This window comes from Dasypus novemcinctus, chromosome 3, assembly GCF_030445035.2.
Source record: "Dasypus novemcinctus isolate mDasNov1 chromosome 3, mDasNov1.1.hap2, whole genome shotgun sequence".
In the NCBI taxonomy this organism is placed as follows: Eukaryota; Metazoa; Chordata; class Mammalia; order Cingulata; family Dasypodidae; genus Dasypus; species Dasypus novemcinctus.
In genome coordinates this window covers 12,688,177-13,264,892 of record NC_080675.1, presented here as the reverse complement: position 1 = coordinate 13,264,892, position 576,716 = coordinate 12,688,177, and the positions used below count along the sequence as shown (strand labels likewise).

Genomic DNA, 576,716 nt, shown 5'->3' with positions numbered 1-576,716 from the left:
TCCTGCTTAGTTTAATTTGGGCTTTAAGAATATTTACAAATATAACTGCATATTTAATTTTTAACAATTTGAATAGAGCTCTTTTAAGAATTTTCATTTGTTAATTTGATATTATCCTGATGTATGAAGACATACACTGAGCAAATGGGCAGACACAAAGAGTTAGACACAGAAACAAAACTCATTGATATTATTTATAATTTGCATTATTTTATATATTGTTTAGCTTAATTTGGGGTCCTGAAATATATATTACTTATAACTGCATATTTAACCTCAACAATTTGAGCAAATAGGCAGACATGAATAGTTTGACACAACATAACTTTAGTTACTTTAAACTTCTAATTCTTACAAAACAAGTGTGACTGCAAAACATTTCAAAGACTCCTGAAACTCTTCTTAATTTGCACTATGACTGTGCAGTTTTATACTATGATTATGCAGTTTTACACAAGAATTTTCCTTCTTACTTAATGGATTGTAATAACCAAAATGTTCTCAATGCTTTAGCACCGTTTTGTTTTAGAACTTTATATTTTACTTTGAAATTAGCAGAATTTTGGATAAACAACAAGATCAATCTTATATATATTTACTGAGGCTATTTGAAGCCTCAGGGAGACAGACTGGTTTCTCTCATGAATTGCCACTCTTAGGAACACTGACCATTAAGGCAGGAGACTTCTCCCCCTCCACCCCCCTTTTTGATTTTGGAGATAATAAAACTCCAGTGGTCATTTAACCTTATTCCATCAGGCAGCAATTTATTTAGTTTACACTTGAATTCATGAGAGAAAGGGTTACTAATACCAGGACAGGAGACAGTGATGTCCTTGCTCTTGTCTGGCCTGTAGGGGCAGAAGCTATTATGAAATAACCATAGGCAAAGGAAAGGGGTGAGGTTAGGCTTGAAGTAACCATAAACAAAGGAAAGATTAGTTTAGAATTTACACTTAAATAATAGTTTCAGGCTAAATTCACTCAGTTATAATTTCAGTTATTATCTTTCCGCTCTTTCATAATATAAATGCATTTATAAATGATTTTAACTCTTAGTTACAGTTTTTATTAGTTTTTTAAAAACCTGTTAATTTTATAACACTTTTAAACACCTTTCATTCGACTTATAACATATTAAATGAACTTAACCATTACTTTAATTTCTCTTTAAAGGTAAAATAAATCTCTTGCAGTTAGTTTGAAATAAAAGCTACTTTTCAGGATTTGATGAGATAAGACCCTTCTTCAAACACTGAGGAAATGATGAGGTTAAGGCACAAGCTATTTTGATAAACCAGATTTTCTTTGTATACTGATCTTACGCAATTTTAATCATAAAAGTTTCCTTTCACAAACCTTCTACACTTTCAGTATTTATTCAGATTTTGTCCCACACTCTACTCTTTCCAATAATCAATCATTTTATCTTAGGACAAAATCATCTTCTGCTTCCTTAACAATAAAACACACTCCATATATCCCATATACTAAGTTACCAGGCAAACTTCTTACAACATATAATTGCCATTAATACTAAACAAGCTTGTTAAAATAATGAACTTTTCTTCGCTTTTAATACTTAGTAGCATGTAATACCAGAAACAGTTTTTTTGGAAGCAAGTTGGCAGGGGAGGCTGGCTGCCGAATAAGTTTGTTATAAAATTACTTTTTATTATTATTATTATCAATTCAGTTTTTGTTTAATAATGACTTTCTGCAATTAGCCATTTAAATACCTTAATTTAAACAATGCTTTGTAAAACCTTTATAATTATTTATACCTTTAAGACAAATTTTACCTTCACAGAACACATTCTCTTACTTAAAGTTACTACAATACCTTCTAAGAACCTGGGCAGAAAGCAAATATAGTTTGGCTTTGACACCCTAGGGAGGGAACTTTACTGCATTTATTCTGATTCAGCTTTTCACCCCCTTCACTTCCCCCCTTCCAGGCAGTCAGGTGCACAACAATCAAACAGGAATGCAGCTTATGAATAGAAGGTGTGGACTCACTGGAAAGGGGCAAGCCGCTCCCCCCTTTCCAGCTTTCAGCCAAAATGAGCAGACAAAAACTCTCCCAGGGACCCAGCCACCCTGACTGGGGCAGCCCCAACAAACTTGGGTTTGGCGCAGACACAGATGGCCTCCAAGCCCCGGCAAAGGGCCAGACCAGAGACAAGACAGCAGAGCATGCACAAACATCTAGACTCCGCAAACATCCAGACTCCTCAGCTTTTGCCCCAGAATCATTTCACCCCCTTGCCAATGGCAAGGGAGGGCTCCAGGTCAGCTGTAATTCTACTTTACATAAGGACACAACTCCAACACTAGCATTGAGCTGACACAGACAGAAGCACAAAGGTCACTAATCTGACCCACAAGTTTATATATATTTTCACCATGGCTGCCCCCACAGCCATCACAAACCTCAGAACACTTAACATTTGGTATAAAGCGAATTCATTCACAATTTAGCACCATAACAAAAGATTTCAGCTAGACTTTTTCCACTGTTTAAACTTTACACCCAGACCAAGCTCCACCAGAAAAGCGGATCCATTTTCCTGTAACCAAGTTGTTTTTTTTTTAATCTAGACCAATTTCCAGGACATTAGGACTTGAGCCTATAAATAGCCCTTTTTACTAAAATCAAGACTCCACTCCTTTAGTGGATATAACACTAGTACCAGATTCTAACATGCAGTTAGACAAACCCAAAACACCAGGGCTTTTTCCCCATTTTTCTCCAGGACATTAGGACTCGAACCTATAAACAGCCCTTCCTATTAAAATCAAGACTCCACTCCTTTAGTGGATATAAGACTAGTACCAGATTCTAACATGCAGTTAGACAAACCCAAAACACCAGGGCTTTTCCCCGGTTTTTCTCCTTTTCCCAAGCCTAGAGAGAACGGCTTCCCCCCAGCTTTCTGGGGCTACTAGTGTCCTCTCGGGAGGTGATCAGCCTCCCCTTCCTAGCAATTAAAGCTAGGGCCTTCCAGACTGTGCTCACCCGGGGAGTCTTACCTTCTTCCATGTTCGGAGTTCTTTTTCGTTCCCAGAATCTTTCTCTTCAGACCTTCCATTGCCCTTGATTTTTGTCGGGAAGATTCTGGTGGAGCCCACATCTTTTCTGGATTAAATTTAATCCAGGGGCGCCCAGATTCGGGGTTCACCCGAGTCCTCCCGGCTGCCTCGGGGATTTGGAAGGGGCAGCAAAATGCTACCGTCTCTGGCCTTCGTTTGTTATCCCTCCATGGTTGCCAAAAATAATGTAGAATTTGAGAGAAGTTCAATTACTTGAGTATAGAGAGGCCAGGACTCAGGAATGATTTTGAGAAGGAAAAATGGTTTATTGACAGCCAGCTGGACTCGGGAACTTTCTGTTTGAATCCCGAGCCCCAGACAAGATTTTTTTAGTCCCTTTTATACAGAGAGGAAAGGCCAAATGGTCCTTTTGTTTCAGTTCTCAATAGGCTTGAATTAGCATATATTTCCACATCTTAGTAAGCTTTTAGCATGGACCTCAGGCATTCGATAAGCTTTTAGCATATTTGCTTTGCATTTCCCCTGAATACTTAAAGTTTATAGACCTTGCATTGTTAAACTGTCTCCTGCTCACCAAGGGCAGGACTGCAACCTTTCATCATCTCACACCCACAAGTCACAGTTTAGGTTATCTCTGAAGAGACAAAGAGCCTGCCACCCATAGCCCACATCACTGCCTCTCCCTCTACATGCTATGGTAGGGAACCTTACGGAAGAGGAGCCTCCATGGGAGCTGGTGGCTGGAGGAGGTGTGGTCTCCACGGAGGGGATTTCTCCTTTCCCAGATGGGAGGTTGGAACATGGTTGGATGCTGTGGGAATGGTCCAGCAGAGAGGAGGCTTGAGGATGTGGGAGTGAGGGGGCACTGCGGGGGCCTGGCCTTGACCAGGAGGGAGAGCATGGCTCTGGGCCCAGGTGTGTGTGTGGGGCGGGGTATAGGGAAGCCCTTCTGGTTGCCTCTGTCTTCTCAGGTAAACAGGAAGCTGAGCGTGAGGTGAGAGGGAGGAGGTGCAGCAGGTTGGAAGATCAGGGAGAGGTGGTAAAAATGGCACCCTCTCAGGAGGACACAGGAGAACTTGGTAGGGTCAGGAAAGAGAGAGGAAGAGGAGGCGGAGAGAGGAGAGCATGCAGGGGGCATTGTAATGACTGACCTGGAATCTCTCCTGGGAGAGGAGGGCAGGGAGGATGCAGATGGATGGGGGACAGCGGCGGGAAATCCCAGTGTGGCTGAAGAGCTGGGTCGTCTGTCACTCGCCCAGTCGTGATGGCCAGAAGTTGTTGAGATGGGGAATGTGTCCTTGCAGTGGCCACTGGGATGAGCAGCAGCGTAGGATATCAATTCCTGAATTCCTGGAATACATTCCCCAGCAGGAAACATGAGTACAGGGCAGCCAAAGGGGACACCCGCAGGGTGGCAGTCACCTCTTGTCCCCATACCCTTGTGAATGCCCACGACCTCCCAAGGCTGTCTGTTGCCCCCTCCCCTCTGCATCTCCTGAAATGATAGTGACCTGGGTGCCGGAATCCAAAAGTGCCATAAAGGTTTGTTCACTACCCCCAAATTGTATTCATACTGGGGCATATGGCCTTTAGTCTTAGGGTGTGGGAGAGCACTTCTCCACACCCTGTCCCCCACCCCTCCCCCTCAGCCATTGTCAACTTAGTCAAGTCTGGGTAAAAGGGTCCTTCCTGGGGCCAGACTCCTCAGTTAGGGCCAAAGGGAGAGGCGGGAGCTCTGCAGTCAGATCTTCTTGTTCCCCAGGGCAAGCCCTGCAGGAGAGTCCACCTGCTCAGGGCACAAGATCACGTCTTGACAGTGGCGTGGCTTCCCATGACCTGGCCTCCTCCTACCCCCAACCTCAGCCCCTTCTGCTCTCCCTCACGTACCTGCTCCCGCCAGACTGGCCTCCTTGTTGTCCCAACCCCCACCTGGGCTCGCTGCCACTGATGTCCCATCTACGTGGGAGGGCTTTCCCCATAATTCTGCCTGGCTCACTCCTTTGCTCTTCACTGTCTAATAGCCACTATTTTAAATTATCTTGTTTATGTTTCCCCTATCATCTTGTAAAGTACATGATGGTAGATGCTTGGCTCTATTCTTTTCCCTGCTTTATCCACTCAATCACTGCATCAAGCTCTATCCCAGGCTGTGGCATGGTGGGTTTTCAGTATATGCTTTTTGAATAACTGACCATCTGACAACTGCAAGGATTAATATTCTAAAAAAATTACTCTTGAGTCTTCTTTAGAGATTAACATTTATCCTAATATATCTTTGATGATGTTTTTAATGCCCTTTACTAGGTATAGAGCATGTCCTCATCCCCGAATTAAATGACAAAGCATCTTAAATTGATATGGGCTGTAGGGTGTGTGTGTGTGTGTGTAAACTTGCTAAAACTTAAGATTCCAGCATAAGCCATGTGTGCATGCAAACAATAAGAACTACAGCCCCTTCTCTCGTAACCATGCCAACCTTCCAGTCTGCCTAGTTCCCAGAAAGCCGATTAATTAAGATAGGCCCTTTAGGCTTTGGATATTCAGGGAAGATGCAGACTAAGTGTGTTAATTCAAGCTTACCCGGAATGTGGGGGATATGTGTTAATTCAAGTTTATCTGGTACTCAAACACCTAAAACTCTAAGAAACGAACAAAGTCCTTTTGCATAAAAGCACCATTTGTCTCCCCATTCCTACATCCTCTGTATAAAAGGAACCCAAAAATCCTATTCGGAGCTCGGGTTTCGGACAGGAGTCCCCGAGCCCAGCCGGTCATAATCTTTTTCTTTCTCAAAAATATTCCTGAGTCCTGGCCTTCATTACACAATCAATGAATCTTTCTGCTTCCACAACAAAATTAATCAATAATACTTCATACTGTGGCCATATCCCATCTCTTTGGCAACAGATCTGATTTGATCCAGAAAGGGTGGAGTCAAACGCACACAGTTTCCATTTCCCGGAAAACGAAACTTCTCTCATTGGCTGCCTGTGTCCCTTCCGGCTGCTCATAAGTTGAGTCTGGGCTGCCTGGAACATCCCCGGAGCCAGAGTCGACCGGACCTCTCCAAGCTCCCACATCCTCTACTCTTACTGGTAAGGCAGGGAGGGGTGGTGAGCCGCTACGCCCCTCTGTAGCCCCCACCTCAGGGGGTAGTGAGCTGCAAGGGCAGAGGCGAGCCCAGGGTAGGTCTACCCACTGGCCATTCTTTTTCTTTCCAATTGGGTTGCTGCAGCTGTAATTATAGAACTAGGGTCTTGGTTGGGAAGGGCCTTCAGCCCTACCTCCTCCTGGACCTGGGAACATTCAGCTTCATCCATGTCCTGATTTCCCTCAAGCCTCTAGAGGAAGGGAGTAGGAGAGGAGCTAAGTGTTAGGATAAGCCAAAGCAGGGCTGTTACAAAGTCTGAGCTTTGGAAGGGGCTGGACATGGTCCTGGTCACTCTTTGCCACGCAAAGCCTGTGACCTTGGAGGAATCACCTAACCTCTCTGAGCCCATGTTTCCTCATCTTTAAAATGGGGTAGTGATCCCACCTTTCTCTAGTTATGAGGAGATTGCATAGGAGCAGGCACCTATCCCGCCTTGACCATCATGTATGCCTGAAAATGTAAATGACTCCAATTCCTGAATCTGGTGCCTTTTATTTTATTTTATTTTTAAGATTTATTTTTATTTATTTCTCTCCCCTTCTCCCCACCACGCCCCGCCCCAGTTGTCTGTTCTCTGTATCTATTCCCTGCGTGTTCTTCTTTGTCCGCGTCTGTTTTTGTCAGCAGCACGGGAATCTGTGTCTCTTTTTGTTGAGTCATCTTGCTGCGTCAATTCTCCGTGTGTGCGGCGCCATTTCTGGGCAGGCTGCACTTTCTTTCGCGCTGGGTGGCTCTCCTTATGGGGTGCACTCCTTGCGCGTGGGGCTCCCCTACGCAGGGGACACCCTGCGTGGCACAGCACTCCTTGCGTGCATCAGCACTGCGCATGGGCCAGCTGCACACGGGTCAAGGAGGCCCGGGGTTTGAACTGGGGATGGACGCCCTAAACACTGGGCCAAGTCCGCTTCCCTCTGGTGCCTTTTAAAATGCTCCCTGGAGGTTTAAGGGAGTCCCAGAGTCTAAGAAGTTGGTGCTGGGTTCTCAGGAGGAAGGAAGCTCAGCATCTGGGAAAGTCCGATCCCCCTGGCCCTTCCCCGAACACAGATCCTTCTGTGACCCCAAGACTCCCATCCCTTCTTCCTTCATTAGGGCCCTTTCCATGTCCACTGCCCCCACAAGCTTGGAGCAGGCTCCCGAGACCCCTTGCACCCCCCAGTCTTTCAGGATGGTGGGCAGGAAGCCAGGTTTGTGGTCCCATCCCCCATCAAAGCTCTAAACCTCCCACTGTTTCAGCCCCAGTCGAGCGCCATGGTTTTAGCCGCAGTAGGCATCTTGACCTCCTCCCTGGCCAGCATGGGAGGGGTGTTTTCCGGCGTTGGCCTGGCAGCACTTCCATCGGCTGCCAGCATGGGAGGGGTGTTTTCCGGCGTTGGCCTGGCAGCACTTCCATCGGCTGCACTGCCATCAGCTGCCGTAGCAGGTGAGTGTTCCTGGGAGGGGCTGGCGGTAAGTTCAGGCCCATTGTCCTCACTAGTTCCTGCAAGCCTCCCCTCTGGTTTAATTTACTCATTTCTGTTGTTTCTCCCCTTTCATCCCCAATTTCCCTCCCTCAAGTCAAACACTCTTAATATGTCGCCTGCACGTGCAGTTTTCATTGGTGGTTTTTGTGAGTCAGGGCCCAAGTGACAGCCATCTGTGCACCTGCCCCTCCTGTCTGCCAATAAATTTAAGCAGCAAATACTTTCTGACCGGCCTCTTGACTCCTGAATCCCTGGATCCAGACCACATGCAGGTCCCTAAAGCCTTCCCACAGCTCTCTCCCCGGGGAGCTGGCCGAGCTCATTCCTGCTCTCTCTGGAACTCCTGGCCTTAGTTGGCCCCAGAGAAGGCAGCTCTGACCACTGGCTACACTGCCTGCCCCCCAACGAATCATAGTATTGGGGCGCCAGTCCCATGCGTCCTAAACGTGGTCCAGGGCTGGAAGCAATTGCATCCACAGGGGAACATGGAGGTCTTTGGGAAGATCCAGGGGGGCTTCCTGGAGGAGGGAACAATTATTCTGGAACATTCAGCGCTGCTAGGGAGTGCAGAGGAAGCCCACGTCTCCACCACGAGGTGAAGTGCTGGCTGAAGAGCCCCTTCTGGACTTCAGGAGAGATTCCTCTACTTCCCCACTAATAACCCCTGACCCTGCGCAGGGGAACTAACCCCTGGGCTCAGGGAACATGCCCACACTGCCCCGTGCCCCTCTGCCCACGCCCACCACCGTGCCCTCATGGCACTGCCAGTGTCCCACCTTCATGGAATGGCTGCCACAGCCGCCGCTGCCCTCCTTCCCTCAGCTGTCGGGTGTGTGTTTGATTGCAGCGCAGTAGGCTTAGGAAACAGGAGAGAGAAGGATGGATTAATTCTGACCTTCCCCCAATCAACCCCAGTCAACCTACCTAATGACTGAGTTTCCTGGAGTAATGCCAGTCCAGCCCAGTGGCTCCCTCCACTCTAGACTGGGGCTTGTGAATTCATTTGGGGCAGGTCTCTTTTTGCCTCTAGAGTCAGACTGTGCTGCCACAATCAGAAAAACTCAGAACTGGGGGGTGGGGGGGGGGAGGGAGGGTCAGCATCTCAGGAACTCCTGCTTCTCTGGGTGAAGCAGGGAAAGGGCAGGCAGGTATCTTTGCTTCCCATGACTCCCATCCTGGACCAGCCCCTCCCCACCGTGGGTGGTGGGCTCAGGGAGGGAGGGGAGGCCCGTGTGGACGTGCTCACAGAATGTTCTTTTGTTCTCCAGCCAAAGCAGCTGCAGCAGTGACAGGAGGAGGTGAGTGGCTGCAGGGAAGGGGCTCTCGTCCCCACCTGTCCCAGGACCCTGGGTTTTAGGGAGCATCCAGCCTTGTCCGTGTGCGAGTTTCCAACACACCTCAAGAGGATGGGCAGGGCGAGGAGGGGACGATGGAGAGGAGCAGAGACTTGGGGACGAGGAGTGAGCAGTGTCCTGGGGCAGCAGCAGCTGCACTTTAGAGGGCCGCCTTGGCGTGTGCTTGAACTTCTGGCCCGGCTTCCTCCATTGCACAGCGGGGTGATAGTGCCACTCAGGGTGACCGCGAGGACTCCACGGGATGAGATGCAGAGCATGACCACAGCAGGTTCGAAAGGCCATTGCCCAGGTCCCCTGGACCCAGGGGCTTCCAAATTGTGTGGCCCTGGAGGTGCCGCAGGCACTGAGAGGTCACAGGCTTGTTGCTGCCGCAGGCACCGGGCAAGATGTAGCCATTGCTCACCTTGTCCCACTGGTGGGATTTCCTCAGGGAAGACACCCCTGTTCTAGGTGGAAACTGTGACCCCGAGGACAAGTGACTTTCCCCAAGGAAGTTCCTGCCGCCCATTGAACTCATGCTAGAGCCCTGGCTCAGTCACCTCTCGGCCCACCTAACCCGCTCCCTGCACGCGGGGCTTCTGGCCATGCCATGGGCTCTCCCAGGCTCAGAGCGCACCTCCTTCTCCAGACCTCCTGGGGCTGCCCGAGCTTGACAGAGTGCGTGGGGGGTCCATTCCCCTGAGTCCAACCCCAACGTCGGCTCCTCTCCCGCAGCTGTGGCCGTGGGGGCTGCGCCCGTGGTCCTCAGCGCCTTGGGCTTCACCGGGGCAGGAATCGCCGCGTCCTCCATAGCTGCCAAGATGATGTCCGCAGCGGCCATCGCCAACGGGGGCGGCATTGCCGCGGGCAGCCTGGTGGCCACACTGCAGTCAGTCGGTGAGTGCTGGGAGGGCTGGCTGGGGGGAGGTGGGGCTGCCTGGGGGTGGGGACAGGGCTGGCTGGGGGGGAGAACAAGGCTGCTGCGGGAGGCCAGAGCTGACTGGGGAAGGGGCAAGGCTAGCTGGGGGAGGACAGGGCTGGCTGGGGTGGGGACAGGACTGGCTGGGGGGACAGGGCTGGCTGGGGGTGGGGACAGGGCTGGCTGGGGGTGGGGACAGGGCTGGCTGGGAGGGGGCAGGGCTGGCTGGGGGAGGACAGGACTGGCTGGGGGGCAGGGCTGGCTGGGGGGGGCAGGGCTGGCTGGGGATGGGCAGGGCTGGCTGGCTGGGGGGGCAGGGCTGGCTGGGGGTGGGGGCAGGGCTGGCTGGGGTGGGGACAGGGCTGGGTGGGGGTGAGGACAGGGCTGGCTGGGGGGCAGGGCTGGCTGGGGGTGGGGACAGGGCTGGCTGGGGGGGCAGGGCTGGCTGGGGGTGGGCAGGGCTGGCTGGCTGGGGGGGCAGGGCTGGCTGGGGGGGCAGGGCTGGCTGGGGGTGGGGGCAGGGCTGGCTGGGGTGGGGCAGGGCTGGCTAGGGGTGGGCAGGGCTGTCTGGGGGGAGAACAAGGCTGCTGCGGGAGGCCAGAGCTGACTGGGGAAGGGGCAAGGCAGGCTGGGGGGCGGGCAGTGCTGGTGGGGGGAGGGACAGGGCTGGCTGGGGCAGGACCAGAGGCTGGAGGATCCAGCTCAGAGGCTGTGGTCCGGAGGGCAGGGGTTCCTTCTCCATCTTAGCCCCTGTGATCTGCAGTCTGTCCCTCTTCACTGTCTCTCTGGGTTTCCCTGAAGGAAAGGCCCAGAAAGGAAGGAGCCTGGCCTGGGGTGTCGTGACTTGGTTCAGGTCTGCTCTGCCCCAGATAGAATTGCTGGGTCACTTGGGGCCTCCCCTCCCCACAGGGGTCCAACCTTCTTCCACTGAGCGCGGGCAGTCGCCAGCTCTCGGATCCCCCTCCAGCGTTCATGCTATCACGTCGCTGCCTGCCTCTCCCCATAGCAGAAGTCTGGGGGGTTCTGGAGATATAGGGGGAGACGACTGTGGGGGAGGAATCTCTGGGCTTCGGCCTTCCCTAGGGGCCCTGGGGTCTCTGACCTCAAAGTCTGCGGCTCCGGCCAGCCTGTTCCTCTCTGCTCACCCCCTCTCTCTCCCCCAGGAGCAGCTGGACTCTCCCTGTCATCCAACATCATCCTGGGCTCGGTTGGATCTGCTCTCGGGGCCTTGGTGCTGATTTAGTCATAGACCGTGCCCCTCCTCCTCCAGAGAAGAGCACAGCAAGCCTGGCCCAGGAAGGGCTCCTGTGCTGCCCACAACCAGTCCCTGTTGGCAATGTGTCAAATGTGGCACTCCAGCACCCCCACAGCAAAATAAGGAATAAAGGCGAATAGCTGGCACAATTCCCATTGTCCTCCTTCTTGCTCATGGTGGGGCAGGTCCAGCAGTGACCACTGTGATAAGAGGGATTCAGGCTCAGTTCCCTTCTTGACCATGTCACCATTGGGCAGCATGGGGTTGGGGTGAGCTGCAAGGAGTGACAATTTGGAGTCAGGAAGCTGTCCCCTGACCTGCCACTGCCTGCGTGTGTAAACCTGGGTGGCTTTCCTCATTGCAGTCATGACCTGAGAGGTCCCAGCCAGGATGGGTGCTTGGCTCAGTTCCTGTGAGGAGCTGGGAATGGGGGAGCCACATGCCTCTGAGCTGGAGCCCCATCTTCTGCATTCTCACTGTATTAGTCAGGATTCTCTAGGGAACTGTTTCCCTGGAGTATCAACAAGAGTTATCTGTCAATAGCACGCAGTTTTCTAAGAGTCTCTCACGCAGCCGTGGGGATGCCCAAGTCCCAGTTCTGCAGGCAGGCTGCAACCAGGGGCTCCAATGAAAGTCCAGTGAAAGTTCTTGATGAGTTCTAAGAGACGCTGGCTGTCCAAAGATGAACTGGGAAATTCTCACTCAGTACTGGAATCGCTTCCCCATTTAAGGCATTCAACTGATTGGATAAAGCGTCACTCATTGCTGATGGCAATCTCCCTGACTGATGTAATTGCAATCAGCTATCTATGATTTACCACTGCAGTAGAGTCAATGGTGACTAAAGTCCATAATGCCCTTGTATTACAGTTAGCCCAGTGCTTGCTTGGCCAAACAACTGGGTACAGTTACCTGGCCGAGTTGACACAGTGGCCTAACCATCACAGTCCACCCCTTGTGAACTTGGCAGCCATACACATTACTTAAACCATGCTTAGTCTCTAAGTAAAAACAATAACAGACATGCATATATATATATATATATATATATTTCCACCTAACAATGTTCAACTCTCCTGCGTACAACCGGAAACACATTAATTCCATACAGAATAGGGTGCAAGTTCTTGGGTAATACTCTCAAACTTGATATCCTCAAATACTTAGACATGAAACTGATACAACTTGTTAATGTGATAAGGGAAAAGTTTGGGGAAGAAGACAAAAATTTGTTTTGTGTGCATATACAGTCATCATCATAATGAAACAAGGAAGAAAGATTCATGACCATTATAGACCTCGTTTCTGTAACTGGTCACATGGTTGAAGTTCATAGTTATCACTACCTTCTTCCACTACCTATTCCTTGTTTCCATTACCCTGAGCAAGTACTTCAGCTGGCTGTGATTCTTTGCCTGGTGGGGTGGCCCAAATTTTCATTCCTGTAGATTCTGGGCCACTGTTAGACCTGCTTGGATTGGGTTGTTGCAATTTTCCATTGACTTTAATCACAGGACATGGCAGTACTAGGAGATGCCCTAGAGGATCTCCTGTATTCCAAGCAAACTCTTCTTCACCCCCATTATGTAGATGCAGTTCTAGTTCCCCTTGATAGTCAGGATCAATCACCCCAGCCAGTACAGTAATTCCCTTCTTTGTTGATTCAGAGGTAAGAGGAGCCCAAAGTGGCCAGGTGGCAGTTTTAACTTCCAGTTCAATGGAATCATTGTTGTGTTCCCTGGTGACAGCACTCCTCCTTTTGGGGCTAAAACCTGTAGACCAGGAGAGTTTGAGGTTGCAGGGACAGGAAGCAAAAATTTTCCTAGCAGGTCTCTAGGGTTAATAGTGAGTGGTGCCTCTCCCATTTCCACCCCTTGATTCCTGGACCCATGGATCCTGGTTATGGGAGAAACAGCACCATAGAGTGGATGCTGATTTAGAGCATGCACAGCCTCCTGGAGAACATTGCCCCAGCCCTGCAAGGTATTGCCACCTAGTTGGTAACATAATTGAGTCATCAAAGGGCCATTCTACCATTCTATCAATCCAGCTACTTCAGGGTGATGGGGAACATGGTAAGACCAGTGAATTCCATGGGCATATGGCCATTCCCACACATCATTTGCTGTGAAATGAGTTCCCTGATCAGAAGTAATGCTGTGTGGAATGCCATGGCGGTAGATAAGACATTTGGTAAGTCCACGGATAGTAGTTTTGGAAGAAGCATTGCGTGCAGGAAAACATACCCATATCCGGAGTGTGTGTCTATTCCAGTTAAAACAAATTGTTGCCCCTTCCATGATAGAAGTGGACCAGTGTAGTCAACCTGTCACCAGGTAGCAGGCTTGTCACCTCGAGGAATGGTGCCATATCAAGGACTGAGTGTGGGTCTCTGCTGCTGGCAGATTGGGCACTCAGCAGAGGCTGTAGCAAAGCCAGCCTTGGTAAGGGGAAGTCCATGTTGCTGACCCATGCATAACCTCCATCCCTCCCTCCATGGCCATTTTGTTCATGAGCCCATTGGGCAATGACAGGAGTGGCTGCGGAAAGGAGGCTGAGTATTAGCCACAGAGCAGGTCATCTTATCCACTTGATTAAAATCTTCCTCTGCTGAAGTCACCCTCTGGTGAGCTTCACGTGGGACACAAATATTTTCATGTTTTTTTGCCCACTCAAAAAGGTCTATCCACATACCTCTTCTCCAGACCTCTTTGTCACCAATTTTCAAATCATGTTCCTTCCAATTCTCAGACCATTCAGGCAAACCATTGGCAACAGCCCATGAATCAGTGCTTGCTTGACCAAACAACTGGGCACAATTACCTGGTTGAGTTGACGCAATAGGCTAACCATGACACTCAACCTACCCCCACCCCTCTACTTGTCCAGGATATTTCACCAACGTCCTAGCTCAAGCTGAGAAAGCACAAAGCACAGGGCCCAATGTGCCCGACCTGTCCCAAAGTCAAAGCCCATTACCCTGACCCTGACCTTTTCTCCCTCCATAACCAACAGGAAAATTTAATTTGTCAGGGGGCTCTGATCTTTCTCATTGAGGAGCCTGGTCTGAAAATGTCCTTCTTCCAAAATAAAGGCTTGTAAAAATTGTCTCTAGGGTCAAACACACTTTCCCAAAATGATGCCTGCAGTTTCAGGGCCCTTGGGTCCAATCTGGGTGTGGAAGGCCACACTTTCCCAGAGGGCTTGCTTCCGTTCTGCCTAGAGTCGCTGCTCCTACTCTAGGCTCCCTGGCTCTCACCTCAGGTGCTCGGGTGTGGCCTGCGTGGTGGTCCTAGGTGACCCGTCCCTTTGTGTGCAGGTGGACCCTGTGCTATGATGGCATAGCACTCCTGTGACTATCTCACAGTATTGGCAAATGGGAGGTCACCCAGGTGGGCTTAATCCAATCACATGAGCCCTTTGTAAGGAGAGTTTTCTTGTTGGTAGCAGGAGAGGAAGTCAGTGATTTGAAGTACAAGGGAATGGGTAGGGGAGTTCAACATGCCGTTGCTGGCTTTGAAGACAGAGGGGCCCAGGTGCCAGGGAGTGCGGGTGGCCACTAGCAGCTGAGAATGGCCCCAGCCGACAGCAAGAAAATGGGTAGTGGCAATACTCCAAAATGTGTTTATCAATTGCAATGAATGTACCACACTGATGAAAGATGTTGCTAATGTGGGAAAATGTAGGAGGTATGGGGTGCAGGGCATAGGGGAATCCCCTATATATTCTCTGTAACATTTATGTAATCAAAGTATCTTTAAAAAAATTTAAGAAGTGGGAAAAAAAGACATGCCACTAGTTTTACGCCGCATTATATTTAGAAATAAGGGTGACCTCTCCAAATTATACTAATTTGCATTCAAATGCAAAACGAGCCTTTGTTTAAAGAGTTTTTATGCTCTTTTTACAGAAAATCTTTAGAGCTTTTTAAAATAAATTTTAAAAAACTTTTAGAAGCCCCTCTAACAGTACCAAAAGATTTTAACAAATAAAAACATCCTAAAGCCTTTCCCAAACTATCAATGAAGTTCCCAAATTTTATGAAACCAGTCTTAACCCTTCTTTTGTTAACCTTATCCCCAAGTATTGCACTCTTTTTGAGGCTGTTGTCAATGGAATTTCTTGATTTCATTTTCAGATTGTTCATTGCTAGTACATAGAAACACAGTTGAATTTTATTAAATTTTTAATCTTGGGGGATAAAAGGTGGCTTTGCCCTACAGGGTCCCAAAGGCTTGGCCCCCAGAGTGGTACGTACCTCCAGGTGTGGGCGTGAAGGACTGGAAGTCTGTTTAAGAAACAGGCCCACTCTTAGAACCCTCCAACAGAGAACTGGAGGGTTATTCTTAGGAGAGGTTGGATCTCTGGACTTGACACGAGGCACAGCTGAGAACAGGAGCTTCACACTGAAGACAAATGTTTTCATTCTGAGTGTTGAGAGTTCTAGTCTTCATCAATAGGAACCCAAAACTCTTGCCCCATCGTTAGATATCCAGGATAGCCTATTTAGGGCCCCCCCCCCCCCGCCCCGAAAAGAGATGCTCACCATCTGACTTCTGGGGAAGCCCAGCCAGATCATGCTGCAGCCGCGAGTTGACTACCCCTGCGCCTGCCATTGGGCACCTACGAAAGTGTAGACATGAGCTTGCAGTTGTAAGCCCCTTGTATCCCTGCTCCTCTCCCTTCTTGCCCCAAGCACCAGATCCTCCCACGAACATTCCCCCACTGATGGAGGCCCAGCCTCCTCACTGGCTTCCACACTGGACTCTCCTGAGTACCTTTGGTTACAGGTATTCACTGGAGGAAAATCTAATTGAGAAGGAGCATTCTGTAAACTATAGTTATGCTGGGTCATTGTCTGACAAATTGCAAAGACTTAAGGACCTCCCAGTGCTTTGGGTGAGGCTAATCCTTAGTAGGAAAAGGGGATCTGAGAGAGTGCTCAACTTTGGGGGCTTCTGAGTGGGAACTGAGGAAAAGGTAGGAAGCTGTCTTAGGCTGGACTCTCCCAAGAACAGACACTAAGGCAAGGATTTGAGTGCAACTGGTTTATTTGGTAGATGCCCCAGGAAGTGCCAAAAGGGAAATGGAGGATATGCAACAGGGAAAGGAAAGCAGCCAGGAAATGATCTATTAATGCTTGTTTTTTGTGTGTGTATCTGTGTATTTCCTGCTATCACTCAAATTCCTGAGACACTCTTCAATTTTTCCATTCTTTTCTCTATCTGTTCCCTCTGTAAGATTTCAAATGTCCTGTATTCTAGTTTGCTGACCTTTCTTCTCCTGCTCATATCTGCTGTTGTATGACTTTAGTGTGTTTTTCCTTTTTTCTATTCGGATTTTCATTCCCATATATTTCTTTTCTTTTTTTTAAGATTTTTTAAAAAAATTTCTCTCCCCCTCCCCCCCCACCGTTGTCTGCTCTCTGTTTCTATTTGCTGTGCATTCTTCTGTGTACACTTCTATTATTTTCAGTGGCATGGGAATCTGTCTCTTTTTGTTGCATCATCTTGCTGTATCAGCTCTCCATGTGTGCAGTGCCACTCCTGGGCAGGCTGGATTTTTCTTTTGCACTGGGCAGCTCTCCTTATGGGGTGCACTCCTTGTGCATGGGGCTCCCCTATGCGGGGGACACCCCTGTGTGGCACGGCATTCCTTGTGTGCATTAGTACTTTACAGGCCAGTTCCACACGGGTCAAGGAAGCCCGGGGTTTGAGCCACGGACCTCCCATGTGGTAGGCGGATGCTCAATCCATTGAGCCAAGTCCGCTTCCCATGTTTCTTTTCATACTTACTCAGTGCCATCTTAGAATTCTTCATCTCTTTAGTCATATGTTCCTTCATCTCCTTGAATTGATTTAGGAGATTTGTTTGAACATCTTTGATTAGTTGTTCCAATTCTGTGTCTCCTATGACATCTTTATTTTATCCTTTGACTGGGTCATATCTTCCTGTTTCTTAGTACGGCTTATAGTTTTTGCTATGTATAGACATCTGGTTACCTTGAAGAATTTACTTTGATGGTCAGTTTCTCTCTTTTGCCTAGAGTTTTATTGTTGATTGACTTTGTGTTAAGGTTCTTCTTTGACACTTGGTCCAACTTTTTCTAGGGCTTTAGAATTGCCTGTGTTTTGGTCAGATTCATTCAGCTCTTCTCAATCTGATTCTTGCGCTGGTTCTGTGGTGCAATTTTTAAGATTGGTCTGTGCAATTATTTCACTCTCAGCTTCCTTTCTCTTGTTCTTTCTCTGAGAATCTTGACCAGTTTTATTTGTTTTTGTTTCCCCCTATAGTTGTTTTTTACTCTCCTTCCATACCTCTAGCTGCTTTTGCCTGGAGGGCTAATTCAGGGAGAAGTTTCATCCCAGAGAGAACTTTTGCAAGGTAGTATTTCCTAGTCAAAACAGGGCCAGGGATACATGAGGGTGGCACAGACTTGTTCTAAAGGGCCCTCAGGAGAGAGTCAGGAGAGATGACTAAAGTCTTTATGTCAGCTCCTTAAAGCTGTTTTTCCTGTCCTGCCCAGCAGATGGCGCTCTTCAGCCCTGAGGAGGCAGTGTGTGTCTTTAAATCTCTACCAGCTCTATCTCTGTTGGGGTGGGGTTGAAATGGTGGCCACAGTTGTCCCCGTCTGTGGTGGGCATAGAGATTCAGAGCCAGTACTCAGCAATCTAAATTTGCCAATCAAAAGTCTTGATCAATACTTGGCTGCGATGCTCTCCCCCACTCTTGTAGGAGGAGGACCTTCATTTCTCTCTCCATCTGCAGCTGCCATCCAGGGTCTAGTCCTTAGAGACTTGCCTCAAGAGTGGGGGATGGACCCCTGCAGCCACCTTGCAGCTAGTTACTCCCAGTTTTTTTACTGCTGTTTCTCAGTCCCTTTGTTCCGCTGCTCCCTGGAGGCTATACAGAGCTCCCCTGGCCACTGGAGCCCCAGAAGAGTTATTTCAAACAGGGTCTGCTGTCCACTAGCTGTTCTTCGAGGAGGAGTGGTTCCTGACTCCCGGAGTTCCCGACTCCACCATCTTCCCCAGGGGTCCCATAGCAGTACGTTTGAAGTATTCCTTGGAGAGGCACACCCTCAACTCTTGGTTCAGTGCCAGGTCAGGTCATGGAACGGGGTGGCAAGGATACACAGAGAGGGGGGCCCTGTCGCCCACTCCCAGCTGGGGGGAGGCATAAGCAGGAACGTTTGGTGAAGCTCCTTCATTTAAGGCCTGACCCACCTTACTCAGGATGGGCCTTAATCCTATTATTGGAGTTCTTTGTAATAGAAAGAACTCTTCTCTAGAATAGAAAGAACTATTATAACAGAAAGAACTTTGCTAACGTGCAGAGAAGCTGAAACCAACAGAACCTGGAAGAGAAGGGAATGACCAGCAGGCACTGCCATGTGCTTTGCCATATGGCAGACCATGCTGGCAGCTGGTCTTCAGGAAGAAATCATCGCCTGTATGATGCCTTGATTGGGACACTTTCATGGACTCTAATCATAAATGAATACATTCCCACTGTTTCAGATGAACCATTTCATGGTATTTGCTTAGAGCAGCCTAGGAAATGAAATTACCCTCTATTCTCCTATGGATATAAATAACTCTAAAGGGACATGGAAAAGTACATATCAAATTGGTAGCCGTGCTTGTGGGAGTGGGAGTGAGGGGATGGCGATGGAAGGGGGAGGACGTTACCAGAGTCAAAGGACCGGAGCCTTATCTGTAATCATTTAGATTTTAAAGAACAGAATGTATTTGAGGATTTCTTGGGTAATTTAAATGCAAGAAAATATTGTTATTCATTAAAATATACTCTAATCAAAAATCACATTTTGTAAAATTATATAGAAAAAAGACCTGATCACTTGCCTTCATATCCAATGTGCTCTTTTCTAATGGCTGAAGAAGTAAGAGGATAAAAAAATCAGAGAAAAGAGCAGCTCCCTGATAGGAGGACTGTTTCGGTTTCCCACTCAAGGGCCCCAGAAGCCCAGGTTTCCCTCAGAGGACACCCTCATGCTATCTGTAGAAAGCAGCCACTGTCTTCAGCCAACCAGTTTCCTTTTCCTTTTCTGCTTTGAAACAGAAACCTACTTCTCTTTAGGTATTGGAACCCTGCCCTGGCTTATGGGAAAGCAGACCCCCTCCAGCCTCAAGGGTGGGCCCAGACTGACTTAGGTCAATCATTGCACCCATCCAGGAGCCAATGTAATTGGTTTAAGGATGAGCACATGGCTTCACTGAAATAATAACATAAACAGAGGCATTTCCAGAGGCATTTGGGAAAGAAATTTTCCTGCTCTTCGGCAGAAGGTACTTGGAACACATGAAATAACTTGGGACAGATGGTAGTTTGGGGACACATGAATAGACACATTACCTCCAGAGTCTGCTGACATCCAGCTTGTAACAAGGCAAGTTGGCAGCCACAGGATGAAGTTCAAATATCAGACAGCAGGACAGATGGACAGAAAGCCAGATCTTTGTCATCAGTGTCAAGCTGCTGAATCAAACTGCTCTTGAGCCTCTGAGCCCTAAAGCCTACTCACCCAAGAACTTTTTGGTTCTGTGAGTCAATACCAGTCCCTTCAACTTTGAGCCAGTTGTCATATCCATTACTGATAATAAATCTTAAATGAAACAACACCTTCTCCAGGAAGCTTTCCCAGATAGCTACAAGTAGAATTAATCTCTGCTTTTTCTGCTGCAAAGGTTGATCCATTCAACATGGTGTGCATGTTGTGTCATGGTATCAGGTAACTTTTTCCAAGGAGCAAACCACTGCAAAGTGTAACGGCTTAAGAAAGAAAAACCACTGTGGTCTCCCCATACACCTGCAGTTGGTTGCAGGTGGACTTTGTAGATCTCAGCTGGGCCTTGTGTTTGGCCTTGTCTGGAATAGCTGGGCTGACTCCATTCTCCCCACGTGCTTGTCATCCTTCAGCAGGTCAGCCTGGCTGGTTCTTATGGTGGAGACAGACGCCCAGGAGGCACAGCAGAAGCTCACAGACTTCTTGAGGTCTGGGCTCAGTATTGCGCCCCATCATTTCCAGCATGTTCTACTGGCCCAAGCAACTCACAAGGTCAGGCTGGAATCAGGGGGGAGAAGGGGGAGGAAATATACTCCAGCACTTGATGGGAGGAGCTGAGAAGAGACACTGAAGGGGCAGGGTGCCAGGTGGGGTGGAAAACTGTGGCCATGTCTGTAACTTTCAAGTCCCTTAAAACCATAGTTGTACTTGCTTGGCTCCAACATTGTGCATCCTGGGTGAGAGGGACCTCTCTGATCCACTGCAGCACAGGGGCTGGGACTAGGGCCCTTGAGACCAGCTGGGTCAGGTTTGAGCTCAGCCAGCCTCTAAGGGAGAGGACCTGGTAGGGGTGGGGCAGTCAAGGAAGAATATCTATGAAAGCCACAGCAGTCGGAGTGGGGACCAAGGGTGAGTCCTGGAATCAATAGGTGGGGTTTAGAGACTCAATACTGAAGTAGACACCAACCTATCTTTGTGGGCAGGCAGGTGGGCAGATGCTAGGTCAGTGTATACAAGACACCTGGCACCTGTCCAGGGCCAGGCACACTGGAGCCCCCAGAAAGGAGTGTTTTGTGTTGACCTGTCTTTCAGGGCTGACCTGAAAGTGTGTGGAGCCCCATCATGGGATGAGGGTCTGGACATCCTTGCATCCTTGCATCTCATCAGTACCATCACTTGGGGCCTGGTGACCCTGGACTCTGGACTAGCAGGGCCAGAGCTCTCTGGAGAAAGGAAACTTCTTTACATACATGGAGACCCTCCCAGGCTGACAGTCCAGGCAGATGCATTGTTGCTGAACTTCTAGAGTAATGATGCAGCCAGACCCTGCATCTTGGGTAGGGAAGGAGGGTTAAAAACTGGTGAGGATGAAGGATGGGGGAGGGGGGAAAGGAAAGTTTCCTGGATTTTCTTATCAAGTAATCTAATCAATGTCCCCGCAACTGAATTTAATACAATCAAAGGGTATAGTACTCAGAGGAATAGATTAGTTTACAAATATAATCTTTCTCTTTTTGAGATCCATAAAATAATCTCAAACTGCCACATTTCTATGAGCTTACTGATACAACAACATGGACCAGCAAATTCTAGAGTGTTCCCCAAAAACCTTTCTCTGGCTGTTAGCATAACACATGATTGTATCAGCTCCAGGAATGTTTGTTTGACCTTATAGAAGGTATAAATCTGCATAACCTCTCTTCAGAAAATTGGAAGACTGTCCTATTATAAGCCTGGTACATCTGAGAGGTCATGATGGACAACTTGTTAGTTTGCTGGATGTATTCTTTGGCAATTGTTTTGTGTGTCTTTCTGTAAATATTTATAGTAATCTGTTTATATCCTTTTTGTAAACTTGATACTGAATTGGGGAGAAAAATAAATTGACAATTTAAATAAAAATGGGTGAGGATAAGGGCTTAATAATTGGGGGTGATGGCTCAGTGACCCATCCAGCAAGGAAGAGCCAAACCATCCTAGAAGGTTGACTCTAGCAGAGACCTGCCCCATCACTTGGTCAGACTTTCCTATTGGAAGAGAGGCATATGCAAAGAGGAGACCCGATCTGCCCAGGGTCACAGTGAGTGGCAGGACAGGGAACAGGTCCTGCCTTCTTGTCACGGATGTCCAGTGCCCCTTTCTCCCAGCCCCTCCTGTCCCAGCTGCCCTGAAGGGGCACCCAGGCCTGTGCCTGACCTCCACGCACAGTGCCAGCATCTCATCTTGATTTTGTGTGCTTCTTTGAACAATCTTGGGAGGGGGGACTTGCCATTTGGGGGACTGTCATCTGGGGGCCCTGGAGGGTTACCTCCATCCTGGGAGCCCCTCCCTGCCTCAGTGCTGGGCCCAGCAGGGGGAGAGGGATGGGGTGCCTTTTCTGAACCCCATAGCCAGGCCTCAAGAGCTGACCCAGCAGAGCGGAGGATGTGTTGGATGATGTGGAGAGTCCCACTGCCCCTGAGGGTGAGGAGAGGGCGAGTGGACAAGGGGACAGGCAGCCCAGGGCAGCTCCTGACAGGGCTTGGGAAGCCAGAAACCCCAGGGCCCCTCAGGAGGCCTGAGGCCTAGACATCCTCGGCCCATTCTCTCTCCTAGTTATTAGTCAAAGAGGTGCAAAGAACCTGAAATCTTTTGGCTTTTATAAAAGGTATTTATTTGGGGTAAAAGCTTACAGTTACAAGGCCCTAAAGAATCCAACTCAAGGTTACTTCTCTCATCCAAAGTCAACTGCCACATGTTGAAGCAAAATGGCGGGTGATATCTGTGAGGGCTCAGCCTTGCTTGCTCTCTTAAGGCTCCGTGGGCCCATCTTCTCCTGACCTCAGCTGGAGGCTGGAGGGCTCATTTCTTTCCTAGCCTTCTTAGCTGCTCAGGGCTCTGGTCTCTTCAGCTGCAAACCATCAGGCGAAGGGCTCAGCTCTCGCCAGGGCCCCTGGATCAAGTTCTCTCCTCTGTCATGTATGAAGCGCTCTCTATTCCTGACTATCTTCTTCTGTGTCCTCCTTGAGTGAGTCCACCAAGGGGGCAGGGACTTAACCCTGCATGCCCTAATGACATGGTCATTTCAAAGCCCTACTCTTAACATAGTCAAGTAAATGTAAAACCTTTGAATTTAATACAATCAAATGGTATTTTGACCAGAGGAACCAAACCAGTTTGCAAACATCATATCTCTTTTCGTAATTCTTAAATAATATTGATGCTGCCATCCCTAGTTTCTGAAACCCCCAGGATCTCTGCTTTGGGGAGGGGTTCTGCAGGCTGCACCAAGAGGAGACATGAACTCTCTTGGTGAATCCACCAGTGATGGGACGGACCCTTTGAGAAATGGCATTCCGCAGGTTGGGGCTGAGGCCCTGGTTGGGGAGGGGACCTGCCCACATGTTGTAGGGTTGACCCGAATGCAGACCTCTTGGGCTATATCCCGCCAGCCTCACCCCCAAGCCTGGAGGGGTCACTGAGGGAAAGACTAAGGCCCAGGAATGCTAAGGATCCTGGAGCTCGGGCATCCCTCAGGCTCAGTATCTGGGCTGGATCCTCTCCCATCTTGGGTCCCCTCTGTTCCTTCTCCTGCTGGGACGCTCACCCACTGACTGCAGCAGGGCCACCAGGCTGCCCATGGCAGTTGCACACCTGTTGGCGATGGCCACTGCAGACATCATCTTGGCAGCCAAGGAAGAGGTTGGATTTTTACAATGAGGATTTATTAACTTGCAAACTTACAGTTCTGAGGCCTTGAAAGTGTCCAAATCAAAGCCTTACCAGGCAATGATTTCGACCTGAAGGCACAGCCCCCATGGCCACAACTGGGGAGAGAGGAGTCCTGGGGTTGGCCCTGTGGGATGCTTCCTAGGCCTACCTGGTTCTCTGGGGAGATGAGCAGGAGAGGGGAGTCTGCTGGGTGTTGTGGCCGTGGTCCTGAGGGTAAGGTATGGACACAGAAGAACCTGGGTTCCAGGCCTGTGCCAGCCTCTACTTGCTGTGACACTTGTTATAGGGGCTCCTTCCCCCTTCCCCCTCCTGGGCCTCAGTTCCCCTGGTACAAAATAAATAAGTTATACGAACCAGGGTTCTTAAACTTCCTCTTTTGATAGAAAAGATAGTCTCTCTCTCCCCAAAGCACGGAGTTGACAGAAGATGACAATGGAGCTGCTCTAGATGGAGGTGGGGTGGGGGCAGGAGCTCCTGACCTCTATCCCTGCAACTTCCTGGGGGGACCTCCGAGGGCTCCCTTAAGTCTAGAGCAGTGCAGTCCTAGAATTTTTTCTATATCTGTACTCTCCCATGTGAGAGCTCCACATGGCTATGAAGACTTAAAATTCGTGGCTGTGATGGAGACCTTTGGCATTTTCTTGAACTTGGGCCACCATGGTTGAAGGCACTGCTCTAGAGCTCAGCTCAAGGGGCTCTGGGCTCAGCGAATGAGCCCCCAAGGTCTGTATGGCCAGTAAGGAACAAGATCTATAAGGAAAAAGATACATCTCAGCTTCCACAGTCCCTACAATCATCCTAAAGGACCTCATTGGCTCTGTTTCATAGGCGAGGAACATGGACTCAGAGAAAATGACTCACCCAGGGGCACATGGTTTCCACCTAGCGAAAGCTGAGGTTGGAGCCCAGTCCACTTAGGGTCCTGCACCCCAAGGTCACATCACCTCTCCTATTCCATCTCTGACACCCGGCCCGCTGTACCCCACACACCCTGGGTTGAGGGAATCCTGGACTTGGCCAAGGTCACTTGTTCCCAGACACCCAAGGGCAGGTGGGGCTTGAGCTCCTCCCCTGTGGAGATGCACTTCCTCCAATCACAGCTGCAGTGGCCCTGGCTGGAGACTCACTCTGTGAGTAGAGGTGCCAAGGCCTCCCTCTCCATTCCTGGCTGCTGCCCTTGGTGGGAAGGGCTCTTGGAGGTTGGGATCAGAGTGGAATAATGCAGAGATGCCTGAATTACCCAGGATGCAGAGCTGGACAGAGAATAGTCCAGGGCTCTCTGAGACTCCCTTCCCTTCCCTGTCCCTGGTGGGAAAGGGCACTGTCCTTGAAAAAACTCCATGCTGCTCTTTTATTTTTTAAAGATTCTTATTTATTTCTCCTCTCTCTTTCCATTGTCTGCTCTGTGTCTATTCACTGTTCTTCTGTGTATATTGTATTCTGGGACCTTCCAGAGTGGGAGAGAGGTGCTCATTCTCTTGTGCCACCTCACCATCCTGGTCTGCTGCATCTCTTATTATCTCTCCTCTGTGTCTTTTTGTTGCATCATCTTGCTGCGCCAGCTCCCTGCATGCCAGCACTCCTGCGCAGGGCAGCACTCCTTCACGGGGCCACACTCCTGCGCAGGACAGCACTCTGTGTGGGGTGGCACTCTGCATGGGCCGGCACTCTGCATGGGCCAGCACTCTGCATGGGCCAGCTTACCTTCACCAGGAGGCTGCAGGTATTGAACCCTGGACCTCCTGTATGGTAGATGGGAGCCCAATTGCTTGAGCCACATCTGCTTTCCCATGCTGTTCCTCAAAGTCAATAAACTTGGTATAATTTTCTCAAAAACCAAAATACAAACATGAAAAGCATGCTATTTATTTCCAATTGAGTGAATCAAACTTTTCCATTTTCTCCTTCTTCCTGAATCCCTAAAACCATCTCAGGCCATGGGTCAGAGTGAAAGTTCCCCTCCTTCTGCCCAGACCTTCTGCATTTGTTACCTTCTGCAGGAAGCATCCCTGATGTCCCATCAGAAGTCATCCTGCCCGCTCTGTGCTCCCTGCCTTGAGGCTGAAGCCCCAGGGACTAGGCAGAGCGTACCTGGACCACCCCAACCTGCTTGAGTCCCAGGGCTGGCCACGCCAGCTGACCATGGCTGCCATGGGACCAGGACTGGGATGCTTGGGCCAATGGGGCCAGAGGATTTCAGGACTTGCAGGAGTGAGCTCAGCCAGCACCCCAGGACCTGTCATTTCTTGAAGATTTTGGCTACCCACCCCCCTTCTCTCTAGCTCTACTTGTGGGCCTGTCAGGTGATTTCAATGTCCACTTAGATGCCATTTCGGATGAACTGGTCTTCGGGTTCATTCTTACTTTGAAAGGCCTTGTGCTTTATATCACATACTCCTGCAGTCACACCCGAGGCCCAGACTGCCCTTGAAGGCAACCGCTAGCCACGTGTGGCTGTTTACATTTTCGTTAGCTAAAGTGAAGTAATATTACCAACCAATTTCTCAGCTGCAATGGCCACATCTCAGGGGCTCAACAGCCACATGTAACTCATGCCTACTGTCCTGGAACATGGAGAGCATTTGTGCATCATCCAGAAAGCTCTATTGGACAGCACTGCCTTCACCTTGTTAACAATAACTGCACCGTCCTAATATCCGGCACCCCAGCCCTCCACCCCTCCTTTTCCAGATATCAGAATCTAATGCTAGCCTTGAAAATAGCTCTTCTGTCACACTTGGTTTTCCCACCACTGTCCCCCACCATCTGCATCCCCCCTGCCCTTCTCTGGGAAAGATTCTAGAATCAGTCATCATAATGCCCCCTGCATGCCCTTCACTTCGCGCTCCTCCTCTTCCTCTCATTCCCAATCCTACCAAGTTCTCCGGTCCCCTTCTCTCTCCCATTCTTTGAGAGGGTGCTGATTGCACACCTTCCCCCCTAGATCTTCTCATCTACTGCAGCTCCTCCCTCTTGCCTTGCTCTCCGCTTCCTGTTTCCCTGAAAAGATGAAGGCAACCAAAAGAGAGCCTCTGCCTAGCCCCCTCCCACGATGCCTGTTACCTGCTCCCACCAGCCTGGGCCTCCCCCTCCAGGCCAGACCCCTGCACTGCCCCCTCACTCTGCATCCTCAAGCCTCCTCTCTCTAGGGCCATTCCCACGGCATCCAACCATGCTCCAACATCTCCCAGGGGAAAGAGAGAAATCCTGTCCCCTGAGACCACACCTCCCCCAGCCACCAGCTCCCCCGGAGGCTCCTCTTCCAGAAAGTTCCCTGCCATGGCCATGCTTAGGGAGAGACCTTAGGCACCCGGCCCCAGGCTGGAACAGTCCCCCACTGGCCTTGTCCGCTATAAAACCAAAATGACAGCAGCGCCCCTCTCCATCCCCAGGACTCCACCTGGCCTCAGTCTGGGCTAGGATGGGCGGAAGGCAGGGTTAAGAGGCCCAGCTGCCCCCCACCTCTTCCTGAAACTCCTGGGGGACCAGGAAGAATGGAAGTGGAGCAGCCTCCCTGCTTCCAGCCCCGTGTCTCCGCGAGTCCTGATGGGTAATGAGCTCGTGGGGAAGGCTTCTTTAAAAAGGGATGTTTGCTGCCAAAAACTCCTTTTTGAAACAATGGTTTATTTCATTTCCCACACTTATGCCAAAAAAACAGCAGCCCAAGGAGAGAAGGGACCTCCCCACGGTCACTCAGGAAATTAGAGACAAAACCAGGTCCAGATGCCAGGCTTTCCGTGGCCTGCCTCCACACCCCTACCCCGATTCTTTACCCTGAGCCCACCCTCCCCTCTCCGAGTCACTGTCTCCCATATGCACAGAATTGCTCACCCCACCTCAGCCCCGCCCCTCTCTGGCCTCTCCCTGGAAGCTGAAAAGGAAATGTTTTAGTCTGCTAGGCTGCAGAAATGTAATATACTAGAAATGGGTTGACTTGCACAATGGGGATTTATTAAGTTGCAAGATTACACTTCTGAGGCTGTGAAAGGGTCCAAACAAAGCGTTACCTGGGATACCAGGCGATGCTTTCTACCCTAAGGCCGGCTGCCAGTGACACTGGGCTCCCGTCACATGGCAAGGCACGCGGCGGCATTTGCTGGTCTCTCCCTCTCCTGAGGTTTCCTTGCTTCGGCTTCTGTCTCCTACCTTTCTCGCTCTTCCTGGGAATTCATACAGTTTCTAAAGGATGCCAGAGAGAGGACTAAGACCCACCCTGAGAGAGGCGAGTCCTGTCATAACTGAAGAACCTGGTCATCGGAAGACCCTGCTCACAATGGGCCCACAGCCGCAGGAATGGGGGGACCTTCAGACAGTACCTTGCTGGGGCGTGAACAGCTTCACACCACACAGGGTGGAAGGAGAGAAGAGCAGCCGCGGAGGCAGCAGAGGAGTGGGGGTCTCCCTGCTCTAGAGGACCCCTAGCCGTCCTGCCCCTGATCCAATTCACTTCCCCGTTCAGGGGTATGTTGTTTCTGAGTCTCCAGAAAGTTGCCTTACTTTGTAGGGCAGAGACCTGGCCTTTGAGCTCTGCCACTGCGGCAGAGGCCACCCCCCCCCCCCCGCCCCCCCTTCCTTCTGGCCTGGGGAACAAAACCTTAAGCTGCTGGGGAAGGCAGCACACCCCACAGCCCCCAGGGCACAGGCTCAAGTGATTGCAAAGGAAACGGATAACACCCCTTCTCCTAAGGAAGGGGCAGGAAACCCTCCTGGGCCCTCCTACCCTGGGGGAGGTCAAGGTCACTGAGAAAACCCCACCCCAGAGGCCCAGGCACCCAGGGCCTGCCTAAGGCTGAGGCTGGCCCAGCTCCGCTGTGAACTCTCCTGGCCTCACCGGCAGGCTAGCAGGCACCATGGAGCAGGCAGCAATCTACACTCAGAGGAGACACCAAGCAGAAGGCAGGAGCCAGGGCGGAGCAGACGCCCACAAGCCCCAGCAGCAGCCTCCCCCCAGCAGGAGTGTGCTGTGGAGCTGGGGTGCACCGTCCGTGATCAGAGCAACAGAACATCCCACCAGCCCACCTAGTATTAGGAGGACTCAGCAGCCCCTGTGGACAGGGGACCCTCTTCCCTGCATGACTGCACTTGGCCTCTGCCGAGCTCGCTGCTGGCGCTGGCACACTTGCCCGTGGACTTCCCTCAGCGGCACCTGCTGCTCTCCTCCTTTCAGCACCTTTACTCTCAGTCCAGGCCCTGCCCAGGGGCCCACAAGGCAGGCTGGTGAGGATTCACATCCGTGCCCCAGCAGGGCCCTCAGCCTAGGGGTGGGAGCCGATGTGAACTCTCCTCGGGCACAGCTCTGGGCCTGTTCCACGTGTCCCCAGGTCCCCAGCAGGATTGGCCCAGTGGCCCACTTGGAAACTTACGTTAACAGACCCTTTCTTGGCTTCCTTTCTTTTCCTGTCTCCCTTCCCCCACTCCGTTGACGCTTCCACCTACCAAAGAAATCATTGCCTCAGTGTCTGCTTCTGCGGGAATACAGCCAGAGACCACTTCCCACCTCCCCTCCGTTCCCACTCAGGAGCCCAGCACTGCGCCTGGGAGAGCTCAGCACCCTCTCAGGTCCCCCCACAGAGGCCTTCCTCCTGGATTAAGGTTTAGCCTCACCCACCCTCTTCCTCAGCAAGACAGACGGCTCCTCTAGCCCCTCCCATGGAGATCTACCTGCTCAGCGTCCCGGACAAGCCCAGACCTGTCAGAGCCCCATCAGAGAGCACAGCTCAGCTTTGGGGTGGCCCCAGCCAGGCTCACTCAGTCAATGCCACGTGCAGGCAAGGGGGTGTCCATCCGTCACCCAAATCCATGGATGATCCTTGAATCTTGGCAATTTGTCCAAGAAACACTTGGCATAACTTCACTGTACGGAAAGTTCCTTCTCAGCTACCTTTTCCTCCAGCGAGGCCCTGTCAGCAAAGAGGTGTGAAGAGGCGGGGTGGGGGGTCCTAAAGGGCTGTTACCCACCCCCCCTCTAGCAAACACTTGTCAATTGGAAATTGTTGGATTTGTTGTGAAAATAATGTCCCTCTCTGAACACAGGCCAGTTGCTCATGGGGGCAGCTGGGAGGGGGCACACAGGTGGACCAACCTGTGGCTCCCCATCTGCTGGAAGTGACCCGCCCCGTCGGCAGTCCTGAGCCTGTGGAGGGAGGTTTCTCTTTGAGAGAAACAGGGATACGATACATTGGATCTTTCCTTACAAGTTCTTTTCAACAGAATTTCTCCCACGGGCACAGTCCCAGGAGGGCTCAGAAGTTGCCTGGACGCAGTAGTGGAGACAATGAGGCCCTTTCCTGCCTTCCCCGCTGCAGGTGGTTGGAAGCACGCCACCTCCACCCCTCCCCACCTCCACCCCTCCCCGCCTGCCCAATCCCCTCCCCTGGAGACCCTGCCCACGCAGTTTTCCATGCTCGGAGGGCCCACCTGTTTCCCCTTTGGTCCCTGGGTCCTTGGTGGGTGAGGAAGCCAGTTGGAGGCTGGGCCTCCGTCATCTGGGGAGTCCACCTGGGAGGAACAGGGGTGGGGCGAGCAGGGACAGGATCAAGGACACGCGGGTTTGTACGTGGACGCTGGGGTGGGCTTCCGTAATTCCAAAGGCAGCCTCTGGCCGGGGGTTGTCAACTCAGACTGGAGCATGATCTGGCTGGGCCTTTTGAGGAGAGAGCCCTCCTCAGCGGTCACTGAGCATTTTTTGTAGGGTTACTAAGGCCCCCAGAGAAGAAAGTCCTGTCCGAGCTGGAAGTCTAACCAGGGGGCAGAGGCTCCTATCGAAGAAGACTGGAGCTCTCGGCATCAAGATGAAAACGCTCGTCTGCAGCGTGGAGCTCCTGTTCTCAGCTGTGCCTGGAGCACCCCAGTCCACAGTTCCCCCCCTCCAAAGAACCCTCCAGCCCTCTGCTGGTGGGGCTGGTGAGGAGGTGCCAGCCTGCTTCTTAAACAGTCTCACCAGCCCCCCTGCTGTCCACTCACCTTCACGCCAGCACCCAGAGGCACAGGCTGCTCTGGGCACTGACCTTTGGGGCCTGCAGGCAAAGCTTCCTGTTTCATTCTCCCCTTACGGCTCAGCTCTCTTGGGACTGCAAAGTGGCTCCTCTTACCATATCATTTCAGATTCCCCCAGTGAAGTCCCTGTCATCCTCTCTCCTTGTTCAGGGGCTTCGGGCCTGCCCTTCACCCTTAGAGTCGTTTAGTGGCATTTTGAGGGAACAGAGGTAAAGGCAGCCCTCTTGACTGGGTTCCCTTCTGCCCAATTGAAAGGTTCCCTGCTGTGTTCATAAGAACGGATCTTTCTTGCAGTAAAGGGGAGCCTCTTGGGTACGCAAGGGAAGTTTCCTGTTACTGTGTGGTTGAGTCTCTCGGATGGAGGCGCTGCTCTGGGAGCCCCCTCCCCCTCTGCTGTGCTCTTGTGGCAAGGCCCCCCTGAAGATGCCGCTCTCAGTTCTGGGGTGGACGGAGGCCCCCGTCCCAGCTGCAGGGGTAAGGCAGCCCACTAGCCCTTTAACTGCCCACCTAGAGAGCTGCACCTCATTTCTGTGCACCTTTTAGCTCCCAGAACTCAGTGCTGTGAGCACACTGAGCTGAAAGTGAGATGGTCTTCAGGCTCTATTTAGAGGGCAGTGCCCAGGAGAAAAACCCCTGCTTCTTAGTCTGAGGCAGGAGGAGGAGACATTGGGTGGCACTAGCCATCTCAGAATGCTGCCAGGACCACCACACAGGCCACACCCGAGGGCCTCCAGGGGAACCAAGCCAGAGCCCGGGAGCCCCGGGGTGGGATCAGCGACTCAGTGGCAGAAAGGAAGCAAGGACCTGAGGCCAAACCTCCAAGCATGACGGGGGTGTGGGCGCTGGAGGCTGGTCAGGGCACAGGACCCTCAGCAAGCCCAGAAAATGGGTGCTCTGGGGCAGCCTGCCCTGTAGGGCTGCCTGCTGGCCCGAGCAGGGAAGGGACCCCTTCCAGAGCTGGGACCCTGACTGGGACCTCTCAGGTCATGACTGCAGTGAGAAGACCCACCCAGTGTTATACAGGCAGCCAACAGCAGGTCAGGGGACAGCGTCCTGTCTCCAAATCGTCACTCCTTGCAGCTCACCCCAACCCCGTGCTGCCAGGGTGACATGGTCAAGCAAGGAGCTGAGCCTGAATCCCTCTTTTCACAGTGGTCAGCGCTGGGCCTGCCCCACCATGAGCAAGAAGGAAGGACGGTGGGAACGGTTGCAGCCGTTTGCCTTTATTCCTTATTTTGACAGACTGCCATCAGGGGCTGGTCGTGGGCAGCAGGGGACCCCTTCCTGGGCCAGGCTGGCTGCGCTGGGCCGGCTCCATCCTCAGCTCTGGAGTGGGAGAGGCAGGAAGGTCCACTAAGTCAGGTTCAAGGCTCCAAGGACCGCCCCAATGGATCCCAGGACGACGTTGGATGTGAAAGACAGTCCAGCTGCTCCTGGGGGAGAGGCAGGGGGTGAGCAAAGAGGGACAGGCCGGCCGAGCTGCAGGACCTCAGGGTCACTCCAGGAGGGCCTGAAGGCCAGAGGCTCCTCCCGCCACCCCAGCTCCCCTGCGTTTCCAGACACCCCAGGAGCTCTGCGATGGGGGGGCAGGCAGCTGCAAGGGGCACAAGCTCTCGTGGGGGGTCCGAGCGCTGGGGTCTCCCAGGTGGAAGGAGAGGCCCCCAGTGACCTACAAATGCAGTCCCGGCAGAGTGGAGTCGGGATGCCCCAGAGCGGGCTCTGTCCTTCTCTGACCCCCAGGGGCAGTGTTGAGGGGGGCACAGCCCTCCCCGGCCAGTCCTCAGGGCGAGGGCCTCCCCCCTCCACGCCCAGCCCTCCCGCACTCACCCACTGACTGCAGCGTGGCCACCACGCCGCCCGCGGCAACGCCGCCCCCGTTGGCGATGGCCGCTGCGGACATCATCTTGGCAGCTATGGAGGACGCGGCGATTCCTGCCCCCGTGAAGCCCATGGCGCCGAGGACCACGGGCGCAGCCCCCACGGCCACAGCTGCGGGAGAGGAGCTGACGTTGGGCTGGATTCGGGGGAATGGGCCCCCCGCACCGTCACCCCTCAAGCTCGGGCAACCTCAGGGGGGCTGGAGGAGGCCTGCTCTGGGCCTGGGAGAGCCCTGGCATGGCCGGAAGCCACGTGGCGAGGTGGGGCCAGGCTGGGAGAGCAGAGGGGAGCCTGGGAAGTCCCTGAAAACAGGGCCCCAGGGCCATGGAGCTTGTGGCAGGAGCTTCCTGGGGAAAGTCCCCGCCTTAGTCAAGTCCTGATGCAGGGGAGCCCAATCCCTGAGGAAACCTAAGCACAACAAGGGCTGCACCCGGGCCCTGCCTGAGGCCCTGCCGGACCCCTCCTCGCAGTGCGTCCGCGATGAGGCCACAGAGCACTGTGGAAGCCCCTGGATGCAGGGGGCGAGTGCGGCCTCTGGAAAGAGCCTGCTGTGGCCACCCTCCGCGCCTCACCCCATGGAGACCTCGCGGGCACCCTGAGCCACGGCATCGTCCCGCTCTCAGGGCAGGACCCAGAGGGGTCACACCCTCGGCCAGCGCCCGGCTCCCGAATGTTCTGCCGAGGCCGCCCGCGCCCTGCTCGCTCCTGTCCCGAGTCTCTGCTGCTCTCCATCGCCCCTCCCAGCCCCGCTGGGCCTCCTGAGGTCTGGGGAGCCCACACCCGCCAGAGGCCAGGGCTTCCCCTACCCAGGCTCCCGGGACAGGCCACAGGTGGGGACGAGAGCCCCTTCCCTGCAGCCACTCACCTCCTCCGATCACAGCTGCAGCTGCTTTGGCTGGAGAAGAAAAGAGCCTTCTGTGAGCAGAATGCCTCCCCTCCGGCCCGTGAGCCCACCACCCACCACGGCGAGGGGCTGGTCCAGGGTGGGGGTCACAGGCTGCAACGACCTTCCCTGCTTCACCCAGAGAAGCAGGAGCTCCTGAAGGAGACGCCCTGTCCCGAGTGGGCTGCTGGTTGTGGAGTCTTGAACCAGTGGACAAAGAGACCCGCGCTGAGTGAATTCACATGCCCACTGCAGAGGTATCCGGCCCCAGTGGGTTTGAAGATCATTTCCGGAAAACTCACCCTATTAGTTATGCCTGGTTGGAGGCTGACTTGGGGGAAGGTCAGAATTAATCCATCCTTCTCTCTCCTGTTTCCTAAGCCTACTGCGCTGCAATCAAACACACACCCGACAGCTGAGGAAGGAGGGCAGCGGCGGCTGTGGCAGCCATTCCATGAAGGTGGGACACTGGCAGTGCCATGAGGGCACGGTGGTGGGCGTGGGCAGAGGGGCACGGGGCAGTGTGGGCATGTTCCCTGAGCCCGGGGGTTAGTTCCCCTGCACAGGGTCAGGGGTTATTAGTGGGGGAGTAGAGGAATCTCTCCTGAAGTCCAGAAGGGGCTCTTCAGCCAGCACTTCACCTCGTGGTGGAGATGTGGGCTTCCTCTGCACTCCCTAGCAGCGCTGAGTGTTCCTGTTTCTTCAAGGCCTAAACAGTTGCTCCCTCGTCCAGGAAGCCCCCCTGGATCCTCCCAAACAAACATCCCTGTTCCCCTGTTGGTAGAGCTGTTTCCAGCCCTGGACAACGTTTAGGGGTGCATGGGACTGGCTGTCCAGTCCAGTGGTCCACTGGGAGGCAGGCAGTGCAGCCAGGCTAGGGCTGCCATCTTTGGGACCACCGTGGGGCAGGATTTCCAGAGACAGCAGGAGTGAGCTCAGCCAGCTGCCTGGAGAGAGAGCTTTGAGGACGCACTAGGTACCGAAAAGGGATAGTGGCTTGAAGGAACCCTGAATGTGGAACCAGGGACTCCAGAATGAAGAGTCTGGTGAGAACGTATTTGTTACCCAACCTTATTGCCAAGCAGGTGGGGGTGCCTGGATGACTGGCATCTGGTCTGTCTGGGCACTGGGTAACAAAACTACCAATAACAATCAGGTGAACAGTCACCATACTAGAATATTTGACTTTGAGAGAGTGGGAGTGAGAGGGGAGGAAAAGTAGAAATGGATAAATAAAACTGGAGAGGAGGCTCAAAAGAACTGGTAAGGAAAATGGGTCTGTACTGAAGAATTCTCTTAAAAACCAGCCTTCTGGATCTGAGCTCCAACAAGACAACTAGGAAGGTTGGCTGATTACAGGATAAAAGGCAAAAACCCAAGCGAGGGGAATTTTGCAGATGAATCCAGGGAAATGAAATACCCAGAGAAAGAAAGGGGGGTGGCAAAGAGAGAGAGACAGAGAGAGCAGAAACCCCATGTGCAGGTGGGAGTAGCATAACCACATCACCCATCTGTGATGGAAACAATCCATAAAACATCAACAAAAGCTGCATTTCACCCGGTGCCCGCCTGTCCTAGGCACCCTGCCCAGCACTTGACATTTATCACGTCATTCAATTCTCTTAACAATGTCAAAGATGATGAGATTGTCCAGTGTTTGCAAATGAGGGCTCCACGGCCCAGCTCCCCTGGACAGGCAGGTGGACCCGGGTTCCCTGCTCCAGAGGCTGGGGCGGGCAGGCGGGTGTAAGTGCTGGGAGCCCACCACAGCAGGGGCCCTGGGCCTGGAGGCAGGTCCTCAGAGACACGGCACCAGGCTCAGATAGGGTGGCAGACCCCTCCATCTCCGCAGGAGGCCAGCCCAGAGAAGGGACGGGAGCTGCTGGGACCCTAGAGACGAAACCCAAAGCAGCCCAGACCTCCTGGGACCCAGCGGGGTCGACCTCTGTCAGAGGGAGCCAGGAGGACCCCCAGGGCGAGGTGCGCAGAGCGGGGTGCAGGGGCTGCCGGCGAAGCCACCCGGTGCCCTCACACCGGTGGGGTTGTTTTCTGGTCCTGGTCCCTGGGCAGCGTCCTGGAGCCCCGCCCCCTCCCTAGCTCCAGCCCCCAGAAGTCTCACCTGCTGTCCCTGTTGATGAACTCTCAGCCTGGCTGTCCTCCTTGCTGGCCAGGACCAGGCCGGACAGCATCTGGGAGGCCAGCAGCGCGGCCAGGAGTCCCGCCTCGGCTAATCGCATGGCGCTCCACGGGGCCTGAAACAGCTGAAGGGGTGACGCGTCAGTGGGGATGGGCCCAGCACTGCTTTCTGCCCACCTCCCCGAAAGTCTCGGAGGGTCCAGGACTAGGGAGCCTGCTCTGAGCTGGGGGGCAATGGGCATGCAAAGGGCTCTGGGGCAAAGGAAGAAGGGAGGTGCGTCTTGGGGTCAGAGGAGCGCCTGTGTTTGGGAGGATTGGACTTTCCCAGATGCCGAGCTTCCCTCCTCCTGAGGACACAGCACCGACTTCTTAGGCTCTGGACTCCCTTAAATCTCCACGGAGCTTTTTAAAAGGCACCAGGATCAGGAATAAGAGTCAATTCTGTTTTTAGGCGTACATCATGGCCAAGGTGCTCGCTAAGTACAGAAAGATGGGGTCACTACCCCACTTTAAAGATGAGTAAACCCGGGTTCAGAGAGGGCAGGTGAGTGCTCCAAGGTCACGAGGCTTTGGGTGGCAAGGTGACCAGGCCCAAGCCCAGCCCCTTAAAGCTCAGGCTTGTAGCAGCCCGGCCTTGGTTCGTCCTAACACTTCGCTCCTCCCTCCCCGTCTCCCCTTGAGGCTTGAGGGAACCCAGGGCAGGGACGAGCCCGATTGTTCCCAGAGTCCCAGGGTCCAGCAGCACGTGGGGTTGGAGCCCCTTCCCAAGCAAGACCCATTTTCTCTAATCACAGCTGGACCATTGTTTTTGGAAACTAAAGTGGCTACAATGAACCTACACTGGCCTCCCTCCTGAAGCAGGCTCGTAAGACAGGGAATTGATAGACGGATCTGGAACCTGGCAGAGAGTGCACTTGGACATCAGTATCTCCCAAGAGGCTGCTGGGGGAACCCCACCCCCAGGATTCTGCTCTCCAGAACAGAGACTCCTTCCTGGGATGTTCCCTAGGGAGTTTATACTAGGGTATTGATGGGTGGGGTAATCAATCCAAACATCAGGCAGCTCAGACCCCTCCCCTGCCATTAGCAAATTAATAGCCTATAAAGCAAACCGCCACGCCTGAGTGGCTCTCGCCCTGCTCTCTCCTCTGCCCCGTAGCCACGCAAGTAAACCTGGGGATTTATAATCTACAGTGGGGGACTGTAGCTTGTAAATCAGCCCTCTTTACCCCTTTTCACCCCCTTCCTCTCTACCTGGGGCCCCTGCTCTGTTATTTCCTCCCATTTCTCTTCCCTCCCTACCTGAATAAATTACTGACCACTCCATCCCTGAGCCCACCATCCCCCTGAGGTTCAAGCCAGAAAAAGGGGTGCTCCTCATTACCCCTCTTGCCTTACCCAAGTCGCAGAAGATGCGGGAGCTTGGAGATGTGCTGTGGAGTCTGACTCCTGTGATACCTAAAGCAGCACCAGCGGCAAGCGCTGCCCACGAGGATGCAAGCAGCCAATGGGAGAGGTTTCATTTGCTAGGAAACTGAAACTAACGTTTGACTCCTCCCCCTCCTGCGCAAGGGAGAAGTCTGCTTCAAAGAGACAGGCTCCAAGCACAGCATCACACTTTGTTAGTTAATATAAGATGCTTTGTCATTTAATTCGGGGATGAAGCCATGCTCCATATCTTTTAAAAAGGTCATAAAAAAGATCATCAGTGATATATAATAAAAGGGTAAATGTTAACCTCAAAGAAGACTAGAAGGTAATTTTGAGAATATTAATCCATGCACCTGTCAGATGATGAGTTATCCAAAAAGCCTGCACTGAAGACCCACCATGGCAGAGCCGGATTTACTGGGATAGAGCTCGATGGAGTTATCGAGTGGCTAAAGCAGGGGACAGGATAGAGCAAAGCCTCTACTGTCATATTCTTTATCAGCTAACATTGTAACATAATGAGGTAACTGAATATATGGTATATTAGTCAATGTAGTGCTGCAGCAAAAGATGCCAAAGGAGTGAGCCAAGCAGAATTATGGGGGAAAGCCTTCCACATGGAGGGGACGTCAGAGGCAGAGAGTCCAGGTGGGGGTTGGGACAAAAAGGAGGCTAGTCTGGAGGCAGCAGGTGCACGAGGGAGAGCAGAAGGAGCTGAGGTTGGGGGGTTAGAGGAGGTCAGACCGTCCCACGCCACTGCCAAGGCGTGATCTTGTGCCCTGAGCGAGGTGGACTCTCCCTGGAGAACATGATCTGACTGCAGAGCTCCCACCTCTCCCTGCAGCCCCGACAGGAGTTGGCCCCAGGAAGAACCCTTTTACCCAGACTTGACTAAGTTGACAATGGCCATATGCCCCAGTCTGAGGATGTGTGGGGGCAGTGAACAAACTTTATGGCTCTTTTGGATACAGGCACCCAGGTCACTATCATTCCAGGAGACGCAGAGGGGAAGGGACAAATCACAGGCCCGGGAGGTCTTGGACATTCAGAATGAGTTGCATGCTGACCACTATTCTGTGGGTGGCCCCTTCGTTTCTTTGGCCACCCCTGGGTTCATGTTTCCTGCTGGGGAATTCATTCCAGGAATTGATATCCTGCACTGCTCCACGTTCCAGTGTCCACTACAAGGACCTACTTCCAATCCCATCAATCCCAGGCCATCATGAGTTGGGGGAGTGATAGACCTCACACCCCAGGGCTCCCAACTCATCGCTGCAGGGTCCAACTATGGCAATGCCGCCTCCCCGATGGTGAAACGGACATTATGGAACTTATGCAGGTCCTTCTTTGCCTGGGTGCCCTCTGTTCCACTATCTGCCTATCATAGCCCTGAGTGGCCAGTGACAAGTGCGAGTGGGGCATGGGAATCTAACCTCAGACCATCGGCACTTGAATGCAGAAGTGCCCCTTTCGTGACCACGGTCCCAGACATTGTCACTTCATGGAAGGCCTTCTGGTGTCCACCAGCATTGGTAGGTGGTCATTGACCTGGCAAACACAGTATTTGCTATGCCCTGCTGGGATGAAGACTAGGATCTATTTGTTTCCAGGTTCAAGTCCTCAGTGCACCATCACTGGAGTACCTCAGAGGTAATGAAACTCCCCTACTAGGTGCCACCAATGAGAGGACAGGATTTGAGTCAGTGCCCCTGCCTGAAGGACTCCACATGCTCCTTGATACTGGTGGCCTCATCTTGGTGGGTCAGAGCGGGGAGCAGACCACCCAGCCTTACACACAGTGCTAACTGGGCTTCCACATTCTATCTTGGACATTATTCTCAACAAGATACAAGTCCCAGCCCAGTATCTCATCTTCTTAGGGAGACCTGGGGTGTTATAAATGACTGTCCTTAAAGTCACCCACCTCCAAAAAGGAGGCCCAGCAAGTGATTGGGAAATTTGTTTATTGGTACCAGTGTATTCCTCTTCTCTACCTCCTCCTGGCACCCCTATATCAGGTGGGCACAAATGGTAGGATCTTTCCATTGGGGAGTAAAGGAGGAGCGGCCCAGGGAAAGGTAAAAGCAGCTGTTTCTGCTAGCCTCCCTCTAGGAGAGTTAGAGCCAAACTGGACCCTCTGGCAGAGGGAGGGAGCAACAGGAATTCAAAGAGCCCAGGGTTTTTGGACCAAATATTCCTAGTGGCAGCCCTACACTACGCCCCTTCGAGAGGCAACTCCTGGGATGCTGTTGGCACTGGTGGAATCAGTAATAATCAGGGAGAGATCCTAGGTCTTCCTAAGCCCAGAAATGCCCCTCATGTTCCAGTTCCTGGGTTCAGAACATTCACCAGTATCAGGGCACCAGCACATGGAAATGGTACATTCTAGGGTCTGCTCACTCAGGCCACCATGGATAGACACTTGCATGAGCAGATCATGGGGGCTTCTCCAATAAAAATCCCTGTGCAATGCCAGAGCAGCCCTCCTCTCCTGCAATGGCATCTTGGGACCCTCCAGATGCTCCGTGCTGGTTCACTGATGGAGCAGCCAAGCTGAAGCCATCCCATGATCCCATTGGGCAGCAGCTGCTATTTCCTTTGCCTTGGGCAGACTATTTGTCACTTCTGACACTGGGCAAAGTGCTCCATGGTATAAACCATGAGTCAGCCTCCCAGTCCTGGAACTCTCGGCCCAAGCACCTCCATGTACCTATTTACTACTTCAAGAACTCTCATCAATAGTTTTAAGAGTTTGGTTAGGTTCATGGAGGGAATGTGACCAGAGAATTAAAGGTTCCCCCATGCAGGGAAGGGACCTTTGGGACAATTGGCATCTGGAAAGGCACCATCCAATTTAGCCATATGAATCCACGTGGCCAGGGTCTGAATCACATTGAGCATCAGTTGAATGACCTCTCCAATTAAGGAGGCACTGAGCAGCTTTCACCCCTGATGTGGCCAGAGATCCACCTAGGAGAGAGGCCAAGGATTAGGATGATGAACCCAACCTTGGTGACATTGGTGAAGTATCAGAATTTTCCATGTCTGCTTCCACTGTGGGGTGGATCCAATCCTAACTGGACATGAAAACTCTGACACCATGAAACTATGGGCTCAGTAACACAGAGTACCTCTCTCATTAAAAGCGGTCCAATCTGCCATTTTCTAGTGGGAGAAATGCTACCATTCAGAACATGAAAAGGGCATTCTAGGGCTATTCTCAGAGGTGCTGCACTGGGCTGCTCATGGAAGTAGAAGACATTGGCTCAATCCCACCATTCCAAGGTCTGTCCTACACCTCGGTTGTGGTGGACATGTATTCAGTCTATGGTCTTATTCTTTTCAGTTCATCTTGTATACATGGTACATACATGGGATGTCTTAGAAAAGTGGCACTGACACCCCTTGGGTACCCAAATGAAATCCCCTCTGACCAAGGAGCCCTCTTTACTGCACAGTCCATTCAACAATGGGTCGTGACTCACAGAATTAGATGGAACTTCCACATCACCCACTGCCAACAGGAGGCTGGCATTGTGGAGAACTTTAAGGACCTTATAAAGGAGCTTCAGCATTTACACCCTGATTATTCTCTTAATGGATGAACTGTCCATTTACTCAGGACCTCTAGAAGCTGAACTCAGAAGTTCCCTGGAAGAAAAACACAGCCTTATCCTGCTGCTTTGCACAGGGAGAGGTCAAGGTTGGGCTTCACGGCATGTATGTCCTTAGACCCATGAAGATGAGGATTGGCCCAAAAGAGGCACCACAAACACAAAAACTTAGGGCTCTCCTGTGCAACCATTTTGTGCCAGTCATCCCACTTTTTACCCCATTATACCTTCCACTTGTGTCCCAGCAATGTGGGTAGCTTAGGACCACCAGGGGTAGGGGTTGAATTGTTGTAGCAGAGAGAAGTCAGGTGTATGTGGTCTTGAAGGCCAGGGGGTGAGAATTCTGAGAAGGAAGATTTATTATAACCACCTGGACTCAATAGACTCCTCTCCTAATAAAAACTGAGTCCTGAATAGGATTTTTGGGTCCCTTTTATACAGAGGATGTAGGAGTATGGAGTCAAACGGTACTTATATGCAAAAAGACTTTTTGTTAGTTTCTTCAAGTGTTTTATCCGAGTATCAGATAGGTTATATCCTCCAGGTAAGCTTGAATTAACACATACCCCTATATTCCAGGTAAGCTTTTAACATGAACCCCCCTCCCCACATTCTAGGTAAGCTTTAATTAACACATTTAGTTTGCATCCTCCCTGAATATAGCCGATAGAGTTTATACCTCTCAATTGGCTTTCCAGAACTAGGCATACTTGGATATAGAATATGTTTGACTTTATGCACAGGCTGTATTAGGATGACAGAAGCATAACTAGATGTGCTTACCCACATGGGCGGAAATCCAGTGGGCTGGGTGTGAAGGAGCTCAACACATGCTAAGGTTAGTAGGTTACGCTGACCCCGGCTTGGGCCACTGTTCTCTTGGGAACGGTCATGAAAAACTGACAAGGAGTCCTGACACCTCCCATCTATCAAGAAGGGCCAGGGGTGGGCCAGAATGTATGTGTAAGTTTAGAGCACAAGGCAAGGGACAAGCAGACTAGGTGGCTTTAGGGAGAAAAGATCACAACTGCAGATAGGCACAGAATAGTGTCTCTGTAGGGGGAGCTAGAGCCCAATAGTTTAATGGCTTAAGTGTCTGGATACTTCTTGGTTATTTCTGGGAAACAATGACACAGCACAACTGCACTCAGCTTTCAGGGGTGGGGGGTGGGTTTGGTCCTGACTGACATATGCACCAGCTAATCAGTATCTGTAACATGATAGGGATGCCACTGTAGGAAGCAACCATATATGCTGATAGTAGTAACAAAAGCAGCTCCCATGTAAACAGCAGAGCAGGAGAGCTTCCTGGAAGCTTAAAGGAACATGGAATAAACTCAATATGCATAAGCTCCCCACCTCTCCACTTGCTCTTTTCTTTGCTAATGGCCCTGACTCCCCAACTCTGACTGAGGAGCTCGCACCTGACAGTCTCCCCTGGGAAGTGCTTGTATGGCCACCCTGTCAGGACTGGTTGCTGCAGTTCGGGCCTGGAGGCAGCCCTTTTCTGGAATGAAAACACCTCTGTCCAGCTTTCCCAGTCATCCCGGCAGCAGGGAACCTGACTGACTGCTGGCTACCATCCCACCCTTCCGTTGCCCTTCTCTTCTTTTCTGAATCTAGAGAGCCCCTCAAGGAGCTCACTTCCCTTGTGTCACATCTGACCTAAAATCAGTAGTCCTTCATTTATGTCTCATGATAGAGATGACAACGTAGTCATCTTGCTGTCCCACAACACCAAACAACCTGTAAGGATGCAATGAAAATGGCCAATGTCTCAGTCATTTTTCCCTAAGATAATCAGTGACTCTCTAAAGGCAGGCAGAGTTTATCTTCTTTATGTAGAAAAAAAAAAACAAAACCCTATTGTGTCAGGTCACTTCCTGCAGAGATCCTTGGACTGATGGGATAATGCAATCTCAGATTTCTGATTATCCCCCTGAAATAAAACAACTGGTTGCAAAAAGTACAAACAGATCCTGTCTGGGATCTCTTCAGCTACTCCTGGAAATGGATGCAGTCATTACTCTAGGGAGATTGATCAGCCTGCATAGAATAATGTTATGCATAGGAGTCATCAAAGTTCTCCTACCGTGCTGCTGCAGCCACTGGTGTTTCCAAACTTTTATTGTCAACTTTGTTGAGCGCTTCAAGCCTTTATATTCAAAACATCTTCACTTTCATGTCTGAAATGGGAGTTGGGCTTCTGTTGTGAAAGCAAATGTGAGGAGTTTAGGCTTGGCTGAGGGCTTTACTGTTGGGGAAGTCAAGGATACCCTCAGTCATTTCCTAGCCCTTGCCTAGCCTCTCCTTTTCCCCGCTTGCTTGTTTGTGTACAGGTGTTTGTTATGTTTCCATTTGTGCTTCTTTGTGCGCAGGTGTTCAGTGTGTTTCTATTTTGGAAGAGATCTCAGGCAGTTGGGGGAAGATTTTAACCTAAGGAGCCCCAGCTGCTTGCTAGGTTTCAAGGTTCCTCACTGACAGAGCCCCGGTCCCTGGAGTATGTGAAAGCTCAGCACTCAGTGTAGGTGTCTCCATGTTTAACATGAAGAGAGACCTGCAGAGGCCGAGTGGTCAGCTCTCCTGAGGGACCAGCCACAATTTGCTCCTTATCTCCCACACAAAGATAGGCATGTGCAGCTGTCCTCCACTGACCCTGGCCTGAGGAGTCAGCTTCCCAGGAGAACCGGCCAAGGTGGGATCTTTTCCACTGCTCTTTTAGCCCCTTTGTCGTGTGCAAGCAATAATCTGGTCATTTGCTGGGAGCCTCTGTTGTGCTTGAGCCTGGGTTCACACCACATGCCATAGAGCAACTTGCTCCACGTTTCTGTCATTTAAATTTAAACATTCTCCATGGTTTGTGGGATAAACATAAAATTTTATTTAGTTTAGGCTATACCCTGATGGCACCCCAGTCCAGCTCAGGAATCCACAATCCCAAGTGGCTATTTACTCAGCACTGGAGGATTTGCTCACAAGCATAATGAACGTCAGAAATGGGAGTTATCAATGACTTATAATCAGCATTTTGAGTATTAGTAGTGACTTTTACTAGTAAGATAATAGGTACCCAACCATGCCTGTTGAATAAAATATTTTTAGAGAAATGCTCCACCTTTTCATCAACAGAGCATAAAATCTAAAGGACAACTTCCTCAACTTGATAGGAGAACATTTATAAAACCAGCAGTATATATCATGCTTAAGGATTGGAGACTGCTTTCAACCCAATACTGGGAATAAAGATGACCTCTCTCAGCCTACCTGTTCAACATTGTAATGGAATTTCTAGCCAGTGCAGTAAGACAACGAAAAAAACACTGTACAGATTGAAAAAGAACAATGAAAACTGTCCTTAGTCACAGGTGACATGACTGTCTACATAGAAATTCCTAAAAAATCTACAATAAAAACTCTGGGAACTAGTAAGTGAGTATAGTAACCTCACAGAGTACAAGGTCAAATGCAAATGGCAATTGCTTTTCTATATTCCAGCAGTGAATAATTGGACTTTGATATATGAAAAATACCACTTACAGTAGCACCAAATTTATGTGCAGCAGAGACATCCCTGGGGAATGTCACTGCAAGACACTGAACACTGGAGTGATGGATGCTCTAATAGTCAGGCTCCTCTGTGGGCTGATTGACTGCTGATAGCTTTGAAGTATCACCACTCTTTTCCCCCTTCTCCCCTAAATGCAGGCAAACCAATATGGAAGACCAGTGCTCTTATCTTTGGTGTTGTCCAAATCCCATATGGAAACCCTCACCCCAGCCCCACTCTGTAAATACCATAATAGACCCCAAGTCGTTGCCCTCTCCTGACTCTCTCAAGCCATTTTCAGATCTGGCTGGGAACCACTTTGATCTCCCCTAAAAAGCCTCATTCTATGAGTAAAAAAATGTTTTCCTGCCATCTTGGGGTATGTGTGGTGTCATCAAGACATCAGATCTCAATATTGGGTCGATGTCCATCCTCCTGTTTTGACGTGGCCAGAACTGGCGTGAGGCCCCAGTCATTCCTGCTGGGTAGATGGGTTCAGGGCCAACGTGTGGGCATATTTATGAAGCAAATCTAAAAAATTTCAATAGTAAGTGCAACTCCTCTCCCGTCATGATTCCAACACCCCAAACTTAACACTTTCATGATCTCATCTTATTTATCCAGGAGTGAAAAGCACTCAGAAATTTATTGTCTTCCCACCGTCAAATCCACTAAACACCAGCACTTACACATTCACTCTGCCTTCCCTCTCTCTCTATGGACAACTAGCAGAGTTCCAATAATTGCATCCCCTATTGCCTACATATAGACATTTATTTTGCAATGATCCATTCCCTCTCTTGAATCATCATTTTTTCCAATAACATCCTTTTGCCAACACCTCACCATTTGCCTTTCGATTGTGTGGCTGCCATTTTATTACATTATTGAAAGAGATATATTCGCCTGCCCTCCTCTATCTCACCTTACAGGCTCTCTTAAAAACATGCATTGTCTTTAATTTGAAATCTTTCTGGCATGAATGAGCTGTAGATAGTAATGTAACAAACATTCATGTGCCCTCTTCTCAACTCAAGAATCTCAGCATTATAGATACAATTGAAACAACCTGAGAATCGCTCTCCAAACTCCTTTCTCTGCTTTTCACTCCATAGGTAACTATTCCCCAGAATTTAGGGTCGATTATTCCCATGCATGTGCTGTAGTTTTAACATACGTGAATGTTAGATGCAATACTTCCTATTCATTGGCATTTAAGCTGAAGTTCAAAGGCTGTAAACAGTTTAATAATGTGCCAAGAACTTCAACAACTGACTATCAGAAGTAAAGGAATTAAATAGGGAAATCATGTTTGAGAGGAAGGAGAGAGAAGGAAAGAGAGAGGGGATTGGTGTGCTGTGCTTGTCCCCAGCCACATGGTTGAGAGGAGGAGAAGAAAACTTATGTTGAATAGAAGCTGTCAACCTACTTAGCAAGCATGTCATGAATCCTTTGCACTTTGAGGGAAGCAGAGGCAAATGTCTGGGTTGTCCCTACAGAGTAAAAGGCAGGAGCCTGTGGCTGGTGGGCAGCCTTGGAATAAGAGGGCAAGGGGGCCCCAATGAGGATGAGCTGCCTCTTTAAATATGGCACCAGCCAGTGGAGCTCAACTAGCTGAGGACTTGCCTGCGAGCACCGCCTGCAAGGTTGAGGAGAACCCAAGGGAAGTATCTTGTTGGAGAGCAGTGTCCATGGACAGAATTGGTGGTGTAGGCTTCCCTTGGCCAAGGACACTGCTAATGAGCATTCCATGGTGGGAAGAGTTTCTTTAAAACTGACAAAGGGGGAAGTGGACATGGCTCAACTGATAGAGCATCCGTCTACCATATGGAGGGTCCAGGGTTTGATCCCCAGGTCCTCCTGGCCTATGTGGAGGTGGCCCATGCGTAGAGCTGCAGCTAGCAAGGAGTGCTGTGCCACGCAGGGGCACCCCTGCATAGGGGTGCCCCATGTGCAAGGAGTGTGCCCTGCAAGGAGAGCTGCCCTGTGTGAAAAAAGCACAGCCCGCCCAGGAGTGGCGCAGCACACACAGAGAACTGATGCAGCAAGATGACGCAACAAAAAGAGACACAGTTTCCTGGTGCCACCGAAGATGAAGTGAACACAAAAGAACACACAGCAAGTGGACACACAGAGCAGACAACGGGGGGAAGGGGAGAGAAATAAATATAAAAACTAAATAAATAAGTAAATAAACTGACAAAGGACTTTGCATTTTGATTGCAAATAGATTGCAGCAGCAGAAGTGGCTTTGTTCATGATGACTGACACTCTGTGCCAGGCACTCACTAAGCACTTTGCATATATTATTATCCCCAATTTGTACGTGAGAGAATGAGTCAGAGCCAGGGTTCTTCACAGACTCTCCACGGGGCCTTGCACTGCACCAATGCCGTCACCGCCTGAGTTCTCTGGACACTCTCTGCCTCATTCTACCCACCCCTTCCTTACTGCATCTTCCTGCTGGAATGTCCACACCTAGGCAGGCAGCCCTCTTGGTGGGTCCTTTCAAGGCAGCTCGAGCCCCATTCCCATTCAAGCCTCCTTTGCAAGCCTCAGGAACTCAGGCTTCCTCGTGCTGCCTCCCAGCACAACACTAAACACCTCCACCATCCACCTCCACCTGAGAACAGGAAGCCAGAGAGTGGCAGATGCAGGTCTTGAAGCTCTTTCATGCTTCCAAGCCCCCTGGGGCTCCAGAGTGCAACTGAGGAAAGCCAACACGCCTTCCAGCCACTACAAAATCTCCAACAGAACATTCCTGTCAAAGAACAGGCTCTCAGCATCTCTTGAACGAGTTCCTTTCAAACATCTTTTCCCTGAATCCCAAGCCCTGCTGTAAACAAGCAGCATGTGGCTGCTAGGGGCTTGGAGTCACTGGATGCATTCTGCTTTCTTGTGGTCAGCACTGAGGGGCATGCCCAGCAGTTCTCTTTGGAAGTGGGGATCCTTGTCCCCCACTGTTCTCAGCTTTGAGTCTGAAGCTGATTTTCTTCCAAACAGAAAATTTCCTTTAATATCCTGCTATAGTTCTGGAATAGAGGAAAAGCCAAATAAAAGGTGTTGTATTCTAACCATAGAATTCTAGGCAGCAATTAAAAGTAATGAGAAAGACCTATAGAATAGAAAAAGGCTAGCAGGAGATAAACATGTATTTGTTTTTCTTTTAAAGTACCCAAAATGCAGATAACAGCACTACATAATATATTTCCTAAGGAGTTATTGTTTTTCATTTAAATTTTAAAATTTCATTGAAGAAATCTATTGAAGTGTATCAGTTACACATGACCATATATAAACAATACATGTGTAGTAAAAGTTGTGAACTTACAAAACACATATGCATAAACGCCAAACGGGTCTCCCACACCTCACCCTGCACCAATACCTTGCATTGTGAAACGTTTTAAGACATTATAAAAGACCATCTTTAAAGTATTACCACTAATTATACTCCATATCTTAACATTTTGTGTATTTCCCCCCACCCGTCCTATTATTTTTTGTTCATAAACCATACAATTTAAAGTATACAACAAATGTCACATGGTGTATTAGTCAGGGTTCTCTAGGGAAACAAAATCAACAAGAGATATCAGTCAATAGTATGTGATTTTATGAGTCTCTCACGTGACTGTGGGGATGCACAAGTCCAGGTTCCACAGGCAGGCTGCAGCCAGGGGCTCTAGTGAAAGTCCCATGAAGGTTCTGGATGAGTTCTGGGAGAGGCTGGCTGTCCAAAGATGAGCTGGGAAATTCTTTCTCAATGCTGAAATCACTTCACCTTTTAAGACATTCAACTGATTAAATAAAGCATCACCCATTGCTGATGGCAATCTTCCTGACTGATGTAATTATAATCAGTTATCTATGACTTACCACTGCAGTAAAGTCAATGGTGATTAAAGTCCATAAATGCCCTTGTATTACAGTTAGCCCAGTGCTTGCTTGACTGAACACCTGGGTACAGTTACTTGGCCGAGTTGACACAGTAGCCTAACCATCACAGTCCACCACTTGTCAGCTAGGCAACCATACACATTACCTTAAACCATACTTAGTCTCTAAGTAAAAACAATAACAGACATGCATATATATATGTATTTCTGCCTAACAATGTTCAACTCTCCTATGTACAACTGGAAATACATTAATTCCATACAGAATAGGGTGCAAGTTCTTGGGTAATATTCACTCTCAAACTTGATGTCCTCAAACATTATGATATGAAACTGATAGAACTTGTTATGTGATAAGGGAAAAGTTTGGGAAAGAAGACAAAGAAATTCATTTTGTGTACATATACAATCATCATAATGAAACAAGGAAGAAAGATTCATGACCATTATAGGCCTTGTTTCTGTAACTAGTCATGTGGTTGAGGTTCATAGTTATCACTACTTTCGCGCTCTACCCATTCCATGTTTCCTTTACCCTCAGCAAGCACTTCACCTGGCTGTGGTTCTATGCCTGGTGGGGTGACCCTAACTTTCATTCCTGAAGATTCTGGGCCATTGTTAGTCCTGCTTGGATTGGGTTGTTGCCATTTTCCATTCACTTTAAACGCAGGACATGGCAGTACTAGGAGGTGCCCTAGAGGATCACCTATATTCCAGGTAAACTCTTCTTTACCCCCATTACGTACATGCAGTCCTATTTCCCATTGATAGTCAGGATCAATCACCCCAGCTAGTACAGTAATTCCTTTCTTTAACTGCTGATTCAGAAGTAAGAGGAACCCAAAGTGTCCAGGTGGCAGTTTTAACTTCCAGTTCAATGGAGTCATCATTGTGTTCTCTGGTGACAGCAGTCTTCCTTTTGGGAAGGTTAGCATATTTTGAGGTTTCAGTGACAGCAAAAATTTTCTAGTGGGTCACTAGGAGTAATAGTGAGTAGTGCCACTCCCATTTCCACCCCTTGATTCCTTGTCCCATAGATCCTGATTATGGGAGAAACAGCACCATAGAGTGGATGCTGATTTAGAGCATACACAGCCTCCTGGAGAACATTGCCCCAGCCCTGCAAGGTATTGCCACCTAGTTGGCAATATAATGGAGTCATCAGAGGGCCATTCCATCATTCTATCAACCCAGCTGCTTCAGGGTGAAGGGGAACATGATAAAACCAGTGAATTCCATGGGCATGTGCCCATTCCCACACATCATTTGCTGTGAAATGAGTTCCTTGATCAGAAGTAATGCTGTGTGGAATGCCATGGCGGTAGATAAGACATTTGGTAAGTCCATGGATAGTAGTTTTGGACGAAGCATTGTGTGCAGGAAAGCACACCCATATCCAGAGTATGTGTCTATTCCAGTTAAAACAAATTGCTGCCCCTTCTATGGTAGAAGTGGACCAGTGTAGTCAACCTGTCACCAGGTAGCAGGCTTGTCACCTCGAGGAATGGTGCCATATCAAGGACTGAGTGTGGGTCTCTGCTGCTGGCAGATTGGGCACTCAGCAGAGGCTGTAGCCAAGTCAGCCTTGGTTAGGGGCAGTCCGTGTTGCTGAGCCCATGCATAACCTCCATCCGTACCTCCATGGCCACTTTGTTCATGAGGCCACTGGGCAATGACAGGAGTGGCTGGGGAAAGAAACTGAGCATTAGTCACAGAGCAGGTCATCTTACCACTTGATTATTAAAATCTTCCTCTGCTGAAGTCACCCATTGGTGAGCATTTACATGGGACTTGTGCATCCCCATGGTCAAGTGAGAGACTCTTATAAAATCACATACTATTTACAGATATCTCTCGTTGATTCTGTTTCCATAGAGAACCCTAACTACTGTAGCTTGGTACTGGGAGTGACTCTTGAGGAACAGAGTCTTAAGCATGGGGTGTATGAGGTGGCTCTGGGTGTTTTACAATTGGTTCTCTCCTCTAACTGTTCTCAAGAGTATTGACAACTCCCTTTCCAATAACGAAGAGGTTGCTAACAGTCTATGGTGTGAGTTGGCAATCAAAATAAGCAAAATATCATCACTGGATTCCCCTACTTCAACACTTATAAGAAGAAAGGATCTGGGTGAGATTGTTTTCAACACCTTAACAGAGTTTTGTGGAGTCAAATGGTATAATGATGTTGGCTGACTCCTCCTAGATACTCTGGATACTGTTACAAAAGAAAGAGATGAGTTAAAGTCTTCAAATTTGAAACTTAAACATAGCATGAATAATGGGAAAGTTCCTATGTGTGATCTGAAAGAAAATCTTGTCTCCTGTAGCCATAGGCTCGAAATATCTGAGAACCAAACTCAGACTTTCATTGTACAGGTAGCGGAGTTACAAAGGATACTAAAATCTTAGCCTCACAGGATTTCTGCAGTTAAAGTGAAGGCACTGATTGAAAATGAGTGGAATCCAGAGAATTGGGATGGAGACATATGGGATGATGATAATATTGGTGGAGACATTGGAACCCTGAATCCTGCTGAGACTTTACCAGATAATCCTGTGATGCCCTGCCCTGTCCAGATCACACCTTGTCAGCCTTGTATCATCCAGCCTCCAGTCTGCTCCAGGGAGTCTGGATCTCCTCTCAGCCCTGAGGCACTGTACCAGCCAAACTCCAGCATGCTCTGCCAAGCCTCCAGTCTGCCCTGAGAAAACTGCCTTCCAACCCTTTCCTGAAGGAATTAGTCCTGTCTCACCAGAAGAAAATGCAAGGGAATGCCCTGAGGTCAGTAGCTTGCAAGGCATTTCTTTTTTTTTTTTTTCTCTTTTTTTTTTTTTATTGACTTTGTAATAATATTACATCAAAAATATATATGTGAGGTCCCATTCAACCCCGCTCCCCCACCCCCCCTCTCCCCCCCCAACAACACTCGTTCCCATCATCATGACACATCCATTCTCCTTATCCACCCTCACCACTTCTCTTGTCCTTGAGACCTATTACTCGACTACAATCACATCAAGACCTTAAAGGTGAAATACAAAGTATGACCTATGAAGAAGTAAGGTATACTCAGAAAGAACTACATGAGTTTTCAAACTTTTATAGACAGAAATCAGGGGAATATGTGTGGGAATGGATAGATACTAAGGGTGTGGAATAATGGTGGAAAGAATATAAAGTTGGATCAGGCTGAATTTATTGATATGGACCCACTAAGCAGCAATTCTGGATTCAACACTGTAGCTCAAGGGGTTAGAAAGGGCTCTAACAGAGTGTTCAGGTGGCTGACTGAAACATGGACCAAAAGACGGTCTATCACATCTGAGGTTGAAATGCCGGATTTGCCCTAGTACACAGTAGAAGAGGGATTCAAAGGCTTAGGGAGATTGGAATGCTAGACTGGATTTACCTTTTGAGAGCTGCCCACCGACCCCAGGAATGTCCAGAGGACACACCTTTAAAAAAGACTGAAGAATAAATTTGTAAGCCTAACTACATCTTTCCTGAAGAGTTCTGTGGTTGCTCTTTTCTGTACTCCAGTTACTACTTTAGGGAGGGTTGTGATGGAATTAGAATCCTTAAACATTATGTGAATGATTGGATGTTGGTCTGGTAAAAGTAAAGCATCAGCAGTTAATTGCCAAAGTCAAGGTTGGCATGGCTACCACAGTGAAAGGCAGATTCAAAAAAGTCCTCAAGATAGTCTGAGTCGTGTAGAGTTATGGTGTTGGCTAATACATCATAGGGTGCCTAGCAGTGAAATAGAAATAGTCTACTAAATTTCTTCTGAATCTATATAAACAAAAGAGTTTTGGGTAGAGTGAACAAAACCCTAATTCAAATTACAGACACAGAATCACAGCTCCTTCATCAATTCCTAGACTTCAGACAGTTTACAGATCCAGAGCCCCTTGAATGAGGAGGAGGCCAGGTCTCCTTGGGGAAGGATCCTGTTAAACTACCCAAAATTTATACTCTTAATCTTCCTCCCACCTTTCCCCAAGGAGATCTATGACCTTTTACCAGAGTAACTGTGCATTGGGGAAAAGGAAATGATCATATGTTTCAGGCATTATTAGACACTGACTCAGAAGTGACATTAATTCTAGGAGACCCAAAACATCACTTTGGCCCACCAGTCGGAGTAGGGCTTATGGAGTTAGTGATTAATGGAATTTTAGTCCAGGATCTGTCTCACAGTTGGTCCAGTGGGTCCGCAGATCCATTCTGTGGTTATTTCCCCAGTTCCAGAATGCATAATTGGAATGGACATGCTCAGTAACTGGCAGAATCCCCACAATGAATCCCTGACTTGTGGAGTGATGGCTATTATGGTTGGAAAGGCCAAGTGGAAGCTGCTAGAACTGCCTCTATGTAGCAAAATACTGGATTCCTAGAGGGTTTGCAGAAATTAGTGTCATTATCAAGGATTTGAAGGATACAGGGATGGTGATTCCCACCACATCCCCATTCAACTCTCCTATTTGGCCTGTATAGAAAACAGATGGATCTCGGAGGATGACAGAATATTTTTGTAAACTTTACCAGGTGGTGATTCCAATTGCAGCTGCTGTCCCAGATGTGGTATCATTGCTTGGGCAAATCAATATGTCCCCTGGTACCTGGTATGCAGCTGTTGATTTGGCAAATGCTTTTTTCTCAATTGCTATTAGTAAGGACAGTGGTGAGCACAAATCCTCCCAGTGGCTAGAACTTCATGGAGTGCACCTGGTTCATTTTACCTTGAAGAAGGAATGGCCAGGGGTGCATTTGTACACTGATTCATGGGCTGTTGCCAATGGTTTGTATGGATGGTCAGGGAATTAGAAGGAACATGATGGAAAACAAAGAGGTCTGGGGAAGAGGTATGTGGATTGCCCTTTTTGAGTGGCCAAATAATGAAAATTTTTGTGTCCCATGTGAATGCTCACCAGAGGGTGACTTCAGAAGAGGAAGATTTTAATAATCAAGTGGATAAGATAACCTGCTTTGTGGCTAATGCTCAACCTCTTTCCCTAGTCACTCCTGTCATTGCCCAGTGGGCTCATGAACAAAGTGGCCATGGAGGTAGGGACGGAGGCTATGCATGGGCTCAGCAACATGGACTTCTCCTTACCAAGGCTAACTTGGCTACAGGCACTGCTGAGTGCCCAATCTGCCAGCAGCAGAGACCCACACTGAGCCTTGATATGGCACCATTCCTTGAGGTGACCAGCCTGCTACCTGGTGGCAGGTTGACTACATTGGACCACTTCCACCATGGAATGGGCAGTGATTTGTTATACCTGGAATAGATGTATACTCTGGATATTGGTTTGCATTTCCTGCATGCAATGCTTCTTCTAATACTACCATCCATGGACTTACTGAATGTCTCATCTACTGCCATGGCATTCCACACAGCATTGCTTCTGATCAAGGAACCCATTTCACAGCAAATGATGTGTGAGAATGGGTACATGCCCATGGAATTCACTGGTCTTACCGTGTTTCCCATCACCCTGAAGCAGCTCGATTGATAGAATGGTGGAATGGCTTTTTGAAGACTCAATTACAGTGCCAACTAGGTAGCAATACCTTGCAGGGCTGGGACAGTATTCTCCAGGAGGTTGTGTATGCTCTAAATCAGCATCCACTCTATAGTGCTGTTTCTCCCATAACCAGGATCCATGGGTCCAGGAATCAAGGGGTGGAAATGGGAGTGGCACCACTCACTATTACCCTTAGTGACCCACTAGGAAAATTTTTGCTTCCTATCCCTGCAATCTCAAATTCTGCTGGCCTACAGGTTTTAGTCTCAAAAGAAGGAGTGCTGTCACCAGGGAACACAGCAATGATTCCATTTGAACTGGAAGTTAAAACTGCCACCTGACTACTTTGGGCTCCTCTTACCTCTGAATCAACAGTCAAAGAAGGGAATTACTGTACTGGCTGGGGTGATTGATCCTGACTATCAAGGGAAAATAGGACTGCATCTACATAACAGGGGTAAAGAAAAGTTTGCCTGGAATACAGAGATCCCCTAGGGCATATTCTAGCACTCCCATGTCCTATAACTAAAGTCAATGGAAAATTGCAACCCAATCCAAGCAGGCATAACAGCCCAGAATCTTCAGGAATGAAAATTTGGGTCACCCTACCAGGCAAAGAACCATGGCCAACTGCAGTGCTTGCTGAGGGTAGTGGAAACATGAAAAAGGTAGTGGAAGAAGGTAGTGATAAATATGAACTTCAACCATGTGACCAGTTACAGAAACGAGGTCTATAATGGTCATGAATCTTTCTTCCTTCTTTCATTATGATGATGACTGTATATGTACAATTAACGAATTTCTTGGTCTTCTTCCCCAAACTTTCCCCTTATCATATAACAAGTTGTATCTGTTTCATGTCATAATATTTGAGGATGTCAAGTTTGAGAGTGAATATTACCCAAGAACTTGCATACTATTATGTATGAAATTAATGCATTTCTGGTTGTACACAGGAAAGTTGAACATTGTTAGGTGGAAATATATATATATATATATAAAACATGTCTGTTACTGTTTTACTTAGAGACTAAGTATGGTTTACAGTAATGTGTATGGCAAGGGGTGGACTGTGATGGTTAGGCTATTGTTTCAACTCAGCCTGGTAATTGTGCCCAGTTGTTTGTGCAAGCAAACACTGGGCTAACTGTAATACAAGGGTATTTATGGACTTTCCTCATCATTGACTTTACTGCAGTGGTAAATCATAGATAGCTGGCAAAACAAAACTATAATGAGATATCATTTTACACCTATTAGACTGGCCACTATATGTTATTTTTTATCTCTGTGTCTATCATCCATCCATCCATCCAGTCATTCATCCACTCATCTATCCATCTGCGGTGGTTTGAAGCTGTACGTACCCTAGAAGAACATGTTCTTATGCATAATCTGTGGATGTAAACCCATTGTAAGTGGGAGCTTTTTAAAAAAGCAGTTTTATTGATTTATTTATTTATTTATAGTCTCATACCATACAATCCATACAAAGTGTTCAATCAATGGCTTGCAGTATAATGACAGAGTTGTGCATTCATTACCACAATCATTTTTAGAACAATTTCATTACTCCAAAAATAAAGACCCAATAACATTTAGCAGTCACTTCTTCATCTGATATCCTTCCCCAGTCTTACATAAATTAATCTAATACTGGACCTAAAGATTTATTTTTACTAACATTTTATATGCATGGAATCATACTATAAGTAGTACTTTGTTATGCTTTCTTTCACTTAAGATAATTTTTTTAATTATAAAAATTTTAAAATTTAGAGAACATGTAGGTTTTTATAAAAGTCATTTAAAAATAAAACATTCCCATGTACCCCACTATTGTGGATAGTTTCCATTGATGACGTACCATTGTTTCAATTGATGAACGAATATTAAAGTATTACTGTTAACTATTGTTGATAGATTTCATTAGATGTATTTCCCCCCATATACCACCCTGTGATTGCCACCTTGTAATAGTGATATACATTTGTTATAGTTGTTGAACTCTTTTGTAAGACTTATTTATATATTTTCCCCCCTTCCCCTTCTCCCACCCTGCTGTTTTTGCTGTTTGTGTTGTCTTCTCCTCTCATTGTCTCTCCCCTAGGATTCACTAGCATTTGATCCTGGAGACTCATGATGTGAAGAGAGGTTCCCTGTCAATTGTGCCACCTCAGTTCCTGGTTTCTGCTGTGCTTCACCTTGACTCTTCCCTTGTCTCTCTTTTGCTGTGTCATCATCTTGCTGTGTGACTCACTTGTGTGGGCACTGGCTCACCATGCGGACACTTGTGCTCACCACATGGGCACTTGACAGGCACTGGCTCACTGCATGGGCACACTTTCTCTTTTTCTTTTTCACCAGGAGGCCCCAGGGATTGAATCCAGGTCCTCCCATATGGTAGATGGAAGCTCTATCACTTGAGCCACATCTGCTTCCTGAAAGAACATTCTTATATTTGTACTATTAATCATAATCATTGTCCACAGCAGGGTTCACAATGTTATGCGCTCTGTGTTTTATCCCCCAGCTTTCCATCTAGTAACATACAAACACAAACCCTTTTAACCACATTCACACATATAATTCAGTGCACTAATTACACTCACAATAATCATCTCCAGGTACCTATATTTTAGATTCTTTTTTTTTCTTGATTTTATTATCTTTTTGAAAAAGCTACATAGATCACACAAAATGTTACATTAAAAAATACAAGAGGTTCCCATATACCCAACTCCCCACACCCCCACTCCTTACTCAAATGTGGCCACTCTCACAGCCAAACTCAGCGTGTAGATGCGATGCATTCCCCCCAGCGTGGGACATGACACCCGGGGATGAGCCTCCCTGGCACCGAGGGATCACTACCACATACCAGCTGAAGAAGCAACTAGAAAATGACCTTGAATTAAAGATTCAATGCGGAACAGCAGAATATACCTGTCTACATATAATGACATGACTTCGGGAAGCTGTTTGACCTAATGTAAGGGGGAAATGGAAAGGAGAAATGAGATTATAAGGCTGTGAGTCTCTAAAAAAGAGTCTGGAGGTTGTCAGAAGGAATACCCCTATGTACAACTGAACAGAGTCTAAGAGACAGATAAGGTAGATACAACCCCAGGTATTGGTTCTTTTGAGGGATAAAGAGACCCACGGGTTCTATGGTCATGGCAGAAGGGGTTCACTGCCATGACAGATAGTCCTTCTTTGGAGCTGGTGTTTCTGCGTGATGGAATTGGACTCAGAGGGGATCTCTTTTCACAAGACTTGCATGCTACTCTATTGGAATTGTAGTCGGTGCTGGGTTTAAGATATATGTAGGGGATTTGAATCTCTGGACTGATAATATGACACCCAGGCCCAGAGCCTCAACAGACTTCAGCTCCTACACTTTGATTTATTGGACTTACTCCACTCAGCTAACATGGAGTTGAAGAAGGTCAACCACCACAACATGGAGCCTAGAGTGTCTACAACTGGAAGCGGGAGGAGTGCATCCAGTACCCATATGGAATCTAAGCCCTCACTTGACATAGATGTGCAATGGACACAACCAATCCAATGTCCACAGAGAAAATGTGGAATGGGTGTGGGAACGGTAGCCATGGTGGCTGCTGGGTGTGGGGAACGGGAGGAAGAGATGAGATGTGGAGGCGTTTTCGGGATAGTGGAGTTGTCCTGGATAGTGCTTCACGGACAATTACGGGACATTATAGATCCCCCCAGGGCCCACTGGATGGAATGTGAGAGAGTCTGGGCTATGATGTGGACCATTGACTATGGGGTGCAGTGATGCTCAGAGATGAACTTACCAGGTGCAATGGATGTGTCATGATGATGGGAGAGAGTGTTGCTGTGGGGGGAGTGGGGGGCGGGGGCGGTGGGGTTGAATGGGACCTCATATTTTTCATAATGTAATTAAAAAATAAATAAATAAATAAAAGATTTAAAAAAAAAAATACAAGAGGTTCCCATATACCCAACTCCCCACACCCCCACTCCTCCCACATCGACAACTTCTTTCATTAGTGTGGTACATTCATTGCATTTGATGAGTACATTTTGGAGCATTGCTTAATCTATGACTTTGTTGTATTGTTTTTTTTAGGTACCAGGGCTGGGGATTGAACCCTGGATCTTGTATGTGGAAAGCTGGCACTCGACCACTGAGGTGCATCATTTCTCTGAGTTGACTTTTTCATTTGTTTGCTTGTCATTTCCTTTTTTGTTCTTAGGAGGCACCATGGACTAAACTCTGGAACATACCTCCCATGTGGGAAGCAGGTGCTCAACTGCTTGAGCCACACCTGCTCCCCTGAAATTGCTTTTTATTTATTTATTTTTTTTTAATTGACTTTGTAATAATATTACATTAAAAATATATATGTGAGGTCCCATTCAACCCCACCCCCCACCCCCCCTCTCCCCCCCCAACAACACTCGTTCCCATCATCATGACACATCCATTGGATTTGGTAAGTACATCTTTGGGCACCTCTGCACCTCATAGACAATGGTCCACATCATGGCCCATACTCTCCTCCATTCCATCCAGTGGGCCCTGTGAGGATCCACGATGTCCGGTGATCACCCCCGAGGCGCCATCCAGGGCAGCTCCACGTCCCAAATACGCCCCCACCTCTCATCTCTTCCTGCCCTTCCCCATACCCATCGTCCACCATGTCCACTTTTCCCAATCCAATGCCACCTCTTCTATGTGGACATTGGATTGGTTGTGTCCATTGCACCTCTATGTCAAGAGGAGGCTCAGATTCCACATGGATGCTGGCTGCCATCCTCCCATTTTCAGTTGTAATCGCTCTAGGCTCCATGGTGTGGTGATTGTCCTTCTTCAACTCCATCTTAGCTGAGTGTGGTAAGTCCAATAAATCAGATTGTAGGTGCTGGAGTCTGTTGAGGCTCAGGACCTGGCTATCACATTATCAGTCCAGAGATTCAAATCCCCATAACTATATCTTAAACCCCAACGTTAACTGCACCTCCAGCAGATTAGTATGAAAGTCTTATGAAGGGAGATCCCATCTGAGTCCAGATTCATCACACATAAACACCATGAAATTGCTTTTTATAATTAGTTCATATTCATGTGATCATATGTCCTTTTGTTTCTGGCTTATATCACTCAGCAGAATGTCTTCAAGGATCATTCATGTTGTTGCATGCATCAGAACTTCATACCTTTTACAGCCGAATAATATTCCATTGTAGGTATATACCACATATTTTTTATCCATTCATCAGCTGATGGACATTGAGTAGCTTCCGTCTTCTGGGAATTGTGAATAGTGCCGCTATGAATATTGGTGTAAATGGCTGTTGGCATCCCTGCTATCAGTTCTTCTGGGTATATACCTAATAGCAGGATTACCAGATCATGTGGCAATTCTCTATTTAGTTTCTGGAGGAACAGACAAACTGCCTTCCACAGCAGCCACACCATTTTACATTCCCACTAGCAGTGAATGAGTGATCCTCTTTCTCCACATTCTCTCCAACACTTGAAGTATTCTGTTTATTTTTTTAACAGTGGCCATACTAGCAGGTGTGAAATATCTCATTGTGAGATTGACTTGCATTTCCCTAGTAGCTAGTGATATTGAGGATATTTTCATGTGCTTTTAAGCCATTTGTATTTTTCCTTCGGAAAGAAGTCTATTCAAGTCTTTTGCCCATTTTTAAAAATCTAATGATACATAGTAATAAAACATAAAATTCATTCAAGATGTGCAATCAGTGGTATTTGCTATAATCACATACTTGTGCATTCATCACTTCAATCATTATTAGAGCATCTTCATTATTTCAATAATAATAAAAAAACAGACAAACGAAAAGAAAATTCCTCACTTTTCAATGTCTCTATGCTTCCCCCACTGTACATAGCTGTTGTTTCTGGCTATTCTATCCAAAATGTATAATCAATGGCTTTTAGTATAATTACAATGTTGTCCATTCATCATGTTAAAAATTTTAGAACAATTTCATTACTCTGGAAAGAAAGATGCTAAACCTTAGCATTCCTTCCTCAGACCTACATAACAGCTAATCTTCTTTCACCTTTATGAATTGATTTATATTTACATTTTATGTAAATGGAATCATACAATATGTTGTACTCTATCTGGTCTCCTTCACTTAGTATAGTGTGTTTTTTTTTGTCTGATATTAACATTGTGTAGTATTAACTTACATTTGTTCTGCTTAAAGGAAAAATAGTCTTATATATGCAATTCTATGCATATTCATATTTCACATAATATATTTAGTTCATAATAGAACAATCACAGAATATTTTTCCTTTTGGGTCTGGCTTGATTCACTCAACATGTCATCCATGTTGTCATATGTTTCACAACTTCATTTCTTCTTAGTGCTGCATAATCCATCATGCGTCTATTCAACAATTTGTTTGTCCATTCATCAGCTGATGGACACCTGGGTTGTTTCCAACTTTTGGCAATCATGAATAACGCTGCTATGAACAATGGTGTAGAGATATCTATTTATGTTATCGCTCTCAGTTCTTCTGGGTATATACCTAGCAATGGTATTGCTGAGTCCCATGGCAAGTCTATATTCGACTTCATTAGGAAATGCCAAACAGTCTTCCAAAGTGGCTGTACCATTCTATATTCCCACCAACAGTGAATAAGTGTTGCTGTTTTGATTTGCATTTCTCCAATCGCTAGTTGTTTTAGTCAGCCAAAGGGGTGCTGATGCAAAATACCAGAAATTGGTTTGTTTTTATAAAGGGTATTTATTTGGGGTAGGCGCTTACAGATACCAGGTCATAAAGCATAAGTTACTTCCCTCACCAAAGTCCATTTTCACGTGTTGGAGCAAGATGGCTGCCAACATCTGCGAGGGTTCAGGCTTCCTGTGTTCCTATATTCCTGGGGCTTGCTATACTCTGGCTTCAAAGTTCCTTCCTTCCTGGGGCTGGCTTCTCTTCCCTCTGTGTGCTGTGTTCCCAGGTCTTCAGCATCAAACTCTAACATCAGAAATCCCCACATCAAAGCTCCAACTCTGTCCTTTGTCATGCCTTTTATCTGTGAGTCCCCACTCACCGAGGAGTGGGGACTGGGTGGGGACTCCATGCCCTAATCATAACTCAATCATGCCCAGGTACAGATCAGATTACAAACATAATCCAATATTTCCTTTCGGAATTCATCAATTATATCAAACTGCTACTCTAGTGATGTTGAACATTTTTTTCATGTGTTTTTTCACCATTTGTATTTCTTCTTTGGACAGTTGTCTTTTCAAATCTTTTGCCCATTTTTAAATTGAATACTTTGTCTTTTATTGTTGAGTTGTATGGTCTCCTTATATACCATGGATATTATATACCATGGATATGTGATTGCCAAATATTTTCTCCTATTGGGTTGGCGGCCTTTTCACCCTTTTGACAAAGTCCTTTGAGGTGCAAAAGTGTTGAATTTTGAGGAGGTTCCATTATCTATTGTTTTCTTTTGTTGCTTGTGCTTTGGGCATAAGGTTTAAGAAACTACCACCTACCACAAGAACTTGAAGATGTTTTCCTACATTTTCTTCTAGGAGTTTTATGGTGGTTGCTTTTATATTGAAGTCCTTGATCCATTTTGAGTTAAGATAGAGATGTGGATATCTAGTTCTCCCAGCACCATTTGTTGAATAGACTCTTCTGGCCCAACTGGGTGGGCATAGCAGCCTTGACAAAAATTGCTTGACTGTAGATGTAAGGGTCAATTTCTGAGTCCTTGATTCAGTTCCACTGGTCAGTCTGTCTGTCCTTATGCCAATACCATGCTATTTTTTTTTTTTTACCGCTGTAGCTAGGTATGTACTTTAAATTGGGGCGTTAGTGTCCTCCAACTTTGTTCTTCTTTTCCAAGACATTTTTTGCTATTTGTGGTCCCTTACCCTTCCAAATAAATTTGATTATTGGCTTTTCTGTTTCTGCAAAAAAGACTATTGGGATTTTTATTGGGATTGCATTGAATCTGTAAATCAGTTTTGTTAGAATTGACATCTGTCTTAGTTAGTCAAAGGGGTGCTGATGCAAAATACCAGAAATTGGTTTGTTTGTTTTTTAAAAGATTTATTTATTTATTTCTCCCCCCCTCCCCCCCATCCCGGCTGTCTGTTTTCTGTGTCTGTTTGCTGTGTCTTGTTTCTTTGTCCACTTCTGTTGTTGTCAGTGGCATGGAAATCTGTGTTTATTTTGTTGCATCATCTTGTTGTGTCAGCTCTCCGTGTGGGCGCTGCCATTCTTAGGCAGGCTCTACTTTCTTTTGTGCTGGGTGGCTCTCCTTATGGGGCGCATACCTTGTGCGTGGGGTTCCCTACGCGGGGACACCCCTTGCGCGCATCAGCGTGGCGGGGCACTCCTTGCGGGCATCAGCACTGCGCATGGGCCAGCTCCACACTGGTCAAGGAGGCCCGGGGTTTGAACTGCGGACTTCCCATGTGGTAGATGGATGCCCTAACCACTGGGCCAAGTCCATTTCCCAGAAATTGGTTTTTATAAAGGGCATTTATTTGGGGTAGGAGTTTACAGATACCAGGCCATAAAGCATAAGTTACTTCCCTCACCAAAGTCTATTTTCACGTGTTGGAGCAAGATGGCTGACAATGTCTATGAGGGTTCAGCCTTCCTGGGTTCCTTCCTTCCCAGGGCTTGCTTCTTTTTCCTCTGTGTGCTTACTTCCCAGGGTTCCAGCTTAAGGCTTCAGCATCAAACTCCGGCATCAAAACTCCAACATCAAAAACCTTCAACTCTGTCCCTTGCCATGCCTTTTATCTGTAAGTCCCCACCCACCAAGGGGCGAGGGCTCAATGCCCTAATGACATCCCAATCAAAGCCCTAATCATAACTTAATCACACCCAGGTACAGGTCAGATTACAAACATAATCCAATGTCTACTTTTGGAATTCATAACCATATCAAACTGCTACAACATCTTAACAATATTTAGTCTTCTAATCCATGAACATGGAATGTCCTTCCATTTATTTAAGTCTTCTTGAGTTTCTTTTAGGAATGTATTGTAGTTTTCTGAATACAGGTCCTTTAAGTCCTTGGTTAAGTTTATTTCTAAATATTTGATTATTATAATCTCTATTTTTTTTGACTTCCTCCTCAGATTACACATCAGTAGTGTTTAGAAATGCTATTGATTTTTGCATATGAATCTTGTATCCTGCCATTTTGCTGAACTCATCTATCAATTCTTGTAGCTTTGTTTTTGGATTTTTCAGGATTTTCTAGATATAGGATCATGTCATCAGCAAATTGTGAAAGTTTTACTTCTTCCTTTCTTACTTGGGTGCCTTTTATTTCTATGTCTAGCCTAATTGCTCTAGCTAGAACTCCTAGCACAATATTGAATAACAATGGTAACAGTGGGCATCCTTGTCTTGTTCCTGATCTTAATGGGAAAGCTTTCAGTCTTTTATCATTGAGTACAATGCTAGCTGTAGGTTTTTTGTATATGTCATATTGAGAAAGCTTCCTTCTCTTCCAATCTTTTGGAGTGTATTTGTAAAGAAAGTGTGCTGCATTTTGTCAAATGTCTTTTTTGTATCAATTGAGAGGATCATGTGATTTTTCTTCATTTTATCAGTGAGGTTTATTACGCTAACTGATTTTCTTGTGTTGAACCACCCTTGCATACCTGTAATAAAACCCACTTGATCGTGGTGTATAATTCTTTTAATGTGCTTTTGGATTCTGTTTGCAAGTATTTTGTTGAGGATTTTTGCATCTATATTCATTAAAGATATTGGTCTGTATGAATTACAGTGGACTTACTGATATTCTATTCATGAACTATTGTGGTTAGTAATCGAAGAAAATGTGGCATTGGTGTGGAGAAAGTGGCCATGGTGGCTGCTGGGGGTAGGGAGTGGGAGGAAGAGATGTGATGTGGGGGCATTTTTGGGGGTTGTCCTGGGTGGTACTGCAGGGACAGTTACCAGACATTTTATGTCCTCCCATGGCACACTGGGTGGACTGTGGGAGATTGTGGGCTATGGTGTGGACCATTGACCATGAGGTGCAGTGGTGCTCAGAGATGTATTCACCAAATGCAGTGAATGTCTCATGATGATGGAGGAGGTTGTTGTTATGGGAGGAGGAGTGGGGTGAGGGGGGTGGAGGATATATGGGGACCTCATTTTTTTAAATGTAACATTAAAAAAATAAAGACAAAAAATATATTGGTCTGTAATTTTCTTTTTTCATAGTCTTTATCTGGTTTTGGTATTAGAGTGACAATGGCTTCATAGGATGAGATTGGTAGCATTCTTTCCTCTTCAGTTTTTTGGAAGAACTTGAGCAAGATCAATATTAGTTCATCTTAGAATGATTGGTAGTATTCACCTATGAAGCCATTTGGTTCTGGGCTTTTCATCTTTGGGAGGGTTTTGATGACTGTTTCAATCTCTTTACTTGTGATTGGCTTGTTGAGTTTTTCCATTTCTTCTAAATTTAGTGTAGGTGGTTTATATGTTTCCAGGAATTTTTCCATCTCGTCTACATTTTCTCATTTTTTTCGTATATAGTTGTTCATAGTATCCTCTTATGATCTCTCTTATTGCTACAGGGTCAGTGGTAATCTCTCCCCTCTCATTTCTGATTTTATTTGTGTCTTCTCTCTTTCTTCCGTGTCAGTTTAGGTAAGGGGTTGTTGATTTTCTTGATCTTCTCAAAGAACTAACTTTTGACTTTGTTGATTTTCTCTATTGTTTATTTTTCTTGACTTCATTGATTTCTGCTCTGATCTTTACTATTTCTTTCCTAGAGCTTAGTTTGAGATTAGTTTGCTCTACTTTTTCTAGTTCTTCCAGGTGTGCAGTTAAATCATCAATTTTAGCTCTTTCTTCTTTCTTAATGTAAGCATTGATGGTTATAAATTTCCCTCTCACCACTTCCTTTGCAGTGTCCCATAGGTTTTGATATATTGTGTTCTCATTTTCATTCATCTCAAGATATTTGCTGAGTTCTCTTAAAATTTCTTCTTTGACCTACTGGTTGTTTAATATCCATATATTTATGAATTTTCCCATTTTCTGTACATTATTGATTTCCAGCTTCATTCTGCTTTTATCAGAGAAAATGTTTTGTATAATTTCAATCTTTTAAAGTTCATTGAGACTTATTTTGTGAACCAATATATAGTCTATCTTGTAGAAGGATCCATGAGCACTTGAAAAGAATGTACATACTGTTGTTTTGTGGTACAAAGCTCTATAGGTGTCTATTAGATCTAGTTTATTTATCATACTATTCAAATTCTTTATTTCTTTATTTATCTTCTGTCCAGATGCTCTATCCAAAACTGAGAGTGGTATATTGAGGTCTCTAACTTTGCCAGTGTGTGCCTCACATATCTTGGGGCACTGAGGTTAGGTGCATAAATATTTAGTATAGTTATTTCTTTTTGTTGAATTGTCCCTTTTATTAATATATAATGACCTTCTTCATCCCTTATAACAGTTTTGCATTTAAAATATATTTAGGGAAATGGACTTGGCCCAGTGGATAGGGCATCCATCTACCACATGGGAGGTCTGCGCTTGAAACCCCAGGCCTCCTTGATCTGTGTGGAGCTGGCCCACGTGCAGTGCTGATGCACGCAAGGAGTGCCGTGCCACGCAGGGGTGTCCCCCGTGTAGGGGAGCCCCACACACAAGGAGTGTGCCCCATAAGGAGAGCCACCCAGTGCAAAAGAAAGTGTAGCCTGCCCAGGAATGGCGCCGCACACACAGAGAGTTGACACAGCAAGATGATGCAACAAAAACCAAAAAAAGACACAGGTTCCCGTGCTGCTGACAACAACAGAAGCAGACAAAAAGGCGAACATGCAGCAAATGGACACAGAGAACAGACAACTGGGGCTGGGCAGGGAGGGGAGAGAAACAAATTAAAAAATAAATAAATGAAATATGTTTAGTCTGATGTTAGTATTGCTACTCCAGTTCTTTTTTAGTTACCATTTGCATGGAATAACTTTTCCAACCTTTCACTTTTAACCTGGTTGTGCCCTTACATCTCAGATGAGTCTCTTTTTTTTTCCTCTCCCTTCTCCCTCCCCCCAGTTGTCTGCTCTCTGTGTCCATTTGCTGTGTGTTCTTCTGTGACTGCTTCTATCCTTATCAGTGGCACTGGGAATCTGTGTTTCTTTCTGTTGCGTCATCTTGTTGTGTCAGCTCTCCGTGTATGCAGCACCATTCTTGGGCAGGCTGCACTTTCTTTTGCACTGGGTGGCTCTCTTTACAGGGCACACTCCTTGTGCATGGGTCATACTTTTTAATCATTTTATCAGTCTGTGTCTTTTGATTGGGGATTTTAAACCACTAACATTCCATGTTATAACTGTAAAGGCATGACTTATTTCATCCAATTTGACCTTTGGCTTTCAGTTGTCACATACTATGGTCTATTATTTTACTTATTCTAATATTCTTCATTTCTACACTCTTCTCCAAGTCTCTTGTCCTTGTTTTTTTCCTTTCAGGCTGCAACACTCCTTTTAGTATCTCTTGTAATTCTGGTCTTTTGGTAACATTTGATCAGTTTTTGTTTGTCTGAGAAAACTTTGAACTCCCCTTCATTTTTGAAGGACAGCTTTGCCAATAGAGAATTCTTGGTTGGCATTTTTCTCTTTCAACAGCTTCAATACATCATACCACTTTCCTCTCTCTTCCATGGTTTCTGATGAGAGGTCAGAAATCTTATCAAGTTTCCCTTGTATGCAATGCTTTCAAAATCTTCTCTTTATCTCTGATATCTGTCATTCTGAGTAGTCGGTGCCTTTTGGAAGGTATATTTGTGTTTATTCTGTTTGGGGTGAGTTGTCCTTGTTGGACATTGATATTTATGTCTTTCATAAGGCTAGGGAAGTTTTCAGTAATTATTTCCTTAAATATTATTTCTGCCCCTTTTCCTTTTCCCCTTTTTCATTTTCTTCTCCTTCTGGAAAGCCAATAATGTGAATGTTTTTGTGTTTTGCATTGTCACTCAATTTCCTGAGACCCTATTCTATTTTTTCCGTTCTCTTCTCTTTCTGTTCTCTTGTCTTTTCCAGTTCAGATGTTGTCTTCAGAATCACTAATTCTGTCTTTAAGCAGTTCAGATCTGCTCTTATGTGACTCTAAAGTCTGCTCTCTTTGTCCATTCACTGTGTGTTCTTCTATGTCTTCTCTTTAAGCAGCACCAGGAACCAATCCTGAAACCTTCCAGAGTGGGAGAGAGGTGCTCAATCTCTTGTACCACCTCAGCTCCCTAGTCTGCTGCATCTCTTATTGTCTCTCTTCTGTGTCTCTTTTTGTTGCATCATCTTGCTCTGCCAGCTCTCTGCTTGAGTCAGCTCTCCACTTGGGCCAGCACTCTTTTTTCTCTTTAATAATTTTTTTAAAATTTTTAAAAAGATACTTAGATTACATAAATGTTACACCGAAAATATAGGGATCCCCATATGCCCCACTCCCCACAGCTCCCAAACCCTCCCACATACACAACATCCTTCATTAGTGTGGCACATTCACTGCAATTGATAAATGCATCCTGGGCATTGCCACAGAGCATGGACCATAGTTCACATTATAGTTTACACTTTCTCCCACACAATTCTGCATGTTATAGGAAGATATAAAATGGTCTATATCTGTTGCTAAATGCCATTCAGGACGACTCCCAAGTCACAAAAAAGTTCCTGTATTACACCTGTTTTTCCCTCTCCCTGCCCCCAGAGCCTCCAGTGGCCATTGCCTCCACATCATTGTCATAATTTCTTCGATTGTAGAAACACAATAAGTCTATAGTAGAATACTAGTAAGTTCACTCTAATTCATATTTTATTCCTCCATCCTGAGGGCCCTGGGATGGCAATGCCCACTCCACCTCTCAGTTGAGAGGGGACTTCAGTCCCACATGGCTGGTACCCACAGTTGTAGATTCGCTCAGTTCCTTGATGTGGTGGTTGTCCATCCTCATCTCCCTGTCAGCTGACCTGGGTAAGTCCAACAAACTGGAGAGTAGGTGCTGCAGTACCACTGAGACTCAGGGTACAGCTGGCACATGGACAGTCCAGAGATTCAAGTCTTCTAGGAATATACCAACCCCAGCACCAGTCACAGTTTCAATAAAAGGGACAGAAGAGGCATGTGTAGAGATGTCACATCTGAGTCCAACTCCATTACACTCAGGAGCACAAATTCCAAAGCAGGGCCCACTGGCAAGGCACCAAACTGCCATGCCATAGGATCTGGGTGTCTCCATAGCCCTCAGGAGCACCACTACCTGGAGTTGTATCTACTTTGGCTATCTCTGAGATGCTGCTGAGACATGCATAAGCGCGACCCCTCTGATGACCTCCCAACTCATTTTGAAGCCTCTTAGCCATATAAATTCATTTGTCTTTACCATTTCCCCCTATTATTCAAAGTCTTTTTCTAATTGCATCATCAGTGGGTGCTTGGTAGTAATCCCTTGGCACCAGGGAGGCTCATCCCTGGGAGTCATGTCCCATGCTGTGGGGAAGGTAATGCATTTACATGCTGAGTTTGGCTTAGAGAGTGGCCTCGTTTGAGCAACATGGAGGCTCTCAGGAGGTAATTTTTAGGCACCCTGCAACACTAGGCCAAGTTGAAATTTCAAGCACTACAGGCTCATAAGCATAGCCATCAGTATCAAGGGCCCATCATTGGACCATCCTTCTTCACTGGTCTTTGCCCTTGGACTTGGGGGATTGTTGCTGTTCCATTGGGAAATGTGGCAGAGCTCCCCAGGATGGTAACCCAGTACTCCCTCAGTTGTCATGTGAATCTCTACCCACTGTATCAATACCCAACAAACATCTGATCATATCTATATACCCTATATGCATGCCCAGGTGAACTCCCTCCATACATCCCCCATCAATGACATGCTCCACCAATGCTTCTCCCCTGTCATAGTTGAACCTCTCTGTGATGACTAAGTCTCTTTACTTGTAGTTGGTCTGTTGAGGTCTATTTGCTTGTTTTTAGAAATTTGTACATTTTATCTAAGTTTTTAAAATTTGTTGGCATAAAGTTGTTCATCATATCCTCTCAGGTCCTTTTTATTTCTGTGAGCTCAGAAATAATATCCCCCTCTCATTTCTGATTTTATTTATTTGCATCTTCTCTCTTTTCTTCTTTGCACTCTAAGCACAGGGTTTGTCAATTTACTGATCTTCTCAAAGAACAAACTTTTGGTTTCGTTTATTCACTCTATTTTTTTTTTTAATATTTATTTTATTTCTTATTCTTCCCCTTCCCCTTGTTGTTTGCACTCGTTGTCTGCCATCAGCTCTCCATGGCAGCATGGGTCATTGGCTCTCTGGGGCAGCATGGGCCTTCAGCTCTCCATGGTGGCACAGGCCAGCCTTCCTTCACCAGGAGGCCCCAGGAATTGAACCTGGGCCTCCCATATAGTAGACGGGAGCCCAATCACCTGAGCCACATTTTAATTCTCTGTTTCATTTATTTCTTCCCTAAATTTTATTTCTTTACTTCTGCTTTCTTTTTGGAAAGGGGGATTAGTTTTCTGTTCATTTCCATACCTCCAGGTGTACAGTTAGTTAGATTTTTGTTTTTTAGCACTTTCTTCATTTTTAATATATGTGTTTAGGGCTTTAAAGTTCCCTCTCAGCCCTGTCTTTGCTGCATCCCATAAGTTTTTAAGTTCTCATTTTTATTTGTCTCAATATATTTAATGGTTTTCCTTGTAATTTCTTCTTTGACCCACTGATTGTTTGAAAGTGTGTTGTTAAACCTCTATATATTTTCAAATTTTGCAGTTTTCTACCTGTTTTTTCCTATCTTCATTCAATTATGGTCAGAGAAATTTCTCTGCATAATCTCAATTTTTAAAAATTTATTCACACATCTTTTTTTTTCACCCAATATATGGTCTATCCTGGAGAATGATCCATGAGTTCTTGAGAAGAATGTCCAAATGTACCTCTTTTTGGAGGGGTAGTAGGGTCCCCAGAGAAGAATCTTCCACTTTCCATCTTGGATGTCATGTACCTGCCTGCCAGAGATCTGGGTTCCTATGGATGAAGACGAGTTCTCAGCACTTAGGACGGGGGAGACACCACAAGTACCACCTGCCTAAATCTATGGCCAATATGAGCTAAATGAATGGTATTCTTTCCTAAGCCATTACATTTTGCAGTGGTTTGTTCCTTGGGGAAAGCTACCTGGTACCATACCACAATGTACAAACTATGTTGAGGGGATCAACCTATGCAGCATGGAGGACAGAGAAGTTTACTTGTAGTTACTGGGAAAGCTTCTTGGAGAAGGTGTTGTTTTATTTAAGAGTCATACAGTTATAAGTAATAGAAACTTGATAACAATAGGCTCAAAGTTGAAGGGACTTGTATAGACTTACTGAACAAAAAATTTCAAGGATAAGAAGGCTTCAGGTCTTAGCAGCTCAACAGCGGTTTGAATCAGCAGCTTGACACTGATGCCAAGGACCTGGCTTTCTAGCCATCTATCCTGCTTTCTGCTATATCAGCTTCATCCTGTGGCTGCCAACTTGCCTTGTTACAAACTGGATGCTGGCAGACTCTGGAGGTACCTGTGTCTTTATTCGTGTGTCCCCGAAGAGAAAAATTTCCCAGGTATTTTCTGCTGAAAACCAGGAAAATTTCTTTCCCAAATACCTGTGGAAGATGGCTCTGTTTATGTTATCTTCAGTGAAGCCATGTGCTCATCCCTAACCAATTATATTGGCTCTGGACAGATGTAATGATTGACCTAAGTCAGTCTGGGCCCATCCTTGGAGGCTGGAGGAGGGCCTGCTCTCCCACAGGCTAGGGTAGGGCTCCAGTACCTGAAAGAGATAGAGGTTTCTGTGTCAAAGCAGAAAGGGGAGTTTATATTTTTGGAGTAATGACAGTGTTCTAAAATTATTTGTTGTAATGATGCACAACAGTGTGATTATACTAAAAGCCACTGATTATATATTTCGGATAGATTGTATGGTATGTGAATATATCTCAAAAAACTGCTTTAAAAATCTTCCTCAAATAAAGAAACAAAAGAAATCCTCAAATACATTCTGCTTTAAAGCTATAATCTAGCTGATGACAAGATAATGTTCAAGTCCCTTTGGGTCTGATAACTGTCGCCTCTCTACCATCACTGTCCCCTCACCCCCACTCCCAGAAGTAAGTTCTGTTATCAACTTGATATGTACTTTTTCATGTCCCTTTAAAGTTATTTCTATTCACACATGGATAGATGTCTTTTTGTTTCCTAGGCTGCTGTAAGCAAATACCATAAATGATTTGGCTAAACAATGGGAATTTATTTGCTTCTGGTTAGAGGCCAGGAAAATGTCCAATCCAAGGCATCATCAAAGCAAAGCTTTCTTCCTGAAGAGTAGCTGCCTGTGATCCTTGTTTCCTCTGCCACATGTCAAGGGTCATGGAAGTGTCTGCTGGTATCTCCCTTCTCTTCAGGGTTTATTGACTTCACCTTCTTGCTTCTGTGGCATGCTTTCTCTCTCTTTCTGTATATATGCCATTTTTAAAGGACTCCAGTAATAGGATGAAGACTCATCCTGAATGATGTGAGTCATACTTTAATTGACCTACTTACAATGAGCTTACCCCCACAAGAATGGATTAAATTTAAGAGCATATTTTTCTGGACAACAGGCACCTTCAAACTACCACAGATGGATGGATGGATGGATGGATGGATGGATGGATGGATGGATGGATGGATGGACAGACGGATGGATGGATGGAAGGATGATAGATACAGAGATAGAAATAATACCTTAGATGGTTTCAAAACAAGTTGGATATAGATCTGCCACATGACCCAGCAATACCGCTACTAGGTATATACCCAGAAGAACTGAGAGTAGTGACATGAACAGACATTTGCACACTGATGTTCAAATCTATATTTATTTCCAGTTGCCAAAAGATGGAAAAAACCCAAACCTCCATCAACTGATGAGTGGATAAACAAACTGTGGTATATCTATCTATCTATATATCTATCTATATATGGAATATTATTCAGTTATAAGAAGAAATGATGTGGTGAAGCACAGGACAACATGGATGAAACTGGAGGATATTATGTTGAGTAAAGCAAGACAGACACAAAAGGACAATAATTGTATGATTTCACTATTATGATGTGAATATAATGAACAAACTCAAGGAGTTTTTAATAGCTAGAATATAAGTCATCAGAGAATAGAATGTGGGTAGAGAATGGAAAGCTGAGGTTTAATACTGTGCAGAATTAGAAAAAAGATTGTTTGGAAATGAATACTGTAGCAATTTGATATTATTTATGAATTCAAAAAATATGGATTATGTTTGTAAACTGGTCTGAGACTTCATTGTTACTTGATTAAATTATGGTTAGAGCTTTGATTGGGCCATGTCAGTAGGGTGTTGATTCACTGCCCCTTGGTGGGTGGAGACTCAGAGGAAAGTCATGGCAAAGGACAGAGTTGGGAGTTTTTGAGCTGGAGTCTGGGAAGTAAACACATGGAAGAGAGAAGAGCAGCTGAGCTTGGAGAGAATAAAGCCCTGGGAGAAATGAGACTTATCCCAGCCTACAGCTGATATTAGAGGAAGCTGGGACCAGGGAACCTTAAGAGGAAGAGGAAGGCTGAATGTCAGCAGCCATCTTGCTCCAACTCATGGCAACAGACTTTGGTGAGGGAAGTAATTTACTTTTTATGGCCTGGTAACTGTAAGCTTCTACCCCAGATAAATACCCCTTTATAAAAGTCAACAGATTTCTGGTATTTTACATCAGCACACCTTTGGCTGACTAATACAAATATAAATGGTGAAAGCCCATCATAGGATTTGTAATTAGTAGCACTAATCTATAGATATGGTAGTTTTGTTTTTCATTGTTTTTTTTTTCTTTTTTTCTTTTTTGGTATATAATTTTTATTTTTAAAGAAGCTTTAGAATACATAAATATTACATTAAAAATATAAGGGATTCCCATAAGCCCCCCCCACACACACTCTCTCACATTAATAACATCTTTGATTAGCGTAGTACATTTGTTACAACTGATGAACACTTACTGAAGCATTGCTACTGATCATGGACTATAGCTTGCACTCTGTTCTGAACAATTTTATAAGTTATGACAAAGTGTATAAGGCCTATATCCATCACTGCAATGTCACGCAGGACAATTCCAATGTCCCCAAAATGCCCCCATGTTAACACCTATTCTTTCCTCTTCCTCCCCTTAGAACCTCTGGCAGCCACTGGCTTTATATCAATGATAAAAGTTCTTCCCTTGTGAGAATAATAAGTATAATTTAGCCCATTGTTCATTCCCCAGTCGTGAGGATTTGGGGATGGTGATGCCCACTCTGTTTCTATGAGAGAGGGCTGAGATCCCAAGGGCGGAACACAACCAGCAATTGAACAGACCAAAGATTTAAGTCTCTGGCTCTTGAACAGAAAAAAAAGTAAGAAGAGGAGTAGGAACAGTAATGGTAACTGTGAAAGCCTTTGTGGAACTTGAGTAAGCTCTGTAGGATGATGAGAGGTCAGCTAGTTGAAGGGATTGGGTCATTTATGGAGGAGGAGGAGGAATCAAGAGCTACACAACTCTGTGATTATACCATCTGACATTGGTTGTATACTTTAGAGAAATTTTATCATTTATAGACAAAAAAATAATAGGGTGGGTGGGGGGAAATACACAAAATGTTAAAATATGGACTATAGTTCAAGTATTACCACTAAGATGTTCTTTTTTTTTCACCCCACCTTGCAGCTTTTTTTTTTTTTTTGCTTGCTGTCTGCTCTCTGTGTCCATTTGCTATGCACTCTTTTGTGTTTTTGCTTGTCTTCCTTTTTTGTGTGTGTGTGTCACCTTGCTGAGTCAGCTCTCCGCAGCACTTGTGGGCCAGGTGGCACTCCACAGTGCTTGTGGGTGAGCCTGCCTTCACCAGGAGGCCCCAAGACATGAACCCAGGGCCTCCCATATGGTAGACGGGAGCCCAACTGACTGAGCCACAGCTGCTTCCCTAAGATCTTCTTTTATAATTTATTACAAACATTTCAACAATGCAAGGTATTGTTGGTGGGGTGAGGTATGGGAGTCCTGTTTGATGTTATGCATATTAGCTTTAGTTCATGACTTTTACTATACACATGTTGTTTATGTATGTTCATGTATGAGTGATATACTTCAATAAACTTTTTAAAATAAAAAAAAGAAAGTACTCCTTAGAAAACACTTTATGTCATGCTGCTACATGCATTTTTGGTACCTAAAAAAAACTAATACATATTGATCTGCTGCTAGCCTTTTTCTATTCTATAGGACATTTTCTTTACTTTTTTTTTTAATGTTACATTAAAAAAATATAAGAGGTTCCCATATACCCCCCACACCCCCTCACCCCACTCGTCCCACATTAACAACACCCCCAGAACCGTGGCACACTCATTACTCTTAAATGCTGCTTAGAATTCTGTGGTTATAAAATACCACATTTTGTTTCGTTTTTCCCCTATTTCACTAAACTTTATAGCAGGATATTAAAGGAATTCTTTTCTATTTTGAAGAAAATCCACTTTAGACTCAAAGCTGAGAACAGTGGGGCCAAGGACCCCCACTTCCAAAGCTGGACTTGCTCCTCAGTGTTGGCCACAAGAAAGCAGAACGCATCCAGTGACTCCAAGCCCCTAGCAGCCACATGCTGCTTGTTTACAGCAGGGCTTGGGATTCATGGGAAAAGATGCTTGAAAGGAACTCATTCAAGAGATGTTGAGAGCCCATTCTTTGACAGGAATGGTCTCTTGGAGATTTTGTAGTGGCTGGAAGGTGTGTTGGCTTTCCTCAGTTGCTTCTGGAGCCCCAGCAGGCTAGGAATTGTGGAAGAGCTTCAAGACCTGCGTCTGGGAAGCGGACTTGGCCCAGTGGTTAGGGCGTCCGTCTACCACATGGGAGGTCCATGGTTCAAACCCCGGGCCTCCTTGACCCGTGTGGAGCTGGCCCATGTGCAGTGCTGATGCGTGCAAGGAGTGCCCTGCCACGCAGGGGTGTCCTCTGTGTAGGGGAACCCGACGCGCAAGGAGTGTGCCCCGTAAGGAGAGCCGCCCAGCACGAAAGAAAGTGCAGTCTGCCCAGGAATGGTGCCGCACGCATGGAGAGCTGACACAACAAGATGACGTGACAAAAAGAAACAGATTCCTGTGCCACTGACAACAACAGAAGTGGACAAAGAAGAACATGCAGCAAATAGACACAGAGAACAGACAACCGGGGTGGGGGGGAAGGGGAGAGAAATAAATAAATAAAAATTTAAAAATCTTAAAAAAAAAAAAAAAAGACCTGCATCTGCCCCTCTCCTGCTGGAGCCTGTTCAGGGCTTCCTGTTCTCAGGTGGAGGTGGATGGTGGAGGTGTTTAGTGTCGTGCTGGGAGGCAGCACGAGGAAGCCTGAGCTCCTGAGGCTTGCAACGGAGGCTTGAAGGGGAATGGGGCTCGAGCTGCCTTGAAAGGACCCACCAAGAGGGCTGCCTGCCTAGGTGTGGACATTCCAGCAGGAAGATGCTTTGGGGAAGGGGTGGCATAGAATGAGGCAGAGAGGGTCCCGAGAACTCAGGTGGTGAGGGCATTGGTGCAGTGGGAAGACCTGTGGAGAGTCTGCAAAGAACCCTGGCTGTGACTCACACTTTCATCTGCAAATTGGGGATAACAATATACGTAAAGTGCTTAGTGAGTGCCTGGCACAGTGTCAGTCATCATCATCAAGCCACTGTTGCTGTTGCAAACTCTTTGGTGCCCTCTGGTGGGGTAGATTCTAAATGCAAAGTCCCTTGTCAGTTCTGAGAGAAACCTCTCACCATGGACTGCTCCTTGGCCACGGGAAGCCTTCCCTAGATGCACACCTCCAGTTCTGTCCTTGGACACTGCTCTTCAACAAGCTACTTCTCTTGGGCTCTCCTTGACCTTGCAGGCAGTGCTCACAGCCAAGCCCTTAACTAGTTCAGCTCCATTTGGCTGGTGCCACACTGGCCCTGAGAAACACAGTACCATGCTCTAAAGGGTCAGCTCACACCCACTGTGGCCCCCTTGCCCTCTTTTCCCAAGGCTGCACACCAGCCACAGTCTCCTGCATTTTACTTTACAGTCCCAACCCAAACACTTGCTCCTGCTCCCCTCAAATAGCAAAGGATTCATGGCAAGCTTTCCAAGTAGGTTGCCCTTGGCTTCTGTTGAGTGTAAGTACTTCTCCTCCTCTCACATATGGGGCTAGGAGAAAAGCACAGCATACCAATTCCCTCTCTCTTCTTCCTCTCAAATTTCAATTCCCTAATTAATCCTCTATCTCTGATATTCAGTGGTTGAAGTTTTTGGCACATTATTGAACTGCTCATAGCCTTTGAACCTCAGCTGGTGTACCATGAACAGGAAGTTTGCATCTAATATTAAAATATGTTAAAACTACAACACATGCGTGAGAATCATCGACCCTAAATTCTGGGGAATGGTTACATATGGGGTGAGACACATAGAAAGGAGGTTGGTGGAGGAATTATCAGGTAGTTTTAAAAAATTATTATTTTTTAAAAGATTTATTTTTTATTTGTTTCTCTCCCCTTCTTCTCCCCTCCCCCTTCCCTGAAGTTGTCTGTTCTCTGTGTCCATTTGCTGTGTGTTCTTCTGTGTCCACTTGTATTCTTTGTCAGCGGCACCGGGAATCTGTGTTTCTTTTTGTTGCGTCATCTTGCTGCGTCAGCTCTCCGTGTGTGCGGTGCCATTCCTGGGCAGGCTGCACTTTTTTCACATGGGGCAGCTCTCCTTATGGGTGCACTCCTTGCGCGTGGGGCTCCCCTACACGGGGGACACCCCTGCATGGCACGGCACTCCTTGTGCGCATCAGCACTGCACTGGGCCAGCTTTACCACATGGGTCAGGAGGTCGTGGGTTGAACCCTGAACCTCCCATGTGGTAAGTGGACACCCTATCAGTGGAGCCAAATTCACTTCCCGGGGTAGTTTTTAATTGTCTCTGCAATGTTGAGATTCTTGAGTGAGGGTTGGACATTATTATCTATCACTCATTGATGCCAGTAAATATTTCATATTAAAGTCAATGTGTATTTTTAAAGAGGCTTTAAGGTGAAAAAGGGGAGTGCAGGCATATACAACTCTTTCAACAGTTTACTGTAATAGCAGCCACAAAATGGAATGGTAATTTGTGAGGTGCTGGAATCAAGGAAGTTATTAGGGAAAAAATGATGATACAGGAGAGGGAGTGGATAGTTGCAAAATCAAAGTCTATGAGTAGGGACGAGGGAATGAAATACTAGGAGCTGGGATAGTTCATCCATCAAAATGGAGGGAAGGACGGCTGTATACTTAATGATGATGGTGTTTGGTGGATTTGACACTGGGATGATAATTCTTTTCTGGCTGTTTTTCATTCCTTGATGAATAGAAAGTGATCACTGGAAAGTAAGCTTGGGGAAAAGGGTATTAGAAGATTGAGGGGAAAGAAGTTGTACTTACTATTGAAATTTTGTAGAATTGCTGGATAAAAACCATGACCACAAGTTGGCCATGTGCCCGTCTACCCAACAGGAATGATTGAAGCCTCAGAACCTGATGCCACAATAGGATGATTTGTTACTCCTATAACAGGGCTTTTAGGGGGAGATCAAGGTGGTTCCCAAGCAGATATGGGAATGGCTTGATAGAGTCAGGAAAGGACAATGGCTTGGGGTTTTTAATCATGTGGACAGGGTGGGGCTGGGTTAAGGGTTTCCACATGGGGTTTGGCCAGCACCAAAGAAGGGAGCACTGGGCTTCCTTATTGGGCAGAAGGGGAAGAGTGAGTGGTGACATTTAAAAGTTGTCAGTGGTCGCACAGCCCACAGTGGAGTCTGACTCTACTAGAGCATCCATTACTCAGTCTAGTTCATAGAGTCTTGCTAGTGTCATTTCTTAGTCATCTATCTGCTGAAAATAAATATATTTTTCTTTGGTGTTATTTTAAGTGGTATTGTTTTTCACATTTGAAATACCAGTTATTAACTGCTGATAGAAAAGCTAATGTGTTTTGTGTATTGACTTGTATCCTGTGAGGTTACTATACTCACCTTTTATATTCAGATGTTTTGTATAGATTCTTTGGGAATTTCTATAGACAAACATGTCACCTGTGAATAAAGGCAGTTTTCATTTCTCTTTTCCAATCTGCACAGTATATTTCTTTTTCCTGTTTTACTGCACTTGCTAAAAATTCCATTGCAATGTTGAATAGGAAGGGTGAGAGAGGACATTCTTATTCCCAATCTTATGGGGAAAGCAGTCTCCAATAATTAAGCATGGTGTTTGTGGCAGGGGTTTGTAGATGTCCTTTAGCAAGTTAAGGGAGCTGACCTCTGGATTTTATACTCTGTTGATGGAAATTAGAGCATTACTCTAAAAATAATGCATTCAAATTGCATGGTCTAAATTCTACTTACCTTGCTAATGAAAACCACCTCTGACACTCGTCATGCTGATTACAAGCCCCTAGTAACTCCCATTTCTGGCGTTCATTATGCTTAAGAACAAATAATCCAGTGTTGGTTAAGTAACCACCTGGTATTGTGGATTTCGGAATTGGGCTACGAGATGCCATTAGGGTGTAGCCTAAAAACTAAAATGGCATGTTTATGCCACACAACCCACAGTGAATGTTTAAATTACAGAAATGTGGAGCAAGTGGATATATGGCATGTGGTGAGAACCCAGGATCAGGCACAACAGCAGCTCCCAGGAAATGACCAGTTTATAGTTTGCACACGACAAAGGGCCCAAAAGAACAGTGAAAAAGATTGCAAGTTGGCCGGTCCTCCGGGGAAGGCGACTCCTCAGGTCAGGGTCAATGGATGGCAGCGCCGTCTGCCCCTTTGTATGGGAGATGAGGGACAGATTGTGGCTGGTCCCTCAGGGAGGCTGACAGCTCAGCAGGCCTGCAGGCCTGTCTTCGTGTTAGACATGGAGACACGCGCACTGAGAGCTGAATTTACCGGGAGGGGGCTCTGCCAGGGAGCAACCTTTGAGCCCTAGCAGCAGCTTGTGCTGCTTAAGATTTAACATTTCCCCCCACTTACTGTGATCTCTTGCAAAATAGAAACATACCAAACACCTGCACACGGATAGGCACATGCTGGGAGATGACTGAAGAGTGTGCCCTATACTTCCCAACAGTTCAGCCCTTGCCCTCTCGACCAGGCCTAGCCTACACTCCTCCACATTCACTTTCACAACATAAGCCCGACTCACAACTCAGGGATGAAGGCAGAGATGGTTCAGACCTATCGCCTGAAGCTCTCAATGTTGAAAGTAAAACTTAGGAACTCCCGCAGCTGCAGCACCTTAGGAGAATTTTGATAATTCATATGCATACCGTTATTCCAGGCAGGGTGATCAGACCGGCATTCATGCCCCCAAGCCCTCAAGAGTAAGATGAAGAGGTCCCCCATATAATCTGTTTGTACATTTTGCAACCAGTGGGCTTGTTTCAAGGGGGATAGTCAGAGATCTGATACTGCATTGTCCCATCAGGCCAACGGCCTATGCATGAAGTGACTTAACCAATGGGAGTTCTGTTTCCTCCACAAAATAAGTAAACTCTGGAGGGGTGCAGCCCACCTATAGTGAGTCACTGGCTATCTTGGGAAAGATGACTGAGTCATTTGCAAGTATCACTGCTTCCCGATAGGTTGTTCAGGGGTGAGGGGGAAAAGGATAGCTATTTTGTTATCTTTACCAAGAGGTGTAAATGAAGACCTTCCTGGTGTTAGTTTAAGCATGGATAGGGGACGTCAACTCCTTGAGTCCAGTCCAGATTCAGCAAAGATGGGAGAGGGAGTGAGGGATGGGAGATCCAGCAGTCAGGTTCCTTGCTGCCATGATGGCAGGGACAGCTGGACAAAGATGTTTTCTTTGCAAGAAAATCTTACAGAAACAAGAGTGGGGAGCAGCAACTAGTCCTGACTGGGTCATGCAACCACTTCCCATGATAGACACTATTCTCGGCCTATCTGCAGTAATTGATCTTTTCCCTCTAAGACCACCCAGTTGGTCTGTTTCTTGCCTTGAGCTCTCCTTACCTCTTTCCCATTGATCTGAGTGTCTTACCTGTTTCTTCTGTCCCACTTCTACCTCTTCCTGATAGATGGGAGTTGTCAGGACTCCTTGAAAGTTTACCATTCCTGTTCCCAAGGGAACCAGTGGCCCAATCAGGGGTCAGTTTTGCCTACTAACCTCCAGCATGTATGTGTGAGCTCCTGCACATTTAGTCCACTGGATTTCTACCCATGTGAGTAAGCACTTCTAGGCCCACTTTGGTCATCCCAGCCCTTCACTTGGCAGCCTTACCTTCCTGAATCCACTGACAGTTGATGGAAAGTCAAGTCCTAAGTGGTGTGTTCTTAGTCCCTCTCTTGGGCCAGTCCTCATCTTGATGGGTCTAAGGGCATACATGCAGTGAACTGAGTTCTTCTCCCATACTTGAACTCTCCCTGTGGAAAAAACATGATAAGGCTGTGTTTTTCTTCCAAGAAAACTGCTGAGTTCAGGTTATAGATGGCTTGAATAAAATGGACAGCCCATCCAGTATGAGAATTGTCAGGGTATAGATGCTGAAACTCCTTTATAAGGAGGCCATTAAAGTTCTCCACAATGCTGGACACCTGTTGGTGGTGGGTGTCTTGGAAGATTCATCTAATTCTGTGAGCCTCGACCCACTTTTGAGTGTGGATTGTGCAGTAAAGAGGAGTCCTTGGTCAGAGGGGGTGGTATTTGGGTACTCAAGGGGTGGCAGGACCATTTTTTCAAGGCACTACACATGCACGATGGACTGGAGAAATAAGGCCTTAGCCTGAAGGGGTGTCCACCGCAACCAAGATATAGGACAGACTTTGGAATGGTGAGAGATTCCCAAGATAGTCCACTTGCCACAAGCACCCCGGTGCAGCAACTCAGGAAATAGCCCCTAAGTGTCCTTTTCAAGTTCTGGTTTGTACTTTTTTCTCCCAATGGTAAATGGCATATTGGGCCGCTTTCAATGAGAAAGGTACTCCATGTTCCTCAGTCCATAATTTCACAGTGTCGTAATTTCCATGTTCGCTCAATGTTGGATCCACCTAGCCGTGGAAGCAGCCATGGGAAATTCAGCTATTTCATGGATGTAACCAAGGGTAAATCCATCGTCCTCATCCTCGGGGAAGGACTTATCCTTGGTGTCTATCCTAGGAGGATATCAGGTCTTATCAGGGTGAAAGGCAGCAACATGCATTCTTAATCAGTGACGTCATTCCAGTAATGCTCATCATGATTTGGATTGGCCATGCAGATCAATGTGCTAATTGTTTTCAAAGGTCCCTTCCCTGCATTAGAGAACCTTCTCCTCTCTAGTCACATTTCCTCCATAAACCTGACAAAACTCTGTTGGAAACTGAGGCATAGCGGTCTCACAAAGAGAGACGTGCTGTTTCCATGGCTATGCTTTTAACACAGGAATGCAGCAATTAAGACTTCCGGGTCAACAGGACAAAGCTGTCTGGGGCAGGAAAAATGTGAGCAAACATACTTTGCAATTTGAAAGGAATACTAAATCTTTGTATTCTGAGATAAGTTCTTTAATTTACGAGTATTGTTAATGTGTAGCTACACTGCTTGTGCTCACGATAGCTTGAGTATATATAATGACACTTGGAGATAATGAAGTTGTCTGAGGAGTCTCTACTCGCAGACCCCCAATCCCAGCTCTCTCTCTTTCTTTCTCTCTTCGTTTCACGCTCTCTTTTTCTCTTTCTTTCATTCCCGATACCCTTCGGGTCCAAATCTCCAACAAACTCTTAAGTCATTGGTGACAGGTCTTAAGTCAGTAAACAGGTACATGGAGGTACTTGGGGGACAATTGTTCCAGGGTTAAGAGCCTGACTCAAAGTCCATCCCATGGGGCAATTTTTCCAGCACCAGCACCAGAAGTAGTGAGTAGTCTGGCCAAGGCAAATGAAACAGTGGCTAATGCCCAATGGACACCAGATGGCTTCAGGTTGGCTGCTCCATCAGTGAACCAGCATTGAGCATCTGGAGGGGCATCCTTGAGTCGAGGTCCCAAGATGCCATTGCAGGAGAAGAGGGTTGCTCTGGTGTTGCAACTGGTTCATTATTGAGAGGGGCCTCGGGCCACCACTCTTGCAAGGGTGTCTATCCATGGCGGCCTGAGCGAGCACACTCTAGAATGTACCATTGCCGTGCGCTGGTGCTCCAACGCTGGACACTGCCTGGTGAGTGTTCAGGTGACCCAGGACCAGGTCACGAGGGGCATTTTTGGGTTCAGGAAGACCTAAGAGTTCTCCGTGATCCTTACCGATTCCACCAGTGCCAACGCCATGCCAGGAGTTGCCTCTCGAAGGGGGAGTAGTGCTGGACCGATCTAGGACTTCTTGGTCCCAAAACCCTAGGGTGTGCAAATTCCTGCCAAAGTGTCCAGTTTGGCACCAAAGTTCCTAGAGGCAGGACAACTCAAACAGCCACTTTTATGTTTTCCTAGACTTGCTCCTTCTTCATTCCCCAGTGGAAAGTTACTGCTTTCTGTGACACCTGATATGGGGGTATAGGAGGAAGCAGAGTCATGGACCATGCTGGTACCAATATATAAATTTCCCAATCACTTGCTGGGCCTCCTTTTTGGAGGTGGGTGACTTCAAGGACAGTCAGTTTTCCCACCCCAGCTCTCCTAAGAAGATGAACTACTGGGTTGGGCCTTGTATCTTGTTGGGAATAATGCCCCAGACAGAGTGTGGAAGCCCAGCTGGCACCATGTGCAAGGCCTGGGTGGTCTGCTCCTTGCTCTGGCCCACCAACAGCAGGCCACCAATATCAGGGAGCACATGGAGTCCTTTGGGCAGAGGCAACTGAGTCAAATCCTGTCCTCCCATTGGTAGGAGCTAGTGGGAGAATTTCAATACCCTGGCTGCCCTCCACTGACAGTGCACTGAGGCCTTGCCCCTGGAAGCAAGTTGATCCTGGTCCTACTCCCAGCATGGGATAGCAAAAATGGTGTTTACCTGGTCAATGACCACCTACCAATGCTGAGAGAGGCCATAATGCCTTCCATGAGGTCACAGTGTCTGTGACCGTGGTCACGAAAGGGGCACTTCTGCATTCAAGTGCCGATGGTCTGTGGTTAGATGCCCATGCCCCAGGCACACTCATCACTGGCCACTCAAGGCTATGATAGGCAGATAGTGGGACAGAGGACACCCAGGCATAGAAGGGCCTGCATGAGTTCTTTTTTGCCATCAGGGAGGTGGTATTGCCACTGTTGGACCCTGCAGCAAGGAGATGGGAACCATGGGGGTGTGAGGACTATCCCTGGCTCAGTCGTGATGGCCAGGGATGGATGGGATGGGAAGTGTGTCCTTGCAGTGGCCATTGGGATGTGCAACAGCACAGGATATCAATTCCTACAGTGCATTCCCCAGCGGGAAACATGAGCCCGGGGGCAGCCAAAGGGTTGAAGGGACCAGCCACAGGATAGTGGTCAGCACGCAACCCATTCCCTTTTGGAAATGATCATGAACTCCCAAAGCTAACTGTTCCCCCTCGCCTTATCATCTCCTGGAATGGTAGTGACCTGGGTGCCTGTATTCAAAAGTGCCATAAAGGTTTCTTCACTGCCCCACATGTACATGGACTGGGACACACGGCCATTGAAACTTAATCAAGTCTGGGTAAAAGGGTCCTTCCTGGGCCAGACTCCTGTCGGGGCTGAAGGGAAAGTGGGAGCTCTGCAGTCAGATCATTTGTTCCCCAGGTCAAGCCCTGCAGGAGAGTCCACCTTGCTCAGGGCACAAGATCACGTCTTGACAGTGGCGTGGCTTCCCACAGCCTAGCCTCCTCTGACCCCCGACCTCAGCTCCTTCTGCTCTCCCTTGCGCACCTGCTCCTGCCAGACTGGCCTCCTTGTTGCCCCAACCCCCATCTGGGCTTGCTGCCTCTGATGTCCCCTCCATGTGATGGCTTTCCCCCATAATTCTGCCTGGCTCACTCCTTTGGCATCTTTTGCTGTAGCACTTCATTGACTAATAATACTATATATTCAATTATGTTGTTTATGTTAACAACATCGGCTTATAAAGAATATGACAGTGGTGGCTTTGCTCTATCCTGTCCCCTGTTTACCCACTTGATCCCTCCATCAAGCTCTAGCTCAGAGATCACGCTGCTAGATCAGGCTCTTGCATGTTGGGCCTTCAGTGCTGGCCTTTTGAATAACTATCTGACAACTGCAAGGATTAATTCTCTCAAAACCATCTTCTAGTCTTCTTTTGAGGTTAACATTTATCCTTTTATTACATATCACTGATGATCTTTTTTATGACCTTTTTAAAAGATATGGAGCAAGGCTTCATGCCCGAATTAAATGACAAAGCATCTTATATTAACTAACAAAGTGTGATGCTGTGCTTGGAGCCTGTCTCTTTGAAGCAGACTTCTCCCTTGCGCAGGAGGGGGAGGAGTCAAACGTTAGTTTCAGTTTCCTAGCAAATGAAACCTCTCCCATTGGCTGCTTGCATCCTCGTGGGCAGCGCTTGCCGCTGGTGCAGCTTTAGGTATCACAGGAGTCAGACTCCACAGCACATCTCCAAGCTCCCGCATCTTCTGCGAGTTGGGTAAGGCAAGAGGGGTAATGAGGAGCACCCCTTTTTCTGGCTTGAACCTCAGGGGGATGGTGGGCTCAGGGATGGAGTGGTCAGTAATTTATTCAGGGAGGGAGGGAAGAGAAATGGGAGGAAATAACAGAGCAGGGGCCCCAGGTAGAGAGGAAGGGGGTGAAAAGGGGTAAAGAGGGCTGATTTACAAGCTACAGTCCCCCACTGTAGATTATAAATCCCCAGGTTTACTTGCGTGGCTACGGGGCAGAGGAGAGAGCAGGGCGAGAGCCACTCAGGCATGGCGGTTTGCTTTATAGGCTATTAATTTGCTAATGGCAGGGGAGGGGTCTGAGCTGCCTGATGTTTGGATTGATTACCCCACCCATCAATACCCTAGTATAAACTCCCTCGGGAACATCCCAGGAAGGAGTCTCTGTTCTGGAGAGCAGAATCCTGGGGGTGGGGTTCCCCCAGCAGCCATCTTGGGACATACTGATGTCCAAGTGGACTCTGCCAGGTTCCAGATCCGTCTATCAATTCCCTGTCTTACGAGCCTGCTTCAGGAGGGAGGCCAGTGTAGGTCCATTGTAGCCACTTTTGTTTCCAAAAACAATGGTCCAGCTGTGATTAGAGAAAATGGGTCTTGCTTGGGAAGGGGCTCCAACCCCACGTGCTGCTGGACCCTGGGACTCTGGGAACAATCGGGCTCGTCCCTGCCCTGGGTTCCCTCAAGCCTCAAGGGGAGACGGGGAGGGAGGAGCGAAGTGTTAGGACGAACCAAGGCCGGGCTGCTACAAGCCTGAGCTTTAAGGGGCTGGGCTTGGGCCTGGTCACCTTGCCACCCAAAGCCTCGTGACCTTGGAGCACTCACCTGCCCTCTCTGAACCCGGGTTTACTCATCTTTAAAATGGGGTAGTGACCCCATCTTTCTGTACTTAGCGAGCACCTTGGCCATGATGTACGCCTAAAAACGGAATTGACTCTTATTCCTGATCCTGGTGCCTTTTAAAAAGCTCCGTGGAGATTTAAGGGAGTCCAGAGCCTAAGAAGTCGGTGCTGTGTCCTCAGGAGGAGGGAAGCTCGGCATCTGGGAAAGCCAGATCCTCCCAAACACAGGCGCTCCTCTGACCCCAAGACGCACCTCCCTTCTTCCTTTGCCCCAGAGCCCTTTGCATGCCCGCTGCCCCCCCAGCTCAGAGCAGGCTCCCTAGTCCTGGATCCTTCGAGACTTTCGGGGAGGTGGGCAGAAAGCAGTGCTGGGCCCATCCCCACTGACGCGTCACCCCTTCAGCTGTTTCAGGCCCCGTGGAGCGCCATGCGATTAGCCGAGGCGGGACTCCTGGCCGCGCTGCTGGCCTCCCAGATGCTGTCCAGCCTGGTCCTAGCCAGCAAGGAGGACAGCCAGGCTGAGAGTTCATCAACAGGGACAGCAGGTGAGACTTCTGGGGGCTGGAGCTAGGGAGGGGGCGGGGCTCCAGGACACTGCCCAGGGACCAGGACCAGAAAACAACCCCACCGGTGTGAGGGCACCAGATGGCTTTGCCGGCAGCCCCTGCACCCCGCTCTGCGCACCTCGCCCTGGGGGTCCTCCTGGCTCCCTCTGACAGAGGTCGACCCCGCTGGGTCCAGGAGGTCTGGGCTGCTTTGGGTTTCGTCTCTAGGGTCCCAGCAAGCTCCGGTCCCCTCTCTGGGCTGGCCTCCTGCGGAGATGGAGGGGTCTGCCGCCCTATCTTAGCCTGGTGCCGAGTCTCTGAGGACCTGCCGCCAGGCCTCCTCCAGGCCCAGGGCCCCTGCTGTGGTGGGCTCCCAGCACTTAACACCTGCCTTCCCGCCCCAGCCTCTGGAGCAGGGAACCCGGGTCCACCTGCCTGTCCAGGGGAGCTGGGCCGCGGAGCCCTCATTTGCAAACACTGGACAATCTCATCATCTTTGACATTGTTAAGAGAATTGAATGACATGATAAATGTCAAGTGCTGGGCAGGGTGCCTAGGACAGGCGGGCACTGGGTGAAATGCAGCTTTTGTTGATGTTTTATGAATTGCTTCCATCACAGACGGGTGATGTGGTTATGCTACTCTCACCTGCACATGGGGTTTCTGCTCTCTCTGTCTCTCTCTTTGCCACCCCCCTTTCTTTCTCTGGGTATTTCATTTCCCTGAAGATCCAGAAGGCTGGTTTTTAAGAGAATTCTTCAGTGTAGGCCCATTTTCTTCACCAGATCTTGCAAGCCTCCTCCAGTTTTATTTATCCATTTCCACTTTTTCTCCCCTCTCACTCCCACATCTCCCTCAAGGTCAAACATTCTTGTAAGTTGACTATGCACATGATTTTTATTGGTGTTTTTTGTGAGTCCATGCCCAGGTAGATCAGATGCCAATCTTGCAGGCACCCATGCCCCACCTGCCTGGCAATAAAGTTGAGCAGCAAATACTTTGGGACCAGGCTCTTCACTGTTGAGTCCCTGGTTCCAGACACATGCTGGGTCCCTTCAAGCCATTATCCCTTCTCTGTCCATAAAACCTTCCCAAATCTCTCTCCCCAGGGAGCTGGTTGAGCTCACTCTACTCTCTGGAAATCCTGGCCCATATTGGGCCCAAAGATAGCAACCCCGACCCCTGGCTACACTGCCTGCCTCCCAAATGTTCCCAGTAGTGGGGTGCCAGGCCAATGCACCCCTGAATGAGGTCCAGGGCTGGAAGCAGCTCTACCAACAGGGGAACAGAGAGACTGGGAGGATCCAGGGTGGCTTCCTGGAGGAGGGAGCAATTATTTTGGAACATTCAGCTCTGCTAGGGAGTGCAGAGGATGCCCACGTCTCCACCACGAGGTGAAGTGCTGGCTGAAGAGCCCCTTCTGGACTTCAGGAGAGATTCCTCTACTCCCCCACTAATAACCCCTGACCCTGTGCAGGCTAACTAACCCCTGGGCTCAGGGAACATGCCCACACTGCCCTGTGCCCCTCTGCCCACGCCCACCACCGTGCCCTCATGGCACTGCCAGTGTCCCACCTTCATGGGAATGGCTGCCACAGCCGCCGCTGCCCTCCTTCCCTCAGCTGTCGGGTGTGTGTTTGATTGCAGCGCAGTAGGCTTAGGAAACAGGAGAGAGAAGGATGGATTAATTCTGACCTTCCCCCAAGTCAGCCTCCAACCAGGCATAACTAATAGGGTGAGTTTTCCGGAAATGATCTTCAAACCCACTGGGGCCGGATACCTCTGCAGTGGGCATGTGAATTCACTCAGCGCGGGTCTCTTTGTCCACTGGTTCAAGACTCCACAACCAGCAGCCCACTCGGGACAGGGCGTCTCCTTCAGGAGCTCCTGCTTCTCTGGGTGAAGCAGGGAAGGTCGTTGCAGCCCGTGACCCCCACCCTGGACCAGCCCCTCGCCGTGGTGGGTGGTGGGCTCACGGGCCGGAGGGGAGGCATTCTGCTCACAGAAGGCTCTTTTCTTCTCCAGCAAAAGCCGCTGCAGCTGTGATCGGAGGAGGTGAGTGGCTGCAGGGAAGGGGCTCTCGTCCCCACCTGTGGCCTGTCCCGGGAGCCTGGGTAGGGGAAGCCCCGGCCTCTGGCGGGTGTGGGCTCCCCAGACCTCAGGAGGCCCAGCGGGGCTGGGAGGGGCGATGGAGAGCAGCAGAGACTCAGGACAGGAGCAAGCAGGGCGCGGGCGGCCTCGGCAGAACATTCGGGAGCCGGGCGCTGGCCGAGGGTGTGACCCCTCTGGGTCCTGCCCTGAGAGCGGAACGATGCCATGGCTCAGGGTGCCCGCGAGGTCTCCATGGGGTGAGGCGCGGAGGGTGGCCACAGCAGGCTCTTTCCAGAGGCCGCACTCGCCGCCTGCATCCAGGGGCTTCCACAGTGCTCTGTGGCCTCATCGCGGACGCACTGCGAGGAGGGGTCCGGCAGGGCCTCAGGCAGGGCCCGGGTGCAGCCCTTGTTGTGCTTAGGTTTCCTCAGGGATTGGGCTCCCCTGCTCCAGGACTTGACTAAGGCGGGGAACTTCCCCAGGAAGCTCCTGCCACAAGCTCCATGGCCCTGGGGCCCTGTTTTCAGCACTTCCCAGCCTCCCCTCTGCTCTCCCAGCCTGGCCCCCACCTCGCCGCGTAGCTTCCGGCCATGCCAGGGCTCTCCCAGGCCCAGAGCAGGCCTCCTCCAGCCCCTCTGGGGCTGCCCGAGCTTGAGGGGTGACGGTGCGGGGGGCCCATTCCCCCGAATCCAGCCCAACGTCAGCTCCTCTCCCGCAGCTGTGGCCGTGGGGGCTGCGCCCGTGGTCCTCGGCGCCATGGGCTTCACGGGGGCAGGAATCGCCGCGTCCTCCATAGCTGCCAAGATGATGTCCGCAGCAGCCATCGCCAACGGGGGCGGCGTTGCCGCGGGCGGCGTGGTGGCCACGCTGCAGTCAGTGGGTGAGTGCGGGAGGGCTGGGCGTGGAGGGGGGGAGGCCCTCGCCCTGAGGCCTGGCCGGGGAGGGCTGTGCCCCCCTCAACACTGCCCCTGGGGGTCAGAGAAGGACAGAGCCCGCTCTGGGGCATCCCGACTCCACTCTGCCGGGACTGCATTTGTAGGTCACTGGGGGCCTCTCCTTCCACCTGGGAGACCCCAGCGCTCGGACCCCCCACGAGAGCTTGTGCCCCTTGCAGCTGCCTGCCCTCCCCATCACAGAGCTCCTGGGGTGTCTGGAAACGCAGGGGAGCTGGGGTGGTGGGAGGAGCCTCTGGCCTTCAGGCCCTCCTGGAGTGACCCTGAGGTCCTGCAGCTCGGCCGGCCTGTCCCTCTCTGCTCACCCCCTGCCTCTCCCCCAGGAGCAGCTGGACTGTCTTTCACATCCAACGTCGTCCTGGGATCCATTGGGGCGGTCCTTGGAGCCTTGAACCTGAATTAGTGGACCTTCCTGCCTCTCCCACTCCAGAGCTGAGGATGGAGTGGGCCCGGCGCAGCCAGCCTGGCCCAGGAAGGGGTCCCCTGCTGCCCACGACCAGCCCCTGATGGCAGTCTGTCAAAATAAGGAATAAAGGCAAACGGCTGCAACCGTTCCCACCGTCCTTCCTTCTTGCTCATGGTGGGGCAGGCCCAGCGCTGACCACTGTGAAAAGAGGGATTCAGGCTCAGCTCCCTGCTTGACCAACATGTCACCCTGGCAGCACGGGGTTGGGGTGAGCTGCAAGGAGTGACGATTTGGAGACAGGACGCTGTCCCCTGACCTGCTGTTGGCTGCCTGTATAACACTGGGTGGGTCTTCTCACTGCAGTCATGACCTGAGAGGTCCCAGTCAGGGTCCCAGCTCTGGAAGGGGTCCCTTCCCTGCTCGGGCCAGCAGGCAGCCCTACAGGGCAGGCTGCCCCAGAGCACCCATTTTCTGGGCTTGCTGAGGGTCCTGTGCCCTGACCAGCCTCCAGCGCCCACACCCCCGTCATGCTTGGAGGTTTGGCCTCAGGTCCTTGCTTCCTTTCTGCCACTGAGTCGCTGATCCCACCCCGGGGCTCCCGGGCTCTGGCTTGGTTCCCCTGGAGGCCCTCGGGTGTGGCCTGCATGGTGGTCCTGGCAGCATTCTGAGATGGCTAGTGCCACCCAATGTCTCCTCCTTCTGCCTCAGACTAAGAGGCAGGAGTTTTTCTCCTGGGCACTGCCCTCTAAATAGAGCCTGAAGACCATCTCACTTTCAGCTCAGTGTGCTCACAGCACTGAGTTCTGGGAGCTAAAAGGTGCACAGAAATGAGGTGTGCAGCTCTCTAGGTGGGCAGTTAAAGGGCTAGTGGGCTGCCTTACCCCTGCAGCTGGGACGGGGGCCTCCGTCCACCCCAGAACTGAGAGCGGCATCTTCAGGGGGGCCTTGCCACAAGAGCACAGCAGAGGGGGAGGGGGCTCCCAGAGCAGCGCCTCCATCCGGAGAGACTCAACCACTCAGTAACAGGAAACTTCCCTTGCGTACCCAAGAGGCTCCCCTTTACTGCAAGAAAGATCCGTTCTTATGAACACAGCAGGGAACCTTTCAATTGGGCAGAAGGGAACCCAGTCAAGAGGATTGCCTTTACCTCTGTTCCCTCAAAATGCCACTAAACGACTCTAACGGTGAAGGCAGTCCCGAAGCCCCTGAACAAAGAGAGAGGATGACAGGGACTTCACTGGGGGAGCCTGAAATGACATGGTAAGAGGAGCCACTTTGCAGTCCCAAGAGAGCTGAGCTGTAAGGGGAGAATGAAACAGGAAGCTTTGCCTGCAGGCCCCAAAGGTCAGTGCCCAGAGCAGCCTGTGCCTCTGGGTGCTGGCGTGAAGGTGAGTGGACAGCAGGGGGGCTGGTGAGACTGTTTAAGAAGCAGGCTGGCACCTCCTCACCAGCCCCACCAGCAGAGGGCTGGAGGGTTCTTCTTTGGAGGGGGGGGCCTCAGGACTGGGGTGCTCCAGGCACAGCTGAGAACAGGAGCTCCACGCTGCAGACGAGCGTTTTCATCTTGATGCCGAGAGCTCCCGTCTTCATTGATAGAACCACTGCCCCCTAGAACCACTGCCCCCTGGTTAGACTTCCAGCACGGACAGGAGCACTTTCTTCTCTGGGGGCCTTAGTAACCCCACAAAAAAATATGCTCAGTGACCACTGAGGAGGGCTCTCTCCTCAAAAGGCCCAGCCAGATCGTGCTCCAGTCTGAGTTGACAACCGCCGGCCAGAGGCTGCCTTTGGAATTACGGAAGCCCACCCCAGCGTCCACGTACAAACCCGCGTGTCCTTGATCCTGTCCCTGCTCGCCCCACCCCTGTTCCTCCCAGGTGGACTCCCCAGATGACGGAGGCCCAGCCTCCAGCCGGCTTCCTCACCCACCAAGGACCCATGGACCAAAGGGGAAACAGGTGGGCACTCTAAGGGGTGGAAAACTGTGTGGGTAGGGTCTCCAGGTGAGGGGGTGGAGTGGGCCAAGGGATATGGACAGAGGTTGCGTACTTCCAAAAACCTGGAATGGAGGAAGAAGGCAAAGGGCCTTGGGCTGTGACCCAGTGAGCCTGGCCGGAGCCACCCCAAAGCTCAGCTGTGCTCTATTTTGGGATTCTGACAGGTTTGGGCTTGTCCGAGACCCTAAGCAGGTGGGTCTCGTGCAGGGGCTGAAGGAGCCTCCTGTCTGAGGCTCATGCTGAGGAAGGGGGTGGGTGAGGCTAAACCTTAATCCAGGAGGAAGGCCTCTGTGGGGGGACCTGAGAGGGTGCTGAGCTCTCCCAGGCACAGTCCTGGGCTCCTGAGTGGGAACGGAGGGGAGGTGGGAAGTGGTCTCAGGCTGTATTCCCGCAGAAGCAGACACTGAGGCAATGATTTCTTTGGTAGGTGGAAGCGTCAACAGGGAGTGGGGGAAGGGAGACAGGAAAAGAAAGAAAGCCAAGAAAGGGTCTGTTAATGTGAGTTTCCAAGTGGGCCACTAGGCCAATCCTGCTGGGGACCTGGGGACACATGGAACAGGCCCAGAGCTGTGCCCGAGGAGAGTTCACATCGGCTCCCACCCCTAGGCTGAGGGCCCTGCTGGGGCGCGGATGTGCGTTGTAGAATTTGAGAGAGGTTCAATTATTTGCCGTATAGAGAGGCCAGGACTCAGGAATGATTTTGAGAAGGAAAAATGGTTTATTGACGGCCGGCCAGACTCGGGAGCTTTCTGTTTCAATCCCAAGGCTGGAGCAAGATTTTTGAATCCCTTTTATATAGAGAGGAAAGGCCAAATGGTCCCTTTGTTTCAGTTCTCAATAGGATCAATTAGCATATATATCTTCCACATCTTAGGTAAGATTTTAGCAAGGACTTCAGACATTCCAGGTAAGCTTTTAGCATATTTAGTTTGCCTTTCCCCTAAATACTTAAAAGTTTATAGACCTTGCATTGTTAAACTGTTTCCTGGGACTGGAGTCCTTGCTATTGTTACCAAGGGCAGGACTGCAGCCTCTTACTGTCACACCCACAAGTCAGAGAGCTTAGGTTATCTCTGAAGAGACAAAGAGCCTCCCACCCATAGCCCACATCATGTGCACCCTCACCAGCCTGCCTTGTGGGCCCCTGGGCGGCGCCTGGACTGAGAGTAAAGGTGCTGAAATGAGGAGGGCAGGCAGGTGCCGCTGAGCGAAGTCCACGGGCAAGTGTGCCAGCGCCAGCAGCGAGCTCGGCAGTGGGTAAGGGCAGTCATGCAGGGAAGAGGGTCCCCTGTTCACAGGGGCTGCTGAGTCCTCCTAATACTAGGTGGGCTGGTGGGATGTTCTTGTTGCTCTGATCACTGACTGTGCACCCTAGCTCCACAGCACACTCCTGCTGGGGCAGAGGTCAAAGTCCAGGTCTCTGCCCTACAAAGTAAGGCAACTCTCTGGAGCATCAGAAATTCCTATGCCCTGGCACAAGGAACCGAAATGAAGGGGCCAGGACAGCAAGGGCTTCATCAATGCCAGACCTGCCTCTTCCTAAACCTCCACTCCTTTGTTGGTCTCTCTGGTGACCTGGATGTCCCCAGCCTCTGGGAGCTTCTACCCACAATGCACAGCTGTTGCACATCTCCCTCCACCCTTGTCCTGAGCAGCTGAGACCCACATTCCCTACCATGGCTTCCCTTTGCCTCCATCCTCCCCTGCCAGAATTCCATCCATCTTTCAGTCCTCAGCCCATTCGCCTCTTCTTCCAGGAAGACTCTAACATCCCCCATCAGAGCAGATCCGTCTCCTCTGTGCTCCTTGCCTTATGCCTGGGGCGTGTTACTGCAGGGATCTCCTCTGTGCTCCTTGCCTTATGCCTGGGGCGTGTTACTGCAGGGAACATGAGTCACCGGTGTCACACTTGTTGACTAGTGCCTGGCTCTCACTGACATCAAAACCCCTGGGGTCAGCAGGGACCTGTCCCGTCCATTGCAGCATCTGTAACAGGGGCAAGGACTCGAGCCTTTGGTCAGGGCAAGGCCAGGGCTCCGGAGCTTCAGGAATGAACTCTGCCTCCTTCTCAGTTTTCTGGACACAGTGGAGTGACCATTCCTGATCCAGTCCTCTCCCCCTGAAGTGTCCAAGAGCCCTATTGTGACACTCACATGCCCTGCCCTGGTGGTGTGCTCACCTCTTCCTGACAGGGCTCTGATGTCAGGCAGGGAAAGGATGGTGCCTTATGACCTCTGGGTGTTCACTGCCATTAGTAAGGAAGCACAAAGTGTTTTCAAGTAAGTGGCTCAACATGTGTCCTGGCCACCCTTCAGCCCAGGCTCCCATGTCAACTGCATCAATGAATAAGGGGTGAACTGAGGCCCACAGAGGAACCATGGATGGTCCCAGGTCTTATGCACCATCTGTGGAAAGGCTAGAACCACCCTAAGTCTCCTGCCCAGTGAGTCAGTGCTCGATGTGCCCCTGATGTGGGCTATGGGTGGCAGGCTCGTTGTCTCTTCAGAGATAATCTAAACTATCTGTGACTTGTGGGTGTGGGATGATGAAAGGCTGCAGTCCTGCCCTTGGGGAGCAGGAAACAGTTTAACAATGCAAGGTCTATAAACTTTAAGTATTCAGGGGAAATGCAAACCAAATATGCTAAAGGCTTATCTAGAATGTCTAGAGTCCACTGCTAAAAACTTACCTAAGATGTGGAAGATATATATGCTAATTGAAGCCTATTGAGAACTGAAACAAAGCGACCATTTAGCCTTTCCTAGCTGTATAAAAGACATTTGAAAATCTTGTTCAGGGCTCGGGATTCAAACAGAAAACTCCCGAGTCCGGCCGACCGTCAATAAACCATTTTTCCTTCTCAAAATCATTCCTGAGTCCTGGCCTCTCTATACTCAAATAATTGAACTTCTCTCAAATTCTACAACACCCCCACCTCGCTCTGCCCCTCTAGGACCAGGCCAGGTGGGAGGATGGGGGGATCATGCAGCCTCCAGCTCACGACTCTCCAACCACAGCTGTAAGAAGCCAGGACAGCAGGAGGAACGGCAGACACCAGCTTTATTCCTCAGGCTTCCCTGACTTGAGCGGGGTCTCTGCAGGTTCATCTTGGGGTACATTTTCTCCTGGAGACTCATCCTCTTCAGCCCCAGGTTTGGCTGGGGGAGAAGGGGGTGCCTTTTTCGACTTCCCCAGCCAGGCTCCCAAAGCTGACCCAACGGAGCCCAGCAGGATGTTGGACGACGTCGAGAGTCCAGCTGCCCCTGGGGAGGAGAGAGAGGGAGAGCACAGGGGACCGTGCCAGTGACCGGAGCCCCAGGGTCCCTGAGGCCTCCCCACTCCCTCCTCCATAGCCTAAAACTCCCTGGGGTCTCTGCTTTGCAGAGAGGGTGCTGGAGACAGCTGGAAGAGATAAGAAATGGGATACATTTATGCAACATCAGAGAAAGAGGGAGAATCAGCCCCAGACAGGGCACAAAGAGCAGAGACGCTGAAGACTGGAGCTCCAGGGAGAGGAGAAGACCTCCCTCGGGCTCAGCCTCTGGGCTGGATCCTCTCCTGCCCCCCCTCTTCCTTCTCCTACCCGCACTCACCTACTGACTGCAGCGTGGCCACCAGGCTGCCCGCGGCAACGCCGCCCCCGTTGGCGATGGCCGCTGCGGACATCATCTTGGCAGCTATGGAGGACGCCGCGATTCCTGCTCCCGTGAAGCCCATGGCGCCGAGGACCACGGGCGCAGCCCCCACGGCCACAACTGGAGGGGGGGGCTTTGTTAGGGGGCGTAACCCCTTAGGACCTCCTTGACATTTGGGGGAGGGGCAGTTCTCAGCATATGAGTGCTTGTTCAAGGGGGACCCAAGTAAGGAAACGGTCCCGGGTTGGAAAGAGGTCACAGAAGGCACAGCACCTGGGTCTGGTTTTGTTTCTAAGTTCCTCGGAGAGTTTGTGGAAATGATTTCCCTCACTGGGTCTCAGTTTCTGACGTGTAAATGCAGAAAGTGAAACAAACCATTGTTCTAAAAGTAGCTTTTAGCACCCAACGTCACTTTCCTAAAGAAATCTCCCCTCCATGCTCATAACATACAAGGACTGGAGGAGAAGCTGGGGCTGGAAGCAGGGAGGCCTGCTCCACTACTGTCCTCTCTGCTCCCCACCCAGCAGTTCCCGGAAGGGGTGGGGGGAGCCGGGCCTCTGAACCCCTGTATGCCGCCCAGCCTAGCCCCTCCCTGGCCAGGCGAAGGCCTGGGGGCGGCAGAGGTCCAGGCTCACCTCCGCCAACGGCAGCAAGAGCAGCTTGTCCTAGAACGCAAGTGAGGGAGGGAGAGAGTGAGTGCTAATTAGCTAATATCACCATCCCTCAGTGGAGGGCGTGAGGGAACGGAGCAGCCCCTCAGGCCCTCCGCGCAGCCCGTGGGGACGGGGACTCACTCAGCATGACCTCAGGGGGCCCTGGTCGCGAAGCAGCCTAGCAGCGGACGGAAGACCAGGACAGCGCCCGGGAGCGGGGCGAGGGGACGTCATTCTACCGCCGACCAATGGGGGCGCGGCCCGCCCATTGAGGCGCGTCAATGAACGCGGAACGCAGGCACGCAGGCGCATGGGCACGCAGGCGCGTGGGCACGCCGGCACGCGCCGCTGCGCCCCGCCCCGGTCCTCCGGTCCAGACCGGGCGTCTGCGCCCCTCTGCTCCTCCCCGCAGGTCCTTCGTCGACCCCTTGCTCGGCAGCCTGCTCGCCCGCTCCTCGCGGGCGGTTTCGTTGGTGTGGGTGTCTCTCTTGCTTGATCTCTCCGCCAAAGAGCAGAGGACCTTCCAGCACCTGAAGCTGGTAGCCAGTGGGCTATGGTTCTAAGTTGTATGGTTTTTTTTTTTTTCCTGATGGCAGAATTAAGCTGCACGCTGGTAAAGGGGGGAAGGAGCAAGAAGAGAAAGAAGGGAGAAAAGAAGGGATAAAGAGGAAAAATATGTGTTTCACCCCTAGAAGGAGACATTTTAATACATTTTGACTTCTTTCCTGTCCGTCTGGTCACGGGCTCCCGGATCTGATCCTCTTTTGCCCGATTCCAAGCATACAGTGCACACTGCTTTTAAGTCGCTCAGTTGACTAGGTCATTTAAATTTCTCCAGGCTGTTTAATAGTTTTCAACAGAATTTTTCAATCGTCAAGATTTTTGAGACAATTTACACACAGTAAAGTTCAGCCTTTCAGCGTACACTTTAATGAGTTTTTTGAATTTCTACAGTTCTGTGAATACCAACTCAGATATAGAACATTTTCATCACCCCCGCAGATTCTTTGTGGTCAACCCTACCGGGGCCTCAGTTCCTGGTAAGGGCCGATCTGTTTTTTGTCTCTAGGCATTTGCCAGAATGTCTACCTAAGTTTTAATTGCCATCAAATATTCTGTCCTCAAATGGGCTGTAATTCCATATATCAGCTCCCTTTTTGAGATTTCAAATTCTTTCTAATTTTTGCTCTTATAAATGTTATCCTAATATGAATAGTACTTGCATCATACTCCCAAGTAACGTATTTTCTGACAATAAATTCCTAGAGATGTGGAATTGCTGGATCAGAAACTAAGTTTTTTTAAAATTTTTTATCCCCCCCCCTTGTGTCTGTTCGCTGTGTGTTCTGTGTCTGCTTGCATTCTCGTAGGCACTGTTAATCTGTGTCTCTTTTTTGTTGTGCCATCTTGCTGCATCAGTTCTCTGTGTGCCAGTTCTGTGTGTGTGCAGCGCCACTCCTGGGCAGGCTGCACTTGTTTTGCACCAGGCAGCTCTCCTTACAGGGCTCACTCCTTGCTCGTGGGGCTCCCCTGTGCGGGGCACGCCCCTGCATGACATGGCACTCCTTGTGTGCAACAGCACTGCGAGAAACAGCTTTTTTTATGGCACTTGATGCTTATTGTTAGTACCCTTCAAAAATATTGTATTGGTTTACATGCCCCTTAGATGCATAGGGGAGGATCTGTTTCTTTTCCACTCATCACTAGTATTTAGTGCTGCCATTCAGAAAGCCTTTGATGAGCTAACAGGTGAAAGGTGGTGACATTTTAATTTACATTTCTTTTTTACCAATAGTGAGGCTAACATTTATGCTAATTTAGGTAAATGTAATCCTCATTTTATGAATTGTCTTCTGTTTGACCTTTTACTATTGAAGTTTTTCACCCTTATTCATACATAGGAATTATATATTTATGAATTACCTTAATCCATTTTCATAGATGTTGCAAAGTTTTCTTTCCAGTTCATCATTGTCCTTAATATTTTCGGTAGTTGATTTTACACAGGAAAATTTTGCATTTTTATTTTTGTCTTTGTGTGCCTAAAAAAGCATGTCCTATACACTATTAGATATAGTATTCCCTATATTTTCTTTAGGTTCCCCTCTGGTTTCACAGTTAATTTTTTAAAAATTAACTTCTTAATCTATCTGGAATTCAGTTTGGTACATATGGGTTGATTTTGTTTTCATACATGTCTTAAACTTTGTTGCAACACCATTTATTAAATCATCTTTTATTTCTTCTTTGATTTGAAATTTCACCTTTATAAAATTCAAAATTCATATACCAGGTATATACCAGGGCCTGTTTTGCCAGTTTCTATCCTGTTCTAGTGAGCTATCTCCTCTGTCCAGAATATTCCACTGCTTTAATGTTTAATAATTTATTATTTGATATAAAATCTGATTGCTCATCTTGATTTAGGCTTTAAAATTTTTCTGGTTCTTCCACCTATTAATTATTTAGTTGAACTTTAAAGATTTTGTCAATTAATAAAAAAAGCTCTGTGATTTTGGTTGAAATTTGACTAAATTTTTAAAATGAGTATTCAGAGAGAAGTTTTTATCTTACAATAGTTATTACATCCAGGAATGTGATAAATCTTTCTACTTATTCATATTTTCTTTTATGTCCCAAGGTAAGGACTACATATCTGTTAAAATAATCTTTATTTTTTAGAATGGTTTTAGTTTAGTACCCAGTTCCCCCTCCTGTTAACATCTTTTATTAGTAAGAATTATTTGTTAGAATTAATGAACCAATATTGATGCATTTTTATTAAGAAAAGCCCATATTTAATTTAGATTTCCTTAGCTTTTTTTTTTTTTTTAAAAGATTTATTTTATTTATTTAATTTCCCCCCCTCCCTGGTTGTCTGTTCTTGGTGTCTATTTTGCTGCTTCTTGTTTCTTTGTCCGCTTCTGTTGTCGTCAGCGGCTCGGGAAGTGTGGGCGGCGCCATTCCTGGGCAGGCTGCTCTTTCTTTTCACGCTGGGCGGCTTTCCTCACAGGCGCACTCCTTGCGCGTGGGGCTCCCCCACGCAGGGGACACCCTTGCGTGGCACGGCACTCCTTGCGCGCATCAGCACTGCGCATGGCCAGCTCCACACGGGTCAAGGAGGCCCAGGGTTTGAACCGCGGACCTCCCATGTGGTAGACGGACGCCCTAACCACTGGGCCAAAGTCCGTTTCCCGAGACTTCCTTAGCTTTTAACCTAATGTCCTTTTTCTGTTCCAGAATCTAATCCAGGATAGCATATTATCCTGATTATCATGTCTTTTTTAGGCTCCTCTTGGCAGTGACAGTTTCTCAGACTTTCCTTGTTTCTGATGATCATTCTTTGTTTTTTTATAACCTTGACAGTTTTGATGAGGACTGATCAGGTATTTTATAGAGTGCCCTCAATTGGGATTTATCAGATGTTTCTCTCATGATTTGACTGGGGTTATGGGTTTTGGGGAGGAAGACCACAGAGGTAAAGTGCATTCCCATTACATCATATCTATCGAGGGTTCATACTGTCACCGTGGCTCATCACTGCTGATGTGAACCTTCATCACCCGGCAGGCGTAGTGTTGGTGGGGTTTCTCTCCTGTAAACTTACTCTCTTTCCCTCTCTCCATATGGTACTGTTTGGAAAGAGGTCAACTATGAACAGCCCACACTTAAGGAGTGGGGGTTATGTTTCACCTCCTGGAGGGTGGGGTATCTGTGTAAATTAAATTATTTGGAATTCCTCTGCACCAGAAATTTGACTCTTCTCCCCCATTTAGTTATTCAGTCAATCATTTATTTATGTCAGCATGGACTCATGGATATCTATTTTATACTTTGGATTATAATCCAATACTACTTTAGTTTTTTTTGTTGCTCAAATTGTTCCAGCTTTGGCCATTGGGAGCACTTTCAGTTGGCTTCTGTGTCCCTTTGACATATCCCCATCACTGTGGGTTTGGGGTTGGTTGTTAGGCACTTCCTTACTTTCTGGCACTACAAAATGTTCCAGGCTCCTCTTGCTTATATCCTGCCCTGTCCAAGAATCAACCATTTCTCCAAGGAGCCCTGGTTTATTTTACTGGAGAAGGGTTTTAGAAAAAAGATTGGGCACAAGGTCTGCTCATTGCTACTGGGGTGATGTTGCTCCTAGGTGATCTTAGCTTACAGAATAAGGAAATATGTGTGTTTGTATTAATCCATGTATATACACATGTCTATAAATATATCTATATGTAGCCACTTGTATCCATATTTAGCAAACCAATGTCTTCAACTTCAATCCATTGCCACATGAATCATCCTTGCCTCCTCCCTTGCTTATCTGTAAACTCTCAGGCCAGCAGTGAGAAATCCATAGTCTTGTTAAATTCCAGTTATATATGCAGAGCAGTGTCAAAATTATTAATCTATCACTACATATTTTCATGAGGTTTAAAAATATTAATTTTGTAACGCCCTCTACTATCATGAGATGAATTTCATAGATAATATCTAGTTACACACAGTATACTGCCTAAAATGTAACAAAAGGAGAAATAAAAGGAAATAAGTAAAATAAATTTTTTAAAATCTTAAAAAAAAAGAGATTACATCAAAGTACAATTTTCTTTCAATTTGCAATACAGGTTCATTCTTGAAAATTCATTCTATATTAAAATTTTGTAAAAAATACTTAGCACATTTGTAAAGCATTAAGCGCTAGCCTCAGATAATTATGAGTTGTTTGCTTACATGGAGATGCATTTGGAATTTGTGCAGGGCCATTCTGTATATTGCAGGATTCCTAGCATCCCTGGCCTCTCACTATATAGTGGTAGCACCCCTCCATCACTACGAAAAGCACTTCTTCAATTTCCAAAATGCACCCTAGGGGGCAGTACAATCCCTGTTCAAAACTGTCATTGAGTCTTAAAAACCTGCGAATGTTTATAATTTTTTATAGAAAAAATAAGATAAATAAAATTGATGGTATTACTATTTTTAAGAATAATTTGTGCATACAGAACATTAAATTTGCTCACAAGAACTTAGTACATGTGGCAGATTAGGGTTATGATTCCAATTTTAATGTGCTTAAGTAAAAGATTTAGTCTTGTGATTTTAAAGTTGAAAAATATCCTATTTTTAAACAATTTTCTAAACAAATACTGTATAAGAAAACTTAAAATTTACAATTGCAAAAAAATTTGTATTAGATTTGTAAGGTTCACCCATGTTCATGGGAAGGTTTTACTTGTTAGTGACAAATACTGTGTTTAAACAAAAATAGATTATGTTAATATATATATATGTGTGTGTGTGTGTATATATATATGTGCAACCTAAAATAGTTAAAAGACTGATTAAGGTGTAAAAATCCTCTTAGTATTATAAATTATTATAATTTTAATTGAACAAAAACTTTAAAGAATACTGTATTTTAAAATTGTTATTTAAATAAATTAAACATGAAATATTAATGATAAAAACCCAGATGCCGTCTTAAGCTCTCCTAAGTAGTGCCAACTGGCCCTTTTCTGATTTACTGGAATTTTCAAATAAAACTCTTAAGTTTAAATATAACCCAGACACATCACTTAACAATAAAGGAAAACTATTATAAATTTGAGTACATTAAAATTAAGAACTTCTGTTCATCAAAAGTCACCATTAGAAGACTGAAAATTCAATTCACACAGTGGGAGAAAATATTTGCAATACATATATAACCAACAAAATACTCATGTCCAGAATATATAAATTACGCCTATAAACCAACAAAAGCAAACAACCTTATTAGAAAAAATGTGCAAGAGATTTGAAAACAAACTCCAACGAAGAACCTGTTCAAATAACCAATAAATATTTAACAAGCTGCACATTTCGTTACCCATCAGGAAAATATAAATTAAAACCGTAATTTGAGGAATTCTTCCTCTGTTTGTCAGGGTGGGAGTGGGGAGTGGGGGGCACTTGGTGCTTTGCAGGCATTCGAAAGGACTTTGGCTTTTTCTCTGAGAGGAAAAGCTGGAGGGTTTTGAACATAAGGGTGTTATGATCTTAACTCCATTTCGTAAGGTTAATAGACATTGACATTTATTTTGGGAGCCTGAAGAGACCCATTTGAGACACTTAAGACTGCAAACACGCCTACCAGTGTCCAGGCTTCTGGGAGAAAAGGCTTCCTGTAGCAGCATTCTTTGTCCTGCCTTCCCTTTGAGGCCCACTGGACCAGGCCTGACCGGCCTCCCCTCTCCTCTACCCTGGAGGGGATTAGCTTATGTTAAAACCCCCTTGGTCTGTTCCTCCCCACACTGAGAACTGGGCTAAGCATCCACCTGCCCTGGGACAACCTCTCCAGGCCCCAAAGCAGGGTTAATAGAACAGGAACAAGAGCCTTTCCTGGAGACTGTGGAATACCATATATGCTGGATATAAGGTGACTCTGAATATTCAGGGATGCTCCATTTTCCCACTTTTGAAATTTATAATAGATGCCATCACTGAAAATTTATTCCCTAGTCACAAGTCCTCATTTGCACAATGTTAGAACAGTTTTTCAAGTTTTTGGCATCTCACATTACCTCCTACTATGATGTTTTAAAAGTAGTCTTTAAAAGTCTTGTCACCTGCTGTTCAACACCTGCACAGGTGAGGCCACACCCCCAGGAATAATGATCAAACTCCCTTTGACCAGCTTAGTCAGGTGATCCTTCTATACATCTCAAACTAGCATTGATCAGGGAATCCTAAAGGCCTCTGCTGGGTAAACTAAAGGAGAGACAGCTCCTCAGTGGAGAGAATTTGAATACAAGGGTTCAACCATGAAGAAGTCCTTTCCTGGGTTTTTTGTTGCTGTCATTTGTTTGTTTTTTGAGGGAAACCTTTCCCTCAGTAGCTGATTCTATGCACCAAGGTCCCTGAGTGTGCTCTAGCCACCTGTTGGATTCCTTCCTGATCTCTCAAGAACCCCAGGACCTGCTTTGTCACTGCTGAACCCCCTCCTAGGGACTGGGCCCCATGCTGCCTCTCTGTGGCCCTTGCCTGCTGTGGCCTGCTGTGGCCCGAGGCTAACAGTGACCAGCAGTCATGCCTTCCGAGGCTAACAGTGACCAGCAGTCATGCCTTCCAAAGCTATACCATGGTTTCGGTAGAATAGGACTTGAGATCCCTGGTCTACTCTCACCTTCAAAACAGACCTACTCCTTGCTTGTTGACCTTTCCCTAGGTGTCTCATCTCCTCAGTTGCTTTCCTGCATCCCTGCAGACTCCCCCTCCTTCTGGGCTGGGTCTTACCTTGGTTCTCAGGATTAAGTGCACTGGTGTGAGTGGGCTATGTGACGCCCAGGTGTGGCATCACTCTGTGCACCTGTAGTTGAGAATATGCAACAGGCCATGTCAGTCTTTAGCCACAATGAGTGAACAGTATGAGGAAGCTCACCTTCTCTTTCTTTTCAGCTCCCCTTTTTTCCCTCCCCATTTCTTTTCCTCCCATTTTATTTTTTCAAATCTGTCACATTGTATCAGTTAGCCACTGCCACAATAATGCTGCATAACAAACCATCCCCAAAGTCAGTGCTTAAAACAACAGTTTTTCTTCTTCTCATGGATCTGCAGGCAGGCTGGAGGCAGTTCAGCTGATCTAGGATGGGCTTGCCTGAGTTGTTCTGCTTCAAGCTGTGGCAGCTGTAACAGCTTTGATTTTCACTGCAGGTCTGTGGGTCAGTTGAAGCAGCTCTGCCTCCCATGTATTCATTTTGAGGTCCAGCCTGATGGGGCATCAGCTACCCAAAGGAAGTTCTTATAGTGATGGCAGAAACATATGAGACCTCTTAAGGAGTCGGCTTTGAACTGCCACACTGACCCATCCTATTCCCAGTGGCCAAAGCAAGTTGCATGGTCAAACCCAAAGTCAGAGTAAGGAATACACTGTCCAAAATAAGACCATGGCAAGGCATGGATGCAGGCAGAATTGGGGCCAGTAATTCAATCTACCATATCTAGTCAGCATTCAATACGTGATCATTCAGTTCAGTTCATCCCACAGGTTGACTTGTATATTCTCTAGATTTTGAACATTTGGCCACGGCATTTAAAACTGCTGTCTGAGAGGACTTCTTTGGCTTTATTTCTTCAAGGGATCAGTTTCAGCTATGAAAGCACAGAGGGCCAAGCTATTTGTGGTACTTGAAAAAAAACTGAAAAGCTTTTTCTGAAAAGTACTCCGTCAGCCACGAGTCAGGGCTTTTAGGAACAGGGTCTGGGTCTCCATCACCATGGACTTGAAACATTGATAAGCAGAGCCATTAGCGTGCAACTTTCAGGGCCAAGGCCAAGGGAGGCCTTTGAGCCAGAACAAAGCTTTCAATCCATCTGGAAGGCTGGGGAAAAAGACTAGTGATGAGCCCTTGCCAAGAGCAGTTCACACATTATCTCATTTAATGTTCACCACAACCATATAAAATTGGTATTTTTAAACCCATGAAATGGAGCACTTACATCTGTGTGATTATAATTCTTCTCTCCAGATAATTACTTAAATGGAATTTTGTCCAGTGTGATGTAGTCCATTTCCCAGCATTGCTGGAAATTTTTTGAAACACATGTCAAATACCCTCACCCTCAAGTTATACTAAAAAGCTTGCTTAATTGGGAATCCAGTGTAATGAGGATATGACTCATTATATGTGCAGATGGCGCAGATCCCTGAGATTACCTCCACAACAGCCTGTGAGCCCCCGTGAGCTGCCACCTTTGCAACCTGGAGGATGGGCTGTTTTGTGGTTCCCCCACTGATTTGCTGACCTCGGTCCTGAGTCTCCACCCCTCCAGGTGCTGTAAGGTGGGCTGCTCTGTGGCCTGGGGGCAAGAGTGCTCTCCAGAGCTCTTGGTGGAACTGGGGACTCTCAGACCTAAGCCCCAGGCCTACTCTTTCTGTCTGCGTTGGTTGCCAGCTTTGGGTATCATAGAGCCAACGGGGAGATGCCCACTCCTCAGCTGCTGTGGTCAGTGGCTAACTGGAGCTCCGTGTCAGGAAGCCTTTGTGACTGGGGGAGAGATGGGGTGGGGGTAGATAGGGCAGGCAGAAGGAAGCACTAATCTCTTTCCTGGCCATCGTCTTAATCTTCTTCTCCATTTCCTACCTGCCCACAGAGTCATTTCCTGACCCTCGCTTTCCCTTTACTTCACTGGAAAAGTGCCCCTGGCACTCAGCCCCCTGCCCTCTGTCCTCTCCTGTCCTACAGCAGCATCCCAGTTATCCATTTGAGGAAACGGAGGCCCAAGCAGCTTTCCCACAGCCATGAAAGCAGTCAGTGGGAGACTTGAACTTGAACAAAGCGCTCCAGGCTCCAAACCCTACGTTCTTCCCTCTGGAAGATACTTAGGTTTGTACTGCAGCGCTTCTCCCATTTGAACATGCACACCAATCACTTGGAGGTCTTGGTGGAAAGGGTTCTGATTCAGTAGCTCTGGGGAGGGGCCTGAGTTCCTGCAGTTCTAACAAGCTCCCAGGTGAGATCACTGCTGCTGGTTCATGGACTGCCCCCTTGGAATAAGCCAGTGTAGAGAGTTTTACAAGGAACTTCTCCCTTTATTATTCCTCTTGATCCTTGCCATAGCCCTGTGAGGCTGGCAGGGCATGAGTTAAATGCATTTGTATTTTACAGATGAGGAAGCTGAAGTCCAGAGAGTTGGCATCACATATTTGAGGGCCCCTGGGTAGCAGGCAGACCGGGAAGCTGTGGCTCCAGCTAGCTAGGGGCTGCTCCCCACCTCCTGCAAATCATCCTTTGGTGTTCAATGTCACCCACGCTCCTGCCTCTGAGAGCAGCCCTGAAATTGTGGTGACTGTCCTCTTATTCTGTGGCCCCATTGTTCCTGGCCTAGTGAGGTGCCCCAGTAAAGAGAAAGACTTTGAAGTTTTTAGCCAAAGGAGGAGAACACACGCATCCCAGAGGGCAGAGCATGCTTTTTTCTTGTGCAGGATCAAATGTGCTTTATGGGCTGCCCTTGGCAGTGAAAATGGGCCATATCAATTATACATGGAAACAGCAGAGGCTGCTGCAATCTGCCCAAAGGTCTACAATGGAAGAAATTGTGGACTTCTTTGCTAGGGGACTGTGGGCTGTACAGAGGGCTCCAAGAACACTCAAGAAGAGAGGGGAAATTGAGGCCGGTGTCTTACTTCTGGATTTCCTATCAGTGGGGACACCTGCGTTTCTCTGTGATCAAAGCTTTCTGGCCTTTGGCAAAGGACTAATCTGTTCAGTATTTCAGATCTTGGGCAGGACAAAAAGAGTCAATGAGTGACAGTCAATGAGTGATGGTCTCAGCTCCAAAGGTCTGAGAATGTTGGTATTGGACGTGAGAGAATCTGAGGGCCCAGTCCATCTGCGGGAGAGCTGGGGAAACTGAGGCCCATCCGACAGGAGCTTTTGCCCAAAGCCACCCAGCTTTTTGTGGTCAGTGTTGGGCTCAGGGTGTGGGGCTCCTCACTTGTACCAGGTGGTCACCCTGCTTCCCCTTTGCACCTTCTGATGGGCAAGAACTTGTGTGACTTTTCCTAAGCAAGACAAAGGATCTCTAGATTTAAAACAGGTGGCAGCTGGGCAGCAAACTTGAGCGTGTTGGAGAAAATGACTCGTTCAGGGGGTGTGCATGGAAAAGACAGAATCTCTGGCATCAGGGAAAGACGCAAGTTCTGACAGGTTTTGGTTCTTGCACAGGGCTCTTTTTTGGGGCGATAATCTGGCTGGCATTTCAGTCTGACTTGCATTACAGCACAATGTTTATTTGTCTGCCCCTCAGTAAGCACTTGTCAATCAAATGAGTGAACAAGCTGTGTGTTCACATCATTCCCTTTCACATCCTCAGTTTCTTCTTCCACAGACCTGATTTGTGCCATTCAGAGATCAGCCCTCAGTAACCATAGTTACGATGCTCTTATGGAAATACTATTAATATTCTTACAGCTACACTTTCCAGAGCAGTGCTCAAAATGCCCATCAGTGATGACAAAAGGAGTTTGCAGGAAAATGTAAATCAATACTCTAGTAGCTTCACTGAGACAGTCTTACTATAAAGAAGAAAAGTCAGCTGCAGCCTAAAGAGTGTGCTTAGCAGAGTAGCTGACTTACCTTACACACCATGGACCACCACCATAATTGTGGGCTGTTGGTCTGTGGGCTGCACTTTCTGCGCTGTTCTAGAGCATTTTCTGTGTATCAGGTACATTACTCAGCCATATATATATATATATATATATATATATATATATATATATATATATGATATAGTGATTTAAATTAGCATGCACTAAAATGGACTTTTTTACAAGTCTACGAACTTAGCAGGTGTAGATTCATGTAATCACCCAGCAGTCAGGATATAAAACACCAAAAAAACTCGCCCTCCTGCTATCCCTTTGTAGTCACTCTGCCCTCCACCCCTAACCTTGACAACCACTGATCTGTTCATCATTCCTTTAGTGTTGTCTTTTTGAGAATGTCATATAAATAGAATCAAACCGTATGTAGCCATTTGAGATGGGCTTCTTTCCCTCAGCACAGTGCTTTCAAGATACATCCACATTCTCATGTGTTCATCGCATGAGTGTATCATAATTTGTTTATGCATTCACCCCTGGAAGGACATTTGGGTGGTTTCCAGTTTTTAGCAGTTATGTATAGAATTGCTGTAAATATGCCTGTAATGGTTTTTACGTGAACATCAGTTTGCTTTTCTCCAGCGTAGATATACAGGATTGTGATTGATGGATCATATGGTGAGCATATGCTTAACTTTATCAAAAGCTGCCAAACTGTTTTTCCAGAGTGGCTTGCCATTTTGTGTTCCCACCGGCTGTGTATGGAAAGCTCTAGTTGCCTTGAATCCTTGCCTTCTCACGGCACTTGATATTGTCAGTTTTTGCATTTTTTAATCTTAGTCATTGTACTAGGCATCTATTGATATCTCATTATGGTTTAGATTTACATTCCCCTAATGGTTAATGAAGCAGAACATCTTTTCTTGTGCTTATTTGCTATCCTTATATCCTCTTTGGTGAAGTGTCTGTTCACGTCCAGTTTATCGGTTTTTTGTTTCATGGATTGTTCTTCTGCTGCCCTGTCTTAGAATTCATCACTAAACCCCAAGTCAAGTAGACATTTTCTTCTATAAGTTTTATAATTTTATGTGATACTTATGATCTATGGTGATCATAGATATTCTAGATCTATGATTGATTTTGATGTTTAGATAGAGGTCATTTTTTTACATATGGATGTTCAATTGTACTTACACAGTTTATTGAAAAGACTGTACTTTCTCCATGTAATTGCTTTTGCATCTTTGTCAAAAATTAATTGACTGTATCTGTGTGGGCTTACTTCTAGACTCTCAATTTTGTTCTGTGTGTCTATTCCTTCCCCACGACCACACTGTCCTTATAGTAAGTTTTAAAATCAAGCAGTGTGATTTCTTCCAACTTTATTCCTCTTTTACTAAATTGTTGTAGCTATTCTTGTTCCTTTGACTTTCCATATAAATCTTAGAAATAGTTTGGGTTCACCAAAAATCTTGCTGGGATTTTGACTGGTACTTCATCTTTTAAATGTTGAGTCTTACAATCCATGAACATGGTATTTCTCTCCACTTATTTAGGTCTTTGATTTCTTTCACTAGCGTTTTGCAGTTTCCAGCGTAAATAGGCACTGTACATTTTTTGCTAGTATTATACCTTAGCATTACACTTTTGGGGCACTCTTCTGAATAGCATTGTTTTAATTTTTTCCAATTACACATTGTTAGTATATAGAAACAAGAGGTTTTTGTGGCTGACCTTGTATTTTGTGCCTTTGTTAAACTTTTCAGTTTGGAGACGTTATATATTTTTTGAGATTGTCTATGTAGACAATATCACTTTATATTTTTCATATATAAGATTTGTCTCATAGCTATCTCTATCAAGGACCCAAAATAACAATAACTTAAACAACATAGTAATTTATTCTCACTCCTCTGCACTCTGTGCCACCTCAGGGGCCCACGCTCCTTTCATCTTGATAAGCCATCTTCGCTGGGATATTACCTGCATCTGCAGGGTCTTAGTTGGCTCCCCACTTACGCCTGCATTCCAGTGGGGATGAGGAGGGGAGAGCGTGCCCCTTTCCTTTAAGGGCATGACCTGGAATGTCTGCTCACATGGAACTGCAAAGGATGCTGGGAAATAGGATCTTTATTCTGGATTGCCGTTCCAAAAATCCAGGTTTCTGTAACTCTAAAATAGGAAGGGCGACCGCCACCAATCTCTGCCACAACAAAGAGGTTCAAGAAATGTATCCTTCCTTTGTTTTTCTAAATCAAATCAAAGCTTGCTTGCAACTGCCACTGCTTAGTTTTGAGACGAGCTGATTATCAGCTGTGCGGTGGAGTTCCCTCTGGACGGCCCTGCTATCCGGAGCAGTGTGGGAAAGAGAGCCCCTGGTCTTGTGGCTTGCTCCCTCTGCTGCCCAGTGTGCTGACAGGGTGGCTCCTGCATTCTCTGAGTGGTACTGCAGGGGACAGAAGCCCCACCCTGAGGGCTTAGCCCCCAGGATGCAGGACCCTGATATGAAGGCCAAGGTCGCCCCGACATCTGCTCAGCCACCCCTCACCCTTGTCCGGTCGCCTTAAGGCACCACAGGGCCATCAGACCAGGCTTTCTCCTTTCAAGGAATCATCCAAATCCCAGGAGTCCCTGGCACAGTCTCAGGGAACTGCAAAGTTAAACTTTTTAAATCGTGTGAATTCTAAAATTCACACGAATAGTCATCTTAAAAAATACACACTTACTGTACACCCAGAAGAGCCCCAGGGAATCTGACTTAGGACATTTGACCAAACAATACATTCTAACTTACAATATCTAGAAAGTAGGTATGTCGGTCAGCATCCTGTCAAGAAACAGGGGACACAGCCGATTTGGGTAATTTCAGAGAATTTAATAAAGGGACCATTTACAAAGGGGAGGGGGCGGGAGGCCACAAGGGATAGGGCAGTACTTTGGAGCTGCCTTTCTAAGCCCCGGGCTGCAGAGGGGGAGGGGAGGGAGCTGTTAGCAGAACACAGAGAGGCGGGAGCCCTGTGGGGGGAGCCTCTCGGCGGCCCACAGGGGAGGCGCTGGCAGGAACTACCCGGACAACCCGCCCTCCCCCTAGCCCTGGCCTACGTTCCTCATCAGCCAAACCCAGGGGCAGGCTGGAGAGCGAGGGGCCTCCCAATGCCGTCCCTGCGCGTCAGCCCACGTGGGCAGAGGCGGGCGCAGAGCGGGGGGCGCCCGTGGAGGGCGTGGGCAGGGGTCAGGGGAGCTCTTTCACAGGAATTGCAGTCAGGGCTTTCTCGAGGTCAACTCGGTGATCTTCACAGAGCCAGGGGCAAAGGACAAAATCAAGAGAGGATTCAGAGGCAATCCAGCCAACTACTTTTTTTCTCGTTTGAAAAACCTTTTTACTTTGAAATGGAGATTTCCATAATAGAATTGCAAAGGTAGTACAGAGATTGTCCATATAACCTTCATTCAGTTTCCTTTAAGGATAATGATTTGGCTAACCATGGTACATGTTTCAAAACTAAAAACTTAACATAAGTATATTATTAACTCCACTACAGACTTTATATGAATTTCACCATTTCCCACTAATGGCTGGAATCCAGTCTAGGCTACCTCCCTGCCCCTAGTTGTCATGCCTCCTTAGTCTCCTGTGACAGTTTTCTGGTCTTTCCTTGTCTTTCATGACTGTGATACTTTTTTTTTTTGTCCTTATTTATTTTTTTAATATTACATTCAAAAAACATGAGGTCCCATATACCCCCCACCCCTCTCACCCCACTCCTCCCCCCATAACAACAATCTCTTCCATCATCATGAGACATTCATTGCATTTGGTGAATACATCTCAGAGCACCGCTGCACCTCATGGCCAATGGTCCATGTCATAGTCCACACTCTACCACCTTCCACCCAGTGGGCCATGGGAGGACAAACAACATCCAGTAACTGTCCCTACAGCATCACCCAGGACAACTCCAAGTCCCAAAAACGCCTCCACATCTCATGTCTTCCTCCCACTCCCTACCCCCAGAAGCCACCATGGCCACTTTCTCCACACCAATGCCACATTTTCTTCGATTACTAATCGACTGTGATACTTTTGAAGCATGCTGGGCAGATATTTTGTGGAATGCACCTCAATTTAATTTTGACTGATGCTTTTTATGAAAATCTATAACTGAGGTAATAGATTTACAGGAAGAACACACAGAGATGATGTGCCTTTCTCATTGCATCATATAAGGAGGTACCTGATTTCAACATGACTTATTAGGTATTATGTTAACCCTGATTACTTAGCCATCACTTGGTGCTGCCTGCCAGGTTTCTTTTTGATAAAGGTATTTTTCCCATTTCGTACTCTATTCATTAGAAATGAGTCACTAAGTTCAGCCCACACTCAAAGAAAGGTGAATTAAGTTTTACTTCCTGGAAGGAGGAATATCAAAGAGTTTATGGACATATATTAAGCTACCAGTAATTCATAAAAATATGTTGGGGGAGATACTTGCGACTATGCAAATATACCATTTCCCCTTAAAGTTTTGCCCACTAATTTTAGCATTCATTTGTGGTATTCTATCATGATTTTCTATTTCCCTGATTCTTGCTACATTTATTAATTGGAATTGCTTTGTAAGGAAGAGTTGTTCCTTCTCCCCCATTTATTTATGTATGCAAATTTGGGGCAGCTTTTGATTGGAGGGGTGGGGGAAGGCTTCCAGGGGGCAGTGGCTTTGAGCCTGTCCCTAAATGATGCAGTGGCTTAAAGAAGGCATGGGGAACACCCAGATGGAGCTTCAAAGGAGGCACAAACAACATTCCTGGATCAAAAGCAGAGATTTATCTCTCCAGACAACAAAGCAATTGCATTTTTGCAAGTGCTGGGAGGGAGGGAGGGAGGAGGGGTTTGCATGTTGAGACAGGATTGGGATCAGGAGGAAGTTACTGCCTTCCTGCTTCTTTGAGTAAGTCCTTTAAGAAGGTCAGGCCAGAAGGAGCAAGCCCTAGAGGGCATTCACACCAGTGGTGTCCCTATTGTTGAACCCCCTGTAGGCCAGGTACATCTAACAATCTAATAATCACCACAGTCCTGCAAGGTAGGCAGTAGTGTCTTCTCTTTTATACAGAGGAAATGGAGACCCAGAGAGGTTAAGGAACTTGTCCAAGGTCACACAGCTAACAGGTGACAAGCCAAGACTCACTTTCAAATTCAGTGAGTTTCCCTATTATACCGTGTTGCCTTCCATGTGGGAAACAAATATTACCACAAAATACAGGCACGCATGGAAGACTGGACAGACCACGGGCAAAATGCTGAGTGGACCGAGAGAGAGGAGAGGAGGGATAAGATCACCCAAGAGGGCTACAGGAGGAAAGCAGGCATAAATTGAGCTTTGAAGGGCACGGTGACTCACTACCGGTAGAGAGAAGGGACAGAGGATTCATGGTGGGGACAACAGTATTCTGAGCAAATATGTGGAGGCAGGGACGAGCCTGGCTTAGAGCACACTGCAGAGGAGACCACCCTAACTAGCACAGGGGGTCCAAGCCGAGGAGCGATTTTGCAATAAAAAACACAGAGGCTGCCTTCGGACTTGCTTCCATAGGGTAGAGGTATCAGCTCAAGTTCTTAAACAGGAAAGTGACATGAAAGCAGAGATTAAGGAAGATTAAAATCCAAGGTGCACAGTTTACCCGCACGGACAGGGCTTTGCAGAACGCTTGTGAAGCAGCTCTCTGAATTAGGTATTCATAACAAGTGGCTCTCAAACACAGATACCTTGTCTAAATGTTTCCTTCAGCATCAGGCATATAAAAACAAAAGGTTGTTATTCAAAGTGTAGCTAACATATAAAGTAGGTGGTTTGTTCTCTTTCCGACTTAATGAGCTTAAGAGACAATTGTATTACTCTTCTGGAAAACTACTGCCCACAAATAAAATCTACGAGCACACAGCTTGCGAGAGGAACCCTGCAGTTTTGACCGTGGAGACAGTGGGCACCTTTAGCTATAGCCCTGCCATCTGCCCCTCGATTGGCCCGAAATCCTCAGCAGGTGCTAAGAAGGACACCTTGGTGGGAGGAGGCTCAGGGTGTGGATGCCTAGGATGGGCCCCTGTGCCCTGTGCCCGGCCCTTTCGACCCCCGGGGCGAGCACTCCTCTGCCAAGACATGGCGAGAGCCTGGAAATTGGTTTTGAGTTGGTTTTCATTAAACTCAAGCAAACGTAAACGAGCTTACCCTAAGGCTGGCTCGGTGAACGAGCAGGGTGAGAAAGGTGAAACCTCTGGCTGAGATGATGAAGGGCCACCTGAGACGTGTGAATAGCTGACAGTCCAATCAATGGTTATTGCTCATCCACCATGTAGGAGGTTCTGTGCTGGGTGTAGGGAAGATGCAAAGAAGAATGAGAACAAGTATCTTTTCAAGTGGGGAGGCCACCCCTGCAGGCACCCCTGCAAGGATCCCTTCTCTGACACACTTGTCCCATTCAAGAAAAGGTCCCACAGCTCTGTGTGGTGCTCCTCTCAGGACATGGGGCTCCCCACACTGAGTCATCGCTGTCTGTTAACTTATCGGTCTCCCCATGGTCTTTCTATTGCTATTGCATCGATGCTTGGATCAATGTTTTAAAAAAAATTGTCCAGTGAAGCGGGGTAAGTGGATTTAAATCCAGTTGAGAGAATAAATTAATAGTTTTGAGTTATCTTGGGATAAAATCATTTGTTTTCCTAAGAGACGTGATCTACAAAACATCCCCCAGAAGCTCGGAAAGAAACCACCTCCTGTGTTTCTGGGCTCCAGGGTGATTGTGGAATTCTGGGAAACTGCAGCCACTGACAGGCTAATGGATGCCCAGCCATCTGGAGCAGGCGGAACTGCCAATCCCCTTTGACCCTCTCACTCCTGGGGAGAGAATGCCACCACATTCAGCCTTTGTGCTCCTAGGGCTGGGATGGGCAGTGGTTTAGAAATACTGTCCCTTACTCACCTGGCCTACCTAAATCGTGGCATCAGGCCCTAGGTACCCAGGCCTGGTCAGAATGACAGCAATGCATTTGAAAGGGAGAAAGGACAGGAGATGAACTGCTGCCACCTGCATCAGGTGCAGTAACTGGTTGAGCTGCTGGATTCTCATGTGAGGAGTCATATTTCTCTCCCCATTCATTCATGATGGCAATTCTTCCTTGACCTCTCTATTCTTTCACCTTGTTCTGGAAAATATGCTTTAGGCCTCCAGATAATAATAGACTAACTGTAGAGGTGATGAAAAATGAAATCACACATTGCAATCTCCAATGTTAAGTTCACTGTAATTATGTTGGCATAATGAGTTGACACAAGAACAGAGTGGTCACACACTCATAGCAGGCAGTAGTGGTTTCTTAGCAACAGGCTAGAAACTGTGCTAAGTAGGTCTTGTTTGTGTCCAGGTTCATGTGTATCAAGTGCTATACTTTAGTCACTATTGAATATAGATGGACATTTTGTGCGTCATTGATTTCTTCTCTAGACTCAATTGCAGTGTAGTCACCCCACAGAGAGTTTTTAAAGGCTGTAGTATTTTTTAAATTGTTTGATGGATCTGGAGCTAATTTTAAGAGGATCTAATCTTATTGGCTTCTACATACCACTTAATACCACTGTACTTTGATAAAACAATTTGCCAGGAGTAGCATAGGAAGTCCATTCTTCAGATGGGCCTTAGTTTCTGAATCTACCAGTCCTTCCTATTTCCTATTGCCCATGTGATCTTTAAGCACATACTTTATTCCCATTTTACCTCCTGCAATAAGAGGATCAGAAGAGGAGAAGACTCGTGTCCAAGGTCACACAGCTAGTAAAGGTCAGGACTAGGATTCAGACCAAGATCTGTCTACTGTGTCATGTCTGTGGGCTGTGTAGGAGGTTTCTTGTTTGAGATTTGAGCCCTAAAGTATGGCCCCTCAATGATGGTATTCAGAGCATTCTGTATATCTCTGCTGTATGCTACCACTCTCCCAAAGCCCAATATCAAATGGCCATTGTCCAGCAAGCCCTTCCTCTGGATCAAGACATGGAAGGGAATAAAGCCAGGCTCCAGGCTCCACTGGCAGTGCTGCCTGCCACGTCACTGGTGCTCTTTTAGTAAGTGAAGGGAGGAATGAGTGAGTGATTCTGATTCCATTCATGGCCAAGACTTAGCGCTTACCATGTGATTTGAAGCAGAGCATAATGGTTTCCATTACCCAACACTTGGGATATTATTTTCCTGTAAACTACACTACTTTTGCATGTTACTAGAGAATTATAAGTTCTCCATGTTCAAATTATTGTTCTCAATAATTATTGTGGTGACACAGGGAGAAGAAACAGAGCTGCCCCCTCTTATGAGACAGCAAGCCAGCATGAGTCAGGAACGAGCATTAGCAGGTGTTGTGGCAAAACAGGTGGCAACAGGCTGCCTATGGTTCTGCTTTGCTAGGACATCATTATTCGAGAGAGCAGTGTTAAAGATCCTTGCAGAGTCTTGCTGAGAAATTGTGTGGAAGCATGTGGACACCAGCTCAGTCCAATTCATCCTGAACGTGAGCTGTTCTGACACAGCCTTAGAGCTGAGGTGCTTTCAATCTTTTGGGTCATAACCTATATTTATAAGCTGAGTCTCCAAATATAAATTCTGCTCCACCCCCGGAAGTACCTGTTGTATGCATCTTAGATTTCCAAGTCTTACCTGTGTTCATGAACCATCATCTACTTTCTCCTTTGTGTTTAGTCATTGAAAATTCTATTTTTTTCTCTCTCATAGCAAATATTCATCAATTCCTTGCCAACTTCCAGACACACTGGGAGATGTCAAGATGAATAACCCATTCTTTGTGGGGAACGAGCCCTACTCATGAGACCCAGAGCCTGTAGGGTGCTGTGGGACAGATTTTACTAATATTTTTGGGAACGGGGGGGCCTTCACAGCTCAGCAATGCAAACAACTTAATATTCAACATTAACGTCTCTGCTTCTAGAAGTCTTTCCACCACTTTGCCATGTGTCTCAGACAACTCTTTTCTCCCCTTTCCCTCAGAAGGGGGAGACTTTCCTCCTTGTCTCTCAGATTACTTAGGGAATAGCCTGGATGGCCAAGGATTCATTAATGTGGTCTTGTCAAACAAGAAGCACCCACTTCAGGTCTTTCTTCTTTCTCTACAGGCTTTCCAAGCGCAAGGACTGAGTAGTAGAAAGAATTTACTTTAACCATGGATAGAGATTATATCACACACTCTCATTGCCCCTTAGAAGTCATTTTTGAGTAACTACAGTCAGCTTTGGTTTCATAACCCTTTCATGGTCATTATATGAAGCTGTACTTGTTAACAGTTCGTATAGGTTGCTTTTCTTTGATTATAAGCTCATATAGGTAGGGGCCGTATCGCATTCACACCCCTTTTGTTCTCTCTTCACTCCAGGGATGGTGCTTGGAGAGTAGAGTGATGCTTTATAAATATTGTAGGTCGATCAAAAAAGTTTTTCATATTGGATTTGAATAAAGGTATCGCTTCCGTTATGCAACAGAGCTGAGCATACAGGGCAGACACTGAAAACAATCCTAATCTCTTATTGAAGGGACTAATGAGTAAATCCAGGGTAACAACTCAGACAAGTGACAACACGGCCAGGTGTAATCCAACTGGATGACACGGCTTCACTTAATAGCTTTGAAATTCAAGTCACAAAATAAGACAAAATAGTATGCTAGCCTGACAAACACAGGACCCCACTGTGAGAAACAAATGAAGGAAGGAAGCTTGGCCTTGCTTGGAAGGAATAATAATAATAATGATATTATTATTATTCTAAGCAAACCCTTAGAATCACATGTTCTCTGTAGCAGGCAAGTCCTTAGCCCTTTCTATGTACTAACCCTTTTAATCCTTGGCAGTCCTATTATTATCAACCTTATGTTAGAGCTGAGGAAACTGAGGCACAGGGAGGTTGAGTTACTTGCTCTGGAACCGTACCTGAAACCACTAAGCCACCCCTGCTCACTCCCCTTAAAACTGTTAGTTTTCTTGCTCTGTAGGAGCTGGTAATTTTTCCTAAAGAATGAAATAAAGAACAAATGAGCTACTTGAAGGAAGGGACTATTTTCCTATCTCATGACCCCAGGGCCACACACAGCGCTGGGGCAAAATTTTAAAAATGTGAGTTTACTTGTTCACAAAGGAAAAAAGTGCCGTCAGAGGTACCAAAATAAGAAACCTTTTCTTCTGTGGTCTCTCTGTCAACTTATGGTGTTTTCCATTTCTCTTTAATGCCACTCTAAGCAAAAAAAATTAAAATTTTAAATTATTAGCATAAATTTTACCATTCATCTTTATACTGTGCAATGTCAGTTTTCAGCATAATTATGAGGCTATTTAGTGTGCATGTAAAATTGGCACAATTACACAATTTTTTTGTAGGTCCTTCATGCACATGTATTTTTTCTTACTGGGACAGAGGAAACACTGCACAAAACTCATCTATCTTTATTTCATTTCTGGATATGTGCACATTTTACCAACACTCTTTACCTCCAGCTTATAGATGAGTAAGGAAGAAAGGAAAGGTAAGGAGCTACAGGTTACCCTGATTTTTGCTTTCCTCTATGTCATTATCTTCAGCTTAAGTCGTTGCTATTTCAGTGAACTAAGGCAAGGAAGATAGGATTTCACAGGGTTCCTTGCTCATTGGAGTTTCTTAGAACGCATCGGTCTTCTTTCTGCACAGCCTCTTGGGCTGTCAGTGGCCACTCTCCTTCCCCATTTGCTGTGCCAAAGACATAACACACTTACCTTGTCCTCACTCTGAAATTCGAACTCCCACCCATCGCGGGTCTGCCAGAGCTCTGTGCTAATGGGACACTGAGAGTGTTGTATGTATGCAAATAGAGGGGCTAAGGATAGTGAACACACACAATGCATACCTCTCCTCTGCCCCTGTGCACATCTCCCTGAACTTCACATGCCAGTGGATGTCATTTACCACACACAAATTCAAGAATAGAATCATTAAGAATTTCAAGACAATGATAGCAGCGCACCGAACCAAACAAGGGGCCCTTCTGAGCACCAGGCCCATACGACTGCCCAGGTGACCTGCCTGTGAAACTTGTCCTGCCTGGTACATAGTTAGTACTCCAAAGATAACGTGGCTCAAGTGATAGAGCTTCTGCCTACCATATGGGAGGACCTAGGTTCGATCCCTGGGGCCTCCTGAAAAAGAAGTGAAAGTGTGCCTACGTGGCAAGCCAGTGCCTGTGCGAGTGCCCACATGGTGAGCCAGTGCCCGCACGAGTGCCCGTGTGGTGAGCCAGTGACCCATGCAAATGAGTCATGCAGCAAGATGATGACACATCAGAAGCGAGACAAGGGGAGAGTCAAGGTGAAGTGCTGCAGAAACCAGGAACTGAGGTGGCACAATTGACAGGGAACCTCTCTCCCCATCGGAGGTCTCCAGGATCGAATCTCGATGAATCCTAGAAAATGAGAGACAACACAGACAGCAAAAACAGCAGGGTGGGAGGAGGGGAAGGGGGTGGAAATAAATCAATCTTTGTAGGAATGTTGACCCGAAGGGTATTGGGAATGAAAGACAGAGATTGGGATCAGGGGTTCTGAGAGCATTGAATCCTCAAGCTCATCAGACAACTTTATTATTTCCAAGTAGTATTATCTATACTCAAGCTACTGTAAGCACAAGTGATAGCATACAGCTGCACACTGAAAATTTTCACAAGCTGCAGGACTAAAATCTTATCTCAGAGTACAAGGTCTTAGTGCTCTCTCAGACTACAAAGTGTGTTTTCTCATATTTCTCCCAGCCCCGGACAGCTTCTGTCCTGTTTACTTTCTGCATTCCTGTGTTAACAGCATAACCATGGAAACAGCACCACCGTGCCTTTGTTTCCCACAAATCTTTTAAAAAAAGATAGTTGGTTAGTAAGTGAAAAAACACTTCTTGAACACAGGCCTCCATAACCAAAGTTCAATTTTTCTAGGAATGGCAGCCAGAGGAGATACGTTAATGCCTTAGATAAGTTTTGAAAAGCATTTGTGCCCAGAGTTTTCACCTCTTTTTCGTGTATGAGATCCATTGCTCAGCTGCAATATTGAGCAGATCTGAGTTTCATCAACCCCATCTTTGGCTAGGGAGAGGTGGTCCTCAAGAGAGAGGAGGATGGGAATTGATGGGGCAAGAAAAAAGCATGTTTGGGGGAAGCAAGTCCCTGCAAAGGAAAGATGAACTCTTTTGTGGCATGCACAGTTTGACGTGTTAATAACCATCCTGTTCAGAAAGCTCGCATGAACACATTTGCTAAGGCAGCACTGCTTCAGAACTTCAGGAGGAGGGGATTGCCAATGGGTCGTATCTGCATGCATTGGACTTTCCTAGGGGGGCGTGTAATAATGTGCCAAAATAAACTAACATATAAAGAGGCTGAACTACAGTTTTTCCAAATGGGATGGGTGGGGAAGAAATCAAATGACAGATGCCTGGAATCCTAATTCCATTTTAACTCTCTCTTAAATGGAGTTCTATTGTTAATGAAGAGATTTAAGAGAATCATATTTGTACCAAATTTGTTCACTCAGCAAGCCTTTACTGAGTGCCTACTGTGGGCCCAGCACTGTTAGGTGCTGGAACTTTGAAGAGAATTGCAGCAGAGTTCTTGACCTCAAGGAGGTCTCAGTTTATCCTGAAATGAAAATGTGGCAGTTGGGTTGGGGGTGGGGGTGGAGCCCTCCCCATCTCCTGAAGCCTTGGTAAAATGAATGTTCACACCCGGAGCCCCTGGATGCTGGAAGAAGTCATTTTACCCTGCAGAGGTTGGTGTAGCTGTGGGTTGTCATGGCAACTGATTAAACAGAGCTGGAACTCCAGCGTGAGTGCCCCAGCTGTGAGCACTGCCTCCCCCTCCTCCCCTGCCTCAGGTCTAGCCTGACTGACTGTTCCTCACTTCCTGCAGAAACCACTTTCTTGGATGTGGGATTTGGCTGATGGGAGGGAGCTTCTGGGAGGGGGAGAGGGTAGTGGAGACAGAGGCGTGTGGAATTCACACAGAGCAAGCTGAGCATGGATTGGACCCTCACGGCGTGCCGGGCACTGTGCTGTGTTTGTCACCTCATCGCATCAATTCCTCAGCATAACTCTGCCCTTGGCGGTGCTTTCTCCCATTATAGAGACAAGGCCCCTGGGACCTTAGGCCCAAGGAGGTAACAGAGCTGTGAAGGGGATGTGGGTTGTGTCTCGTTCCAAAGCCTGTGCACTCAACACCAAGTGGCAGTTCACCTAAACGCAGAGACAGTTCCTCTGGGGAGATGGCTAAAATGCAGATTCCTAGGCCCGGCTCCAGACCTCCTGAATCAGAGTGTCTGGGGGTGGGGCCTGGGCATCTGAACAGGAAGGGAACTTGGAGGTTACTTTGTCCTGTCATAGCCTAGAGGGGAGAGTGGCTTGTTCAAGTCAAGGTCCCAGGACTAGTTAGATTGGGATCAGATCTTCTATACCAGGTTAGTGGGTGTTGATGGGGAAGAGTGGGACTTCCACAGGGAACCAGAACAGTATATGGGGGTGCACATCCCTGACAATTGTCCTTCATTTCTGGTAACAAGGCTCCATCAAACTGGTGTCCCAACCAGGAGAAAGAAAAGAGAGAGAAAAGCCCTAAAGGGTGCTTATTATATTTTCTTTCTAGCGTGTCTGCCTGCAAGGCCCACCCACTTCTCAGCCCAGTCACCAGGGCAACCGTCACCCCCACCTTGACAGTCAAGTGCAGACACTGCTTCTTGCACCCACATCCAGGGCCGCGGGACCCAGCCCTATAATCAGCCTCCCGCTGCCTCTGCAGACAGCCCGGCAGTGACAGGCAGCTCCCTGCTCTGCCGGCCCATCACGGTTCTGCAGACACCCCCCTCCCCAAACTCGCACACGCTGCCTTCTGCTTCCCCCTCCCACTGCCTCCCTGGAGACAAATGTGCAATCTGCTCCCGCTGTGTGTCAGCACCTCTGGAGGGAGGATTCTGCCCTGCAGTCGAGGCACAACCCAACACATGGGGCCCACACAGGAGAACCACCCCCTCCTGGAGAAGGGGAGCGGGGGCGACCACCCTCTCCCACTCCAGGGTCAGCTGAGGGGGCAGCTGGAGTTTGGGAAGTTTGCAAAGTGCCGATCAGAAGAGGGGCTGAGGCTGCTAATAAGGAGGACCGGGAGGAAGGGGGAGCCCACAGCGGTTTCTAATGAAGTGGCTCCCCAGCTTTCCAGCCCGTGGGCTCCCTTCCCAGGAGATCAATGCCTCCTCCCTCCCACAGACACCTGGAGACAGGCCCAGCAGGTAAGGAGGCTGGGAGCCCCCTTCCAGAACGATGTCTTGAGGCCAGTCTGCTGGAGAGTCTTAAGGGACAAGGAGTCCTAAGGGCTTTTAAAGGACCAATTCCATCCAGCCCCTTGGGCCCATGGCCCACCCAAGTCCCCTGCCTGCTGGACCAGCGGGTCTGAGCTCCACTGCTGGCGCCGATCAATACTTCTGACCCCTGTTCTAGAAACTTCAATGGCTTCCCTCTTCATTGATTTGAGTCTTCCTTCATCCCATCTGTATCAGACGCATCTTACGCCATCTCAGATCCTCCAGGTGTCCCCCCGCTCCCGGTCTCTGGGCCCCTTGCTCCGCCTGGGATCTGGCATCCATCGCTGTCCTCAGTGCTTCCTTCCTCAGTTCCCGGAAGCCTGAGGCCCACTGAGTCCGGGTCAGCTGCCCCTCCCCACTTCCTGTCTAGGACGACTCCTGCTCCAGAGGGCTTGGGATCTGGCTTCCCCAGAGAAGAGCTGGAAAGGCCAGAGCAGACCATCAAAGAGCAAGGCAGCTCAGTCCTTGCAAGCCTCTCCAGACCTCCTCTCTAGGCTCGGGGTCTCCGTTGAGCCTGCCTGGAGATGACCCGTGAAGCTGAGTAGCTGGCTGTGCCTCATCACGAAGTGATGGCCAGCGTGGCCACAGTGCCCAGCGCCTGCCCCGCCTCCGTCCACCTGGCTGCCCTGGGATTGCACCTCCCAATGAAGCAGTAGCCCATGAGCTTGACCTCAGAGTCTGTTTTCTAGGGAATCTGGGCTCAGTCCTCACTCAGATTCAAGCAGAATTCTGTTCCGTTCTCTGCCATCTAGCCTAATTCCCTCATTTGTCAGAAGGAACTGAGGCCCAGAACGTTAAGTAATCTTCCCAAGCTCACAGCAGTTGGTGGAGAAGCGATGCCTGTTCATCAATTGAACAATTAACGAGCACCTATTATGTGCCAGGCATTATTTTAGGCACTGGGAATGCAGTGGTGAATAAATTGGACAAGAATCCCCGCCTTTATGGAGCACAGCATTCTGGTGGAGGGCTGGAGGAGAAAAAGACCATCAACACGATGAGTAAATAAAATATACAGAATGTCAGACTAAGGGTTGGGGGCGGTGATGGTGGGATTGAAATTTTATACTACAAGGCAGCCAGAGATGACTTCACTGAGAAGGTGACACTTGAGTAAAACCCTGAAGGAGATGATGGAGTGAGCTATCTGAATCCATGTCTTAGTTTCCTAGCACGGCTGTAACAAAGTACTACAAACTGGGGGGCTTAAAATGACAGAAATAAATGATCTCCCAGTTCTGGTGACTGACACCATCAAGGTGTCGGCAGGGCCGCCTTCCTCTTAAGCCTGTAGGGGAGAATCCTTCCTCGCCTCTTTGGGCCTCTGGTGGCTTGTGGGCAATCCATGGTGTTCTCTGCCTTGGGCATCACATGGCCTTCTCCCATCATCTGTCTGTCAGTGTCTACTTTTTCCTTTATAAGGACACCAGTCATATTGGGATAGGACCCACTCGACTCCAGTTTGGCTTCATCTTAACTAATAACATCTTTTTTTTTTTTTTTAAAGATTTATTTACTTATTTTCTTTCTCTCCCCTTCCCCCCCACCCCAGTTGTCTGTTATTCGTGTCTATTTGCTGCGTGTTCTTTTTGTCCACTTCTGTTGTTGTCAGTGGCACAGGAATCTGTGTTTCTTTTTGTTGCATCATCTTGTGTCAGCTCTCTGTGTGTGTGGCACCATTCCTGGGCAGGCTGAATTTTGTTTCGTGCTGGGTGGGTCTCCTTATGGGGCACACTCCTTGTGCATGGGGCTCCCCTACACAGGGACACCCCTGAGTGGCGGGGCACTCCTTGCACGCATCAGCACTGTGCATGGGCCAGCTGCACACGGGTCAAGGAGGCCTGGGGTTTGAACTTTGGACCTCCCATGTGGTAGACGGACGCCCTACCCACTGGGCCAAGTCTGCTTCCCAACTAATAACATCTTGAAAGATCCTGTTTCCAAATAAGGTCCCTTTCATAGGACTGGAGATTAGGACTGTAACATGTCTTTTGGGGGGATGTGATTTACCCCATAACACCAAGCGAATAGCCTTCCAGGGGCATCCCTGGGGGGCCAGCATGAATGCAGGAAGCAGAGTGGAGGGCATGAGAGTGGGGGCCACAGGGCAATGTTTGAAGATGCTTTTGATTGTCACAACTGGAGGGGGAGGTGGCAGAGGGAACATGGTGCTGGCAGGCAGTGGGTAGAGGTCAGGGATGCAGCGCCACAGCCTTCAATGCACGGGACAGCAATCTTTCCACCTCTCCCACCCTCCAACCCCAAACGAATTATCCAGATCAAAATGTCAATAGCGCTGAGGCTGAGGAGGCCAGGTTGAAATGGTTTAAAGGACAAGGGACTATTTAAAGCATAAGGGACTAAATCTGACTTTTCTGTTAACAGGAACCCTCTGGCTGTGCTGAGAAGGATGTTACAAGTGGAAGGGCAGAAGCAGAGGCTCTGTTAATCCAGAAGAAAAATAATCATGGATTGGATGAGGGGGGATGCAGGTCTCCTGATACACTAATTTGGTGGTTCCTGCTCTAGTCTCCCTGTCTCTTTCCTTTTTCTCTTTTTACTTTCTCAGTAAACACTAGCGGAGCCCCTACTATGTGCTCGACTATTGTGTCAGGTGCTGGGCAGATGGCAACTTGCATGGCCTGCTAGGAACCTGGTCAAGTTCGCCCAGACCCAGGCTGAAGAGCAGGAAACTCGAGGGCGTGGCTGCTGGTTTGGGAGGTGGGCTATGAAGTCTGTTGAGGGCTGCAGATGGAGCCTCGTGGGGGTCTTGAGTCAGACATTACAGAAAGCAGGGAATGAGCACTGGTGGATGATGTTTCCAGCCATGCAGATGCACAAGCCAGAAGCTCCTTGACCTCCACCCTCTCCACCTCTGAGCCACCACTTACCTCCCAAATGGCTCTTGAATCTGTTTACTTCTCTCCATCTCTATCACAATGAATATAAGCAACTGCCATTTCCCTCCTGATCGCTCCATCTTCACTCTTGGGTCCCTACAGTCTTTGATTAGTCAGGATGGATATGCTATGCTACAGTAACAAATAAATACAAAATCTCAGTGGCTCAGCACAATGAAGATTTATTTCTCACTTATGTAAAAGTAGGTGGAGTGGCTTTCTACCATCAATCTCAACTCCCTGTATTTTTCCATAGCAGCTATCATAGTTGGCAATGATACATTTAACTGTGTGATTATTAGATTAATTCCCATTGTTCTCATTAGGATGAGTGCTCCTTGATGGTAGGGCTCATTCTTGTTTAGCTTACTATTATATCCCTAGAACTGGAATAATGCCTATAATATAGCAAGAATTCTGGAAATGTTTTTTAAATGAATGAATCTATGCGTGAAGTTAAGCTATGCCTGGAAACTACATCATCACCCCATCCAAAAATTCTAAAATTTTATTTCATGCATAAAAGGATTATATGATTACATATATATTTTAAGCAGAACAATAAAGCAAACACTCATAGATCTTATCTAGTTAAAAAACAAAACACTGTACTGAAGACATCTCTGTGCCCTCCCTGATCACATCCGTCCTAGAAATAACCAATATATTTCAATTTGTGTTGATCATTCCCTTTCTTGATCATTTAAACTACATATGAATATATACATAATTTAAAACTAAATATGAGTATATATAAAAATAATAATTATGTAAATAGTGTAATAGTGTAGGTAATCCTTGGTATTATTATTAGTTTCCTATTGTGACTGTAACAAATTATCACCAACCCAGTGGCTTAAAACAACACACATTTATTACTTCACAATTTCAGAGTTTAGTTGTCTGAAATGGCTTTCCCTTGGCTAAAATCAAGGTATTGGCAGAGCTGCATTCCTTTCTGGAGGCTGTAGGGAAGAATCTGTGTTTTTGCCTTTTCCAGTTCTTTTGGCTCATCCATATCTCTTGGCTCGTGGCCCCCTTCCGTCTTTGAAACCAGCAGTGGCCTGCTGGTGGAGACTTTCTCATGCTGCATCTCTCTAACACTCTCCTGCCTTCCTCGTTCATGTATTAGGACCCTTATGATTGCATTTGGTCCACTCAGATAATCCAGGGTAAACTTCCAGTTTCAAAATCCTTAACTTAATCACACCTGCAAAGTTTTTTTTTTTTGCCACATAAGGTAACATATTCACACCTTGCAGGCATTAGGATGTGGGCATCTTTGGAGTCATTATTCTGCCTGACACAATAATCAATTGATTTGGCACACTTTATTGAATCTTTTCTGAACCTGAGTCCAGAGGGACATTGGCCTGATGGCAATAACAATAATACAATAATCATAGTAATAATCATAATGATAATATTATTGATACCAAACACTGAGTGCTTACTATGTGCCAGGAACTTTTCTAAGCATTTCATGCCTGTCTCATTTAATTCTCACAACAACCCTTCTGCTAAGTACTGTTATAATTCATATCTCAGAGACGAGTAAAGTAAGGGACAGAGAGGGTAAGTACTAGGCAATGGTAGAGAAAGGATTCCATTCAAGTCATTTGGGCTCCAAAGTCTCTGTGCTTAACTACCATGCTATTGTTGAATGAATAAATAAGTGGACAAACCCAGTGAGCCTCAATTTATGCGTAAAATCAGAATAGTAATACATGTCTTGTGTACCTCACAAGGGGGCTGTCAGGGCAGCTCGGAGGGGGAAAACAGGTTTCCAAGTGTCATCCCGAATCACACTGTCACTGGTAGAGCTGGGAACAGGATTTGGGTTTTCTGGCAGCCAGTCTGGGGAGGCTCTTTCCTCTGCAAGGTGATAACTATACCAGTTACAGATTCTACTCAGCAAATTAAACATTTTCCCTTCATCAACCTCCTGCCCTGTAACAGCCAACATTGAAGCTATGTCTATGTATTTGATCAACTGTTCATTAAGAATGTCATGAAGTCTCAGATGATACTATTAAAAAAAATCCAAATATGAAATAATGCTTATTAATCAGAAGAGGGTAAATTTTACAAGTAATATTTAGTCTCACTTAAAAATCAAGAGAAGAAAAAGAGGAATTTCAGGAATTGATAGAAAAGGGAGGCTGCAGGGTATTTGCTAAGGAAATCCACCTCCCATGTCTTTGCTTCTTCTGTTCTGACCCCATCATTTCCTACCCCTTCCATTTCCCTTCAGTCCTTAGTGGACCAAGTAAGGATCAGGAAATCTGAATTTCGGCTGGGGGTCACCAGTGGCCATTTTTTGCTTTGAACTGCAAAGTCAATATTGAAAAAAAATGAAAAGAGTGGCAGGTTCAGTCTAGCAGATATTAGGATATACACCATTAGGATATTGGCACAGGAACAGATCTAGATCAATAGAAGAGCCATGAGAATCCAGAAATAGAAGCATGTGTCTATGGGTATTTGGCATATGAAAGCAACATCATCACAGAGGTGGAGGAAAAATGGATTGTCTGGTGGGTGCTGCTGGCTGGAGAAAATAAAATTGAATCCCAATAGGCACTATGTACAAGGTGAACTCCAGATGCATTGAGACCTGACTGTAAAAGGTGAAAGTATAAAGCCTAATAGAAGAGAATATAAGAGGACATTCTGGTGGCCTAAGCTGGGGAAAGATTTCTTAAACAAGACCCCAAAATCACACCCCATGAAGCCAAAATTTGGCTACATCAAAATAAAGGATTTTCTCTTCATTGCAGGACACCAAAGACCAAGCTGATAGGATGTGTGACTGATTGGGAGAAGATATTTGCAATGTTCAAAACTGCCAAGGGGTTAATATTTAGAATATATGAGACACTTCTTCAATTTAATCAGAAGAAAACAGGCAAAGGCTGTAAGTAAGTAATTCAAGAAGGAAAAATCTAATTCTTAAGTATATGGAAAAATGGTTAATATTGATCATTAAGGAAATGCGAATGAAAATTACAATGTGATACTTTACCAATATCAGATCGCTGTAAATTAGGACATCAGACAATAGCAAATGTTAAATGTTAGTATATAAGTGGGGGAAGCGGGGATTTTCCTGCCTTCTTGTGCCATTGATGGGAATGTAAACTGGCAAAAGTATTTGGGAGAACAAGGTGGCAGAGTGAAACCAGGCATGTCCCAGCAATTCCATTTCTTTTTCATAGGTCCATAGGGAGTGCGTAGGATGCTTATTCCAGCTTTGTCTATGCTAGCCAGGAACTGCTAGCAACCCAATTTTCCGTTATTTGAGGAATTGATAAGTAAAATGTGCTAGACACCCAAATTGAATACTGTTGGTGGTCAGAATTAAGGAACTCTTGCTGTATATAGCCACGTGGATAGATCACTAAAACATTGTGTTGAGGGAAAACCGAGAACCAGAATTTCTTTAGCACAAGACAATTCGTGTATATTAAAAATAGATACATAAACCTAAAACTTTGGTATCTTTGGAGGATATATACATGTGCTGGGACATATGTTAAACATATGAGAGAGGGTGCAATGGGGGATAAAGTAATGAGAGTGTGGAGAGGGAATGGGGGGGAGGGACATCAAAATAAAATAGAGAGGACTTGCTGTCTCTGACGAATTTTTACCCCCCTCTCCCCACAACCTGGTCCAACAAACCTCCCAAACCAGCTTCCACCGCTTCCTAGCCACAGAACCAAGCACAAGGGACTCAACGTGGCTGTCGAGATCAGAACCTGTCTCCATCCACTACCGTGCCAAGCACCCACTCCCCCACACTCCAAGCTGTCCTCCGAGGGCACTTTGCACAACCCAAACACACCCAGGCTCTAATTCTCCTTGCCTTTCCCCTTGCAGGTTCCGCTGCCTGAAACGGGCTTTGTTCTTTATTTCTCTTGGTAAAGCTTTATTCGTTTTTAAAGATTCAGTTTAAGCGTCTCTCCTCCAGGATGCCTTTTCGAATGTTGCCCTACCCCGAAGGCTAGCCCCCTCCAGAAGTGCATTCCCACATACCCCTTTTCCTATCCTCCAGGAACACACCGCGTTATAACTGCTTATTTGGGGTGCACTCCTCCCCCGGGGCAAAAACTGCTGTTGAGTGGTCTCTGTGAACCCAGCGACTGACTGGGGAGGGCGGTCATAAGACTAACTGGAAGTTTATTGCAGCAGGTTAAACGAGACCCTAGCCCACCACCCCCTCCTCGCAGTCCCTCTCTTAGGACCAGCCTCCCCGCTCGCGGGCCGCACCCCGAGCCCGCCTTCCCCGGCTGCGAGAGGTGGACGGCTCTGCGCACGCGCCGCGTGTAGGGTGCGCTCCGTAGGGGGCGGGGCGTGAGGGCAGGGGACCCGCGCAGAGGGGCGATGGGGTCTCCGCGACGTAACGCGGCAGTTGCGTCCGGCCCGCGTGCGCGCGACGACAGGGAGCGGGCGGGGCTGAGGCGGGCACTGTTGCACCGCCCCTTCTCCAGGCCCGCCTCCTTTCCTCTTGACCCACCCCTCTCCCCGCCCCCTCCCCCAAGCCCGCCTCGCCCCGCCCCCTCCCCTAGCCCGCTCCGCCCCCCGGCGGCCCCGCTGCTTCTCCCGCCTCCCGCTCGCCTCACACTTGGCTCCCGCGGAGGAGAGCGGGAGAAAGTACTGCGGGTGGGCGGCCGCGGGGCTGCGCGCGTCCGGCATCCCGGGGCCGCTGCGGCCCGGGCGGCGAGGGGGCCCAGCGGTCCATGCATCCGCCGCCCGCCGCCGCCGCCGCGATGGATTTCAGTCAGAACAGCCTGTTCGGCTACATGGAGGACCTGCAGGAGCTCACCATCATCGAGAGGCCGGTCCGCCGGAGCCTCAAGGTGCGCCCCGGGGAGGACAAACTGCCCTCAGGGCGCCCGGCCAGCTTGCCCGGACCGCCACCCAGCTGCCCCCGTCACCCCCGAGCCCACCGGGGCACCGTCCCTCTCAGAGTCGGCGGTCGGCCCCTCAGTCCTCCTCCTGCCCCGTCGCCGTGTCACCCTGAACCGGCCCCTGCCGGGGCCCTTCCTCGACGCTACCCGGCTTCTCTCGGTCCGGACCTCCATTCCCGAGGGTCGGGCCCCTGGCCCTGTCCTCCGACGAGGGGTCAGCCCCGTGCTCCCTGGCCCTCCTGAGGCGTCCTGGGCCCCTCGGACCTCTGAGAGGTCACTCGGGAGCCCCGGCCCAGCCCACCCCCAGGAACAGCCCATAGTCTCCCCCGCGTCGCCCCCTAGGTGGCTCAGTGGCGACCCCCACGCCCCCTGCAGAGCTGCCCCCCGCGGCTGGAGCCTGCTGCTCCTGGGGCCTGTCCTCTCCCGGGGCCCCTGCTCCTTGGCCCCCGGTGTCGCCCGGGTTCTGGCCCCTGGCCCACTCCTCAGTCAACACTGCCCCTCCCCCTTCTCCACCCCTCCCGAGACCCCCCACCTTGGTCCTCTTCTCGCATCACCGTCTGAGCAAGCTCGGGCCCCCTTGCCCCCAGGTCATCCCGGGCCTCCCCTCCTAACAAGCACCCATGCTCAGAATCGTCCTGGTCCAGGTCTTGAAAGCCCCTTCCTGAACCACAGCACCTCACCTTTCCTCCCAGCCCCTCCAGGACGCGGGTCCTAGCGCCAGCTGGGACCCTGCTCCCCACCCCCTTGAGGGAGTCAGCCTGCAGCTTGCTCCCCACTCGCTCCCCCATCCAGCAGTGTCATCTTCCTCCCAGCTTCCCAGAGGCTCCAACCCTCACTGCTGGTAAACCTGGTTTACAAACATCCCCCCCGCCCCATCCCACCCCATCCTCTTAATGGCTCCCTTAGCGCTTCTCGCTCCCACCTGCCGCAATATCTCAATTTTTTAATTTCCTTCCAGCCCCAGAGTTTATTCCATTCCCTCCCCCAACTCCATATTTCGTCCTTTTCATTCCCTCTCCGATGCAGCCTTTGTCCGTCCCACTTTTAGCATTTCCTGGGGTGGAAAACGCTGGGGGAAACAGTAAATAAAAAGTGTGTATATATTTTATATATGAATATAAAAATTAATTTCAGCAAGGTTTTGAAGTCACAATGCGATTCTTAAGCTGCAGTCTAGACTCTAGAAGAAAAGTGGAAAAACAAAAACAAAGTAACAAGCAAAACCTCAACTCCCTAAACCCAACAATTAGAAAAATGATTCTCTCTGAGTCTCCAAGAGTCCTTGCACCCTTGATAGGTTTTCATTGCTATTTGAAATCTATCTATAAATGCTGAACCCTGAAACTTTTTAATTAGTAGATGCCCATAGAGGGTCACTGAGAGTTACTGGAGGGCATGGCAGATGGGCTGTTGGTGCAAAATTTGTATTTTATACTTGACAGACACCAGAAGAAATAGAGAGACTGACAGTTGATGAAGACCTCACTGATATTGAAAGGGCTGTTTATCTGCTCAGGTATTTCCTAAAGTCTTTCTGTGTAAATGCTGCTCTTTCCTTCTGGTAGCACTGATGAATGCTTTCTGATATGTCATGTTCTGGTTTTGTTCAGATTCAATTAACCATTTGCACAGAGTACTTTTGCATTCATAACACTTAAATATCTTAAAATTAGATTTAGATATGGACTTAGGAATTTTAAGAACTGAAATCAAGTAGGATATCTATCTTATAGCTTGGAGGAGGGGGAGCCAGAACATTTTGAAGTAACTAATGGCTTGAGTTGAACCTCATCCCCTTTTTTTTTTCCAGCTTTGGTTGTTCTCACATAAGATTCAGTAACTTTAGATGGGACTTAAGAGTATCCAATGATTAATTTTAAGTTCATTGTAGAATATGAACATTATATACCATCTACTATGTGGGAAAAAAATGCCCTAAAAAATGATAATATTTGAATTTGCTGCTGAATATCTTGTTTATATTTCTTTTGCAAGATTAGCTTTATAATTTTGCCTTAGAGACTTTTAAAAATTGTCTTCTCATTTATGTTTCAAACTATCAGACACGTTCTACAGAATTGTTGAAGGCAAATGGTTGTCCAAATGTTTACAATATTTCTCTGAACTATATAAAAACTTTGGTGTTGTGGGTTTAGTTTCTTAAAAGCTAATGAACATACCTATGAGAATATTTAGGAACCAAATTTTTCCAAGGGATTTGTGTATATTTGATTTAAAATTTTTAACTTGTACAAATTCCCACTCCCATCCCCTGCTTTCGACAAATTAGGCTTCACTTTTGTTTTTGTTTTTTTTTTTTTGGAATGAAATTTTGAAAATTGGTGTTATTCACTTCCTCTTAGGATATTTGTCATCCTTCTTTCCTTAGCTTAGTCCTACTTTGCCAGCTTCGGATGCTGGCAAGTTTTTTGTTCTTCTTTCTTGTTTATAGATCATGTTTCCAGTCCCACGTTATTCATTGAATAATTCTGTTTTAAAAATCCGTCTCTATGAGTTTCTGTTCTTACTTTATTCAGAATATTAGTATCCTTAGACCTTAGACCATTTCCTTCAATACTATCATTTTTAAAAGATTCTGGATTTTAGACCTTATGTAGATGTTGTTTTCCTCCTTCTTTTGGTGATCTATATTAGCATGCGGTCATCATTTCTACCTACTTAATTAAAAGAAAACTGTTTTATTTATGTATGTGTTAACGGTATGTGTTTTGGTATTTACCTGGAGAACAATCCAACTTTTAAACAATTTTGATATTTCACTGTTATATCTGACTTCTTTATTCCTCAAAAATTAACATGTTAAATATAGCAAACTATAGTCAACATTTGTCTTTTTCCATAGTATTTTTACTCTGAATAGGTTGACAATTGAAAGTTTGGATAAATTTCTTTTAACATACAACAGCTAATGATTTTAAATACGTTTAAATACTGGATTCTTGTATAAATGCTGGCTTACAGTTGGGAAATGGAGACTCTTGTTCCACTTACTTGTGATAGCAGACACCTTATTCTAGGTATCAATGACAAGGCTAGTTTATTAGTTTTCTATTTTGAATAGTTTATTTGTATTATATTTTGTATTTATTGAGTGTTAGTGAACCAGGTTGTCTAAGTTGTATTTTATTTCTCATACAGAACACAAGTTTCTCCTGGTTCTGGAACTTACAAAGCCCTAATAGAGACAGGTGGGCCCTCTCTTTCTTAGAGAAGAGTTTTAAAAGAGAAAAGAGATCCATTGTCTTCTTTAGTTTCTTGTGGCTCATCTACCTTGAAGGAGGTTTGCAAGGTGACTCAGAAAGCAAACAGTAGTTTGGTTGTGTATGGATCCTCTAGCTGATTTCTTCTTTGTATTCTTACCATTTCAGCTCCTCCTGGGGGAAAGTGGGATTTCTCCATTAGGGCAACTTCTGAAGGAATAATGCCAAGTCTGCCAAAAAAGCTCTTTCTTCCCTGGGATTCAGGGGCGGGAGGTAGGGAATGGGTTTGTGGCATAGACAGTGTTCCAAATTTTGCCTCTGTTAAAGGCCTCCTCATCTCATATACTGCACTTTCTATTTTTAATTTATTCTTTTTTCCATTTTTATTTCCCAATGCTATAGAACCAAATGCTGAATTCTATTTTTTTTTTCTTTTTCCATGATTTTTGGAAAGGCTTATTTTTGAGTGTTTAATCTTTTCTTCTGTATTGGATATTTAATATTGAGAATTATTTGCTCTCTGTTTTTGTGTCATAGTTTTTCTTTAGTTTTTCTCTTATTTTGCATATTAAACATTGCTTTGGAATAGTATGTTAAATTAGAATTCAGAGTCAAATATGTAAGCATCAGTAGGAAATGCTTTATATGAGTAAAGGTTCTGATAGCATTTAAATGAAATCTCATATCTAAAAAAGCATTATATATACAAAGAGTACTGTCATCCAGTGAAAACCAAATTAAACTACTCACTATCTTACCCTAAAATATGAGAGGTCAATTATTAATGCTATTTTCATAATTAAGTTTAGAACATTACATTATTTAAAGATTTGACACAGATGCATTTGTGGTTTTGTGTAAATATGATGCTGATATACCCATCTGTGGCATTTAGCACTGAAGCAAAACAACTTTCCTAATAGTCACAGCTTGTGGCTTAGTCAAAATCATATCACAACATCTTTTCCCTGTTCCTTTGCTCTGTGATTTTGGCATATATTTTAGGAATATGCTTAAAACTTGTGAATAATTTTATTAGAGAAGAATCCTAAGTGTATATTCCATGCTTTCATGAAGTAAAGTTTTATTCATTAATTGTCTCTGCTTACCAGATAAATCCAAGACCATTAAGCCTGGGTTTTAGAATATCACCTAAGTGACTCCATCAAGCCGGGCAATGTGGTCTTCTACCAGTCCCTCACCTTTAAAACAACTCTAAGATACAATTTCTATACCATGTAGTTCACCCGTTTAAGGTGTTCAGTTCAGTGGTTTTAGTGTATTCAGAGTTTGGTGACTACTACCATAATAAATTTTAGAACATTTTTATTACCCCCAAAAGACAACTCATGGTCATTAGCAATCACTCCTCATTTCCTTCCAAACCCCTAGCCTCTGGCAATGACTCACCTACTTTGTTTTTATACACTTGTCTTTTATGGACATTTCAAATTAAATCAAATCATATAGTATGTGGCCTTTTGTGATTGGCTACCTTTGTTTAACATAACATTTTCAATGTTCATTCATGTTGTAGTATGTATCAGTACTTCATTAATTTTTATGGGTGACTGGTATTTCATCATATGGAATACTGTGTTTTATTTATCCGTTCATCTGTTGAAGCAATCATTTTGGCCTCTACTGCTCCTCAGATAAATTGTGTTCATACTTAACTCTGCCTTTCCCCATTCTTTTATTAGCCATTCCTAGGATACCCATTCCTAGAATCCAGCTGTAATCTTGCATCTTTCATTAGAACTTCCCCAGTTGCTGAAACCATGGGGATTTCAGGCTTCTCTGAGCTCTCATATTCCTTAGTGGCTGCATCCCACATCTGACAAGTAATCACTGTTTTGCTTTCCTTAACTTATTTTTATATTTTCTCAAATAGGTTTGGAAGCTCTTGGAGGGTAAGGTATATCTTACATTGTTGTTGTTTTGTCCTTTATTGCTCTTTGCTGTGATATAAGTTATACCTTTTAATGGAATAAAATTTATTTATTTTAAGGTGACCAAAATGCCGGATGAATTAGCAACTTCTGATTTTTTGTATGGTTCACAATAGAGACACATAGATTTGGATTATATCTTATTCTATCATTTATTATCCGTGTGACATTCCTGTTTTCCAGGGTTGTTCTATTAAGTATAGAGCACCTGGCACGTAGTGCCAAATTAATGTTAATTTTTTCCCCTTCTCTTTCCCCTTTCCAAACTTTCTTGTTACTGAGATATTTAATTCAATTTAATTTACGCCTTATTATTATTATTTTTAACTTTTTATTATAGTAACAAATATACAATTCAAAATTTCCCGCTTAACCACATTCTGATGCTGATACATCAGTGTACAATTCAGTGTACAATTCAGTACTATTAATTACATTCAAAATACTGTGCTATTGCTATCCATTAAGTCATTAATTTTCCCTCCTAATAATATAATAAAGCTATAGGCAAGTAAATTATATCAACTGAAGGTTATGATAGCCAGTCATTAACTTTCTTTTGAAGAAACAAGAATCTTCAAAAATTATAATTAAGCAGTTTTAACAGTGATAATAAGGTTAGCCTTCTTATTGACCTTTTCCACAGATTTTTCTAATAAATGATCTTATCTTAAATATTTGCTATTTATATTAAGCATTAAATATACTATTTGGTTAATATACTTACCTTTTATGTTGCTTACTTTTAAAGTCACTTATAACTTTTAAGCCATTTTGTACTTTACCTTCCTGGGACAGTCAGATAAAGTGCATCTTTAATTAGTAACTTTATTCTTTTGGTTTTTGTTCCCAGTTTTTAAAATTAGGAGTAAGTGCTCCCCCTAGTGATATCACAGCATTAGATATCTGCAGCCAAAACAGTGGAAACAAAACTGCTGTAAACTGTGGCTATTGCTTATCACATCTGAGAACTCTGGTATCATTTTTCTTGCATTCAAGACTAGAATCAGGTAGAAAATGAGACTAGTGAGGAAGAACTCCAGTGGTTAACTTTGCTACCTGACTGTCTTTTGTTTTAATTGTTTTATCTTTTAAAAATACCTATCCAATTTGCTATCTGAAAGTGAAAAATTCCTTCAAATGCCCTTATTGTTAAGATTGGTCACGCCACACGTTTTACTTTCACTATTGTCTTGACTTAAAAAAAATGATGCTTTCAGCCTTTCAGTACTATTTCAGTGACTTGAGAGTGACTGTAGGAGTGCGTGTGAGTGTGAGCATGAAATGTTAGAGTAAATGAGTGAATGAGAGAGAAAGGAAGAGAGAGTGTATATATGTGTGTGTATGTGTATTTATGTGTTAATGAAAGAGTATACGTGACCTTGAATGGCCAGATTTGCTTGTTCAATTTTCTTGAGTGATGTATAGGAGAAGCGTTTTCAAATGCTCACAGTTGGGGATGTTTAATTAAAAAGAAAAAAAAAGGTTAATGTGGCGAATCATCAAAGTGATACCTACCTTCAACATTCATTTTGAATATGTACGTACACACGTATTCATTTGCCAGTCTTTGATGGATGACCACCACCTTTTGAGAATTTAAAGATGTCCTTCACTTATATCCAAAAACATAATCCTAATCTTTATGATTTTCTCCTTGTCTTTTACAGGTTGTCGTGTTCTTCCCTAATGTAATAGAAATTTTCTTTAGCGAATTGTTTTTGTCAATTCTAAAACTTTCAACTTCCTTCTCATAGAAACAACTCTTTTTTTTGCAATTAATTTAATTATATAATTGCAATATCGATCTATCAATTGGGATAAACTGTTTTTGAAACAAACACAGCTGAACCTTGGTTAGGTTACAACTCAACTAGGTGTGGGCATTTTAGAGAGCAGCCTATTAGCCAAGAGCTTTCAGCTTGCCATTGGCAAGGGAGTGGGCTGTTGCTTAACTCAGTGAGTTTCTTAACACCTCAAACAGCTTGTTGAGAGTGATACTATCCCTTTTAAAAGCATGCTCTGTGATGACCTTGTTTCAATTTTGGGTGCTTATGATATTTCTCTCGTCTCTGTACATTGAATTGGTTCCATGCTCTGTTCTTTCCTGCTTTGTTCTGTTCTCTCCCTTCAGCACTATTTAAGAGAGAAATGAATGAATTAGGAATCTCAGTTAAAGAAATACTGTCATAAACCTATTTTCTGGGTTTTTAGAGTAAACTTTTTGAAGTTTAACATAAGCAGTGATGTTCACAAGTCATAAATCTACAACCTGTTGAATCGTGACAAATTAACACACTCTTAAAACCAACACCCTGATTAGAAAATAAAACGTTATCTAGTCTCTTAGCTTACTAGCCTCCTTTGTATTTCCCTCCTATTTCTATTTCCCATCCCACCTCCACCCCCACCCAAGGTTAATAGCAAGATTATAACTTCCAATACTGTAGATTAGTTTGAATGATTTTGTATTTTATATAGTAGGAACCACACTATGTGCTCTTCTGTGTAGCTTCTTTTGCTCTTTTTTTTCTTCTTCAAGTACAGAGTCATTGCATGGAACAATGGATTGTTCCTTTTCTTTTCTGCATAGTATTCCGTTTATGTGACTATATCAAACTTTATTCATTCTACTGTTGTACATTTGCCTTCAGGTTTTGGCTATTTCATTTCAGTTTTGGCTAATTATGAAATAATGCTGCTGTGAACACTCTTAAACATGTCTTTTGGTGAATGCATGTATTTTTTCTTTTCAATATCTTCATATAAGTAGAATTATTGGATCATAACATATGCATATGTCCAGCTTAAAAGATATTGCCAAACAGCTTTCCAAAGTGCTTTCACCAATTTACACTCCTATCAGCAGCAGATGAGTGTCCCTAGTTTACATTTATCTTTTAAAAATTTTTTATTATCTTTTTTAGAAAAAGATATGTAGATCATACAAAATGTTACATTAAAAAATATAAGAGGTTCCCATATACCCCATTTCCCACCCACCCCCCATCCTCCCATATCAACAACTTCTTTCATTAGTGTGGTACATTCATTGCATTTGATGAATACATTTTGGAGCACTGCTACACAGCATGGATTATAGTTTATGTTGTAGTTTACACTCTCTCCCAGTCCATTCAGTGGGTTATGCAGGATATATAATGTCCTGTATCTGTCCCTGCAATATTATTCAGGACAACACCAAATCCCCAAAATGCCGCCATATCACACCTCTTTTTCTCTCTCTTTGCCTTCAGCAACTCCCGTGGCCACTGTCTTCACATCAATGATATACTTTCTTCCATTGCTGAAGTCATAATAATTCTATAATAGAATACCAGTAAGTCCACTCTAATCCATATTTTATTCCTCCATCCTGAGGATTCTGGATGGCGATGCCCACTCTACCTCTAAATTGAGAGGGGGCTTAGATCCCACATGGCTGATGGATGGGATTCTCCTGCTTGCAGTTGTAGACTCTTACTTCCTTGGTGTGGTGGTTGACCATCCTCACCTCCTTGTTAGCTGACCTGGGTAAACCCAACAAACAGGTGTTGCAACTCTGCTGATGCTCAGGGCCCAGCTGGCACATAGACAATCCAGAGATTCAAGTATCTGGCCTTTAAAAAAAAAAGATATATATATATATCTCTTTTTAAAAAATATACTTTTATTGGAGAAATTATGAACTTACAAAACAATCATGCACGTGTGTAGAATTCCCATACAACACCCCATCCATTACCATACTACATTGTTGTGGAACATTTGTTACAGATTATAAAATAATACCATCAGACTATTACTGCTAACTATGGTCTGTAGTGTACATTTGGTATATTTTTTCCAACCCTCCTATTATTAACACAGTACATCTTTGACATTGATACAGGAATATTACAGTATTACTGTTAACTATAGTACATAGGTTATATTAATTGTATTTTTTCCATGTTTCTCCACATTCTTACCACCTTGCAATAGTGATACACATTTGTTCTAGTTCATAGAAGGACATTCTTGTATTTGTACTGTTAATGGTTCTCATCCACCTCTGGGTTCATTGTTATTCAGTCCCTAGATTATTCTCCAGTTTTCTTTTCAATTGACATTCACATCTCTAGACTTCCCTTTTTAGCCACAATCCTATTTATAAATCAGTTGTGTTAGTTTTACTCACTATAACAAGTTACCATCAACTCTATCCATTTCTACACTTTTACAGTCAAGTTAATTAAAACTTTTACATACAATAAGCATCAGTACCCCTTCTTAGCACTCCTCTTATCCTCTAATAACCTATACTCTAGGTTTTAACTCCATGATTTATTCTTTGCTATTAGTTCATATTAGTGAGATCACGCAATATTTGTCCTTTTGTGTCTGGCTTATTTCACTTAACATAACATCTTCAAGATTCATCCATGTTATCATATGTGTCCCAATTTCATTTCTTCTTACAGTAGTGTAGTATTCCATCATATGTATATACCACATTTTGTTTATCCATTTATCACTTGATTGACACTTGGGTTGTTTCCATATTTTGGCAATTGTGAATAATACCACTAAGAACATCGGTGTGCTAATGTCTGCATCACTGTTTTCAGTTCTTCTGGATATATTCCTAGTAGAGGAATTGCCGGATCATATGACAGCTCTGTGTATTTAGCTTCCTGAGGAACCGCTAAACTTCCTTCTACAAAGGCTGCATGCACCATTTTACATTCCTACCAACAGTGAAAGAGTATTCCTATTTCTCCACATCCTCTCTAGCACTTATTCTGTTTTCTTTCTTTCTTTTTTTCCAATAATGGCCATTCTGTGTGGTATGAGATGATATTTCATTGTAGTTTTGATTTGCATTTCCTTACTAGCTAGTGATATTGAATATTTTTTCATATGCTTTTTGGCCATTTTTATTTCCTGTTTAGAGAAATGTCTATTTGTCTTTTGCCCATTTTTAAATTGGATTGCTTGTTCTTTTATTGTTGAGTTGTATGGTTTCTTTATAGAGAATAGAAAGCAAATCCTTATTGGATATTCCAAATATTTCTTCCATTGAATGGGTTGTCTTTTTACGTTCTTGACAAAGTAATTTGAATTACAAAAGTGTTTAAGTTTGAGGAGGTTCCATTTATTCATATTTTCTTTTGTTGCTTGGGCTTTCTGTATAAGGTTTAGGAATCCACCACCTACCACCAGATTTTGAAGATGTTTCCCTACATTTTCTTCTACGAGCTTTTTAGTTTTTATACTTAGGTCTTTGATCCATTTTGACCTAATTTTTGTATAAGGTGTGCGATAGAGGTCCTCTTTCTTTCTTTTGGATATGGATATCCAGTGCTTCTAGCACCTTTTCTTGAATAGACTATTCTGCCCCAGCTGCGTGGATTTGACAGCCTTGTCAAAAATCACTTGACCTTAGATGTGAGGGTCTGTTTCTGAACCATCAGTTTGGTTCCATTGGTCTGTGTGTCTATCTTCATGTTAGTACCTTGCTGTTTTTCCCACTGTAGCTAGGTACTATGATCTAAAGTCTTTGGAAGCGAGAGTCCTCCAACTTTGCTCTTCCTTTTTTTTTTTTTTAATTTTTAACAAATAATATGTATTATTGATACATATTAACACAGCATAAACCCATCCAAAGTGTATAATCAATGGTATTTAGTATAATTACATAGTTGTGCATTCATCATTTCAATCATTATTAGAACATTTTTATTATTCTAATAATAATAATAATTAAAAAACAGATAAATGAACAAAAACTTACCACCTTTCAATCTCTTTATTCTTCCCTTTACACAGTTGCTATTGTTTCTGTCTCTCTAGTTTATTTGTATTTGTATTTTGTAAAAATAGTCTTATATATGCAATATTACCCATATTCATATTTCATATGAGGTTTCTGTATGGTATACAGTCCCATGTTACATTTTGTAGATTTCCTTCTAGTAATATACATGGTCTCAGACTTTCCCTTTCAGTCACTCTCATACCCATATAATAGCTCTGTTAGTTATAAACACTATGATGTGCTCTCACCATTTCTATTCATTTCCAAAGATTTACAAACAACCTTTTTACCAATTCTGTATAGATTAACCTTCAGCTTTCCATTCTTTTTCCTTATTTTATTTTCTGGTGACCTCTATTCTAATTATTAATATTTAAAAAAAAATTTTGGAAACTATGTAAAATACCTGTTTTATTAAGTGTTTTGTACTTATATTGATTTATAGTCAATGTTAAAACAAAACTCCCTTAGTGAACTGTGAAAACACTGTTGATTACTTATTTATTCATTTATTTAAATATGCTTTTAATTTTTTAAAAGATACTTAGATTACACAAAATGTTATACACAAAAAAGGGATTCCCATATGCCCCACTTGCCATACCTCCCACCCTTCTACACATTAACAACTTCTTTTGTTAGTGTGGTACATTCACTGCTATTGATGAACACATTTGGAGCATTGCCACTAAGCATGGATTATAATTTACATTGTAGTTTACGCTGTCTCCCACTCAATTCTGAAGGTTGTTACGGGATATATAATGGCCTCTGTCTTTGCAATGTCATTCAGGACAATTCCAAGTCCCGAAAATGTCCCCATATTATATTTCTTTTTCCCTCTGCCTGCCTTCAGCACATTCAGTTGCCACTGTCTCCACATCAATGATTTAATTTCTTCCATTTCTAGAATCTCAATAATTCTATAGTAGAATTCCAGTAAGTCCACTCTTGTCCATATTTTATTCCCCAATCCTAAAGATTCTGTGATGGTGATGCCCACTCCACCTCTAATCCAGAGGGGGTCTTGATCCCATATGGCTGATTGATGGGACTCTTTTTTATTGTAGCTGTAGACTCTCTCAGTTCCTTGGTATGGTGATTATTCATCTTCATCTTATTGTTAGTTGTCCTGGGTGAGTTCAGTGAACTGGAGAGTAGGTGTTGTAACTCCACTGAGGCTCAGGGCCCAGCTGGCACATGGACAACCTTGAGATTTAAGTCTCTTTGATGTATACCTACCAACTCTAACACCAACTATAGATTCAAATAGAAGAGACAGAAGAGGCATGTGTAGAGATTCACAACTGAGTCTAACTCTGTCACACTCGGGAGCACAAACTCCAAAGTAGGGCCCACTGGTGAAGCAATAAACTCCAGAGCTATCTGCCATGACCATAGGACCTGAGTGTCTCCAGAGCCCTCAGGAGCCCCAGTATTTGGGGTAGTATCTACTTTGGTAGTCTATGAAATATTGCTGAGATGTGCATAAGTATTACCTCTGGGATGACCTTCTGAGTCACTTTTTAAAAAAAGATTTATTTTTTTAAAAATTTCTCTTCCCTTCCCCCCCCCCCCCCCCCTTCCTGGCCAAGTTTTATGCTTTCTATGTCCATTTGCTGGGTGATCTTCTGTGTCCACTTATATTCTTGTCAGTGGCACCCGGAATCTCTGTCTTGTTTTGTTGCGTCATCTTGCTGCATCAGCTCTCCATGTGTGCGGTGCCATTCCTGGGCAGGCTGCACTTTTATCGTGCTGGGCGGCTCTTCTTATGGGGTGCACTCCTGGTGTGTGGGACTCCCCTATGCAGGGGACACCCCTGCGTGGCACAGCACTCCTTGTGCACATCAGCACTGCGTGTGGGCCTGCTCATCAAAAGGGTCAGGAGGCCCTGGGTTAGAACCTTGGACCTCCCATGTGATAAGTGGATGTCCTATCTGTTGGGCCAAATCTGCTTCCCATTCTGACTCATTTTGAAGTCTCTTAGGCATATAAACTCATTTGTCTTTACCTTTCCCCCTTTCTATTCAAGGTCTTTTTCCAGTTACATTGCTTGTTGGTGTTTGGTAGTAATCCCTCGATGCCAGGGAGGCTTATCCCTGGGAGTCATGTCCCATGCTGAGGGGAAGGTGATGCATTTATGTCCTGAGTTTGGCTTAGAGAGAGACCTCATTTGAGCAGCATAGAATCTCTCAGGAGGTAACTCTTAGGTACCCTACAGCACTAGGCTAAGTTGTAATTTCAAGAGGAAAGGCTCATAAGCATGATTGTCAATATCAAGGGCCCATCAATGGACCATCCTTCTTCACTAGTTATTGCCCTACCTTTGGGGGATTGTTGCTGTTCCATTAGAGTATGTGGAAGAACTCCCCAGAATGGGAATTCAATATTCTTTCAGTTATCGTATGAATCTCCACCCACTGTGACAATGCCCCATGAATGTTTGAACACATTTATGTACCTTATATGTATGCCCAAGTGAACTTCCTCCCATGTATCCCCCATCACTGACACCCCACACCAATGATTTTCCCCTGCCACAGTTGTAACCCTTCTGTGGTCCAAAACTTCTTCAAAAATGAAGCCAAGAATATAGCCAAATAAAATTAATAGGAAAATGAAATAATAATGATAGGCTTAAATATAAGAAATTACATAATAATTTAGAAAAACTAAAATTAAGCTAAAATGAAAAAACTGGAATATTAAAAAAATAATGAAAAATATTAAAATTTTTTTGACATTTTGCCTTTCATCACTATAATATCTCATATCCTATGTACAGTGACATTTTCTTCCATTTTTTCCCCAGTGTTTTATCTTTTTTCATTTGTCTTCAAAGAAGTTTTAGATCACAGTGAAGTCACATACAGAACACAGGGGACTCCCATACACCCAACATCTTCCCCTTTTTCCCCCTTCCCATATCAAGAATCTTTTTATATGTGAATGATACATTTGTTTACAAATATTGAAACATAACCACTAACCGTGGCCAATGGTTTATATTATTGTCTACACTCTAGACCACACATTTTATAACTTTTTGATGAAATTCAACGTGGCCTATATCCATCATTGCAAGATTATGCAGAACACTTCCATTGCCCCCTAATTACCCCCTCTTCCATCTACTCTTTTCCTCCTTCCCCCTCCCCTCAGGGCCCATGGTAACCACCAGGCTTCACTCCTTGAAGGACAAGATTCATAGTTACTTGCAACAACACTGAGGGCTTGACATACTGGTCTGTCCTCCCCTATTAGGAGCTGCCTATGCTTTCAAGAAACTCCCACCTCTCTGAGAACATATCAAGCCTCCCCAGGATGGGAACCCAACTCTTACCTGCTCATTATGTGGGAAAGTAATCATATAACTGATAACAACACACTATGACAAAATGATCACTTTCACATTCTAAAAGACTGCCCCAGGTGTGTACTGTCCTGAATGTCCCCCCCTCCCCCGCCCCCCAACACCTTAAACCAGTAACCCTTCTTGGCCATATTACCAAAAGAGCTTTCCCAACATTCTAGTTTCAACCATATACCTGCCAATCCCCAGTGTTCACATGCCTCAACCCTACCCCAGTTCCATGGACTATCCGACCCACCCTCCTCACCCTACCCCCCTGTCAAACTTGCACCACCGAAATCAATAGTATCACTATACCCCTGTCATTTTCCCTTCACTGCACAACTACTCACTTTCACCTTATCATAGATTTCACCAGTATGGGCATTGATTTACAACCTTCTTTTCCCTTTCTATTTCCTGTTAACCTATCTTCCAGACTCTAGCTCTCTGAGTCTGCTCATCTGCTTAATTCATATCAATGAGGTCATGTAATTTTTGGCCTTTGATGCCTGTCTTGCTTCGCTCAACATAAGGTCCTCAAGATTCATTCATGTTATCCCATGTGTTAGCACTGTATTCCTTCTTACAGCTGAGTAATATTCCATTGTATGTATATACCATATTGTTTATCCATTCATATGTTGGTGGGCATTTGGGTTGATTCCAACTTCTGGCAATAGTGAATAATGCCACAGTGAACACTGGTGTACATACATCTGTTCATGTTCTTGCTTTCAGTTCTTCTGAGTATATACCCAGCAGTGGAATTGCTGGATTATATGCAGATCTATAGTTAGGTTTTTGAGGAACTGCCAAACTGTCCTCCACAATGGCTGGGCCATTCTACATTCCCCCCAGCAGTGGATGAAGGTTCCTATTCCTCTATATCCTCTTCAACACTTGTAGTTCCCTGTTTTTTTGTTTTGTTTTTATCCCCCCTCCCCTGCAGCTTTTTTTGTGTGCTATCTGCTCTCTGTGTCCATTTGCTGTGCATTCTTCTGTGTCTGTATTTATTTTTTTATTTATTTCCCCTCCCACCATTGCAGCTTGCTTGCTGTCTGCTCTCTGTCTGTCCGTTCACTGTGCTCTTCTGCGTTTTTGCTCCTCTCCCTTTTTGTTGCATCACCTTGCTGAGTTGGCTCTCCGTGGTGCTTGTGGGCCAGGCAGCACTCCGCAGTGCTTGCGGGCCAGGTGGCATTCTGGTGGCTCTCCACAGCGTGTGGGCAAACCTGCCTTCACAAGGAGGCCCTGGGACATGAACCCAGGGCCTTCCATATGGTAGACAGGAGCCCAACTGATTGAGCCATAGCCGTGTCCCAGTCCTCTGTTTTTTTAATGGCCACCATCTAATGGGTGTAAGATGATATCTTACTGTAGTTTTGATTTGCATTTCTGTAATAGCTAGTGTGTTGAGCATCTTTTCATTTACTCTTTAGCCATTTGTATTTCTTCTCTGGAGTAGTGTCTGTTCAAATCACTTGACCATTTTTTAAATGGGTTGTTAGTCATTTTATTTTTGAGATATGGGATTTCTTTATATATGTTGGATATTAGGCTCCTATCAGATATATGGTTACCAAATATTTTCTCCCATTGGGTAGGCTGTCTTTTCATTTTCTTGATAAACTCCTTTGAGGTGCAAAAGGTTTTAATTTTGAGGAGGTCCTATTTATCTAATTTTTCTTTCACTGCTCATGCTTTATCTGTGAAGTTCATGAAACCATTTCTGTTACAAGGTCCTGTAGATGCTTGTTTACATTATCATCCAAGATCTTTATGGTCTTGGCTCTTATATTTAGATCTTTGATCCATATTGAGTTGATTTCTGTATAAGGTATGAGATGGTGTTCCTGTCTCATTCTTTTGGATATGGATATCCAGTGTCCAAGCACCATTTGTTGAAAAGACCATTCTCTCCCAGATGAGTGGGCTTGATGGCCTTGTTGAATATCAGATGATGTATATGTGAGAATCTATTTCAGAACTCTCAATTCAGTTCCATTGGTTGTTACGTCTATCCTTGTGCCAATATCATGCAGTTTTGATCACTGTAGCTTTGTTGTATGTTTTAAAATCAGGTAGTATGATTCCTCCAATTTTATTTTTCTTTTTCATTATGTCTTTGGCTGTTTGGGGCCTCTTGCCCTTCCAAATAAATATCATAGTTAGTTTTTTGAATTTGGTAACAAATGCTGTGTTGATTTTTATTGGGATTGCATTAAATATGCAGATCAGTTTGGATAGGATAGGCATCTTAGTGATGTTTAGTCTTCCTATCTATGAACAAGGAATAGTCTTCCATTTATTTAAGTCTTCTTTAATTTTCTTTAACAGTGTTGTGTAGTTTTCTGTGTATGTCATTTACATCTTTAAATTTATTCCTACGCATTTCATTCTTTTATTTTATTTTACTTTTTAATTTATTTTTTATTTATTTCTCTACTCGCCCTGCCCCCCCATTGTCTGCTCTCTGTGTCCATTCGCTCTGTGTTCTTCTGTGTCCGCTTACATTCTTGTCAGCAGCACCAGGAATCTGTGTCTCTTTTTGTTGTGTCATCTTGCTGCATCAGCTCTCTGTGTATGTGGCGCCATTCCTGGGCAGGCTGTGCTTTTTTTGCATGGGGTGGCTCTCTTCACAGGGCGCACTTCCACGCCTGGGGCTCCCCTACGTGGGGGACACCCCTGCATGGCACGGAACTCCTTGCATGCATCAGCACTGCGCAAGGGGCAGCTCACCACATGGGTTAGGAGGCCTTGGGTTTGAACCCTGGACTTCCCATATGGTACATGGACACTCTATCAATTGAGCCAAATCTGCTTCCCATCTTTTAGTTGCTATTGTAAATGGGATTTTTTTCTTTATTTCTTCCTCAGATTGTTCATTTTTGGTGTACAGAAATGCTACTGATTTTTATGCATTGATCGTATAACCTATGACTTTACTGAACTCATTTATAAGCTCTAGGGGCTTTGTTGTAGTTTTCTCAGGGCTTTCTATGAATAGGATCATGTCGTCTGCAAATAGTGAATTTTTTACTTCTTCCTTTCCAATTTGGATGCCTTTTGTATCTTCTTCTTGCCTCAATGCTTGAGCAAGTACTTCTATCACAATGTTAAATAGGAGTGTGATAGTGGGCATCCTTGTCTTGTTCTTGATCTTAGAGGGAAAGATTTTAGGATTTCACCGTTGTGTATGATGTTAGCTGTGGGTTTTTCATATATGTGCTTTATCATGTTGAGGAAGTTTCCTTCTCTTCTTGTCCTTTGCAGTGTTTTTATCAGGAAAGGGTGCTGTATTTTGTCAAATGCTTTTTCTGCATCTAGAGAGATGACCATGTGATTTTTTTTCTTTTGATCTGTTTATGTGGTGAATTACATTGTTTGATTTTCTTATTTTGAACCATCCTTGCATACCAGAGATGAAACCCACTTGGTCATGGTGTATAATTCATTTGATGTGTTGCTGAATATGATTAGCAAGTATTTTGTTGGGATTTTAGCATTTAGGTTGATTGGAGTGATTGGTCTGTAATTTTCTTTTTGTGGTGTCTTTGGTTTTGGTATTAGGGTAATGTTGGCATCATAAAATGAGTTAGGCAATGTTCCTTCTAGTTCTGTTTTCTAGAGGAATTTAAGCAGGATTGTTGTTAGTTCTTTCAGGACTATTTGGTAGAATTCACCTGTGAAGCTGTCTGGTCCTGGGCTCTTCTTAGTTAGGAGGTTTTTGATGACTAATTCAATCTTGTTAGTTGTGATTGGTCTTTTGAGCTCATCAATTTCTTTTTTTGTCAATATAGGCTGCTTGTGTGTTCCTAGGAATTTTCTCATTTCCTCTAAATTATCCTTCTTGTTGGCATATAATTTTTCAAAGTAATATCCTCTTATGATACTCTTTATTTCTATTGGGTCAGTGGTTATATCCCCTTCCTCGTTTCTTATTTTGTGTTTTTGGGTCTTCTCTTTTTTTTTCTTTGTTAGTCTAGCTAAGGGTTTGCCAGTTGTATTAGTCAGAGTTCTCTAGGGAAACGGAATGAACAAGAGATATCTGTCAATAGTATGAGATTTTATAAGAGTCTCTCATGTGACCATGGGGATGCACAAGTCCGGTTCCGCAGGCAGGCTGCAACCACGGGCTCCAATGAAAGTCCATTGAAGGTTCTTGACAAGTTCTGGGAGATGTTGGCTGTCCAAAGATGAGCTAGGAAATTCTCTCTCAATGCTGGAATCACTTCCCCTTTTATTACATTCAAGTGATTGGATAAAGCGTCACCCATTCTTGATGGCCATTTCCCTCATTGATATAATTGTAATCAGCTCTCTATGATTTACAACTGCGGTAAAGTCAATGGTGACTAAAGTCCATAAATGCCCTTGTATTACAGTTAGCCCAGGGCTTGCTTGATCAAACAACTGGGCACAATTACCTAACTGAGTTGGTACATTAACCTAACCATCACATCCATTTTATTGATTTTCTTGAAGAACCAGCTTTTGTTTTTATTTTTTCTAGTTCTTTCTTATTTTCTATTTCATCAACTCTAATCTTTGTTATTTCCTTCTTTCTACTTCTTTTGGGGTTAGTTCTACTTCTTTTTATAATTCCTCTAGGTGTGCAGCTAGGTGTACAGCTTTTGCTGCATCCCATAGGTTTTGATGTGTTGTGTTCTCATTTTCATTCATTTCAAGGTAGTTACTGATTTCTTTTATTTCTTCCTTGACCCCTGTTTATCTAAGAGTGTGTTGTTTAATTTCTTATCTTTGTGACTAATCTGATTCTCTGGCCCTTACTGATTTCCAGATTCATTCCACTGTGGTCAGAGAAATTACTGTGTATAATTTCACTCTTTCTGAATTCATTGAGAGTTGTTCTGTGGCCTAGCATGTGGTCTATCTTGGAGAATGATCCATGTGCACTCAAGAAGAAAGTATATCCTGCTGTATTTGGTTGTAGTGTTCTGTATATGTCTCTTAGGTCTAGATCCTCTAATGTATTATTCAAAGTAATTGTTTCTTTATTGAATCTCCGTTGAGATGTTCTGTCTAATGGTGATAATGGTGTATTAAAGTCCCCCAATATAATTGTAGAGGCATCTATTTCTCCACTTAGTTTTTCCAGTGTTTGCCTCATGTATTTTGAGGCACCCTGGTTAGGTGCATAAATGTTTGATTTTCTTTCTTCTTGAAAGATTAGCCCTTTTACTAATATATTGTGTCTGTCTTTGTGTCTTAAAATACTTTTGCATTTAAAGGCTATTTTGTCCAATATTAGTATAGCTCCTCCCAACCTTTTTTGGTTGTTGTTTGCTTGTAAAATTGTTTTCCCACCTTTTACTTTCAGCCTCCTTGAATCCCTGACTCTAAGACGGGTTTCTTGTAGATAGGATGTAGATGGGTCATATTTCTTTATCCATTCTGCCAATCTGTGTCTTTTGACTTGTGAGTTTAATCTATTATCATTCAGTGTTATTACTGTCAAGGAATTACTTATATTAGCCATATTTTCTTTGGGTATATGTATGCCATATGTTGTTTCTTTTTCTCTTTTTTAATTTTTAAAAATTTTTTCTTACACTCTCCTTCAACTCTCTCTCTCTCCTGTTTTTTCCTTTCAACCTGTAGCATTTCCTTTAGTACTTCTTGAAGCGCAGGTTTCTTATTGGCATACTCTCTTAATTTCTGTTTATCTGTGAATATTTTGAATTCTCCATCATTTTTGAATGCCAGCTTTGCTGGATAGAGAATTCTTGGCTGGAAGTTCTTTTCTTTTAGTAGTTGAACTATGTTGTACCACTGCCTTCTTGCCTCCATGGTTTCAGATGAGAGATCAGCACTTAATCTTATTGAGCTTGCCTTGTATGTGATGGTTCCCTTTTCTCTTGCTGCTTTCAGTATTCTCTCTTTGTCTTGAGCATTGGATAATTTGACAAGTATATGTCTTGGAGTAGGCCTTTTGGGATTTTTACTGTTTGAGGTGGGCTGTGCTTCTTGAACAGGTACATCCATCTTCCTCAATAGGGTTGGGAAGTTTTCAGCTGTTATTTCCTCCAATACTCTTTCATTCCCATTCCCCTTCTCTCCTCCCCTGGGATGCCCATAATGCATATGTTTGAGCATTTTGTGTTGTCTTTCAGATCCCTAAGTCTGTGCTGGATTTTTTTTTTCTATCTTATTATCTGTCTGTCCTACTGTTTGTTTGATTTATCAAATAGTACTGTCTTCTACATCACTAATTCTTTCCTCTGCCTGTTCAAATCTGTTGTTATGTGTTCCCAGTGTATTTTTGATTTCTTGCATTGTGCCTTTTATCACCATCATATCTGTTATCTTTTTATGTATGTTTACAATTTCTGCACTATATTCTCTCTCTTTTTTTTTTTAAAGATTTATTTATTTATTTCTCTCTCCTGTCCCCCTCCCCCCCGCCCCAGGTGTCTGTTCTCTGTGTCTATATGCTGTGTGTTCTTCTTTGTCTGCTTCTGTTGTTGTTAGCGGCATGGGAATCTGTGTTTCTTTTTGTTGCATCATCTTACTGTGTCAGCTCACTGTGTGTGCGGCACCATTCTTGGGCAGGCTGAACTTTCTTTCACGCTGGGTGGCTCTCCTTATGGGGCGCACTCCTTGTGCGTGGGGCTCCCCTATGCGGGGACACCCCTGTGTGGCATGGCACTCCTTGTGTGCATCAGCATTGTGCATGGGCCAGCTCCACACGGGTCAAGGAGGCCCAGGGTTTGAACTGCAGACCTTGCATGTGGTAGACAGATGCCCTAACCACTGGGCCAAGTCCGCTTCCCCCAGTGTCTTCTTAATATCCTTAATCTCTTTCTTCACTTCATTAAGATATTTGTTTGGACAGCTCTGATTTGTTCCATGTTCTTCATCTCCTCCTAGTTTTAGTTTGTTCATTGGACCATGCCATGTCTTCCTGTTCTTAGTATGGTTTATAATTTTTTATTGGTGTTTAGACATCTCTTTGTCTTGATGGGTTATTCAGTTGGTTAGTTTCTCTCTCTACTCTAGGGTTTTATTTAATTGCTGTTTTTGTGTGTTTGGTAAGTTTACTCTTTGACACTTTGTTCCTCTTAATCTATTTCCTTGCTGTTGAGAAGGGGAAAGACGTAGGAAGAGAAAAAGGATAATAATAATAATAGTAAATGGTAGAAGAGGGACCATATAAAACCTAGGAAAATGAATATTTAACTCATGTAAGAAGTGCAGAGGAATAAGAATAAAAAAGTGGGGTACAAATAATGAAATGAAAATCCGAATAGAGAGAAATATATAGAATGAATTAAAAGGCTGGAATGATAAGAAGAGAGAGAAAGAGAAAAGAAAAGACAATAAGAAAAAAAGTTAAAAAAAGAAAGAAAACAGACTAGAGAAGATAGAAATAAAATCAAGAAAATCTGAAGACTAAACAAAGAGGTGCAATGTAAGAACAAAAACAAATCAGAAGATAAAAAGATGAAGGAAGGCAAAGCAATAGCGCAGGTAGTCAAAATTGGCCTACAAAACAAAGGGGAAACAAAGGGGGAAACACTGCAAACAAGAAACAAGAGAGCAGCACCTAATTTTAAAAAAATGGAGAGGGGGAGGAAGAGGGAAAAAAGAGAATAAAAAACAAACAAGCAAGCAATCAAACAAAAACTTAGGAAAAATAGCCTTCCCTCTTAGGTTTCTGAGTTGCTTCTCAGGCTGCTGGTGTTCATTAATCAATTACCCTGCAGCCTGCCCTCTGTAGGTTTTGAATTAGGTCTATTTAGCGAGTAAACTAAGTTAAATTAAAAAAAAAAAAGAACCTTTTTAAAGAAAAATAAGAGCCCCAAGAGACATACTGTCTGTGTGTTCCTTGTCCTAAAGTGTCGGCTGGGTGTTTGATAACTCAGCAGATCACTACTCTAAGGAGAGCTGGGAATCGAGTCAGGGACCTCATATATTGAAAGTGGAGACTCCTCCACTGAGCTAAATTTTCTCATTGTGTCTGTTAACTAGAGAGCTATTCAGTCACTTTTCCTAGGACAGGTTTGACTCCTTGTAGTTGGGTAGATTCCTGCTGATTAGGAGCCTGTCTGTCCCTGTCCCCTTTCTATTCTTATTGCTTTCTCTCCCAGGGCAGCAAGACATGATAGCCTGTGTGACTGGATCCCCCACTGCCTCTCTTGGTCAACTTGAGTTCCCTTCTGAAATTCAAATGGGACCCTGGTATCTGAACTCACTGCAGAGAAATGATTCTCAACCTTCTTCCAGACCTCCCATTCCTCCCACGGGACCCTAAATAGGCCCTTGGATGGTTATTAAGTGTTTCGTACTGCCTATCTCCCTTAGGGGAGGAATTTTGATAGTTTTCAGCACCGGACCAATCAATTGCCTGACTCCACCTTCTCCCAGCCCAAGTTCTTCTCTCCCAGGTTGGGTAAGTAAATCAGGCCTCTTGAGCAGATTCGCCTCTCCCCTCTTCCAGGCCACCTCTTGCCAGCTGGTATGTTTCCTAAAGTTCAAAGGGGGTCCAGGTGACCAAACTCACAGAAAGGTAACCTCTCTCCATCCTTCACCAGAACCCTCTCATTCCTGAAGAATACTCCTTCCCACTTGGTGGCTGGTGGGAGGCAGGGGATTTGCAGAAGATTTTTGCCAATGTTCTTCCATTTATTTAGGTACAAGTGATTTATGTCCTTGGTTAAGTTTATTCCTAAATATTTGATTCTTTAGTTGCTATTGTAAATGGAGTGTTTTTCCTGACTTCCTCTTCAGATTGTGCAGTAGTAGTATATAGAAACACTACTGACTTTTGTGTATTAATCTTGTATTCTGCCACTCTAGTGAAATCATTAGCTCCAGCAGCTTTGTTGTAGCTTTTTCAAGAATTTCTAGGTATAGGATCATATTATCTGCGAATAGTGAAAGTTTTACTTCTTCCTTTCCTAATGGATGCCTTTTATTTCTTTTTCTTGCCTGATTACACTAGCTAGAACTTCTAACACTATATTGAACAACAGTGGTGACAGTGGGCATCCTTGTCTTGTTCCCGATTGCAAAAGGAAAGCTTTCATTCTTTCACCATTGAGTACAATGTTAGCTGTGGGTTTTCATATATGCCCTTAATCATGTTGAGAAAGTTTCATTCAATTCCTATCTTTTGTAGTATTTTTATTAAGAAAGAATACTGTAGTTTGTCAAATGCCTTTTCTGTGTCAATTTTTAGGATCATGTGATTTTTCTTCTTTGATTTATTAATGTGGTGTGTTACCCTGATTTATTTTCTTGTGTTGAACCACCCTTGAATGCCTGCTTTAAAACCCAGTTAATGATAGTGAATAATTTTTTTAATGTGTTGCTGGGTTTGATTAGCAAATATTTTGTTGAGGATTTTTGTATTTGTATTCATTAGGGAAATGGGTCTGTAATTTTCTCTTTTCATAATATCTTTATCTGACTTGGGTATTAGGGTGATAATGGCTTCAAAGAATGAGTTTGGTAGTGTTCCTTCTTGTTCAGTTTTTTTAGAAGAGTTTGAATAAGATTGGTATTAAATCTTCCTTGAATCCTTGGTAGAACTCACCTGTGAAATCATCTGGTCCTGGGCTTTTCATTTGGGGAGTTGTTTGATGACTTTTTCATTCTCTTTACTTGTGATTTGCTTGTTGAGGTCTTCTGTTTCTTCTAGGGTTACTGTAGGTTGTTCATACATTCCTAGGGCTTTTTCCATTTCATTTACATTGTCTAGATTTTTGGTATACAGTTGTTCATATAATGTCCCCATTTCCATTTTTTATTTTATTTATTTGCATCTTTTCTCTTTTTTTCTTTGTCATTCTAGCTAGGTTTATTGATTTGTTTAATCTTCTCCAAGAATCATCTTTTGCTTTTGTCAATTCTCTCTGTTGTTTTTTTTTCCCCTCAATTTCATTATTTCTGATCTGATTTTTGTTATTTTATTCCTTTTGCTTGCTTTGGAAATAGTTTTTTGTTTTTTTTTCTAGTTCCTTCAGTTGTTTAGTTAGGTCAGTGATTTTAAATCTTTCTTCTCCCCATGCCCCCGAGATTGCTTCCTTGCCTGTCTGCTTGCTGCCTCTCATTGTGTCTGCTTGTTGTCTCCTCGTTGTGTCTGCTAGTTGTGTCTGCTTTTTGCATCAGCTCATTGAGCCTGCTCATCTTCTTTAGGAGGCACCAGGACCTGAACTCAGGACCTCCCATGTGCGAGGCAGGTGCCCAAGTTCTTGAGCCACATCTGCTCCATCGTTTTTCTTTTTAGTGTAAGTATTGAGGGCTCTAAATTTCCCTCTCATCATTGCCTTTGCTGCATCCCATATGTTGTGTTCTCATTTTCAAAGATCTCAAGATATTCATTGATTTCTCTCTCAACTTTTTCTTTGACCCAGTTATTATTTAAGAGTGTGTTGTTTAATTTCCATGTATTTGTGAATTTCCCCTTTTCCACCTGTTGCTCATTTCTTTTTTTTTTTTAATGATCAATAATGTTTAATTTTCATAAAGGTAATTAAAAAATCATCTGGAATTTTGAGTATGTACAATAAAGAACACTTATTTAAGTAGTAGTCAATTAATCAGTGTTATTTTTGGTAATTTAATAAAATCTTTCTTTAACAGTTATTCTTTTTCTCACATATTTGAGGATGACAGAAGAAATATTCATAATTGGAAGGATTACAATAGAAAAACAGTCTGCCATAAACATTGCAAAAGTGCTACTAATTGTATAAATTTAATCAGTGAGAGTAAAACACTATTATTTATATTATCATATGCATAAAATGCTTATGTAATTTTGTAATTACAAATTTATTATATATAAAAAGTATTAATAAAATACTGTTTCTAACATTTTTATATATGTTATGCCCCTAATTTATGTTTTCCACATATAAAATTAAATAGTTATGAAATGAGACCTTTCAAAGTAATTCATTTAGATTTGAAAGTGTAATTATGAGTGAAATAGGATTTCTTTTTTTTTTTCAAATTCTACTCAATTTATTCATTTTTAAAAAACTATTACATTAAAAAAATATGAGGTTGTTGTTCATTTCTAACTTTATTCCATTATGATCAGAGTAAGTGCTTTGTATAATTCTGATATTTTAAAATTTATTGAGGATTTTTTATGACCCAACATACGGTCTATCCTGGAGAAAGATCTGAGAGCACTTCAGAAGAATGTATATCCTGCTATTTTGTGGTGCAGTGTTCTGTGTATGTCTAGTAGGTTTAGTCCATGTGGCAGTTTGGTATTGTTTATGAGTTCAAAAAATAGATACTGGATTGTGTTTGTAAACTGGTCTGTTCCTCTGGGTGCATTAGATTGTGTTAGACTCAGAGGTTTCACTTTTACTTTGTTAAATCAATATTCGAGCTTTTATTTGACCACATCATTAGGGTGGCTCAATTTGAGTCCTCACCTACAGCTATCCTACAGCTGTGGGCAATATAAATGGATGACCAATCAAAGACAGAAGTAAATACACAGAGAAGGAGGATACAGAGAGTTTAGTTTTGGATGCTGGAGCCCCGGGGAGAGAGCTGAGCCATTAGCCTGATAGTTTGCAGCTAAAGAGACGAGAGCCCTAAACAGCTGAGAAAGCCCAGAAAGAAACAAGCCGTGGAGAGAGAGATGAGTCTTATGCCATCCTACAGCCAAGATCAGAAGAAGCTGGGACTACAGAGTCTTAAGAGAAAGAAGGAAGACTCAGCCCTTGCAGACATCACCTGCCATCTTGCTTCAACAAGTGGCAAAGGACTTTGCATAAGGAAGTGCCTCTTGTGATATCTTGAGTTGGACTCTTTAGGGCCTTGTGACTTTAAGCTTCAATCCCACATAAATACTCTTTATAAAAAACAACAGATTCCTGGTACTTTGCATCAGCACCCCTTTGGCTGACTAATACAGTCCATTTATCTTATTATTCAAGCTCTCTGTTACTTTATTTATCCTCTGCCCAGATATTTTATCCAATGCTGAGAGTGGTGTATTGAAGTCTCCAACTATCATTGTAGAGGCATTTCTTTCTCCCTTCAGTTTTGTCCATGTTTGCCTCATGTAATTTTGGGCATCCTGGTTAGATGCATATACTTTTATGATTGTTATTTCTTCCTGGTGAATTGCCCCTTTTATTAATATATAATGTCCTTTCTTGTCTTTAATAACAGTTTTGCTTTTAAAATCAATTTCATCTAATTTAAGTATAGCTATTCCAGTTTTTTTTTTTTGGTTACTGCATGTGTGGAATATCTTTTTCCAGCCTTTCATTTTCAATCTATCGGAATCCTTGTGTCTAAGCTGAGTCTCTTGTGGATAAGATGGCTCATATTTTTAAATCCATTCCACCAGTCTGTGTCCTTTGATTAGGGAGTTTATTAATACTTTAACATTCAAAGTTGTTACTGGAAAGGCAGTTCTTCACCCAATTTGATCTTTAAGTTTTATCTGTCATATTTTATTTTCACCACTCCTTTTACAGTTTTGTTACTTTTACTGATATAATCATCATTTCTAAACTTTCTTCCAAGTGTCTTGCTCCTGTGTCTTTTCAGGTTGTAGCACTCCCTTTAGTATTTCTTGCAAAGCCAGTCTCTTGGTTACAAACTTGCTCAGATTCTGTTTATCTGTGAATAGTCTAATCTTGTCCTCATTTTTGAAAGACAGTCTTGCTAGATATAAGCTTCTTGGCTGGCAATTTCTCTCCTGTAGTATCTTAAATATATCATACCACTGCCTTCTTGCCTCCATGGTTTCTGATGAGAAATCAACACTTGATTTTATTGTATATCCCTTCTATGTGATGCACCACTTTTCTGTTGCTGTTCTCAGAATTCTCCCTTTGTCCTTGGCATTTGACATTCTGATTAGTATGTATCTCAGAGTAAGTCTATTTGGATATATTCAGATGGAGCACATTGTACTTCTTGGACATGGATATCTATGTTCTTCAATAGGGTTGGGAAATTTTCTACATTATTTCTTCAAATACTCCTTATGCCCTTTTTTCCCTTCTTTTCTCCATCTGGGACACCTATGACAAGTATGTTTCCACATCTCTTGCTGTCTTTAGTTCCTTGAGACCCTGTTCAATTTTTTCCATTCTTTTTATTATTTGTTCTTTTGCATGTTTGCTTTCAGAGGCCATTTCTTCAAGCTCCCTGATCCTTTCTTCTGCCTTCTCAAATATGCTTTATATGTCCCTGGTATATTTTTAGTTTCATTTATTGTACCTTTCATTCTCATAAGATCTGCTATTTTTCTATGTATGCTTTTAAATGATTTTTTTGTGGTCATCCAGTGTCATCTTCTTTTACTTTATTTTTTTAAACAAACCAATTTTATTGATACATGTAAATAAAGCATACAGTTCTTCCAAAGGGTACAAACAGTGTTTTTAAAAATAATAATAGAGTTCTGCATTCATCACTTCAATCATTATTAGAGTATTTTCATTATTTCAATAATAATAATAAAAACAAAAACAGTCAAACAAGAAAATTCCTCACCTCTCAGTCTCTCTATGTTTCTCTTGCTGTATATAGCTGCTATTTCTGGATATTCTTGCACAATTATGTATTTATATATTAAGCAGTTTTATTGGGATTGAATCATGTACCATATTGTCTATCCAAAGTGTATAATCAATGGCTTTTAGTACAAGCACAGTGTTGTGCATTCATCACCACAAAAAATTTTATAACAATTTCATTATTCAAAAAAACCCAAAAACTTCCACACTCCTAGCAGTCCTCCCCCAGCTCTATATAACCACTAATCTAATTTCAACTTTATAGATTGATTTATATTTATATTTTATATAAATGGAATCATACAATACGTAGTACTTTGTGTCTGGCTTCTTACAATTAGCAAATGTTTTTCTTGTCTCATATTTACATCCTGTAGTATTAACATACATTTGTTCAGCTTCAAAGAAAAACAATCTTATATATGCAACTTTACTCACATTCATATCTCACATGTAATTTTCCTATACAGTTCCATGTTACATTTTTTAGCTTTCCTGTTAGTAATATACATGACCTTAGACTTTCCCTTTAAACCACTTTAAACCACATAATGGTACTGCTAGTTACAAACATTATGTTGGGTTTTCAGTTTTTCTCTTCATTTCCAAAGATTAACCCACATCCTTTTTGCTAAATTCTCCACAAGTTAACCATGAGCTTCCTGTTCTCTAGCCTCATTCTATTTTCTGGTTGCCCATATTCAAGTTTTTAATTCTGTGATACTACACAATATATTTAGTTCATAATAACCCTGTCATACAGTATTTACCCTTTTGTGTCTGGCCTGCTTCACTCAACATAATGTCCTCTAGATTCACCCATGTTGTCATATGCTTCACAACTTCATTTCTTCTTACAGCATCATAATATTCCATCATATGACTACACCACAATTTTCTATCCATTCATCAGTTGATGGACACCTGGGTTGTTTCCAACTTTTGGCAATCATAAATAATGCCATGATGAACATGGTGTGCAGATATGTTCACATCACTGCTCTCGGATCTTCTGGGTAAGTACCTGGTAGTGATATTGCTAGGTCACGTGGCATATCTATATTAAACTTCTTTTGGTACTGCCCAACAGTCCTCCACAGTGGCTGTATCATTCTGCATTCCCACGGATAGTGAATAAGGGTTCCTATATCACCACATCCTCTCCAACACTTGTAGTCCTCTGTCATTTTAATAGTGGCCATTCTGATAGTTGTGAATTGATATCTCATTGTAGTTTTGATTTGCATTTCCTTAATGGCTAGTGATGTTGAACATTTTTTCATGTCTTCTATTGCCATTTGTGTTTCTTCTTTGGACAAGTGTTCAAATCTTTTGTCCATTTTTAAATCAGGTTGTTTGTCTTTTTACTGTTGTGTTGTAGCCTCACTTTATATATCATGGATATTAAGCCCTTATTGGACATGTGATTTGCAAATATTTTCTCCCATTGAGTCAGCTGTCTTCCCTGCCCCCCACTTTTTTTTGAACTGCCAGGGGCTGGGGATTGAACCGAGGACCTTGTGTGTTGTGTAGTAGGAGCCAAGAATATAGTTGACACTGTAATCTGTGGAGACTGAAGCTGCCTGCATTGATCCAGGAACATTGAAGCTTCACCTTTCTCCCCTGCCAGGGGTAGGTTTGGAGCCACAACTGTGTGTAGTAATCTAAGCTCTGCAGTCCAAGACCATCTGTAGTTGCCTGGAGAGACTGATGAAGCTTCAAGCCCCTTCTTCCCCTGCCTGGGTGGGCATGGAGCTTCAGGTGTGGGAAGCCAGCTAAGCCATGCGGGTCGTGACTGGCTGCAATTGCCCAGGTATCATGATGTAGGACCAGCCTTCCTCCTTCTGCACCAAAATCTAATCTGTGTTGGCAAAAAGCTCCTGCAGTTGCCATGAAAGGCTGAGGGAGTACTGTCCCTTTTGCCATTTGAGGGGTGAGGATGGAACCACAGGTGCCCAACAAACCAATCCCTGTGGTCTGAAAGCACCTGCAGTTGCCAAGAGAGGCTGAGGAAACACAAACCCCCTCCTGTCCTATGGGGGTTGGGGGTGGGGGTGGAGCCACAGACACCCAACAGTCCAGTCTGTGCAGGCTGAACGTCCCTGCTGTTGCTCAGAGTGGCTGAGGAAACACAGCTCCCCTCCTATCCTCTTGGGGGGGAGGGACAGAGCCCCAGGTGTCCAACTATCTGGTCTGTGCTGGCTGAAAGCACCTTCAGTTGCCTGGATAGGCTTGTGCCTGTTCCCCCAGCTTCCTCCATGCTGATGTGGGGGCTGGAACCTAGGCTAGGGCTGCAATCCTATCTGGGTGGAAAGAAGCTGGTCTCTACATCACTGTAATTTACAATCAGCCCCTCTTCTCCTCATGCTGGGGGTGGAGTTACCAGCCTCTTTCCCACTTGGGCAGGTTCAAACTTTAGTTGGTTTTAGGATTATACTTTAGCCAGCTGAATTTACTCATGAGTAGCTAAAGTTGGTGCCTGACCATCTCTTCTTCCCCTGTTTTTGGGAAATGGGGCTTCCAACTCCAGCCATGGAATAGCTCCTGAGGTGGCTTGTGCTGCTAGTAGATGATGGGCACCAGCCTCTGTGGCATGGAGTGCTCTACTCAAGAATCTTCAATGCAGATGGGCAGTATTCTCCTTCCTTTCTTTCAAGGATGTTGCAGGATGTGCTTCTTGGTATCCTGAGCCTCCCAGACAGGTGCTTTAGATAGCTCTGGGTGATTGTTATTATTAATTGTCCTATAGGATGAGCTGACTCTTGGACCTTCTTGCTCTACTGCCGTCTTCCTCCCCCTTCCTCCCCCTTCCCCCTACCCTTGCCTATATATTTTTTAAGAAACAGAAGTGACAAACTTTCTAGTACATAATTTCTAGTATATCATTTATGAATTGCCTACTCAAAGATTAGCCTCCAGAAGTTTCTGTTTTTCTATGCACAATTTACTTATGTCATCTGACTCTACCTTTTTCTTCAAGAGAGGGAGTTTCTATAAGTTTTTATAATTAGTCTTTACACTGCCAGAACTTTTGGATCCAGCCATTGGTTAGAAGAAGCTCTTTTTTTAGGAGATGAGAAAGATGTATTAGGTTTTATTTGAGAGATAGAAACAAAGTAGATGTTGGAGTACTTTGCTTGTTTCTGGGAGTACCACTCCCCTTTGCTGTACTTTTAATAACTTCAAGAGATCCTGACTTTAAAAAATTCCCCAGTCTACCCTCTGTGAAGACCATATACAAATGACTTGCCTAGAATCCCGCTGTATATATTCACTGAGGCCAAACTACTTAAGTCCTTGGCAAATCCTGGACTCCCTGTTTTGGAAAATGTAAGGGGTGCAAAGATTATTTCCCATCTCCTTTTCCTTGTCTTTTGTTACAAGAATAACCATGGGAGGCATCTGTTACTTTTTTTCCTACTTACTGAAACTTTAGAAAGTTATCTCAGTAATGTCACTGGAAAGCAGAATGCTCTCATGGGATCTGTAGGAAAAGTTGAAATAAAAAGTAAACTATTTTCATCCGTGTTAAAGAGTGACCCATATAATATCGCTGAAAAGATCTAGATTTTAACAATATGATGCAGTTATTATAAGAGAGTTGAGCAAACTTTTCATCTGGTAAATATAGCTGTTTGATTACCTTTTAAAAAAATCTATAAAAGTTCTATAATAAAATAGTATAAAATAATAAAATATAACTAACATGTATGTGTGTTATAAACATATATATGTATATATATGTGTGTGTGTGTATATTTTCATGAATAATTAATTCATAATGATACTCCTGGGAAGTAGCTAAGTGAAATACAAGAAGATTAAGCTTTGTCCTAAATCATAGCTAATTAGTTTCTCATAAAAATTGGAATTGTATTGCTTGGCCTCCAGTCTTATTAAGTTAAATTATGCAGTGATTTCTTACTATTCACATCAAGAATTAAAATGTTGACTGCCTAGTGGTAAAAATAATAACTTTCTTACAATTTGGGTCACATGAAGGAAATCAAACCATTAAATAAGGTACAGTGATCTTTAAATCTGTAGATCTTTCAACTTGAATATTTTGGTTATTACAATATCTTTTGCTGGTCACTGAATATGGACGGTATGGAGAAAATGTTAAGATAGTTCTTCACAGTCCTCGCCTTTGGCTTTATGCTTACATGATACTGGAATGTGGTAATCAAGTCGGAAATAATTACAAAATCCATTATACTCTAGTTTGTGGATTTATCTCAGTATAATTTTTTCTTCAAATCAGAGATAGTGATAATAGAAAAGATTTATTATGCAACTAATAGTTGCTTTAGAATAAATCTACAAATTTAGGTTAAAATGGAATGTATTTGTTGAGTACTCATTTTCCTAGGGGAATGAACACCATTCATTGTACAAATAGATGCTTGTGTCTGAGGAAGTACTTGTCTAAGGAAACAAATGCATTTTTCTTAAATTTCAGTAGAATAGAGGGCATCCCCAATTGACAAGTATGTTGTATTGGAAATACCTTATATTAAGACAGACAGATTTATTCTTGGTTGTAGCTTGCTCGTTTACTTACTGAGAGACCTTGGCAATTTGCTTATATTCTCTGAACCTAATTGCTTTAATTTAAAATGGGAATAATACCTACATTGTAGGATTGTGGAAAAGACTAGAGAAAAATGTATATAGAGTGCACAAGACTGCAACTTTTGAAATTAATTTTACTGAGGTATAATTTAAATAAAATAATGTAAATTTGATGAATTTTGACATATATGTGTACCTGTTTAGCCACCATCTCTATTAAGATACAGAACATTTCCATTGCCCTCAAAAACCACTCATGCCTCTATAGTTAACCCCTCACCCAGAACCTAGGCAACCACTGATCTGCTTTTTGCCTCTTCTAGAATTTTGTATAAATGGAATCTTGCATTCCATTAATGAGAATCTTTTGTGTCTGGCATCTTTATCTCACTGTAATGTTTTTGAGATCATCCATTTTGAGTCTATCAGTTGTTCATTACATTTTATTGCTGAGTGGTATTCAATTGTGTGGGTATACCACTATTTGTCCATTTATCTGTCTGATGGACATTTGGATTGTTTCCAGTTTTTGCCTTTTGAATAAAGCTGCTAGGAACATTTGTGTACTACTCTTAGCATAGGCATGTATTTTCATATCTCTTGGGTAAATACCTAGGAGTGGAATTGCAGGATTATCTGATAAGCAGTTTTTCCCCCCATTTATTACAGCTTATTGCGGTATAATTGGCTTACAATAAACTATTTATTTAAAGTAAAATTTGATCAATTTTGCCATATGTATATACCCTTAAAAGCATCATTACAATTAAGGTACTGATAAGATTCATAACTCCCAAAAGTTACTTTGTGCCCTTTTGTAATACCTCTCTCTCCCCCCCATCTCCACTACCCCTCCCATCCCCACCTCCCTTCCAATTCTACCAGGCAACCACTGATCTGCTTTTTGTCACTATAGATTAGTTTTGCCTGTTCTAGAATTTTGTATAAATGGAATCATAGAGTATGTCCTCTTTTGTGTCTGGCTTCTTTTTCTCACCATGTTTTTGAGATCATATTATTGTGTGTATCAGTAGTTTTTCATTTGTATTATTGATGATTGTTCCATTGTTTGGATATACTACATTTTCTTTATCCATTTGTTTATTGACAGGCATTTGCATAATTTCCAGTTTTTGGTTATTATAAACTTTTGGCCATTATAAACATTTTGTGTACAAATCTTTGCATGGACATGAACTTTCTTTTCTCTCTGGTAAACACTGCATAGTGAATGGCTGGGACATACAGTAGGTATAGGTTTCAATTTTTAAGAAACTGATTTCCAAAGTGGATGCACCATTTTACATTTCCACAAGCAGTCTATGAGACTTTGTGTTGCTCCACATCTTTTCTAATGTTTGATCATTCTTTTTAATTTTAAGCCATTCTAGTGGGTGTGTGGTGGCATCTCATCATGGTTACAGTTTGGATTTCTGTAATGAATAATGTATGTTGAATACCTTTACGTGTATTTATAAGCTAGGCATATATCTTGTTTGATGAAATGGCCATTCAAATCTTTTGCCCATTTGTTGGATATATGTTTTGCAATGTGTTCTCCTAGTCTGTGGTTTGCCTTTTCATTTTCCTAAGTTTGCTTTTTGAAGGGCAAAGATTTTTAATTTTAATAGGGCCTAATTTATTGGGTTTTTAAAAATAATGCTTTTATAATGTATTTAAGAAATCTTTGCCAAACTCTAGGTCACTGAATTTTTTTGTTTTCTTTTAGAAGTTTTAAGGTTTTAGTTCTGACATTTTTGGTCTATTATCTATTTCCAGTTAAATTTTGTATACGGAGTGAGGTAAGGATTGAGGTTTGTATCTTTTTTGCACATGACTGTTGTGTACAGTAGGAAGGGACAGTTTGCTGTTGTAAATTGGGTGGAGGGAGAAAGGGAGGGGAGGAGACCTGGCTTCTATCTCTGTGATCACATTAAAGTCACTTAAGTTTTTCAGGCATAGTCCCCCCCACCCCCATCCCTGGTATATAAAATGGATTAGGCCTTGTAGAATTTAAGGTTCCATCTTGTTTCAGCAGGATATCCTAAATACTAAGAAAGATAAGGAGACGAGTTTGAGCCCAGTTTCTCAATTCATCCAGTAGGCAGTGGTAATGGAAATGCCTGTAGGGCAGAACCTTCTTAACTGGTGAACAGTTTCAGAGCTGTTTTTATTTTGAAAGCATTATTTGTAAGATAGATATTCATTACTCAGGAAGTGACTGTGTTTCAGTTAAGGGTTGGTTGCAATAATGTTATAATTAAACCAGAAATACTGTTTATTTTGCTGAACTGAAAATAAAATGGAGTTTATCAGTATCGTATTTCTTTTCTCTAGGTTAAAGAGTTTTGCACTTTGTAGATGATATATTTGGCTTGAGTATACTTTGGGAAGAATGAGAGCTCCGTGGCTAGCATAAAAATGCTTATGTATTCAGGTATGAAAAATGAGACAGAGAAGTCTAGACTTAGAATTTTCATAAAAATTGTTTTGATAATAAGTTTATCAATTCTCATGGGAAGTTTATAAGCAGTATTTGCTTTTAAATTCTCTTGGTAATAAGTTTATAAACTATATTTGATTGAAAAATGGTCAGTCTTGAAAAGGGCAAGAATTCACACAAAAGTACAGCTCCTGGACATTTTGAGGGAGAGGATACCTCTCTTTATAGCTCTGATAATTGTGGTGATTTACATAGTATGTGTGTGTATATCTCACATAATTTTCTAATTATTTGGGGATTTTTCTAGTTATATTTATGTTATTGATGTCTAGTTTAATTCTGTAATGATCAGAGAATTAGGTTTGATTGCAGTTATTTGTTTTTGGCTGAGGTTTGTTTTATGGCCTAGAATATAATTGACCTTGGTGAATATTCCGTTCACTTAAAGAGAATGTATGTTCTGCTGTTGGAGGAAAAGTTCTACAACTGTCAGTTAGGGCAAATTGGTTGATGGTGTTGTTCAGATATATCTGTAAGGAAATTTTCTACTTCTTCTATTATATAGAGAGGAGTGTTGAAGTCTCTTTGATTATTTTTGTGACTTCTTTGCTTATTTTTCTATAATTGTGACTTCTTTGCTTATTTTTCCTTTCATTTGTATCATTTTTACTATTCATGCATTTTGAAACTGTAATTAAGTTCATACACATTTAGGATTATTTTCTCAGTAAATTGACTCCTTTATCATTACATAATGTTCCTCTTTCTTAGAACAGCTTTATTGACATTTAATTCACATACCCTACATTTAAACTGTACATTTCCATGGCTTTTAGTATATTTACAGATATATGCAACCACGACTATAGTCAATTTAGAACATTTCTTCACCTCAAAAAGAAACCTGTACCCTTTAGCTATCAACTCCCTGTCCCCCTCCTCCTGCAACCCCAAGCAACTACTAATACAAGATTCTTTATTTCTTGAAGATTGCTGTTTTGAAGTCTTACTTTATCTGATATTAATATAGTTACTCCAGCTTTCTTCTAGTTAGTGTTTGCACAGTTTATCTTTTTATATATTTTTAAAAATAGTAAACTTTTATTTTGGGATAATTTTAGATTTGCAGAAAAGTTGCAAAGATAATATAGAGTTCCTGTATACCCTTTACCCAGTGTATTGTAATGATAACATGTTACATATCATAAAAGTTAAGAAATTTACATTGATAGGTCATTATCAGCCGAACCGGATTTCACCAGTTTTCTCACTAATAATATCCCTTTTCTGTTTCAGAATACAATCCAGGATACCACATTGCATTTAGTTGTTAATGTCCTATAGTCTGTGACAGTTTCTTAGTCTTTCTTTGTTTCTCAGAACCTCCATAGTTTTGAAAAGTACGAGCAAGGTATTTTATAGAATGTCCTTCAATTTTGGTTTGTCTGATGTTTTTTTCATTATTGGATTGGGGTTATGTTTTTTTTGGAAAATACCATAATGATAATGTCCCCTTTCATCCCATCATATTAGGGTGCACATGCTATCAACATGTCTGGTAATATTAACCTTTGACCACTTTATTAAGATATGTTTGCTGATTTTTCCACTGTAAAATTACTGTTGTTTCTTTTAGTGGTTTGTCAGTAAGTGCAGCCCAAATGCAAGGGACTGGGGGATTAAACCTCCTGGAGGGGAGAGTAACCACATAAATTATTTGGAATTTTTCTGTAAGAGAAATTTGTTCCTTCTTCCCATTTATTTATTCAATCATTTATATCAGTATAGACTCATATATTTTTATTTTATATTTATTTATTTTTATTTTATAATTTGGGTTATAAGCCAATACTATGTTATTTATTTTGTTGCTCAAATTATTCCAGTCTTGGCCACCAGGAGGTCTTTCGTATTGGCTTCTCTGTCCCTTTCACATGCCCTATCCTTTTGTGTTTTGAGCATTTCCTTACTAACACTAACAAGATGCTCCAGGCTCATCTTGTATTTTTTATTTCCTATCCCCAGAATCAGCCATTTTTATTGGAGAGTGGTATTTAGAAAACATACTTGAGTGTGTTCATTGCTCCTGGGATGTCACTGATTTTAGTCCCTTTCCATGAACAAAGATGGGAAATACTTCAATGTATACTAACCCAAGAGACAATTACATCTGTAATTATTTTATATCTATCTTTATATAAACTAAACATGAGGTCACACTCCTGTCTCTTATTGGAACCCAGTACCATAGGGTTCATTCTTGCCTTTCCCCATTGATTATTTGTAACTTCTTTCTCTTACTTTGAGAAACCTGGCTCCCATTTCCTACCACTTATTCACTTATTTGTTCCACCTGGTATAGTAAAAATGCAGTTTCAGAATTTTAACCTGTGCCCTTGTGAGAAATAAATTTACCAACTAAATTACAGTGTTTATGTATAACTTTTTTTGTCCCTAGCCTTATAGTTTCTGATATATACTCCCTTTTCCAGAGTTACTTAGGTTAGTTCCTCTTTCCCCCTAACCTCATTCAGTGAGGCTATATCTTACATTAAGACAGAGTTAGATTCATTTGTCACAGTCTGCATTCCATCCTGGGATTCCTGGACATCTTGGTTGATTTCTTAGTTTTGTAGGCATTAGTGTTCACTCTTTGTTTTTTGTCTTTATTTTTTAGTGTTACATTAAAAAAATATGAGGTCCCCATAAACCCACATCCCCCTTACCCCACTCCTCACCCCATAACAATAACCTCCTCCATCATCATGAGACCTTCATTGCACTTGGTGAATACATCTCTGAGCACCGCTGCACCTCATGGTCAGTGGTCCACACTGTAGCTCACACTCTCCCACAGTCCACCCAGTGGGCCATGGGAGGACATACAATGTCCGGTAACTGTCCCTGCAGCACGTTCACTCTTTGTGATATACAATTTTGACAAATACATGGAATCAGTTATCCACCATTCTAGCACCATATAGAACTGTTCCATTACCATAAAAATCCCCTCTGCGTTCCCTTTGCAATCACCCATTACCACCTCCCCCAAACCCTGGCAACCACTGTCCTGTTTTATCTCCCTATAGTTTTGTCTTTTCAAAATTGTCATTTGAATACATATGGGTCTGGCTTCTTTCACTTAGCAGAATTCATTCTATGTGAATAAACATATCATTCCTTTTTTATCAGTTAATAGTATTCCAGTGTATGGATGTACTACAGTTTGTTAATGCATTCACCCATTGAAGGAACTCTTGAGCACTTCCAATTTTTGGTGATTATGGATAAGGCTGCTGTAAACCTTAAATGCAGGTTTTTATATAAACATAAGTTTTCAACTCACTTGAGTAAATACTTAGGAGTAGGATTGCTGGAATAGTATGAAATCTTTATTTAACTTTGTAAGATACTGTCAAACTGTTTTTCAAAGTGGCTGTAACAATTTGTATTCCCACCAGCAGTGAATGAAAGTTCCTTTGCTTTACATTTTCACCAGCTTTTGGTTTTATCAGTTGTTTGGATTTTAGTCATTCTAATAGGTTTATAATGGTATCTTGTGAAAATAATTTTAATTTCCCTAGTGATAAATGATATTAAGCATCTTTTTTCATATACTTATTTGCCATATGTATATTTTCTTTGGTGATCTATCTGGTCAGATATTTGCCTATTTTAAATTGCATTGTTTGTTTGTATTATTGTTGTTTTAAACGTTCTTTATATATTCTGGATATGAGTCCTATGTCAGATAAATGATTTGCAAATATTTTCTCCCAGTCTGTGGTTTGTCTTTTCATTCTTTTTAACAGTATCTTTTTTTTAAAATTCATTTTTAAAAAATATTACATTCAAAAAATATGAGGTCCCCATTCACCCCCACTGCCCCCACCCCACCACTCCCCCCACAGCAACACTCTCCCCCATCATCATGACACATCCATTGCATTTGGTGAGTACATCTCTCGGCATCGCTGCACCTCATGGTCAATGGTCCACATCATAGCCCATACTCTCCCACGTTCCATCCAGTGGGCCCTAGGAGGATCTACAATGTCCGGTAATTGTCCCTGCAGCACCACCCAGGACAACTCCAAGTCCCGAAAATGCCTCCACATCTCATTTCTTCCTCCCATTCCCCGTACCCAGCAGCCACCATGACCACTTTTTCCACACCAATGCCACATTTTCTCGATTACTAACCACAATAGTTCATGAATAGAATATCAGTAAGTCCACTTTAATCCTTACTGTATTCCTCCTTCCTGTGGACCTTGGATTGGTTGTGTTCATTCCACACCTATGTCAAGAGGGAGCTTAGATTCCACTTGGATACTGGATGCAATCCTCCTGTTTTCAGTTGTAGGCACTCTTGGCTCCATGGTGTGGTGGTTGACATTCTTCAACTCCATGTTAGCTGAGTGGGTAAGTTCAATAAACCAGAGTGTAGGAGCTGAAGTCTGTTGAGGCTCAGGGCCTGGCTATCATATGGTCAGTCCAGAGATTCAGATCCCCTAGATATATCTTAAACCCCAGCACTAACTACAATTCCAGTAAAGTAACAGGAAAGGCTTGTGAAAAGAGATCACATCTGAGTCCAGCTCCATCACGCAGAAACACCAACTCCAAAGAAGGGCCAACTGACATGGCAGTGAACTCCATCTGCCATGACCATAAAACTTGTGGGTCTCTATAGCCCTCAGAAGAACCAATATCTGGGGTTGTATCTACTTTATCTGTCTCTGAGACTCTGCTCAGGTGTGCATAAGGGCAATCCTTCTGACAACCTCCAGACTCTTTTTTAGAGACTCATAGCCACATAAACTCATTTGTCCTTTCCATTTCCCCCTTAATTTAGGTCAAAAAGCATTTTTAACTCCTGTTATTATATGTAGACAGGGATATTCTGCTGGTCCGCGTTGAACCTTTTATTCAAGGTCATTTTCTAGTTATGTCATCAGCTGGTACTTGGTAGTGATCCCTCGGCACCAGGGAAGCTCATCCCCAGGTGTCATGTCCCATGCTGGGGGGAAGGCAGTGCATTTACATGCTGAGTTTGGCTTCGAGACTGGCCACATTTGAGTAACACAGAGGCTGTCAGGAGGGAACTCTTAGGCACAGTGCTGCTCTAGGCCTTGTTCTTATTTCAGGTGTATAGGCTCACAAGCATATTCATTAGTATCAGGGGCTCACTGTAGGACCCTCATTCCTTCCTGGTCCTTGCTGTTGCACCCGGGGGACTGCCGCTGCTCCCCTAGGGACCATGACAGAGCCCCCCCGGCCAGGAACCCAGCACCCCCCCAGCTGTTGTTTTTAATTGTTTCCACTATGAGTATCTTTTATAGAACAAAAGTTTTAAAATTTTGATAAAATACAATTTATTAATGTTTTTCTTTTAGGGATTGTGCTTTTAATTTTGTGTCTAAATCATTTTTTGTATCTAAACCATTGTCAATCTCAAAGTAATAAAGATTTTTAAAGCAGTTTTATTGAGATATAGTTACATACCGTACAATCCACCAAAGTGTACATTCGGTGGTTTTTAGTATGTCACAGAGTTGTGCATTCATGACCACAATCAATTTTAGAACATTTTCATTACTCTAAAAACACCCTATACCTCTTAGCAGTCATCTCTTAATCCCTCTATCCTTCCCCAGCCATACATAACCACTAATCCTTTATCTATAGATTATTTTTATTTACATTGTATACAAATGGAATCATACCATATATAGTACTTTGTGTCTGGTTTCTTTCATTTAGCATAAGGTTTTTAAAAAATTATTGTAATTTTTTTTATTAGAGAATTTTAGGTTTATGAAAAAGTCAAGTAAAAAATACAACTTTCATATATACCCCCATTATTGACACTTTGTATTGGTATGGTAACTTTGTTTTAATTGATAAAAGAATATTAAAATATTATTGTTGCAAAGGTGGTACTATATTAATGCTAAAGGTAAAAAAAGAATATGGGATATGAATATGATTAAGCATTTTTCTCTTCAATTTTTACATAAATAAGAAGACCTTGATTATGTTATTTAACTAATCTGTGTTCATCTGTGTATATTTCTGAATACTAGAGGAACAATTGAGTTAATAATTGATATTAAATGAGATAAAAGTACTTGGACAGAACTTTTTAGGAGTAATGCTTCCATAACTTATTGACCTGCCTGTTTCTGTTACTTTATTTTTTTGAATTTGAAATAAAGTTATTAAAATTACTGTTAACTATAGTCCATACTTTGCATTTGGTGTATTTTGTCCTGTGTACCATTGTATTATTAACACCTTGGTATAATGATGTACATTTATTATAGTTAATGAAAGAGTATTCTTATATCTGCACTATTAACTACAGTCATCATCCACAGCATTCACTGTGTTGTATAGTCTGATGTTTTATCCTCTAGCTTTCCTTCTAGTAACAGACATGACCCAAAACTTCCCCTTTAAACCACGTTTACACACATAATTCAGCACTGTTACTTACACTCACAATAATGTACTACCATCACCTCTGTCCGTTTCCAAACATTTACAATCAACCTACATAAAAATTCTGCACAAGTTAAGCATCAGTTCACCATTCTCTACCCCCAATCTACCTCCCGGTAACTTATATTCTAGATTCTAACTCTATGAGTTTGTTTATTATAATTAGTTTATATTATTGAGATCATACAATATTTGTCCTTTCCTGTCTGGCTTACATCACTGAACATAATGTTCTCACAGTTCTCTTATGTTGCTGCTGGCATCAGGACTTCATTCCTTCTTGCATCTGAATAATGTTCCATTGTATGTATATATCACAAGTTATTTAGCCTTTCATCTGCTGATGGTTGCTTGGGTTTCTTCCATTGTTTGACATTTATGTATAACGCCATTATGAACATCTGAGTGCAAATGACTGAGTCCCTGCTTTCAGTTCTTCTGGGTATATACCTAGTATTGGAATTGCTGGATCATATGGCAATTCTTGTTTTTTAGAAGGTACCAGGGACCGTCTATGTGGGAAGAACACATAGAACCTCCTGTGTTAGAAGCAGGCACTCAACCGCTTGAGCTACATCTGCTCCTGGATGATATGGCAATTCTATACTTAGTTTCCTGAGGATCTGCCAAACTGTCTTCCACAGAGGCTGCACCATTTTACAATCCAACCAGCAGTGAATGAGTGTTCCTATTTCTGTATATCCTCTCCAACACTTGTAGTTTTCTGATTTTTTAATAGTGGCCATTCTAGTAGGTATGAAATGATGTCTCATTGTAGTTTTGATTTGCATTTTCCTCATAGCTAGTGATGTTGAGTATCTTTTCATGCATTTTTTAGCCATTTATATTTCTTCTCTGGAAAAATGACTATACAAATCTTTTGTCCATTTTTAAAAAATTGAGTTTTTAAAAATTCTTGATGTATAGGATTTCTTTATATATTTTTGATATTAAACCCTTATCAGATACAGGGTTTCCAAATATTTTCTCCCATTGAGAATGCTGCTTTTTCTCTTTCTTGATGAAGTCCTTTGAAGCACTAACATTTTTAAATATGAGGAGACCCCATTCATTTATTTTTTCTTTAATTGCTAATGCTTTGGTTATAAAGTCTTAAGAAACCATTACCTACCACAAGATCTTGAAGATGTTTCTCTACATTTTCTTCTAGGAGTTTTAATGTCCTGGCTTTTATATTTAGATTTTTGATCCATTTTGAGTTAATATTTGTGTAAGTGTTAGGTAGGGGTCCTCTTTAATTCTTTTGAATATGGATATCCAGTTCAACCAACACCATTTGTTAAAGAGATTTTTCTGTCTCAGTTGTGTGGACTTGGCAGCCTTGTGAAATATTAATTAGCCATGGACGTGAGGGTCTATTTCTGAACTTTCAATTTGATTCTTTTAGTCAATAGATCTATCTTTTTGCCAGTACTATGCTGCTTTAACCACGGTAGTTTTGTAATATGCTTTAAAGTTGGAACGTGTTAGTTTTCTGCCTTTGTTCTTCTTTTTCAAGATATTTTTGGTTATTCAGGGTTCCTTACTCTTCCAAATAAATTTGGTAATGGGCTTTTCCACTTCTGCAAAGTAGGCTTTGGGAATTTTTTATTGGGATTGTGTGAATCTGTAAATCAATTTGAGTAGAATTGACATTTTGATGATATTCAGTGTTCCGATTCTTGGACACGGGATGTCCTTTGATTTACTTAGGTCTTCCTTGATTTCTTTTAGCAATGCTTTGTAGTTTTCGCTATAGAGGTCCTGTACATCCTTGGTTAAATTTATTCCTAGATATTTGGTTATCTTAGTTGCTATTGTAAATTAAATTTTTTGAGCTCCTCTTCAGATTCCTCATTGCTTTATAGAAACACTACTGATTTTTGCATGTTGATCTTGTATCACACCATTTTGCTGAACTTGTTTATTAGCTCGAGTAGATTTGTTGTTACAGTTTTTCAGGATTTCCTATATATAAGACCATATCATCTGCAAAGAGGGTAAGTTTTACTTCTTTCTTTCCAAATTGGATGCCTTTTATTTCTTTTCTTGGGTAACTGCTCTAGCTTGAACTTTTAGCATAACATGGGTCTCCTTGTCTTGTTCCATATCTTAGAGGGAAAGCCATTCAGTCTTTCACCATTGAGTAAGATGTTAGCTGTGGGTGTTTCACATATGCCCTTTATCATATTGAGGAAGTTTCCTTCTATTCCTGTCTTTCAAAGTGTTTTTAATTGAGAAAGGATGCTGGATTTTGTCAAATGACTTTTGTGCATCAATCAAAATAATCTTGGTTTTGCCCCTTCAATTTGTTAATGTGGTGTATTACATTGATTGATTTTCTTGTGTTGAACCACCATTGCATACCTGGGCTAAAAGCCATCTGATCATGGTGTATAATTCTTTCATGTGCTGTTGGATTTGATTTGCATGATTTTGTTGAGGGTTTTTGCAGTTATATTCGTTAGAGAAATTAGTCTGTAATTTCTTACAGTATTTTTATCTGGCTTTGGTATTAGGGTGATTTTGGCTTCATAGAATAAGTTCTGTAGTGTTACTCTCCTCTTCAACTTTGTGGAAGAATTAGAGCAGAATTGATTTTAATTCTTCCTGGAATGATTGGTGGAATTTTCATGTGAAGCCATCAGGTCTTAGGCATTTCTTGTTTGGGAGGTTTTTGATGACTGATTCAATCTCTTTACTTAAAATTGGTCGGTTGAAGTCTTCTGTTTCTTCTATAGTCTGTGTAGGATTTTTGCGTGTTTCTAGAAATTTCCCCTTTTCATCTAAGTTGTCTAAAATTTTATTGGCATATCTTACAAATGAATAGTTCATAGAATCCTCTTATGATCTTTTTTTAATTTCTGTGCAGTCAGTAGTAATGTCCCCCAGCTCATTTCTAATTTTTAAAAATTTATACCTTCCCTCTTTTTTTGTCTAGCTAAGGGTTTTCCAATTTTATTGATCTCAAAAAACTGACTTTTGGTTTTATTAGTTCTATTTCTTTATTCTCAGTTTTATTTATTTCTGTCTAATATTTGTTGTTTCTTTCCTTCTGCTTTCTTTGGGATTAGTTTGCTGTTCATCTCTTCATTTTAGTTCCTCCAGATCTGCAGTTAGGTTTTTTGTTTTATTTATTTATTTATTTATTTATTTATTTATTTATTTATTTATTTATTTTTAGGTCTTTCTTCCTTTTTAAGGAACCCAGGACCTTGTACATGGGAAGCAGTCACTCAACCACTGAGCTACATCTGCTCCCCAATGAGAGTTGGGTTTTTCATGTATTGATTTTTTTTTAGGAGGTACCAGGACCTCATACATGGGAAATAGGCACTCAACCACTTGAGCTACATCCACTCCTGTAATTTTTAAGATTGTTTGTGCAGTCGTTTCACCCCCAGGTGAGAGCCTCCTTTCCTCTGTTCCTTCTCCCAGAATCATCTGTTCTGCCTCTTTTTGTCTCCCCACTTCTGAGTATGTGTGTGCTTTGTGTGTATATAAATCTCCTGTTATTGCCTCTAGTTGCATTTTTCTGGAGAGCAGATTCTGAGAGGAGCATCACCCCAGAAAGAACTTTCCCAACTTAGTATATCCCATCCATAACAGGGCTAGGGACCCACAAAGGTGGCACAGATGAGTTCCAAAATGCCCTGGGGAGAGAGAGTCAGGGAAGATGCCGAAACCTTTTTGTCACCTCACAGCTGCACTTTCCTGGCCTGCCCAACAGTTGGTGCTCTTTGGCAAACTGTTCCTGACAGCTCTAAGGAGGCAGTGTTTTTTTTCAAACTTCTGCTGGTCTGCCCTTGTTGGTAGCAATGTTGAAACAATAATCTCTGTATCTTTGGGGCTGGCTAAAACAGCAGTGCCAAGCCAGGACCCAGCAATCTAAATTTGCTGATCAAAAGCTGTGATCACTTCTCCACTGTATGACCACCTCCCCTCCATTTTAGGAAGGAGGGCTGCCATATCCCTCTCTGTTTGCAGCAGCCAGCTATATACTGGACCTGAGATGGTTCACCTTGAGAGTGGGGTATGGTCACTGTTGCTTCTAGGGAAAAAGTTAATTAATGTTTTTTACAGCAATTTTTTACTCTCTTTGTCCCACTCTTCCCTGGCTGCTGTACAGAGCTCCCCTGGCTTCTGGAGCACCAGAAGAGTTATTTCCAATAGGTTTTTCTGCCACCTAGCTGTTCTTCAAGGAGAAGGTGGTCCTGGATCCACCGACTTCCCCAGAACTCTCCATGGAGATTTTTCTCCTATGTTTTCTTTATAAGTTTTTTTTGCATTTAGTTCCAGGATCAATTTTGAATTAATTTCTTTGAGCTGTGAGGTATGTGTTAAAGTTCATTTTGTTTAACATATGATTGTCCAGTTGTTCCAGCATCATTTGTTGAAAAGACTTTACTTTCTCCATTGGTTTGTCATTGTAACTTTGTAAAATATCAGTTAACTATATTTGCATGGGTCATATCTGAGTTCTCTCTTTTGTTCCATCGATCAATTTGCCTATTCTTTCACCAATATCACACTGTATTGATTAATGTAGCTTTATAGCAAGTCTTGAAATTTGGTAATGGGAGTTGTCTGATTTTAGTCTTCTTTTTCAGAGTTTTTTTGTTATACTTCCTTTGCCTTTCTATTTAAATTATAGAATAGCTTGTTAATATCTTGTGATCTTGACTGAGACAGTGTTGTGTCTGTTGATCAAATGAAGGAGAATGACATCTTAATGTTGGGTCTTTCAATACTGAACATACCATATCTCTCCATTTATATGGATCTTCTTTGATTTCTGTTATCAGTGTCTTACACCTTTTATTATACAGAACCTGTCCATAAGTAGTTTCTTTGCTGCTATTATAAGTAGAATGGTTTTGTTTTGAATTTCAAATTTCAGTTATCAAATGCTGGTATTCAGGATTACAATTGACTTTTGTTTATTAACTTTGTTTCCTATGACCTTGCAAAACGAACATATTAGTTTGAATTTTTTTTTTTTTTTTGTTGTTGAGTTTTTTGGATTTCCTACATATGCTATCTATGAATAGTCAGTTTTGTTTCTTCTTTTAAAGTCTGTACGCTTTTCCTTTCTTTTTCTTACCATACCGCACTGGCTTGGACTTTCAGTATATTGTTGAATAGTGAGTGGTGAGGAGGACATCCTAGCTTTGTTCCTGATCTTAGGGACAAAGTATTCAATCTCTCAGTATTAAGTGTGGTATTAGCTGTCAGTTTTTAAAATCTGTCTTTTCTACTATCTGTCTGATTTCAGATGTACTGTTTTCCACATCACTGATTCTTTCCTCTGCCATTCAAATCTGCTGTTATGTGCTTCCAGTGAATTTTTGATTTCTTGAATTGTGCCATTCATCACCATCATAACCGTTATCTTTTTATGTGTGTTTACAATTTCTTCAGTATGTTCTCCCAGTGTCTTCTTAATATCCTTAATCTGTTCCCTCACTTTATTAAGTTGATTCGTGATATTTCTTTGGACAGCTCTGATTAGTTCTTCCATGTTTTGTATCTCCACCTGGACTGGGCCATGTCTTCCTGTTTCTTAGTATGGCTTGTAATTTTTTGTTGGTGTCTAGGCATCTGCTGGTATGTTTATTCAGTTGATTAGCTTCTCTTTCTAGTCTGTGGTTTTATTTTGTTGTTGTTTTTGTGTGTGTGGTAAGGATTCAATTTTACACTTAATTCCTCTTATTCTATTTCCTTGTTGTTCCCTTGGAAAAAAATTAGGACCAGAGAAAAGGAAAGAGATAGGAAGAGAATAATAGTAATGATAATAGTAAAAGGTAGGAGAGAAACCATGTAAGACCTAGGAAATTGAAAAATTAACATGAGTAGTAAGAAGTACAGAGGAATAAAATTAGAAAAGTGAAAAGAAACACTGAAGCAAGAAACAGAATGTGGAAAATATATAGAATGAATTACAAGGCTGGAATGATGAGAAGAGGGGAAAAGAAAAAAGAAAAGAGGGAAAGAAAAAACTAAAAAAAGAAAAGAAAAAAACAGAAAAAAGGAGAGAGAGAAATAAAAACAAGAAAAATTGAAGACCAAACAAAAAGAGGTGGAATGAAAGAACAACAGAAAACAGAAGAAATAAAGAGGAGAGAAAAGAAGTAGCATAAATAGAGAAAATGGTAAATGAAAGAAAAAAAGAAAAAACAAACAGAAACGAAGGGAAACATGACAAACAGGAAACAAGACAGCAATGACTCCTTTAAAAAAAGGAGAAAGAAGAAAGAAAAAGAAGAAAATAAAAATAAACACAGAAAAACAGCCTTCTTTTTAGACCCTAAGGATCTTCTCAGGCTGCTGGTGTTCATCAATAAATCACCCTGTAGGCTGCCCTCTGCAGGTGTTGTGCCAGGTTTCAGTGGGTAAAGTAAGGAAAATAAAAAAGGACACCTTTTTTTTTTTTAATGGAGATCCAAGAAAAGCTAATACAAAGACAATGTCTATACTTTCCCTGTCATGAAGTTCCAGCTGGATGCCTGATAACCTTTTCTAAGAAGAGCAGGGAATTGAACCAGGGACTTCATATATGCTTGGCAGGAATTGCTGCATTGAGATAATCTGCCTCCTTAGGTTAATTAGCCTTTGAGAAGGCTATCTGCCCCTTTTCCTTTGGGCAGGTCAGATTCCCCAAGGTTGCTGGAGTCCTGCTAATCAGCCACGTGTTTGCCTCCTCTGTGATGTAATTCCTTTCTTTACCCAGGCAGCTGGGCGTGACAGCCTCCCTGAGGAGAACCCCTCCCCTCCCTGTCCAGTTGGGGTCCCTTTCGATATTCTAGGGAGCCCCAGCAGTCTAAACTCATGACAAATAAACCACTGTCCACCCTCCCAGACCCCTCTTCCTCCCAAGGAGTCTGCCCTCACACTCCATTCAGAGAAGGGATCCAGCAGCTCCACACAGGCTCTCGCCCTGAGGGCGGAGTAAAGGTGTGGCTTCCAGTCACAGGGGCACGTGACTCACGATTTCCCCCTGGCTTCCCTATCTGTCCAGTACCCTAGATGACTCAGAGCACCTTCCGGTTCAATGTATATCCAAAGGAACTGGCAGGAAGGAAGGCGTCCATTCTCTTCTCAGTTAGATACAACTCGCCAGGTGTTTTACCCTCATTTAATATCTTTGGGGTGGGGGAGGGAGCCCGTCCCACAGCTGGGAGGTCTAATAAACTCACAGTGTGTTGTTTTGGCTTCTTGGTCTCTCCTTCCCTCACTCCCCTGGGGACTGTGAAACAATGTCCGGGTCTGCTCTACCCCAAAGCAGGTCCCCAAGGCAGCCTCGGGTTCCCTCTCTGTTGTTTTAGCGAGAGCTGAGCCCTATCTGTATAACTCCTCGGCCATGTTTCCGCAATCCTTAGCTATAGGCTTTTTTTTTTTTTTGTCTTTTTTTTTAATTATTATTTTTTAATGTTACATTAAAAAATATGAGGTCCCCATATGCCCCCCACCCCACTTACCCCAATCCTCCCCCCATAACAACAACCTCCTCCATCATCATGAGACATTCATTGCATTTGGTGAATACATCTCTGAGCACCGCTGCACCTCATGGTCAATGGTCCACACCATAGCCCACACTCTCCCACGTTCCACCCAGTGGGCCATGGGAGGACATACAATGTCCGGTAACTGTCCCTGCAGCACCACCCAGGACAACTCCAAGTCCCGAAGACGCCCCCACATACATCTCTTCCTCCCACTCCCTACCCCCAGCAGCCACCATGGCCACTTTCTCCACACCAATGCCACATTTTCTTTGATTACTAATCACAATAGTTCATGAACAGAATATCAGTAAGTCCACTCTAATCCATGTTCTATTCCTCCATCCTGTGGTCCTTGGAATGTTTGTGTCCACTCCACATCTATATCAAGAGGGGCCTTAGATTCTTCATGGATGCTGGAAGCAGTTCTCCTGCTTTCAGTTGTAGGCACTCTTGGCTCCCTGATGTGGTGGCTGACCTTCTTCATCTCCATGTTAGCTGAGTGGGTAAGTCCAATAAACCAGAGTGTTGGAGTTGCAAGTTTGTTGAAGCTCAGGGCCTGGCTATCACATGGTCAGTCCAGAGATTCAGGTCCCCTGGGTATACACTAAATGCCAGCGCCAACTACAGATTTGGTAAAAGTAACAGCTATAGGTTTTTGATAGATACTTTCCTTAAATTAATTTCCTTATATTGCTGAGAGTTCCTATCATCAGTGTTTTAATATGGTGAATTACACTGATGAATTTTTGAATGATAAATCAGCATTACATTCTTGGGATGAGCCCTACTTAGTCATGACTTTTTATATATCCTAGACTCCATTTGCTAATTAATATGTTGTTGTTATTTGCATCTGTGTTCTTAAGAGATAATGGTTTACAGTTTTGTTTTCTTGTAGTTTCATTGTCTAGTTTTGGTGTCATTGTAATGGTTGACCTTATCATAAAATGACTTGGGAAATGTATTTCCCTTTTCTGTTTTCTGAAAGAGGCTATGTAAATGTTTGGTAGAATTCCCCAATTAAACCACTTGGACCTGAATTTTTTTTTTTTTTGAGAGTTTTTAAACTGAAAATTCAATTTCTCTAATATATGTGGGCTGTTCAGTTTCTCTATTTCTTCCTGAGTTTTGGTAGTTGGTGTTTTTCAAGTGTTTACCTTTTTTTCATCGATTAATACATTATTGACTTTATGGGTATCAACTAATTCTAATATTTCCTTATTATATCTTTTTATTATTTCTTTTCTTCTGAGTATTTTAATATTGAAACCTAAATTGTTACTTTGAGAAAGGGAGAAACAAACATGAAGAGACAAATATTTCATTTCATTTAACTTATGATATCATGAGCACTTTTGTAGGCAGTGCTTTTTTTTTGGTAGAAAAGAAGAAATAAAAAAACAAATAGCACTGTTAAAGAATGCATGATCCCTGAATTCTACACGAAACACTTTCTAAAATATTTTAAAATGCTTGTTGCACTCAGTCACATTTAGTCAGGTGGCAAGCGTAACTGTAAAATTGTAGCAGTCTGACTGAATCAACTCTTACCCCTTCTGAGGAGTTTACACCCCTTCTCCGAGTTTTCCTCTGGGAATAATACATTCCTTGGTGGAGGACTGAAGGAGGGTTTTACTTTTCTATATGCTTGATATAAAATGTCTAAGTATGTTCAGGACCTTCTCCCCCAGTCTGTTTGTCATGTGTGTTATATATTTGAGTTGAATTCATTTTGTAATTACACTGTAAGTGTAATGCTGCCTTTTAAAAAGGCATTAAATGTCCAATGTCAAACAGTTGTAAACATTCAGGATACTCATTGGAAAAAAATACATGCAAGCACATTTAAAAACAAACTGTACTGAAAATATAAATCAGATTGTTTCCACAAAGCAGAGGAGAAAAATACATCAGTATAAGAAAATTAGGATGACCAAGTAAAAAACTTTCTCTGAAACATTCACAAACAGTACAAATTCAACAAAGTTTTTCTACTGTCTAAATTATTCTGAATCTATCAAATACAGTAAAAAGGAAAATAGTATGTGCTATGAAAAAGCAGCTCCTTTAAATTAAATTAAATTAAATTAAAATACTTGTTGTTCACTTTACAGTGATATAGCATGGGGCCTGAAGATGAAGATGACAGGATTTTTATATTCAGTGGCATTTTGGCTGTGTAGGCCCCTGACAATCTGATGAGTTCTTTTTCTAGGACTTTCCACATTGCTCTCTGGAAATACAGATGGACATTGCCTCTATGCTCTGCTTCTTTAGTGGGGCATTTCCCATTAGGCAGCTAACACAGTGCTGAACCTTGACACCAAACAGGATGCAACCCTAAGCTTGGCTTCTAGTTTCCATAAACTGGGACTTCTTCACAGCAAGGAGGAACGGGGAAACCAGAGGCCATAGTAATTCCTTTTTTGAAATTGAGCAAGTGAGGGTTTGTAAAGGAAATAGGGCTGCAGCATCAAGGAGCCTTACTCTTATTTTATTTTATTTTTTTTAAATTTATTTTTTTAATGTTACATTAAAAAAATATGAGGTCCCCATATACCCCCCACCCCCCTCACCCTACTCCTCACCCCATAACAATAACCTCCTCCATCATCATGAGACATTCATTGCATTTGGTAAATACATCTCTGAGCACCACTGCACCTCATGGTCAATGGTCCACACCATAGCCCACACTCTTCCACAGTCCACCCAGTGGGCCATGGGAGGGCATACAGTGTCCGGTAACTGTCCCTGCAGCACCACCCAGGACAACTCCAAGTCCTGAAAATGCCCCCACATCTCATCTCTTCCTCCCACTCCCTACCCCCAGCAGCCACCATGGCCACTTTCTCCACACCAGTGCCACATTTTCTTTGATTACTAATCACAATAGTTCATGAACAGAATATCAGTAAGTCCACTCTAATCCATACTCTATTCCTCCATCCTGTGGACCTTAGAATAAGGAGCCTTACTCTTGACTGCATTATAAAGCACTAAGTACACTAGAATTTTGTTTTTGTATTTTTATTTTTAACTTAGTGTGAATATCCAATGTCCAGAAATCAGCATACCCTCAATAGCTTATCCTGGAAATATACCATTATAAAGTCTTTAGAGCAAAAAGGCTCAACTTCATAGTTTTAAGTTGTTTACTTCAAATTAGACCTTAGCACGTAAATATTATATGTAATTATCATATAACTAAATATACATATATAATAATACATACTATATATAAATTTTAACACCAAAATTTCTCCTATTCTTACCTTTGGGGAAGGAAAAATGTTTTCATTTTTAAAATGAATTTCATCAGAAATGCTCTTATTAACATGCACATTAACTAAATGGCTTTATATACCTCATATAAAAGGGGGATTGGGGAATAGCAGTTTTTTTCCTTTTCCTGCTTCAAAAGTGCTTCTTTGGGAAATGCATCTTTATGTGACTCAAAAAAAAGAAAAAGGACACTACATCTATGTGCAAGTTCTCTTCCTGCTAGGAGCATAATAGTGTCCAATAATCAGGTAATACACACATTAAATTTTGCATATTACCCACAGTGACCATGTATAAATCACATACTCCATTTGCACATATTAATAGGCAGATACCTGTGGAAATCAGGAAACTAAGAACCTGTTAGGTTAATTAAAATGTATTGGCTTTTTTGTTTGATTTTGTTAGAGAAATTGTGGCTTAACAGAGAAAGCATGCATAAAATACAGCATTTTGATATACTGCCATATTATTAACACTTTGCATTTTACTTACATTTGTTACAATTAATGGAAGCACATTTTTATCATTGTACTATTAGACCTAGTCTATGGTTTAACTTTAACAAATTGACTTTGTGTTGGTTGGTGCTCTCTTTCAGAGTTCAGCCTTTCTATCAGAAATGCCAGCCCAAGGTACACAAAATGATAATGTCTTTTTTTGGGCCTATATCTTGTCCTGAGCTAGTGTTTGCTAGTGGCAAGCAATGTGTTGTTTAATTTTCACATATTTTGGGATTTTTAATTTATTTTTAAAAGATACATAGATCACACAAAATGTTACATTGAAAAATATAGGGGATTCCCATATGCCCCACTTCCCACACCTCCCCACTTTTCCCGCATCAACAACTTCGTACAGCCATGAAAGGCAAAACATCAAGAAATTAAAAAAAATTTTTTTTTTATTTTTAATACCCCACTATTTTTTTACTTTTAGTTTTTCTAAATTATTATGTATTTTATTTCTTATGCTTAACCTATCATTACTATCTCATTTTCCTATTAATTGAATTTGGCAATGTATTTGGCTTCATTTTTGAAGACGTTTTGGATCATAGAGAGGTTCACCTATGGCAGGGAAAGAGCACCGGTGTGGGGTGTTATTAATTTCTAATTTAATTCTATTATAGTCTAAGAATGTACTTGTATGTTTTCTGTCACCACCTCCTGCTTTCCCATTACAGCTCTGATTTAATTTCCTACTGTTTGTTCATTTACTTGGTGTATACTTCAGCCATCATACTGTATCTTAAACATTTCAGGCACACACATACCTCAGGGCCTTCATACTCGCCATTCACTTTGCTTTTAATGTTTTTTCCTCAGATATCTGCATTGTTAACTCCATCATTTCATTCCGATCTTTACTCAAATGTGGGTTGTCTACTTATCTAGGATAATGACACTGCCATTTACTCAGTGTCACAGGCATTCTATGATGATATTGGGAGTATCCTCAATTCTTCCTATTCCTCTTTCCTAATATTTTAAGCAGATCAAATATTTCCCCTACAAAATGGGAATCATTACAACATTTCAGTAGTTTTCTGATATACACATTCTAAAAAAACATTTGTTTAGCCAGGATGGTTTTTCAAGACTTGATTAGTAGAAACTTGCAGGGAAGAGGGGTCAAAATTCCAGTGGTTTTTATTTGGCAGAACACTTACTTCTTCTTTTGGCATACTAGTGGGTAATTAGATATGGCCTCCTTTTCTTTTCTAAAGGAAAAATATTACTTAATGTTCCAAAATAGCATATATTTTGTTAGATCAGCCCTAGGTTTTTTAAAAAAATTATATTAGGTATATATAATCAGTCTCTAGACTGATTAATGTTTTTTTTTATTAAGAGCTGTATAACTTGCTTATTCTCTTTTAATCTTTATTGCTGAGGCATGCGTAAAGTAGTCATTAACCAGCTGGGTAACCTTGGGGACATTATTTAACTTCTCTGGATCCTGTCTGTAAAATGAGAGAGATGTACCTTCTAGTACAGTTAAGAGCAATTAAGATTCTTTCTGGTACTATGACTTTGTAAAGTAAACTTAGTGCTCACTCCAGTTATCAACTTATCTCAAGTCACTAGTACATCCATTTCTCTACTGCTTTAAAAATATTTACTTATAGTTCTAAATTTTTCATGTTTTAACATGTGTGCTGCTCTAAATCCTTTTGTGTAGGTAATCAGTGTATAAATAAGCATAGAATGACTTATTCATTAAATCAATGTTTTGTAGTAAAAATCAATACCTATTATAATTTTAAAAATCCTGTTATAGTGCTTAATTTCTTCATGATTCCCACATAAATACCATGTGACTTTAGTCTTGTGGTCTGCATATTAAAATCTCAACAGTTAGAGATATATATATAACTTGTCTAAATTATATATATTGTAATTGGCAATTGTATTTCCTTAAAGGAAACCTTTTTTAAAACTCTTTTAGAATAACTTGAGGACTAGTTAAATTAATTGTTATTTTGAAACCCACGAGAGGTCTTATTGGACCAATAGTTTTCTTGTTTTTTTTAAACCAGTTTCTTGCTTTGTGTAGATACTGTCCTGATTATGACAATAACAAACTGTTTGATCTTGAACAGGTTCCATAACTTCTACAGATGTTGATTTCTTCATTGTCACAATGTGAAAGAGGTCAATTAAATTTCTAAAGCCCTCTTTAATTCTAGTACTCCATTATATACTATCTTATTGTATTAGCATTAGAGAATAGGAATCATTATTTCACATAGTTTTTACACATTGATTTTTGTTTGACTGATGTGCTTTAAAAATTTATAAGTGGCTTGTCTTTGTATTGCAGTTATTTTGATTCAGTGTCTCATTTACAGTAATATCAGCAAAATGAGCCAACATGATCCACTATGTATTATTTGAGACTTTCTTTCTAGGTCATATTATCCATTCCCAGATTTCAGTCATCATCTCCATGACATGATTTCCAATTCTATGGCATAGTCCTAAGCTTTTCTCCCAAACTTTGGACCACAGTTGCTGCTTGAATGTCTCCACCAGAATGTCTTGCTGGCTTCTTAAACTCAGTGTGGCCAAACTGAATTCATCACTTGTTATCACAATATGCCTCCATTTTTTATTGAAGCTGAATCATCTTTTAAAATCACAATGGAAGAACCTGGGAACAAGTTTATACTCATCCTTTTCCTCTCTATATTAGCTTTCTATCAAGTCCTGTTGATTTTATTCCCACAATGACTCCATTCCTTCTTATCCACTGTAATTCAGATAACAGAATTAGAGTACTTTGTTTGTTTTTTATAATTAATTTATTGAAGTATAGCACTCATACATAAACAATACGTGTAAACTTAAAAAACAAACATATATAACATCATACAGGACTCTCATAACTCAAACTACCATCAATAACTTGCATTGTTGTTAAACCTTTTTAACTAATGATTAAAGAGGATTGTCAAAATATTACTAACCAAAGTATTTTCCCCCCAACCAACCCTATTATTTTTTATATCATTTATATATGAACATACATACATAAACAATTAAGTGTATAGTAAAAGTTGTGAACTCACAAGGCAAACATGCATAACATCATACAGGGGTCCCATACATCAAACCCTCCACCAACACCTTGCGTTGTTGTGAGATGTTTGTTACAAATTATGAAAGAGTATTGTCAAAATATTACTACTAATCATAGTCCTTATCTTACATTTGGTGTGTTTTTTCCCAACCCACTCTTCTTCTTCTTCTTCTTCTTATTATTATTTTGTCTTTACTTTTTAAATATTACATTAAAAAAATATGAGGTCCCCATATACCCCCCAACCCCTCACCCCACTCTTCCCCCCATAACAACAATCTCCTCCATCATCATGAGACATTCATTGCATTTGGTGAATACATCTCTGAGTACCGCTGCACCTCATGGTCAAAGGTCCACACCATAGCCCACACTCTCCCACAGTCCACCCAGTGGGCCGTGGGAGGACATACAATGTCCAGTAATTGTCCCTGCAGCACCACCCAGGACAACTCCAAGTCCTGAAAATACCCCCACATCTCATCTCTTCCTCCCACTCCCTACCCCCAGCAGCCACCATGGCCACTTTCTCCACACCAATGCCACGTTTTCTTTGATTACTAATCACAATAGTTCATGAATAGAATATCAATAATTTTAAAATATATTTTTTATGAAAGAAGTTGTAAACTTATAAAACAATCATGCACATGTGCAGAATTCCCAAACAACACCCATCCATCAACACACCACACTGTGATGGAACATTTGCTACAGATAAGATAATAATCATCTGATTGTTACCATGTCCATAGTGTACATTTGGCTCACATTTTCCGTATTGCCTCATTATCACATAGTGCATTTTTCACAAAGATGCCAGAATATTATATTATTACTGCAGTAGTGATATATATTTGCTGTAGCTCACAAAGGATACTCTTGCATCTGTAGCGTCAACCACAGTTCTCACCCACCTCTTGGTTTATTGTGCCATTCAGTTTCTAGATTATTCTCTAGCATTCTGTCATTTGGCATTTACATCCCTAGGCTACCATTTTCAGTCACATCCCCATTTATAAACCAGCTGTTACTCACTGTGTGTTACCATTCATTCTATACATTTCCACACTTTTACAGTAAAACTAATTAAAACTTCTACATACATTAAACATCAGTAACTCAGTCCTTAATCCTCCTCTTATCTCCTTTAAGAATCTACCACCTACCACCAGGTCTTGCAGATATTTTCCTATTTTTTCTAGAAGTTTTATGGTTCTTGCTTTCATTTTTAGATTTTCAATTCATTTCGAGTTAATTTTTGGATAAGGTGTGAGATAGGAATCCTCTTTCCTTCTTTCAGTTATGGATATCCAATTCTTTCAGCATCATTTGTTGAATGGATTGTTCTGCACAAGCTGTGTGAATTTGACAGGCTAGTCAAAAATCACTTTACCATATATGTGTCTGTTTCTGAACCATAAATTTGGTTCTCTTGGTCTATTGTGTCTGTCTTTGGGCCAAGTCCATGCTGTTTTTACCACTATAGCTAGGTAATATGATTTAAAGTATGGAGATGAAGGTTTGCTTTTCCTTTTTATGAAGTTTCTAGCTATTCAGGACCCTTTACCCTTCCAAATAAATTTGATGATCACATTTTCAATTTTTTCTTTAATGCTGGTGGAATTTTTATTGGGATTGCATTAAATCTGTACATCAGTTTGATTCGATTTGACATCTTAATGATATTTAGTTTTCCAGTCCATGAGCATGGAATGTTCTTCCAGTTATTTAGGCCTTTTTTGATTTCTTTTAACATTGAGTTGTATTTTCTGAATACAGGTGCTTTACATCATTGGTTATGTTTATCCCTATTTGAGTTTTATCTGTCATATTTGATTTGCAGTACTCTTTTGACTCTTTTAGTTACTTTTATTGATATAATCTTCATTTCTAGATTCTCTTCCAGGTCCCTCTCTCCTGTCTTTTCTTTTCAGGTTTTAGCATACCCTTTAGTATTTCCTGAAAATCTGGTCTCTTGCTTAGAAATTCTCTCAGTTTCTGTTTATCTGTGAATATTCTAATCTCACTCTCATTTTTGAAAGACAGTCTTGCTGGATATAAGATCGTTGGCTGGAAGTTTTTCTCTTGTAGTATCTTAAAGATATCAGACCACTGTCGTCTTGTCTCCATGGTTTCTGATGAGAAATGAGCACTTAATCTTATTGGATATCCCTTTTTTTTTTTTTTAAGATTTATTATTTATTTCTCTGCCCTTCACCCTCCCTCCCCTGCAGTTGTCTGCTCTCTGTGTCCATTCGCCATGTGTTCTTCTGTGTCTGCTTGTATTCTTGTCAGCAGCACCTGGAATCTGTATCTCATTTTTGTTGTGTCATCTTGCTGCGTCAGCTCTCCATGTGTGCGGCACCATTCCTGGGCAGGCTGCACTTTTATCTCACTGGATGCTCTCCTTATGGGGTGCAGTCCTTGCGCGTGGGGCTCCCCTACGCGGGGAACACCCCTGCATGGCACAGCACTCCTTGTGCACATCAGCACGGCGCTTGGGCCAGCTCATCACATGGATCAGGACGCTCTGGGTTTGAACCTTGTGTTGGAGATTTGGACCTGAAGGGTATCGGGAATGAAAGAAAGAGAAAAGGGAGAGTGAAAGAAAGAGAAAGAATGAAAGAAAAAGAAAGAACGAGAGAGCTGGGATCAGGGGGTCTGCGAGTAATAACTCCTCAGACAACTTTATTGTTTACAAGGGTCTCTCTATATACCCTAGTCTACGTGACAACAAGCAGAAACATGTAGCCTATGTGACAACAAGCAGAAACATGTAGCCTATGTGACATCAAGCAGCATTACTCATAGTCTAAGGAATTTAAAAAAATCTTACCTCAAGGTACAAAGTTTAAGTGTTCTATTCACTACAAAAGGTATGTGCTCATCTTTTCTTTCAGCCTTTAACAGCTTCATCCCATTTGCTGGGAACTCTTAATTACCGCATTCCTTAGGTGGCAAGCGTAGCCATGAAGACAGCACGTCTCTCCTTGTGAGGCCATTGTGCCTCAGTTTCCAACACCTTGGACCTCCCATGTGTTGGACACCCTATCCATTGGACCAAATCTGCATCTCTATTGGGTATCCCTTATGTTATGCTTTGCTTTTTTCTTGCTGCTCTCAGAGTTCTCTCTTTGTCTTTGGCATTTAACATTCTGATGAGTATATGTCTTGGAGTTGGTCTATTTGGATTTTTTTGGATGGGAGTACATCGTGCTTCTTGGACATGGATATCTATGTCCTTCAATAGGGTTGGGAAATTTTCTGCCATTATCTCTTCAAATATTCCTTCTGCCCTTTTCCCTTCTCTTCTCCTTCTGGGACGCCCTGATACGTATGTTTGCACACCTTTTGCTGTCATTTAGTTCCCTGAGACCTTGTTCAATTTTTTCCATTCTTTTCTTCACCTGTTCTTTTGTATGTTCACTTTCAGAGGCCATTTTTTCAAGCTCACCAATCCTTTCTTCTGCTTCCTCGATTCTGCTATTATATGATTCCAATGTTTTTTAAATTTCATTTATTGCATCTTTCATTCCCATAATGTCTGCTGTTTTTCTGTGTATGCTTTCAAATTCTTCTTTGTGCTCATCCAGTGTCTTCTTAATATCCTTAATCTCTTTAGCCATCTCATTGAATTTATTAAGGAGATTTATTTGAACATCTATGATTAGTTTTCTCAACTCCTTTAGGCTCATTTGTAGGCTTATTCCTTTAACTGAGCCATAGCTTCCTGTTTCTTGGTGTGGATTGTAATTTTTTGTTGGTGTCTTCTCCTCTGGCTTACTGGAGTATTTATTCTGGGTGCAGCTTTTTCTCTTTAGTTTAGGGCTTCCTGCCCTTTCTCCCTTGCTGGTTGTGCAGTAGGAGCCAAGCATGTAGTTGGAGCTGTAAACTGTTGAAGCTCAAGCTACCCTCATTGTGCCAGGGACCAATGAAACTTCTTCCAACTTTCTCCTTTGCCAGGAATAGGGACAGAGTCACACCTGTGTGAAATAATCTAAGTGCAGGCCTAGACTGTAGTTGCCCAGAGAGCATGATGAAGCTTCACACCCATTTCTCCCCTGCCTGCTGCGGGGGTGTTGCTGCAGGTGTTGGCAGCAGTCTATGCAGATTGAGTCCAAGATGACCACAGTTGCCCCAGTAGACTTCTGATTTTCAGTCTGTGCCTGTCAAAGTTACCTGCAGTTATCTCGATAGACTGGTGCAGGGTCTGCCAGCCTCTTCCCTGCCAGAAGCAGTACTGATGCCTATGCTAGGGCTGCAGCCCGATCTGGGTGAGAGAAACTGGTTCCTCCCATCGCTGAGAGTTTTGATCAGCCCAGCTTCCCCTCAGGCTGGGGGTGGAGTCAAAATGGTGACCACCAGCCTCTTTCCAACTTGGGCTGATTCACATTCCAGCTGTTCCCAGTGTTATATCTTTAAAAAAAAAAATAAATTGAGAATTATACATTTATTTTTTATTTATTTTTATTTATTTCTCTGCCCTTCCCCCCCATTGTCTGTGCTCTATGTCCATTTGCTGGATGTTCTGTGTCTGCTTGTATTCTTGTCATGTGGCACTGGGGAACTGTGTTGTTTTTTTTTGTTGTTGTGTCATCTTGCTGCATCAGCTCTCTCTGTGGTGCCACTCCTGGGTGGGCTATGCTTTTTTCCCATGGGGCAGCTCTCCTTGCATGGTGCACTCCTTGCGCATGGGGCACCCCTATGTGGGGACACCCTTGCATGGCACGGCGCTCCTTGCTAATGGCAGCACTGCATGTGGGCCAGCTCACCACATGGGTCAGGAGGCCCTGGGGATCGAACCCTGGACCCTTCATATGGTAGATGGATGCTTTATCAGTTGAGCCACGTCTGCTTCCCTCCAGGGTTATATCTTAACCAGCCCAGTCTACCAATCAGTTGCCAAAATCAGCAGCCAATAATCTTCTCCTCCCCTGTTTTTGGGAAATGGAACTTCCAATTCTAGCCACAGAATAGCTCCTGTGGTGGCTCATGCCGCCAGAGTAGTATAATCACTGGCCTCCACAGCTTGGGGGGTAATTTCCCGGAGAGACTGGCGCAGGTCCTCACAGCTTCCTCCCTGCCAGAGGTGGCACTGGGGCCTAGCATACAGCTGCAATCTGACCAGGATGGAAGGAAGCCGGTCCCCACCAGTACTGTGTCCATCCCTCTTCCCCTCCTGCCAGGTGCGGAGTTAAGATGGTGGCTACCAACCTCTTTCTGGCTTGGACAAGCTCAAACTTTAGCTGTTCTCAGGATTGTACTTTAGCCCACTGAATTTACGCATCAGTAGCTGAAATTGGTGCCCAACTGTCTCTTCCTCTCCCATTTTTGGGAAGTGGTGCTTTCAGTTCCAGCCATGGAACAGCTCCCGAGGTGGCTTGTGCCTACTATGGAGGATCGGCACTGGCCTCTGGGGCGTGGAGCGCTCTACTTATGAGTCTTCTCTGCAGATGGGGAATCTCCTCCTTCCATTCCTTCAAGGATGTGGCAGGATGCTCTTCTGGCTTCCTGGAGCCCCCAGACAGGTGCTTCAGCTAGCTCCAGAGAGCTCTGGGTGTTTACTAACTGCCCTTAGCAGGCTGACTCTAGGAGTTCCTTACTCCACAGCCATCTTGCTGGTTCTCCCAGAGTACTTTGTTTTTATTATTTTCTTTCTACTTCCTCTCAGAGTCTAGCACAGTGACTGACAAATTATAAATCTGTCTTCAATGATTGAGTAAATCCATCTCTTTTTTTCACCTACTCCTTGTACTCTTTTTTTTTTTTTTTTTCCTTTTTCACCTACTCCTACTTATTTTTCAGGGAAACCCTTCCTTGATGTCTGACTCAGTAATGTTCTCAATAATGCTCTATTATTCCTTAATAAGTCTGTGCACACTTACAATGGTTTAATTTGTTGATGTTGCTTTTCTTTAAAGCCTGTATTCTCTGACAGACCATGAGGCTCCAGTAGGGCATGAATGGTATTTTACTTATGAACCATTATATCCCCCCATATTAATTCAGGGCCCAATATATAATAAGTACTCAATGAATATTTGTTGTCAGGGCAAATGTTTTGCTAGGAATTAAATATTATTAGATTGTGTTGGGGAATTCTGAGTCAGTGCCTGACACCTAGCAGGCCCAGAATAAATGCTTCCAAATGAACAAATCAATCCATCTCTCTTCCACAGGTTAATTAATTGTTTCTTTCCCTTCTTATTATAGCTCTTTTTCATCCCTTCCTTCCTTTAGGTGCCAGGGTTTTGACCTGCTTTTATCTTTTTAAAAAAAATATATATATTTTAATAGCCATCAGTCACTATTGTATTTTTACTCTGGCTTCCTCTCTGACTGGGTTGGCAACCCAGTCTTCTTAGCAACCCCATTTCCCCTATATAACCTAAAATATCTGCATAGTATTTTAAAAAGATTTTTACTGCTATGTGCTAGTGGAAAAATAGAAAGGCTTATTTAAAACAGTAACAGTAGGAGATTTCCAAATTTCTATAGTTATTCCGGAACTCATATTTTACATGTCTTCTGATTCTCTTGGTGTTAGCTCATATATTTAAGAGCAGTACTTAGTAATATTCCCTCTTGTTCTTTGCAAAAATACTGTAGAGCAATGATTTCTCAACCTGTTTTTACTATGATTCACAGTAAGAAATTTATTTTAGATTCTGATTTATCATGCATGCATATGTTTGTGTTTATATGTATAATGTATATAACCAAAACTCAATTTTAACAATAAAAATGTATATATATCATAGTAAATAGCAAATATAATCTTGTTAATATTTAAATAGAGCATAGAAAAAATTCAAAATTAACAATACAAAAACAAAAGTAAGAAAAGATATACTCATTGTGGCAGGTGTGTTTGCCCCTTATTGTTTGTTTCACTCTAGAACAAGCAAGAATAATGCTCATTTTGTATACTGTGCTTTTAATCATTTTGAATATCTTATTCTCACAAATAAGTCATTATGAAAACAGTAAAAACATTGCATTCTTTCTATTTAGGAAAGAAAATTATTCTCTAATCTTAATCCAAAATAATGATGAATTTAGTATTATGTAATCATTCTTAAGTTGACTAAAGAATTAAGATGATATAAATAAATATATTCTTTGAACACCAAGTTTAATTTAGTTAATTGATTAAGTGTTTTGAAAGGCAAATAGATCTTTTACCTAAATGTTTTAAAAAATGTTTTGTATTTCTCTTTTGCAAAGAGAAATGCATTGTAACATGTCTTTCATTTTATTTTATGAAAATTATCTTAACAGATTTTTGTTCAATCTTAGAAAATAGTGGAAACATATAGTATTTTAAAGGACAGTTACCTTTAAAACTTAATTGCCTTAACTTTATTATTTTTAAAAAACCTTGTACATGTGCAATGTGTTAATTTATCCGTGATGTTCCCCTATGCTTTAAAAAATAGTTCATCAAGAATGCCAAAAATACAATTAAATATGCTAATTTTGTTTTGTTCACTGTTCTGGGGCCTAACTAGTAGGCATTAATAAAGGTTTATTGAACGAAGAAATAAATTATATTTTTTGGTACATTGTTGGTATTCAATATCTTCTGCTTTAGATTCTTGGGTCCTTTTGTCAGTCACCTTTGTCTTAAAGAAGTTTTGTCTTTCTTGGAAATTCTCTAAATTAATCATTTAATTAATTTTTCCTATTCATTAAAATAAGCTGTTTAATAATTTAATTTAAAGAAATATATCAGCTGTGTGAAGTCTCATTGTGAACTCAAAGCAAAGCCTTTGTGCCATCTGTTTCATTGTTGTAAATTCAAGCACAGTATCAGAAGTTCATATGTTATATTTTGGATTTTGAAATGAAGGCTGCTAGGATTAGGATCCTTGGCTCTATAACAATACATATCATTTAATAACATACAAATGATTGAACAGTAGCAACACTGGGGTTCTCAGGCTGTAATTTCTACAGTAGTGATTAACATGTCAAGTCATCATTTTTGGATAGTATCTGCTCTTCTCCTCTCCCTTTTCTTATTTGTTTAGGACTGAATGAACTAAAAGAGTTGTCCAAGCTACAAAAAGAGATCTCAGGACTTTTCTATATAGTCAAAATCTTAATGTGTGAATATGCCTTTTTCATCAGATTTTTATTTATTTATTTCTACCCCCACCCCCCGTTGTTTGCACTTGCTGTCTGCACTCTGTGCATTGTGTCTGTTCATTGTGTACTCATCTTCTTTTTACTGGGACAGAACTTGGGACCACCTCCCATGTGGGAGGGAGGTGCCCAATGGCTTGAGCCCCCTCCATTCTCTGCCTGTTGTGCCTCTCATTGTGTCTCTTTGTTGTGTCATCTTGTTGTGTCACTTTGCCGAGCCAGACCCTCACATCAGTTTACTGTCTGGCTTTTCTTCTTTATGAGACACTGGAAACAAACCCTGGACCTCCCAAGTGGTAGGCACACGTCCAACTGCTTGAGCCACATCCTTTCCCTTTTTTATTAAATTTTGAGCTCTTGGGAGGTAGGAACCAGGTCTTAGTCATCTCCATATCCTTGAGTCTTTAAATATTATTGAAAGTAGTTATATGTTTATTGTATCAAATTAAATCAGCCTCAGGTTCTAACAAGAGTGGGAAATTATGTTCTAAAAAGAATAGAAAAAGACAATATTGTTAGTTTCTAGAACTATTGTAATATGACTTATTCTTCTTTGTGGAAAACGACATGGGCTTGTGGACTAGCATAGGCAGCCTCAATTTTGGAGACTGAAGCTAAATGTTTCTGAAAGTGCCTTAGGTTGTATGATATACAGAGTTTCTGGTCCTTCCCTGATTACCTGCAAATTGGTTTTCATTTTGTGTTACCTTTCAATATTGGGATAGCCGTTTTTGAAACTGTGTGTTTTCAAAAGCATGAAGCAGCATAGTTGTACAGTTTTCTCTAGTAGTACTACATATCATAATCTAGTATAAGTGGTAGGATGGAAAAAGTAGATGGGTGTGTATGCTATTGGCTGGGGGCACAGGTTGGAAGGGAGGCAGTATAGTGTAGTGATAAATAGCCTGGGTTTTGGAGTTGTACAGACTGGGTAACTCTGTAAAATGGAGCTAACAATAGTATCTACTACCTCATTAAGGTTATTTTTAGGTTAAATAAGATGAGTGAAGGAAAATGCTTCACTTCATTGAAGCGAAGTTATTGGTGAGAGTAAAATTGAATTAATAGGGGGGATTTAGGCTGTAAAGAAAGAAAGTAAACTAGTAGGAATGTTAGAAACTGGAGAACAAGAAGAAATTGAGTAAATAGAGATGTGATAAGGGTGAAAAATGGGTTTAATAATAGAAAAATGCAAGGATAAGAGTTTATGGCCAACAAGTGAGATCTCCATGTTTGAGATTGTAGAGATGAAGCACTTACAGGCAATGATAAGATCCAGCCTTTGACATTGGAAGTGGGTTGCTGGTGTAGAGACAGATTCAATTTATATTAAAAAAATATTTATGGAGCTCTTATTTCTGTGTTAGGTACTGTGGTAAGCGTTGGGGAATGTAAAATTTGTACAAAACATCCTTGGATTATACAGGGTTAAGAGCTAGCAACTGGCCATTTACCTGAATGATGAAGTTACCCATGATAATGGCAGGAGCTGGGATAACAAGGAGGACTGTAGAACTTTTTATACAGCAAAAAGTGTTTGAGTGGATTAACTTGTTTTTTCATTGGTTTAAGATATTACTATAAATGGCTCTTTAAAATAGGTGCATTTCCCAATGGGATTAAAATAATTAGCAACATTAATTTAGACTTTAAGAGATAGCTGTCCTAAATTCATTTATTCAACGAGTTTTATTTTTTCTCCTGTTTCCTTTTTATCTACTAGTGAACAGATAAGATAATTAACCCAATTCTTTTTTAGATTTAGGGGGATGGTTTGCTGAGTGGGCTTGTGTCCCTTTTGTTTATGAGTAAGTGTCTTAGAAAAGGAGCATGTCCCAAAATGGCCCAAAGAGTGGTAAAATTGGGGCAAAAAGGAACAATGAAATTGTTCCTTGTTCTGGGCTTTTCAACTGAAAAAAAAAAATGGTAGTTTTTGAAGTCCTGGGAGCTTACTTTGTAAAAAAGGAAAATTGTTCCTTGATTAAACATTTAAGAATTAAATAAACCAATATTGAATAGCAATAAAATAAATTTTATACTTGACCTATTTGTGCTGATTTATTTTTGTTCCTTCTATTCAGTGAAGGTAGTATACATCCACACATATTTGGTTTATTTATACTGACTGTTAAGCAGGAGATAACAACAGGTCCACAGCACCCAAGAAATTCCTAGATATATAAACTCAATACCCTAATTTAATGTATAATCAAGTCTGCACTTTTCAGTGCATCTTGTTTAGTCTGATGCACAAGTGTTTCCTAACTCCTCTTCATATCTTCTTTTAATGTGTATTTGAGTTATTCCACGTCTGTTAACTATTCATTGCCATATTACTTTAACATCATTATTGTGAAGAGGATCATAATTGCCAGGAATAATAGAAGATGTGGGCACATGCAATTCAGTCTCAGATGGACCATCTGCTCCACAGGGCAAACTCCTACTGTGCACTTGCTCATTTCACTCATATAGTTTAAAGAATGTGAACATTTTCTTGTCCCTCACCCTTCTTTTTTGGCTCTTCTTTCCTCTACCACAGCAGCTTTCAAAGTATGACCCTTGGACCAGCAGCATCAGCATCACCTGGGGACCTTTTTTTTTTAATTTTTAAAAAAGATTTATTTATTTATTTCTCTTCCTCCCCCCCCCCCAGTTGTCTGTTCCCTGTGTCTATTTACTGCGTCTTCTTCTTTGTCCGCTTCTGTTGTTGTCAGCGGCACGGGAATCTGTGTTTCTTTTTATTGTGTCATCTTGTGTCAGCTCTCTGTGTGTGCGACACCATTCCTGGGCAGGCTCTGCTTTCTTTCGCGCTGGGCTGTTCTCCATACGGGGCACACTCCTTGCGCGTGGGGCTCCCCTATGCTAGGGACACCCTTGCGTGGCGCAGTACTCCTTGCACGCATCAGCACTGCGCATCATCTGGGGACCTTTTAGAAATCAAGTTCTCAGGCCTCACCAGGACTGACTAAACCAGAAATCTGGGAATAGGGCCTAGAAATCCATATTTTAACAAGTGTCTTGGTGATTTGGATGTTTGCTAGCTTTTGAGAACCACTGCTCTATCATATTGTGATTACCAAACTGTATGCATTTTTCTGAAGTCACTAATGTGTTTCTGCTAAGTACAATGTATAGATTGAAAATATAAAATTGCCATTTTTGTATGTCAATTATAATATAATGTTGGTTGAAATATGAAATTGCCATTTTTGTATATCAATAATGGTGTAATGTTGGCAGTTTCCTATGGTTCAACTAAGAATTGTTTTGTCTAAATGAGATTCTTAACCTTGGCACTGCAGACATTTTTGTTGTTGTTGTGACATTGACATTCTTTGTTGTGGACAGCTGTTCTGTGCATTATAGGTTGTTTAGCAGCATTCATGGCTGCTACCCTCCAATGTTAAAAATGTATCCAGATATTGTCATATGTCCCCTAGGAGACAAAAATCACTCCCATTTGAGAACTACAAGCTAACCTAGTTGAGTTATCTTCTAATCAACACCAAACACACTAACAATAATATAGCAATTTTTTTTTCTCCTTGGATAGGAGAATGGCCAGATATAAATTGATTTCATAAATTAAATTAAATTTTTATGTTTCATAGAGATTATGATGATTACAATTTAACTTCACTTTCTTAAAAAAATTTTTTTTTAATGTCCTGGTTAAAATAAGCATTATTGACCTATAGTCTACTTTATTTGTGAGGAGTCTGACTCCTGACCAAAAACCTACATGTAATCTTTCAGGCCTGACCATAGGCAATTACAAAGACTTTACCTGGCAGGCCTTACGGGGGAAACTGCCCTTCCCATATCAGACTTGTTGCATTGTCAAGGCATTGCAGTCTCAGAAGGGAGCTGCAGTTAAGAACTTAGGCCCCATTTCCAGTTATGTTCTTAGGCATATCTGCATTGCTATCCTAGGAACCACCACTGAAGTCCTCCTCAAGTGCCTCTGTTGAGACCGCTTGATCATGGGGCATGAGGGAGAGACCTTGAAGACTCTTGTTTATACTCTTGACTCAGTACTTAGTACTTTTCCACATTTAGCCCTTCCTCCTCCCTACCACAACCCTTGGGTCCATAAAATAGCAGGAGTCTTTTGAGTGGTACTCCCTCGCAGTTTTCCCCATTTGCACTGATCCATCTGACCTTTGCCTGGTGGCACCATTCCTTGGGGAAAAATGAAACAGAAGAGTTGGTGCTTTCTCTGGTTTAGCCTCTTGCTTACTCTATGCAGTAAGTGATTAGAGGTTTGACAGGGACTTTCATTTTGGCTTATTGTCTTAAATGGCGACTTAAATGGCTATTTTTCTCAGTGCAGCTCACTTAGCTCTTGCCAATTTGCTTTTCGAATACCTAATTGCTGTCAGAGTCTAATGAAATTTGATTTTCTTTCTCTTACTATAAATAACTTGTTTATTTGGCCTGTAGCCCAGAGATTTGTCTTGTTTATTAATGTCTAAACGTTTACCTCCGGGAAGCAGATGTAGCTCAAGTGATTGGGCTCCCATCTACCATAGGGGAGATCTGGGGTTCAGTTCCTGGGGCCGCTTGGTGAAGGCGAGCTGGCCTGCACAGGAAGCTGGCCTGAGTGGAGACCTGGCCCAGGCAGAGCACTGGCCTGCTTGGCAAGCTGGCCCTTGCAGAGTGCTGGCCCACGCAGGAGTGCTGGCTTACACAGGAGTGCTGGCTCGCACAGGAGTGCTGGCTTGCACAGGAGTGCTAGCCCATGTGGCAAGCTAGCCCCAGCAGAGAGCTGGTGCTGCAAGATGATGCAACAAAAAGAGACACAGAGGAGAGACAATAAGAGACACAGCAGATCAGGGAGCTGAGGTGGCGCAAGAGATTGAGTACCTCTCTCCCATGCCTGAAGGTTCCAGGATTGGTTCCCAGTGCTGCCTAAAGAGAAGACAAGCAGATGCAAAAAAACACACAATGAATGGACACAGAGAGCAGATAGGGGGTGGGGAGGAAATAAATAAATAAATCTTTTTAAAAAAAGGTATTTCTCAGAGTTGATTACTCGACTGATTTTTTCAGATATAAGGTGAGTCCTTTAACTATTTCAGGAAAGTTTTCTTTAATAAGTTAAAAAACCTCTTCCCTTGCTTTGGATTTCTTCTTTAAAGACTCCTATTAAAAGTATCTTGACTCTCTCTGTCTTCTGTATTTATTACTTTCTTTCAAACCCTATTAATCTTTTTCACTTGTTTTTGATTTTTAAGTTTTCCTTCTTTTCACCTTTTATTTCACTTAAGGTATTATCTAATGTATTAATTCACTTTTGTATTTTTCTGGTTCGGTATTCATTTCTGAAATATTTTCTTCTAATTTTCTGATTTCTAGAATGTCATTTCTGAGTTTTCATAATTATGATTCATGTGGGTTTTTAAAAATATTTTTATAATTTTCTTAGTTTATTTTTGCTTATGGAGAAACAAAGTTATAGGTATCTGTTTTATGGACATGTTTGTCTTTCCTTGTCTTTAGGAATTTTAGTCCATTCTTAAATCTCTTTGTTCTTTTAATAACTTTTAATAACTATTTATGGAATTTGACTATGATCTTTGATGATTGCTATGTGAAATAAGTTTTCTTAAACATTTAGAAGGTTGTAGTGTTCAAAGGAGTTTTTCTAATTCTAGGGTTCTATAACTCTCTTTTTGTTGTTTTTGGTGTGTTCAAAATAGTGTTCCTGAGGTTTCTTGGTTCAGTTTTCCACCTGCAGTGTTTTTAAATTTTTAATTTATATATATGTTCTTTTTTGTTGTTGTTGCTCAAACTCATTTTTATTTTATTTTTAATTTTTAATTTTTTTGTCTTTATTTTAATATTACATTAAAAAAATATGAGGTCCCCATATACCCCCCACCCCCTCACCCACTTCTTTTTATTAGAGAAATTTGTAGTTTACAAAATAAACATACAGAAAATAGCAAGTTCCCATATACCACCCCTATTATTAACACTTTGAGTGATATCTTTGTTACGATTGATCAAAGAATATTATTATGATTATAATGTCCATAGTTTACATTGGGTTCACTTTTTGTGCTATACAGGCCTATGGATTTTAAATTTTCTAAAATTTTAGTAACACATATACAACCTAAAATTTCCACATTTAACAGCCTTCAAATATATAATTCAGTCGTGTTAATTACATTCAGTATGTTGTGCTACCAATACCACCATCCATTACCAGAATTTTCCCAACCACCCCAAACAGAAATTCTGTACTAATTAAGCATTAACTCTCTATTCCCCACCCCTACCCCAGGCCCTGGTATATCTGTATTCTAATATCTAACTTTATGAATTTGCTTTTTCTCATTTCATATTATTAAGGTCACATAATATTTGTCCCATGGTGTCTGACTTATTTTACTCAACATGATATCCTCAGGATTCATCCATGTTGTAGCATGTATCAGAACTTTATTCCATTTAAGGACTGAATAGTATTCTGTTGTGTGTTTATACCACAGTTTGTTTATCCATTCATTGGTTAATGGACGCTTGGGTTGCTTCCATCTCTTGGCAATTGTGAATAATGGCTATGAACATCAGTGTACAAATAAATATCTGTTCAAGTCCTTGCTTTTAATTCTTTTAGTTATTATGTTGAAGTAGGATTGCTGGGTCATATGGTAATTCTATACTTAACTTTCTGAGGAACTGCCAACTGTCTTCCACAGTGGCTCTTCCATTTTACATTCTCACCAGCAATTCCAAGTGTTCCTATTTCACAACATCCTCCTCAAAACTTGTAATAATCTGTTGTGTGTGTGTGTGTTTTAAATTATAGCCAATCTAGTGGGCAGTCCTCCAATTTTGTTTTTCTTTTTAAATTCATTTTTGTCTATGCGGGCCTCTTTTAATTACATGATTCTCTTGATTGATGCAAAAAAGGCATTTGACAAAATACAGCATCCTTTCTTGATAAAAATACTCCAAAAGATAGGAATAGAAGGAAGCTTTCTCAGTATAGTAAAATGCATATATGAAAAACCTGCACCAATCATTTTACCCAACAGAGAAAGACTGAAAGCTTCCCCACTGAAGACAAAGATGTCCACAATCACTGCTGTTATTTAATATTGTGCTGAAAGATCTAGCTAGAGCAATTAGGCTAGATAAAGAAATAAAAGGCACCCAAATAGGGAAGGAAGAAGTAAAACTCACTATTTGCTGATGATATGATCTTGTATCTAGAAAGTCCTGAAAAATCCACAACAAAGCTGCTAGAACTAATAGACAAGTTCAGCAAAGTGGCAGGATACAAGATTAATACACAAAAACTAATAGCGTTTCTATACACTACTGATGAGCAATCTGAGGAAGAAATTAGAAAAGAATTCCATTTATAATAGCAACTAAAAGAATCAAATATTTAGGAATAAACTTAACTGAGGATATAAAGAAACTGCATTCAGAAAACTACAAAGCATTGTTAGAAGAAAAAGAAGACAACTTAAATAAATGGAAGGATATTCCATGCTTATGGACTGGAAGACTAAATATTGTTAAGATGTCAGTTCTTCCAAAACTGATTTACAGATTCAATGCAATCCCAATAAAAATGGCAAGTCTTTTTTTTTTTTTTTTTTTTTTTTGCAGAAATGGAAAAGCCTATTATCAAATTTATTGTTGTTGTATAATAAATCTTGAAATCAGGAAATACTAGCTCTCACACTTTGTTCTATTTTTTTTTTCCCCAAAGTTGTTTTGGTTGTTTTAGAACCTTTGCATTTCCATGTATGTTTTAGTAAAAGCATGCTAATTTTTATAAAAAGTCTGCTAGAATTTAGATTGTGATCACATTGAACCTGAACTTCAGTTTAGGACAAGTGACATCTTAACAGTATTGAGTCTTTTGATCCATGAATGCTAAATATCTTGCTGTATATTTAAGTCATCTTAATTTTTCTCAGCATATTCTGTAGGTTTTGGTCTACAGATCTTGCACATCTTTTGTCAAATGTATTTAATATTTTTATATTAATGTAAATTATGTTGCTTTTAAATTACAATTTTTGATTATTTTTTCAAGCATATAAAAATATATTTAATTTTGTATAGTGATTTTCTGTCTTGCCACATTGCTAGACTTACTTTAACAGAAGTAGATATTTTGTAGATTACTTAGGATTTTCTCTGTAAACAATAATATTGTTTGCAGTTAAGACAGCTTAACTTCTTCTTTTCTAAACTGTCTTTTATTTCTTTTTCTTGCCTTATTGCACATGCTTAAGCTTCTAAAACAATATTGAATTGAGATGGTGAGGATAAATATCTTGGCCTTGTTCCTGATTAGGAGAAAAGCATTCAGTCTTTCATAGTTGAGTATGATGTTAGCTGTAAGTTTTCAATAATTGCCCTTTATATGGTTGAAGAAGTTCCTTTCTAGTTCTAATTTGCTGATAGTTTTAAATCATGAATGGAGTTGGAATTTGTCAGGTGTTTTTCTACATATATTGAGATTGAGATACTCATATGTGTTTTTTAAAATTGTTACATTGATTTTTTGAATTAAACCTTTTATTTTGAGATAATTGTAGAGTCACATGTAGTTGTAAGAAATAATAATACCATGTACCCTTTATTTAGTTTTCCTTCATGGTACCATCTTGAAAAATTATAGTGCAATATCACAACCAGTATATTGATAGTGATACAGTCACAATTAGAAGATTTCCATTACAACAAGGAATGTTACCCCCATCCCCCACTCCATAGCCACACTCACTTCTTTCCTAGTGTTACCGTCTCCCTAACCCTTGGTAATCACTAATCTGTTCTCTATTTGTATAATTTTGTCAATTCAAGAATGTTATATAAATGTAATCATATGGTATATGTCATCCTGGGATTGGCTTTTTTCACTCAGAATAATTTTCTTGAAATTTTTCTGGGTTGTTACCTGTATCAATAGCTCATTCTTTTCTTTTTTTTAAAATTTATTTTATTTTATTTACTTTGTAATAATATTACATTAAAATATATATATATATGAGGTCCCATTGAACCCTACCTCCCCCACCCCACCTCTCCCCCCCCTCAGCAACACTCCCTCCCATCATCATGACACAGCCATTGCATTTGGCAAGTATATCTCTGGGCACCCCCGCACCCCATGGTCAACGGTTCACACCATGGCCCACACTCTCCCCCATTCCATCCAGTGGGCCCTGTGAGGATTTACAATGTCCGGTGATTGCCCCTGAAGCACCATCCAGGGCAGCTCCATGTCCCAAAGACGCCTCCACCTCTCATCTCTTCCTGCCTTTCCCCATACCCATCAGCCACCATGTCCACTTTTCCCACTCCAATGCCACCTTTTCTCTGTGGACCTTGGATTGGTTGTGTCCGTTGCACCTCTATGTCAAGAGGAGGCTCAGATTCCACCTGGATGCTGGATACAATCCTCCCACTTTCAGTTGTAATCACTCTAGGCTCCATGGTGTGGTGATTGTCCTTCTTCAACTCCATCTTAGCTGAGTGTGGTGAGCCCAGTAAGTCAGATTGTAGGTGCTGGGGTCTGTTGAGGCTCAGGACCTGGCTATCACATTGTCAGTCCAGAGATTCAAATCCCCTAAATATATCTTAAACCCCGACACTAACTGCACCTCCAGCACATTAGCATGAAAGTCTTATGAAGAGAGATCCCATCTGAGTCCAGATTCGTCACACATAAACACCAGTTCCAAAGAGGGGCCATCTGACCTGGTAGTTAACCCCATCGGCCATGACCATAACTCCCATGGGTCTCTTTAGCCCTCGAAGGAACCGATATCTGGGGGTTGTATCTGCTTTATCTGTCTCTCTGACTCTGCTCAGTTGTGCATAAGGGCAATCCTTCTGACAGCCTCCAGACTCTTTTTTAGAGACTCGTAGCCATATAAACTCATTTCTCCTTTCCATTTCCCCCTTACATTAGGTCAAACAGCATTTTAAAGTCATGTTATTTTATGTAGACAGGGATATTCCGCTGATCCGCGTTGAACCTTCCGTATGAGGTCATTTTCCAGTTGCATCATCAGTTGGTAGTTGATAGTGGTCCCTCGGTGCCAGGGAGACTCATCCCCGGGTGTCATGTCCCACGCTGGGGGGAAGGCATTGCATTTACATGCTGAGTTTGGCTTCGAGACTGGCCACATTTGAGTAACATGAAGGCTGACAGGAGGAAATTCCCAGGCACAATGCTGCTCTAGGCCTTGTTCTTATTTTAGGCTTATCAGCTCCCAAGCATAGTCATTAGCGTTATGGGCTCACTGTTGAACCCTCACTCCCTCCCGGTCCCCGCCGCTGCACCAGGGAGACTGTCGCTGCTCCCCTAGGGACCACGACAGAGCACCACTGGCCAGGAACCCAGTACCCCCCCTGCTGTGGTTTTTAATTGTTGCCACTATGAGTATATCCAAACATTGCCATGCACCCTGGACATATGTTCTGTACAGCTCCCTGTCAGCCATATATCCCCTGTCAATAGTATCCCATACCAGTATTCCTCCATTGCCTTTGTTGAACCACTCTGTGGTCCAGAACTCCCTGAAATTTGAAGCCCAATATAATGTCAGGGTCCCTTACTAGGAAATGGCATATAGCTATGGGTTTAAAGGTTATATAAAGAATACGTGTTGACTTGGAAAAAATTCTACATCCTATCTTTCTCCCCCCCCTAATTATTGAGCTTCTCTTCACAGGAGCCCTAGACCACATCAATGCATATATATAGTATACAGCACTCCCATACATCCACCACAAAACCTTTCCCTTCCACAGCGATACTCTTACACCCTATTCACATCATATTTACTTAACGTAATGTACAGAGTCTGAGACAATAGCTTTCAAACAAGGTGACATTTGTGCTTACATTGTGGTGCATACTTTAGGATACACAGTTTTTTACATTCTTAGTTATCCTATGTTTTACATTATGGTTTACATTATCAGTCTGTCATCTCCTATATATTATGCTGTAATATTACATGTTTTATATCCATCCTTGTGTACTCTCACGAAACTCCTCTCTTACCCCCCATTTACCTTGGTTACACACATTTAACGTCCATTTTCCCTTCCACCTTGGTGCCCACGGTGACAGCCAGCCTCCGTTTCCCGAGGAGCCACTTCCAGATATAGATGGAATAGTGTTCAGGGTCTAACTTGCTCAACTGCCCCAATGCCCTGGGAGCCACCCTTTCTCTCGAGGGATACAGTTCCCTCTATTTGATGGCATTAGTCCTCCCCAGGATGTGGGTCCACCCCCACTCTCACTACTTGGGTTTCTACCCCATGGTGTCACCCACTCTGGCAGAATGAGCATTTAGACATTCCCCAGGAGCCCGTCCTGCATCAGACCCTCCCCTCCGAGCATTCTAAACAGGTAACCCTCTTTATTATATTTTGATATGATTTTCTCGGCATTTTACTCTCTACCAACACCTGACCCTCTCCTGTGTTCGTATGCTACCCCTCCCTCCCCCCACTTTTGGGCAATGTTACCCATCCGCCCATCCCCAGCCTCCCTCAAACCCGCAAAGCCTCAACCAAAGGCAACCCCTGCCCCCCTTTTATCTCTTCTTTGTGTTCATACTTACCACCATCTCGTCTTAAGTTCCACCCCTGTAGACATCGGCTCACATCCTTCCTCCACCCTCCGATTTCCTGTAAGCCTATCGTTCAGTCTCTTGTATAGCTCATTCTTTTTTAATTGCTGAGATGTCTTCTACAGTATGGATGTACCACAGTTTGTTTAACCATTCATACTTTTATGGAAATCTGGGTTGTTTCCATTTTTTGGCTCTTATAAATAAAACTGCTATAAATATTTATGTATAGTTTTTGTGTGAACCTACATTTTTATTTCTTTGGGATAAATGTGTAGGAGTACATTTGGTGGGTCATATGGTAGTTGCATGTTTAATTTTGTAGGAAACTGGCAAACTTTTCCAGAGTGGCTATACAATTTTGCATTCTCACCAGCACTGCATGAATGATCCAGTTTCTGCACATCATTGCTTGCAGTTGGTAAGGCCCCTTTGATAAGTATGTGGTGATATCTCATTGTAATTTTAATTTACATTTATCTAATGCCTTTGCAATCTGTCTCTCATCTTTGGTGGAATGGCTCTTCATGTCTTTTGTCCATTTTCTGATTGGATGGTGTGTGTGTGTGTGCATCTGTGTGTGTATATGTTTAGTGTTGAATTTTTTCCACCACAGTTTTACTTTTTGACAATTTATGTTTTAGAAAAGTCAATTCATGAAGAAAATTTGGCATTGGTGTGGAGGAAGTGGCCATGGTGGCTGCTGGGGGTAGGGAGTGGGAGGAAGAGATGTGATGTGGGGGCATTTTCAGGGGTCGGAGTTGTCCTGGGTGGTAGTGCAGGGACAGTTACCAGACATTGTATGTTCCCCGTTGGCCCACTGAGTGGAATGTGGGAGAGTGTGGGCTATGATGTGGACCATTGACCATGAGGTGCAGCAGTGTTCAGAGATGTATTCACCAAATGCAATGAATGTCTCATGATGATGGAGGAGATTGTTGTTATGGGGGGAGGAGTGGGATGAGGGGGGTGGGGGGTATATGGGGACCTCATATTTTTTGAATGTAATATTAAAAAAATAAAGACAAAAAAAGAAAATAAATACAAAAAATAAAAGAAACACATTAAAAAAAGGTTGATTCACAGAAAAATCAAAAGATAGTTCAGAGTATTCCCATATGACTCATACCCAGTTACCCCATTATTAACATCTTGCATTAGTATAGTACATTTGTAACAAGTAATGAGTATATTTGTAGCAATATTGATAGATTAGCTAAAGACAGTATTCAGATTTCATTAGGTTTTACCTAATATCCTTTAAAAATTTTATTGTATTAAAATGTATATAGCTTGAAATTTATCATTTTAACTATTTTTAAGTGTATTATTTAGTGGCATTATGTACATTCACAGTGATATGTTACCATCACTATTTTCAGAAATTTCACATCATCCCAAACAAACTATGTACCCGTTAAACAATACCTTCCCATTACTCACCCCTTCCTGCCTCTGGTAACCTTTATTTTATAGTCTGTATCTTTGAATTTGCCTATTTTGATACCTCATATAAGTGGAATCATATATTATTTGTTCTTTTGTGTCTAGCTTATTCACTTAGCATAATGTTTTCACTGTTTACCCATGTAGTAGAATGTATCAGAAAATCATTTCTTCTTCTTATTTTTTTCCCCTGTAATACTTTTTATTTGGGTCACTTAAATTACATGTTAAATACATATCAAATTAAAAATACATATTAAAGCATCCTATACAAATATAAGGCATTTTTGGTCTTTTAGTATAGTATTGTTTCCCTCTTTTCCATGTTCCTCCTCATTTTTTCTATATTTCTAATATTATAGAGGTTAATTTTTTTTCTCTTTATTTTTTTAATGCTACATTAAAAAAATATGCGGTCCCATATTCAGTAGTTCATGAATAGAATATCAGTAAGTTCACTCTAATCCATTCTGTATTCCTCCATTCTGTGGACCCTAGAATGGCCGTGTCTACTCACATCTATATCAAGAGGGGGCTTAGATTCCACATGGATGCTGGATGCAATTCTCCTGCTTTCAGTTGTAGGCACTCTTGGCTCCCTGGTGTGGTGGTTGACCTTCTTCACCTCCATATTAGCTGAGTGGGGTAAGTCCAATAAACCAGAGAGTAGGAACTACAAGTCTGTTGAGGCTCAGGGCCTGGCTATCACATGGTCAGTCCAGAGATTCAGGTCCCCTGGGTATACATTAAACCCTAGTACCAACTACAGTTCCGGAAAAAGTAACAGGAGAGGCTTGCGGACAAAGATCACATCTGAGTCCAGCTCCATCACACAGAAACACAAACTCCAAAGTAGGACATCATTTCTTATTATGGCTGAATAATATTTCATTGTATGTATATACTGCATTTTATTTATTGATTCATCTGTTGGTGGACACTTGGGTTGTTTCTATCTTTTGGCTAATGTACCTAATGCTGCTGTGAAAATGGATGCATCAATATCTGTTTGAGTCCCTGTTTTCAGTTCTCTTTGGTTTATGTTTAGGAGTGGAATTGATGGGTAATTTAACAACTCTGTTTAAATTTTGAGGAACTGCTTAACTGTTTTCCACAGTAGCTGCCATTTTACCTTCCCACCAGCAATGTATGAATGTTTAAATTTCTCCTTATCCTTGCCAACACTTTTTAGTCACATCTTTTTTATTATAGCCTTTGTAATGGTTATAAGGTGATATCTCATTATGGTTTGATTTGCATTTTGCTAATGACTAATGGTGTTGAACATATTCTCTTGTACTTATTGGCCATTTGTATATCTTATTTGAAGAAATATCTATTCAAATCCTCTGCCCATTTTTAAACTGGGAAAGTTTTTTGTTGTGGAGTTGTGTAATAGTTTTCTACTGTTGTTCGAAAAAATTGTCACAACTTGGTGTCTTTTTTTTTTTATTAAAGATACACAGATCACACAAAAAGTTACATTAAAAAATATGAGGTTCCCATATACCCCCACTACCCTGCCCAACTGCTCCCACATCAACAACCTCTTTCATAAGTGTGGCACATTCATTGCATTTGATGAATACATTTTGGAACACTGCTACACAGCATCTTAAAGCAACATAAATGTGGGGAGAGGATGTGCTTAAGCAGTTGAGCCCCTGCTTAACCACATGGGAGGTCCCAGTTTCGATCCCTGGTGCCTTCTAAAAACAAACAAAAATAACAACAACAAACAAACAAACAGCGAAAAAACCAACTCAGGGAAGCCGATGTGGCTCAGTGGTTGAGTGCTGGCTTCTCAATATATAAGGTCTGGGGTTCAATCCCCGGTCCCTGTACCTCAACAAACAAAAAAGCAAAAAAACCACACAGATGTATTATATTTTAGTTCTATAGGTTAGAACTTCACTGGACTAAAATCACAGTGTTGGCAGGACTGCCTTCCTTCTGGAACTTCTAGGGGAAAAACTGTTACCTTGATTTCTCTAGCTTCTAGAGGTTAACCACATTCCTTAGCTAAAGGCCTCCTTCCTCTATCTTCAAAGCCAGCAAAGGGTTGAGTGCTTCTTATATTACATTGCTCTGACCTCTTCCACATTTTTTGTGTTTCTTTTTTCACTGTGGGAAATTTACATAACAAAATTAACCATTTTCAAGTGTGTAATTCAGTGACATTTGGTACATTTATAATGTGCAACCACTGTGTCAAGTTCCAAAACATTTTCATCACCCCCCCCCCAAAAAAATCCTGTATCCATAAGCAGTCATTCTCCCTTTTCCCCTCCCCCTAACCACTGACAACCATCAGTCTGCTTTGTCTCTATGGATCTATCTATTCTAATTATTTCATATAAATGAGATCATACCATAATCTGGCCTTCTTTTATTCCCATATTTTCAAAGATCATCCATGTTGTGGCATATATCAGTACTTCATTATTTTTTATGGCTAAAGAATATTCTATTGTGTGTATATATATCACATTTTGTTTATGTAGTCAATCACTGATAGACACTTGGGTTGTTTTCAGCCTTTGACTCTTATGAATACTGCTGCTTTGAACATTCATGTGCAAGTATCTGAGTACCATTTTGAATTCATTTGGATATGTACCAGGAGTGTAACTGTTTTGTTATAGTAATTCTGTGTTTAACTTTTTGAAGAACTTTGCAACTATTTCCATGGTAGTTGCCCCATTTTACATTCCCACCAGCAATAAACTATAGTTCTAATTTCACCACACCTTGTCAATACTTATTATTTCCCATTTTTCATTATAGTCATTGTAGTGGTATTATATGTATCTCAGTGTCATTTTGATTTGCAGTACCTTATTGGCTAATGATAAGCATCTTTTCATATTCTTATTGATAATTTGTATATCTTATTCAGAAAAAGTCCTTTGCACATATTTTAACTGAGTTGTTTGTGTTTTTGTTGTTGAATTGCCAGAGTACTTTATTTATTTTGGATATTAGATCCTTACCAGCTATATGACTTGCAAATATTTTCTTCCATTTGTTAGGTTGTCTTTTCACCTTTGTGAAACTTTCCTTTGATGCATAAAATGTTTTGATTTTGATGAAGTCCAATTTATCTATATTTATTCTCTTGTTGCTCATGCTTTTGGTGTCTTATTTAAGAATCCATTGCCAATGTTATGTTAACGATTTACTCCCGTGTTTTCTTCTAAGAGTTTTATAGTTTTAGGGGTTATATTTATGTCTTCGATCAATTTGGAGGTAATGCTTGTATATGTCATAAGGTAGGGGCCCTGCTACATTCTTTTGCAGGTGGATATCCAGATGTTCCACACACTTTTTGAAATGTCTGTTCCTTCCCCATTTATTGGTATTGGTATTCTTGATGAAAATCAGTTTGCTATAGAAGAATGGGCTTGTTTCTATACTCTCAATTTTATTCTGTTGATTTATATGTCCATCTTTATGCCAATACCAAACTGTTTTGATCATGGTAGCTTTGTAGTAAATGAAATTGGGAAGCGTGAGTCCTCTAACTTGGTTCCTATTTCTCAATTTCTAAAAAAAATTTTTTTTTGCATCTGGGGGCTCTTGCTATTCTGTGTGGGTTTGAGGATTAACTTTTCCATTATGGCAAAAAGGCCATTGGTATTTTAATTATGATCACATCATGTCTATTTTTAGCTTTGGGTAGTATTGCCATCTTAACAATATTAAGTCTTCCAATCCATGAACATGTGATGCCTTTCCAGTTTTTTAGATCTTCTTTTATTTCTATCAGCAATGTTTTTTTGTAGTTTTCAATGTATAACTCTTTCATCTCACTGGCTAAGTTTGCTCCTAGGTATATTATTCTTTTGGTTGCTATGTAAATGGAATTGTATTTCTCATTTCCATTTTGGATTACTCATTACTAGTGTATAGGAATACAGCTGATATTTGAGTGTTGATCTTGTAGCCTACAACTTTTATGAATTTGTTTACTAGCTCTAATAATGTTTTTTGGATCTTTTAGGATTTTCTCTATATAAGATCATGTCATCTGTAAAAAGAGATGGTTTTACTGTTTCCCTTGTAGCTTCTGTGTCTTTTATATTTTCCTCTTACCTATTTGCTCTGGGTAAAACCTCCTGCACAATGTTAAATAGAAGTGGTAAAAGGGGGCATATATGCCTTGCTCCTAATGTTAGGGGGATGTCTTTCAGTATTTTCACAATACAGTCTTTCACCATTGAGTACTATGTTAGGTGTGGGCTTTTCATAAATGCACTTTATCAGTTAGAGGAATTCCTTTCCATTCCTAATTTGTTAAGTGTTTTTATCATGTAAGGGTGTTGGATTTTTGTAAATGTTTTTTCTGTGTCACTTGAGATTATTTTGTAGTTTCCCACTTTGTTCCATTAATATCGTTTGTTTTGTTGATTGATTTTTAAAATTAGTGAAATTGTGAGCTTACAAATCATGCATAATATGTAGAATTCCCATACATGTCCTCCCCTCTAACACCTTACATTGTTGTAGAACATTTGTTACAGATCATAAAAGAACATGATGATCAGACTATTACTACTAACTATGGTCATAGTGTACACTTGTTATATTTTTCCATATGCCCTTTATTAAACACTATGTATTACTACTGTACATTTGTTATAGTTCATGAGCAAACACTCTCACATTTGTTCTCTTAACTGCAGTCCATCTTATACCATGTGGTTCACTGTGTTCTACAGTTCCATACCTTGTATGTTCTATCCAAAGTACATTCAGTGGCTCTCACTTTAATCACAGTGTTGTGCAGTCATCACCCTAATAAACTTTTGAATGTTTTCCCTAGTCAAAAAGAAAAAAATCCCGTGATCCTTATAACTGACCTTTATCATTGATATAGTACTTTCTTTGACAGTGCTGCAAGAGTATTACAATATTGTTGTTAACTACAGTCCATAAGTTCCATTAATTGTATTTTCCCCATGCATCACTGTATTCTTTTTTTATTACATTTTTTTTCTCTCTTTTTTTAAATGTTACATTCAAAAAATATAAGAGGTACCCATATACCCCCATTCCCCCACACCCCACTCCTCTCACATCAACAACCTCTTTCATCATCGTGGCACATGTATTGCATTTGGTGAATACATTTTGGAGCACTGCTACACCACATGGATAATGGTTTACATTGTAGTTTACACTCTCCCCCAGCCCACCCAGAGGACCATGGCAGGATATCTGTCCCTGCAGTACCACTCAGGACAACTCCAAGTCCTGAAAATGCCCCCACATCATATCTCTTCTTCCCTCTCCCTACCCTCAGCATCTACTGTGGCCACTTTCTCCACATCAATGCTACAATTTCTTCCATTACTAATCACAATAGTTCCATAGTAGAATATTAGTAAGTTCACTCTAATCCTTACTCTATTCCTCCATCCTGTGGACCCTGTGATGGTTATGTCCATACCACCTCTATATCGAGAGGGGGCTTAGATTCCACATGGATGATGGATGCAATTCTCCTGCTTGCAGTTGTAGGCACTCTCGGCTCCCTGGTGTGGTGGTTGATCTTCTTCACCTTCCTGTTTGCTGGCCGGGGTAAGTCCAATGAACCAGAGGGTAGGAGTTGCAAGTCTGCTGAGGCTCAGGGCCTGGCTGTCACATGGACAGTCCAGAGATTCAGGTCTCCTGAGTATACACCAAGCCTAGCGCCAACCACAGGTTCAGTGAAAGTGACAGAAGAGGCATGTGTAGAAAGGTCACATCTGAATCCAACTCCATCACACTCAGGAACACAAACTCCGAAGTAGAGCCAACTGACATGGCACCGAACTCCAGAGCCATCTGCCATGACCATTGAACTGTGGGTCTCTGTAGCCCTCAGGAGAACCAGTACCTGGGTTGTTGTCTGTCTCTAGGACCCTGCTGAGGTGTGCATAAGTGCGACCCTTCTGATGACCTTCCGACTCTTTTTTGGAGACTCATAGCCATATAAACTCATTTGTCCTTTCCATTTCCCCCTTTTATTCAAGGTCAAAAAGCAGTTTTTAATGCCTGATATTACATGTAGGCTGTGACATTATGCTGGTATGAGTTGACTCTTTTATTCAAGGTCTTTTTCTAGTTACATCATCAGCTGGTACTTGGTAGTAATCCCTTGGTGCCAGGGAGGCTCATCCCTGGGAGTCATGTCCCATGCTGGGGGGAAGGTAATGTATTTAGATGCTGAGTTTGGCTTAGAGAGTGGCCACATTTGAGCAATATGGAGGCTCTCAGGAGGTAACTCTTAGGCACTCTGCAGCTCTAGGCCTAGTTCATATTTCAGGTGTACAGGCTCAGAAGCATAGTCATCAATATAAAGGGCTCATTGTTGAACCATTCTTCTTTATTGTTCTTTGCCATTGTATTGCACTTGGGGTGTTGTTGCTATTCAATTGGGAAATGTGATAGAGCTCCCCTGGCTAGGAACTCAGCACTCCCTCAGTTGCCGTTTTTAACTGTAACTCCTATGAAAAATATCCAAACATTTTTATGTACCCTGTATGTATGCCCTGGAGAACTCCCTCCCAACCATGTGCCCCCCATCAATAACACCCCACACCAGTATTCCTCCCCTGCCATAGTTGAACCTCTCTGTGGTCCAAAACTTCTTCAAAAATGAAGCCTAATATATTGCCAAGTTCCATTAATAGTAAAATGGAATATAGTGATGGGTTTAAAGGTTATAGAATACATACAAATTTAACATCACTGTATTCTTACCACTTTGTAATAGTGTAATAATTTGTTCTAGTTCATAGAAGAACATTCTTGTATTTGTATTATTAACCACAGTTCTCAGCCACCTCTGGGTTCAGTAAGTTATTCAGTCCCTCGATTATCTTTTCGATTGACATTTACATCTCTAGATTACACCTTTCAGCTACAATCCCATGTATAAACCAGTCATGTTAGTTATACTCACTATAATGTATTACCATCAACTCTAAATCCATTTCCACACTTTAACTGTCGAGATAATTGAAAATTCTACGTACATTAAGCCTCAGCACCTCTTTTCAACCCTCATCCTATCTCCAAGTGACCTATAGTCCAGGGTTTAACTCCATGTGTTTATTCTTTGTATTTAGTTCATATCAGTGAGACCTACAATATTTGTTCTTTTGCATCTGTCTTATTTCACTTAGTCCTTAAGTTTCATTCATGTTATCATATGTATCCCAATTTAATTTCTTCTTACAGCAGTATAGTATTCCAGCATATGTATATGTCACATTTTGTTTATTCATCCATTAATTAATTGACACTTGGGTTGTTTCCATCTTTTGCAATTGTGAAAAATGCCGCTGTGAACATTGGTATGGAAATGTCTGTTTGTGTTACTGTTTTCGTTTTTCTGGTTATATTCCTAGTAGAGGGATTGCTGGATTATATGGTAGTTCTATATTTAGCTTCCTGAGGAACTGCCAAACTGACTTCCATAGAGGCTGTACCTTTCTACATTCCCACCAATAGTGAAGGAGTGCTTCTATTTCTCAACTCCTATCCAGCACTTGTTTTCTGTTTTTTTTTTTTTTAATAATAGCCATTCTGTGAGATGTGAGATGATATCTCATTGTTGATTTGATCTGCCCTTCACTAACAGTGAAATTGAACATTTTTTCATGTGCTTTTTCATCTTTTGTATTTCCTCTTGGGAGAAATGTCTATTTAAATTTTTTGCCCATTTTAAAATTGGATTGATTGCTCTTTTATTGAGTTGGATGATCTCTTTATATAGAATGGAAATCAAACCTTTATTGGATATGTGCTTTCCAAATATTTTTCCCATTGAGTATGTTGCCTTTTTTACCTTCTTGACAAAGTCCTTTGAAGTACAAATCCCATACTGGATTTTATCAAATGCCTTTTCTGTGACAATAGAGATGATGATATGATTTTTCTTCTTTGATTTATTAATGTGATGTATTACATGGATCAATTTTCTTGTGCTGAACCACTCTTGTATGCTTGCGGTAAAACCCACTTGTTCATCATGAATAATTTTTTTAATGTGTTGTTGGATTTGATTAGTAGGTATTTTGTTGAGGATGTTTGCATTCATATTCATTAGGGAAATGGGTCCTTAATTTTCTTTTTTTCATAATATCTTTTTCTGGCTTTGGTATTAGGGTGATATTGGCTTATAGAATAAGTTTGGTAGCATTCTTTCCTGTTCAGTTTTTTGGAAGAGTTTGAGTAAGATTGGTATTAAATATTGTTTGATTGCTTGGTAGAATTCACCTGTGAAACCATGTGGTCCTGGGCTTTTCATTTTGGGTAGTTGTTTGATGACTGTTTCAATCTCTTTACTTGTGGTTGGTTTGTTGAGGTCTTCTATTTCTTTGAAGGTCAGTTGCTGCGGCTTGCTCGGTCGGTAGAGGTGGGGTCTGGCTGCGGACGAGGGGTCGGTCCAGCTCTGGACGAGGGGTTGGTCCCACTTGGGACGAGGGGTCGGTCCCACAGCAGACGAGGGATCGGTCTCACAAGGGGTTGCGCGGTTCGGCTGACGGGGTCACCCGGAGAAGCCGGCGACGAAGGGGTCGCCCGGAGAAGCAGGCGACGAACTGGGGACAAGGGAGGCCAGGCCCTTGTCGGGGGCTCTCAGGACTGGAGGGCGCATGGCAGAAGAACTACCACGGAGACAAGGTAAACATGCAAGTCCACTTTACTGAGGGAGAGGCAACAGTTTTATAGGGGCTGGGGAAGGCTGATTGGTCGAAGCCACGCCCTGTTCTGATTGGTTGCCGGCGAAAGGTCAGTGGGCGGTACTGGACGGGGGAGGGGTGGTGGTTAGGGATTGGCTGTCGCTGTTGCTGGGGGAAGGGGCAGGGTTTAGGGATTGGTGGCTGCTGTTGCTGGGGTGGAGGGCAGACTTGAGTTTCCCGCCCACGCCTGGCTGTTGCTGCTGTCGGGGGAAGGGAAAAGGGCGGGCTGGATTTTTCCTCCCACACCTGGCTGTTGCTGCTGTCGGGGGAGGGGAAAAGGGCGGGCTGGATTTCTCCGCCCACGCCTGGCTGTTGCTGCTGTCGGGGGAGGGGAAAAGGGCAGACTGGAATTTTCTGCCCTGCGCCTGCGCAGGGAGAAGGAAGAAGAAGGGTGCCGCCCCACAAGGCATCGTGTGGCGCCATCTGGGAGGAGGGGCGGCCGCGGAAGCATGGCTGCCGAGAAGGGGAGACCCGAGGGCACTCTGCGCCCATGCCGAGCTTCCTTCAGGGGTGGCGGTGGGCCCGACCAACCACCCTATTATGGGGGCAGCGGAATTAGGCCTACCGCGGCCGCTCCCCTGCCAGGCCAGCAAACCACACTTCAGCCCGAGGGGTGACCGCAGTCAGTGTAGGTTTTTCATATATTCCTATCAATTTTCCATTTCATTTACATTAGTTTTTTGGTGTATAGTTGTTCATGGTATCCTCTTTTGATTTCATTTATTTCTGTGGGGTCAGTAGTAATGTCCCTATTTTCATTTCTGATTTTATTTATTTGCATCTTCTCTCTTTTTTTTTCAATCTAAATAAGGGTTTGCCAATTTGTTCATTTTGAAGAACCAAATTTTGGTTTTGTTAATTCTCTGTTGTTTTTTTGTTCTTAGTTTCATTTATTTCTGATCTTGTCTTTGTTATTTCATTCCTTCTTCTTCCTTTGGGCATTGTTTGCTGTTTTCTTTTTCTAGTTCCTCCAGCTGTGCAGTTAGGTCATTGATTTTAGCTCTTTTTTGTAATATAAGCATTTAGGACTATAGTTTTCCCTGCATCCTATAGGTTCCGATATGTGTTCTCATTTTCTTCATCTTGAGATATTTATTGATTTCTCTTGCAATTTCTTTTTTGAGCCACTGATTATTTGAGAGTATGTTGTTTAATCTCCATATATTTGTGAATTTTCCCTTTTTTGCCTGTTGTTGATTTCCAGCTTTATTCCATTATAAGAAAAGGTGCTTTGTATAATTTTGATCTTTTTGAATATATTGAGATCTGCTTTGTGGTTCAACATACAGTCTATCCTGGAGAAAGCTCCATGAGTACTTGAAGAAAAAAAATCTTTTTCCAGATTTTCAATTTCAATCTATTTGTATTCTTGGGTCTTAGGTGAATCTCTTGTAGACAGCATATAGATGGCTTATGCTTTCTTATCCACTCTGTCAGTCTGTATATTTTGATTGGGGAGTTTAATTCATTAACATTTATAGTTATTGCTGTAAAAGCAGGTCTTCACCCATTTTGAGCTTTGGGTTTTGTCTGTCAATTCTTGTTTTCACCACTCTTTTTACACTTTTAGTTACTTTTACTGATATGGTCTTTATTTATACACTCTCTTCCAAGCCTCTCTCTCCTGCCTTTACTTTTTAGGCTGTAGCACTCCCTTTAGTATTTCCTATAAAGCTGGTCTCTTTGTTACAAACTCTCTCAGTTTCTCTTTATCTATGAATATTCTAATCTTGTCCTCATTTTTGAAAGACAGTCTTGCTGGATATGAAGTTCTTGGCTAGCAGTTTTTCTTTTTCAGTATCTTAAATATATCATAGTACTGCCTTCTTGCCTCCATGGCTTAATCTTATTGGGCATTCCATGTATGGCAGTTTGATATTATTTATGAATTCCAAAAGAGATATAGATTATATTTTTAAATTGGTCTTTTCCTCTGGGCCTGATAACCCTTTGATAGTATTAGAGTCAATTGAGACACCTGATTAAATTATGTTAAGATTAGGGCTTTGATTCAATCATGTCATTAGAGTGTGACTAAGTGTTGAGTCCCAACCCCCTTTGGCTGATTAAACAGAGCCTCATATGGAAGTAGATGCACACAAAGCAGATACACAGAAGAAATAAGACAGCTCATTCGGCATGGCAGAAACCCTGAGAAGAGAGATGAGTCTGATAGACTACAGCTGACCTTGTGAAGAATAGAGCAGCTGAGCCCAGAAAGAAACAAAGAGACTAGCCCTATGCCAGGCTACAGCTGAGATCAGAAGAATCTGGGACCACAGAGCCTTAAAAGGAAGAAGGAAGAATTAACTCTCGTAGACGTTGCCTGCCATCTTGCTCAACATGTGGCAACAGACTTTGGGTGAGAAAGTACCTTGAGTTGGACTCTTTAGGGTCTTGTGACTCTAAGCTTTTACCCCCAATAAATACCCTTTATAAAAGCCAACAGAGTTCTGGTACTTTGTATCAGCACCCCTTTGGCTGACTGATATACCATGTATGTGATTAATTGCTTTTTTCTTGCTGCTCTCAGGATTCTCTCTTTATTTTTGTCATTTGACATTATGATTAGTATGTATCATGGAGTAGGTCTGTTTGGATTTTTTTGGATGGAAGTACGTTGTGCTTCTTGGACATGAATATATATGTCCTTCAATAGGGTTGGGAAATTTTCTGCCATTATTTCTTCAAATATTCCTTCTGCCCTTTTTCCCTTCTTTTCTCCATCTGGGACACCCATGACACATATGTTTGCACATCTCTTGCTGTCTTAGTTCCCTGAGAAGTAAAAAGTTCAATTTTTTCCATTTCTTTTCTTTATCTGTTTTTTTGTATGTTTGTTTTCAGAGGCCCTGTCTTTAAGTTCACTGATCCTTTCTTTTGCCTGCAGTGTATTTTTTATTCCTTTATTGTGCCTTTTATTCCCATAATATCTGCTATTTTTCTATGTATGCTTTCACTTTCTTTGTGCTCACCCACTGTTTTCTTTAGCCATCTAATTGAATTTATTAAGATTTCTTTCAACATCTTTGATTAGTTGTCTCAACTCCTTTATGTCATTTGGAGGCTTAGTTTGTTACTTTGAGTGGGCCATATCTTTCTGTTTCTTGATATGCATTGTAATTTTTTGTTGGTGTTTCTGCATCTGATGTATTAGATGAATTTATTCTTGGCTCCTTTTCTATCTTTAGTCTAGGGTTTTCTGTTTCATTTGCTTTGTGTTTCAGCCCTTCTTTGATACTTGATTCAACTTAATTTGGATCTTTATAGTGACTTGTTTTCAGCCAATCTGAAATTTTCAGCTCTTTTTCATCTGTTTCTTGCCCCTTCCTCTTTACTGGTTGTGGAAAAGGAACTGAGGATGTGGAAAAACTCTGAAGGCTGAAGCTGTAGTTGCCTGGAGAGACTGATGAAGCTTCACATCCCTTCCTCCACAGCCTGGGGCTGGAATGGAGCTGCAGGTGGGGGCATATGTAATAAACCGTGTGATTCAAAACTGATCGCAGTTGCAAAGTTATACTGATGAAGCACTGGCCCCTGTCCTCCCCTGCCAGGGGTAGCCATGGAGCCTCCAGTGTGCCCAGAAATCTTGTCCAGGCAGGCAGAAAGCACCTGCAGTTGCCTGGAAAGTTTGAGGAAACACCACCCCTCTCCTACCTTATTGGGCTGAGATATATCCATAGGTTTGCCCACCAATCTAGTCCATGTGGGCCCAAAGTGACTGCAATTCCTCAGTGGGGCATGGGGAACACTATCCCTCCTCCTGTTCTGTCAGGGGTGGGGATGGAGCTAGAGATTTGCCCAACAGTCTGGTCTGTGTAGGCTGAAAGTGCCTGCAGCTGCCCAGAGAGGCTGTTCACTTCCCTCCAGCTTCTTCCCTGACCAAAGTGGGGTGCAGCCTAGGTTAGGTCTGCAATCTGACTTGGGTAGAAAGAAGCCAGTCCCTACCTTCACTGTGATTTTCAGTCAACCTTGATTCCGCTCATTCCGGGAGTGAAGTTAAAATGGAGGGTACTGGTCTCTTTCTGACTTGAACAGGTTCAAACTTTAGCTGTTCTTAGGATTGGGTGGCCAAATTTACTAATCAATAGCTGAAGTCAATGCCCAACTATTTCTTCCTTTCCTGTTTTTTGGAAATGGAGCTTGCTTCTAACTCCAACCATGGAATAGCTTCCAAGTAGCTTGATCTGCTGGTGGGGGATGGGCTTTGGCCTCCATGGCATGGAGTGCTCTACTCATGAATCTTTACTGCAGATGGGCGATCTCCCCCTTCCATTCTTCCAAGGATGTTGCAAGATGCTCTCTGGTCTCATGGGCCCCCCAATGATTTAGATAGCTGGTGATTTAGATAGCTCTGGGTGATTACTGACTGTCCTTCTGGGCAATGTGATTGATTTTTTAAAAATATGTTTTTTATTTATTTTTAAAAGATACATAGATTGTGATTGATTTTTATATGTTCAACCACTGTTGTATTCCTGGGATAAATTCCACTTGGTCATTGTATATAATCCTTTTAATATGCTAATGGATTTGGTTTGACAATATTTTGTTGAGGACTTTTTTGTATCTATTATTGTAAAGGATATTGGTCTGTAGTTTTCTTGTGATATATTTATGTGTCATTGATATCAGGCTAATGCTCACCTCACAGAATGAGTTAAGATGTGTTATCTCCTTTTTTCTGGAAGAGTTTTAGAAAGATTGGTGTTAATTCTTCTTTAATGATTAGTAGAATTGATCAGTAGGGCTGTTTGGTCCAGGGGTTTTTCCTTATTGGGAAGTTTGCTATTATTTATTCAATCTCTTTATTTGTAAAAGGTCTTTTGTAATCTTCTCTTTCATCTTTCATCAGTTTTGGTAAGTCATGTGTTTCTAGGGATTTATTCATTTCATCTAGATTATCTAATTTGTTGGCATACAGTTGTTCATATTTTCTCTTACAATTCTTTATGTCTATAAGGTCAGTAGTAATATTCTCTCTTTCATTTCTGATTTGAGTAATTTGAGTTTTCTTCTTTTTTTATTAGTCAATCTAGCTAAAGGTTTGTCAATGTTGATAGTTTAAAATAATCTACTTTGATTTTGTTCATTTTTTCTTTGTTTTTATTTTCTCTTTTGTATTTATTTCTACCCTAATCTTCATTATTGCCTTCCTTCTGCTAACTTTGGGCTATATTTGCTCTTCTTTTTCTAGTTCCTTAGTTGTAAGGTTAGGTTATAGATTTGAGATCTTTCTTCCTTGATAATTTAGGTTTACAGCTCTAAGTTTCCTTCTAAGCACTGTGTATGCTGAATCTCATAATTTTACTGTATTGTATTTTCATTTGTCTCAAGTATTTTCTTACATTCCTTGTGATACCTTTTTTGGATCTTTGAGATTGTGTTGTTTAATTTCCACTTACTTGTGAATTTTCAAGTTTATCTTCTGCTATTGATTTCTGGTTTGTGATTGGAGAATATGCTTTGAATGATTTGAGTATTGTTAAATTTAAATTTAAATGCCTACAATAAAAAGAAGAAATAGGTGAAATTAAAGAATCAAGAACACACACCGAATAACTGGAAAAAAACAGCAGACTAATCCCAAAGCAAGCAGAAGGAAAGAAATGTTTAGAGCAGAAATCAATGAAATTGAGAACTGAAAAATAGAATTAACAAGACCCAAAGCAGATTTTTTGAGAAGTATAGTAAAGCTGACAGATTCTTCACTAGACTAACAAAGAAATATGAGATGATACAAAGAAATAAAATCAGAAAAGAGAGAGGGGACATCCCACTGATCCCCACAGTCTGCTAACATATTACACAACTTAGATGAAATGGACTAATTCCTAGAAACACACAAACAACCTACACTGAGTAAAGAAGAAATAGATCTCAATAGTCCAGTCACAACTAATGAGACAATATCAATCATCAAAAACCTCCCAGCAGAGAACCAGCAAGATGGCGGTGGAGTAAGGAGCTCCCAAAGTCAGCTCCTGCTACAGGGCAGTTAGCAAACTCCCACAGCTCTCTGGAGCTAACTGAAGCACCTGTCTGGGGGCTCGACGAAACCAGAAGAGCATCCTGCAACATACTTGAAGGAATGGTAGGAGGAGACTGCCCATCTGCAGAGAAGACTCATAAATAGAGCACTACATGCCTGGAGGCCGGTGCCCATCCTCCACTGAAGGCACAAGCTGCCTCGGGAACTGTTCCATGGCTGGAATTGAAAGCTCCACTTCCTGAAATGGGGGAGGAAGAGACAGTTGGGCAGCAATTTCAGCTACTGATGAGTAAATTCAGCAGGCTACTGTATAATCCTGAGAACAGCTAAAGTTTGAGCCTGTCCAAGTCAGAAAGAGGCTGGGAGCCACCATCTTAATGCTGCACCTGGCACGAGGGGAAGTGGGGTGGACTGAAAATCCCAGTGCTGGTAGGCACTGCCTTCTTTCCATCCTGGTCAGATTGCAGCTCTAGCCTAGGCCCCAGTGCCACCTCTAGCAGGGATGAAGCTGTGGGGACCTGTGCCAGCCTTTCTGGGAAATGACCGGCCAAGTTGCTGAGGCTGGTGATTGTCCTACTCTGGTGGCATAAGACACCCCAGGAGCTATTCTGTGGCTGGAATTGGATGCTCCATTTCCCAGAAACAGGGGGGGAAGAGACCGTTGGCTGCTGATTTCAGCTACTGATTGGAAGACTTGGCTGGCTAAGAGATAACTCTGGAAACAGCTGGGGTGTGAACCAGCCCAAGTCAGAAAGAGGCCAGTAGCCACCATTCTGACTCTGCCCCCAGCCTGAGGGGAAGCCAGGCTAACTGAAACTCTCAGTGTCTGCAGGAACCAGTTTCTTTTTTTTTAAAGATTTTATTTATTTCTCTCCCCTTCCCCGCCCCAGTTGTCTGTTCTCTGTGTCCATTTGCTGCATGTTCTTCTTTTTGTCCGCTTCTCTTCTTGTCAGCAGCATAGGAATCTGTGTTTCTTTTGTTGTTTTGTTGTTGCATCATCTTGCTGCATCAACTCTGTGTGTGTGCAGCGCCATTCCTGAGCAGGCTGCACTTTCTTTTGCGCTGGGCGGCTCTCCTTACAGGGTGCACTCCTTGCACACGGGGCTCCCCTACGCGGGGGTCACCCTGCGTGGCAGGGCACTATTTGCATGCATCAGCACTGCGCATGGGCCAGTTCCACATGGGTCAAGGGGGCCCAGGATTTGAACTGTGGACCTCCCATGTGGTAGGTGGATGCCCTATCCATTGGGCCAAGTCCGCTTCCCTGGACCATGAATTTTAAATCATTATAACGAGGCTCATACACATCTTTATTAATCAAAATAGGAACTATTATGATCAACACATTTTTGCCAACGAGAAATATGTTTATGTATTCCTGTAGCATAAAAATCCATGCTTCAGGATTCAACAAACTCTTGGAGAGCATTTTCTGCATCCTGCTGGTTGTAGAAACATTTTCCCTGCAAAAATTTGTTGAGATGTTTGAAGAAGTGGTAGTTGGTTGGTGAGAGATCAGGTGAATATGGTGGATAAGGCAAAACTTCATAGCCCAATTCGTTCAACTTTTGAAGTGTTCGTTGGTGCAATGTGAGGTTGGGTGTTGACATGGAGAAGAACTGGGCCCTTTCTGTTGACCAATGCCAGCTGCAGGTGTTGCAGTTTTCAAAGTATCTCATCAATTTGCTGAGCATACTTCTTAGATGTAGTGGTTTTACTGGGATTCTGAAAGCTATAGTGGCAGCAGACCACCAAACAGTGACTGTGACCTTTTATTGGTGCAAGTTTGGGCTGGGTAGTTCTTTGGAGCTTCTTTTCAGACCCACCACTGAGTTGGATATTGCTGGTTGTCTTATAAAATCCACATTCATTATACGTCTCAACCTGACCAAGAAATGGTTTGTTGTTGTTGTGTAGAATAAGAGAAGATGACACTTCAAAACAATTTTTTTGGATTTTTGGACAGCTCATGAGGCACTCACTTATCGAGCTTTTTCATCTTTCCAATTTGCTTCAAATGCCAAATGACTGTAGAATGGTCGACGTTCAGTTCTTTGGCACCTTCTTGTATAATTTAAGAGGATCATCTTTGATGATTGCTCTCAATTGTTTCTTGTGAACTTCCACGGGCTGGCCACTGTGCTCCTCATCTTCAAGGCTCTCATCTCCTTTGCAAAACTTCTTGAACCACCTATGCACTATATGTTCATTAGCAGTTCCTGGGCCAAATAAGTTGATGATGTTGCGAGTTGTCTCTGCTGCTTTACAACCCATTTTGAACTCAAATAAGAAAATAGCTGAAGTTTGCTTTTTATCTAACATTATCATAGTCTAAAATAAATATAAAATTAACAGCAAGTAATAACTCATTACCATAAAACATAAAGTGAGAAATGCACATTAAAATGATGTATAACATAACCACATTTATTTAAGAATGTATACCATTACCAAATGGCAAATTTCAACAATGCAAAACCACAATTACTTTTGCACCAACCTAGTATGTTTTAAGAAGTTTCTGGTAATTCATGATGTAAGTCTAGTACAACATGGAATTTCATTGTACCAGAAAAAAGTTGTTGCATGATTCTGCTGTAGATGATTTTATTGCTCTCTGTTATTTGTCTGATTATTAATATCTTACCATGATGAAATTGTACTCTTACATTTTTTATAAGTATAGCAAACTGACAGGTCACCAGAAAAAAATGAAGTAGACCTTTTAAGTAAGTATTAATAATAGTCTCAAGACTTTTAAGACTTAAAAATGCATATAAATAGACGATTTTGTTTTTTCATAAATGTTGGAGAAAATATGGCACTTACTGGGACATGGAGACTGAAATGACTATGGACAAAGAAAGATTTATTGAGAAGCTCTCCCAATGGAGGGGGTCTGTAAGAACAGACTTCAGCCCCCCCTTGGAAGGGGGTAACTTGAATTTATACAAAACTTTCCTAGGCGGGGAAATGATAGTTGATGGAGGGGGTTGAGGATCCGAGTGAAGTGCAGGGGTTAATAGGAAGCCCTAGAGGTGGAAATTTTTCCTGATAGTGACTAGAAGATAGTGGGTTAGGGAGTTATGGTTTCTTGGAATGCTGCAGGAGCAGATGTTTCTTTATTCTGTAGGAATTTATCTTCCTCTGATATGTAGGTAGGCAATGTTTCCATTTCCCTTTACTCCTGTCTCTATGTGGTTTCTTTATTTAACCTGTGGGGAAGTGCTGTGCCCTTAGGCACTTAGGCTTATGGGGGATGAAGTTAGCCTTTCCCCAATGCATGTCAGGGGAAACTGAGCTACAGCTTGTTAATTATTGTAAACCTCTAACAATAAGCATAATTAATGTCTTCAAGCGTTTGTCATAAGATTTATTTAATGACATTCAGTTTTTGTTTATTTTTATATTGGCATGATGTGCTTAAAGTTTAAAACTGTCAGACTTTTTCAAATTAATCCCTGCTTTTTATTAATTCTATTAATTTATTAATTCATTTTTATTATATTTATTATTAATGAACTAGGAATTCAACTTATTATTCCAAAATTTAAATTTGTGTTTCCTTTGTCAGTGCTGGTCAAGATATCCAAGGTACAAGTGTGATTGCAAATCTTCCAATTTTGATGCGACAGAATCCTGCTGAGACACTTCGGAGAGTTTTGCCAAAAGTCAGAGTAAGTTGGTATGCAATACAGTTTGAATTTTCCATTTTCCACCAGTTGCATTTTGTCATTGTGGGAAGAAAATTTCAGAGCTTTTGATGGCTGATCTTTTGTACCTAATAGTTGAATGGAGGAAGTACTAAGATGTACATTTTGAATTTTGATAAAAATATTTGTAGAAAGTGGCTGATATGATCTTAAGTCATCAAGATTTCTTTAGTCATTTTCCCAGTGGAGATAGTCTGATAAAATTAGCCTTTTAGTAACTAAAAAAATTCTTAATTATTTTTACAAAATCATAGCCCTTTTGTTTGGCAGCTGTCGACTTAAATCTGTATTAATTTTTCTACAACATCAATAATATAATTTAAATGCTATTCCTAATGATGACCCTGTGGTGACTGCTGAAAAATCATCAAATATAGATTAAACTGTGGCCATGATCATTTGTTTTAAATTTATTTTATTGCTTCCTAAATTCCTTTAGAATTGGATCTCCTACTATGAACGGAAATATTTGATCTGCTAGAACACTTTTTCCTCTATTTAGCAAATATTTATTGAGTGTCCCCTATGTGCGAAGTGCTGTTCTTCATATGAACTTGAATGAAGAAAACCAATAACAGTCTCTTTCTTCTGGGAGCTTACCTACTAATGGGGTTACTTCAGGGTTTGCATAATAATCGGGATTATATTTGTTAATAGTGAGTTTTTTATATTTTGCTTCGGCTTTCTGTTTGGTTAGAACACTTTTCATAATTTTAAAATTAATTTATACTTGTTTAAAATATTTTAAGTATTAGTGTGTCTTTGGGTTGTTCTATTTTTAGGTGTATATAGCATAGTTCCAGTTGCTATAATTTAGCTCAGGGATAAACTATTTTATTCTCAGAAGTTACCCACATTTCAGGTAACCAATACGAATTTTTTACTAGTTAATTTTGGTGAGCTGAGAAGAGGTTTGTTTTGGCATTAAATGTGTTTCAAAATTGAGTCAAGGGGATACTGAAGTTTTTGATATCTGTTTTTCCAAGAATCATGCCATAGTTTCAATGTAATTATGCCCTCGTGATATTAACTGATTGAAGTTTTTTTAGCATGGCACTTGGAAGTGCCAGTTAAACAATAATAGAAGGGAACAAGTGGCTAGGTCCAGTTGGCTAATAAGTTAATGTAAATATGTGAATTAGAGTTAAAGCTAAAATTATCAAGCATACACTCTGTGGTCAGCAGGCTAAAATGGCAGCATATGGATATCCAGAGTTTCATAAAGCAAGAATAAAAGATGAAGGAGTGAGTAGTGACCTTTAGAGATCTCAGAATTATTTTGCAGTTAAATAATAGACAGTTAAATAACAACTCCTAAAGAAATTAGTTTCATGGGAGTGTATGAATTTCCCTATAGCATATTTGTACAAAGAATCAAATATATCTTCTGAAAAGTTAAGGTGTGTCTGAGTTATAGAAGGTATGATTTTACTTAGCTTTTAAAGCAATTAAAATTAATTCATAATGTAGAAGATTAATGGATATAAAGAAAATTTATGCTAATTAATATGTACTAACAAATCCTTCATTGCTAATTGTTTTCATTCCTTTAGTTCATCAACAAGCAACTATTGACTCAGGACCCTCATTTATCTTGCCTTGTACTAAACACTGAAAGAGATACAAAAAAAAGTAAAAGACAGTCTTAGATTAATTCTATATCAGGAAAATCTAAAGACTATGGAAAACAATGAGAGAAAAAGAATAGGACAGCATTTAATTGTGTGATTCTGACTTTATGTAAAAATGCTGAAGAATTAAGTAAATGGGAAGGATTTAATGAGGGCATCTCAAATAACAATGACTTTATAGAGAGTTTAATATACAATGTAAGGGGCCAAACATTTAAGCAACCTTATTTCAAATTATAAAGCCTATGTTTATGTTCAAATAATTTTTAAGTCATTGTATTCAAATATTAAGATTTATTGCAGTCATGGTTAACAACCTTCTTTAATTCTGCCTTACCTTTTTGAGTGGTTATTTTCAGGTAATAAAACCGATGAGCAGATTTCAAATAGCTACTTTATTTTTGTGGTGGCTGTAGTTTCTTAGTTCACTATATAGAAAGGCAGTCTTTTGCCCCAATGCAAACATTTAGTAATAATGACATTTTCTTACATTCATTTATAAATATTTATTGTTCATCTCCCATGTGCCAGGATTTTATACTAAGCACTGGAAAAACACAGATGAACGAAACAAATTAAACGAACCGCCCTTAAAGAGGTTACAGTCTAGTATGGGAAATAGACATTAAACGAGACATCTGGGTGGAAAGAACAGGCGCTAAATTAACAGGGGTGTGGGTGTGCATGTGTAGGATGGGGGGACCTACTGTGCATTGAGAGATCAAGGAAAGTGTCCTTGAGGAGGTGTTTTTTAAGCTAAAGTTTCAGTGGGATAGGAGGAAGCAGCCATTTGAAGAATTAGGAAATGAGAGATCCAGGCACAGAGAGCAACAGAGAGCCCTAAGATTAAAAGAATTTGGTAGAAAGTAAAGAGGCAGGTGTGGTTGGAATCTAGTGAATTGGGGTGGGCATGGCTTGGAAAGAGGTTAGTAAGGTAGACAGGGGTCAAGATCATACGTACAGAAGTTTGGACTTCATCTTCAAGTAATTTTTCAAAGATCATTTTGATGATTGCATGGTGAGTGGATGGGAGTGGGGCAATCAGGAAGCTACAATACTAGTTTGGTGATATTCGATGGCAGCTTGAATTAGGACAGCTAATTAGGACATTAGAGAATAGAGGACATATCCAAAATACATTTTTTTTTGAGGTAGAATTAGCAGAACTTCATGTTGGTCTAGATGTGGCGAGTGAGGGATGGGTGCCTTAGTAATGACTTCCAGATTTCTAGCTTGAGCATCCAATGGTTTTGCTGGTTTTCAGCATCTTAGCTCAAAGTCCGTTAAATCCATGGGGTAGTAACTAATAGTAGTCGTCTGTGAATAATTTACTTTTAGAGAATTTAAGGACTTGAACAGTAAATATTTTACACCACATGTTAATTATTCCCAAGATTCTAACTACATTCATAACAGTAGTATAAGCAGATTGTAGAACTCATCTTTTAACTTGTTTTTACCTTAAAGAATATCAGATTAAAGTGATGTTGGAGATATTGCTAACCTTATCTATTATAAAATTTTACCAAGGATATTTTTGTACATTTCATTCTTATGGTAACCTGACAAATGACTTTTTAAATAGGTTACTTTTACTATTTTTAGTGATGAAGGAATTTAAGGTTAAAAATAAAATGGCAGATATAAGATTAGAACTGAATTCATTATTACTATTTCTACAGTTTACTTTCTAAATTGTATCCAGAGTAGACAATGGGTGATAATTCAATTAGGTCATTATCTCAGGGTTGAATTTAACTAAGGATCTAGAAAGGAAATATTTTGATGTCTAATTTAATTCCTTAAGTATGAAGACACTTTAAAATATCGTTGTTATAATATATTCATGTTATACCACTTAATCTTAGGGTATCTTTTGAATAAGAAATAAATTTTTTCTGTAGTCTTTGTTGATTCACTTTTATTTTTCCACAATAATTAAATTGAAATCTTAGATGATAGATTTGAGTATTTTATTTGAACTTGTACTTATCTAGAAGTGAAAGAATTACTAAGGTAAATTTCTAAAATAGTGCAGTCTTTTTAAAAATTTAAAATAGTATTGATGTAATTATACCATGTAGCTTTGGTGGCTCCTTTATAATAAAGTATGAAAAAGTATCTACTTGCTGAATTATTGAATCCATTTATTTGCTTTTTTCACTTTTATTTTGGAAACCAAACTATATGGAGTAAAAATTATATTCCAGAAAATGTACAATATCAGGCACAGATAAAAATAGCTATAGCTAACATTTGGGGGCTTATGTGTTGGACACTATGCTCTGTCAAGCATTTTACATGTTTTTATCTCTTTGAGTCCTCATAACAGTTATATAAACTCCTCCCTCTTAACTACTATACAGTCTCCTCATAAACTGATCATGGTTGCAACAGATATATACTGTAATGTATAATTTTACTTCTCCAGCTGCAGTCATCTCTCAGCTAGTTACCACAACAGCCTCCTCACAGGACCTATTGTTTCTTCTTTTGCCCCCATAGCCCACCTAGATGAATCTTTTAAAAGCATCATAGCATATTACCATTTTGCATGAAAATTACTAAAATGGTTTGGTAGGCAGAATAATGGCCTCCAAAGATATCAGGTCCTAATCCCTGGAACCTGTAAATTTTACCTTATTTTGAAAAAGCATCCTTGCAGATGTGATTAAATTAGGGATTTTGAGATGGGGAGATTATCCTGGATTATGTAGATGGGATTTAAATGCAGTCACATGTATCCTTATAAGCAGGATACAGAGGGGGATTTGACAAACACACGTAGAGGAGAAGGTGATGTGAAGGTGAAGGCAGAGATCTGAATGATGTGGTTAAAAGCCAAGGAATGCCAGCAGTCACCAGAAGCTGGAAGAGTCAAAGAATGGATTCTCTTCTAGAGCCTTTGGAGGGAGTACAGCCCTGCTGACCACTTGATTACAGCCCAGTTATTCTGATTTCAGGCTTCTGGCCCCCAGAATTGCTAGAAAATAAAGAAATAAACTTTGTTTAAAGCCACCAGTTAGTGATAAATTGTTATAGTAATATATGTACTTTCCCATTCCAGATAAAATAAAATTCCTTACCATGCCCTTAAATGACCTTGTCTATTTTTCTGACCTTATTGCTTACCATTCTCTTCCCTTTATTCCATAAGGGCAGAATCTTTGGTTTATCATGGCATCCTCAGAACCTAGAACAGTGCCTAGAATGAGCATTGATTGAATTTAATATTCTCACATGTGTTTACCTGAAAGACTAGTGACACGTTGGCCTAATCCACTAATGGCATTCCTGGATGAGAAGTGAAAATAAGATATCAATGGAGTGGTATAATGCATTTGTGTTCCTAAAAATTTGTGAAATTTGATTGAGATTAGGGTATGTGGTCTAGCAGTCTTCTGATTCTGACAGACTCATTAGTTCTACTTTTAATAATTTTGCATGACTTGATTTTTATCTATGGAAATAATTTTTAAAAATCATGAATTTCTCCCAATGTGGTTATTTATTCGACCATTATATATCTATTAAATGTATGGGCAATATTTGAAAGATGGTCTTATTTAAATTTTTAATAGGATAGTCTTTGTTTTGTGAATAAAGTTATTTGTGAATAAAAAGCTTAAATTCACTTACTTTAAAAGTCCTATTTCAAGTAACCTAGCTACATGGACAGAAAGTATTAAGGTGTGGAATATTTACTTGGGCCAGGCACTATACTTAATGCTCTAGACTCATCCTTTTAAAAATCTTCATAACAACCCCAAAAGATGCATTTGTTCTCATTTTACAGGTGAGAAAATATGGATTTAGAGAAGTTAAATTATTTACCAAATTCAGTATTTGACTGAATATTTTCTAGGGGGCTTCTAGGAAGCATGAAATTATACAATTTATTCTTACAGTTCACAAAGAGAAAAAGAGAGTTGTCTTAAAAAAGAGATCAGTTCCACTTTCACTTAGGATGTAGAAAGCTTCAAGGAAACATCACTCCCACTCTAACCACATTGGATTATCCACAAAATCTATAAAATCATAACTCTTTTTGACCCCACCAGAGAGCTGAGGTCACAAGGCAACCCAAGGGAGTTGAATTCAAAAGAGTTAAAAGCCCCTTTGAAGACAGTTGTGACACAGGGTTACCTTGACTTTTGGCAGAGTATAGAAGGAAGAGGGGGCCATCACATTAAGTGGTTAAGAAAAACCAGCTATAATTTTAACAAGATTTAAAATATTGACTGTAGGCTAGGTTATCGGTGGGAGCTCTGGACACTTGGGAACTTTGCCCTGATTTGCAAGCTCTTTTCCATGGCCTCTGCTGCATGCTCATGAAAAAGAATGGGGGTCAAGGCAGGAGGCTGGAGAGAGCCAGCCTTGGTGGTGCAGGTATTGTGGTGATTGGCTGCTGCTAAAGGATAGGGACACAACATTTCCCACTTCTTCATTACTTCTCCCTTAGGAAGCAAAAGTCTAAACTCCTGGGGAGGAGCAGAAAACAGTCTTTCTTTTAGACCCAGGTGGAGGTCTTTTGCTTCTGGGGGAGTGGTAGAAGCCAAAGCCATTTGCTTCTGGAAGAGAGATAGGAAACCCTTCTTCCCCCGTGACCAGGAAAAAAATCTGCTTCTGGTAGCAGAAGCCCTCTGACCTTGAGGGAAAGGCAGTAGACTAGACCCAGGACCCTGCATCAATATAAAACAGAGATCTGCTACCTATGGGGAAGGGACCCTGCCAACGATTCCCCTCAAAGATACAAGGTTATGGAAAGTAGGATAGGAACACTGAAAAAGGTCCAATCCAAGGACCAGGTTCAAAGCCCTGACTAATACTGATCCTGGACCAAGGGCACTGAGAATCCTCTGCACTCACCATGAGCCTAGTATGTAGTAATAAGCAACAATAGTCTGCCTCTGGGGAAAGGGCAAGAATACAGACAGAATCCTCTTTTGAAAGCTCAGAGTAGAGCAGGATTTATGGGTACCTGTGATATCTCAGGCTCCCCTTCTCCTCACATTAAACACAAGGTAACTGGCCCACTGCTGGAGGAATTTAAAGCCTGTGTAACAATGAAAGTACACTAGCAGCAACAAAACTCAAACCCAGCTCAACTACTGACTAGACAGACTCAATGCCCTCTACTAACAGCCTAGCTACTTATTTAATTTCATTTCTGGGCACAAATTCTGTTACCTCAGTCTTTACTGAACACTAACATTCAGTAAAAACTCACTAAGCACAGAAAATAAAGAAAAAAATGAACATTTACCTTTACCCATAAATAAAGCAATCAATAGGTCTAGTATCTGTAATGACCTATATGTTGGAAATATCAGACTGAATTTAAAATAACTATGAGTAATGTATTGGAAAATCTAGTGGAAAATGGAGGCAGCATGCATGGGCATGTAGGGAATTTCAGCAGAGAGTCTCAGCAGAGAGAAACTCTGCTAATAATTCATATTTTTAAATTGCTTTTTAATTCTTTTAAACATGCTTAAGTAGTCCTAATTTCAATATATGAAATCTTTCCAGCTCTGTTTCTGTTAGATTTCTCATATGGTACTATATTTCCTTGTTTCAAGATTTTTGACTTGAGTTTATATTTCTTGGAAGTTTATCTCTGGGAATTTTTTTTTTATTGACTTTGTAATAATATTACATTAAAAAATATATATATGAGGTCCCATTCAACCCCACCACCCCCACCCCACCTCCCCCCCCCCCCCCAGCAACACTCATTCCCATCATCATGACACATCCATTGCATTTGGTAAGTACATCTTTGGGCACCTCTGCACCTCATGGTCAATGGTCCACATCATGGCCCATACTCTCCCCCATTCCATCCAGTGGGCCCTGTGAGGATTTACAATGTCCGGTGATTGCCCCTGAAGCACCATCCAGGGCAGCTCCATGTCCCAAAGACGCCTCCACCTCTCATCTCTTCCTGCCTTTCCATCTCTGGGAATTTTTTGAGGATTACTTAAAAAGAAAAATGTAAGCAAAATAAAGTTCTCTTAAAACTTTTTCACAATAAAATTCCAACTCTGTTTAATCACATTTCAAATCTTTGTCATCAACTATCATCGGTGTTTTCCCACGTGTACTTCCATCATGAGTCTTGATCCTGCAGCATTTCTTTAAAAATTGACCATTGTCCTTGAAATTTTCTTCCAAGCGACTAACATGTATTCTGTATGTTTTGATACTGGTTCTTTCTCCATGCTGCTGGAGGGAATCAATAAAAGATTTGTAGACAAAAGCTAGAACCATATTTCTATTTCAAATGGTCTTCAATGGTTTGTTGACTGCCACTTCAAGCAAGGGATAGTAGTTGTACAATATTTCAACATTTTAAATGCTTATTTAATATTCTAGATAAGTCTTACATCTATAATCCTTTAGGTTAAATTCTACTGTGTTTTGTTTCTTTAAACTCTTCCATGATGGTTTATTTCCTTATGTGTTTGGTTTATTGGCTCCTGTTTCATTGATTTTAACATGAGAGACTTCTGAGTGACCTAGATTAAATGAGATATTTATGTAGAGCATAACTGATTGCTTTTGCTGGGCATTCCCAGTCTGGGACCATATTAAATTAATTTCTCAGTTTATGGTTTCTTGCACTTTACAGATAGAGAGTGTAGGGAGAGAAGTGGTCCAATATTTAGAGCCTGGGAACATAAGGACAGGCCTCTCAGGAAAAAGAGAAGAAGTAGCTAATGAAGAAGGAGGGAAATCAGGAGATTGCAGTATCCTGAAGGCAAAAGTAAAGAAAGTATTTTAATTTAGTTAGCATGGTCAATATAAAATACAGAATGTGTGTCATGAGAATTGTGCATAAGGAATTATATTTTCTTGCTTTCTACCTGAATGCTTGGGCATAGGTATTTAGCTCTCCATTATAATTACCATACTCATTCTAAATAATTTTAGAGAGTAGGTGTTCTGCTAGGGATTTATAGGTACTAAATTCTCCAGTTAAAATGTTGCAAGTATTTAGGATTTTTAACCTCTTTTAAATTATGAAAGCACACACACAGAAAAGTAAAGTACAGCTTTTTGAATTATGACAGTCAATATCCATGTTAATTATCACCCATGTCAAGAAAGAGAATATTGTCTACAGCCTAAAAACTCTCCTATGCTTTTTCAATCACTATCCCCTCTTTCTTTCCCATAGTTAACTAACCACTATCCTGACTTTTCTTCTAATTACTTCCTTTGCTTTTAATTATATTTACCACCTATTCATCTATCCCTACAAAGTCTAGTTTTGTCTGTTTTTGAACATTATATATATAATATTTATATATATATACATACATACACACACATACACATATATACATTACACACAGCATATATTCTTTTGTGACTGGCTTTTTCACTCACCATTGTGAGATTCACATTTATTGTTGCATATGGCTATAATGTATTCATTTTCATTGTTTTATAGTGTGTCATTATAGGAATGTATCATGATTTACTTAATTATTGTACTGTTGATGGACATTTTGGTTGTTTCTAGTTTTTTTTCCACCACAAATAATATTGCTATGAATATTTTAAATAATTTCTCTTGTGAAATTGCTGAGATAGAAGTTTTGAGTATGTTTGTAGAAAATGAAAAACTATTTCCAAATTGGCTTGTGCCAATAAACATTTCTACCAACAAGGTGTGAGATTTCCTATTGCTCTATGTCTTTACCAACACCTAGTATCATTTTAATATATCTTTTAGCATTTCTAATGGGTGCACATTTCCATGACTGCTCATGACGTTGACCATATATTCCTATGTTTATTGGAGATTTTCTTTGAGAAGTGCCTGTTCAACTTTATTGTTCATTTTCCTTTTGAGTTGTCATCTCTTTCTAATTGATTTATAGCAGGGGTTCTTAACTTTTTAAGTTCCATGGACCCCTTTGCCAGTCAGGTGAAATGAATACTACAGTAATTTATTTATTGCATACATTCATAAGTGAAGGAAATGCTCAAATTCAGTTAGAGGTCAGAGAAAATAAAAATAATAAGTTGATTTTTTTTCATATTCAAGCTCATGTACCCCCTGAAATCGTTCCATGAACCCGATGGGGGTCTGTGGACCCCTGGTTATGAATCCCTGATTTATTGAATTTCTTTATTCTAGATTCAAGCCCTTTGTTGGTTACATTTTGAATTATTTTCTCCCACTCTATGGCTTATGCTAATGTCTTTTATTTTTTTGTCTATAAACAACATGATTGTGTTTTATTGGATTTTAATCCAATCTGACATGCTTTATATTTTAAGTGGAACATTTGGTTCATTTACAATTAATGTAATTGCATGTGTCCGATTATTATTTGCTTTTTCTTTTATCACCATTTCTGTGTTCCTTTTTCTTTAATTTCTTTCTTGCTCTTGAATTGATTAAATTTTATTACTATGCCTCCTCCCCCTCTTATTAGCTTGGAAATTATATATTCTTCTACTTTTCTTTTGTACTTTTCTGTCTGTATGACCGTAGAGACTACAACAAAGACACTTGCCTAATCAAAGTTTAATACTCATTGGTACTGTTACCCAGTTCCTGGATAATGCAAGAGCCTCACAACACTTTACCTTTATTTAATCCTTTTCTGATTTACTTGTTATGGATGTCAGATATTTTAGTGGTTTATGTATTTTAAGCCTCACAAGGTATTGTTGTTTTTTATAATTAATATTTAATTAGATTTAGGAACATATTTAACATTTTGTTGTCTGTCATATTACTGGCTTTCCATTCAGAATCATTTTCCTTCTGCCTGAAAAACACCTGTTAGTATTTCCTTTAGTGCAAGTTGCTAGTGACCAATTCTGTTTTTGTTAGCCTGAAAATGTATTTCTCATTCATTTTATTACACAACCTACATCTATAACCTATTAATTTGGAAAGATACCAACTTAGTCTCAATACTATACATGTTCCCTGCTCTCATATTCCTCTCTTTTCCCTCTTTAGGTTGTTTTTGTTCCACATTACCTCTTTATATTTTGCATGTCTATTATCAGGATACATGCCTTTTTCTTGTTCAATTGTATTCAAACTCTCATAGGAATTAAAGAATAGAGTTGTGTGTTGTGGATACCACACTATTAGGCTTTTCATTTTCCCTTTTAGTTACCCTTACTGAAGATCTTTATTTCTTCACACTACTCAGAGTCATTCTTTCCTGCTTTTGCATTTAGCCTACAGAATACCCTTTAGTAGTTCTTGTAGGGCAGGTCTTTTGTTGATTAACTTTCCCTGTTTCTGTTTACCTTTGAATATTTTAAACTCTCCCTTGGAAGGAAATTTTTGCCAGATTAAGAATTTTTGGTTGGTAGTTTTTCTTTTTCAATACATTAAATACATCATACCACTGCATTTTTGCCTCCATGGTTTCTGATGGGAAGTCAGCACTTGTCATCTTGTTGAGGATCCCCTGTATGTGACAAAATGCTTTTCTCTTGCCGCTTTCAGAATTCTCAATTTATCTTTGGCATTTGACATTCTGATTATGTGTCTCAGAATAGTTCTTTTAGGATTTATTCTGTTTAGAGTACATCATACTTCTTGGATGTGTATGTTTATGTCTTTGATAAGTGCTAGGAAATTTTTGGCCATTATTTCCTCAAATATTCTCTCTGCCCCTTCCCCCTTCTCTTCTCTCTGAGACATCCACAATGCATATGTTTGCATTCTTCATGCTGTCACTTAAATCCCTGAGACACTGAAAATTTATTCTATTGTTTTCTGTATGTGTTCTTCTGACTTTTCGATTGTCCTGTCATCTACTTCACTGATTCTTTCTTCTGCCTGTGAAAATCTGCTGTTTTATACCTCTTGTGTATTTTAAATCTCCATTATTGTGCCTTTCATCCCCGTAATTTCTGTTATATTTCTTTTTTTTTTCCTTTATTTTTAAAGAAGCTTTAGGTTACATAAATGTTACACCAAAAATACAGGGAAACATTTTTATATATCCTATATAAATGCCCTGAGAACTCCCTCCCAACCATGTGTCCCCCATCAATAACACCCCACACCAGTGTTCCTTCCCTGCCATAGTTGAACCTCTGTGGTCCAAAGTAGGTGCTGAGGGAAGGGAGAGGGAAGAAAATATGTGATGTGGGGACATTTTTGGGACTGTTGTTGTCCTAAATGATATTGCAGGGACAGATGCTGGACATTATATATCCTGCCATAATCCTCTGAATGGAGTGGGGGAGAGTGTAAACTACAATGTAAACTATAATCCATGTGGTGCAGCAGTGCTCCAAAATATATTCACCAAATGTAATGAATTTGCCACAATGATGAAAGAAGTTGTTGGTGTGGGAGGAGTGGGGGTGGGGTGGGGTGTGGGTATATGGGAACCTCTTATATTTTTTAATGTAACATTTTTTGTGATCTACGTATCTTAGACAATTTAAAAAAAAAGAAAAAATATAGGGGATTCTCATATACCCCACTCTATTCCCCTCCCATACTTTCCTCCATTAACAACATCTTTCATTAGTGTGATACTTTGTTACAATTGATGAACACTGTTATGTTTCTTTTTAAACTTGAACATTCTTCTTTATGCTCACACATTTTTTTTCTTAAGATCCTTTAGCTCTCTCTATTTTCCTTCATCTCCTTGAATTGATTTAGATTTGTTTGTACTTCTTTGATTAGTTGTTCAAAATTCTGTGTCTCCTCTGAAGTTTTAATTTTTTCCCTTGCCTGAGCCATATGTTCCTCTTTCTTAGTATGGCTTATAAATTTTTTGCTGATGTATTGGTATCTGATTAACCTGATGAGTTAACTCTGAATGTCAGTTTCTCCCTCTTGTCTAGGGTTTTATTGTTGATTGGCTTTGAATTGAGGCTCTTCTTTGACACTTGTCCCAACTTATTCTGGAACTTTAGAGTAGCCTGTGTTTGACTGTTCAGATTTTCTCAGCTCTTCTTCATCTAATTCTTGCCTTGGATTTCAGCTACAATTTTTCAGATTGCACTTCTTGTGCCATTGCTTCACTCCCAGGAGAAAGCTTCCTTTCCTATGTTCCTTCTCCAGGAATCTTGATCTGTTCTGTTTGTTTTTGTGCATATTTTTCTCCCCAGATCCCATGTTTAAATCTCTCCCTTACTCAATGTGCCATTATCCTTACATTTTCAGTCCTGGGACCTGTCTTGTCTTATAGAATTTTGGGCAGCCCACCCCTTTTTTTCCTGTGAGGGTTTTCTGCCTCTGGTTTCTTCCCTATTATGGTATCTTGCCTTGGGGACCCAGATGGGGTCAATCCAGAAAGGTGGGTCAATCCAGAAAAGTCCTTTTGTGTTTAGGTGGCATATGGGACTGAGTGAAGGGGAATTGTCCAGACTGGCATGTCTGGGAAGAATACCTTCTACTTGATATTGGAGATTTCTTTTCTTTTCTTTTTTTTATTCAGCATTTGTAGAGTCCTTCTCTAGTCTCTTATCATCCTCCAGAGTTCTGAGCAAGTGGAATTTGTTCTTTTATTAGCTGATTCTAGGCGGAGACTTTTCCAGGGAAGACTTTCAGTGGATGTCTTATGTCACCATGTTGATGAAGTCACTCCGTCACATTCATTTTAAGTAGATAGTTTTTTTTTAACTGGCATAGGATTTTACACTGCTTTTGTATATGCTTTATTTTCCTAGGTGACTCAAGCAAAACCATGAAATGGGTTGGCTTAAACAATGGAACTTTATTAGCTTACAGTTTTGAGGCCAAAAGAAAGTCCAAATCAAGCCATCATCAAGTAGAAGCTTTCTTCTTGAAGTCTGACATTCTTGGGCTGGCTGCTGGTAATTCCTGGCTCTTCTTTCACATGGCAAGGCACTTGGAAATGTCCTAGCATTTCCCTTCTCTGTCCAGTCCAATTGATGTCCAGCTGCTTTCTTTCTGTGACTTTCTTTTCTCTATCTGTCTGAATTTTACTTCACTTATGAAGGATTCCAGTAATAGCATTAAGACCCATCCTGATCAAGGTGGACCACACATACTTAACTGAAGTTATCTCTTCAAAAGGTTCTACTTAAAATGGGTTCAAACCCACAGGAATGTGTTAAATTTAAGAACATTTTTCTGGGCTACATACAGCTTCAAACCACCAGAATATAGATTTTTCTTCCCCCCTCCCTCTCTCTCTGCCTCCCTCCTTGCCTCCCTCCCTTTTTCTCTCCCTCTCTCTCTTTCCTTCTTTTTTCTTCCTTTCTTCCTTTCTTAATTCTTTTGGCATATAGACGTTCTGTTTAATCTGTGGTTTGTTTTCTTTTGTCAGCTTTGGAAACTTCTCAAACATTATCTTTTCAAATAGGATTTTGTCATATCTTCTCTCTCCTTTCCTTTTAGGACCTCAATTTCACATATATTAGTCCTTTGTTTTAGAATCTTGCATATCTTTTACTTTTTTTTTCTCTATTTTCCATCCTTTTTTCTCTTTGTACTTCAATCTGGGTGTTTTATCCTTACCCATCTTCCACTTCACTAATTCATTTTTTTTTAAAGATTTATTTTATTTATTTCTCTCCCCTTCTCCCCACCCCCCATTGTCTGCTCTCTTTTCCAATTCACTATGTGTTCTTCTTTGTCTGTTTGTATTATCAGGTGGCACTGGGAAACTGCGTCTCTTTTTTGTTGCATCATCTTGCTGCATCAGCTCTCCTTGTGTGCTGCACTACTCCTGGTCAGGCTGTGCTTTTTTTTCATGTGGGGCAGCTCTCCTTGTGGGGCACACTCCTTGCATGTGGGGCTCCCTACGCAGGGGCACCCCTACATGGCATGGCACTCCTTGCACATGACAGCACTGCTCATGGGCCAGCTCACCACACGGGTCAGGAGGCCCTCAGTATAGAACCCTGGACCTTCCATATGATAGGCCGACACTCTATCAGTTGAGCCATTTCTGCTTCCCTAATTCATTTCTATTTAATCTTATTTTGATTGTTGTATTTAGTTCTTTTAAAAATCTGCCACATCCTATTTTTCATAACTTTGAATTTTCTGTTGAATCCCTAGTTTGAGTCTTTTATCCTTTTGAACTGGGTTTGTATCAGGTAACACCAACACCTGGCATTCCTTTTAGCATGTTTCTATTTCATGATTCTTACTCATATTTTCTTATCTCTTCATGTGACCAGGTATTTTTGATTGTGTGTTTGATCTTGTATTTGAAAAATTATTTGTAGACATAATTTGAGACCTGGGATGTTATCTTTCTCTAGAAAGGATTGTGTTTACCTCTGGCAGACACTTACATACACTAGAAATAAAAGCTCATCTTAATCCAATTTCAGGTGTTGAATGATTTGAACTTGGGCTGCTTTCCCTGCAAGAGCCAGTCTACTTCAAGTTTACCCTTACCCCTAGTGCAGGGGTACTTAGCAGTGCATGCAAAGTTATCAAAAGAATCATTCTGGCCCTCAACCTCTCAGGAGCTTCTTCTAGAATCAACAAGTGTCCCCAGGGGAAAAGTAGGCCCAAACTGCATGCTTACCTTTCTGGATTTTCATTGTCTTTAGATCCTGGATGGGTACTACTTCACTACCTTGTTAGTTTTCAATGTTTTTATATTTTGTCCAGCTTTAAAAATTATCCTCATCAGGAGGCTTGGTTAGATTTACTTAATCTTCCATTAATGAAAGAGAAACTTGTTTCCTTTTATTTTTCCTCCTTGATTTAGTCTCAGATCAATATTAATCCAAAATGTTTCTGTTTATATATCTGGATATGTTCTATCTACACATAACCCTCTATCATACCATGTCAGCACACCTAGCCATGTACAGATCAATTGATTGCTCTCTTATGCTATATTAAGAATAATATAAAACCTAGGATTAAATATTCTTCCAAAACACTTGTGATGGATTTCCTTATTTACACTTTGAGTTCTTAAACACCCTTATTTTTTGCTGGAAGTGAAAATATGTTTACAGTAGCAGATCTCCACTTTTTGTTGTATATTCTCTGTAGGTATTCTTACCCATACCCATACATTTAAATATCATCTATATAAATTCTCTTATTTATAAGCAGAGGTTTTTTTTTAAATGATTAGATCCCTATTTCCAAATCCCTCTTTTTAATCTCTACTTTGATGTCTTCAAGGCATCTCAAGGTTAACAAGTCCAAATTAAACTCATGATATTTATCCTCATATTTCGTCTTCCTCCAGTGTTCTCTATCCTAGTATACATCCCACCATTATTCACCAGGTTTGGGGAGTCATCCTTGATATCATCTATTCTTTTACTATTCCATTATACGATACTGTCTATTTTATTTCATAAATATTTTTAATTATGTACCTCTCTCTAACCATATTATCCCACACTGTCCAAGCTACCATGAGGGTTTATTTAGATAAGTGTAATAGCTTCTCATGTGATCCTCACCTACTGCCTCCCTCCCATTCCATCCTGATTTATTTCCCACTTTATGAGGTTCCATTTAAAACTGTATAAATCTGAACATTCTTTTGCTTAATGCTTTGAAGGCCCTGTATAATTTGGGCTCTATTTCACTTATCTCATTTCCCTGTCACTTGTACTTGAGACACACTGACCTTTGCCACTGTTTTGACTATCATGTTCCTTCTTGCTTCTCAATGCTGGGAATGCTTTATCTTCCACTGCACTTGCTTTGCTAACTCCCTTTATCTGACCAGTTGTCTAGTTATTGTTAGAAAGAAAGCTGTACCTGTAAGAAAACAAAAGCTCACCTGATTGCAGAGAAAAAATTTATTAACGATCTTGGAAGAACGGGTGCGACCTGCATAAAATGGCCGGCATTCCAAACAACAAGAAACACTGACATTTATACCCTAAACCTAACATGCAGGTCCCTCCCCTGTTCCCCATTGATTGGGTACTTCAGGAGTTACAGCCAATGCGAGAGATCTAACTACCTTACCCGGTTCCCACTCTGAGTTGCCGCTCCTGGTTCCCTACATTCTGGTGGTCTGGGCAGTCTCAGCACTGCTTTCACTCCTGCTGCTGCTTTTCAAATTTGGCGCTGCTTTCACTATTGGCCCCACCCTTCCTTCTCACCATTGGCCACCCTTGCTTTGGCCCCACCCTTGCTTCTCACCATTGGCTGCCATCGCTTTGCTGCCACTTTTCAAATCCTTGGCACCAAAGTTGCTAGAACCCGTTCCCTCCCTCCTCCGAGTGTAGAACTGGCCCTGGCTTCTCCTTTATGTAAAAATTAAACTTAAGCCTTTCCTTACAAATCCCCCCTCTTTCTTTTAGACTCTTTTTAGTTTTCAATTTTCACTATTTAGTTTCTCAAATCTGCTCAGAGCCTCCTCTTCTTCATCATAGAGATCTTCCTCTTTAAGGGAGTACAAGTTGTTTTACTTATACTGCACAGGCATCTGTTTGGTTAGGGCCATTTCAGTGAGTTTTTGAGCTAACTATCGGGTACATGGGATGATACAATATCCAACTGCTCTGAGTACCCCAGCCACGATGATAAGGGAAGTCAGGACAGACAGTGCCACTCCTTTCCATTTTCCAAACCAGCTTTTGAACCATCCTGTGAGTGGGTTGTCAATGATAGAATTTTCTGCTAACTCTTCAGATAAGGCTGTTAAGCCTTTCAAGGCTTTGGTGATAGTCCCATCTGGGGCCATATTATTGGGGATGAAGGTACAGCAACTATCTCCAATCATAATACAGATGCCTCCTTTTTCTGCTAGCATCATGTCTGGGGCTATCTTGTTTTCCCATGCCATTCAGCTAGTAGCATCCAACTGTTCTGCTATTCTTGTAATTGCATCTCTAGTGTAATTGATAAATCTTTGTTGATTAAAATATATATATGGGTAATCCAATCCACAATTTTGTTAACAGTGACCCACCAGAACAAGAATGACTCAAATTCTGCAGCTACGTGATTTCTAGCTTTAAATTTATTTGGGATTCCCTGGGGAACTCCTATACTATCTAGATAAATTGAGTCATCAAAGGAACCAGGTAAACTTCTTTTCTTTCTCTTTCCCTGGTTTTGTGTTTCTTCCTCTTTTTCAAATACCAGGGTAAATGGGATGGCCAATTGAGCCAGAGCACAGGTTCCTCCCACTTCTCAGGTAACATCCATCAGAGGATGCTTTATCCACAGTGCACCAAAGGTCTGCTTAGGGTATGACCAAACTGGAGAAATTGCTAGTACTATCCTCACTCACGTTCCATACTTGTGTACACAAGGCCATGGTCCCAAGGTTCTGGACCCCTTTTCCCCATCTAGAGAGACAGACTTCCTGGACCAAGGTGGGAAGCCCCTATGGCTTTGATGTTTCCCTTTTTGACAGGCGGGAAGAGAAAGGACAACGTACTACAATTTGGAACAACTACTAGCATTCTGGAAGAGGAGCACCATGTGCTTAAACTCCGTTTCATGCTCTTCCGTACTTAATGGAAAGGGTATGATAGGAGCAGTGGCCGGCCTGTTGCACAAGCATAACAGTTACTTTTGTTCAGACTCGGGACTGTATATTTGATCCATTCTTCCCAGGCATTTGTGTCTCCATATCCTGTCTCTATTTCTATGGTCTGCTTTAAATCTTCTGCCTTAAGTATCCTGGTCACTTTACGATCATTCTTCTTCAGGGAACTGGCCTTTGGTGGGGTTTCCCTTGGTATTTCTGAAGGGTTAGCTGGAGGGGATGATGTTGACATCAGATCTGCAGGGGGAGGGAGGACTCAATTATGGAACCTCCCCAGAGGATCTTTACCTGTAATGTCCACTCTTATCCCATAGACTCTGTTAGGGGAAGAATAACTGTTGTTATTGCTGAATTTGTCTGCCTTTCTAATGGTTATCACCACTGGGTTACACTGGAGATTTTTGCAGTCTGGTGGGGTATTACCTTTATAAAGAGCTATTTTATCCTCCAATGGTTTCCAGTGAGTATGGCTTCCACCATTCCTGGTGGTCCACCCCTTGTACTCAGGAGTCCACCACACAAAGTTCCAATCAAGACTGGGGGGAGGTTGAGATAACCCCTCAGTGACTCCAGGCATAGATATTTATTTAGGCCATTCACCCACCACTGATGTCCTAAATCCCCATATTTTATCATTCAGCAGGTGTTAAACTGCACAGTCTGAGACTCTAGGTCTTCAGTTATATTTACTATCAATTTAACAGGGCTTGTTATGACCTGAATCTGAAACATCATAGTCAGTATAATTATTCTCTTTTCAGAAACTTTAAGTCCTTCATCTGCTAGTCTCTTAAGGCACTAGACAAGGCTATAGATAATAGCCTTCCCTCTAAGTGGAGGGATATCTCCCTGCAAAGATATAGAGTCCAACCAGTCCCTCCCCCTTTCTAATATGCCTTCCCAACTATTGCCTTCTCAGAGTGATCCTTAAAGAATCTGAAGTTGGAGTTATTTCCCAGGACTTGGACTGTATTGTTGGATACTTATCGTCCATTTTGGGTACTTGTCCTTTTACTTGAGAGTAGTAGGTCCAGGCTTTTTCTGCTGTCTGGACTGCAATTTCAGTTGTCAGCAAAACTTGAGAGGGTCCTTCCCAGGTTGGCTGAAGTTTGGACTCCTTCCATGACTTGATTAGGACCCAACTGCTGGGCTGATATTGACGGACAGTGAATTTGAGATGAGGGTCTGGGCCAGCAAACCATGATGCCTGAGGGCTGACAAAGAAGAAGACAAAGCCAGTATATAATTCTTAAGGAAGAGATCCTTTGACTATAAGGAAGGAAAGTCTCCAGTCCTAGGAAAAGGCAAGCCAAAAAGCATTTCGTAAGGAGAGATTCCCAGTTCTTTTCTAGGGGCAGTTCTAATCCTCAGTAGGGCTATGGGTAAGCACTTAATCCAGGGTAACTTTGTTTCTAAGCTCAATTTAGAAAGATGCTTTTTTAAAGTCTGATTTATTCTCTTCACTCTTCCTAAAGACAGCTGGTGCCAAGGTGTATGGAAGTTCCATGTAGCAGCCAAGCTTTGCATAATATTCTGGAGTACATGGGAGGTAAAGTGGCTACCATTGTCCGAGTCTATATTTTCCAGTAACCCATAATGAGGAATGATTTTTTCAAGGATAATTTTGAAAGTTCCTGATGCTGTGGCTGAGGCTGGAGGACATGCCTCCACCCATCCTGTCAGATGATCTATAATAACCAGAACATACTTTAGTGGACCCACTGGGTACGTTTCAGTGTAATCAACCTGAATACTCTGGAATGGCCTGAGGTCCGGCTCCTTTTCCCCTTGTTTTTGCTTCCTTAAGACTTTCTTATTGACCTTTTTGCAAATTATTCATTGTTCACTGATTATTTAGCTACAGTATAAAGGCCCATGCATCCAAAATACTTAAGAACCAGATCATACATGTTCTGTACCCCCCGATGACTCACTTGGTGTAAGACTGCTAATACCTCTCTCATCACTTGTTTATTCAACATTTGCCTGCCATCCAGAAGAATCTATCTCCCTTGATCATCTAGGGTCACTCCTAACTGCTCCAGCTCTTTCACTGCCTTTTCAGAGAATGTGGGGACCTTGAACTCTTTGGGAATAGAGGGTATCAGGATCATCAACTTCAAAGGGGAATTAAGGGAGGCTTCCCCAGCCTCTTCATCTGCTAACCTATTGCCCTTTGTTTCAGACATATGACCTTTCTGGTTTCTGTTTACATGCACCACTGATATTTCCCTGGGTAAGAGTAGATTGGCCAATATTAGTTTATTAATTCCCTGTGGACTAGCCCTTTTCCTTTGCTATTAATCAATACCCTCTCTTCCCAAATTTTTCCAAAGGTGTGGACTATCCCAGAGACATACTTAAAGTTGGTGTAGACTGTACTATCCTTTTCTTCTAATAATTTGAGGGTTTGATTTAATGTATACAATTCACAAGTTTGAGTGACCAGTCATTGGGCAACTGGCCAGCTTCTTTTACCTCATAAGTTAGTCCATCTACAATTGCATAGCCATTGTGCCTCCTTCCTTCTAGGACCCTGGAGGACCCGTCTATGAACAGTTTTTCCCCTGAGTGCAGGGGAGATCCTCTGGCTTGGACTGGACTCGGGTCTGATACACAATCAGGTCTAGACAGTCATGGTCAGGAGCCTTCATTTGGTCAGATCCCTTCTAAAGGAAGGAGGCTGGGTTTAGGCTATGGTCTGTTGTCAATACCAAGTCATTTTTTTCCCCATTAGGATAGTCTCATACTTCAGAATTCAGTAATCAGTCAGCCACCTTCCTGCTTTCTGAGACAAAATAGTTCTGACCTGATGAGGTGTGCTAACGCGTAAGACTCCTCTGAAAGCCAGCTTCCACTCTCTTCTACCGGGAGAGCAGTTGTTGCCACAGCTTGAATGCATCCAGGCCATTCCCTAGACACAGGATCCAGGATTTTGGAAAGGAAGGCTACAGGTCTCCTTTGACCTCCCCAGACTTGGATCAGAACCCCCAATGCTGTCCCTTTATCTACTGTAACAAACAGGTAGAAAGGTTTCTCAAGGGAAGGGAAGGCTAGAAGAGGGGCCTGCACCAGTGCCTGTTTGAGCCCCTGTAAAGCCTCTATCTCCACCTGAGAGCTTACGCCTTCATTCTTAAAGGGGTGCTGAGGTGCGATGGTCATTCTTTTGTAACTGCTTCCTGCTGGTTAGGGGCAGTAGACCTTACCTGACAAGAGTGTAAAACCCTGCTATTCTGTCATGGTTGGAGGAAGATGACTGTGGCACCCTGGGTGAAACTGGCTGAAATCCCTACATGTCTAATAGGATGGAAGAAATAAACTAAATTAGAATTTTGAGGATATAGGGTTTCACAGAAAGGGTACTGGGCCACAAAACTAGAAAAGTCCAGGTGCCTAAAGTCTACATCTTCTCAAAGTTGATGGGCTTTATTGCAGGTTTTCATAAGAAATTGGTTTCCAAATCCTAGGTTAGGAAAGGTTACCCATAGACTATCTTGAAGGGGTTAAGCTAAAATAGATCCCAGCCACCTTGTTTGCTGTTTCCTTCCTGGTGGGAAAATGCTTAGCCCTGGCAGGATGACATGTGGGTTTGCCAGTCCTCCCCAGGTATGAGTGGGAAAGGTTTTAGAATAAGGGCTAGGAAGGAGACTTGGACTAAGTATGTTCATTAACTACTTAGAAAATGAAATTTACCAGGACCTTTTAACATGTTCAATATCCCTCTGCATATGATCTAGAAAAGATATTACCATAATAATGAAGCATATATCTAGAATAGATATATGCTTGTTAGTTGTCCTGGGTGAGATCAATGAATTGGAGAGTAGGTGTTGCAACTCCATTGAGATTCAGGGCCCAGCTGGCACATGGAGACAGCCCAAAGATTTAAGTCTCTTGGACATACACCTACCAACTGTATTACTAATTATAGTTCCAAATAGAAGGACAGAAGAGCTATGTGTAGGGAAACCATAACTGAGTCCAACTTTGTCACATTGGGGAGCATAAATTCCAAAGTAAGGCCCACTGGCAAGGCACCTAATTCCTGAGCATTCTACCCTGTATATAGTGTCTGGATGTCTTCAGAGCCCTCAAGAATCCCACTATTTGGAGTAGTATCTACTTTGGCAGTTAATGTGATCCTACTGAGATGTGCATGAGCGTAACCTCTGGAATGACTCCCAACTCACTTTGAAGTTTCTTAGGCCTATAAACTCATTTGTCTTTACCTTTCCCCCTCTTGGTCAAGGTCTTTTCCCAGTTGCATTGCTAGTTAGTGGTTGGTAGTAATCCCTTGGTGCCAGGGCGGCTCATCCTTGGGAGTCATGTTTCACACTGGGGGGAAGATAATGCATTTATATGTTGAATTCTGTTTAGAGAGAGGCCACGTTTGAGCAACAAGAAGGCTCCCAGCAGGGAACTCTTAGGCACCCTATAATGGTAGGCTAAGTTTCAATTTCAAGAGTAAAGGTATATATGCACAGTCATCAATATCAAGGGCCCATTAATGGACTATCCTCCTTTACTAGTCATTGACCCTGCATTCTGGGATTCTTGCTGATCCATTTCAATGTATTTTCACGTGTACCTATCTTGCTAATCACTGAAATACAGAATTAAAGAAGGGTAAAACATATCCCTTTGTTTATTGTCTCCATTTTATTTTTCTTCTCAGATTTTAATTTTCCTTGTATTCAATTAATTTACCCCCCTCCTTTATTTTAATTGGAATGTGGCAATTAGGGATAGGGAAAATAAATTGTTGAAGTTATCTTAGAATTGGTATATTCCAATTATTCATGTTTAGCTCAGTTTTAAGTCTTTTATATATATTATAATTTTTAAATGAAAAAAGCTGTACACTGTTATTGCTAGTTACTGAGGATTTCCACATATATGGCTCTCAAAATCACAGATTTTTATATGTCCTAAGTCTTCATATTTTAATATTTAAACCCCTATTATTTAATTTCAAACAATTGGTCATATTATGTCTAAAAATATAACTTTCTCAAAGTTAATTTGTAAATTTTAGATCCTTTTACCTGTTACTAGTACCATTTATAAAATTTGTTTACCAATTTTATTTTTAGTTTCAAAATATGTAAATAAAAAATATTTGCTTTTTAGAATAAACCAATGATGTATTTAATGCTTTTCTATTTTGTGTTATTTCTTCTTGATGGATGTAATGTGGGTTTATTAGAGACAGAGCTATTTTTTTCTCTGCATGGAATATATTACACTGTCTTACAAATGCTTTTTTGCACCATTCAAGCTAACTAAAGATTGAATTTAGACAGATATGTCTAGCTCATTTTCCTTTGTTGAATGGGAATTATTTTTTAATGAAAATATACCATTAACTCTTATAAAATGTCTCATTTTATTTTTGAGGAATTCAAGTTGGGATACCAGCTACACAGTAATATGTAAGAGGAACAGTAACTGGCAATAAGACATACACTTAAGCAATAGAGGAATTTACTTTTCAGTGTCTTCCAAGGTCCATGAGGATGCACACTTCTTTACCCAGACAGTATGGATCTCACAAATGTTTGCCCAGAGGGTGTGGCTGTGTGGAGGAGAATACTTGTTGGTAAGTATCAAACTGATATATTGTAATTCTTAAGTATATATTTAGAAATCACTTTACTTTTAGCAGTGATAAAATCTCTTAGTCTGTGCTGGTTTCTTAACAGTGGACAGTCCCAGATGTTGAAGTCAGCACAAGAGACAAACCCAAATCCTGATAAGACTTGAGGATTATTCGAAAATTAAATGCAAAATAGTTGGGGCAAATGTTGCTGCGGGAGTCAAGACTAAGTAATACAGTAAGAAGATATGAAGTTGGAGAGCTTCTCATGTTCTTCTTTTGCATAAAGTTTGCATGTATACAAAAAACAGGACTTTACTGACTTTAAAAGGGGACAGATTACATCTTTTGGAACTTAAAACAGCAAACTCATGTGAAATGGAATGTACATTATGACCCTCACAATTTATTTTAATATTTGCAAAGTCCTTTTTGTTTCTAAATAAAAGCTGTGCCTTGTAAAATCTGTAAATGATGTATACTGGCCACATCAAATCTTTTAAAAAGTGTTTTCCAAATCCAAAATTGTTAGCATGGAGCAAATGTTTATTTTAAAAACAGTTAAAAAGGGGTGGTTGGGGAGGTGGGGGTTGATTTCAGCGACTAGTTGTTGCTTCTGCTTTACATCTTACCATTCCTTCTCTTTTTCTTTCAGCCAAGAACTCTTAAGATATTATATTGACGATTGGTTGATAAAACTTGTAAAATAGTGTTTGTGCAGAGTGATTCAAGGATTTAAAACACAACAAAACCAGCCACCCTAATGTGATAGTTTCCTGGGAATTAACTGTATCACTTCAGCATGTTGCCACAGCAGACACTACTGCCAGACCTCCCACATGACCACATGAAGGTTTAGGATTGGTTTAAGCTCATGTCTTAATAAATGATAGATAAAGAATCTGTGAGGAAGAAACAGTGCATCAGACGTTTTGACATCAGGCAGACAAAGGTTAAGTCTTAGAGTTGCTGTTTATTAGCTAGATGGCCTTCAGCAAAATACTTGACTCCCTATGAGTCAGTTTCTTTGGCTGTAAAATGACCTGTGAGATAACATGTGATATCTCATATGGTACCACTGTGCTGAGTCAGTGAGTCTGAGCACATGGTCTAAATCATGGTTACATAGAGGTGAAAGTAGAAAATGGAAGAAACATCTTCTTATTGACATGATAGAAGAATGAGAATGTATTCTATGTGGTCTATTTTTGTTTTGTCTTATGCCTAATTCTACTATCCCTAATACTTAAGGCTCACCTCACAATCTCTTGAATCTAATTTTTAGGAGGTGTGGGAAATTGTGTGAAGGGAGAAAGCATCAAGAGCAGAAAATTTAGGTGAAAGGGTAAGAGAGCTTTGGTCACCCGGCACTTATTGAATGTTTTCTGTGTACTAGGAGCTGGGGGTACAGTAATGAACAAAGCAGATAAAAATTCTTGCATTTATAAAACTGCTGTTCAGGTTGTGGGATATAGACAGTAAACAAGTGAATATGTAGTAGGTTGAATGATGACAAGTGTTATGGAAGTAAACACGTAACGGGGATGTCAAGTGCTAGGGCAAACCAGTGGTTTTTAGGTTAAGCTAGGGTGATCAGGGAAGGCCTCATTGCAAAGGTGATATCTGAGACATAGGAATATCTTGGAAGAGGAGGGATTAACTGGTCATTGAAAGTATTTTGACTTTTCCTTTGAGTAGGATGGGATGCCATGGATGGTTTTTTTTTTTTTTTTTTTTTTAAAGATTTATTTATTTATTTAATTTCCCCCCCTCCCCTGGTTGTCTGTTCTTGGTGTCTATTTGTTGCATCTTGTTTCTTTGTCTGCTTTTGTTTCTTTGTCCGCTTCTGTTGTCGTCAGCGGCACGGGAAGTGTGGGTGGCGCCATTCCTGGGCAGGCTGCACTTTCTTTTCACGCTGGGCGGCTTTCCTCACGGGCGCACTCCTTGCGCGTGGGGGCTCCCCCACGCGGGGGACACCCTTGCGTGGCACGGCACTCCTTGCGCGCATCAGCACTGCGCATGGCCAGCTCCACACGGGTCGAGGAGGCCCGGGGTTTGAACCGCGGACCTCCCATATGGTAGACGGACGCCCTAACCACTGGGCCAAAGTCCGTTTCCCAACCCATGGATGGTTTTGATCAAAGAAGTGAGGTGATCTGACTTAGTTTTTCAAGGATATCTCCATCTGCTATATAGAGAATAGTCAAGGGGTAATGATGGAATTTAGGGACTAGTAAAAGTTAGTATTATAATCCAGGTTCGAGATGATGATGGCTTGGACCAACAGTGAAGGTGATAAGTGGTCAGAATCTGATATATATTTTGAAGGTAGAGCTTCAGGGTTTATTGATAATTTGATTATGGTGAACAGGAAATGAGGGGAATTAGGCATGACTGCAAAGATTTAGGGCTGAGCAACTAAAAAGGCAAGCTTTCCATAAACTGTTATTGAGATGAGGAAGACTGCAAGAAAAGCAGGTTTGGGGTTAATTCAGATTTGGATAAGATAAGTTTGAGATTCCTATTAGGTTTTCAAATGCAGTGTAGAGAGGAGATAGTTGGATGATCAGTTCATTCTTAAAATGCTCATTTTTCACAGTAAGTTAATAAGTAATAAAAGTTCTGTTTAAATGATTTATTTAGATCCCTTCTAATACTTGCATTGTATTTTCATATATAGTATCTTTAAAAATGTTTATAAAATATCCATGAAGATAAAGTTATAATTCACATTTTATATTAGGTAACTATTCAGAAAGACTAATTTTCCTAAAATCACAGATATGAAACTTTTTTCATGACTACAACTCATATAATAACTAATTACATTATAACTAATATTACTTTATTAGTTATAAAACAGACATACTAGGGAAATTCCCATAATTTTTATAATTGATTAAACTTTTAGCTAACTCATTCTTCTCTATACACACACACACACACATATACACACAGACTTCTGAAGAAGTACTGGTAATATCTTTGATAAAGCTTATTTATAAAGACAAGTTTTTTAAAAAAAACCTATTTGGCATGTAGGAAACTAATATTCTAATGTAGGTATGAATCTTGAGTATGCCTTTTAAAATTCTTTAAATGGTGAATGGATTTGGCTATGAATTAATTTTTTTTTTTTTTTTTTTTTTTTTAAGATTTATTTATTTTATTTAATTTCCCCCCCTCCCCTGGTTGTCTGTTCTTGGTGTCTGTTTGCTGCGTCTTGTTTCTTTGTCCGCTTCTGTTGTCGTCAGCGGCACCCGCTTCTGTTGTCGTCAGCGGCACGGGAAGTGTGGACGGCGCCATTCCTGGGCAGGCTGCTCTTTCTTTTCACGCTGGGCGGCTTTCCTCACGGGCGCACTCCTTGCGCGTGGGGCTCCCCCACGCGGGGGACACCCTTGCGTGGCACGGCACTCCTTGCGCGCATCAGCACTGCGCATGGCCAGCTCCACACGGGTCAAGGAGGCCCGGGGTTTGAACCGCGGACCTCCCATATGGTAGACGGACGCCCTAACCACTGGGCCAAAGTCCGTTTCCCTGAATTAATTTTTAAAAAATGTATCTTTATATTTAAAACATTTTTTCTTTAAAAAACAGTTTGTGGTAATTTATGTTCTTGTCAGTTGTTTAAAGGGGAAAATTTGCAGAATCTTACGTGCATTTCTTTTTTTTTATAATAGAACGCATAATATTTATTTTTGAAACAGAAACTCAGATAATGAAAACACATATGATTGTTGGAACTTTGATATTGTTAAACTAGGTAGAACAACAAACTGTACAATACAGATAGCAAAATTGAAATTAAAATTTATCATAAAACACCTGCTCTATTGTTTAGGCCTTTATGTACTGTTTATAATTTTCATTCAATAAAGCACACAGAATGCTATTTTTAAATTCCCAAGACACTTACGTTTTGTGTGGTCTTATGAATAAAATGAACAGGAGTAGATTAATATAGTTTTCTTAAAATAATAAGGGGAATTATGTTTCTTAAAGGTCATATGTAATTATTTTGTGGAATATCACTGTAGTTTCTATTATCTTGGATATTTAAAGAATTATAATCTGTGTAAATAGCAAACTCTTTCTGATTTTACAGGAAGTCCTGCATGTTGGAGGAGTGGAAATGCAGTTAACGGCTGCAGGGTCGTTTTTGACCATTCTACAGGAAGAATCAGTATCAATTCAAGCATATGCCCACTCCTTTCTACAAATCATTCTACTGCATCTGGAGCACAGGGATGCAGGTCAGTGTACTGGCATGTTTAGTTGTGTATTTAATTATTGTTTCTTATGTGTGGGTCATGATGCTGTTTGAATCATGTTAACCTGATGAAGATAACTGAATGAGGCCATGTTGCCTAATAGTTGGCACTTAAAATAGCCATGTCTGTCTCCTTACAAAAATTGCAAAATTAGTATCCTTGAAAGCTGAAGACCCATTAATTCACCTTATGATTTATTTTCTTATATTTTCTCTTCAGTTTTTTCTTTGCTTTACAACATTTATGTTTATATTATCATATAGCAAAAATATAGTCTGTGTTAAAGTTACTCCCACATATTATTTTTCAAAAATATAAAACAGTAAGTTTCCCAGATGTTGGCTAAGACAAAAGAGAAACTTCTTAGAATAATAATAAAAATAATTATTCCCATTTTATCATGAAATATTATCATAACTATTAATAGCTGATTTGAAACTGAATTTGTAAGTGAGACATTTAATTTAGCATGTTATGTCTGTGTCAATCAGGTGTCAGCAATGCATGGCTGGAAACTCTTCTATCAGTAATAGAAGCATTGCCAAAAGAAACTGTAAGGCATGAGGTAATGCTTTTTTTTTATAAATACTAATAAGTCACTAAGGTTTTTCTTTCCAAAATGATAATTAAAAAAACATTAAAGTTATTTCCCATTCTGAAAGTAACACATTCATTATTAAAAATTTGTGTAATACAGAAAATAGAAGGGAAAAATAATCTGTACTTAGTTGACCACTTTTAACATTCTGGTTTATTTCTTTCTTTTTTTTTTTTTTAAATTAATTTATTTATTTTTTATTGACTTTGTAATAATATTACATTAAAAATATATATGTGAGGTCCCATTCAACCCCACCCCCCCACCCCCCCTCTCCCCCTCCAACAACACTCGTTCCCATCATCATGACACATCTGGTTTATTTCTTTTCAGACTTTTTTTCTCTCTGTGGTTGCTATTTGTCATATTAGTAATCATACTGAACTTATATCTCGTTGCTTTTCACTTAATATTTTAAACTCATTTTGTAATGGCTGCAAACTATTTTGCTTATATTTAAATATTTAAATTCTTAAATATTTAAATCTTTTTTCCATATTTTCCCATCAAAATAACTTAATGAACATTTCTGTAGAGCTTTTTCTATTTTTCAGATAATTTCCTGAGCTTCCAGATAATTTCCTTAGCTTCCAAAAAAATAGAATTATTGGGTTAGAAGATATTTATCTATTTAAGGTTCTTGACCAAGAATGTGTAAGAAGGCTTGTTTCCCTGGATTTTTTATCAGCAATGAGGATTCTGATTTAATGATTAGCCAAAATGGAATTATATTTTAATTGGAATTTTTAAATTATTATTTGGTAGAATATTTTGCTGTATATTATATTTATGTCAGTTCTATTTCTTTTTTTTTTTTTTTGAATTGTTTAATCTTATCCTTTGACCACTAATTATATGTGCTATTTATCTATTAAGGTTACCAATCCATCCATTGTTGTATTTGTTAAAATATTTTTCCCAGTTTGTTTGCCTTTTAATTTTCAACATTGTTAGGTATACCCTTCTCTAAGCGATTAGTAAATTAAAATGAGAGAAAAAATTGAGTTTTCTTCTAATAAAATGTTTTTGTATCATTTGACCATTAGCTGTATACTTTTTTCTTTTCAAATATGTCATGGTTGAAAGAAATAGCTATTAGTCAATCAGTGAAATGTCCTCTAAGTATTTTATTAAGTGTTTTTCTCCTTTCTTTACCCTCATAGAGATTATAGTGCTATCATAATGCCAAAATAATTACTTGAAAATCAACTTTATACTTGATGCCAAACATCTTGATGATTACATGTATTTAAGTGCTGGATGTACTGTAGAAACATTATTTATATGTATTTACGAGCAATAAGCAGTAAAACGCAGTGTTTACTCTAGAGTGCTATCTGATCATTTAACATGTGATTTGATTGTTTTAAATATGCTTTTCATTTCAAATCTTTCACCCTTAGATTATGTTCACCATTATGCATTCAGTAATTCTGGCTACTTTTGTTGAGAGGAAATTAACCAGTTGACTCTTTTATTAGCATCACAGAGTTTTAGAACTTGAAAGGATCATGATAATATATATCAATACCACATATAATGTCTGTTTTACATGGATGAGAAACTTGGGGATGAGAAATATCACGATTACTTGAACAAATTAAAGAGCTGGGACCAAAGTCATGGTCTCATCTTCATAGTTCTTTATAGTACATCATGCTGTTGAATTTTTTAGTGTAAAAATACTGTACGAGACTTGGACTGTTATATTCAATTGACAAAATTACTTAGTAGAATTCATTTGAAACAATAATCTTTTCCCTTCCTTTAGGATAAGTATTAAAAATTAATCTATATGGAATAAAAATAAATTGCAGGTATCTGGTATTTAATTTGCCTATTTCTTTTTTTTTTTTTAAGATTTATTTATTTATTTCTCTCCCCTCCCCCCATTGTCTGTTCTCTGTGTCTATTCGCTGCGTGTTCTTCTTTGTCTGCTTCTGTTGTCAGTGGCACAGGAATTTGTGTTTCTTTTTGTTGCATTATCTTGTGTCAGCTCTCTGTGTGCGCAGCGCCATTCCTGGGCAGGCTGCACTTTCTTTCGCGCTGGGCAGCTCTCCTTACGGGGCGCACTCCTTGTGCATGGGGCTCCCCTACATGGGGACACCCCTGCGTGGCACAGCACTCCTTGCGCGCATCAGCACTGTGCGTGGGCCAGCTGCACACGGGTCAAGGAGGCCCGGGGTTTGAACTGCGGACCTTCCATGTGGTAGACGAATGCCCTAACCACTGGGCCAAGTTTGCTTCCCTGCCTATTTCTTTTGAAAATGAATATTTCAGAATTATATTAATACTTGGTATGCATACAGATAATTGCAGAATTTCCCATGGGCTTTTTAATTCAATTTTTTTGTTTCTGTTTTTTTTAAGTGTATCCAGCTGATTTTTATTTTAATTTTATAGTATTTCACACACAGAAAAGATTATATAAAACCTATTTCACAATATTTGCTAAAACAGAAATCCTCCAATTAGGTTTTTCTTTTTTTTTAAATTGAAATATATCACTTATATATAAACATACATAAACAGTAAGTACATAGTAATATAGTTGTGAACTTACAAAACAAACATACGTAACGTCATACAGCGTTCTCATACCTCACCCTACCACCAATATCTTTCATTGTTGTGGAACATTTTTAACTAATGATTAAAGAGCATCCTCAAAATATTACTACTAACCAAAATATCTTACATTTGGTGTATTTTCCTCCCAACCCACCCCATCATACAGGGGTCCCATACATCAACCCTCTACCAACACCTTGCATTGTTGTGAGACATTTGCTACAAATTATGAAAGAATATCATCAAAATCTTACTACTAACTGTAGTTAATATCTTACATTTGGTGTATTTTTCTCTCGACCCACCATATTATTTTTTAAAATATACATATATTTAAAAGAAGTTGTGAACTTACAAAACAATCATGCACACATGCAGAATTCCCATACAACACCTCTATACCAACACTCCACACTGTGGTGGAACATTTGTTACAGATTATAAAATAATATCATCAGACTATTGGTACCAACTATGGTCCTTAGAGTACATTTGGAATACTTTTTTGATACTCTCCCATTATCAACACAGTACATCTTTGGCATAGATGCATAAATATTACAGTATTGGTGTTAGCTACAATCCATAGTTCACTCCAGTTGTATTTTTCCCATGCTTTTCCACATTCCCACCACCCTGCAATAATGATATATATCTGCTGTATCTCACAAAGGACATTCTTGCATCTGTACCATCAGCCACAGTTCTCGTCCACCTCTGGGTTTACTGTACTATTCAGTCCTTAGATTATGCTCTAGTTTTCTTTCAGTTGACATTTACATCCCTAGACTACCCTTTCCAGCCACATTCCCATTTTTTAAATCAGATGTTACTCACTATAATGTGTTACTATCAACTCTATACATTTCCATGCTTTTACAGTAAAGTTCATTAAAATTTCTACCTACAAACATTAAGCATCAGTAGTCCATCTCAGTCCTCCTCTAATCTCCTTTAAGAATCTACCTCCTACCACCAGGTCTTGACAATGTTTTCCTATACTTTCTTCTAGAAGCTTTATGGTTCTTGCTTTTATATTTAGGTTTTTGGTCCATTTTGAGTTAATTTTTGTACAAGGCATGAGATAGGGGTCCTCTTTCTTTTGACAATGGATATCCAGTTCTCTCAGCAACATTTGTTGAATGAACTGTTCTGCCCAACCTGGGTGGGTTTGACAGGCTTGTCAAAATTCGCTTGACCCTACATGTGAAGGTCTGTTTCTGAACCATCTATTGGGTTCCATTGGTCTATGTATCTGTCTTTATGCCAGTATCATGCTGTTTTTCCAACTGTAGCTATGTAATATGATTTAAAGTCCAACTTCACTTTTCCTTTTCAAGATGTTTCTGGCTATTTGGGACCCCTTACCCTTCCAAATAAATTTGATAATCGTGTATTCCATTTATTTTTAAAATACTGGTGGAATTTTTACTGAGATAACATTGAATCTGTGTATCAATTTGGATAGAATTGACATCTTAATGATATTTAGTCTTCCAATCCATGAGCATGGAATGTTCTTCCAATTATTTAGGTTTTTTAAAAATTTATTTTGATAGTACAATGTAGTTTCTGAATAAAAGTGCTTTACATTGTTGGTTAGGTTTATTCCTAAGTATTTGATTATTTTAGTCACCATTGTAAGTAGAATTTTTAAAAGTCTGTTTCATCTGATATAAGTATAGCTGCAAAGGCTTTTTTTTTCCTTTTTTTTTTTTTGCTACTGCATGCATGGAATATCTTTTTCCAGCCTTTCACTTTCAATCTATTGATATTCTTGGGTCTAAGGGTCTAAGGTGAGGCTCTTGCAGACAGCATATAGGTGGCTCATATTATCCATTCCACCAATCTGTGTCTTTTGATTAGGGAGTTTAATCCATTCAATGCTATTACTGTAAAGGCAGTTCTTATTTCACCCATTTTGATCTTTGGGATCTGTCTGTCATGTTTTATCTTCACCACTCTTTTGAGACTTTTAGTTACTTTTACTGATCAATCTTCATTTCTATACTCTCTTCTAAGCCTTTCTCTCCTGTCTTTTCTTTTCAGAGTGTAGCTCACCCTTTAGTATTTCCTGCAAAGCTGATCTCAGTTTCTGTTTATCTGTGAATATTCTAAACTCACCCTCATTTTTGAAAGTTAATCTTGCTGGGTATAAGATTCTTGGCTGGAAGTTTTTCTCTTGTAGTATCTTAAAGATATCATACCTCTGTCTTCTTGCCTCCATGGTTTCTGATGAGAACTTGGCACTTACTCTTCTTGAGTATCCTGTATATGTTATGCATTGCTTTTCTCTTGCTGCTCTCAGAATTCTCTCTTTGCCTTTGCATTTGACATTCTGATTAGTATGTGTTTCAGAGTTGGTCTATTTGGATTTATTCAGTGGGATACGTTGTGCTTCTTGGACATGGATATCAATGTCTTTCAGTAGGATTGGGAATTTTTCTACCATTGTTTCTTCAAATACTCCTGCTCCTTTTCCTTTCTCTTCTCCTTCTGAGATACCCATGGCCAGTATATTTGCATGTCTCTTGCTGTTGTTTAGTTCCCTGAGACTTTGTTCAATTTTTATCATTCTTTTCTTCATCTGTTCTTTTTTGTGTTTGCTTTCGGAGGCCATTTCTTCAATCCTTTCTTCTACCTCCTCAAATCTGTTATATGATTCTAGTGTATTTTTTATTTCATGTATTGTGCCTTTCATTCCTATAAGATAGCTAATTTTCTATGTATGCTTTCAAATTCTTATTTGTGCTCATTCAATCTCTTCTCAATATATATCTCTTTAGCCTTCTCATTGAATTTATTAGGAGATTTGTTTGAACATATATAATTCACTGTCTTAACTTCTTTATGTCATCTGGAGGGTTATCTTGTTCCTTTAACTCGGCCATATCTTCCTGTTTCTTGGTGTGGATTGTAATTTTTTGTTGGTGTCTTGTCATCTGGCTTACTGGATGTATTTATTCTGAGTGCAGTTTCTTTCTTTAGTTTAGGGCTTTCTTGTCCTTTCTCCCTTGCTGGTTATGTTGTAGGAGCCGAGTATGTAGTTGGTGCTGTAAGCTGTGGAGCCTTAAGCTGCCTGCATTGCCCCAAGGATCAATAAATCTTCTCCCACCTTTCTCCTTTGCCAGGGGTAGGACTAGAGCCATAGCTGTGTGTCCAAGTCATGCAGGCCTAGATTGTAGTTGCCCAGAGAGACTGAGGAAGCTTCATGCCCCTTCCTCCTCTGCCTGGAGTGGGGATGGCACTGCAGGTGTGGGCAGCAATCTATGCTATGCTGGTCCAAAATGAGCACAGTTGCCACGATAGCCTTCCAATTATTCAGTCTGTGCCAGCTAAATGTACCTGCAGTTACCTGGAGAGGCTGGTGCAGGTCCAGCCAGCTTCCTCCCTGCCAGAGGTAGGGCAGAAACCTAGGCTAGGACTGCAGTCTGATTTGGGTAGAAAGAAGCTGGTTCCTACCATCACTGTGATTTTCAACCAGCCTGGCTTTTCCTCATGCTGGGGACAGTCAAAATGGGAGCTCCCGGTCTCTTTCTGACTTGGACAGGTTCAAACTTCAGCTATTCTTAGAGTTCTACTTTAGCTAGCCAAATTTACTAATCCAATAGTCTCTTCCTCCCCTGTTTTTGGGCAAGTGGAGCTTCCAGTTCTAGTCACAGAATAGCTCCCAAGGTGGCTTCTGCTACCAGTGGAGGATGGGCACTGGCCTCCGTGGTGTGGAGTGCTCTACTCAGGAATCTTTTCTACAGATGGGCAGTCTCCTCCTTCCATTCTTTTAAGGATGTTGCAGGATGCTTTTCTGGTCTCCTGTAGCCCCCAGACAGGTGCTTTAGACAGCTCTGGGTAATTACTAACTGCCCTGTAGCAAGAGCTGACTCTAGGAGCTCCCTACTCTGCTAACATCTTGCTGGTCTTTGATTGTTTTTGATAACATAATTTATCATTATTTTTATCTTAATAACTCAACAAGCATCCAGGTTATAAATAACCATGTACCTCAAATTTTAATTCAGCTTTTTAAAAAACATTTAGGACATTTCAAGAAAATAGCTGACTTAAGTGGCAAGAATGTATGAAGTGTTATAAATTTGTTCTCTGAAATTTTTCTTTTTAGATTTTGAATCCACTTGTTTCCAAGGCACAACTTTCCCAAACAGTCCAGTCTCGTTTAGTTAGTTGTAGAATTTTAGGAAAATTGACCAACAAATTTGATGCCCATACGTGAGTATTTGTATATAATTTTTTGTCTCATTTATTAAATGAAATTTATTTAAAATGACTCTATGATTAACAATTTCAGTAGATTTGAGTTATTCCATACTGTATAACAGTTTAGGTGTTTTAACTTCATAGAAATCTCAGTCTACTTATTCAGGTGCATTTTTTCTTGATCTCATAGCTCTTGAAAATTAACAAGTTTAATGTTTTTTCCCTCTAATTTACATCTAAGGTCCCTGCCCTATATCTAGTGTACCTTTGAGAATAAAATGGCATTATCGTAGACTTCAAAAATTGACAAACATCTCATAAAGATAAAATTTCTGCTTTCTTACATTATTCTTATGAATTCATTATTTTGAATAATTTATCTTATTTTGAGGTTTTATGGAGAATGTTTATAATTTATGTTATTCTCTGTCCAGATGATAAATTCTAACTGGAATGAATATAATGTTGTATGATTGTTACACAGGGATAAAGTATAAAATTGATGGATATTTTGATTGATGGTTGCTAGAATCAGATATTCTACTTCCTACAGTCTTTCATTTTAGCTGCAATTCAACTGCAATTACTAAATTAACCATTATATTAAAACACAGTCATAATTTACCAATAACTAATAGCATCCAAATGTAATAACATGTGTACAAATACATTATAAAGTATAAAACTGTATATTAAAGTATATTTGTTATTATTAAAGTAAACTGATTTTTATGATAATTTTTCAGAAGTATTAATTACTCTAAAATATTCATCCATTTTCAATTTTCTTTCCTTTTGTCCTTTAGCATTAAAAGAGAAATACTTCCCCTTGTAAAATCACTCTGCCAAGATGTAGAATATGAAGTTCGATCTTGTATGTGTCGGCAACTAGAAAATATAGCTCAGGGCATTGGGTAAGTATACTTTCAAAATCCTTAATGACACATTCTTATTTCTGGATTGTCAGACAAGCATACTGTGTTTCTGTATCTGTGAATATATTCTTTAAAAATGATAATGTCAACTGCTTCCTGATGTGTCTGTGAATTAAAAATGAAAAGGAAGATGCATAGCATGGTAGTAGGTACTCAGTTATTTTTTTCCTTCTCATCTTAGTTACTTCATTATAATTCTAATTACTCAGACTTAGGAGAGGAAAATATTCTAATACAAACCATGTTTGGAATATAGTTGTAGTATTTATTCTTGGAAGCAGCTGTATATTGGGTAGTTTCAGATGAGATTATGCTTATGGAAGCCTTCCTATGCCTCTTGTACAACTCCAAGCTTACACGGCTTTTTTGCAATCATTACCTTTTGGGTGTGTGAAGATGAGGAAGGAGAGACATAGGGTAACCAATTTCTTCTTTTTACCTATAAAAACTGATCTTATAACAAGCTATACATATGATGTAAAAAGAAGTTTTATCTAAAAACCATCTTGGGAAATAGTTCTGTTTTTTTTAAGGACCTTAAATCAGTACAAAAAACATTAGAATCCCTCATTTTTAGGAGAGATTGCACCAATTTTCACCTAGTTCTTTGTTTCACATGCAAGCACAATCAAGTTGTGACTATTTGTGTTTAATTTTGTTCGTAGACTTGGTCAATGTTTAAGGCTTTCTGAAGGCCTTAGAATGTTACAGATTCAGAATACATTAGTGTACTTTGTCTTGTGTCCACACTTACTAAATAAGATTCATAGTACTCTTTAGAATGTATGTTTAGAATACAGGTTATGTTGGAAGCTTAATACTTCAGTTCTCTTACTTTGATCTCACACCAGCTTCTTTCTCATCGGTCTTGTAAGGTTAGGCTGACTCTCTTGGGATCATTATGGACCATACTTAATGCAATGTTGCCTAGACTTGTGCTTCTCAACCAGGATCAGATCCTATCAGGACAATATACTTTTGTCTTTTTGTATTCTATATGGATGGATCAAGTGTTCTCAAATTAGTCTTCTGAAGACTGATATAGAAGAATTATTGCTTAAGGATTCATTTTAAAAAGTAAAACTAAAAGGAATCTACCTATCTTAAGTTATAATCCACTTGAGAAACTAATTTGCCTCATTATATATGCATTTATTAAATTTTGAGTTCTTAGGTCCTATTAAGGGCATAATAATAGGACTTGTATGTTATGATGACTGAAAACTACTAATACTGGAATCATTTTCCTAATCCTCCCTTTAAAAACTGTATAAGACTAAAGAGAGATACACAGTTTCTTTTCAGTTAGGAATATTGTTAAAGATGTGATAGTTACCAGGAGAGATTTTCTACAACCAAGGCTAGATAAAACCCTAAGGTAGGCAAAGGAATTTGGAAGAGATAACTTTAGAGATTGTTTTTGGTTTTATGGAGAGAAGCCCCTCAATATGTGCACTGAGAGTTGTGTTCTGAGGCATTTGGGTATGAGGAATCCTGGGAAGAAGTCCAAGAGCAGAACAGGCTGGGGTTTGTAATTGCGTGTTTACTGTTGCTGGCAAGGGAAGAACTACTGACTGGAAAGGAATACCATTATTTACTACTAAGATGTTTAGGAAGCAAAATTAAGAAGTTAGCATATTTACATTAAATAAAAAGTTGAAAAACACTAGAAAACTATATGGATTGTGTACCAGCTTAAGATCAAAGGGACAATTCTTGGAATAATTAGATTAATAGTGAATAATGTTGAGAGGGCATACACATTAATTACAGGAAAACCGCTGTACTAAATACGTATCCCCTTGTTCGGGAATGACTAAAGAAAAGAAAGAAACAAATGGGATCTACAAAAAAGACCCTTCAATTTTAGAGGGGGGCACATTGCAAAGGAAGAACATACTTTTGAAAATGTTTATCAAACTCTTGGTTCTGGTGATATGGCAAAGCAGATAAACTGAAAATCCTCCCACTACAGATATATAACAAAATTCAACATCTATTCATGATAAAAACAAAGCAAAACAAAAGAAATCTCTCAGGAAAATAAGGATGAAGGGAACTTCCTAAATCTGATAAAGGGATGTATGAAAAACCTACAGCTAATATCCTTCTAAGTGGTAAAATAATGAATGCTTTCCCCCTAAGATCAGAACTAGGCAGGGATATCTAGTCTCATCCCTTCTGTTCAGTATTGTACTAGAGATTTTAGCTTTTGAAATATGGCTAGGAAAAAAAAACCCTCGAAGTTCTAAATATCTGAAAGGAAAACAGATTACAAATATTTCTATTTGTAGATGACATCTCTGTTTATGTACAAAATTCTTTGTAAACTACTATAAGTAATAAATGAATTTAGCAAGTATCTTAATTTGCCAAAGGGCTGCCAATACAAAGTATGAGAATTAGGTTGGTTTTTATAATGGGGATTTTATTTAGGGTAAAAGCTTATAGTTCCTAGGCTGTGAAATATCCAACTCAAGGCATAATCAGAGATGCTATTTCATCAAAGTCAGCTACTGTTGATCTAGAGTCTGCCTGCCTCTCTCTACTTTCTTCTTGAACTTAGCTATGGTTAATCAGTCATCTCTCCTTGGGCCTCAGCAACTTGAGCTCAGTTGTGGGTGACCCTAGTGTCCTTTCCGTTACATGGCCAGATCAAATATGGCAGTTTCCTTTCTCTGTGTGTGTGTCTTTCTCTCTGATCTCTTTTTATATCAGACCCAGAAAGGGACTGGAGAGTCAGCCTGGGTCATGCCTCACTTATATAGTCCAATCAAAAGGGTCTAACACCCACAGGAATGGATTAGATGATAAACAAAATCTTTTCCTTTTTGAGATTCATAAAAGAACTTCAAACTGTCACAGTAAGTTTTCAGGATTCAATGTGTTAATACATAAAAATCAGTTGTATTTTTATATCCTAGCAATAAATACTTGGAAAATGAAATTTTAAAATTCTATTTATAATAAATTTGTAAGATGTACAAACCTTCTTTACTAAAAAACTGCTGAACAGTGCTGAGAGAAATTTTAAAAACCTGAATAGAGAAATATACCATACTCATGGACTGGAAGACTCAATATTGTTAAAAATGTCAATTTTCTCTAAATTGATGTAAGTATTCAATGTAAAACCATTCAAAATTCTAGCAAGCTGTTTCATAGAAATTGAAAAATTGTTTCTAAAATTTATGTGGAAAAGCAAATTATCTAGAATACCCAAAGTGATTTTAAAAATGACAAAAGACTTATACAGCAAAGATATAGTAAGCAAAAGAGTGTATTTTTGGTGAAAGGATAGATACATGGATGAATGAAAAAGAGTAGAGTCTAGAAATGGATCCACACATATTTGGCCAATTCAACAGAGGTGCCAAAGCAATTCAATGAGAAAAAGAAAAGGTTTCAAATATGGTACTAGAATAACTGCATATTCATAAGGAAAAAAATGAACATTGACCTCATACCATACACAAAGACTAACTCAAAATCTATCATAGACCTAAATATAAAAGCTAAAACTATAAAGATCCTTAGAAAACACAGGAGAAAATCTTTGCTACTTTGGGGTAGGCAAGGATTGTTGATATAAAGCATAAAAAGCATGAACCATAAAGGAACTTACAACTCAATCATACAGAATTTTTACAAATAACCAATTAAGAAATGGGAGACATATTTGAACATATGCTTCACAAAAGAAGATATGCAGATGACCAAAAAACACATGAAAAGATGCTCATCATCATTAATCATAACAAGATATGCAAATTAAAACCATAATGACATACTACTACATACTCACTAGAATGGCTAAAACTATAAAACCTATCAACACCAAGTGTTGATGAGGACTGCTGGTAGGAGTGTAAAATAGTGGAACCACTTTGGAAAACTGATGGACATTTACTTAAATTTAAACATACACCTGCCATATGACCTAGCCATTCTATTCCTAGGTATTTAACCAAGAGAACTGAAAATATACGTCCACAGCAGGAATTGTACATTAATGTTTATAGTGCTTTATTTGTGATAGCTAAAGACTGGAATATCCAAGTGCCTGTCAACAGGGGAATGAATTAAAAAATGTGACCTGTTCATACAATGGAATACTATTCAGCAATAAAAAGGAATGAAATCCTGATATCTAGTATTAGATTATGAATCAATCTCAAAATCAGTGTAAGGTAAGCCAGACATGAAATACTAAATTGTATTATAAATGCAAACTAATGAATAGTGACAAAAAGCAGATCATGGTTGCCCTTGTCAGAGAGCAGAGGGAAGAATGAACTGCAAAGGGACGTGTGGATTCTTCTGGGGATGTTCTGTATCTTAATTGTGGCACTAGTTTCTTAGGTGGTTTGATAGGTGTTTCATACAACTGTCAAAACTCATCTAAGTGTGCACTTTAACTGGACGCATTTTCTTTTACCTAAATTCTTTTAAAATATTGTTAATAATGACCAGCAAAACAGAACAAAAACAAAAGGATTTACTCCTATAAAGAGGAAATCGATAATAATGTACTTAACTTTAACAAAATTCTAGAAAATATCCCTACTGTAAATAAAATTGAGATTGAAAATTTAATGTTGAAACATACTTAGATGAAAAAGTTGCTGAGGAAGAAGAAAATTGAAAGCATAGTTAAAACTAAGAAAAATTTTACAGGAAATTAAAAGCGGAATAAAAAAATTCAAATAATCGTAGTAAGCTTATTGAACTAGCCCCTTCAGAATGTAGGAGAAAAAATAAATGTATGAAATTGTTAAAAAATAATATTTTAGATGTGTGCTAAAGAGAAAGATCATCTAACATAGGAACACCTCATTTTCATGATGAAGTGATCACCTTATGTGATGGAGATACAATTTCTTTGACACAGAGTAGAAGAAAACTTCAAGTCCTGAGTTTGAAAATCAAAGAAATCTATCAAATGCCAGGTAAATTTAATCAAAAGAAGCCAAGATCTATATATTTTATTTTGATATTTCAAACTTTTAGTGAGAGAATTCGCTACAACCTCACAATATTTTAAATTTAGATATAACAGGATTATTTGTTCCTGTTCTCTTCCCAACCATTCTCAAATGGTAATGGGCTAATGTTTTTATCTTTTTTCATGTTGGAAGGCTGTTGGAGGAAGGGGGAACATGTAGAGAGGGCTGAGCAAGAATGTTAGAAATAACTTGATCTTATGAAAAGAGACACTGAGATAATTGCCCTAATATTCTTCAGACCCACTTTCTTTGGAGCACACCAATGGAAAAAGAGCGAAAAAGTGATAATGTTCCTTGAATTGCTTTTGCTATCTTGTTGCTCTGGCCAATCACAGGACTCAGAATTCGTCAGTATTTAAGCTAGAGCAGACAGCTACCATGAGATGGTATCAAATCATAGCCAGGACCTGGACAGTTTTTGGGTCACACAGCCAGATCAAAGAATTCCTATTTGGCTAGCTGGGTAGGCTTGCCATTTGTTAATCTTGTTATACTTGACCTTGAATTTTATCCCCTTATGGCATTATGGAAAGATTAGATTGTAACTACTGGCATCAAGGCTGAGAAAACTGGACTTTTACAAAGATAATAGAATCAGGCTCACCTCAGATTTATATTCTATAACCTTAAATGCCCGAACAGTTTATAGTAGAAAGTATCACGCCCTAGAATTTTGCTTTGGCCAGGGTAGAATGTACATGTGATGAAAAATATTCTCTTAAGTATACTAGTTTAGGTAGTATACAGTTCACACCTATTTCCTGAAAAAAATTACTAAAAGCTATAATCCACCTTGCTAAGAGGAAGTGAAGAAAGAGGGAAAATATTTATATAATGTATGAGTAGGTCTTCCGTGAGGCCTTATTTTCTCCTTAACTCTTATAATATGACAAATGGGTGAAGTAAATGAACATATTAAAAAAGAAGAAATCCAAGTATCTAATAAACATTTAAACTAAATTGTCAGAGAAATATATTCATTTTTTGAATACATACGAGCATGTACTATAATTGAGCATGGGTTACATATGGGTGATATAGTGAAAGCCTTCTACTCCTGGAAAGGAGCTTACAGTTTGGAAGGAGATGTAGTCAAATAAACAGACAGTTATTGAATACTGTGAGGTGTTTGAAAAAACAATAATGAATCACTTTTGACCAGTGAAATAGGAAAAAAATGATAAATCTGTACTTTGGGCAAAGGTACAGAAAACATTTTCATGTACTGCTGGGAGAAATACAAACCTACAATCTTTTGGAGTTCTGCAATATGCATGAAAAATTTTCTTAATTCTTTTACTTATATTATTCCATTTTTAAAAATTATCCTAAGAAATTATTAAATGTTTTTGTCGAAATTTATGAAATACAGGCATACCTCAGAGATATTACAGGTTTGGTTCCAGACCACTGCAATGAAGTAAATATTGCAATAGAGTGACACACTGAATTTTTTGGCTTACCAAAAATTGCATGTAAAAGTTATATTTACAATACTTCTGTTATTGTACATACCTGAATTTAAAAACTGTTTATTGCTAAAAAGTGCTATCATCTGAGCCTTCAGTAAGTCATAATCCTTTTGCTGGTGGAAGATCTTGCCTGGATGTTGCTGGCTGCTGGCTGACCAGGGTGTTGGTTGCTGAAGGTTGGCATGGCTGTGGAAATTTCTTAAAATAAGACAACACGGAATTTTGTTGCAGAGTTGACTCTTCTTCTACAAAAGATTTCTCTGTAGCATTTGATTCTATTTGGTAGCATTTTGTCCACAGTAGAACTTCTTTCAAAATTGTACTCAATTCTCTCAAACCCCGCTGCTGCTTTATCAACTATATGTGTGTAATATTCAAAATTATTTGTTTTCATTTCAATGATGTTCACAGCATCTTCACCAAGAGCAGATTCCATCTCAAGAAAACACTTTCTTTCTCATACATAAGAAGCATCTTCTCATCCATGAAACTTTTATATCAAGATCCAGAAATTCAGTCAACATCTTCAGGTTTCACTTCTATTTCTTGTTCTTTTACTATTTCTTTCACATCTGCAGTTATTTCCTACACTGAAGTTTTGAACCCTTCAAAGTCATCCATGAGGGTTGGAATCAACTTCTTCCAAACTCCTGTTAATATTGAAATTTGACTTCTTCCCATGAATCATGAGTGCTCTTAATGGCATCTAGAATCGTGAATCCTTTCCAGAAGGTTTTTCAGTGGACCTTGTTCAGATCCATCAGAGGAATCACTGTCTATGGCAGCTATAGCCTTATGAAATGCATTTAAGAAATGCATAATAAGATTTAAAAGTCAGAATGACTCCTTGATCCATTGAGTGTAGAATGGATGTTGTTTTAGTGGGCATGAAAACAACATTCATTTTGTATATCTCCTTCAGAGCTCTTAGGTGATCAGGTACATTGTCAATTAGGAGTAATATTTTTTTTCATTCTTTTTTATTTTTATTTTTTTGAGGTACCAGGACTGGGGATTGAACCCAGAACCTCATTTGTGGGAGGCTGGCACTTAACCAGTGAGCCACATTGACTCCCCATGGAGTAATATTTTGAAAGGAACTTTTTTTTTCTTTCTGAGCAGTGGGTCTCAACAGTGGGCTTAAAATATTCAGTAAACCATGTTGTAAACACATGTGTTGTCATCCAGGCTGTGCTGTTCCATTTATAGAGCATAGGCAGAATAGATTTAGCATAATTTTTAAGGCCCCTAGGATTTTCAGAATGGTAAATGAACATTGGCTTCAACTTCAAGTCACCAGAGTGCATTAGTCCTTAACAAGAGAGCCAACCTGTCCTTTGAAGCTTTGAAGCAAGGCATTGATATGTCCTCTCAAGCTGTGAAAGTCCTAGATGCATCTTCCTCCAACATAAGGCTGCTTTGTCTACATTGAAAATCTGTTGTTGAGTTATCTTAGCTAACTAATCAGTTATCTTAGCTAGATCTTCTGGATAATTTGCTGCTGCTTCTACATCAGCACTTGCTGCTTCACTTTGCACTTTGTTATGGAGATGGTTTCTTTCCTTAAACCTAATGAACTAACCTCTGCTACCTTCAAACATTTCTTCTGCAGCTTTCTATTTCAGTCTTCACATAATTGAAGTGTTAGGGCCTTGCTATCTTTAGGCATTGGCTGAAGGGCATGTTGTGACTGATTTGGCTTCTATCCAGACTATGAAAACTTTCTCCATATCCGCAATAAGGCTGTTTTGCTTTCTTGTCATTTGTGTGTTTTCTGGAGTAGCACTTTTAATTTCCTTCAAGAACTTTTCATTTGCATTCATGACTTGACTAACTTTTTGGCGCAAGAGGCCTAGCTTTTGGCCTATCTTGGCTTTTGACATGTCATCCTCACTAAGCTTAATCATTTCTAGCTTTTGATTGAAAGTGAGAGACACGCAATCCTCCCTTTCACTTGAACTCTTAGTGTAGTGGAAGCAGAGAGGATTCAGTGGTCACATAGGACTCAGGAATCTCTGAGAAGGAAGATTTATTACGACCAGCCGGGCCTGGTGGACTCCTTTCCAAAAAGCCAAGCACCTAGTAGGGGTTTCAAGTTATTTTTATACAAGAGACACACGTGGTGGGTCCAGGAGAGGTTTAGGGGTCAAAAAGACGTTCTTTGTTAGTTTTTTTAGGGTTTAGCCACTTTGTTTGATTACCACCAAAGCTTAAATTAGTATATCACCCACATTCTAGGTAAGCTTGAATTAACATATCGCCCATATTCCAGGTAAGCTTGAATTAACATAGCCCACTTTCCAGATAAACTTGAATTAACATATAGCTTACATTCTGTGTGGATATAACTTTGAATGCACATTCCATCTACATCCTTTCTGAATATTCAAAATCTATAGGGCCTATAAGCACTTAATTGGCTTTCTAGAAACTAGGCACACTTGGATATAGAATTAGATAAGTTTGAATTCATGCACAGGCTATATTATTAGAGGCCACTATAGGGTTACTAATTAGCCTAATTTCAATATTGTTGTGTCTTAAGGATTAGGGAGGCTGGAGGAGAGGGAGAAAGATGGTAGATGGCCGGTTGGTAGAGCAATCAGAACACAAACAACATTTATCGATTAAATTCGCAGTCTTTTTTGGGTTGGTTCTTGGCTTCCCAAAACAATTACAATAATAACATCAAAGATCACTAATCACAGATTACCATAACAGATATAATAATAATGAAAATAATGCGAATAGGATAAAAATCTGGGAAGCTATATATTACAAAAAAGTTCTAAAATTTCTCTGAGTAGAAGGTTGTAGGTGATTTTAACTTACTTTTATCTTTGTTTTGTCTTCTAAATTTTGATAATGAACATGCTATTTTAAAACAAGATGCAGTCATTTTTAGTGGCTTTCACCTAGTACTGGAAGTAAGAAAAGCCCCATCTCGGTGAGTGGGTTGAAATTAACATGTCTTTAGAAACCTCTATTGAAATACTGTTTTAGTTTCCCTGTTGATAAAGCAGATAGGATACAGTGGGTTGGCTTAAACAATGGGATTTATTGGATCACAGCTAGAAGTCCAAATCAAGTCATCCTCAAGGCAATGCTTTTTTCCTGAAGACTGACATTCTGGGCTGGCTACCAGTGATCCTTGGTCCTTGGCTCCTCTGTCACATAGCAATGCAAATGATGGCCTCGCCTGGCCTGTCCCTTCTCTTCTGGGTTCTGTTCATCTTCAGCTTCTTGCTTCACGTGGTTTCCCTCTATATGTCTGAAAAAGGACTTATAAAGGACTCCCATAATAGGAATAAGACCCATCCTGATTGAGTTGGGCCACACTTTAAAAGGTCTGATTTATAATGGATTCACACCCTCAGGAATGGATTATGTTTAAGACCATGTTTTTCTGGGGTACATAGCTCCAAATGACCAAATATAGATTGATTTATTCACTCTCCATATCTTCAGCATTTGGGAAACATTCTACAACTGTTAAAAAGAGTTACTACTTATGATAATTATTTTTAATATTCAGAGATAATGAGGTTGAATTTACATCATAATATTTTTAGGAAAAAGAAATGTTTAAAGAGTGAATGGAAATAATGTTTGTCTATAAGTAGAGTTGAAAATCTTTATCTTAAACATTTTTCTTTTATTGTAAATAAATTCAAGGATTCAGTGGGTATACAAATATATTCTGAGAAGAATTTATATGAAATAAATTTTTATGACCTTGGGCCGGAATATATTCCCTCTTTTATATTCCTTTTATCTCCCCTGTCCATTTTCCATATTTGATGAATATTTCTGAGCTACTGTAATACCAAAATCTGTATCTGTATGATCTAGGTTCATCTCTTTTTTTTTTTTTTTTTTAATTTTTTTATTTTTTATTGACTTTGTAATAATATTACATTAAAAATATATATGTGAGGTCCCATTCAACCCCACCCCCCCACCCCCCCTCTCCCCCCCCCCCCAACAACACTCGTTCCCATCATCATGACACATCCATTGGATTTGGTAAGTACATCTTTGGGCACCTCTGCACCTCATATACATTGGTTCACATCATGGCCTATACTCTCCTCTATTCCATCATGTAGGCCCTGTGAGGATTTACAATGTCCGGTGATTACCTCTGAAGCACCATCCAGGGCAGCTCCATGTCCCGAAGACGCCTCCACCTCTCATCTCTTCCTGCCTTTCCCCATACCCTTTGTCCATTATGTCCACTTTTCCCAATCCAATGCCACCTCTTCTATGTGGACACTGGATTGGTTGTGTCCATTGCACCTTTATGTCAAGAGGAGGCTCAGATTCCACCTGGATGCTGGATGCAATCCTCCCATTTTCAGTTGTAATCACTCTAGGCTCCATGGTGTGGTGGTTGTCCTTCTTCACCTCCATCTTAGCTGAGTGTGGTAAGTCCAATAAATCAGATTGTAGGTGCTGGAGTCTGTTGAGGCTCAGGATCTGGCTATCACATTGTCAGTCCAGAGATTCAAATCCCCTAAATATATCTTAAACCCCAACATTAACTGCACCTCCAGCACATTAGCATGAAAGTCTTATGAAGGGAGATCCCATCTGAGTCCAGATTCATCACACATAAACACCATTTCCAAAGAGGGGCCATCTGCCCTGGTAGTTAACCCCATCGGCCATGACCATAACTCCCATGGGTCTCTTTAGCCCTCAAAGGAACCAATATCTGGGGGTTGTATCTGCTTTATCTGTCTCTCTGACTCTGCTCAGTTGTGCATGAGGGCAAACCTTCTGCCAGCCTCCAGACTCTTTTTTAGAAACTCGTAGCCATATAAACTCATTTCTCCTTTCCATTTCCCCCTTACTTTAGGTCAAACAGCATTTTAAAGTCATGGTATTTTATGTAGACATGGATATTCTGCTGATCCGCATTGAACCTTCCGTATAAGGTCATTTTCCAGTTGCATCATCAGTTGGTAGTTGATAGTGGTCTCTCGTTGCCAGGGAGGCTCATCCCCGGGTGTCATGTCCCACGCTGGGGGGAAGGCATTGCATTTACATGCTGAGTTTGGCTTCGAGACTGGCCACATTTGAGTAACATGAAGGCTGACAGAAGGAAATTCCCAGGCACAAAGTTGCTCTAGGCCTTGTTATTATTTTGGGTTTATCAGCTCACAAGCATAGTCATTAGTATCAGGGGCTCACTGTTGAACCCTCACTCCCTCCCGGTCCCCACCACTGTACCTGGGAGACTGTCGCTGCTCCCCTAGGGACCACGACAGAGCACCACTGGCCAGGAACCCAGTACCCCCCCTACTGTGGTTTTTAATTGTTGCCACTATGAGTATATCCAAACATTACCATGCACCCTGGACATATGTTCTGTACAGCTCCCTGTCAGTCATATATCATCTGTCATTGGTATCCCATACCAGTATCCCTCCATTGCCATTGTTGAAACACTCTGTGATCCAGAACTCCCCGAAATTTGAAGCCCAATATAATGTCATGGTCCCTTACTAGGGAATGGCATATAGCGATGAGTTTAAAGGATAGATAAAGAACTTGGATAAAGTTAGATAAAGAACTTAGATAAAGAATGTTGACTTGAAAAAATTCCACATCCTATTTTTTTTTTTTTTTTTCCCCCCCCCCCCTAATTATTCAGCTTTTCTTCACAGGAGTCCTAGACCACAGCAATGTATATATATAATATACAGCACTCCCACACATCCACCAGAAAACCTTTTCCCTTCCACAGTGATACTCTTACGCCCTATTCATATCATATTTACTTAAAGTGATGTACAGAGTCTGAGACATTAGCTTTCTAACAAGGTGACATCTGTGTTTACATTATGGTGCATACTTTAGGATACACAGTTCTTTACATTTTTAGTTATCCTATGTTTTACATTATGGTTTACATTATCAGTCTGTCATCTCCTATATGTTATGGTGTAATATTACATGTTTTATATCCATCCTTGTGTACTCTCAAGAAACTCCTCTCTTACCCCCCATTTACTTTGGTTCCACACATTTAACGTCCATTTTTCCTTCCACCTTGGTGCCCACAGTGATAGCCAACCTCCGTTTCCTGAGGAGCCACTTCCAGAGATAGATGGAATAGTGTTCAGGGCCTAACTTGCTCAACTGCCCCAATGCCCTGGGAGCCACCCTTTCTCTCGAGGGATACAGTTCCCTCTATTGGATGGCATTAGTCCTCCCCAGGATGTGGGTCCACCCCCACTCTCACTACTTGGGTTTCTACCCCATGGTGTCACCCACTCTGGCAGAATGAGCATTTAGACATTCCCCAGGAGCCCGTCCTGCATCAGACCCTCCCCTCCGAGCATTCTAAACAGGTAACCCTCTTTAGGTTCATCTCTTAGAAAACATCTTTTGGCCTTTTATTAGCTGCAGTTTGAAGTCCTTGTCTTAAATCTTTGCTGTCCAATAACGTACTGTGGTAGTTTGAGTCTTTGTGGACCTTAGGAAATTATGTTATTAAATTGGTCCAGTCCATTCCTGTGGTTGTGAACCATTGTGAAGCTTTGATTAGATTAGATTCAGTTAAGGGCCATTTGATTATTAGATTACTCCAGTAAGGCATAACCGGGTGGGTCTTCATCATTCTTACTGGAGTCCAGGTGGGCCTTAATCCTCTTACTGGAGTCCTCTTACTGAGGAACTGCAGAAACAGAGAAAAACTCCTAGAAGGTGAGAGAAGAGGCCCTATGAGACCCAGAAGCTGAAATCAGTGGAACACTGAAGCCAGAAGCTGAAAGCAACAAGGCCTGGAGGAGAGGGGAAAGATGGATGCTGTCGTGTGCCTGATGTCCACAGATGTAGCTCAGGGAGAAAGCATCTCCTGATGGTGCCTTGTTTTAGACACTTTCATGGCCTCAGAACTATAAGTTTATAAGTTAATAAATCCCCATTGTAAAAGCCAACCTATTTCTGGTATATTGCCTTGGCAGCCTTTAGCAAACTAAAATTAGAAGCCACTAGTTTCATGTGGCTATTTAAATTTAAATTAAGTAAACAAAATTAAAATACAATTCCTTGGTCATACTAGCCTCATTTCAAATGCTCAGTAGTCACATGTGATTATTGTATTGGACAGCATAGATTATAGAACATTCCCATCATTGCAGAAAGTTCTACTTGAGAGAGCTTTGAGTCTTTGTTTTCTACTCTGGATTTTTTAGGTTTTCTGGAATTCTTACTCATTTTTTTGGATATAAAATTATGATATGTATGATATACAATTGTAATTCATGCCATCTTCCATTTTGTACCCAAAAAAGCGGACCACATCATAAGCCTTTCCTTTATCAGAGTGTGTGTCATTGTATTGGCATCTTCATAATGAATAAGTAGAAACAAATTGAAGTGTTGAGTAAGAACCATTTGTGCTTGTATAAATATTATATTTTACCTAAAAATATTAATATTTTGACTCATTCTTTTGAGGGGATCTTATGTCATATATTATTCTACTATATAGAAATTAGTTTATTATAATGTCATGTTTCTGGTGAATGAAAAAATAATTTATCCCCTGAAATCTAGATCAAATTTTGTTTGGCTTTTGACAATTACTGCTGATAAGTTTTTCTAATCAGGCCAGATCATTTGTTAAATTTGCTTAAAATGGAAAAGAAGTATTTTATAATTTATAAAGTCATTAAGATCTCTGAAGTTAACTATTATCCTGCAGAAAGTGAAACTAATTTAAATAATGAAATTACTAGGAATGTTTCTTGTATTTATGTCATGTTTTCCCAAGCAGATTGCAAGCTTCTAAAGAGCAGGACCATCAATTTCTTTATGATTTTTCATATTTTTGCACCACCTGACTCAATGACTTCTTTGTAGTAGGTTCTCGCTATAACTTTATTGATTGGATTTTTCTTCTGTTGCTTATTGTGCAGGACAGAACTTACAAAAAGTGTGGTGCTCCCTGAATTAATAGAACTCTCTAGGGATGAAGGCAGCAGTGTACGACTTGCAGCTTTTGAAACTTTGGTTAATCTGCTTGACATATTTGATACAGGTAAATCTTAATTTAGATACATCTTTACTTCTGAAAGCAGTGTTTTTCTCTGTTATGTACCATAGATGCAAGGTGGAATTTCTTGTTATTTTTCATGATAAATGTTAAGCATCCCTTCTCTCTATGGTCCTTCTTTCTCTTTTAGTGCCTTCTGTGCTGCCACTTTTACCCGTATGGTACCCTGTTCGTTCAACATTCCATACCTCTCTCTTTTCTCTCATCAGAATTTAACTCATTTGTAATAGGACTGAGAATTTGGCTTGGTAATTAGCCTTTAAATTTCTTAACCATTTGATCCTAAGACAGAGCCTGACTAAAACACTGACTAAATTAGGTTCCTTAAAATTTTAAAAATCAAAGTGGCACTTTATTACATGTTATTTTACACAATATAAATATCAGTATATTTTAATAGTAAAAAATTTTATAGCAATGATGGACTAATTTTAAGATTTCCAAATCAGAGTCAGATGTACTTTAAGACAGAATTGTCTTTGCATAAAGCCCAAAAGGAAACAGCATAAAAATGAGTATTTCTGTAGCCCCTTTATTTTTTTAAATCAATTTTATTGAAACATATTAATAAACCATACAATTCATCTTAAAGTGTACAATCAATGGCATTTGGTATAATCACAGAGATGTGCATTCATCAATTAGTATTAGAGCATTTTCATAACTCAAAAAAAAAACCAACAAAAAACAAAAACAAACTAAAAAAACCCCTTAGTAGTCACATCTCAAGCTTTCTATCCTCCCCCTCTCATAATAATTGCCAATTTATTCCCATCTCTGTAATTTATTTGTATTTACATTTTGTGTAGATGAAGGCAAATGATATGCAGTACTTTTTGTCTAGTTTCTTTCATTTAGCATGCTTCCTTTTTTTTACCATTGATGGAAGAGTGTTAATGTACTATACACTAACTGTCCAGTTTTTTTTATTGTTTTAGTTTGCCCAAATAACACCCTGTTATTAACCTCTTGTAAACTAAGGTAACAGTACATTTGTTCTGTTTCAGAGAAAAGCATTCTTATATATGCACCCATATTCATTTTTCACAAGAAGTTTTGCTATGCTATACAGTCCTATGTTTCATTTTTAAGCTTTCCTTCTAGTGATACACATATGCTTCGATCTTCCCTTTCAACCACTATCATACCCATATGTTAGCCCTACTAATTACAAAGCTTTGATGTGCTTTCACCATTTCTATTCATTTCCAAACATTTATACTAATTATGCACAGATTAAATCTCAGCTTTCCATTCTCTAACCACATTCTATTCTCTGGTTACTTCTATTCTAGCTATTAACTCCATGAGTTTGTTATATTTAGTTCGTAATAGCTAAATCATACAATATTTGTCTTTTTGTGTCTGGCTTGCTTCACTCAACATAATGCCCTTCATGTTCATCCATATTGTCATATGCTTTATGACTTCATTTCTTCTTAGAGTTGAATGGTATTCCATCCACAGTTTATCCATTCATTAGTTCTTGGATACCTAGGTTGTTTCTATCTTTTGGCAATTGTGAATAATGCTGCTATGAATATTGGTGTGCAGATATCTGTTCATGTCATTGCTCTCAGTTCTTCTGGGTATATACCTAGTAGTGGTATTGCTGTATTACTATAGCAATCTATTTCTAAACTAGATATAGATCTATATCTAACTTCCATAGGAACTGCCAAACAGACTTCCACAGCGGCTGTACCTTTCTACATTCCCAACAACAGTGAATAAGCTTTCCTATCTCTCCACATGCTCCCCAACACTTGTAGTTTTCTACTTTTTCTTAATAGTTGTCATTCTAGTAGATGTGAAATGATATCTTATTGTAGTTCTGATTTGCGTTTCCCTAATAGCCAGTGATGTTGAGCATTTTTCATGTTTTATTTTTTTGTCATTTGTATTTCTTCTTTAGAAAAATGTCTTTTCAAGTCTTTTGCCCATTTTTAAAATCAGGTCATTTGCCTTTTTATTGTTGTGTTGTAGGATCTCTTTCTATATCATGGATATTAGGCCCTCATCGGATGTGTGATTTCCAAATATTTTCTCCCATTGAATAGGCTGCCTTTTACCCTCTTCACAAGGTCCTTTGAGGTGCAGATATGTTTAGTTTTGAGGAGGTCCCATTTGTCTATTTTTTTCTTTTGTTGCTTGTGCTTTGGTTGTTAGGTTTAAGAGACCCCTGCCTTTTACAAGATCTTGAAGATGTTTCCTTACATTATTTTCTAAGTGTTTTATGGTCCTGGTTTTTATGTTTAGGCCTATAATCCATTTTGAGTACAGAGAATGAGATAGAGATCCTCTTTCATTTTTTTGTTATGGATATCCAGTTCTCCCAGCACCAATTATTGAAGAGACTCTTCTATTCCAATAAAGTGGACTTGGTAGGCTTACTAAAAATCAGTTGACGGAAAGCGGCTGTGGCTCAAGCAGATGAGCTCCCGTCTACCATATGGGAGGCCCTTGGTTTGCGTCCCGGGGCCTCCTTGTGAAGGCAGGCTCCCCTGCGCACTGTGGAGCACTCCCTGGCCCGCAGATGCCATGGAGAGCTGACTCAGCAAGGTGTAGTAATAAAAAGAAGGGAGATGGCTCACTGGGTGCACTGGGGGAGAGTGTAAACTACGATGTAAACCATTATGCATGTGGTGCAGCAGTGCTCCAAAATGTATTCACCAAATGCAGTTAATGTCCCATGATGATGAAAGAGGTTGTTGATGTGGGAGGAGTGAGGTGAGGGAGGTGGGGGGTATATGGGGACCTCTTATATTTTTTGAATGTAACATTTTAAAAAAGAGAGAGAGAAAAAAATGCTATCATTTTTCTTTGTGGTGTAATGAAATTGTTCTAAAATTATGTGAAGTTATGAATGCGAATCACTGTGATTAAACTAAAAACCATTGATTGTACACTTTGGGTAGATTGTTTGGTATGTGAATATATCTCAATAAAGTTGCTTTAAAAATTCAAAAAAAAAAAGAAGGGAGACAAGCGAGAATTCAGAAAAGCCTACAGCAAATGGACACAGAGAGCAGACAGCAAGCAAGCTGCAAGGAGGAGAGGGGAAATAAAATAAATAAATCAGACACAGAAGAATGCACAGCAAATGGACACAGAGAGCAGACAGCACACAAAAAGCTGCAAGGTAGGGGAGAAAAATCAGTTTACCATGGTGATGAGGTTCTATTTCTGAACTCTCAGTTCGATTCCGTTGATCAATATGTCCATCTTTATGCCAATACCGTGCTATTTTGACCACTGCAGCTTTATAATACACTTCAAGGTCAGGAAGTGTGTCCTCTGACTTTGTTCTTTTTTGTAGGATGTTTTTGGCTATTTTGGACCCTTTTCCTTTCCAAAAAATTTGGTAATTGATGTTTCTAGTTCTGTAAAGTAGGATGTTAGAATTTTAATTGGGTTTGCTTTGACTCTTTAAATCAGTTTGGGGGAAATTGACATCTTCACAATGCTTATTCTACCAATGCATGAACATGGAATATCCTTCTATTTGTTTAGGTCTTCTTTGATTACTTTTAGCAGTGTTTTTTAGTTTTCTGAATACAGATTCTTTACATTCCTTGTTAAATTAATTTTTACATGTCTTTTTGTTGCTATTTTAAATGGAATTTTTTTTCTTGATTTCCTCCTCAGCTTGCTCATTGCTAGTGTATAGAAACATTATTGATTTTTGCACATTGGTGTTGTATCCTGCCATTTTGCTGAATTCATTTATTAGTTCTACAGCTTCGTCATAAATATTTTGGGATTTTCTAAATATAGGATCATGTCATCTGCAAATAGAGTTTTACTTCCTCTTTTGCAATTTGATTGCTTTTTATTATTTTTTCTTGTCTGATTGCTCTAGCCAGAATGTCTAGCACAATACTGAATAACAGTGGTGACAGTGAGCATCCCCATCTTGTTCTTGATCTTAAAAGGAAAGCTTTCAACCTCTATCCATCAAAAACGATGTTGATTGTGAGATTTTCATATATGCCCCTTACTGTGTTGAGGAACTTTCCTTCTATTCCTATGTTTTGAAGTGTTTTTATAAATAAAAGATGCTGGATTTTGTCTAATGCCTTTTCTGTATCAATTGAGATGATCATGTGTTTTTTTTTCCCTTCAATTTGTTAATGTGGTGTATTACGTTGGTTTTCTTATGTTGAACTACCCTTGTATACCAGGAATGAAGCAAACTTGATTGTAGTGTATAAATCTTTTAATATGCTGTGGATTTGATTTGTAAATATTTTGTTTAGAATTTTTGCATCTATGTTCATTAGAGAGATTGCTCTGTAATTTTCTTGTATATCTTTATCTGGCTTTGGTATTAGGGTGATGATGGTTTTATAAAATGTGCTGGGTATTGGTACATGGAGCTGCCCTGGATGGTGCTTCAGAGGCAATCACCAGACATTGTAAATCCTCACAGGGCCTACTGGATGGAATGGAGGAGAGTATGGGCCATGATGTGGACCATTGACTATGAGGTGCAGAGGTGCCCAAAGATGTACTTACCAAATGCAATGGATGTGTCATGATGATGGGAACGAGTGTTACTGGGGGGGGGGGAGAGGTGGGGTGGGGGGGTGGGGTTGAATGGGACCTCACATATATATTTTTAATGTAATATTATTACAAAGTCAATAAAAAAATAAAAAAAATAAAAAAAATAAAAAAAATAAAATGTGCTGGGTAATTTTCCTTTCTTTTCAATTTTTTTTGGAGAGTTTAAACAGGATTTGTATTAATTTTTCTGGAAATACTTGGTAGAATTCCCATGTGAAGCCCTCTGATCTTGTACTTTCCTTTTTTGGGAGATTTTTGATGATTGATTCAATCTCTTTACTTGTGATTGGTTCGCTGAGTTCTTGTATTTCTTTTAGAGTCATTGTAGGTTGTTTGTGTTTCTAGGAATTTGTCCATTTCATCTAGGTTGTCTAATTTGTTGGCATACAGTTTCTCATAATATCCTCTTATGATACTTTGTATTTATGTAGGGTCAGTTGTAATGTCCCCCTTCCATTCCTGATATTATTTATTTGCATCTTCTCTTTTTTTCTTTGTTATTTTAGCTAAGGTGTTATTGATTTTATTGATCTTCTCAAAGACCCAGCTTTTGGTTTTTTTGGTTTACTTTATTTGTTGTTATTCTCAGTTTCATTTATTTCTGCTCTAATCTTTATGTCTTTCTTTCCGTTTGCTTTGGGATTGCTTTGCTGTTCTTTTTCTAGTTCCTCAAGGTGTTCGGTTTGGTCTTTGATTTTAGTTCTTCCTTCTTTTTAAATATAGGCATTTAGGGATATAAATTTTGTTCTCAGCACTGCCCTTACTGTATCCCATAAGTTTTTTTTTTGCAAATTAATGGTTTTTATTTTTTAATTTAATTTTAATTTTTTTAGATTTAGGTGGATTAATATAGACTTTTTTGTTTTCTTATTTTTAAAAGATACTTAGATTACATAAATGATACATAAAAAATGTAGGGGATTCCCATAGGCCCCACTCCCTACCCCTTCCACACTTTTCCACATTAACAACATCCTTCATTAGTGTAGTCCATTGCTATAATTGATGAACATGTATTGGAGCATTGCCACTAAGTGTGGGTTATAATTTACATTATAGTTTAAACTCTTGCCCACACACTTTCGTAAGTCATGACAAGATACATAATGGTCTTTATCTGTCATTGCAGCATCAGTCAGGGCAATTCCAATGTCCCAAAAATGCCCCCATATTACACCTGTTTTTCCCCTCTTCCTCCCCTCAGTTTTTCCATTGCTAGAATAACTATAAGTCTATCTCTAGTAGAATAACAGTAAGTCTCCTCTAGTCCATTATTCATTCCCCAATCCTGAGGATTCTGGGATGGTAATGGCCACTCTGCCTCTAATTGAGAGGGTGCTTAGATTGCATGGGGAAGATGGATAGGACTATATTGCTTGCAGTTGCAGACTCTCTGTTCCTTGGGATGGTCATTGTCTATCATCATTTCCTTGTTAGTTGTCCTGGGTGAGTCCAATGAACTGGAGAGTAGATGTTGCAACTGTTGAGACTCAAGGCCTGACTAGAATATAGAAAGCCCCAAAATTTAAGTCTCTTGGACTTAAACCTATCAACTCTAGTGCTCAATATAGGTTCAAATATAAGGGGCAGAAGATCCATGTGTAGGGAAACCACAACTGAGTCCAACTCTGTCGTACTGGGGAGCATAAGTACCAAAATAGGACCCACTGACAGGGCACCAAACTCCTGAGCTGTGAGCCCTGCCTATAGTGTCTGGATGTCTCCAGAGACCTCAGGATCCTTGCTATTTAAGGCAATATTTACTGTGTCAATGAGATCCTGCTGAGATGTGCATAAGCATAACCTCTGGAATGACTTCCTGACTCACTTTGAAGTCTCTTAGCCATATAAACTCGTTTGTCTTTACCCTTTCCCCATTTTGGTCAAGGTCCTTTTCCAGTTGCATTGCTAGTTGGTGCTTGGTAGTAATCCCTCAGTGGCAAGGAGGCTAATTCCCTGGAGTCATGTCCCACATTGAGGGGACATGTCCCACATTTATCTGCTGAGTTTGGCTTCGAGAGAGGCCACATTTGAGCAACAAGAAGGCTCTCAGGAGGTAACTCCTAGGCAACCTACAATACTAGGCTAAGTTTCAATTTCAGAAGAAAACATTCCTAAGTACAGCACTCATCAATATGAAGGGACCATTAATGGTCCAGACGTTTTGATAAGGTGTGTTCTCTTTTTCATTTGTCTTGAGATATCTACTAATTTCTTTTGCAGTTTCTTCTTTAACCCACTGTTTGTTTAGGAGTGTGTTGTTTAACCTCCATGTATTTGCAAATTTCCCCCTTTACTGCCTACTGTTGATTTCCGGCATTTTAATCAGAAAAGGTGCTTTATATAATTTCAATGTTCTTAAATTTATTGAGAGCTGTTTTGTGACCCAACACATGGTCTATCTTGGAGAAAGATCCATGAGCACTTGAGAAAAGGATATAGCCTGCTGATTTATGATCTGTATATGTCTGTCAGGTCCAGCTCATTTATCATATTAATCATGTTCTCTGTTTCCTTATTGATCTTCTTTCTTATTCTGTCTATTCATGTGAGTGTCATGTTGAAATTTCCAGTTATTATTGTAGAGATGTCTATTTCTCCTTTCAGTTTTGCCAGAGTTTGCCTCGTGTATTTCAGGCATCCTAGTTAGGTATATAGATATTTATGACTGTTACTCCTCCTTGTAGATTGGTCTTTTTATTAATATATAATGGCATTCTGCATCTCATCACTTTTTAGCATTTAAAATCTGCTTTGTCTGACACCAGTATAACTGCCCCTGCTCTTTTTTTGGTTGCTCTTTGCATGAAATATCTTTTTCCAACCTTTTACTTTCAGTGTATTTGCATTCTTGGGTCAAAGGTAAGTCTCCTGCAGACAGTATATGGATGGCTTATGTTTTTTTAAAAATTTTTTTATCCATTTTGTCAGCCTATGTATTTTATTTGGGAAATTTAATCTTTTAACATTTAATGTTACTACTGTAAAGGCATTACTTACTTCAACCATTTTATCCCTTGGCTTTCATATGTCATATCTTATTTTTCTCTGTTTTTATTTTACCCTTTTGGTTACATTATCTGATAGTCTTACCTTCTGCACTCTCCTCCAAGCCTCTCTCTCCTGTCTTTTCTTTTCTGGCTGTAAAACTCCCCTTAGTGTTTCTTGCAGAGCCAGATTCTTGTTTATGAACTCTTTTAGTTTCTGTTTATCTTTATTTTAAACTCACTGTCATAGTTGGAGGATTTTTTTTGTCAGAATAATAATTCTTGGCTGGCAGTTTCTTTCAGTACCTTAATCATATCATACCACTGCCTTCTCACCTCCATAGTTTCTGAAGAGAAATCTGTACTAAGTCTTACTGGGTGTCCTTTGTATATGATGGTTTGCTTCTCCCTTGCTATTTTCAGAATTTTCTCTTCTTTGGCATTTGACTTTCTGAATATTATGTGTCTTGGAGTAGTTATATTTGAATTTATTCTGATTAGAGTATGCTGTGCTTCCTGGACATATATATTTGTATCTGTTGTGAGAGTTGTGAAATTTTTGGCCATTATTTCCTCAAATACTCTTTCTGCCCCTCTTCCATTCTATTCTCCTTCTGTAACTCCCATAACTTGTATATCGGTGCATGTCATTTATCTTTCAACTCCCTGAGCCCCTGCTCAATTTTTTCCATTCTTTTCTCTCTCTATTCTTCTTTCTTTTGAATTTCAGCCATTCTGTCCTCTACACCACTGCTTCTTCTTTGATTTCAATTCTGCTGTTGTATGTCTCTATTGTATTTTTATATCTCACTTATTGTTTCTTTCATTCCCATAATCTCTGTTATTTTTCTATTCAAGTTTTCAAATTTTTCTTTCTGCTCATCTAGTTTCTTATTAATGTCTTTTATTTCTTAGCCATGTTGTCCTCCAACTTCATGATTTGATGTAAGAGATTTGTATGAACATCATTGATTAGTTTTTTTCAGTTCCTGTGTCTTTTCTGGAGATTTGAAATGGAAGAGATGGCCTGAGCCATATATTCCGTTTTCTTAGTATGGCTTCCAATTTTTTGCTGATGTGTAGACATCTGATTATGATGTCAAGTTTGCTCTGATGTTCAATTTCTCTCTCTTGCCTAGGGATTTACTGTTATATAGCTGTGTGCCACAACTCTTCTTTTACTCTTTGTTCAACTTGTTCTAAATCTTTAGGATTTCCACTAACTGCTCCAACCAAGGCTATGGACCCAGTCTCTTTTGTTTATTATTATTTTTCCTTTCTTTTCATGCACTTTCCTGGTCTGCTAACAGAAGGCACTCTTCAGAAGCCCTCTCAACTCAGACTCCAGATGCTATAGGGAATGTATTCATTGTAACCCTATCCAGGGTAGGAAGTACAGGAGCAATGTCCCTTAGGGTGGGTTAAACCTTGAAAACAAACTTTCTCAGAAGCTGTTCTCCTCCCTTGGCTGTCTGCACCTTTCCTGCCTCTGTGTCCTCAGCAACCAGTATATGGAGAGTGTTTGAGAAGGCAGACTATCTTTAGCTCTCTGATTGCTCTCAGGGCAAACAATACCATGGCCCCACTCAACCTGGCCCTAGGATGAGGCCAACCAAGTTCACTGGTTGAATTTTCTGTAGGTTGTGTCCCTCTGTCTCCCTTTTCTTAGGAAAGAGGATCTTTGCAACCCCCTCAGTCCATGCTGCCAGCTAGGGGCTAGAGGACCCACTCCTAGGGTGGGGGAATGGGTGCCAGCAGCTGCTGCTGCAGCTTTGCTCATGGGATTTTTCGAGCTGAGACTCCTTTCCTTTGTCCCTTTCTTTTCTGGGTGGTGTCTAGCCTTCCCCTGGTGTTCTAAGTCCTAGAAGAGTTTTCTGAGCAGTTTGCCTGTCATCTAGCTATTTTTCTGGGAAAAAAGTGAGCCCTCTGCCTCTCCAATCCTCCATCTTCCTGGAAGTCTCCTTAATATTTTAATGCTAGAAATCTCATGGCCATGGTAAGAAGAAATTTGGAATGTACTATCTGAGTGGGGAAGGGTAAGGAAGTATGTCTTAATGTCGTGCACATCAAAGCACAGAGACAATTAGCTGCTTTAATAGGTGTATGACTAGACTTTTGATTAATCCTGGACCTTAGTTTATCCGTGAACATTAACTATTCTGAGAAGGTAAAATGTGAAGAGATAAATGTCAAATACTTAGGTAGAAATTTTAATTGTGTAATTCTAGGATTACATTTATTTGGATTAACAACATTTTGACTGAACTAGGAGAGAGAGCTTCTTGAAGATTATTGCAATGTGGACAATAACTTATTGCTTACAATTAATCACAGAATACTCATTTAGGCAATATGATGAACCAGAGGACTAAAACCAGCAACACATGATGTCAGTGAATGAATCTCCTTGTCCCTAATAATGGGACACTCCAGGCATCCAAACTAAAAACCTTGGCATCATCTTTGATTTATTTCCCCTTATTATCATACATGCAGTTATTGCAGATACCTAAACTGTATTCTTGGGTTTATTTCCTGTCATTCTTTCTCATTTCTCTTGTATATTATGCTCCAACCACACCATTATTTCAGCATTCCACATTCTCTAGGCTTTCCACAAATTCTTTACTCTTCCTATTCATTTCCTCCTTTTCTCCCCTAGCCAACTCCTTCTCTTCCTTAATAGCCTACTTCAAATACAGTTTCCTCTATGACATATTTCCAAATACCTTAAACAAGGAGTTGGCAGGCTGTGATCAATAGGCCAAATATGGCCAGTCATCTGTTTATGTAAATAGTGTTTTATTATAACATAGCCATGTCCATTTATTTGTATATTGTCTGTGTTGTTTTTCTGTTAAAATGACAGAGTTGAGGAATTGTGAGAGATACTGTATAGCCTTCAAATACTAAAATATTTCCCATCTGGCCCTATACAGAAATAGTTTGCAGATTATTGCCTTGTACATATAACTATTAGAACAGTGATCACATTGTCTTAAGATATTTTTTGCATTTGGCTTCCTTGCTAGCTTGAGTTTCTCAAGTTCAGAGACCATTCTTCATTCATTTTTCTACTTCTATTATTTAGTAAAATGCTTGTTCCATGAGAAAATCAATAAATATTTGTTGAATGAATGTTATCATTTAGCAATAACAGTTGATATGGTACTGAAATGTGATGATAATAATAGTAATAACAATAAAACTAACATGCACATTATAGTATTTTACTTAGAATTCTCAGACCCTTAATAAAATACTGATTCATATCTTAAAGTTTATGAGAAATGTGAGCAACTTGGAGAATGTTTAGAATAGACTTAAATATCACTAATATATCAGAAACTTATGACCTAAGCAAAAATACTCAAACGATTGACTAACTTTATCAAGAAAAGGCATCTGAGAAGCAAAAGTGGAGTTAAATGCACAGAACATGTAATAAGTTAACCTAATTTCAATCTTAAATGAAATGATAAAATGGGCTTAAGCTGTAGATATATGTAAAAGAGAATAAGAAAAATTTCCTGTGCCTGTTACTTGTTTATTTATATTAGTGGTATCAGAATTCTTTTGGTTATTCAGACTAAAAAAACTCAATTATCTTAATGTTTTAATGTGTAATAACATTTTGTATTCCATTTCCTGCAACCTACAGTAAAAGTTCAAATCCCTCAGTCTGACATTAAAACTTTTGATAATTTCACCACCTTCTTCGCCTCTCATTTCCATCATCATTGTTTTCAAATATTTTCTATTATTATGAGTATAATATAAATTTTTCAGTTTTGAATTTGTGTATGTGTATTAATTTCCATATGTGCAATATGGGCAACTGGATCTAAAGCATTTTTTTTTGTTTTGTTTTCCAGATGACAGAAGTCAAACTGTACTTCCTTTAGTGAAATCATTTTGTGAAAAGTCTTTCAAAGCAGATGAATCAATTCTTATTTCCTTATCTTTCCATTTAGGAAAGCTATGTCATGGACTATATGGTATGATAGCTTTTGTGAATTTCAACATTAGAGATAATTTTTCCCTTTTTCTTTAACCGTAGCAACTTAACTTCAGCTTTTCATCCTAAAACCTAACCTTTACATGTGTAAAATCTTAAGAGATCTTAAAATTTTGGTAATATAATTTAGAGAATATTTCGGAATGACTTTTTTATGAATATAAGGTAGTTGAAGGAATAATGACGATTAAAGTAGGCATAGGCCTTTAAGTTTCTGAATATCTTATATTTTTGGGTTAGTATGCTGTAATAGAAGCTCAGGTGTATTAACTGTTGGTGCTTAGTAAGTATACCTTTATGAACCATTTGTTGAATTATTAATATAAGAGAAGTTAAGCTTAGAATGTTGAATAATACTTAAACTCTTGGCAATTTGAACATTTTCATTTCTTAGTTTATTGTAATATATAATAATGTGAACATTAAATTACTTTCTTTATGTGAATTGTAAACATTTAGCAGACTGTTTAAAAAACATGTTGTAGTATATAATGAGTTTCTAGCTCTTTAAAGAGAGTTAATGAATGTGGAGCCAGTCTATTTATCAAAACATTTTTGAGTTTACTTTGCTGTCTTTCAGATTCAAGTTTTAAGTTCTTCTCTATAGACACATAGATGTGTCTTTTCTATAGGCAATTTTAGAATATTTACCATAAATAAATAGCAATATGCATAATAGCCACAATATTATTATGATAGAAATTTATTAGTTGTCTACACTTTGATACATGCTGCATAAATTAATGCAAGCATAATCTCTACATTAATAGTTAATAGTTCATACTGAATGACTTAGTGATATAAAATATTGTTAAAATTAACATAAGGTAAAACAATGTGACCTATTAGAATTCCTTATGCTAGTCTTTCTTTCTGGTTGTTTTTATTTATAATAAATGCTTTGCAATCATTTACTTAAATATTTGGTTTCAATATTATTTAATATTTAAATATTTGCTCCTAAATGTGTGTGTGTGTGTGTTTTTTTCCTGAGGAGGTATTGGGGAATAAAGCCAAGACATCATACAAGGGAAGCAGCCACTGAGCTACATCTGTTCCCCAAAGAGAGTTAATTTTTTTTGTTTGTTTGTTTTTAGGAGGTACCAGGGATCGAACCTGGAACCTCATACATGGGAAGCAGGCACTCAGCCACTTGAGCAACATCCACCCCCTCTAAATGTTTTTTAATTCTACTTTGTTTTTCTTTTTTTAAAATTTTTGTTTTCAAATAAAATGTTGAGCATAGATTTTACATTCGTTTTAGGTATTTTCACTCCAGATCAACACTTGAGGTTTTTGGAGTTTTACAAGAAACTCTGTACTTTGGGTTTGCAACAGGAAAATGGACACAATGAAAACCAGATTCCACCTCAAATCCTAGAGCAGGAGAAGAAATATATATCAGTACGGAAGAATTGTGCTTACAACTTTCCGGTAATAAATGATTTATTTCTATTGACTAAGCATTTTGATTATAACTTTAAAAATATGTGAATAAATGGCCTTAAAAATTGCCATGTTTGGCGGCAGACTTGGCCCAGTGGTTAGGGCATCTGTCAAACCCTGGGCCTCCTTGACCTGTGTGCAGCTGGCCCATGCGCAGTACTGATGTGCGCAAGGAATGCCGTGCCACACAGCGGTGTCCCCTGCATAGGGGAGCCCCAGGCTCAAGGAGTGTGCTCCATAAGGAGAGCTGCCCAGCACGAAAGAAAGTGCATCCTGCCCGGAAATGGTGCTGCACACATGGAGAGCTGACACAACAAGATGATGCAACAAAAAGAAACACAGATTCCTGTGCCACTGACAACAACAGAAGCAGACAAAGAAGAAGATGCAGCAAATAGACACAGAGAACAGACAACCGGGTTGGGGGGGGAGGGGAGAGAAATAAATAAATATTTTTTAAAAATTGCCATATTTGACACTTACATCTAGCATTATGTCTGATATATAATAGGTAGTAAATATTTGTGGAACTTATATTTTCCTCTGTGTAAAATCAGAATTACATGCATGCATTTGACTCTTTCAAATGTGATTTCTAATTAAATTTTGATTCTAAGGACATGGTTTCAATTTAAATGAAATGATTATAATATTAGGTTATTGATGCATGTTTTCTCTCTTTCCCATTCATCTCCTCCCTCCCACCTCCACTAGGCCATGATTGTTTTTGTTGATCCTAAAAACTTCCACATGGAGCTCTATTCTACATTCTTCTGCCTTTGTCATGACCCTGAAGTACCAGTCAGACACACTATTGCTATTTGCTTTTATGAAGTAAGTCTTTAGAAATGATAACCATTTTACATTTGTGTACTAGATGAACTTTTGATATTTTGTCCACTTCTGTTTATAGATTTTATAAGATATAGGCTCCATGCCACTTTCAGATTCTGTTCTTAACTCTTATTTTCAACTTCCCATAATTCAGTATGTTTGCAGAATTCATTTATATAAATACATTTTATTCATTTATTAATCCATTCATTCAGATATCTTTAATATGCGCTTTATAATACTTATTTTTAACTTTGAAGTTAAAATTAAGAACTTGAGAACAAATGGAAAATTGACAAATAATTAAATTTATTATTTTTACAGCAAATGGATTGTGTTTCATGAACAAAGTTGTTATATTCAGCTATTATGACACTATTAATAAGAGCAAAAGTGAACTTAAAATTTTATTATGAATGTAATTAACTTTTAAACCTTTGAGGTTGAATTTTGGGGCATATGTCTTAGATGATAACAGTAAGCACTTATATGCTATACTTGCAAGATACAAGTATAAGCTGTAACTTTTCAACTTCAAAAGTACCACATAAAAATCTCTTTATAAGTGACATAATAAAATATTTTCTTCCTTTAAAAGTAGTATAATAAATATTTCCTTATTCTCAAAAAGAATTTTTCATCCTATTCCTTTCACTGTGTTCCTAAGTCGTAGTATTCTTAGGTTAGCTGAAAGTACAAGATATCAACAGAATCATTATAAATGTTATTTAAGATTCATTTGGCTGTTCGGTCACAGTCTTGATTCTTTAAAATGACACTCTTTTCTGGTCATGAATGAAATCTATGATCGTTGTTTAAAATGTAGGAAATATTCCCTTTCAATAGCATAATTAATAAAAATAATTCCATGTTGTAAGATTAAATTCTCTTTATAAATATACCTATAGAAATCCTGCTTTTGGAGGAGGGATCATGGGAAGGTGGCACTGGCCAGTTAAGTGAAATATTCTGCCCCAAGCTGCACTAAGCAGGCAGTTAGGCTTGGTTACCCTGTTAACACAGTTATTTGTCTAAATCAGTGGTCTCCAGAGAGGGTTGAATTAGATACAGAATCTGGGAACACAATGTTAGAGTTTCTATTTCTATTTATTTTTGTCATACCTTTAATATTTCATTATTATATTTTATAATATATATAATATGTTAGCTCCATATCAATGAACATATTGGAATGTGTTCAAAATATTTCATTGTAGGAGTGAGTTGGGAGACGGTTGATCTAGCCATTTGCTAGGTGTCTAGTTTCCATATTTTCACAATCACGTCATGCAAGTAGGCTAAGGATGATGCTTCACTCCATAAAATGAAAGATTAGTCTAAGTTTGTCCTTTAAAATAATGAAAATCCTTTGGTAGCTTTAAATTTTCCTAATAATGTGATTGATGAGTCTGATAGTTACTGTGTTCTAACTTCTTTCTTGTTTTTCAGAAAAATAACATTCTGAAAATAATTTCAGCAAGTAAAAAACAACCCTGTAGAGCAGAGGTTTTAAAACCTCTTTATTTATCCAGGATCCTTTTTTTTTTTTCCAAATAAAATTTTACTCAAAAGCCCCAAAATGTAAAAATAAATAAAGGTGAAGTAGAAACTGGTGAATTCTTTATTGTTGGTTCTGGAGGAAAATTCTTTTCATAGAATTTTCCAGATTAGACTGGACTTTCACATCTCTCTCATGCTGATTAAAGTCTTTAATGGGGAAAATGAAAATCATTTTGCTTGCTTTGGAATTATCACTACTCCAAGATTATTATAGACCATCAGGAGAACTTGCCCTCTCTGGGAAGCTCCTTTAAGATCCTGCTGGCTGTTCTGAGTCCTTAAAATGTGAAGTAGAGGCATCCATGGGATTATTATTGCTTATGTTGTGAAAGTTACGACTTTGCTAAATCCCATCCTTCTTCAATTCCTCGTCCCCACCTGTCCACACACATCGGCACCTTGTGAGGTAGACTAAAAAGCTGGTCATGTATGCAACTTATTTTCCTAGAATTCTATTTTATATTTATATTGTAATCTAGTTTTATTTTAAAAGTATCTAATAGGAGTATTTTAAAAATTATTATTATACGCCATATATATTTAGTAGTCTCAAATCTGAGAGACCTTATTGCTACGTTTCAGGTGTCTAAACTTCTGAATTCTGGAGTATATTTAATACATAAAGAACTAATGACACTATTACAAGATGAATCACTGGAGGTAATATCTTTTTACTCTTTGGTTTTTACTTCTTTTATTTTAAGTCTGAGTGAATATGTCAATCCTTTTTTCTTCTTCTTTTGCTTCTTGGGAATTGCATGAAATCTTTCTACTAACTAACCCTAGAAACTTCACATCAATATACCATTATACCATAGACTGGAAATTGGGAAGATCTTTTTAAAAATTAAATTTTAAAATATATACATATATTTGTTTATTAAGGAAGAATTGGGAAATGAAGAGAAGTAGGCAGGCAAAAAAGCACCTTTAGTTCCAATCACTGTTACTATTTGGCATAGTTTTTCATCTATTTTTTCTATATAAAATTTTAAATTTATTTCATACAAATATAATCATATGTTATCATATTTATATCTTTTCTTCTTTTGGGATTGTTTGAGGAGCATTTTACCACCCAGTATATACTTTTAAGGACCTGTAAATACTTTATTTTGATGTTGTATTTAATATATCTCATTCTCCTAAATGATTACTAGCTTGCCAAATCTCAACTCATCAACATTTAGACATTACTGAGGATACTGATTTAAGCAGTCTTTCAAAAGTTGGGAGACAGTTTTTGAGCATGTTGGTTGGGTAGAAGTAGTTATCTCAGACTTTGACTATTTCATGAGGTAGATATCCCTTTTGAAAGGTGGGTTGAACAAGGCAATTGGTTGTATTTCTAAAAGCTTTCCAGCAAGAAGATAACAGAGTAAGAAAACAGAATCCCCCAAATGTTTGGTAAATAAAACTATTTCATTATAAAATTATCATGTGGAAAGACATAGATTGATTAATTTATTAGAAAAACATAGTAATCATTTCAATATCTCTATTAAAAGGTACTAGATGCCCTTATAGATCATCTTCCAGAAATTTTGGAACTTATGTCTACTTGTGGAGAAAGCAGTGTTCAAGAAAATAAGGTAAATACCATCTATCAAAAAAATTCTGAACTCTTTAAGTAGTATACAACTTCACAGGGTGGTTGTGAGAAGTCAACGAAAGAATATGTGGAAAACACTTAAAATACTCCTTGCCACATAGTAGTTATCCAATATGTCTGTTGGAGTTTTAACAGCTTGTTTTTTGGCTACAGTTCTTATACTAGCATGTTTATTGTCCTTGGGATTTATTTTCATGTTTCTCATTTTCATTAACATTAAAGATTATTTTAAGAATAACAAGTAGTGAGGACAGAAAATAAGAATTTAAAAGATCAAAGCTTGCTCACAGTGATATATAATAATGTTTAACTTATTTAGAAGGTTTACTATTGTAATCAATCTGACGGGAAGAATAATGAATCTCAGTCTCTATTTTGAAATTTGGTTTCCAGTAACTATAAATTTTATTTGTGGACATCTGATTTTACCAGATAATTATCTACCTCCAACAACTGAAGTGTTTACCTTTCCCCAATGTATTGATGTATTGTAAGACTGAATAATTTGTCTAAATACTGCATTTGGTTTATTTAATTATCATCAATTCATCAATTCTTTTGTTGTGTTTGCTTTTTCAGTTACCAGCTCTGCCCGACTTGATTCCAGCACTCACAGCTGCTGAACAGCGGGCTGCAGCCTCTTTAAAATGGAGGACTCATGAGAAGCTACTACAGAAATTTTCCTGTCTGCCACATATCATATCAAGTGATCAGATTTATTATCGTTTCCTACAAAGAATGTTCACAATCATGATGACAAATGTGAGCCTTTTTCTTATTCTTTTGAGCTCCTGGTTAATTTTGGAATTGGCAAATTCTTCATATTCTCAAAATAGTGCAACAAACTCAGTTCATTCCTTTCTGCCTAGAAGGATGTTATCTTTCCAGTCCCCTGAGAGGGAACTCAAGTTTCCCTTTCCTTCTCCAACTGTTTGATCTTCTGCCTAGCTGGAGAGAGGAGTGAAGAGATGGTACCTCCACTCACTTACTTTTTGTTTGTATACTGCCTGAAAAAGTGAAAATAAATGAAGCTATATAGTTCTTCTCAAAAGGAAGGTTGAGAGGATTCGTTTTTTTCCCCTGCAAAGTACCTTCTGCTCTGATGTGCCATGTCTCAACACACTTATGCCAGTTTGTCAAGGCATACCTTCATATCAGTTTGGAAACATTTTCTCTAAGGTACCTAAAGGTTGGCTATGTAACCGATAAAGTTATACCCAAAACATCGATGTCCTACTTTGGATAACCTTGTAATTAGAGTTATTAAGAATTATTAGTCAGCTAAAGGGGTATTGATGCAAAATACCAGAAATCTGTTGGCTTTTATAAAGGGTATTTATTTGGCGTAGAAGCTTACATTTACCAGGCCATAAAGCATAAGTTACTTCCCTCACCAAAGTTTGTTGCCATGTGTTGGAGCAAGATGGCTGCAAGGGTTCAGGCTTCCTGGGTTTCTTACTTCCATGGGCTTGTTTTTCTCCTGGCTCAGGTGCTCTGCTCTCTCCACAGAGGCCAGCTCTAGACTACCAGGAGAATAGCCTGGGGCCTTAGCCGTGTCTAATGGAGCCTTCTCTCCTACCTCTATCTGCTTCTCTGTGTGTTTACATCCTGGGCTCCAGGATCAAAACTCCAGCTTCCCTTCTATGCCATGCGGTTTCTCAATGTCCTACTGATGTGGCCCAATCAAAGCCTTAATCATTATTTAATCAAGTAAAAGTGACACCTCTAAATCCAGTCCATTCTAATATGCCCAGAGGGACAGACCAGTTGACAAACATACTCCAATATTTGTTTTTGGAATTCATAAACAATATCAAACTGCTAGACAGAGTCAAAAGTTAAAAAAAAAGACTCAAACAGGCTTTTGGTTATCTCTCAAAGCAGAGTTGCACTTAAACCTCACCATAGAGTTAGTTCTCTATCTTTCCCTGAAAATTTTCAGAGAGGATTATTTAACCCACAGTTCAATGTACGCTTAATATGGCATTCTGCTACCTTTTGTTGATGTATAAAAATGGTCTGCCTTATCTTTACATTTTATAAGCTGTTCAAAAGTATTTTAATTTCTCACTGTTTTCAACTAAAGGGAAATAAAGAATTCTAGCAGTCATCTCAAAAAAACCAAAAGCTGTTTTAGCTTCAAAGATTAAAAAAGAGGGAAAAAATAAAATTATTGTTATCATTTGCAACTTAAGTAAAAAAATGAAAATGAGTCACACATATTATGTATTAATACCTCTCTAGAAGTTTATATCATATATCAGAGTAAAGCCTAGAGGTTTAAGATTAAATTGTAGATGTAACAATTTTTAAAAGTGATTTTGATAACAACATCCTTATCAGTTTTATATTCACTAGCATGAATGTACCACATAGGAAATTTCACAAAAACTTGAGCAGAATTTATTAAGTAATTTTATTACTTAAAACAATCAGACACTATTCTAAGAGCTGGGGATATAAGAGTGAACAATACTGATGGAATCCTGCTCTTACGGAGCTTACATTCTAAAAGTGGTAATGTTGGGGGATAATCAATTTAATACAAATAGTAAAAAAAAAATAACAAGCATGATGACTGCTATGAATTTGCAGTTAATTGTCTCAACCTAATTACTTAGTAAATATGTTTGTATTTAGGAAGCTAAGAACATGTAATTATCCTGAATTATTAGTTTATCTTTTGAGAAGGAGAAATAATTTATGACATAGCATAAAAAAATTTTTTATGCCTGTTAGAACCTAAGGAACTAATTCTGCACCTAAAAGGGCACATTGATTATTATAGCACATTTTTCATTATCAGTGAAGACTCATATTTGGTTCAGTATTTTCTGGAAGAAAGAGAGAGATCTACATTTTTAATTCCATACCTAATAGTCTTGTATTCATTAATTCATTCAACAAAATTTATTGAGTGCTTATTATGTGTCAAGTACCCTTCTAGGTGCTAGGAATACAATATTGAACAAAAGAGATAAAGTACCTATTCTCATAGAGTTTATATTCTATGAAGATTCAGCAATAAACAAACACATAAATATAGAATATATTGGGGTAAAAAGTGCACTGAAGAGCTATAAAGCAGGTAGAAGTGAAGATGGAGGGTTGTAGGCTATTGTTGTGGATGTAGTTATCAGGGAAAAAGCTACTCCAACCAAATGTGCTTTTTGCAGAGGCTTGAACAAAGTGAGAGAGTGAGCAGTGTAGATGTCTGAAAGACGAGCAGTGTAAGCAAATAGCATAGTGAGAGTAAAGGCCCTAATACACGAGTATGCTTGGCTGTGTGTGGAGCGGCAGGGAGGCTGGCGTGGGCTAGTAGTAGAGAAAGATGAACCTAGAGAGTAGTTGATTCTACTGCACACAGGTCTTAAAGACAATGATGTGGATAATCAATTCATTTTATTCTCCAAGACAAGGGAAAAGGGAAGTCTGTGGAAGGTTTTGCCTAGGGGAGTGACAGAAGCTGATTTTTTTCCCCCTACTTTTGTTATGAAAATCTTTAAAGATACAGAAAATTAGAGAAAATATAATGAGCCTCCAAATACCTATCACTTTGATTTCACAGTTTTAACATGTTGCCACATTTGCTATTTTTCTTTATGCTTTAGTATTTTAAATTATAGATATCATTATAGCTTATCTTTTATCTTTAAGCATTCCAATGTTCATCTCTAAGAAATAAGGGCATTTCCTATATAACCTCAATACAATTATTACATTAAAAAATTAACAAGTATTCTTTAATATTATTTAATATCTAGTTTATATTAAAATTGTACAAGTTATCCCCAGATGTCTTTTATAGTTGTTTTATTCCATAAGGATCCAAGATCTAGTTATCTTTTTTTATATCTCTCAATTATTATTATTATTATTTTAGGGAGGTACTGGGGATGGAACCCGGGACCTTGTACATGGGAAGCAGGCACTCAACCACTTGAACTACATACACTCCCTCTTAATTCTTTTTTTTTTCCATTTTTTGTTATCTTTTTCTTTTAAAGATGCATAGATGACACCAAATGATACATTAAAAAATACAAGCAGTTCCCATATACCTCATCCCCCATACCCCCGACTCCTCCCACATTGACTTCTTTCATTAGTGTTGTACATTCTTTGCATTTGATGAGTACATTTGGAAGCACTGCTACACAGCATGGATTATAGTTTATGTTATAGTTTATACTCTCTCCCAGTCCATTCAGTCGGTTATGGCAGGATATATAATGTCCTGCATCTGTCCCTGTAGTATTATTGAGAACAATTCTAAGTCCTGAAAATGCCCTCATATCACCTCTTTTTCCCTCTCCCTGTGTTCAGCAACTCCTGTGACCATTGTCTCCACATAAGTGATATACTTTCTTCCATTGCTAGAGTTACAATTACATACACTCCCTCTTAATTCTTTTTTTTTTGTAGATTTATTTTTTTACTTATTTCTCTCCCCTTCCCCCTGCCCTGTTGTCTGCTCTCTTTGTCCATCTGCTGTGTGTTCTTCTGTGTCCACTTATATTCTTGTCAGCAGCACCAGGAATCTGTGTCTCTTTTCGTTGTATCATCTTGCTGTGTCAGCTCTCCATGTGTGTGGCGCCACTCCTGGGCCAGCTGTGCTCTTTTCGTGCGGGATGGCTCTCCTTGAGGGGTGCACTCCTTGCGCATGGGGCTTCCCTATGTTGGGGAAACCCCTGCATGGCATGGCACTCCTTGTGTGCATCAGCACCATGCATGGGCCAGCTCCCCACACAGGTCAGGAGGCCCTGGGTTTGAACCCTGGACTTCCCATATGGTAGGTGGACGCTCTATCAGTTGAGCCAAATCCGCTTCCCTCTTAATTCTTTTTTAATCCAGGAAGTTCCCATGCCCACTCCTACTGCCATTTTTTATGACATTAATTTGTCAAAGAGACTCAGTCAGTTTTCCTATAGAATGTTCTGTTTTCAATATTTGTCAGATTGCTTCTTCATGATGTTAACTTGTTCATCTATCTCCTTTATTTCTTGTAAACTGAAAGAGCTAAAGGCTTGCTTAGATTTACTTTATACTTTTTATCAAGAATATTTAATAAGTGCTACTGTGTATTTCATACTGCCTCATATCAGGACAGTTGTCCCCTTATGAGTGAGCTTGGAGTAGTTGTGCAGTGGTGACAGCCCTATTCTTCCATTGCAAAATTATGTTTTCTTTCTATGTGATCAGCATTGTAATCTGCAGGTGATGAGACTTCAGTACTCTGAAAATCCAGTTTCTCATCAACCTTTTGCCCGTTAATTTCAGCTTCCATTGATGCTACTTGCCTGAATAAATAATTTCTTTAGAGGTTGCAAAAAGTTGTGTTTTAAAAAATTCTGTCATTTCTTCTACATTTTGAGGACATTCTTCTATGAAAAAGTGCTTTCCTTCATCCACTTGAATTGTTTGATTACTTTGAAATACTCTTCCTAATGGAAAGGCAGGATAAAGCCTTAATTTTTCCCCTCTTGCACTACCAAGAGCTGATGGAAGAAGCACTTCCAGTGGTAACAAATGAGTTTTGCTTTTGGTTTCCTCTCTTTCTTTTAGAATCATTATGGACTCATTTATGTCCCATTTTTCTTTGCTATCATTCTTGATTTCAGGTTCCTAAAATGACCTAACTTATACCATAAGATATAATATAATATATATGTTTTTCTATATAACTAGTCTATTGCATTTGACATTTCAATTAGTATACAGAAAATTAAAGAAAAGAGTAACATGCTTTTATTTGGTTAACCATTTATCAAAAATTCATTTTATTTAGCCCAGTGGTTTTTCTTTTTATGAACATTTTTATATATTTTCTAAATCTAGTGAATATCCTATTTTACATTCAACAGATTTAAAACAACACAAAGAACAGTACTCAACAGCAGAATGAAAATAGCTTGTATAAAATATGAGATGAGATAGAAGGCAGTACTGTCTCAGCAATATAAATTTTCATTCTATGTGAATTTCCAGGATCCCCGCTATAAGAGTCCACATCATCAGTAATCGAATGTTATATTATAAGTAAGTCAAGATGGTGGACGTGAATTTACATTGGATCTGATGTAACTGGTTGAGAGAATTTAATACATGGTTTAAAGCCAAACACAGTAATGTTTGATAGTTGGATTCATTTAGAATTGTGATTTTGCCTAATGCAGTTGTGTGACTGAAGGTCAAAGGACAGAGGATTTAGAATGCTGGTAAAAGTGATTGATATGGTACCCTATGAATTTTAAACTATCTGTATCATGGACCAAGATCTCAATGGATGATATTGATTCTGATGAATAATTAAGCCAGAAGGAGCAAAAAGTATGCCTGATCATGTGATCTCTGCACTTATATTTTAGAAGTGGCACAAGTTTTGGTAATATATCTGACATGTGGTATGTTCTAACAAATGCTTGTTGAATGAATGAGCAACAAGGTCCAGAAAATAACTAAGAGTAGGGGTAGTTGAGGTATATTTGAGGTGGATGCTGCTCAAGATGAGGTGGCATGGAACTGAGAGTCACATATAAATTAAATCTGGATGATTTGGAAATGAATGTGGTAAATTTAAATTTTTAATGTGATATATTAGTTGATTTTCCTGAGTGATGTCAACATTAAATTATAAAAATACTTCCAGAAGGCTATCAGTGCAATGATTTGAAAGGCAGTGGATTCTGCTCTGAATTCTAGCCAATAACTTAAAATTGGGGCCAAATTATGCATACTATATACTTTTAGGCTAAATTAATTGTCTTTCTTATTTCTTTAAGAATGTCTTACCTGTCCAAAAGGCAGCATCACGCACCCTATGCATTTTTCTACGTTATAATCGTAAACAAGAACAGAGACATGAAGTCATTCAAAAATTAATCGAACGTAAGTAATCATTGTCTCTTGTTTTGAAAAAAGAAAACAAACTAATGGGCATTAAATGTTACTTACATTGTGTATCATTTTGTCATGAGTAATTAGGCTGATATTGATAAATATCTAATGTGTGTTTTGAGTTTTTAGGCCAACTGATTTCGTTTATTTTACATATCATAACAGAGTCAGATCTGTGATAAACAAAAGTATTAATTACTCTGGGCCTTCTGTTGTGAATTTGTATACTTGAGAAATTACAATATGTAAACTTATGTTGAAAGTCCAGCTTCTACCCTGATGAAATAGCATTTGGAACTAAACTGTATATAGCCTGTCCATGAATCTAATCATTGTTTCTGTTTTAAATGTTTACAGAATTATAAGAATTAGGGTTAGCTTTTTCCTTGAATATAGATGTTAGTACACAAGAATGGGAATCTGGTGAACAAGGGAAGTTTATAATGTCTTAAGAAAGTAAGTCAGTTAACAAATACAAATTATTTTTAATCCAATAAGGGCTAAAATCTAGGCAAAAAAAACCAGTTAAATTATTCTAGATATAAGTTTACTGGCACACATCTATATATATTTAGTGAATTTGTTAATTATTGCATACTTGCTTTGCCTATAATATCTTAATGTTTTTAATAAATGCTGTTATTCAACAATGGAGGTGAGGGAATTTTCTGGTCATTGGAGTTTACCATTCTAAGTATGGATCTCTCTTTTTCAAAAAGTAGAGTTCATAAAATTCCATTTAAGAAAAAATATGTTTAGTGTATTTTAATCCTTCTTTTTGTAGTCTTTTTCAGTTCAGTTTTCATTTTTCAATGGTAGTGCCTCACATTTAGAATGGTTTCATTTTGAAAGAAGATTCTATTTGGTTTTAAATATTAAGAATTTTACTTTTGAACATTTATCTAAATAAGGAAAATTATCTTTTAAATATTGACCTGAATTAATATCAGTTTCACTGTATTTACATTTACTTTATATGCTTCAAAGAACTTTTAAAGGAAACTAGAGTAAGAAAACAGTTAAAAGCCTTTGAAGTTATACAAACCTTAGTTTGAATTCTAGCTCTGCCACTCAGCAGCTATGTGAATTTAACCCCTCTCAATCTCATTATCCTTATCTGTAAAGAAGGCAAATGTATGCTTTTCCCAATGGATTGTTTTTAGTATTGAATTAGATATGTATTAAAGTACCTAGCATATAGAGGTGAGCAAAAAAAGTAAATAATGGTTATTCAATAGTTAATAAATGCTTATAAATTAAATGCAATGCTTAATGAGAAATTGAAATGACTTGCTAAAAAATACGTTTGCAGGTTTTACAGGTATCAGTAACTTGGGGGTCTACAAATCTGGGATATATGACAAGAGTTTTTTTTTTCTCTCTTATAGCTTAGTATTTGCCAAAAAAATTGTGGGTATAAAGAAACCTTTCATGGATTTTGTATTTCTGATTTTGTCATTTCTAATTTCATGTAGGAGAAATTAAATTCATAACCATTTTTGTTGTTTTTAGAACTGGGCCAAGGAAAAAGTTACTGGAATAGACTTCGATTTTTGGATACCTGTGAATTTATTATAGAGATGTTTTCCAAATCGTTTTTCTGTAAATATTTCTTTCTACCTACTATTGAACTGACACATGATCCAGTAGCAAATGTGAGGTAAGTTAATAATACAAAAGAAATACTTAAAACATTATACTTCTTATGTATCTGTGATAGTGAATACGCTCAAAAGTCAAGTAAAATAAATTATACTTGCTTTGAAATTCTTAGCTGTCTTAATTGATAGGTGTCAATAGGACTTGGAGGCACAATGTTTCAACACCATCTCAAGTCTTTTGTTATATTGGATTGAGAAGACAATAAGTCTAAGCCAGTCTGGCAAGTTTCTTTGGCCATTTGGAGAGACACACACACAGGTATCAGGAGAAAGTTGAGTAGATATCAATAGTTTGCATTATCATCTAAAACTAAAGAAAAAAGTTAACAGCCTTTTCACTTCAAAGTTGATTGGGATAGCATCTGCCCTGTTTTAAAGGCTCGTTTATTGATAGAAGTAGGACCACTTTGAAGTCTTTGTTTTGCCTTTTCCTTTGTTCAGCTGCTTTTTATTTTTGAAATCGTGTAAATATTAATTAAATTTGATCGACTACCTGCTAATCTATATGGAACAGGCCTGAAAATGGTTTGCTTGGAAATTAAAAAAAGGAATAAATATATGGCTTTTTTCCCCTCCCAAAAGAAGCATATTGTTTCTTAAGAGTTACTTATATATTGTAAAATGAACTGAAGAGAATTTTAAACCCTTAGGCACTAGATTACTGTGTTCTAAGCTCTATTATCTCTGTTCTGAACTAGGGCACCTCAGATCTGTAAAAAAGAGAGGCACTAAGTCAGTTGTAAAAGGGTTCCCTAAACAAAACTGCAGAGCTCCTTGCTAAGTTTTCACATGCTAGCTGCACTTTGTTTTATGATGTGAAATATGTGCATCTTTTATAAACAACTGGCATGAATTTCAGGCAACATGTAAAGTATTGTAATACTTTTTAACATGAAAAGGTCATAGGTTAGCATAGACTGGTAAGTCTTATTGAGAGAAAATATACCAAAAATTGTGAAACGACACTGAAAAGTTCAATCTAAGAATTTCATCAGCATTATTTAAGGGGAATAAATTTAGAGATGGGTTTTATTTTGTATTTTTAGTGTGAGAAAATATAAGAATTGCAAGTGCATTGGCTCCATGGTTTTGTTTGTATTTCAGAAAAATCCTAACTGCTTCTTATCTGTGCCATATAAACAAGAGGTGGGATTTCCTTGACTTGAGATTTAAAGTAAATTTAAAAGTACCTATCGATAATTCTAAAAATTTAGTTCTTGCTAACCAACCAGTGATTCCCACCATATTGTTAACATTTTACAAATCAAAATTGTGATTCTAGAAAAACAACTTCCAATGTGGTGAATTATCAGGTATCAAGTAATTAATGAAGATTTTTAAAAGGAAATGAAATCATCTCTACTCAGATAAATGTGACAAATAGCATAGCACTGATTCTAAGAGAAAGCAATCTGCCAAGTTAATAACCAAACGAGTAATCAAATATCACTCCATGAATTTTGGTAATTTTTTTGGTAAGAGATCATTGTGTAGCATTTTGTCTTAGCTGCCACTCTTCTTCCTTTACCAGCGAAAGAAATGGGTCCAGCAACACATATACTAACTGAACTTTGAATACAAAAACCCTGGCCCAGTGTGATAGGGATGAGCAGATAGAATGAAAGTCAATGGACAGTGTCTGGAGCGACATTACCTGAGCTGAAATTCCCGCTATATATTAGCGGTGTTTCTTTGGACTAGTTACAAAACCTCTCTGTGCCTTGATTTCCTTAGTACCTAATTCATAGGGTGTTCTGAGAAATAAATGCCAGAGATAATGACATTAAGAATTTAGCTTAACTAGAAGAGGTTTATAATCTCTTGGGCCCAGAATTCTTATTGAGATTAATCACTGCTATGACTTATGTAACTCCAGCTGAATATGTGTTTTCTAAATCTGCCCTGGGCTGGAAATTTGGAGTATACATAGATTGTTACGTGATTTGTTTTTCCTTAAGTGAATGTTTAGAATTTAAATTCACTGAGCCTAGATAATATCAAGGAAGGAAAAAGACTATTATATTCATAGGAACCTTTATCTCAGCTGACAGATTTTTAAAATTTGACTCTGGGGGAATTTGAAACCCTTAATTAGAGAAAGCATCACCAGGCTTAGCAATATCCATGGTGAGCTCTGAATGAGATTGTATTAGTCAGCCAAAAGGGTGCTGATGCAAAATACCAGAAATCTGTTGGTTTTTATAAAGGGTATTTATTTGGAGTAGAAGCTTACAGTCACAAGGCCATAAAGAGTAAGTTACTTCCCTCACCAAAGTCTGTTGCCACATGTTGGAGCAAGATGGCTGCAGGTCTCCGTGAGGGTTCAGGCTTCCTCAGGTTCTTCTCATCTCAGCTGTAGGGTACCATAAGTTCATCTCTCTCCCTGGGGCTCATTTCTTTCTGGACTTTCTCAGCTGTTCAGGGCTGTAGTCTCTTTAGCTGCAAACTATCAGGTGAATGGCTTGGCTCTCTCGCTGGGACTCCAGCGTCCAAAACTAAATTCTTTGTGTTTTCCTTCTCCATGTATTTACTTCCCTGTCTTTTATTAAGCATCCATTTATATAGCCCACAAAAAGGGGGAGGAGAGGGCAGCAGGGACTCAAACCTAGTTGCCCTAATGATGTGGTCAAATAAAAGCCCTAATCTTAATTTATTAAAGTAAAAGTGAAATCTCTGAATCTAATACAATCTAATATGCTCAGAGGAATAAACACAATCCAATATCTATTTTTGGAATTCATAAACAATATTAAACTGCCACAGAGATTGAGATCATTGCTATTTACTGTGCTGAAATTCTAGAAGAAGAGTTTCTTGGCCCTTTTTGGTTTAATAAATACCAAATTTTGGTGTATTTATAAAAACAGAACATATTAGAAACTCCAGGAATAGCACTTAGCTGTCTCAAAGTTTAGCAGAAATGAAAAATAATAATCTAGAGAGCACTCAGATGAATGTATACATATAGCAGGCATCAGATAACCAGCTTTAGCAAAGAAGGAGAGGTTTGGTTTATCAGAATAGAACATTTCCTCTAAACTCCCTCCTCCTAGAAACATTTTCTTAATTCTCCTGGGTTTCCTCTTACCTCAGTGATGTTCTGTCTCCTTTCTTCCTTATCACCCTGATGTAGATGGTGGTGTGATGCCTTAGATTCTATCCTTTCCTATTTTTTCTTTTCTAATTACATTTACTACCTTAACATTCTTTTCACGCATGGTTTAAATGTCCTCTATATGCTTGAGACTTCTGAATAAATATCTCCAACATGTACATCTACCCTTGATAACAAACTCATTGAGCCAGCTTCTCACTTGTTATTTCCACTGAATATCTAACTGGGCACCCAACCTTAACATGTTTAAAATTAAATCCTGATCTTCCTTATCCACACTTGTTCCTTCTGCAGTCTTCTTCATCTTATTAAATAACCATTTCATCCTTCTACTTGCTTAGACCCAACCCTTAACTCCTTTCTTCTTATCATCCCACCTCCAATCCCTTAGCATATCCTCTTGTTTGCAAAATATATCCAGAATCCATTCATTCTCACCACCTCCACTACCACCACTCTGGGTCAGACCACAATCATCTCTTGCCTGAATTATTGAAGGAGCCACCCCTATTGTTTCCCTTCTTACACTCTTGACTACCTACAATCTGATCTTTTTTTTTTTTTATTATTCATTTTTAAAAAATATTACATTAAAAAAATGTGAGGTCCCATTCAACCCCACCGCCCCCACCTCACCACTCCCCCCACAGCAACACTCTCTCCCATCATCATGACACATCCATTGCATTTGATAAGTACATCCCTGGGCATCGCTGCACCTCATGGTCAGTGGTCCACATCATAGCCCATACTCTCCCACGTTCCATCCAGTGGGCCTTGGGAGGATCTACAATGTCCGGTAATTGTCCCTGAAGCACCACCCAGGACAACTCCAAGTCCCGAAAATGCCTCCATATCTCATCTCTTCCTCCCATTCCCCGTACCCAGCAGCCACCATGGCCACTTTTCCCACACCAATGCCACATTTTCTCTGTGGACCTTGGATTGGTTGTGTCCATTGCACATCTATGTCAAGAGGAGGCTTAGATTCCACATGGATACTGGATGCAATCCTCCTGCTTTCAGTTGTAGGCACTCTAGGCTCCATGGTGTGGTGGTTGACATTCTTCAACTCCATGTTAGCTGAGTGGGGTAAGTCCAATAAATTAGCGTGTAGGAGTTGAAGTCTGTTGAGGCTCAGGACCTGGCTATCATATTGTCAGTCCAGAGATTCAAATCCCCTAGATATATCTTTTTTTTTTTTTTTTTTTTTCTGGTTTCTCTTCAGATCGTATAAATCTTTCCCCTAGATATATCTTAAACCCCATCACCAACTACAATTCCAGTAAAGTAGCATGAAAGCCTTGTGAAAAGAGATCCCATCTGAGTCCAGTTCCATCACGCAAAAAAACCAGCTCCAAAGAAGGGCCAACTGACATGGCAGTGAACCCCATCTGCCATGACCATAGAACCCGTGGGTCTCTTTAGCCCTCTAAAGAACCAATACCTGGGGTTGTATCTACTTTATCTGTCTCTGAGACTCTGCTCAGGTGTGCATAAGGGCAATCCCTCTGACAACCTCCAGACTCTTTTTTAGAGACTCATAGCCATATCAACTCATTTCTCCTTTCCATTTCCCCCTTACATTAGGTCAAACAGCATACAATCTAATCTTAACACAGTATCTAGTTGATACTTTTAAAATGAAGTCAGTTCAGTTCACCTCAAAACCATCCTATAGCTTCTCATTGCATTCAGGATAAAAGATAGTGTCCTTACAGTGGCCTGCAAGGCCCTGCAAAAGCTGGCCTCCTATTACCCCTCCAATGTCTTTTTTTTTTTTCTTCCAGTGTCGTTTAGGAATTTTTTCTTCATTCCATTCTTTTTTTTTTTTTATCTGTATTTATTTTTTCAATGTTACATTCAAAAAACATGAGGTCCCCATATACCCCCACCTCCCCACCTCACCCCTCCCATAACAACCTCCTCCATCATCATGGGACATCCACTGCACCTGGTGAACACATCTCTGAGCACTGCTGCACCACATGGTTAATGGTCCACACCATAGTTTACACTCTCCCCCAGTCTACCCAGTGGGCCATGGGAGGACACACAGTGTCTAGTAACCGTCCCTGCAGTACCACCCAGGACAACTCCAAGTCCTGAAAATGCCCCCACACCACATCTCTTCTTCCCACTCCCTACCCTCAGCAGCTACCATGGCCACTTTCTCCACATCAATGCCACATTTTCTTCGATTACTAATCACAATAATTCATGAATAGAATATCAGTAAGTCCACTCTAATCCATACTCTATTCCTCCATCCTGTGGACTCTGGAATGGTTGTGTCCACTCCACATCTACATCAAGAGGGGGCTTAGATTCCACATGGATGATGGATGCAATTCTCCTGCTTTCAGTTGTAGGCACTCTTGGCTCCCTGGTGTGGTGGTTGACCTTCTTCACCTCCATGTTAGCTGAGTGGGGTAAGTCCAATAAATCAGAGTGTAGGAGTTGCAAGTCTGTTGAGGCTCAGGGCCTGGCTATCACATGGACAGTCCAGAGATTCAGGTTCCCTGGGTATACATTAAACCCCAGTGCAAACCACAGGTCTGGTAAAAGTAACAGGAGAGGTTTGTGAATGAAGATCACATCTGAGTCCAGCTCCATCACCCAGAAATATGAACTCCAAATAGGGCCAACTGACATGGCACTGAACTCCATCTGTCATGACCATAGAACCTGTGGGTCTCTGTAGCCCTCAGAAGAATCAATACCTGGGATTGTATATACTTTATCTGTCTCTGGGACTCTGCTGAGGTGTGCATAAGGGCAACCCCTCTGATAACCTCCTGGCTCTTTTTGGAGACTCGTAGCCATATAAATTCATTTGTCCTTTCCATTTCCCCCTTTTATTCAGGTCAAAAAGCATTTTTAACTCCTGATATTATATGTAGACTGAGATATTCTGCTAGTCTGAGTTGACCCTTTTATTCAGGGTCATTTTCTAGTCACATCATCAGCTGGTACTTGGTAGTAATCCCTTGGCACCAGGGAGGCTCATCCCCAGGAGTCATGTCCCACTCTGGGGGCAAAGGGAAGGCAATGCATTTACATGCTGAGTTTGGCTTCAAGACTGGCCACATTTGAGCAACACGGAGGCTCTCAGGAGGTAACTCTTAGGCACCCTGCAGCTCTAGGCCTTTTTCCTATTTCAGGTGCACAGGCTCACAAGCATAGTCATTAGTATCAAGGGGCTCATTGTTGGACCATCCTGCTTTTTTGGCCTTTGCCATTGCACTTGGGGGATTGTTGCTGTCCCATTAGGGAATGTGATAGAGCTTCCCTAGCTAGGAACTTATCACTCCCTCAGTTGTCGTTTTTAACTGTAACCTCTATGAAAATATCCAAACATTTTTATGTACCCTAGATATATGCCCTGGAGAACTCCCTGCCAACCATGTGTCCCCTGTCAATAACATCCCACACCAGTATTCCTCCCCTGCCATTGTTGAACCTCTTTGATCCAAAACTTTTTAGAAAATGAAGCCCAATATATTGCCAGGTGCCATTAATAGGAAAGTGGAATATAGCGATGAGTTTAAAGGTTAGATATAAAATACATATTAATTTAGAAAAATTAAGGTAAAAATAAATTGGGGTATCAAAAAATTAAAAAATGCAAAAGCTTTGTTTTTGATGTTTTGGCTTCCATCACTGCAATAAGTGTTGCCCTGTATGCAAATTGGCAAGGCAACTTCTGTCTTTTCCTCAGTGTCATTCCATTCTTAACACTATGGCCAACTTTCTAACTTGGGGCAACACATGTGGCAAGCTCCCTCTGCAGGATTTTTGCACTAACTGCTGCCTTTTCCTGTAACCTATTCCCTAGATACTCACATGGCTCATTCCCTAATTTTCTTTAAGTCTTTCCTTTAACATCGTCTTCTTGGTGAAACTCTCCCTGACCACCTGATTTAAAACTGAAATCCCTATCTTATGGTTCTCCCTTGTCTTCTTTCCTTGGTTTATTTTTCTGCATCTCACTTATCACTATCTGACAGACTGTACATTTTACTGATTTGTTTCTTCTCTCTCTCCTAATTCCATACTAAAATATAAGCTCCATGAGAGCAGAGAATTTTGTTGGTTTTAGTCACTGTTGTATCCCATCACTCAAAATAATGCTTAGCACATAATAGGTGCTCCCTAAATATTTGTCGGACTAATAAAATAACTCCCAGGCTAGCTAAAGCTTCAATTACATTTCAATTTCATGCTATTATGTTTTCTCAAAATTAAGTGCTATTTAATTTATTATAGAATGAAACTCTGCTACTTGTTACCCAAAGTGAAGTCTACTCTGACGATCCCTGCAGATAAGCATCTACTTCAGCAGTTAGAAATGTGTGTGAGAAAACTCCTTTGTCAAGAAAAAGATAAAGATGTTTTGGCTATTATAAAAAGAGTAAGTATTACTCTTGCATCAGAATTTGCATTTTTTGCATTAAAATAGTATTAACCAGAGCTTCACTATTTTGGCTGGGTAGGGTAACAGTGTTAAAATAGGGTAGTGAGAGAACATGATTTGGTTGATGTATGCTATAACTGAATATGCAAAGTATTTCTAAAGGACATTTAGATATTAAATTTTGAAATCTAGTAATCTAGCTCCATGAGGGAGGGCTTGACCCATGTTAGGTACTCAGTAAATACTGTTGAACTAATAATGAATACTTCATTTATCAGACCTTTACGAGTGATTACAATTCAATAAAACTTTGCTGGTAAAATTGGGAAAGTCACATTTTGTAGAAGCTTAGCCCTGGAAGGGCCCACATGATATGTTTGACTTTAAAGAAGTTCTAGACCCAGAAATGTTAAGTGGTGTCCTCCAGATCCAGGCAAGATAAAATACTCTTAGGCTTAAGTGCATTATGTAATATGATGTCTTTTTTTTGTTTGTTGTGTCTTGTTACAGCATGTCATCTTTTTATATGGATTGTTTAGTAGTGTTAGGAAACTAAAAACAGTAAAAATTTCAGTCAGTGAGATCAACCTTTAAAATAATTGACAGTTTCAAAAACTTTATGCTGAATAATAACCATTATTTTTATAAAATTAAGTCAAACTAAAGTGATTAATTTTATGAACCTGAATGTCACTTTCAGAACACAGTTTTTGACCATTTATTTATAGAAAGAGAAATTAATGAATAAATTAGCATAGATGCTATTTTTATACTTAACAAGAGAATCCTTTGAATTTTTTTTTGAAGATCATTGCCAGATATCACATGAGAAGCTTTTTAATAAAAAATATTTTGATAACTTAGTATTAATTAGTATAATTTTATTTTACTGAAATAAGATTTTGTCAGCTGAAATAACCAGAAACCCATGATGTGTGGTCAAGTGTTTAAATCTAAAAACATATGTATATATATATATATAAGAATCCCTAAGTAAGCTACACAAAGCTTTGGGAGAAAAGTGTTATAGATTACCATATTCAGTTTTTTTTAAAGCAGGATGTAATTTTATTTAAAAAAGGGATATTTTATGGCATAAATTATAAAACATTAATAAACTTTAGGATAAAAATAAAGTTTCAAAGAAATTCTGTTTGCAATAGATAGCTTTGGGCATATGAATATATAAATGTATATATTTTGTCCACTAGACTTAGTCCTGTAGAATAAGTTTGAGAAGTACTGTCCACTCTCAGAGACAGAGCCATGAGCTAGAGAGACCATTTTTTGATCAAAATAATTTGTTTCAGACTGATATATTCTGAAAGACAAATACTATATTCAGAGAATACTTTCAGAGAAAAGTCTTTCTATTGGATAGAGAGTCCCAAAGACCAAAATTTCCACGGAAGTTGTCTTAATTTGCCACAGGGGTGCTTGCGCAAAGTGCCAGAAATGGATTAACTTTTATAATGGGAAATTTATTTAGGGTGAAATCTTACAGTTCTAAGGCCATGAAATTTCCATATTAAAGCACCATCAGAGATGCTTTCTCACTAAAGTCAGTTACTGGTAATCATGGGTCCTGCCACATGACGAAGCAAGATGGCATCTGATCTCTGCTGAGGTTGCTGCCTTCCCCTCTTGGTTTACTTCTTGCAGAGCCCAGCTGTGCACAATTAGGCATATGGTTTGTCTCCTTCCAGGCCTCCTCTCTCAGCCTCTCAGGGCTTCTCTGTCCTTCTGTACCTGTGGGCAACCTGGAGTCTTCTCTCTCATATGGCAGGATAAAAAATGGTGGCTTCCTTTCTCTGTGTCTCTGTCTGGGTGTCACTATTTATTTCAGACCCAGCAAGAGGGCAGAGACCCAAACTAAGTCATGCCTCACTTAGTCCAATCAGATAGGCCCCACACCCACAGGAATGCATTGGTTCAAGAGCATACTCATTTTATTTGGGGGGGGTTCATAAAATAACTTCAAACTGTCATAGAAAGGAACTAAGGATTTTAAGACAAACAATAGGCTCTAACTGGCTTTATAGAAACATTAACTCAGAATAGTATTTTAAATTTTAAAAACTGTATTGTATTTCAGGAAATATTTGCATTGGGAGTTATTAGAAATTGATTACATCCCATGTATTTAGTATTGAAAACATGCCTCTATACTTAATTTTCTTATGGTTAAAACTTTAAAATTTTTTAATGGATCCTGACATTGATACATAGGGTTTGATTATAACTCAATGTAGAATTGGGAAGAACTTTACAGGTTTTCTAATTTAGTTTTCCACATCATGGAGAATTATCTTTTTGAAACTCCCTCTGGAAAAAGAGTCTCTTTAAGAAATGGTTTGTTGATTTAATTACTTTTAAATAATTTTTAAAACTTTCTTTATAGACTGTGTTAGAATTGGACAGAATGGAAATGTCTATGGATGCTGTAAGTATACTCTTTACCTTTATATTAAAGAGATCTTTTTTAATTGGCAGAAACATCATTTATGTCTCACAATTTTGCTTTAAACTTTAAACAGTTTCAGAAAAAGTTTTATGAAAAAGACTTGATGGATCAAGAGAAGGAAAGAGAGGAACTACTTCTTTTGGAAATGGTATGTTGTTTTCATACACACACACACACAATTTTGTTACCAAGGTAAATGTGAATTTGTCATTAAGCTTAATAATTTCTTTCACTTTGGTACTACTTTTTTCCTTTCCTAAATGACTGAAGAAGAGGACTGTTATTTTGAAATCTGACCTTTTATGAACTGGAAAGAAAATTAAATTTGATAGTCTTTTTAAAAAAATTATTTTATTGAAGTAAAATTGACATAAAATTAGCCATATATAAAGTGGATATTGTGATGAGTTTTGATTTTCCCATGAAACCATCATCACACTCAAGATTTGAAACATTTCCATTTTCCTCTTGCTTCTTCCATATCTTCTTCCACTATCTGGTTTCTTATCATATATATAGTTAATGGATGCATTTTTCTCCTGACTTGTCTTTTCATTTACTTAATGGTATCTTTTGAAGAACATAAGTTTTTAAGTTTCATGAAGTCTACTTTATAATTTTTGTCTTTTATGGTTTGTACTTTCTTGTTCCAGGAATCCTTTGTCTAGCCTAAGATCACAAAGACATTTTCCTGTATTTTCTTCTAGAATTTTTACATTTTAGGTTATACATTTAAGTTTATGATTCATTTCAAGTTAATTTTTGTATGTATATTTTTCCATATGAATATCCAGGTATTTCAGCACTATTTGTTGAAAAAAACTCCTTTCTCCATTGAATTGCTTTGCCACCTTTTAAAAATATTTTTTGTTCATATATTTGTGTGTCTGTTTCTGGACCATTGATTTATCTGTTTATCTTTTGGCCATACCAAGCTGTTGTTTTTTTTTTTAAGATTTATTTTTTATTTATTTCTCTCCTCTTCCCCTCCCCCACCCCTAGTTGTCTGCTCTCTGTGTCCATCTGCTGTGTGTTTTTCTGTGTCTGCTTGTATTCTTGTCAGTGGCACTGGGAATCTGTATCTCTTTTTGTTGTGTCATCTTGCCGTGTCAGCTCTCCGTATGTGTGGTGCCACTCCTGGGCAGGCTGCACTTTTTCTTGCGCAGGGTGGCTTTCCTTATGGGGTATACTCCTTGTGTGTGGGACTCCCCTGCGCAGGGGACATCCCTGCATGGCACGGCACTCCTTGCATGCATCAACACTGTGTGGGCCAGCTCATCACACGGGTCAGGACGCCCTGTGTTTGAACCCTGGACCTCCCATGTGGTAGGATGCCAAGCTGTTTTAGTCACTGAAACTTTGTTTTAATTTTTGTGGAGTTTTCCAACTTTGTTCTTTCAATATTGCTTTGTTCTAGTCTGCATTTTTTATAGATTTTTTTTTTACATTTGATTTTTATTAGAGAATTTGGAGATTTACTGAAAAATCATGCCGAAAAAAAATAGAGTTCCTATATAACTCCCCTCATCCACAGTTTTCCTTATTATTAACACTTTGCACTGGTGTGGTACTTTTGTTACAATTGATGAAAAATATTATTTTAATTATACCACTAATTTTCATGCATGGTTTCTATTCGTGTTCACTCTTTCTGTTGAACAGTCCTATGGCTATAAAAATATTTTATTCTAGTAACATATATAACACCTAAAATTTCCCCCTTTTTTTCTTTTACTTTTACTTTTTTTTCATTAGAGAAGTTGTAGGTTTATAGAAAAATTATGCAGAAAACACAGAGTTCCCATATATCCCTCCTATTATTAATGTCTTGCATGAGTGTGGTACATTTGTTACAATTGGTGAAAGAATATTATTCTTATTGTACTACAAACTACAGTCCAATATTTACATTAGGATTCCCTATTTGTGCTGTGGCTTAAATTTTTTTTTTTATTCTGTTAACATGTATACAACCTAAAACTTGAAGACCTAGCCACGTTGCCATGTACATCCGTACCTGCTACAAAGAATTCAGTAGTATGCACCCACCACACTTGACCTCTGCTTTTCCAGAATGGCTAACCTCAGGGCCTCCAACTTACTAGCACCAAAAATGCAAGGCTGCCATGGACAGCCTTGTGCATGTCCACTAGGGACATGTGTGAGAATCTCTGTAGACATCCTTTCCCCTGTATGGTGTCTTTATGCCCCTTAGGAAAGGCTCTTCCTCCTGAGGAGGATGCAGTCACACAGTAAAGCAGGAAGCTTGGCGGGGGACTTCAGGCTGGGTTTCAGTCCCCACTCATCTTCTTGATTAGAGCCTAGAACCAATATGCCTGCCTGAGGCCATGGCAAAGGGCCGAGATCTTGTGCTTGCTCACTTGATTTTGGAGACAGCCAGAGAAACTTCTTTTCCTGTAATGCTGCTGTCCTTTTCATGTGCAGGACATAGGCAAAATGGCTGGTCTCACATCTACAGGCCTTTGCCATGAGTGGTAGAGGCCTCGCCCTGAAACATCCTGCCTTTACTCTTTGGTGAGCATCCTGTGATAGACACAAATGAGAACTGATGGTCCTCACTCAAGGTCACTAGGACAGGCTTGGATTCAGCCATACATAATAGCTCATTTCAACTGGTCAAGTTGAAAATCCATCAGCAATTCTTAGTGACCATTCGGATATGTCTAAACTTTCTTAAAATAACAATATGGAGGTAACCAAAACCCCTAAGGTATACAGAACGCTGTTATTTATTTTCATGCTGATTTTTTCTCATCTGTAAAATGAAGATAATCACTATGAGAACTTATTTAAGGAGATGGAAGACTCAATTCATGATTTTTGGGGAAAGAAGCAATGACTTTTTCAGAAGATTTATGGTGGAAAGGTGATCCAAGAAATAAAAATATCACTATATTTCTGGATCGTGCTTGTAAAAAGACTTTTTTATAAGACTCTGTACTTATAAAAAGACTGAGTACCAAGATTGTGAGCCATTCTGAGTAGATAGTCATTACCATTATCCTTTGCATCTGTAAAAATTCAAGGAGGTGGGCTTTGAAAAACAATGCAGAGGAAGAGAAATACAAATCAGTTGAGTACATTAACAAACATCAGGGTCCAGAAAATGTTTGCCTCTGAGTGGGTCTGCAACTTAAAAATCATAATGTAAGCCTGGGCTTTCAGAAGGAGGAACACAAGGAAAACCTAGATAATGCTAGCTGGTACAGTTACTGTTTGGGGTGATGGGAAAGTTCTGGCAATGGGTGCTGGTAATGGCAGCACAATCCCTGAATATATTCAATGCCACTGAACTGCATACCCAAAACTGGTCAAAATGGGAAATGTTATGTTGCACTCGTTACCACATCAAAACTTAAAAAAAAAAAAAAAAAAAAAGGAAAAGAAAAACTTGAGCTAGCCACCGCATGACAAGAAAGGTCCAGAAATTCACAGATGGCCTGGCTGGTTCACCCAAGACAAGAACATTTGTCAACCACTGAGGCCTGACATCCTTCCCAAAGGTCTCTGGCATGGCTCTTCCCCTTCCATGCCTCTCACCAAAATGCATCCCCCTTTAGGGCTGGGGAACTCATCTGTTTCCACTGTGTACCTTGGTCAGATCTCTATCCTTATATCCTAGGAGTCACTAATGCAATCTTCAACTTGTTTGTTGCTAACCCTTCCAAGCGGGAGGCTCTGACTCCGTGTGAAACCAGGGTCATCATCTCTCTGCTGTGTCAGCTCAGGCCTCCTACTCTTTCATCATTAATAATAATGGAGACCAGAATTGGCTCCTGTAATTCATTGCACGGTCTTGTATTTGATTTGGATTCTCAAACCACCCTTCCTACCATCCCCACCTTTGTTTGATTCCAAGTCTAAGGTATGCTGTGTACATTTATAAATAAATATTTGTAAATAAATACATAAACAAATATACATGGCATACCTTAAAATTTCTCCTTTTAACCACTTTCAAATATATAATTCAGTGGTGGTAATTGCATTCACGATGTTGTGCTATCCTCACCACCATCTATCACCAAAACTTATCCATCACCCCAAACAGAAGCACTCTTCCAATTAGGCATCAAACTTAGATTCCTTACGCCTGCCTGGTCCCTGGTAACCTATATTCTAGTTTCTGAGTCTATGAATTTGTTTATTCTAATAATTTAATAACAGTTGAGCATACAATATTTGTTCTTTAGTGTTAGATTTATTTTATTCAACATGTTATATTCAAGGTTCATTCATGTATTAGAACGTCATTCCATTTTATGGTTGAATAATATTCCATTGTATGACTATACCACATTTTGTTTATCCATTCATATGTTAACAGACAGATGGGTTGTTTCCATCTTTTAGCAATTATGAAATAATGCCACAAATTATTGTGTGCGAATACCTGAGTCTTTGCTTTTACCTAGAATTGAAATTGCTATGTAACATGGTAATTCTATACTTAACTTTCTGAGGAAGTGTCAAACTATTTTCCACAGGCCAGCACCATTTTACATTCCCACAGTGTAAGAGAGTGCCTATTCTCCATATTTTCCAACACTTGTTATTTTCCTTTCTTTAATAGTGACCATTATAATGGGTGTGAAATGATATCTCACTGAGGATTTTTTCTTTATTAGAGAGATTGTGGGTTTAAAGATCATGCCTAAAGTACAAGATTCCCATATACCACCTGTGTTAGTGAGGGTTCTCTAGGGAACAGAATCAGCAGGAGTTATCTGTAAATACTATGAGATTTTATGATTCTCTCACGTGCCTGGGGGATACACAAGTCCAGGTTCTGTGGGCAGGTTGCAAACCAGGGGCTCTGATGAAAATCCAGTGAAGGTTCTTGATGAGTTTCTGGGAGTCACTGGTTATCCAATGATGACCTAGGAAATTCTCTCTGAATGCTGAAATCACTTTCTCTTTTAAGGCATTCAATTGATTGGATAAAACGTCACTCATTGCTGATGTCAATCTCTGTGGTTGATTGTATATGTAATCAGCCATCTATGCCGTAAACTCACAGATGACTAAAGCCCATAAATGTCCTTCTATTACAGTTAGCCCAGTGCTTTCTTGACCAAATAACTGGGCACAATTACCTGGCTGAGTTGACACATTAGCCTAATCATCCCAGCCCATGCCTTGTCAACTTGGCAACCATACACGTTACCTTAAACCATACTTAGTCTCTAGGTAAAAACAATAACAGACATGTGTATATATATATATATATATATGTATGTATTTCCATCTAACAGTGTTCAACTCTCCTGTGTACAACTGGAAAACCATTAATTCCCTACAGAATAGGGTGCAAATCCTTGGGTAATAGTCACTCTTAAACTTGACATCCTTAAATATTATGACATGAGACTAATACAACTTGTCATATGATAAGGGAAAAGGTTGGGGAAGAAAACAAAAAAAATCCATTTTATTTACATATACAATCATACTCAACAAAACAAGGAAGGAAGATTCATGACTATTACAGTCTTTGTTTCTATAACTAGTCACATGGTCAAAGTTTATCTTTATTACTACCTTCTTCCACTACCCATTCCATGTTCCCATTACTCTTACTTATGAGCACTTAAACTGGTTGTGGTGGGGTGGGGTGACCCAAACTTTCATTCCTAAATTTCTGGGCCATTATTAGTCCTGCTTGGATTGAGTTGTTGCAATTTTCCATTAACTTTGTATTCTAGGGCATGGCAGTACTACAAAAGGTCCTAGGGGATCTCCTGTAATCCAGGCAAACTCTTCTTTACCCTCCTTTTGTAGATGCAGTCCTATTTCCCCTTGATAGTCAGGATCAATCACCCCAGCCAGTACGGTAGTTCCCTTCTTTGCCTGTTGATTCAGAGGTAAGAGAAGCCCAAAGTAGTTAGGTGGTGGTCTTAACTTCTAGTTTAAATGGAATCATTATTGTGTTCCCTGGTGGCAGCACTCCTTCTTTTGGAACTAAGACCTGTAGACCAGCAGAGCTTAAGGTTGCAGGGACAGGAAGCAAAAATTTTCCTACTGGGTCTCTAGGGGTAATAGTGAGTGGTGCCACTCCCATTTCTACCCCTTGATTCTTGGACCCATGAATTCTGGCTATGGGAGAAACAGAACCATAGAGTGGATGCTGATTTAGAGCATACACAGCTTCCTGAAGAACATTGCCCCAGCCTTGCAAGGTATTGACACCTAGTTTGTGTGGTAACTGAGTCTTCAAAAGACCATTCCACTGTTCTGTCAATCCAGCTGCTTCAGGATAATGGGGAACGTGGTAAGACCAGTGATTTCCATGGGGATGTGCCCATTCACATACATCATTTGCTGTGAAATGGGTCCCTTGATCAGAAGCATTGCTTCTGGTGGTGGATAAGACATTTGGTAAGTCCACAGGTGGTAGTTTTGGAAGAAGCATTGCATGCAGGAAATGCAAACCAATATCTGGAGTATGTATGTATTCCAGTTAAAACAAATTGCTGTCCCTTCCATGATGCAAGTGGTCTAATGTAATCAATCAGCCACCAGGTAGCAGGCTGATCACCTCGGGGAATGTTGCCCTATCAGGGGCTGAGTGTGGATCTCTGCTGCTGCAGATTGGGCACTCCACAGGGCTGTAGACAAGTCAGCTTTGGTGAGGGGAAGTCCATGTTACTGATCCCATGCATAACCTCCATCCTTATCTTCATGGCCACTTTGTTCTGAGCCCATTGTGCAATAACACGAGTGGCTGGGGAAAGAGGCTGAACATTAGCCACAGAGCTGGTCATCTTACCACTTAATTATTAAAATCTTCCTCTGCTGAAGTCACCCTCTGGTGAGCATTTATGTGGGACACAAATATTTTCATGTTTTTTGCCCACTCAGAAAGGTCTATCCACATACCTCCTCCCTAGACCTCTTTGTCACCAATTTTCCGATCATGTTTCTGCCATGTCCCTGACCATCCTGCCAAACCATTGGCAACAGCCCATGAATCAGTGTTCAAATGCACCTCTGGCCATTTCTTCTTCCAAGCAAAATGAACAACCAGGTGCACTGCTTGAAGTTCTGTCCACTGGGAGGATTTCCTCTCATCACTGTCCTTCAGGGATGTCCCAGAAAGGGGCTACAGTGCTGTAGCTGTCCACTTTCAGGTGGTATCTGCATATCATGCAGAACCATCTGTAAACTGGCTTGAGTTTTCTCTTCCTCAGTCAACTGATTGTAGGGACTTCCCAAGAGGTGAAAGCTGTGGGCTGGGAAAGAGAAGGTAACATGGGCATTTGGGCTACTTCCTCATATAACTTACTTGTGCCTTTGGGACCTGCTTGAGCCCTATCTTGAATATACCACTTCCACTTTACTATGGAGTACTGCTGTGCATGCCCAACTTTATGGTTTGGTGGGTCATACAATGCTCAGCTCATGATAGGCAACTCAGGTCTTATGGTAACTTGATGGCCCATGGTTAAGCATTCACTCTCTACTAAGGCCCAGTTGCAGGCCAAAAGCTGTTTCTCAAAAGATATATTTAGGGGATTTGAATCTCTGGACTGACAATATGATAGCCAGGCCCTGAGCCTCAACAGACTTCAGCTCCTACACTCTGATTTATTGGACTTACCCCACTCAGCTAACATGGAGTTGAAGAAAGTCAGCCACCACAACATGGAGCCTAGAGTGCCTACAACTGAAAGCAGGAGGATGCATCCAGTATCCATGTGGAATCTAAGCCCCCTCTTGACGTAGATGTGCAATGGACACAACCAATCCAAGGTCCACAGAGAAAATGTGGCATTGGTGTGGGAAGGGTGGCCATGGTGGCTGCTGGGTGCGGGGAATGGGAGGAAGAGATGAGATGGGGAGGCGTTTTCGGGACTTGGAGTTGTCCTGGGTGGTGCTTCACGGACAACTATGGGACATTGTAGATCCCCCCAGGGCCCACTGGATGGAACGTGGGAGAGTGTGGGCTATGATGTGGACCATTGACTATGGGGTGCAGCGATGCCCAGAGATGTACTTACTAGGTACAATGGATGTGTCATGATGATGGGAGAGAGTGTTGCTGTGGGGGGAGTGGGGGGTGGGGGCGGTGGGGTTGAATGGGACCTCATATTTTTTGAATGTAATATTTTTTAAAAAAATGAATTAATAAAAAAAAAAAAAAAAGAAGAGTAGTTATCTGCAGAAGATGGTACGGCTTTGCTCCAAAATCCTAAGGGTCTGCGTTGTGATTCTCCTATAGAGGCCTGCCACAGCTCCAGACAGCATCTGGAGTCCAATGAAGGTTCTTGATGAGTTTCCAGGAGATGCTGGCTGTCCAGAGACGATCTGGGAAATTTTTTCTGAATGCCGAAATCACTTCCCCTTTTAAGGCAATCAGCTGATTGGATAAAACATCACATTGCTGATAGCAATCTCCCTGGTTGATCATAGCTGTAGTTAGCCACCTATGCAGTAAACTCACGGATGATTAAAACCCATAAATGTCCTTGTAATACAATGAGCCCAGTGCTTGCTTGACCAAATAACTGGGCACCATTACTTGGCTGAGGTGACACATTAGCCTAACCATCACACCACCCTATTATAAATACCTTGCACTGGTGTGGAACATTTGTTACAATTGATGATAACACATTTTTATAATTGTGGTATTAATTATAACCCATGGTTTAACTTAGGGTTCACTGTTTGTGTAGCTTAGTTCCATGGATTTTTAAAACATTTTATTTGTTACCATATATACAACCTAACATTTCCCCTTTTGTAGCAGTTTGGTATAGTTATGAATTCCAGAAATAGATACTGGATTATATTTGTAAACTGGTCTGTACCTGGTCATGATTAAGTTCTGATTAGGGCATATGGACATCCAGTTTTCTCAGCACCATTTGTTGAAGAAATTATTCTTTACCCATTGAGTGATTTCACACCCTTTTCAAAAATCATTTGGGCATAGATGTGAGGGTTTATTTCTGAAATCTCACATCAGTCCCATTGGTCTATATGCCCATCCTTGTGTTTGAACCATGCTGTTTGATTACACTATCTTTGGACAAGTTTTGAAATCATGAAGTGTGAGTCTCTCAACTTTATTTTTCTTTTTCAAGATGGTCTTGGCTATATGGGACCCCTTTCCCTTCCATATGCTTTGATGATTGACCTTTCCATTTCAGCAATGAAGGCTGTTGGGATTTTGATTGGGATTGCATTAAATCTGAAATCATTTTGAGTATAATTGACATCTTAACAATATTTAGTATTCCAATTCATGAACATTAAATGTCCTACCATTTAATTAGGCCACCTTTGATTTTTCTTAGCAATGTTTTATAGTTTTCCATGTATAAGTTCTTTACATCTTTTATTTCATTTGATTTTTTAGTTGCTATTGCAATAGGAATTTTCAGTTTGTTCACTACCAGTATACAAAAACACTGCTGATTTTTACACATTGATCTTGTACCCCGCCACTTTCTTGAATTTGCTTATTAGTTCTATAGCTCTGTTGTGGGTTTTCCAGGCATTTATATATATTAGGATCATGTCATCTGTAAATAGGGAAAGTTTTACTTTTTCTTTTGGATACCTTTTATTTCTTTTTTCTTTGCCTAATTGCTCTGGTAAAACTTGTAGAACAATGCTGTATAACGGTGACAGTGGGTATCCTTGTCTTCTTTCTGATCTTAAGAGGGAAAGTTTTCAGTCTTTCACCTTTGAGTATGATATTAACTTTAAGTTTACCATTTATGCCCTTTATCATGTTGAGGTTTTTGTCAAGAAAGGATGCTGTATTTTGTCAAATGCTTTTTCTGCATCCATTGAGGTAATTGTGTGGATTTTTTTCTTTCATTCTGTTAAACTGGTGTATTATATTAATTGATTTTCTTATGTTGTACTACCTTGCATACCTGGGATAAATGCCATATATCATAATGTATGATTATTTTAATGTGCTGTTGGATTCAGTGCTCTAGTATTTGCTTGAGGATATTACATCTATATTCAAAAGGGATATTTTTTAAAAATTTTAATTAATTAAAAAAATAAGTTTTAGACTACACAAATGTTACATAAAAAATGTAGGGGATTCCCCTATGCCCCACTCCCTCCCCCTTTCACACCTTCCCACATTAACAACATCCTTCATTTGTGTGGTACATTTGTTACAATTGATGAATACCTATTGAAGTTCTGTAATTTATTTTCTTGTGATATCTTTATCTGACTTCCTAGGATAATGTTGGCCTCATAGAATGAGTTAAAACATGTCCCCTCTTCCTTAATTTTTTGAAACGTTTGGTAAAATTCATCAGTGAAACCATCTTTTTTGGGAGGTTTTGATTACTTAATCTCTATGTTATTAGTCTTTTGATAACTTCTCTTTCTTCTAGAATCAGTGTAGGTTGTTTGTGTGTTTGTAAGAACATGTCTGTTTCATCCAGGTTACCTTATTTGTTGGTGTACAGTTGATCATATTATCCTGTTAAAATACTTTTTATTTCTGTGGTGTCAGTAGCAGTGTCGCCCCTTTCATTTTTAATTTTAGTTATTTATGTCCTCTCTTTTTATCTTTGTCAGTCTAGCTAAAGGTTTGTCAATTTTATTGATCTTTTCAAAGAAATAAGTTTTGCTTCTATTGATTCTTTCTGTTGTTTTCATATTCTCTGTTTCATTTATCTCCTGTCAAATCTTTATTTCTGGTCTTCTTCTCCTTTGGTTTTAGTTTGCTCTTCTTTTTCTGGATCCTCTGGTTGTGACGTTAGATTTCTACTTTGAGATCTTAATGCTTTTTTTTTTTTTAAAGATTTATTTTATTTATTTATTTCCCCTCCCTCCCCCCCAGTTGTCTGTTCTCTGTGTCTATTTGCTGCGTCGTCTTCTTTGTCCGCTTCTGTTGTTGTCAGTGGCATGGAAATCTGTGTTTCTTTTTGTTGCGTCATCTTTTTGTGTCAGCTCTCCGTGTGTGCGGTGCCTTTCTTGGGTAGGCTACACTTTCTTTCGTGCTGGACGGCTCTCCTTACGGGGTGCACTCCTTGCACGTGGGGCTTCCCTGTGTGGGGACACCCCTGAATGGCAGGGCACTCCTTGCGCATATCAGCACTGTGCATGGGCCAGCTCCACATGGGTCAAGGAGGCCCGGGGTTTGAACCGCAGACCTCCATGTGGTAGACGGACACCCTAACCACTGGGCCAAGTCCGCTTCCCTGTTGTGATTCTTGAATGTATTTGTTATGTCTTTCATTAAATTTGGGAAGTTTTCTGTCATGATTTCTTTAAATATTCCTTCTGCCTCTTTCTCTCTTTCTTCACCTGGGACTCCCATCATGTATATATTGGTACATTCAATGATGTCCTATAGGTCTTTTATTCTCTTTTCTCGTTCTTTTTTTCTTTCTGCTCCTCAGCCTGAATAATTTCAATTGTCTTATCTTCAAGTTCACTAATTATTTCTTCTTCTAGTGCCAATTTGCTGTTGAAGTCATCTAGAAAAATTTTCATTTCAGTTATTGTGGTCCTCAACTCCAATATTTCTGTTTGGTTCCTTTTTTCAAATTGCTATCACTTTATTCACAATTTCATATTGTTCATTCATCATTTTCTTGCTATCCTTTAGTTCTTTCTCTGTGTTCTCCTTTATCTCTTTAAGCATATTGAAGATCACTTTTTAAAAATGTCTTTGTCAGGTATGGCCAAAGTCTAGTCTTCTTAGTTGATATTTATCTTAATATTTATCTTGTTCCTTTGAATGAGCCATCATTTCCAGCTTCCTTTTTTTTGGTCTTATAATATTTTGTTGCACATTGTATATTTTAGTTTTTTTTTTTTTTTTTAAGATTTATTTATTTATTTAATTTCCCCCGCCTCCCCTGGTTGTCTGTTCTTGGTGTCTATTTGCTGCGTCTTGTTTCTTTGTCCGCTTCTGTTGTCGTCAGCGGCACGGGAAGTGTGGGCGGCGCCACTCCTGGGCAGGCTGCACTTTCTTTTCACGCTGGGCGGCTTTCCTCACAGGCGCACTCCTTGCACGTGGGGCTCCCCTACGCGGGGGACACCCTTGCGTGGCACGGCACTCCTTGCGCGCATCAACACTGCGCATGGCCAGCTCCACACGGGTCAAGGAGGCCCGGGGTTTGAACCGCGGACCTCCCATATGGTAGACGGACGCCCTAACCACTGGGCCAAGTCCGTTTCCCTATTTTAGTATTTTAATGTGTTAACTCTGAGATTTTGTCTCTTAGCTACCTGTACCTTAAGTTTGTATCCAGGTAGTGACATGACAGAGATTTTTTGAGTGCCAGGAGCTAACAAAACAAATCAATGCAAAAAATATTTTTCTCAGTCTTTCAAATTTACTCTGTTTTGGTTATTGCTCTTCTTCAAAGATTAGCCTTCTTATTTGAAAAATCAGCCCAAAGCAAAAGTGAAGTGCAGTCTTCTCTATCTTTTTGAGTCTGAGTCTTGCTCTCAGCTTGTGCTCCCTTGTAGCCTTAGACATTTTCCCATTTACAGGAATCCTCATGCATCTACTCCCAATGAAATAGACTGTTCCCCCTCCCAGATGCTCTGTTATACATCTTAAACATGGTAATCCTTTATTCCATGCTGTTTTGGCTTAATTGTTTCTTACCTTATTTAGCTGTCTACAAGCTACTTCTGCTTGCAGGACAAGTTCCGGGCAATCCAGAGATGAATTTTCTTGTTCTGTCTTTCAGGCTACCACCTGATAGACTGGCACCAACATAAAGGAACCCCACTATCTGCACCCTCTAGAACAAGGCCAGGGACCCACAGTGGGAATGCAGACTGGCTCCATACTGTACTGGAAATAGGATGGGAGAAGAGCCAGCAAGGGCAACACAAATTTCTCTTACTGTTTTAATAGCTGTGTTTTCTTGATTTGGCACTCACCCAGTTACTGCAACATTTTTACTTTTTTTCTGGAATTTTGAGGAAGATGGCTTTTTCAGTTTATGCTTGTTGTTCAAAGATTCCATGTGAGAATGGCATCCTGGAGCATCTTAGACCATCATATTGGTCCACTTGATTACTAGATTACACATTGATATAAATTTTAAAATCAGTTTGTTAATTTTTATAAAAGCTTGCTGGAATTTCACTTAGGATTGTGTTACTTAGTATTGGTTTATAGGTCAGTTTGGAGAATTGCCATCTTAACGATGTTGAATATTCCAATCCATGAGTGTGCATATTGCTCCATTTATTTAATCTTCTTCACATCTTTTTTTCACAATAATTTTGGTAGTTTCCAGTGTAAAGTTGATGGCAACTGATGGTTTTGTTAGATATATTCCCAGGTATTTTATGTTTTGGCATTCTTGTAAATGTAATTATTTATTTTTATTTCACTTTCCAGTATTAGAATTCTGTTAATTAGATATTAACTATGTATATTGTGAACTTGCCAAATTTGATTATTTTTTTCTAGAAGTTGTTTTATAGATTTCCTATATATGTAACCATTATACAATTTTTAAAAGATAAGGCCAAATCAATTTTTCCTTTTCAGTGGTCCTGTCTTTTATTTATTTATTTTGCCTATTATAAGGCCCAGGGCTTCCAGTACAATGTTGGATAAAAGTGGTCAAAGTGGGGAATCCTTGCTTTTTTCCTGCTCTTAGGAGGAAACAGTTCAGTTTTTCACTATTTGATATATTGGCTATAGGTCTTTTATCGATATCCTTAATCATATTGAGGAAGCTCCATGCTATTCTGAGTTTGCTGGGTATTTTTATGAATGCTGGTTTAATTTTGTAGAATGCTATTTTTGCATATCTCGAAATGATATTTGGTTATTCTCTTTTATTTTGTTAATACTCAGAATTACATTGATTTTTCAAATGGTACACCAGTTTTGTGTTTTTGGGATAAACTCCACTTGATGATGAGATATTATCCCTGTATTAGTCAGCCAAAGGGGTGCTGATGCAAAATATCAGAAATTGGTTCGTTTGTATAAAGAGTATTTATTTGGGGTAAAAGGTTACAGTTACCAGGCCATAAAGCTTAAGTTACTTCCCTCACCAAAGTCTCTTGCCACATGTTGGAACAAGATGGCTGCCAACATCGGCAGGGATTCAGGCTTCCTAGGTTCCTTTCTTCCTGGGGCTTGCCTCTCTCTGGGTTCAGCTGCTCTGCTATCTCCACGAGACCAGCCATAGATTATCAGATAAATGACTCTTCTCTCTTCCTGGGGCCTCTGCCATGTCTAATTGAGCCTTCTCTCTGCTCTTCTGTGTGCCTACTTCCTGGGCTCCAACATTAAAACTCCAAACTCCCTTCTCTGTGGTAAGATGTGGTTTTTTTGTGAGTTCCCACCCACCAAAGGGGCAGGGACTCAATGTCCTACTAGCATGGCCCAATCAAAGCCTTAATCATTGCTTAAAAAGTAAAGGTGAAACCTCTGAATACAATATAATCTAATATGCCCAGAGGAATAGACCAGTTCACAAACATAATCCAATATCTATTTTTGGAATCCATAAATAATGCTACACTGCTACATTCTACCCTCTGAATTCCAAAAAGACATTACAATATTAAAAAAAAATCAGTAACAATGCAAGTATAAAACCATATCACAATCAACTGAAAAAAATATAGTTTGCCTTGGGGCAAAGACTTGTCTGGCTATAAACCTCTGAAACTTACAAAACAATTTATCTGCTTCCAATACACAAATAGACAAAGGATAAACATTTTCATTATCATAAGGAGAAATTGGGAGGGAAACTTTAGTCATGGGTCCTCTACAGTTCAGTAAACCTGTAGGACATACTTCATTAGATGTCAAAGTCTGAGGGTCATTCTTAAGATGATGGTGTCCCTGGGGCCTCATGAGGATCCACCCTTTCCACAGGCTTGCCCAATGGCCATTTTTTTGGTTCCACCCTCATCAAGAATCTAGGTATTAACCATGCTCTAGATCTCACCTTCCAAGAGCATTGGGGTGATTGCCACATTTTACCTAAACTTTGGGTTAGAGTCTTAACCCCCTAGTACAGTGAAGTGAAGACAACATTCCCCCTAACCTTTGGCAAACAGACTCAACACACTCAGAGCAACGAGTTGACCACCTGACTTTCCCTAACCTTTGGCATGCAGGCTCAACCCTCTCAGAGCAATGAATTGACTACCTGGCCTTCCCTAATCCATGGGGGACAGGTTCACCCCTCTCAGATCTACTAGGTGCTGAACTTAACCACCATAATCCTTGGGGAATGTGCTCCACCCTCTCTGCACCCTGGGATGGTATAACTCTCCCTGAACATTGGGTATGAACATCTAACGTCTTCAACTGCTGAGGCAAACCATCCTCTCTTGGCCCAGGGCGGTGTCTTAATTCCAGATCTCAGCTTCCATGGTTTTCCTCTTAAAGTCATTTCCCCTTCAATCTCTGCCTTCCATGTACCTTTTATTCCAGGCTGACAGTGATTTTGTTCATATAGCAATCTTAAAAAGTTTGTTGGTTTAGCATGTAGGAAGCAGGGCTCTAAGCCATCAGGCAGTAAAAGACTTTCCACAAGTCTTTTCTGGATAACTCCATTTTAAATCCTGATTTACAAGTTCCAAGTTTAGTTTAGTCAAGTCCCCAATGGGGCACTATTGTCAGGGGTCTTCATTTCCAGAGACTTGGAAATTCTGGAATCAGTTTCTGTTTTCTTTTTGCCTAACAATTCAGTTCTCAGATTATTTCTATTGCCTATCATTTTACTATAAGCTGCAAGAAGAAGCCAGGCTGAATTCTCCAAGTTTACTTTGGAAAGTTCTTCAGCTAAATGCCCAGGCTCACCATTTTCAAATTCTGCCTTCCATAAAACACCAGGAATTAATCTTGTTGTTTTCTCTGCATCTTTAAAACACGAATTGCCTTTTCTCCTGTTTCCAATGATAGTTTCATTATTTATTTCTAAGGCATCCTAAAAAGTCTCTTTAGCATCCATATTACTATCAACAGTCTCTTCAAAGCACTGTAGGTCTTTTCTACCAAGCATCTTACAATTCCTCCAAAAAATACCCCTTGCCCTTTTATAAAATGCTTCCATCATTTTGGTAATTGCAAAAGCACCTTCCCACTTTCTGGTACCAAATTCTGTATTAATCAGCCAAAGCAGTGCTGATGCAAAATACTAGAAATTGGTTGGTTTGTATAAAGAATATTTATTTGGGGTAGAAGATTACAGTTCAGATCATAAAGTGTAAGTTACCTCCCTCACCAAAGTCTCTTGCCACTTGTTGGAGCAAGATGGCAGGCAATGTCTATGTGGATTCGGCCTTCCTCTTTCCTCTTTTTAAAAATGTTTTTATTAAAGTTAATAGATCTCAAAGAATGTTATATTAAAAAATATAAGAGGTTCCCATATAACCCACCCCCCCATCCTTTTTATAAATTGTATTTTTTGAAGATACATACATCACAAAAAAGATTACATTAAAAAACATAAGAGGGTCCTGTATACCCACACCCCACTCCTCCCACACCAACAACCTCCCCCATCATTGTGGCACACTCATTGCACTCATTCACAAATGTGTGAACACATTTTGGAGCACTGCTGCACCACGTGGATAATAGTTTACCCTGTAGTTCACACTCTCCCCCAGTTCATTCAGTGTGTTATGGCAGGATATATAAAGTCCAGCATCTGACCCTGCAAAATCATTTAGGAAAACTCAAAGTCCCCAAAATACCCCCACATCACATCTCTTCTTCCATCTCCCTGCCCTCAGCAACTACTGTGGGCACTTTCTCCACATCAGTGCTACAATTTCTTCTGTTACTAGTCACAATAGTTTTATAGTAGAATGTCAGTAAGTCCATTCTAATCCATATTTTATTCCTCCATCCTGTGGACCCTGGGATGGCGATGTCCACTCTACCTCTAGATTAAGTGGGGGCTTAGATTCCACATGGATGATGGATGCAAATCTTCTGCTTGCAGTTATAGGCACTCTTGAATCCCTGGTGTGATGGTTGACCATCTTCACCTCCTTGTTAGCTGCCTTGGGTAAGTCCAACAAACAAGAGAGTAGGAGTTGCACTCTGCTGAGGCTCAGGGCCCAGCTGGCACATGTGTAGTCCAGAGATTCAAGTCCCCTGAGTGTGCACCATCCTTAGTGCCAACCACAGGTTCAGTAAAAGTGACAAGAGGCATGTATAGGAAGATCACATGAGTCCAGCTCCATCACACTCAGGAGCACAAATTCCAAAGTAGGGCCTTTTGACATGGCACAGAACTCCAAATCCATCTGCCATGACCATATACCCTGTGGGTCTCCATAGTCTTCTGGAGAACCAGTACCTAGGGTTGTATCTACTTTGGCTTTTTCTGGGTTCCTGCTGAGGTGTGCATAAGCATGACCCCTCTGATGACCTCCTGACTCTTTTTTGAAGACTCTTAGCCATATAAACTCATTTGTCTTTGCCATTTCCCCCTTTTATTCAAGATCAAAAAGCAGTTTTAACACATGATCCTACTTGTAGGCTGAGATATTCTGCTGGTCTGAGTTGACCCTTTTATTGGAGGTCTCTTTCTAGTTGCATCACCAGTTAGTGATTGGTAGTAATCCCTTGGCACCAGGGAGGCTCATCCCTGGGAGTCATGTCCCACACTGGGGGGAATGTAATGCATTTACATGCTGAGTTTAGCTTAGAGAGTGACCACATTTGAGCAACATGGAGGCTCTCAGGAAGTAACTCTTAGGCACCCTACAGCTCTAGGCCTAGTTCATTTTTCAGGCACACAGGCTCATAAGCATAGCCATCAGTATCAAGGGCTCATCACTGGACCATCCTTCCTTGTTGGTCTTTGCCATTGCACTTGTGAGAGTGTTTCTGTACCATTGGGGAATGTGACAGAGCTCCCCTGGGTAGGAAGTCAGCACTCCCTCAGTTGACGTTTGTAACTGTAACTACTATGAAAATACCCAACATATATCAGAACATTTTTATGTCCCCTATATACATGCCCTGGAGAACTACCTCCCAACCATGTGCCCCCCCCATCAATAACACCCCACACCAGTGTTCCACCTCTGCCATAGTTGAACCTGTCTGTGGTCCAAAACTTTTTCAACAATGAAACCTAATATATTGCCAAGTTCAATTAAAAGGAAATTGAAATATAGTGATGGGTTTAAAGTTTAGAAATAGAATACATACTAATTTAGAAATACTAAAAGTAAAAATAAATTGGTGTATTAATAAAGTGAAAAATATTATAAAGCTTTGTTTTTAATGTTTTGCCTTTCATCACTAATAGGTGTTGCCCTGTATGTACAGTGGCAAGGCACTTTCTTTCCTTTCTTCCTTAGTGTCTACATCCTTTCTTCTTCTTTTTTTTTTAATTTTAAATTTTGTCTTTGAAAATGTTTTAGATCACAGTAATTCAATATGCAATATAGGGGACTCCCATATATTCAACGTCAAACCCTTTTCCCAGCAATGATCTTTTTACATGTTCATGTTATATTTGCTGCAGCTGATATACAGAGTTTGAAACATAGCTATCAAACATGGTTCCATTTTGGTTTACATTATGGTTTATATTTTAGATTGTACACATTTTAAAATTTTTAGTTTCCTTATGTTTTACATTATGGTTTACATTTAACTTATAGACTTTTATACATTTTTGGGATAAGTTAACATGTCCTATATCCATCATTACATGATCTTATGGAGTACTTCCATTGCCCCCCAGTTGCCCTGCTTCCATCTATTCTATACCTCTCTCTCCTTCCTCTCAGGGCCCACAGTGACAATCAATCTTCACTATTTGAGGGACCAGATTTATAGACACTTGCAACAATGTTCGGTGCTTGACATACTAGACTGCTCTAACCATTGGGAGCCACTGATTCTATCGAGAGACACATTTCTCTATGTTTGAGAACATCAGGTCTCCCCAGGATGTGGGTACACCTTCACACTCATTGTATGGGTCTCAACCCAATGATATAACACACTATGACAAAAGGAACACTCGTACAATCCCTAGAAGTCTGCCCCTGTGCCACATGCCCCCCCCTTAAGCACCTTAAACACGTAATCCTTCCTCATTGTATTTTCTTTTTTTTTTTTTTTTTTTTTAAATATGGAACGCTTCACGAATTTGCGTATCATCCTTGCGCAGGGGCCATGCTAATCTTCTCTGTATCGTTCCAATTTTAGTATATGTGCTGCCGAAGCGAGCACCTCATTGTATTTTCTAAAGAATTTTCTTAACATTATAGTTTCAGCCATATACCTGACAGTCTCCCATATTCAACTGTTCCCCCAGCACTCCCCCCAATTCCTTGGACCATCTGACTCATCCAACCCTAGCCTCCCTCAAGCCCACAAAGCCCCACCCAAGGGTATCCCTATGCCCCATCTTATCCCTTCCCTGTACAAATACTTACCTCCAGTTTATCATAGACTTCACCCATGTAGGCGTCAGCTCGCAACCTTCCTCTCTCCCCCAAATTCCTTTAAGTCTATCTTCCAGTCTCTAGCTCTCTGAGACAGCTTGGTTTGCTTGTTTCATATCAGAGAGGTCATGTAGTATTTGTCCTTCAATGCGTGGCTTGCTTCACTCAACATAATGTCCTCAAGATTCATCCACGTTATCAAATGTGTTTGTACTGTATTACTTCTTATAGCTGAGTAGTATTCCATTGTATGTATATACCACATTTTATTTATCCATTCATCTGCTGATGGGCATTTGAGTTGATTCCAACCTTCGGCAATAGTGAATAATGCCACTGTGTATGTATATCAGTTTTTGTCCTTATTTTCAGTTCTTCTGGGTATATACCCAGCAGTCGAATTGCTGGGTCATATGTCAAATCTATAGCTAACTTTTTGAGAAACTGCCAAACTGTCCTCCAGAATGGCTGGATCCTTCTGCATTCCCACCAGCAGTGGATGAGTCTTCCCATTCCTCCACATCCTCTCCAGCAGTTTTAGTCTTCTGTTTTTTTTGGTAGCTGCCAGTCTAATGGGAGTAAGATGGTATCTCATTGTAGTTTTGATTTGCATTTCCCTAATAGCTAGAGATTTTGAGCATTTTTTCATGTGCTTTTTAGCCATTTGTATTTCTTCTTTGGAGAAGCATCTATTCAAATCTTTCCCCCATTTTTTAAATGGGTTATTTGTCTTTTTATTTTTGAGATATAGGAATTTATATATGCAGAATGTAAGTCTTCTATCAGATATATGGTTACCAAATATTTTCTCCCATTCGGTAGGCTCTCTTTTCACTTTCTTGACAAACTCCTTTGAGGTGCAAAAGGCTTAATTTTGAGGAAGTCCTATTTTATATATTTGTTCTTTTGCTGCTTGTGCTTTGGGTGTGAAGTTCGTGAAGCCATTTCTTATTACAAGGTCCTGCAGATGCTTCCCTATATTATTTTTCAAGGTCTTTATGGTCTTGGCTCTTACATTTAGGTCTTCGATCCATCTTGAATTGATTTTTGTATAAGGTATGAGATGGTAATCCTCTTTCCTCCTTTTGCATATGTATATCCAATTCTATAGGCACTATTTGTTGAAGAAGCCATTCACTCCCAATTGAGTGGACTTGGAGACCTTGTCGAATATCAGATGAGTGTATATATGAGGATCCATATCAGAACTGTCAATTCGGTTCCATTGGTCAGTGTGTCTATCCTTGTGCCAATACCATACCATTTTCACTACTGTAGCTTTGTAGTATGTTTTGAAGACTGGTAGTATGATTCCTCCAATTTCATTTTTCTTTTTCAGTATGTCCTTGGCTATTTGGGGCCTCTTTCCTTACCAAATAAATTTCATAGTTAGTTTTTCTAGTTCATTCAAGAATGCTGTGTTGATTTTTATTGGGATTGCTTTGAATCTGTAGATCAGTTTTGATAGGCTAGACATCTAGTCTTTGGTAGGCTAGACATTTAGTCTTCCTGTCCATGAACAGGGAATATTCTTTCATTTATTTAGTTCTTCTTTGATTTCCTTGCACAGTGTTGTGTAGTTTTCTGTGTATAAGTCTTTTACATCATTAGCTAAATTTATTCCTAGGTATTTGATTTTTTAATTTACTATTGTAAATGGTATTTGTTTCTTAATTTCCTCCTCAGACTGCTCATCATTATTGTACAGAAATGCTACAGATTTTTGTGCATTGATCTTATAACCTGTGGCTTAACTGAACTCATTTAGAAGTTCTAGAAGCTTTGTTGTAACTTTTCAGGGCTTCTATATATAGGATCTTGTTATCAGCAAATAGTGAAATTTTGACTTCTTCCTTTCCTATTTGGATCCCTTTTATATCTGGTTCTTGTCTTAGTGCTTGAACAACTACTTCTAACACAATGTTAAATAGAAGAGGTGAGTGTGGGTATCTTTGTCTTGTTCCTGATCTTAGAGGGAAAGATTTTAGAATTTCACCGTTGTAAATGATGTTAGCTGTGGGTTTATCAAATATACCCTTTATCATGTTCAGAAAATTTCCTTCTATTCCTATCTTTTGTGGTGTTTTTATCAAGAAAGGGTGCTGTATTTTGTCAAATGCTTTTTCTGCATCTATAGATATGATGATGTGACTTTTTTCCTTCAATCTGTTTATGTGTGTATTACATTAATTGAATTTTTTTATGTTGAACCATCCTTGCATACCAGGAATGAAAACCACTTGGTAGTGGTGTATAATTTGTTTAATGTGTTGTTGAATACAATTAGCAAGTATTTTGTTGAGGATTTTTGCGTCTAGGTTCATTAGAGAGATTGGTCTGTAATTGTCCTTTGTTGTGGTGTCTTTATTTGGCTTTGGTATTAGGGTAATGTTGTCTTTGTAAAATGAGTTAGGCAATGTTCCTTCTATTTCTATTTTTTGGAAGAGTATAAGCAAGATTGGTGTTAGTTCTTTCCAGAATGCTTGGTAGAATTCACCTGTAAATCCATCTGGCTCAGGGTTCTTCTTAGTTGGGAGGTTTTTAATGACTGATTCTATCTCTTTACTTGTGATTGGTTTGTTGAGATCATCGATTTCTTCTTTCATCAATTTATGCTGCTTATGTGTTTCTAGGAATTTGTCCATTTCCTCTGGATTGTCTTCTTTGTTGGAATATAGTTTTTCAACTCTTATGATAGTCTTTATTTCAGTGGGGTGAGTGGTGATATCCCCTTTCTCATTTCTCATTTTGTGTATTTGTATCTTCTCTCTTTTTTTCTTTGTTAGTCTAGCCAAGAGTTTGTCAATTTTATTGATCTTCTCAAAGAACCAGCTCCTTCTTTATTTTTTTGAGCACTTTCTTATTTTCTATCTCATTTAGTTCTGCTCTGATCTTTGTTATTTCTTTCTTTGGGGTTAGTTTGTTGGGTTTTTTTTTTTAAGATCTATTTATTTCTCTCCTCCTCCTCCTCCCCTAGTTGTCTGTTCTCTGTGTCCATTTGCTGTGCGTTCTTCTGTGTCTGCTTTTATTCTTGTGAGTGGCACCTGAATCTGTGTCTCTTTTTGCACATCATCTTGCTGCATCAGCTCCCCATGGGTGTGGTATCACTCCTGGGCGGGCTGCACTTTTTTGTGCAGGGCAGCTCTCCTTACGGGGTGCACTCCTTGAGCATGGGGCTCCCCTATGTGGGGGACACCCCTGCATGGCATGGCACTCCTTGTGTGTATCAGTACTGTGCATGGGCCAGCTCACCACATGGGTCAGGAGGCCCTGGGTTTGAACCCTGGACCTCCCATGTGGTAGGTGTATGCTCTTATCAGTTGAGTCAAATCCACTTCCCAGTTTGTTGTTTTTTTTATTAATTCTTCTAATTGTGCAGTAAGGTCTTCAATTTTAGCTCTTCTTTTTGATGTATGAATGTATGGCTACAAATTTCCCTCTCAATACTGCTTTTGTTGCATCCCATAAGTTTTGATATGTTGTGTTATCATTTTCATTAGTTTCAAGGTTGTTATTGATTCTTGTTGAGATTTACCCTTGACCTACTGTTTTTCTAACAGCGTGTTGTTTAACTTCCATATCTTGGTGTCAAGTCTGGGTTTCTGGCCCCTGCAGATTTCCAGCTTCATTCCAATGTGGTCAGAGAAATTAATTTGTATGATTTCAATCTTTCTGAATTCATTGAGACTTTCTTTGTGGCCTTGCTTGTGGTCTATCTTGGAGAATGATCCATGTGCACTTGAGAAGAATGTATATCCTGCTGTATTTGGGTGTAATGTTCTGTATGTGTCTATTAGGTCCAGACCCTCTAATATGTTGTTCAAAGTCTTTGTTTCTTTATTGATTCTCTTTTGAGATGTTCTGTCCAATGGTGATAGTGGAGTGTTAAAGTCCCCCACTATAATTGTAGAGGCATCTATTCCTTACTTAGTTTCCCCAGTGTTTGCCTCATGTATTTGGAGGCACCCTTGTTAGGGGCATCAATGTTTATGATTGTTCTTTCTTCTTGAAAGATTATTCTTTCACTAGTATGTAGTGTCCATCTTTGTCTCTCACAATTGTTTTGCATTTAAAGTCTATTTTGTCTGGTATTAATATAGCTATTCCTGCCCTTTTTTGGTTATTGTTTGCCTGTAAGATTGTTTTCCAGCCATTCACTTTCAGTCTCCTTGAATCCCTGGGTCTAAGATGTGTTTCTTGTAGACAGCATATAGATGAGTCATATTTCCTTATTCAATCTTCCAATCTGTGTCTCTTAACAGGTGAGTTTAATCCACTGACATTCAGTGTTATTATTTTCAAGGAATTACTTATATCAGTCATATTTTCTTTGGATGTGTGTTTTCATATATTGTTTCATTTTTTAATCTCTTTTGTCATTTTAGTTGTTCTTATACTCTCCTCCAACTCTGTCTCTCCTGTTTTTTTCTTTCCTCCTGCAGAACTCCCTTTAATATTTCTTGAAAGGCAGATTTCTTGTTTCTCTTAGTTTCTGTTTATCTGTGAATATTTTGAATTCTCCATCATTTTTGAATGCCAGCTTTGCTGGATAGAGTATACTTGGTTGGAAATTTTTTTCTTTTAGTACCTTGACTACGTCACACCACTGCCTTCTTGCCTCCATGGTTTCAGATGAGAAATCAGCACTTAATATTATGGAGCCTCCCTTGTATGTGATGGTTCTCTTTTCTCTTGCTGCTTTTAGTATTTTCTCTTTGTTTTGCACATTGGATAATTTGACAAGTATATGTCTTGGGGTAGGCCTGTTGGAATTTATGCTGTTTCAGGTATGTTGTGCTTCCTGGATATATACATGAATGTCCCTCAATAAGTTTGGGAAGTTTTTAGCCATTATTTCCTCCAACACCTGTTCTGCCCCTTTCTCTCCTCTTTTCCTTCTGTGATGCCTATAAGGCATATGTTCATGCATTTTGCATTGTCATTCAGGTCCCTAAGTCCCTGCTGGATTTTTTCTCTCTTTTCATCGATCATTTCTACTGTCTGTTTGATTTCACATGTACTGTCTTCCACATCACTAATTCTTTCCTCTGCCTTTTCAAATCTGCTGTTATTTGCTGAGAGTGTATTTTTGATTTCTTGGATTGTGCTGTTGATCCCGGTCATATCCATTATCTTTTTGTGTATGATTACAATTTCTTCTGTATGCTTTCCAAGTGTTTTCTTAATATGTTTTATCTCTTCCTTCAGTTCATTAAATTGGTCCATGATACATGTTTTCAGAGCTTTAATTAGTTGTTTGATGTTCCACTCCTCTTCCTGGTTTTTAGTTTGTTTTTTGGATTGTGCCATGTTTTCCTGATTATTGGTATGGTCTGTAGTGTTTTTTTTTGTTTTTTTTTTTTTTGCTGTCTGGTCATCATTTTATCTTGGTGGGTTTATTCAGTTGATTAGCTTCTTTTTCTAGTCTTGGGGTTTGATTAGTTGTTGTTTTGTGTGCATGTTAAGTCTTCTCTTTGTCACTTTGTTCTTCTTATTCTATTTCCTAGTCATTGGTTAAGTTCCCTTGAAAGAAAATATTAGGGCCAGAGAAAGCAAAACGGATAAGAAAAGAAAAATATAATAGTAGTATTGATAGTGAATGTTAGCAGAAAAACCATGTAAGATCTAGGAGAATGGATATTGAACTCACGTAAGCTGTGTAGAGTTAAAATAATAAAAAAATGACGTACCTATAATGAGGTAGTAAACTGAATATGAGTAGGAATATAGTATGGATTAAAAGGCCAGTGTGGTCAGGAGTGAGGGAAAGAGAAAAGAAAGGACAATAATATGAAGAATGGATAAAAGAAAACAGAATAGAGGTATTAGAGATAAAAAGTTAAAAATATTGGGGGCTAAACAAAGAGAGGTGGAATGTAAGAGAAACAATAAATGATGGAGGATAGAAAGATGTAAAGGAAAGGGGATAGCATTGGTAGCCAAAATCAGTACACATAGAAAAGAGGAAATTGAGGATGAGGAAGCACAGCAAATAAGAAATGTTGCCTGCAGCACATAATATAAAAGAAGAAAAAAGAAGAAAAAAAAAAGCAAGCAAGAAAAAGAGAAAGGAAAAAGAAAAAAGAAAAAAAAGGGGGGCCATGGGGGATAATGAGGAAGGAAAAATAAGAAAACACACCAACAAAACAGACCAGACAAGGCCTCAGGCAAGGAATCTTTGCAATTCAATAAACTGCTTAGGAGTCTGACATTCCACCTTCCCTCTCTCCCAGGGCAGTAGGAAGGCTGTGTGAGGGATCACATAAGGGATTCAAATGGGTCCCTGGTGAACCAACTCATCTCAGAAAATAATGACTCTTAATTTCCGGAGAGAGAGCATTCACCCCTTGCCAGGAACCCTAAATATGCTATTGGAAGCCTGCAAAGCACGTCCTATTGTCCCTCTCCCTTATGTGTGCTACAGGGGGGCTAGTTAATTTCCTGACTCCACCTTCTCCCAGACCAAGTTTCCTATCCCAGGGCATTTAGGTAAATTGGGCTCTCTCAGCAGATTCACCTCTCCTCTCTTCCTAGGTTCTCCCCAAGTCAGCTGATATGCTCCTCCAAACTCAATAGAAGGTGGAGGGGGGGACCAAAAAATTGAACGTGCACTCCTTGGGCCCCTCTTCCCTTCCCACCTAAATCCTCCCACTCCCAGAGTTAATCAGAGACCAGAGGACTAGGGCAATGCTGGATTTCTGAGTGTGCTGGGCTTAGGAAACAGAGGCCAGGAGAATGTGGACTCAGGGTACATAGGTCTGTGAAATGTGGGTTGCAGAGGTTCAGGGAACACAGGCTTGGGGTTCACACATTTGGGGAACACGGGGCTTGGGAATGCTGTCATGTGACTGGCAGTTCTCAGGGAGCACTCTGGCCCTTAGCCCTACCAGGAAGGGATTTACCTTCCCACTGCTTCTGAGTTCAGTGTTAGAAACCCACGGTTTTACCTTGAGGAAGCATTAATTTTGTTGCAGTCTCTCCAGATCGATGTCCAGACACCTCCTGCCTTGTAGGTTCCCAAAATAGCCCACTCTGGCAGGATTCGGTCATCATTCAGCCCATCCTTTGCAGGAGAGATGACGATGGTGTATTACTTGGATGCCATCTTGCCCCTTCCTCTTTCCTCTTGAGGCTTTGTGGGCCCAGCTTCTTTCTATCTCACCTGTAGGCTGGAGGTCTTGTTTCTTTAAGGGCTCAGCTGCTTTTCTTCTCTTCACAAGGTCAGCTGTAAACTATCAGGCAAATGGCTCATCTCTTCCTGGGTCTTCAGGATCAAAGTTCATTCCTCTTCCATGTCTGCGGAGCTCTCTTCCTCTGTGTATTTCTTCCCTTCCTTCTTCATTGAGATTTATATATCCCACCAAGGGACTCAATGCTACATGCCCTAATGACCTGGTTGAATCAAAGCCCTAATATTTATTTAATCAAGTAAATATGAAGCCTTTGGATTTAAGTCAACAAAAGTTATCATGCCCAGAAGAGCAGACCAGTTTACAAGCATAATATTTCTTTTTGGAATTCATACATATAATAATATCAAACTGCCACATGTCCCCATTCTCTCTTTACTTCTAGGTCTTTTAATTACACATATGTTAGGCCTTTTAATGTTTCCCATGGGTCCATGAGGATTTGTTCTTTTTAATTTTATTTTACTTTCTTTTATTTTATTATTTTGTTATTTTATTTTTAATTTAATTTTAATTTAATTTATTTTATTTTTTTGAGGTACTGGGGGCCAGGGATTGAACTGGGATCTCATATGTGGGAAGCTGGTGCTCAACCGCTGTGCCACACCAGCTTCCTTGATTTGTTTTTTTCATTTGTTTTCCTTGTTGTTTGTCTTTGTTTTTTCAGGAGGTACCAAGAACCAAACCTAGAACCTCCCATGTGGGAGTGGGCGCCCAACTTGCCTGAGCCACATCTGCTCCCTGTTCTTTATTATTTTAATATCTTCCTCCTCAAATTGAATTATTTCTGATGATGTATTTTCAATGTCACCAACTCTTTCCACTGTCATTTCCATTCTGCTCTTGAGCCTATCCAGTGAATTTCCCCCCAAATAATTGTATTTTTCACTTTAAAATTTCTGTTTGATTCTTTTAAAAATATGTTTCTTATTTTTCACCTGAGAATTATGGCCCTGTGATATTAAAACAGTAGGTGGTAATCCTTTGCAAACCATGGTACATCATTTTGTCAGTCTTGTAAGACAAAAATTGGAGTTCAGGATTACCAAGTGGTAGAAGCTGTAGAGAGTACAGCAAGCTCTCAAAAACATTTAGGACTGAATGGCCTAAAACCAAAATAAAAAGTAAATAGAAATACATCCTCAGATGATCCTAGTATTAGCAGACAAGGGCTTCATGATAACTGATTAATATGATCAAGATAATGACAGAAATGATGGAGAAAATAGATTATTCTGCTGTTAAGCCAGTAATTTATGTGTTTTATTTTCAGCTTTAGAATTTCTTTTTGGTTCTTCTTTATGAAGTTCAAATCTCTGAGGAAATTCTTAATGTCATCTGTTTTCTCCATCTTTTTTCTTTATTTTCCAGGTATGCTTGAAAAGAACTGCACTCCAGTTGTTATGTGCATTCTTATATACATATCATTTAGGTCACCTTTGTTCAGACCTTGATATCGTCTCTCTTTTTTTTTTTTGTCTACTTGTTCTATTGGCATATATGACTTCTGGGTTTTGGTAATGTTTTTTTTTCCTTGATCTGGAGCTGGTTATGCAGATATATTCGTTTTGTGAAAAATCATTAAACTGTACATGTATAATTTTGCACTTTTCTGTATGTATATTATCCTTCAATTAAGTATTTACAAAAAATATCCAATAAACCATTTTCTAGTCTCTCAATCTTCTTAAAGAAAAATATCATTTTGCCACTTAACAGTCATATTGAAATGACCAATAGTAACAAATGTTTTGCTGACAATCTTTAAATACTTTCAAGAAAATAAAGGCTCACTATAGCATTGGTACCAAATTCATTGTTTTAACTCCACAAAACTTTAATGCTAAGATAATGTTTTAATAACAGGAACAATTAGAGAAAGAGAAGCAACAGAATGATGGAAGACCTCTGAGTGATAAAATCTTTGAAAAGAAACGTAAGTAGTTTTCCTATGCCTTCACCTCAGTTACACAATTGATGCTGCTTCCTGGCATTTTAAAAAGACCATGCCAAGTTTTAACTTTATATATTCAATTGCTTTGCTTTCTTTCATTTTGTTAAAAGTTGTTTTGGGAAATTGTCTGTTTAATGTGTGCAGATGTTAGGAATTCATAAATAAATGATGGAAATCAGTGGGAAGGTTCAGATCCTACAAAAGGAAATCTTGAAATTGTTTTGTGACAGTAATAAGGTTGTTAAATTTATCACTGAGTAACAAAGACTGAAATATGCAAGTAAGAATATTTGAAAAAATAATGAATGCTACTTAACCAAAGATAACGATCCATATTCTCTATATTTACTTGTATATTTATGGAAATTAACAAGGATTCAGAAGAAATTATATAACTTAAAACACACTTTATTTTAGGTAAAGAAACTAAGACACCAACACCTCTGCCCAAGAGCATCCCTGTTTCTGTTTCTGGATCCTCTTCTGCCACCCCATCAACAAGTAAGAGATAACTTCTTTTTATGACTCATTCTTTCCATTTATAAAGATTAATTTCAGACAATCACTCTATTAGATGAGATGTATTGTTCTAAAGCACCTTTTGATTTTTATTGTTAGTGTTTTGGTAGTTCTTAGTGGATAGTATAGCTAAGATACACCAATCAGCTCAAACTAAGAAAAGAAAGCTAGACCCATCTGTTTTGCTGAAAATGTTGGTAGTTTGGAATGGGATGGAAATTGGAGCAGGCAAGATGAATTAAAAATTGTGTTTTCCTTATTTCTACTTATTACTCTAGGCAAAGAAATCAAGAAATCCAAACTGATTCGAAGCCAGTCTTTTAATAATCAAGCTTTTCACGCAAAATATGGCAACTTAGACAAGGGCACTAGGTATGTTCTTTTAGCTATTTACTTTTCAATTTTTAAAAATTTTATGGTTACACATCTTTATTTAAGGGAAATATATATGTTATTATGGAAAAATTAATTTTATGTTTTTATTAGGTCAATTTTTCAGTGTTTTTCAGAAAAGAATGTTACATTAAAAAACAGAAGTCTAAATATTTGTATAAGAATAGGTATACTGGCATTCTAGGAAGAATACTTCCATGACACTATTTAGTAGTATCACAGCATCCATGTTTGAGATTTTGAAGAAGGTGATACTATGTCACCTATGATACTCAACTTCTAAATGGGTGTAGACATACCTAAGCCATTTAATAAATAAATACATTTGCTCTTAATATTGTTTCTGTCTATAAAGAAGCCATTAGCATGTTCTTATGGCAACAGAACTCCCTTGACAAGAGATGAATGTCTGGTTTCCCTTCAATCTGGAAGATAAAATTGCAAACAATTAAGATTTGCTAAGAATAAGCATAAATTAAATGACTGTAATTTTATATACATTGTACGCATGCAATATATAATAGCTGAATATCAATTAAAAATGAAAGTAATTTTAAGAAAACAAATTATTTTAAAAGTATTCGTCTATCAAGATAAATAACATTTGAAGGAAAACAACACATTTTTTCTTTTAATAAAGGTAATCTATTCCAGGTTTTTAGCTATTTGGGGACATTTTCAGTATCTTTATCTAGAATTCCTAGCCAATAGAGTTATCTAAAGATTAACAATTGGTGAGAAATAAAGTTAAGTTGTTTCCGAGAATACTTACCCATAGCACTTGTCTTAACTGAGTATTAGAAGATGCAAAGGTGTCAGAAAATGTTTTTAGTTTATAGACAAAGTAAGTGTTGTGAGCCATGGCATGTAAAAAATAAACGAAAAATAAAAGCAAACATGTTTCATTAGAAATAGAGTTAAGCATTTTTTTAAAAAGATGAAAACAGATCAAAGTACTAAATAACTGTGAATGAAAGAAGCATGCTCTTGGATTTTAAACTAAATCATGTTCTTTTCTAGTAAAAGTTCTACACCAGGATATACACCTTCTGTCTCAGGGTTAGCAAAGACTTCTATGATTTCCCTAACTGGTAAGTGGCAATATCAGCTCTTTATAAACAAAGACACAAAGTCTTTAACAAAATTTTAGTGGTATGAATCTAGCAATATGTAAAAATGATAATACATCTATGGTGAAGTGGGATTTATTCCAGGAATGCAAAGGTGGTTTAACATTGAAAAAGCAGTCTAAGTAATTCACATATTAACAGAATAAAAGCAGTAAAGCATACAATCATCTCATACAAAAAGGAAAGGTGTTTGATAGAATTTACCACTATTTTATGTCATAAACTTACTAAACCAGAAATAAAAGGGAACTCCTTCAATCATATAGAGGGAATCTACAAAGAAATATAAAACTAATGTTATGCTTAATGAAGAAAGATGGAATGCTTCTCCATAAGATCTTCCTTTGCTATTTTAATTCGTATTTGTACTAGCACTCCTAGCCAGTGCAATAAAGCAAGAAAAAGAAATAAAAGGCAAGCAGATAAGAATGAAAGAAGAAGTAAAATTGTCTTCATTTTCAGGGAACATAATCATGTACATAGAAATTCCTAGGGAATATACCAAAAGAAAAACAAAAAACAGGCTAGAACTAATAAGTGAATTTAGCAAAATCACAGGATCCAAGATGAATGCTGAATAATCCTTTTTGCATAAATTAACAATGAACAATTGACAATGAAATAGAAAAAAAACAGGAAGACTTCTGGGGAAGATGTCAGAGTAGAAAGCACCAGGACTAAGTCCTTTAACCAAAACAACTATTAAACAGGCAGATATTGTCTGAAACCACTGTTTTGTAACTGTGGAAACCAGAAGAACACTGTATAGCATCCAAGGAAGGAGGAGAGGAAGAGGCTGATAAATACAGTAAAGAATAGTAAATAGCTCTCTCTGTGCAGCAGCTACCAGCAACCCTTCCCCATACTAATGACAGGCCATCGTGGGATCCAGTCCCTGCCTAATTCACTGGTGACAGGAAGTAAAAATCCTCTTCCCCAAGAACAGGGGTGGGCATGACTGATCACTATTAACGGCTTTTGATTAGTGAATTTGGATCACTGGGGATCCAGCTCTGAGGACAGCTATAGTTTTAACCTGCCCTTGACAAAGGTGGTGGTCACTGTTGTTTCAACCCACCCTGGACAGAGATGGAGGCAGTATAGATTTAAAGATGCAGTGATTAATTAATACTACAATTATAAAAATGTGCTATCATCATTTGTAATAAATGTTCCACACCAATGCAAGGTGTTGGTGGTGGAGTGGTATATGGAAAACCTGTATTTTATGTGTGATTTTTCTGTAAACCCACAGCTTCTCTAATAAAGGGGAAAAAATGCAGCACTTCCTCAGGGCTGCAGGGGATAGTTAACTGAAGGGCTGCATTTGCTGGGCAGGCCAGTAAAGCTTGGCTTTGGAGCCATAGGTGAAGCTCTTGGTGCCTTTGCTGATCCCCTTTGCAGGACACTTTGGTCTGCCCCCATTCATGAGTCCCTGGCCCTGTTTTGGCTCAGAAAGAATGATTTGGAAAAATTTTCTCTGGTGTGCTCCTTCTCCCAGAATTTGTCCTCCAAGCAAAAGCAGCTTGAGACAATGAAAAGAGTATTAAAAACTATAGCAGTGGATAGCCTGGGACAAAGTCCTGTTGGCTTCAAATACCAGGAGAGGTTGTTCTGACTCTTGTGGAACAGTGGGGACAACAAAACTCCTGTAAACAGGGGAACTCCAAAACAACTAACATACAAAAATGCAGGACAAGACAGAGGCATAGAAAAACAGGGGAAACTTTCTCCTTGTGCAGACCTTCCTGTTAAGACGGTTGAAACTCAAAAAAATCTCTGACTTATCCCCAGCTGGTCACAAACCAAGAAACAGACAACTCAGGGAGTAAATCACAGGATTAACATTTTAAAATATTAAAATTTCCAGTGTGTGACAAAGGAATATAAGACAACTCAAAAAAAAAAAAAAACACAATAGGAAATGAAATTATGTCTCATCCAACATAAAAGGATAAAAGTACAGAAAACACCAATGAAGAAGATGAGAACGTGGACATACCAAACAAAACCTTTAAAAAATTACCTTAAAAATGCTCAGGGAGATGAAGGAAAATACAGAGAAAGAACTGAAGAATATCAGGGAAACAATTAATAAGCAATGGAAAAGTCTAAGTAAAGAGATAGAAATTTTATAAAAAGGAACCAAACAGAACTACTGGAGTTTTGAAGACCATAGTAACTGAAATGAATACTGACCAGGAGGGTTTCAAGAGAAGATTGGAGCTAGCACAAGAAAGAATCAAGAGAAGACACTTGTAATAAGTCAGTCTGAGGAGCAAAGAGGAAAAAGAAATATTAAAAGTGAAAATAGTCTAAGATACCTCTGTGCCACCATCAAGTGCACCAATATACACACTATAGGAATCCCAGAAGAAGAAAGAGAGAAAGGGGCAGAAGGAATAGTCAAAGAAATAATCACAGAGAACTTCCCAAACTGAGCAAAAGATGTGAATATGCACATCCAAGAAGCTCAGAGAACACCAAACAGGATAAACATGAAGAAAAATTTTGTATTTTTCTTGATCACACTGTCATATACAAAGGACAAGGAGAGAGTTCTGAAAGCTGCAAGAGAAAAAGCAATATGTTATGTACAAGGGATTCTCAAAGAGATTGAGTGCCAGCTTCTCATCAGAAACTATGGAAGCAAGAAGGCAGTGGTTTGAAATGCTTAAAATATTGAGAGAGTTTTTCTTTCAAAATGAGGGGAAGATTAAGACATTCTCAGCTAAACAAGAGTCATCACCTCTTTCAGGCAATTCTGAAGGGTTTTCATCAGACTAAAAGGAAAGGACCCTAGATAGTGGTTCAAACAGCATAAAGAAATAAAGACCTGCAGTAAAGGTAACCATTTGGGTAATTATAAATACCAGTATTATTGTATTATAATGTTTGGTATGTAACTCCACTTTTTCCTATGGTGCTAAAATGCAAATGCATAAAAAATAATGATAAACCTATGTTTTTGGACATACAATGTGCAAAGATATAAATGGTAACAAGTACCAAAAAGGTGGAGACAGAGGGATATAGGAAAAGTATATGTGCATGCCATTACAGTTAAGTTGGTATCAAGTCAAATATAATAGTTATATATTTAGGATGTTAAATTTTAATCCCCTAGTAACCACAAGGAAAATAGATGAAAATTATATCCAGATAGAAATGACAACTAAAACACACACAAAAAGCAAATGAATATAGAAGCTGACATTAACAGAAGTGAGGGACAAAGAAAGGTATAAGACTTACCAAGGCTAAATAGCAAAAATGGTAGAAGGAAGTTCTGTATTATTACTAGTGATTTTAACTGTAAATGAATTAAACTTCCAGGCAAAAGGTAGAGATTGGCAGAATGGATTAAAAAGCATGACCTAACTATATGCTGTCTGTAAGAGTTTTACCTTAAATTCAAAGATACAGTAGGTTGAGTGTGAAAGGATGGGAAAAAAAACAAACCATGTCAGTAGTAACCAAAAGAATGCTGGGACAGCTAAACTAATATGAGATAAAACAGACTTTAAGCCAAAAACAGTTGTAAGGGACAAAGGTGGTCATTATATATTGATAAAGGGGTTAATTGAACAGAAGAGATAATAATTATAATATATATATATATATATATATATATATATATATATATATATATATATATAATGGCAGATCCCCAAAATATATGAAGTAAATATTGATAAATTTGAAAAGAGAGACAGTTGTACATAAACAGTAGAAGACTACAATATAGCACTTTCAATAACAGGTAAAACATCTACATAAGATCATAAGGAAGTAGAACACCTGAACAATACTAAAACCCAAATAGTATAATTGACATATATATTACACTTCAACCAACAGAAGCAGAATATATTCTTCTCTATCCCACATGGGTCATTCTCATATGTTAGGAAGCAAAACAAGTCTCAATAAATTTTAAAAAACTGAAGTCATACTGTGAATCTTCTCTGACCACAATGGAATGAAGCTATAATTCAGTAACAGAGGGAGAAATGGAAAATTCACAAACACGTGGAAATTAAACACATACTCTTAAACATCATTTAAAGAGGAAATCAGAAATGAAATTAGAAAATATCTTTAGGTGAATGAAAATGAAAATATTACATACCAAAACTTATGGGATGCCATGAAGGCAGTGCTGAGAGGGAAATTTGTAGTTTTAATTGCTTACCTTAAAAAATAAGAAAGACTTCAAACCAGAGACCTAACTTCAACACTGGAAGTTCCCAGTGCCTCTGAAAAAAACAAAAAACACAAGCAAAAAAAACAAAAAACAAGTCAGGTTAAGCTGATGTGGCTCATTGGTTGAATGCTGGCTTCCCACATTTGAGCTCCCAGGTTCAATTCCAAAAAGCCAAACCAAAACAAACAAATAAAAACAAAACCAGAAGAATGAGTAAAAGAGGAACAAACTAAAACTTAAGCAAGCAGAAGGAAGGAAATAACAAAGATCAGAGTAGAGATAAATGAAATAGAAAACATACAAACAAAAAAAAAACAATAGAATCAATAAAACTAAAAGTTGTTACTTTGATAAGATCAATAAAATTGACAAACCTTTAGGTAGACTGATGAAGAAAAAAAGAGAGAAGATAAAATATAGAAAATCAGAGATGAAAAGGGGGACATCAATGTGATCCCACTGAAATAAAAATGGTCTATTATGAAAACTCTGAACAACTGTATGCCAATATATTAGGTAGCCTAGAGGAAATGTACAAATTTTTAGGAACATATGAACTACCTACATTGACTCAAGAAGATATAAAAGATCTCAACAAACCAATTACTAGTAAAGAGATTGAATCCACTAATCAAAAACCTCCTAACAAAGAAAAGCATAGGACCAGATATCTTCACAGGTGAATTCTACCAAACATTCCAAGAAAACTTAATTCCAGTTATGCTCAAACTCCTCCAAAAAATTGGAAAGGAGAGAATACTCTGTGAGGCCAGCATGACTCTCATACCAAAGCCAGATAAAGATACCAAAAGAAAAGAAAACTAGAGACAAATATCTCCAATAAATGCAGATGCAAAAACCCTCAGCAAAATACTAGCAAACTGAATCCAGCAGTATATTAAAGAAGTTATACATCACGATCAAGTGGGATTTATTCCTGGTATTCAAGGTTGGTGTAACATAAGAAAATCAATTATGTATATACACTGCATTAACAGAATGAAGGAAAAAACCCACAAGATCATCTTAATTAGTGCAGAAAAGGCATTTGGACAAAATATAGCACACATTCTTGATAAAAACACTTAGAACACTAGGAATAGAAGGAAACTTCCTCAATATGATAAATGGCATATATGAAAAGCCCACAGGTATCAGCCTACTTAATGGTGGAAGATTGAAAGCTTTCCCTCTAAGATCAGGAGAACATGACAAGGATGCCCATTGTCACCACTGTTATTCAACACTGTACTGGAAGTTCTTGCAAAGCAATTAGGCAAGAAAAAGAAATAAAAGGCATCCAAGTTGGAAAGGATATTTTCAAATGATATGATTTTATGTATAGAAAATCCTGAAAAATTCACAAAAAAGCTAATAAACAAATTTATGAAAATGGTGGGTTACAAGGTCAGTACCCAAAAATCAGTAGTGTTTCTATACACAAGCAATGAACAATTCGAAGAAGAAATCAAGAAAAAATTTCATTCACAATAGCAAATGAAAGTATCAAATATCTAGGAATAAATCTAACCAAAGATGTAAAGGACTTGTACACAGAAAACTAAAAAACATTGCTAAAACAAAGTAAGGAATACCTATATAAATGGAAGGACATTCTGTGTTCATGGATTAGAAGACCAAATATCCTTAAGATGCCAATACTACCCAAAGCAATCTGTAGATTCAGTGCAATCCCAATAAAAATTCCAACAACCTTCTTTGCATAAATGGAAAGTCAATCCTCACATTTATATGGAAGGGTAAGCGGCCCCAAATAGCTAAAGCCATCCTGAAAAAGAAGAATGAAGTTGAAGGACTCACACTTCTTGATCTTAAAGCTTATTACAAAACCACAGTAATCAATACAGCATGGTGCTGGCACAAAGTCAGGCATATAGACCAATAGAATTAAATTGAGAGCTCAGAAATGAATTCTCACATTTATGGCCAAGTGAATTTTGACAAGGTAGCAAAGACCACTCAATTGGGAAAGAATAGTCTCTTCAACAAGTGATGCTGGGAAAACTAGATATCCATATGCAAAAGAATTTATAAGGATCCCTGTCTCACACCATATACAAAAGTCAACTCAAAATGGTCAAAGACCTCAATATAAGAGCAAACACTGTAAAGCTCCTAGGAGAAAACATAGGGGAGCATATGTGAGGCGATGGTTTCTTAGATTTTACACCCAAAGCAAAAGCAGCAAAAGAAAAAAATAGATAAATGGGACATTATCAAAATCAAATATTTTCTGTCACAAAGGACTTTCTCATGAAAGTAAAATGACAACCAATATAATAGGAGAAAATATTTGGAAACTGCATATCTGATAAAGGTTTAATACCTAGAATGTATAAAGAAATCTTTCAACTTAACAACAGAAAGACAACCCAATTAAAAATTGGGCAAAAGACTTCTTGCTCAGACATCTTTCCAAAGAAGATACATAAATGCCCAAAAAGCACATGAAAATATGCTCAACATAAATAGCCATCAGGAAATGCAGTTAAAAACCATAATATAGCATTTTGCAACCATTAGAATGTCTGCTATATTAAAAACAAAAATGAGAAATAGTATTTGTTGGGGAGGATGTGGAGAAATAGGAACATCCATTCATTGTTGGTGGCAATGTAAAACGGTGTAGTCACTGTGGAAAAATTTGGCAGTTCCTCAGAAAGCTAAGATTAGAACTACCATATGACCCAGCAATCCCACTGCTAGGTATATATCCAAAAGAATTGGAAGTAGGTACTCAAACAGATATTTGCACACCAGTGTATATAGTGGTATTATTCACAATTGCCAAAAGATGGGAGCAACCCAAGTGTCCACGAACTGATGAATGGGTAAATAAAAGTGGTATATACATATATGGAGTATTATTCCAACATTTAAAGGAATGAAGTCCTGATATATGCAATGAAATGCATGAACACAGAAGGCATCATGTTGAGTGAAATAAGCCTAACAAAAGAACAAATATTGTATAATTTTACCATTTTGAAGCAATTGGAATAAGCAAGCTCATAGAGTCAGAATCTAGAATCTAGGTCACTAGGGGATAGGGTTGGGATAGGAAATGGGCAGTTAAGACTCAACATGTGCACTGTCCCTATTTGGAATGATGGAATGTTTTGAGAATGGATGGTAGTGATTGTAGCACAACATTGTGAGTGCAATTAACAATGCTGGAATATATATCTGAATATGACTAAAAGGAGAAATGAGAGTGTATATATGGTAACAGAAAAAAAGAAAATTTAAAGTCCATGGAACTACACTATACCAACAGTGAACCCTAAATTAAACCATTGAGTTTAATTCATAGTACAAATATTAAAATGTTCTTTCATCATGTGTAACAAATGTTCCACACCAGTGCAAGGTATTGGTGGTACAGTGGTATATGGGAATCCTGTATTTTGTGTGTGATTTGTTCTGTAAATCCACAACTTCTCTAATAATGAATATATATAAAAGAACAACACCCCAGTAGCAACAAGCCCTAGTACCCAGATGTCAGATTTGAAATCCAAGGAACCAAGGTTCATTGGAAAAATGGCTGATTTTAGAACTGGGGCAGGAAATATACAAGATATACCTGGTACATCTTGTAATGCCAGAAAGAAAGGAAGCGCTTAAAGAATAAACAAACATAGCATGGGTGTATAAAAAAGGGACACAAAAACCAACTGACAAACACCCAATGGCCAAAGCTAGAACAATTTGAGCAACAAAAAATAAGGTAGCATTGGATTATAACCTAAAGTACAAAATAAATATGCATGAATCCATACCTACGTAAATAAATGGTTGAATAAATAAATAGAGAAGAGACTAATTTGCCTTGCAGAAGAATTCCAAATACTTTATGTAGCTCCTCTGTCCTCTAGGAAAAGAAGCTTAAATCCCAACTCCTTAAGTGACTTCCTTTCAGAGAGTACCATATGGGGAAGAATTTTAAAAATTCTACAGCAGTGAAACCTGACAAACACCACTTCTGCTAGGTAATAAAGGTCAATATCAATAGTAATAAATTATGTTGATAGAATGTATGCTTGATCTCATGTGATGAGAATGTCACTTTACCTCTGTGGTCTTCCTCCCCAAAACCCATATCCCCAGTCTAATCATGAGAAAACATCAGATTAATGCCATTAGAATGGAATCCTACAAAATACCTGACCAATACTCCTCAAAACCCCAAAGGTCATCAACAAGAAAAGTCTTTGAGAAACTGCTACCACCATCAGGAGCCTAAGGAGACAGGATGACTAAATGTTATATGGTATCCTGGATGGGATCCTGAAACAGAAAAAGATATTCGTAAAAACTAAGAAGATCTGAATAAAGTATAGGTTTTAATTAATACTAATGTATCATTTTTAAACAAATCAATTTTATTGATACATATTAATAAAGCATACAATTCATCCAAAGTGTACAATCCTAATGTATCTTTATTGATTCACTAATTGTAAAATATATAGCATACTAGTGTAAGATTTAATAAAGGAAACTGGGTAAGGGGGTATATAAGGAACTTCTGCTCTTTGGAAGATAGCATTAAGAAAGTAAAAAGGCGGAACACAGATTGGAAGAAAATAATCATAATACCTGTATCTGACAAAGGACTTGTAACCAGAATATATAAAGAAGTTTTTAAGGGCTAGTAATAAGAAGATAACTTCTTTTTTAAAAGAAGATAACTTTTTTTAATATGTTCAAAAGGTTTAATATGTTCAAAAGGTTTGAACATATACTTTACAAAAGAAAATATACAAATAATATATGAAAAGGTGTTTAACATCACTTATAGTTAGGGTAATGCAAAATTAAAATAAAGAGAAAAATAAACACAAGGAGATACCATACATTCTCACTAGAATGTCTAAAATTAAAAAGTCAATACCAAATATTGGTGTTTTAGTTTCTTAGGCTGCTCAATGCAAATTCCATAAAATGGTTTGGTTTAAACAATGGGAATTTACTTGCTAACAGTTAGAGTCCAGGAAAATGTCCAATTCAAGGTTTCATCAAAGTGATGCTTTCTTTCTGAAGACCAGCTGCCAGTGATCCTTGGTTTTTCTGCCACTTGACAAGACACATGGCAACAACTCCTGGTCTCTTCCTTCTCTTCTGGGTTCTGCTTTAGCTTCTTGCTTCCTATGGCTCTCTCTGCCTCTGTATTCATTCTGTTACTAAAGAACTCCGGTAATAAGATTAAGACACATCCTGAATGAGGTGGGTCACACCTTTACTGAAGTAACCTCATCAAAAGGTCCTGCTTACAATGTTCCATACACAGAGGAATGGATTAAATTTAACATGTTTTTCTGGAGTACATACAGCTTCTAACTACCAGACTATACCCTCTGGCCCCCAAACAGATATTTTCTTTCTATAGGCAAAATACATTCATTCTGTCACAATATTCCAAAAGCCTTAAGTCATTAAGTCATAAAACAATGCTAAGTACAAAGTCTTATCAAAATCGGTTTTGGTTATTGTCTCTCCTGGGACACAGTTGTCCTCCCTTTGTGGACTTGTGAAACCTAGAGAACAAATTATCTGCTTCTGATTTACAATGAAGGGGCAAGCATAGGATAAACATTTCCATTCCCACAAGGAAAAAATAAAAGTAAAACAGAGGTCATGGGCCCCAAACAATACCAAAACCCAGTATGGCATACTCCATTAGATTTCAAAGTCTAAGAGTCATCTATGGAACAATGTTTTGTCTTCTAGGTCTGATGGAGCAGCAGCCCCATCCCTTCCCAGTGCTTGCAGAGTGAACTTGTGCTCCCCAAACATGGGTGAAGTCTCCACCCTCTTTTAGATTTGGGGTGGCAGCCAGACTCTCTGCAATCCAAGGCACAGCTTGAACCATCTCAGAATACTGGGGTGGTGGCCGCACTCTCCGCAATCTCCTGGGCATATGCTCCAGACTCCCTGCAGACTGGGGTGTCAGCACTCTTCCTGAACAACAGGGTCAAAGGCTTAAGCTCTCCAAGTTCTGGAAAGGCAGACTTCCCCTTTCCACAGACAAGTGGGCCCGCTCGCGCTCTTGGCCTGAGAAGGTGACCTCAGTCCAGACCTCGGCTTCTATGATCCTGCCCTTGAAATGATTTTTTCTTCAATCTGTTTCTTTTCTGTCCCTTTTAATCCAGGCTAACAGTGGTTCCATTAACACAGATCTTAAAAAAAACAAACAAAACCTTTCCAGTGTTCACAGGGATCCAAATCATCAGACAAAAGAATTTTCCACAAATTTTCCCTGAATGACTGTATTTCTGATCCTGACTTCCAAGTAAATTGCTGACTGGTTCTATCTTCAGTTAAACCCTCTCATGGAGGGTTTATCCTCTGGGGACTTGCTTTCCAGAAGTTAAGAATTTTCAAAAGCCTCAATTATTGAATCCTTTTGGCCCAGGAGTTCTCAGCTTATCCCTTTCTTCTCTCATTTTAATATAAACTGCAAGGAGAAACCAGGCTGCACTTTGCACATTTAGTTTGGAAATATCCTCAGCTAAATATCCAAGTTCATCACTCTCAAAGTCTGCCATCCATCTGACATCAGAACTCAATTTCACAGCTTTCTTGCCACTTTAAAACAAGGGTCACCTTTCCTCCAGTTTCCAATCACACATTCATCATTTTCTTTAAGTTCTCATCGGAAGTAACTTTAGCATCCGTATTTCTACCAATAGTCTCTTCAGAGCAATCGAGGCCTTTTCTATCAAGTGACTCACAATTTTTCCAGCCTCTACTCATCACCCAATTCCAAAGCCTTTTTCACATTTTTCGTATTTGCAGTAGTGACACCCTACTCTCCTGGTAGGAAAATCTGTTTTAGTTTCCTAAGTTGTATAAAGCTAATACCATAAAATGGTTCAACTTAAAAAAATGGGAACTTATTCGCTAATGGTTAGGGTCCTGAAAAATGTCCAAATCATGGCATCATCAAGGCAATGCTTTCTTCCTAAAGGCTCCTTTGGCACATGATAAGGCACATGGTTGTAACACCTGGTCCCTTCCTTTTCTTCTGAGTTCTATTTCAGCTACTTGCTTCCTGTGGTGTAGTTTCTCTCTCTCTCCCTTTCTCTCTTTCTCTGTTTTTGTATTCATTCTGTTTCTCCAGTAAGTGGATTAAGACCTATCCTGAATGAGGTAGGTCACACCTTAACTGATATAACCTCATCAAAAAATCTTCTTTACAAGGGTCCACACCAACAGGAATGGATTAAATGTAAGAACATGTTTTTCTGGATACGTATAGCTTCAAACTGTCACAGTTGGACAGGATGTGAAACAAACACCTGAAACTCTCATACGTTGCTGGTGGAAATGCAGACTTGTATAACCACTTTGGAGAACCATTTGGCATTTACTTCTAAAGTTATATGTACAGTAACCATATGGCCCAGCACTTTCATTCGTAGCATTTATCAAAGAGAAATGAAAACATATGTCTTAAAACAGACTTGTACACAAATGTTCATAGAAACTTTATTTGTAATAGTCAAATACTGGAAATAGTCCAAATGTCTGTCAATAGGAGAATGGATAAACAAATTTTGGTATATCCATATAATGGAATTCTATGCAACAGTATAAAGGAATGAAGTATTGGTATATAGAACAATATGGATGAATCTCAATCATGCTGAATGACAGAAGACATGAAAATACAAGAGTACATACTGTAGCATATATACTCTTTTATGTAATTATATTAAATGATAGAAAATGCAATGTCATCTATAGTTATAGGAAGCAAATGTAAACTCATCTACAATTACAGGAAGCTTGGAAACAGGGAGGAGGAGGAGGAGGGATTACAGTGGGGCATGAGGAAAGTTTTGGTCATAAAGGATGTGTTCATTGTCTTGATTGTGGTGATGGCTGCATGGGCATACACATACATGAAAAATTACCATACCATACACTTTAAATTTGTGCTGTTTATTATATATAAATTATACCTTGATCAATTAAAAGTCAACTATCATTGACCTTTTCTTTTATTAGGTTAACACCTTTCTTAATGCATTCAATATGTCTGTCTATACATGTATTACTTTCAGACGAATCATTCAGGACTCGTAATGCCAGTAGTGTTCCGACTTCCTATTCTAATACTCCCTTACCAAGCACCTCCCGTGGTATAAGTAACTCAGTTGATCCAAAGAACAGTGGAAGCAAAGATTCACAACCACGGAAAGCTACCTTGTAAGTAATCAAGTGACATACTACTATTCTAATTGTTCTATTCTTTTTCGCACTGTAGACTTCTTCCTACTTGAATACTTTCCAAAGAATAGAATGGGTCTGTAATGAGGAAATATTGTAAGTTAAGAGAGATTATTATCATGGAATTCAGTGAGGCTAGATATTTTATATCAAATCATTTATACATGTCCCAGGCATTGTAACCTTAATAAATCTCTTTCTTTCTCTCTCTCTCTGTCTCTCACAGACACACACACATTTAAATGTCTCCCAATAATATCTGAAATCTATTTTTCTGTGAAATGTTTGGATTCAGGGAATGTATCTCTTATAAACGTTGGGTATAATTTTGCACCCCTTTGAACAACTATCTTAAGGATATGGTATTTAATCACTCAGCACTCAGAAAAAGGGGTACAATTGATGTCATTTAAGAAATATTACTCAAGGATAAAATCCAGAGTTGCAGGTCCAATAAATGGGAGAATTCTATAGATTATACTTGTGCTTTGCAGTCAAGGATATAAGGACCTTTATGTTCTTTTTCCCCCACAATTCCTTTTAGTGTGCTATTTGTATCTTGTTTGAATTGTTGAGACCCCTTTTTCTTTTAGCCTAAATATTTAGGAAAGTAGTACCATAAAAATCACCATGATGAGAGACCACAGCAATGTAGAAATGATTCAACCAAAATGCTCAAACTATAGTTTCAGATTTACTCTTTGATATAGAATACCTGAAACTTCTAATCAGAATAGAATTTAAATAGGATTCAGGTTTTTAAAAAAATCTATTTCATTTAATTCATGGACATTTCCTAATACAGTTTCTTAAATGCATCCTTGTGAAACTCCATGCCGGGCTTTTTAAAGGAACTGACCTATATTGTTATTTATTCTTTTTTTTTTTTAAGATTTATTTATTTATTCCACCCCCACCTCCACTGCTTGTACTCGATGTCTGCTCTCTGTGTCCATTCGCTGTGTGTTCTTTTGTGTCCACTTGTCTTCTGTTTAGGGGGAACTGGAAACCAATCCCGGGACCTTCCAACATGGGAGAGATGCACTCAATCACCGGAGCCACCCCAGCTTCCTGTTTTTTTTGTCTCTCATGTCTCTTCTCTGTTCATCTTGTTGAGCCATCTCTCCACACCTCACAGGCAGGCTTACTTTTTTACCAGGAAGCCCTGGAACCCTCCATATGGTAGATGGGAGCCCAACTTGATCCACATCTGCTTTCCTGTAATTTATTCTTTTTTTTTTTTTTTAATTTTTTTATTTTTTATTGACTTTGTAATAATATTACATTAAAAATATATATGTGAGGTCCCATTCAACCCCATCCCCCCACCCCCCCTCTCCCCCCCCAACAACACTCGTTCCCATCATCATGACACATCCATTGGATTTTGTAAGTACATCTTTGGGCACCTCTGCACCTCATATACATTGGTTCACATCATAGCCCATACTCTCCTCCATTCCATCCAGTGGGCCCTGTGAGGATTTACAATGTCCGGTGATTGCCTCTGAAGTACCATCCAGGGCAGCTCCATGTCCCAAAGACGCCTCCACCTCTCATCTCTTCCTGCCTTTCCCCATACCCTTCGTCCACTATGTCCACGTTTCCCATTCCAATGCCACCTCTTCTATGTGGACATTGGATTGGTTGTGTCCATTGCACCTCTATGTCAAGAGGAGGGTCAGATTCCACCTGGATGCTGGATGCAATCCTCCCATTTTCAGTTGTAATCACTCTAGGCTCCATGGTGTGGTGGTTGTCCTTCTTCAACTCCATCTTAGCTGAGTGTGGTAAGTCCAATAAATCAGATTGTAGGTGCTAGAGTCTGTTGAGGCTCAGGATCTGGCTATCACATTGTCAGTCCAGAGATTCAAATCCCCTAAATATATCTTAAACCCCAACATTAACTGCACCTCCAGCACATTGGCATGAAAGTCTTATGAAGGGAGATCCCATCTGAGTCCAGATTCATCACACATAAACACCATTTCCAAAGAGGGGCCATCTGCCCTGGTAGTTAACCCCATCGGCCATGACCATAACTCCCGTGGGTATCTTTAGCCCTCAAAGGAACCAATATCTGGGGGTTGTATCTGCTTTATCTGTCTCTCTGACTCTGCTCAGTTGTGCATGAGGGAAAACCTTCTGCCAGCCTCCAGACTCTTTTTTAGAAACTCGTAGCCATATAAACTCATTTCTCCTTTCCATTTCCCCCTTACTCCTGTAATTTATTCTTATTCCCAACTTCATTCAAAATTTAGAAACAAATATGTTGACTGGATCTTGTCTTAGTTGTCCAAGCTACTCTGATAAATACCACACAACGGGTTGCTTAAACAACAATTTATTGGCTCACAATTTTGAGGCTAGAAGAAATCCAAAATCAAGAGAGTGGCAAGGCTTGTTTTCTCCCCAAAGACTATATAGCATCTCCCCAAAGACTAAGGCTGCCAGCAGTCCTTAGGCCTCCTTGGTTTGTACATCTGCCTTCCATCACATGGTGAAGTCCTTTCCTTTATCCTTCTGTTACTTCTGAATTATCTTTATAAATTTCCAGTAATCCAGAGTTAGGAAGACCCACCCTGTTTAGGTTGGCCACATCTTAACTAAAAATAACATCTTCAAAAGATCCTATTTATAATAGGTTCATGCCCACAGACTTGTGGATCAAGATTAAGAACATATTTGGGGGATGGGGGGGTGTATATAATTCAACCTACCACAGTCTGCTTTCTGGATCCCAAAAAGATATCTTCTTCCCGCTTGCAAAATACATGCACTCATCCCAATATCCCAAAGCCTTAAATCATTTTAGTAACAACTCTAAATACAAAATCAAAATGAGTTATGGGTGTGGTCTGTCATGGGGCAAAGTTCTTCTCTGGACCTGTGAAACCTAGAAAACAAGTTATCTGCTTCCAAAATACAGTAGTGGGACAGCCATAGGATAGACATTCCCTTTCCAGAAGGGAGAAAGTGAAAGGAAAACAGATCACAGGTTCCAAACGAATTTAGGACTCAGCAAGGCAAACTACATTACATCTGAGAGTCATTTGTGGGTTAATGCTCTGTCCTCTAGCCTTTCTGGAGTGGCAGCTCCTCCCTTTCCAAGTGTGGGGGCAGCAGCCATTCTCTCCCCAAATGCGGCCTCCTAAGCCCTACCTTCTCTGAGAACTGCCACATACCAGCCTCAGACACCCAGAAAACCAGGGCATAGATCCCACCTTTCCTGAGCATGGGGATATCTGCTAAACATTTCCTGCCCTTGAAGTCATTTTTACTTCAGTTTGTCTCTCCTCTGACCCTTTCCTCATCCAGGCTGGCAGTGCTTCTGCATACACCTAATTTCCTATGTGAAGGGTGGTTAAACTTCCCCCTCATGAGGACCCCTTTAGAAATTTACCTCCCAAGAGCTCAGGGACAGCCCTGTTAGAGCCACTTCAGGCCCTAGTTTCAGAGCATGCTAACTGGATAGGCTGAGAACTTCCCAAGGTGTCCATTGCTGGGTTCCTTTGTGCTTAAAAGGTCTACACTCAGTTTATCTCTCTCCTCTCTCATTTTATTATATATAAGCAGCAAGAGAAAGCAGGCCACCTTCCACACTTGGCTCAGAAATCTCAGTTAAATATCCAAGTTCATCACATACAAGTTCTGCTTTTCATCCAACATCAGAATGTAATTTTGCCAAGTTTCCTGCCACTTTATAATAAGGATGGCTTTTTTCCCACCAGTTTTCAATAACACAATCATCATTTCCTTCTAAGGCATCATGGGAGTGCCTTTAATGTCCATATTTATACTAATATTCTGTTCATGGTGAATTGTTTATTCTCTAAGATGATATGTACTTTCTCTGCAGCTCTTACTTTTTTCTCAGCCCTTACCAGAACATCTTTAAAATCCATATCTCTATGGATAGTCTCTTTACAGCAATCTAGATCTTTTCTGTCGAGGACCTTAATATTCTTCCAGCCTCTACCCAGTACCCAATTCCAAAGCCAGTTCCACATTTTTAGGAATTTGTATTAATAATAATAATAAAACACTTTCTGGTACCAGAAACTGTCTTATTTAACTGAGCTTCTATCACAAATACCACAAACTGGTTTTGGCTGAAACAAGAGGAACTTTTTCCTAAGAGTTTTAAGGCTAAAAGAAGTCCAAAATCAAGATATTGGCAAGTCTTGCTTTCTTCTGGGGTTTATAGCATCTGGTGCTGGCTTCCAGCAATCCTTAGAACTCCTTGGCATGTATATCTGCCTCCCATCACTTGGTGATGCCCTCTACTTTCTCCTGTGACTTCTGGAATCTCTTTATTAAGGCCTCTAGTAATCCAGAGTAAGGTCCATACTGCTTCGGTTTGGCCACACCTTAACCAAAATGACGATTTTCAAAAGCTTCTATTTAACGATGGGTTCATACTCATAGAGGCACAGATTAAGATTAAGAACGTGTGTTAGGGCACATAATTCAAACTACCACAGAGCTCAAGGAAATGTAGGAATATATAAATAAAAAATAATAGTAATAGGAAAGAGTAATATTGATATTTCAGATTGTAGTGTTAATGCAGAGAATACTTTTTAATTTTATTGTTGCATGGATTACTCTTTAAAATAATTATTGTGCTAGTGATTATATTTTGGGAGTTCCATTTAAAGGCACTGAGAGTAGAGGTGGGGCAGGGTGATGATCTGTGGAGAGCACTGGGTGTCATTGTGCACGTCTCTATAATGACAAGAATTGGCTCATGATCCATCCTACAAGATGCCTTCCAGTTATGGCCTCTTGAGATTTTCCCCCTCTATAACCCTGACCCTCTTCTCAAAAGATTTCCCTGGAATCCTTCTAATAAGGAACATATTTAATAACACAAGAATGAAATTAATTTTCTTAAATTATTTTTCTAAATGATATGTACATTAAAAAAATAAAGACCAATAAAGCTTAATATATTTATACCAGTTTACCTATATTTCAAATCACTATCTCTGTTCTTTCATTGTTCAAATATGTTTTTTCTTTTAATAGACTGAATTTTCTCTCTCGATGTGAGTTTATGTGTGTATAATTGGTGATTTTAAAAATGAATCTAGAAACACTCTAAACAAATAACATCAGGTTTTTTCCTTCTTTTCTGAATATTCTAATGAAGAATGCACATTGGTATCCAAGGGGCTTTTTTATTCTAACATTTGACTAGATATACAAATCCAAGCTACATTACCACATAATGTGGTTCTAATTTGGGCTTTCTCATAAATATACACTGCCATGTAGCTGAAATAGGTGATGAATACATTGTTCTTTTTCTGTGAAGTATTATTCAAATTTCAGAGCTATGTCAAATGAAAATGTATCTTTTTAAAAACTAAACTTAGTTTTAGGAAGTAGTATCTCAATTTTTACATCTCAAAAAAATCTTGTCATAAAGATGACACACCTGGTATTTAGGAATGTCAGTCTCTTAAAGAAGTGAAGATATACATCATGTCTTAAATATTTGAAGGCCAGAAAATAGTATATTCAGGCCTGTGTTAATTTCTGGTATGACTATGCAAAATGTAAAATGTGTGAAAAGTTGGATGAGTTAATTTTTTTCCCCAGATTGAAAGTTATAAGTACACGTAGGATTTTTCATAATTAAAGTTAATTCCAAGTAACTTTCAAAGTGTAATTCATTTTTACCCTGAATCAGAATTCTCATATATCATGTTTGTTTTAAGTAGATTATATCTCTATTTCCTTATTTACTTTGTAAACATCATATAGAAAATTTTTTTCTTTCTTCTTTTTTTTAAAGAAAATCCAGAAAATCCAATCCTTAAATCATCTGCTTGATGAAGGAGACAAAACAAAGACAGCTGGAAATGATGAGATTGATGGACAAAAGCTAAAGCAATACCAGGGGCTTTATTTTTAATGAATGGAAAAGAAAGACATAATGACATCTGATGTTCTTAAATTAGATTCCCTAGGAGGTATAATATATAATATAATAATGTGGTTGCAGAATTCCAATGTTATAGTGAGATGTAATGAAAAACAATTTTAGGTATTTGCTTTAACTACTGCTGCAGAAGAGACAAGTTTGCCTTTATTTGTGCAAGGAACCATCTATTTGTTTTCATTTAAAGTTTTAGCATTTAAAAATTGCATAAAAAATCCAAATCAGCTGAAATTGCCTTAGCTAGATAATCATTTGGAACATTACTAGGGAAGTAAGGAAGATACTCCATTTTCTTAGGAATCTCCAAGTTCAATTAATATTGTCATACTGAAAAGGTTACAAACAACTCCCCAATTTATCAGTCCTGTGCTTGTGTTGGCAATGTGTTGTACCTGGACATTCACAAATTTAAATTTGGCAGTGAAAATTCTATGAAGATTCCCAGTAACTTTTAGCTACAAGTACCTGAAAATAATAGACTGATGATTTCCTTTATTTCCTAGAAAATTTATTTTATAAATACTTTGATTACATTTTAGAGAGCATTTCTCTTTACCTAATTTACTTAATTTAAAATGATGAATCTGGTTTGAATCAGCTTCCAAGCTATCATGCTTAAGCTATGTCAACAGCATTTATTTATATTGACACTGATATTTCTTCAAAATTTGCCTGTGGAACATATACCATTCTTAATTTTAAAATGTCAGTTCTTGAGCTCTACTGTATGAAGCTACTGTGAGCTTCTCTATTTCACAATGCAATCAGCATATAACTATATTAATATTAGAAAATATTTGTTTTATAAAATATATTGATGTATGATAAAGATGATCTAATTTGTGAATGCATATGTGTGTGGTTAATTTTTATAATGTGAATAATGAAGAATGGATTTACTTAAAATAAAACATAGGTTAATGAGAAACCTGTGTTTGTGAAAAAAAGTTTTAAATATTTTTCTGCAGTTTTTATTTTGTAATTAAAAGTAAGATATTTCATTTTTAAGTAATGAATGAAAGTAGCATACTGATGGCAACTATAAATTACTCAGGAGATAATTTTTCAGTGTGAGATTTGTTCATGCCATTTATTTTCCCCTTTCCCATCCTTATAACCCATTTTTGGCTATTGTGATTCTTAATGCTCTTCATAAAGGATAATCAGGTAAATGGATTGTCTAACTGTAGGTATAAGAAACTTGACAATATTGGCTAAATGAATTTAGTACTTTTTTGTGGATTTCATTTAACTAATTTAATTATGTCTCCTTCTAGCATAAGTAATGGAATTGAATATATTATAATCTAGGATAGAGTATTGTGGTGCATAATGGGACATGAAACCTGCATCAGTTTTTCTAGTACTTTGATTCATAGTCAGCACTGACTCTTTTTTTTAGCATTATTTTTGTTTCCCCATATACTCCCCACCCCCTCACCCCACTCTCGCATTATTTATTAAAGTAGTCTTATTGAGCTATATTCACAAACCATACAGTCTGCCCAAAGTGTACAATCAGTGAATTTTAGTATTATCAGTGTTGTGCATTCATTACCACAAAAAATTTAGAACAGCTTCACTACTCCAAAAAGAAAAACTCCACACTCCTTAGCACTCACCTCTCAATCTGTCTATACTTCCCCAACCCAACATAACTACTAATCTGATTCCATCTTTATAAATTTATTTATATTTACATTTTATATAAATGGAATTTTATAATATGTAGTGCTTTCCTTTTTTTCACTTAGCATAATTTTTGCCTGACATTAACATCTTGTAACATTAATATACATTTGTTCAGTTTCAGAGAAAAACAGTCTTATATATGCAATATTCCCTAGTTCATATTTCATATGGGGTTTTACTATGCTATACAGTCCATGTTACATTTTTTAGCTTTCCTTCTAATAATATACATGACCTTAGACTTTGCTTTCAGCCAGTCATACCCATATAATAACACTGCTAGTTACAAACAATATGATGTGCTCTCACCATTTTTATTCATTTCCAAAGATTAACAAACAACCTTTTTATCAGTTCTGCACAAATTAAACCTCAGCTTTCCGTTCTCTGACTTCATTCTGTATTCTGGTGACCTATATTCTCTTTATTAACTCCATTAGTTATACAATATATTTAGTTCATAATTGAATATTCATTTTTATCCTTTCATATCCTTTTGTGTCTGGCTTGCTTCACTTAAAATAATGTCCTCCAGGTTTATCCATGTTGTCATATGCTTTATGACTTTATTTCTTCTTACAGCTGCATAATATTTCATCGTGTGTATACACTGGTTTTTTATCCATTCATTAGTTGATGGACACCTGGGTTGTTTCCAACTTTTGGCAATTGTAAACAACACTTCCATGAACATCATTGTACAGACGTCTGTCCATGTCACTGCTCTCAGTTCTTCTGGGTATGTACCCAATAGTGGTATTGCCGGGTCACATGACAAATCTCTTTAGGAACTGCCAAACAGCCCTCCACAGTGGCTGTACCATTCTACATTCCTACCAACAGTGAATAAGTGTTCCTATCCCCTTCCTCTCCAGCTCTTGTAATTCTCTGTCTTTTTAATAATTGTCATTCTAATGGTATGAAACGATATCTCATTGTAGCTTTGATTTGCATTTCCCTAATCACTAGTGAAGTTGAACACTTTTTCATGTGTTTTATGTCATTTGTATTTCTTCTTTAAACAAATGTCTATTCAAGTCTTTTGCCCATTTTTTAAAATCATTGTTTGTCTTTTTATTGTTGAATTGTAGTATCTTTTTATATATCATGAATATTAAACCCTATCAGATATGTGATTTCTAAACGTTCTTATAGTTTTATGGTCTTGGCTTTTATATTTAGGTCTCTGGTCCATTTTGGGTTGATGCTTGTTTAGGGAATGAGATAGGAGTCATCTTTCATTATTTTGGTTTTCGAGCACCAGTTCACTCAACACTATTTGCTGATGAGACTGTTCTGTCTCAGTAATGTGGACTTGGTAGTTTTGTCAAAAACCTGTTGGCTATAGAAGTGAGGGTGTATTTCTGCACTCTCAGTTTTCTTCCAATGATCAATGTGTCTATCTTTATGCTAATACCATTGTGTTTTCACCACCGTAGTTTGGTAATATGTTTCAAGGACAGGCAGTGAAAGTTCTCCCACATCATTCTTTTTTAGAATGCTTTTGGCTATTCAGGTGCAGTTTCCCTTCCAAATAAATTTAGTAATTGCCTTTTCTATTTCTGGGAATTAAACTGTTGGTATTTTTATTGATATTGTATTGAACCTATAAATTAGTTTGGGTAGGATAGACATCTTCATGATATTTAGTCTTCTAATCCATGAATCCAGAATGTTTTTCCATTTGTTTAGATCTTTGATTTCTTTTACTATTGTTTTATCACTTTCTGAATAGAGGTGTACATCTTTGAATAAACTGATTCCTAGACATTTGAGCCTTTTGGTTGCCTTGTAAATGGAATTTTTTTCCTGATTTTTTTTCTTAGGTCATTCAGTACTAGTGTACAGAAACATTACTGAGTTTTGCATGTTGATCTTGTACCCTGCCACTTGGTTGAACTTGTTTATTGTTTCAAGTAGCTTTGTTGTATATATTTCAGAATTTTCTAAATGTAGGATCATGTCATCTGGGAATCGTGAGAGTTTTACTTCTTTTCCTATTTGGATGCACTTTTTTTTCTTATCTAGTTGCTCTAACTAGAACTTCTAGCACAATATTGAATAACAGTAGTGACTGTGATTATCCTTGTCTTGTTCCCAATCTTAGAGGGAAAGCTTTCTATCTCCCCTTTGAGTACAATGTTGGGTTTGGTTTTCATATATGCCCTTTATCATATGGAGGAATTTTTCTTATATTCCTTTAGTTCAAAGTGTTTTTATGAAGAAAGGATCCTGTATTTTATCTAATAACTTTCCTGTATTGATGGAGATGATCATATGGATTTTATTTTTTCTTCAATTTGTTAATGTGATATATTATGTTAATTGATTTTCTATGTTGAACCACCCTTGCATATCAGGAATAAATCTCACTTGGTCATGATGTGTAGTTATTTTGATATGTTGTTAGATTCTATTTGCAATAATTTTGTTGAGATTTTTGCATCTATGTTCATTAGTGAGATTAGTATGTAATTTTCTTTTCTTGTATTATCTTTATCTGACTTTGGTATTAGGGTGATGTTGGCTTCATAAAATGTGTTTGGTAATTTTCCCTCCTCTTCAGTTTTTTGGAAGAGTTTAAACAGGATTGATGCTAATTCTTCTTGAAATGCTTGGTAGAATTCACCTGTGAAGCCATCTGGTCCTGGACTTTTCTTTGTTGAGAGATTTTTTGATAATTGAATCAGTCTCTTTTAATTGTGATTGGTTTGTTGAGTTCTTGAATTTCTTGTAGAGTCAATGTAGATTGTTTCTGCTTTTCTAGGAATTTGTTCATTTCTTCTAAATTTTCTAGTTTGTTAGCACACAGTTTCTCATAATTTCCTCTTATGATCCTTTTTATTTCTGTTGGGTCAGTCATATCATCCCCCTTTCATTTCTGATTTTATTTGCATATTCTCTTTTTTTTCATTGTTAGTACTAGCTAAGGGTTTGTGTATTTTACTGATCTTCTCAAAGACCCCATTTGTGGTTTTGTTGCTTTTCTCTATTGTTTTCTTGTTCTCAATTACATTTATTTCTGCTCTAATTTTAATTATTTCTTTCCTTTTGCTTTTGGGATTGGTTTGCTGTTTTTTTTTTTTCTTGTTTCTCCAGTTGTTCAGTTAGATCTTTGATTTTAGCTCTTTCTTCCTTTTTAATATAGGTGTTTAGGCCACAAATATCCTTCTCAGTACTGCCTTCACTGTATCCCATAAGTTTATTCTCATTTTTATTCGTTTCAATATATTTACTAATTTTTCTTAAAATTTCTTCTTTGACCCACTGTTTAGGAGTATGTTGTTTAGCATCCACAAAATGTTGGATTTTCCCCTTTCCCTTCTATTATTGATTTCCAGTTTCCTTCCATTATTGTCTGAGAAGGTGCTTTGTATAATTTCAATCTTAAATTTATTGAGAGCTGTGATGGTTAGTTAGGCTTATGTGTCAACTCAGGTAATGGTATGCATTTGTTTAGTCAAGCAGGCACTGGGCTAATTTTAATACATGGACATTTCATCACCAGTGAGTTGATTGCCTAGTTTGCTGATTACATCTACAGTCAACCAGGGAGATTGCCATAAGCAATGAATGAATCTTATCCAATCGGTTGAAGGTCTTAAAAGGCGATGTGATTTCAGCATTTGGAGAGAGATTCCCAGCTCGCCTCCTGGGAACTCATCAAGGACCTTCGTCGGAGCCCTGATTTGCAGCCTGCCCTGTGGAATTTGGACTTGTGCATCCCCACAGCTGCATGAGAGAATTTTATAAAATTTCATATTATTTACATATATCTCCTGTTGGTTCTGTTTTCCTTGAAAACTCTAATACAGCTTGGTACTAGGAGTGGTTCTTTAGAAACAGAATCTTATAAATGGGATTTCTGAAGTGTTCTGGCATTTTTGCAATTGGCTTTTTACTCTGATTGGGTTCAAGGGCACTAGTGACTCCTTTTCCAATAATCAAGAGACCACTGACATTTCATGGCATGAGATAGCAATGAAGATCTGCAAAATATCACCACTGGATTCAACTACTTCTACGGTTATAAGAGGTAAGGATCTGGGTGAGAGTGTTTTCAACACCTTAACAGAGTTTTGCAGAGTAAAAAGATACAATGATGTTGGCTGGCTGTTCCTAAATTCTCTAGATACAATAAAAGAAAGGGATGAGCTAAACACTTCAAATTTGCAACTTAAATGCTGCATGAATGACACGAAAGTTCCTATGTGTTCTCTGAAAAAAAAATATTGTTTTGTGCAGCCACAGACTTGAGATGTCTGAAAACCAGACTCAAGGTCTCATTGTCTGAGTAGCAGAGTAACAGAAACTAACATCTCAACCTCGTGGGGTGTTGTATTAGTCAGCAAAGGGTGCTGATGCAAAATACCAGAAATTGGCTGGTCTTTATAAAGGGTATTTATTTGGGGTAGGAGCTTACAGATACCAGACCATAAAGCATAAGTTACTTCCCTCATCAAAGTCTATTTTCACGTGTTGGAGCAAGATGGCTGCTGACATCTGCAAGGGTTCAGGCTTCCTAGGGCTTGCTTCTCTTTCCTTTGTGAGCTTACTTCCTGGGGCTCCAGCTTAAGGCTTCAGCATCCAACTCCAACATCAAAACTCCAACATCAGAACCCTCCAACTCTGTCCATTGCCATGCCTTTTATCTGTGAGTCCCCACCCACCAAAGGGTGGGGACTCAAAACCCTACTGGCACAAGAGGTTTACATAATTACTTAATCAAGTAAACGTGTGAATCCAATATAATCTAATATGCCTAGAGGAAAAGATCAGTTTACAAGCATAATCCAATATTTCTTTTTGTAATTCAACAATAATATCAATCTGCTACAGGTATCTACTGTTAAAAAGTGAGACATTGATTGGAAAGGAGTGAAACCCTGAGGATTGAGATGGAGACATATTGATTGATATGATATTGGTGTGGACAGTGAAATTCTGCTGAGACTTTGGCAGATAAACCTGCGATAGGCTATCCTGTAGAGACCACAAAGTGTCAAGTTTGTGTCAGCCAGCCTTCAGCCTGCCCTAGAGAGTCTGGACCTCCTTCCAGCCTTGAGGTGGGTACCAGTCAAACTGAAGCCTACACAGCCCAGCCTCCATTCTGCCCTGAGGAGTCTGCCATCAATCCTGTCTGAAGAGATTAATACCGTCTTACCAGACAAAAATGCAAAGGAATGCCCTGAGGTCAGCAGTTTGCAGGACATTTCTCCTCTTTATCCATCCCCAACATCCCTCTTCTCTTCCAGACCTATTACAAGACTAAAACCACACGTCCCCAAAAGTGAAGTAAAAAGTGTGATTCATGAGGAAATAGGTTACACTCTAAAAGAACTGCATGGGTTTTCATACACAGAAATCAGGGAGTTATGTGTAGGAATGGATATTAAGGGTATGGGATAATGGTGGAAGGAATATAAAATTGGATCTGGCAATTTCTGATATGGGTCACTAAACAGAAATTCTGGATTCAACGCTGTAGCTCAAGGGGTAAGAAAGGTCTCTAAGCAGTTTGTTTTGGTGGCTGACTGAGACATGGCCAAAAGATGGCCTAGAATGTCTGAGGACAAGATTCCTGATTTACCCTGGTATACTATAAAAGATGGAATTCAAGGACTTAGAGAGATTGCAATGCTAGAATGGATTTGCCACATAAGGCCTGCCTGCCCACCCCAGGAATGTCCAGGGGACACACTTTTAACCAGGACTGTGAGGAATAAATGTGTAAGACTAATTCCATCTTCCTTGAAGATCTCTGTGGTTGTTCTTCTCTGTAGTCAAGATATTACTGTGGGATGTGCTGTCATGGAACTAGAATCCTTAAATATTATGGGATGATTGGATCTCAAGCTGGTAAAAACCAAGTATCAGCACTTAATCATCAATGAACAGGTGACATGGCTACTGCAATGAAAGACAGACTCAAAGCAGCAATCAAGAGTCTGAGTCTCATAGAACTATGGCATTGGCTAATAGATCATGAAGTACCTAGAAGTAAAATAGATGGACAGTCTACTAAATTCCTACTTGATTGGTATAAGCAGAAGAGTTCTAGGTCAAGTGAACAAAACCCTAACTTGAATTACAAACACAGGGAATCACAGCCATGGACTTGAGATAGTTTACTGTCCCAGAGTCCTTTGAATGAGGAAAAGGCCAGGTCCCCTTGGGGAAGGATCCTGTTAAACTCCCAAATATTTATACTGTTAGTCTTCCTCCCAGCTTTCCCCAAAGACCTATGACCTTTTACCAGAGTAACTGTGCATTGGGGGAAAGGAAATGATCAGACATTTCTGGGATTATTAGACACTGGCTCAGAAGTGACATTAATTCTAGGACACCCAAAATGTAACTGTGGTCCACCAGTCAAGAGTAGACGCTTATGGAGGTCAGGTGATTGATGGAGTTTTAGCTACAGTCTGCCTTATAGTGGGTCCAGTGGGTCCCTGTTCCAGAATCCATAATTGGAATAGATATACTCAGTAACTGGCAAAATCCCTACATTGGATCCCAGACTTGTGGAGTAAACGCCATTATGGTAGGAAAGGCCAAGTGGAATCTACTACCCATACCGAGGAAATTAGTAAAGCAATACTGGATTCCTGAAGGGATTGCAGTGACCAGTGCCACCCTCAGGGATTTGAGAGATGCAGAGGTGGCAATCCACTACATTCCCATTCAACTCTTCTATTTAACCTATGCAGAAAACAGATGGATCTTGGAGGATGACAGTAGATTATTGTAAACTTAAGCAGATAGTGACTCCAATCACAGCCACTGTCCCAGAGGTGGTATCATTGCTTGAGCAAATCAACAAATCCCCTGGTACCTGGTGTGCAGCTATTGATCTGGCAAATGCTTTTTTCTCAATTGCCATTACTAAGGACCACCAGAAACAGTTTGCTTTCATCTGGAAAGGCCAGCAATATACCTTCACTGTCCTGCCTCAGGGGTACATCAACTCTAGAGCCCTATGTCATAATGTCCACAGGGACCTTGATCATCTCTCCCTCCCACAAGACATCACACTGGTTCATTATATTGATGATATCATGTTGACTGGACCTAGTGAGCAAGAAGTAGCAATGACTCTAGACTTATTGGTAAGGCATTTGTATGAGAGGATGGCAGATAAATCCAACAAAAATACAGGGGCCTTCCACCTTGGCGAAATTTCTAGGTGTCCACTGGTATGGCGCATGTTGAGATATCCCTTCTAAAGTGAAGGATATGCTGTTGAATCTGGCCCCTCCGATAACCAAAACAGAGGCACAAGACTTAGTTGATCTCTTCAGATTTTGGAGACAACACATTCCTCATTTGGGTGTGTTACTCCAGCCCATTTATTGAGTGACCCGAAAATCTGCCAGTTTTGACTGGGGACTGAAACAAGAGAAGGCTCTGCAACAAGTCCAGTCTGCTATGCAAGTTGCACTGCCAGTTAAGCCATAAGGTCCAGCAGATCCAATGGTGCTGGAAGTGTCAGTGGCAAATAGAGATGATATCTGGTGTCTTTGGCACACCCTATAGGAGAATCACAATGCAGACCCTTAGGATTTTGGAGGAAAGCCCTACCATCTTCTGTAGATAACTACTCTCCTTTTGAGAAACAGCTTTTGGCCTGCTACTGGGCCTTAGTAGAGATTGAATGTTTATCCATGGGTCACAAGTTACCATGAGACCTGAGTTGCCTATCATGAGCTAGGTATTGTCTGACCCACCAGACCATAAAGTTGGGCATGCAGAGCAGCCCATCATAAAGTGGAAGTGGTATATTTGAGATAAGGCTCAAGTAGTCCTAAAGCAGAAGTGAATTACATGAGGAAGCAGCCCAACAGCTCATGGTCACCACGCCTGCCACATTACCTTCTCCTTGAGCCCACAGGAATGGCTTCTTGAGGAGTTCCTTACAATCAGTTGACTGAGGAAGAGAAAACTCAGGCCTGATTTACAGATGGTCCTGCACAATATGCAGGTACCATTTGAAAGTGGACAACTGTATCATTTTAGCCCCTTTCTGGGACATCCCTAAAGGACAGCAGTGAGGGCAGATCGTCCCAGTGAACAGAACTTCAAGCAGTGCACCTGGTTGTTCATTTTGCTTGGAAGAAGAAATGGCCAGAGGTGCATTTGAACACTGATTCATGGGCTGTTGCCAATGATTTGGCAGGATGGTCAGGGATTTGGAAGGTACATGATTGGAAAATTGGTGACAAAGAGGTCTAGGGAAGAGGTATATGGATAGGCCTTTCTGAGTGGGCAAAAAAAAAAAACCATGAGAATATTTGTGTCCCACATAAATGCTCACCAGAGGGTGACTTCAGCAGAGGAAGATTTTAATAATCAAGTGGTAAGATGACCCACTCTGTAGCTAATGCTCAACTTCTTTCCCTAGTCACTCCTCTTATTGCACAATGGGCTCATGAACAAAGTGACCATGGAGGTAGGGATGGAGATTATGCATGGGATCAGCAATATGGACTTCACCTCACCGAGGCTGACTTGTCTACAGCCCTGCTGAGTGCCCAATCTGCTAGTAGCAGAGACCCACATTCAGCCCCCAATATGGCACCATTCTCCAAGGTGATTAGCTTGCTACCTGGTGGCAAGTTGATTACATTGGACCACTTGCATCATGGAAGGGGCAGCGATTTGTTTTAACTGGAATAGGCACATACTCTGAATATGGGTTTGCATTTCCTGCACGCAATGCTTCTTCCAAAACTACCATTTGTGAACTTATTGAATGTCTTACAAGTGCCATGGCATTCCACACAGCATTGCTTCTGATCAAGGAACCCCTCATGGTCACGTGAGAGGATTCTATAAAATCCCATACTATTTTAATCTGTCAGTTCTGTTTTCCTAGAAAACCCTTACTAATACAAGCTGTTTGGTGACCCAACATGTGGTCTATCCTGGAGAAAGATCCATGAGCACTTGAGAAGAATGTATAACCCACTGATTTGGGAGGCAGAGGTATATGTCTGTTAGGTCTAGCTCATTTATCACATTGCTCACATTCTCTATTTCCTTGTTGATCTTCTGTCTAGTTGTTCTATCTATTGATGTGAATGGTAGTTGAAGTATCCAACTATTATTGCAGAGATGTCTATCAGATTTGCCAGAGTTTGCCTCATGTATTTTCAGGTTCCTTGATTAGGTGCATAGATATTTATGATGCTTATTTCTTCCTGGTGGCTTGTCCCTTTTATTAATATATAATAGTCTTCTGTTATCTCTCATAACTTTTTTGCATTTAAAGTCTGTTTTTGTCTGATATTAGTATAGCTACCCCTGCTCTTTTTTGGTTACATTTTGTGTAGAGTATCTTTTTCCAAACTTTCACTTTCATTCAGTGTTTATCCCTGGATCTAAGGTGAGTTTCTCTTAGCCAGCATATGGATGATTCATATTTTTTTAAAATCCATTCTGTCATTTAATGATATTTCTGTAAATGCATTATTTACTTTCACTATTTTATTCTTTGGTTTTCATACGTCATATCTCATTTTTTTTCTGTCTTTTTACTCTTTTTGCTTATTCTTTCTACACTCTCTTCAAAAGTTTTCTCTCCTGTCTTTTTCTTTTGAGCTGTAAGTCTCCCTTTAATACTTCCTGTTCTTTTTTATGAACTCTCTTGGCTTCTGTTTATTTGTGAATATTTAAAATTCACCTCAATATTTGAAGGACATTTTTACCAGATAAAGAGTTTTTGACTGGAAAATTTTCTCTCTCGGTATCCTAATCATATTATACTACTGTCTTCACACCTCTGTGTTTCTGATGAGAAATCTGTACTAAGCCTTACTGGGTGTCCCTTGTATGTATGGTTTGGTTGTCCTTTGCTGCTCTTAGAATATTCTCTTTATTTTTGATATTTGACATTCTGAGTAGACATGTCTTGTATTGGGTCTATTTGGACTTATTCTGATTGGGGTATGCTGTGTTTCTTGGATATGCAAATCCATTTCTTCCATGAGAGTTGGGAGATGTTCAGCCATTTTTTCCTCAAATACTCTTTCTGCTGCTTTTCCCTTCTCTTCTCCTTCTGGAACTCCCATAATACATATGTTTTTGCACTTCATGTTTTCTTTCTGTTTTTCTCTTTTCAATTTCAGCTGTTCTGTTTTCTATATCACTTATTCTTTCTTCTGTCATTTCAAGTCTGCTGTTTTATGCTTCTAGTGTATTTTTTGTTTGTTTGTTTTTAGGAGGTACCAAGGATTAAACCCAGGACCCCATACATGCGAAGGAGGCACTCAACCACTGAGTTACACCTTCTCCCCTCTAATATATTTTTGATCTCACCTATTGTATCTTTCATTCCCATAATCTCTGCTATTTTTTGTATTCAGGCTTTCAAATTCTTCTTTTGCTCTCTCAGTACCTTCTTGATGTCCTTTATATCTTTAGCCATATTGTCTTTCTTTTTCTTTCCCCCTTCCCCCCACCATGTGCAGACCTGGCTTGCTGCTACCAAGAGGCCCCAGGGATCGAACCTGGGTCCTCCCATATGGTAGATGAAAGCCCAATCACTGGAACCATATCCACTTCCCACTTCAGCCATCTTGTCTTTCAACTCACTAATTTTATTTCAGAGATTTGTATGAACTTCAGTGATTAGTTGTTTCAAATCTTGTGTCTCATCTGGGGCTTTGATATATTCCTTTGCTTGGGCCATTACTTCCATTATCTTAGTATGGCTTGTAAATTTTTGCTTATGTCCAGGCATCTGATTATAATGGTGAGTTAACTCTGATACTCAATTTCTCTTTCATAGGCATCTTGTGGGAGGCTGTGTGTTACTACTATTCTTTGTTCAATCTGTTTTAAGTCTTTAGGATTGTCCCTATTAGTTGATCAAACCTAGGCCATGGATCCAGTAATGGTTTGCAGATTCATGTCCAAGGGTCCTGAAGAGGGAGGTTGTAAAGTCTGGAAAAAGCCTCTCTTAGTTTCAACTCATGCACTTTCTTGGTCCACCAGAAGATGGTAACCTTCAGCAGCCCTTGCAATTCAAAGCTTGGTTGGAGTGTGTACAGGTCTTTCCAGGGAGATTCTTTTCCTGTGTCCCTCTCTCTTATGGGTGGTGTTCCACCCTTCCCCTAAACCCTAGAACATTTTTTCCAAGCCATTTCTGCCTGTCCTTTGGCTTTTTTTTTTTTCAGAGAAGTGAGTCCTGTGTATCTCTAATCTGCCATCTTCCAGAAGTCCCCTCACATTGTTAATTTAAATAAAATGGAGAATTTCTATTTATTTCTTAAATAATAAATTTAGCAGAGTTATACATTTTTATTTTCCCAGCATGCATGTGGGAGAAAAGGAAAGTAAAGTTATAGAGAAATATTACTACAACTTACAAAGTTCAGGAATATAGAGAAGTCCATTGCAATCTTATTCCTAGGTACTAAATTATCAATTAAGACAGTTAATTGGAATTACTTTTGGAGGTTTTTCTGCAGAACATGGGTAATTTCTAAAATCTTAGAAATATTTGTTAATATTATGCTTCTTCTAAGAACAGATTTATTGAGACAGTAAAGAACAAATTGGTTACAGTTAAGAATTTCCACACATATCTCCATTTAGACCAGAAAACAAGATAGATAATCTTTTAAAAGTTCTCAGTTTAATATTTGTTGACTAGATCTTGTGAACAAGTTGTATGACAAAGGAAGGTCTCCCTCCATCCGTAGCTGCAGGAAAAAGGGAACCTCTCCATCTTTTTGTTAATTATGAAAACTTGCATTTTTAAAGATAGGTTCTGGAATTTCATTAGTTAGCATTATAAACAAGAGGCAGGCCTATAGAGCTCAAATTTGCTGGCAGAAATGGAGATGTGGTTCAAAAGGATATTATTTTAAAGATGTTGAGTAAGGAACATAAAGAATTTTCCTTCCACAACCTCATACATATTTAAAAATCATCTCCATTATTTAACTGAGCTTGGGCATCTTATTCCTATTCTGGAAGGATGGCTCCAGTTTGCCTTGAAATTGTTGGGTATATAAGACATTTGAATTGAAATGAATCAGGCTTTTCAGCTTGAGTAGGAGTTTTGCCTTGAGGATAAAATTAATTTTCTGTTCTCAGTTGTTATAGCAAGTGTGTGAGTGTATATATATATATGTATGTGAGAGAGAATGTACACATAGAAACAGTTTTTAAAACTCAACACTTAAATCTAGTGAAGCCTTGTACAGTGTTTAGATTTGTTTCTCTCAGTTAAAACTTTGAATATTTTTTTGTTTTTAGGAGGTACCGGGGACCAAACCTGGGACCTCCCATGTGGGAAACAGGTGCTCAACCACTTGAGCCACATCTGATCCCCTTACATTGGATTTTACTTGTGGATTGTTATATAATGCATTTTATGGGCCCATGCCTACCATTGGGTCCTTATTTCTTTTCTTTAAAATGAAGGCATTAAACTAGTTCAATTAGTCTTTGCTGAATCATTTGACCCACCCTGCACTGGAATGGGTAGCAATGAGGCATATGCTGTGATCATGAGTGACTATGATCATTTACTTTAATTTCAGTCAGCAAGAAGTGATTATGAAATAGAATAAAATAAAACATCTCTTTTTTTATACCAGAGAGAAGTAGAAAGAAGACTTGTGACTCAAAAGAACATATGCCTGTCTTCCTCCTAAAGGCTTTATCTTGAAATAGTGTTCTGATCTACTGTTTTTTAGGTCCAGATAATGAGAGCAACAGAGAAATGTAAAAGACTTCCACGTAGCTAGTCTTCAATTAAATAACACAGGCTCTAGGAAATGGGCTTAAAATACCAGGCATATTGCACAAATATGTCATTAAATATATATCATTTTAATACTTGTATTTATCTAAAAAAAAGCCCAAACTATCAGAGGGGAAGGAGGACACTTTCCTCCTCTGCCACCCAATGCCAATATCCTGTGTGGATTCAGATATCACAGAGTCAGCATCTACTATAGCATTAAGTACTTATGCATGTCATGCATCATAGAAGTGTTGGATTTACCACCCTGCCCAGAAAGAGAAGCATCCTAGAGGTTTCTTCATAGATCATGAAATGAAATGGCTGATCCACTTTGATGATGGGAGGCATGGAATAAGCAGTAATTTCTGACAGAGTTCCCGCCACTGCCTCAGTTCCGTTTTCATCGACCTCAATCACTGCTCTTTGTAAAACCTAGAAAAGGAAATAATGTGGAAGACCATTTGTGTGGCACCTAAGAGGAAGGTATTTTTCACTGTGGTGCTAGTGGAACAGGACCCATGTGTGCTGAGTGGAATTGTTTGGGGTTGCATCAGAGACTATCTTAAGAACTCAAAACAGTCTAGGAGAATTCAGGAACCCAAGTGTGAAATACATGCTGGGCATGGATTCAGGGAGTCTCTGGCTAGCCAATTCATGGATATGGGGATCAAATCAAATATGTACTGAGCATATATTTTGGAACCCCAGAGTACTTTGACCTTCCTCTTGGCAGAGGGTGGAGGTGTGGTTAGTGTTTTCTAGCAGCTTCCCAGTATCTGCCACCCTGAGCACTTTTGCTCTGGTACTGCTCTGATGCGTTCCCTGGGGCAAGCTCCAGTGTCCCAAAGCCTTTCCTGAACTCTGACTGCCTGCATTCATGTCTCTTGCCACGTTTGAGAAGCCCTTAGTCCAGGAACTTCACATATGTGAGTGAAATACCTATATATTTACCATAAAAGGAGACAATGAAAACATTCAAGTAATAACAGTTTCCAGGAGTGAAAATTTACTTCCCCAAATAAACAAAGGGAGATAATTTAATGGTTTAAAATTTAAAACTTGATTAAAAATTTAAACAGCAGCACATTTCTTTAATTTTTTATGTGTTTGCAACAGAAACAATCCTGGTCTGCAGGATTATTATGTTTAAATATCTAACTATCTGTGTTGAGTTGAATAGTGGCCCCAAAATGTTATGTCCACATCCAAATCCCAGGACCTGTAAATGATACCTTATTTGAGAAATTGTCCTTGCAGATGTAATTAAGTTAAGGATCTTGAGATGAGATCAACCTGCATTATCTGGTTGGGCCTTAAATCCAATGACAAGTGTGCATATAAGAGACAGAAGAAGAGAAAACACACAGAGGAGAAGGCAGTGGGAAGATTGAGGCAGAAACTGGAGTGATGTGGCCAGAAGCCAAGGAATGCTGATGACCACTAGAAGTTGCGAGAGACAAGGAAGGATTCACCCTGAGAGCCTCCAGAGGGATTCTGGACCTACCAATAACTGGATTTCAGATTTCTAGCCTCTACAACTGTGGGAGAATAGATTTCTGTTATTTTAAGCCACTCAGTGTGTGGTACATTTTTTTAGCAGCCCCAGGAATCTAATACACCATCCCTGAGCAATATGGGGTTGAGTGAAAACTCAGGTTGCTCTAGTGGGTCCTACTTAAGTGGATGACATTTTAAATCTCTCTTGTAATTGAAAAATGCATTGTACAGGAAAATGTTAACCACAACTCCACAGCTAGGAAAGAGTATAGTGAGATTTTGCTGCCATTTGGAAATGTTTGAGAATATTATCTTAGTTGTAACAATGACTGGGTGTTACCAATGGCATTAGTGAGCTCAGGTCAGTGAGGCTAACCAGTCCCTGCAATGCACAGAACTACTCTGGAAGACAGTCATTTCCCCTCAGAACCAACGGTACTTCCATTGAGAAACACTGGTTAGGAGAAGAGATTCCATGGGGACAGTGACTAAACTGTCTCTTCTTAGCCTCAGAGGCAGACCTAGGACCACAGAGTTAGGGAGAAATTTCAGGTCAAAAAATAAAATAAAATTAGGCAATTGTAATCCTTTGTGGGTTGATTTTCCTGTCATTGGAAGCATTAAAAAAAAACTGGAGTGTGATTTAGTGGGGGTTTTAGAGGGGATTTCCACAAAGGGTGGGGAATTGGGTCAGATGACCTCCAGGATTTCCCTGCATCTTGAAGATCATGTGATGTGATATCATGAACTTTTAAAGTTAGATTCAATATATATGATGGTGAATCTGTAAACTAGTTCCACTTTAGGGGTAAATTTCTCCTTAGGGTTGGAGAAGAGAGGGTGAGAACTCTACATAAGAGAAATTAATTGAAAAAAAAATGCTTTAATAAAGTAGCTTGGAATTGTTAAAGCATCCAACTTGAATGCTAATTCAATTATTTAGGTTTTAAAATGTAATTTCCTATGATACTAGGTATTTTATTAGAGTTAGATGGTTTGCAGACGTAATTGCTGGCTTTGGTAACATATCATACTGAGTGTTTGGGCCCTAATGAAAGATCATGACTTACCTTGGATACTTTAAGATTTCTTGGAGTATCTGAGAGTTCACTAAGGTCAGCCCAAGATGAGAAGATTCTTCTGATTCCCATTTGCTTAAGTAGTTCATGCATCTCATATTTCTGATCTAACTTGAACTTTGGAAAGAAAACTTCCATTTTTCTGTGGTACAAGCACATATAATGGTGAAATGTTGACAAAAGCCATAGAATATGAACACTAAAGAAACCACATGCTCTTTTCTTTTCTTCCTCCAAGATTCTATCTATTAATAAGTTTCCCTCAGTTGACTGTATGTAGCTCAAGTCATTCTTTTTTACTAGTCTTTTTCAGAGAAAATATTTTTATCTTATCAAATTATATTACTTCAGCTTCAGTGAACCTGTTTTCTTTCTCAGCCCATGACTACATTCTCTTTGGCAAAGAATGTCACTCTTTGTGTCTATTTCTGTTTTTTAAAACTAACCAAAACCAAGCAAATAGATGCTTCCAAGCAATCCTGTAGACATCTAGATAATGGCTGTTTGCAAGCCCTAGTTGCCGCATCACCCAGGGTTCCCAGGAGAACTCCAGGAGTCTGGGACATGGACATGAGAGAGAAAAATGAAGGAAACTGTCAAACTCCCTACCCATCTTTAGCAGAGAAACTCTGATACTATCAATTTTATGCAGTAAGATTCTCCTTTGGAAATATTTTGCTCATAAAGATGAGGTCTATGACTAAAAAGCAAAAAGCATGAAAACCACCAATTGGTACAAAGTAGTTAAAGCCCCAATTTCTTAATCTCTACAGTACAGCCCAAAATACCAACGCCCAGTCTCACAGGGTTGCTTAGAGGATTAAATGAGCAAATACATGTTAAGTTCCAAGAAGAATTTCTCTTGTCCAGTAGGAGTTAATAAGTATTAATTCCCTTCTGTGTGCTGTATTCCTCTTAATTTTGTTTCTTTCACTTTTGCAAAGTTAGGTTGGGCCAGGCTGTCAGACTGGAATATAATTGAGAGACATAACATTTCTTGAAGATAGATTTATAAATGTATTCATTCAGTAAACGTCATCTGAAGGCTTATTATGTTTCAAGTCCTTTGCTAGGCACTAAGGATGCAAAGAAAAAGATGAATAATGAAGACTAACATGGGGGACCTTAGGTTGGGCTCATTCTCTGTGCCAAATCATTGGTTGACATAGGAATAGCCGTGGAATTCTTGTGGCAGGTGTTTTCCTGGTATTCCATTGGGGCAGGGGCTTCATTTATTCAACAAACATTTGAGTGCCTATTCTGTGGCTCAGACACCATTCCTCTCTCTGCTCAGCCTTCTCTCCAGGAAATCTCCAGTCTTGTGGCTTTAAATTCCACTTATATACCAATGGCTCCCAAATTTATTTCTCCAACCCTTGGATTCTAGATCCATGTATCTAACTACATTCTTGACATTTCCACTTGGATGTCTAACATCTATTTCTGATCCAAATGTTCAGACTTAACTCTTGAACTTAACCCCAGACTCATTGCTTCCACTATCTTCCCCATTTTAGTAAATGGCAAATGACCCATGTTCAATCCAATTAGCAAATTCTGGCAGCTCTAATTTAATAATAGATACAGAATCCAACTTTTTCTAATCACTTCCACTGGCACACTATAAATAGTTCAAGGCAGCAGCATATTGACCTGGATTATTACAATAACTGCTAACTGGTTTCCTTGTTTCCATCCTTGTTCCCCTAGGGTATTTTCTCAACTGCCATTAAGAGGTCTGTGATCCTTTAAAAATGTAAGTCCAATCATATTGCTTCTCTGATCAGAACCCTCCAGTGGTTTCCCAACTCCCTCAGGAAAAGCCCAAGTCTTTCTCATGTCCTGTCAAGCCCTAGATAATTGGGTTCCTGGTTCCAGTTTCACCTCCTCTCTAACCATTCTTTCCCTCACTCACACTGGCCTCCTTGCTGTTCTTCAAATATTCCCATCCCAGAGCTTTCTTGTTTGCTGCCTGACTGCCCATAATCTCTTCCCTCAATATATCCACATGGCTCTCCTTCCTCTTCAGGTGTTTGTTCTCTGCCTTCTTCTTAGCAAAGTCTTCCTTGACCTCCAGCTGCACCCTGCTGAAACTCCCTGTACCTTCCTTGCATTGTTCCTTGTCTATCTGCTTTCTTGTCTCCCTTCACTAGAATGTAAACTCCCTGATGGAAGGGACGTTTGCTTGTTTTGTTACTGGTGTGTTGCTAGCATCATGCATGCATCCCAGTGCCTGGCACAGGGGAGAAACTCAGTAAATACTGGCTGAAAAAATGAATGAAGTCACCGGGAACTGTGATAGATGCTGGGGATCGAATGGAAAACAGGACAAATGCAGCCCTTTCCCTCATGGAGATTACAGCTCACTGAGGGAGCCAGGCACTAAGCCATGGTGCATTGAATTAAACTGTGGTGTGTGCCAGCAAGGATAGAAAGGCCGAGATTGTGTAGGGTGAGGGGAAAAGCTGTACCTCTCCTTCATGTTTCTGAGCCACGTCTCCACCAGGTCTGTGGTGAGGTAGTCTTCAAGGGCTAGGTGGTCCCCCATTTTCTCCATGAGGACCACCAGCATGGTGGCCTGTCCTCGATAGGGCAGTTTGAGGATGTGGCAGCGAAAATTCTTATCAAAGGTAGAGGCAAACTTGCCTGTCCTGTACATCATGGGCACCTTAACTGTCTTGTATTTGTCCAGGTGGAAAGTGTCAGCTTCAGTGAAGACAGGGTCAAATGGGGTCAGCCATTTCCCTGAACAGGCAAGAAAAAGAGCTCGTTGCAGAAACCACCCTCCTGGAAAAGTGTGGCTCTTGTTAAAGAAATAAAGAGTGAGAGTCCCATCCCCCTTCTTGCCCCAACTTGGAAAGGCATTACTTTATTGGATTTACTTTGACCACAGCTCAAGCTGCCAAAATAAATTCTCAAAGATCAGTTTTTCCTGGGCCTGTTTCCCAATTGGCAAAATGCAGGTGCCACCAGCAAGACCTAATGGAATTGCACACAAAAGCAAGGAAATGTCATCTAACAATCCCTTGTTCCCTTCTTTGTTCTGCACCTGAACAACATTCACTCTCATGCCAGCTGGTGCTCTGAAACACACCTCTTTTTACAGTTGGTCCCTTGTGTTTTAGCTCCATCCCAGAGAGGGTTTTGGGCCTTTGCCTGTCCCTGTCTGAATGAGGGGCCCTTTAACTACAACTTTGTAGAATGCAGACCCCTGTGCAAGCATATGAGTCAAACACACAGAATCCAATGTGGCAGAAGTGATAACATTCTCCACCCATTCGCTGTTTAGGATGGTTCTGAGGGAAGTGTCCCTTACCCACAAAGAATTATACAATCCAGCAGCGGCCACTAGCATGCCGGTGCTTGATTCCTGAACTTGAATGTCTGCCTGGGTTGTGTTTCTGGCTGATTGTAGAAGGTCTTCCTCCTGGGACCTTGCCAAGTCTCTGCTTTGCAAGGTGTCAACTTTCTGCTTAGCAATGTCCACGTCATCCACCAATGTCCATCACTAAGGGAGGCTGCTGCCAAATGCATGGGATCAGGGTATCAACCTTGAGTGGCTTCTGCCATTAGCTGTGTGACCTTGATCAAGCTAACTAACCTCTCTGAGCTTCACTTCCATCTCCTCTAGAGAGGGATAATGTCTCCTGCTCTGCCTACTTCATTGAAAATTAGGAAGATCAAATAATAAATAATAATAAATACATAACAGATTTAGTACCGACTATGTGCCTAGTACAACTGGGCACTCTATCTTTGCTATATCCTTTTTTAGCCTTGTAACTATATAGTAGATGGGAGTACCACCATTTTCTGTATTAAAAACCTGGGGGCAGAGAGTTTGTTGCTTGCCTGAGGTCACAAAAGTATAGTGAAGAAGCAAGGATGCAATCATAAAATCAGTTGACGAAACCTATGCTTTTTTCATGACCCAGTGCTCCTGTGTTCAGATGTCATAAGAGCTGTAGGGAGGTGCTTTGAAAACTGTAGAGACTACAAGCATGCAGGATTCTTAGGGTAGGAGGATCAAATGAAGATGTTGCCTAGCACTGTGCCTGGGACACTGTTCAGTAAATGTTTCAATCTGTTTGTGAAATCTGAAAACATGTCCATAGAAAATCTTTTAACTGTAACCACATGCTGGTCAAAGGGAGGGAAAGGAAGAGATGGCGGGACCTGACTTTGGGAAAGCAGACCATTTTCAAAGTGACAGTTTAAAGCTCATATCCTTAAAGCTAATCCAGTCCTGTGCATGTAAACCTGTTGTAGATGGGCAGTCTTGATTAAATTACTTTATTAAGGGTCTTTGATTAGGTTTTGTGACCCATGGTGGGTGTTAATTCTCTTATGGAGTCCTTTATAAATGGAGGACAAAAAGCAGCGGACACAGGAAAAAAAGTGACAGAGACAAAGAAACCCTGAGAGGCTGAGAGGTCCCAAAGGCTGGAGCCTGGAATCAGAGGAGCACAGAGGCATGGAAAGAGGCCTCCCAAGAGGCTGAAAGAGATGAGACCTGGGGGAGATGAACCGTATGCCTGATTGCCCATAGCTGAGCTTGGGGAGAAAGTGAGCCTGGAGGAGAAGGCAGAGATCCCAGAGCCACCATGCCATTAGGCCCTGCCACTGCTATGTGCCTTATCACCCACAGCTGAGCTCAAAGTGAAAGGAACTTTAGATGACACTGCCATGTGCCTGATTGCCCACAGCTGCAACTTGGTGAGACAGTGTCTCTTGACAATGCCTTGATTTGGGTTCCACTTCCACTGTAAGCTTTTAACCTAATAAATTCCCATTATCAAAGCCAACCCATTTCTGGTATATTTACTCCCAGCAGCATTTAGCCAACTAAAACAGTACCTTTGAACAAGATGTAATCCACAAGAATTAGCTTGGTTTCAGGATTAATTTCATCAAAGAGTTTGGGAATTTTCCCCTGAGTCTCTTTGTTAATGTAATGATTCATGAGCTCTTTGGTCTGAGAGGCATTGCGAAAATTCATAGGCACACATTCTGTATCGAAATACCTCTTCGATAAATTGAGGAATGTCTCTTTGACATCAAAATCCTTTTGGATGAAAGTAAAACTCCCCTGGGTGAGGCCTAGCTCCCAGTTGTTGGAGAGGGTCTCTCTGACTTGCTTAAAGAGGGAGGGTAGGAGCATGGGCTTGGTCCTGTTCAGGGCCTGCAGGTGTTGCAAACGAAGCCCACTCACGATCTGGGCTTTGGTCTGCCCTTTGGCCCCCAGCAACAAGGCTGCCAAGGCAAAGGACAGCCCGAATGGGGAGAAGACCACATTGCCTTCGTGTTTCATGGAGATCTTGCGCAGCAAGCTGAATCCAAAGTTTGAAGTCTCTTTGGAGAGCTCCTGCCCATTGGCCGTCAACCAGGGCACCTCCTCCACCTCCTCTTCCTGAGTTGGCTTGACTCCAACACCTGTCTGGTTCTGGGGAGCAGAGGTCTTCAGAGTCACTGGCCCGGCCTCGCTGGGTCCTGGGCCCAAGCTGGGTGCCAGCCACGCCTCTGCCAGGAGGAAGGGGAGCAGAAGGCTGAAGCCCGCCTTCATTTCATCAGCTGTGGAGGGCAAAGGTACAAGACTCTTCAGCAGCAAGACTTCCTCTGGAGAAAAGAGGAGAGAGATTGTTTTTAACGTTTAATATCATGTCTCCTCCCTGTGCAATGGTAAACAGTCCTCCAGTAACTCTGCTTCCTTTCTGTGGGGTGGGGTTGGGTATGTGAGGGTTGTCTCTGGACTCATGCAGTTTTTTCCTACATCCTGGAAAACCTGGAGCAAGTAGGGTTCACATTTGTTTACCTGAGGAGGGGGCATTATTTCAAAGCAAAGCTTCAATTCCCACCCTTTGCCAGCTGCCCAGGGAGCTCATGGTCTCTGACTTCCTTTTCTATATACTGTCTTTCCAGAAGGGCCCAGATGCAGAACCCACATCTCTGATGGCAGGAGGTAGCAAAAAGAATGGGGGGATTAAAGAGAACATCCTCTGGGCCCCCAGGTATGGGTCAAAGCAGAGCCAGATGGATCAGGAGATCTTCACAAAGCTTTCATTGATTTGCTGTCTTCATTGCCCTTGATCATTTGGTCGTATGGTAGCCTTGGAAAGTTCAGCCCATCCAAACTGTGCTGCTGGTACCTTGGTCTGTGGATTGTCTGGGCTGAGAATTTGGAAGGTCTGGGGCATAATCAGGTCAAGAGAAAGGGAAAGTGCTGGATTTCCCCTGAGTTTTTAAAGTTAGACTTCTTCCCCTGTGTTCCTCTTCCATGGCATTTAACCACCCAGCCCTGGGTCAAAGTTACTTCCTTCCTTTTATGTCTTTCTTCCCTCACTATGCCTTGAGCTTCCCAGGACTGAAAGAGAATGAGTAGTTTGTTCATACTGCAGAGGCCTGGGCTGATGTCATCTAAGCCTCACAGCAAGCTGTGAAGTGCATACTCTCACTCCCCAGGTTTCATATTCTAGTGGAGTCAAACTTCCAACCCTGGAAGCGAACCTCCAAACCCCGTGCTTCTCACCACCCAGAGGCCAGCTGGGCAGGTGAGAGCATGTCACAGAGATGCACCCTCACTCTCATCCTCACTCTCCTCTGTGCCTACAGGCAGGTCTGGGTGGGACCGGAATACACAGCCCAAGGGCAGGTTGCAGGCCTCAGGACAGTTCCTGCAGTCATTTCTGACACCAAGGGCAGTGCATTTCTGACTTAACTGTCCAGAGTTAGCTCAGGTGGCACAGGATAAGGGCGCAACACTTTACAAGACTACCCTCACTCCAGACACCAGCTCTAAGTTTGGGAGTTCCCAGGCCACCGGCACTTCTGACCAACTGGCTACAAATTCAGGGGTTTCTGCCATGCTCTCAGATTCAAAATTCACTGGAATGACAGACAACTTGGGGAAGAGCTATACTTAAGTTTGCCATTTCATTATAGCCAAAAGGATACAAATCAGAACCAGCCAAAAAAAAAGAGACACATAGGGCGAGGTCTGGGAGGGTCTCAAACGCTAAGCTTCCCTGTCCTCTCCCCATGGAAACAGGATGCATCACCCTGCCAGCACCTCCTACGTATCTTACCGATCGAGAAGTTTCCCTGACTGGGGTTTTTATTGGGCTTGCATTATCTGGCACCATGGCTGAACGCAATCTCCCGTTCCCGCCTCTCAGGCTGAAGAACAGGGCTCAAAGCCCCAACCTTCCAGGTGTGGCCACCCCACCCAGAGCCACCTACTTAGCATAAGCCAGGCAGGGAGCCCCTGAATAACAGACACTCAGGTATGGGAAGTCCCAAGGATTTAGAGATTACTATCCTGGAACCTGGGCAAAGGCCAGACCTCTTTTCGGAGGCCAAATTCCTAAGGAACCAATTCACATCAGCAGAGACCACCATCGTGAACCCCTGGTAAAAAGTGGTGATGGGATGAAGTTCTTCAGCCTATTCCTGATGCCAGTGGCAACGTCCACATCCATGCCTGGAACAAAAATACACCCTGTCCTGAGCCTCAACACGTGGCTCCTTGCTTCCTTGTACTAAGTGCAAAGCATTCGGGACCTCACTCTATCAGCAGTAGCTTACACTGTAAAGTGCTTCTCCAGTGCTTCCTGAGTGTGCAGGGAATCTTTCTGATTCCAAGTGGCATCCAGTATCATACAAGTTGTGTGAGTTCCCCCGTCAAACATAACCCCAGTGTCATGCCTTCATTTTATTACAGTATCAGCACCGCTTTGTCAATTAGACCACCATAGAGTGCTCTTGAATTCAGGGCTACTTCTCTGTCACAGAGGTCAGGAAAGTATCCCTGTACACCAAATTGACGTCACCCCTTCTGACATCGTTCTTGAGGTTCCTCCTTCAGCCTGTGGAATGGCCGCCCCGTGTCAGCCGGGCCTCCTGCACTCTGCTTCCTGAACAGCACCTTGTATTCCCTGTGGGATTTGTTCATCTACTGAAAGATCCAGATTCTGTATGCAGAGGACTCACCTCTGAGGCCGAGGGTGCTGTCAAGCAGGCAAAGGAGGGCACCTTCCTAAATAGTGCTCCAGTGGTAAAAAATCAACTGCTCTCCTCTTCGCAACCCTGGTGGATGCCTGGAGCTGAATCCTCCCCTCCCCAAGGAGCTCTGGAAGAGAGCTGCTGACTCGGCTAGAAAGGAGGGTCCCTGGGGAGAAGGCCAGGGAGTCAAGCATAGCTTGCACAGTGCATGTTATGGCGGATGAAATAGCATGCCTTAAAAGCCCCTTTTCTCAGGGCTCCTCCCTACAAAGGAAGTTCCTTCATGTCTATTCTATACCTCCTACCCCATCCCTGCCCCCAGCTTGCATTTCCAGTCCTGCGGAAGTCTAGGACTGTGGGCTTTCTGCTGCCCAGCCACCCACTCCTTCACCTGGGAATCCCCATCCCTCCCTATTTAGATACCTTTAAAGCTTCCCTTGAATCCACTACCTCTTACCAGTGGTGGTCCCTCTGGTGCCTGGGAAGATCCTTCATTCAGAGCAAAAACAAAAGGTTAGATTTGTGGCCGAAAGTCTTCAGCAAATATTTGCTATTCCAAAGTATGATCTGCCCTTGGGACTGTTACTGATTAACATCTTAATCGGAGATGACAGAGTTTTGGGAAAACCAGAGACCAACAGAGAGGCTTCCCCTATTCCCCAGCTCCTCCAACCCTGAATATGAGTACAGTTTCACCACCAGAGCTTCTGCTTTTCAACTCAAGGCGTTGCCCTAGTTAGATTTAGCTCCTGAGACGGGGACATGGGGAATGCCCCAGAGTTACTCCAGAATCTTGTATTAGTCAGCCAAAGGGGTCCTGATGCAAAATACCAGAAACTGATTGGCTTTTATAAAGGGTATTTATTTGGGATAGAAGCTTACAGTTACCAGGCCATAAAGTATAAGTTACTTCCCTCACCAAAGCTTTTTTTGCCATGTGTTGGGATAAGATGTCTGCCGATGTCTGCCAGGGTTCAGGCTTCCTGGGTTCCTCTCTTCCAGGGTTTCGTTCTCTCCAGGCTCAGCTCTTCTGTTTTCTCCACAAGCTCAGCCTAGACTATGAGGCTGCCTAGGGCTTTGCCTCACTCCACAAGGCCAACTGTAGACCATCAGGTGACTGGCTCTAATAGTCTCTCCCCAGGGCCCAATTCTCTCCAGGCTCAGCTGCTCTGCTCCTCTGTGTGCTTACTTCCTGGGCTCCAGCTCAAAACTCTAACTATTCTGCCAGGTTGTTTTCTCTGTAAGTCCCTGCCCACCATGTCCTACTGATATGGCCCAGTCAAAGCCCTAATTATAATTTAATTATGTCCAGAGAAAAAGAACAGCTTACAAACATAATCCAATATTTCTTTTTGGATTTCATCAATAATATCAAACTCCTATAATCCTGAACACAAAGTATGAAATAAGGCAATAATGGATGGCACAGATATTTCCTGAACCCCCAGCCCACAGCTCAGCAGTTGAGTGGCAGAGCTGATGAGGATCTGCTCTCCTCACCTCCCACAGGAGCTTTCAGTATACCATAACTTAGAGTATCCAGCCTGTTTTGAAGATGAATTTACTACTTAATACTTTTCATGGTGTAGTGAGACTTGAATGCTCAAGTACCCAAAGACATGGCTGAAAAAAACACTTTAAGGCAAAAATTCTCAGACCTATCAGACTTTTCTTTTTATAAAAAGTGTTTTGTTGCATCCCTTTTACTGCCATGAAATAAAATTTAGTTAATATAATCTACTGTTAAGTAAAATAAAATGGTCATTTGCATTGGGCATTGCTGGGAGGGACCCCTTTCTGAGAAAGGCTTTTCTAGAAGACAAAAACAATTGACCTGCAAGGGCTTTCTGAGAAAATGGAACAAAGGAAGGCATCCTACAAACTGCAGATAAGCAACACTTGGAGATAAGCCAGGTTCTCTCCAGTAGAGATATAACCAGATTCCTCTAGGTTCTTGGCTATGTTGCATAAAAGAATTTAAGAACGTGCCAGTCCAGTTAGGCCAGTAGCTTATTAAGGAACCAAGAGAGGAGAACAGAAATGGGAAAAAATAAGATTATGGGTCCCAGGTATACTTGCAGGCAAATCCACGCAGAAAGCCAGAGGGAGAGCAAGCTCCTGCAGTTGCTTTTTATCCATTAATTATACCCCTCCCCTTGTTAATATTTGGGGAAGGAGTCCTGGTTCTTTGCTGTTCTGATTGGTTACCCCACCTGTTAATTCCCCCAGGGGGCCCAATGATAAGGCCCCCTGAGAACATCCAGGGCTTTTCCTTGATCCCCTTCCCAATGAAGGATTCTCACGGGGTTCTTCCAGCAGCCTTTTGGTGGTGGCGGTGGGGTCTTTCCCTCAGGTGAGTTCCAGGGCCACGTGTTCCATTACCATGGTTTGCTGCCAGGTCCCAAATGTGCCTTCTCAGTCCCTAAACCCCTGCCTCAGAAAGAGCTTATCAGAATGGACAAGCAGACCTACTAATCACCCTTTGTAAAGCCCTCGATGTACACCTTAATGCCAGCCAATTAGAGCATTTTCCTCACTTGCTTCCATGTTCACCCCTGGTGAGTGTCCCTTTTCCACTCCCTTGGGAAAGGATGCTGCCCGACTCATGAATTGCTCAATAAAGCTATGAGATCCTAAATTTAATGTTGTTGGAAAGTTCTTCTTTTAACACTACTCAAGTAAAATTAAAAAATGAAACGAAACAAAAAAACACCAAAACAAAGCTCTAATTATGATGTGAAAGAGAAATAAAAGTAATCTAAATTACAAGAAAATAATGTGTTTTAATATGCAAATGACCTGACATAACTACACTAGAAGTCATGGTGACCCAGGTTTGGAACCAATCACGTCACCGAGCAAAAGGGGATTCTCTGCCTGATGACTCCAACTACCAACTCCTGAGACACCAGGGTTTCAAAGACAGAAAATGTTTATTGCTAAGTGCAAAGCAAGAGATCAGACAGCCTATAAGGCCTAAAAATCTGTTCCTGGAGTCTAAGGAATAAGGGTTTTTATAAATTCACACAAGGGAAGGTGGAGTGGTTACCATTAAAATAGTAAGTATAAATAAACAGGGGCTGAGACTTGTTGAATAACCATCACAATAGTAAGTATAAATAGGGGATGAGAGTTTCAGTAATTTTAGGTATTAATTTGTGGCTATTCTGCAATATATTAGAAAGTTAAAAAAAAGCTATGTGATTCAGTAATCATAATCATTTGTCAATTCTTAACTCTCAGTTACAATTAGAGAAGCTCTGTGGCCGCTGGTGCATTCAGTACTACAACTAGCATTTCCACTAGTGTTAGGATTTTCTGAAATGGTGAACATTGCTTGGTAATGTTCCAAACAAAACAAACTATAATCTTCCCACCATTTACACGGCAGATGTCTTCATGAAAAATTCAGTGTGGATTAAAACTTTGGGGGAAACGATGTTTTTATAGGAAATAAAACACCCATAGGACTGTGAGGCTCCAGGCTCAGCTTGTCATCCAAGCAGGTTTAAACCTGTGGGAACTTGCAGGGGTCGGGGGTATAGTGGGGACGGGGTGGGGAACACACACTGGAGTCAGGTAGAACTGGGTTCAGTGCTTCACTGAAGTGGATGGTCCTTCAGTGTATCCGTGTCCCCACAGCTTTCCAAAGTGTTCTTTGGGGCAGTACATGTCCGTTGACCAGCGCTGCTGTCAGAGATCAAGGGCTGGCCCAGGCCTTCTCAGCTCCAACCACACAGAGCCCAGCCTCAACCTTCCACGCTTGGTGAGTTCTGCAGCTGAAGGCAGCGCTGCGCTGTGGCTTTGCTAGCATGTAGAAGGTGGACACTCTGTGCTGCAAGCTGGGGGAAGTGCCTGCTTTGCCGAATGCTCGAGAGGGACCAGCAAGTATGCACTCCGTGGGGCACCGCGTCCACCAGGGGCTTCACAAGTGCCATAAAAGCTGTGGCCATCTGGGAGGCTCTTCAAGCTGCTGCTGGCATTTCAGGAATGGATGTTCATCAAAGAAGGCAGCAGAGCAGGATGTATTAGAAAGAGCACAAGGGAAGTGGACTTGCCCAATGGATAGGGCGTCTGCCTACCACATGGGAGGTCCACGGTTCAAACCCCGGGCCTCCTTGACCCGTGTAGATCTGGCCCATGCACAATGCTGTTGCTCAAGGAGTGCCCTGCCACGCAGAGGTGCCCCCTGTGTAGAGGAGCCCCAGGCGCAAGGAGTGCGCCCCGTAAGGAGAGCTGCCCAGCGTGAAAGAAAGCGCAGCCTGCCCAGGAATGGCACCACACACACGGAGAGCTGACACAGCAAGATGACGCAACAGAAAGAGACACAGATTCCCAGTGCCGCTGATAAGGATAGAAGTGTTCACAGAAGAACACACAGTAACTGGACACAAAGAACAGACAGCTGGGGCGGGGGGGGGGGGGGGGGGGGGGGCGGGGGAGAAGAGAGAAATAAAAAAAAAAAAAAGAAAGAACGAGCATGAGTGCTTCAGTCAGACCCACCTGGGTTGTACTCCCAGGTCCTTCGCTCCAAATTCCTGGCAGCTGGATCTTGGACCTCTGTTCCGTAAGGATATTTATTTATTTTTAAACATGGCTTTTTTGTGTGTGTTGTAAAAGAGCTAGAACTGAGAAACTGTTCTGTGACTATCAGCAGCACCTGTGAACCAGGGAGATAGATAATAGACTATATTTTTTTCTAAGGTCCTGTGATCCCTGGCAGCCCAGGGCAGCTCTCTGCTGCACTCCCCCCTTGCCCCCAGGAAGCATGTGGATCTGGCTCAGAAGTTCTCTTTCTGGAAAGACGTGGATCCTGCAGGATCTCCCAGCAGGAGTATCACCCACCATTTGCCCTTCAACCTTCTAGTCATATGGGAAGGCAAGAACAGTCAATGTATGACACGAAAGCTTTAGCTTTTTCACACCTAGCTGTGTGACCCTGTATTAGTCAGCCAAAGGGGGGCTGATGCAAAATACCAGAAATCTGTTGGCTTTTATAAAGGGTATTTGTTTGGGGTAGAAGCTTACAGTTACCAGGCCATAAAGCATACATTACTTCCCTCACCAAAGTCTGTTGGAGCCAGATGGCAGCTGACGTTCAGCCTTCCTCTTCTTCTTAAGGCTCTGTGGTCCCAACTTCTTCCAATATCAGCTGTAGGCCATCAAGCTCTCTAGGCTGTGTCTCTCCCCAGGGCTGGATTCTCTCTGGGCTCAGGCTTGCTTCTTTCCACAAGGTCAGCTGTAGACTATCAGGCGAACAGCTCGCCTCTCTTCCCAGGGCCTCTGCTGTGTTTGTGGAGCCATCTCTATTCCTCTGTGTTCTTCTCCTGTGTGTTTACTTCCTGGGCTCTGGCTCAAAACTGCAACATCAAAACTCCAACTCTGTCCGTTGCCAAACCTTTTCTGTGTGAGTCCCCACCCACCAAGGGGGCAGGGATGCAACATCCTACTGACATGGCCCAATCAAAACTTTAATCAAGAAAAAGTGAAACCTCTGAAGCCAATATAATCTAAAATGCCCAGAGGGACAGACCAGTTTACAAACATAATCCAATATCTATTGTTGGAATTCATAAACAATACCAAACTGCTACAGACCCCAAACAATCGGCTTAACCTCTCTTAACCTCAATTTCCTGATCTGTAAAATGGAGCTCCAAAAATCTGCTAGACCTGTGGAGAGGAGTAAGTGAGTTGGTGCTTGTGAGAGCTGGGTACTGGTGCCTGGCGTAGGAAGTGCTGAATGAAGGGATTTGTTGTATAATTGGAGAGGCAGAATGAGCAGAAGGAATTTCAGGAAATTTAGACCCACGCCCTTTAGGAGCCTGACTAGAAGCAGGCTACCTGGGTCCGGGTTTCACTGTTTCAGCTTATCAGGGCCTCTGCAAGAAAAGGCTGGGAGAGATCTGATAAGAAGCCTCTGGTGACTAGAATAAACTCAAGCGAGACAGAAAAATCATTCTTGGAACTCTCCTTAGGCCAGAAGTGCAATGCTTCCGAAAGCTGCCTGCAGAGATTTCTGTAGCAAATTTGTCCTGGGGCCCAGCGTGTTAAATGTCTGGAAAACAGCTGGGGCCAGCTAGAGACCTAACCAGGTTCAAGGGGGAGAAATAGGCCCATAGTTGGTTTCCTCTGCATGGGTCAGATCAGTAGGAATACCTGGGCAGATGGGTAGCAGAGACGTAAAAAGAAAAGGCTTTCCAAGTCCCGGCAACATGCACCTGCATGGGACAGATGTCCCACCGTTCTCCAGCTTGGCCTCTTGATTCCTCCCCCCGGTCTCTTGTTCTTGCTGCTGCTCCAGGCTGCACTCTGCCCTGCCTTCCTGTCCCTTGAGGGGTACCTGATGAGACTGCAGTGCAGCGCGGATGGCCTCATCCTCAGGGCTCAGCGAGCTGGGGTGACTTCTGAGAAACTGGAAGTTTTGACGGCTCAGCTCCCACAGCACCCCAGCCCAGCAGCTAAATAACAAAGCTTTCTTTGAAATGGGTTCTTGGTGCAGCTTTTGAGTGTGAGAGAAAGTGATAGGTTTTCCTTAGGGCAGGGGCTCTTCACCTTTTTTGTTCCACGGACCCCTTTGCCAGTCAGGTGAAAACCATCGACCCCTTACTGAGTCCACGCTAGACTGTATTTGTTAATAAATATGTCACACCCACACCAACACATCCCCACAAGAATATTTTTTGAATTTCAGTTCAAGCTCATGGACCCCTTAAGAACCCCTGCCTTAGAGGGTATAAAGAAACAGGTGCTCAGAGAGGTCAGGTAACTTGTTCAGGGACACAGAGCTAATCCTAGGCAGAGCTGGAATTTGAATTCAGACCTCGTTCTCTAGCTCCGAAAGTCAGTGCTCTGCCTCCTAAAGCCCCTGATTTAATCTACTGGCACAACCACTTATTATGACAAATTTTAATTGAGAAGATTGAGAATGACATTAGGCAGGTAGTAGAACTTGAGCTGGATCTGGAAGGGAGCAGGATCTAGGATCTAGGCAAATTTTCCTCCTGGGGTACGGTATTCAGGGGGTGGGGGCGATAGGGAGTTATCAATGGTTTTAGAGCAGGAGAGAGGCAAGATCAGAAGTGAGATTCAGGAATCTGAATCTGGGAGCCTTATTATTTCTTTTCCAAGCCAAAAATATATGGGATTTAGTTAGAAATGAAAAAACAAACAAGCAAGCAAAATTTCTTGATTGGGGATCAGGACATGGTTGGAGAGGGGATGCATGGGTGGGATAGAAAATCCTGTTATCTAACAAAAGCGAGGCTCTTTTCTGCCCAGTGCACTCCAATGAGGTTTCAAAGAGAGAATTTATTGTTAAGCACATAGCAAGAAGATCTGAGGGCCTGTCAGCCTTAAACCTGCCTTCCTGAATGTGAGGAGTTTAGGGAATTTACGGATTCAAATAGGGGAGAGTGGAGTGGTTACTATTATAATAGCGAGTATAAAAAAGGGTCAGACCAGTCTGGAATAACCATCAACAAGGGTAAGACCAGTCTAATTTCAGGTCTTAGTTTTTGGCTATTCTAGAATATACTCAAAAAGTAAGAACAAAGCACCTCTAGAATGATTCAGCATTCATTATCATTTGTTAATTCTGAACTCTCAGGAACAGTCCCCCCTGAGACTTCTAAAGCCGTGGACAGTGATAACCTGCCCTTCACCTGCCCAGCCTCCACCTGTTCACGCGGCAGCTCCGAATCCCAGCCAGGTGTCTCCCCAGGGCTGAATCGCGGGAGTCTGCGGACAGTCCTTTCAGCTGTGATGGTTGCCACGTGGCTCACCTCCTTCTCCCTGCCTCGCTTGCCTTCCGTGAGGGGTCCACGGTTTGTGAGCCCACTTTAGGCACCTCAGTGCCCACCGTAAGAATGAGGTTGTGCCAAAGGTGCCATGTTTAGGTGCTCCCAAAGCTGCCAGGCCCCAGAGTGCCGCTGCAGAGCTGGGCCCCTGGAGACCCCGCGGCCGTGCTGCTACGCCCAGGGCTGGTAAGTGGAGAGCCACCTTCCCCCGCTCCCACTGCTTACCATGTCGGCCTCCACCCATTTCTCCAGCCAGCGCTCAGGAGGGCAGCCCCCACTGCCCTTTCTGCAGCCCCTCTCTTCTGTGCTGGGGCGCACCTGGGGGCAGCTGACACCTTGGAGGCCACAGTCCCTCGAGTTCTTTCTTTCCATGCCTCATTCCCCAGATCAATGCATGTCAGCCCCCTCTGGGGTGGACCTGGCTAACTGCAGCTGAAGGGCCAGCTTAGGCTAAGGCTGCCCCTCTGCTCTCTAGGAATAGAGTTTCATTCCATTCTTTAAGAGCATTGCCTTTGGAGTCAAACAGACTGGGCTCAAATGCAGCATCTTAACAGCTTTGCAACCTCAGGCAATTCCCTTAACTTCTCTGTGTCTCAATAGACTCAACTGTAAAATGGAGATGATACAGAGCTGACTCCACAGGACAGGCTGTTAAAATATCTAGGACAAACCGTTTCCCAGTACCAGCATGGCAGGGGTGGCTGCTCTCAGCATTGTTTGTGGCAGAGGGATGGACCGATTGACTTCCAGGATTCCAAGGATATTTATATGTGTGTGTGGTGTGTAGGGGGAGCGGGCAGCATGGTGATGGGAGGGAATGGTTGCTTGGTTACTGAAGAATTGCAAGGGAGCTCACCCAGCAGAATTGTGGGCTCGGATCTCGCAGGTGGCCTCCCCAGGGGGGACTGGAAAATCCCCACCCAGCCTCATGGCTTCAAGCTGGGAGGGGGCAGTTTGGGGGGGGGGCGGGAAGAAAGTGACCTCTCAGTCAGGAGCTAAATTTCTGAAACCTGAACAACGATCGGGTGTTCCAGGGGCATCCAGGCCCTCCTCACCCCAGCCCATGTGCACACACAAACACACAGGCACACATACAGACACACATATACACATGCAGAAACAGACACAGACACAGACACTAAGACACATGGGCACACAGATACCCAGACATACCAACACACATGCAAGATGTGCACACATGCACACACCTGGCCTTTACTCTCTGATAGTGACCTTTACCTATTTTTCTTTTGAGCTGTTGGTATTTATTTATTCACTTATTTGTAAAACTTTTTGCGGCAATAATTTCAAACTTAAAGTAACATTGCAATATTAGCACAAAGAATTCCCATAGCTCTTTACCCATATTCACTAACTTTCAACCTTTTCCACATTTTGCAATTCTCTCTTTCTAGATCTATATCGACACATGGACATGCACACACATGCTCTTATTCTGAACTATTTGAGAGTAGGTGTTTCTGAGAAGAAGAATATTCTCTATGTAAACCCAGGACATCTGCCTCAGGATGGCCCAATCTAAGTCCAATCTGGAGAGACCCAGGGGTTTTACTTCAACCCATCTTGATTTTTCAATTGAGAAAAGAAAATCAATGCATGTTAGAATTGACCCCACACACCTGGTAAGTCTTCACCCATCCTCCTGGAGTGAGACTGCACTGCTCTCCTCTCACATGCCTCAAATACCAGCCTCTCTTGTGGAACCTCAAAACCTTTCACCCCCAATGACCTCTGAGGGGAAACAGACAGCACTCCTGTCTCAGTCACAATGAGCTGGTCGGAACTGGGTCTCAGGGCAATCATGTTCTGAAAACTTGCGCTTTCCTACATAGCTCCCTCCACTGTGTGACCCCTATGTCCAATGTCATATCTAAGATGAAGCATCCATCAGCTCTTGGCTGGGAAAAGGGGCAGGTTTTGTTGGCTGTAGGAGTTGCTCCTCCTAGATGACCACATCTGGTGGTTTCCAAATAACCCATTATATTAGGTTGGGGCAAAAATAATTGTGGTTTTGCTTTGTTGAAATTTACCATTTGATACTGGCATGCATTCTTAAATAAATGTAGGTTATGTTACAGATCATTTTAATGTGCATTTCCCACTTTATGTTTTTTTGCTAATAACTTATTACTTGCTGTTTATTTTATATTTATTTTAGACTATGGAAGTGATGTTAGACAAAAAGCAAATTCTAGCAATTTTCTTATTTGAGTTCAAAATGGGTCATAATCAGCAGAGACAACTTGCAACATCAACAACACATTTGGCCCAGGAACTGCTAACAAACGTACAGCGCAGTGGTGGTTCAAGAAGTTTTGCAAAGGAGATGAGAGCTTTGAAGGTGAGGAGCATAGTGGCTGGTCATCGGAAGTTGACAATGACCAGTTGAGAGCAGTCATTGAAGCTGATCCTCTTAAACGACACGAGAAGTTGGCAAAGAACTCAACATCGACGATTCTATGGTCATTTGGCATTTGAAGCAAATTGGAAAGGTGAAAAAGCTTGATAAGTGGGAGCCTCAAGAGCTGACAGAAAGTAAAAGAAAATCATTGTTTTGAAGTGTTATTTTCTCTTATTCTGTGCAAAAACAACGAATGATTTCTCGATCAGATTGTGATGTGTGATGAAAAGTGGATTTTATATGACAACTGGTGATGACCAGCTCAGTGATTGGACTGAGAAGAAGCTCCAAATCACTTTCAAAGCCAAACTTGCACCAAAAAAAGGTCATGGTCACTGTTTGGTGGTCTACTGCTGGTCGGATCCACTACAGCTTTCTGAATCCCAGCAAAACCATTACACCTGAGAAGTATGCTCAGCAAATCGAAGAGATGTACTGAAAACTGCAACGCCTGCAGCTGGCACTGGTCAACATAAAGGGCCCAATTCTCCTCCACGACAATGTCTGACCCCATGCCACACAACCAACGCTTCAAAAGTTGAACAAATTGGGCTATGAAGTTTTGTCTCATCCACCTCATCCGCCATATTCACCTAACCTCTTGCCAACTGACTACCACTTCTTGTGATAGTCAATTTGACAACTTTTTGCAGGGAAAACACTTCCACGACCAACAGGATGCAGAAAGTGCTTTCCAAGAGTTTGTCGAATCCCGAAGCAGAGATTTTTATGCTACAGGAATAAGCAAACTTATTTCTCGTTGGCAAAAATGTGTTGATTGTAATGGCTCCTATTTTGATTAATAAAGATATGTTTCAGCCTAGTTATAATTGTGGTCTGAAACTGCAATTCCTTTTGCACCAACCTAAAAATTGTCAAATCTCTAGTGTCCCCATTCCCTCCCCTTCAACCACACGTGCCATCAGAGCTTCAATGACAGTTGTTTATTACAAGATGCTTAGAAGGTACAGCCAACTCCGGTTAGTTGACAGAGAACCTAGAGAAGATTGGGGACATCTCCCACTCCCCCAAGCATTTCTGTGAAGTCTCTGGTGCCCAAAGTCAGATGGTGCTTTTGCTGCTGGGTGGCCTACATGTTGGTTGGCTTCACAATTTTGCCCAGGAAAAAGGTGCTCCAAGTGGAGTGGTCAAAGATCAACACAAGAAAGGGACGGTTGAACTTGATGACGAGAGGTGGGACCTCCAGCCTTTGGGCTCCTCCAGTGGTGGCGGCTGGCATCACACCTTTCTCATGGAGGTGCAGCGCAGCCTTATGGAGCACCTGTTAGGAATGGACCACAGATGGATGTTTGAGAACCTGCTGTGTGCTAAGAGTTCCACATGCCTCATTGCTAGGAATTCTCACACCCTCAGTCTTATGGATGGAAGCTGAGGCTCCAGGAAGGTCACTTGCTGGCTCCTCATATAAGTGCAGTTCCAGGACTTGGGCCCAGCTCTGTCCACCTCCAGCCACACCTGTGATTCTTCCCTCCAAAAAGGGAAAGTGAAGCCCATGACATAGAGATTAAGGGTCTCGTGGGGTGACCTGGGCTTCCAAGTTCCTGTGGGTGCTTTTTCCTGTATTCTGGGCTGGTGGAGGGGGAGGAGCCTGCCTTTCTCAAGTCCTCACTCCCCCTTCCCTCTGCTAAATAAATACTAGGGCTCAATTTATGCAAAAAGTTTATATTTACCCTATATGGAAACTCCCAAACAGAACCTAAAGTGTGATCTCTGACTGAACCACCTCTCTTTGTGTTCAAAATCAGAAGGAATCCAAAATCAGCAAAATGCTTGATTAACTTTTATCCAAAGTCTTAGGTCATGACCTGGAAAATAGTGACAGCTGACAGCAACCCTATGGGAGGGAACTCTCGGGGACTCTATGGGGACTCTGAGGCTCAGAGGAACTACAGCTTGGAAAAAGCTGAATGGGCTTGGAACCCCCACAGTGCTCCTTAAGAATGTGAGGTGTTTTTTTTTTTGTCTTTATTTCTTTAATATTACATTAAAAAAATATGAGGTCCCCATATACCCCCCACCCCCCTTACCCCACTCCTCCTCCCTTAGCAACAATCTCCTCCATTGTCATGAGACAGTCATTGCACTTGGCGAATACATCTCTGAGCACTGCTGCACCCCATGGTCAATGGTCCACATCATAGCCCACATTCTCCCACGTTCTACCCAGTGGGCCATGGGAGGACCTACAATGTCTGGTAACTGTCCCTGCAGCACCACCCAGGACAACTCCAAGTCCCAAAAACGCCTCCACATCTCATCTCTTCCTCCCACCCCCAGCAGCCACCATGGCCACTTTCTCCACACCAATGCCACATTTTCTTCAATTACTAATCACAATAGTTCATGAATAGAATATCAGTAAGTCCACTCTAATCCATACTCTACTCCTCCATCCTGTGGACCCTGGAATGGTTGTGTCCATTCCACACCTATATCAAGAGGGGCCTTAGATTCCACATGGATGCTGGATGCAATTCTCCTGCTTTCAGTTGTAGGCACTCTTGGCTCCCTGGTGTGGTGGTTGACCTTCTTCACGTCCATGTTAGCTGAGCGGGGTAAGTCCAATAAATCAGAGTGTAGGACTTGCAAGTCTGTTGAGGCTCAGGGCCTGGCTATCACATGGACAGTCCAGAGATTCAGGTCCCCTGGGTATACATTAAACCCCAGTACCAACCACAGGTCCAGTAAAAGTAACAGGAGAGGTTTGTGAATGAAGATCACATCTGAGTCCAGCTCCATCACACAGAAACACAAACTCCAAAGAAGGGCCAACTGACATGGCACTGAACTCCATCTGCCATGACCATAGAACCTGTGGGTCTCTGTAGCCCTCTAAAGAACCAATACCCGGGGTTATATCTACTTTATCTGTCTCTGGGATTCTGTTGAGTTGTGCATTAAGGGCAACCCCTCTGATAATCTCCCAGCTCTTTTTGGAGACTCATAGCCATATAAACTCATTTGTCCTTTCCATTTGCCCCTTGATTCAGGTCAAAAAGCATTTTTAACTCCTGGTATTATATGTAGACTGAGATATTCTGCTGGTCCGAGTTGACCTTTTATTCAAGGTCATTTTCTAGTTATATCATCAGCTGGTACTTGGTAGTAATCCCTCGGTGCCTGGGCGGCTCATCCCCAGGAGTCATGTCCCATGCTAGGGGGAAGGCAATGTATTTACATACTGAGTTTGGCTTTGAAACAGGCCACATTTGAGCAACATGGAGGCTTTCAGGAGGTAACTCTTAGGCACCATGCAGCTCTAGGCCTTGTTCTTATTTTAGGTGCACAGGCTCATAAGCATAGTCATTTGTATCAAGGGCTCATTGTTGGAACTTCATTCTTTCTTGGTCTTTGCCGTTGTACTTGGGGGATTGTTGCTGTTCCTTTAGGGACTGTGATAGAGCTCTCCTGGCTAGGAACTCAGCACTCTCTCAGTTGTTGTTTTAATTGTATCCACTATGAAAATATCCAAACATTTTTATGTACCCTGGATATATGCCCTTTTGAACTTTCTGCCAACCATGTGTCTTCTGTCAATAACATCCCATACCAATATTCCTCCGCTGCCATTGTTGAACCTCTCTGTGATCCAAAACTTCCTGAAAAGTGAAGCCCAATATATTGCCAGGTTCCATTAATAGTAAAATGGAATATAGTCATGAGTTTAAAGCTTAGATATAGAATACATATTAATTTGGAAAAATTATGGTAAAAATAAATTGGAGTATCAAAAAATTTAAAAATGCAAAAGCTTTGTTTTTTATGTTTTGCCTTCCATCACTGCAATAAGTGTTGCCCTGTATGCAAATTGGCAAGGCAACTACTTCCGTCTTTTCCTCAGTGTCTATCTCCTATCTTTTTCTTTTTAAGGACGTGAGGTTTTGAGTCCAATAGACCTGAGCTCAAATGTCAGACTGTTACTTACTCACCCTGAAGCCTGGGGCAAGCTGCTGCACCCTGAGCTGGAGATTCTCCTCTGGAACTGGGAACTACCCACCTTGGAAGAAGGCAGCTGTGTTGACGCCACTCCCTCACACAACATGCATCCTCGGTGCCAGGCACTGTGAGGGTGACAGGGTCCTTGGGCTTGAGGGAGGGGCTGCAGCTATCTTCTGCTCACCCCCTAAGGCTGTAAGATCCATAAGGGCAGGGGCCATGTGGGGCTGTGGAGGCATACCCCCAGTCTAGCACAGTTTGGGGCACACAGGAGGTGTTCAAGAAATATTTCCTGAATGAATAACAAAACTCAGTGCTGAAGGATAAAGACCATGGTGCCGTCGGGCATAACGGCCAATGTGCTCTCGGTTGGCTGTGTGTCACCTCCCCTTTTCTCTTGATGAGGAGCCTGCTCATAATCTTGCCAGACTGTATTTCCCACAGTGCCCACTCATGGAATGGACAGATGCCTGGGTGGTTGGCTTCTCCTCTCACTATCTTCCCGTGTCACCTTGGGGATGTCACATTTTCTCTTGAGTCTCTGTTTACTCCATTGTAAAATGAGGGGTGTGGGCAAGACCTGGGGCTCTTAGTCTGGGGCCAGAAATCCACTCATAAATTGCTTATTACTATTGTTAATTTTAGTGTGCTTTAAAAATAAAAAGATGAACGCCTATGACACTTACCTTTGACACCTTCAGCTGGGTCTCTTGTGTGATACCTGAGAAACTTGCCTGGCTGGTGAACAAGTCTGCAATGCCCAGGTCCCGCAGGACACCCCCGAGGTCGTAGGCTCTGGAGATGGAGACCTTCGGGATGGACAGGTCCACCTGACTGCTTGGGGGAAGCAGAGGAGGTGAGATACTCCCCAAGCTGGGCTGGTGGCTGGAGAGAGCAGCCCTTCCTCACCTAGCCAGGCTCCCGTGTGTCCATGAGTTCCCCTCAGCTTCTGTCCCCCAGCCTGACCTGCTGTTTGGGGACAGGGGAAAGGACAGGGCAGGAGGCAGGAATTGCCTCTCCCTCTTTCACACAGGTCATTTCTTCTTTGGGTCTCTGTAGCCATTTGATATAGTTATGAATTCCAAAAATAGATATTGGATTATGTTTGTAATCTGGTCTGTACCTGGGTGTGATTAAGTTATGATTAGGGCTTTGATTGGGCCACATCATTAGGCTGTTGAGTCCCCACCCATGAAGGCATGATAAAAGACATAGCAAAGGACAGAGTTGGGGGTTTCTGATGTTGGAGTTTCGATGTTAGAGTTTGATGCTGGAGTCTTGAGCTGGAGCCCCAGGAAGTCAGCATGCAGAGGAAAGAGAAGCCAGCCCCAGGAAGAGAAGACCTGAGCCAGGAGAAGAACACAGAGGAATAGAGACGGCTTCTTAGGCACAGCAGAAACCCCAGGGAGAAAGACAGAGCCATTCACCTGATAGTCTACAGCTAATCTTGTGGAGAGAGGCAAAGTCTAGAGAACCTCATAGTCTACAGCTGACCCTGTGGAGGAAACAGAGGAACTGAGCTCAGAGGAACCCAGCAAGTCTGAATCCTCACAGCCATCTCGCTCCAACACATGAAAATAGATTTTGGTGAGGGAAGTAACTTATGCTTTATCGCCTGGCATCTGTAAACTCCTACCCCAAATCAATACCCTTTATGAAAACCAACCAGTTTCTGGTATTCTGTATCAGCACCCCTTTGGCTGAGTAATACAGTCTCTGAATTGCAATTTCCTTTTCTTTTTCAGTTCTTCCTTTGAGCCCCTTCCACCTGTGATACCACTAGGTCAAACCGCTGTTCAAGATATTCTAGCTGGACACTTAATGAAGTGGCCCCTAAAGAAGTCCTCTTGGTCCCTTCGACTAGAAGCTGTGTGAAGCAGAGATGCAGAGGGTGCACGGGGTGGGAGCAGAGGCTCCTGGTCAATCTCTTGCCACTGCTGCTGTGTGGCTTTAGCCTTTCAGGTCAGGGAGCCCCATGCTCTTTGGGGACCCACAGACAGGGAGACAAAGGAGCCCAGGAAGGCAAGTCGGGGGGAAGAGGCTTGCCTGGGACACCCTTGCCACTTGCTCCACTTTCTGGGCACAGCCCACCTCAGAGATCTACCTACTGGCGATGGCTTACCCACGGATCAGAGACTGGGACCACCTCTGAATTGTGTCCCTGTCCACTGCGTTGACGACCATGTCCATCTTCCCCTTCTCCGGAAGGATGAAGAAGACGGTTCCGTTGCCCATGTAGTCCAGCTGTACCAGCTGGCAGGGGAGCACTGTGTCGTTCAGGTACTTGATGGTGCCCAAGTTGGACATCATGGGGACCTTCACGGTGCTTGTCCCATTCAAGTGAAAGTCCCCCTCCCTGGTGCTGTTGGGGTCAAAGGGGTGCTCCCAGGTACCTGGGAGGGGGGCGAAGGAAAGGAGACAGGCGTGTGAGAGCTAGCGCCATGCCTGGGGGGCCTCTGGGAAAGCTCCCCAGCAGCTGTCCATTATGCCCCAAACGCCCCCTTAGGACCTCGTTTCCTGGTAGACTATGAACATTCCCAGAGGTCTGAGCCTGTTCTGTCCTCCACCCTTCCAAAGGGACACGAGGGGAAGCTCTGGTGCCAGGACTGGCTTCTGAAAGTGGAAGGGATGAAGAGAGGCCTAGTGCTTGTATCTGGGAAGCACCTGGTCTTGCTGCTTGGCCCAGCTGTTACAGATCACATTTCCTGAATAGCAGGCTCAGGGTAAAAGACCCCTTCAAGGTCCTTACTCCCACCCCCCTAGCTGGACCTTAATCCCCTCTGCCGTGTTCCATGACGTAATCATCTGGCCTATTTGATCTCCTTGCGATGATAGGGAACTCACTACTCTCACAGAAGGAAATTTCCATGGCTGGTTGGCTCAGTTGGGAAGAAAATTGTTCCTTTTATTGAGTCACAACCTGCCTGATTGAAACACACACCTGCTGCGCCTATTCTGCTCTTCTGAGGTTGTTCCAAACAACCCTGAACTCTCTTAAATTTAAAGACATAGGTTGAGTCTCACTGGGACCTCAGCGTGGTGTGACTGTCTGTCTGCTGTGCCTTGGAAGTTTGAGGGAGGGAAAACGGCAAGAAACGACACTGGAAAGGACAAAAGAAGCAAATGGCTCTAGCCCAGGGTTCATCAACCTCGACATACTGGACATTTGGTGCCTGATAGCACTGTGGGGGCAGCCCCGGGCGTTGCAGGATGTTCAGGAGCGTCCCTAACTTCTCCCCCAGGTGTTGCCAAGCTTTGGTGAGAACCCCTGCTCTAGGTTAAAGAGTTTAGATTTTATTCTCAAGGATAATGTGTCCCCAAATTGCCTGTTGTAAAAATTATCTTGGGGTGGGGGGTTGTTAAAGTACAAATTCCAGGACTTTCCTGCAGAGGTTTTGCTTTAGTAGGTTTGGCACAGACTCTAGACTCTATCGTGTTAACAAGTCTCTGTGGTGGTTTTTATGAACAGGCACTTTGGAAAACCCTGTTCCAAATTGATGGGGAGGGATTGAAGAGTCTGGCCAAAACGAGACCTGATCAGAGCTGGCACAGGGGTGTCCCGGTAGTGTGTGGAGGACAGCTTTGGGGTTGAGCAGGGAGTTCCCAAGAGTGGGGGCTGTTTCTGTCTTGTTCTATGCTGTATTTCCAGCCTGTGGCCCAGGGCCTGACTCGTCAATGCTCAGTGAATATCTGTGACCTGATCACACATCACAGTTTTACATACAGGCCATGAACCAACCTACTAGAGCTTGGGCAAGTCACACAGCTCTTCTGGGTGTCTTTTTTTTTTTTTTAAGGAGGTACTAGGGATTGAACCCAGGACCTTGTACTTGGGAAACAGGTGCTCAATCACTGAGCCACATCTGCTCCCCAATAAGAGCTGGTTTTTCATTTGTTTGTTATGTTTTTAGGAGGTACTGGGAATCGAACCCTGGACCTCATACATGGGAAGCAAGTGCTCAACCACTTGAACTACATCTGCTCCCCTGAGTGCCATTTTAATCTTTTGTAAAATGATATATTCCACCTTCCCAACAGGATTGTGGTGAAGGTGGAAAGAAATATGACTTGCCCAAGAGTCTGCCCTGGATTTTGATGGCTGTTATTGTTCTTGGAAGGGCCTCATCAGAATGGGATGAGTAGAGTACCTTTGAAGAAGATGTAGTTGACCAGGATGAGGAGGACTGGATCATCCAGCTTTGAAAAGATGTCCACAGTGTTCCCCTGTGTCTTGTTCTTGACATACTTGTTGATCTCTCTTCTGGCTTTGGCCAAGTCCTGGAAATCTATCGTCAAGGCCTCTGACTCATAGTAGTGCTTTATGTCTTCTAAGAATGACTCCAGCAGCTTGAGGCGGTGGTCGAGGAACAAGGCATTGCCCATGATCATTTCCAAGCTGGTGTCAGCCTCTCCCAGGAGGTGGGAGAGATTCTGGAAGGCCTGGTGGATCTTGGCCTCAGATGTCTCAGTGAGGTTGAAGCCCAGGCCCTGGAGAACCTGTGTCTGTGTGACACTGTGTGTGCCCAGGGACAGCATGGCCAAGGCAATGGAGATGCTCACTGGGGAGAAGAAGGTGTTCTCGCCAGGAGCCAAGGCCACCAGGCGCTTAAACAGGGTAAAGGCAAAGTCAGTGTTGGCCAGAGCCAGGTCCCAGTGAGGGCGAAGACTCATGCTTACATCCACATTGGAGTCCTCTGCCTGAATGGCCCTAAGGCTGCTGGTGGACAGCCAGAAGAGACAGATGTACAGGGCTTGCAGCATCATCTAGGAAGTCCAGGCCCTGCCAATCAGAAATGCTCATTAGATGATACGGCCTCCCCAGCAGTGGGCAGGGTGGAAAGGAAGACCAAAGAGCCAGTGCAAGCCCCAGTTTCTGCCTCCACAATAGCTGTGTGAATTGGGGCAAGTCATGGCAGGACAGTGGGCCTAAGTTTCCTCGTCTGAAGTTGTGAATTATATGATTTATCAGCTGCCAACTAGGCACCTGTGGCAGTTGGAGATTATTTATGAATCTGCCCAAAAGAAAGATCATGTTTGTAAACTAATCTAGTCCTTTGGGTGTGATACCCTTTGATTGTGTTAAATTCAAAGGTTTAAAATTTACTTGACAAGATCAATTTTGATTCAACCACCTCAGCAGGGCATGACTCAGGTTGAGTCCCTGCCCCCTTGGTGGGCTGATATAAATGGGCACTTATGTAAGAAGACACGAGAAGAGAGAGCGAACTCTGTCATGTTTGATCCTGGGGTCCCAGGGTGAGATGAGTCATTTGCCTGATAGTTTGCAGCAGAAGAGAACAGAGCAGCTGAGCAGCTGAAAGGCCTGGAAAGAAACAAGACCTATGCCAGAAACTGATATAGGAGCCCTGAGAGAACAGGCAGAGATTGCCTACCATCTTGCTTCAACATGTGGCAGCTGACTTTGGTGAGAAAGTACCTCTATGGTTGGCCTTTCCATGGCTTTTACCCCAAAGAAATACCCTTTCTAAAGCCAACAGATTTCTGGTACTTTGTAACAGCACCCCTTTGGCAGACCAGTACAGCACCCAACTGACCTAACTGTTTGCCTATAATCTCTCCTCTAATCTTCACCAAAACACTACTGAAGTACATATGTTTCTGATTTTAGATGAGTTAAGGTTTAACATGGTTAAAAAAGCCACTCCAGGTCAGAATCATTAAGTGGATGCTCTGTCTGCAAGGCAGTGTTCCTAAGCACTGTGCTCTGTGGAACCACCTATATACCAATACTCAAGATGGTGATAGAAGAAAGTGGATTCCCGTGTACCCCCACCTGGAAACCAACCTCTTCAGAGAAGGGCTGTGAATCCACATTTAAGCAAGTGCCCACTAGGAGAATGCTGTGCACTCTGAAGTGTGAGATCTGTTCACATATCTCCATAACACCCCGGGGGCCCCTTCCTTGGCAGCATGATCAGTCCTGGGTGTCAGCTTGGTATGGTACCCAGTTATTTAATCAAACATGAATCTAGCTGTTGCTGTGAAGGTGTTATGTATGTGTGGTTAACATCTATAATCAGCTGACTTTAAGTACGAGAGTGCGGCGGCTTGCTCGGTCGGTAGAGGTGGGGTCTGGCTGCGGACGAGGGGTTGGTCCAGCTCTGGACGAGGGGTCGGTCCCGCTTGGGACGAGGGGTCGGTCCCACTTGGGACGAGGGGTCGGTCCGGCAGCAGACGAGGGATCGGTCTCACAAGGGGTTGCGCGGTTCGGCTGACGGGGTCGCCCGGCGAAGCCGGTGACGAAGGGGTCGCCCGGAGAAGCCGGCGACGAAGGGGTTGCCCGGAGAAGCAGGCGACGAACTGGGGACAAGGGAGGCCAGGCCCTTGTCGGGGGCTCTCAGGACTGGAGGGCGCACGGCAGAAGAACTACCGCGGAGACAAGGTAAACACGCAAGTCCACTTTATTGAGGGAGAGGCAACAGTTTTATAGGGGCTGGGGAAGGCTGATTGGTCGAAGCCACGCCCTGTTCTGATTGGTTGCCGGCGAAAGGTCAGTGGGCGGTACTGGACGGGGGAGGGGTGGTGGTTAGGGATTGGCTGTTGCTGTTGCTGGGGGAAGTGGCAGGGTTTAGTGATTGGTGGCTGCTGTTGCTGGGGTAGAGGGCAGACTTGAGTTTCCCGCCCACGCCTGGCTGTTGCTGCTGTCGGGGGGGAGGGAAAAGGGCAGACTGGATTTTTCCGCCCTGCGCCTGCGCAGGGAGAAAGAAGAAGAAGGGTGCCGCCCCACAGGCATCGTGTGGCGCCATCTGGGAGGAGGGGCGGCCGCGGAAGCATGGCTGCCGAGAAGGGGAGACCCGAGGGCACTCTGCGCCCATGCCGAGCTCCCTTCAGGGGTGGCGGTGAGTCCGACCAGCCACCCTATTATGGGGGCAGCGGCTTGGCCTGCCGCGGCTGCTCCCCCGCCAGGCCAGCAAACCACACTTCAGCCCGAGGGGTGACCGCACGAGAGTGTACCCTATATATGTGGGCAGACCTCATCCAATCAACTGAAGGCCTTAAGAGCAAAAATCTGAGGTTTCCCAGAGGAGAAATTCTGCCCCAGGACTGCAGGCTCAACTTCTGCCTTACCTTCTGGCCAGCTGGTCTACCCTATACCCTACAGATGTGAGATTTGCCATGCTTCACAATTGTGTGAGCCAATTCCTTAAAATCTCCCTCTTCCTCCCTGTCACAATTTGATATAGTTATGAAATCCAAAAATAGATATTGGATTATATTGGTAAACTGGTCTGTCTGAAATATCACATTTACTTAATTAAATTATAGTTATGGGTTTGATTGGACCACATCAATAGGGCAGATGGGGACTCACAGATAAAAGATATGGTAGAGAGTTGGGGTTCTGATGTTGGAGTTTTGATGCTGGAGTCTTGAGCTAGAACCCCAGGAAGGAAACACACAGAGGAGTTTGGTTGAGAGGAAAGAGAAGCAAGCCCCAGGAAGAAAGGAACCCAGGAAGCCTGAACCCTGGCAGACATTGGCAGCCATCTTGCTGCAACACATGGCAAAAGACTTTGGTTAGGGAAGTAAGTTATGCTTTATGGCCTGGTAACTGTAAGTTTCTACCCTAAATAAATACCCTTTTTAAAAACCAACCAATTTTTGGTATATTGCATCAACACCCCTTTGGCTGACTAATACACTCCCCTTTCTATCCCCTTTCTCTTTTTCTTTCTTTCTCTTCCCCCTCTTTTTCTGTATATATTTTTCTGCTTCTCTGGAGAATGCTGACTGATACATAGTTTGGTACTGAGAGTGGTTCTGAAGGAACAGAATTAAGATTCTGTTAATTAAGGATGTTTTCTGAATTGGTTCTGGGATTTTTGGAACTGGTTTTCTAATCTATTAGATTTAAAGGCACTAATGACTCTTTTTTCTGTAGTAAAGACAGCACCAATAATCCATGGCATGGCGTGGCAATAGAGATATGCAAAATATCACTCGTAATCAGTTACTTTTTTTAAAGGAGGTACCAAAAATTGAACCCAGGACCTCGTATATGGGAAGCAGGTGCTCAACCACTGAGCTACATCCTCTCCCCAATGAGAGTTATTTTGTTTGTTTGGTGGCACTTCATCACCAAACACAAGGTGGGTGTAGTTACCATAAAACAGCAGAGTCAAAGCAAAAATCAGAGTAGTCTGACTTGTAGAGACCTATGGCATTGGCTAGATGATATTAGTGTCTCTAGAAGAGAAATAGAAACAGGAATTCTTACTTGATATGTATAAGCAGAAGGGTACTAGGTCAAGTGAATAAAAGTCTACCCTGAAACACCAAAACAGAGTCAGAGCTCCTCCAGTCAATTCTCAGAATTGAGTGAATTTCCAGATCAGAACCCCTTGGATCAAAGGTAGGCCAAATCTCCTTGGGGAAGGATGCCACTACACTGCCAAAAATTTGTACAGTTAATATTTCTCTAAGTCTTCCCCAAAGGGACTACAGTCATTTACCATGGTGACTATGCTTTGGGGAAAAGGAAATGATCAGATTTCTCAGGGGTTACTGGACATTTGCTCTGAACTGACACTGATTCCAAGAGACCCCAAAACATCACTGAGATCCACCAGTCAGAATAGAGGCTTACAGTGGTTGGGTAATCAATGGAATTTTAGCTTAGTTCTGTCTCACAGCATGTCCAGTGGGTCCCTGAACCCATCCTATCATTATTTCTCCAGTTCTGGAATGCATAATTGGAATAGTCATACTCAGCAACTGGTAGAATCTCCACATCAGTTCTCTGACCTGTGGAGTGAAACCTATTGTTGTAGAAAAGGCCAAGTGCAAGCCACTAGGACTGCTTCCACCTATCAAAATAGCAAATGAAAAGTAATACCCCATTCCAGGAGGAATTTCAGAGATTAGTGTCATCATCAAGGACTTGAAGGATGCAGGGAATGGTGATTGCCACTACATTCCCGTTCAACAATCCTATTTGGCCTGTGTAGAAAAGAGATGGAGCCTAGGGGATGACAGTGGACTATTGTAAACTTAACCAGGTGGTGGCTCCAATTGAAGTTGCTGTTACAGATGCGCTTTCATTGCTTGAGCAAGTTAATACATCTCCTGGTACCTAGTATACAATTACTGAGCTAGCAAATACTTTTTTCTCAATACCTCTTAGTTAAGACCACCACAAATGGTTTGCTTTCGACTGTCAAGAACAGCAATACACCTTTACAGTCCTACTTCAGAATTATATCAACTCTTCTGTCCTATGTCATAATCTAGTCCACAATAACTTAACCACCTTTCCCTCCCACAAGACATCATGCTGGTCCACTATCTTGATGACATCATGCTGATTGGCCCCAGTGAGAAAGAAGTAGAAACTACTCTAGAGTTATTGGTAAGACATTTTCATCTTAGGGGATGGGAAACAAATCCAACAAAAATTCTGGGGACTTCTTCTTCAGTGAAATGTCTAGGCATCCAGTGGTGGGATCTGGTGAGCTGTCCCGTCTAAAGTGAAGGATAAGTTGAATCAACAATCAACAGAAGCATAATGCCTAATTGGCATCTTTGGATTTTGGAGACAGAATATTTCTCATTTAGGTGTACTATGCTGGTCCATTTACCAAGTGCCCCTCAAAGCTGCTAAGCTTGAGTGGAGACCAGAACAAGAGAAGGCTCTGCCACAGGTCCATATTGCCATGTAAGGTGCTCTGCCACTTGGGCTAGATAATCCAGCAGATCCAATGGTACTGGAAGTGTCAGTAGCAAATAGAGATGCTATTTGTAATATCTGGCAGACTCCTATGGGAGAATCACAGTGCAAATCCTTAGGATTTTAAAAAATCAAAACCCTGGCATCCTTTGTGGATAACTATTCTCCTTTTGAAAAATAGCTACTAAGCATTAGTAGAGATTGAATGCTTAGCCATGAGACACTTAAGTTACCAAAGGACATATCATGAACTGAGTGTTGCCAGATCCACCAAACCACAAAGTTGGGCATACACAGCAGCATTCCATCATCAAACTGAAATGAGCACATCCTCTCTCCCAGGGCTTAGTGCTTACACCCTACCTGGTCTCCCTGCTCCCTCCAACCTTTTCTTCCCTATGTGCCATCGACATCTTTGGCTTCTTTCTGAAGTTTAAGCTGGTTGACCATTCTCATGCTGAAAACTTACAGGGAGTCTCTATTGCCCACAAAAATGATCTTGTTGACATGGACCTGGGGCTTCTCATGACACAGACTGCTGACAGCCTCAAATCTGATCCTGTTGTTTCAACCATAGCAACGCTGGGTGTCTAGGATTTCCACCCAGCACACACTAGACCTTCATCCCTTTGCTGATGTCAGTGCAAGACAGGTCATCGCAGTTCCCCAGTGTTTGCTGAGCCTGGCTCGGAAATCAAAGACAAAGAGAGATTGGGATCAGGGGATCTGAGAGCACTGAAGCCTCAAGCTTATCAGACAAGTTTATTAATATCAGGAGCTTCTTTATATACCCCAAGCAGTTGTGAGAACCAGCAACAATTCTAGCTCATTACCTCACTCTTGAAAACACAGTGCACAGTGGATAAGATAGTAACTAAAGCTCAAGATGTTCTATTATGTTATGGAAACAAATATACTCATAAATCTTGTTGCCCAGGTTGCTCGTACTATCAAGTCCAGGTTCTGCTGGAATGTTATGTTTCCCTGAGAGATTAGCCACCTGCACGTATATCTCTAGGAACAGCATGACCCAGTGGTCAGAAAATAACTTGCTGCTATGTAAACAGCATGCCTTTGTTTCCCACGCTTTCCCCATCCTTATCCCATGTGGTTCCTGGGGCCACGCCACCACTCTTGTTCTTTGAGAATTGGGTCCCAGGTCACCCCCTCCAAGAGGTCCTCCTTCTGTGCTCCTCTCTATCATTGCCTTTATCATACTGTAATGGAGTCTTTGCCAAGCACAGTCACCTCCACACCGTCTGTGCTTCTCTCCTGGGCAAGGACCATGCATAGCACACAGCCTGGAGCAGGACAGGCTTGCCAGAATGTATTTCCTCTCTCTTTCCCTTTCTCTTTCCTTTTCTCCTTCCCACTATCCCTGAAAAGAGTGAATCTTTCAAGATGCAGAATGAAATGGTGCCAATTGTGATGTACCAGTTCCAGCTGTTGTGAATGTCCTGCTTATGTGGCCTCATTTCATTACCGTGTAATAGGTCATCCGAGGCTCATTTTGCAGATGATGAAATTAAAGTCTGGGCAGGTGGAGTAATCCACCCGAGCTGGGACTCCAACTCTGCTATCTGGTTTCAGAGTCTGTGCCGTACCGTACTGCCTTTCTCTACAGAAAGCAAAATGAGAGCGAAAAGGCTCTTTGAAAAGTACCCAGCCCGTGATGTAAAAATTCACAGTATAAATAGTGTGCAGAATGCCTCCTGTGCCGCATCTACTGGGCACTCCCCCGGAGGTTTGTGTCCTCCAGCAGTGGCACTGCCTGTGCAACTCCATTCTCATGCTTTCAGACTCCTACTCTCTGGATGAGAAAGGATGAGGATGGCTCTTAGCTACAACTTTATGCCAGCTGAGCCGAGGGGAAATCAAAACTTTTGTGGGTAAGCCCCAGACTCTGGGAAATTATCTCCTGTTGCTTAATCCCTCTGCTTTCTGCCCTAATGCTCAATGTGTCCCATTTTGAAAAATCAAATAAGCAAGCTGCAGTCATTATTTGTTCTGGGATGGTCAGGCACAGGAGGGACAGAAGGTTCTCAGGCATTACTCACCATCCACGGTGGGCTGAGGCTGCTCCTGGTGGCCCAGTCCTGCTGTCCTGGAGTCTTGCAGGTATCCAGTAGGCCAGTGGGGACACCACAGCTATTAAATCTTGTTTGTCAGCTTCTGTGCTGGTTTGTTGGTCCCCTCCTCCCAACTAGTAACAATGGGAGGCTTCTCCAAGGATCTTGATAAACACACCAATGATGCAGATTAACTTCCGTCTGTGTTCAATTCCCTGAAGTTTTACTTTTTTTTTAAATAATAAAATGTGGTTGGAGTTGTGTCAGTGTTTGCTGTTGCTCCTTGGCAAAGAAGCCACGGGTACTTTTATTTTTTTTAATTTTTGGATATATTTTATTTTATTTTTTCTTCTTTATTTTCTTTTACATGCTACATTCAAAAAAATGAGGTCCCCATATACCCCTGACCCCACCCACACCACCCCTCCCACATCAACAAACTCTTCCATCATTGTGGCACATCCACTGCACCCGGCGAATACATTCCGGAGAACCGTCACAGGTACTTTAGCATGATGCCGCTAACACCTGTGATGAGCCAGGTGCCTGGCCCATGCTGGCTGGGGATGAGTCAGGCAAGGTGGCTTACTTCAAGAGTGTCTCGGTCATACCAATGTGGGATGATGTGGGCCAAGTACTTCCCATAGATTAGCTCATTTAATCTTCATAATGGCTATGAAGTGGGTTCTGTTAATATCATTCTTCTCTAGATGAAGAAAAGGAGGCTCATGGGCATTAAATGAACTGTCCTTGAGATTCAAATCCAAGACCTGCAGACTCTGAAGGCTAGAACCTTCCCTCTTTACTACATTTTTATTTGTCTATTATCTTTTGGTTGCAGGTGACAGGGATCAAACTCAAACTGGTGAGAGCATAAAATAATATTTGTTGGGTCTCATGAATGGAAGTTCTAAAAGGCAGAGAGGGGTTTAGGCAGGGCTGGATCCAGCAGCACCAAGTTGATTAGGGGATCTCCTTTGGTCTGTTTCTGAGCCCTGCTTTCCTACTTCATTCTTTGTTTTTTTAAAGATTTATTTATTTATTTAACCCCTCTACCCTGCCCCCCGTCATCTGCTCTCTCTGTCCATTTGCTGTGTGTTCTGTGTTTGCTTGGTTCGTATTCTCAACAGGCAGGTCTGGGAACTGATCCTGGGGCCTTCCAGAGTGGGAAAGAGGTGATCATTCTCTTGTGCCACCTCAGCTCCCTGATCTGCTGCATCTTTTATTGCCTCTCCTCTGTGTAACTTTTTGTTGCATCATCTTGCTGTGCTGGCTCTTCAAGTGGGCCAGCACTCTTGCATGGGCAGCACTCCTGAGCAGGCCAGCACTCCGTGCAGACCAGCACTTCCTGTGGGCCAGTTTACCACATGGGCCAGCTTGCCTTCACCAGGAAGCCCTGAGCATCAAACCCTGGACCTCCTATATGGTAGATGGGAGCCCAGTTGCTTGAGCCACATCTGCTACCCTACTTCATTCTAAATTCTTTCTGCACTGGGGACAAAGGGCCACTGCCTCTCCAGACTATCTGATTCTAACTGTGATAACAGGAGAGAGGCCATTTCTTTCTCAGTGCCCATATCAGAACCCCAAAGGACTCTGGGCGACTTCCGGAGAACTCATTAAAAATTTTCATCAGCTTGCATCCTGCTCTATAGAATTTGAACTCATGTATCCCCACAGATGAGTAAGACAATTTTATAAAATCTCATAATATTTACAGGAATATCCTGTCCTGTTTGACAAGAGCACTCTGACTAATATAGCATGTTTACTCTACAGTGGTATGATGCAAGCAATGACTTGTTACCTATGTACTGTAAGGTACCTGAATACTTACTTTGAATTTATTTTACTAAGAAATAGAATTACTATATCAGATAAGTGTCTATTCCAATAAAGTTTAGCATGAGAGAATAAGTCTATATTTCCTTTAAAAAAGTAATCTCTAATTGAAATACAATAATTTGACAGATTATAATTTCCAAAAATGGTCATAGCCTTTTTTCCTGGTCCTACATGTTCTGTCAGAAACTTGACATTCCTCATCAAGATGCAGAGCTTATTTCCCCACTGTTGAATCTGGGGTTTTATGACAACCTCAGTGAACAGAATATGGCCAAAGTGATGTTGCAAAACTTCCAAGGCTCCCACTTGTACTCCTTTATGCTTACCATGATGCCATGAGCAAAACGAATCTAGCCCACTTAGAGAGACCACTTGGAGAAGACCACATGGAAAGGTACTGAGACCTAGTTTACAGCTCATATCAACTGCTAGTAATATGAGTGAATGAATCCTAAAGTGATTTTAGCTCCCAGCCTTTGAGTTTTCCAGTTGAGGTCCTAGAATCATAGAACAAAGATAAGACACCCAGTTGTATACCATCTGAATTCCTGTTCCACAGAATCTAAGAGCATAATAAATGATTGTATTAAGTTGCTAATTTTTGGATAATTTATCAGGCAACCATAGTAAGTGTAACGGATTTTTTTTACCTGGAAGTGAGATGCTACATAACAAAAGCCTGGAATTGCGGCAGTGATTTGGGAATCAGATGGAGGATGGGAATGGGAATGAGCTTAAAGAGACTGATAGAGGAAGCCCAAAGAAAGAGGCTGATGATGAGGGCTTAAATGAAAGGGAGGAAAAATTTATTGGAAGCTGGAAGAAAGATGATCCTTATAATGTACTGGCAGGAAGTTTAGCATCATTGTCCCCTGTGGTAACAGGAAAATAAATAATATAACAAAGGAACTAGTGATCTAGTTGAGGATATTTCCAGGGAGACTATTAAAGGTATTATGGCTACTTATACTAAAATGTGAGAGGAGCTCTGTGGCAATTTGAAAAAAAAGATTGTGTTTTTTTAAACTAATCCTTTTCTGTGGGTATGAGACCCTTTGATTGCATTAGATTCCAATAAGGGACCCTGATTAGAGCACTTGATTAGGTCATTTTGATTAGACTGTGTTAGTGAGGCATGACTCGGGTTGAGTCTCTGCCCTCTTACTGGAGTCTTATATAAAAGGAGACACAGAGAGAAAGAAGACACATGGAAAAAGAAAACCACCACCACCTTTATCCTGCCACGTATGAGAGAGGACTAGAGGATCACCAGCAGTCAAAGTTGAAGCAGGAAGCCCCCATGAGGCTGGACCCATGGAGAAGCTCAAGGCTGAAGAGATGAGCCCTATGTCTAATCACCTACAGTTGAGTTAAGAGAGGAAGCCAAGCAGCTGAGGACGAGAGAGGAGGCCTAGAAAAAGACAAGCCATATGCCTTACTGCACATAGCTGGGGTCCAAAGGACAGTGACCCTGAAAGGGAAGGCAGGGACCTTGGCAGTGAACAGCAGTCATCTTGTTTTGCCACATGATGGGACATCAGGACCCTCAGTAGCTGACTTTGGTGAGAAATCATCTCTGCTGATACCTCAATTTGGACATTTCATGACCTCAGAACTGTAAGCTTTTACCCTAAATAAAACTTCCATTATAAAAATCAACCCATTTCTGGTACCTACCTTTAGGAGTCCTGTGACATATTACAACAAGCTAGATAAGCTAAAAAAAAAAAGCTAAATATAAAGGCTCCAGGACTTGCTATGTTAAAAAATAATGTAGTTTCTCTATCCCAGACTCTTAATTCTAAGAAATTAAGATCAACACGAGAGTGGGACCGTAAAAGCCTTTATGATGACTTCAGAAAGATATAAGGCATTGCCTTGGAGCAGGGGTTCTTAACCAGGTTCCCTTGGGGGTTCATGGAAAGATTTCAGGGGTCCATGATCTTGAATTGAATTAAAAATTCAATTCAAGTTTTTAAAATTGAAAACTCAAAATACCTTTTTTTTTGTGGGTACATGTTGGTGCAGGTGTGATATGTTTATTGAATAATACATAGTATAGTATGGACTTAGTAAGGGGTCCATGGTTTTCACCTGAGTGGCAAAGGGGTCTATGGAACAAAAAAGGTTAAGAAGCCCTGCCTTAGAGAAACATTTGTTCAGAAGAAAGACCCTCTAAGTATCTTAAGACTGATGTCTTATTGCAGACTTACCAGAAGCTTATTTTGAAGAAAGGATTATAAATTCATTCATATGAAATTCACAATTAAAAAATAATTATATTATCTTGGACTTAAAGGAAAAGTGGCAGTGAAAATGATGAAAGACCTCTGAACCCCCAACCTTCTACCTGTAAGAATCAGGCTGAGAAGCCTACTTAGCTGCAAACATGAACCATTTCCTATGGAAAAAAAGAAGTGACTCAGAGAACAACACATCAGGGTTCAGAACAAAGAGCCATGGAGAATTATTCCCTAAAAAAGGACATAAGTGTCTATTACGTTATACCATTCCTGCTTCATCATTGTATATTGTGTGTATGGAGGTGTGGGGGGAGACAACTTGTCTCTCTAATTAATAGGTCTTCAGATCAAGAGAAAATGACCTCAAGGAGCTGTATTTGAGGAATGACATCATTGTCATCCCCTGGACCAAGTTGGTGTTATAGTAGGGTGAGACTTTAGGTGTTCATAGGAGGAAGTGAGTGTGTGAGGGAAGTAAATTGTTGGGGCCAGAGGGCAGAGAGTAGTGTCTGGCATCCAGGTTACCTGCCACCAATTCCTCCTCTCTCCATAAGAGCATGCTATGCCCTTTTTAAGAGATGGACTCTAGTCCATCTGTCCCTTTGAATCTTGACTTACCTTAGTGGCTTTCTTGACCAATAGAGTGTAAGACCTTTTGATGGGGTTTCTTTACTTAAGGTATGGCCCAACTCAACTCAATCAAGATGGGCCCTCTTCATATTACTTGGGACCCTTATAAGCAGAATGAAATTCAGAAACAGAGAGAAAGCCACAGAGGGAGCAGCTAGAAGCTGAACCAATAGAACCTGGGAAAAGAGAGAGCAGCCAGGAGTGTCTGCCATGTGCATTGCCATGTGACAGAGGAGCCCAGGACCAAAGATCCCTGGCAGCCAGCCCCAGAATGTCAGTCTTTGGGAAAAAAGCATCGCCTTGGTCATGCCTTGATTTTGCCTTGATTTTGACTTCTTCTAGCCTCAAAACTGTGAGCCACTAAATTTACATTGTGTAAGCCAACCCATTGCATGATATTTGCTTGACCAGTCAAGGAAAGTAGAACAATCTGTCTTGTATGTTTGCTTTCTATTTCATTAATTTCTGTTCTGTTTATTATTTCCTTTCTTCTTCATTTTTTGACTTACGGTTCATTGTCTATTTACTTCTTGAGATGACAGTTTACTCATAGATTTTTTTTTTTACTTTATTTTCTAATACGTACATTTGAAGCAGTAATATTTCTTCCTAAACACAGTGTTAGATATGTCTCCAAAGTTTACTTTTACAGCTTTATGGAGATGTAATTTGCATACCATAAAATTTGTCCATTGTAAGTGTGTTATTCAATGATCTTTGGTAAATGTATGGAGCTGTGCGGTCACCCCTCGGGCTGAAGTGTGGTTTGCTGGCCTGGCGGGGGAGCAGCCGCGGCAGGCCAAGCCGCTGCCCCCATAATAGGGTGGCTGGTCGGACTCACCGCCACCCCTGAAGGGAGCTCGGCATGGGCGCAGAGTGCCCTCGGGTCTCCCCTTCTCGGCAGCCATGCTTCCGCGGCCGCCCCTCCTCCCAGATGGCGCCACACGATGCCTGTGGGGCGGCACCCTTCTTCTTCTTTCTCCCTGCGCAGGCGCAGGGCGGAAAAATCCAGTCTGCCCTTTTCCCTCCCCCCGACAGCAGCAACAGCCAGGCGTGGGCGGGAAACTCAAGTCTGCCCTCTACCCCAGCAACAGCAGCCACCAATCACTAAACCCTGCCACTTCCCCCAGCAACAGCAACAGCCAATCCCTAATCACCACCCCTCCCCCGTCCAGTACCTCCCACTGACCTTTCACCGGCAACCAATCAGAACAGGGCGTGGCTTTGACCAATCAGCCTTCCCCAGCCCCTATAAAACTGTTGCCTCTCCCTCAATAAAGTGGACTTGCATGTTTACCTTGTCTCCGCGGTAGTTCTTCTGCCGTGCGCCCTCCAGTCCTGAGAGCCCCCAACAAGGGCCTGGCCTCCCTTGTCCCCAGTTCGTCGCCTGCTTCGCCGGGCGACCCCTTTGTCGCCGGCTTTGCCAGGCGACCCCGTCAGCCGAACCGCGCAACCCCTGTGAGACCGACCCCTCGTCTGCTGCTGGACCGACCCCTCGTCCCAAGCGGGACCGACCCCTCGTCCTGAGCTGGACCGACCCCTCATTCGCAGCCAGACCCCACCTCTACTGACGGAGCAAGCCGCCGCAGAGCTGTGCCACCATAACCACAATCTAGTTTTAGAATATTTCCATCATCACAAAAATTCCCATGATTCCATTTGCAGTCAGTCCTCACTTCTGTCTTTCGTCTCAGGCAACTATTGAGCTGCTCTTTTGTCTTTATAAATTTACTTTCTTCTGGAAATTTCATATAAGTGGAATCATATAATATGTAGTCTTTAGGGTTTGTCTTTTTCACCTACTGTGGCAGTTTGAGATTATTTATGAACCCCAACCCAAAAAGAGAAGGATTGTGTTTGTAAACTGGTCTGTTCCTCTGGGTGTGATACCCTTCGATTGTTTAGAGTCAACTGAGATGACTTGGATTAAATTATGCTAAGGTTAGGGCTTGGATTCAACCACATCAGTAGGACATAAGTTGAGTCCCCCCACACCTTGGTGGGCTGATATAAATGGACACTCACTCAAGAAGACACATGGAAGAAGACACAGAAGAGGAGAGAACTTGGACATTTCAGTCCTGTCACGTGACAGAAAGGAGAAGCCTCATACAGCTAAAGCCCTGGGAGGATAGGTGAGCCCTATGCCAGCCTATAGCTGAAATTGGAAGAAGCTGGGCCCATGGAGCCTTGAGAGGAAGAAGGAAGGAAAGACCGGGCAGAGATCATCTGTCATCTTGCTTCAACACATGGCAACAAACTTTGATGAGAAAGCAACCTTGAGTTGTACTCTTTAGGGACTATAACTGTAAGCTTCTAACCCAGATAAATACACTTTATAAAAGCCAATAGATTTCTGGTCCTTTACATCAGCACCCATTTGGATGACTAATACACTTAACATAATTTTTTTTTAACAAATGAATTTTATTGATACTTATTAATAAAGTATAAATCCATTCAGAGTATATAGTCAATTGTATTTGGTGTAACTATATAGTTGTGCATTCATCACTTCGGTCATTTTAGAGCATTTTCATTATTCCAGTAATAATAGTAACAACAACAACAATAATAATAAACAGCAACCAACCAAACAAACAAAACTCATCACCTCTTAATCTCTCTATGCTTCCCATTATACATAGCTGCTATTCTGCTCCCTTTTCTCTAGTTTATTTGTATTTATATTTTGTAATGTCTTATATATGCAATGTAACCCATATTCATATTATACATGACGTTTCATTATGTTATACAGTCCCATGTTACAGTCTTTAGCTTTCCTTCTAGAAATATACATGTCAGAGAAAAGGGGCATTCACTGGGACATGGAGACTGATGATTGCAGGCACAAAGTTTATTGGGAAGCTCTCCCAATGGAGGGGGTCTGAAGAACAGACTTCAGCTCACCCCTGGAAGAGGGAATATGAATTTATACAGTACCTTCCTAGGTGGGGAAATGATAGTTGGTGGGAAGGGGTCAAGGGTCTGAGTGAGGTGCAGGGGCCAATAGGAAGCCCTACAGGTAAAAATTTTCCCTTGTATGGCTCGAGGGTAGTGGGTTAGGGAATTAGGTTTTCTTGGAATGCTGGAGGAGTAGGTGGCATTTTGATATGGAGGGAGTGAAGTTCTCTATCTCACTTTACTCCCGTTTCTATGTGGTTTCTTTGTTCAACTTTGGGAAAGTGCCATGCTTTCAGACATGTAGGCTTAAGGAGGGTGGGGGCATGTCTTTCCTCAATGCATGTCTGGGGGAACTGAGTCACAGCTTGTTTATAGCAAAACTAGTGAGGGGAAACCTTTAACAATACATGACCTTAGACTTTCCCTTTCAGCCACTGTCATACCCATATAATAGCTCTGCTAGACACAAACACTATGATATGCTCTCACCATTTCCATCCATTTCCAAATATTTACCTTTTAACCAATTCTGCACAGATTAACCATCAACTTTCCATTCTCTACCTTCATTCTATTTTCTGGTAACCTATATTCTAATTATTAATTCCATAAATATATTTAGTTTATGATAGCACAATCATACAATGTTTGTCCTTTTGTGTCCGGATTTCTTCAGTCAACATAATGTCCTCCAGGTTCATCCATGTTGTCATATGCTTCATGTATTATTAGTCAGCCAAAGGGGTGCTGATGCAAAGTACCAGAAATCTGTTGTCCTTTATAAAGGGTATTTATTTGGCCTAAAAACTTACAGTTATAAGGTCCTAAAGAGTCCAACTCAAGGTGACTTCCTTACCAAACTCTGTTGTCATGTATTGAAGCAAGATGGTGGGCTACTCTGCAAGGGTTCAGCCTTCCCCTTCCTCTTAAAATGCCATAAGCTCAGCTTCTTCTGATCTCAGCTGTAGGATGCATAAGGCTTATCTCTCTTCCCAGGGCTCATTTCTTTCTGGGCTCAGCTGCTCTGTTCTCTTCACAAGGTCAGCTGTAAACCAGGCAAATGGTTCATCTCTCTTTCCAGGGCCTCTGCTGTTTCTATGGAGCTGTGTTCTTCTTCCTCTGTGTTCTTCTGTGTATCTACTTCTGTGTATTTCTTTCTTCTGCCTCCTTGATTGAGTATCCACCTATATAGCTCAACAAAGGGTTGGGGACTCAACCCTGCATGCCCTAATGATGTTGTTGAATCAAAACCCTAATCTTGATTTAATAAAGTAAATGTAAAGCCTTTGAATTTAAATTAATCAAAGGGTGTCATGCCCAGAGGAACAGACTAGTTTACCAACCTAATCAACATCTCTTTTTTGGAATCCATAAATAATATCAAAATGCTGCAATTCACTGCTTCATTTCTTCTTACTGCTGCATAATATTCCATTGTGTGTATATACCACAATTTGTTTATCTATTCATCAGTTGATAGGCACCTGGGTTGTTTCCCACTTTTGGCAATCGTGAATAACATGGCTATGAGCAGTTGTCTATTCATGTCACTGCTCTTAGTTCTGGGTATATACTTAGCAATGGTATTGCTTGGTTGCATGACAAGTCTATATTCAACTCTTATAGGAATTGTCATATAGTCCTCCACAGTGGCTGTACCATTCTACATTCCCACCAACAGTGAATAAGCATTCTTTATGTCTCTACATCCTCTCCAACATTTACAGTTTTCCAACATTTTAATAGTTGCCAGGCTAATAGGTATGAAATGATATCTCAGTGTAGTTTTGATTTGCATTTCCCTAATCATTAGTGATGTTGAACATCTTCATGTGCTACTTCACCATTTGTACTTCTCTTTGGACAATTGTCTTTTCAAGTTTTTGCTCTTTTTTAATCAGGTAGTTTACCTTTTCATTGTTGATTATTTGATCATTTTATATGTCATCAAAATTTAACCCTTATGGGATATGTGATTTCCAAATATTTTCTCTCATTGAGTCAGCTGCCTTTTCACCCTTTTGACAGAGCCCTTTGAAGTGCAAAAGTGATTAACTTTGAGGCAGTCCCATTTACCTATTTTTCCTTTTGTTGCTTATGCTTTGGGTGTAAGGTTTAAGAAACTACCACCTACCACAAGATCTTGAAGATGTTCTCCTACATTTTTTTTCCAGGAATTTTATGGTTGTCAACAGTTTTATGTTTATGTCCTTGATCCATTTTGAGTTAATTTTTGTATGAAGTGTGAGATTGGGATCCCCCTTTTTTCTTTTGGATATAGCATAATATTTTTGAGGTTCATCCATGTTGTAGAATATATCAGTAAGTCATTTCTTTTTATTGCTGAATAGTATCCCATCATGTGCATATGTACCACATTTGGTCAGTCCATTCACCCATTGATGGACATTTGAATTATTTCCATGAATATTTGTGTAGAAGTCTGTTTAGTGTGGATATATGCCTTTATTTCTATTTGGTAGATTCCTAGTAGTGGAACTATTGGATTATGTGGTAAATTTATTCTTAACTTTTTAAGAAAATGTCAAATTATTTTATGAAGTGACAGCACCATTTTACAATGCCATTAGCAATATATGAGGGTTCCATGTTGTCAACATCTTTGTAAACACTTGGTAATGTCCAACTTTAAAAAATTATAGTTATCCTAGTGGGTGTGTAGCTGTATCTCACTGTAGTTTTAATTTGCATTTCTCTAAAGATTAATAGGCCACTTTTTCATGTGTTTATTAGCCACCATACGGCTTTCATCTTTGGTGAAACATCAGTTCAAATCTTTTGCCAATTTTATAAATCGGGTTGACTTTTTGCCTTATTGAGTTAGGAGGGTTTTTCATATTCTGGATACTAGTCCTTTACCAGATATATGATTTAACCAAATATTTTCTTTTCTCCTGGTTTGTAGTTTGTCTTTTTTTAAAATAAAAGTTTTACTATTAGAACAGTTTTAGATTTACAGAAAAAGTTTTGAAGATCATACAGAGAGTTTCCATATACCATGTTTCCTGTTCTTTATTAACATCTTATATTAGCATGGTGTGTTTTATTATATTAATAAGCCAATATTGATAGGGATCTTATTAAATGAAATCCATACTTTACTCAGATTTCAATAATTTTTACCCAAGACCTTTTCCTATCCTAGGATCTGATCAAGAATCCCGCATTTCATTTAGTCATTTTGTCTCAGTCTCCTTTTGGCTGAGGCAGTTTCTCAGACTTTCCTTGTTTTTGATAGCCTGAACAGTTTTAAAGCATACTGATCAGATATTTTGTAGAGTGTCTCTCAACTGAGATTTGTCTGATGTGGTTCCACCTATGAATAAAGGCAGTTTTACTTTTCCTTTTTAAGTCTTTTTGCTTGTAATTTTTTGTTGTATTGTGCTGGCTAGAACTCCATTCTTCAGATTGGATAAATTCTATTAATCTATCTTCAAATTCACTGATTCTTTTTTGTGCCATTTCAAATTTGCTGTCATTTCTTTTGTGAATTTTTTATTTGTTATGTTACTTTTTAACATAGTAAATCCTATTTTGGTCTTTTGATAATTTCCATCTCCTTCTTGAAGATCATTATTTGTTGATTTATTGTTGCCATACTTTCTTTTAATCCTTTCAACATGGTTTCCTTTAATTCTTTAAACATGCTCATAATATCTGCTTTGTCATTATTATGCCTAATTCAATATCTTGGGGGTACACAAGAACAGTTTGTATTAACTATTTTATTTCCAGTGTATGGGTCACACTTTCCTATTTTTACGTACATCATTATTATTTGGTGAACATTGGACAGTTTAGATAATATGTTGTAACACTTCTATATTCTGATTCTCACCCGTGAAGGTTGTTATTGTTTTTGCTGTTTGTTGTTTATTCGTTTGCTTACTCATTGGCTTCTTTGTTTACTAACTTACCTGGCCTAAATCTGTGAAATCTATCTCTCCTGTGGTATTCAGCCACTGGTGTCTCTGCTTTTTAATTTGTAATAGATAGCTAATTATTGAATTAGACAGGATGTGCTCAACCACGTTTGAGCCATCATTGATATTTTCTTCTGCTGATGGATCTGTATTTAAACTGTTTTCAAAGTGGTCCAGACTTTTATTTTCCATTGAGCTCTGAATACACATTTAAGCTTGGGATTTTTCAGGAATGGGGGCTAATTCAGACCTTCTTTGGTCTCCTTTGTGCATACATGTAGCCTCATCAAGGGTTGTGCTTACTTTAGTAATGACTGCATCCTTAGACCAGTAGAACTGTCAACCCTTCCTGTCCATGTGCCTCTCAGATGTCACTTCTGCCAACAAAACCACTGAATATGGGCATCACCTATTATTCCAAATTGAGTTAGCCCCTTTGACATCTTGTGAGGGTGGGATGGGCAACAGAATGGGAGCAGTCCCAGACTTTAATACCATAGATTTCCACCTTTATTACTCAAAGTTCAGCACTTTTTTCAAGAATAAATGCTGCTCCGATTGTTGCATAACTTTGAATTATTTTCAGAGTGTTGAAATGATGTTTTTGCCAATTTATCTGCTTCATAGTTGTTTTTTTGGGGGGAGAGAATTGGCCCATCTCCTCACTCAGCCAGTTTTGGAAATTCTACCTCATGACTTTTTAATGCCCAAGAGTGGGCATTCCAGGTAAATAATCATTTTGTCTAAAAATAATTATAATTTAGCATCCTTATTTCTATAATTCATATCTCCTTTTTAAAAACCGTGTCTGTTTGAATTGCTCAAGAACATATCCTATGCGTATTTATGAGAGACATACTTTCCTTGATTCTGACTTTAATTGTAGGACTTCAAGTATTTTCATATTATTCCATCATATTAAATATGATGGTTTTGTGTTGCAATTGACACATACTAACATACATGTATATTAGCAAGTTTAGAAATAGCTATCCATTCCTTTTTTATTAAAGGGCATTTTTCCATAAATAATGTTGAATTTGATCAAATGCCTTTTCAGCATATATGGAGAAGATAATGCTTTTATTCTTTTTTGATTTATTATATTAACAAACATTCTAATAATGAATCATCCTTGCATTTATGGAATAAAACATGCTCAGTCATGGTGTATTATTTTTTAATATATTACTAGATTCTGTAATTTAGTAAGGATTTTTAAATTCTAATAATTTAGTTCGGATTTTTCAATCAAGATTCATAAAGTAAGAATGTCTTTTTTACAAACTATCTTTGTCAGATTTTTATGTCAGTATTACATTTAATTCATTTTTAAAAAGTCCCTTTTTAAAAATACTTTGGAGTGATTTAAAAGGTATTGAAGTTAATGATCTTTAAAGGTATGGTTAGGCTTTCCTACAAAACCGTTTGGTCCTAGAGCTTTTTGTTTTTGTGGAGGGATGGGAATAACAACTTAGATTTTCAATCACTTTCTGGGATCAAACTAGGAAATACGTATTTTCTTAGAAAGTAATCGACTTCCTCCAGGTTTTAAAATTTATTATTATAGATTTAAACAATGTAATTTATTATTATTATTTTAATTTCCTTTTTATATGTGATTTTCACCACATTTTATTTTCTATTTTGTGTTTTGATTACATTGTCAAGTAAATTATCGAATGCATTATTTTTTCCCACAAAGAAAAAACCCTTGGAGCTATTTATTATTTTTACCTTTTTCCTTATTTTATAATTCAGTTTCTGCTCTGATCTTCATTAATTCATTTCTTCTGCTTTTCTTAAGTTTATTTTTATATGGTTTTCTTTTTTTCCTCTATTTTTAAAAAATTTTACATTCAAAAAATATAAGAGGTCCCCATATACTCCCCACCCCCTCACCCCACTCCTCCCACATCAACAACCTCTTTCATCATTGTGGCACAGTCATTGCATTTGGTGAATACATTTTGGAGCACTGCTGCACCACATGGATAACGGTTTACATTGTAATTTACACTCTCCCCCAGCCCACCCAGTGGGTCATGGCAGGACATACAATGTCCAGCATCTGTCCGGGCAGTACCACCCACTACAACTCCAAGTTCTGAAAATGCCCCCACATCATATCTCTTCTTCCCTCTCCTTACCCTCAGCAGCTACCGTGGCCACTTTCTCCACATCGATGCTATGATTTCTTCCAATACTAATCTCAATAGTTCCATAGTAGAATATCAGTAAGTCCACTCTAATTCATCCTCTATTCCTCTATCCTGTGGACCCTGGAATAGTTATGTGCACTCTTTATTGAGAGGGGGCTTGGATTCCACATAGATAATGGATGCAATTCTCCTGCTTGCAGTTGTAGGCACTCTTGGCTCCCTGGTGTGGTGGTTGACCTTCTTCACTTCCCTGTTAGCTGCCTAGGGTAAGTCCAATGAACCAGAGGGTAGGGGTTGGAAGTTTGCTGAGGCTCAGGGCCTGGCTGTCACATGGACAGTCCAGAGATTCAGGTCTCCTGAGTATACACCAAGCTTAGCGCCAACCACAGGTTCAGTAAAAGTGACAGAAGAGGTATATGTAGAAAGGTCACATCTTGTTTTCTAACTTATTAAAGTGAATGCTTAATATAATTTCATTAATTTTTCTTCTATTTAAAAAATGTAAGTACTTAATATTTTAAACTTTCCTCTGATCCCTGCTTTGGTTATATCCAAAGGTCCAAAAGTTATCATTTTCAAAATAGTCTGCACTTTCTGTTCGAATTTGTTCTTTGAAATGAAAGAATATTTATTTGGAAGAGAATTTACTTTTTTTGAAATTCCTTTTGTTTCTAGTTCTGTCATTAATTTCTTATTTCATTTCACTGTGATCAGAGAATGTTTCTTGTATCATGTCCTTTGGAAGTTAATAGTTGTGTATGTGCATGGATGTGCTCCACTGGCATTTGAAAGGATGTTTCTTTCTTCTCAGGCTGTGGAATTTGACATACACTAATTAAATATGCCTCTATAATTTTTAAAAATTTAGGTCCTCTATATCTTTAATTTTTTGAATACTTGGTTTGTCCTGAACTGAGAGAACTGAATTAGTAGAATTTCTATCCTTGTATCCTTACATAGTGTTTGGTATTTCTTGCTTTATGAGTGACAGTAGTGTTATTTTGTGCACCTATATTCTTATTAGATTTTCATTATGAGTTGCCTACTTTATTATTAAAAAGAGCCCATTCCTTGGCTGGTTTAATATTGTAAAGCCCTGTTCTCTCTTTGTCTAACATCAAGATCATTTCTTCTGTTTTTGTATGCATTTTCCAAATACATCTTCATACCATTTTATAAGTTCACTTTGTTTTGGGTGTGTTTGTATTTAGCATGCTGTTAGGTTTTTACATGATTTTAAAAAGATGTTTAAAAAGATTTACATTTATTGATATGATAGCTTTATGATCTTATTTAGGTAAACATAGTTTTATATTTTGCTTTATATTTTAATGTTTTTAAAAAATACATCATTATATATTCTGTGGGGGTTTTTTTACATGCGTTTTATCAAGTAGTTTGGAAATTTCTTTTTTTTTTCTGGTTACCATTATATGTATAATTTTATATGCTACACTTAACCCTCTATACAGTATTTATTTATTTATATTTTAAAAGATTTATTTATTTCTCTACCCCTTCTTTGTGCACACTCTCTGCTCTCTGTGTCTGTGTCTGTTTGTTGTGTGCTATCTGTGTCTGCTTGTCTTCTTTTTAGGAGGCACTGGGACCAAACCTGGGACCTCTCATGGACCACATCTTCTCCCTGCTTGTTGTGTCTCTCATTATGTTTCCTCATTGTGTTTCCTTGTATCATCTCATTGTATCATCTTGTTGCATCAGCTCACTGCAATAGGTTGTCTTCTTTAGGAGGCACTGGGATCTGAGACCAGGACCTCCCATGTGGTAGGCAGGTGCTCAACTGCTTGAGCCACATCTGCTTCTTATACAGTATTTATTGCATTAGTTATTTCCAATCCATTCTATTTCTCCTTCCCTTCCAGCACCATCTCCCCCCAACCCACATTTAGAATGAATCAGGGGTTCAGTTTAGGTGAGTATTGCAGTATTTGGGAGAAACATATTACTTGCTTGCACCAGTACTAATATCAGTTAATATAGACTTTAGGTCAAAAACTGTTACAAGGAACAAAGAAGATCATTCTATACTACTGAAAATGGGGTCAATTCAATAAGAAGATATAAAAATTATAAATATATATGCACCTAATAGTAGAGCCCTGAAATATATGAAGCAAATATTAACAGATATGGAGGAAGAAAGAAATAGATGGCTCTACACTACTAGTGGGAGAGTTCAATATACTACTTTCAAAAACTGGTAAACATCTAGACAGAAGATCAGTAAGGAAATAGAAGTCTTGAATGATACTCTAAATCAGCTAGACCTAACAGACAGATATATAACACTTCATTCAATAGCAGAAGAATGCAAATTCTTCTCTAGTGTACATGATTCATTCCCTATGATAGCCCATAGGTTAGGTCACAAATAAAATCCCAATAAACTCAAAATTATTGAAATTACATAATGTATTTTCTCCTACAACAATGTAATGTAATTAGAAATCAACAACAGAGCAGTGCTCCAAAACGTATCCACGAAAATGCAATGAATATGCCATGATGATGAAAGACATTGCTGATGTGGGAGTAGTGGGGTGAGGGGGGTGGGGGGGTATATGGAGACCTCTTATATTTGTGAATGCAACATTTAAAAAAATATAAAGAGAGGAAAAAATGACAGAGGAGGAGATGGAAAATTCGCAAATATGTGAAAATTAAACAACAGACTCTTAATCAAAGAAGAAATCAAATATGAAATTAGGAAATATCTTGAGGTGAATGAAAATGAAAATATAACACACCAAAACTTTGGAATGCACTAAAGGCAGTGCTGAGAGGAAAATTTATAACTCTAAATGCTTACATTAAAAAAGAGGTTATTAAATAAATCTCAAATCTGAGACCTAAACTCGAAACTGGAGGGCCTAAAAAAGGTAGATCAAACTAAATCCAAAGTTAGCAGTATGAAGGAAATGAAGATTAAAACAGAGATAAGTGAAATAGAGAATACAAAAACAGTAGAGAATCAACAAAACCAAAAGTTCGTTCTTTGAAAAAAAATCAATAAAATCAACAAAACCTTAGTGATACTGATGAAAAAGAGAGAACAAAATAATTAAAATAATAAATGAAAAGGAGGATATAACTATTGCCCCCACAGAAGTAAAAAGGACTGTAAGAGGCTACTATGAGCAACTGTACACTAACAAATTAGATAACCTAGATGAAGTGGACAAATTTCTAGAAACACACATATTACATCCACTGACTTAAGAAGAAATAGATCTCAGTAAACCAATAACTAGTAAAGAAATTGAATCAGTCATTAAAAACCTCCTAACAAAGAAAAGTCTAGAAACATTTGGCTTTGCTGGTAATTTTACTAAATATTCCAAGAAGAATAAACACTAATCATGCTCAAACTCTTCCAAAAAATTGAATAGGAGGAGCCCTTCCTAACTCATTCTATAAGGCCAATCTCACCCCATACCAAAGACAGATAAACCTACCATAAAAAAGAAAAAAAACAGGACATTATCCCTTATGAATGTAGAAGCAAAAATCCTCAACCAGCTATTAGCAAACTGAATTCAACAGCATATTAGGGAAGCGGATTTGGCTCAACTGATAGGGTGCCCACCTACCATATGGGAGGTCCAGGGTTCAAACCCAGGGCCTCCTGACCTGTATGGTGAGCTGTCCTACGCACAGTGCTGATGTGCGGCAAGGAGTGCTATGCCACACAGGGGTGTCCTCTGAATAGGGGAGCCCCATATGCAAGGAGAGTGCCCCACAAAGAGAGCTGCCCATATGAAAAGAGCACAACCCATCCAGGAGTGGTACCACACACACAGAGAGCTGATGCAGCAAGATGATGCAACAAAAAGAGACACAGATTTCTGGTGCCACTGACAAGAATGCAAGCGGACATAGAAGAACACACAGTGAATGGACAAAGAGAGCAGACAACAGGGCCAGGGAGGGAAGGGGAGAAAAATAAATTTAAAAAAGTAAATCTTTAAATAAAAACAAAAAAAGCCCAACATATTGAAGAATTGTACACCATGATCAAGTAGGATTTTTTCCAAGGATGCTAGAGTGGTTCAACATTAAAAAATCAATTAATAAAATAAACCACAAAATGAAGTATAAAAAGTGATCATATTAATAGATGCAGAAAGGCATTTGATAAAATCCAACACCACTTTCTGATAAAATACTTTAGAAAACTGAGAATAGCAGGAAACTTCCTCCACATGATAAAAGGCATATATGAAAAGTCCACTGCCAATGTCATAACCAATAGTGAAAGACTAGAAGTCTTTCCTCTAAAAAACAGGAACAAGCTAAAGATGCCCACTGTCATCACTCATATTCAACATTTTGCTTGAAGTTTTGGCCAGAGTAGTTAGGCAAGAGAAAAAAATAAAAGACATCAAGACTGGAAAAGAAGTGAGAATTTCCTGATTTGAGATGACATGATCCTATATAGAGAAAATCCTGAACAAAACAAAATAAAGTTGCTAGAATTAGTAAATGAATTCAGCCAAGTGGTGGGGCACAAGACCAGCACCCCAAAATTGTAGTGTTTCTATATACTAGTAATGAACAAACTGAATAAGAAATTCCATTTATAATAGTAACTAAAAATCAAATATTTAGGAATAACTCTAATGAAAGTTTTAAAGGTCTTGTAAACAGAAAGCTGGAAAACATTGTAAAAAGAAATCAAAGAAGACCTAAATAAATGAAAGGGCACTCCATGTTCATGGATTGCAAGACTACATTTTGGTAAGATGTCATTGTATCCCAAGTGATCAAAAAATTCAATACAAGTCCAATGTAAACACCTACAGTCTTCTTCCCTAAAATGGAAAAGCCAGTTATCAAATTTGTAAGGAAGTCTAAGGGGCCATGAATTGCCAAAACCATCTTGAAAAAGAAAAAGTTGGAGGACTCGCACTTTTTTATTTCAAAACTTATCACAAAACTACAATAATCAAAACAGCATGGTCTAAGCACAAGGTCAGACATATAGACCAATGCAATAGAATTGAGAGCTTAGAAATCAACCTGCAAATTTATAGCCAACTGATTTTTTACATGAGTTCCAATTCCAATCAATTGGGAAAGAAAAGTCTCTTCAACAAATAATGCTGAGAAAACTGGATGTGTATATGGAAAACAGTGAAGGTGTCCCTACCTCACACCATATACAAAATCAACGTAAAATAGATCAAAGACCTCAACATATGAACCATAGCTATAAAATTCCTAGAAATAAACATAGGAAAACATCTTCAGGAAGTTTTTTTTTAAAGGAAATGGTTTCTTAGGTCTTGCATTTATAGCACAAGCAACAAAAGAAAAAATAGATAAATGGTCATCATAAAAGCTAAACCTTTGCACTTTATCTTGAAAACAAAAGGACAACCTACTCAATGGGAGAAAATATTTGGAAACTACATATCCAAAAAAGGTATAATATCCAGAATATATAAAGAAATCCTATAACTCAACAACAAAAATATAACCCAATTTAAAAATGGGCAAAAGACTTGAATAGAGGGAAACGGACTTGGCCCAGTGGTTAGGGCATCCGTCTACCACATGGGAGGTCCGCGGTTCAAACCCCGGGCCTCTTTGACCCGTGTGGAGCTGGCCCATGCGCAGTGCTGATGTGCACAAGGAGTGCTGCGCCACGCAGGGGTGTCCCCCGCGTAGGGGAGCCCCACGCACCAGGAGTGTGCCGGTAAGGAGAGCCGCCCAGCGTGAAAGAAAGTGCAGCCTGCCCAGGAATGGCGCCGCCCACACTTCCCGTGCCGCTGATGACAACGGAAGCGGACAAAGAAACAAGACAAGATGCAGCAAAATAGACAGAGAACAGACAACGGGGGGGGGGGGGGGGGGGGATTAAATATATAAAAAATAAATAAAATCTTATTAAAAAAAAGACTTGAATAGACATTTCTGCAAAGAAGATACACAAATGGTCAAAAAGCACATGAAAAGATGCTATTAGGAAAATGCAAATGACAACCACAATGAGATACCATTCCACATCCTCTAGAATGTCTACTATTTAAAAAAGGACAAATTACAAGTGTTGGAGAGGATTTGAAGAAATAGGAGCACTCATGCAATGTTTGTGGGAATTTAAAATGGTGCAGCCACTGTGGAAGAGAGTTTAGTGGTTCCTCAGATAGTTAAGTATAGAATTACCATATGACTCTACAATCACACTTCTAAGTATAAACCCAACATCATGAAAGCAGGGACTAGAACAGATATTTATACCCCAAAGTTCATAGCAGCATTATTTACATTTGCCAGAAGATGGATGCAGCCCAAGTGTCCATCAACAGATGAATGGTTACATGCAATGGAATATTACTCAACCATAAAAAGGAATGAAGTTCAGATACATGCAACAACATAGATGAACCTCGATGACAGCAGTTGAACAAAATAGCCAAATAGGAAAGGACAAATGTATGACATCACAGATATGATATAACATAATTAGAATAAGCAAGATTCATAGTGTCAAAATTAGAATATAGGTTACCAGGGGCGAGGGTAGGGGTAGAGAATGGGAAGTAATGCTTAAATTGTACAAAGCTTTATTTGGGTTGATGGAAAAGTTTTGGTAATGAAGGGTGTTGATAGCACAGCATTGTGAACGTAATTAACAGTTCTGAATTATATATTTGAATGTCATTAAAAGGGGAAATTTTAGGTTGTATATATGTTACTAGAATAAAAATTTCAAAATAAATCACAGGACTATAAAACCCAAAACATTGAACCCTAATGTAAACATGGACTACAGTTAATAATATAAATAAATAGTGTTCTTTCATGAATTATAACAAATGTACCACATTAATGCAAGTTGTTAATGATAGAGTGTTATATGGGAACTCTATTTTATGTATGATTTTTCTGGAAACTTGTAACTTCCTCTTTTAAAGACAGAAAAATAACAAAATAAATGAATGAATGAGGGAATCGAGAACCTGAGGAAGTCAGGAAAGTGAAAACTACTAGAATCAGTGGATTGTGTGTTGGTTGCTCTTGAAGGATTGTTGGAGTCAGGTACTAAAAAGAATGAGTGGAAATAAATGGGGTGGTGGCCTAAGAGTTGACTACTTGAAATTCACATAGCTGAGAAGTGGCTGTTGTGGGAATGACAATATATATGGAACAACTATGAAATCCAAGTTTCCATAAGTTCCTATCAACTTGCAGTTATTTTTTCACAACACCCTGATGTTAGATTGTACCCTTTTCTTTCAAGGTGAGTCAGACTCTGGGAGTACTGGGCTGCTCCTCCTTTCAGTTGAAATCTCCACTGGATACACCTCCTAGTAAGAACATGAATCCTATGTTGTATAAAAAGATAATTTATTACACTGATAAAAATTTTGCCCTCACACTCAAGAATGGTTGCAGCACAGCAGTGTACTGTGGATACCTAGACTACATGTTCTTTGAGGATGAGGACTGTCTTGTCCATCTTTGTATCCTCTCAGCCTTAGGATTGTTCTTTGCACACAGTATGTACACACTAGATACATATTCAATTGATATCTATAAGGTCGAATGTAGGATGGAGATACTTGTGAAGAACTCAATCCCTGCTTCACAATCTTCTTACACAGAGGAGGATTCTCTCCTAGAGAGAATTTCATGGATAAGGTGTTATACTGGGTCATTCTTGTCAGGAGCACAGGTGAAGCATGCAAATTGACTTCAAACCCAAAGTAAAGTCTTTCTCATTAGATAGACACAGAAAAAGGTCCCGCATGCTATCTTTCTCAGCCACTTGTGGGGGAGACCTGAGACCTGGCCAGCTCCTCGTGAAACATGGGACCTTTCAGATGCCAGCAGGCCGTCATGAAAGGAAAGCTCTACCGATTCCCAGGTCACTCTTAGTGGGTTCCCAAGCCCTACCAGAAAGGCTGCTTGCCTAATTGCACCAAAATATTCCCATACAAGTGTTGTCATTTGTGTTTTGAGCCACTTCTCCAAATAAGCACAGCTTTGCTACAATCCAGATATGAGAAAACTCAAAACAGAAGGGAAAGTCCAGAAACCAGCTGAGGATGTGAGGCAGATGAAAGGTCATGAGAGTGACTTAGATCTTTAGATACATATAGGAAGGTTGGGATTGGGGTGAGGAAGTTAACCTGTGATCATGCAACTGTTCTGGACCTTGGTTTGCTCATCTGTGAAACAGTGACAATAATGCAGAGGAGTTTTGTGCAGAAGACCAGATATAGACCCATAAACTGTATGTTTGGCCAATCAGCTCAGGTCATCATTTTCCCTTTCTTTTGGAAGTCCACATCACGGCATGGTCTGGTGATGGTGGTAGTGTTGGGGTGGAGAGTGACCTCTTGTCACTTGGTTATGATACACTCTGAGATTCATTGCTTTCCCCATGAAGAGAAGGCCATGACTGCGTTCCTCAAAAACCAAATGCAATGAATGTCTCATGATGATGGAGGAGGCTGTTGGGAGGACGGGGTGAGGGGGGGGTATATGGGGAGCTCATATTTTTTTTAATGTAACATTAAAAAAACAAATAAAGACAAAAATATTAAACAAAAACAAAAACAAAAACAAATAATTGTAGGAAGAGTCTGTTGAATTGTATGATGCGGATGGGGGGTTGGGCTTGGGAATGAACTTGACGTCTGTGACCTCTTCCAGTTCTTCCCCATCCTTATCGATGGTCAGCTGCGCCCTTTACAGCAACAGTGAGGGCCCAGGTGTGTGAGGTTAATCTAAGTGGGGATCTGCTCTTTGCCTCCAAAGTCACCACACTGACCCTTCCTCTGAGATCAGACCCTCTGGATGCTGGTGCAAAGATGAGGCAGAAAGGCCTTGGACTGTGGTGCAATGAGCACTGGGCCCAGGAGACTCAGAATCGGGTGCTGAGCCTTCCCCCAGCAGCTTCTGGCCACTTGGGAAGTGTCAGGTTCTCCATTTTCAAGGGATCAAGGATGCTGCCTATCCATTGCTTTCCCATTGCTGGTCTCCTCCTCTCACTCTGTACCACACTCCCAGAGACAGCCTGAGTTTCTGGGGAAGGGCCCATGTCCTACACTTACCTTACTCTATGATGGGTCTCCTCTGCTCCCCAGGACCCAACGTTGCCTCTACCACATGTGCTCCTGTGACTCCCGTGTGGCTTGCGCCATTTTCCACTCTTCCTCTCAAAGCCACAGTTTCGTTTTTATTCACTCTCCACTTCTGAGCCAGTCATTTAATCCTGCTGTTTCCATCTTCAAAATGCATCTCATTTCCAGCCCCTTTCTGTCCCTACTGCTTCTCTCAACCAGCCTTGGTTGTCAATTGCAATGTTGTCCCCCTGTCCCTAGACCACAGGCTCTGTTCAAATCACCATCCACTGGACAGTTGGCCTGACATCCTAAAGCTCAGCTCCAAACATGTCGTGTCCTTGCTTCCCTAGCTCACAGAACAGAATAACTGTCCAGCTCCTTGGCCTGGCAGATAAGGCCCTTCGATTGCATCCTGCTTCAACCTGGACCACACATACCCCCTGCCATTCCCTCCCCCCAACTTTATTCAACTTTGGCTACATACAATGAAATATTTGCTTTTTTTCAAAGCTAATTAATACTTGTAGGGCTTCTTCTTTCTACTCCCTAGAGTTTCCCATGGTGGTGTTACAATTTCAGGACTTAAGCTAGGGGTCCTTACTCCATCCTCCTCCTCATCCCCCACTTGTGAACCATGAGGTGAGTGTTCCACAACAGTAACATGTGCAGACTCAATCTATCCCATAGCTTCTTCCCTCCTGCCCAGCAGAGGGGGTGCTGGCCTGAGAGGTGAGGTTGGAAACCAGTGGGCACACACAACGTGGCTGTGGCCCCGCCCTCTGCCAAGACCATGACCCTCTTGCTACCAAGAAGGAGCTTTGGGCCAAAGAGGTTTTTCCATTTCCCTTAGAGCAGAGAGGGCAAGCATTAGAGGAGACCACTCAGCGTTCAGGGCAGTGGGCACAGGGCGTCAGATATTTCATTCATTTGGAAGATAATTAGGGAGGGGCTTCTGTGTACCAGATACCATTCTTGGTGCAGGGAGGGATCCCTGTCCACACAAAGCTTACATACCAGGGGAGAAAAGTGCCAAGGAGAAAAATAAAGCCAGGGTAGGAGATAAGAAATGTCAGGGAAGGAAGGTTACAGTTTCTTATCAAGCCTCCTGAGAAAGTGACATATAGTAAAGACTAACAAGGTGAGGAATTGAGCCACAGGAGTTTTAATTAAGGAGTATCACAGAAAGGGGGAACAAAAAGTGTAAAGGCTTAGTAGAAAATGGATCTGGGATTTCAAGGGATATCTGGCAAGACTTTCTAGCTGAAGCAGGAAGAGCAAAGGGGAGCATAGTGGAAGGTGAGGAAAGAGAGGGAGTGGGGATGGACCATTAGATGGGCCTGCTAAGCCATCTTAAATTCTTTGGCTTTTCCTCTGAGCAACTTGAGAGCCATTAGAGGATTTAACAGAGGAGTGACATGCTCTGGCTCATATTTTAACAGATCACTTGGCTTCTACCTTAAGAACATACTGAACAAGGGAAAGGTTGGAAGCAGGGAAACTAAATTTGAAGTTATTGTACCCATCTAGGTGAGAGGTGTGACAGATGGCTTGTACCAGGATGGCAGCAGTGGAGGTGGTGAGAAAGTATCAGATTCTGGATTTGTATTAAATGTAAAGATAATGAGATTTCCTGGTGGAACACATATGTGGATTAAGAGAAAGAGATATCAAGGTGGCAATGAGAGTTTTGACCTTATCAAATGGTAGAGTGGAATTATCATTTACTGAGCTAGGGAAAACTCTGGAGGACCAAGTTAGGAGGAAGATGAGTAGCTTAGTTTTGCAAGATAAGATTCCTGTTTGACATGCAAGTGGAGATATTAAATAGGCAGTTGGGTAGAGAAATACATTTGGGGTGGTATTTAGCACCAAGAAACCAGATGAGGTCATGAGGAGTGAAAGTAGCAAGAAGAGAGAAGAGGTCCAACAACTGAGGTCCAAGAGCTCTCCAGAGTTTACAAGTCAGAGAGAGAAGAGGAAGACTGGAAAAGAGGCTGAGAAGAAACAGCCAAAGAAGTGGGAAGAAAACTAGGAGAGAAGAGGGGCTATATCTTGGAGACCAAGTAAAGAACATGCTTCCAGAGAGATGGAGTGGTTAACTGAATTCAGTTCTATTGAGAGGTCAAGTAAAAGGAGGATAGACATTAAATTTAGCAACGTGCAGGTCACTGGGACCTAAACCACAGTAATGTGGGTGGTGCCATGGGGTTAAAAGTCTATAGTTCAAGACATAATGGGAAGAGAACTGGAAACAGCAATTATAGAAAACAAGGAGGCTTGCTGTAGCTGGGGGATGGGAATTGAATTCAAGAATGCTTGTTGCTTTGTTTTATTTTGGGTGAACAGACACATCCAGTAGAGAGGAGGAAGAGTTGATGTTGCAGTGCAGAAAAGGGAGAGAGAACCTATTGAGCAATGTTTCAGTGGCTTAGCCTCTTTTGTTCCAGGGACAGCTCTTCTGTGGTAATAGGATGGAATGTGGAGTAAATGGATAGATAAAGGTAAGAAGGTTGATATATTTGGAAATTGGTGAGCTAGTGAAATAGGAGACAAGATTATCATCTGAGAAGAAGATGGGGTAGGAGGTATTAGGGTTTGGGAAGAGAAGAAGGTATTTTTGAAAATAGGAGAATAAAGTATGAAGCACTAGGAAACAGCCCAGTTGTCCTGCAGCATTGAGCACCACCTAAGATCATTCATGTTGCATGAAGCCAGGACCAGTTATCCTTGTGCATGTGTATCCAGCTACATTCAGCTTTACAAGGGCAGGTTTGGTTAGGTAGAGAACTGGGTTAGCCAAAGTATAACAAAGCAAGAGAGAGGTAAAGGAGTTCACAGTGTATGCAAGGGAATGATAAAAAAAATGGCAGAATCTGAATGCTAGCAGAAAAGGAAGAAAGGGCATGAAAGCCAGAAGGGCAGTTTTAAGGATCAATAGGTACAGGTTCTGGTAGAATTGTTGGGGTTGGGTACTGGAGGCTGTGAGCTGCTGAAAAGATGGGGGATGTTAGGCAGAGAGTGGCTGCTTGGAATTGCCATTGTGGAGGGTTATGAAGAAAGGGGTCGAAGATAAGATCACTAGAGCTGTGTGGCCCTGGGCAAATGCCTAACCTTTCTATGCCTCTCTTTCCTCAGCAGCAAAATGAGGCTAATAATACATCTCATCTCATGGTGTTGTTAGGAAGATTAGTCAAAAATGATACCATGTATGTGAAGTGCTCAGAACAGTGCTTGGTATTATTATTGTAGAGTTGTGATAATAATTGGTAATAATCACCCATTATTCCCAAAGGGACTTTGCAGTTTGAGAGCTTTTGCAGATGTGATTTCCCTCTCCATATGTGGGGGTGAGAGAATGGCTGGAAGTGTTACACTGATGGAAATCCTGTCACTTGGAAAGAAACACCAAAAGCAGTGAGTAAGTGTTCCCAAACCCTATACTTCTCTGATATGCTGTGTCCTGCAAATTTGTAATCTATACTGCCAAGATAGTGATGAAAACCACTCATTCTCTGCAGAATTTTACAGGTTCAATGGGGTTTTACAGACACCAGACAACTTCAAAAGCCATGCAAAGCATGTATTCTAATCTCCATTGTACAGAGAAGGAAACAGAGGTGCAGAGAGAGCCAGAACCTGTCAGAACCTGTCAGAACTGCAACCAGGTAGACGTGGAATTACAGTGGAATTACAGTGGAATTACAGTGTCAAAGTTGGCATCTATAAAAAGCACCCTGAGTGTGGAAAATGGATTAGGGTTGGGATGAGGCAAACTGTAGACAGGAAGACCAGTTAAGAAGTTGTTGCTATTATTTCAGAGAAAGATAATGTAGCTTGAACTATCATAGTAGCAGTGGAGGACAATGGTGGACAGATTGAAGAGACTGAAAGGAGGCGAAATCCTGTGGAGTGAGGTATTCCTGGGTTCTGTCCTCCCACAGAATTTTTGAACAACAAGCAAAAACTAGCAAAACCTTCTCAGAACTCTGGAAAGTGATTAAAGGGTTGCAGTAACTGAGGAAATGCTCATTTTAGAAAACATCATGATGGCTTTGCTAGCCTTTCCCCCACACCTCCCCTGGCTGTGCAGAACCAGACTATGTTACCAGTGTGGGTCCTTGGTCCTGGTTCCAGAGGGAGCATAATAACCCTTATATGTACTTTGGGGTGCATGTACGTCTGTACAATCTAAGAGCAGCTTGAAAGACTGAACCAGAAGGTTCATCTCTGTCTCACTGGTCCTAGGACTTCCTCTGGATGTAGAAGTGACTCACAAAGCAGCTAAAACACCTTAAGAAAACAATCAGGGGATGGTGGACTTGGCCCAGTGGTTAGGGCGTCCGTCTGCCACATGGGAGGTCCACGGTTCAAACCCCGGGCCTCCTTGACCCATGTGGAGCTGGCCCACGCGAAGTGCTGATGCGCGCAAGGAGTGCCCTGTCATGCAAGGATGTCCCCTGCGTAGGGGAGCCCCATGTGCAAGGAGTGAGTCTTGGAAGGAGAGCTGCCCAGCTGGAAACAAAGTGCAGCCTGCCCAGGAATGGCGCCGCCCACATGGAAAACTGACACAACAAGATGACGCAACAAAAAGAAACACAGATTCCCTTGCCGCTGACAACAGTAGAAGTGGACAAAGAAACAAGACGCAGCAAATAGACACAGAGAACAGACAATGGGTGGGGGGGAGGGGAGAGAAATAAATCTTTAAGAAAAAAAAAAGAAAGAAAACAATCAAATGCAGCCTTGGGCAAAGGATTACTATCTTTAAAACATACAACTCTGTCTCTCCTGTTTTTTTTCTTTCCTCCTGCCGAACTCCTTTTAGTATTTCTTGAAGGGCAGGTTTCTTATCAGCATATTGCTTAGTTTCTGTTTATCTGTGAATATTTTGAACTCTCCGTCATTTTTGAATGCCAGCTTTCCTGTGAAGAGTATTCTTGGCTGGAAATTTTCTTTTTTTTTATAAAAGTGTACAGTCTAAAATGTAAACCATAATGAAAACCATAATGGAACAATGGTTGGTAGCCATGTTTCAATATCTGTACATCAGTTGCAGCAAATATAACATCCACATGTAAAAAGATCATTGCTGGGGAAGGGGGAAAATGGTTTGATGTTGGGTATATGGGAGTTCCCTATATTCTGCATGTGACTTTACTGTGACCTAAAACTTTTTTGAAGACATAATAAAGAGAAAAAGAAAGAGGTTTTAGACATTGAGGAAGAAATGGAAGAGATTGCCTTGTCACTGTACACACAGGGCAACACCTATTACAGTGATGAAAGGCAAAATGTCAAAAAAAAATTTATGATATTTTTCATTTTTTTAATGCCTCAATTTATTTTTCACTTTGTTTTAGTTTTCCTAAATTATTATTCTATTCTATTTCTAATCTTTAAACCTATTATTACTATTTCATTGTCCTATTAATTGAATTTGGCAATATATTAGACTTCATTTTTGAAGAGGTTTTGTATCATAGAGGGGTTCAACTATGGCAAGGGAGGAGCAATGATGTATGGTGTCATTAATGGGGGATGCATGGGTGGGAGTGGGTTCTCCAGGGCATGCATATAGGTCATATAGATATGTTCATATGTTCATTGGGTATTGACATAGAGGTTAGGGTATCACATGACAACTGAGGGAGTGCTGAGTTCCCATTCTGGGAATCTATGTTCCACTCTCCAATGGAGTAGCAACAATCCCCCAAGTACAAAGGCAAAGACCAGAGAAGAAGGGTAATCCAATGATGGGCCCTTGATACTGATGACTATGCTTATGAGCCTGTGTGCTTGAAATTTCAACTAGGCCTAGAACTGCAGAGTGCCTAAGAGTTACCTCCTGAGAACCTCCCTGTTGCTCAAATGTGGCCACTCTCTAAGCCAAATTCAGCATGTAAATGCATTACCTTCCCCCCAGCATGGGACATGACTCCTGGGGATGAGCCTCCCTGGAGAGGGACAAACACCAGTTGATGATGCAACTAGGAAAAAACCTTGAATAAAAGGAGGAAATGGTAAAGACAAGTGAGTTTATATGGTTAAGAGACTTCAAAATGAGAGGGGAGGTCATCAGAGAGGTCACGCTTATGCACATCTCAGTAGGATCTCAGAGACAGTCAAAGTAGATGCAACCCCAAGAACTGGTGCTCCTGAGGGCTACAGAGACACCCAGGTCCTATGGTCATGGCATGGCAGATGGCTCTGGAGTTTAGTGACTTGCCAGTGGACCCTACATTGGAATTGTGCTCCTGAGTGTGATGGAGTTGGACTCAGATGTGACCTCTCTACACATGCCTCTTCTGTCACTTTTACTGAACCTGTGGTTGATGCTGGGGTTGGTGTACACTCAGGAGACTTGAATTTCTGGACTGTCTATGTGACTGCTGGGCCCAGAGCCTCAGCAGAGTTGCAACACCTACTCTCCAGTTTGTTGGACTTAACCAGGTCAGCTAATGGGGAGGTGATGATTGTCAACCACCACACCAGGGAACCAAGAGAGTCTAGAGTTGCAAGCAGGAGAATTCCATCCATCAGCCATGTAGGCTCTAAGCTCCATCTCGATTTAGAGGTGGAGTGAACATTGCCATCCCCAGGGTCCTCAGGATGGAGGAATAAAATATGGATTAGAGTGGTTTACTGGTATTCTACTATACAATTACTGTGACTCTAGCAATGGAAGAAATTTTGTCATTGATGGTGGAGACAGTGGCCATTGGAGTTGCTGAAGGCAGGGAGAGGGAAAAAGAGGTGTTATATTGGGGCTTTTTCAAGACTTGGAGTTGTCCTGAATGATATTGCAGGGACAGATGCACAACATTATATATCCTTCCATAACCTACTGAACAGACTGGGAGAGAGTGTAAACTACAACATAAACTATAATTCATGCTGTGTAGCAATGCTCCAAAATGTACTCATCAAATGCAATGAATGTACCACACTAATGAAAGAAGTTGTCAGTGTGGGAGGATGGGGGGTGTGGGGAGTGGGGTATATGAGAACCTCTTATATATATATATATATATTTTAAAGATTTATTTATTTATTTATTGCCTCCCTCCCCCACCCCGGTTGTCTGTTCTCTGTGTCCATTTTGCTGCGTCTTCTTTGTCCACTTCTGTAGTTGTCAGTGCCACGGGAATCTGTTTCTTTTTGTTGCGTCATCTTGCTGTGTCAGCTCTTTGTGTGTGCGGCACCATTCCTGGGCAGGCTGCACTTTTTTTCACGCTGGGTGATTCTCCTTATGGGGCACACTCCTTGCGTGTGGGGCTCCCCTACGCAGGGGACACCCCTTCATGGCAGGGCACTCCTTGCATGCATCAGCACTGAGCATGGGTCAGCTCCACATGGGTCAAGGAGGCCCGGGGTTTGAACTGTGGACCTCCCATGTGGTAGACAGATGCCCTAACCACTGGGGCAAGTCCACTTCCCTATATTTTTTATTGTAACATTTTGTGTGGTTTATGTGTCTTTTAAAAAAAGATAATTAAAAAATTAAAAATAAAAAGCAATATAGAATCAGGGACTAGGTTGTAAGGATACAAATTTCCAGGAGGTGTATTTGGAGTATCCCTGTAAAGAAAGAATTCTTAGGCCATGTGTACATACCCAGGACAAGACATATGCTCAGAAAAGACTGGAGAGAACACTATGCTTTTGTCTTGAATTTTTCTTTAGGCTCATTGTAAAGCTGGATAAGCTCTGAAAGAGAGCACCTGCTTAGAGCTAATCTGCAATGACTGGGAAAGGTATTTTCTTTCATTTTTTTCCCTTTAGTTCCTGGCATTCAAGAAAACCTATGGCAAAAGAGTTGCTGAATAAAAAATAAGGAACAGAGTTCAATGACTAAACTCCAGATTCAACATAATAAAATATTAAAATGTCCAGTTTGCAGAAAAAAAACTCACAAGATCTACAATGAAAGAGGAAATGATGTCCCAATCCAAAGAAAAAAATAAATGGAAACCACCAATGCTGAAGCCCCGAGTTTGGACATACCAGAAAAAGACTTAGAAACAAAATGTCTTATGGAAATCCTAGAGGTAGAGGAAAGAGAGAAATGGGCAGAAAGAATATTGGAAGAAATAATGGCTGAAAATTATCCATATATAATAAAAGACATGGATATATACACCCAAGAAGCTCAACTAAGCCCAAATAGGATAAACTCAAAGAGATCAATATCAAGACCCATATACTTAAACTGTTAAATTCCAAAGGCAAAGCGAGAATCTTGGAAGCCTCAACAGAGAATCAGTGTGTTACATACAAGGAAGCCTCAATAAGACTAAGTGCCAATTTCTCAAAAGAAACCATGGAGACAAAAAAGCAGTGGAATGACATATTTAAATGACTAAGAGTCCTATACACCAAAACTGTCATTCAGAATCAGGGAGAGATTAAGACATTCCCAGATAAATAAAAGCTGAATGTGTTCATCACCATTGGATTTGCCCTACAAGAAATGCTAAAGTAAATTTTAATGGTTTGAAAGGAAAAGACATTAGACAATAGATTGAAAGTGCACAAAGAAATAAAGATTTCTGGGAAAGGTAACTATATGGATAAACACAAATGTCAACACTATTTTATTTTTGGTATGTGTGGCAGTTTGATATTGTTTATGAATTCCAAAAATAGATGTTGGATTATATTTGTAAACTGGTCTATGCCTCTGGGCATATTAAATTATATTGGATTCAGAGGTTTCACTTTTACTTGATTAAATAATTATTAAGACTTTGACTGGGCCACATCAGTAGGACACTGCATCCACACCCCCTTGGTGGGCAGGGACTCAAAGAGAAAAGACATGGCAGAGAACAGAGTTTGGGGTCTGAATGCTGGAGCCCAGGAAGTAAGCACATGGAGAAACAGAAGACTCAATTAGAAACAGCAGAAGCCCCAATAAAAGACACAAGCCATTTGCTTGATTGTTTACAACTGGCCTTGTGGAGAGAGAGAACCAGCTGAGCTCAGAGAGAAATGAACCCTGGGAATAGAGAACCCAGGAAGCCTGAACCTTTGCAGACATTGGCAGCCATCTTGATCCAATATGTGGCAACGGACTCTGATGAGGGAAGTAACTTTATGGCCAGGTAACTGTAAGCTTCTACCCCAAATAAATACCCTGTATAAAAGCCAACAGATTTCTGATATTTTTGCATCAGCACCCCTTTGACTGACTAATATAGTATGTAACTCTTTTTCTTTATATTTCTTACAGATCTAAAATACAAATGCATAAAAAGTAATGATACATTTCTGGTTTTGGACACATGATGTATGAAGACATGACTGATTTGATTCAAGAAAGACATAAGGGGGAACAGTGGGGTATAGAACATAATTTGCATATGCTATTGAAGTTAATTTGGTCTAACAGGATTGTTATAGATTTAGGATGCGAATAGATTTAGAGAATATGTGAAAAATAATACCCAGGAGGAAATTAGATGGGATTCCAAATGGTTCACAGCAAAAGATCAATTAACTACAAAACTAGGCAGTAATGGAAGAAATGAGGGACAAAAAGATATAAGACTTACAAAAACACATAAAAAAATGGCAGAAGCAGGTCCTGCTTTATAAGATGTTACTTTAAATGTAAGTGAATTAAACTACTTAGTCAAAAGGCAGAAATTAGCACAATGGATTAAAAAAACCATAACCCAACTATGCACTGTTTACAAGAGACTCATCCTTAAATTTGAAGACACTGGGAAACGGACTTGGCCCAGTGGTTAGGGCGTCCGTCTACCACATGGGAGGTCCGCGGTTCAAACTCCAGGTCTCCTTGGCCCATGTGATGAACTGGCCCATGCACAGTACTGATGCACATAAGGAGTGCCCTGCCACGCAGGGGTGTCCCCCGCGTAGGGGAGCCCCACGCGCAAGGAGTGCACCCATAAGGAGAGCCGCCCAGCGCGAAAGAAAGTGCAGCCTGCCCAGGAATGGCGCCGCCCACACTTCCCATGCCTCTGACGACAACAGAAGCGGACAAAGAAACAAGACGCAGCAAACAGATACCGAGAACAGACAACCGGGGGAGGGGGGGAATTAAATAAAAATAAATAAATCTTAAAAAAAAAAAAATTGAAGACACTAATAGGTTGACAGTGAAAGGATGGAAAAAGTATTCTATCAAATAGTAACCGAAACACAGCTACACTAATATGAGGCAAATAGTCTCTAAATAAAAAAAACTATTATAAGAACAAAGGACACTATAAAAGGGTCAGTTCATCAAGATTATATAACAATTATAAGCATATGTGCACCTAACACCAGAGCCCCAAAATATGTGAAACAAACACTGACAGATTTTAAGGGAGAAATATTAATATTAGGAGAATTAAATACACCAGTTTCAATAATGGATAGAATATCTAGACAGAAAATCAATAAGGAAATTGAGGACTTGAAAATCAAGCAGACTTAACAGGCATATATAGACTAATTCACCCAACAGTAGCAAAATACACATTCTTCTCAAGTGCATAAGAAGTATGAGTTTTCTTCAGAAGAGATCATGTGTTAGGTCTCAATAAATTTAAAAATATTGAAGTCCAATAGAGGTGCAATGGACACAACCAATCCAATGTCCACATAGAAGAGGTGGCATTGGATTGGGAAAAGTGGACATGGTGGACGATGGGTATGGGGAAAGGCAGGAAGAGATGAGAGGTGGAGGCGTCTTTGGGACATGGAGCTGCCCTGGATGGTGCTTCAGAGGTAATCACCAGACATTGTAAATCCTCACAGGGCCCACTGGATGGAATGGAGGAGAGTATGGGCCATGATGTGGACCATTGTCTATGAGGTGCAGAGGTGCCCAAAGATGTACTTACCAAATCCAATGGATGTGTCATGATGATGGGAACGAGTGTTGTTGGGGGGGGGGAGAGGGGGGGTGGGGGGGTGGGGTTGAATGGGACCTCACATATATATTTTTAATGTAATATTATTACAAAGTCAATAAAAAATAAAAAAAATAAAAAAAATAAAAAAAAATATATTGAAGTCCATACAAAGTATCTTCCCTGACCAGGGAATTAAGCTAGATATGAATAACAGAGGGAGAACTTGAAAATTCACAAATATGTAGAAATTAAATAATAACACTCATAAACAACCAATGGGTCAAAGAAAAAAATCACAAGGGAAATTAGGAAATACCTAAAAATGACTGAAAATGAAAACACAATATAACAAAATTTATGGGATGCAGCAAAGGCAGTGGTCAAAAAGATTTTCACAGTTGTAAATGTTTATATGAAAAAAGGAGAAAACCAGAGAACTTACCATCACAACTGGAGAAGCTAGAAAAGAAATTCTAGTTAACTAAATCCAACAAGACATTAAAAGGTATACACCATGGCCAAGTAGGAATTTTCATAGTAATGCAAGGTAGTTTGACATAAGAAATCAATTATGTAATAACATGACAATCAGATGAACAAAAAACCCCACATGATCATCTCAAATGATGCAGGAAAGGAATATGGATAAAATCCAGCAATCTTTCTTCATATGATACTCAGAAAACTGGGAACAGAGGAAACTTCCTCAACATGATAAAGGATATATATGAAAAACTCACACTAACATCACACTCAATGGTAAAATATTGGAAGCTTTTCCTTTAAGACTAGGAATAAGAAAATGATGCCACTTCTATTAGCATTGTACTGGAAGTCCTAGCCAAAACCATTAAGCCAGAAAAAGAAATAAAAGCCATTCAGGATCTTTTATCCCAGGCTGGCCAGGATCTAGGTGCATGCTCTGGACCCCCCTGGAGGGCCAGCAGGATGAGGGGAATGGAGACACAACGTGGTAAGAAGAGCACATTCCTACCTGGGTTTTGGGCCACCATCTGCTGGTACAAGTTCAAGGCAAAGTGGGAATTATTCGAGAAGAGGCACACAGGGTTGTGGGGGTTGGATGATTTTCCTGGTCAGGAGCCCCCTTGGCCATAGGCATAAGGACCCAATCCTGCCACCAGCAGTGAGAGAGACAAAATGGGGCATGTCATCTAGATGGACAAAGATACAAAGCATCATCAGGCAGCTTGGCCATGCAGCCCAGCAAGACACATCATCCCAGAAAACTTCCTACTGCTTCCCTGCTCCACTGTGTAGTACCCCATGGGGTAGCTTTAATGGGAAATTCTAAGGGAATAGTGAGCCCTTGGTTCAGGCTTTGGAGTCAGACATACTTGTGGACTTAAACACAACAGGTATTCAATGCACTATAGATAAATAAAACAAAGGTAGAAAACAACAAGACCTAACTGTACCTTGCAGTCTTCTTTAGTTTTCACTTAAAAAATAATGTGTTCTATTTAAAATATAGTATTATACAAAATAAAAATCCATCTCCCCACCCGTTCAAAACACTCCCTTCACAGAGGTTTTAGCATTTGTTATATGTCAGTGTAGAATTATTTTACTTGATTCTATAGGTTATATGTGATATTTATGCACAACATACCTACATAAATGGATAATTATACATGTGTACTTCAAAATGAAGTGAATTTATTTTACAAATTGCTCCACCACTTACTTTCTCATTTAACAAATATATGGTACATGTATTTCACTAAGTTGTCTGTAAGTGCAGATTTCATCATCTTTTTTAATGGTTATATATATTGTACAATAATGACATTCTTATAAATTATTGAATCATCTTCTATTGGTGGATATTGATTTTTTCCTGCTCTTTCAAAAATACTGCCACGGGCATCTTTGTATATTTATCAAAAGGAATGAGTGATTCTATAAGTATATATAACTTCTTTACAATGAAAAATAAAATGACAACACTTAAAAAGAAAAATGACAATGATAGGAAAAAAGTATTTGCAGCATCTATGATAGATAAAATAAAAAAAAATGTTTAATATCCATTATCCATATACAGTTTTCTTGCAAATCAATCAAGGGGAAAAAAGACAGCTGAACAACCACAAAAACGGGCAAAGACTAAAACAGGCAAATCTACAATGGAATTCAGATGCCTAGGTACCAGGAAAATATGCTCAATCACATTAATACTTAAAGAAATGCAAATTAAGAGGGCAATGAATGGCTATTTCCCCCTCCCCATATGTCAAAATTAAAAAGATCATCAATATTCAATGTTGGAAAGGGATGGAGAAACAGACATTCTCCCCCAGAGTTTGTGGGTGCAAATTGGCACTTTCAGGAAAATTTAAATTATGCATCCAGTTTCATAAATATATACTTGTTTTTATTGTAAAGAAGTTTTAACGTTTTATGTACTCTGATGTGTCAATATTGTTATTCTGATGAAAGCCTCCCCTCACCCAATAATATTAAAAAAAAAAACATGCATCCATTTCTTCTTGTAGTATTTTTGTGTTTTATAATTTTACGTTTAGCTATTCAAACTATTTGGAATTTAATTTGCATGTGGTGTGAACTAAGTATAAACATCCCCCCTCCCCACCCCCTCCCCCCGGATAACAAATTGTATTAAAGCATTTATGGATTAAACCAAACTTTTCTTATGGATTTGAAAAAAACACCTTTGCCACATATAAACCTCCATTTATCCTGGATTTTTCTGGGCATTTTATCCTGTCCCATGGATATTGTTGCCTATTTTTCTGCCAGTATCATTCTGCTTTAATCATTGTAGCTTTAAAACACATTTAATATGGAGTGGTTGTAGCTCCATGGCTGAGTGCCTGCTTTGCATGTATAAGGTTCCGAGTTCAATCCCCAGGATCTCCTAAGAATAAAATAAAAATAATAATAACAAAATAAAATATTTTTTGTTAGGCAAATCCTTCTTAATATTTTTTCTTTTTCAAAACCCATCAGTTATTTATGAGGTTTTATTCCACTGAATAAACATTATAATTAATTTGCCAAATTAAAAAAATCCAGACCGGATTTCAATTTCAAATTTTAAAATTGGGGACACAGTTCAGCTCTCAGTAATTGAGACCTTCTAAAAGGGCTTTTTTCCCCATCTAGGTCTTGCCCTTTTCCTGTTACACTTATGTTTGATATTGTATAGTATATTTGTGGGTGTTTTTGGTTGCCATTGTGTATTAGGTTTATTCTTATTCCATATCTAACTGGTAGGACCTAATTTGGGTGAGTTGTCTGGCAACTGGCTGGCCACCTCCTTAGGCTTGCAAGGTCTCGTCGGGGGTTTTTGCTTGGCCCTGCCTCTCTTCTGTGGCAGAGGTGGAGTTGTGTGTCAATTCCTCCCCACGCCCCTGCCTTGCTGGGAACTGGCCCCTGCCCAGTGCACGTGGCGTCCCGGGCAGGAGCCCTCAGGCCCCAGCCTGGTCCAGAAGCGAGCATCTCTCCCAAGATGGCTGGGCCCTCCCTTGAGAGTTTGCCTTGTGGACCGAGAGGGCCAGACGCTGTCTTATCACTGTCTCCTGTCCTGCAAGCAGCGGTAACAGTGGAGTTTGTCACTATTTGGACGGGAAAAGTTTAAGGTGGGTTAGAGAGAGTGGGGCGTGGAAAAGTCAGGCAGACATTCCATGAGATGTTGAGGAGAGAGGATGCCTGGGGTTCCTGGGCCTTCCGGGGCCCAGAGGTAGAAATCCGTGGGAATTGGGGCCCTGTGCCGCTCGGGCAGACCTTGCAGGGCAGGGGCCAGGCTATCCCTGCCTCCATCCTTTTCTGTGGTCATCAATCTGCCTGCCTCCCTGTACACAAGGTTCCCTCAATTTGGTACAGTGCACAACTTCATTCATAGCAGGTGACAAAGGAAAACCCAGGGTAGGGACATGTATTAGCCAAAGGGATGCTGATGAAAAATACCAGAGATCAGTTGGTTTTTATAAAGGGTATTTATTTGGGGTGGGAGCTTACAGATAGCAGGCCATAAAGCTCAAGTTAGTTCCCTCACCAAAGTTTACTTTCATGTGTTGGAGCAAGAAGGCTGCCGACGTCTGTGAGGGTTCAGGTTTCCTGGGTTCCTCCATTTCTCAGGCTTCTTTTTCCTGGGCTCAGGTTTTCTCTCTTCCTTTCCTCTGTGTGCTTACTTCCTGGGGCTCCAGTTTAAGGCTTCAGTATCAAAACTCCAACATCAAAACTCCAACATCAAAACCCCTCAAATCTGTCCTTTGCTGTGCCTTTAATTTGTGAGCCCCCATCCACCAAAGGGTGGGGACTCAACATCCTACTGGCCCAAGGGGTTTACATGATTACTTAATCAAGGAAACCTGTGAATCCAATATAATCTAATATGCCCAGAGGAAAAGACTAGTTTACAAACATAATCCAATATTTCTTTTAGAAATTGATCAATAATAGCAAACTGCTACAGATGGGGTGGAGTCAATGACCCCCATTTCTTATGAATGGCCAGAAGCTGAATTCACTCTCTGGCTCAGGTGGGAAACTCTGTTAAACCTGTAGTAGCATGTTCAGGACACAAGGTAAGTGCTTAGGAAAAGTTGGTTCATTCTACAGCTGTCAGTGCTGCCTTTTTTTGCAGACTTTTCCATTTTGCCACTTTCCTCCCAGATCCATTTTCTTTTCTTCTTGCCTGCTGGCTTCCTCTTGGGTTGCTTCAGTGGGAGTCATGGAGGGAGGAGAGTGGGGCTCTTGCATTAATTCCCTGCTCCTCCTTGTTCCAGCTCCACCCACTACCACCTCAGCTCCCGCCTGCTATCCCCCTCCATAAGGTTCCAGTCACTCTTGATTCCCTTTCTCTTTTAGCCCCAGGGAGGGTAACAGCTCCCTACCTTTGCTTATCTCTGGATGCCTTAACCTTGTCCACACATCTCTATGTTCTCTTTTCATTAGGGTCTCATCGTTTGAACCACTGAGGGGACTCTGAGTAATTCTCCATTTAATCCTCATAAACAACCTCTGGAAAAACTGAGCCCCAGGGAGGTGAAGTGACTTAGTCAACAGCTGGCCAGTGGCTGAGCTGGTGTTCAAACACAGGTCTGCTGCCTCCAAAGGCTGGACACTTTTTTACCCTTCACTGGCTCCTTATTTTGGAATAAGGCAGCCCAATAATGAGATCCACCTGCATGTGAGCCCTGCAGGTCCTGTTCTAGAGGGCTCTGCTCCCTCCCCTATTGCCCAGTCGCCTGCCTCGCCGTGTGGCAGAAATGTGTCCATAGCCATGTGGAGAACTATCTCCTCAGGTGCTAACTGGCAGCCAGATATGAGAATGGGGGACAGTAATTCTTAATTACAGGCCACACACTGTGAGTCTGATGCATCCACAGCATCCTCAAGGCTGGCTCTGTGGAAAGCTGTCCTGGGCTGAGCAGTAGAGAAGTTAACAAACCTTAACTGCCAGTTTAGGGATACACAGGAAGTTCAGCTTGTGTACCTCCTCAGGCAAATATTCTAGCCCTCAACCCACTGCACTGAGGTATTTTGGGTGTGACAGAGTGTGGTGTTCATTGGTTCATAGGGAGACCACGGGAACCTGAACTGCTGAGGTGGCCTGGCATGAAGAGGCTGGCAGAGAGGCTGGGGAGGAGGGATGGAGGCCCCTCTCTGCAAGTGGGTTTCCATCCATCCATCCATCCATCCATCCATCCATCCATCCATCCATCCATCCATCCACTTCTGAGGCACTTGCTATATGCCTAACCCGGGTGGACACTGAGGCAGGATTTAGGGAAGAATAGATTTAAGAAGTAAATCTCTCTTAAGGCAATGCTCAAATAACCCAAGATTGGTAGCTGGTGTATAGGAAAACTAAATTGACTGGGGAAGCCGAATTGACTGAGAGAACCCTGAGATGATGAAGTTTATATTGAACTGACAGAATTCCAACTAGAATCGACTAAGATTAAGCTTCCTTCAACATGCTTGAGGAGTAGAGGCTTGAGGACCCTCAAGCATAGGTAAGGATGTAGGTCTGAGCTGGGACTTGAAGGAAGGGCAGGATTTGGGCGTCCAGAAAGAGGGGAAGAGTGTACACCAGTTAGTGCCCCAATAGAACTCAGCACCTATTGCTGTCACACTGTATTCCCCAATTGTTCATCTCTCTTTGCTCCCTTTGGACTATCCACACCTCCAGGGCATGAACAGTAACTTAACTCTCTGTGGAAATGCCCAAGGACCTAGCTCAAGGACAGACAGATCAATATAGAAACAGGACTAATAATGATAGTAATAATATGTGCAATGATCGCAGCCACTCTTATTTATTAGTTGAATGCCTTCTAGGTGGCAGGATATGTGCTGTGTGCTAAAGTAATCTGATGAAGAGGCATTTAGTTCTGTTTTGCAGATGAGCTCAGGAAAAGTTGTAAAACTTGATCAAAATTAAACTGCTTGTGGGAGATTGAGGCAAGCTTGACATGCAGAACTATATGATATCCAGGTCTGCATTATTTGTACTTTAACATGTGACTTTTGGAGAATAGGAACATTCTGAGTGTGGGAAACAAAGGCATGTTGTTTCCATAATAGCAAGTTACTTCCTTGACCACTGGTTCATGCTGTCCCTAGAGATATACATGTCGGACATAGATATCTCAAGGAGATATAACATTCTGGCGAAACCAGAACTTGATAGTACGGAACAACCTGGGCAACAAGATTAATGAGTATATTTGTTTCAGTAACATAATAGAACATTGTGAGCTTTGGTTTCTATCTAATCCACTGTATTATTTAGAATGAGCTAATGGTAATAGTTATCTAGAATAGTTCCTGTCTAATGGTAATAGTTATCTAGAATCGTTCCTGTCTCTCACAATCAGTTGGGGTATATAAGCAAGCCCCTGATATTAATAAACTTGTCTGATGAGCTTGAGGAATCAATGCTCTCAGATCCCCTGATCCCAATCTCTCTTTATTTTTCATTCCCGATACCCTTTGGGTCCATGACTCCAACATATGGCGCCCAACGTGGGGCCCAAAGTAGTGACTGCAGCAGAGATTCTTCCATGGCAGTATTGGGAACGCGGAAACTGAAAACCTTCCTGAAAGGTTGAGGCGTCCATCAAAAGGTGACTCGAGTCTGACAATACAGTGGTAAGAATCTTAATTAATTTTGTTTCCACTAGCATCAGGTACATCTGGAAGAATATTCACAGGTACTAAAAACTCTTTTAAATACTGTCGGAGTCTCAGTAAAAACTGCTGATTTACTTGAACTTTTTGCTCTAGTACAAAAACACTGTTACTGGTTTAAGTCACAAGGGAAAAATACTTTAAATCTTAAACAGTGGAAACAGGTAATGAGGGTGCTATGTAGAGCATACCAAAAAGGAGAAACTATACCTTTGTCAGTATGGGCTTTAGGGCAACAGATCTGCTGCAGTCTGAAGTGGAGGAGGAAGAAATTACAATATTTTCTAGGGAACCTCATGATGCAGGACATCAGAGTGAGGACAGGGAGGAAATGGAGGACAGGGATGAGGACAAGCCTCCTGATGAAAAGGAAACTAACCCCTTTCTGCCTAAGCAAATGTCTAAATTGAATATTTCTAAAGCCAGCATTTACCCTAATTTGTGTAATGTGGCCCCTATGGTCCCACCAGTTAAATTCCTACAGCCAGGAATATTCACAGATGCCATTGATACCAGTCCATATAAAAAAAATATATTTGTACCTAATCCAGTTCCAGCTACTCTGCTGATGCATTGCCTGTTACACAGATCTCAACAAGGGGATCTGGAGGCCATGCAATTATTATCAGCTTTTCTGGTTATATTATGACCAACTCCATCAGATGCTAATAATCCTTAGGGAGGTGTTGAATTCCATCTTGAACCAATACCTTTTAAACTATTGAATGATTTAAAACAGGTAAAAATACTAAATAAAGTCCTTGTTAGTGAAATCAGGCTTGCAAGAAAGCTCTCTGTTAAAGTGTTCACTAAGATAAGGAAGCTATTCTGGCAACAACTGTGCAAAGCCCCTGCTGTCTACATGACAATGTAGCTGTGGACTAGTGGGGGTTAATAGAGTTAAGCCACTGGAAAAAGAGAAAAACATGGCAACATTGGTGTTCTGTTTTGTTTCCATGCTAATTCTGATTGGGCCTATTTAACCAAGATAATAAAATTAGTACAAAATTTTTATCAAGGTTTAAAAAGGAATTTTCAGTTTTAAATCAATAGTTTTCTCCTGGACTTCAAGTCTCAGTATAGTCTTATAAAGTAGTAATCCAAAAATGTGTGTTAACGGTCTGTCTAAACAGCTAAATAAGAGCTTAACTACATTTATGCTGCTCAAGTTATCTTAACTGATTGCTGATAACTAATAAAAATGTTTCCAAGTACAAGCTTCCATGTTACAGGCAACATGGATTCCAGAAGAAATATTAAATACAGTAAAATCTATGATGTAAAATAATGGAGAACTTGAAAACAGCTATACCAAAAAAGTAAGAAAGTAAGAATTATGAGTTAATTGTAAACTGTATGTTTCTGTTAATACATTGTAATTGTTCTGTGTTTGTCTGTTTGTTCAATGTCAGTGTATATTTTGATACCTCTGGATGGTAATATAAATTAATAAAAATTCTTAAAAGAGCTCTATTCAAATGGCCAAAAATTAAATAAGCACTTATATTAATACTTAAGTTTAAATGTTAATAAGATCTCTACAATGATAAAAATTGTAAGTCTTGATTAAAATAATTACTATAAGTCTTTTCATAAAAAGTTGTTCTTGCCTAGATTGAAATGAATAGTTTATTTTTCTTCACAAGATAAAATGAAGTATGTAAAACTTAAATGAATATTAAAGAAGGTTAAAAGTTTGTGAAAATGCTGACTGAAATTTAATAAGTTTTTTCTAAAAAGTGTGTTTTGTCCTAAAGTAGGATGGCTAATTTTCATAAACTCCTGGAACTTAAATACATGTAGCAAGTTGTAGAAGGTATTGTGGTAACTTTAAGTAAGGAAATGTGTCCTGTGAAGGTAAAATTTGTCTTAATATAATTATAGTCTATATGGTTATAAATAATTATAAGAAATTTAACGAAGCATTGTTTAAAGTGTTTAAATGGCTAATTCCAAAAGGTCATTATTAAACAAACCTCAATTAATAATAATAATAGTAAAAGGAAATTTTATAACAGGAAAACTTGTCAGCAGCCAGCCTCCCCTGCCAACTTGCTTCTAAGGGACTGTTTCTAATATTGCATGCTACTAAGTAATTAAAGTGAAGAAAAGTTTATTATTTTAACAAGCTTGTTTAGTGTTGATGGTATTATGTGTTGTAAGAAGTTTGCCTGATAACTTAGTATGTGGGCTATATGGAATGTGTTTTTATTATTAAGGAAACAGGAGATGATTTTGTCCTAAAAATGATTGATTATTGGGAAAGAGTAGAGTGTGGAACAAAACCTAGGTGAATACTGAAAGTGTAGAAGGTTCGTGGAAAAGAAATTTTTATGATTAAAGTTAAGTAAGATTTGATGGGTCTGTCTATGAAGTTTTAAAAGGTTTAGTGTCAAGTAGTATACTAATGTAAAGTTAAAATTTTGTTCCTTCTCAAAGTCTCTCAAGTCATTAGTCCGTTTTAGTAAAAGTTTTTATCCTGAATAATCAGTATACAAAGAAAGTCTGTTTTGTCAGAATAGCTTCTTGTGATTTAACATCATCACATCCTCGGTGTTCCAAGAAGAAAAGTCTAATCTCTTTTAAAAGAACATAACATTTACACCTGCTTTCTCAAAATCAAATCCTGAAAAGTAGCCTTTTATTCCAAACTAATTATAAGAGATTTGGTCTTTTACCTTGAAAGAAAAATTAAAGTAATAGTTAAGTTCATTTAATATGTTATAAGTCGAATAGAAGGTGTTTAAAAGTGTTATAAAATTAACAGGTTTTTATTTTCTTTAACCCTCTGTTAATTAAAGTTGTAGGAATAAAAGGCAAACAATTGGGACAGGCTGCAAAGTCCCTGCTGCTCTATAAATTTCTTAAATGTTGTTTAGTTGGGTAAGATAAAATTATACTTTCTGCTATAATTAATAAAGTACAATGTTTTCTCATGTTAATAGAATTTGTAATATTGTTAAAATACTAAAACTCTTTCATCCCTCATTTAGCTCAAATATTAAAACCATTGTATGTATTAATTGAGAAAAGTCCTTCACAGAAGTAGGAAAACATCCAGCAAGCTGCTTTAAATAATAATAAAAGGAAAGTAAATTGTGGACATTAACTTAGCCTATGAATTGGATGTGGCAAGCACCAATATTGGCTTTGGGTGTTGTTTGTGGAAAAGGCAAATCTAAACAAGTACCCCTTGGGTCTTAATCACAATTCTGGAAGGAGGCCAAAAGTACCATATAAAAAAGCAATTGTGTGCAGCATAGGAGGTCCTGCTAAAAGTGAAAGATTTAACCCAATAGTGTCTGGTCACTCTAAAGACTGCCATCCCTATCCAGAGGTGGATTGCAAATACTAAAAGCAAGACAGAAATAATGGACTGTTGTAAATCACCCTCAGATCTATGAAAAAATGTCTGGAATACTTGCTAGTAGTAACAGGTGACTGTCTGTCATGTCCCTACCCACCCCACTAACATCCCTTTTAGAACTGTTGACACAGAGGGCTTTGTGAAGATCCAGGGCCCTACCACTAAAACCTGAGAAAAGGCAAAGTGGCTCCACTGAAAAAACAAACATCATGAGTACCAAACCTTGTGATGCCTAGCCCTGAAGTTCTGGCTGCCTGTTACTTGCCAACAGCTCATAGACATCCCCCATAACTTTCCTTCATGCTTACTCTAATGACTGTGACATCAAACCCCTTCTGCTCTTGAGAGGAATAAGGCCCCAGATGTACAATTCAAATCCTCCAGGGAATAATACAACAAAAATCCACCTGAACTGTATTCATTACTTTACTAAAACAAAAATGGGGAAAGTGGAAATATGGCTGGAGGTTAAAATACTTCACTGAAACCTGTGACAATTGCTGCCATGCATCACATTAACTTTACAAATCCTGGAACTATGAACTTGCAGCTTGTGTCTGCCTATGGACTGTGGGCCTGTGCGCCCTCTTTTTATGCTACTGTGGCAGGAATTGTTAACATTACAAAGGAAAATGGATACCAGCCCCTTGGGCTAATGACACTCATAGTCATAACCTACAAAAGAATTTGTAGAAAATATTTCTTGGGATTGCACCTACTTATGAATGGTTGGGAAATATAAATAAGGCAAAACAGTATTTAACCCTTAATCAAACATATCATCTTAAAGCATGTGTTAAAGATACATTTGTTTTCATAACTGGTAAGATAACTATTAAGAATGACTCATTGTTTTATGAAAATGGTGCCATGTATACATGTCTATCAGAAAGTGTGTTGCAGGATGGAGAAACAATAGCAATGGCCAGAAGAAGAAAAGGTGTCTGGACACCTGTGAGAATGATGTGGATTTGGCAGTCATCTCCTGAAAGTCAATTATTGCTACTTATGGTACAAGAATTCTTGAAATGGACTAGATGCTTTATTGGACTGCTTATTATAAGCATTTTGGGGCTGATTGAAATCATTACAGCTGCTGCTACTGGTAGCTTTAAATAATCAAGTTAATGATTTAGAATCAGCTGTTTTGCATAGTGGAGATCAATTGTATAATTTAAACTTAAGGAATTGAAATGTGATTGGAATGAAAACAACTTTTGTATTACTCCTCTTGCCTATAATTCATCTGATATAGAATGGGGAAAAATTGAGAATCATTTATTATGCCATAAAAATAATATCTCTTTGGAAATAATTGAATTATGAAGGAAAATGTTAGAAATGTCTCAAAATCAAATTTATGTAGTTGATGATAAGGATATCTTTAATGATTTGATTTCTCATTTCAGTAGGTTTAATCCAATAATTTGGTGGAAGTCTCATCATTTTCTATCAGCATTAGAAATAGGACTTTGTGTGTTAATCTTATTGCTCATTGTTGTTGTTTGCCTGGGATGAGAAGTATGCCGAAGACTGCACCATGTTGATGCGATGGGACAAGCTAATAATTTGGTACTTGCAAAAAACCTGATATAGTTCCCCATGGTCAGAGTGCTTGGCTGATAGCCAATGACAGGTAAGACTCTCAGAAGAGGGTAACCTAAGACAGGCACAGCTACCCTGACTAAAACAAAAAGGAGGAAATGTGGGAAACACAGGCATGTTGTTTCCATAATAGCAAGTTACTTCCTTGACCACTGCATCATGCTATCCCTAGAGATATATGTGCCGGACATAGATATCTCAGGGAGATGTAACATTTTGGCGGAACCAGGACTTGATAGTACGGAACAACCTGGGCAACAAGATTAATGAGTATATTTGTTTCAGTAACATAATAGAACATTGTGAGCTTTGGTTTCTATCTAATCCACTGTATTATTTAGAATGAGCTAATGGTAATAGTTATCTAGAATAGTTCCTGTCTAATGGTAATAGTTATCTAGAATAGTTCCTGTCTCTCACAATCAGTTGGGGTATATAAGCAAGCCCCTGATATTAATAAACTTGTCTGATGAGCTTGAGGAATCAATGCTCTCAGATCCCCTGATCACAATCTCTCTTTATCTTTCATTCCTGATACCCTTCGGGTCTGCAACTCCGACATCTGAGGTTGCTTCAAAGGAAACTGGAAAAATGGAAAGGGGGTTTGAAGGGTTAATTAAATTCTTGAGTATTAAAAGGAAGTAATTTATATGATACTAGATTGAAGCTGTTACCTATAAACAAATATGCAAACATACACACACACATCCATAACTTGTTTCTTGGTATGATAATTAGCCCTAGAGTAATTTTTGGCACTCTTTCTTGGGATGAAATAGGCAATAGTTTTATCTGATACATCTATTTCAAACAATTGGTAGGGACTATCCAGCAGACCAGAGTGAGAAGGCGTTTTAGACTCCATCTGGCTTCTGTGGGAGAGTGCCATCATCTGCCTTGGGCATGGGTGAGGCATGGTGAAATAAATCTTTAGTATGTGTTAATCCTCTGAGATGTCTGGGAGTTATGAAAAGTGAAGATAGAGGTTTCTAGGGGCCACATTACTTAAAATAATGGAATTACTAAAATCTAGGACCCTGGTGAGAATGTTGGGCATTTGGTTAGGGGAAAGGAGATATGGACCAGTAGGACAACTCAAGATGTAAGACCCCAGATAGTGAAAGGTCCCAAATAATTGCAACATGAAAGTCTTAGAAGAAGCAAAATGAAGTCATTTCTGACTGATAAAAGGAATAGGCTCAGAAAACACAGGAGATGGGAGGTATATTTTAGAGATCATCTAGGATAGGACAGGAAATGGTTTCTGTATCAGTTAGTTTTCTCCAAACTGAACCAACATGAAATATGCATATATACACATACTCATACAAACATATTTATAACAAAATAAGGAAGAAATACTCATAATCATTACAGTCCTCATTTCTCCAACTAGTCACATGTTTATAGCTTGTATTTACAACTACCTTCTTCCATGATCCGTTGCATATTTCATTTGTCCTCAGCAAGCTCCTCAGCTAGTTGTGGTTCTTTGCCTGAAGGGGTGTCAAAAACCATCATTCCTGAAAAGTTTGAGTCATAAGTAGTTCTTCTGGATTATGTTGTAATTTTTGATTGACTTTATTTTTATTTATTTGTTTAGGTTCCTTCTACTCCCCCCCTTTTTTTTCTTTATTTTCTTTTAAATGTTACATTCAAAAAATATGAGGTCCCCATATACCCCCCACACCACCCACACCACCCCTCCTGCATCAACAAACTCTTCCATCATTGTGGCACATCCACTGCACCTGGCGAATACATTCTGGAGAACTGCTGCAGCACATGGACAGTGGTCCACATTGTAGTCCACACTCTCCCCCAGGCCACTCAGTGGGCCACGACAGGACACACAATGTCCAGCATCCATCCCTGCAGCACCACCTAGGACAACTCCAAATCCTGAAATTGCCCCGACACCATATCTCTTCTTCCCTCTCTCGACCATCAGCAGCCACCGTGGCCACTGTCTCCACATCACTACTATAATTTCTTCCCTTACTAATCACAATAGTTTCCCAGCAGAACACCAGTAAGTCCACTCTAATCCATATGCTGTTCCTCCATCTTTTGGACCTATTTTCCATTGACTTTAATCGCAGGGTATGGATAGTACTAAGAGACACCCTACGGGATCTCTGTATCCCCCAAAAAAACCTCTTGTTTACTTCCACTGTGTAATGCAAGTCCTATTTCCCCTTATTAGCCAGGATCAGTTACCCCACCTAGAACAGCAACTCCCTTCTTTGCTGATTCAATGGCAAGAGGAGCTTGAAGTGGTTGGATGACAGCCTTAACTCCCAGTTCAATGTAATCATTGTTGTGTCTCCTGGTGGAAGCACTCTTCCCTTTGGAACTGAGACTTCTAGGCCAGCAGAGCCTAAGTTAACAGAGACAGGAAGAAACATCTTGCTAGTGAATCACGAGGCATAATAGAGAGTGGTCCCACCCCTTTATTCCTGGACCCACAATTCTTAGCATTGGAGGAACAGCACCATATACTGGATCTGATTTAGAGCACAAAAAGCCTCCTGGAGAACACCGTGTCAGTCCTGCAAGATATTGCCACTTGCTGGTGCCAGAATAGTCTTCCAAGTGTCATTTCCCTGTTCTATCAATCTGCATGCTTCAGGGTAATGGGAATATGGTAATACCAGTGAATTCCATGAGCATGGGCCCAATTACCACTTCATTAACTGTATCAGGGGTTCCTTGATCAGAAGCAATTCTGTGTGGAATAAGATGTTCTGTAAATCCACAGGTAGTTCTGGAAGAAGCATTGTGTTCAGGGAAGGCAAATCCATATCTATAGTGTTTATTCCAGCAAGAACAAAATGCTGCCTATTCATGATGGAAGTGGTCCAGTATAATTAACTGACCACCAGATAGCAGGCTTATCACCTCAGCGAATGGTGCCATATCAGGGACAGAGTGTTGGTCTCTGCTGCTGGCAGAGTGAGCACTCAGCAGTGGCTGTAGTCATATTGGCCTTGATGAGTGGAAGTCCATGTTGCTAAGCCCATTCATAACCTTCATCTCTACTACAATAGCCACTTTGATCATGAGTCCCTTGGGCAAAACAGGAGTGGCTGGGGGAAAGAGGCCAATTGGTATCCACAGAATGAATCTTATTCAGTTGATTACTAAAACCTTCTTCTGCCAAGATCCCCCTTTGGTGAGCATTCACTTGGGAAGCAAATACTTTAATGCTGTTTGCTTATTCAGTAAGGTGTCTTGTGGTAGATTAAATTATGTACCCCAACAAAAGACATGTTCTTAATCTTAATTCACATTCCTGTGGTGTAAACCCATTTTTAAATAGGACCTTTTGAAGATGTATTATTCATTAAGGTGTGGGCTGGTTTGTAAACAGGATCTTCTGAAATCCTATTTGGGTGTGACCAAACTGAATCAGGATAGGCCTTAATCCATATTATTGAAGTCCTTTATAAGCAGAAGAAATTCAGGCCCAGCCAATGCTCACAGCCATGGGAAGCTAGAAATCAGCAGAAACTAGAAGGGCAGATAGAAAGAGAGAAAGATTCCCACATGAGCCAAGGAAACCCAAGGATTTGGGCAAGCCAGCAGTGGAATGCTTAGAGTTCAGATAGAAAGCAAATAAAATTAATCAGAATTTAGGGTTCAATGTCCCTGCTATCATCCCAATCAGCTCATATGCCCCATTCCAATATTCCGAATTCCTTTACCAATCAATGCCCTCACTTTAATAACCAATGCCTGGCAAAGACAGGAATTCAATTTGCCATAAAAACTCACTTGCATTCAATATTTCCCCCTTTTTGTCTAGGTCTTTCTCCAAATGCATTGTTAGTTGGCGCTTGGTATTAATCCCTCAGTGCCAGGGAGGCTCATCCCTGGGAGTCAAGTCTCACATCAGGGTGAGTTTATATACTGAATTTGGCTTAGAGAGAGGACACATTTGAACAAGGAGGCTTTCAGGAACTAACTGTTAGGCAATGTATAATACTAGGTTAAGTTTCAATTTCATAAGAACAAGGCTCATAAGTACAACCATCAATGTCAAGGGCCAGGCATATTGGTCTAATCTCCTTCACTAGGCACTGCCCATGCACTCTAGGGATTCTTGTTGCTCTGTTAGAGAATGCAGCAGGACTTCCCATGATGGGAATTCAATATTCTTTCAGTTATTGTGTGGGTATCCACATGACAAGACAATACCCCATAACCACTTGAACATATTCATACTTCGTAAAAGCATGCCCCAGGTGCACCTGTCTCCCCATTACCAACACCCCTCCCCAGTGATTCTCCCCTGCCACAGTTGCAACCCTTCTGCAATTCAAAACCTCCTCCAAAACAAAGCCAAAAAATTAAATGAATAAAAATAAAATAATAATAAAAAACAAAATGCAAAAATAATAAAAAATAAATAAGCAGGAGTTTTTCATTATGTCTTTCATCACTATAAGATACGTTAACTTTTATGTACAGTGACAATTTCTTCTGTGTGTTCCCTAGTGTCTTATTTTTTTTTTTGGCTTTATTGTCAAAGAAGCTTTATTTATTTATTTTTATTTATTTCTCCCCGCCACCCCCGATGTCTGCTCTTTGTGTCCATTCACTGTGTATTCTTCAAAGAAGCTTTAGGTTACAGAAAAGACACATAGAAAATATAAAGGATTCCCCTATACCCCACCCCCTCCCCTTCCCATATTTTCTCCTATTAATAACATCTTATATGTGTATGGTATGTTTGTTACAAATTGATGAACAAATATTGAAACATTGCTACAAACCATGGTCAACATCTTACATTATGGATTACATTTTATACCATGTACTTTTATAGGTTTTGATAAAATTAATAAAGTTCTGTATCCATCTTTGCAAGATCATGCAGAAGTATTCCAATGCCCTAAAAATGCCCTATGTTCCATCTATTCTATTCTTCCCTCCCCTTCTCCTTGGAACCTATGGTAACCACCAACTTTCAAATCTTTAAGAATAGGGTTCATAGTTACATGCATTAATATTGAAGGCCTGTCATATTGGTCTGCTTTCTATTATGAGGCACTGCCTATGTCCTTGAGAGATTCTTGCTCACCTATTTGAGAACATAGCAGGACTCCCAGGATGGGAGTTTAATATTTTCTTGTTTATTGTGTGGATCTCTACCCACTGAGATAATACACTATGACAAGATAAACATTTTCATATTCCATAGAATTATGCCCCAGATGCTCCCTGTCCCACGTACAACCCCACCCCACGCCCTACCCCAGTAACCCTCCTCTGCCATATATGCCAAAAGAACATTCCCACCATTGTAGCTTTGACCACAGACCTACAAATCCCCAGAGTTCACCTGTTCCTTCCTCCAGCCCTCCCCCAGTTCCATGGGTAGTCCAACACAAACCACCCACCCTTCTCCCCCTCACATTCCAGCACCATCAATCCCCTTCATGTCCCTGCACCAACATCACCCCCACCCATTGCCCAATCACCCCCTTTGCTTAAGACAGCAACATCAGTCTTACAGGAATTTTATCCTGCAGATCTATTCAATAAATAAATAAATCTCTTTAAAAGATATAAATCTCTTTATATTTATATATTTACATATATATGTATACATGTGTATATATATGTGTGTATATATATGTATGTATGTATATGTATATATGTATATATGTATGTATACATACATATATATATATACACACATTCAGTAGTTTTATTTCTATGGAGAACCCTGACTGATACAGATTTGAGGACCAAGAGTGGTTCTAGGGGAACAGAATCTTAAAGATGGATTTTCTGAAGAGCTTTTGGGATTTGGGGGATTATTTCCTTATTCTGATTATATTTGAAGGCACCAATGACTCTATTTCTACTGATAAAGAGGTCATTGATAGTCTATAGCATGATGTGGCAATGGAGACACACAAAATGCCACATTTGGATATTTTTTGTATACTTGTAAGAAGCAAGGATCTGGCTAACAGTTTATTTGATAATTTAGTATATTTTGTCAGGCTAAAAAGTACAGTGAAGTTGACTGTTTTTCCTAAATATACTAAAGTTGTTAAACAAAGGATGATCTCATTGCTTCAAATTTCCAGCTCAAGCACTGCATGAATGACATGAAAATCTCTATGTATGCCCTGAAATAAACTTACTTCTTGTAGCCACAGAGTTGGGATTTCTGAACACCAAAGTCAGAGTCTCATCATGTAATATATATATATATATATATATATATAAAGAGATTTATTTATCTTAAAGAATTGGCTCATGTTATTGTTGGGGCTGGCATGTCTGAGATCCATAGGGTGGGTCTACAGGCTAAAATTCCTATAAGACTTATTTTGTTGTCTCAAGTTAGAATTTTATTCTTGGAAATCTCAGTTCTTTGCTTGTAAGGCCTCCAACTAGTTGGATGAGGCCCACCCATATTATTGAGGATAATCTCCTTTATTTAGAGCCAACTAGTTGTCAATGCAGAGCCTATCTACAAAATACCTCTAAAGCAACACCTAGATTAATGTTTGACCAAACAACTGTACAATACAAAGTAGCCAAATTGAAGCATAGAATTAACCATGACAGTTTTCATCTAGGGTTCCATCTTGTATGTATCATTGTGGTTCTTGCAATATTATCTAAAGAAGAATCTTGAGGCTATGTGTGCACAAAAATAAAAATAGGGCTATGGTTAATTAGTTATATCTATCGTGGATGGGAGAGCAGATGGTGGCACACAGGTTTTCTGTTTGCCTTTTTTAGTCCAGGTCAGCTTTTGTTTTATAGATACCATGTAGATAGAGGCTGGGAGAGGTGACAGTGACTTACCATGGATAACAGAGCTGGGGGCAAAGTGAGAATTAGAATTCTGTCTCCTGCCTCATGAATAAGTATTCTTTATACTCTGTCACCTAGTCTGTTGGGATTAACAAGATATGATGGCCAATTTTCACAGTGTCTAATGGAGATAAGCACCTGCTATCATCCAAGTATTGATTGTGACATACAGTCCAGCTGAACTTCACCCTTCAGCCACTTGTTTGTTAATTTGTGGATGTTTGTGGATTTTTAAGCCACCTTGTCTGGTGTCTTTAATTGTGGAACAGCATTGGATGTCAAAAATCAACAGGGGCAAAATCTCTTTGCCTAAAGTCCCATTATTGGACATTAATTGACTTTTAAAATCACAGTTGTCAGTGGCTTCCCTTCATTTTCATTCACTTCTTCGAATGGCAAACTTTAGCCCATGGATAGTTCTCAGGTCCCACAACCCTGTTGTAAGAACTTTCTCTACTAAAATGCTGCCAAAATCCCTCCTTAAAACTGCACCCATTCTGGGAGTTCCTAGGGATGATCAGAGTCACCACTAGCCCTCATGGAGCCACCCTCTGTGCAGATTAGAAAAAGGTGACTCTCCAGTTCATGCATAACTTGATGAGGAACAGCGTTCCATTGCAACCCCTTCACATATTATTATGATCATTTTCAAACATATAACAAAGTTGAAAGAGTTATACAGTAGACACCCTAAATTTACCACCTAGATTCTACCATTAATATTTCACTATTCTTGTTTTATCACATATTCTCCAGAGTGATGGCATCTTTGTGCAAAGAAAAAAAACTCACCTCTTTTTCCAGACAAATGTTGCCATGTACTAGGGTGCACCACTTGGTGAGAGTAATTTGGGCTAGATTTCAAGTCCCACACTCTCACTGCCAGGTGCCCATGTGCAGTGTATAACCAGTACAATTGTCCAAATGATGCTGAAGACAATCTTCCAAAGAAGCGTCAGGGCAATATACAAAATCCTTGTTTCCCTTGATAAAGTTTGTCATTCAAAACTATTCACTGAACTTATATAGAACTGCCACATAGCACCATGTATAGAACTATGGTGGCATGTGGTTGGTATTCAACATAAGATGGTTAGGTGAACGAGTGATTGATAGGCTGACTGAATCTATCTCTTCACAAATCAAGTTATTTTGTTAATGATAACTAGCAAACAGAAACATATCCAGACACCAAACACAGGGAGTCCCTACCAGGAAGATATATATACTTTGTGGGTGCAGCTTTGATGACACAATTATTGAAATGGCTCAAGATTCTGATTGCCCAGAAGACCTTTGTTGACAATTCATGTTGTTTCTGTTGGGTTTCTGCTCACACTCAATGCTCCACGAGGTTCTCTCCTGCCCTATAGGAGGAACTTGCCCCAAAATGTCACCACTGGGGGGATAGAGCTGCATGTTTATAGGGGTTTCAGCAGGATCACAATCTAAGGCTGAGTGGAGTCATTGAAGGCCCAACCCACAAGATGAGCCAAAACCTCAAAAAATAAAAAATAAAAAAAAATAAAAATTTTGAGCTGATGTGGCTCAGTGTTTTGAGTGTGAGCTTCCCATATACGAGGTCCCAGGTTCAATCCCCAGCCCTGGTACCTCAAAAAATAAAAAATAAAAAAGATGAGCCAAAAAATATTTTTCAGGCAAAAATATTTTTTGACTTTGGAGGTTGTTGATTCTCTCCTAGGCTGGAGATAGAGTTAATATTAACCACTCCAAGGTTATGTGGGCTTGTGCAATTATGGACCAGGCCACCTCTTTCCTGACTGACATGCCTGCCTGTTCACCCCTGCATATCACCTCCCCTCCAATTAATTCCAAAGAAAGAGGGAGGTAGGCTAGGATTCTGGGCATCAGCAGGTGGTGATGTCACTCTGAACTAAGCATGTCAACCTGCACTTTGCCTCACCAGCATTCCTTCAGCAGATGCCACTCTGCCTTAGGAATGTAGAGTCGTCAAGAAGACATTTTTTTTTTCATTTTAAAAACAACTTATTTAAGTATATCATTCATACTTGAGTATACATAAACAATAAGTGTCTAGTAAAAGAACATACAAAACAAATATGGATAACATCAAATAGGGATTCCATATATCACCCCACCACAAATACCATGTATTGTTGTGAAACATTTGTAAGAAATTATGAAAGAGCAGTATTACTACTATCGTCCATATCTTACATTCCATGTATTTTTCCCAGTACCCACCCTATTAATTTTTTTTCATAAACCATATAATTTATCAAAAATGATTAATCAATGGCATCTGGTATAATCACAACTTGTACAACTATACATTCATAATTTCAATCAATATTAGAGCATTTTCATCACTCAAAAAAAAAAAAAAACAACAAAAAACAAATCACTCTCATACCCATATGCTAGTGCTACTAATTACAAATCCTATCATGTACTTTCACAATTTCTATTCATTTCCAAACATTTAAAAACAACTTTTTACCAATTCTGCACAGATTAAACCTCAGCTTTCCATTCTTTAACCACATTCTTTTGTCTGGTGACCTGTATTCTAGCTCTTAACTCCATGAGTTTGATCATTATATTTAGTTCATAATAGTGAAACACACAATATTTTTACTTTTCTGCCTGGCTTGCTTCATTCAACATAATGTCCTCCAGGTACATCCATGTTGTCATATGCTTCCTGACTTCATTTCTTCCTACAGCTGAATAATATTCCATTGTGTGTATGTACCACAATTTGTTCATCCATTCATCAGTTAATAGACACTGGGGTGTTTTTCATTTTTTAGCAATTGTGAATAACGTCACTATGAACATTGGTGAACAGATGTCTGTTCATGTCACTGCTTTCAGTTCTTCTGGGTATATACTTAGTAGTGGAATTGCCAGGACATATGGCAGAACTATATCTAACTTCCTTAGAAACTGCCAGACTTTTACAATTGTTGTACCATTCTACATTCCCACCAACAGTGAATAAGCATTCCTATCTCTCCACATCCTCTCCAACACTTCTGTTTTTTAAACACATTTTAGTAATTGTGAAATGAAATCTCTTTGTAGCTTTAATTTTCATTTCCCTACTCACTAGTGATGTGTACATTTTCATGTTGGTTTTTTTGCTATTTGTATTTCTTTTTAGAAAAATGTCTATTCAGGTTTTTTACCCATTTTTAATAGGATCATTTGCCTTTTTAATGTTGAATTGTAGGATCTCTTTATGAATCATGGATTTTAGACCCTTGTCAGATGTGTAATTTCCAAATACTTTCTCCCATTGAGTTGCCTTTTTACTTTCATCACAAAGTCTGTTGAGATGCAGAAGTGTTTAATTTTGAGGAGGTCCCATTTATATAGTTTTTCTTCTGTTGCTTCTACTTTGGGTGTAATGTTTAAGAGACCCCCATCTACTACAAGGTCTACTAGACACTTCCCTACATTATCTTATAGGAGTTTTATCATCCTGGCTTTTATGTTTAGGTTTTGATACATTTCAGTTGATTCTTATATAGGAAGTGAGATAGGAGTCCTCTTTCAATCTTTTCATTATGGATCTCCAGTTCTCCCAGCACCATTTGTTGAAGAGACTGTTCTGTTCCAGAAAAGTGGACTTGGCAGGCTTATTAAAAATCAATTGACCATCATCAGCTGGGGCTTGGTAGTGATCCCTCAGCACCAGGGAGGCTCATCCCTGGGAGTCATGTTCCACACTATGGGGGAGGTAATGTATTTACATGCTGAATTTGGCTTAGAGAGTGGCCACATATGAGCAACATGGAGGCTCTCAGGAGGTAACTCTTAGGCACCCTGCAGCTCTAGGCCTAGTTCATATTTCAGGCACACAGGCTCATAATCATAGCCATCAGTATCAAGGGCTCATTGTTGGACCATCTGTCTTTATTGGTCTTTGCCATTGCACTTGGGGGATTGTTGCTTTTCCATTGGGGAATGTGATAGAGCTCCCCTGGCTAGGAACCCAGCACTCCCTTGGTTGTTGTTTTTAACTAAATCCACTATGAGAATATCCAGACATTTTTATGTACCCTGTATATATGCCCTGGAGAACTCCCTCCAAACCATGTGACCCCCATCAATAACACCCCACCAGTATTCCTCCCCTGCCATAGTTGAACCTCTCTGTGGTCCAAAAGTTCTTCAAAAATGAAGCCTAATATATTGCCAAGTTCCATTAATAGTAAAATGGAATATAGTAATGGGTTTAAAGGTTAGATATAGAATACGTACTAATTTAGAAAAGTTAAATAAAGTAAAAATAAATTGGGGTATCAAAAAATGAAAAAAATGAAAAAGCTTTGTTTTTAAGACACTTTGCCTTTCATCACTGCAATAAGTGTTTCCCTGTATATATAGTGGCAAGGCAATTTCTTATATTTTTATTACTTCTTCAGATGCTTTTTTCTCCCCCTTTTCCTTTCTTTTCTCCTTCTGACACTTAAAACATGCAAGTTTGCAAGTTGATGTGCTTCATGCTATCATTCAGCAGTCTGAACCCCTGCTTATTTTTCCCACTCTTTTCTCTTGCTGTTCTATTTTTTTTTTTTGATACTTTATTGCTCTTAATCTATTTCCTTGCTCTTTTCTATGTTCTCTCTTTTTTTTTTTTTTTTAGGGTCATTCATTTAGTCTAAAGTGGGGTATATGTTTGTTTTTACTTTTATTTTATTTTATTTATTTATTTTTTTGCCTCTTCTGTTACTTTTTTTTTAATTGACTTTGTAATAATATTACATTAAAAATATATATATATGAGGTCCCATTCAACCCCACCACCCCCACCCCACCTCTCCCCCCCCCAGCAACACTCCTTCCCATCATCATGACACATCCATTGCATTTGGCAAGTACATCTTTGGGCACCTCTGCACCTCATGGTCAATGGTCCACATCATGGCCCATACTCTCCCCCATTCCATCCAGTGGGTTGCTGTTCTATTTTAGCTGTTCTGTGCTCTATGCCACTGAATTTGTCTTCCATGATTTCAAATCTGCTGTTGTGTGCCTTTACTATAATTTTAATCTCCCTTATTGTGTCTTTCATTCCATAAATTCTGTTATTTTTTCTGTCCAAGCTTTCAAATGTTTCTTTGTGCTCACCCATTGTCTGCATAATGCCTTTTATTTCTTTAGGCATTTGTCCTTCAATTCTATTATTTGATTTAGGAGATTTGTATGAATGTTATTCTTTAGTTGTTTTAAGTCTTCTATTTTGTCTGGAAATTATATTTATCTTCCTTTTTCTTAGCAAGGCTTGTAGTTTTTTGTAATGTCTAGGCAAATGATTATGGTGGCAAGTTCACTCTGATGTTCAGTTTCTCTCTTGTCAAGGGATTTACCGTTAAGTAGCTGTTCTTTGACTCTTGGTTCAACTCATTCTAGATATTTAGGATTGCCCCTATTTAACTGCTCAAACCAGGGCTAAGGACCCAGTAATGGGGTGCAGGCCAGTTTCCAAGGGCCTTTGAGTGGGGTGTAGTAAAGGGATCTGATTGCCTCTTTTATTTATGTATTATTATTTTTCCCTTTTTATGCACATTTCTGGTCTGCAGATGGTGCTTTTTGGCAGACCTCTCCACTAAGACCCCAGATGCTAGGGGGAGAAATGCAAAATGCACTCAGTATAACTCTGAGTGGGCGGTACAGAACCAATGTCTCATGGCTGGCTGAGCTTCACCAACTTTCTCAGAAGTTGTTTGCTTCTCTTGACTGGCCACTTCATCCCTTCCTCTGCCTCCTCAACAACAAGCCCAGGGCAGTAGGTAGGGTGTTTCCAAAGGCAAATTATCTTTAACTCCTGGCTGGCTCTCTATTCAAACAATGTCACGGACCACCCAACCTGGAAGTGTGGCTCCCCTCCAATGCAGCAGACAAAGTTCGCTGGCCAAAGTCTGAATTTGCTGTAGGCTGTGTCCCTCTCTCCCCTATCTCTTGGGGAAGAGGACCCGCACCCCCCTCAGTCCACAGCCACTACAGTTCACAGGCTACTGTTTGCTCCAAGGGTGGGGGTATGTGTTCCAGCAGCTGCTGCTGCAGCTTTACTCATGGGATTTTTCCAACCAGCTGAGACTCCTTTCCTTTGTCTTCTGGGCGGTGTCTTGCCTTCCCCTGGTGTCCTGAGCCTCAGAGTAGCCCTCTAGATAGTTTCTGCCTGTTCTCCAGTTATTTTTTTTTTCTGGGAGAAGAGTGATCCCTCTGCCTCTTTAATCCTCTATCTTCCCAGAAGTCCCGAAGAAGACATTTGAATCACATTCTCTGGGCACAAGAATGTGTCAGTCCAGGAGGGGCAACAAATATGCATGATGGGAAACCAAACTCTTGGATCTCCTTAGATCTGGTCTTGGCCCCTGCAACCCAGCCCCATTACCATTCTCAGAACGAGATGCCTGGATGCAAATGTACCCTTGCCGCTATCCCATGTAAGAGCCTCTTCACCTACAGTAACATTTTGTGAAGTGTATGCCATGTTGTGTTTGTGATTATTTGTAAAAAAAGAAAATAAAAAGGGCTCCATGGTTAAATGCACTTGGAAAATAATACCCACTAGCATGATAATATTTTAAGGGGCTGAGAAGTCCTGCAATTAAGACTGCTCTAGAATTTTCCAGTCCCGTTTTTTCATCTAACACCAACATCTCAGAGGGCTGCCTTGGGGAATGTCCTTCAGGACAGGTCTAGGACAGAATTACCATACCTCCCTGAACTCCCACCTGCCTGCCAATCCTTCATCATCTCCAGTACCTCCGCCTACTTAATTCTTAAATTAATATTAGGTACTTCTGAAAAATAGAAAACTGTGAAGATCTGACACCTGCTTGGCCTTCAGTAAATAGTTGTTAAATAAATGTCTGTGTGTTCACAGGAGAGATCATACTATCCCCACTGTTTTGTATTTTGATTTTTATTATTTCTTTTTCCTTTTAAAAATCTTTCCCTATCAGCCTATTCAAGTTAGCCTTATGTTTTTTAAAGACTGCATACCATTCCATGTAGGCATGTGCCTACTTTTATGTAGTCAATATCCTATTCTTGGATATTTAGTATTTTTGTGCTTCAAACAATGATGCAACTAAGAAAAAAAATTGTTCTACCTTTGTTTTTGTGAATGTTTCCTTGGGGTGAATTGCCCCTAGTGGAACTGCTGAGTCAAAAGATAGTTTCCTTTTTTTTTTTCTTTTAACTTTAACAGATGTTACCAAATTGTTTTCCAAAGCAGTTCCACAAATTTATAGTCCCTCACAGAATGTATGAGAATGTCTCTTTGCTCACTTACTTGTCACCTTTGGATATTACCAATCTTGTATATATTTGCCAATACGAAACCTGGGAAAATGGAATCTCTGGTAATTTAATTTGTGCTTTTTAAATTATAAATGAAGTTGAGAATCTTTGCATATTTCTATTAGTCATTTGAATTTCTGTTTAAAACCTATGTTCATTTCTCTTATTTATTTATTTATTTATTATTAGAGAAGTTGTGAGTTTACAAAACAATCATGCATAATGTATAGAATTCCCGTACATCACTGCTCCACCAACACCTCACATTTTTGTGGAACATTTGTTACAGATTATGAAAGAACGTCATCAGACTATTACCACTAATGATGGTCCAGAGCGTACACTTGGTATAGTTTTCCCATACACCCCCTATTATTAAGATTACATATTAGTATTGTACGATTTTTACAGTTCATGAGAGAACACCCTCATATTTGTGCTGTTAACCACAGTCCATTTCCACTACATGGCTCACTGTTACACAGTCCCATGCCTTATAATTCTATCCAAAGTGTACAGTCACGGTTCTCACTTTCATCCCAGACTTGTGCCGTCATTGCCATAGTAAACTTTTCAACATTTTCCTTAGTGCAGAAGAAAAAATCACATACCCCTCTATAACTGACATTTGGCATTGATATAGTAACTTCTTAGACATTGATGCAAGAATATTGCAATATTGCTGTTAACTATGGATGGTCCTTAGTAACATTAATTGTGTTTTCCCTCGGCATCACTATGTTCTTACCACCTTGTAATAGTGCTGTACATTTGTTCTAGTTCATAGAAGAACATTCTTGTTTTTCTATTATTAACCACAATCCTCATCCACCTCTGGGTTCACTCTGTTCCCATCCCTAGATTATTCTCTAGCTTTCTTTCATTTGACATTTACATTCCTAGACTATCTCTTTCAGCCACATTCCCATTTACAAACCAGCTGTGTTATTTACACTCACTATAACATGTTACCATCAACTCTATTTCCACACTTACACAGTTAAGCTAATTGAAAATTCTTCATGCATTAAGCACTAGTATCCCTTTTTAGTCCTCATCCTATCTTCTAGTAACCTATAGTCTAGGATTTAACTCCATTTGTTTAGTCTTTGCATTTAATTCATATTAGTGAGAACATAGCAATGTTTCGCCTTTTGTGTCTGCCTATGCCCATTTTTTGACTGGATTAATAAATTTGAAGGAGTTCCTTAACATTAATGTGATTATCCCTTTGTATATCTATCATAAAATTTGTCAGTTGGTCCTTTGATTTTGTTTATGGCATTTTTTTGACATACACTTTGCATTTTATGAACCCAAACATCAGTCTTTGCTTTTATGACCTCCAGGTTTTCTTTTTAGAAAGGACTTACTCAAGGGGTCTTTAGATGTCTTACTTCAAATCAAGAAGTAAATCGACCCATGCATTCTTCTCTAACATTTATGGTTCCTTTTCTTCAATGCTTTAATCTTTGATTTACCCCAAAGTCCCAACACCATTTATCTACCTAGGATTTGAGGCTTCCACAATGTTGCCTGACAATGTCCCTGCCACGGTTTGGTCTTCCAGGCTGAACCTTCCTCACTCACGCCTTCTTTGCCTGCCTCCCTCCTACGCATCGCGAAGCCCTCAGTTCAGGTGTTCCTGCCCTCCCCAAGAGAGGCCCGAGCCTGCCATTGCTGGAGCTTCCTGCCTGCTTGTCCCCTCATTGGAAATGACTGCTGTTTATTTCCAGCCCGCAGGGCTGGAGGCAGGTAGAGAGAGGGGCCAAGAGATGGAGCACAGCGCCAAGAACCCAGGTGAGCGAGGGGGAGGAGGTGAGGGAGAGACAGCAGGGGTGCCTGAGGAGTTGGTGAATGCATCAGAACCTTTCAGATCAGGAGCCTTAACCAAGTGTTCAAGGCTGAGGAGGTCCCCCTGCGTAGGGTCGGGGGCCAGAGAGCAGAAGGGGGAGGGGAACAGCGGGCTGTCTTCTAGAGTACTGGTCAGGAGCTGTCATTGGAGAAACTGAAAGACCATCGGCTCCCTCCAGCATAGAGTTAGGCAGAGAACACGGACTCTGGACACAGGTTATGGCTTCAAACGACCCTTGTAAAAAAGAGGGAAGCTGAAGGTAGGGGGGAGTGAGGAAGGTCCGCAACAAGTGGTTCTCAGGCTGGGGAGGCTGAATTGGGCTGTGCTGTCCCACAAGGCTGCCCTGGAGCAGGTCAGAGAAGGAGAGTGTCATCCCAGAAGGGCGTGGGCCAGGTGAGTGTCCCAGACACGATTCCCTCTATATGCTCTACTAGAAGTTCTTCTCAGGCTCCATTATTTGAAATACTTAACTATCTCTCCCTAGGACTAATTTGCAATGCATGATGGACTTAAATGTTCTCAAACGTCTTGCAGCGAAGAAGATGACTTGACTCTGTTTATTCCCCAAACTTATTTGATTATGCACTATTTTTTCAAATGTCTCCTTCCCTTTTTTTTGATTTTTTTAATTTAAAAAATTTTTTCAATTTTTAAAATTTATTTCTCTCCCCTTCCCCTCCACCCCAGTTGTCTGTTCTCTGTGTCAATTTGCTGCATATTCTTTGTCCGCTTCTGTTGTTACCAGTGGCATGGGAATCTGTGTCTCTTTTCGTTGTGTCATCTTGCATTGGTTCTCTGTGTATGCGGCACCATTCTTGGGCAGGCTGAGCTTTCTTTCACGGTGGGTGGCTCTCCTTACCGGGCGTACTCCTTGCGCGTGGGGCTGCCCTATGGGGGGGACACCCCTGGGTGGCGCGGCACTCCTTGCGCATCAGCACTGGGTGTGGGCCAGCTCCACACGGGTCAAGGAGGCCCAGGGTTTGAACCGCGGACCTCCCATGTGGTAGGCAGACACCCTACCCATTGGGCCAAGACCGCTTCCCTATGCACTATTTTTTGTTATTTATCTCTGGAGTACTTTCCTATCCATGTTTTGACGCACTGTTATGTGCCATCGCCAAGGAATGTTTATTTATTTATTTATTTGGAGGTAACAGGGAGTGAACTCGGGACTTTATACATGGGAAACATTCCGCCAAGGAATATTTAAACCTGAGTGTTTTGTGATGTTTTGGGAAATTTCCAAGGAATTAGATCATAATCATTATATAACCTTACCTTTAAGTAAAATGAAACTCAAAAGCACAAGAGCTTTGTCTTCATAAGCTCTTTGATGAAACCCACAATTTTTCCTTGGGCTACCTTCTCCACGTACGTGTTGATCTGTATCTTGGTTGCCCTAGTATCCCTGAAGTTGATGGAGAAGGCTTCTGAGTGGTACAGCTTCTTGACATCCTCCAAAAACTTAGCCACTGCCTTTAGACTCTTGTTGAGGAAGAGCCAGTTGCATGTGATTAGATGAGCTGGTTGTCTGGCTGGTTTTTGATACAGAGAAGATGCTGGAAGTCTTCATGAATTTCAGCCTTGATCTCTGCACAAGGCTCAACTGCAGGTCCTCAAAATCTTGATTTAGGGGTCACTCCAGGACCCAGGAAGTCCCAGACCAAGGCAATGACTATGTTCTTGGGGAGACATTTCCCTTCGTGGACCAACTACAGCCCTCACGTTTGGACCACTAGAGTCTGAATTTGATTTTCTAAGGCTAAAAAGGTATAGGTTCTCTTCCTCCAGCCACTCACAGAGTTTCTCTTTAGGCTTTTGGTATGTCTTGTTATCTGCTTTGTGAAGATGTGAAAGTGAGGCACAGATAAGTTAGGTAACTTGTTCTAGGGCACACAGATTGTTAGGCAGAGCAGGGCCTGCACAGTTCTCACTCAGGTCCTGTGCTCAGCCCGTGGCTGAAGTGTCCATGTGTATAACCTGCTTCTTCATGGTGAAAGTCACCGAACATGGATTAAAGGCTTCTACTGAGCGCCAGTCACAGAGCATGTGAAGGTTTCTCAGCCTTGGCTCTGTTGACATTTTGGGCCAGGGTTTCCTTTGATCTGGATGGCTGTTCTGGGTATTGCAAGATATTTAGCAGCATCCCTAACTTCGATCCAGTATGTGCTATTGGCAATGCCCTCATCCACATTTCAGTAGCAAAATATTTGCGCACATTGCCCAGTGTGCCCTGGAGCACCTGCAGCAGGTGCTCAGAGCAGGCTGGCAGACTTGGGGGCCTCTTGCTGTTTGAAGGAAGAGAAGCTTGACTCATTTCACAGAGGGTTTGGGCAAATAGAGTCCCCACTGAAATGCCCACACTGGGAACAAAATGTACTTGACCCAGTCAGGGAGGGGTGTCCATTCAAGAGATCACAGCCCCTCCTCTGATCAGTGTGACTAAACACCCTGCAGTCCTCTCACCCTCCTGGAGCTTTGCGACACCCTTCTCAGCACAGCCAGGTACCTGAACCCACTAAACACCAGTGGACTCACAGCCCACAGAAGCCTGTCCTGCAATGGGTTGGTCCTAGCTGAGTGAGGCCCCAAGTGCACATTTGGACAGAGGTCCCTGCAATCACTATCCACTCAGGGACCCACTTTTTCCTGGCCCTGTGCTTAGCACTAATGCAGGTAGGATGAAGGTGTCCCCAGGAGAGTAGGTGTGTGTGGGCTGGGGTGAGAAGGAAGCTTTTAGCTTCAGACACAAGTGACTTCTAATCCAGGATCTGTCATTATCTCCCATCCTTTAGTATCTCTGAACCTCATTTTACCTAAATGACAAAATGGGATTGTTGGGAGTGAAGTACTTAGATGCCAACCTTGACAGCTGGCAGGGGCATATACAAGCAGCACAAGGAGGGCCTCAAACTCACAGCACCAGGGAGGGACTAACAGAGGAATACAGAGTCACAACCCAGACAAGAAGGAGATCATGGTCGTGGTTAACTGAGAGTTAATGAATACACATGCAACCTTTTAGGTCGGTTGTTTTAACCAAGAGCCAAGGCCTAGGGGATCACTGTGGGAGGAGGGTTTGGACCCAAAGAACAGATGAGGGAGCGGATCAGGGGTCTGGCAGTTGCAATTCTGGGCAAGGAGTTTTCATTGGAGAAACTAAAAGGGCACCTTCTTCCTCCAGGAGGATGGTTAGAAAACAGGATGCAGGCACAGAACACTCAGGCCAGAGAGAACCCAGTCCAGGTGTGGGGTAGAAAGTGGAAGAGTACACCAGGAAGCACCCACATGCCAGCATTTTCCATGGACAGACCCCTCTGCTGAGCTGCGAGCTTTCTCTCCTGGCCTCGTTCCATGCCAGCTTACTGTGTAGAGAGGATGGCTATGGCTCAGCTGCTGGGGTCCACACTCTGCTCTGGCAAACACTCCCTGTGCCTCAGTTTCCTCCCTAATAGAATGGAGATGATGAACCAGGCACAGTGCCTCCCAGCCCCCACACACGGTGTCAGTTCAGGGGAAGAGTTAGGCAGGACAACTTACTGGGCAAATCCTACTCATCCTCAGAAAACCTGGCTGGGGCTGCACTGGCTGCCATACCCACCCCACTCTTCCTTCTTTTAGGCTCCTTAAAGGGTTAGGAAATCTCTGTTCCTTATGAAATAAGGATTGAGGTACCTGTAGGGCTCAGACAAGGTGTTTACATTCTGATGTCTGATAGCATCTCCAGCCTGGTCTCTTGCCAGACCTGCTCATCCAGAGAACTGGCTGGTTGTGAGTCCATTAGGAAGGGCCAGCTGGTAGGAGTCCAGTGGCCATCAGAGATCAAGGGGATGTATCTGCTTGGCCTCTCCGCAAAAGGTCTTCAGGGAGGAGCAAATGAGTTATACAGGTCAGACTCCTAGGCCTATGGCTGATGCCTGTGACACTCAGCAGAGGCCAGCGACTGGGCCATGGGGCTGATCACTGCCAAGGACGCAGTCACGGGCCTCTCACATCTGGCCTGCTGTCGTGCCCTATTGGCCCCAAAGTCCATTTTTTTCTGAGATTGTGGGCAAGTCAATGGGACTCTCTTAGTGTCCATTTCCTCATTGGTAGGGTGAGCATAAAAGAACTCAGCTGATAACTCACAACTTCACACTGCAGTAATGGGGTAAATGGAACAATGTTTGTGAAGCTTCCGCAAACACTGAAAGTGCTATAAATGAAAAAAACATTATTCCTTACATTGGCTCATAGAAAGTGCTATAGATAACAAACAAACAAAATTTCAGCCTGTTTTGTTATCTCTGTAAAGCTGTCTTCAACATTTCATTTGAACCTCATGCCAACTCTAAGGTAGATTTCATTAAAAATGAAGGGGTTCTTGGGCTAGAAGGGTCAGGTGATGTCTCCATATGACACAATGCTAAGTGGTAGAAATAAACTCGAGACCATGTTTGGGCCCTGGTGTCCAGCATCATTCCAGGTGCTTCACCGTGTTCCTAACATTCAGTGAATTAATAGTAGTCTAAGTATCTAGTCTGGGAAAACTCTGGAGAACAGGACACTGGCTAGGGAATTTGTTAAACATTTATCTATTAGCTTGAATCATTAAGATTTCTGTTTTTTAACCATAATTGTCTGTATAACAAATTTTTCTGACTCAGCAATGCCAGTAGAGTGATACTCATCTCTGAGTCTGGTCTAATGAGCATTTGTGTGGATGGAGCAAACAGTTCTCTAGGAGAAGCACATTTCTTTGCAAATTTAGGGGGAGTAGTGTCAGAGTCACGGACCCGAAGGGTATCGGGAATGAAAGATAAAGAGAGATTGGGATCAGGGGATCTGAGAGCATTGAAGCCTCAAGCTCATCAGACAAATTTATTAATATCAGGAGCTTTCTTTATATACCCCAAGCAATCGTGAGAACCAGCAACTATCCTAGCTAACTATTCCCATAACTTCATTAATGAAAACACAGTGCACAGTGGATAAGATAGTAACTAAAGCCCAAGATGTTCTATTATGTTATTGAAACAAATATACTCATAAATCTTGTTGCCCAAGTTACTTGAGATATCAAGTCTGGGTTCTGCTGGAATGTTGTTTCCCAGAGAGATTAGCCACCTGCATATATATCTCTAGGGACAGCATGACCCAGTGGTCAGAAAGTAACTTGCTGCCATGGAAACAGCATGCCTTTGTTTCCCACAGAGCAGACTCCACCAGGTGGGAGGCCTGGCAGTGCTTCCTGGCTCTGTAGTTCTTGAGCAGGGCCTGTGAGCATGGCCAGGGTTCATGAGGCCCTCTTCAACAAGGGCTGCACTTGGAGCCCTTCTACACTGGCCTAGTAGCTCTGTTTGCTCTGGGAAGACCATGGGAGGGCTTGGGACAAGCAGACCAGGTGCTGTGCAACACCTGGAAGTTTAGCCACATGCAGGCCAGGTAGGCGGTGGTCAGGTCAGCTGGGCTGCTGCCCTTAACTCCCATCAACCCAGGAGGGTGGTAACAGCTTTCTAGAACCACCTGGGTGCCTTAGCCAACCACCAGGTTTGAGGGAGGATGGAGAATAAGTATGACGGTGGTCATGGTGGATGCTGGGGTCCTGGGTGGATGACAGAGACCAAGATCCGGGGAACCTTTTCTACCTGGGGATTAGTTACCTGCTACTAAAGGAGTTGGGTTTGAGAGTTCCTGGTTGGAAATGCGTATTTTGAGTCCAGAAGGCATGCGTATTTCTCCCACCCTATGGAGCCCTGATATGGGCCACACACCATGCATCCCCGTTCTCTTGAACTCAACCCCTGGTTCAGGGAGCTCCAAAGTGGGCTGTGGTGGGCCAGCAGGATGAAACCCTAGCTTCATATTTTAACCTTGCATTTATTCATTTTTTTCTGTTTATTTGTAATTTACATAATAAAATAGTTGATCAAAGGGGCAGCTGTATTTATGAATATACAGGTACGTACATATTAGGGTATATTCTCAAGGACGTTGAATTCCTGGGGGCTCAAAAACCAAACGGATCTAGAGAGAGAAGAACATGCAACATTCCTTAAACATGTTCCGAACATTCCAAATTCTGGCCTTTGCTTTGTAGGGCCTCCTCCAAGCAGGCTCTTCCTCAGTGCACACGTGACATTTTATCCTTTAACTTCAAGTTCAGCTTCATCCATTGCCTGGAAGCCACCATCCATTCTTGATGCTACCATAGCACTGTGTTGGCTCTTTTTTTTTGTTTTTTGTTTTGCCTTCAGAACAGGGTGCAGGATATGTGGAAAGGTCAGTATCTTAATAAGAAGGGACACCCCAGAGGACAGGACCTTTGCCCCCCCAACCTGCAACAGCCCCTTCCACTAACCCTGGCCAGTGCTGACTGACGCAAGCGCAGAGTTGTGTGTGGAGGCACCAGGACAGCCAAGGCAGCTGTGTCCTAAGGGGTGTGGGCCCACCCTCCCCTAATCCTAGGGCTACTCCCTTTATGGGTCAGAGGTCCAGGCAGCTCTGCACAGCTCCTAGGTTGGGTAGTCCCCTCATGAACCTCTTTTCTAGCAACTTGGAGAGGTGCTCCTTGGTGAGCATGGCCTCCAGGTGCTGCAGCTTTCCCAGGTCGTGAAGGATGAAGAAGGTGGTAGCACTCCCCACGCAGTCCGTGAGCAGCACCCAGGTGGAGAGCTCATTTCATTGATACAGTTCAAATCCGCCCAGGAGGGATGTCGTGGGCACGGTGACCGCGGACTCCTTGTCTGCAGGGAGTTCCCCTTCCTGAGGGTGCTCAGACTCAAAGGGCTTCTCCCATTTCCCTGGAGACAGAGTCAAGTGGACGTCAGCCAGTGAAGAGAGAGGGGTTAGTTCAATGTTCTGGCCTAAGAACCCTGATTCTTCAACTTCATCTTCAGTAAAATGGGGAAAACTGAAATCCATACAGGGGACTGAAGAGGGATTTTGTGAAGATGTTCTGAGGGTAGAGAAAGTTCCAGAATTTCTATAGCACAGATGCTTAGAGGCACACAGATAGGGGGCAGAACTGATGGCTGTATCTATACATACTGTTTTACAGAGTAAATATATTTACTTGGAAATTACGTTTGACGGTGACTTGTCGGATGATAAGTGAAAACTACCGAGTAGGATCTAAAGCTCACCAAGAAATAACTTGGCACAAACATCAACTCAATAATCAGTTCCTACTCAAAAGACTTACCAGAACTAAGTATGAAATTCAGAAACCAGGCCCTCCTCTCTCTTCTGCCATGCCAGGAGGACATCAGGCTTAGGACAAGTCAGAGTGAGAGGGGCCTTGGGGACCACTGAGCCCATTTCTTTCCCTGAACAGTATGAGGAGATGAGACCAGAGAGGGAAAGAGACCAGCCCCATGTCACCCAGCTCAGCACTGTCCAGCGAAAGCTCTGCCTGGGGAGCAAGGGAGACTTCATGGCAAGTATCCAGACCAGCCTTCATTTGCACCTCCCACTCCCCTAGCAGATTCCATGGTAGGCTTTATACAGGGGTGTCAAATGCCCCCTGCAGCCACGTCCCTGAGATTTAAACTCTCAGAGGCTAGAAGGCAGCTCTGATTTCACATCAGTTTACCTCACTTTATGCCCAGCACAATCCCATCTAATTTGTAAGTTTTTCAGCCTTTCCAGAATCTTAACAGCAAGAGCATTTCATATCCACACTGTGGACAGAAGCTGGAACCTCAGAGAGGGAAAAAGACTTGCCCATGGTCATGATAAAGATATGTGGGAGATCCAGGACTTGAATCCAGGTCTTTGTGACTCCTGAGCAATGCCCTGCTGCTAGCAAAGTTTCTCCCAGTGTGTGCCCTGGAACATGCCTTCCAACACTCTGCTAATAATTCTTCTCCTGCTCTCTATTTTCTGAAGCACCGCCTCATCTGCAGTAGAGATTTTCATGAGCATTAAGACAGAAAGACTTGGAAGAGTTCTGCTGAGATAGGTAAGATTTGACTCTGTTTAACCTACCATTCCCCAAACTTATTTGAATAAGGAAAAATTTTTATTTGATGTTCTTGAAACTTTCTCAAAACATCCTGAGATGCATGGCTACAACCCATACTGCATCCAAGGAGAATTAAAAACAGTGTTGGCTAATATTTTGGGATATTTCCGTAGGAATCAGTTCAGAATGGTTGTGTAACCTTACCTTTAAACAAAATGTAATTCACCAGGTACGAAAGTATGTCTTCATCAAGCTCTTTGAACAAACACACAATTTTTTGCTTGGATTGCCTTTTCCACATGTGTGTTCTGTTTTTTGTTTGCTTCAGCATTCCTGAAGTTGATGGAGAAGTCTTCTGAGTGGTACAGCTTCTTTTTTTTTTTTTTTAAGATTTATTTATATATTTCTCTCCCCTCCCCCACCCCGGTTGTCTGTTCTCTGTGTCTATTTGCTGCATCTCGTTTCTTTGTCCGCTTCTGTTGTTGTCAGTGGCACGGGAATCTGTGTTTCTTTTTGTTGTATCATCTTGTTGTGTCAGCTCTCTGTGTGTGCAGCGCCATTCCTAGACAGGCTGCACTTTCTTTCGCGCTGGGTGGTTCTCCTTACGGGGCGCACTCCTTGCGTGTGGGGCTCCGCTATGCAGGGGACACCCCTGCGTGGCACGGCACTCCTTGCATGCATCAGCACTGCGCATGGGCCAGCTGCACACGGGTCAAGAAGGCCCAGGGTTTGAACCGTGGACCTCCCATGTGGTAGATGGATGCCCTAACCACTGGGCCAAGAGTACCACCTGGTACAGCTTTTTGATATCCTCTAAAAACTTAGTAACTGCCTTTAGACTGTGGTTGAGGAATAGCCCATTGCCCATAGTCAGCTAGAGCTGGTTGTCTGACTGGTTGAGGGTGTGGAGCAGATGCTGGATGTTTGCATGGACCTCGGCCTCTGACCTCTGTATGAGGTTGAACTGCAGGCTCTCTAAGATCTCAGTGTCAGTGTCACCCTTGACACCCAGGGCAACTATGGCTATGACAGTGGCAATGCTCACAGGGGAGAAGATATTGGTGGAGTTGGACTCATGAGATTTTGTCTGGTACAGGCTGAAGGCAAAGTTGGCCAGGTTTGGGGCAATCTTGTGACTGGCTGGGTGGTCGTCCTTATGCTTGAATCTGTCTGTCTCCCAGGTGTCATCACCCTGGGGTTCCCCAACAGGGCATTGGGGACCAGAGAGCATAGGCCTACCAGGAAGAGGAGCCTCCGAATGATGGAGGATGGCATCATCCTGTAAGGGGCAGAGGAGGCAGCAAGCCGAGGTCAGCCACATGGAGACCCCCTGGCCAGTGGAATGAGGGACTAGAACCAGAGTTTATTAGCAATGACCTTGTTAAGCAATTTGATAAATGTCATCACTAAGGAAAAGAAAAAGATCAGCCAGCTACATAGTGCTTTCCATATGCCTAGCCCTATTCTACACACTTTACAAGAATGAACTCATTTTAAAATCTTGAGTTTCCTGGGGACTTCGGTACCATTAGCACTGCCAATTTTCAGATGAGGAGACGATGTCTCAGAGTGGTTGACTTACCTGTGGCACGTTAGAGAGGAAGTAAAGTAGCAGACCCATGCCAGACACCAAGAAGTCTGCATCCAGGATCTGTGTTCTTGACTCTCCAACTTATTACTTCCAAAGTCCAGGAGGCAGGCTGAGCACCTCCCTTCAGCAGTAGGGTTCATGAGGCTATGGGAACCACAGGGACTTTCTCTGAGGCAGGCCACATCCGGGTAGGGATGACGTTGAGCTGAGAACCCTTGGAGGACTTCCATCCAATGCCCTCTTGGATGGGGAACCTGCTCCCCAGAGGGGATGGATCTGGCCCAGGACATTTAACTAGTAGTGCAGGGCCCTGACCACAACCCGAGCTATGTGGAATCTTGTCAGGCTCTTCCCCAAGTCCATCGAAATCTGCAAAATCCCCCTTCTTAGAACAACTACAGTTGTTGATTTGGGGACCACTAGACTGTGAATGGACTTTCACTGATTCCTATGATGGTCCTGGACTGGCTTGCAGGTCAAATAAAACCTTGTTTTATCCTTGAGGCACTCACAGAGCTTTCCTTTCATCTCTAGGTATGTCTTGTTCCTACCTTTGAGCAATATGCAAGAAGTGAGGCTCAGAGAAATAAGCAGATTTTTCCAGGCCACACAGGTCATCAGGCAGAGCTGGGCCTGGACCGGTGTCTGCTCTGAGTCCTGTGCTTGGCCTGCAGCTCAGGTGTCCACATGTGTAGTTGGCCTCCTCATGGGGAATGAAGCTCACTGAATGGGGATTCACGGCTCCTTCTAAGGGCCAGGTCAGCATAGCTCAGAGTTCCTCAGGGTTCACTCACTGGTCTTTGGGGGCCTGGTTTTCCTGTTTGTGGGTGGCTGGGCTGGACATTAGATGCTTAGCAGCCCCTGAGCTTTACTCACTAGATGCTACCAGCAACCCCCTACGCTGTGTAGTGACAACAAAAATGCCTCCATGTACCCCCTGAGGTCATGACTGCCCTGTGGGGCACCTGCAGCAGGTGCTCAGAGCAGGCTGGATGACGTGGGGGCCTCTTCCTACCTGACGGGAGAGAAGCTTGACTTTTTCTTTGTTTAGGTCAACTGTATTTCACTAGTTGGGGCCAAAATTTACTTATGCCAGCCAGAGAAGGACGTCCATTCCTTCCTGGGGTGTGGGCTGTGGGTGGGAAACCCAGGGTCCTGCAGTGGCCTGCAGGAGCACACAGCCCCTCCTCCCAGCACCATGTGACCAAATGCCGTGCAGTCCTTCCACCCTCCTGGGAGTCGCCACTAAACACAGTGGGCCACAGCCCGAGAAGCCTGCCCTGGTTGGGGGTAGGGTGGGCCCAGATGAGTGAGGCCCCAAGTGCACGTTTGAGCAGAGTTCCCTGCAATCTGCTCACCTGTCCATTCAGGCACATCGTGCTGGCCCTGTGCTTAGCACTGATGGGGGTGGAGATGAGTCTCCCAGGTGTGTTTGTGGACCAGGGAGAGGAGGCAGTGATATTGAGAAACACTTGCTTTTAGTGTCAGACACAAGTGACTTCCAGTCTGGAGTTTGTCATAACCTGTCATTTAGTGCCTGTGAGCTTCATTGTGCCTAAATTACGAAATGGGATTGGGAAGAATTAAGTTGAATATCTAGATGCCAACCCTGAGAGCCGGCAGGGGCATATGGGAGCAGCATGGTGGGGGTCTCACACTCCGAGGGCCAGTGAGGGACCAGCAGAGGAAGACAGAGCCACATAAGAAAGAGGCTATGACCAGGGTTCCCAAGGAGCTAATGAACACATATTCAACCCTTCAGATCAGCTCTTTTAACCGAGAATTGAAGGCCAAGCGTACCTGATAGGATGAGGCGAGGGGATCAGGGCCTGAACACTCATTCCAGGCAAGGTTCATTCATTTGAGAAACTAAAAGGGCATCTTCTTCCTCTGGGAAGAGAGTTAGGCAACGGGGCATGGGCTCTGAGCCTCCCTGGCGCCGAGGGATTATTACCAAGTACCAGCTGATGATGCCACTAGAAAATGACCTTGAATAAAAGGGTCAACTCGGACCAACAGAATATCTCAGTCTACATATAATACCAGGAGTTAAAAATGCTTTTTGACTTGAATAAAAGGGGGAAATGGAAAGGACAAATGACTTTATATGGCTATGAGTCTCCAAAAAGAGCCAGGAGGTTATCAGAGGGGTTGCCCTTGTGCACACCTCAGCAGAGTCCCAGAGACAGACAAAGTAGATACAACTCCAGGTATTGGTTCTTCTGAGGGTTACAAAGACCCACAGTTTCTATGGTCATGGCAGGTGGAGTTCAGTGCCATGTCAGTTGGCCCTCTTTGGAGTTTGTGTTTCTGTGTGATGGAGCTGGACTCAGATATTATCTTTGTCCACAAGCCTCTCCTGTTACTTTTACCGGATCTGTAGTTGGTGCTGGGATTTAGTGTGTACTCAGGGGACCTGAATCTCTGGACTAACCACGTGATAGCCAGGCCCTTAGCCTCAGACTTACAAACTCCTACACTCTGGTTTATTGGACTTACCCCACTCAGCTAACATGGAGTTGAAGAAGGTCAACCACCACACCAGAGAGCCAAGAGTGCCTACAACTGAAAGCAGGAGAATTGCATCCGGCATCCATGTGGAATCTAAGCCCCCTCTTGATATAGATGTGGAGTGGACATAACCATTCTAAGGTCCACAGGATGGAGGAATAGAGTATGGATTAGAGTGGACTTACTGATATTCTATTCATGAACTATTATGATTAATAATTGAAGAAAATGTGGCATTGGTGTGGAGAAAGTGACCATGGTGGCTGCTGGGGGTAGGGAGTGGGAGGAAGAGATGTGATATGGGGGGCATTTTCGGGGGTTGGAGTTGTCCTGAGTGCTGCAAGGACAGTTACTGAACATTGTATGTCCTCCCATGGCCCACTGGGTAGACTGTGGGAGAGTGTGGGCTGTGATGTGGACCATTGACCATGAGGTGCGGTGGTGCTCAGAGATGTATTCACCAAATGCAATGAATGCCTCGTGATGATGGAGGAGGTTGTTATGGGGGGAGAAGGGTGAGGGGGGTGGGAGGTATATGGGGACCCCATATTTTTTGAATGTAACATTAAAAAAAAAAAAAGACAAAAACAAAAATAAAGAGAATTACTGGAGAGAAGAGGACCTGACACTGAATTTTTCCTGCCCTGTGTGGGTGAGGAGAGCACAAGGCACAAAATGCTGTAGCCACAGAGCTGAGTCCAATATAGGACATTGTGAGGAGACACAGGGAAATAACACCAGGGAGCACCCACATGCCCAGACTGCTCTCCGTGGACAGGCACCTACGCTGTGCTTGGGGCTTCCGTCATGGCCTCATGGTATCCCCGGATTACAGTGTAGAGAGCACAGCTTCGGCTCTCCTACTGGGACCCATATCTCAACTGAGGTAAGCATTAACCTACACCCTCTGTGCCTCAGTTTCCCACTCAACAGAGTAGAGATGATGTGCCGGGCACAGTGCCTCCCAGCCCCCACACATGGTATCAGTTCGTGGGGGAGATTTAGGGACGACAATCTACTCAGCAGATCCTAGTTATCTTCGAGAGGCTGGTTGGGGTTGGACGGGCTACCGAGGGATTCAGTGGAGAAGACTCCACACTCACTCCACTCTGCTTTCTCTTAGGCTCATTAAAGCATTAGGAATGCTCAGTTCCTTAAGGAACAAGGCGGTTATTTTGGAGTGCCTCCAGGGCTCAGCCTGGGCACGTCCCTCCTCAGATCTGACAGCATCTCAGGCCTGGCTTCTTCCTTGACCTGCTCATCCAGGTGAAGGATGAGCAGCAAGTCCATCAGGAAGGGCCTGCTGGGTGGGAGCTTGATGACCTTCTAAGAACAAGGGTCTGTATCTGCTTGACCCCTCCTCAGAGATCTCTTGAGAGGAGCAAATGAGTCATACAGGTCAGGTTCCTAGAACTGTGCCTGACACCAGGCCAGCTGCCTGTATCATGGTGCTGGCCACTGCCAAGGTCATGGCCATGGGGCACCTCACATCTGTGCTAGCCTCTGTGCCTTATCGGTTCCATTTGTCTACACGACTTTGGACAAGTCAATGGGACTTTGAGTGTCCATTTCTTCTTTGTTAGATTTGGCATAAAAGAGCTCAACTGATAAATTCCTGGTCTTCCAGTACAGCAAGAGGGATTAAATGGGCCAATGGTTGGGAAGCATCCACAGGGTGCCTGCTCATAGAAGGGCTATGGACGTGAAAAATCTTGTGTACATTCAGTCTGCTTTTCTACTTTTGTCAAAGCTGTTTTCATATTTTCATTTGAACCTCATAGCAGCTCTCATGTTGGTTTTATCCTGGATGAGGATGCTGAACTCAGATAGACTATGTGACTTCACCAAGATAACTCAGCATGTAAAGTGGCAGAGGCTGAACCTGATTCTGGGTGTTTGACACTCAGGTCTGGTATCATTCTAGCTGCTTGATGATGGTCCTCTCTTTAAAGGGATTTTGTATGGTAGGGGTAATAAAGCCTGCAGAACTGAAGAGAATGTGAGACTTGCTGGTGAAACACTACAACTTTATTTAACATAGGAAATCATGTGAAATTGCTGTTATTTGACCATTTTTGTTGGTAAAACTGAGAATTCAAATGACTCAATCTATTCCCCTCCCCAGGCCTGGCCTAATGGGTGATGGCACACTTGTGTGAGAGGGAGCTGACAATTTTCTAGGACAAGTGCATTTCTTTGAGTCTTCAGGGGAGCAGACTCCTCCAGTTGGGCCTCCTGGCAAGGTCTATCCACAGCGGCAGATCTTGAGAGGAGCCTCAGAGCCTGGGTGGGGCCCACAGGACCCTCACGGGAAGTGCTGTTCCTGGAGGTCTGCAGCATTGGCCCAGGAGCTGTGGTAGCCCTGGGGGACTATGTGAGGGCCTTGAATAGAAGTAGGTCACATGCTCCATGTGACCACTTGGGAGCTCAGCACCAGGGAGGGTAGCAAGGAGGTGGTGGGCATCAGCTGGTCTGCTGCCTTCACCTCTCAATTGTACAGGAGTGTGGTAATGGCTTTCCAGAACCATCTTTTCCCCATGGCCACACCTCCTTGGTGGAGAAGAATGCAGAGTTAAGTATGCTGGTGGTCGTAGAGGGTTCTGGGGCCCAGGCTTAGCTTGATGACATGACAGAGACCAAGATCCAGGGAATCTTCTCTTTACCTGAGAATCAGGTACTTGTTACTAAAGCAGATGGGTTTAAGGGTCCTGGTCAGAAGTGGGAATGACAAGGCCTGAGACATTTGTCCCTGTCCTGCTCCATGGAGAAAGAGGTGGGGGAGCCATATGGAAAAAAGACTTGTGAGTTTCGGGCCCAGAACAGCCTAAGTGTCAAAGTTGGATGACTTTGGGACCATGGCCTTGTCCCTACTTCATCTGGATATGCAGCAGCTCAGTGTCACTTGTGGTGTCTCAGCTCTGGGCAGCCTCATGGTTTTCTCTAGGCCCTGGTACAGATGAGAGACTGTCATGTGATGGAGCAGGGAACAGAGGGCAGGAGGCCCTAAGAGGGCATGGTGCATGCCTGGGGGAGCATGGGGGCCGGGGCTGGTGTCTGCTCCTGTGCTGGTCATCCTTAGCCTTTCCTGGACAGAAACGGAAGGACAGAGTGCTTATAGCAGCAGAATGAAGACATGAGCTGTGTGCTTTAGCCAATACTTCAACTTTCACTTCCTTGTGCCTAGCTTCATGCCAGGCACTTAGTAAATACATATTAAATATTTATCTGTGAATATATAAATGACACAGCAATCTTGATCCCACCCATAACCTTAGAGTGTCAAGAGAAGCCAAAATGTACAGGATGAGAAGAATTGCAAGTCCATGCTCAAGCCTGGTCAGCTCAGCCCATTCTTCATGGTTCCTGGAGGGAAGAGGCCTGGCCCAAATGGAGACAACTGGACCTGAGTGGTAGCTATTTTTGTGTGGGAAATTTCACCTTCTTGACACAGAGGGGAGTGTTGATGTAGAGTTCATAGGTGAGTATGAGGACAAGCTTGTTGAACTGGAAGGTGCAATGCACTGTCAAGGGCTTGGCTTCAGAAATGGTGACCCCATCATCCTCTGTCCCCTTCTTGTTGATGGTCAGCTCAGCCTTGTGCACCACCAGGAGGTGTCTATGACTAGGGCCAGGACTTGAGGCTGGGGAGGTTGAGTCAGACTGTGCCATCCATAAGCCCATACCTAGGAGCAGGTCACACATGGAGAACTCTTTCCTGGGAGGGGGGCGGGGAGTTGGGGATATGGGTGGTCAGCATTAGACTTTCTCCATTGGGCCCTTGGAGGAGCTTGGTCTTGCTCCCATTCCTAGATTAAAACAACAATAATGATGAACAGAAATAATTGGGAATCTTCCATTTGAGTATTTTTATCAAAAGTTCACTACAGAGTCATCAGGGTGTGTTGCAGAGAATGATTTTCCAACACAAGGATCTGTGTTCAATCCCACTTTTCCCACTAACTAAGAAGGGAGTCATCAAGGGAGATTCTTCAACATCCCAAGGTACCTGTTTTCCTTGAAGTGAAAATTACAGGCACTTGTTAGGGCCACTGGGATGAGTCATGGAACAGCCTAATACAGAGTGGTGCTCAATAAATGCCACGTGTGTGCATGAGTATGCAGGTGGGTTCTTGAATGTGTATGCCTTTGTCACTTATGTTATTTGTGTATTATGCATGTGGGGGTTAATGTGGGTTATATGAAATTGTTACTCTTTCAAGAGTGAGGCTCCATCAGTTGGTCCTAACATACTTCCCTGACCCCATCCTAGAGTCCTCTCCTCTCCTCTCCTCTTTCCTTCCCAGGGTACTGGTCCTTTCCTGCTCCTCGTCCACACTCTCTCCATTGGTGCCTCTCTTCATTGAGTCTGCTTTCCCCTTCTTGGTGTTCTCCTCTCCCTTTCTTGCTCCCCAAGACGTTTCTCACTTTCCCAAGGCAGTTGCCTGTTTCTGGCAGCTCATGCTCTCCTCCCCTTCCCTGATGTCATCTCAATCCTTCTGGGAACAGCTCAATTTCAGAAGGTGGAAGTTCTGCCCTCTATGTCTGTCTTGCTAGTTTTTCCTGTTCCGCTCTTTGATTTTAAGCTCTCTGGGAACAAGGACATTGATGGGGACCTTCACATCTTCAATACAAACCAGGCACAATAAGTTTCTGCTGTATTGGATTTAAGTTATTACTTGGGTGACATTTTATTTGCCTGAATAAACTGCATGTTAACTGGATCACTTGTTAATTCTGTCCTGCAGGCTTATCCAACAACTTCAAATGTCGAGGCTGAAGAGTCCTTGAAAATCATGAACCTAATCCTCTCTTTGTAAATATGGGTACACTGTTGCCCTAGGAAGGAAAGGTCCTGACCAAAGATGAGACAAAGGGGCAGAGACAGGTCACTGTAATTCATAGGCATGCAAAAGCCACCTCCAGCTCTTTTTTTCCACCACATCTCTCTCTAATAAATGCAATTGTATTCATCAGGAGGACATTATCTGGATCTCCCTTTGTGTTGCCCTCTAAAATGTCTCTCAGCTAATTTGCAGCCTCATGAACCTTAAGACCCACAGACCCCAGGGATTCAAACTAACCCTTGGGTCAGTCTCACCTTGGAGAGCTTCAGGGGAACCTCCTCAGGAATCCAGGAAAGGTCAGTCCCACTGCTCAAGGGCTGGGTGAGGCCTAGTTTGCTCAGGAGAGGTTTGGGTCATAGGTTCCAGAAAAGGACCATTTGTGAAAATGTAAAATGGTAGACCTGTCGTAAGGACATAAAATGGTGGCTTTTAGGAGCCCTCTTAAGGACAGGCTCAGCTCAGTTCCCCCATATTACAGAAGAGTTTGTTTTTGTGCTTGTTTCACCACGTAGCACCCTGCCTTCCTGCACACATCCTGGATGGGATTTGGCCTTGTTTATCTACCCTTTAGCCTCTTTTACTCACTGGGTCAGTGAGTTTGAGCCTGAGAATGCACCTGTTGTCCCAGCAAGTCTCTCTCATAGGACTCACTTCTGAGAATGTTCTTCAGGTAAAATCAGTGTGTCTTTGGGGAAGTGCATTTCAGCCAGGTGTCCCCCAGGGTCTAAGTCCCCAGTGTCCGGTATAGGACACTTGGAGGTGGGGATGCAGATACTGAGTATCATTGGTCCAAGGAGTTAGAGATGGGACTGCACAGGCTGGATGGCTCAGCTCCCCTTTCCCATGGGCAAAAGGCAGGCCCCAGGGGTGGCCCGTAAGACCCAGGACACCGATGCTCAGGGCCCCCCATGAGAACCAGATTTAATGCTTCCTGGGTCTCTTGAACACACCCCTAGTATATGGAGCTCCAGGGTGGGCTGTGATGTGCAGAAGGATTAAGCCCTAACTTCACATTTTACTTTATAATTTTAATCTATTTATATTTAGTTAAAAATTTTAAATTAGTTAAGTTTTAATTTTTATTTATTTCATAACTTATATATTAGATGTAGTTATGCATTTATATACTGCCTTAGAGTGGACATAAACAGTCCAGCAAAGCATGGATCTTTGTATTAATATGCAAATAAATGTTTATTTGAGGTGCATCCTCAAGTATGTTTACTCCCCTTGGGTCCCAATCAAACCACATTCCTCTAGATAGGGAGGAACATCAAGCACCCTTGTGAAACATTCCCTGAACATTCCAAGGTCTGGGCCTTTCTTTTTGCCAGGCCTTCCCCCATGTCCATCCATTGATACTCTATCCTTTAACTCCAAAACTGCTGCTGTTGCCTGGAAGTCACCTCAATGTTCTTGGTTCTCCCATAGCCCTGTTTTCTTTTTCCTCCCTGTACTGGGTAGAGGCTATCAGAAGTTTCAGCCTCCTAATAAGAAGGGACATCCCAGAGGACAGGACCTTTTTGTTCCCTCACTAGTGACAGACCCTGTCATAGGTCCCAGTCAATGCTGACTGAACCAAGCACAGACCCCTGTGGAGGTGCCAGGTCCTCAAAGGTAGCTGTGGCCCAAGGGGTGTAGGGCCCAGCCTCCCCCAGCCCACTGGCCAGTCCTGATGGGCTCAGAATGCTGGGCTGCTTTTGCATTAAACCCTGGGCTGGGTCACCTCATGTTTCATGTCTCCAGTGCAGATGGAAACCAGAACCTCGTGGGGGTGCCGTACCATGGCCACACCCCTGATATGTGGGAGAACTGGGACTTGAACCAAGATCATTCTGATTCCACACAGCAGTGCTTCTCCACTAGCACAGGTTCTCCAAAGTATTTGCCCTCAGACATGATTCCTTTCATATGCTCTGCTAGAAATTCTTCTCAGACTCTACTTTTGAAATATATAACTTATGGCTCCCCAGGAGTGATGTGCAATGCACATTGGACATAAATGCTCTGAAAAGCCCTGTAGTGAAGAAGATGATTTGACTCTGTTTAACTCAGCATTCCCCAACTTACTTGATTATGGAATATTTTTTTGTTATTTTTCTCTGAAATACTTGCCTATCCATGCTTTGATGTACTATATGCCATCCTACATTGCCAAGGAATATTTAGAATTTAGCACTTGATGATGTTTGGGGAAATATCCATGAGACTAGATCATGACCATTATAGAATCTTACCTTTAAGTAAAATGTAATTCAACAGAGTGAGAACTGTGTCTTCACCAGTTCTTTGACCAAATCCACAATTTTCCCTTGGGTTCCCTTCTCCACCTACATGTTGATCTGTTTTCTGGTTGCTCTGGTATCCCTGAAATTGACAGAGAAGTCTTCTGAGTGGTTCAGCTTCTTGACATCCTCCAAAACCTTATCCACAGCCTTTAGGGTTTTATTGAGGAACAGTGCATTGCCTGTGAACAGCTGGAGCTGGTTGTTCAACTGGTTTATGATGTATTTGGAGATGTTGGAAGATTTCATGGATCTCAGCCTCCAAATTCTGCATGATGGTCAACTGCTGGTCTTTAAGGATCTTGATGTAGGGGTCACCTCAGCCCCAGGAAATCCCAAACCAAGGCAATGACAAGGGTCTTGGGGAGTCATCTCCCTTCTTGGACCAACTACAGCCCTCACATTTGGGCCCCTGGAATCTGAATTTGATTTTCTCTGGGTCTTATAAAGTTCCAGCCAAAAATGGACAAGCCCTCATTCTCCAGCCACTCACAGAGTTTCTCTTTAGCCTCTAGGTATATGTTATTATCCCCTTTATTTATGAAGAATGTGAAAAGTGAGGCACAGAAAAGTTAAGTAACTTGTTCTAGGCCCCACAGCTCATTAGGCAGGACTGAACCTGGACTGTTCTCTCTCAAGTCATCTGCTCTGCTTAGAGCTGATTTGTCCATATATATATATATAACTTGCCTCCTCATGGAGAATGAAACTTGGTGAATGTGGGTTCAAGACAAGGTGCAACCACCACACCAGTTATTAAATATTTTTAATGACTATAGGAAAGAACATACTGACCTTGAATCTACCATATCCCAAGGATGTAAAAAGATGCCAGGGGGAACAAGACAAGAAGAAGTGCAAGTGCATACTCAAGCTTAGATCAGGTCTCCACAATCTTTCTTGTTCATGGCAGGAGGCTGCCAGGCCTGGGAGGGGAGTTCAGAAGTGAGAGAGGCACTTATGTTTCATTGGGATTCACCACCTTTCTCATGAAGAGGGATGTCTTGGTGTTTCAACCACAGATAAGGTTTTGAAGCTGATTTGAGGGACACAAGCATGAGCATGGCTTCTACAATGGTGGACTCAGCAGCTTCTTTCTGCTTCCTGTTGATGGTCTGCACAGCCTTGTGCACAGCCTGGAGGAGAGAAAAACCAGAGGCCGGTCCTGAGACTGGAAAGTCCAAGTCTGTCTACACATTCCCCACCAACCCATTCCTGGTGGTAGGTCAGAAATGGAGAGGATTATCCTGGGGGATTGAGGGGTGGTCAGCATTGTTTTGTTGATGGGGCCCCTAGAGGACCTGGTTCTCACAACATTCCAAGATTGAAAAACAACAGTAAAGACAAGCAAAGAGAAACTCAAGCAGGTGTCTTCACATGAGAATTTTTAGAATGAAGTCCTAAATTGACACCCAAGTCATTATGGAGCAGTGGAAGGAATCTGAATTCCCGTCACAAGGATCTAGACTCCAATTCCGTCTTTCCCACTGAATAGCCGGGTCATCTCAGGAAGGTACTTGTTTCTTGCAGCCCAGATTTTCTCACAGGAAATCACAGCCATGTAATGGAGCCACTGTGATGAGTGATGGAGACTCTAAAACAGGCACTTGATGAATATGCGTGCTTGAGAGTGTGTGTGTGAGGGTGTAATGAGACATGTTTGGGTGCATGAGGGTTTATATGCTTCTTGCGTGCCTGTGACTGTGCAGTTGAAAGAGTCTGCATGTGAGTGAGTGTTTGTTATTAGTTGTGAGCATTTGTGTTGCATTTTTAAGTGTGTTTGTCAGTGAGTTTGTTGCTTGTATGTATATGAAGGAAGGACACAATTTAACATTGTTAGACTGGACTGTATTAGGCTTAATCAGCTGTTCCTAATGTATTTCCCCAACCCCATCCTGGACTCTTCTGTTGTCTTCTCTTCCCAGGGGACTGGTGCCCTCCCTGCCCCTCAACCCCATATGCAGCCTTTCTCTCCAGGACTACTTTCCCCTTCTCTGTGCCCCCCTCTCCCTTCCATGTTGTCTCCGGGCTGTCCACATTCCCAAGGCCTTTTCCTGAGTGCCCCAGCTCACACTTGCCTCTCCTTGCCTGATGCCATCTCACATCCTCTTTGGGAACAGCTCAACTTCAGAATGTGGAGGCTCTGCCCTCTAGGTGTGTCTTGTACATTTGTCCTGTTTCAAGCTCTGTGGCAGTGAGGAATTCAATAGCAATCTTCACAAGCCTAATACAAAGCAGGCACACAACACACATTCAATAAACCATTACTGAATTGGAGTGCAGAAATTTCTTTGATGACATGTTAGTAGCCCAAATAAATGGCATGTTTAAAGAGAAGCACTTATTAACTCATTGTTGGTGGTTTACCCAACAGCTGCAAAAGTCACTTGATGATAGAGCTGGAAAAGTCTTCAAAATCACTTGCCTATGCCTCTCTTTGTAAATATGGGTAAACTGAGGCCCAAAGAAGGAAAGACCTGATCAACCTGAGAAGGATGGTCAGTGATTGACCTCAGAGAAGGTCACTGCAGTCCCTTAAGGATTTAAGGGCCGCATCCAGGTCTGGGCCTTTGACCAAATTCTAATTTCAGTGAATGCAATTGTATTCCTTAGGAGAACATAATATGGATTTCCATTTGCGCACTTGGCCTTTTCGGAGGCTTCTCACCTGATTAACATCCTTATGAAATTTATGACCCACAGACCCCAGCGGGACAGTCTCCTCTTGTTGTGGCAAGTCTCTCTCAAAGGACTCACCTCTGGTGGAGTGGACATCACCAACTCAGGGTCCACAGGATGGAAGAATAAAATATGGATTAGAGTGAATTTACTGGTATTCTACTATAGAACTATTATGACTAGTAATGGAAGAAACTGTAGCATGATCTGGAGAAAGTGGCCACTGTAGTTGCTGAGGGCAGAGGGAAGAAGAGATGTAATGTGGGGGCATTTTGGGGACTTGGAGTTGTCCTAAATGATATTGCAGGGACAGATGCTGTATGTTATATATCCTGCCATAGCCCACTGAATGTACTGGGGGAGAGTGTAAACTACAATGTGAACTATTATCCATGTGGTGCAGCAGTGCTCCAAGATGTATACGCCAAATGCAACGAATGTGCCACAATGATGAAAGAAGGTGTTGATGTGGGAGGAGTGGGGGGGCAGGGTGTGGGGTATGTGGAAACCTCATATTCTTTAATGTAACATTTTTTGTGATCTATGTTCCTTAACAAAAAGATAATTTAATTTAAAAAAATACAAAAACAAAGTCAATTAAAAAAAAAAAAAAGGACTCATCTCTGAGAAAGTCCTTCACAAAATCAGTGTGTGCTTGTTTGTTGAACCACATCTCAAACTGGGTGTCCCATATGGCCTGAAACCTCAGTGCCCAGTGCAGGACCAGGGAAGGGGTGAAGGGCCAGGTGCTGAGTGACACTGGTTCAAGGAGTGATAGAAGAGGACCGCATAGGCTAGACAGCTCAGCTCCCCTTTCCCATGAGGAAAAGGCAGGCCCCAGGCAGGACCAGGAATAACCAGGGGACTGATGCTTGGGGAGCACATGTGGGGCACACTCCAGGCACACCAGTTCTCTTGAACATACCTACTGGTTCAAGGAGCGTCAGAGCAGACTATTTATAGTGCACATAGTAAAATACTTGGTCAAAGTACAGCTGAATTTATGAATATACAGATATGTACATATTGGTGTCATGCTCAAGGATGTTATACACCTGGGGACCCAATAAAACCAAACTGATCTAAAGAAAGAGGAACATGCAACATGCTTTAAACATGTTCTGAATATTCCAAATTCTCACCCTTTGCTCTGTGGGGTCTCCTCCAAGCAGGCTCTTCCCCTGTCCACACATGACATTTTATCCTTTAATTCAAGTTCAACTGCATCCATTGCCTGGAAGCCACCATTTGTTCGTGGTTCTCCCATAGCAACGTGTTGGCTTTTTTTTTTTTTTTTTTTTTCTTTTCTTTCCCAGAACAGGGTGCAATATATTGGGGAAGATCTGTCCTAATGATGATGTCTCAGAGGACAGGACCTTTGCCCCCTTCACTCTGTGACAGCCTCATTCCCAAACCAAGCCAGGCCTGGAGGAAATGAGCACGGAGATGTGTATGGAAGCACCAGATAATCAAGGGAGTTGTGTCCCAAGTGGTGTGGGACCCACCTTCCCCTAAACTTAGGGCAACTTCCTTTGTGAATCTGAGGTCCAGTCAGCTCTGGGCATTCTCTGGGTTGGGTAGTCACCTGGTGAACCTCTTTCTAGCAACTTGGAGAGATGCTCCTTGGTGACCATGGACTCTAGGTGCTGCCCGGGAGGGACATTGTAGGCACGGTGACTGTGGACTCCTTGTTCACATGGAGTACTCCTTCCTGGGTGTGCTCAAGTTTGAAGGGCTTTTCCATTTCCCTGGAAACAGAGTCAAATAGCCATCAGCCAGTAGTTAGAGGAAGATTAGATGGATGGTGTAGCTTAAGAGCTGTGGTTCTTTCTGATTCACTTCCTTCTGAACTTCAGCTTTATCATCAGTAAAATGGGGAAAACTGAAATTCATACAGGCTACTGAATAGGGATTTTGCAAAGACATTCTGAGGATAGAGGAGATTCCAGAATTTCTATAGCACAGAGGCTTAGAGGCACACATCTAGAGGGACAGAACCAAGGGCTTTATCTTGTAACTGCTAGGCAGAGTGAGCATATTTGCTTGGAAGTTACATCTACTTGAAGTTGACTTGGGGATGACAAATGGAAAGTAATGAGTAAGATTTAAACACCCCAAGAGATAAGCTGGCAGCAACATCAAGGCCAGTAATCTGTTCCTACTCCAAAGGTTTTACCCTGGACCAAAATGTGAAAGTCAGACCATGGCAACCCCTCTCCTCTGCTGCCAGGGGGACATGAGACTCAGGGCAAGTTGGAAAGGGAGGGCATATGGTGAACACTGAGCCCAACTCTCTCTGTAGACAGGAGGGGGAGACTGAGACCAGAGAGAGGAGGAGACCTGCCCCAAGTCATACAACTCAGCACTCTCCACTGAGAACTGGGGAACAAGGGAGACATGGTGGGAAGGACCCAGCAGGACCCAGCACCAATCTTGAACTCCAACTCTACCTCTCCCAGCCAATATCCATTTACACAAAGACTTTGAGTGCTCTCTGGGGCCCACAACCCTGAGATTGAAATTCTCAGAGACCAGGAGTCAGCTCTGATTGAATGCTTGTTTACCACCCATTTTGTGCCCAGCACAATTCCATCTATATTTTAACTTGTTCAGCCTCTCCAGAATCCTGACAGCAAGGGCATTTCATGCCCATACTGCAGATGGAACCAGGGCCTAAAGAGGGATAGAGACTTGTCTGTGTTCATGACACAGATACGAGGCAGAGCCGGAAATGAACCCAGGTCTTTATCATACCACACCAATGGCATGCCTCTAGTCTAGATTGTCCCCACTAGGTGTCCAGAGACAGGAGTCCCTTCATAAGCTCTACTAATACTTCTTTTTTCAGCTCTATATTTTCAGAAATCATCCCCTTCCCCTCCTGCAGTAGAGATTTTCAATGTGCATTAAGATAGACTCTGAAAAGTCCTGTTGAGATAGTTATGAAATGACTTTGTTTAACCCCAAAAATCCCAAAACTAATACTTATTTTATGGAAAGATTTTTATTTGATGTGCTTGGAAATTTTCTCAAAACATCCTGAAAAGGATGGCTACAACCCACACTGCATGACCAAAGTTTAAAAACTGTGTGTTTGCTAATAGTTTTTTGGTATTTCCATGGAATCCAGATCAGGATGGTTGTATAACTTACCTCTAAACAAAATGTAATTCACCAGAGCCAAAACTGTGTCTTTGTCAAGCTGTTTGACTAAATCCACAATTTTTATTTAGTTTGCTTTTTCTGTGTATCTGTTGATCTGTATCTTTGTCTGTTGGACAGTTTCTTGACATCCTCAAAAAGCTTAGCCATTACCTTTAGCAATACCCTTTATCCATGGGCAGATGGACCCACTTGCCTGACTGATTGAGGGAGTGGAGTAGATGCTGGAAGTTTTCATGGATCTCAGCCTCTGACTTCTGTGTGAGTATGAACAACAAGGTCCTCAAGGATCTGAGTGTCAGTGTCACCCTTGGGCCCCAGGACAATGTTGGTCTAGGCAGCAGCAATGCTCACAGTGGAGAAGTTGTTTGTGGTATTGGACTCATGAACTAACCTGTAGTACGGGCTGAAGATAAAGTCAGCCAAATTTGGGGCCATCCTGTGGCTGGTTGTCCTCATGTCCATTTCTTGGGTGGTGTCTCCCTAGGAACTATTAGCCAGGGAGTTGGGGACCAGAAAGCACTGGCCTGTGAGCAGGAGAAACCTCCAAGAGATGGAGGATGGCATTGTCCTGCAAGTAGCAGAGGGGATGGCAAGCCCTAGTCAGCCACATGGGGACTCCCAGTGGCCACTCAGGGTATCATATGTTAGAATTAGAGTTAGCATGACTCTCTTAACCAATTTGCAACATGCAATCCCTGAAAGGAAATGAAATATTTCAGAAAGATACATAGTGCTTTCCATATATCCAGGCTTGTTTGACTCCCTTTACAAGAATCTTCCAAGCATCCTGTGGGGTAGGTACTGTTAGCACTCCCAATTTTCAGATGAGAAAACCATGCCCCAGAAAGATTAAGTTACCTGTGGAAAGTTACAGAACAAGTAAAGTAGCAGATACACATCAAATACCAGGCAGTCTGCATCTAGGATCAGTTTTCTATTCTCCAACTTATAACTTACAAAGTTCACGAGGTAGGTGAGAACCTCCATTAAGCAGGAGGGTCAATGAGGCTACAGGAACGATTAGAAACTTTCCCACTTACACCGGAGGTAGGCCAGATGCGTGTAGGAATGATGTTGAGCTAAGAAGCCCTTGGAGGTCTTCCAGCCAATCCCATCATGGATGGGGAAACTGCTCCCCAGAGGGGAAGGATCTGGTCCAGGACAGTTAACTAGTTCACGGAGGAGCCCTGAGAACTACTTAGGCTATATGGAATCTTGCCAGGTTCTTCTCCGAGTCCACAAACTTCACCCATATTCCCCTTCTTAGAAGAACTACACCTCTTACTTTTGGGACCAATAGAGTATGAATTTGACTTTCATTGAGTCCTATAATCTTCCTGGGATGGCATGCCCTTAACCTTGAGCTGCTTGCAAGACTTCCCTTTAGTCTCTGGTATGGTGTCTAGTTTTTCACCTTTATGCAGGATGTGAGAAGTGAGGCTCAGAGGGGTTAGGTAACTTGTTCTAGCAGAGTTCATCAAGCAGAGCTGGGCCTGTTTAGGTCTTTGCTCTCAGGCCCTGTGCTCAGCCTACAGCTAAAGTGTACACTTGTTCAACTGCCCTCCTCATGGAGAATGAAACTCACTGAATGTGGCTCACAGCTCCTTCTAAAGGCTGGATCAGTGTATCGTAGAGTTTCTCAATGTTGTCTTTTTGTGGGTGGTTGTCCTGGACATTGTAAGATACTTAGTTGCCTCTGAGTTTTCACTAGACGTTAGTAGCAACCCCTACCCTGAATTGTGAGAACAACTCCAAGGGGACTGTGGGATGATGGTGATGGACTAACAGGCAGAGCTGAATGCTCTCACAAAAATCGTAGAGAAAGAGCCTGCTTTGGGGGTCAGCAGACCAGGATGGTGTTACACAACCCCCAGAAGGATGAGGGACAGGGAGATGAAGAAGCTAGAAGGGGAAACATGAGTTATCACGCCCCTGTGGCAGCAGAGAAGGGCTCCCTTCCCCCACCCCCAAGATATCAAGCTGGGGGTAAAATGCCTGGCTCGTTGCAGCCCACTGAGAGGGGAAGAGACATCATCCTCTCTGTCAATGTTGCAAGGGAAAAGGAAGGGGAGGTCAGGGTACTTTTCTTCAGTGAATTCAGCCAGCATAGCCTGCTTTGAATCTCCAGCCTGGAGATTCAACACAGGAACACAGGAACGCTGAGACTAAGACACCTCTGGGGAAAGGTGCACTGACTAGCACCATCTGCTGGCCAGTCTGGAAATCATATGGACAAAAACTATTGGTGCTTTCCATATCCAACCCCTGTAAGAAAATATGAGCCCCACTTGTGAGTCCCTGGCCTGATTTTGAAACCTTGAGCTGGGCAATTTTAAAGACTGAAAATAAGTTGAGCCAAATATCAAAGAAGAGCTGTGAAAAAAAAAACAGCAATAGGCAAGAAAGAGAAATTGACCATCAGGGTAAATTCACCAACATATTCAGAAGCTTAGACATCAGCAAAACATTACAAGCCATACTAGGAAACAGGAAGAGATGGCTCAGCCAAAAGAATAAGCTAAATATCCCGAGGAGAAACAGGATTTAAGACAATTAATCAGTGTTAATCACACAACTCTCCTAAATCACTTCAAAGAATTCATAGAAAATATAAGTAAAGAAATAAAGGATATTAAAAAGAAACCAGGAAAGGAAAAAGAACAATTTGAAAGCCTTCAAATAAAAGTAACAGACCTTATGGGAATGAAAGACATGATGGATGAGATTAAAAATACATTAGAGGCACATAAGAACAGATTTGAATTACTCGAAGACAGAATTGGTGGCTTCAAAGACAAAACATTTGAACTGAAAAAGACAAGAGAACAGAAAGAGAAGAGAATGGAAAAATGGAACAGAGTCTCAGGGAATTGAATGACAATACGAAACACACAAACATTTGTGTTACCGGTGTCCCAGAAGGAGAAGAGAATGGAGAAGGGGCAGAAAGAATATTTCAGGAAATAATGACAGAAAACTTTCCAACCCTTATGAAAGACATAAATATCAATATCCAAGAAGGACAACACACCTCAAACAGAATAAATCTGAATAGACCTACCCCAAGACACCTATATTCAGAATGACAAACATCATAACATGACTTCGGGAAGCGGTTTGACCTAATGTAAGGGGGACATGGAAAGGAGAAATGAGATTATAAGGCTGTGAGTCTCTAAAAAAGAGTCTGGAGGTTGTCAGAAGGAATACCCCTATGTACAACTGAACAGAGTCTAAGAGACAGATAAGGTAGATACAACCCCAGGTATTGGTTCTTTTGAGGGATAAAGAGACCCACGGGTTCTATGGTCATGGCAGAAGGGGTTCACTGCCATGACAGATGGCCCTTCTTTGGAGCTGGTGTTTCTGTGTGATGGAATTGGACTCAGAGGGGATCTCTTTTCACAAGACTTGCATGCTACTTTATTGGAATTGTAGTTGGTGCTGGGTTTAAGATATATGTAGGGGATTTGAATCTCTGGACTGATAATATGACACCCAGGCCCAGAGCCTCAACAGACTTCAGCTCCTACACTTTGATTTATTGGACTTACTCCACTCAGCTAACATGGAGTTGAAGAAGGTCAACCACCACAACATGGAGCCTAGAGTGTCTACAACTAGAAGCGGGAGGAGTGCATCCAGTACCCATGTGGAATCTAAGCCCTCACCTGACATAGGTGTGCAATGGACACAACCAATCCAATGTCCACAGAGAAAATGTGGAATGGGTGTGGGAACGGTAGCCATGGGGGCTGCTGGGTTTGGGGAATGGGAGGAAGAGATGAGATGTGGAGGTGTTTTCGGGACATGGAGTTGTCCTGGATAGTGCTTCACGGACAATTACGGGACACTGTAGATCCCCCTAGGGCCCACTGGATGGAACGTGAGAGAGTCTGGGCTATGATGTGGACCATTGACTATGGGGTGCAGTGATGCTCAGAGATGAACTTACCAGGTGCAATGGATGTGTCATCATGATGGGAGAGAGTGTTGCTGTGGGGGGAGTGGGGAGAATGGGGGGTGGGGGCAGTGGGGTTGAATGGGATCTCATTTTTTTTTAATGTAATTAAAAAAAATAATAATAATAAATAAATAATTTTAAAAAAATGAAAAAGATAAAGATTTTACAGTTTTGAAAAAAAAAAAAAGAACAGAGTCTGAAAGCCACATGAGAAAAGCAAAGCATCGCATACAAGGGAAACTTGATAAGATTAAGTGCTGACCTCTCATCAGAAACAATGGAGGAGAGAAGAAAGTGGTATGATGTATTTAAGGTACTGAAAGAGAAAAATTGCAAGCCAAGAGTTCTGTACCTGGCAAAGCTGCCTTGAAAAATGGAGGTGATTTCAAAGTCTTCACAGACAAACAAAAATTGATGGAATATGTTACCAAAAGACCAGATTTACGATAAATACTTAAGGGGATGCTGCAGCCTGAAAGTATAAAAACAAGGGTGAGAGATTTGGAGATGAGTTTAGAAATGAAGATTATTAGGAAGGGTAAACTAAAGAATAAGAAAACAGACAATAGAATGGTATGACAATGGGAAACTGAAGGACAAAATGGATGAAGTACATTGTATTAGTCACCCAAACGGGTGCTGATGCAAAATACCAGAAATCAGCTGGTTTTTATAAAGGGTATTTATCTGAGGTAGGAGCTTACAGATACCAGGCCATAAAGCATAAGGTACTTCCCTCACCAAAGTCTATTTTCATGTGTCGGAGCAAGATGGCTGCTGTTGTCTGCAAGTGTTCAGGCTTCCTGGGTTCCTCTGGACTCAGCTCCTCTCTTTTCTCCACAAAGTCAGCTGTAGACTATCAGGCAAATGGCTCTGTCTCTCTCTCTGGGGCTCCAGCTTCAGCATCAAACTCCAACTTCAAAACTCCAACATTAAAAGCCCTCCAGCTCAATCCTTTGCCATGTCTTTTATTGCACCACACTGGCACAAGAGGTTTACCTGATTACTTAATCAAGTAAACCTCTGAATCCAGTATAATCTAATATGCCCAGAGGAAAAGATCAGTTTACAAACATAATCCAATATTTCTTTTTGGAATTAATCAATAATATAGAACTGCTGCATATATGATGCCTTTACAGTAATAATACTGAATGCTAATGAATTGAACTCCCTGATCAAAAGACATAGATTGATAGAATGAATTAAAAAAATATGAGCTGTCTATATGCTGTTTACAAGAGACCCACCTCAGACATAAGGACACACTATATTAAATGTGAAAGGTTGGAAAAAGGTATTCCATGCAAATAGTAACTAAAAAAGAGCTGGAGTAGACCAGATAAATGTAAAATAACAATCTTTTAGTATATGAACAATAATTACTCAGTGTAACTGGCAAATAGTTCCTGTGATCAGTATTCTGTAATTTTCTTCATTCAAAATAAACACTTGCTTTTCATTGAGGAGGACTGGAGAAGAGATATATTTTCAGATACTTCATTTTTCCTTAACCCTTTCTTATTCATACTCTTCAAGTAAAATAATCTAGCTGGATAAATAATGATTTAGCATGACCACTGTTGAACAAGATTTTGAGTTTTTCTGCCTCATAAAATTATGAGTTGGCAAACTGTTATCTGCTGTAATTCATTCTGATAAGATGTGAAGAATTCCCAAATATGAATTTGATTACCTAGAAAGAAGTATGGCCTAAATGGAAATTAAATAACTAAACCAATTATATATTTCATTCTTAGAGATAATATGCCCAATAGTTACATCTGTAATATAAAAATTAGAATTGCTATAATTAATTGCTATTATATTTGAATTACTATTTACACTTACAAATGTTTGTTGCTATGCTATTGTATTAGTTAGCCAAAGGGGCATTGGAGCAAAGTACCAGAAATTCTGTTGGTTTTTATAAAGGGTATTAATTTGGGGTAGAAGCTTATGGTTACCAGACTATGAAGCATAAGTTACTTCCCTCACCAAAGTCTATTGCCATATGTCTGATGTCTGCCAAGAGTTCAGGCTTCTTGGGTTCCTCTCTATCTGGGTCTTCTGCTGTGTCTAAGGAGCCAGCTCTAGTCCTCTGTGCTCTTCTCCTGTGCATTCACTTTCCAGGCTTCAGCTCAAAACTCTAATCTCCCTTTTCTTCAGTGTGGTTTCTCTGTGAGTCCCTGCCCAGCAAGTGAATGGGGACTCAATGTCTGACTGATATGGCCCAGTCAAAGCCTTAATCATTATTTAATCAAGTAAAAGTAAAACCTCTGAATCCAATACACTCTAATATGCCCAGAGGAAAAAAACAGTTTACAAACAATTCAATATTTCTTTTTGGTATTCAGCAATAATATCAAACTGCTACACTCTACCTTCTGAATTCTGAAAAGACTACAATACTCAAAAACCTTACATCAGTAAAAATACTGAGTACAAAATCATATCACAGTCTGCTTACAGCAATACAGTTTGTCTTGGGGCAAAGTTCCATAGGCTTTCAAAACTTACAAAACCATTTTCCTTCTTCCAATACACAAATGGACAGACAAAGGATAAACATCTCATTACAATAAGGAGAAATTAGGAGGGAAATATGAGTCTTGGGTCCTCTATAGTTCAGTAAACCTGCAAGACATACTTCATTAGATGTCAAAGTCAGAGTCATTCTTAAGGTGATGATTTCTTCTCCCTAGGGCTTCATGAGGATATATCCTTTCCACAGGCTTACCCAATGGCCATTTACTTGGTTCCACCCTCATCAATCATCTGGGTGCTGGCCAAGCTCTGTACTTCACCCTTGAAGACCTTTGGGGTGATTGCCACTCTTTACCCAATCTTAGGGTTAGAGACTTAACACCCATAGTACAGTGAGGTGAAGGTTGTCCCTAACAGTGAGGTGAAGGTTCTCCCTAACCTTTGGCATTCATGTTCAACACTCTCAGAGCAATGAGTTGGCCACCTTGCCTTCTCAAATCCATGGGTGATGGACATTCCCTTCTCAGACTTAGGGGGTGCTGAACTTAATGGCCCTAATCCTTGAGGAATGTGTTCCGCCCTCTCTGTACCCTGCAGCAGCAAAATTCTCCCAGAACATTGAACAGGAACATCTACCCTCTTCAACTGCTGGGGCAAACTCATCCTCTCTCTACACATGGGTGTTGTTCTTCTCTTGACCCAAAGTGACATCTTAATTCCAGATCTCAGTTTCCATGGTTTTTCTCTTAAAGCTGTTTCTTTTTCAATCTCTTCTTTCCATGTCCCTTTTAGTCCAATCTGACGGTGGTTTGTTCATACAGCTCCCTCAATAAGCTTGTTGGTTTAACATGCAAGAAACCGATGTCCAAGCTATCAACAGTAAGACTTTCAACAAGTCTTTCCTAGATAATTGCATCTTCAATCCTGATTTACAAGTTCCAAGTTTAGTTAAGTCCTTAAATCGGACACTATCATCTGGGGGCTTGATTTTCAGAGGCTTGGAATTTCCAGAATCAGTTTCTGTTTTCTATGTGCCCAATAGTTCAGTCCTCAGCATATCTCTCTCATCTAGCATTTTTCTAAAACTGCAAGGAGAAGTCAAGCCACGTCCTCTGAGTTTACTTTGAAAGTTTTTCAGCTAAATGCCTAGGCTCACCATTTTCAAATTCTGCCTTCCATATAACACCAGCAGTTAATCTTGCTAAGTTTTTTGCAACTTTAAAACATGGATCACCTTTCCTCCAGTTTCCAATAATAGTTTCAACATTTATTTATAGGGCCTCAAAAAAGTCTCTTTAGAGTCCATTTTACTATCAACATTCTCTTCAAAGCACTGTAGGTCTTTCCTACCAACCATCTCACAATTCCTCCAAAAAATACCCCTTACCCATTCATAAAATCATTCCAGCATTTTGGTAATTGCAAAAGCACAACCCCACTGCTCCAGTACCAAATTCTGCTTTAGTCACCAAAGGGGTGCTGATGCAAAATACCAGAAATCTGTTGGCTTTTATAAAGGGCATTTATTTGGGGTAGACATTTATAGTTGCCAGGCCATAAAGCATAATTTACTTCCCTCACCAAAGTCTTTTGACATGTGTTGGTGAAAGATAGCTGCTGATGGCTGCCAAGAGTTCAGGCTTCTTGGACTTCTGCCACGTCTAAGGAGCCATCTCTAGTCCTCTGTGTTCTCAGGCTTCAGCTCAAAACTCCAACCTCCCTTCTCTTCAGTGTGGTTTCTCTGTGATTCCCTGCCCACCATGGGGGTAGGGACTCAGCATCCTACTGACATGGCCCAATAAAAGTCTTAATCACTATTGAATCAAGTAAAAGTAAAACCTCTGAATCCAGAATACTTTAATACACCCAGAGGAAAAAACCTGTTTATGAACATAACCCAATATTTCTTTTTGGTATTTGTCAATAATATCAAACTGCTACAGCTATCTATTTTTTTATAATTGATTATATTTAATCTAACTTGGCCTTGAACTCTCTTTTAAAATTTGTATTTTCTTTCTATCTATTTTTCTATTTATTTTACAATTTTACAATAAAGGACTATTTGACAGCTAAAAAAAGCCATTGATGATACACTTTGGATAGATCATATGGTATGTGAATATATCTCAGTAAAACTGCTTAATAGACAAATAAATAACTGTGGAAGAATAGCCAGAAAAAGCAGTTATCTACAGCAGGGGAAACAGAGATTGAGAAGTGAGGAATTTCCTTTTTTGTTTGTTTGTCTGTTTTTTGTTTATTATTATTATTGAAATATTGAAAAGGCTTTAATAATTATTGAAGTGATGAATGCACAAATATGTGATTATACCAAATACAATCAATTGTACACATTGGATAAATTGTATGCTTTATTAATATGCAAGAATAAAAATGATTTTTTAAAAAAGGTTTATTTGATTTATTTCTCCCCCCCATTGTCTGCTCTCTGTGACAATTCACTGTGTGTTCTTCTGTGTCTGCATCTATGCTCATTAGGAAGCTCCAGGAACTGATCCTGGGAACTTCTGGAGTGGGAGAGAGGCAATTACTCTTGTGAGCCACCTCAACATCCCTGTTCTTCTGTGAATCATCTTGCTGTGCCAGTTCTCCATGTTGACTGGCTCTCCTGCATGGGGCCATATTCCTCTAGGAGCTGGCACACTCTGAAAGGGCCAGCTTGCCCTCACCAGGAGGCCCTGGGTATTGAACACTGGACGTCCTATATGGTAGATGGGAGCCCAATTGATTGAGCCACATCTGTTTCCCGATTTGTTTTTTAAAAAAGAGAAAATCTAAGGTCATGTATATTACTAAAAGGAAAGCTAAAAAATGTAACACAGAACTGTAGAACATTATAAAACAGTATGTGATGAGTCTCCAAAAAAGAGTAGGGAGGTCATCAGAGGGGTAACGTTTATGCATGCCTCAGCAGGATACCAGTAACAGCCAAAGTAGATAGAAACCCAGGTACTGGTTCTCCTGAGGGCTACGGAGACCCACAGGTTCTATGGTCATGGCAGATGACTCTGGAGTTCAGTGCCATTTCAGTTGGCCCTACTTTGGAGTTTGTGTTCCTTATTGTAATGGAGTTGAACTCAGATATGACCTTTCTACACATGCCTCTTCTGTTACCTTTACCAGACCCATGGTTGGCCTTGGGGTTGGTGTATACTCAGGAGACCTGAATCTCTTGACTGTCCATGTAACAGCCAGGTCCCGAGCCTCAGCAGAGTTGCAACTCCTACCCTCTGGTTTATTGGACTTAACCCTGGCCAGCTAACAGGGAGGCGAAGAAGGTCAACCACCTCACCAGGGAGTCAAGAGTGCCTACAACTGCAAGCAGGAGAGTTGCATCCATTATCCATGTGGAATCTAAGCCCCCTCTTGATGTAGAGGGGGACTGGACATAACCATCCCAGGGTCCACAGGATGGAGGAATAGAGTATGGATTACAGTGGACTTACTGGTGTTCTGCTGTAGAACTATTTGACTAGTAATGGAAGAAATTGTAGCATTAATGTGGAGCAAGTGGCCATGGTAGCTGCTGATGATAGGGAGAGGGAGGAAGAGATGTTGCGGTCACCCCTCGGGCTGAAGTGTGGTTTGCTGGCCTGGCAGGGGAGCGGCCGCGGTAGGCCTAATTCCGCTGCCCCCATAATAGGGTGGCTGGTCGGACTCACCGCCACCCCTGAAGGAAGCTCGGCATGGGCGCAGAGTGCCCTCGGGTCTCCCCTTCTCGGCAGCCATGCTTCCGCAGCCGCCCCTCCTCCCAGATGGCGCCACCCGATGCCTTGTGGGGCGGCACCCTTCTTCTTCCTTCTCCCTAGGGCAGAAAATTCCAGTCTGCCCTTTTCCCCTCCCCCGACAGCAGCAACAGCCAGGTGTGGGCGGAAAAATCCAGCCCGCCCTTTTCCCCTCCCCCGACAGCAGCAACAGCCAGGTGTGGGCGGAAAAATCCAGCCCGCCCTTTTCCCTTCCCCCGACAGCAGCAACAGCCAGGCGTGGGCGGGAAACTCAAGTCTGCCCTCCACCCCAGCAACAGCAGCCACCAATCCCTAAACCCTGCCCCTTCCCCCAGCAACAGCGACAGCCAATCCCTAACCACCACCCCTCCCCCGTCCGGTACCGCCCACTGACCTTTCGCCAGCAACCAATCAGAACAGGGCGTGGCTTCGACCAATCAGCCTTCCCCAGCCCCTATAAAACTGTTGCCTCTCCCTCAGTAAGGTGGACTTGCGTGTTTACCTTGTCTCCGCGGTAGTTCTTCTGCCGTGCGCCCTCCAGTCCTGAGAGCCCCCGACAAGGGCCTGGCCTCCCTTGTCCCCAGTTCGTCGCCTGCTTCTCCGGGCGACCCCTTCGTCGCCGGCTTCGCCGGGCGACCCCTTCGTCGCCGGCTTCGCCGGGCGACCCCGTCAGCCGAACCGCGCAACCCCTTGTGAGACCGATCCCTCGTCTGCTGCCGGACCGACCCCTCGTCCCAGGTGGGACCGACCCCTCGTCCCAAGCGGGACCGACCCCTCGTCCAGAGCTGGACCGACCCCTCGTCCGCAGCCAGACCCCACCTCTACCGACCGAGCAAACCGCCGCAGCTGGCGCCCAACGTGGGGCAAAGCAACCCCACCACAGCACAACGTGGGGCAAGGCAACTCCCCTTTGCCTTGCTCCACTGCTCGTCGTCCCGCCCTCCCCTCGTCGGGGCCTTCTCTTGGCCCGCGACCACTGTCGGAGCCCCACCGGCTCCGACCCCTCGTCTCACCGCGCACCTCGGCTCCCATCGCCGCGCTCTCAAGGTAAGGGCCCCTTTTCTTATCGGCTCCAAAAGGCCATTAGCAATGGGTAACATCCTATCTGCTAAGCAAGCCCCACAAGTTCGGGCTCTTGCCGGTCTCCTAGACACTCACCGGTGTAAGATCTCTTTGAAACAGCTTCAAGTGTACTGGGACCTTCTTCTCCCCTTTAATCCATGGCTAACCATGTGTCAGCTTTGGGACCCGGACACCTATACTCGCCTTATAGATAGGGTCACTTTTGCTGTGGAGCAGGAAGGTAAAAGATTCCCTCCTGGCTTATTACAGGCAACATGAAGTCCACAAGAAATCTTGAAGGGTATAATCTATGATATGCTATATAAAAAAAGATTTAAAAGCAGCTATACCAAGAAAGTAAGAATTATGAGTCAACTGTAAATAAATTATATATTTCTGTTAATGTGTTGTAATTGTTCTGTGTTTGTCTGTCTGTTCGTTCAATGTCAACGTATATTGTGATACCTCCAGATGGTAAATATAAATTACTAGAAATCTTTAAAAGAGCTCTATTCAAATGGCCAAAAATTAAATAAGCGCTTATATTAATACTTAAGTTTATTATATTAATACATAAGTTTAAATGTTAATAAGATATCTACAATTTAAAAAAAATTGTAAGTCTTAATTAACAAAATTAACTGTACGTCTTCATAAAAAGTTGTTCTTGCCTAGATTAAAATGAATAACTTATTTTTCTTCACAGGATAATATAAAGAATGTAAAACTTATATGAATATTAAAAAGGTTAAAAGTTTGTAAAAATGCTAACGGAAATGTAATAAGTTTTGCAAAAAGACGTATTTTGTCCTAAAGTAAGATGGCTAATTTTTCATAAACTCTTGAAATTTAATTTGCATGCGGCAAGTGTAAAAGGTATTGTGATAACTTTACGTAAGGGAATGTGTTCTGTAAAGATAAAATTTATCTTCAATAGTTTACATTAAGGTATTAAATGGCTAATTCCAAAAGGTCATTCTTAAATATATATATATAAAACTAAATTGATGATAATAATAATAAAAGGTAATTTTATAACAGGAAAGATTAACAGCAACCAAGCTCCCCTGCCAACTTGCTTTTAGGAAACGGTTTCTAATATTGCATGCTACTAAGTATTTAAAGAAAAGTTATTCTTAAGGAAACAGAGGATGATTTTGTCTTTGCAGCCATTGTCTACTTAGCAACACCCCTCGCTATCGGCCTAGCCACTGTTGCGCCGGACGATTGGAACCTTAAACAAAGACTCCTCCTCACTGTCATCTTCCTATCTATCGTTACTATATTTACTGCCCTCATTCTCCTTCGTTTATAAAGCAGTCTCCTACAAACCACAAAGCTTCTGTCTTAAACATACCATTCTCAACCCTATCCTCTAAATGATCTTCTCACTTCCCCCACAGCCTTTAATACTCTATTTCTTTCTCATAACCTTTGCTTTCTTGATAATATTTTCCGCCATCTGTCTAGCCACTACCACCCCAGAAGATTGTAACCACGGCCCCCCATGCCGCCATCGCTCTCAAGCAGCTCCAGCCCTGCGAAACGGCCCGCAACCTGCTTTCCCCGGCCTGCGGCCTGCTTTCTAGCATCTAATAACGTTTCTGCTTTTAACAGCTCCCCATACTTCTGCGGAGCTTCCTCCTGTCTTGCCCTCACTCCTCTTCTCAGCCATCCAAAGCGTCCTTTCTCGTCCCCCGCCCCCCTCCTTTTTTCGCTTGAACCCCTACTGCGTTGCAGATTGGGCCACCCCATGTCGGCCCGCCCCATTAACATCGGCCTCTCTCGCGCCCGTGAAGACTTTGGCCTTCTTATTGTCCTCGCCTACGTCTCCACCACTCCCGACGCTGCAGCCACCACCGTCGCTGGTGCCCTGATGCGACTTGTCCTCACCGCTGCGATCCTCCAGACCATCACACAGTCTGCCTCTACCGCTCTTCGCCGCCAAGAAGAGATCAACTACCTGTAACGCGCTGTCATCCTGGACTTTTAACAAGCAGATGGACCTTATAGCCACCGAGATCAACAAGAATTGGACATTGGCCACCCTTGCTTGCAATGGCAAGATACTGCCCCCCAAATTGTACATTTGTATCCCCGTCATACTCACCTCCCTCTTCAGCCCCGCTTCCCTCATTGCTTACTGCCTCTTGGGCCTCGGCTACTTGTTGCTGCTGCCATCCTGGCCCTTATTTGAAAAGAAGGGGGAAATGCGGTCACCCCTCGGGCTGAAGTGTGGTTTGCTGGCCTGGCAGGGGAGCGGCCGCGGTAGGCCTAATTCCGCTGCCCCCATAATAGGGTGGCTGGTCGGACTCACCGCCACCCCTGAAGGAAGCTCGGCATGGGCGCAGAGTGCCCTCGGGTCTCCCCTTCTCGGCAGCCATGCTTCCGCAGCCGCCCCTCCTCCCAGATGGCGCCACCCGATGCCTTGTGGGGCGGCACCCTTCTTCTTCCTTCTCCCTAGGGCAGAAAATTCCAGTCTGCCCTTTTCCCCTCCCCCGACAGCAGCAACAGCCAGGCGTAGGCGGAAAAATCCAGCCCGCCCTTTTCCCCTCCCCCGACAGCAGCAACAGCCAGGTGTGGGCGGAAAAATCCAGCCCGCCCTTTTCCCTTCCCCCGACAGCAGCAACAGCCAGGCGTGGGCGGGAAACTCAAGTCTGCCCTCCACCCCAGCAACAGCAGCCACCAATCCCTAAACCCTGCCCCTTCCCCCAGCAACAGCGACAGCCAATCCCTAACCACCACCCCTCCCCCGTCCGGTACCGCCCACTGACCTTTCGCCAGCAACCAATCAGAACAGGGCGTGGCTTCGACCAATCAGCCTTCCCCAGCCCCTATAAAACTGTTGCCTCTCCCTCAGTAAGGTGGACTTGCGTGTTTACCTTGTCTCCGCGGTAGTTCTTCTGCTGTGCGCCCTCCAGTCCTGAGAGCCCCCGACAAGGGCCTGGCCTCCCTTGTCCCCAGTTCGTCGCCTGCTTCTCCGGGCGACCCCTTCGTCGCCGGCTTCGCCGGGCGACCCCTTCGTCGCCGGCTTCGCCGGGCGACCCCGTCAGCCGAACCGCGCAACCCCTTGTGAGACCGATCCCTCGTCTGCTGCCGGACCGACCCCTCGTCCCAGGTGGGACCGACCCCTCGTCCCAAGCGGGACCGACCCCTCGTCCAGAGCTGGACCGACCCCTCGTCCGCAGCCAGACCCCACCTCTACCGACCGAGCAAACCGCCGCAAGATGTGATGTGGGGGCATTTTCAGGATTTGGAGTTGTCCTGCATGGTGCTGCAGAGACAGATGCTGGACACTGTGTATCCTGCCATGGCCCACTGGGTAGACTGGGGGAGAGTGTAGACTACAATGTGGACCACTGTCGATGTGGTGCAGCAGTGCTCCAAGGTATATTCACCAGGTGCAGTGAATGTGACATGATGATGGAGGAGGTTGTTGATGTGGGAGGAGTGGGGTGAAGGGGGTGGGGGATATATGGGGACCTCATATTTTTTTTAACGTAACATTTAAAAGAAAATAAAGAAAATATGTGAAATATGAATATGGGTAACATTGTATAGATAAGACCATCTTTCTTTGAAGCTGAACAAATGTATGTTAATACTACAAAATGTTAATATTAGACCAAAAAATCCCCCTCATTATGCTAAATGAAAGAAACCAGACACAAAGCACTACATAGTGTATGATTCCATTTATATAATATGTAAATATAAATCGATTTATAAAGACAGGATTAGATTAGTGGTTTTATAGGACTGAGGAAGGATAGATGGATTGAGAGGTGACTGCTATGGGGTGTGAAGTTTTTTCTTTTTGGAGTAAAGAAATTGTTCTAAAATTTTTTGTGGAGTTGAATGCACAACATAGTATATAGTGAATATACTAAAAGCCACTGATTATATGCTTTGTATAGATTGTATGGTATGTGACTCTATCTCAATAAAACTGCTTAATAAATAAATATTTGTGCAAGAATGGCCAGAAATAGCAGCAAAGTACAGCAGGGGAAAGAGACAGATTGAGAGGTGAAGAATTTTCTTGTTTGTTTGTCTGTTTTTTGTTTATTATTATGTTGAAATAATGAAAATGTTCTAATAATGATTGAAATGGTGACTGTACAACTATGTGATTATACCAAATACCACTGATTGTAAACTTTGAATGAATTGTATGCTTTATTAATATGTAGCAATAAAATTGATTTGTTTAAAAAAATTAAAAATGCCTCTACGTGTTCCCTAAGGTCATAAATGCCCCTTGTGGGGCGCCTGCAGCAGGTGCTCAGAGCCAGCCCGTCCACTCGGGGGCCTCTTTTTACCCGTCAGAAGAGAGGCTTGCCTCCTTTCACAGAGGGCTTCGGCCAGCAGAGACGCCACTTAATCTCACTCATTGGGATCAAAATGAACTTGTCCCAGACAGAGAGGGAAGTCCTGCAGTGGCCTTCAGGAGCACACTGCCTCCTCCACCTGCAGTCCTGCCACACCTGGACCCACTGAACACCAACGTGGCTTTGCAGGCCTCGACGTCTGCCCTGAGTTTGGGGTGAAGGGGAGTTTTCTAGTTGAGTCAGGCCCCAAGCACACATTTGGGCAGAGGCCCCTTCCATCACCTTACCTGTCCATTCAAGCAGGTATTTTGTCCTGGCCCTGTGCTTAGCACTAATGGGAGTCAGAGATGAGAGACTGCCCAGGAGTACGCGTGGGTAGGGGCTATGAGAGCAGGCAGTGGTATTGATCTATCATTGGTTTAGCGTCAGACACAACTGACTTCTAATTCAGAGGCTGCCATTACCTTCTGCCATTCAGTGTTTCTGAGCCTTATGCTGCCTAAATCACAAAATGTGATTGTTGGGAGAATTAAGTCAAATATCTAGATGTCAATCCTGACCGCCAGTTGGGGCGAATGAGAGCAGTGCTCCGGGGGCCTCACACTCACAGGGCCAGTGTGGGACCAACAGGGGGAAAATGGAATCACAAACCCAGATAAGAAAGAGGCTATGATCAGCGCTACCTGAGGAGCTAATGAATGCACATTCCACCTTTCAGATGAGTCATTCTAATCAAGAAATGAAGGCTTGTGGGAGGATGGTTTGGGTCCAAAATTGCAGATGAGGGAGAGCTTTAGTGACCTGGCCACTGGAGTGATGATTCATTGGAGAATCAAAAAGGGCATCTTCTTCCTCCAGGAGGAGAGCTAGGCAGTGGGACGCAGACTCAGTATCAGGTGGGGGTTTAAAGAGAATTATTGCTGGCAAGAGGTCAGACATTGACAATTTCCTGCCTTGTGAGAGAGGGGGACACCCAGGCCTGGGGTACTGTCATCACTGAGCTTATTCCTGTATTGGACACTGTGGGGGGGGGACATGTATGAGTAACTGCTTGTGCTCTCCATACACAGGCCCCTACGCTGTGCTGGGAGCTTCATCTCCTGGCCTCATTCCATCCCCACCTTTCTGTGTAGAAGGACAGCTATGGCTCAGTGGCTGGGGTCCACATCCCATCTTAGGTGATTATTAGCCTCAGTTTCTCCATCAATGGAATGGAGATGATGAACAAGGCACAGCGTCTCCCTGCCCTGCACACAGTGACAGTTCACCATGAGACTTAGGGATGATGACTTACTCAAGAGACGCTGCTTATCCTCAGAGAAACTGGCTGGGTCCAGACAGGCTGCCCAGGGATTCAGGGCAGGGGACCCCACGTTCACCCCACTCTGCCTTTCATGGGCTTGTTGAAGTGTAAGGAGCACTCAGTTCCTTAGGAATAAGGACGATGCCACACTGGCGATGTCCAGGGCTCAGCCTAGGTGCTTCCCTCCTCATGTCTGCCTGCAGCTCGGGTCTGGCTTCTTCCCTGGCCTGCTCACCCAAGGCACTGGCTGGCTGGAGGCCATCAGGAAGGCCAGCTGGTGGGAGCCGGATGGCTGTCGCAGAACCAGGGCCTTATCTGCTTGCCCCTCCTCAGAGAGGTCATGAGTGGAGGAAATGAATTATACAGGTCAGGTACCTAGACCTGTGCCTGACACCTGGCGATACTCAGCAGAGGCCAGCTGCCTGTGCCACGGGGCTGGTCACTGCCAAGGTCACGGCCATGGGGCATCACACATCTGGGCTGTGATCCGTGTCCTATCTGTTCCAAAGCCCATTTGTCTACACAACCTTGGACAAGTCAGTGGGACCCATCTTCTCATTTGTAGGGTGAGGATAAAAGAGCTGAGCTGATATATACATGGCCTCACAGTACAGCAATAAGGGTTAAATGGGATAAAGGCTGGTAAGCATCTCCAGGGTGCCTGCCTTAAAGAGGAATGAATGTGCCTCGATGGTGAAAGAGGTTGTTGATGTGGGAGGAGTGGGGTGAGGGGCTGGGGGGTATATGGGAAACTCATATTTTTTTTAATGTAACATTCAAAAAAAATAAAGAAGGGAAAAAAAAGAAGAAGTTGGGACGCGAGACACATTGCCCCTTGCATTCCAGCCTGCTTAACTACTTTTGTAAAAGCTGGTTTCCTATGTCATCTGAACTGCATGCCAATTCTCACGTTGGTTTTATTCTCGGTGAGGGTGCTGAAAGCAATAAGGCTAGGTGACTTTTCCAAGGCTACTCAGCACCTAAAGTGGCAGAGGCTGAACTTGATTCTGGACTTTTGACACTCAGGTTTGGTTTCATTCTAGTTGCTTGGTAAAGTTCCTCACATTACTGGAATTTGGAGGTCAGAGGCAATTAGGTGTTCAGAATCTAAAAGAGCACGAGAGGTGCTGGGGAAACATAAAACTTTAACTAATATAAGCAATCATGTGAAATTTCTTTTATTTGACCATTTTTGTTTGTAAAACAGAGTTCCAATGACTCAACCTATTCCTGTCCCCAAGCCTGACTTAATGGGTGATGACACATTTGTGTGGGACGGAGCAAACAGTTCTGTGGACAAGCACATTTCTTTGAGATTTCGGTGGACCAGATTCTCCAGGTATGAGGCCCAGCAAGTATCCCTGGCAGCTGTAGCTCTTTTTTTTTTTTTTAATTTTTTTGTTCATTTTTAAAAAATATTACATTAAAAAAATATGAGGTCCCATTCAACCCCACCGCCCCCACCCCCCACTCCCCCCACAGCAACACTCTCTCCCATCATCATGACATATCCATTGCATTTGGTAAGTATATCTCTGGGCATCACTGCACCTCATGGTCAATGGTCCACATCATAGCCCACACTCTCCCACGTTCCATCCAGTGGGCCCTGGGAGGATCTACAATGTCCGGTAATTGTCCCTGAAGCACCACCCAGGACAACTCCAAGTCCCTAAAATGCCTCCACATTTCATTTCTTCCTCCCATTCCCCACACCCAGCAGCCACCAAGGCCACTTTTCCCACACCAATGCCACATTTTCTCTGTGGACCTTGGATTGGTTGTGTCCATTGCACATCTATGTCAAGAGGAGGCTTAGATTTCACATGGATACTGGATGCAATCCTCCTGCTTTCAGTTGTAGGCACTCTAGGCTTCATGGTGTGGTGGTTGACATTCTTCAACTCCATGTTAGCTGAGTGGGGTAAGTCCAATAAATCAGAGTGTAGGAGCTGAAGTCTGTTGAGGCTCAGGGCCTGGCTATCATATTGTCAGTCCAGAGATTCAAATCTCCTAGATATCTTAAACCCCAGCACCAACTACAATTCCAGTAAAGTAGCATGAAAGTCTTGTGAAAAGAGATCCCATCTCTGTCCAGTTCCATCACTCAGAAACACCAGCTCCAAAGAAGGGCCAACTGACATGGCAGTGAACCCCATCTGCCATGACCATAGAACCTGTGGGTCTCTTTAGCCCCCAAAAGAACCAATACCTGGGGTTGTATCTACTTTATCTGTCTCTGAGACTCTGCTCAGGTGTGCATAAGGGCAATCCTTCTGACATCCTCCAGACTCTTTTTTAGAGACTCATAGCCATATGAACTCATTTCTCCTTTCCATTTCCCCCTTACATTAGGTCAAACAGCATTTTAAACTCCTGTTATTATATGTAGACAGGGATATTCTGCTGGTCCACATTGAACCTTTAATTCAAGGTCATTTTCTAGTTGCATCATCAGCCGGTACTTCGTAGTGATCCCTCGGTGCCAGGGAGGCTCATCCCCGGGTGTCATGTCCCACACTGAGGGGAATGTATTGCATCTACATGCTGAGTTTGGCTTCAAGACTGGCCACATTTGAGTAACATGAAGGCTGTCAGGAGGAAACTCCTAGGCACTTTTTTTTGAAATTTATTTTATTCATTTATACCATCCGCCCTGCCAGTGTTCCCCCCATTATCTGCTCTGTGTGTCCATTCACTGTGTGTTCTTCTGTGTTTGCCTGTATTCTCATTAGGCAGCTCCAGGAGCTGATCCTGGGACCTTCCAGAGTGGGAGAGAAGAAATTGCTCTCCTGCACCACCTCAACTCCCTGTTCTGCTACATTTTCTTATTGTCTCTCCTCTGTGTCTCTTGTTGCATCATCTTGCTGCAGCAGCTCTCTGCGTCGGTCGGCACTCCTGAGTGGGGTGGCTTTCCCTCAAGGGCTGGCACTCTGCATGGGTCAGTCCACCATGTGGGTCAGCTTGCCCTCACCAGGAAGACCTGGGCATCGAACCTGGGACCTCCTGTATGGTAGATTGGAGCCCAGTTGGTTGAGTCATATCCGTTTCTAGGCTGTAGCTCTTGAGTGGAGCCTCAGAGCCTGGGCAGGGTCCACAGGGTGCTCACTGAAAGCACTGTTCCTAGAAGTCTGCAGCTTTGGCCCCAGAGCTGTGGTGGCCCTGGGACCATGAAAGGGCCTGGGACTGAAGCAGGCCAGTTTCCACGTGACCCCTTGGGAGCTCAGCCACAAGGAAGAGTAGTGAGGAGTTGATGGCTATCAGCTGGTCTGATGCCTTCACCTCTCCATGACACAGGAGTGTGGCAAAAAAAATGGCTCTCCAGAACCACGTGCCCCTTGTCCACACCTCCAGGATGGAGAAGAGGGCAGGCTTTAAGTTATGGTGATGGTCTTGTTGGATGCCGGGGCCCTGGGTGCTTTGATGACATGAAAGAGACCAAGATCCAGTGAATCTTTCCTTTACCTGGGGATTAGTTACCTAATCTTTGAGGATCCTGGTCAGAAATAGGAATGATAAGACCTGAAGTATGTGTCCTTGTCTTTCACTATGGAGAAAAAGCTAGAGGAAACCTCTCAGGAGTCATTAGCAAAAAGGACCCTGTGAGCTGAGGGCCCAGGAGAGCCTAGGTGTTAAAGTGGAATGAGATTGGGGCCATGGCTTTGCCCTACTTCAGCTAGATATCCACCTGCTCAGTGTCAATTGTGGTGTCTCAGCTCTGGTAGCCTCATGGTTGGCTCTGTGGACCCTGGCATAGATTAGGGACTGTCAAGTGATAGAGCAGGGACAGAGGGCAGGGAGGACCTTGGAGGACATGGTGCATACCTGCTTGGGTTTGGGGTCAAGGGGCTGGTGTCCGCCAGCTTTTCCCAGACAGAAATGGAATGATGGAGTATTTTTATCAGCAGACTGAAAATGAGACATAAGCAGTATGCTTTAGCCAACAGTTCAATTTTCACTTCCTTGTGCCTGGTCTCATGCCAGGCACTCAGTTAGTACTTAATAAATATTTATTTATGAATATATAAAATACACAGCAATAATGATCCCACCCCTACCCTTCGATTATCAAGGGGAACCAGAGAGTAGGAGGATGAAAAGAATCACAAGTTCACATTCAAGCCTAGGACAGGTGAGCCCATTCTTCATGGCTTCTGGAGGGTAGAGGTCTGGTCTGAACGGGGAGATCTGAACCCTTAGTGGCCGTCATTTTTGCGTGGAAAATTTCATCTTCCCCACAAAGTAGCATCCCTTCACGTTATCTTCATAGACGAATCTGATGATGGGCTTGTTGAACTTGATGGTGTATTGCAGTCAAGGGCTTGGCTTCACGAGCTTCTATCCCCTTCTCGTTGATGGCCAGCTCAGCTTGTGCAGGACCTGGAGGGGCTAGGACTAGGACTGGGTGCTGAGGCTGGGGAGGTGGAGTCAGGCTGTGCCATCCATCAGGCCACCCCTGGGAGCAGGTCACAAATGGAAAGCACTGTCCTGGGGCTTGTGGGTGTGGGTGGTTAACATTTGTATTCTCCTTTGGGCCCTTGGAGGAGCTGGGTCTTGCTCCCATCCCTAGGTTAAAACAACAATAATGACAAAAAGAATCAGGTTGGGCATCTCCCATTTGAGCATTTCTATCAAAGAACTCCTATATTCACCACTGAGGCAGTAGGGTGTGGGAGAGAATATGATTTTCCAACACAAAGATCTGTGTCAAAATCCCACTTTTTCACTATCATGCTGGGTCACCAAGGTAGATTCCTCAGCTACGTGAGGCATATGTTTCCTCAAATGGAAAATCACAGCCACCTGTTAGGTCCACAGTGATTATTCCTAAGGAGCGTAAGACAACTTCATGCTCAGTAATGTCATGTGTGTAAATGTGTTTAAAAGAGTGTGCAGGTGTGTGCTTGATTGTGTATGTCATTGCAATTTATGTTTTTTTGTGTGTGTATTATGTGTGTGTAAATAACAGATATAATTTAACATCATTAATCTTGCAAGTGTAGGGCACCATCAGCTGGTCCCAACATACTTCCCTGACCCTGACCCAGAGTCTTCTCCTCTCCTCTTCCCTCCCCAGGGAACTGGTCCCCTCCCTGCCCCTCACTCCACACTCAGCCTCTCTCCTTCAGGTTTACCCTCCCCTTCTCTGTGTCCTCCTCTATCTTCCTTTCTCCCCTAGGTCTCTCTCTCACTTTCTCAAAGCTGTTTCTTCAACTCTCCTTTCCTCCCTGATGCCATCATCAACCTTGCTGGAAAAAGCTTAACTTCAGAATGCAGAGGCTCTGCCCTCTACATCTTCTTTGCATGTTTTTTCCTATTCCACTATTTGATTTAAGCTACCTGGGAAGAAGGACTTTGATGGTGGCCTTCATAAGCCTAGTACAACCAGGAACTCAGCACACAGTCAATAAACCCTGCTTCATTGGACTAGAGTTGTTTCTTGGGTGACATTTGATTTGCCCAAATAAACTGTATCTTTAACTGGATCGCTCATTAATTCAGTCTTGGTGGTTAATCCAATAACTCAGATGTTACCAGATATGAACGCTAAAAAACATTTGAAATCATGAGCCTAATCCTCTCTTTGTAAATATAAGTACATTTATGCCCAAGAAAGGAGGAGTCCTGGTAAAAGATGAGTCAGAGAGAGACTTCAGAGAAGATCACTGTACTTCAGAAGCACGCAAAGTCCACCTCCAGCTCATTCCAGTCATCAAGCCTATCTCTAATAAGTCCAACTGTGTTCCTTAGGAGGACTTTATCTGGATCTCCCCTTATTTTCTTTTGTCCTCTCAAAGGCTTCTCACTTGCAACCTCATGAATTTTATGACCTACAGACCCCAGAGGAACAAAGCAACCCATTGGTCAGTCTTACCTTGGAGAACTTCAATGGCACCTCCTCAGAGATCTAGGAAAGGTCAGAGCCATTGCTGAAGAGCTTGGTGAGGCCCTGTTTGCTCAGGAGAGGTTTCAGGTCATAGTTCCCAAACACCTGGATCGGATTTGGTCTTGGTTTATCTGCTCTATAGTTTCCTCTTCCCAAGGTGGTCAGGGAGCATAGGCTCCTCTTGTCCTGGCAAGTCTTGCCCAAAGCCTAGTACACCGAGAAGCCCCTCCAGGCAAAATCCACTTGTTCTATGGGAAATGCATTTCTCCTTGTGTGACCTTGACTTCCTGAGTCTCCATGGCCAGTTCAGCACCAGGCTTGGGGGTGGGGGCAGGTGCTGAGTGTATTGGTCCAAGAAGTGAGAGATGGCACTGTACCGACTGGATGGTTCACCTCTCCTTTCCCATGGGGAAAAGGCAGGTCGCAGGGAGGACCAGCAAGACCCAGGGCACTGATGCTCTTGGAGCCCTGATGCGGGCCACACTCCATGTGCCCTGGTTCTCTTGAACATACCCCCTGTGCATGGAGCCGCAGTGTGGGCTGTGGTGGGTGAGAAAGATGAAGACTAACTTTCTTTTTTTTTTTTTTTTTTTTTAATTTTTTTATTTTTTATTGACTTTGTAATAATATTACATTAAAAATATATATGTGAGGTCCCATTCAACCCCACCCCCCACCCCCCCTCTCCCCCCCCCCCCAACAACACTCGTTCCCATCATCATGACACATCCATTGGATTTGGTAAGTACATCTTTGGGCACCTCTGCACCTCATATACATTGGTTCACATCATGGCCCATACTCTCCTCTATTCCATCAAGTGGGCCCTGTGAGGATTTACAATGTCCGGTGATTACCTCTGAAGCACCATCCAGGGCAGCTCCATGTCCCGAAGACGCCTCCACCTCTCATCTCTTCCTGCCTTTCCCCATACCCTTTGTCCATTATGTCCACTTTTCCCAATCCAATGCCACCTCTTCTATGTGGACATTGGATTGGTTGTAAGACTAACTTTCTATTTTAACTTTACAATTTTAATCTATTTATACTTAGTTATATACATTTTAATTAGTTATTTAAGTTTTAATTTTTATTTATTTCATGTATCAGACATAGTTATGCATTCATGTACTGTTTAGAGTGGACATAGTCCAGCAAAGTGTGGTTCTTTGTATTAATAAACACATAAATGCTTATTTGAGATGCATACTCAAGAATATTTACTCCCCTGAGGCCCAAACAAACCACATTGCTCTAGACAGGGATGAACTTCATGGGCCATTCTGAAATATGTTCCAGACAATCCAAGGTCTGGGCTGCTCTTTTTGCCAGGCTTCTTCAAGTTGGCTCTTCCCATGTCCATCCATTGACATTCTGTCCTTTAACTCCAAAACTGCCCCTGTTACCTGGAACCCGTCTCTGCTTTCTTGGTTCTCCCATAGCACTGTGCTTGCTTTTTACCCCTGCACCTGGTAGATGTTATTAGGAGTCATCCTCCTATTAAGGAGGGAAGTTCAAAGGACAGGACATTTGTCCCCTCTTTGTGACAGTTCCTTTCATGGATCCCAGCCAGTGCTGACTGAACAAAGCACAGACCCCTGGGTGGAGACTCTAGGACATTCAAAGTAGCTTTGGCCCAAGGGGTGTAGTGTCCAGCCTCTCATAGCCCCCTGGCCAGTCCTGATGGGCTCAAAGTCCTGGGAAGCTCTTGAGTTAGGCCTTGGGTTTGGTCACTTCATGTTTGTCTTTTTCAGCAATGTAGAAAATTGTTTTTCAGCAAGCCTATCCTCCAGCTGCTGCATCTTCCCCAGATAGAGCGGGATGAAGTCAGCTGTAGCATCCTCCTTGTAGTCCACCAGCAGCGCCGGGCCGGTGAGCCCCTCTGGGTGGTTGAGGTCCTACAGGCCCAGACTGTCCTTCATGGGCTTCAAGACATGGTCTCCTCGCCCATGTGGAAGTCCCCTTCCATGGTGTGTACACTGGAAAGGCTTCTTCCATTTGCCTGGAGATAGTACAAGGGGGACATCAGCAATGAGGGAAGAAGGTTTAACAAATGTTGTAGAATAAAGAAGCCCTGATCCCCTTGTTGAGATATTCCCTCTGAACTTCTGCTTTATCATCAGTCAAATGGGAAAGATGAAATTCATGCAGGCTACAAAATAGGGCTTTTATGAGGATTTTCTGAGGCTAGAAGAGGTTCCAGAAATTCTATATCACAGAGGCTTAGAGGCACCCAATTGGTAGGGCAGGGTCTAGGGTTTCATCATGGAGCTAGACTGAATAAGCATTTTTACCTGTAAAGTACGTTCATTTGAGGGTGGCTTGGGGTTGATAAAGAAAACTGTTGAGAAGAGACCAAAGTTCCCCAAGTCATGCATATGCACTTACGCAGACATTCTGTTCCTTGTAATTTAGTGGTTCAGTAAATATCAAGATCAATAACCTGTAACATTACAGAAGGCCTATTCCTAGATCAAGGTGTGGAATGCAGAGTTCTGTGCCACTCATCCCAGCTGAGGTCTCAAGAGAACATCAGGCTCAGGGCAAGTCAGAGTGGGAGGGTTCTTGGTGACTGTGGAGCCCCGCTCACTCACTGGACAAACGGGGGAGACTAAGATCAGAAAGGGGAGGAGACTTGCCCACAGTCACACAGCAAACAGGCCTCCACTGTGCTGACCCAGGGGTTCAGTGTTCTCCACTGAACCCCTTGGTGGAGCAAAGGAGGCCTATTTGGGATGACCCAGCCCCTTCTGTGAACTCCAACTTCCTCCACTCCCCAGCCGATTTCCATGCTAGGATTTACACAGGGGCTTCAAGGACCCCCTGGGTGCACATTTCTGAGGATTAAACTCTCAGAAGCTGGAAAGCAGCTCTGATTGGACATATGTTTACCACCCACCATGTCCCAAGCACAGTTCCATGTGCTTTGTAACTTGTTCAGCCTTTCCAGAATCCTGACAGCAAGGGCATTTCATATATACACTGCAGATGGAAGCAGAACCACAGACAGGGAAACAGACTTGTCTGTGACCATGGCCCTGAGATGTGGGGGTGCTGGGGCTTGAACCCAGGTGTTTCAGACTCCAGTAGCCCTTCTCCCCTAGCTCAGGTTCCCCCAAGTATGTCCTGAGATACGATTCCCTTCATATGCTCTGCTGAAAATGCTCAGGTTTCATTATTTGAACCAAATAGCCTATCACTCCCCAGGATGATTTGCAGTGCACATTGAACATAAATGCTCTCAAAAGTCCGGCAGTGAAGATGATTTGAGTCTGTTTAACCCAGCATCTCCCCAGACTTATTTGATTATGCAATATTTTTTGTTATTTTTCTCCGGAATAATTGCCGATGCATGCTTCGCTGCACTATTTATGCCATTCTTAATTGCCAAGGAATCTTTAAAACTGAGTGTTTGGTGATGTTCTGGGAAGTTTCCATGGGACTAGATCATGATCATTATGGAACCTTACCTTTAAGTAAAATGAAACTCAACATAGCGAGAAATTTATTTTCACAAGCTCTTTGACCAAATCCACAATTTCCCCTTGAGTTTCCATCTTCACATACATGTTGATTTGGTTCTTGTTTGCTCTGTTATCTCTGAAGCTGATGGAGAAGGTATCTAAGTGGTAAACCTTCTTGATGTCTGCCAAAACCTTATCTTCTGCCCTTAAGCTCTCGTTGAGGAACACCAGCTGCATGTGGTCAGCTGGCCTGGTTGTCTGGCTGGTTTATGACACAGAAAAGATGCTGGAAGCATTCATAGACCTCAGCCTCGACTACTGCACAAGGTTCAATTGCAGGTCCTCAAGGATCTTGATTTAGGGGTCACCCCAGGCACCAGGAAGCCCCTGACTTAGGCAATGGCAGTTCTTGGGGAGACATCCCCTTCTTTGACCAAGTACAGCCCCCTCACATTTGGTCCACTGGAGCTAAATTTCATTTTCTCTGGGTCTTATAATGTTCCAGGCCTGGCATGTGGACCAAAAATGGACAAGCCATCATTCTCCATCCACTCATAGAGTTTCTCATTAATCTCTAGGGAAATTTTTTTATCCCTTTCGTGCAAGATGGGAAAAGTGAGGGACAGAGAGTTTAGGTACCTTTTTCTAAGACACACAGCTAGTCAAGTGGAGGTGGCCCTGGACAGGACTCTGCTCCACATCCTGTGCTCTGCCTGCAGCTGAAGTGTCGATGTGTATGACTTGCTTCCTCATGAAGAACAAAACTCCATGACTTCTTTTGAGGGCCAAGCATAGAGAAACTGAGGGTTTTTCAACCTTGGCTCTTTTGACATTTTTGGCCTGGTTTATCTTTGATTTGTCGGGTTTTTCTGTGCCCTGTAAGATATTTAGCAGCATCCTTAACTTTTGTCCACAACATACTAGTGGCAATGCCCTCTTCCACATTTTGGTAGCAAAATATTTGCACTCCTTGCCCAATGTTCCCTGGGGCACCTACAGCAGGTGCTCGGAGCAGACTTGTCTGACTTGGAGCCTCCTCTTACCTGACACGAGAGAAGTTGGTTCATTTCGCAGAGGGTTCGGGTCAACTGAGACCACACTGAATTTCTCCATTGGGATCAACATATACTTGACCCAGTCAGAGAAGGACGTCCATTCTCTCCTGGACATGGTCCCTACATGGGGTCACCAGGGCCCTGCAGTGGCCTTCAGGGGCACACAGCCCCCTCCTCTGATCACCGTGTGGTCAAACAGCCTGCGTTCTACCTCCTGGAGCTCTTTGCGACACCTTCCTCAGCACAGCCAGGTACAGGAACCCACTAAACACCAATGAACTCACAGCCCACAGAAGCCAGTCCTGAGATGGGGGCCCTAGATGAGTCAGGCCCCAAGTACACATTTGGGCAGAGGTTCCTGCAATCAGCTGACCTGTCCATTTGGGCACCAGTTTGTCCTGGTCTGTGCATAGCACTGCTGGGGGTCAGATGAGGGTCTCCTCAGAAAGCGTGTGGGTGGGGGCTGAGGTGAAGAGGTGGCAATGTTGGCAAAGACCTGCTTTTACCTTCCCACACAACCGACTTCTAATCTGGGGTCTGCAATTACTTTCTGTCATTTAGTGTCTTTAAACTACAAAATGGGATTGTTGGGAGAATTAAGTCTAATATCTAGATGCCAATCCTGACAGCCAGTAGGGGTTTATGAGGGCAGCATGGTGGGAGTCTCACACTCCCAGGGCCACTGAGGGACCAGCAGAGGGAAGACAGGGCCTCAACCCAGATAAGGAAGTTAACTGAGGAGTTATAAATACACATTCAACCTTCCAGATCAGTTGCTTTAACCAAGAGATTAATGCCAAGGGGACCCCTGTGGGAGGAGCATTTGGGCCCAAAGAGCAAATGAGGGTGAGGATCAGCGGTGTTGCAGTTGCAACTCTGGACAAGAAATTTTCATTGAGTAACTCCAAAGGCATCTTTTCCCTCCAAGAGGATAGTTAGGCAAGGGGACGCAGCCTCTGGACTGGGCGGAGGGTTAATGGAAACAAAGGTGGACCTGGTCACAACCATGGCTCATTCCTGCCTGCTGTGGTCTGGGAGGGTCCCAGGCACAGAGTGCTGAGGCTACAGAGCCCAGTCCAGGTGCAGGGGAGAAGGAGGGCAATAGCACCAGGCAGCACCCACGTGCCCGCACTTTCCATGGACAGATCCCTCCGCTGAGCTGGGAGCTTCCTCTCCCGGCCTCATTCCATCCCAGCTTACTGTGTAGAGAGGACAGCTATGGCTTGGCTGCTGGGGTCCACACCCTGCTCTGGCAATCACTAGCCTACCCACTCTGTGCTTCAGTTTCCCTGTCATTATGTGGAGAGGAGCCAGGCACAGTGCCTCCCAGCACCCCCCCACGGTGTTAGTTCAGGGGAGCTGTAGGGAGATGACTTACTCAGCAGGTCCTACTTATCCTCAGGGAGGCCGGCTGGGGTTGATGGCCTTACACACACTGTGCCTTCCTTCAGGCTTCTCAAATTGACAGGGATGCTCAGGTCCTTAAGGAACAAAGAAGCTATTTTGGGGTGCCTCCAGGGCTCAGCCTGGGCATTTTCCTCCTCAGGGCCGACAGCATCTCGGGCCTGGCTTCTTCCATGACCTGCTCACCCGGGAACCAGCTGGCTGTGAGTCTGATGACTGCCCCAGAACCAGGGTCTCTGTCTGCTTGGTCCCAACCTCATAGAGGTCTTAGGAGAAGCAAATGAGTTATGCAGGTCAGGTTGCTACACCTATGCCTGATACCTAGAGACAGTCAGTAGAGGTCAGCTGCCTGTGCCCTGGGGCTGGTCACTGCCAAGGCCAGAGCCATGGGCCATCTTACAACTGGGTTGGTGTTTGTCCTTGTCTGCTCCAATAACCATTTGTCTACATGACATTTGACAAGGCTGTGGGACCCATTTCCTCATTGGTGGGGTGAACATAAAAGAGCTCAGCTGATATACTCACTACCTACAAGGCAGCATGGGAATTAAATGGGATAATGGCTGGGAAGCATCCCTAGGTCCTGACTCACAGAAGGTGCTATGGATGCAAGATGCATCACATCTTACATATGTAGCCTGCTCTGTATCTTTATAAAGGTGTTTGAACCGCACACCAACTCTAAGATAGGTTTCATTATCACAAAGGGCATCTGAGGCTAGAAAGTCCAGGTGATGTCTCCAGTTTCATACCATGCTAAGTGGTAGAAAACGGAATTGAAACCAGGTCTTTAGACCCTGATGTCTGGCATTATTCCAGGTGCTTCAACAAGTCCCTAACATTCAGGGAATTGGTTGTGGTCTAAGGTATCTAGTTTGAGAAAACTCTAGAGAACAGGACATTGGCTAGGGAAACTATTAAACAATCTTGTGAAATTGCTGTTATTTAAACATATTTGTCTATATAACAGAGGTTTTCCTATGAGCCCACAATGTCTCTAGATTGACATCTATCCCCAAGCCTGGCCTAATGGGTGATTACACATTTGTATGGGATGGAGCAGACAGTTCTCTAGGAACTTTGAGAGTTCAGGGCACTCCATCTGGTGGGACGTCTGGCAATGCTTCCTGACTGCTGTGGTCCTTGAGTTCCTGGTGAGCACGGGCAGGGCTCAGAAGGCCTCACTGAAAGTGCTGTTCTTGGAGGCCTGCTGTCTTGGCCCAGTACATCTGTTCACCCTGGAAGAACCACAGGAGGGCTTGAGACAAGAGCAGGCCAGGTTTCCATGTCACCAGGTAGAAATTGAGTCACATGGAAGGCAGGTAGGACGTGGTCAGGGAGAGCTGCGCTGTCACCCTCACCTCCCATTGACCCGGGAGGGTGGCAACAGATTTCCTGAACCATCTGGGCCCCTTGGAAAGAGATAGGAGAGTAACTATGGTGGGTCATAGTGGGTGCCAGGATCCTGGGTGAGTTTGATGCCATGACAGAAACTAAGATCCAGGGATCCTTCTCTTTACCAGGGGATTAAGCTCAACTCAGATCCCTCATGCTGTAAAAGTGTTTGCTTTCCTGGATGTTTCCTGGATGTGTACTTTCCTGCCCACACCCTAGGTGGGATTTGGCCTTGGTTCATCTACTCATTAGCTTCCTTGTCCATGGGGTCAAAGAGTGTCAGCATCCTAAGGATCCTATAGTCCTGGATAATCTTGCTCAAAGCCCTGGTCCTCTGAGAAGGTCCTTCAGGCACAATCCCTGTGTCTTCACAGAAGCTCATCATTCCCTGGATGTTCCCAAAGGCCTGAATCCTCAATGCTCAGAAATGCTGGGGGAAGGTGGGATGCAGGTGCTGTATGACGTTGGTCCAAATAGTGAGAGATGGGGATGGCACAGGCTGCATGGATCAGCTCCACTTTTCCACAGTGAAAAAGCAAGCCCCAGAGAGGATCAACATGACCCAGTGGACTGAAGCTCGGGGAGCCTTGATGTGGGCCTGACAATGTATCCTGGGTCTCTTGAACCCATCCCCTGGTACGGGGAGCTCCAGAGTGGGCTGTGGTGGGCCAGCAAGATGAAACCCTAACTTCCTATTTTGACTTGACACTTTTTAATTTACATTTAATTACATATATTTCAATTAGTTGATTTTTACTTTTTATTTATTCCATAACTATTATATATTAAAAGTAATTATGTATTTATTTATTGCTTCATAGTGGACATAAGACAGTCCATCAAAGAATGACAATGACAGTTTTTATTATATACAAATAAATACTTATTTGAGATGCATACTGAAGTATATTTACTCCCCCTGGGGCCCAAACAAACCACATTGCTCTAGACAGGGAGAACATGCCCATTGTGAAATATGTCCTGAACTTTCCAAGGTCTGGGCAGTTCTTTTCGCCAGGACTACTCCAAGCAGGCTCTTACCATGTCCATCCATTGACACTCTATCCTTTAACTCCAACACTGCCTCTGTTGCTTGGAAGTCACCTCTACTTCTTGGTTCTCCCATGGCACCATGCTTGCTTTTCCCCCCAGTACCAGGTGGAGGTTATCAGAAGGGTCAACTTCTTCATAAGGAAGGATGTCACAGAGGACAAGACCTTTGCCCCCTCACTTTGTGACAGCCCCTTTCATGAATCACAGCCAGTGTTGACTGAACTAAGTACAGACCCCTGTGGAAGCTCAGGATCTCCAAGCTAGCTGAGGCCCAAGGAATGTAGCCCCTGCCCACTGGCCAGTCATGACGTGGCTCAAAGTCCTGAGCAACTTCTGAGTTAACCCCTGGGTTGGGGAATCAGCTCATATTTCTATTTCATAGCAACTTAAAAGATTGTTCCTCAACACCTGCTGCTGCAGCTTCGCTGGCTATGGCAAGATGCAGGAGGCCATGGCATCCTCCTCGTAATCCACCAGAAGCACCCGGCTAGAGAGACCATCTGAGTATCCGAGGTCATACAGGCCCTGACTGTCCATCACCCGCTCCATGACATGGAAGTTCCCTTCCATGGTGTATTCACACCGGAAAGGCTTCTTCCATTTGCCTGGAGATAGTAGAAGGTTGACATTAGCAATGAGGGAAGCAGGTTTAACAAATGTGGAATAAAGGAGCCCTAATCCCCTTGTTGAAATATTCCCTCTGAACATGTGCTTCATCTTCGATCAAATGGGGAATGATGAAAGCCATGCTGGGTTTTTGAGAGGGTGATGTGAGGCTAGAGGAGGCTCCAGAAATTCTATATCATGGAGGCTTAGAGGCACCCAGTCAGTGGGGCAAGAACTGGAGTTTCATCTTGAAGCTGGACTGAGTAAGCATTTTTATTTGAAAGTTATGCGGGTAGCTTGGGATTTAAATGAAAACAGTTGAGAAGAGACCAAAGCTCCTCCAAGTCCTACCTAGGCATACCTGATGCAGACATCCTGCCCCCTGGTATTTGGTGGTTCTGTAAGCATCAAGGCCAATATGCCTGTGACATTACAGAAGGCCTTTTCCTGAACCAAGGTATGGAATTCAGAGATCTGGGGAGTCGCTAACTACTGTGGTCCCAGGAGAACATCAGGATGAGGCAACTCTAAGTGGGAGGGGCCTTGGTGACCTTTGAGCCCAACATTCTCCCTGGACAGGATGGAGAGCCCAAGACCAGACAGGGAAGGAGAGCTGTTCGGTCACCCAGCAGACAGGGCCCCAGTGTGCTGACCCAGGGCTCAGCACTCTGCACTGAAAACTGCCTGGGGAGCCCAGGAGATCAGGGAGGATGCACCCAGGCCCTGCTCTCAGCTCCACCTCCACTGTGTCTCTGACCCTATTTCGATGGGAAAATTTACACAGGGGCTTTGAATGTCCTCTGGGACCTACTTTCCTGGGATTTGAACTCTCAGAGCCCAAGAGGCAACTCTGGACAATTATTTATTGAACACCCACTATTCCCTTGGAATTTGCGACTTGTTCAGCCCTTCCAGTAAGTTGACATCTGCACACTGCAGATGGAAGCCAGAACCTCAGAGAATAAAAGAGACTTGCCTGTGGTCACTGATATATGGTCTAGTTGGGACTTGAACCCAGGTCTTTCTGATTCCACAGTGATGCACTTTTTGGTAACTTGAGATCTTGAAAGTATGCTTTCTGTGAATTTTCTTGTTTATTACTTGTATCAGCCTTAGGATAAGTTACCCAGTTTACAACTACAATAACAATAGCTCTGCTTTGGGCAGTGGTTACATTGCCCCCAGTACGTTTTTTTTTCATTCCTCATTCTTGAGGGGTGTGGGGCCATGTCTGCTCTGACTACTTCAGGCTGAGAAAGGACAAGCATTCTGAGGCAGAGGAAGGGAATTGTTTTACTTGCAGTTGAAGACACTTCTGGTTTTTTGGGGGGCTGATTCATCCTCATCATTTTGATGATTATCCAGGACAGGCCTGAAGAACTGGAGAGTTCACTGCATAGCTACTAGGTTTCAAGTTTCAACTGGCACATGAACAATCCCAAGGCTTTTAGTCTCTGAGAAATATACTTAACAGGTAAATTGAAAACCGCAAATTCGGATAAAAGGATCAGAAGAGTCGTGATTAGGAAACTTATAAATGAATATTCCTATGTTATGTTGGGAAAATACATTTGCATATATTCCCAGATAGGGCCCACTGAGGGGATGCTAATTTAATAAGGCCATCTGGCTTGCCTATGGTGTCTGCATGTCCCTAGAGCCTTCAGGAGCACTTTTGTTTGATGTTTTAAATGTGTCAGTTGGTGATGTCTGGCTGAGAACTATAAAAGCATAACCTCCAGAATGACCTCCTAACTCACTTTGAATTCTCTCAGCCATAAACACTCTGTTTTGTTTAGTATTTCCTTTTTAGGTGAAATTTTCTCTCCAAACGCATCACTGATTAACACAGGTTAATCCTTCAGTGCCAGGGAATTTGATACCTGGGAGACTCATTCCAAATCAGGGGAAAGTAGTGAGTTGACTTGCAGAGTTTGGCTTAGAGGACATATTTGAGCAACAAGGAGGTTTTCAGAAGGCAACTCTTAGTCATTCATTATATTTAGGCTTAATTTCGTGACCTCAGGCATAAGGTCATCAGTGTAAGCCTTCAGATCGAGGGCATGGCTTATTGGCTTGTGTGCTTTGATTAGGCAAGGTTTATATAATCTAGAGTTTTTTGCTATCTATTTTGACAAAGTAGCAGGATCCCCAGGAGGAAAATTTAATATTTTGTTACCTACTATGTGGGCCTCTATCCAGAAAATATACTTATGGCAACCAGGATGACTTTATAGTCAGTAGAAGTGTATAGCTATGTACTTTCAAGATGTTCAGAAGACTCCATCTGTTGAGAAACCTGACCAGATCCCTTCTTTACCTTCTTACCAGGGTTATGCTAATTGACAAGTAGAATATAAATTATTTACTTGCTTTAGTTCTTCTGTAATTCTTCACATGGTTTTTTAGAGAAACCTCAAAATAGAACAATATAATAGACAAGGAAATTGGTTGTTTCTGCATCATGTAATATTTTTCTAAGAATAAAACAATACTCCCAAAACCTCTCCCCAATCCACCCTCAATTTTTAACATTTAACATTAATGTGGTACCTTTGCTACAACTGCAGCAAGTATGTTAAACTATTACTGTTTACTATAGTCCATATTATATTTTAGATGTATTCCCCACATATACCACCCCCCTATCAATGCCCTATACAAGTGATGTCTTGGTTATAGGTCCTCGGAGAACATACTTATTTTTTAAAATTATTAACCGTAATCCTCAGCCACCACGGGATTCACTGTGTTATACAGTCCCACGTTTAACCTCCAGTTTTTGTTCTAGCAACATATACAACCCAAAGCCTCTCTTTTCAATCCTGTTAACAGGGCAAATTTCTGTTCTGTTACTAGCACTCACACTGTTGTGCTAACCTCACCTCTTTCTATTTCCAAACCATTACAATCAATCTAATTATAAACTCTGCATAGATTAATCATTGGCTTTCCATTCTCTACCCACATTCTGTCTCCTGGGAAACTAGCTTCTAGATTCTAACTCTCAAAGTTAGCTTCTTCTATTTAGTTCAAATGAGTTGAAATCATAAAATATTTTTCTCTTTGTGTCTGACTTATTTCAATCAACACAAGGTCCTTGAGGTTCATCCATGTTGTTGCTTGTGTCATTACTTCATTCCTTCTTACAGCTGAGTAATATTCCATCATGTGTATAAACCACATTTTGTTTGTCCATTCATCTGTTGATGGACACTTGTGTTGCTTCCATATTTTGGAATTTGTGAATAATGTCTTTATGAACATTGATATACATCTATCTGTTCCAGTCTGCTTTCAGTTCTTTTGGGTTAATACCTAGTATCAGGATTGCTGGATCATGTGGCAAATCTATTCTTAGCTTTCAGAGGAACCACCAAACTGTCCTCCATAGTGGTTGCACCGTTCTTTATTCTTACTAGCAGTGAATGAGTGTTCCTATTTCTCCACATCCTCTCCAACATTTGTTTGTTTGATAGTGGCCAATGTCCTAAGTGTGAAATGATATCTCATTATAGTTTTGATTTGCATTTTGTTCATTAACTAGTGATGTTGCACATCTTTTCATGTGCTTTTTAGCTATTTGTATTTCCTTTTTTTAAAAAAAGTGTCTTCTCATTTCTTTTGCACATTTTAAAAAATTGGGTGGTGTATCTTTTTTATTGTTGAGTTATAGAATTTCTTTATATATGCTGGATATTAGACCCTTATTGGATATGTGGTTTCCAAATATTTTATCCTGTTGAGTAGTCTGCCTTTTCACCTTTTTTTTTTAGATTTATTTTATTTATTTCTCTACCTCCCTTCCCCCCCATTGCCTGTTCTCTGTGTCCATTCTCTGTGTGCTCTTCTGTGTCTGCTTGTATTCTCATTAGGTGGCTCCTGGAACCGATCCTGGGAACTTCCAAAGTGGGAGAGAGGAGATTACTCTCTTACGTCACCTCAACTCCTTATTCTGCTAGGTCTTCTTATTTTCCTTTCCTCTGTGTCTCTTGTTGTGTCATCTTGCTGCACCAGCTCTCAGCATTGGTTGGCACTCCTGCATGGGGCAGCTTTCCTGCACTGGGTGGCATTCCCACACAGGGGGCACTCCTGCACAGGGCAGCATTTGAGCATGGGCCGGCACTCCGCATGGGCTATCTTGCTGCATGGGCCAGCTTGCCCTCACCAGGAGGTCCTGGGCATCAAACCCTGGACCTCCTATATGGTAGATGGGAGCCCAATTGGTTGAGCCACATCTGTTTCCTGCTTTTTCACTTTCTTGACAAACTTTTTAAAAATTTGGATCACAAAAATTTTTAATTTTGTGTAGGTTCATTTTTCTAAGTTTTTCTTTCTTTGCTCATGCTTTGGGGGTAAAGTTAAACTATTGCTAACCACAAGATCTTGAAGATATTTCTCTACATTTTCTTTCAGGAATTTTATGTCTGTCTCTTATATTTTGGTATTTGATCCATCTTGAGATAATTTTTGTTCTTCTGTATAGGGTGTGAAATAGGGATCGTCTTTCATTCTTTTTAATTTGAATACCCAGTTCATCTACCACCAGTCCATCTGAGTGGACTTGACAGCCTTGTCAAATATCAGTTGGCCATAGATGTGTGGGTCTATTTCTGAACTCTCAGTTTGGTTCCATTGGTATATATGTCTATCCTTGTGCCAATACCATGCAGCTTTCACCACTGTGGCTTTGTAACATACTTTAATGGTAAGTAGTGAGAGTCCTCCTACATCATTCTTCCTTTTCAAGATGTTTCTGGCTATTCAGGGACCCTTATCCTTCCAAATAAATTTGGTAGTTTTTCAATTTCTTCAAAAAACTCTGTTGGAATTTTTATTGGCATGCATTGAATCTGTAAATCAATTAGGGTAGAATGATATCTTAAGGATATTTAGTCTTCCAATCTATGAGCATGGAATGGCCTTCCATTTGTTTAGCTCTTCTTTGATTTCTTTTAGCAGTGGTGTATGGTTTTCTATGTACAAGTCCTTTACTTCCTTAGTTAAATTTATTCCTACATATTTCAGGTTTTAGTTGCTATTATAAATATTCCATAAGTAGTTATTAAATATTTTTAATACCTATAAAAAAGAACACATTGACCTTGAATCTACCCATATCCTTAAGATGTAAAGGGATGTCAGAGGGAAAAGGATGAGAAGATGTGCAAGTTTACACTCTTGCTTTGGCCAGGTCTTCACATTCTTTATTGTTCAGTCTTAGGAGGGGATTTCAAAAACTGGAAGGACTTTTATATTTCATTGTGATTTACCACCTTTCCAAGAAAAGAGCAGTCTTGTTTCAATTGGGAGATCTTTACAAGGATATAGATGACTCTCTTGAATGTGTGAGGCATAGATGTTGGGATGTCTTCTACAATGGTGGCCCTAGGAGCGTCTTTCTTCTTCTCATCCATGGTCAGTACAGCCTTGTGCATGGCCTGGAATGGGGGAAAGACCAGAAGTGGGTTAGTTGACTGGGAAGGCCAATCCTGTCTGTGCCACCTCACCAGCCCTTCCTTGGTAGCAGGTTAGACATGGAGAATATTATCCTGGGGCATGGGGGTGGTAAGCATTTGACTTCATTGATGGGAACCCTGGAGAATCTGGGTCTCACAATGTTGCAAGATTTAAAAACAACCATATCCAAAAACAGAAATTCAGGCAATTTTCTGTGTATGAGAATTTTTGGAATGAACTCCTAAATTGACACCCAAGTCATTGTGAAACAGTGGAAAGAATTTGAATTTCCATCACAAGGATCTAGACTCCAATCCCATCTTTCTTACTAGCTGGATCATCTCAGGGAGATGACTTTCCTTCCTGTAGCCCAAATTTCTTCATGGTAAAATCACAGCCATACAATGTGACCACTGTTATGGGTCATAGAAAGAGCCTAACACAGGCACTGGATAAATGTGAATGTGTAAGTGAGAGTGTGAGGGCATGTGAGAGTATGTGTGAGATGTCTGTGGGCCTGTGCATCTGTTTGTTGTGTGCCAGTGTACATGTGTGCTTTTGTGTGTGCAATTGTGCATATATGTGTGTTTTCTGTTTTTACAATTTTATTACGCAAAGTGTAAGTGTACCTTAGATCCGTCTTGCAAGTGGGTACAATATAAATCTTAAATAAACAAAAAAATGTTATGCTGAAGACATACCTTAAATTCAATAATCTGTTTAGAGAATCACTTTATAATATGCCTACATAAATAAAGTATCAGTTGCATCCTTAAATTCTGAAAGAGCTTACACTAAATTAAAGCTGTATAGAAAAGTATCCTGGCTTGCAGGAAAGAATATAGTATTACAGGCTGAAGGCAGAACACACACAAAGACACAATGAAAATAATCATTATGTACTGGAGATAGAAGCAAATGAACTGAATGGAGAGAGAAGGCCTGATATACTCCACTAATGCACATCACAAAACCAACTGGTTAAAATTTGATTATCAAAATCAGATCCATACCACCATACAGGGAGCCAAGAGTGCCTACAGCTGCAAGCAGGAGAATTGCGTCCATCATCCATGTGGAATCTAAACCCCCTCTTGATGTAGAGGGGGACTGGACATAGTCATCCCAGGTCCACAAGATGGAGGAAGAGAGTATGGGTTAGAGTGGACTTACTGGTGTTCTGCTGGGGAACTATTGTGATTAGTAAGGGAAGAAATTGTAGTAGTGATGTGGAGAGGGTGGCCATGGTGGCTGCTGATGGTCGGGAGAGGGAAGAAGAGATATGGCGTGGTGGCGTTTTCAGGATTTGGAGTTGTCCTAGGCGGTACTGCAGGGATGGATGCTGGACGTCGTGTGCCCTGCTGTGGCCCACTGGGTGGACTGGGGGAGATTGTGGACTACAATGTTGACCACTGTCCATGTGCTGCAGCGGTTCTCCAGAATGTATTCACTGGGTGCAGTGGATGTGCCACAATGATTGAAGAGTTTGTTGATGCGGGAGGGGTGGAGTGGGTGGGGTGGGGGGTATATGGGGACCTCATATTTTTTTAATGTAACATTTAAAAGAAAATAAAGAAGAAAAAAAATCAGATCCATGCGTTCTTCTGCCCCTTTTATTTGAACTTAAAATTAGCACTATACCTGTTAAATCTTCAGGAGTTCATACCCCAGTTGAGCCCTGAATCTCAGCAGAGTTGCAGCCAACACCTACTCTCCAGTTCATCAGACTGACCCAGGATAATTAACAAAAGCATAATGATGGACAATGCCCATCCCAAAAAACAGAGTGAATCTACTACTGCAAGCGAGACAGTTCCATCCATCTGCCCCATGGGCTCTAAGCTCCTCCCCCCATCAGTCGGAAGCACCATTCCAAAACCCTCAAGATTGAAGAATGAACAAATGGGGGGGGAGGGGAATGTAACTATGGACCAAAGTAGACTTATTATTATTCCAGTAATGGAAGAATTGTAATATTGATATAAAGACAGTGGTCATCAGAGGTTAAGAGGGGAGGGAGAGGGAAGAACAGGTGTAACGGGGCATTTGGGGACATTGGAATTGCTCTGCATGATATTGCAATGACAGATATAGGCCATTATACATTTTGCCAAAACCTATAAAATTGTGCAATGCAAAGTGTAAACTATAATATAAACTATAACTCATGGTTAGTAGCAACTTTTCAGAATGAGTTCATCAATTATAACAAATGTACCACACTAATGAAAGATGTTGTAAATGGGGGGAAAGTGTGGGAGGGAGAGACGGTGGGGTATATAGGATATATGGGGTATATTTCCAATGTAACATTTCGTAATCTCAAGCTTCTTTAAAAATAAAGAAAAAATTATATATATAAAAAATCATATCTGTGGGTGGGATACAGGATCAACAAATGGGAGAATGATTTCTTTTGATCCATAAAGGAATATTTGAGGCAGGAAATGTATGGTCCAAGAAGTGAATGCTTGGCATAGATGGGATCCCCAAGTCTCAAAAACGTTAGTGGTAGGGAGGAGGCTGATATTGAGAGGAGTCCTTGGAGAGGGGACTTAGAGCTGAGGTGCTAGCACGGCTTCTGAAGAAGAATGCCAACTAGAGCAGCTTCTTATTTTAGCCAATTTTAAGAACCTCAATCCCAGAAAACTTTATTAAGACCATATTGCTTATGAAGTTAGAGACACTGGTTGAGCTATAGAAGTTTCCCTGTGCCTGGCCCTAGGTCACTGTGTAGAGCTTCCCCAGGCTGTTGGGAGCTGGGTCACTGTTAGACAGGTGGGACCTGGGGGAGGATGGTACCACCTGGGAGCCTTAGAGGGGCTGTGGGCTTCAAGTGGGCCCCTGGGGTGAGCAGAGAGATCAGGAGTGGAGGATTAAGCCAGGATCCAGGAGCAATATTCCCTGGGATAAGTCAAGCCCCAGCCCTCTATGGGGTTTCCAGGACAGACTGGGTGTGGGAGCAGCACTGTGGAAGGAGCAGAGGGCATGTCTTCCAGGTACCTCAGAGCTGGGGGAGCTTGGCAGAGTGGCCTGGATGATGGCTGTGTAATCTGTGTCAACTGGGCCTTCTTGCATGACAGCAGGGAGTGAATATCCCTTATGGGGAAGCCATGTACCATGGCTGGACTGATGCTGGGCATCAGGCAGCAGGCAAGGAAAGCCCCCTGGGCCCCATGGCTCCCTTTGAGCACCTGCACTAATGCAGGATGAAGCATGGAACCTCTCCCATCAGGGGGTGGTCATTCCTCAGCCTAGGCATTGATGCTTCCTTATTCTTCATCTGGAAGGACTTGAGGGGTGTTAAGAGTTTCAGCCAAACCCACTCTTCAAGTCCCAGGGGTACACCTTCATCCACCAACCTTCAGAGACTGACCTGGCTGCTCTCACTTCCCAGCTTTTCCCACAAGGCACTTATTTCAGGGCTTCCGAGAGCAAGAGGGGGCTGGGAGGTGGCTCTGATGTGGTGGCTAATCTATAGGGTCAGAGTTGGGCCTCAGGGTGCAGGTGATCAGGAGGTTAGTGGCTGCCATAGTACAGGTGTACAGCCAGGCCAATGAGCAGTGTGGCCAGGACAAAAGTGGCTGTGAGTTGCAGCCACAGCAGGGTTGCTGAGAGCACAGCATTGACCACCAGTGAGCAGGCCACAACAAAGAAGCAGCCAACACGAGCAGTCCATTTAGTACATCGCCCAGCATCATGACATCTCCCTATCCTGAGAAACTCTCCAGAAGTTTGGACCCAGAACCGGAGTTTGGGTACTAACCCAGGTTCAGGAGCATGCCAAAAATGTAAAGGAAGAGGTTCTGAATTGCCAGGGGCAGCTGCTGCTGCTTTATGAGCAACTCTGTGTGCATGGATGACAAGCCTAAGATGAGGCAGTGTAGGAGAAGGAGCAGCAGTCCCAGTGGGGTGATATGCAGGGGCATGGGACCATGGGATGGGGCCCAGGAAGGGTGTCTTGAAGGTGCTGGAGGCCACCAGCTGCATAACGGGCCCCATACTGCCTTCAGCATCAGCTTCCAACTTTGCGATTGCTTAGCACCTGGCAGGTGCTAGGTCCATGAACCATTGAAGGTAGATCACTAGGTTGTTGTTAGCACCATAAAGCAGAGCTGATAGTATGAAGGGGGCAGCCTGGCACCAGGGCTATGCTTCCCAGCCCACTAAGAGGGAGAAAGCACACAGCAGTGACTTGGTCAACTCAGTCAGTAGCATGGCTGAGGAGGACCAGAAGGGCACTCGGCCATCCACGTGGTACAGTGCCAGCAGTAGAGCATGGGCATCATACATGGCAGTGGACAAGAGTAGCATCAGGGTCCAGTGGGCCTGGCTGGAATGGTCCAGGCCTGGCGTACCCCCATCCTCTATACTTATACCCATACCAGACCTTATATGGGTGTGTATGACATGTTTGGGGAAAATCAAGTTATGGAGCCAGCTCCAAGGAGGCAGGAGTCATGGTATATCACCAGAGAGAATACCGAGGCTCAGAGCCAGCCATGAACTCCACAGTAAAGTCTGGAAGAGGAAGGGGTTGGTGGGCCTGTTAAAGTCTTGGGGCCAGTCCATCGGGTTAGGGAGGGAAGAAGGAGTCTAAGGTGCAGGATCATGAGCCACTGTCCACCTTCTGCAGGAGGGGAAGAAGGGATGAGGGTGGAGGAAGGGTGGAGAGAGCCAGGGAAGCCAGATATGGCACCTGCGGAAGAAAGGTCTCTGCCTGTAGCCTCCAGCTGCTCATCCTGCCTTTCCCAGAGATAGCCATGCCCCTGGTACAGGGACTACAGTTAGTCCCTCAATGTCTCCTCCACATTGGGCACAGCATACACTTGAACTGCACAGATGTCAGTGCAGGTGCTCAAGACAAAGCCCAATACTGCCGGTGTCCTCAATTTAGCTATCACGTAGCCAGCCAGGAAGACTTTGAGGAATGGGGAGGACCGGAGAGAACAATTTCGCCCCCACCACTGTTGACTTCGTCTTTCATGGGCCACTGCAGGTACTCCAACTGATTTGTGAGAAATGCCAGGTCCTTAATTTTGGGAAGAAAATCTTGTTTTCCACTATCTTCCATGCCAAACTTGTTGCCTCGCCGCTTTTTTTTTTTTTTTATCATGGTACTAAAGGTCATGCTTCCTTTATTTTTCATGTGAGTGAAGAACTCATTCTTTCTCCAAGATTACACTAGCTTTCAAAATCTTTCCAAATGTCTCTGAATAGCTGTCACACCTTCTTCAGTACAGATTATCCACTCATTAATTAGGGTTCACAGTTGTGTTGGTTTCAGGTGGGATATGGCATCACTACAATGTTGATCCCAGAAGGATTATCTCCAACCAAAACATACTGTTTGAAAACCTCCACTAGTTTTGAGGTTGAGAAAAATGTCCAAATCAAGGCACCATCAAGCAACGCTTTCTCCCCAAAGATGGACTGCTGGTGATGCTGGACTCCTCTATCACATGGCAAGGCACATGGTGGCATCTGCTCGTCTCTCCCTTCTCATCTAGGTTTCATTGCTTTCAGTTATTGCTTTCATGGCTTTCTCCATGTGTATATTTTTGTGTGAGCATTAGTGTTCTACTTTTTAGTGTGTTTGTGAGAGAGTATATTGCATGTGTGTGTGTGTGTATGAAGGACAAAATTTTAAATTGTTAGACTGGAAAATAAACGGCTCAATCAGCTGTTCCCAGCATACTTAGCTGACCCCATCCTGGAGTCCTCTTCCCTCCCCAGGGGACTGGTCCTCTCCATACCTGTCAATTCCACCCTTGGCCTCTCTCTCTATTAGGACTATCTATCATCCTCCTCTCCGTGTCCTCCTCTCCCTTCCATGCTCCCACTCACACTTGCTTCTCCCTGCCTGACACCATTTCACATTCTCCTTGGGAACAGCTCACCTTCAGAATGTGGAGGTTCTGCCCTCTAGGTCTGCCTTGTACCTCTGACCTGTTCCACCATTCGATTCAAAGATCTGTGGCACTGAGGACTTGAATAGCAACCTTCACAAGCCTAGTACAAGCCTAATACCTTCGCAAGCAGGCACACAGTACATAGTCAATAAATCCCTACTGAGTTGGACTGAAGAAATTTTTTTGATGATGTGTTATTTGCCCAAATAAATAGCATCTTTATGTGAAGCACTTGTTAATTCAGCCTCAGTGGTTTGCTCAGCAGTTCCAAAAGTCTGGAACTGGAGTTGGAAAAGTCTTTGGATGCTGGAGTTGGAAAAGTCTTTGAAATCACTCTGTAAATATGAGTACACTGAGGCCCAAAGAAGTAAAGGCCTGATCAAAATGATAGAGATGGTCAGTGATTAACCTCAAAAAAGGTCACAGAAATCCCTGAAGCTTTTAGGATCCATCACCAGGTCTGACCTTTGACCAAATTCCAATTTCAGAGAATGAATCTGTATTCCTCAGAAGGAGATCATCTGAATCTCCATTTGTGCTCCCTTGGTCGGACTCATGAATTTAATGATCCAAAGACTAACCCTTGGGTAAATCACACCTTGATCAGCTTCAGGGGCACCAGTTCTGTGTTCCCTGTGAAGTCAGCCTCATTCCTGAAAACCTTGGAGATGCCCAATTTACCCAGGAGAGGTTTCAGATCATAGATTCCAAAAATGAATAGTTTGAGAGTTTGAGAAAATGTAAAAATAGCAGACCTACCATGAGGGAAAGAAAATGATGGCTTTTCAGGGCATTTCTAAGGTCATGCTCTGCTCAGATTTCCCATGCTGTAGAAGTGTTTGTTGTGCTGGTTGTTTCATCAGGTAGGGCTCTGCCCTCCTGCACACATCTTGGATGGGATTTGGCCTTGGTTTTACTACTCTTTAGCTTCCTCTGCCCATGGGGGTCAGGGAGGGTGAGCGTCTGAAGGCTCCTCTTGTCCTGGCAAGTCTCTCTTAAAGGACTCACCTCAAAGACCATCCTTCAGGCAAAACCAGTGTGTCCTTGGGGAAGAGCACCTCACTCTGGACATCCCTCAGGGCTTGAATCCCAGTGTCCAGCACAAGGCCAGTCTCAGGTGTGGAGGTGCCAGGGCTGAGAAACATTAGCCAAGTAATGAGAGATGGAGACAGCACAGACTGCATGGCTCAGCTCTACTTCCCCATGGAGAAAAGGCAGGTACCAGGGAAGACCAATAAGACTCAGGGGCTTCCAATGTGGGCCTGACTTTATGCATCCCAGGTCTCTTGAACAAATCTCATGATGCAGGGACCTCCAGAGTGGGCTGTGATGGGCCAGCAAGAAAAAATCCTAACTTCATATTTTAGCCTTGTATTTTTTCTATTTTCCTGTTTGTTTTATGGTGTACATAATGAAATAGTTGATCAAGGTATGGCTGCATTTATGAATATACAGATATGTGCTTATTTGGGCTACATGCTCAAGGGTATTTTATACCTGAAAACTCAATAAAATCAAACTGATCTAGAGAAAGAGGAACATGCAACATTCCTTAAACAGATTCCAATATTCCAACTTCTGGGACTTGGCTTTGTGGGACCTTCTCCAAGCAGGTCCTTCCAATGTACACACACAGATACTTTATTTTTTAACTCCAAGTTCAACTGTAGCCATGTCCTAGAAGCCATGATCCATTCTTGGTTCTCCCATAGCACAGTGTTTACTTTTTTCTTAACCAGGACAAGGTAGAGGGATCTGGTAAGGATAGTGTACTAAGAAGGAGGGACATCCCAGAGGACAGGACTTTTGTAACCCTCACTCTGTGAAACTTCCTTTCACAAACTCCAGTCAGTGCTGGCAGAATCTATCACAGAGCTATGTGGAGGCACCAGGACAGTCAAGGGAACTGTGTCCTAAGGATTAGTGGGGTCCACCCTCCCCTAATCCTGGGGCCATGTGGGTCAGGAATCCAGCCAGCCCTGTGTAACACATGGATTGAGTAGTTGCCTTGTGAAATGCTTTCTCCAACTTGGAGAGGTGCTCCTTGGTGAGTGTGGCCTCCAAGTGCTGCATCTTTCCTGGGTTGGGCAGAATGAAGAAGGCCATGGAATTGCCCAGGTAGTCCATCAGCAGCACCCTGCATGAGATCATGTCTCATTAGTACAGTTCAAACATGCCCAAGCAGGACATCATGGGCTCAGTGACATTGCTGTCCCATCCCTATGGAATTCTCCTTCCTGGGTATGCTCAGATTCAAAGGGTTTCTTCCATTTCCCTGGAGACAATAAAATGGATGTCAGCCAGTGGAAGAAGGACAGTTAGATGATTGTGTTGGCCTAAGAGCTGTGATTTCCTCCGATAAGTCACTTCCCTCTGAACTTCAGTTTCATAATCAGTAAAATGGGGAAAACTGAAATCCATGCAAGCTATTAAGAGGGAGTCTGTGAGGTTCTTCTAAGGCTAGAGGGAATTCTAGAATATCTAGTACACACAGGCTTAGAGGCATACAGAGGTGGAGCAGAGCCTATGGCTTCATCTTGGAACTAATGGGCAGAGTCAAAATATGTACATGGAAATTATGTTTAGTTGAAGGTGACTTGGGGGACGATAAATGATAAGTGTTGAATATGATCTAAAGTTCCCCAAGATATAACTTGGCACCTACCTCAAGTCCACTAATCTGTTCCTACTCCAAAGGATCTACCATGGACCAAAGGGTGAAATAAGAGAGCTGGGGCAGACTTTCTCCTCTGCCAGGCCAGGAGATCAGAGGCTCAGCGCAAGGAGGAGTGGGAGGAGTTGGTGACCATTGAACTCAATTCTTTCCATGGATAGGGGAGGACACTGAGACCAGACAGGAGAGGAGACCTGTCCCTAGGTCACACACAGCTCAGCACACTCCATTGAGAACTCTGCCTGAGGAGCAAGGGAGACCTGGTGGGAAGGACATAGCTCCTACCTTCAATTCTCCCTTCCTTTCCCCCAGCTGATTTCCATGGTAAGCTTTATATAGGGTCTTCCAGTGGCCTCTGGAGTCCACATCTCTGAGATTTAAACTCTCAGAGGCCTGAAGGCAGCTCAGATTGGACATTTGTTTACCACCCACTTTGTGCCCAGCACAATCTCATCTGCTTGGCAACTTGTTCAGACTTTCCAGAATCCTGACAGCAAGGACATTTCATGTCCACACTGCAGACAGAAGCCATAACCTCATAGAGGGAAAGAGACTTGCCCATGGTGACACCATCGATATGTGGCAGGACCTGAACTTGAACCCAGGTCATTCTTCCTCCAAGGCAACTCCAGCCCCTAGCTCAGTTTCTCCCAAGTGTGTGCCCTGAGAAAGGATTCCCTCCAAAACTCTGCTAATAATTACCCTACTGCTTTATATTTTCTGAAGCCCCCCTTCCCTATCTGAAGTAGAGATTTGAAGTGCATATTAAGACAGAAAGACTGAAAAATCCCACTGAGATAGGTATGATATGACTCTGTTTATCCCAGCATTCCTCAAATTTATTTGAATAAGAAACAATTTTTATTTGATATGTTTGGAAATTTTATTAAAATATCCTGAGGTGGATGGCTGCAACCCACCCTGCATGGCCAAGGAAGCTTAAAAACTGAGTGTTTGCTAATGTACTTGGATATTTCCTTGGGAAGCAGTTCAAGATCGTTGTGTAACAGTATCTGTAAACAAAATGTAATTTACCAGAAACAAAAGTTTGTTTTTGTCAAGCTCTTTGACCAAATCAAACCCACATATTTTCTTTGGCTTGGTTTTTCCATTTACGTGTTGATCTGTTTTTTGATCTCCTTAGTATCCCTGAAGATGACAGAGAAGGCTTTTGAATGGGACAATTTCTTGACATCCTCCAAAAACTTAGACACTTCCTTTAGACTCTGGTTGAGGAACAGCCCATTGTCCATGGTCAGCTGAAGCTGGTTGTCTAACTTGTTGAGGGTGTAGAACAGATGCTGAAAGTTGGTGTGAATCTCCATCTCTGACACCTGTGTGAGGTTGAACTGCAGGCCTTCAAAGAAATGGGTGTCAATGTCACCCTTCACACCCAGGATGACCATGGTCATCGCAGTGGCAATGCTCACAGGGAAAAGATGTTGATGGTGTGGTTCTCATGAGCTATTGCATGGTACAGGCTAAAGGTGAAGTGGGCCAGGTTTGGGGCAATCTTGTGACTGGCCAGTTAGTCATCTCTTCATGCTTGGATGTGTCCATCCCCTGGGTGGCATCTCCTGAGATCCCTCAGGCAGGGAGCTGGGGACCACACAGCACAGGCCTCCCAGCAGGAGAAAACCTCAAGAGATGGAAGATGGCATCTTCCTGTAAGAGGCAGAGGAGGGGGCAAACCCAAGTCAGACACAGGGGGACTCCCTCTGGCCACAGAGGCTACCAAGGACTAGAACCAGAGTTTATAAAATATGACCTGGTTAAGAAATTTGATACATGTCATCTCTGAAAGGGAAAAAAAAATTCAGAAAGGTACATAGTATTTTCCATAGGCCTGACCTGTTCTATGCTCTTTAGAAGAACTAATTCAAAGCTTACAAGCACCCTGTGGGGTAGGTATTGTTATCATTCCCAAAATTCAGATGAGCAAACCACAGCCCAGATTCGTTAAACCTGTGCTTGGTAACAGAGCATGTGAAGAAGCAGACCCACACCAAAAGTCCAGGCAGTCTAGGGACAAAGTCTATGTTCCCAACTCTCCAACTTACACCTTCCAGGGACCCAAAGGCTGAGAGCCTCCCTTCAGCAGGAATGTAAAAGAGGCTACAGGAAGCTTTGGGTCTTTCCCACTTATACAGGAGCAGGCCAGATCCGGGTCGGGATGACTGAGTTGAGCAGCCCTTGGAGGCCTTCTTTCCAATCCCCTCTTGGATGGGGGAAGTGCTCCCCAGAGGGGAGGGCTCTGGCCCAGGACAGTTAACTAGTACATGGAGGAGCCCTGGCAATGAGCAGGACTATGTGGAATCCTGCCAGGCACTTCCCCAAGTCCACAGACTTCAGCTGTGTTCAGCTTCTTAGAACAGCTACATTTCTTGTTTTGGGAACCACTAGACTGTGAATGGACTTTTACTGAGTTCTATAATGCTCCTGGACTGGCTTGCAGGCCAAAAAGGACAAGCCCTCATCCTTGAGCCACTTGCAGGCCTTCCCTTTAGTCTCTAGGTGTGTCTTGTTTCCCCCTTTGTGCATGATGCAGGAAGTGAGGCTCAGAGAAATAAGCAGATTGTTCCAGGCCACACAACTCATCAGGCTGAGCTGGGCCTGGACAGGTATCTGCTCTCAGGTTGTGCTCAGCCTGCAGCTCAGTTGTCCACATGTGTTACTGGCCTCCTCATGGGGAATGAAACTCACTGTATGTGGATTCATAGCTCCTTCTAAGGGCCAGGTCAGCATAGCTCAGAGTTCCTCAGGGTTCACTCATTGGTCTTTGGGGGCCTGGTTTTCCTGTTTGTGAGTGGCTGGCCTGGGCATTAGATGCTTAGCAGCCCCTGAGCTTTACTCACTAGATGGTTCTAGCAACCTCCTACCCTGTGTTGTGACAACAAAAATGCATCCATGTATTCCCTGAAGTCATGACTGACCCTGTGGGGCCCCTGCAGCCGGTGCTCAGAGCAGGCTGGATGACTTGGGGGCCTCTTCTTGATAAGAGAGACGCTTGACTCATTTCACAGAGGGTTTGGGTCCTCAGGGTCCCACTGAATTTCCGTCATTGGGTCCAAAACGTATCTGTCCCCACCAGAGAGGGATGCCCATTCTCTCCTGGAGCATGAGCCCTGGGTAGGATACCCAGGGTCCTACAGTGGCCTACAGGAGCACACAGCCCCGTCCTCATAGCCCTATGTGATTAAATGTCCTGCAGTCCTTCCACCTCCTGGCACTTAGGGCACCTCCTTCGAGTAGTTGGGGACCTGAACCCACTAAACTCGCAGTCCATGAAGATTTTCCTAAGATGGTGGGGGCGGGGAGGGGAACAAGATAAGTGAAGCCCCAAGCGCCCGTTTGGGCAGATTCTCTGCAATCGGCTCACCTGTCCATTCGGCCACCCACTTTGTCCTGGCCCTGTGCTTACCTCTGATGTGGTTCAGAAACGAAGATCCCCCCAGGAGAGTGGGTGGCTGGGGCTATGGGGAGGAGGCAGGGATGTTGTGAAAGTCTTGTCTTTAGCTTCAGACACAAGTGACTTCTAACCCAGATTCTGTCATCTAGTGTCTCTGACACTCATTTTGCCTAAACTCCAAAATGGGATTGTTGGGACAATTAAGTGAAATGTCTGGATGCCAACCCTGAGAGCCAGCAGGGGCATATGGGAGCAGTGCCTTGGGGGCTACAAATTCATAGGGCCAGTGGAGGACAGAGCCACACCCAGACAAGAGAGAGGTTACGAGCAGGGTTAACTGAGGAGCTAATGAACACACTCCCAACCTTTCAGACGGGTTGTTTTAACAAAGAAATGAAGGCCCAGGGGACCCCTGTGAGAGGAAGGTTTGGGCCCAAAGAGCAGATGAGGGAGAGGACTAAGGGCTTGGCCACTGGGATTCCAGCAGGGGTCACTCATTAGAGAAATTAAAAGGGCAGCTTCTCCCTCCAGGTGGAGAGCTGGGCAATGGGAGGCAGACTCTGGATCAGGCAGGGGCTTAAAGAGAATGACTGGTCAAAAGTATGTCTGACACTGATGCTTTCCTACCCTAAGTGGTTTGGTAGAGCCCCAGGCTCTCCCAATGAGTCTTGTGCTGGAGAGTGTGTGCGGTGGGTAAGATGCAAGGATGTGACACCAGGGAGCACCCACGTGCTGTCCATTCAGGAACTCATTCCACGGACTGGCCCCTGTGCTGTGCTGGGAGCTTCCTCTCCTGGTCTCATTCCATCCCCAATATACTGTGTAGAAGGACACCTATGGCTCAGCTGCCAGGGTCCACATTCCAGCTCGGGGAGACATTACCCTACATGTTTGTGCCTTAGTTTCTCACTCAATAGATTGGAGATGATGAAGCAGGCACAGTGCCTCCCAGCCCCACACAAGCTGTTAGCTATTGGGAAGATTTACAGGAGGCATAGATCTTCTGTAAGTTTACTCAGCAGATGCTACTTGAGCTCGGAGGGCTGGCTGGGGATGGCTAGGCTGCCCAGGGATTCAGGGGAGGAAATCCCACACTCACCCCACTCTGCCTCCCTTTAGATTTGTCAAAAGGTAAGGAACACTCAACACTTCCCCACCCAATGAGGAAGCACTCCCATTGCACAGCCTGAGCGTTTCTCTTCTCATGGCCAACAGCACCTCGGGCCGGACTTCCTCCCAGATCTGCTCACCCAGGGAACCCGCTGGCTGGGAGCCCATGGGAAGGGTTGACTGGGCGGGAGCTCCACGGCCTCCCTGGAACCAGGGTCTGAATCTGCTGGACTCCTCCCCGGAGAGGTCTGGAGGGGAGCAAAGGAGTCATACAGGTCAGGTTCCAAGACCTGTGCCTGACATCTGGTGACAGTCAGCAGAGGGCAGCTGCCTGGGCCAAGGGGCTGGTCACTGCCAAGGTCCCAGCCATGGGACATCTCACATCTGGGCTGGGATCTGTTTTCTATCAGCTCCAAAGCCCATTTGTCTACATGACCTTAGACAAGTCAATGGGACTCTTAGAGCATCTGTTTCCAAATGGGTAGTTTTGACCAAAAAGAGCTGAGCTGATATACTCACAGCCTCACACTGTAGCAATGGGAATTAAGTGGGATAATGATTTGGAAGCATTCCCATGGTGCCTGGCTCATGGAAGGAGCTGTGGATGTGAAAACATCATTCCTTACATTTGCAGCCTGCTTTGCTATTTTTGTCAAAGCTGTTTTAAAATTTCACTTGAACCTCATACCCTCTTGTGTTGGTTTTACCCTGGATGAGGAACCTGAAGCTCAGATAGGCTAGGTGACTTCTCCAAGGTCACTCATCTTGGAAGTGCCTGAGCCTGAACTTGAATTTGGCTTTTCCTGACACACGTCTCATGTCATTCTACTTGCTTGACGATTTTCCTCTCATTAATGGAATTTTGGAGGTCAGGGAAAACTAGGCCTATACAACTCAAAATGCAGGAGACTTGCTAGGGACACAGCAAAACTCTGTCTACTAGAGGGAATCATGTGAAATTGCTGTTCTTGACCATTTTTGTTTGTAAACCTGAGTATTTGAGTGACTCAATCTATTCCTCTCTCCAAGCCTGGCCTAAGGGGGATGACACACTTCTGTAGGATGGAGCAGACAATTTTCTAGGACTACCACATTTCTTTGAGAACTCAGGGGGAGCAGACTCCTCCAGGTGGGAGTCCCGGCAAGGGTCCTTAGCAGCTGTACCTCTTGAGTGGAGTCTCAAGGCCTGGGCAGGGCCCATGGAGCCCTCACTGAGAGTCCTGGCCTTGGAGGCCTGCAGCTTTGGCCCAGGAGCTGTGGTTGTTCTGGGAGGACCATGGAAGAGCCTGGAACCAAAACAGGCCAGTTTCCATGTGATCCCTTGAAAACTCAGCCACAATGGAGGTGGGAAGGAGACAGTGGGCATCAGCTGGGCAGCTGTCCTCAGCTCTCAATTACAGAGGAGTGTGGTAATGGCTTTCCAGAACCATCCAGTTCCCCTTGGCCATACTTCCAGAGTAGAGAACAGGACAGAGTTAAAGTATGGTGGTGGTCTTGGAGATCGCCAAGTCCTGAGTTAGTGTGACGATGTGACAGAGCCCAAGGCCCAGGGAAACTTCTCTCTGCCTGGGGATTATGTATCTGCATGGAGGGGATGGTTTTGAGGATTCCTGCTGAGAAATGTTAATGGCAAGGTCTGAGACACGTGCTTCTGTCCTAATCCATGAAGGAAGAACTAAGGGAAAACTCTGAGGAGTCCTCTGCTAGAAAGCACCTGTGAGCATAGGGGCCCAGGATAGCGCTCGTGCCAGCGTGGGATGAGACTGGGATCATGGCCTTGGCCTTATTTCAGCAGGACACCCAGTGGCTTAATGCCACTTGTGGTGTCTCAGCTCTGAGCAGCCTCGTGTTTGGTTACGTGGGCGCAGGCACATGATGGAGCATGGAGCAGAGGGCAGGGACAGGGTGGACACAGAGCACGCCTGGTAGAGCCTCGCAGCTGGGGGCTGGGTTGAGGCTGTGCTGTTCCCCCTTGACCTTTCCCAGACAGAAATGGAAGGACAGGAACATCTGCATCAGCTGAACAAGGACAAGGCGTTGTGTGTTTGGGGGTGTGGGTGGTCAGGATTCAGGTTTCTCACGAAAGAGCCTAAGAGCCCTGCACTCGATAAATGTTATGAGTGTGCTTGAATGTGTGCGCCTTTGCATTATAGGTTTATGTGAGTGTGTATTATGTGTGTGTGAATGACAGACATAACATCGTTAATCTTACAAGTGTCAGGCACCATAAGCTGGTCCCAACATACTTCCCTGACCCCATCCCAGACTCCTCTCCTCTCCTTTTATCTTCCCAGGGAACTCGTCCATTCCCTGCCCCTCACCCCACACTCAGCCTCTCTTCTCCAGGTCTACCCTCTCCTTCTCTGTATCCTCCTCTATCTTTCCTTGCTCCCCAAGACCTTTCTCTCACTTTCCCAAGGCTGTTCCCTATTTTTGGCAGCTCACACTTGCCTCTCTCTCCCTGATGCCATCTCTCAACCTTTCTGGGAAACAGCTCAACACAAGAATGAGGATGTTCTGCCCTCTCTGTGTGCCTTGCATGTTTTTCCTGTTCCATTATTTGATTTCAAGCTCCCGGGGAACAAGGACTTGGAAGGGGTCCTTGATAAACCTGGTACAAACCAGACACACAGCACTTAGTCAATAAATCCCTGCTGTATTGGACAGCAGTTGTCTGGGTTGACATTTCATTTGCCAAAAAAAATAACATCTTCATAACTTCTTTTTTTTTTTTTTTTTAAAGATTTATTTATTTATTTAATTTCCCCCCCTCCCCTGGTTGTCTGTTCTTGGTGTCTATTTGTTGCGTCTTGTTTCTTTGTCCGCTTCCAGCACCTACAATATGATTTATTGGACTTACCACACTCAGCTAAGATGGAGTTGAAGAAGGACAACCACCACACCATGGAGCCTAGAGTGATTACAACTGAAAGTGGGAGGATTGCATCCAGCATCCATGTGGAATCTGAGCCTCCTCTTGACATAGAGGTGCAATGGACACAACCAATCCAATATCCACATAGAAGAGGTGGCATTGGATTGGGAGAAGTGGACATGGTGGCTGATGGGTATGGGGAAAGGCAGGAAGAGATGAGAGGTGGAGGCGTCTTTGGGACATGGAGCTGCCCTGGATGGTGCTTCAGAGGCAATCACCGGACATTGTAAATCCTCACAGGGCCCACTGGATGGAATGTGGGAGAGTATGGGCCATGATGTGGACCATTGACTATGAGGTGCAGAGGTGCCCAAAGATGTACTTACCAAATGCAATGGATGTGTCATGATGATGGGAACGAGTGTTGCTGGGGGGGGGGGGGAGAGGTGGGGTGGGGGGGTGGGGTTGAATGGTACCTCACATATATATTTTTAATGTAATATTATTACAAAATCAATAAAAAAAAAAAGAACAAAGTTACAGGAAAAAAAAATAATAACATCTTCAACAGGATCATTCATTAATTCAGTCTTGATGGTTTAACCAATAGCTCGAAATGTCACCAGACATTGAAGCTTGAAATCTTTTGAAATCATGAGTCTAATCCTTTCTTTGTAAACATGAATATACTGATGACCAAAGTAGGAAAATCCTTGACCAAGGATGAGGCAGAGGGTCAGATACGGACCTCAGAGAAGGTCACTGTAATTCAGAGGCATGCTTACTCCTGCCACCAAACCTATCTCTAATAGATGCAATTGTATTTGTCAGGGGAACCTTCATTAGATCTCCCCTTGTGTTCCCTTTGTCCTCTCAAAGGCCTCTCACAAACTTAATGATCCACAGATCCTAGGGGGACAAATTAACCCTTTGGGTCATTCTTACTTTGGAGAGCTTCCGGGGCACCTCCTCAGGGATCCCCAAGAGGCTATTTCCGTTGCTTTTGGCTCAGGAGAGATTACAGAAATGTACAGTGTAGGAAACTGCAAAGTCATAGACTTTGAGGGAAGGAAAACGATAGCATTTTAGAGCATTTCTGTGGCCATGCTCAGCTCGAGTCCCCCATGTTGTAGGAGGGATTGTTTTCCTGGTTGCTTCACCATGTAGCACACTGGACGGGAATTTTTTCCCCATTAATTTATTGAAATATATCACTCATACATAAACATACATAAACAATAAGTATATAATAATTGTTGTGAACTTACAGAACAAACATATATAACATCATATAGGACTCTCATAACTCACCCTACCACCAATAACTGTATTGTTGTTAAACCTTTTTAGTGAATGATTAAAGAGCTTTGTAAAATATTACTACTAACCAAAGTATTTTCCCCCAACCAACCCTACTATTATTATCTTTTTTAAAATTTTTATTTATTTTTATTTTTTCCAAATTCTACTCAATTTATTCATTTTAAAAAAATATTACATTAAAAAAATATGAGGTCCCCATTCACCCCCACTGCCCCCACCCCACCACTCCCCCCACAGTAACACTCTCCCCCATCATCATGACACATCCGTTGCATCTGGTGAGTACATCTCTGGGCATCGCTGTACCCCATGTCCTGTGGTCCACATCATAGCCCACACTCTCCCATGTTCCATCCAGTGGGCCATGGGAGGACATACAATGTCCGGCAATTGTCCCTGGAGCACCACCCAGGACAACTCAAAGTCCCCAAAATGCCTCCACATCTCATCTCTTCCTCCCATTCCCCGCACCCAGCAGCCACCATGGCCACTTTTTCCACACCAATGCCACATTTTCTCGATTATTAACCACAATAGTTCATGAATAGGATATCATTAAGTCCACTCTAATCCTTACTGTATTCCTCCTTCCTGTGGACCTTGGCTTGGTTGCGTCCATTCTACATCTATGTCAAGAGGGGGTTTAGATTCCACATGGGTACTGGATGCAATCCTCCTGCTTTCACTTGTAGGCACTCTAGGCTCCATGGTGTGGTGGTTGACATTCTTCAACTCCATGTTAGCTGAGTGGGGTAAGTCCAATAAATCAGAGTGTAGGAGCTGAAGTCTTTTGAGGCTCAGGGCCTGGCTATCATATTGTCAGTCCAGAGATCCAAATCCCCTAGATATATATAAACCCCAGCACCAACTACAATTCCAGTAAAGTAGCATGAAAGGCTTGTGAAAAGAGATCCCATCTGAGTCCAGCTCCATGGCGCAGAAACACCAGCTCCAAAGAAGGGCCAACTGATATGGCAGTGAACCCCATCTGCCATGACCATAGAACCTGTGGGTCCTTTTAGCCCTCAAAAGGACCAATACCCAGGGTTGTATCTACTTTATCTGTCTCTGAGACTCTGCTCAGGTGTGCATAAGGGCAATCCCTCTGACAACCTCCAGACTCTTTTTTAGAGACTCATGGCCATATAAATTCATTTCTCCTTTCCATTTCCCCCTCACATTAGGTCAAACAGCATTTTTAAGTCCTGTTATTATATGTAGACAGGGATATTCTGCTGGTCCTCACTGAACCTTTAATTTAAGGTTGTTTTCTAGTTACGTCATCAGCTGGTACTTGGTAGTGATCCCTCGGTGCCAGGGAGGCTCATCCCCAGGTGTCATGTCCCACGCTGGGGGGAATGTATTGCATTTACATGCTGAGTTTGGCTTCGAGACTGGTCACATTTGAGTAACACGGAGGCTGTCAGGAGGGAACTCTTAGGCACAGTGCTGCTCTAGGCCTTGTTCTTATTTCAGGTGTATAGGCTCACAAGCATAGTTATTAGTATCAGGGGCTCACTTTTGGACCCTCATTCCTTCTTGGTCCTTACCGTTGCACCTGGGGGACTGCCACTGCTCCCCTAGGGACCACAACAGAGCCCCCGCCCCCCCGGCCAGGAACCCAGTACCCCCCCACCTGTTTTTTTAATTGTTTCCATTATGAGTATATCCAAATATTTCCATGCACCCTGGACACATGCCCTGTATAACTCCCTGTCAACCATATATTGCCTGTCAATAACATCCCATACCAGTATTCCTCCACTGCCATTGTTGAACCACTCTGTGATCCAAAACTTCCTGAAAAGTGAAGCCCAATATAATGTCAGGTTCCCTTACTAGTAAAATGGAATATAGCAATGAGTTTAAAGGTTAGATCTAGAGTACATTTTGATTTGGACAAATTCTACATCCTATCTTTTTCTTTTCTTTTTTCCTGATTATTGAGCTTCTTCTCACAAGAGCCCTAGATCACAGTAATTCATCTATACAATATACAGTACTCCCACGTATCCATTATAAAACCTTCTCCCTTCCACAGCGATAATCTTTTAACTTATTCATATCATATTTACTGAAACTGATGTACAGATATTGAGACAATAGCTTTCAAACAAGGTAACATTTGTGTTTACATTGTGTTTCATACTTTAGGCTATACAGTTTTCTAGGTTTTTTAGTTATCCTATGCTTTACATTATGGTTTACATTATTAGTCTGTCGTCCCCTATAGGTTTTTGGTGTAATATTACATATTTTATATCCATCCTTGTGTACTCTTGTGAAACACTTCTTTTGCCCTCACATTTACTTTGGTTCCATCTATTCAATATCTATTTCCCCCTCCTCTTGGGTCCCACAGTGACAGTCAATCTTCATTTCTTGAGGAGCCGTTTTCAGCGATACTTGCAACAGTATTGAGGGCTTGACTTGCTCAACTGCCCTAACGACCTGGGAGCCACCCTTTCTCTTGAGAGATACAGTTTCCTCTATTTGATGGCATTAGTTCCCCCCAGGATGTGGGTCTACCTTCACTCTCATTATATGGGTCTCTACCCAATGGTATAACCCACTCTGGCAAAATGAGCATTCAGATATTCCGTAGGAGTCTGTCCTGTGTCAGATTATCCCCTTTGAGTATCTTAAACAGGTAACTTTCTGCCGTCAAATAGAGGGAACTGTGTCTCTCGAGAGAAAGGGTGGCTCCCAGGGCATTAGGGCAGTTGAGCAAGTCAGGCCCTGAACACTGTTGCAAATATCTCTGGACGTGGCTCCTAATTATATTTTGAAAAGGTTTTCTCAGCATTTTACTCTCAACCAACACCTGACAATCTCCTATGTTCGTATGTTGGCCCTCCCTCCCCCCAATTTCTTGGGCAATATTACCCATCCGCCCATCCCTAGCCCCCCTCAAACCCGCAAAGTCCCACTCAAAGGTTACCCTATGCCCCCATTTTATCTCTTCCTTGTGCACATACTTACCGCCAGCTTTTTTTTTTAATTGACTTTGTAATAATATTACATTAAAAAATATATATATATATATGAGGTCCCATTCGACCCCACCACCCCCACCCCACCTCTCCCCCCCCCAGCAACACTCATTCTCATCATCATGACACATCCATTGCATTTGGTAAGTACATCTTTGGGCACCTCTGCATCTCATGGTCAATGACCCACATCATGGCCCATACTCTCTCCCATTCCATCCAGTGGGCCCTGTGAGGATTTACAATGTCCAGTGATTGCCCCTGAAGCACCATCCAGGGCAGCTCCATGTCCCAAAGATGCCTCCACCTCTCATCTCTTCCTGCCTTTCCCCATACCCATCAGCCATCATGTCCACTTTTCCCAATCCAATGCCACCTTTTCTATATGGACATTGGATTGGTTGTGTCCATTGCACCTCTATGTCAAGAGGAGGCTCAGATTCCACATGGATGCTGGATGCAATCCTCACACTTTCAGTTGTAATCACTCTAGGCTCCATGGTGTGGTGGTTGTCCTTCTTCAATTCCATCTTAGCTGAGTGTCTTACCGCCAGCTTATCATAGATTTCGCCCATGTAGATGTCAGCTTATATCCTTCCTCTACCCCCCGATTTCCTGTAAGCCTATCTTCCAGTCTCTAGCTCTCTGAGGCAGCTTGCTTATTTCATATCATTGAGGTCATGTAGTATTTGTCCTTCAATGCCTGGGTTGCTTCACTCAACATAAGGTTCTCAAGATTCATCCATGTTATCAAGTGTGCTTGTAGTGTATTTGTTCTTAAAGCCGAGTAGTATTCCATTGTATGTATATACCACATTTTATTGATCCACTCATCTGTTGATGGGCATTTGGGTTGATTCCAACTCTTGGCGATAGTGAACAATGCTGCTATGAACATTGGTGTGCATATATCGGTTTGTGTCCTTGTTTTCAGTTCTGCTGGGTATATACCCAGCAGTGGTATTGCTGGGGCATATGGCAAATGTATGGTTAGTTTTTTGAGGAACCGCCAAACTGTCCTCCAGAATGGTTGGATCCTTCTGCATTCCCACCAGCAGTGGATGAGTGTACCCATTTCTTCACATCCTCTCCAGCATTTGTATTCTTCTGTTTTTCTCATAGCTGCCAATCTTATGGGAGTAAGATGGTATCTCATTGCAGTTTTGATTTGCATTTCCCTGATAGCTAGAGATTTAGAGCATTTTTTCATGTGCTTTTTAGCCATTTGTATTTTTTCTTTGGAGAAGTGTCTGTTTAAATCTTTTTCCCATTTTTTAAAATGGGTTGCTTATCTTTTTATTTTCAAAATATAGGAGTTCTTTTTATATGCAAGTTATAAGTCTCTTATCTGATATATGGTGCCAAATATTTTCTCCCATTGTGTAGGCTCCTTTTTTACTTTCTTGACAAACCCCTTTGAGATGCAGAAGGCTTTAATTTTGAGGAAGTCCCACTTATCTATTTGTTCTTTTGCTGCTCGTGCTTTTGGTGTGATATTCATGAAGCCATTTCCTATTACAAGGCCTTGTAGATGTTTCCCTACACTGCTTTCCAAAGTCTTTATGGTCTTGGCTCTTATATTTAGGTCTTTGAATCATCTTGAGTTGATCTTTGTATAAGGTGTGAGATGGTAATCCTCTTTCATTCTTCTACATATGGCTATCCAGTTCTCCAGGCACCATTTGTTGAATAAGCCATTTTCTCCCAGTTGAGAGGGTTTGGTGGCTTTATCGAATATTATATGGCTATATATATGAGGTTCTATATCAGAACTTCAATTCGATTCCATTGGTCTCTCTCTCCTTATGACAATACCATGCTGTTTTCACTACTGTAGCTTTGTAGTATGTTTTGAAGTCAGGTAGTATGATTCCTCCAATTTCGTTTTTCTTTTTCAATATGTCTTTGGCTATTCGGGGCCTCTTTCCTTTCCAAATAAATTTTGTAGTTAGTTTTTCTAGTTCCTTAAAGAATGCTGTGTTGATTTTTATTGGGATTGCATTGAATGTGTAGATCAGTTTTGGTAGGATAGACATCTTAATAATATTTAGTCTTCCTATCTGTGAACAGGGAATATTATTCCATTTATTTAGGTCTTCTTTGATTTCCTTGAACAGTCTTGTGTAGCTCTTTGTGTAGAAGTTCTTTACCTCTTTAGTTAAATTTATTCCTAAATATTTGATTTTTTAATTTACTATTGTAAGTGGTATTTGTTTCTCAATTTCCTCCTGATCTTGCTCATTATTGTTGTACAGAAATGCTACTGATTTTTGTGCATTGATCTTATAACCTGCGACTTTACTAAACTCATTTATGAGTTCTAGAAGCTTTGCTGTAGACCTCTCAGGGTTTTTTATGTATAGGATCATGTCATCTGCAAATAGTGAAATTTTGACTTCTTCCTTTCCAATTCTAATGCCTTTTATATCTGGGTCTTGCCTCAGTGCTCGAGCAAGTACTTCTAAGACAATGTTAAATAGAAGGGGAGAGAGTGGACATCCTTGTCTTGTTCCTGATCTTAGAGGGAAGGATTTTAGGATTTCACCATTGTAAATGATGTTGGCTGTGGGTTTTTCATGTATACTCTTTATCATGTTCAAAAAATTTCCTTGTATTCCAATCACTTGGAGTGTTTTTATCAAGAAAGGGTGCTGTATTTTGTCAAATGCTTTTTCTTTTTTTTAATTCATTTTTTAAAAAATATTACATTCAAAAAACATGAAGTCCCATTCAACCCCACCGCCCCCACTCCCCACTCCCCCCACAGCAACACTCTCTCCCATCATCATGACACATCCATTGCATTTGGTAAGTACATCTCTGGGCATCGCTGCACCTCTTAGTTAATGGTTCACATCATAGCCCACACTCTCCCACGTTCCATCCAGTGGGCCCTGGGGGAATCTACAATGTCCCGTAATTGTCCGTGAAGCACCACCCAGGACAACTCCAAGTCCCGAAAATGCCTCCAGGTCTCATCTCTTCCTCCCATTCCCCACACCCAACAGCCACCATGGCCACCCTTCCCACACCAATGCCACATTTTCTCTGTGGACATTGGATTGGTTGTGTCCATTGCACATCTATGTCAACAGGGGGCTTAGATTCCACATGGATACTGGATGCAATCCCCCTGCTTTCAGTTGTAGGCACTCTAGGCTCCATGGTGTGGTGTTGACATTCTTCAACTCCATGTTAGCTGAGTGGGGTAAGTCCAATAAATCAGAATGTAGGAGTTGAAGTCTGTTGAGGTTCAGGGCGTGGCTATCATATTGTCAGTCCAGAGATTCAAATCCCCTAAATATATCTTAAACCCCAACACCATCCTCAATTCCAGTAAAGTATCATGAAAGTCTTGTGAAAAGAGATCCCATCTGAGTCCAGTTCCATCACGCAGAAACACCGGCTCCAAAGAAGGGCCAACTGATATGGCAGTGAACCCCATCTGCCATGACCATAGAACCTGTGGGTCTCTTTAGCCCTCAAAAGAGCCAATACCCAGGGTTGTATCTACTTTATCTGTCTCTGAGACTCTGCTCAGGTGTGCATAAGGGCAATCCTTCTGACAACCTCCAGACTCTTTTGTAGAGACTCATAGCCATATAAACTCATTTCTCCTTTCCATTTCCCCCTTACATTAGGTCAAAGAGCATTTTAAAGTCATGTTAGTATATGTAGACAGGGATATTCTGCTGATCCGCATTGAATCTTTAATTCAAAGTCATTTTCTAGTTGCATCTTCAGCTGGTATTTGGTAGTGATCCCTCGGTGCCAGGGAGGGTCATCCCCAGGTGTCATGTCCCACACTGGGGGGAATGCACTGCATCTACATGCTGAGTTTGGCTTCGAGACTGGCCACATTTGAGTAACATGAAGGCTGTCAGGAGGAAACTCCCAGGCACCATGCTGTTCTAGGCCTTGTTCTTATTTCAGGCATATAGGCTCACAAGCATAGTCATTAGTATCAGGAGCCCACTGTTGGACCCTCATTCCTTTCTGGTTCTTACCGTTCCACCTGGGGGACTGCCGCTGCTCCCCTAGGGACCACGACAGAGCCCCCCTGGCCAGGAACCCAGTAACCCCCCAGCTGTAGTTTTTAATTGTTTCCACTATGAGTATATCCAAACATTACCATGCGCCCTGGCCATATGCCCTGTATAACTCCCTGTCAACCATATATAGCCTGTCAATAACATCCCATACCAGTATTCCTCCACCGCCATTGTTGAACCCTCTGCGATCCAAAACTTCCTGTAAAGCAAAGCCCAATATAATATCAGGTTCCCTTACTAGTAAAATGGAATATAGCGATGAGTTTAAAGGTTAGATCTAGAGTACATATTGATTTAGAAGAATTCTACATCCTATCTTTTTCTTTTCTTTTTTCCTAATTATTGAGCTTCTCTTCACAAGGGTCTTAGATCACAGTAATTCATATATACAATATACAGTACTCCCACACATCCACCATAAAACCTTTTCCCTTCCACAGCGATAAACTTTTAACTTATTCATATCATATTTACTGAAACTGATGTACAGACTCTGAAACAATAGCTTTCAGACAAGGTGACATCTGTGCTTACAGTGTGGTCCATACTTTAGGATATACAGTTTTCTAAATTTTTTAGTTATCCTATGTTTTACATTATGGTTTACATTATTAGTCTGTCGTCCCCTACATGGTTTTGGTGTAATATTACATGTTGTATATTCATCCTCGTGTACTCTCGTGAAACTCCTCTCTTGCCCCCACATTTACCTTGGCTCCATCCATTCAATATCCATTTTCCCCTCCCCTTGGGGCCCACAGCGACAGCCAATCTCCATTTTCCGAGGAGCCACGTCCAGAGATACTTGCAACAGTGTTCAGGGCCTGACTTGCTCAACTGCCCTAAAGTCCTGGGAGCCACCTTTTCTCTAGAGAGATACAGTTCCCTCTATTTGATGGCATTAGTCCTCCCCAGGAGGTGGGTCCACCCCAACTCTCACTTCTTGGGTCTCTACCCAATGGTATAACCCACCCTGGCAAAATGAGCAAACATTTCCCAGGAGTCCGTCCCACATCAGACCATCCCCTCCAAGCATCCTAAACAGGTAATGCTCCTAATTATATTTTGATACAATTTTCTCAGCATTTTACTCTCAACCAACACCTGACACTCTCCTATGTTCATATGTTGCCCCTCCCACCCCCAATATTTTGGGCAATATTACCCATCTGCCCATCCCCAACCCCCCTCAAACCTGCAAAGCCCACCCAAAGGCAACCCCTTGCCCCCATTTTATCTCTTCTTTGTGCTCATACTTACCACCAGCTCATCATAGATTCCACCCCTGCAGATGTCGGCTCACATCCTTTCCCACCCCCCCGATTTCCTGTAAGCCTATTTTCCAGTCTCTGGCTCTCTGAGGCAGCTTGCTTATTTCATATCATTGAGGTCATGTAGTATTTGTCCTTCAGTGCCTGGGTTGCTTCACTCAACATAAGGTTCTCAAGATTCATCCATGTTATCACGTGTGTTTGTAGTGTATTTGTTCTTACAGCCGAGTAGTATTCTATTGTATGTATATACCACATTTTATTGATCCACTCATCTGTTGATGGGCATTTGGGTTGATTCCAACTCTTGGCGATAGTGAACAATGCTGCTATGAACATTGGTGTACATATATCGGTTTGTGTCCTTGTTTTCAGTTCTGCTGGGTATATACCCAGCAGTGGTATTGCTGGGGCATATGGCAAATGTATGGTTAGTTTTTTGAGGAACCGCCAAACTGTCCTCCAGAATGGTTGGATCCTTCTGCATTCCCACCAGCAGTGGATGTGTGTTCCCCTTTCTTCACATCCTCTCCAGAATTTGTATTCTGTTTTTTTCATAGCTGCCAATCTTATGGGAGTAAGATGGTATCTCATTGCAGTTTTGATTTGCATTTCCCTGATAGCTAGAGATTTAGAGCATTTTTTCATGTGCTTTTTAGCCATTTGTATTTCTTCTTTGGAGAAGTGTCTGTTTAAATCTTTTTCCCATTTTTCAAATGGGTTGTTTATCTTTTTGTTTTCAAGATATATGAGTTCTTTTTATATGCAAGTTATAAGTCTCTTATCAGGTATATGGTTGCCAAATATTTTCTCCCATTGTGTGGGTTCCCTTTTTACTTTCTTGACAAACTCCTTTGAGGTGCAGAAGGCTTTAATTTTGAGGAAGTCCCACTTACCTATTTGTTCTTTTGCTGCTCATGCTTTTGGTGTGATATTCATGAAGCCATTTCCTATTACAAGGTCCTGTAGATGTTTCCCTACACTGCTTTCCAAGATCTTTATGGTCTTGGCTCTTATATTTAGGTCTTTGATCCATCTTGAGTTGATCTTTGTATAAGGTGTGAGATGGTAATCCTCTTTCATTCTTCTACATATGGCTATCCAGTTCTCCAGGCACTATTTGTTGAATAGGCCATTCTCTCCTAGTTGAGAGGGTTTGTTGGCTTTATCAAATATTATATGGCTATATATATGAGATTCTATATCAGAGCTTTCAATTCGATTCCATTGGTCTGTGTGTCTCTCCTTATGACAATACCATGCTGTTTTCACTACTGTAGCTTTGTAGTATGTTTTGAAGTCAGGAAGAGTGATTCCTCCAATTTTGTTTTTCTTTTTCAATATGTCTTTGGCTATTCGGGGCCCCTTTCCTTTCCAAATAAATTTCATAGTTAGTTTTTCTAGTTCTTTAAAGAATGCTGTATTGATTTTTATTGGGATTGCATTGAATGTGTAGATCAGGTTTGGTAGGATAGACATCTTAATAATATTCAGTCTTCCTATCCATGAACAAGGAATATTCTTCCATTTATTTAGGTCTTCTTTGATTTCCTTGAACAGTCTTGTATAGTTCTCTGTGTATAAGTTTTTTACTTCTTTAGTTAAATTTATTCCTAAGTATTTGATTTTTTAATTTACTATTGTGAATGGTATTTGTTTCTTGATTTCCTCCTGATCTTGCTCATTATTAGTGTACAGAAATGCTACTGATTTTTGCACATTGATCTTATAACCTGTGACTTTACTAAACTCATTTATGAGTTCTAGAAGCTTTGTTGTAGATCTCTCAGGGTTTTCTATGTATAGGATCATGTCATCTGCAAATAATGAAATTTTGACTTCTTCCTTTCCAATTTGAATGCCTTTTATATCTGGTTCTTGCCTCAGTGCTCGAGCAAGTACTTCTAAGACAATGTTAAATAGAAGAGGAGAGAGTGGGCATCCTTGTCTTGTTCCTGAGTTTAGAGGGAAGGATTTTAGGATTTCTCCATTGTAAACAATGTTGGCTGTAGGTTTTTCATATATACTCTTTATCATGTTCAAAAAATTTCCTTGTATTCTGATCTTTTGGAGTGTTTTTATCAAGAAAGGGTGCTGTAAAAACTAGCCATAGATTTGCCATATGACCCAGCAATACCACTACTGGGTATATACCCAGCAGAACTGAAAACAAGGACACAAACCGATATATGTACACCAATGTTCATAGCAGCATTGTTCACTATTGCCAAAAGTTGGAATCAACCCAAATGCCCATCAACAGATGAGTGGATCAATAAAATGTGGTATATACACACAATGGAATACTACTCGGCTGTAAGAACAAACACACTACAAACACATGTGATAACATGGATGAATCTTGAGAACCTTATGTTGAGTGAAGCAACCCAGACATTGAAGGACAAATACTACATGACCTCAATGATATGAAATAACCAAGCTGCCCTAGATAGCAAGAGACTGAACGATAGGCTTACAGGAAATCGGAGGGTGGAGGAAGGATATGAGCCGATGTCTGCAGGGGTGCAATTTAAGACGAGAGGGTGGTAAGTATGAACACAAAGAAGAGATAAAATGGGGGCAAGGGGTTACCTTTTGTTGGGGCTTTACGGGTTTGAGGGTGGCTGGGGAGGGACGGTTGGGTAACGGTGCCCAAAAGTGGGGGGAGGGAGGGGTAGCATACGAACACAGGAGAGGGACAGGAGGTGGTGGAGAGTAAAATGCCGAGAAAATCATAACAAAATATAATAAAGAGGGTTACCTGTTTAGAATGCTCGGAGGGGAGGGTCTGAAGCAGGACGGGCTCCTGGGGAATGTCTAAATGCTCATTCTGCCAGAGTGGGTGACACCATGGGGTAGAATCCCAAGTAGTGAGAGTGGGGGTGGACCCACATCCTGGGGAGGACTGATGCCACCAAATAGAGGGAACTCTATCCCTCGAGAGAAAGGGTGGCCCCCAGGGCATTGGGGCAGTTGAGCAGGTTAGGCCCTGAACACTATTCCATCTATCTCTGGAAGTGGCTCCTCAGGAAACGGAGGTTGGCTGTCACTGTGGGCACCAAGGTGGAAGGGAAAATGGACGCTAAATGTGTGGAACCAAAGTAAATGGGGGGCAAGAGAGGAGTTTCTTGAGAGTACACAAGGATGGATATAAAACATGTAATATTACACCATAACATATTGGAGATGATAGACTGATAATGTAAACCATAATGTAAAACATAGGATAACTAAAAATGTAAAGAACTGTGTATCCTAAAGTATGCACCATAATGTAAGCACAGATATTACCTTGTTAGAAAGCTAATGTCTCAGACTCTGTACATCACTTTAAGTAAATATGATGTGAATAGGGTGTAAGAGTATCGCTGTGGAAGGGAAAAGGTTTTGTGATGGATGTATGGGAGTGCTGTATATTGTATATATGCATTGCTGTGGTCTATGACTCCTATGAAGAAATGCTGAATAATTAGGGGGGGGGGGAAAAAAAAAAAGGATAGGATGTGGAAATTTTTTCAAGTCAACATTCTTTATCTAAGTTCTTTATTTAACTTTATCCAAGTTCTTTATCTATCCTTTAAACCCATCGCTATATGCCATTCCCTAGTAAGGGACCATGACATTATATTGGGCCTCAAATTTCGGGGAGTTCTGGATCACAGAGTGTTTCAACAATGGCAAAGGAGGAATACTGGTATGGGATACCAATGACAGGTGATATACGGCTGACAGGGAGCTATACAGAACATATGTCCAGGGTGCATGGTAATGATTGGATATACTCATGGTGGCAACAATTGGAAACCACAGCAGGGGGGGTACTGGGTTCCTGGCCAGTGGTGCTCTGTCGTGGTCCCTAGGGGAGCAGCGACAGTCTCCCAGGTACAGCGGCGGGGACCGGGAGGGAGTGAGGGTTCAACGGTGAGCCCCTGATGCTAATGACTATGCTTGCGAGCTGATAAACCTAAAATAAGAACAAGACCTAGAGCAACATTGTGCCAGGGAATTTCCTCCTGTCAGCCTTCATGTTACTCAAATGTGGCCAGTCTCGAAGCCAAACTCAGCATGTAAATGCAATGCCTTCCCTCCAGCGTGGGACATGACACCCGGGGATGAGCCTCCCTGGCAACGAGGGACCACTATCAAATACCAACTGATAATGCAACTGGAAAAGGACCTTATACGGAAGGTTCAATGCGGATCAGCAGAATATCCATGTCTACATAAAATACCATGACTTTAAAATGCTGTTTGACCTAAAGTAAGGGGGAAATGGAAAGGAGAAATGAGTTTATATGGCTACGAGTTTCTGAAAAAGAGTCTGGAGGCTGGCAGAAGGATTGCCCTCATGCACAACTGAGCAGAGTCAGAGAGACAGATAAAGCAGATACAACCCCCAGATAATAGTTCCTTTGAAGGCTAAAGAGACCCATGAGAGTTATGGTCATGGCCGATGGGGTTAACTATCAGGGCAGAAGGCCCCTCTTTGGAAATGGTGTGTATGTGTGATGAATCTGGACTCAGATGGGATCTCCCTTCATAAGTCTTTCATGCTAATGTGCCGGAGGTGCAGTTAACGTTGGGGTTTAAGATATATTTAGGGGATTTGAATCTCTGGACCGACAATGTGATAGCCAGGTCCTGAGCCTCAACAGACTCCAGCACCTACAATCTGATTTATTGGACTTACCACACTCAGCTAAGATGGAGTTGAAGAAGGACAATCACCACACCGTGGAGCCTAGAGTGATTACAACTGAAAATGGGAGGACTGCATCCAGCATCCATGTGGAATCTGAGCCTCCTCTTGACATAGAGGTGCAATGGACACAACCAATCCAATGTCCACATAGAAGAGGTGGCATGGAATTGGGAAAAGTGGACATGGTGGACGATGGGTATGGGGAAGGGCAGGAGGAGATGAGAGATGGAGGCGTCTTTGGGACATGGAGCTGCCCTGGATGGTGCCTCAGAGGTAATCACCGGACATTGTAAATCCTCATAGGGCCCACTGGATGGAATGGAGGAGAGTGGGGGCCATGATGTGGACCATTGTCTATAAGGTGCAGAGGTGCCCAAAGATGTACTTACCAAATCCAATGGATGTGTCATGATGATGGAAACGAGTGTTGTTGGGGGGGGAGAGGGGGGATGGGGGGGGTGGGGATGAATGGGACCTCACATATATATTTTTAATGTAACATTATTACAAAGTCAATAAAAAAAAAATTAATTAAAAAAAAAAAAAAAAAAAAAAAAAAAAGAAAGGGTGCTGTATTTTGTCAAATGCTTTTTCTGCATCTATAGATATAATCATGTGATTTTTTTCCTTCAATCTGTTTATATGGTGTATTACATTGATTGATTTTCTTATATTGAAACATCCTTGCATAGCTGGAATAAATCCCACTTGGTCGTGGTGTATAATTCATTTAATGTGTTGTTGAATATGATTAGCAAGTATTTTGTTAAGTGTTTTTGCATCTAGGTTTATTAGAGAAATTGGTCTGTAATTTTCCTTTCTTGTGGTGTCTTTATTTGGCTTTGGTACTAGGGTAATGTTGGCATCATAGAAGGAGTTAGGCAATGTTCCTTCTGTTTCGAATTTTTGGAATAGTTTCAGCAGGATTGGTGTTAGTTCTTTACAGAATGTTTTGTAGAATTCACCTGTGAAGCCGTTTGGCCCTGGGCTCTTCTTAGTTGGGAGGTTTTTAATGACTGATTCTATCTCTTTACTTGTGATTGGTTTGTTAAGATCATCAATTTCTTCTTTCGTCAATATGGGCTGCTTATGAGTTTCTAGGAATTTGTCCATTTCCTCTGAATTGTCATTTTTGTTGGAATATAGTTTTTGAAAGTATCCTCTTATGATAGTCTTTATTTCTGTGGGGTCAGTGGTGATATCGCCTTTCTCATTCTTATTTTGTGTATTTGCATCTTCTCTCTTTTTTTCTTTGTTAGTCTCACTAAAGGTTTGTCAATTTTGTTGATCTTCTCAAAAAACCAGCTCTTGGTCTTGTTTATTTTTTCAAGTGCTTTCTTATTTTCTATTTCATTTAGTTCTGCCCTTATCTTTGTTATTTCCTTCCTTCTTCTTCCTGTTGGGTTACTTTGTTGTTGTTTTTCTAATTCCTTCAAATGTGCAGTTAGTTCTTCAATTTTTGCTCTTCTTTTTCGATATATGAATTTATGGCTATAAATTTCCCTCTCAGTACTGCTTTTGCTGCATCCCATAAATTTTGGTATGTTGTGTTATCATTATCATTTGTTTCAAGGTAGTCATTGATTTCTTTTGAGATTTCCTCGTTGACCCACTCTTTTTCTAAGAGTGTGCTGTTTAATTTCCAAATCGTGGTGTGAAATCTGGGCCTCTGTCCCTTGCAGATTTCCAGCTTCACTCCACTGTGGTCAGAGATATTGTTTTGTTATGATTTTGATCTTTCTGAATTCATTAAGCCTTTCTTTGTGGCCTAGCATATGGTCTATCTTGGAGAATGATCCATGTGCACTTGAGAAAAATGTGTATCCTGCTGTGTTTGGGTGTAATGATCTATATATGTCTATTAGATCCAGCTCCTCTAATATACTGTTCAAATGTTTTGTTTCTTTAGTGATTCTCTTTTGAGATGTTCTGTCAAGAATTGATAGTGGTGTATTAAAATCCCCCACTATAATTGTAGATGCATCTATTTTTTCACTTAGTTCTTCCAGCGTTTGCCTCATGTATTTAGAGGTGCCCTTGTTAGGAGCATAAATATTTATGATTGTTCGATCTTTTTGACAGATTGTCCCTTTCACTAAAATGTAGTATCCTTCTTTGTCTCTCACAATTGTTTTGCATTTAAAGTCTATTTTGTCTGATATTAATATAGCTACTCCTGCTTTTTTTTGGTTATTGTTTGCTTGTATGATTGGTTTCCAGCCATTCATTTTCAACCTTCATGAGTCTCTGGGTCTAAGATGTATCTCTTGTAGACAGCATATAGATGGGTCATATTTCCTTATCCAATGTCCCAGTCTGAATCTTTTGATAGGTGAGTTTAATCCGTTGACATTCAGTTTTATTACTTTCAAGGAATTATTTGTGTTAGCCATATTTTGATTGGACTTGTGTTTGTCATATTTTGTTTGCATTTTTTCCTTCTCTTTTTTTCTTTTTTGTTGCTCTTACACTCTCCTCCAACTCTGCCTGTCCTGTTTTTTCCTTTCTTCCTGCATAACTCCCTTTAGAATTTCTTGAAGGGGAGGTTTCTTGTTGGCATACTCTTTCAATTTCTGTTTATCTGCAAATATTTTGAACTCTCCATCATTTTTGAATGCTAGGTTAGCTGGATAGAGTATTCTTGGTTGGAAATTTTTTTCCTTTAGTACCTTGACTATATCATACCACTGCCTTCTTGCCTCCATGGTTTCAGATGAGAAATCAGCACTTAATCTTATGGAGCTTCCTTGTATGTGATGGTATTCTTTTCTCTTGCTGCTTTTAGAATTTTCTCTTTGTCTTGAGTATTGGGCAATTTGACAAGTATATGTCTTGGGGTGGGCCTGTTGGGGTTTATGACCAGTGGGGTGCGCTGTGCTTCTTGGATATGTACATCTGTCTATTTCAGTAGATTTGGGAAGTTTTCAGCCATTATTTCCTTCAACACTCCTTCTGACCCCTTTCCCTTCTCTTCTCCTTCTGGAATGCCTAGAATATGTATGTTTGAGCGTTTTGCATTATCATTCAGGTCCCTAAGTCCTAGCTGGATTTTTTCTATCTTTTTATCAACCAATTCTACTATCTGTTTGATTTTTGATGTACTGTTTTCCACATCACTAATTCTCTGCTCTGACTCTTCTAGTCTACTGATATTTGCTGCAAGTGTATTTTTAATTTCTTGAACTGTGGTGTTCATTCCCATCATATCTGTTATCTTTTTGCTTATGTCTGCAATTTCCCCTCCAAGTGTTGTCTTCATGTTGTTAACCTCTTCCTTTACTTCATTAAATTTGTCGGTGATAAATGTTCTGAGATCTTTCATTTCTTTTGCGAAATTCTGCTCCCCTTCCTGATTTTTAGTTTGTTCATTGGATTCAGCCATGTTTTCCTGATTACTGGTTTGGTTTGTAGATTTTTGTTGCTGTCTGGTCATCATTTTATCTTGACGGGTTTAATCAGGTCCTTAGCGTCTTTGTCTAGTCTTGGGGATTAATTAGCAGTTGTTTTTGTGTAAGTGTTATATCTTCTCTTTGTCACTTTGTTTTTCTTATTCTAATTTCTTGTTGCTGGCTGAGTTCACTTTGAAAGAAAATATTAGGGCCAGAGAAAGGCAATTGTGTAAAAAAGGAAAATGTGTAAAGTAGTATTGGTAATAAATATTAGCAGAGCAACAATATGAGATCTGGGAGGATGGATATTAGATTCATGTAAGTTGTGTAGAGTTATAGCAGTAAGTAGAGTACCTATAATGAGATAGTCAACTGAATATGGGAGGAATATAGTATGAATTAAAAAGCCAGTGTTTTCATGAGAAAGGGAAAGAGAAAAGAAAGACAATAGTATCAAGAGTGGATAAAAGACAGAAAACAAAACAAAGGTATTAGAAATTAAAAGTTAGACAATTTGGGGACCAAAGAAAGGGAGGTGGAATATAGGAGAGACAGTAGATGATGGAGGATCTCAAGATGCGGGGAAAGGGGATAGTGTAGGTGGCCAAAATCAATTCACACAGAAATGAAGCAATGGAGGATGAAGAAACCCAGCAAATGTGAGGTGTTCCCTGCAGCACCTATTGTATAATTAAGGTAAAATAAAATAAGAAGAAAAAGAGGGAAAAGAAGAAAAGAGAGGGAAAAAAGGGAGGGCTGGGCAAAGAAAAGGGAGGGAAACAAGCAAGAAAAAGAAAAGAAGAAAGAAAGAAAAAAACCCTAAATAAATGAAAAAAGACCTCGGGGGATACAATGGGAGAAAAGACTAGGAGATAATGCAATATTAGCAACCAAGACAATAAAAAAAAAAAGAAGAAAGAGAAAAAGGAAAGAAAAGAAAAGAAAAGAAAGATAAAAACCCACAAACGCCAAGGGCTAGGACAATCAAGGACCTCAGATGGCCCTCAGGGCGTGGTGGATTCAGGGATGGGAAGTCTGTGATATTGCAGACTCAAGAGGTGTGAGCCCCTGGGGTGTGGGCCACCAGGGTTTAGGGGACACAGACCTGGCAACCTCAAATCCAGTTAACAGGGAGCCTGGGAGCACCGCAGTGCAACACAGCCTTTAGGTATCCCCATCGCTGGGTTCCAGCCCTGTCGGGGGGAGTCACATCTGCAAACTCTGACCTCTCTGTCAGAAACCCAAAATTCCCCCTCTCACAAGAGTCTCTTCTGTCGCTGTCTCACCAAGTCGACTTCAGGACACCTCCCACTCTGCAAGCCCCTAAAACAGCCTGCTGGGGGCGCCTCTGTATTGCAAACAATTTAAGGACTGCCACAGATTGGCAGCCAGCCCTAGAGGGCAGGTCTCTAGCCAGAAGTTCTGATCTCCATGTCAGAAACCGAAAATTCCACGCCTTGCAAAAAACTCCTCCATCTCTGTTTCACCAAATCAGCTTCCAGACACCTCTCGCCCTGCAAGCCCCCAAAACAGCCTACTGGTGACACCTCTATATTGCAACCAATTTAAGGACTACCACAGATTGGCAGCCAGCCCTAGGGGGTGGGGCTCTAGCCGGAAGTGCTGATCTCCATGTCAGAAACCCAAACTTCCACGTCTCACAAAAAACTCCTCTGTCTCTGTCTCACCCAATCGGTTTCCAAACACCTCCTGCCCTGCAAGCCCCCAAATAGCGTGCTCAGGGCTTAGGAATTCCCCAGCACAGCAGAGCCTCCAGGAATCACCGCCACTGTGCCGCCCACCCAGGGGGAAGCGTCCTGTGCGCAACCCCTATCTCCGTGAAAGAGACCCTAAATTCTACCTTTTACATGAATCTTCTCTGTCACTGTCCCACCAAATTGATGTCCAGACACCTCCTGCCCTGCAATACCCCAAAACAGCCTGGTCCTGAAAAATTTCCAATGCTGCCCAGCCGCTTCTTTGCAGGAGAGACTATAAGGTGCACTCACTCAGACACCATCTTGCCCTGCCTCCGATGGCTCATATTTTTAAAATCCATTCTATCAGCTGTGTCTTTTGATTGGGGAATGCAAGCTATTAACATTCAGTTTATTATTGTAGGGAAGCGGATGTGGCTCAAGTGATAGGGCTTCTACCTACCATAAGGGAGGACCTGGGTTCAATCCTTGGGGCCTCCAGGTAAAAAAAAAGAGAAAGTATGCCTGTGCAGCAATCCAGTGCCTATGTGGCAAGCTGAATGCCTGTGGGGCAAGCTGAGTGCACACATGAGTGCCTGTGTGGCAAGTCAAGTGCCTGCATGGTGAGCCGAGTGCCTATGCTAATGAGTTATGCAGCAAGATGGTGATGCAACAAAAAAGAGATGAAGGGGAGAGTCAAGGTGAAGTGCAGCAGAAACCAGGAACTGAGGCAGCACAGGTGACAGGAAACCTCTCTCCACATCAGAGGTCTCCAGGATTGAATTCTTGTGAATCCTAGAGGAGAAAAAATGAGATGAGAAGACAAAAAGAGAAATAGATACAGAAGATCACACAGCGAATGGACACAGACAGGAAAAACAGAGGGCAAATAAATATTAAAAATATTTATTATTGTAAAGGCATTACTTCATTTATTTTGACCTTTGGATTTCTGTTGTCCTGTTATATTATTGTTTGTCTTTTTGCCTTTTAATTTTCCCTTTCTAATAATCTTCATTTATACATTCTTCTTCAAGTCTCTTGGCTTTGTTTTTGCCTTTCAGCACCCCCTTTAGTATCTCTTGTAATTCTGGTCTTTTGGTAACATGTTCTATCAGTTTTTGTTTGTGAAGACTGAACGATCCTTCATTTTTTGAAGGAATACTTTGCTAGATACAGAATTCTTGACTGGCAGTTTTTCCCTTTCAGTACCTTAAGTGCATCATATCACTTTCTTCTCTCCTCCCTGGTTTCTGATAAAAGGTCAGCACTTTATATTATTGAGTTTCCCTTGTATGCAATACTTTGCTTTTCTCTTGCTGCTTTCAGATTCTACTCTTCATCTATGATATTTGTCATTCTGAATAGTAGGTGTCTCAGAGTAGGTCTATTCAAATTTATTCTGTTTGGGGTGCATTGTCTTTTGTGGATATTGATGTTCATGTTTTTCATAAGGGTTGGGAAGTTTTCAGCCATTATTCCCTCAAATATTTTTTCTGCCCCTTTTCCATTTTCTTCTCCTTTTAGGACACTGATAATGCATGTGTTTTTGTGTTTCATGTTGTCATTCAATTCTCTGAGACCCTGTTCCATTTTTTCCATTCTCTTCTCTTTCTGTTCTCCCGTATTTTCCAGTTCAGATGTTCTGTCTTCAAAATCACTAATTCTGTCTTCGAGCAATTCCCAAATCTGCTCTTATGTATTGCTAATGTATTTTTAATGTCACTGATCATGTCTTTCATTCTCATAAGTTCTGTTACTTTTCTTTGCAGACTTTTGCTTCTTTATGCTCACCTAATGTTGTCTTATTATCCCTTATCTCTTTAGTCATATTTTCTTTCAATTATTTAAATCAATTTAGAAAAGTTGTGTGATTGTCATTGATTAATTGTCTTAAATCTTGTATCTCTTCAGGATATTTGGTTTGTTCCTTTGGCTGGACCATGTCTTCCTGTTTCCTAGTATGGCTTGTAATATTTTGCTGGTGTCTAGACATCTGATAAGTTGGTGAATTTACTCTGAGAGTGAATCTTTCTCTTTTGCCTATTATTAGTTTTTCGAAGCTCCTCTTTGGTTTTTGGTTTGGTATTTGGTTCATTTTATCCTAAGTCTTTAAAATTGCCCAGCTTAAGTTATCAAAATCATGGCAGAGGCTTACTAATTGGGTGCAGATTTTCTCCCAGAAGTTAGAGAACAGAGAGATGCAATTGCAGTTTTGTCCATGCATTTTCAAGATTGGCCAGGAGATGGCATTTGTTGGTGCACTTTTCCACGGAGTTGTATCTCTCTTCATTTTCGTTTATTTTGGTCTAGCCAGAGCAGATATTCAAAGTAGCTTCCCCTGGCCAAATCCTCCAAGAAAAGCCCCCCAACTTCCTTCCCTTTTTCTTGTGTCAGCTGACAGGGAAGAAGATATCTGCTCACCTCACAGGTGCAATGAGCCAGGAGTTTTACCCCCAACTTAATATCTTGGGGATGGGAGCCAGGAGCCCTTCCCAGCAGCTGGAAGATTTGGTAACTCACAGTTTGTTGTTTTGGGTTCTTCATCTCTCTGTCCCTCAACCTCCTGGGAGTTGTGAAGCACTGTCCTGTTCTGCTGACCCCCAAAGCAAGTGTCTGGGGGAGTTTTTTACTCTTTCCCTATTGTTTTTGTGAAAGAACTGAGCCTTGCCTGCCTAATCCTACATCATCAATTCCTGTATAACTGATTTTTATGAAATTTTGTACTCAGTATTGCTATTGAAATGATTTAAGTTTTTAAAAATATTGAGATGTACTGAATATATTTTGCATATGTAAAGAACATATATTTTTGGGGTTCAGAGGGTGGTGTGTGACAGTTTGAAGTTTTTATATGAATCTCCAAAAGAAAAAGGTTATGTTTTTGAACTAATCCATTCCTGTGAGTATGAGACCCTTTCGATTGGACAATGCCAGTGAAACATGTGCCAGCTTGGGTCTCTGCCCTCTTCCTGTGTCTGATATAAATAGAGACTTAGAGAAACAGAGACAAATGGAGAAAGAAAGCCACCATTTTTTACTCTGATATGTGAGAGAGGACTCAAAGATAGCTAGCAGCCAAAGCTTAAACACAAAGCCTCCAAGAGGCTGGGCCCACAGAGCAGCCCAAGGCTGAAGAGGCCACATGCCAGTATGCCCAGATTACCAGCAGCTGATTCTGGTGAAAAAGCATCTCTGATGGTGCTTTGATTTGGATTTACCTTGGTATTGCAAGCTTTTACCACTAATACATTTTCCATTATAAAAGCCAACCCATTTCTAATAATTTGGATTGGCAACCCTTTGGCAAACTAAGCCACTCCCCATAATTTTATTTCATTCCTCATTCCTGAGACATTTGGGGTGATGTTTGCTCTGACTACTTCAAGCTGAGAAAGGTCATAGATATTATAAGGCAGAGGAATGGAATTGTTTTGCTTGCAATTGAAGACACTCCTTGTTTTTGGGGTGGGGCTGGTCAATTCTCATCATTTTGTTTTTTAGCCAGGGTTGGCCCAAAGAACTGGAGAGTAGGCGTTGACCACGTGTCTGCTGGGTTTCAGGGCTCAACTGGCATATGAATAATCCAAAGCCTTTTAGTCTCTGACAACTATACTTCACCAGTAAATTGAAAATTATAGGTTCAGATAAAAGGAGTAGAAGACTCATGATTAGGGAATTTATAAATGAGTATATACATATTATATTGGGGAAATAGATTTACATATATTCCCAGATAGGGCCCACTGAGGGGTGTTGATTTATTAAGGCCATGCGGCTTTCCTATGGTCTCTGGACTTTCCCAGGGCCCTCAAGAGCACTTCTGTTTGAGGCTTTGTTTGGTGTGGCTGTTTAAGTCTGGCTGAGACCTACATAAGCAAAACCTCTGGAATGACTCCCAATTCACTTGGAATTTTCTTACACATAAAAACTCTATTTTATTTTACATTTCCTCCTTTTGCTCAAGGTCTTTCTCCAAATGCATCACTGATTAACACTTGGTTACAATCCCTTGGTGCCAGGGATTCTCATCCCTGGGAGTCATGTCCCACACTGGGGGAAGGGAGTGAGTTTATTTGCAGGGTTTGGTTTAGAGGAGGCCACATTTGAGTAACACGGAGGTTTTCAGGAGGCAACTCTTAGTCATTAATTACACTTAGGTTTAATTTCATTATTACAGGAATAACGTCATAAATGCAAACCTTAAGATTGAAGGCATGGCTTATTGGCCTGTTTTCTTTGATTAGGCAAGGCTTATATAATCCAGAGTTTTTTGCTGTCTTATTTGAGAAAGTAGCAGGATTTCCCCAAGAAGAAAGTTTAATATTTTGTTACCTATTGTGTGGGACTCTATCTATCCAGAAAATGTACTTATAGCAACAGGATTTCTTTATAGCCCATAGAAGTATCTAGCTATGTACTTTGAAGATGCTCAGAAGGCCCTGTCTGACAGGACAACAGACCATATCCCATCTTTTACCTTTTTACCAGGGTTATGTTCATTGACAAGTAGAACATAATCACGTACTTGCCTTTGTTCTTGCGTAAAGCTCTTCTCATGTCCTTTTAGAGAAACCTCAGAATAGAACAGTATAACAGACAAGGAAACTTAATTGTTTCTGCAGCATATAACATGTTTTCTAAGAATAAATTTGCAATGTTCCCATAACCCCTGCCCCCCAATTTTTGACACTTAACATTGGTGTGGTACCTTTGTTACAATTGATGCAAGAATTTTAAACTATTACAGTTGACTATAGTCTGTATTTTCTTTAGGTATATTTTCCCCCATATTCCCTGCATCCATACCCTGTACAAGTGATGTATCTCTATTACAGGTTCTGAGAGAGCATTCTTATTTTTGTGTTATTAACCACAATATTTAGTCACCACAGGGTTGACAGTCCCGTGTTTAATCCTCTGGTTTTCATTCTAGCAACATATACAACCCAAAGCTTACCCCCATTCAACCATGTTAACAAACATGCTTCTGCACATCAATATTACACTGCTGTGCTACCTTCACCTCTGTCCATTTATAAACCATTACCAACAACCTAAATATAAATGCTGCATAGATTAAACATATGTTCTAGATTCTAATTCTACCCAAATTGATTTACATATTCAATGCATCCCAATAAAAATTCTGACAGCATTTTTGTCTTTTTGTGGGGATTTTTTTGCAGAAATTGAAAAGCTAATTATCAAGTTATTTGGAAGGATAAGGGTTCCCAAATATCTAGGAACATCTTGAAAAGGAAGAATGAAATAGGAAACTCTCACTACCTGGTATCAAAGCATAGTAAAAAGCCACAGTGGTGAAAACTGCATGACATTGGCACAAGGATAGACATAGTAACAAATGGAACCAAATTGATAGTTCAGAAATAGACCCACACATTATGGCCAACTGATTTTTGACAAGGCTGCCATTTCCACTCAACTTGTAATCTATTTATGTCCTTGGATCTGAGGTGAATCTCTTGTAGACATTATATAGATGGGTCATATTTTTTATCCATGCTTTCAATCTGTACCTCTTAATTAGAGAGTTTAATCCATTAACATTCAATGTTATTACTGAAAGGCAGTAGTTACTTCAACCATTTTACCTTTAGGCTTTTATATGACATATCTTATTTTTGTGTCTGTTTTTACCATTTAATTACTCTTACTAATAATTTTCATTTCTATACTCTCTTCCAAACCTTTTTCCTGTCTTTTCCTTCCAGCCTGAAGAGCTCTCATTAGTGTTTCTTGTAGGACAGGACTATTGTTGAAGAATTCTCTTAATTTCTGTTTATCTGTGAGTATTCTAATATCGCCCTCACTTTTGAAAGACAATTTTTCTGGGTACAGAATCATGCCCAGAAATTTTTCTCTTACAGTACCTTAAATATATCATGCCACTGCCTTCTTGCCTCCATGGGTTATGATGAGAAATCAGCACTTAATCTTACCAACTTTTCTCTTGATGCTTTAAAGATTCTGTCTTTATCCATGGCATTTGAAAATCTGATTAGGATATGTCTCAGAGTAGGTCTGTTAGGATTTATTCTGTTTAGGGTATGCCGCACTTCCTAGACAAGTACATCTATGTCCCTCATAGGGTTTGGAAATGTTCCACCATTATTTCCTCAACACTTCTTCTGCCCCTTTTCCCTTCTCTTCTTCCTCTGGGACACTCATAATGTTTATGTTTGTCTGTTTCATACTGTCATTCAATTTCTGACCCTACTCAATTTTTTCATTTTTTCTGTCTTTAATATGTTTGAATTTGGATGTACTATTTTCTACTTCACTAATTCCTTCCTCTGCTTGTTCAAGCTTGCTGTTGTTTCTAATTTCTTTTATTATGTCTTTTATTGCCATAATATTTCTTGTTTGTTTTTTTTATGTATGTTTACTATTTCTTCTGTATGCTCACCCAGTGTCTTCTTAATATCCTTCATTTCCTTGAATTGTGTTAGGAGATTTCTGAGGACATCTTTGATTAGTTGTCCCAAATTTTGGATCTCTCATGGATTTGTAGTATGTTCCTTTGACTGGTGCATTATAGTCCTGTCTCAGTATGGCTTAAAATTTTTGTCTAGGCATTTATTTTTCTTGATGGGTTACTCTGTTGGTCAGTTTCTCTCTCTTTCTTATTTTGTTATTTTTGTTTGATTTTGTCTTAAAGCTCTACTTTGATACTTGCTTTCACCCCTGTGAGAGGAAAGACTGGGCCCAAAGAGCAGATGAGGGAGAAGATCAAAGTCTAGGTCATTGAAATTATGGGCAAGGAGTTTTCATTGGAGAAACTAAAAGGATACTTTCTCCCTTTAGGAGGATAGTTAGTCAATGGGATACAGACA

At 41.7% G+C, this 576,716-nt stretch overlaps 9 protein-coding genes, 1 non-coding gene and 1 pseudogene across 18 annotated transcripts; 3 read left to right on the top strand and 8 right to left on the bottom strand.

Moving 5' to 3' along the window:
- Nucleotides 1–5,966: 5,966 nt before the first annotated feature.
- On the top strand, nucleotides 5,967–11,322 carry LOC101420583 (interferon alpha-inducible protein 27-like protein 2A). The gene is made up of 5 exons (XM_004484370.5): nucleotides 5,967–6,149; nucleotides 7,439–7,625; nucleotides 8,934–8,963; nucleotides 9,735–9,896; nucleotides 11,082–11,322. The coding sequence occupies exons 2-5, from the start codon at nucleotides 7,454–7,456 to the stop codon at nucleotides 11,159–11,161; spliced, it is 444 nt and encodes a 147-aa protein (XP_004484427.2). The 5' UTR covers nucleotides 5,967–6,149; nucleotides 7,439–7,453; the 3' UTR covers nucleotides 11,162–11,322.
- A 20,287-nt stretch (nucleotides 11,323–31,609) lies between these two features.
- LOC101421329 (interferon alpha-inducible protein 27-like protein 2A) lies at nucleotides 31,610–36,839 on the bottom strand. The gene is made up of 5 exons (XM_004484372.5): nucleotides 36,703–36,839; nucleotides 35,288–35,429; nucleotides 33,151–33,180; nucleotides 32,235–32,396; nucleotides 31,610–31,840 (listed from the first exon to the last, which is right to left on the bottom strand). Exons 2-5 carry the CDS (start codon nucleotides 35,403–35,405, stop codon nucleotides 31,761–31,763), a joined length of 390 nt encoding a protein of 129 aa, XP_004484429.1. The 5' UTR covers nucleotides 35,406–35,429; nucleotides 36,703–36,839; the 3' UTR covers nucleotides 31,610–31,760.
- Nucleotides 36,840–83,961: 47,122 nt separating this feature from the next.
- On the top strand, nucleotides 83,962–89,094 carry LOC131272920 (interferon alpha-inducible protein 27-like protein 2A). The gene is made up of 5 exons (XM_004484374.4): nucleotides 83,962–84,081; nucleotides 85,355–85,496; nucleotides 87,522–87,551; nucleotides 88,306–88,467; nucleotides 88,864–89,094. Exons 2-5 carry the CDS (start codon nucleotides 85,379–85,381, stop codon nucleotides 88,941–88,943), a joined length of 390 nt encoding a protein of 129 aa, XP_004484431.1. The 5' UTR covers nucleotides 83,962–84,081; nucleotides 85,355–85,378; the 3' UTR covers nucleotides 88,944–89,094.
- A 4,892-nt stretch (nucleotides 89,095–93,986) lies between these two features.
- Nucleotides 93,987–95,493, bottom strand: LOC131277295 (interferon alpha-inducible protein 27-like protein 2). Its single transcript, XM_058292210.2, has 4 exons — nucleotides 95,373–95,493; nucleotides 95,214–95,243; nucleotides 94,537–94,698; nucleotides 93,987–94,206 (listed from the first exon to the last, which is right to left on the bottom strand). Exons 1-4 carry the CDS (start codon nucleotides 95,377–95,379, stop codon nucleotides 94,004–94,006), a joined length of 402 nt encoding a protein of 133 aa, XP_058148193.1. The 5' UTR covers nucleotides 95,380–95,493; the 3' UTR covers nucleotides 93,987–94,003.
- A 32,469-nt stretch (nucleotides 95,494–127,962) lies between these two features.
- PPP4R4 (protein phosphatase 4 regulatory subunit 4) lies at nucleotides 127,963–361,000 on the top strand. 4 transcript variants are annotated; one of them, XM_071213717.1, is made up of 26 exons: nucleotides 128,198–128,489; nucleotides 129,983–130,056; nucleotides 223,820–223,922; nucleotides 247,554–247,657; nucleotides 251,760–251,907; nucleotides 252,417–252,490; nucleotides 259,212–259,318; nucleotides 260,113–260,220; nucleotides 274,651–274,772; nucleotides 286,219–286,341; nucleotides 287,626–287,795; nucleotides 288,522–288,641; nucleotides 290,784–290,861; nucleotides 291,710–291,793; nucleotides 292,393–292,575; nucleotides 298,596–298,701; nucleotides 300,223–300,370; nucleotides 307,756–307,900; nucleotides 310,305–310,346; nucleotides 310,441–310,515; nucleotides 338,855–338,924; nucleotides 339,360–339,443; nucleotides 339,740–339,833; nucleotides 340,875–340,945; nucleotides 353,285–353,429; nucleotides 359,254–361,000. In XM_071213717.1, coding segments are annotated over exons 3-26 (2,427 nt in total). In that variant the 5' UTR covers nucleotides 128,198–128,489; nucleotides 129,983–130,056; nucleotides 223,820–223,921; the 3' UTR covers nucleotides 359,279–361,000. The 4 variants fall into 4 exon arrangements, with proteins under 4 accessions (XP_058148184.1, XP_071069818.1, XP_071069820.1 ...); XM_071213719.1 differs by lacking the exon at nucleotides 247,554–247,657 and adding an exon at nucleotides 248,940–248,999 and having other exon boundaries at nucleotides 128,251–128,489; nucleotides 223,820–223,930; XM_058292201.2 differs by lacking the exon at nucleotides 247,554–247,657 and having other exon boundaries at nucleotides 127,963–128,489.
- LOC111762154 (U6 spliceosomal RNA) lies at nucleotides 329,477–329,583 on the bottom strand. Its single transcript, XR_002795340.2, has one exon. It is a non-coding gene; the product is annotated as a U6 spliceosomal RNA (small nuclear RNA).
- A 12,914-nt stretch (nucleotides 361,001–373,914) lies between the features above and the next one.
- On the bottom strand, nucleotides 373,915–385,020 carry SERPINA10 (serpin family A member 10). Of its 4 annotated transcripts, XM_004484367.5 has the most exons (6): nucleotides 384,881–384,915; nucleotides 384,412–384,589; nucleotides 381,283–382,041; nucleotides 378,897–379,170; nucleotides 376,417–376,567; nucleotides 373,915–374,281 (listed from the first exon to the last, which is right to left on the bottom strand). In XM_004484367.5, exons 3-6 carry the CDS (start codon nucleotides 381,986–381,988, stop codon nucleotides 374,090–374,092), a joined length of 1,323 nt encoding a protein of 440 aa, XP_004484424.1. In that variant the 5' UTR covers nucleotides 381,989–382,041; nucleotides 384,412–384,589; nucleotides 384,881–384,915; the 3' UTR covers nucleotides 373,915–374,089. The 4 variants fall into 4 exon arrangements, with proteins under 4 accessions (XP_004484424.1, XP_004484423.1, XP_004484425.1 ...); XM_004484366.3 differs by lacking the exon at nucleotides 384,412–384,589 and having other exon boundaries at nucleotides 384,881–385,020; XM_004484368.4 differs by lacking the exon at nucleotides 384,412–384,589 and having other exon boundaries at nucleotides 384,847–384,929.
- Nucleotides 385,021–395,573: 10,553 nt separating this feature from the next.
- Nucleotides 395,574–410,479, bottom strand: SERPINA6 (serpin family A member 6). 3 transcript variants are annotated; one of them, XM_023586311.3, is made up of 6 exons: nucleotides 410,347–410,479; nucleotides 406,727–406,809; nucleotides 402,750–403,381; nucleotides 400,724–400,994; nucleotides 399,288–399,438; nucleotides 395,574–395,926 (listed from the first exon to the last, which is right to left on the bottom strand). In XM_023586311.3, the coding sequence occupies exons 3-6, from the start codon at nucleotides 403,363–403,365 to the stop codon at nucleotides 395,735–395,737; spliced, it is 1,230 nt and encodes a 409-aa protein (XP_023442079.2). In that variant the 5' UTR covers nucleotides 403,366–403,381; nucleotides 406,727–406,809; nucleotides 410,347–410,479; the 3' UTR covers nucleotides 395,574–395,734. The 3 variants fall into 3 exon arrangements, with proteins under 3 accessions (XP_023442079.2, XP_023442080.2, XP_058148151.1); XM_023586312.3 differs by lacking the exon at nucleotides 406,727–406,809; XM_058292168.2 differs by lacking the exon at nucleotides 406,727–406,809 and having other exon boundaries at nucleotides 399,288–399,435; nucleotides 410,347–410,478.
- A 68,195-nt stretch (nucleotides 410,480–478,674) lies between these two features.
- SERPINA1 (serpin family A member 1) lies at nucleotides 478,675–481,429 on the bottom strand. The gene is given in 5 exon segments (XM_071211964.1): nucleotides 478,675–478,991; nucleotides 480,359–480,431; nucleotides 480,433–480,522; nucleotides 480,945–481,351; nucleotides 481,354–481,429. Coding segments are annotated over 5 exon segments (963 nt in total).
- A 56,539-nt stretch (nucleotides 481,430–537,968) lies between these two features.
- LOC105745328 (probable UDP-sugar transporter protein SLC35A4) lies at nucleotides 537,969–538,832 on the bottom strand (annotated as a pseudogene).
- Nucleotides 538,833–539,058: 226 nt separating this feature from the next.
- On the bottom strand, nucleotides 539,059–544,696 carry LOC101423372 (alpha-1-antiproteinase 2). The gene is given in 9 exon segments (XM_071211963.1): nucleotides 539,059–539,079; nucleotides 542,369–542,577; nucleotides 542,580–542,636; nucleotides 543,966–543,973; nucleotides 544,057–544,115; nucleotides 544,118–544,470; nucleotides 544,473–544,562; nucleotides 544,565–544,618; nucleotides 544,621–544,696. Coding segments are annotated over 9 exon segments (927 nt in total).
- Between the last annotated feature and the right edge of the window lie 32,020 nt (nucleotides 544,697–576,716).

Bases quoted from the DNA above. Each gene is read 5' to 3' on its own strand.
- LOC101420583 (XM_004484370.5), top strand. From the start codon at position 7,454: ATGGTTTTAGCCGCAGTAGGCATCTTGACCTCCTCCCTGGCCAGCATG. The intron at 7,626-8,933 runs GTGAGTGTTCCT...TTTGTTCTCCAG, and splicing joins GCCATCAGCTGCCGTAGCAG to CCAAAGCAGCTGCAGCAGTG. The intron at 8,964-9,734 runs GTGAGTGGCTGC...CCTCTCCCGCAG, and splicing joins TGCAGCAGTGACAGGAGGAG to CTGTGGCCGTGGGGGCTGCG.
- LOC101421329 (XM_004484372.5), bottom strand. From the start codon at position 35,405: ATGCGATTAGCCGAGGCGGGACTCCTGGCCGCGCTGCTGGCCTCCCAG. The intron at 33,181-35,287 runs GTGAGACTTCTG...TTTCTTCTCCAG, and splicing joins TTCATCAACAGGGACAGCAG to CCAAAGCAGCTGCAGCTGTG. The intron at 32,397-33,150 runs GTGAGTGGCTGC...CCTCTCCCGCAG, and splicing joins TGCAGCTGTGATCGGAGGAG to CTGTGGCCGTGGGGGCTGCG.
- LOC131272920 (XM_004484374.4), top strand. From the start codon at position 85,379: ATGCGATTAGCCGAGGCGGGACTCCTGGCCGCGCTGCTGGCCTCCCAG. The intron at 85,497-87,521 runs GTGAGACTTCTG...TTTCTTCTCCAG, and splicing joins TTCATCAACAGGGACAGCAG to CAAAAGCCGCTGCAGCTGTG. The intron at 87,552-88,305 runs GTGAGTGGCTGC...CCTCTCCCGCAG, and splicing joins TGCAGCTGTGATCGGAGGAG to CTGTGGCCGTGGGGGCTGCG.
- PPP4R4 (XM_058292201.2), top strand. From the start codon at position 128,370: ATGCATCCGCCGCCCGCCGCCGCCGCCGCGATGGATTTCAGTCAGAAC. The intron at 288,642-290,783 runs GTAAGTCTTTAG...GCTACGTTTCAG, and splicing joins TTGCTATTTGCTTTTATGAA to GTGTCTAAACTTCTGAATTC. The intron at 300,371-307,755 runs GTAAGTTAATAA...AATTTATTATAG, and splicing joins GATCCAGTAGCAAATGTGAG to AATGAAACTCTGCTACTTGT.
- SERPINA10 (XM_004484366.3), bottom strand. From the start codon at position 381,988: ATGAAGGCGGGCTTCAGCCTTCTGCTCCCCTTCCTCCTGGCAGAGGCG. The intron at 376,568-378,896 runs GTACAGCTTTTC...CTTGTACCACAG, and splicing joins CTCAGAAACATGAAGGAGAG to AAAAATGGAAGTTTTCTTTC. The intron at 374,282-376,416 runs GTAAGTCATGAT...TTCCTTTTCTAG, and splicing joins GAAATCTTAAAGTATCCAAG to GTTTTACAAAGAGCAGTGAT.
- LOC131277295 (XM_058292210.2), bottom strand. The intron at 94,699-95,213 runs GTGAGCCTGGAC...CCCCCCCTCCAG, and splicing joins TCTTGCTGCCGTTGGCGGAG to TTGTGGCCGTGGGGGCTGCG. The intron at 94,207-94,536 runs GTGAGTGCGGGT...TCTCCTCCCCAG, and splicing joins GGCCACGCTGCAGTCAGTAG to GGGCAGCTGGACTCTCGACG.
- SERPINA6 (XM_023586311.3), bottom strand. From the start codon at position 403,365: ATGATGCTGCAAGCCCTGTACATCTGTCTCTTCTGGCTGTCCACCAGC. The intron at 400,995-402,749 runs GTACTCTACTCA...CCCCCCTCCCAG, and splicing joins CAACTACATCTTCTTCAAAG to GTACCTGGGAGCACCCCTTT. The intron at 399,439-400,723 runs GTAAGCCATCGC...GCTTCCCCCAAG, and splicing joins TCCCAGTCTCTGATCCGTGG to CAGTCAGGTGGACCTGTCCA.